Source organism: Gigantopelta aegis, chromosome 10, assembly GCF_016097555.1.
Source record: "Gigantopelta aegis isolate Gae_Host chromosome 10, Gae_host_genome, whole genome shotgun sequence".
Classification (NCBI taxonomy): Eukaryota; Metazoa; Mollusca; class Gastropoda; order Neomphalida; family Peltospiridae; genus Gigantopelta; species Gigantopelta aegis.
In genome coordinates this window covers 17,424,075-17,912,395 of record NC_054708.1, presented here as the reverse complement: position 1 = coordinate 17,912,395, position 488,321 = coordinate 17,424,075, and the positions used below count along the sequence as shown (strand labels likewise).

At 36.7% G+C, this 488,321-nt stretch overlaps 10 protein-coding genes, 1 long non-coding RNA gene and 1 other non-coding gene across 34 annotated transcripts; 7 read left to right on the top strand and 5 right to left on the bottom strand.

Annotated features, from left to right (window-relative positions):
• Positions 1–24,093: 24,093 nt before the first annotated feature.
• Positions 24,094–48,820, bottom strand: LOC121384715 (acid sphingomyelinase-like phosphodiesterase 3b). 11 transcript variants are annotated; one of them, XM_041515222.1, is made up of 8 exons: positions 48,703–48,811; positions 42,087–42,229; positions 39,236–39,331; positions 33,847–34,039; positions 30,479–30,723; positions 26,801–26,970; positions 25,397–25,571; positions 24,094–24,942 (listed from the first exon to the last, which is right to left on the bottom strand). In XM_041515222.1, exons 2-8 carry the CDS (start codon positions 42,187–42,189, stop codon positions 24,425–24,427), a joined length of 1,500 nt encoding a protein of 499 aa, XP_041371156.1. In that variant the 5' UTR covers positions 42,190–42,229; positions 48,703–48,811; the 3' UTR covers positions 24,094–24,424. The 11 variants fall into 11 exon arrangements, with proteins under 11 accessions (XP_041371156.1, XP_041371157.1, XP_041371159.1 ...); XM_041515223.1 differs by having other exon boundaries at positions 48,699–48,799; XM_041515225.1 differs by having other exon boundaries at positions 42,180–42,229; positions 48,703–48,792.
• A 2,294-nt stretch (positions 48,821–51,114) lies between these two features.
• LOC121384713 (STE20-like serine/threonine-protein kinase) lies at positions 51,115–174,694 on the top strand. Of its 5 annotated transcripts, none has more exons than XM_041515214.1 (22): positions 51,115–51,482; positions 73,071–73,235; positions 79,418–79,616; positions 80,032–80,104; positions 85,873–85,949; positions 87,083–87,200; positions 91,296–91,377; positions 92,592–92,714; positions 95,253–95,315; positions 100,889–100,972; positions 101,464–101,706; positions 102,805–103,542; positions 104,552–104,688; positions 158,057–158,180; positions 159,810–159,938; positions 160,522–160,665; positions 162,455–162,584; positions 164,585–164,709; positions 165,942–166,130; positions 166,860–166,985; positions 167,691–167,804; positions 168,565–174,694. In XM_041515214.1, exons 1-22 carry the CDS (start codon positions 51,321–51,323, stop codon positions 168,730–168,732), a joined length of 3,513 nt encoding a protein of 1,170 aa, XP_041371148.1. In that variant the 5' UTR covers positions 51,115–51,320; the 3' UTR covers positions 168,733–174,694. The 5 variants fall into 5 exon arrangements, with proteins under 5 accessions (XP_041371148.1, XP_041371147.1, XP_041371146.1 ...); XM_041515213.1 differs by having other exon boundaries at positions 95,250–95,315; positions 104,555–104,688; XM_041515212.1 differs by having other exon boundaries at positions 95,250–95,315.
• On the bottom strand, positions 172,905–195,367 carry LOC121384717. Its single transcript, XR_005959428.1, has 2 exons — positions 195,298–195,367; positions 172,905–175,596 (listed from the first exon to the last, which is right to left on the bottom strand). It is a non-coding gene; the product is annotated as an uncharacterized LOC121384717 (long non-coding RNA).
• LOC121384714 (ankyrin-3-like) lies at positions 176,783–189,573 on the top strand. Of its 4 annotated transcripts, none has more exons than XM_041515221.1 (5): positions 176,783–177,323; positions 184,580–184,616; positions 185,557–185,658; positions 186,533–187,231; positions 188,268–189,573. In XM_041515221.1, the coding sequence occupies exons 3-5, from the start codon at positions 185,580–185,582 to the stop codon at positions 189,197–189,199; spliced, it is 1,710 nt and encodes a 569-aa protein (XP_041371155.1). In that variant the 5' UTR covers positions 176,783–177,323; positions 184,580–184,616; positions 185,557–185,579; the 3' UTR covers positions 189,200–189,573. The 4 variants fall into 4 exon arrangements, with proteins under 4 accessions (XP_041371155.1, XP_041371153.1, XP_041371154.1 ...); XM_041515219.1 differs by lacking the exon at positions 176,783–177,323 and adding an exon at positions 178,907–179,263; XM_041515220.1 differs by lacking the exon at positions 176,783–177,323 and adding an exon at positions 183,815–183,865.
• An 83-nt stretch (positions 195,368–195,450) lies between the features above and the next one.
• LOC121382816 (protein FAM193A-like) lies at positions 195,451–230,057 on the top strand. The gene is made up of 20 exons (XM_041512440.1): positions 195,451–195,727; positions 204,806–204,953; positions 205,431–205,477; positions 207,083–207,169; positions 207,771–207,886; positions 208,694–208,840; positions 209,936–210,146; positions 210,568–210,689; positions 211,278–211,425; positions 212,367–212,488; positions 213,462–213,557; positions 214,036–214,278; positions 217,716–217,944; positions 219,717–220,955; positions 223,538–223,609; positions 224,248–224,427; positions 225,075–226,112; positions 226,840–226,906; positions 227,338–227,422; positions 228,620–230,057. Exons 1-20 carry the CDS (start codon positions 195,581–195,583, stop codon positions 228,723–228,725), a joined length of 4,650 nt encoding a protein of 1,549 aa, XP_041368374.1. The 5' UTR covers positions 195,451–195,580; the 3' UTR covers positions 228,726–230,057.
• An 11,191-nt stretch (positions 230,058–241,248) lies between these two features.
• On the bottom strand, positions 241,249–284,237 carry LOC121383197 (leucine-rich repeat-containing protein 27-like). 5 transcript variants are annotated; one of them, XM_041513070.1, is made up of 11 exons: positions 283,859–284,237; positions 281,788–281,980; positions 281,100–281,246; positions 280,036–280,297; positions 278,922–278,999; positions 274,954–275,042; positions 274,092–274,174; positions 272,783–272,859; positions 272,418–272,544; positions 267,085–267,213; positions 241,249–243,994 (listed from the first exon to the last, which is right to left on the bottom strand). In XM_041513070.1, exons 1-10 carry the CDS (start codon positions 284,138–284,140, stop codon positions 267,106–267,108), a joined length of 1,446 nt encoding a protein of 481 aa, XP_041369004.1. In that variant the 5' UTR covers positions 284,141–284,237; the 3' UTR covers positions 241,249–243,994; positions 267,085–267,105. The 5 variants fall into 5 exon arrangements, with proteins under 5 accessions (XP_041369004.1, XP_041369000.1, XP_041369003.1 ...); XM_041513066.1 differs by lacking the exon at positions 278,922–278,999 and adding an exon at positions 276,811–276,972; XM_041513069.1 differs by lacking the exons at positions 267,085–267,213; positions 278,922–278,999 and adding exons at positions 261,531–261,591; positions 276,811–276,972.
• A 7,738-nt stretch (positions 284,238–291,975) lies between these two features.
• Positions 291,976–414,245, top strand: LOC121384116 (serine/threonine-protein kinase 32A-like). Its single transcript, XM_041514356.1, has 13 exons — positions 291,976–292,559; positions 350,166–350,221; positions 372,725–373,050; positions 390,829–390,866; positions 392,421–392,510; positions 402,035–402,138; positions 403,592–403,702; positions 404,747–404,872; positions 409,101–409,244; positions 410,471–410,538; positions 411,083–411,142; positions 412,051–412,116; positions 413,321–414,245. Exons 1-13 carry the CDS (start codon positions 292,508–292,510, stop codon positions 413,349–413,351), a joined length of 1,272 nt encoding a protein of 423 aa, XP_041370290.1. The 5' UTR covers positions 291,976–292,507; the 3' UTR covers positions 413,352–414,245.
• Positions 414,246–428,412: 14,167 nt separating this feature from the next.
• LOC121384424 (E3 ubiquitin-protein ligase RNF4-like) lies at positions 428,413–442,640 on the top strand. 2 transcript variants are annotated; one of them, XM_041514817.1, is made up of 8 exons: positions 428,413–428,485; positions 432,029–432,124; positions 434,522–434,651; positions 435,735–435,817; positions 436,589–436,607; positions 438,792–438,957; positions 441,170–441,260; positions 442,095–442,640. In XM_041514817.1, the coding sequence occupies exons 2-8, from the start codon at positions 432,107–432,109 to the stop codon at positions 442,242–442,244; spliced, it is 657 nt and encodes a 218-aa protein (XP_041370751.1). In that variant the 5' UTR covers positions 428,413–428,485; positions 432,029–432,106; the 3' UTR covers positions 442,245–442,640. The 2 variants fall into 2 exon arrangements, with proteins under 2 accessions (XP_041370751.1, XP_041370752.1); XM_041514818.1 differs by having other exon boundaries at positions 428,439–428,457.
• A 5,420-nt stretch (positions 442,641–448,060) lies between these two features.
• Positions 448,061–462,607, top strand: LOC121384540 (trypsin I-P1-like). Its single transcript, XM_041514972.1, has 8 exons — positions 448,061–448,238; positions 452,389–452,467; positions 453,345–453,546; positions 455,573–455,630; positions 456,281–456,398; positions 456,955–457,119; positions 459,234–459,370; positions 460,772–462,607. Exons 1-8 carry the CDS (start codon positions 448,236–448,238, stop codon positions 460,943–460,945), a joined length of 936 nt encoding a protein of 311 aa, XP_041370906.1. The 5' UTR covers positions 448,061–448,235; the 3' UTR covers positions 460,946–462,607.
• Positions 462,608–465,141: 2,534 nt separating this feature from the next.
• Positions 465,142–468,178, bottom strand: LOC121384793 (beta-1,4-galactosyltransferase galt-1-like). The gene has a single exon (XM_041515373.1). It carries the CDS (start codon positions 467,821–467,823, stop codon positions 466,492–466,494), a length of 1,332 nt encoding a protein of 443 aa, XP_041371307.1. The 5' UTR covers positions 467,824–468,178; the 3' UTR covers positions 465,142–466,491.
• Positions 468,179–470,844: 2,666 nt separating this feature from the next.
• LOC121383368 (U4/U6.U5 small nuclear ribonucleoprotein 27 kDa protein-like) lies at positions 470,845–481,538 on the bottom strand. The gene is made up of 7 exons (XM_041513355.1): positions 481,407–481,538; positions 479,411–479,449; positions 478,388–478,499; positions 477,494–477,558; positions 474,172–474,251; positions 473,539–473,600; positions 470,845–472,200 (listed from the first exon to the last, which is right to left on the bottom strand). Exons 1-7 carry the CDS (start codon positions 481,444–481,446, stop codon positions 472,146–472,148), a joined length of 453 nt encoding a protein of 150 aa, XP_041369289.1. The 5' UTR covers positions 481,447–481,538; the 3' UTR covers positions 470,845–472,145.
• Positions 481,539–481,625: 87 nt separating this feature from the next.
• Trnar-ccu lies at positions 481,626–481,723 on the top strand. The gene is made up of 2 exons: positions 481,626–481,662; positions 481,688–481,723. It is a non-coding gene; the product is annotated as a tRNA-Arg (tRNA).
• Positions 481,724–488,321: the final 6,598 nt, after the last annotated feature.

The following is a 488,321-nucleotide window of genomic DNA, read 5'->3' as shown; positions in this document are numbered from 1 at the left end:
GCCCCGTGCAACTAATTGGTCGGAGCAGCTATCATCGTCTGATGAGCGATAGAACAGGAATAAATGGATGATTTATAAGCTGATCACAAACAGTAAATAAATAAGAATATCACTATTTCAGTCCGTTTCGTCTGCCACCCATTCGGAATAAATCTGGCTATCTGCGCTAGAGGAAATTGAAGATGTATTTAATAGTGTGGCGCGGAAGTTTCATTAGCTTGCCTGTCTGCAATTATGCTCTTAGACAGGCGCCTATATATAATTTACAATGATTAAATTTGCTACTTGAGACTGTAGGTGAATATTTAGGTCCCTGCTGAAAACATATTTCGCACCTCCCACCAACAAACAATTAAATTAAATAATCTTTAAATAATTAAATTACAGTAGAACGTCATCATATTGGTCGGGCCAATTTGAAAACATATTTCACACCTCCCACCATCCAATGTTTAAATTAAATAATCCTTGAATAATTAAATTTCCCTTACATTCATTACAATATAACGTCATCACATTAGTCCAGCCAATATAAAAAACATATCAACCAACCAATGTTTAAATTAAAAAAGCCTAGACTAAACCTGAGCGCAAACAGAACGAGGAGAATTGATCAGAACAATCGAAAACTGCTAAAAAGGCCGTGAACTGCTAAAAAGGCCTTGAACTGCTAAAAAGGCCTTAAACTGCTAAAAAGGCCTTGAGTGCTCAGTATCATATTACACATACGTTTCCTTCGTCAGGGCACTATATATACCATGAGGGGCGGGACGTAGCCCAGTGGTAAAGCGTCCGCTTGATGCGTGGTCGGTCCAGGATCGATCCCCGTCGGTGGACCCATTGAGCTATTTCTCGTTCCAGCCAGTGCTCCACAACTGTTGTAACAAAGGCAGTAGTATGTACTATCCTGTCTGTGGGATGGTGCATATAAAAGATCCCTTGCTACTAATCGAAAAGAGAAACCCATGAAGTGGCGACAGCGGGTTTCCTCTCTCAATATCTATGTGGTCCTTAACCATATGTCTGACGCCATATAACCGTAAATTAAATGTGTTGAGTGTGTCGTTAAATAAAACATTTCCTTTATATACCATGATCCGTGTAAGTTTGATCAACCAGTCATGGACCACTGGTCAGAACTATAAAATTAATAATCCTATTATAGCACAGACGGGTTCTATTTCACTGAGCTCCATAAGCGTACGAGACGGAGGAGGGGGAGGGTCAGTGGGGGCAGGGGGCAACTCCCCCCCCCCCCCTCCCCACCAGTCCGGGAGAAAATCCTCAAATTCGGGCGAAATCAATAAAGAACTTTTGGCAAAATATGCTGACCTGAACACTTTTGACCATGTATTTTCATCATTCAACACACAGTATTAGTTGTAATCCCTGTTAAAATGTGTAGTGATTCGTTTGCAACCCTATATAGCTGTTTGGCGGTAATGCTAATACGAATAAATGTTGTTATTCAGATTCGGGCATTTTCGTTTAATTCGGGCAAACATCGGTCTATCCCCCCCACCCCCTACAAAAGTGGGAGCCCGTACGCCTATGCGCTCCTTTCTATATATTATGCTATAGAGATAATGATTCGAAAGGAAAACAGTATTTAATAGAATCCATCAGTAGGACACAATACTATCGCGATGTTAAACAATGTTTTGACATTGATTAATGAGTGCACTCTATCGCGAGTAGGAAAATATCCCCAAAGTCAAGCTGAAGTTGTCTGGTGTAAAAAAAAATAGCGATTTGTTGTTCATATATATCAAACCAGTTTTCGGAGTAGCTGTCCTTCGTCAGACGTAGCAGGAAGAAATGTTTTATTGGAGAATGGCAGTCATCCTTCAGACAAAGTAGAACTAATTTATTGGACTAGAATGGCAGTCCTCCTCCATATAAAGAATTGACAGTATTTAGAGTGGCAGTCTTCTTCCATATAAAGAATTGATAGTATTTAGAGTGGCAGTCTTCTTCCATATAAAGAATTGACAGTATTTAGAATGGCAGTCATCATCCATATAAAGAATTGATAGTATTTAGAGTGGCAGTCCTCCTCCATATAAAGAATTGATAGTATTTAGAGTGGCAGTCCTCCTCCATATAAAGAATTGATAGTATTTAGAGTGGCAGTCCTCCTCCATATAAATAATTGATAGTATTATAGAGTGGCAGTCCTCCTCCATATAAAGAATTGATAGTATTATAGAGTGGCAGTCCTCCTCCATATAAAGAATTGATAGTATTTAGAGTGGCAGTCCTCCTCCATATAAAGAATTGATAGTATTTAGAGTGGCAGTCCTCCTCCATATAAAGAATTGATAGTATTTAGAGTGGCAGTCATCATTCATATAAAGAATTGATAGTATTTAGTGGCAGTCATCATTCATATAAAGAATTGATAGTATTTAGAGTGGCAGTCCTCCTCCATATAAAGAATTGATAGTATTTAGAGTGGCAGTCCTCCTCCATATAAAGAATTGATAGTATTTAGAGTGGCAGTCATCATTCATATAAAGAATTGATAGTATTTAGAGTGGCAGTCATCATTCATGTAAAGAATTGATAGTATTTAGAGTGGCAGTCATCATTCATATAAAGAACTGATAATATTATAGAGTGGCAGTCCTCCTCCATATAAAGAATTGATAGTATTTAGAGTGGCTGTCCTACAGACGTTGATACATCATGACTTTATAAAATCGTTCAATGCACTTCGATTTGTGCAGAGATACGACTTTGAATATGCCAATGATTTTGTTGAGATTTAGCAACATCCTAAATGCAGGCTATCCAAGCTTTAATTATTCCATGCTCATACCGTTCTGTGCCAAGACTAAATTCTGTCTTAGTCCATCTAGACCTAATTAGACGGCTATAAAACAAAGCGTTGGACATTTTCACCTCATCGTACACATCACCTGGGGACGAACATTTCCAGCTTCATTCGTAACTGGGCTGTCTGACAACGGAAATTGTATTCATACGCGCAATTCTGCCATGAAAGATAATTACGTCTGCGCTTTTTTGACGTCAATGATCCGTGTTGTTGTTATCTATTTTCCTCTACTGTTCTCTACGGCTCAAAGACATTTATACGACTGCTACATGATATTGTCTATATTAATATCATTCAGGATATCAAATTTCATCAGTGAATCATTTGATTTTTTGCCCCTGCGCGTGCTGTACCCTCACCGTGGTGCAGGGGTGTAACATTCTCTTTGAGAATGGCCAATACAGCACAAATTGAAGTTTAGAGTAAAAGTCAGTATCTATCTATGATATTTGTATTTGTATTTTTACACAGTTCTTTACACTGTTTTTATTTATATCTTGAATTTTTCTATTGATGTTGATCATCACCTTATTTGTTTCCATTACCATAGTTTGACACCCAATAGCCGATGTATTTTTCGTGCTGGGGTGTCGTTAAACATTCATTCATTCATTCATTTGATTTTTTAATGTTTTATTTAATGACGTACTCAACACATTTTATTTACGGTTATATGGCGTCAGACATAAGATTAAGGACCACACATATATTGAGAGAGGAAACCCGCTGTCGCCACTTTATGGGCTACTCTTTCCAATTACCAGCAAGAGATCTTTTATATGCACCATCCCACAGACAGGATAGTACATACCACGGCTTTTGTTACACCAGTTATGGAGCACTGGCTGGAACGAGAAATAGTTCAATGGGCCCACCGACGGAGATCGATCCTGGAGCGATCGCGCATCAGGCGAACGCTTTACCACTGGGCTACGTCCTGCCCTCTGAATCGAAGATAATGTATCTGTATTACATCCATTTATGAAAAAGCATAAAAAGTAAGTGTTTAATGAGAGGAGTGAGGTGATTCTTTCTGTAAAGTTAGTTTTGTTTTACGACACCACTAGAGCAGATTGATTTAATAATCATCGGCTCATGTCAAACATTTGGTAATTTAGAAGCCTTAGAGGAAAACCCGCAATTTTTTTCCATTAGCAGCAAGGGTTCTTTTATATGCACTTTCCCTCAAACATGGAAATATAAAGCACGGCCTTTGATATATTTGTCACATGCCATTGTAAATATTAGGTGGTACATATAGCAGTTTACCATTCTACCCACAATATTGGCTGTAATCTATTAAAAAATGCACAGTGGTTCATTTGCAACCCTACATTTAGCTTTTTAGTATAATAATGCCAATATGAATATGTGTTGTTATCCAGATTCGGGAACTTGTGTTTAATTAGGGCAAAAATCAGCCTGCCACCACACCCCCACACCCACACACCCACCCCCCCCCCCCCCCCCCCCCCCCCCCCCACACACACAAAAATGGGAGCCCGTACGCCTATGTTTATAAATGACTCCATTAACTCGAAAAATAGTTAACAAACATAATCAATATTTCTGAATTGCACACATATTCTACCATTTTATATCAAAATGTAGTAACCCACGTTTTAGCGGTTTTGACAAAAACAAAAACACAACGAGAAATAGCCATGACGTGCCCGACTAAGAACTGGCTGATCACAAAAATAAGATTGGTTTTTAAACGCTAATGATTCTTGAAAGAGATCTTTTATTTATCAATATCGACTATTTTGGGGCGAAAAATTGGCTATGTCACCGGAAGATGGTGAGTTGGGATATCTGATGATCAAAATTCCACCGACGTACCAGCTTTTGCCAATGTTAGAAAACAAGCCAACTGCAGCTCTTATAAATCATTGAAAAATAGTATTGGGCTAGCGTATTAACTGAGAAAATAATATTATCTCAGTTTTTACCAAAACAGCGAGTCAGCGGCGTATTCAGAAAATCCATTCAGTGGGGCTCCATTGACATGAGGCGGAATGCCAATGGAACTTTGGGGAGGTTTGGAGGGGGATCGTAAAAAAATAAAAAATAATATATAATAAAATTATAACTCGCAAAATTTAGTGGGGCCCAGGCAACTGCCCCCACCCCCAAACCCCACCCCACTAGATCCGCCTCTGCGAGTGACCAGGTTTTACAGTTGGAGGTAGTATTAATGAGTATAAATAGTTGAAACTCTATATAGATATTCCCGTCTGTCAGGGAGTTAAACTGAGATCAATAATTCTATTTTACCAGAGTTTTGTGGGTTTTACAGGCCTCAGTGGCGTCGTGGTTAGGCCATCGGTATACAGGCTGGTAGGTACTGGGTTCGGATCCCAGTCGAGGCATGGGATTTTTAAACCACTTGCACCGACCAGTGATCCATAACTGGTTCAACAAAGGCCATGGTTTGTACTATTCTGCCTGTGGGAAGCACAAATAAAAGATCCCTTGCTGCTAATCGGAAAGAGTAGCCATGAAGTGGCGACAGCCGGTTTCCTCTCAAAATCTATGTGGTCCTTAACCATATGTCTGACGCCATATAACCGTAAATAAAATGTGTTGAGTGCGTCGTTAAATAATACATTTCTTTCTTTCTTTGTGGTTTTTTTCCTCATTCTTTTTGCATTTCTTTGTCTCAGCTTTGTGTGGCTCATCCTGACATTTAAGTATGGTAGGGACAGAGAAAACATTTTGTCTTCTATATTTAATAAGTTTTTAAATTGATAGGAAGGAAATGTTTTATTTAACGACACACTAAAGACATTTTATTTTCGGTTATATGGCGTCAGACACATGGTTAAGGACCACACAGATATATATAGAGAGGAAACCCGCTGTCGCCACTCCAGGGCTACTCTTTTCGATTAGCAGCAATCAATTTTTATATGCACCATCCCACAGGCAGGATAGCACATACCACAATTTTAATATACCAGTCGTGGTGCAATCGCTGGAACGAGAAATAACCCAATGGGCTAAATTGATAGGTTCAAAGGGACTATCCTGTGGTTTCTGCAATTGTAATATGCTTCTGTTTATCAGATTGTTCACGATTACAATTACATATCAAATACATTTTCTTGATATCAGTGTCTGTCTATTCAGTACGTTTCTGTTCTTCCTAATGTTTTCTCGATCCATCCAGTGCACCACGACTGGTACATCAAAGGCCGTGGTATGTGCTATCCTGTCAATGGGATGGTGCATATAAAAGATCCCTTGCTGCCAATCGAAAAGAGTAGCCCAAGTAGCGACAGCGGGTTTCCTCCCTCTGTGTGGTCCTTAACCATAATATGTCCGACGCCATATAACCGTAAATAAAATGTGTTTAGTGCGTCGTTAATAAACCATTTCCTTCCTTCCTAATGTTTGTATTTCGAGATGTAGCCCAGTGGTAAATCGCTCGCTTGATGTGCGGTCGGTCTGGGATCGCTCCCCGTCGTTGGGCCTGTTGGGCTATTTCTCGTTCAAACCAGTGCACCCCGACTGGTATATCAAAGGCCGTGGTATGTGCTATCCTGTCTATGGGATAGTGCATATAAAAGATCCCTTGTTACTAATGGGAAACAAACGTAGCGGGTTTCCTATCTAAGACAATATGCCAAATGTTTGACATCCACTGACCGATTATTAATAAATCAACTTTTGTTGCAATTTGTTGAACTTTTGTTGCAATTTGTTCGTGATACTGAATTTTATTATAAATTTTACTTTTACTTACGGTATATGTGATATTATGTATTATGTGCACAGGTTTATTTACATTGTTTTTAAATTTAACTCTTGAACATTAATGTTGATTATGAATTAATTTATGCATTTACCTTAGTTTGACACCCAATAGACGATATATTTTTCGTGCTAAACATTCATTCATTCCGCAAGTCAGAAAAATCTTAACAGTGGCAACCCACTAAAGACTCTCTTTCATATACATGTACATGTATTTGAACGACAAAACCGTATTTCAATATCAAAATCGAGTCAAAAAGATGTTAGACAAAGTGATTGCTTCCATGACCGCCTCTCCCCTAAGATATCCGTAACAGGATGTTTCATCTCTCCTACACCGCCCATAGGAAGACTGCCACTCTCTAGACTGGCATGCACAAGATCATAACATAACGCATTTTATTTACGGTTATATGGCATCGGACATATGGTTAAGGACCACACAGATATTGAGGGAGGAAACCCGCTGTCGCCACTTCATAGGCTACTCTCATCGATTAGCAGCAAGGGATCTTTTATATGCACCATCCCACAGACAGGATAGCACATACCACGGCCTTTGATGTACCAGTCGTGGTGCACTGGCTGGAGCGGAAAATAGCCCACTGACGGGGGTCGATCCAAAACCGACCACGCATCAAGCGAGCGCTTTACCACTGGGCACCGTCTCACCCCTCATCAAAAGCGAAGAGAGATGTTTAGTATTTAGCACTCAATGACTTAGCTATGTAATAAATAAATAAATAAATAAATTAGTAAACACTAATACTTAACGTACTTGGGCACGCTGTCCTGCCGATGTATAGTCCACCTCGGAATACCGATTGTAAACTTGTCGTTCACAAAAGAAAATCACTTTTCAAAACAAATTATTTCGTCGATGTAGAACTGTCCTTAGGCGAACATAATATATATATTCATTTATCCAAGTCAACTTTAAAGAATAAATACATATAGATTCCACTCCACTAAACTGTGGCTCTTAAAACATTGTCCGTAAGTTGCTGACAAACGAGTACAGCGAAAACAGACGACCGTGTTTCCAGTCTGAAAAGACCACTATATTGGAAGGTATCAGAAGGTTCTGATTAAGTTTTCCCCGTCTTTCAAACGTCCCTCACTGGCAGAAAGTCTTGGCACGGGCTGGATTCGGTCAGAGCTGGCATTTGCCATTCGTGGTGCTAATGACTTTTTTCGTGGCGATCAATAAAGTGAGTTCTGTCAGAGGAAACTGGAGGAATTCAACGATGAGAGCAGTTTTGTATATATGTATATATAGCTAGGTTAAATGTCATGTAGGACACCCAGTGTCGCTCATTGTCCTCAACCGGCCTCGGTGGTGTTTCGTGGTTAAGCAACCGGACATAAGGCTGATAGGTACAGGGTTCGCAGCCCGGTACCGGCTCCCACCATGAGCGAGTTTTAACGACTCTTTTTTTTCTCACTAACAAGTAACAACTAACCCACTGTCCTGGACAGACAGCCCAGATAGCTGAGGTATGTGCCCAGGACAGCATGCTTGAACCGTAATTGGATATAAGCACGAAAATAAGTTAAAATGAAAAATGCTCACTGTCTATTAGTATTACATAGGTTTCTGGAGTGTCATCCTTACAGAAACAATCAAAATCATTGGAACATTTAATTTGTTTTATATCTATTACATTGTCAGTCCGACACTTAATTTATCTAGTGAAACCATTATCTGACTGGGAGCGGGGTGGGGGTGGGGGGTGGGGGGTGGGGGGTGTTCGGTCCCAACCAGTGCCCCACAACTGGTACATGTATAACAAAGGCCGTGGTATGTGCTGTTCTATATGTGGGGGAAATGCATATAAAAATCCTATGCTGCTAATGAGCAAATGCAACGGGTTTCCTCTGAAGACTACGAGTCAAAATTACCAAATGTTTCACATCCAATTGTCGATCATTAACAAATCAGTGTGCCCTAGTGGTGTCGTTAAACAAAACAAACTATAACTTTTTTTGTTACCTAGTAAGAAAAAACCCGGGGCCCGCCCCTATTTTTGGTCAAGCAATGATTTGACCGTGGTAAAATGAGTGGAGTTACCAACACACCCAAATTACATTACATTAATGTTACGCTCCCTCCACCAACCGTACAACATTCTAGCTCACGACCTGGCTACCGTCAGATAGGGTGAATCCTATCGAGTAACGGCAATAGATCTTTTCCCCACAGACACTGGTATAGCGTTGGCTTGGATGAGGGCAAAACCGGCGAGTCTTCCGAGAACGATAAATGTATATTGTACGACACATTGTATTTCACGTGACAGTTTCTACGATACATTGTATGTCTAACGATCGATCCTACGACAAATGGCATCTCAAGGGATAGATCCTACGACCCATTTCATCTGAGGCGATGTAATTATCCTGCGACCCATTGCAATTCGGTGATAGATTTTACCGCACATTGCATCCAAGGAGACAGATCCTACGATATGTTGCATCTCGGGCGATAGATCCTACGACACATTGCATCCAAGGAGACAGATCCTACGATCTGTTTCAACTCGGGCGATAGATCCTACGACACATTGCATCTAAGGCGATAAATCCTACGATTTATTGCATCTCGGGTGATAGATCCTACGACACATTGCATCTCAGACAATATACGTATCCTACAACCTACTGCATATCAGGCAATATATTCTACAACATATTGCATATCAGACAATATATTCTACAACATATTGCATATCAGACAATATATTCTACAACATATTGCATATCAGACAATATATTCTACAACATATTGCATCTCAGACAATATACGTATCCTACAACCTACTGCATATCAGACAATATATTCTATAACATATTTGCATATCCAAGATATGAGTAACACCATACGTGCCACAACCTTTGACTATACGAGTGGTGAAGTTACAACATATTGCATATCAGACAATATATTCCTCAACATATTGCATACCAGGCAATATATTCTACAACATATTGCATACAAGGCAATATAGTTTACCACCCCTTGCATCTCAGGCAATATATCCTATGACATATTGCATTTCTGGACTTAGGCGATATATCCTGTGACACATTGCGTCTAGGCGATAGATTCCACGACCCATTGAATCTCAGGCAATATGTTAAGTTCAGTTCAACACCAGTATATTGTTTATATAATAGTATCAGTTGTGTAACATCTGTTAACTTTAACACATGGAGAAAGAGAGGAGAAACCCTCAGCCGCAAAACACCGTCCGTTACATCTGCCCAGATATGAAGTAACACATACGTGCCACAACCTTTTACTATACGAGTGGTGAAGTACTGGTCCTCTGTGGGGATTTGACCATACAGCGCAACGTACGTCAGGTGGCCGGTCTCCCACTGACCTAGATCTGGCTGCCTTATAAGAAGAATTCGTAAGAATAATCAAAAGGGCGGAAAGGAAAGGGACATAAATCTTGTTTAACGACACCTAAGCACGAACAATTTGAATTACGGCTATTTGATTTCTGACAAATTATTATCCATATGGTTCAACATAACCGAGTTAATAATAATCATACGAAGCACACGTGTAATAACAAGTGTAATGACGTAATTTTGGGAAGCGACGTCATAACATGACGTTTCTTCTCCAGTCCTAGCTGAAATATGACGTCATTTCGTCGTCTCCTTCTAGTTGTGGCTGAAACATTTTCATTTGGGTCTTATTATTAATAAAGAAAACAACAATAATAATATGGATAATAAAGAAATTATTACACTCGCGTGTGAGTCGTACTGATTTTAAGAAACTCGTGTCAGGATTCATATAGGCCCTATTACCCTCGCTCTTGATCGGGCAATACAAAAATTCCGACACTCGTTTCGTAAAATCAGTAGGCCCTACGACACACAAGCTCGTATAATAATCTCCATTTTCAACACATGGCTTAGTTAAAGAGGAAATCCGCTATCGACACACAATAATATTATACATTATAATCTAATGTAGAATCTGCAGAAAAGATCCCTACCGAATAATATCAAGTGATCGTTATAGGCCTATGCACTGGCATGACAACACATACCACAGGAGGGGGTGGGGGGGGGGGGGGGGGGAGGTAAAACTGCAAACAATGTTTTAGCATATTATTATTAAGCAATATTATTTCTGATGTTAGACATGGTATTGGGGAAAATTTGTGTAATGTGAAAAATAAGAAACCCGCTGGGGCCTATAGCCAGATTATTATTTTTTTTTTTTTTTTTTACTGGCATAGTGATCTGTTATATGCATTTTCCACCGCAATATATCTTTAATAAAAAAACTCGGTATTCACAAAGATAATTTCCTTTTCGTTTACTCTCGCTTTGGTAGCATATTATAATACGTGCTATACGGGTTCATCAGCTTTGCTGTCTATAGATGGCATCGTACGTAAGCTTTTACTAATAATAATAATGAAAAAAAAAGCATGAATCCGATTATGTAACAAAAAATGCAAGAAATTGCTGGCAATAGTAGTTTGTACACACACCGCTGGGGGCAGATCGATGCAGATCGATGCACGATCGTTTTAACAATCTCACACAGATTGAAGCCGCGGCTGTTCTGATTTCCAAAAATATCGATGGTCCGATAACCGACACAATATTGCCTTAGGTGAGATATTGCTGCGGTTAGTGGTGGGTTTACGTTCAAATTCAGTCTCGCCTCACTATATTTTACAACCCTAGCAATTTGCTGCAATGTTTTAAATTTTCTGCTGCGTTTATTTTGCCGTGGAATTTTCAAAAACAAAATTTATGACACTTTTCTTAATGAATTATTTATTTTTGTAATACTGACAGATTAAATTCCTCTTTTTTCATATTAACGGCATATTTATTTTATTATATTATTATTATTACTTTTATGATTATTATTTATGATTATTATTTATGATTATTATTTATTTTATTATTATTATTTTTTGATTTTTTTTAGCTGTGTCCATTTTCAGAATTTTTCGCGGGTTAATATTAACATTATTTACTATTGTATTAGTACAATTTTAATCATCTGGGCTCATATTTTCGACACAGCGCTACAATATCGTAAAACCGTCGTAGGCTATGGCGTGGGTCGTTGTGACGTCATAGCTTACAAGGGGCGGGATTTAGCTCAGTGGTTAAGTGATCGCTTGAGGTGCTTGCATCGAAGGATCGAACCACCTCAGCTGATTTGTTTTTTTCTCGATCCAACCAGTGCACCACAACTGGACAAAGGTATGTGCTTTCCTGTCTGTGGAAAGTACACATAAAAGATCCCTTTCTGCATTAGGAAAAATGTAATGGGTTTTCTGATGACTAAGAGTCAGAATTACAAAAATTTTGACATCCAATAGCTGATGATTAATTAATCAATGTGTTCCAGTGGTGTCGTTAAATAAAACAAACTTTAAACTAACTTTTTCATAGCTTACAATAGTTTTATGACATCGTAGCGCTAAGATAGCTTCAAAAAGCTGCCGCCTGACATGTTATTGCTATCAATGGTTTAGTTATCGACTGTTTTCATACATCACTAACGTCTGTCGCCATGTGGGGTTTTTTCTTTTTGGTGTTGTTTGTTTGTTTGTTGTTTTTTTAAAGACATTGTAACACATACATCAAAACAAAAGGAGACTTCATTTACACGCTCACCACCACCTCCATGAAATGACCACAGTTTTATTATTAGATGTACATAAACTATTTAAGCTGTGTACTTTAGTCTGATCATCTTAGCATGACGATTGGCCGATAAGTAAGAGTTTTATAATTCATTTTACATTACTTGCGAAATTCAAAATGGCCGCCATGTTAGACGATGTCATTATGACGCCTTGCTAAAAATTCAATTTTCTTCTTCATCTGTGAGGAATAATAAACTGATTTATGATGGTCGTTTGCTTTCTTAAAAAAAACCTCCCACGGAAGACCATAAGATATATAGTAGACTAAATAGAGAATAATAAAATTTTATGTGACGTGGATTAGAGATTATGACCAGAGGGTATAAAACAAATGGCGTGCGTTGGTAACAAAAGTAATGCGGATGATCTGCTCTAAATGAAATGGGGCAGATCCAAGATTTTGTAAAAGGGGGGGGGGGGGGGGGGGGGGGGGCAGGGCAGGAGGATGTAAAAAAATCAATCTAGAAAAGGCAAATGAGCCGAGATCCTACTGAAAGCTAGATCTATGTATGGGGGGCATACTTGTCTTAAATATTTTGAAGTAAATATGCTGTCAATATTATCAAATGTTTGACATCAAATAATCGATGATTAATTAATCAATACATGTGCTTTAGTTAAACAAAGCAACGTTTATTAGAGTGCGAGTGCGAATAATTTTTACATGCTCATATACCTACCACTAGAGTTTCGCGTTTATTAGAAGATAGTTTGTTTGGTGACAAAATATAAAAGGTTTTTTCATGTCACACTGATTACGCCTAAAATATAACTGTATGCAAGCTATCATGCTTTTTTGTTTAGTCTGTTCCACATTAGTATATATATATGTATATATATATATGTGTGTATATATATATATGTGTGTATGTACCATATATTATATATATATATATATATATATATATATATATATATATATATATATATATATATATAATAGTTTTGTTTTGTTTAACGACACCACTGGAGCACATTGATTCATTAATCATCGGCTACTGCATGTCAAACGTTTGATAATTCTGACTCGTAGTCATTAGAGGAAACCCGCTACATTTTTCCTAATGCAGCAAGGGATCTTTTATATGCACTTTTTCCATAGACAGGATAGCACATACCACGGCCAGTTGTGGTTCACTGGTTCGAACGAGAGAAAAACCCCAGTCAGTTGAATGGATCCACTGAGGTGGTTCGATCCTGCGACGCAAGCACCTCAGGTGACACATTAGTATAAGGGCGGAATGTAACTATGGTACAGGGTTTGTCTGAAGCGCATTGGGTCGTATATTTATCCTCCTCGGTGGACACATTGTGTTCCCCAGGGGTGGGACGTATCACAGTGCTGGCATGATGCGCGGTCAGTCTGGGAATCGATCCGCGTCGTTGGATCTATTGGGGCTATTTTTCTTTCCTGCCAGTGGTAACCGAGACTGGTATATCAAAGGCCGTGGTATGTGCTATCATGTATGTGGGATGGTGCATATAAAAGATCCCTTGCGACTTATGGGAAAAATGTAGGTTTCCTCTCTAAGACTATTACTAAAAATTACCAAATATTTGACATCCACTAGACGATGATTAATAAATCAATGTTATCTCAGGCCGTTAAAAAAAAAAAAAAAAAAAACCCCAAAAACATTGCGTCCCCTCTTCCAATAAGCTCTACGACTGGCATATCAAAGACCGTGGTATCTGCAATCCTGCCTGTTGGAAGTGAAACCCCCACCCCCTCCATGTGATTTCAGTTTAGTCTCGCCTTTTATCCTTTTCTGACATGTTCCATTCGCGCTGTTTATAACGGACACTACGCATGCACGAGATGAAAATACTCTGTAATTTGACTATCTGTTAACACTCCACTCTAGTGGCCCCGCCGGGGACTCCCTGCCGTCTTGTGTATTGTTTAAGCATGTAATACAACTCTAACATGGTCATAAAATTGGTTTCCTCAATACACCATGGCACATTATCAAGCGTGTCCTGTCGTTTGTGAAAACAGAAGCCATACGAAACGGTCGTTGAACGTGTTAAGCATCATTCGATGTGTGGAATCGCTACATTGATCTATATATTCTTGTTCACGGATAATTAGGCTCGCCATAAAATGGGAAGCAAACGTGTCAGCCAGTTGTCAGTCGGCTATCGATCATGGAGTGCGAGTCGTGTTTAAGAAAGGAAAAATAATCGAAACGATAACAAGATAGATCTCCCAGATAAATACATAATTAATACATTGATAATAAAGAAAGAAAGAAAGAAAGCCATCACGCATTTCTGTGTAATATGTTCCACGTCAGTATAATGGCGGAATGTAACTGAAATAGAGCGCATGCCTGGCGTGTTGGATCGATCCCCCTATCAGTAAATACATTGATAATAAATGAATGAATAAATAAATGAATGAATGAATGAATGAATGAATGAATGAATGAATGAATGAATGAATAAATAAATAAATAAATACATACATACATACATACACATACATACATACATACATACATACATACATACATACATACATACATACATACATAAATAAACAACCATTCTGAGAGTACTGCTAAAGCAACACATGTGCCTACAGTGCCCAACACATTTTCGTATCTCCTAAGTTCAAAGGCCATAACTGTTAAAAATGGACAAATCACCATCAGAGTCAAACTTGATCAGAAACAGTAGTTAATAAAGCTATAGACAAAATTTTAGCTTAATACCTTGATGGGTTGCGAAAAAGAAAAAAGAAAGAAGTGTTTTATTTAACGACGCACTCAACTCATTTTATTTACGGTTATATGGCGTCAGACATATGGTTAAGGACCACACAGATTTTTTTTAGAAAAAACCTGCTGTCGCCACATAGGCTACTCTTTTACGACAGGCAGCAAGGGATATTTTATTTTCGCTTCCCACAGGCAGGATAGCACAAACCATGGCCTTTGTTGAACCAGTTATGGTCGGTGCAAGTGGTTTACACCTACCCATTGAGCCTTGCGGAGCACTCACTCAGGGTTTGGAGTCGGTATCTGGATTAAAAATTCCATGCCTCGACTGGGATCCGAACCCAGTACCTACCAGCCTGTAGACCGATGGCCTGCCACGACGCCGCCGAGGCCGGTCGGTTGCGAAAAAAGTCCGGAAAACAAGTGTTCGTCCAAGGGCTATAACTCTGTCCAAAATGGGTAAATCGCCATGAAAAGTCAAACTTGATTTGTAATGGTACATGATAAAGCTATACACAAAATATAGTCAGCCCAATATCTTAAGGCAGTAAAAAAAGGTCCCGAAAATTATATTTGGGACAGACGGACAAACAGGTATGTAGACAGTAGGCAGGCAGGCAGACATGCAGACATGCAGGCAGGCAGGTTGGCAAACAGGCAGGCAGGCAAACAGGTAGGCAGGCAAAGAGGTAGGCAGGCAGACAGGCAGACAAACAGACAGACAGAAGGACGGAGATGAAACCTATAGTTCCCTCTGGTTGGACCGGTATGGGACTAATAAAGGCTGGTCTAGAATTTAAAGGGACATACCCTAGTTTCAATCCATGAAAATTAACACTAAGTTTAGTTAATCTACAAACCTGTAACACATTTGGTTAAAGTTACAATTGAGTGAAACATGAGCCTATGACTTTGAAATGGTGAAATACCCTGTGAAAACGGACTAAAACTCGCCTCCATAACTGTTACTTCTCACACGCACCTGCGTTTTCAAAAATATGAGAAATGCATTTTGTGACATTAAAAACACCAGGATGACCAACGACACTTCGACTGTACGGAAATTGATAATCTAAACCATAAAATCTAAGTAAGAGTATGATTTCAGTTATCAAACACGGCTATAATACTCAAAAATATACCTTAGTGTTTAAAAACTAGGGTATGTCCCTTTAATGACAAGTGTTCTTGGTGATCATGACGAAGTGGTTCAGCCATCAAACTTGTATGTCGATATGCAGGACTGAGAAATAAACTCTGTAATATCAACACGACTCATATATTCCATTTATGTTTGAATATATGAATATATGAATACGTGTACACTGATGGAAGGAAATAAGGGAACACACGGTATTGTAAATCACTTTTAATTCACTACTAGCATACAGTATTGTCTGTACATAATACAGAGATGCAGTGTGGGATTAAATGTCGGTAGTGTCGAACCGACTGTGCCAGTAACAGTGGCGGATCCAGAAAATCCATGGGGGGGGGGGGCAATGACATGAGGCGAAATGCCAAGGGAACTTTGGGGGAGGTTTGAAGGTGGATCGTAAACAAAAATGAAAATGAATATATAATACACATATATATATATATATATATGCCCCTACCCCACCCCACCCCCCGATCCGCCTCTGAGTAAACTGCCCCAAGTTCAGCCAGCGAACATTTCACTTACGTTCGCGAACTATTTGACTGGTTTCCGACGTGACCATTTGGTTTACCGTGAAGCGCATAAACCAGTCTAGCGGACGTTTTTCTGCTCGGTCTGGTTAAACTCAGCCATGGTTTAACTATGGATGAGGGTTTAGACTGCAGGCGTTGTATGCTGTTACTATGTATGTGTTCACTTGTTTTTTCTCCATTAGTATATATCATCATAAACTATTGAACCTTGAAAAGATACAGGCACGTAAATACAGTTTAAGCCTAAGCATCATAAACCAAACAGTTCGATGTAAAGCGAATTCATTTTTAACTTGTCAGAAATGACAAAACAGGCTCTTAGTAACGGAAGTCAGAATCGTTACGTTTATCAAGAAACTTAACACTAATTGCAATCTGAAACATCCCACAGACAGGATAATACATACTTTGGTCTTTGTTACACCAGTTGTGAAGCACTGGCTGGAACGCGAAATAGCCCGATGGGCTCACAGACGGGAACCGGTCCCAGACCGATCGCAAATCAGGCGAGCGCTTTCCCACTGGGCTACGTACGGTATGGCTACTAAAACTTTCCTTACCTCACAAGCTGCATCTTAAAAGATAACACGTTCATTTTATCACCTCTAGTCCTGAATAGGCCTATATTAGGTTGTCAATGCTGAAAATGTCTTGGTCGCCGTCTGTCACATGCCATGCTGATCAGTCCAGTGGGTTCGAATCCCGCCAAATGACACTTTGTGGTTTTAAATATTCGATTTGGTTGTCGAGAACTAAGACGTCAAACTCTTTGACAGCAGAAATCTTCAGATTTTGATGTAGCCTCAATTGGAATAAACTGTGCTATTTAAAGCGTAACATAAACTATACTAAATTAGACTATGAAATGGCCTTTTGATGCAAAGCTTTGATTTCAAATATCTATCAGTATACTCTATCAATCTGTAACGCAGACGAGATGGACACGTCTGCTTACTGGCCACTATTGCGCGCCATCAAATTTCCCTGACGTTTATTTGGTTTCTGACAAATAGACGATAGACGTGAGTCGGGTCGTAATCTGTTTTCAGTGTTACAACTGTTGACAAACGCGGAGCAATCGTAATGGTGGTTGGGGTTTGGATTTTTTTTTTTTTTTTTTTAATGTACTAATCAGAATAATACCACCACCTTGTTTTTATTCTAATTACATATGATTTGTGACAATTCGTAGAATGAAAAACTGAAAACCGTATTAACATTATAATGACCTGTTACTATATACAAATAACAGGCATAATAAACATCAAAAAGTTGCCTTTTATTGATAAAAATGTATGACATTGACAATTTAATATCCACACTCAAACAATTTACACGGACAGTTTGGAACAGACTATAATACACCTGATATCATTACACCTGACAGGTATGATCACAACTGCCAGGTGTAATAGTAATCTATAGTTTGATGTAATTTTTCATTTATAAAACTCTTTTATCTTTAGTATTCCTGTTATTTATATATTGGGGGCGGGACGTAGCCCAGTGGTAAAGCGTTCGCTTGATGCGCGGTCCGTCTGGGATCGATCCCCGTCGATGGGCTCATTGGGCTATTTCTCGCACCAGCCAGTGCACCACGACTGGTATATCAAAGGCCGTGGTATGTGTTATCCTGTCTGTGGGATGGTGCATATAAAAGTGGCAACAGCGGGTTTCCTCTCTCAATATCTGTGTGGTCCTTAACCATATGTCCGATGCCGATATAACCGTAAATGAAATGTGTGGAGTGCGTCGTTAAATAAAACATTTCCTTCTTCTTCCTTTATATATTGTAACATAGCATAATATTGGTCATTTAATTTTCATTTTAGGGATATTCATAAACAATATGTAATAAGCAAACATATGGTTGGGTATAATTAGCACTTTTTTAAAATTAGGGCTGTTATGTGTCTAATATTATGTTATTACCATGGGCTTCATTTGGTAGGGGACAGGGGGGACATGTCCCTCCCACTTTTAGCAGTGGGGGGGGGACAGAATATCTGATGTCCCCCCCACTTTACTCTAAATAATGTTCTCAGACAGCCACAATGACCTTCATTTTTAAAAAAATTCGGGGGGGGGGGGGGGGGGGGCATGCCACCCCCACACTTTTTCCTTGCAAATGACGCCCATGGTTATTACGACACTTGATCCAAATACTGAGAGACGAAATGTGCTGTCTTTACACAGTCTACTTCTACCGAATAGTAAGAAGGGGTGTCTTATATGCACCTTCCCATACACAGAACAGAAGTTACAGAGCATACCATGGCCTATGATATGCAAGTCGTGTGGTACTGATTGAGACGGGGGGGGGGGGGGGGGGGGGGGGGGGGAGCCCAGTGGGGCACTGAAATGTGGCGATCCTACGACCTATCACACCACAGGCGAGTTCTCTACCACTTAACTATGTCTCCCCCTCATATTCTTCCTTACTGGCCATTACAGCTCAGAAGACGCAATAGTTAATTAATGAATAAATTAGTTAATGAATTATTTACGGACAGTTTACGTAAAGAAAGAAAGAAAGAAAGAAAGAAAGAAAGAAAGAAAGAATGAATGAATGAATGAATGAATAAATGTTTAACGAAAAGTATAGAATTCCCCAACAAGAGATTGAGTCTTGATTGAGGGGTCGTCTCATATCTCCAAAACATATTTATATCCATAGAGGTATGGTACAACGCCTTTCCAGGGGTCGGTGAGTGGGGGATTTGCCTTGAAATTTTGAAAGTGGCCAGCTGTTGGCATACGCGTTACATATAAGGGGGTGTTACTAATTATGTAACGCTCTAGGGGTAGAGGAAGAGGGTACTGTGTTCGATTTACGTAACATTTTTCAAGACTATATGTTATTTTTATTCATTACTTAGACCTAAAAAGGTGTTTTTTGGAAATGCGCGGTCAGTCTAGGATCGATCCCCATCGGCGGGTATACAAAAAGACCATGGTATGTGATATCCTGTCTGTGGGATGGTACATATAAACGATCCCTTGCTAAAACAAAATGTAGCGGGTTTCCAAGGCGCGTGTTCAGGGATTTCAGCGGGGTTGGGGTTATAGACTGTGTTGAGCGAAGTTTATATGGGGCCATGTATACATTTCAATTTTTTTTAAGCTTGGGCAAGTAAGGGTTTCGACCTCCAATACCCTCCCCCTGCACATGCACCCGATTCCTCTTTAAGATTATATGTCAAAATTACTAAATGTTAGACATCCAACAGAAAATGGAACGAAGGATAGGATATGTTTTATTTAACGACGCACTCAACACATTTTATTTACGGTTGTATGGGGTCGGATGATTATTAAATCAATATGCTTTATCTTTGATGTCGTTAACCCCCCCCCCCCCCCCCCCCCCCCCCACCACCAACTTTCCCTTTCCAAACGAAATAAGTGAAAACGTTCATTATCTACTTTAGTATATTTTATTTTAAAAATATATACATGATTAATTATGTTACTAGTATACAAACTAAACTTTGAAAGTTCTACTAACACTTTATAAAATATCAATTCTGAATAGGAAGGTACGACTGTCAATAATACGTTGTCAAGATCAAACCGGTTTTAACTAAAGACTCTAGTACCGTATCCTGAACTGAACGTTCTTCGTACAGCGCAAGATTTCTCTTTTAATTTTTTGAGACGAACCCTACAATTTGAAATCGGTAAACGCACGAGTTAACTGAAACTGACAACATGCTGTCGTTTGTGCTTTGCCGAGCTATCGCGGCACAGGCGACGAATCAAGCATATACGTTTGACGATATCCGTTCATAGCGAACACACACGTGTATAATATGGTAACCAGAGATTGTAACTTTAAGGAATCTTAATGTTTGTCTAGCAGTTGATGACCTAATTCATACATTTATACCGGCCTCGGTGGCGTCGTGGCAGGCCATCGGTCTACAGGCTGGTAGGTACTGGGTTCGGATCCCAGTCGAGGCATGGAATTTTTAATCCAGATACCGACTCCAAACCCTGAGTGAGTGCTCCGCAAGGCTCAGTGGGTAGGTGTAAACCACTTGCACCGACCAGTGATCCATAACTGGTTCAACAAAGGCCATGGTTTGTGCTATCCTGCCTGTGGGAAGCGCAAATAAAAGATCCCTTGCTGCCTGTCGTAAAAAGAGTAGCCTATGTGGCGACAGCGGGTTTCCTCTAAAAAACAGTGTCAGAATGACCATATGTTTGACGTCCAATAGCCGATGATAAGATAAAAAATCAATGTGCTTTATTGGCGTCGTTAAATAAAACAAACTTTACTTTTCATACATTCATGGACGGCACGTAGCCCATTGGTAAAGCGCTCGTTTGATGCGCGGTCGGTGTGGGATCGATCCCAGTCGGTGGGTCCATTGGGCTATTTCTTGGTCCAGCCAGTGCACCACGACTAGTATATCAAAGGCCGTGGTATGTGCTATCCTGTCTGTGAGAAAGTGCATATAAAACATTCTTTGCTGCATCAGGAAAGATGTAGCGGGTTTGCTGTTATGGCTACGAGTCAGAATTACCAAATGTTTGACATCCAATAGCCAATGTGCTCTAGTGGTGTCATTAAACAAAACGAACTTCATACATTCATATACATTGCATACATATACTGCATACATATATTGCATATTTATAACGTCAACGTATCGCAGTGACAAAGTTTGTCACTTAGCTGTTAGCCAGAAATTGTCGGTTTACAAACTACATTCTAATTGCATCAAAGTGCAACCTCTGGGTAACCTTGGGCATGTCTTCAAAAATGCGCTGGACCCAAATGACCGTTCGCCGGTGTTGTTCATTTTATCAACCCTTCATCGATCGCGTTTGATGAAGACACTTCTGGACACAAACAAGATGAGAAAAGACTTGGCCGCGTGCAATGGCCAAGGATGTGACGTTAGTTCTTGACGGACGTCTTCAAAACTGATTGGACACGTGGTTTGCAAGACGCGCCACGATAGACGGGCATGTGTTTTGTCCACTGCATCCTGGCGCTAATTTGTCAGAGTCCGACTGTAACTATGTCCAACGAAGAGCATGAGTCATTTCAGATACGCCCATGGGCACCGCGAGTATTGATTAGATACTAAATATGATGACAAAAAAGGGTACAAATTGGCGCAAATTGGAACAAAGCGATATGCTACCCACAGGCGGCGTGTTTCTATAATAAATGTACACGTGATGGTTACTATTAGTAGTGGAACGCGAATAGTTACAACAACAAAAAAAGAAGACAATAAGGGCATATTTTTTTTAACGGAACCCCAGCTCATTGTCTGAACAATGGAGCATTAGATGTTAAATTAATGACGTACTTAGCCTCAAATAACAAGTCAGAAGGGGCAACAACATTAAGAAATCAGAGAAGAATTATGCAAATATACATTTAATAATTCTAACACACACATGTAGTCTTAGAGGAAACCTGTTACATTTTTCATTAACAGTAAAGGATCTTTTATATGCATTTCCTCATAGACAGAACAGTACATACTACATCATTTGATATAACAGTCGTGGAGCATTGAGACATATTATGAACTATTAGTCTTCTAACTTCCAGTTTTGACAGGTAAATAATGACTAAAAGTCCTAAATTTTATAACTGTCCATAATTTTTCAGATAATATTAATTTTAAGATATTAAAACATTAGTCGCTCTTTAGAAATAGTCGTACGTTTTGCTTCTCGATAATTGTGATGTGATGTTTCTCCATGTTTATAAACTACTGGTCGTTTTCTTTTGTTTTAATTGGTTGTTTTAGCAATTTTACCGAGAGAAAAGTGTGTGACCTACGTAGACCGGCCTCGGTGGCGCAATGGTTAAGCCATCGGACTACAGGCTGGTAGGTACAGGGTTCGCAGCACAGTACCGGCTCCCACCGAGAGCGAGTTCTTAAGGGCTCAATGGGTAGGTGTAAGGCCACTACAACCTCTTCTCTCTCACTTACCACTAACCAACTAACAACTAACCCACTGTCCTGGACAGACATCCCAGATAGCTGAGGTGTGTGCCCAGGACAGCGTGCTTGAATCTTAATTGGATATAAGCACGATAATAAGTTAAAATGAAATGACCTAAGCGGTCTAGAATACGTTTAACACAAGTAATCCAGTTACAGTTTATTTCTTTGCCTTCATGGCCGTTCGTCGTTATTTTGTGTATTGGTAGACGCTGGGGTAGTAATTACCGAGTATTATGTAATATCCAACATTACATGGATGTGGGTGGGAGTTACTTTGTTGAGGAAAAGGCGTTTACGTCATTTTCAGTGGACATTAAATAAGAGAATTATTAGATGACGAAGTGATGCCTAATGACGCCGACTCAAGAAACACCAAAACAAGATGGCCATTAAAGTTGCAGACCCTGGTTCTTAAACACTACAGCGCATGGATCACTATTAGAGCAGTTTTTTAATTATTGAAATCAGAGATTACTTAGATTTTAATGTTTAGTTTATATACTGTTCGTACATCTAAATTATTTGAGGTCACCTTGGTCTTTGTAATACTGCGAAATGTATTTTTCATAATTCTAAAAACGCACTCACCTCTGAAAAGTTATGAAGACGACCTCTAATCTGTTTTTTAAAGGTTATAGTCGCGTTTTAACTTCACAGACTCCTGTTTTACTCTGTTGCAACTTTATCCAGATATGTTACCTGTAAATTTGTAGAGAAGTTATGGAGACGACTTCTAATCTGTTTTTAAAGGTCATAGTCACGTTTTAACTTCACAGACTCCTGTTTTACTCTGTTGCAACTTTATCCAGATATGTTACCTGTAGATTTGTAGAGAAGTTATGGAGACGACTTCTAATCTGTTTTTAAAGGTCATAGTCGCGTTTTAACTTCACAGACTCCTGTTTTACTCTGTTGCCACTTTATCCAGATATGTTACTTGTAGGTAACTAACCAAACTTAGTGATAATTTTCACGGACAATACGTCTTCGTTCATTTAAGAGCAGGATTTAAAACTACACTTTAAGGTGCGATGGGTCATAATATCTGCTCCTCTCGGTGAATAGATCTATTCGGATTTCCCATTCCAACCAGTTCTCCACAACTGGTAGGTATATCAATTACTGTTGTATGTGCTGTCCTGTATGGATAGTTGGAGCGATATTCGTAAACATTAAGAACCTCAGTCATTGGACGTTATTAATCAACTACTTAGTGGTATCGAAGCCTCGATCTCTTACACGGACAGCCCGCAATAAACTCGTGTGTTTTCGCTATGAGTGGGTATATGGTCAACTCACGTCTTAACGAAACAAACGTTTATTGTATGCTGCTATTTAAAAACAAAACAAAAAACACACAAAAAACAACAACAAACAAAACAAACAAGCAAACAAACAACAACTATGTTGTATAGTTTTATTAGCAAACAGTGGTTAATGACTTTATCAAACAAAATCTTTATTACAATTTCATCTTGTACAAATAAAGTTAATTATCAGTGTTTAAAGGCGTATACATTCCACTACTGTAAAGGCGCTTTATAAGTAAAAAAATAAAAATAAAGCACGTACAGTATATAAAGGTGAACAGTCACAAGATGGCCTCTTTGGTTAGATAATTTTACTTCTAAAACAAGACCAACTGTGGCTAAGCTCTGTCCTGTACTATACGTATTGAAGAAACATCAGATCAGACCTATAGAATTATATAACATATATGAACATCAGACTATTCTAGATATTAAAATATGTGGTGAAAATGAACATAACCAAGACAAAGAGACACGATTCTCCCGCCTTCACTGCTGAACCAACATACTTCTCTTTGCACTTGTTAAAGGAGCTCATATCATGGTGCTTGAACCCACAGAAGAAGGACTCCCGACATGCCTTGTTACAACCTTTGACCCTGTCTTCCGGCTTGGCCAAGACCCATCTAAACTTGACGTAACTGTCCATCAGACTGGAAGTCTTCTTGAGTTTGTCAGTCAGTCCGTGAAGCGACTTTGCCGTGATGTCGCTTATTCCGTAAACCCGCTGAGCGTCGTACCCCACGGTCCAGTTGGTGGCGTTGCGGCTGTTGCTGGCGTCGAGATCCATGTAGTACTGGATGATGTTCAGGTGTTTGCCCGTCGTCCGGTCGTAGGTGACGACGCGGATACCGGGGTTGTGAGCTTCGCCCACTTTGTTAGGAATCTTGAAACGCCATGGAGTGATCGACGGCGCCATGAACATCGGCACGACGGGCTGACCTGCAGATGAATCAAAATTAAAATTAGTTTTGTTTATCGACACCATTAGAGCACATTGATTAATTAATCATCGGCTACTGGATGTCAAACATTTGGTAATTCCGACTCGTAGTCATCAGAGGAAACCCGCTTCATTTTTCCATTAACAGCAAAGGATATTTTATATGCACTTTCCCACAGACAGTTGCCTTTGAATAGTTGTGGTACACAAGTTGGAATGAGACCCCCCCCCCCCCCTCCAGCTGAATGGATCCACCGAGATGATTCGAGTCTGCGACTTACATAAGTACACAGTTACAATAAAAATAGCATGTAACTTCTAACTAAATGATTATTTAGATATTACAGAGGTTGTCATCATTAAAGAAAGATTGGAAAGGAATAGTTGTATGGTGGCTTACCTTTAACTTAAATATATTGTATATATCTCAAATCTAAGCAAAGAAAAACGAACCGTCCTTGTAGAAAATTTTCATTCCATCAGCATGGTCATGGCCGAAGTGCATCCCGATAATGACGTCAGAGAATTTTACGATGATGTCATTAAATCTTGTGTTGAATTCTGGATAAAACCACAAAAGGTTGCCTGGATTGTGAACTCCCGGTGGAACATGGCCTGTGACAATAACCTAAAACAAAAATCATTCTGGCATCACGTAAAATGTCCACTTACATTTCAGATGCAAAATCAAAGCTATTATCTCGTCTCACCATATTATGATAAAATACAAACACAACCACAGTTTTAATAAACCTACGTTTCATAGCATAAAAGATGGAGTCCAGTTTATATAGACGTGACTGTACATTAATATAAATGACAGTTGTATTAAATGATTTTGTTTTGTATACAGAATTCACAATTATTAGGCAAATTACTTGAATTTGTATTAAACATAATACAAGAATAGTGACATCGCTCAGAATCTGAGTAATGAAAACGACAAAATTAATCAATATATTTAGCTAAAAACTATTTGCCTCTCTCTCTAGACCTATTTTATATAAAAGTAAAATAGTTCGATGCATATTATATTCTGTTAAAACCACAAACATTTTAATAACAACAGAAACTGTGATCCTACGATAAAACACAATCGAATGTTTACGCTACAAAATAATGAGTGTTACAAAAGTAGGCCAATCCCTTGATTTCCGAACTAATCACTTCGGACATGTTCAGGAAGTCGAGCGCTCGCATTAATCAGTAGACTGGTGAATGAATGTGATAGAATAGCTTAGGATGAAAACCAGTCAAAGTGTTTGCGAGCGTTTTCTCTCGTGAACATACCACCCAATATCACGATTACTATAACTCAATCGATAGAGCGCTCGCATGATGTGCTTACGTTGTAGGATCGAACCACGTCAGTGGACCCATTCACTGATTAGATTTTCCCCCATCCCAACCAATGGACCACGACTGGTATATCAACATTTTTTAAACGCACAGTTATACGTGCTGTCCAGTCTGTGGGAAAGTTTACAGGCTAAAAAACCCTCTCTCTTTTTTTTGTAACTTAAAAGCCAATAACGTTTGTTTTCTATATTTGGAAATATGGATTTTTCTTTTCTTCTCTCCTCTCTGTCTAGCTGTTTAAATTCTCCTTTATTATATATTTATTATGTCATTTAATTTAAAAAAAATAATAAAAAAACCCACAATTAATAAAGGCATTATAAATACCTCTTGCTGCTAATGAAACCCCCCCCCCCCCCCAACGTTTTTCCTCTAAGACTACGAATAAAAAATTACCAAATGTTTAACATCAAATAGTTGATGATTAAGTAACAAAAAAATATGTGCTCTGGTAGTGTCGCTAAACAAAACAAAAGCTCAACTTTAATCATACATCACCTTTTCTTTATCAACCCGTGCTGCCGTGAACGTTTCTTCCATCCATGCGAACTGGCCCGCGGGGTCGGAGTAGTTTGCTGGGTGTGTGACCTTGTCTGCCGTGTAGTACATGTTCGTGTTCAGCGCCATGATCCTGATTCCATGGCTTGCCGTTGTCGTGTAGAAGGCCCCTAAATACAATGGCTATCGTCAGTGGTGTATCTACGGAAAATAGCGGCTAGGGCAAGCACTGAAATTGCGCCTCTGTCCAAACATCTGACACCCATCTTTTAGATAACGTTTGACTTTAATAGAAACTGCTCAGTGGCGCCCCCCCCCCCCCCCCCCCCCCCCCCCCCCCACACACACACATTCAAGTGACGCCTAAGGTACGCCACTGGATACATATAGGGCAGCGTACTGGAAGCTTATTGGATATTAACACGAAAATATTTATTTATTTATTTATTATTGTTATTATTATTATTTATTTCTTTATTTTAAATTTTTGGATGGAAGGGAATGTAGGCCCTTAAAACAAAACTTGACACAATTTAACCTGATTTTCTACAAACGTTGCAGCTTATTTTGGTAATGTTTCGTTCGTTAAACATAATATGCAAATATTTCTCAAACAAAGAAAACGAAAAATGTTCCGGGGTAGTTGTTTTTTTTCGTTTGTAGTTCGAATTGTCGCTATTTATAACAACAAAACCGTAGACTCACAGTTAAAATAACCAACAGTGTCATGCATTGCAGTCTCTTATCGAACAAAAGGAAGTAACCACGAAATTATAGTTACTACAGTTACTTCCCTTCCTTATATCAAATTGAAAATAGGCATGCAGTTAACTCCTTCCTTATGGACATCTATCTTTATTTATGACATAAACCAAATAATTTTGAGCCAGAACCATAATTTTAATAAGAGTCACGCGAGTCACGTGTACGTTACACAACCAATCAGACGATTCGTCTATTCATAAATGTATTAGGGACACTCCATGTAAAATTGATAACGTTTGTGAAACGAAAGGAAGAAAGGAAGGAAGGAAGGAAGGAAATGTTTTATTTAACGACGCACTCAACACATTTTATTTACGGTTATATGGAAAGAAAAAAAGAAAGAAATGTTTTATTTAACGACGCACTCAACACATACTATTTACGGTTATATGGCGTCGGATATATGGTTAAGGACCACACAGATATTAAGGGAGGAAACCCGCTGTCGCCACTCCATGGGCTACTCTTACCATAGTTTGACACCCAATAGCCGATGTATTTTTCGTGCTGGGGTGTCGTTAAACATTCATTCATTCATTCATTCATTCATTCCATGGGCTACTCTTTTCGAGTAGCAGCAAAGGATCTTTTATATGCACTATCCCATAGACAGAATAGCACATACCACGGTCTTTAATGTACCAGTCGTGGTGCACTGGCTGGAGCGAGAAATAGCCCAATGGGCCCACCCACGGGGATCGATCCCAAACTGACCGCGCATCAAGCGAGCGCTTTACCACTGGGCTACGTCTCGCCTCCCTCGAAACGAAAGAAATATTTGTTCAAACGACACCTCAACACATTTTAAAACTACGGCTATTTGGTGTCTGACATATTGTTATATGAACATTTGGTCGAGAAAAAGGAAACCCTTTGCCGCGACACAGGCTCCTTCTACCGATGAAGCAGCAAGCTATGGATCATTTATTATGGTAGTAAATCTTAAGGCAGAGGTGAATTTTACTTGTAGAATGCAGGAAATAGCATTTCAGGACATCTAGTTTTCAAAATTTTATGGGAGAGCACACCCAAACCCCCTAGAAACTTTGCTTTACGCCCTCGATCTCAGTCATCCCCCCTCCAATGTTTACTTGCTTCCGCCGTGCCTGATTTATATACACTTTCTGTAGGAAAGACAATACAGATCACCGCTTATGATATGGCAGTCGTGGAGTACCTGATGGGACGACCAAAAACCAAAATCCATCGGTCTTTCCACTGATGACATCTCAGGCGAGCGCTCTACCCATGAGCTACATTTTGCCGCTCATAGTTAGGACGAACGCTCATAGTTTCCAATGTAACTGGCCTCGGTGCGGTCGTGGTTAAGCCATCGGACATAACACTGGTAGGTACTGGGTTCGTAGCCTGGTACCGGCTCCCACCCAGAGCGAATTTTAACCACTTAGTGGGTAAGTGTGAGACCACTACACCAACATCTCTCTCATTCACCACTAACACAACTAACCACTAACCCACTGTCCTGGGTAGAAAGCCCGCACAGCTGAGGTATGTTTCCAGGATAGCGTGCTTGAACCTTAATTGGATATATGCCGAAAATAAGTTTAAATGAAATCAATGAATTCCAATGAAATGTATGGTAGTCAACAGGAAAACGTCAAATCACAATTGTAGACTTCTATTTCAACTAGTCTTTGAGAAAAGAAAGACGTTTGTTTTGTTTAACGACACCACTAGAGCACATTGATTTATTAATCATCGGCTATTGTCTTTGATATACAGATAGCTGAACTTGTACTTTGTCAGGGGTCCAGCAAGTGCTCCACAACTGATGTAACAAAGGCCAATCGGCAGCGGATTTCCTCTCTCATTATCTGTGTGGTCTTTAACCACATGTCCGACGCCATATAACCGTAATTAAAATGTGTTCATTGTATCGTTAACTAAAACATTCCTTCCTTCCTTCGTTGGGGGTACCACTCATTTTATGGTTACAAAATGTGATTATTTCTAGTCCACACTCAATCAATATTTTCTGTTGCCATTTGAAAACCATTTAAAACAATTTCACTTGCTATCTAGTTTCGGTTTAGGACAGATTGGTGACATCTTTTGGTTAACTTTCATATCATAAAATAACCTTACCTGAAGAAAAAAAACGTATGTTTACGCCAAAATGGAATCGATGAATTGACATATAACTCAATAATGAACAAGGTTAAAAGTCTTATAAAAATATATTATTAATGTTTACACCTCCTATACCAACAAGTATGTAAAACAAAAAAAAAGAAGACGAAAAACAAAACAAACCCCACCCTCCAAACCCCACTTTTATTAAAGGTGTATTTATTGCAGGTAAATGGATTAAATTGATCACCATTCGCTTTACAATTCCAAACTTTAAATATCTATTAATCGGTACCATTCCTAAATTTCTATGAAGCACCGGTCTTCGTGACCAATGAAATTGGAGTTACATCTGTACGCAATGTGCCATTTCGACAAACACAGAAGTCGCAAGAAAAATTAGTGGAGAAAACAATTTCAGCGGGATGCTATATTCTGAACAATTACCACTACACAACGTTCGGTTATGAAATGGTGTTGGCTTATGTCAGATTCCTTAACAAAAGCGGGAGTGTCAATAAGATCAGCTTTCAGTCAAATTGTTATGATATTAAACATTACTGGTGGTGCTTGTTTTCTACAAAACATATACAGTGAAACCCTTCCGGACACCCTTGGGACCAAGACAAATGTCCGGTTTAAAGAAGGATCCGGTTTAGAGAGGTTAAGTTCTGTCCTGGTTTAAAAAAAAAAAAACGGTTTTAGGGCATTCCTGTTTACAGAGGGTCCGGTCTTGAGAGGTTTCACTGTATTTTGTTATAAATAAAATTGTTGTTGTTTGTCGTACAAAACAAACAAAAAAAGAAAGAAAAAGATTTCAACCTGTCCTGAAACGATTAACTTCTTCTTCACTTCCGATCCAATCCTTCCATAGATCTGCAGTTCTGTTGTACAGTTCGCTGTTGTAAGGCGGGTACTGATTGGATGGGAAGTAGTCATGGTTACCCATCGTGGCATACACCTTAATACCAGGGAAGTTCTGTTTCAGTATGTCGGTAATATTCTTCATGATTTCCACGTTCTTGTCCACGCTAAGGTGCTCATCGTGTATGTGGGCAACGTTGTCGCTGAAAAACATGATCAAATTTTAAGCTTAAGAGACGGGGATGGGAGGATGTGTGTGTGTGTGTGTGTGTGTGTGTGTGTGTGTGTGTGTGTGCAGCGTGCGTGTGTGTGTGTGTGTGTGTGTGTGTGTGTGTGTCAACTATCTCTAGCGCTGGAAGGAAATGTTTTATTTAACGACGCACTCAGCACATTTTATTTACGGTTATATGGCGTCGGACATATGGTTAAGAACCACACAGATGTTGAGGGAGGAAACCCGCTGTCGCCACTTCATGGGCTACTCTTTTCGATTAGCAGCAAGTGATCTTTAATATTCACCATCCCATAGACAGGAGAGCACATACCACGGCATTTGATGTACCAGTCGTGGCGCACTGGCTGGAGCGAGAAATAACCCAATGGGCCCACTGACGGGGATCGATCCCAAACCGATCGCGCATCAAGCGAGCGCTTTACCACTGGGCTACGTCCCTCATAGCGCTGGTGCAATTCTTTATAGCATTCGGCAAACCCGTCGAAGACGTTCGGGCAAAATGAGCTGGCCTGAAACCCTTTCACCATGCATTTCATTATTCTACTCACAATATTAAGACTAAGAGTTATCCAAGTAAACATGTGTAGTGATTTTATTTGAAATCCTCTATAGCCGTTTCGTAGTAATCGTTGTAATGCAAATATGAATAAACTTGTGCAGATTGCAGCATTTTCGGTTAATTCGGGCAACAATCAGCCTGTTCCCAGCTCCCCCTCCCTACAAAAAATGGAAGCCCGTACGCCTATGATATTGGTTTAAACAAAAAATCCATCTGAACTATAAATATAATATTGTGTAGACACCATTCTTAGTAATAATAATACCGGTATATTTCTTGGCAATTAAATGAACATTCTAAGTAGTTATGTTTTCTTTATCAATATATATATATATATATATATATATATATATATATATATATATATATATATATATATATATATATATATATATATAATAAATGATAGTCATGGTTTATCCTAATACTCTGTTTTAATACGTACACAATTATTGGGAGCTGAAATCCATTTTAACAATTACAAACGTAACAAGAATATGTAAGTAATCGTTAAAACTGTGGCGTCGAAAGCATAGGGGGCGGGACGTAGCCTAGTGGTAAAGCGTTCGCTTGATGCGCGGTTGGTCTGGGATCGATCTCCGTCGATCGATCTTCTTGTTCCAGCCAGTGTACCACGACTGGTATACCAAAGGCCGTGGTATGTGGTATCCTGTCTCTGGGATGGTGCATATAAAAGATCCCTTGCTGCCAATCGAAAAGGGTAGCCATTGAAGTGGCGACAGCGGGTTTCCTCTCTCAATATCTGTGTGGTCCTTAACCATTATGTCCGACGCCATATAACCGTAAATAAAATGTGTTGAGTGTATCTTTAACTAAAACAGTTTCCTTTCTTCTTTCTTAGCACCAACCACCCCCGCTCAAGTTGTGACATATTCCAATGTCTATGTAAAAAGACTTCGTGATCTAGAATCATGTGACAATGTCTACATGAATTAAGTTTGAAGCGAAACGAAATAAACTACATAATATGCCGGAAAGAGCGGCAACACACTGATGGTAATACCTAGCAAGTACGTTTAACACACTCCGCAATCCGATTGAAATCAGCTCCACCCGTATATAGCTATTAAGGATCATATTGACTAGACGCGGCGCATGCGTGCGGTCCGGATCAGAAAAATCAGAATACATTAGTTTCAACGAGAGCGTCTAGAGCGTGTGTCCGCAAAATGCGTACGGCCAGCCACAGTGAAAGAATCATATATGGTTGGTGTATATGTCCAAAACGCAAGCCGCAGACATATCAGACACAACAGTCCGACCGCACGCATGCGTCTATATATTCAGTCTATATATTCAGTCTATATGAGCCTATAACTGGTAGACCAGTAGAGCTGATTTCAATCAGATTAACACATTCGGAGTATGGAAAACATTATCACCATGGATTATAACTCGTTTTGTGATATTATATGATCATTATAGACCTTAATTCCAAGTAAGTTATGTTTAACACATTCTGAGTAATCGAGAAAAACAGTACTACCACGGGATTAAGATACGATTAATCATGGTAGCATGTCTTCTACATATTGTATCAGCTTAATATAGACATTATTATTTGTCTCATTAAAGGTAGGGAAATAACCTAGAAAGTCCAAAATCAGGGCTTATACTTGGGCGTGTTGGAAACCATGTGGTATATGACCACGTTAAACTAATTAGCCATTCATCACGCTAGGAAGAATTTTGGTTTAGCCAACTTTTAGATACGTACAGTATTTCCTTGAAAATTATAAAAATATGACTAATTTAAGAAAACAATATTAACGACACACATTAAATGTTGTAGCCACTTAGCAATTGGCTAATTTGACAATGGACACGGTGAACCCTACAAAACGTGTCCAACTCAGTTTATACCAAAATGCGACTTGCTAAGTGTTTTCCATCACAGGTTAGAACAAAAAGCTGAAGTTTGTTTTCTTTAACGACACCACTAAAGCACATTGATTTATTAATCATCAGCTATTGGATGTCAAATATATGTATGGCATTTCTTTTTACATATTGTCTTCGGGAGGAAACCCTCTACATTTTTCCATTAATAGCAAGGGATCTTTTCTATGCACCACTCCACAGACAGGATAGCACATACCACGACCTTGGATATACCAGTCACGGTGTACTGACTGGAACGAGAAATTGCCCAACGGGTACACCGACACGGATCGATCATAGAAAAATGTTGCGGGTTTTCTCTAAGACTACGAGTAAAAACATTTTGATATCTAATAGCCGATGATAGCTTCAGTGGTGTCGTTAAACAAAACAAACTTTATATCTTCGTCTTACCCGGGGTGGGACGTAGCCCAGTGGTAAAGCGTTCGCTTGAAACGCGGCCGGTCTGGAATCAACCTGTGGGATGGTGCATATAAAAGAACCGTGGCTGCTAATTGAAAAGAGTAGCCCATGAAGTGTCGACAACGGGTTTCCTTTCTCTATCTGTGTGGTCCTTAACCATATGTCTGACGCCATATAACCGTAAATAAAATGTGTTCTTTGCCTTACCCGGTCCACAGGATGAAGTCGACGTCTGACTTGATTCTCTTCATGGCGGCCACACTGTCGGCGACGAGTTTCCAGGGCGAGTCGCACCAGTAGTCGCCGTAGATCCCCCGAACCGGGACTTTGCTGTTACAGGAGAACTTGTCACTCCAGTAGGAAAAGTCATAGTGCTGGTCCGACACGTGCCAGAACGACCCTGAAGAAGGAAAGAAAAGTTTTATTTAACGACGCACTCAACACATTTCATTTACGATTATATGGCGTCAGACATATGGTTAAGGACCACACAGATATTGAGAGAGGAAACCCGCTGTCGCCACTTCATGGGCTACTCTTTTCGATTAGCAGCAAGGGATCTTTTATGTGCACCATTACACTGACAGGATAGTACATACTACGGCCTTTGTTACACCAGTTGTGGAGCACTGGCTGGAACGAGAAATAGCACAATGGGTCCACCGACGGAGATCGATCCTAGACCGACCGCGCATCAAGCGAACGCTTTACCACTGGGCTACGTGCCGCCCCCACTGCAGAAGTGTGCATCGATACAGTTGAGAAGAAGGGAAAGGAATGATTGTTTCTTACACACCCCTTGGTGAGAACATCATGTGTTATTTATGATTACACATACTTCAACTTGTTAACACATGTACGTGTGTTAACAGTTTCAAGACAAACGACTGGCTGCACCTAGGTGATGACCAGGTCACCAGTGACATACGTCCAATAAAAAACCAGCGCGATGGAAATCAATTACACTGTGACGTATAGTCAATCTGACAATCATGTGTCTGTGACGCGTAAGCCAGCTACAAGTGCTAAGGGTTGTAAATATATTTTAGTTGAAAAATACTGTATGTTAAAATTTTCTTAAAACCTGTTTTTTGAGGATATGTAAGAAATAGAATAATACACTGGTGTCTGTTAGATACCATTTATTTCACAACTCGTTGTTTAGAAACGAATCAAACTCGCTTTCGCTCGTTAGATACACTTTAAAACAACTCGTTGTAAAATAAATTGGTATCTAACGGCCACTCATGTATTATCCTCTATGTAGTACATACACGCCTATTGCATTCCGTGGTGTTTACGTGTTATAATCGTTTCGGGTGAAGACTCATATAAATATACTGATAATTACTGAACTCGTCATGTCTATTAAACTGTCTTTATAATAAGAAGAAATAGAGGATATTTCATGTTTTTTGTCAAATATGATTTATATCTTATCGAGTGAAGTTTGCAATCATATCTCACGAGTCGCAATTTACCTTTATTTTCAAAATGCCAACAGAAAAATAGTTCCAGCTTTCTTACAGTGAAGATTAAAAAGAATCATTCATCTGTCCCTATGTGGGACAGGGCTATTCCACCCGAGGATACATAATTTGATGTCCGGGATGAGGCTTGCCGAGTCCTTGACATCAAATTATGTGCCCTAGAGTCGAATAGCCCTATCCCACATAGGGACATATGAATGATTATTTTTTTCTACAGTGACGATAACACATTTTAGAGTGAAATAGTGAAAATTTCACTCTAAAATGTGTTATCGTCACTGAGTGACTGATAACACTTTTATTTCACTCATATTTTAAGACATTTCACTAAATGTTATACAATAAAAACTGCTCCTTACTATTAAATTGCAATTAAATTATTTTTTAAAGAAGTTTTTATGTTTCATTTATTTATTACATAAAATAAAATGTCGTTTATTACTTACATAAAATAAAAGTACGTTTATTAATTACATAAAATAAAAATAAAAAGCAAAACCATTTTCTTTCTGAACACATAAAAACACTTCATTTATATCATAAAAAAACACATTTGAAAATAGTGTATTTATCACGACGAAACCTATTAGCAATTTTAGGTCATTACATTTTCACAATTTTTAATTGACGAAGCTTAGAAATTCAGATGATTCGCGCCCTAAAGTTCCTAGGCCAGCCATATTTGTCACTATCGGCTAGTCTCCCTCACCCACCAACCCTGACAACGTTCTTTTCATTCAGTCCATGCGTTTTGTGGGACCTTTGAAAGGCGAGACGTCAGTTAAATATCCAACTGCATTGGAGACATGATATAATAAATTATTTTTGTACATGAATTAGAATGCTAATAAATGTAACAATATCCTTCAAACTCACCAATGCCATGTCCCAAAGAGTAGCAGACGAGAGTAGCCAGGAAACCAAAAGTGAACGTTGCTGACCCCATTTCTAACCTGCTGTTTAGACACCCGTATCGTAGTTATATATAACAGAATAGATGTCACACGCACTTCGCGTTTTGTCTCTTTTTATAACTTTATGTGCACAGAAACCACCTAAACAACCAACAAAACAGATTTTAAACCAAGTATTCTTTATACAGATATTATATGATACGATGTATGCAATAAGGATTATACTTGATGTGCTTTATGGATAGAATGATGTCTGTTAACCAAGATGCTGTTTGAAACAGGGTCGACAATACTTGAATAAGCAAACAAAAGGTTTCGACATGAGTAACCCATTGACTTTTGTATAATACAGATGCTGGCGGTATTTAACCTTCGTAAATCGTATCCTTTTGTGCACCGAGTCCCGGGCCATAAACAGTTTTGTAAACTGGGTCGTAATATTTCCTGACTGAATAAGATGAAGAGTATTGAAGTCAAAATGGCCGACATCACAAATAAACACAACATTTGAACTTGAAGATAGTTTGCACGATAATGTCATTTTAAATAATTCCTCGCAGTTTTAAAACGATGTCTGGAGGTTGGGACATTAAAATAATAATAATAATAATAATTATTATTATTATTTATTATTATTATTATGTATTTATTTCTGTTTTTTGTTTGTTGTTGGGCGTTTTGTTGGTTTTTTGAGGATGGGGGGGGGGGGGGGGGGTGTTGTCTGATTAAAAAACTATTTGGTGGTTTTTTTATTTTTATTATTATACAGCAATCATATCTTGAACCCTTGCGCGTGCTGTAACCTCACCGTGGTGCAGGTTTGTAACATTCTCTTTGAGAATGGCCAATACAGTACAAAATTGGAGTTTTGAGTAAAAGTCAGTATCTATCTGTGATATTTGTGTTTTTGCACAGTTCTTTGCACTGTGTTTTTGTTTAAATCTTGAAATTTTATATTGATGTTGATCATCACTTTATTTGTTTGCATTACCATAGTTTGACACCCAAAAGCCGATGTATTTTTCGTGCTGGGGTGTCGTTAAACATTCATTCATTCATTCATATCTTGAATTTTAAAATGGTGCTAAATTATGAGCTTTTAAAAAAAAAAAAAAAAAAAACCCCGGAAACTTCGGAAGTAAACTTTTATGACCATAGTTCAGTGGTAAAGCGCTCCTCTGATGCGCAGTCGGTTTACGATCGATCCTCGTCGGTGGGCCCATTGGGATATTTCTTGTTCCAGCCAGTGCACCACAACTGGTATAACCAAGGCCGTGATATGTACGAGGGGTGATTGATAAGTTCGTGGCCAAAGGCAGAAGCACATGAACTGCACGTGTTTCACTCAATTTAAGTGCTGTTCAACTTGTTGAATGATTACACAGAATGTTTGAAGTTACTAACTTGTTGTTTTTCTGTTACAGATAATTAAACATTGAGCATCGGTGGTTTCTAATAATATGGACAACATCAGCCACCGTGCGGTCATCCGCTACCTCGGTCTCAAGGGCTTAACAATCAAGGAGATCCATGAAGACATGGTGGTCACACTAGGGGAGGATGCCCTTTCATACAGCGTGGTGAAGAAGTGGGCTGCTGAATTCAAATGTGGCAGGGAGAGTCTGGAAGACGACCCCAGTCCAGGAAGGTCAGTCACCGTCACCACACAGGAGACTATTGCCAATATTCATGACATCATCATGGCAGACAGACGAGTAACGGAGCGATACATTGCCACTGAGTTGGGTATCTCCCAGGAACGCATCCATGCAGTCATCCACAACGAACTTCAAATGTCCATGGTGTCAGCACGTTGGGTCCCAAAGCTCCTTGGACCAGATCTGAAACGGACTCGGCTCAACATGTTAAGAAAAGATCTTGCCATTTTCGAGGCGGATCCCAACAGTTTTCTTCGGCGATTTGTGACTATGAATGAGACCTGGGTCCATCACTTCCAACCAGAGACGAAGCAACAATCGAAGCAGTGGAAACACCCAGGTTCTCCGCCTCCCAAGAAAGTCAAGTCTGTGATGTCCGCAGGCACGGTGATGGCCTCCATTTTTTGGGATGCAGAAGGAGTACTGTTGGTGGACTACCTAGACAAGGGTCACACTATCACCGGGGCCTACTATGCTGATCTTGTGAGACAGCTACGGGAGAAAATGAAGCAGATTCGGCGCGGAAAGCTGACAAGAGGAGTGCTCTTCCACCAGGACAATGCTCCGGCACACACGTCCACAGTGGCCATGGCTGCTATCCAGAAATGTGGATTCAAACTTGGCTCTTATCAATCACCCTTCGTACTGTCCAGTCTATGGTATGCAGTGGCGTAGGAAGGTGCCAAAAGGTGTGTGTGTGTGGGGGGGGGGGGGGGGGGGGCACACTTTTATATTTACACACTTTTACACTATTATAAAGCAAATATAAAGCATATCTGAAAAGTGCCCACTTTCCCCCCCCCCCCCTCCCCCGCTTCCTACGCAGTGGTATGGTGCATGTAATAGATCCCTTGTTGCTACTCTGAAAGAGTAGCCCACTGTGTGGCGGCTGCGGGTTTCCTGTCATTATCTGTGTATTTTTAACAAATGTACGACGCCATATATTCGTAATTATAATGTGCCGAGTCGCTAAATAAAACCTTCCATCCTTCTTTCCTTCTCTTTATTGAAAGAAAGAACAAGAAAGCATGCAATTGGAAATACCATGGATCACTCATTCAAAAGAAAAATTCAAACGCGGTTCCTTTTGGGGGAAATGTTATGGCCTCAATTTTCTGGAATGCTGAGCTATTTCTCGTTCCAGCCAGTTTACCTCGACTGGTATATCAAAGGCCGTGGTATGTGCCATCCTGTCTGTGGGATGGTGCATATAAAAGACCCCTTGCTACTAATGGAAAAATGTAGCGGGTTTTCTATCTAAGAATTTATGTCAAAATTACCAAATGTTTGACATCCAATAGCCGATGATTAATAAATCAAGGTACTCTAGTGATGTCGTTAAACAAAACAAACTTTTTCTGGAATACTTAAGAAATTTTATTAACGATTACCATCAGAAAAGCGCCACGATAAACAGGATCCTTTGTAGATATTCGACTGTACGGCAGAAGTGATACCAACCCCAGAAGACGGAAAATACAATCATCCTTGTATAAATTGGAATGGAAATTAAATGTAATAATGTTTCACTCACCTTCGTCTGCAGCTGAAGAGGAGCAGACGAGAGTAGCCAAGAAGTGAACAGCTAAAGTGATGCTTGCTGACCTCATCTCTGCTCTGTACTTTGAACCTACCGACTAATTGACCTACCGCACATGTAATACCTGAACGTCACACGATGCTACTGGCGTAGGATATCGCGTCTACCTGCAAATTATCATTAACGCAAAGCTACATTCCAGCCTCTGTATAAAGCCAACCCCCCCCCCCCCCACACACACACACACACAAACACTTTTTGGCACCTTCCTACGCCACTGTGTAACCATATTAAATTCACATGCTAAGGGGAGCTAAAAATCACTTTCCTTGAACTAGTTTAAGAAGAGTGGTAGGGAGCGTGAGTGATAGCTCCCCTTAAACGGCGAGGTTTCAAAGGATCGCATCGTGTGTACACCAAAAACTGCATATACCGTCTTTTCTCTAATAAGCACCCGGGCGCTTATTCATTTCAAAATGGTCGCAGACCCGGTTCTTATTGGAGACCCGGCCTTTATTTTTTTCAAACAAATTTTAGAAATTAAAGCTAAAAACTACAAACTAACAATTTTATCTATTTTTAAACTTTTTTTCGAACTATAACAAAACTATTAATTATGCATCAATTAGTAATTACGAAATCGAAAATGAAGAGCAATTTATAAATGAATCGCTTCTCAGTTTTATTCCGCCTAAATATATAAATATATTTAGCACAATAAAAAAGAAGTTTGTTTTGTTTAACGACACCACTAGAGCACATTGATTTATTAATCATTGGCTATTGGATGTCAAACATTTGGTCATTTTGACATATAGTCGAGGAGAGGAAACCCGCTACATTTTTTATATGCACCATCCCACAGACAGGATAGCACATACCGTGGCATTTGATATACCAGTCGTAGTTTACTGGCTGGAACGAAAAACAGGCCAATGGGCACACCGACGGGATCGATCCCAAACAGATCGCGCATCAAGCGAGCGCTTTACTACTGGGTTACGTCCCGCCCCTGGCACAATCAAGGCTTAAATAAAATAAAATGCGTACTTACTATAAATGGTGAAGTCAAACGATTCAGGCCTACTTCGGTACAACAATTCAATCTAAATGGCAATTATTTCTTATATTTTAGACTAAATAATTATATTCCAAAATATTGGCTTCGTAAAATAGAAAGGTCATAGAATAAATATTTAAATGAATAAAAATGATCCATTAATAACAGAAATACAAAACAAATTATGCTTGGCATACACCTACCGATTAACACAGACTCGACAGTCGCGTCGGCATTAATCGGTAGTTGTGTGCAGGGATAAGACGCGACAGCCGTGTCTAATATATACATAATCCATGAGCCGAGACCCCAATTGGTACCATCCGAGGGCACCAAACTTAACTATACTTTTTTAATAGGTTTATGTACCAGGGCCCCGTTCAACGAAGCGATCTTAGCTCTAAGATTACCTTAAGCGCATAGCTACCCTATGCACTTAAGTTGATCTTAGGGTTAAGATCGCTTCGTGGAACGGGGCCCTGGATCTCAAAACAGCATGCTGGACTTTTCTGCAGAGTAGCTTACGGTCAGAAAATTAGTTTTAGTAAAGAGGGGATATTTTTGTAAAATTTTAATACTGTTTCTCTGTATTAATTTGTTTATCAATATATAGATAGTTTTAATCACACAAACTGAAATGCACTTGTCAACATTCACCAGGAATTTATTTTAAACTGTCAGCAGCTAATTAACGCGTTGCAACATCATTGTAATCCAAGATGGTCGACAATATATAAGCAAATTGTAATTTATAACAAGGAAATCCTAATTTATCGGATTTTACATCAACTGGTAATATATTTTTATGTTACTGAATGAATTTTATGGGCCAAGGAATTCATTTATAACAACCTATTTCTAACTTCACAATCTTGCTATAGTTGATGTAAAAGGAAATAAATTTAAATTTTCTTGTTCTGACTACTATAGTGGTGGCTATCTTGGATATAAATAATGTTGCAATGTCTTGATTAGCTGGGAGTAGTTCAATATGAATCATTTGACATCTAAAAAACCGTCATGAACATCAAGTTTCGTCATTATTGATACAGTATTGGAGATATTTCCAGTTCTGTTTTGACAGCCATCTTTGACGCCATCTTGAATATTTCAAAATGCTCAAGGATACCAAATTACACCTCTCGGATCTTTAATCAACCCTTACGACAGATGCGAAAACCACAACTGGTATAACACAGGCCGTAATATGTACTGTCCAGTCTGTGGTATGGTGCATATAATAGATCCCTTGTTGCTAATCGGAAAGAGTAGCCCATTGTGTGGCGGCTGCGGGTTTCCTCTTATTATCTGTGTATTTTAAACATATGTTCGAAGCCATATATTCGTAATTATAATGTGCCGAGTCGCTAAATAAAACCTTCCATCCTTCCTTCCTTCTCTTTATTGGAAGATAATCCAGAACGTTTTTATAAGACAAATAAGGCAAAACTTTGGTCCACCATGTTGATTTAGAAACCTAAAATAATAATTTTGTTATTAAAAAAAGAAAAAACAAAAGAAAAGAAAAGAAGAAAAAGAATGAAAGAAAAGAAAAAGAAAGAAAGAAAGAACAAAAGAACATGCAATTGGAAATACCATGGATGTCCCATTCCCCCAAAAAATCAAACGCGGTTCCTTTTGGGAGAGATGTTATGGCTTCAATTTTCTGGAATACTGAGCTATTTCTCGTTCCAGCCAGTGCACCTCGACTGGTGTATCAACGAAAAATACAATGATCCTTGTATAAATTGGAATGGAAATTAAATGTAGTAATGTTTCACTCACCTACGTCTGCTGAAGTGGAGCAGACGAGAGTAGCCAAGAAATGAAAAGCTAAACTGATGCTTGCTGACCTCATCTCTGTTCTGTACTTTAAACCTACCGACATGTAATATGAACGTCACACAATGCACCGATATCGCGTCTACCTGCAAATTGTCATTAACGCAAAGCTACATTCCAGCCTCTGTATAAAGCCAACCCCACAAAACAACTTGGGATACGTGTGGCGCGTCCTTTATAAACAGGTGGTTATTTATACATGCTGGTCTTTAAAGCACAGTCGACGATACATGAACAACCAAACAATCTACTTGACCTTGTAGTCGTTATCAGTGGTGGCTCTTGGTGTTTTATGATGCAAAGGAAAGACCTTGACGTGAAACAGGAGTGTGATTAATTGGTCCCATAACTTATATTATAGGGAGCCATTCGAAATATTATCATATTGATACCATATTAAATGTACATGCTAAGGGGAGCTAAAATTAGTCACCTTGAACTAGTTTAAGAAGGGTTGTAGGGAGCGTGAGTGACAGCTCCCCTTAAACGGCGAGGTGTCAAAGGATCGCATCGTGTGTACACCAAAAACTGCATATACCGTCTTTTCTCTAATAAGCGCCCGAACGCTTATTCATTGCAAAATGGTCGCAGATCCGGCGCTTATTGGAGACCCGGCCTTTATTATTTTAGAAATTAAAGCTAAAAACTACAAACTCGGCGCTTATTAGAGGCCCGGCGTTTATTTTGTTGCAAAAGTATAAACTTTAACTCGAACACATTACATAGAGGGCCAGGGCGTAATTTTTCAACTGTTGCAAAGTGTTACAGAGGCTCGGCGCTTATTAGAGGGCCGGCGTTTATTTTGTTGCAAAGTGTTACAGACTCGGCGCTTATTAGAGGGCCGGCGTTTATTTTGTTGCAAAGTGTTACAGACCCGGCGCTTATTAGAGGCCCGGCGTTTATTTTGTTGCAAAGTGTTACAGACCCGGCGCTTATTAGAGACCCGGCGTTTATTTTGTTGCAAAGTGTTACAGACTCGGCACTTATTAGAGACCCGGCGTTTATTTTGTTGCAAAGTGTTACAGACTCGGCGCTTATTAGAGGCCCGGCGTTTATTTTGTTGCAAAGTTTTACTGACCCGGCGCTTATTGGAGGCCCGGCGCTTATTATAGGAAATACGGTAATCTTATTTAACGCCAGATCTAGTTTAAATCTGTATTCCTTATGCGTTTAAGTAAAGATCCCTGGCTGCTAATGGAAAATATAGCCTGTTTACTCTGAAGACTTCGAATCAAAGTTACGAAATGTTTAACATCCAATACCCGATCATTAATTAATCAATGTGCTCCAATCGTGTCGTTAAACAAAACAACATTTCATTTTACTAACAGTCAAAAATTCCATTGCTTTAATGAAAATCAGCTAGGAAAAAGTGATCTGTTATTTCAAGGGTGGGGCCGAACCACCTCTCCTTCCCCAGTTACTATATAGGGGAGGGACGGGTTAGTTGAGCCACTGGGTTAGTAGATCCACCTCTTCCCATTGGTTTCTGAATAGAGACATGTGACATTTGGCACCATATTTGGAGAGGCCATGACCCTGTGCCTTAATGATGTAATGGTCAGGCAGCAGGCACACTTGTGTGAATTTTGCCTTGAAAAAGACATTTTAACACAGGAGAAAGTAAGATTCATCACTCAAGGTATATTGATTTATATCAAAAGAATCATAAATATTTTGCATGTTCCCTGACTTGTGATTAAAACATTGTTTTACTGTGTATTTTCCATGAACAGTTTGGGTTAAGTTTGTGCCACCATTTTAACAGCATGGATTAAAATATTAAAATGGCCAGTGTGATTGGGGTATGTTGATCCATGAACAAATTATTCCATTTTGTTTTCTAAATATGATCAACTTACCCATATTGTCTTTTTTTTTCAGTTTTTCTCAACATATGTTTATCAGACATTCCTATATGCTTAATATGTTTGGATTTTAAAATTACGATGTTTATTACGTTTGAATTTCTTTGCGTTCGAATAAAACAATCTTCATGTGTGATTTTACCAAGTGGGACTTGTAGAGATACAGAATAACGTGTCGAGATATAACTTTCAAGTAATTTGTGTTTGAGACAGGATTTTAAGTTAGTTCTCAAATGTTAATGCGTTCTTATTGACTTTATTCTATGATTTAACGTGATTGATGGTATGTTATATAGTCATGAAAGTATATTATTATTTGTGAGATATGTTCTCGAGAAATCTCTCGTAGTAGGCTATTGTAGAGAGACATATTAAAAATGAACGTTTTCAATCTGACTCACAATATGTTTATCAGTCATTTCTATATGCTTAATATGTTTGAAGTTTCAAATTACGATGTTTATTATGTTTGAGTTTGTTTGCATTCGAATAAAACAATATTCAAGTAAAGTACAGTATATTGATCAACTTGCCCCTTGACCTTACCCCAAAAGGTGGGTTATTTGAGCCATTTTTTATAAAATGTTTGATAATCCACTATTATGCAGGGACACTACTAACTTATGATAACTTGATTAGAATGTGTGCACACCTGTATGCTGCAAACATTAGACTATAAACCATCACCTAGCATATCTTAATTCAAGCACAAGACTTATTAGATTAAAAATTGGCTCAACTAACCCATTCCTCTCCTACTGGTTTTGGTACATTGTCACTTTAGTTAAGTTATGACTATCATTATTTATTATTGAAGTAGGCATGTTATGTGTCCTTAAGAGACTTTAGATTCCCTATGAAGATATCCAATTCAATTATACTCTTAAAAAAAAGTAGAGGAACCTGAAATATTAATGTTAATATCAACTACAGGGGCGTAGCGTGATCTGGACCTGGGGGGTTCGAATATGAACCAAGTGGACTCTTTTTCTATTTTGTTTTTGCACCACCAGAAACTCCATATGTATAAACCTGTATGTTTTAGTTCTGAAAGCGGACCATTTGCTTCAGCCGAACCCCCTACCCCCCCCCCCCCCCCATCCTACGTCCCTGAACTATTAGACCAAACATACGTTTTGACCACAGGCATCCTAGTAAAGAATGTTCAGGTCTGTTTATCAACACACCGAAACACATTCCATAGTTTGCACGTGCATTACGCAGTTGCCCCGTACACGTGCGTGGGGTGTCATTCTCGATTTTGACAATTTCCAGGAAGGTCAATTAATCACTGTGGAACATTATTTCTGTCAATCTTTTTCATTCTGTTGATCTTACAGTTATTATTGTTTTGTTTTTAGTCATTTCTATTGTTTGAATTTGCAAGTTACTGATAAAAACACGTCAACTTTCAAATTTCACTTCTGACCCCAATCGTCCTTCAAGATCTTTGGTGATCATAAAACCTACTGTAACACTCAACTACCGGTTGTAATGTTTGCCCAATTAATTCACTATTATCATATAACCATTCCCCACAGGCAATTGTAAATTCTTATTAGAGTTCCCCTACTTTTTTTGAAGAGTATATTTTATTGTATGTAAGGTCATAAGCCCATATATATATATATATTATATATATATATATAGATATATATATATATATATATATATATATATAAGAATTCACATACTGATATTTTGGACCCAGTTGTTCAAACGATTAGCCAGCTGTTTTGGAAACAGAAAATAGAAACATCTATTATTACACATATGGTTTTAAATATCTTGGTACATATCATCGATTATCGCACTACAACCTTCCATGAACGCCAACCAAACAGGTTGAGTGATATAAATTAAGATCGATTATGGGTAAGAAATAGAATATTAAACTCGCCATCACCCTCGTGAAACAATTCTTATTGTCACTTGCTAAAGCTCGTAACAACTGAACACTATTTCACTCGGTACACAAACACCATACGAAATGGAAGCTCGTCCAACATTCCTTAAGTATAGCATATTACATTTTCAAAAGTATATAAAAATAGATATTAATATCTATCTATGAAGATAAGAATAGGCAAAAGTTTAATTTTAAAGATAATTGATAAAAAAAAAAAAAGCAGCATAATAGCGGATTATTAATTTTTGTTTTAAAATGTATTTTCAAATATATATGTTCTTAAATATTACAACTACAGCAGGACCTGGTGTTAGTCTTAGAACTGGAACAAAACCCAAACACGTGTGTATCGATTGTTGGTTTTTGCGAAATGGTGGAACAATGTTCTGTCGCAATGTTCTCTAATAATATCCATCTCAGTAAGCCCGAAATAAGTACATATTATTTTCATATACAAAATAAACCACCATTGTCAAACTGGCTACAAAACAAAATGAAATAACTGTCCAACGATGTATCATGTTTTATCCGTAAAAAGTTCAGTAACCTACGCAAGTTTTATTGGTGAACAAGATCACGTAAAGGGACACAACCACTACATGTAAGTTGAGTCTGTAGTTAGACCCCCTGCACGCCAATGGTAGAGCACAATGAAGCTCAATAATAGAGCGCTCGCCTGATGTGTGATGGGTCATCGGATCGATTTCCCTCCGTGGATCTATTGTTTTCAATGTTTTATGATTGATACAGGACAGTTCCATAGAATCTGTACCTTGGAGTACAAGAACATGTTTCGTGCACATAGAATTAATTTTAAAGTTTTACAAACAGTTTGATTTCTATACACAAAGTTAAGTGATGTTTTCATTTCTCTAAACAGCTCTTTAAACTACTTTGACATAATTACACTTTTTTAAAAAAAATTGTAAATAATGATATTCATATACTTATCTTTGTTTCACATGCATTAGACAATAGGCTAAATATTTTTGTGCTAGGGTCTTGTTAAACATTCATTCATTCGTTTACAAAAGGTTAAAGGAATCTGATCTTGGACTAATGCGCTCTACTGGTTTGTTTATTGTTGTTGTTGTTGTTGTTGTTGTTGTTTTTTGTGTGGTTTTTTTAAGACTGTCTAGCCGTTAAGAGATTCTCCTTTTAGTAATTTTTCACGTCAATTAAGTTATTATCTGTACAAACTATATTAGTTATAATTTGGATTTCATTTGATTGTTATAATTTTACGATATAAGTTGTATTCATAAAATATTCATGAAACCATCCCACGATATACTGTTATAAATATTCGTGCTGCATTTTTTTTTGTAGCGGGGGGTGGGGGTGGGGGGTGGTGGGGGGGAGCAAGCTGATTTTTGCCCGAATGAAACGAAAATTCCCGAATCTGGATAACAACATTTATTTCTATTAGCATTACACTCAAACGGCTATATATGGATGCAAACGAATCACTACGCGATTTTACATAGATTAAACTAATATTGTGGGTAGAATGGTGGAAATGGGTAAAAACGTCTGTAAATGGTTACATTGTCAAACAGATCGCTAACTATTAACGGTAAAATAACTAATAAAATCTCAGACGTCTGTAAATGGTTACATTGTCAAACAGATCGCTAACTATTAACGGTAAAATAACTATAATAAAATCTCAGACGTCTGTAAATGGTTACATTGTCAAACAGATCGCTAACTATTAACGGTAAAATAACTATAATAAAATCTCAGATGCTGCCACTTTTCACTCACTTATTCACAGTCCTACCTAATCCAGATTAAAAGATTAACTACAATGTTTGATACATGTATCTGGCACGGTAAACGTGATACAATTAAAATAACAGTGCTTATGAATGACTATCAAAATGGTTGATTTAAAATGATTGATTCCCTGTCATTTTGCAGATATCTAAAAGTAAAATGGATAAGCGAGTACTCACATCAAATGACTTGTGGCAGTCTTACAAAAGCTATATTAACTGACTTTGGTAGTGAAACTATCTTCAGCTTTCATAAAAACCAACTACTTAAAACCGCAAAATGTATTTCAAATGTATTTTCGAAAGATGTAAGTACTAATTATGCATCAATTAATAATTACGAAATCGAAAATGAAGAGCAATTTATAAATGAATCGCTTCTCAATTTTATTCCGCCAAAATATATCAAACTGTTTTTAAATTGGCATAATAAAAAAGAAGTTTGTTTTGTTTAACAAGATCACTAGAGCACATTGATTTATTAATCATCGGCTATTGGATGTCAAACATTTGGTAATTTTGACATATAGTCTCAGAGAGGACACCCACTACACACCCATTTCCATTAGTAGCAAGGGATCTTTTATATGCACCATCCCACAGACAGGATAGCACATACCACGGCCTTTGATATACCAGTCGTGGTTCACAGGCTGGAACGAAAAATAGCCCAATGGGCACACCGACGGGGATCGATCCCAAACAGACCGCGCATCAAGCGAGCGCTTTACTACTGGGTTACGTCCCGCCCCTGGCACAATCAAGGCTTAAATCAAATAAAATGCGTACTTACTATAAATGGTGAAGTCAAACGATTCAGGCCTACTTCGGTACAACAATTCAATCTAAATGGCAATTGATTATTATATTTTAGACTAAATAATTATATTCCAAAATATTGGTGGCTTCGTAGAAAAAAATGTCATAGAATAAATATGTAAATAGATAAAAATTATCCATTAATAACAGAAATACAAAACAAATTATGCTTGGCACACACCTACCGATGAGTACCGACTCGACAGGGTAGGGTAGGGTGAAGTTTTAACGTGCATATGTGCCACGAGAGCCTCACGCACGCCTATCACGGGCTTAATCTCTGACTTTCGCCAGTGACTAAGTCCGGGACAGAAATACAAAACAAATTATGTTTGGCAAACACCTACCGATCAGTACCGACTCGACAGTCGCGTCGGCATTAATCGGTAGTTGTGTGCAGGGATGGGATGGGATGGGAACTCTAGTTACGTGCCCGTATCCACAGAGGTTCAGGCACGCCCACCTCGGACTTAGCCTCTGACTTCGCCAGTGACCAATTCCGAGGCGGGGGGGGGGGGGGGGGGGGGGGGGGGAGGGAAGTTAAAATGTAGGGGAATAATTTAGAAGAGTGGTGTTGTGTGCAGGGATAAGACGCGACAGCTGTGTCTAATATATACATAATCCATGAGCCGAGACTCCAATTGGTACCATCCGAGGGCAGAGTATCTTAAGGTCAGAAAATGAGTTTTAGTTGAGAGTGGATATTTTTCTAAAATTTTTAATACCGTTTCTCTGTATTAATTTGTTTATCGATATATAGATAGTTTTAATCACACAAACTGAAATGCACTTGTCAACATTCACCAGGAATTTATATTAAACTATCCCCAGCTAATTAAGGCATTGCAACATCATTGTAATCCAAGATGGTCGCTAATATATAAGCAAATCGTAATTTATAACAAGGAAAGCGTAATTTATCGCATTTTACATCAAATGGTAATATCATTTTATGTTATTGAATTAATATTATGGGCCAACCTATTCATAACTTCACAATCTTGCTAGAGTTGATGTAAAATGAAATAAATTAAAATGTTCTTGTTCTGACTACTATAGTGGTGGCCATCTTGAATGTAAATAATGTTGCAATATCTTGATTAGCTGGGAGTAGTTCAATATGAATCACCTGACACCTAAAACATCGTCATGGACATCAACAGTTTCGTCATAAAGTATTGGAAATGTTTCCAGTTCTGTTTTGACAGCCATTTTGGACGCCATCTTGAATATTTCAAAATGCTCAAGGATACCAAATTACACCTCTCGGATCCTTAATCAACCCTTGCGATAGATGCAAAAACCACAAAGAACATTGTGGGTACCGATCTACAAGGTTTATAAGTGCTTTAGTAAACACTAAAACACGGATTTCTCCGATTTTTCGACCACCTGAATGAAAAACGTTAAAAAGATTAATAATTAGGTAAAGCTACCCTCTTGAAAAGTTCATCATGCATTTTGGTTTTGTCCTAGGGTATACTAAAACAGTTATAATAGTTTTGTTTGGTGCCCTCAGATAGTACCAATTTTTGGTCTGGCTCATGGACTACCAGCTTTGTCTCGATTAGACTGTCGCGTCGGCTGGTATGTGTGCAGGTGCACATTTTCAGACCACTTCCGACTCGACAGTCGAGTCGGCGTTAATCGATAGGTGTGTGCAGGGCATTAGCAAACATTTGGTCACAATTTCAAAATCCCACAAAAATGTAGTAGTCTGATTGGACGATGTCGCAAAAAAAATCAATTTTATCCTTTCATAAACTCCAGCCAGTGCTCCATAACTGGTATAACAAAGGCCGTGGTATGTACTATCCTGTCTGTGGGATGGTGCGTATAAAGTACCCCTTGCTGCTAATCGAAAAGAGTAGCCCATGAAGTTTCCTTTCTCAATATCTGTGTGGTCCTTAACCATATGTCCGAAGCCATATAACCGTAAATAAAATGTGCTGAGTGCGTCGTTAAATAAAATGTTTCCTTCCTTCCTTCCTTTCTTTCATAAACTTCAGAAAATGTCATTACGTCAACCGGGACGTCATTGCATAAACAGGTCATCGGAAAGACGTTAGAAACTGATCTCTGTATTTTAACTAAACAAATTACTTCATTATAAGAATTGTTTGTAATTTGTTCGTAAATTTATCGATGTGTAAAAGTCAAAAAAGGTATTAAATCCTCAGAAAATAACGTTAAAATATTACGTAAAATAGGTCATGGGAAGAACGTTGCCCATGTGTTGTTTTTTTAACTAAATAAATTGTGTTGTTTCAAATTATAAGAATTGTTTGTCATTTTGTTGTGAAGTTATCGATATATAACCCGATTTTATACAATTTGTGGCTGAACATCATACATTAATAAACACAAAAAATGACAAATGATTCCGATATATTGTTTGGAATTTTTTCTTAATTTGTTTCTTTGTTGGGTTTGACTATTTGTTCTTCCACTGGTGTTTATAAGAGACCAGTCTTTTTTGGTATTTTGCGAAGGAGGAGGCTACTAAATACCAGCAGCCTTGTTGTATACATAGGTAATGCACAGAAGGTAGCTTTGTTAGTTATGTTATAATACGCATGCGTACGAATCTGTCAAGATGGCGGATAAGAAGTGTGAAAAAGTCATTGGAATTATACAGGATATTATGTGCCCGATTTCTGTACACTTACCAAATGCATTACTATTTTGTGCGTCTTTTCTGGATTGAACATTTACTGACTGTTGTATGTAATTACTGTTGAGTAATGGAATTGGGTTATATGTAAACATTCTTTCACGAATGTGACAAAAATAAAACTGCAACATGTCATTTTTGACAAGTTTCAGGAAGTTCTTTCGCCTAGGAGGCGATGATTTCAAAAAGAAAGATGTATGGAATAGAAATATTGAAAAAGATGTTGACCCGATGCAGCTCTGGGACATTGTTGGAGAACTTGGGGATGGGGCATTTGGTAAAGTTTATAAGGTATGAAACATGTTTATTTTTGACAGCTTCAGTTCAAGCTTGTAGTTGTACACATTTTCACTCACGTGAATTGTAATATTAAAGTTATTTTCCCATTTTGTTTTCTTAAACAACAAAATAACTTATAGCCTACATCTGTAATATTTAATCATTTTACATCTTTAGGATACATTTTTTTTGACAAGCATGTCAGTAGAGCTGGGTGGTAAACCATATTGTCACTGTGTCAGTTATGATTTATCATACCGAGCAAATATCAAAATACTGAAATTTTTATATTGAAAAATCATTTACGCCATTTAGTAAAGCACTAACAATATATCTGACGAACAAAATAGCCGAAAAGAATAGATATAAGGGCATTGTGTATGGAATTTAATTTTGTTTAGATAAAATTAGTGGGTGAGACTTAACTCGTGCATGCATTTCAGTGTTCTAGCTAGGATTTTGATGGGGCAGGGTGCTAATTTAATTGTAGGGCATTTTATAACGCGAAAATCTTATTTTTGAGGCAAGTGCTGGATATGATCGAATTTTGTACATTCATAAATATATATGTAGGAATATCTATGCTGGTTTTAATTTACAAAACGTTTTTGGAGGGAGGGGGACAATCAATTTCTAAACCCAAATTTATTATTCTTAAATTTGGATGTTTGATGAAACAGTACATTCATCGCCGTATGCAATATTATTGTACTAAATATAGACACTATTTAATAAATCTCGTTCCAGCCAGTGCAACACGACTGGTATGTGCCGTGGGATGGCGTATATAAACGATCACTTGCTACTAATGGAAAAAAGTAGCGGGTTTTTCTCTAAGACTAAATTTCAAAATTACTAAATGTTTGACATCCAATAGCCGATTATTGATAAATCAATATGCTCTAGTGGTGTCGTTAAATAAAATAAAACTTTAACTATTAAAATGTTTTACAAAAGGTTGGTTCACCTAAAAAATCATATTCATTTTTCTATTATATATAGTATTTATACCATTTAATATCATGCCCAAATGTAATTTAAAATAAATAAATGAAATAATTAAAAGAAATCAAGAAATGAAAACAAAGAGAAAGATTAGAAATAAATCAAAAGAAATAAATAAATAAAAGAACAAACAAATTAAAAAATGTACATAAGGATATATTTGTAACAAGTTGATCACTGCATTTAAAAATGAATGAATGTTTAGCGACACCCCAACACGAAAAATACATCGGCTATTGGATGTCAAACTATGGTAATGCAAACAAATAAAGTGATGATCAACATCAATATAAAAATTCAAGATTTAAATAAAAACAGTGTAAAGAACTGTGCAAAAATACAAATATCACAGATAGATACTGATGTGTACTGAAAATTTCAATTGTGCTGTATTGGCCATTCTCAAAGAGAATGTTACACCTCTGCACCACAGTGAGGTTACAGCACGCGCAGGGGTGCATTTAAAAACGGCTATTATTGCATGTCAAGGTCTAGATAGATTTCATTAAATAGCTTTTGCAGACATTCTTTTATCAAAACAGTTATGCCTACATGTATACACCAAATAACCAGTGTTGCAAGTTTACTCTGTGCCATATTATACAGATGCAATCAATATGTCATTGATAAGGACTACTGACATCAGTTAAAACTATATGTATCTTGGTCTGGGTATTTGCAAAGGCAAAAATTACTTTCAAAAATTTACTTACCAAAATAAATTTCGCATTTGACGTTCTGTCGAAGTTTATCATGATGGTCTGCTTTCAGCTAGGTGTTTGATAGGTGGTGTGTGGTTATATGTGTGACAGTGTGAGGATTACTTCGCATTCAAGCTTTGTAAGACTGCCTGTCCGCTCGTCTGCAGTCATATCGACTAACAATAATAAAAAAACATATCACGTTACTGCTGTCGGCTTTCACAACTGTGGCTAAACAATGTATTGTCAAACGTTTTTTAGTTGGAAATTCAGACTCGTAACAACACTGTACACGCTTTGAGAGGAAAGCAAGATTTTGTATTTTTTTTGGACAATGAATTAGGGCGGTGCGGCAACAAACACGGCAGGGCAGCACAAAACGGTGGCAGGGCGCAGCGCCCCTCTATTTATTGCTAGCTAGAACACTGCATTTAAAGCAGAGTATATAAAAAAAATACTGCCCAATATCGGTATCTGTATTGTGTTAGTACCGAATACCATACCAATGCCAAGGTAAGTTACCCCCAAAATACTGATACTGAAACTGAAATTTCAATACTGCCCAGCTCTACATATCAGAATGTATTACTACCCCACCTGCTACAGTGCTGTACTGGCAGTGTTCTCGCTGGGTGAAATTTAAAGGAGGGCGGCCTTGCGGTACCACATCCTTAAAAAAAACGATTAGCAAAAAAAATCGAATTTGTGGAAAGACATACTATTACTACTTATTTTACCTCTCAGTATTTGGTACAAAAAAGTTGATCTTTTAATTGAACCGGAGATGATGTCATTCTGACATTCATGGGCAGTCCCAGTTTTGCTGAACCGATCAAAGTTTTAATAATAATATTATTTTAATAAAGATTTCAAGATATATGAAAAACAATAAAGATGTTTGTAAAGTGATCCTTTAATGTGGGATAAAAAACAATTCTGTTCTTTTTATTGCCATCTTCATCGAATGAATCAATCGCTTTAATATTGCCAGCTGATAAAAAGTGAAAGGTGGTGTATGTATTTTTTGGCACCCAAGATAAATGATTTTAATGATAAAGTTTATATTTTATAAAGAATTGCTGAATAAACAGAATGACAGAAATTAAAAATCATCAGTTACAACCAGTTAAATTGAAGACAAAATATCTGATGGTAGTTAGTGAAAACAAAAGACAAAATGACTGTTTTGATCATGCATGTGACAAATTTGGCGCCAAATAAGTGTTTTTTCGATCAGAGATTGCTGAATCCATAAAAAACTAAATGTTTTCATTGCTCAAATAAAATATAACTTTTATTGTGTGTATCAAACATACAAATCGATACAGGTAATGGACAAACTAGAGGCTGTTAAAAATACTGTTAAATTACATTACAGTAACTGTTGTGACCTACTGAAGTTTTTCGTCAGTTGCTTTTTTGTACACAGTTTTTTTGGTTTTGTGACCTTTATTAATATATTCTTTGTGACTTGCATATTATTACAGCCTTAGGAACTGGGGGGTGGGGCTGTGCCCCATTCCCCCACGTAAGGACGGAAATGTACATTTGTTTTTGGTCCTATTCTATAAATAGTCTTTAAAAAAAAAATCTAGCTTGTGGCCCACGCCGCCCCCACACTAAAGGTTGCACCCAAACGCCAGGTTCAGCAAGTCTATAGTATCTACTTGTATACAATATAATGCGGGATTTAACAGTCAGTTGAATGCTTACTTGAGGTACTTGTGTCACAGGATCAAACCACCTTGGTGGATCCATTCATCTGATTGGATTTTTCTCTGGTTCCAACCAATGTGTCAAAGGCTATGGTATCTGTCACCTTATGTGCTTTCCTGTCTGTTAAAAAGTTTTAACGAAGGATAAAGTTGAGTCAGGTAATTCAGCGTTCTATTTTTAACTTGCAAGATCTGTGCGTTTCACCAATAATCTTTTATTTTATAACACCTGGTTGTTCTAGACGCTTTTGAGCACATCAAAAGAACCTTGAGTACCTTAAGTAACAATACGCTTCAGTGGTGTCAATAAGCAAACAAACTTGTATATTTTTAACCTTGAGTAAAAAAAATAGTTTTAAAATGTCGACAAATGATTATAACGGATGATTGGTTAGTTCGACTTTAGAACCAATCATCAAACATGAAAATACAACCAATTCCCACTACTAGTGGAAGTGGGAATGTTCATCATTCCAGTTACCTGAGTGCTAAAGAATATTTACACTGCCTTCACAGTTTAAACAAAACTGCATTGATCAGCTAGCGATATCACTTATTGCAATCGATTCATTTGAAGAAGATATAACCTTCAAGTGATATAAGCACGTGTCAAATGGTTGAGTGATTCAGAAGGCCAGGCTATAACGGTTAATGTCTGGCGGATACATTACAAAATTATGGGGAGGGAGGGGTGTTTGTCAATTGTTATATAATGTCAAGCATCACAGTTACTTATGATGATAGATATTGCTTACTATACAGGGGTCGAATTTTACGCTATTCTGCAAATAGTAAATTTCGAAACGGAATAGTAAAACAATTCTTCCAATATTCCGCCATGTAAGTAAAAATAAAGCACAGAATACCGAAAATCGCCTGCGACTATTCCGCTTACGCTTTTTCTTCAGCTACATTTTTCTGCAGAACAAATCCTCGTGCTACTAAGACCTTTCTCATGCACTTACCGGTACAAAATAAATGTCTTTTTGATCAAGACTAATGTAGAGTGAGTTCGTTTGTAATTCCAGCTAGTACGCAGTAATGCATAAACTGGTATATAAACAATTGTTCGTTATGCAATGTTGTACAGGGCGATGTAGCATAGTCAGGAAAACTAGTGGTACATTAATAATTGAAGGGATAGTACATTTTTAGACGGAATAGTGTTTTGTGAAATTCACTATTCCTTTGGGATAGTGGTAACAAAATTAAATTTCAACCCCTGCTATATATGAATATATATGAATGATGCCTGATGACTTGTTTTATGGTTGCATGTCACTTTACCTTTGCAAACCATACAGGAATTTTCAAACTACTTTCTAACTTTTCTTAAAACAATGTCAAGTGCTGTAATTTTTAAGGTATTGATCCATATTTTTATCCATTTTATGTCTGGAAAAATCCCTAAATGTTTTCATAACCTAAAACAAACCCAAGTAGTCACTAGTAATACGTTTGTTTACGATTTTTTTATATTTTTTAACCCAATTATTTAATACTATTTTGAAAAAACCCAAGAATATACAGATAACGCAACAATATTGGTTTTACTGGATGGTCATTTGAATTGAAATTTTTACTATAACTATATTAAATATTGTACAGTGGTTTCTTTAAAAGATTTTGGTTTGTTGTCTATGGGGCAAATACAAATACATGTTAAGATGTAGGGACTCACATTGAACCCTATATGATTGATTATAAAAATTAATATTCATTTATGACATAAAATGTTGACAGTAATTCGTTTTACAGTTTAGATGTACGAATTGATATCAAATTTTAATATGCTGGGGATTTTGGATTTGTTTTCACATGAATGTAACAAAAACTAATAGCGAAAAGGTATTAAAGGTAAAATTTGCGATTTGTGGTGTCTCTTCTGGTGAACATGACATTCAATTCATTCATTTCTACTTATTTTCATGCTTATATACAATTACGGTTCAAACGCACTGTCTTGGCCACACACCTCAGCTATCTGGGCTATCTGTCCAGGACAGTGGGTTAGTTGTTAGTGAGAGACAAGAGGATATAGTGGTCATACATCTACCCATTGAGTCGTTAAAACTGGGCTGTGAACCCTGTAGTGTACCTACCAGCCTTATGTCCAATGGCTTAACCACGACACTGGTGAAAAGGAAAATAGGTGCACAGGTCTAATAATTCAGATCCTCCTGAAGTTCACATATTTCTAAACAATTACATTTGATCAATTGGTATAAACAGATTATAATCGATGATCAGTGATGAAATTTCAACAGATTCTCAACATTACAGGTGTACAAAAAAACTATCCCATGGATATAATATGACGTCTCATCAGATATGACGTTCCCTGACGATGTAACTTTTACGTTCATCAAGAAATTAACAAACTCCCATTGCAACATCTGGAGCAAAGGGATGACGGAAATTTTATTATAAATATTTTTGTTAAAAACAAAAGCACAATGTACATTTTGATAACTTGTGTGCTGTTTAATAATAAATTACACACAGGTGTATCACTACAACTAGACAATAATAAGAATGAATAACAACATATCTGTGTATTTGTGAAGGAATTATAATGGGAATTGAAAACTGTAATTTATGGTAACCTGGCCTGGTGCTTATAAAAAAATTTGAGTCTAGACTTGAGACTCGAGTCAGTAACGACTTGGCAACTCTATACAAATTGCATACGTGTGATATCATTTGAGATTGGAGGCGAGATGTAGCCCAGTTGTAAAGCACACGCCTGATGCGCGGTCGGTTTTGGATTGATCCTCGTCGGTAGCCCATTGGGTTATTTCTCGTTCCAGCCAGTGCACCACGACTGGTATATCAGAGGCCGTGGTATGTGCTATCCTGTTTGTGGATGGTGCATATAAAAGATCCCTTGCTATTAATAAAAATTTTTTTAGTGGGTTTCCTCTCTATGACTGTGTCAAAATGACCATATGTTTGACATCCAGTAGCCGATGATTAATAAATCAATGTGCTCTAGTGGTGTCGTTAAACAAAACAAATTTTTGATTTGAGATGAGTCTGGACGAGTTTTATAAGCATGGGCCTTTACATGGGTTACCAGGCACCAGGCTTATTTCAATGCCTGTAAGTCAGACCGTTAAAATTTATGTTTGATCATAATATCGGGTACAAAAAAAGAAGAAAGAAATGTGTTATTTAATGATGCACTCAACACATTTTATTTACGGTTGTATGGTGTCAGACATATGGTTAAGGACCACAGATATTGAGAGGAAACCCGTTTTCGTCACTTCATGGTCTACTCTTTTCCATTAACAGCAAGGGTTCTTTTATATGCACTATACCACAGACAGGGTAGTACATCATACCACAGCCTTTGATATACCAATCGTGGTACACTGGCTGGAGCGAGAAGTGGGCCCACTGACTGGGATCGATCCTAGACCGACTGCGCATTGAGTGAGCGCTTAACACAGGGCTACACCCACCCCCTTCTATCAGGTACCAGTGCAGGAAAAGTAATTAAATGGGAACTTTATGTGAATTGAGGCTCGTTTTCAACTGTTGAGCAGTTGATTACATTATTTATTTATATACTTTTCTGTGTGCTTTTATGTCACATACTAAATTAATCCAAATTTGATTAATAATATAGATATTAGGCTAGCTCTGGGTGAGCAAAACATTTCACTAAATTATTTATTGAACTTAAAAAATTGCAGAAATAGAGAGTTATTTTCTAAATGTCAATTATTACCTGAAATTATTTTTTGAAATTAAAATAAAATTTGTCAGCTAGTTTTGAAATTCACATTTGGCGAATTTGGTGAGTGGCCCTGGATATTTTTTACTCTAAATATGAATAAGATCAGTGAAAGTAGTTTTAAGTCGGATAGTGTGTAGGATTCACACCGTCTGACATAAAAGTGAACATATCCGAGTCATCATGATAGAATTATTATTAAAAATGTCATTTACATAATTTTCTGTGAGTAAAATTCTTACTTAAAAAAAGAAAGAAGCAAAATAAAGTCTTAAGGAATACCAGCCATTATATAGTAATCATTTAATGCATCAAAGATAATGAAATGGACATTAGCAGGGATCGAAACTCGTCAAAAGAGTATGGTGGCTGAAAACAAAATATCTGGGCCATTAAATTTTTATTTTCAGTGACCCTAACTTGCTTTAAGTAGCCCAAACACGAAATATTCATATTTCAGGTTTGTTTTAAATAATTGAAAACGTTTAATTATCAATTTTTTAAAATAAGTATAAGTTTACTTAAAGGGACATACCCTAGTTTTTAAACACTAAGGTATATTTTTTACTATTAGAGCCGTTTTTGATAACTGCAATCATACTTTACTTAGATTTTATGGTTTAGATTATCAATTTCCATACATTCGAAGTGTGTTTGGTCATCATGGTGTTTTTATTTTTAATATCACAAAATTCATTTCTCATATTTTTAAAAACGCATGTGCGTCTGAGAAGTAACAGAGGGTATTTCACAATTTCAAAGTCACAGACTCATGTTTTGCTCAATTGTAACTTTATCCAAATGTGTTACAGGTTTGTAGATTAACTAAACTTAGTGTTAATTTTTAAGGGTTGAAACTAGGGTATGTCCCTTTAAGAAATATATTTCAATAAAATCATGTTGATTTGAAGAACCACTTCTAGATAGGAAAAACATCAACATACATGATATTGAAATGAGATGTTCCAAATGGTTACAAACTGGATCAGGAAGTCTGTTTTATCAGGACTACACCTAACTACATCCAGTCTGAAAAATCAATGTTAGTAAATGAACGTGGCCAATTACAGTAAGCTGATACGTTCAGTTTTGCGAACCACGAGCAAGAGTTTAATGTGAAATAAATATATGCAATACAGTCATTAATAGTGGCTCATACATGTCTGTTATGTATAGAAAGAAGATAGCCAAAATAATATTTTTGGGGCGACTAACGCCATTTTTTTTGGTAATATTTAAAGTCACCCAAACAGGGCTTTGGTTGCATCTGGCGGTATATGGCAGTTTTGGGCCCTACATTAGTTTTGATCAGTCTAAAACACCAAGGGTGTCTAGCTCATGATCACTTTACCCAATATGATTTGAAGCTAAAAAAAAATTACTAATCCTTTGAGAAGCTCAACAAGCCTATATTTTGGCACATTGTAGTTGGTTAGAAAAAAAAAAAAAAAAAAATATTTAATTTATCAAACCGATAACAAAATTTTGTTTAGGACTTAAAACTTAAAAACTAAATTTTCTGTCACACTATGCAACTTCCTACATGTATATATATATATCCAGACAGTGCCTTAAAGCTAATTTAATAAACCAGCAAAATGTACCGATTGCTACTATACCATTGCAGTTAGTGTACATACATGTACCAGCGTAGACAACTGTGATCTCATTTCATTAAAAAAAAACCCACGTGAATAAGTGAGGCAAACTTTTATCATCAGTCATCTGAACGTTATATTAAGTGGTTTGCACCACAGGGCTAGCTCTGGCACTTACCAATTGTAAATTGTGAAAGCAATTGGCGAATTTTATTTTAATTTGGAGAAATAATTTCATGTAATAATTGATTTAAAAAACAAAACCCAAACCTGACAATTTCTGCAATTTTTGAAGTTTAATAGACAATTTGACGAAATATTTTGCTCACCCAGAGCTAGCCCTGCACCAAATGATCCATTAGTATTGTTTTTACCAGTGCACCATGACTGGTATATCAAAGGCTGTGGTATGTGCTATCCTGTCTGTGGAATGGTGCATATAAAAGATCCCTTGCTACTAATGGAAAAATATAGCAGGTTTCCTTTCTAAAACTGTGCAAATTACCAAATGTTTGACATCCAATAGCCGATGATTAATAAATCAATGTGCTCTAGTGATGTTCTTAAACAAAACAAACAAACAAAAGTATTGTTGTAAGTTTGTTTTGTATGGATGTCAAATATTTGGTAATTTTTCATATGAGGTCTCACAAGCATTTGTCCACTAGTAGCAAGGGCTGGTCTTTTATATGCATTTTCCCACAGACAGGACAGCATATACCATGATATACCAGTCATGGGGCATTTGTTGGGACATGTAAAACCCAGTCAGAGAAAGGGTCATTAAGGTGATTCGATCCTACAGTACAAGCACTTCGGGTGAGCACTCTACCTACTGAGCTAGATTTCATCCATCATGTGCACCAATTTTACTTTTTAAAATACCTGTTCAGGGAATTCTGTTTTCTTTGTGTCCAATAAAGTACACTTATAACGAACATGCTTAAAACAAACTACTGCATAGAATAGACCGATGGGTGTTCTGAGTGAATAAAGTCCTGTTCTGTAAAGCTGAACCAATCAGTTTCGAATGTATTCAATCATCAGGTGGTAGGCGTGGCTTAAAGTTTTTCGGTTCATCGAGATATGAACGAAAAAAGTAAGCACCTCTGGACCAATCAGATTGCCGTAAAGTGTATAGACGCAAAGAAAATTTAATTATATGAAAATGAATTGAAATAAAATGAACAAATTAATGTTGAATCATGTAAACAGCTTTTTTAAAAAAAAATATTATTATTATTTTTTTTTTTTTTCATATACAGTAATGATAACATTTAAGACACGTTTTTCTATTTTACTGTCAATATTATTTACACTTTTGATATATAATTACCAGAAAGAAAAAAAAAAATCCAACCTTATTTTGATTCTAATAATTTCACTGTGATAATTTATTACACAATAAGTTGGACCAACTTTATGAAGCGATTTTTCATAAATGCAGGTGTTTTAAGTATGCAAAATGTAGTTAAACACATGTGAGTCAAAAATAGGCCATGTTAAATCGGCCCATACTGTTTATTGATAACCAGTTATGATTACTTCACAACAGTCAGCTACTACAATGTATTACTCTGAAGATAAAATTTACTTAAAAATTAAACACAGTTCCATTTATTGCTTCTAGGCTACAGGTGTTTTCGTAACCTTTTGTGCTAATATTCAAGCTATTGCTTCACACTGGACGATCTGTGTAATAAATATAGGATCTGTGTAATAAATGTAGTTTACAGTGCTTACGGTATTATTTTATTGCAGTCACAACTCCATGTACGGTAATCATCACAGATGAGCTTCGTTTGAGGTGGACAATTGCCTGGTCGCTTATCTTCAGAAGTTAATTCCTCACATATCTGCCATGCTCTCTCATCAGAGAGTAAACATTTAAGCTCTCCGTGTAAATATAGGTCATTTGTCAACAATACAAATTTGAAAAAACGCCTACCACGGTCACATCGGATTGTTAGATTGTAGCGCTAGCAGTTCACCTGGGCCTGCTGTGTATGCATGTAGGCCTATATTTAGGAAATTGCTTAAACATTTTGCCAGGTCCTGCAATTTTTCCAAATAAATATCATGTTGCATGTTCAGTCTGTTCATGTATTATATAGTTCATACATAGAGGATTCGTCATTTGTGTTTTTTAATATGGAAAATATCAACCTAGTCTATGTCAGTTGGTATTTGTTGATGCTCTGCAGAGACAAATACCAATTAACTAGACAAGGTTGATATTTTATATATTAAAAACACAAGTAGCGATTTCTATTTATTCTATAACATTTCTTAAATAACATTTAATTTGATATTTAGTAAATCAAAGTTCTGAGGTCACCTCATCAGTAATATGAAATCCATCACGATTATCACAAATGTAGTTTGACATCATGTACTTTTAAATCTCATCAAAACGTTATGCTCAGGTATACAAGTCTTTGATGGCTGTAAACAAATGACCCATTGACAGCAAAACATTATTAACCAAGTTAATAATGGTAAATATCAAATGGGTTTATAACGTGGATATTATTGGTAAGTTATAGGATAAATATATATGTGGAATATATCCAGGTATTGGCATAGACTTAACTTTTTTTCTTGTAAAATAATATATCTATACAAAATTAATATTTAAAAGAAAATGAGGAAAGAACATGCACATGTACATGTATGTGAAAGCTAATGTTAGTGGAAGCTGACACATATTTCAAATACATTACAGTACAGTAAATGTTTAGTTTTTTGTTTGTTTATTTGTTTTTAAATGTTGACCCTACTTAAAATGTAGATGTACAAATTTGAAAAAAACGCCAAGTGAAAAGTGATAATATCTTCAGTAATTTGAGTACATGTACATGGTAATGTGCACCGCAATTAGTATATCAAAGGCTGTGTTATGTGCTGTTCTGTCTGTGGGAAAGTGCATATTAAAGGTCCCTTGCTGCTAATGGAAAAATGTAGCAGGTTTCCTTTTTAAACAATGAGTAAACAAATTAATAAATGTTTGACATCCATAAACCGATGGAGGGTGGGGGTGGCGGGACGTAGTCCAGTGGTAAAGCGCTTGCATGATGCATGGTCAGTTTAGGATTGATCCCCATTGGTGGCCCCATTGAGCTATTTCTGATTCCACCACAACTGGTGTAACAAAGGCCGTGGTATGTACTATCCTGTCTGTGGGATTGTGCCTATAAAAGATTCCTTGCCAGGATTTCTGCCATAAATTAAAAATTTGGGTATGGCACTATGGAATTGAATATTTACAATGTGTGTGCTGAATGCAACTGCAGTTACCCAGATGAAAATGGGTTAGGGTTAAGAAAATCGTACAGTAATGATAAGAATAATTAATTTTGTCAAAAGGTGCTTGCTTCTAATCAGAAAGAGTAACAGGGTGGCAACATGTTTCCTTATTTGTTATCTATGTGGTCCTTAACCATAGGTCCCATGTCATATAACTGTAATCAAGATGTGTTGAGTGCATCATCAAATAAAACATTCCTTCCTTTCAGTCTCTTAAATGAAACATGTGGATTTTTAAAATTCTGGAAAGTTGTGCAATTTGCAAATGACATACGACATTTTCCAGACCCGAAAAGTCCTGGACTAATTTGAGTTGAGTCATTGAAAATATAAACTGGTTGATTCTCTCCCCCTCCCTCTTGCCATGATTTAAAATAACACAAGGAGATTTTGGCAGTTCATGTCATAACATTGTATTATTATATTACATTGTTACCAGTAGATTTATTATGTATATGATAGAAAAACCTTTTGAATGTCCTGAAAAGTGAATTTAAAAAGTTGTGAAGTCATGGAATGCAGTTTATAAGAAAATGCACACGAAACCTATAGCACTGAAAATCAGTAAAATGTAATGCTTGTAATCATAACATCAAGGTTAATAACAAGTCATTTTATGATCCTGTCTAATGTCTTTTAATAGTCTTATCGGCAAGGCGTTTGTGATTATAATGAAGTGATAAACTAGCTAGACGCGTCTTTACACCCAGGTTCAACCAGTGTAAAACATAATTTACTGACTGAAAGAAGTAAGGGATCACACAAATAGTAACAGCAGATAGTGACTACAACCATATCTCTCAGTTCATAGTGTTAAGAGTTTGACCATGTTACTGGCAGTCAGTTTGACACTAGTAGTCTACTGACATTCATTCCTACATAGGGGCGGGATGTAGCCCAGTGGTAAAGCGTTTGCTTGATGTGCAGTCAGTCTGGGATTGATCTTCGTCGGTGGGCCCATTGGGCTATTTCTCATTCCAGCCAGTGCACCACAACTGGTATATCAAAGGCTGTGGTATGTATTACCCTGTCTGTAGGATGATGCATATAAAAGATCCCTTGCTACTAATTGAAAAGAGTAGCTCATGAAGTGGCGACAGCGGGTTTCCTGTCTCAATATATGTGTGGTCCTTAACCATATGTCTGACGCCATATAACCCTAAATAAAATGTGTTGAGTGCGTCGTTAAATAAAACATTTCTTTCTTTTTTTCATTCCTACGTTACAACTTTATATGAAACACAGATATTACTACAGTATACTGGTAGTAAATTAAATTTGGTCTGCAGTTTCATGTGTTCCTTTATTTCCATTATTATCAGAGATTTTATTGCAGGATTGTGAGGTTATGTAGATCAGCAAACATTGAATGTGTGAACTTTTTTTTATTTTTTAGAATCCGGCCAGAATTATCAAAATGATGTATTATAATTTAGCTATTTAGGATTCCATCTCATACATGTAATCTTATGCTTCGGACACAAAATCTGAAATTTGTGAATGCATAGAATCCTGCCTGAGATAGGTGTGTAAAGTGTAACAGTTAATGAAATTTGCATTAAATATTTACAGTGTACATACATTCAGGGATTTGCCCACAACTGCCCTTAACATCAAAATATTGTCGAGCACTTACAACCAATTTATAATTCTTGCCTGACACTATAATATTGTTAGTATTTAGCTTTAAATTCCAGTTTTCAACAAATGTTTTGAGAAAGTCACTAGCCCTGACAGAAGCTTTGGTTAGTACATGTACTAAATGTATTATAGTAATACAGTATACAGGCATCAAAATAAGTCGAGAACGGTCGTTCAGGTTACCGGAAAGTTACCACATGTAAGAAAAGTTGAGAACAGTGTTTCATTCTTGACAAAAATTTCAATGTTTTTTAACGGTAGTTTCATGGTAGAACTTTCCTTTGGCACTGTCACGTATAAAGAACATTATAACTACTTACAATAAATAGAGTTAGCGTTAGGGTTAGTAACAGTGCCAAAGGAAAGTCCTTCCCGGCAATCTGCGTCTAAGCAGCATCCACTAGATAAATTTACTTCAGGATTTCGTTTCTCATACCGATGTTCATATAGTTGTGGTAACCTATAGGTTACCAGGCTATATTTTGTGGTGCTTATTTCGATGCATGATTATAAATATAATTTCCACTAGCCCAGACCAAAAATTCACTAGCTGAGACTGATGGCTAGTAGATTTGTTGAACCCTGAAGTTCACAGTGGAGCATGCCCCTAAACACCTCTTAAAAACTTGTGATGTTTGTTTTACCACTCAATCTCATTCAGTAGACAGAATGATCTAGGCACAACCCTGCTTATCATCACTTTAAATCTGAGGCGTATCACTGAGTTATTTGTTACTGTCACGCTCTGTTTGGTACATGACACAAGCTATGTTTGTCTGTCTTACCGACTCGACATGGGTTCTTGATGAAACATTACATAAGACCTTGTTGCTATCACTTGGACATTCCAAATGGTTATAAATGTACGGATGCCCCGATGTGTTGCCTTGTTAACTAAGCCACTTTGTCTACCTGTTTGATGTGTTTGATTACTACATTGTGTATACCACTCCAGTATTGCATGAAAATCTCATTCATGTACATGTCTTGTAGTGGCAACTAAAACATTTATGATTCACACCCATATGCTATTACATTTAGATGTCACTTGTGATAGAGATAATTTTGTCTTTTATAATTGAGTAACGATATGTAACACTTATCAGTGTAATGTGATAAAACATGTACATGTATGCTAAATGTTCCCTGTATGATTTCAGGGCTTCTAGATTATGGTAGCCCCAGTCCCATGGCTAGTGATATTTGACATTGTTGCGCTAGTAAATAACTACTATAACTAGCCTGATGGCTAGTGGAATAAACCCTTGTCAAATGCTGCATTTAAGTCTTATTTTGTGAATATGAATATCCTGCCACCTCTTCCCACCCCCAATCTAAGGGGTTTTAAGCTCTATCTCTCTCTTTTAAGTGACATATCTGATTATTACTATTAGTAAAATTGTATTTATTTAAAGTAGTTCTAGTGAATTTAATACATTTAGTACATTTTTTAAATCACTGATCCCATGGCTAGTGGATTTTTATAAAATTCTAGAAGCCCTGGATTTAAATATGTACATGTATATAACATAAGTGTAGAAATGGCAGTTCATATTTTATAAGATTAAAAAGAAATATGTGATGTGTCAAAAGCATGCATCATGCATGCAAATGTATAGTACCCTGTACTTGGTTATAAAAGATATAGCTGCTATGTAACATACATTGATATATCTTCATGCACAGTATGTTATATTATGATGAATGTGGTTATACATTGTAGCATACCCCGTCAGTGTTTCTGCCAGAAAGAAATTTCTGGGTATGGTGCTATAGAATTGAATGCAACCACAGTCAACTGAGGGGAGGGGGGGGGGGGGGGGGGGGGGGGGGGGGCTACCCCAGAAAGAAAATGGGTTACGTTTAGGGTTAGAGTTAAGAAAATCATACAGTACTGATAAGAGTAATTAATTTTTGTCAAAAGGTTAACTTAAAATAATACAATTTGCAAAAACTATTTTACCCTCTGAAACTCTGCCTGTTTGAATAATTGCCTGACTTAAAAACAATATAGGTGGGGTGGGGAGGGGAGGGGGTAGGATCTAGCTACGTTCATAGAATGCTCACCCGAGATGCTTTGGGTCAAATGATTGAAATCTCTTGGTTGATGGATGTTTTTCCCATCCCAGTCAGTGTTCCACAACTGATATATTAAAGACTTTGGTATGTACTGTTCTACCTGTGGTAAAGTGCATAAAAATATCCCTTGCTGCTAATGCATACATGTACAATAGCGGGTTTCCTCTGAGACTATATCTCAGAATTACATGTACCAGATGTTTGACATCCAGTAGACGAAGGTTAATAAATTAATGTGCTCTAGTGGAGTTGTTAAACAAAACAAACTTTAACTTTACATACATGTAAGAAAACAAATTTACACTGCCAATGAAAAATACAACTATCAATATGAGATCAAATACAGTACTTGATACATTGAACAAATAAATATATGTATACTTGACAGTCATGATATATATATATATATATATATATATATATATATATATATATATATATATATATATATAATCTCTGTATAGACTCATGGGCACGAGAGCAATGTATGGTTCATATTGAAATTTGAAAAATGTCTCGAGCAAAGATGACATACAGCTTTCCAAACAAATTCATTAGTCAGGGGCATTGTGTGGATCTCCACACCTCTGTGATATATTGTTTTATGCCACATAAATAACTGTTGTATGGTGGATCAGTATGTTTTGGCAGACCAGTGCTAAGAAGCTTTGGGTGGAGTTTGTGTTAGAGCTATAATTCAGCAATGAACTGTAAAGATAGGAAATTCCTGTGTACCTACTGACAGATTTCAAACTGTATTATCACTGAAATGTACCGAGGTTTATCAACATATGCATGCAAAGCCTTCTTTTCTTTAAACGCTGATTTTTAAGAAAGGTGCCACTTGAAGGTCCCTTGTGAAATGACTGCTAAAAAAACACCAATGAACCACCTTATATCTGTCCTATGATAATATATGTCACTACATGTACATGTATACTTGTGTATCATCTTTTATTGGTTTTATAAAAACTAATGCTAGGTACAGACTACCAACTGTCATGACAAGGTTGGCCAACTTTCTGCTCTTGTGACTTCTACGACTGTCCAGTGCTCTTACAACTCGGATTTTCATTGTAGATGACTTCTACAATCGATTAGTTATTAATCTGAGCACACCCATCGTAAGTTGGCAGTTGCGAAATTATAATGCAACTGTCAAATTGGCCAACTTCACCATATCAGTTGACAGTCTGACCCTAGCATAATAGAAACTAATTTTAATGCTTGTGATTCATAAATGTTATTGAGGAAAAACATGAAATTTGTTACTGTCATTTTCCATGCCTTTAAAGCCAAGGAATTTGATGTTAAAGTCATGGAAAATTAAAATTGGTGTACATACATGTAGGTTATTGTTATCATTTTGTTTTGTTGTTGTTAGGATGGATGGTAGGTGGGAGAGAGTAGGCTTCTTAACACACAGTAAGAAGAGATTCCCAGGTTAACCTCAAAACATTCAGCCTTAATATACATAAACCACCTCTCTTCCTCATATACATGTATATATATATGTATATATATATGTGTGTGTGTATATATATATATATATATATATATATATATATATATATATATATATATATATAATGCTTGTTAAACAGAAAGAAAAAACCCATACTTGTACTTATCAATTAAGTCATGTAATGGGTCACAAATCATCTTTGAAAAATTCATGAAAAATGCCTTTTAAAAATCATTACACCATAAAGCATTTATATTGCTTTTATCACAAGGACACAGCTTGTATCTAACAGGTGTTTTATTCTACATGCTTTACTGTAAATCTGAACATGTATCCCCAGTATTAACAAAAATATTAATCGGCTGCAATGACATTTCCTGCTTACCTTAGTCATACATGTATTTATAGCTACTAATTATGGTACTACAGTTTGCAAAATCTAGCAAAGAGATATAGTCACTGTTAACATGTACTCCATATTACCATTATAACCGGCCTCGGTGGCGTCGTGGTTAGGCCATCGGTCTACAGGCTGGTACAGTGGTAGGTACTGAGTTCGGATCCCAGTCGAGGCATTGGTTTTTTAATCCAGATACCGACTCCAAACCCTGAGTGAGTGTGTTCCGCAAGGCTGAATGGGTAGGTGTAAACCACTTGCACCGACCAGAGTTCCATAACTGGTTCAACAAAGGCCATAGTTTATACTATCCTGCTTGTGGGAAGCGCAAATAAAAGATCCCTTGCTGCTAATCGGAAAGAGTAGCCCATGTAGTGGCGACAGCGGGTTTCCTCTCAAAATCAGTATGGTCCTTAACCATATGTCTGACACCATATAACCGTAAATAAAATGTGTTGAGTATGTCGTTAAATAAAACATTTCTTTCTTTCTTTCTTTCCATATTACCATTATAATGCAATATGCACGATAAAATAATATTCTACATCAGTATTATCCATGATGTATGTAAATCACAAATTAACAAGTTTAGGAACTATGACTTTCATTTTTGTAAGTAATTATGAATTACAATTGAATTATAGATTAAATAATGACTGTTAAGGTTTTTTTATTTTCTATTTTAAAACCAAACAGAGTTAGAATTTTTAAGCACATAGGTAATTGATGTACCAATGTTAGTATACACACACTAACTTTTAATTTATTGACAAAACACTTATCAGAGAACTACACACATTAAGAGCATATGTGTGTGGCATAAGTCATACATTTTATATGTGACTCACTGGTCTCCAGTTTCTGCTTCGTAACCGTTACATGTTATCTAATAGCAAAACTATATATATATATACATGTATATATATCTGTGTGTGTGTTGATTTGTTGATTATTTTAATGAGTGCAAATAATTGTATATACTCTGTTTTTGTGAGAGAAAAAAGGTGACAATATTTGATGGAGTTAACTTTTGGTTAAAGCTGTGACATAGTTACATCGAAGTTTGTCATTCGTGCTGGCCGTGTTGACTGAGTGGACTTTTTGTTGCCTTGCTATTTTTGCAGAGCAAAGAGTTTAAAATAGAAGTGAGAATGTTATTGTTTGCGGCCGTTTGTTCTTTCTATTGCAGTTGCAAACAAAACATTTTTGCCACTCCAGAATGAGCCCACAAGAATGCTATGTGTCTTTGAATATAAATGATAATGTTGTATGTGGATAAATAGAGAAATTTATCCTTTTCTTTACCGAATAACATTGTTTATGATTTTAAAGCATACAATGCAAATAATTCAAGGTATCTCTTTATGGATTATAAATCATGAAATAATGTTGAAAATACACAAAATTGACAAGGACAATACCAAGGAACTCCAATTTATGTTGCTAGAGAAAGCCTGTGTTGTATTATAATGTACAGCTAAACTGTTATTTATTATATACAGCTAAACTGGTATTTATTATATACAGCTAGACTGGTATTTATTATATACAGCTAGACTGGTATTTATTATCTACAGCTAAACTGATATTTATTATGTACAGCTAAACTGGTGTTTATTATATACAGCTAAACTGGTGTTTATTATATACAGCTAAACTGGAATTTATTATAAACAGCTAAACTGGTATTTATTATGTACAGCCAAAGTTGTATTTGTAATACTAATTGTCAGACTTGTTGTATATTTATGATGTACTTGCTTAAAGGTACTTGGACATCTTACAACACTATATCAGTATATGGTATTCTGTCTAAAACTTGTGAAATTTATATCTCGGTGTATAATCACCTACAAATCCATCCAGCACCCCATGACCCACAATTTCAAACCATATTTTGAAATGACTAAATGCTTTTGTTTGTGATCAGTTGAGAGTGTTCTGAATTGGCACACACCTTGATGACTCACTAGGAAGTATTCCTAAAATGTATACATGTAAAAAAAACTCATTGTCATACATATTCTAACATGTGCCAAATGTTAATATGAAGAGACAGTCCTGAGCTTCCACATACATTAGGACAGCAATGAAACACATCTGTGGAAAAGTGCATGAAAAAGATCCCTTGCTGCTTTTAAAAAAAGGAGGATGTCAGAATTACCAAATGTTTAACAACTAGTGGTCAGTCAATTTGCTTTAGTGGTTTCGTTAAATAAAACAAGGTGTAGGATTTAGCTCAGGATCGAACCACCTGGATGGATCCATTCAACTGATCAGGTTTCCAACTAGTACCGGTACGTCACAACTGGTCAACGGCCTTGGTATGTGCTTTCCTGTCTGTGGGAAAGTGCATATAAAAGATCCCTTTCTGCATTAGGAGAAATATAGTGGGTTTCCTCTGGTGACTGTATGTCAGAATGACCAAATAGTCGATTATTACTTAATCAGTGTACTAAAGTGGTGTCGTTAAATGAAACAAAACAAACTTTAAGTCTAAATAAAACAAACTTTTTAAGTATTAAACAGCTACCTCTCATAAGAGACCAACTCCATTATTTTTCCAAATTTTATATACAAAAAAACACATCTTTTGTTGGTCCTTTTAATGGCTGCTTAATGAAAATTGAATGGTCAATAATATTGTTAATTATTGTATATAATGTAGTTAAAATAGTTTTTATAAATAAAAAGAAATTGTACTGGGTATCTGTTGGATGCCCTTGTTCATTACATTTTCATTGACATCACCTATTTTTATCCTGTGTGTGATGGTGTTTGTGGTCCCATTAAATTCATTCATTTCTATGTTTATGTTCAAATAGTTTTAAATGACAGTAAAATGTCATACTTGTGTTGAGTCCTAACTGCAGTTGTATGTTTATGATTCAGGATTGTTAAATTTTTGTGTACCCACAACGGTTTCCCAGTGACCAGTTTCCTTCATACTGCTGTGATGGTCAACCTGACCTTTCTTTGATCATTGTTTTATACTGCAGTCTAAATCCTTTATTGAACGGGGGGGGGGGGGGGGGGCAGAGGATTTAGCTCAGTCAGTTGAGTGCTCTCTTAAGGTGCTTGCAAGATCGAACCACCTCGGTGGATCCATTCAGCTAATTGTTTTTTTCCCCCTTTCCAACCAGTGTACCACAACTGAATAAAGGCCGTGGTATGTGCTTTCCTGTCTGTGGGGAAGTGCATATAAAACATCCCTTGCTGCATCCTCTAATGACTACAAGTCGTAATTACCAAATGTTTGACATTCAGTAGCCGATGATTAATTAATCAATGTGCTCTAGTGGTGTCGTTAAAAAAAAAAAAAACTTTGACTTTTTTATCTACTACATTTTTATTAAATAGTGCTGTTATGTTATATATTAAAACTGATTCCTTTCTATGATAACTTATTACAAGAACACGGTACAAAACATTTTATGTGCATATTCCAGTCAGATGCAGAATTCACTTGTTAAACAAAAACATTTAAGATAAAGTAAGTGTCTGGGTCTAAATATCTTCATAAAATGGATCTTGGTAGATATTCTTTGCATATCCCAGGGAACATTTTGTTTTCAAAATCTTTATTAACAATATTTCTAGTCAGTTGAAAATTCTGTGGTTTCTTCCAGAGGATACGAATGGTAAGATTTCGTACCCTAAAATCTTCGATATTAATGAATATATTTTTATAGTTTTTTAGAAGGATTATAGTAAGAGAACTGCTGTTTAAAATTTGTCGAAAGTACATGAAATGCCGTGTCCAATTCCATTAGATTTCAAACCCATAACCACCTAGTAGGGGCACTTGTGATCTTTTGTTGGTTTATATTATGTACCCTCAATTTATGTTCTGGCAGAAAGCCTGATACAGTATTACATGAATATGTTGTATGTTGTTAACCTCTTGTGTTGCTTGTTGTTAACCTCATGTGTTGCTTGTTGTCTTTATAGGCTGAGAACAAAGAAAAGAAGACGTTTGCTGCCCTGAAGAAGGTGGAAATTAACAGTGATGAGGATATTGAAGACTTCAGTGTGGAAATTAACATTCTCGCCGAGTGTCGACACAGAAATGTTGTTGGTCTGCATGAAGCTTTTATCTTCGATGGGTATCTGTGGGTATGTAAACATTTATATTTACAAGTTTATAAATCTTGTTATCTTTAATTTTGTAAATTGTAGCTATCTAGACAAATGCATACCAATAGTTTGATATCTGTACAGGCATAATATTATGTCTTTGATATCTATGGCCCAGTGGTAAAGCGCTCGACTGATGCACAGTCGGTCTAGGAAAGATCCCCGTCGGTGGGCCCATTGGGCTGTTTGTTGTTCCAGCCAGTGCACCAGGACTGGTATATCAAAGGCTGTGCTATGTGCTACCCTGTCTGTGGGATGGTGCATATGAAAGATTCCTTGCTTACAAATGGGGAAAATGTAGCAGGTTTCCTCTCTAAGATCATATTTTTAATTTACCAACATCCAATAGCCGATGATAAATAAATCAATGTGGTGTCTTTAAACAAAATAAGACTTTATCTATATCTAGTGTTTTAAAATGTTTAATATCTTTAGGTGTGTAAATCTTTGAGCTAGATATAAATCATTCATACTTATGGATATCTACATCTGTAATATCTAATGCCCTTAGGGCATTTACATCTTTTATATAGATCAATAGCCATATGAGTATGTAAATATTTGATATCCATCAATGGACTCTTATAAATAGCTCTTAGATATCTGCAGACCAGTATGATTTTGAGATCACTGCTCATGTTTCTTGTGAAAAGAAGCAAGATGTATGATGATGTATATTGTCTTTTGCTTGTTAATACAATGTTACATAGGAAGAATTTAATGTGAGCTTATAACATACAAAATGACTTTCTGCACTTAGCTTTTTGTCAGACCTCAACCTTTGATTTGATTTGGTCAAATCTCTAATTATTGATAATCACTGTTTGAAGTTGTTACTCTACTGCAAAAAGCCCATGTGCAGTGTGTACTTTCTCCAAGACCGACCACTTGCATAGCTTTTGAAAGTTTGTTGAAATTAGGTTAAAGTTTTTTTTGAATTTTTTCTATTGAATCCTTTTATCAATAGATAGTTCTCACATTTGATATTGATCTTCAAATGGGGACAGGACATAGCCCAGTGGTAAAACGTTTGCCTGATGCACAGTTAGGCTGGGATCGATTCCCGTCTGGTCTAACCATTGGGCTATTTCTTGTTCCAGCCAATGCTGTGCTATCCTGTTTGTAGGATGATGCACATAAACGATCCCTTCCTACTAATAAAAAAATGTTGCAGGTTTCCTCTCTAAACTCTATGTCAAAATTATTAAAAGTTTGACATTCAATAGCCAGTGATTAATAAATCAGTGTGCTCCAGCGGTGTCGTTAAACAAAATAAACTTTAACTTTGATCTTAAATAAAAACAGAGCTCTGTGACTTTACCATCTCAACCCATGTTTTTTTTTTTTTCTTGAATTTTAAAAATATTTTCAGTTACCCTGTGAGTTCTAATTGTGAAACGTATACCGGTACGTTCTTATATTTGCCACAGGGCCGTTCATGCTCTAGCTGCATATACACATAATACACAGTGTAAGCTAGACCAGTGAATAGGTTTTTGTCCATGGCTGGGTGTACCGTGTGTTTGTCAACAATATGTCCCTTCATGCTTTTTCATGATGAAACAAGGTCAAAGCCTGTTTTGCACAAGCCAACTCAGGTGTGACACTCATAACAAAATGCACATCGGTTAATTGCTATAATGCATCATGAGTATCTACACTGGTGACATCCGTGCCACTTCTATAACTTATCTACCTTCTTCTGGGGGGTTTTTAAACATTTTTTTTATTGCTTTTGAAGAGTTACGGTATAGCTCAGTGGTTAGGAGATTCACCTGAGGGTTGATGACTCATAGAGCAAATTGCCTTTGGTGGGTCTATTAAGTTATTTCTGATTACAGTTTGTTATAGGACGTGGTAATGGATGTTCTGTGTGTATATTGGGAAAGTATATCTATATAAAAGAAATCATGCTGCTGATCATTAGAAGTAGCTTATATACATGTGACCGGCCTCGGTGACGTCGTGGTTAGGCCATTGATCTACAGGCTGGTAGATACTGGGTTCGGATCCCAGTCGAGGCATGGGATTTTTAATCCAGATACCAACTCCAAACCCTGAGTGAGTGCTCCGCAAGGCTCAATGGGTAGGTGTAAACCACTTACACCTACTAGTGATCCATAACTGGTTCAGCAAAGGCCATGGTTTGTGCTATCCTGCCTGTGTGAAGCGCAAATAAAAGATCCCTTGCTGCCTGTCGTAAAAAGAGTAGACTATGTGGCGACAGCGGGTTTCCTCTAAAAAACAGTGTCAGAATGACCATATGTTTGACGTCCAATAGCCGATGATAAGATAAAAAATCAATGTGCTCTAGTGGCGTCGTTAAATAAAACAAACTTTACTTACATACATACATGTGTTATTGCAGCATGTTACATGTTTAATTCTCAAACAGTTAAAATTGTAAATATTGTTTCACTTACAGTTGTAATAGCCAGTCAATAAATAATAGGCTGAGCTGTTTTTCTACTTTTATTTACAAAAAAAAAAAGGAATATGATTAAAGAATATTTTTCTAAAAGGTATGGTACCATGAATGTAACTTTTTAAAAGGATTTACAATATTTAAAATATCCTAACTTAGTTTATATTGTGTTTTGCACATTTTGAGGATTAGGAGTCCTTTAGAAGATTAAGATTAAATTTTTAAAATCAAGTAATTACACTTTTGGGGAAGTAGGAGGATTCTAGGTCCATGTTGAAACAATTATACAATTTGGAATGAACGCCAGTTTTAAGAGTTTAAATATCAAAACATCAAATCATAGCTGTACCTAGAAAAATAAGAAAAACTAAGTAAAAGTCCAGTTTTTGTCCCGCTGAGCTGGAGATTGCATATTACTGCATGACCAGATCATGGTTTGTACTAGGTCCACTCCGTATAGGTGAGGTCCACTAGAGCCACGTCCCATTACTTTTCAAGAATGAAGAGTTACGAGGATATTCCCCTACTTAAAATGTATACACCAGTCACAAACCCTGCAATTAAGAAAATTACCACGGCAAAACAAAAATGCTGTGTAAAAAATAATGTCCACAGCAGTTTTACCATCAATCTAATTAAAATTAGCTCCACTATTACATGTGGATCTAAAGACAGCCAGTTGGAGCTCATGTCCACCAATCAAAACCTTACTTGCAGAATCCTGCCAGTGATTTAAAACTAACAACACTGCGTAGTCCCCAATGTCCAGGTAACATTTCGTCTGTAAATAATAATTTAAATATTGACCAATCACACTTCGCTTTTTATAACGTTATTTGGGAGCATACAAATTCTAAAAATATCGGGCGAGTCTATTTTAGTTGCCGCAGTACAGCGAACCATACCAATACGTACGGGGTGGGTTATCAGTCTTCAAATTTTACATTAAAAATTATTTATTTATTTATAAAATTAAAAAAAAACTAAATCAGTCTTCAGTTTTACATTACAAATTATTTATTTTATAAAATAAAACATGTTTTAAGGCATTCGTAATTCACACGAAACATGTCGTATACCCTCAGGATAATTCGGAATGTTTTCAAATTATTTTTAAATCACTGGCAGGATTCTGCAAGTAAGGTTTTGATTGGTGGACATGAGCTCCAACTGACTGTCTTTAGATCCACATGTAATAGTGGAGCTAATTTTAATTAGATTGTTTTACCATTGACATGTTTACAACTCTGGATCTAAATCTAAATGACGAGTTTCTTATTTGTTTCGTTTGCCAATTTGCTGTGAGATTAATTTATACCAGTGGTACAGTGCTCGCTCGATTCGCGGTTGGTCTGGGATCGATCCCCGTCGGTGGGCCCATTGGGCTATTTCTCGCCACAGCCAGTGCACCACGACTGGTATATCAAAGGCCGTGGTATGTGCTATCCTGTCTGGGATGGTGCATATAAAAGATCCCTTGCTGCTAATCGGAAAGAGTAGCCCATGAAGTGGCGACAGCAGGTTTCCTCTCAATATCTGTGTGGTCCTTAACCATATGTCTGACGCCATATAACCGTAATTAAAATGTGTTAAGTGCGTCGTTAAATAAAACATTTCTTTCTTTCTTTCTTTCATCGATTGAAAGTGACGCAACAGTTAACACGTGAATAACACGTGCCCGATTAAGAACAATCTCATCATTAGGCCGACCATAACACTTCAAATGACTAGTAGGAGTGTATGTTTAACATTTTACTGAAAATAAGACATCCATACTGCACCATAGCCAAGGTTCCACAATGTATAAGCTGTCACTCCTCCACACACACACACACACACCATTACACATACACACACACACACCTGCAATCCAGTGGTCCCTGCAATGCACATGTTACGAACAGTCAACAACGTTCAATGACCTATTAGGAACACACTTAATGCTGGTAATTTACACGCAGTTTCAATCATGCCCAATGGTGCCGAGATTCAGATACTTAATAATAATGGTGCAGTTACTGTTTTAATATGTACTTTTAATCTGTTTTTAGTTCACAAAGTGTATTTTATTTTTATCAATAAGAAAAAAATACATCTTGAAAAAAAAAAATGTATATAGTCTATGGCAAAAATGAGAGTGGAAAACTCTGTGGCAATCTCCACGGCATTGCCGATTGCAACGGGCAATTGCAGGGTTTGAATCAATAATTATATATGTAAGTATATGTTTTATGGTAACATGCACAGTGTCCATGTGCAGTCTAGCCTTACGTGCATCTGGACATTACTGGAAGGTAATGATCTGGGCATTACTAAAAGGTAATGATCTGGACATTACTGGAAGGTAATGGACCGATTTCAATGGTTTAGTAGTGCAGACCTGTGTATTTTAATATTACTTATTTTAAGACAGGTACAACACTGCAGATCTGTGTAGTATGTATAATTTTAAAAGTTTAAACACTAAAACTTGATTTCTCATTGATGGTTGAACTATCATCCTCAATTCAAGTAAAAACTTACCACCTAGATTTTTTTTAGTTAACTGGCAGAGCTTCTAGATTATGGTAGTTCCACTCCCTTGGCTAGTGATATTCAATGTTAGGCTAGTAAATAACTACTATTGCCATGCCAGACGTCTAGTGAAATGTTTTGGTAAAATATTGCAGTTGAGTCTATTTTGTAAATATGAATATCCTGCCTTCACCCCAACCCCCAATGTTAGTGTTTTTAAGCTCTATCTCCATCTTTAGGTGACATATCCAAATATTACTATTATTTAATCAAATTATATTAACATACAGTAAAGTAGGGCTAGTGAATTTTTAATTGTGGCTAGTACATTTTTAAATCACTGATCCCATGGCTAGTGGATTTGATAAAACTTCTAGAAGCTCTGGTTGGGAAAAAACCCATTGATCACATGCACAGTGGAATCATAGGAAACTGCACATTATTTTGGTTTATTCTTGCATGAACCAACAAATCTAAGTGGTTGATTTTTACTTGCTTTAGATTTGATCTGAAATGCAGAAAGGTAACCGTTACTTTGGTGTTTTGTAATAAAGGTGTCAACTTTTTTAAGATCAATTGTGCTGTTATTTTTAAATCGATATTACATCCCTGGGTAAAATCATTCCAACAATTTGCATGATTGATTTATTATCTCGCCTTTGTGAAGTAAAAAGGTATTACTTTTCTGAAATTAGCGGTGACGGTGTGACCTTTTGGGTTGAAGTTTGGTGATGAAGTTTTTGCATTTAGATTAGTTTCAGAATGGGACGTAGCATTATGCTTGAACGGTCTAGGTTCGATCCTCATCAGTAGGTCCAAGACCGGTATATCAAAGGTTGTGGTATATGCTATTCCGCTTGTGGGATGATGTATATAAAAAAAGATTCCTTCCTAGTAATGGAAAAATGGAGTTGGTTTTCTTTCTAAGACTATGTCAAAATTACCAAATTGTTTAACATCCATTAGCCGACTATTAATAAATCAGTGTGCTCAAGTGGTGTCATTAAACAAAACACTTTTTTTTAGATCAGTTTCTCACAAACTATTGAGTCTTAGATCGGTGAAACTTGGTTTATAGTTGCACCTATGGATGTTCATCACAGAGCACCGAAAAAGTTTCTGGTAGGCGAAATATTTACGTTGGTGGCATTCTTGTTTTTAAATTGGTATCACATCTGTGGGTAGCAGACTCAAAATTTGCGTGATTGATTTATATTTATAGATGTTCATCGAGTTCTGTGAGGCGGGTGCAATTGATAGCATCATGGTGGATCTGGAGAAACCACTGACGGAGGATCAGATTCGATACGTCGCCCACGAGATGTGTGAAGGTCTCGACTTTATTCACAAGAACAAGATCATTCACAGGGATCTCAAAGCTGGCAATGTCCTCTTGACGTTGGACGGTGATGTTAAACTGGGTAATTAAGCTTGTTGGAGTGAAATCTGTTATGTGCATTGATTATCTGGCTGTCAGGTACAACCGCAGAATGATGAATAGCAACTCCTGAAATTAAGAAAATGACCACAGTAAACAACAAACATGCAATGAGAAAAAAATCGAATATAATCCACAGCAAAAAAATGCTGTGGAGAATAAAAAACTTCTCAGCATTGCTGATTGGCATGGATAATTGCAGGCATTGAAATAATGTTTTGAAATGTAATTAAATTAAGACAGTTTTTGAGAATATAAATATAGGTAAATGAACATGTTTAAAAGAAATGTCCTTGACAAAGTTTGTTGACTGAATGAAACATTTTGTACGTGTTTTATACCGGAGATTATTTATCATTCATAATTTTTAATTTCTCACTTATCTATTTCTCTTTCAGCTGATTTTGGAGTTTCTGCAAAAAATTCTAAGACACATCAGCGTAGGGATACCTTTATTGGAACACCTTACTGGTAGGTTATCTAAATATAAAATAAAATGAAAGTTGACACCTTTGCATTTATTTTTTTAAATTGTTAAAATTAATTATTGTTATTATTTTTTTTTATTTTTGGGGGGGGGTGGGGGGGGGGTCCCTTTTATTCTGTAATATCTGGTATAGCAAAGGTCAGTGTATGTCCTGTCTGTCTAGAAGTGTGCATAAGACTTCTTGCTGCTTGTTTAAAAGAACAGCTCATGTGGCAGACCATTTTGATTTCACAACTTACGTTTGATAACCTACTAGCCAGTGACTAAACCTTGTTCTGGGCGTGTCGGTACACATTCTTTCATTTCCTTTTACATACTGTGATGTAAATATTGTAGAAGACAGTCATCTAAATAGTAGATAGGCAGCACTAAATACACACGTCATATGTCACTTGTTGTTGACTTCCCAGTCAAAACATCGTCAGTTCGGCCCGCTTGATTAAAAATAATAAATACCAGTACAACACTGAAACTGATCATTCAAACTTGACAAGCCATTCTATTTTTAACTCATTGATCTCTCAAGTCAGATAAAAATGTCATCTTCCTGCATTATATTCATCTGAATTACAGAATATCAATACTGCACCCTACAAACTACGCCAGTTCATGTGTAAAATGATCATATTTCCTTATTTCCTTCCTATTAATAAAGTATCATTAAGAAATATATATCCATGTGTATAGATCTGTTAAAATAACTAAAATATGTGGCCTCCATGTACATGCATGTCTTCTGTTACACGATATGTCATCTGACATTTCAGTGGCAACTCGCTTTTGTATTTGTGTTTGCTGTTGCATATAAGGATAATGGGTTTTGGGGAGGGATAAAAAAAAACCCAGGTGAACTGACGAAATGTTTTCCTAGTAAATAATACACTTTATGGATATCTTGCTTTTGTGTTTGCTGTTGCATATGAGGATAATTCTGGGGGGGATGGGGGGGGAGTAAAAAAGAGTTGACTTGACGAAACATTTTTCTAGTAAATAATACACACTATTGACATCTTGCTTTGGTATTTGTGTTTGCTGTTGCAATTAAGGATAATGGTGGGGTGGGGGGTGGGGTAGGGGGTTAAAAACAGTTGAACTGACAAAAGCTTTTCCTAGTAAATAATACACACTATTGACATCTTATTTTTTATTTGTGTTTGTTATTGCAATTAAGGATAATGCTTGGGGGAGGGGGATAAAAAAGAGCTGACTTGACGAAACATTTTCCTAGTAAATAATACACACTGTTGACATCTTGGGGTTTTTTTGTTTTGTGTTTGCTTTTGCAATTAAGGATAATGGTGGGGGTGGGTTAAAAACAGTTGAATTGATGAAAGCTTTTCCTAGTAAATAATACACATGATTGTCATCTTGCTTTTTTTTTTAATTTGTGTGCTATTGCAATTAAGGATAATTTGGGGGTGGAGGGTGGGTAGAAAAAGATGAAGTAACAAAATGTTTTGTTAGTAAATAATACACACTTTTGGCATCTTGCTTTGGTATGTGTGTTTGCTATTGCAATTAAGAATAATGGGGGTGGTGGGGTGGGAATAGAAAAAAGGTGATTGACTAAATTTTCCCTAGTAAATAATACACACTGCTGGCATTTTGCTTTTGTATTTGGGTTTGCTGTTGTATAATATATAATATAATAAATTATTAGGTTAATGGTGGGGAGGGGTGGGGATAGAAAAAAGGTGAATTGACGAAAGGTTTTCCTAGTAAATAATACACACTATCCAACATTGTTGGTGTCCTGTGACTACTGGTGCTTGAGGCTACTGAATACTACAGCTAAAGCCTGGCCTACTGTGTGGCTATCCGGCAGTGTTTACACTCCCACTTCCTCATTCCACCTGCACGTAGCCCAGACATGATGTACACACAGCTTGGTCACCTCATATTTCGCTTTGTGTTAATAGGCGTGGCCCCACTTGTGCACCATATTATCAGACACTGAATAACTAAGGATATTTATGAATATTGAAAAAAAAGAAAAAAGAAAAGCAAATTCAGAACCTGGATAGAAACTTAGTTACTGTGCGACAGTAATGTTATTAAATTACAAAAAATTCTAATCCCTTTATATATAAATGTACAGATAAATATACGGTTAATGCAGGTAAATTAAAATTTTATTAGATTTGTTCAAGAAATAGCCTCTGAAGACAGGTGGCTGCATAATACTGTATTATACAGGTCATTTTAAACTGCTACATGTTTTAAGAGAATATACAGAAAGCTTCTTATAATGGGCAGTTACAGTAATGAACAGCTAAATGTGGCTTGTACTATGTAATATATACTGAACTCCACTGAAAATGAATCAGTCAGATTTGTAGGTTTAAAAATGCTCTAGTCAGATTTGTAGGTGTGAAAAGGCACCAGTCAGATTTGTAGGTGTAAAAAGGCACCAGTCAAGAGTTGTAGATGTAAAAAGGCACTAGTCAGATTTATAGGTGTAAACAGGCACCAGTCGGATTTGTAGGTGTAAAAAGGCACTACCTGGTAGGTGTAAAAAGGCACCAGTCAGATTTGTAGGTGTAAAAAGGCACTAGTCAGATTTGTAGGTGTAAAAAGGCACTAGTCAGATTTGTAGGTGTAAAAAGGATGTGAAGAGACATAACAATACATAAACTGATTTTGTATAACTATGTGGTATAATCCTAAAATTGGATAAAATGGTAGGGGTTAATGTGTATTTTATAGCAGCCTCACACATGCCATAACGATAATAACTGAAAATTGGGTGGTGTGTTGTGAATCAGAATGGAGTTCAGTATATAATTTAGCAGTACTGAGGAAAATGTATAGTGCTCAGTGACAGTATGTGTCAAACATTGGGTTTGCCTTCATAAGCTGTTGTATGAATCATCAAAATATATTACAGTTAATACATTATAGTCTGTCCCATCATTCTATAAAACTGTTTTTTTATAAATAATTTCAATTTGGTTTGATGTAAGAAGAAAGTAAAAGTCTTTTGGAAATAACACAAAGTTACTATTTTTTTGTGCAATTTACAAATTAATTGGCTCAAAAATAAATAACTTGTAGTAAAATTTCATAGTATGAAAAAAGGCGTTCCCTGTGGGACAGACTAAGATTTTCTGTTATATTTCAACATTATATTAATATTAAGTAATTTGATGGAAGTTAGTTATTTCTAAATCAAAACATCATTAATTTCATTAAAAAAATTATCATTTAAGATCCCATAAATATACATTATGTTTAAAATGTTTATTACTGTTGATATAAATCCATGATTACATGCATTTGAAAATTTTTATTTAATTTAAATTGTTTGTTGGTGTTGGTTACATTTAACAACAGCTGTATACATGTGTGTGTGTACAGAGCTACTAACAAGTGAATTAACAGCAGCCTGTCGTGTTTTAACAGTGTGATATCTCAACTGTTACTTTCCCCACTCGCCAGTGTGTTGTACTGTTCGTTACATTGTGAGCTTGTCACAACATGTAGGAAATAGAAATTGTTTCTCTGATTGCACGGAAGTGTCACTTCTTATCCTTAATCATCTTTCTATTTTTAACACATAACAAAACACACTGCTGGAGTTTGTACCTCTTGTTTACTCATAATACACACAGGAATGAAACTAATTTACAGTAAATCATATGGCACAATTCGGTTTTGAGGTTTAAGCAAAATCACTATGAGCTGAAGATCACTCTCCTAAAATGGTGCTAGACAAACAATCATATGAAGTTTCAAATAAAATGCATTAACATGTTATTGTAAGGTGATCAGGTTGCCGTTCTCCTAAAAATTTCCAAGTGGGTGTGGAGGAGAGTTGGAGTGATAACTCATCTTTGAACTCATATAATTAGTTTCTTCTGCTAATATTTTAACACTCATATAATTAGTTTCTTCTGTGAATATTTTAACACTCATATAATTAGTTTCTTCTGTGAATATTTTAACACTCATATAATTAGTTTCTTCTGTGAATATTTTAACACATATAATTAGTTTTTTCTGTTAATATTTTAACACTCATATAATTAGTTTCTTCTGCTAATATTTTAACACTTGAATAATTAGTTTCTTCTGCTAATATTTTAACACTTGTATAATTAGTTTCTTCTGCTAATATTTTAACACTCATATAATTAGTTTCTTCTGTTAATATTTTAACACTCATATGATTAGTTTCTTCTGCTAATATTTTAACACTTGTATAATAACTTGTTCATTTGATTAACAGTCAAATTCATTTGTAGCAAATAATGTATGTAGCAAGTTTTTGATTACTGATATGATTCAAAATGTCTTTATTTCATGTCATTGTGATTTATCCAGTAAGGAAGCGATACACTGCCAGTATGATTGTATTTTAAACATGTAATATTTTCTTGACAACTGTGTATTTTTATAAACAGACCTTAAAAAACTAAATAAAAAACAAAACAAAAAGTATTGAAAGACCTCCCCCCATACCCCCCAAAAAATCCTAACAAAGTCTCCCCAACCCTTTTCCCCTAAATAAAACCCCAAAACAAACTCTTTCCAATTGGTAACATGAATATGGCAACATATTTACTTTAATATGACATATGACTTAATATAATGTTAGCATATATTCCCTTTATACATTATATGTAGCATTGCAATTGAGTAAAATGTCTCAGTTCAAATAAAGCTAATTTGATACAAATCACTCCAGGTTTAAGACATTAAATTCTATCTTGGCAACTTTACAAATGATGTCAGATACAGATTATACTCCAGTTATGGTTACTGATTTGATCTAACATTTGCTGGGTTATGACAACCTTGACTCAGTATTAGTGGCACATGTTCATTTTCTTACATATAGTGGATACATATTTCTATAGTTCAGTAAAGCAAGCTATATGTTATGGTAATATGTGTAAAAGTTATCTGTCTATAAAGAACTTAAGTCCATATTTCTGCAGACAGATGTGTCCTTAAGTGCAGTCTTCAGGAAATAGCCACCTGTTTTAAGATGCCAACTATTTTTCTTATTTTATAAAATCATACAAATTGTTCTGCAATAAGCAGCCATCTGTCTTAAGAGGCCAGTTTTTAAAAGCTACTTCATTGAGAGTTTAACACAGGTTTTACTGACTTTTATATCTACCTACATGTACATGGGTAAACAGAATGAATGAATGTTTGTTTAACGACACCCCAGCACATAAATACATATCGGCTACTATTGGGTGTCACAAATGGTATGGGTAAACAGAAGCTCAAATCAAACCAAGTCTGTCGTTCATATTCCAGATAAAACTAAATAGTGTACATAGTATATCTAATTTTGTTTTCCAAATAATTTTGCAATATTAGTACATTTTTCAATGACCCCTCTACCTCCACCCCCCCCCCCCCCCCCAAAAAAGGAACTTGTTCTTGAAACAATTTAAAATTCATGTAACCATTTAGCTATCATTGTATCAGCTGATAGTAATTGAGTGCCGTGTATAAAACGGCGAGAAGTATGAATTAATGAATACACTGCATGCAGTATAAAGTGTATAGAGATTTCTCATATGCAGTATCCTGAAGACTAAGAACATAGTACATGGTGGCAGGGAAAATTATATTTTTAAATTTTGATTAGCAATAGCTGAAAAGTTATTAGCAACTCCTATGTATTGGTTTAAAATGGTGTACTGATATCTAAAACTTGCAAAGAAAAAACTTTTCAAAATGTTTTCTTGGTGGTGACTTTTCTGCATGTACTAATGATGCTTTTTTGTTTTAGGATGGCTCCGGAGGTAATCCTGTGTGAGACATTAAAGGATACACCGTACGATTATAAGGCTGACATCTGGTCATTGGGTAAAACTTTACTTGTATACATATGAGAGTTTGCTAAAGCCTAAAATAAAAATAATTGCCATTTCTCTAATTCAACTACATGTAATAATCAGGCATGTGATTTTTCTGATTTTAATCTGATTTCAGCTTATTTAAAAAATATATAATTATTTTCACAATATAAATAAAATTTTATCTGAAATGCTAAAAAAAGGCCTTTAATTAAGTATAATATAGAGGTTTCAGTTTTTAAAAGATTAGTTTGGCTTTTGTTTTTAAATGAGTATGGCATCCATGGCATCCATGAATACTAATAATATTTACTGGTAGATGTAAAAATCATATCTTAGGCTTTTCAAAAAAAGATTTTTATGTTGGTCTTTCAACTCTTTGTGAAAACTCAAATAGTGATGACTAAATCACAATGCACTGTATTAAAGTGACAGACCCTAGTTTTTTAAAAATACTACAACATATTGTTTACTATTAAGAGACATGTTTTGATAATTGAACTTAGACATTTATTTACATTTTATTGTTTAGGTTTTCTGTTTTCACACATCCAAAATATTTCTGGTCATTCTCATATTTGCAATACCACAAAATGCATTTTTAAAATTAAAAAAATGCTCTAAGATATTATGTCTATGGGGACAGGCTCTAGTCAGTGTTTTAGAGAGTATTTTTATTCACATGTGTTGCAAACTCTGTGCAGGGTTTCTGCCAGAGGGTAAAACAGGTATGGCACCATACCCAAATGTTTAGCAGATTTTTTTTTTTTTTTTTTAAGTTAACCTTTTGACAAATTTAATGACTTGTCAATACTGTATGATTTTCTCAACCCTAACCCTAAACGTAACCCATTTTCTTTCTGGGGGAGGTCTTTAATTCACTGTGGTTGCCTTCAATTCCATAGTGCCATACCCAAAAAATTCTTTCTGGCAGAAACTGAGTGGCCATTTTCATGGGTTGAAATGGGAGTCCGTGGCTTTAAATCTTGAAATATTTAGTGTACAATTTAAAAAAAAAACCAAACCCACCTTTAGATGAAAGAAGATATTTACATTTAGGTGTATGTAAAGTTGGTTTTTAAAAAGGTTTTTGTGTCGTGCAGTTGTTATTATTTGGTCAGTTTTTTTGTTTTGTTTTTACAGGAATCACATTAATAGAGTTTGCTGAGATCGAACCACCAAATCATGATAGCCACCCGATGAGAGTTCTCATAAAAATCCAGAAGTCCGATCCACCCACACTTAGAGACACACACAGATGGTATTTTTAATATTTCAACGTATTTCTATAACAGTGAATACAAGATTTTGTGTATATAAACTTAGAGACACACACAGATGGTATTTTTAATATTTCAACATACTTCTATAACAGTGAATACAAGACTTAGTGTATCTAAACTTAGAGACACACACAGATGGTATTTTTAATATTTCAACATATTTCTATAACGGTGAATACAAGATTTTGTGTATATAAACTTAGAGACACACACAGATGGTATTTTAATTTTTTTAGCATATTTCTATAACAATGAATACAAGACTTGGTGTATCTAAACTTCATGATGCCCAAAACAGTACACATATTAAATAGCATTGACTTTCTTCTGAATACAGAAAGAACAAAACAGAAATACAGGATGTGTTTTGAATACCACATTCAGTATTATGTGAACACAAAATTACAGTCATCACCATGAGCAAAATCAAGGTGAGCTGAAGATCAATCTCCTTAGTTGATGTCAGGCGAGCAATCACAGGAAGTTTCAAATGAAATTCATTAACAAAATTTTATTGCAAATTGATCAATTTGTAACTCTCCTAAAACTTTCCAGATGAGTGTGGAGTAGAACAGGAATGATCACTTGCCTTTCCTTGCAAAGACTGAATTAGATTTCTTTTTTTTCTTCTTTTTTTTGGGGGGTGGGGGGGGGGGGGACATTTTGGGAAATGTATGCCTTTTTAAACTGTCATTTATGTTCTGTGGAAATCTTGTAATTGATAAATTTTACAAATTAAATTAATTTAATAATTAATGTCTGTACGTTTACATGTAGGTGTTAAAGCGTCACCTGATGCGTGGATTTTGGGTTTCCTGTCTAAAACTCTAAGAATATATCAGAATTATTGAATGTTTGACATCCAATAGCCGATGATTAATAAATCAATGTGCTCTAATGGTGTCTTTAAACAAAACAAACTTGAACTTTTTAAAACTGTTCCACATGGTGATATCAATGTTTTGTGCAAACATATTTTTAAAGACTAACTCTGTATAACCCAATTAAAAAGAAATGATTAATCACTTGTGTATATGCATACAATTTCATGTGACAAATATGTGACAGCCAAGTCATGTTGCACTGCATTACACTTGTTACTAGAAAAGTTAATTTTCATTGCTGTGCTCAGCTTGATTACCTGCAAGGTGACTCAGTAGATTGCAAAAGCATTGAAACTGAGCATTTATCCTTCAGTGCATGACACATCAGTAATGTTTGTCTAATCTTAACTCAGCACATTTTAAACTATGGCTATTTAGTGAAGGAAGGAAATGTTTTATTTAACGATGCACTCAACACATTTTATTTACGGTTAATGGTTAAGGTCCACACAGATATTAAGAGAGGAAACCCGCTGTCGCCTACTTCATGGGCTACTCTTTTTGATTAGCAGCAAGGGATCTTTTATATGCACCATCCCACAGACAGAATAGCACATACCATGGCCTTTGAAATACCAGTTGTGGTGCACTGACTGGAACGAGAAATAGGCTATTTAGTGTGTAACAAAAGTTATTTTACATTTGGTCAAAATCAGAAACCTGCAGCCACTGCATAGGCTACTCCTACAGAATAGAGATCTCTGAGCATTTAAACATTTTGAATGAAACATTTACAGGTTATACAAAAATATTTTTAGGTAACCCATTTCACTTTGCGTAACCCAGAGTTCGACAAATCTGCTAGCCCGACGCCCGTGGCTAGTGTTTTTTAAGTTCGGGCTAGTGAGAAACGCAAAACCACTAGCCCCTGCGGGCTAGTGGTTTCCCCCCTCCTCTCATCATCGCTCGATCGTGGGTTTTTTGTTTTCTTTCTTTCTTTTTCAAAAACGGGACAATGACGATAGATCACACTTGACAAAAGACCAAATGTACGACACGACAAAAAACTGAAAGTTACAACATGATATAAGTGTTTGTTTTATTTTACTGTTATACTCGTAAATGTGTTATGTTACAAAAATTATATAAAAATCCAGATATAATTGATCAGGAATTTGGGCTAGTGCTTTATCTTGGTGGGCTAGTGGTTTTCACAAACCCACTAGCCCTGTGGCTAGTGACTTTTCAAAATATTTGTCATACTCTGCGTAACCCGATACAGCAATGTAAATCATATTATAAATTTAATGCTGGGGTTGGGCTGCATGCATTTCTTGTTCCAGCCAGTGCACCATGACTGGTATACCAAAAGCCATGGTATGTGCTCTCCTAATTGTTAATGGAAAAATGTAGTGGGTTAGACTATGTTAAAATGACCAAATGTTTGACATCCAATAGCCAATGATAAATAAATCAATGTGATTTAGAGGTGGTGTTAAACAAACTTTAATTTTAAATTTTAATGCGTGAGCAAAAACATGTTGTTGTAAACAACTAGAGTTGAATGAGCAGTGTGCAAACAGAATGATAATTTGCACGATTCTGGGATGCAGGGTACAAATTTAACATGGGGAAAGCTGGCCCCAGCTGTTTTTTGTTTCAAGGTCTGGTTAAAATATACAAAATCAAAAATGAACCGGCCTCATAGGGCTGGTTAAATTTCTAGCTAGACCTCAAGTAAAAGAATAACTATGGTATATACAGTTAAATCCCATTAGCTCGAACCCTGTCGGTGCTCAAGAAGGTGTTCGACCCACCTGGTAGTTCGACCTAACCACTTGGTTATCATTGTGTCAGTGTAACTCAGCACTTTGTTTTTGGTTCGAGCGTTGCAGTGTATTCGACCCTCCCAAGTTCGACCCAACAAGATTCTACTGTATTAATATTATAACATTTGCTTTTTGTATTGGTCGACGTTATTGACATTTGGCACACTAATTACTGGGCTTTACTGGTTACCCTTGTACCCAGAGGTCACTGTAGAAGCTCAGCGGTAAGCAGCACTAAATAACTCTTCCTTAAATAGCTATGAATGGATCGATATATGTGTCAAATGAGTGATACATCCACAAATAAAAAATACGATGCATTGCAAGAACCTTCAAACTGACCCTTACATTTGAATTAAAATTTTGTTCAAATTCGTGTCATGTTATGGATCATGTTTATAATTCATAAACGATCAAGTAATAGTGATCCAGAAGAGTGTACTGATGGTACTCTATTGGTGAAAAGGGTACCGTATTTTTCAGCATATAAGCCGCTACTTTTTTACTAAGAATTGCAAGGTGTGGTTTATAAAACGGTGCACTTTATTTATGAATTTTATGGTAACCACTGTGCGTTTGACGCTTTATTTTAACTGCGGCTAATTTAAAGGTGTGCTTTATGTACGAATGAAGGTAGGAACTTGGTCTAAAAACAAGGGGTGCGGTTTATACACCAGTACGTGTAATAGGCTGGAAAATATGATACATAGAAGAATACAAAGACTGATAATATGAATTTGAAATCTGGACCTGTTTCATTTTGGTCAGGCCTGCTAAAATATTTAATTGGCCTGTTAAAAAAACCCACTGGGCCGGTTACAAAAAAAAAAAGAAGCTAATTTCGTACCCTGTGGGAGGCTTGAATTGGTGGCAAAACACCTTTTATATTCATTAACCACAGCCTTTGGTACTGTTGGTGATAAGATAAAGACCTGACAACTACACAGGGCATTCTAGACCCGTTGCTTGTCAACTGACCACTTTATCATTGAGCTGAATCCTGCTATGTATTTTTTAAAAGTATCTATCACAGACAAGGGTGGTAAAGTCTAATGCGCGGTCGGTGTAGGATCGATCGTCGTCGATGGTCCCACTGAGCTATTTCTCATTCAGCTAGTGCAGTGGTATATCAAAGGCCGTGGTATATGCTATCATGTCTGTGGGATGGTGCATATAAAAGATCCCGAGCTTTTAATAGAAAAAAATGTAGCAGGTTTCCTCTCTAAAACTATGTCAGAATTATGTCTGACATCCATTAGCCGATGACTAATAAAACAGTGTGCTTAAGTAGTGTCATTAAACAAAAACAAACTATCACAGACATCACCATAACCAATGGAATGGGTCAGTTGCAGCCTATTTTTGATGTTGTGTAGCTTGTAAATTATTCAGTGTAAGTATTTATTGTATGTTTTTTCAGGTCTAGAAATTTTCATGACTTTATCAGCAAGTGCCTTGTTAAAGATGCCAGCCAGAGACCTGATGCCATTGAACTGTTAGAGGTACTAGTCAAAACAAACAGGCTACCTAGTGTTTAGGAACATTTCTCAGATAGGTTTTATCTAGAAATACACATCCGAAAAAATATACAGTGGAACATCTCAAAACCAGATCGCCTGTAAATTGGAATTCCGTCAAAAACCGGACGTTTTTACAGAGTCCCTTTTTAAAAAATAATTACAGAACTTAACCTCTTTAAACCAGATCCTTCTTAATACCAGACATTTTTCTTAGTTCCAAGGGTGTCTGGTTTAGAGGAGTTTTACTGTATATATTATATATTTCTAACCTGACACCAGTAACTGCCAGATGAAAATGATCTCACACCTTGAAACATGATACACAAACATGTTAAACTGTATTTACTTTGTATATACCAGGTAGGTAAGGGGTCATGAAATATCTCTTTTTATTGTTATTTGACACTTCATCAAATGGTGATTCGGAACTTAACCTTCGGAAGGTGGATATTTCTCATTGTCTGTATGGCAAGGGTTACCAGGGGGAGTGAGTGACTTAAAGAGACACACCCTAGTTTCAACCCGTGAAAATTAGCACTAAGTTTAGTTAATCTACAAACCTGTAACACATCTGAGTGAAACAAGAGTCTGTAACTTTGAAATGATAAAATACCCTCTCAAAATAAACTAAAACTCTACTCCATAACTGTTACTTCTGACGCATGTGCGTTTTAAAAATTATGAGAAATATATTTTGTGACATTAAAAACACCAGGATGACTAGAAACACTTCAAATGTACGGAGATGGATAATCTAAACAATACTATCTAAGTAAAGTATGATTTCAGTTATTAAAAACGGCTCTGACAGTAAAAAATATAACCATAGTGGTGGGTGGGTAATGACTGGGGGGATTTGACATGGGGAAGGGGGAAAAATTCAGGGAACATTTTGATCAGTATCAATTTGCTATGCAAGTTTCAGAGATTGCTACACAATTTAAAAACACTGAACAGTAGTTGCTAATCAATTTTCAATTGACTAGAAATATTGTTTATTTAGATTTTGAAAACAAAATGTTCCCTGAAATTACCATAGAGTTACATTGGACCAGGTAAATGATGTTAACGTTATCAGACAATTGCACCGAGCATGCACAGCAGAATTTTCCTGTTAATGGAATGTTTATTGATAGGCTGCTGATAGTGCAGATAGTCTAAAATGAATCTACTTTATATGAAATGTCAATTTTTAGCATCCATTCATCAAAGACTTCAGCAACAAAAAGCCAATTCTTGACCTTATCAGCGAATACAAAGCAGATGTGGTTGTCACGGAAACAGAACTCACTGAAGAAGAAGATATCAAAGAAATAAAGGTAATCTCAAATTGCCATCATTATGTTAAATATTTGTGGCAAAATAAAGTATGCTATATCTTTAGGGTTTTTTTTATCATTAAGGTTCTTTTCACAATTTAATTGGTTTTTAAATTGCAAGTGAGTGCAGGTATAGCTATAAATGTCCAGGACTATTTTCAGAGTTGGCAGTTCTGTTAGCCTGCATTTGAAACAAACAGAACAAAGTTAAATGCAACATCTAAAATCAGAACATGGTTTGAACTGGAGTCTCACATATTCCGAACACAGTTTGATACAGGATCATCATCAGACTGAAGTGGTTTAGTACTAGTACATCTTGAAATAGTGACAATGTACTATGTACTGTGTGACAGTTAAGTCACTGAGAATAACTGGAGTGAGAATTATGTCTGGTCGTATGATCTCGGTAAAAGCACTGGAGTGTTTACATGGAAGTATATGGTTCACCCCTTATATTACATACACACTTAATGTTATTATAATGATAAAGACCATTTTGACTGCAATAAAACAAAAATTTATTGAACATATGTGTGATACAAAACTCTAGCATGTGTACTAAGTGTTCACTCAAATGACGTCTTTGTCTCTAACCAGGACGCTCAGCGTTCTGTCAATTCCACAGAATTCAATTAACTTTCCCCACGAAGTATGTTGTATTATTTAATTAAATTTTTCTTAACTATAATAGACAAACGTGGTATGTAATAAATACAGAACCACATAACAGTTGTTTACCCATGTTATTTATCATATTCTTACCGGCCTCGGTGGCGTTGTGGCAGGCCATCGGTCTACAGGCTGGTAGGTACTGGGTTCGGATCCCAGTCGAGGCATGGAATTTTTAATCCAGATACCGACTCCAAACCCTGAGTGAGTGCTCCGCAAGGCTCAATGGGTAGGTGTAAACCACTTGCACCGACCAGTGATCCATAACTGGTTCAATAAAGGCCATGGTTTGTGCTATCCTGCCTGTGGGAAGCGCAAATAAAAGATCCCTTGCTGCTAATCGGAAGAGTAGCCCATGTAGTGGCGACAGCGGGTTTCCTCTCAAAATCTGTGTGGTCCTTAACCATATGTCTGACACCATATAAAAACGTAAATAAAATGTGTTGAGTGCGTCATTAAATAAAACATTTCTTTCTTAATCATATTCATTTATAGTGCAAAAGATTTATAGCACTCAACCACTTTGCAGTCTGAAGGTATAATAATCTTTAGCACTATAAACTTGTGCAATAAACAACATGGGGAAAACAACTGGTATGTGGTTCTGTAAATATCTTAGATGAAACGTTTGACTACAGAAAAATAAATCTTATGGTTAGACGACATGAAAATATTGTATTGTGTACATTTTACACCAAACCAGATTGATATTAATTATTAGTTAAAAATTGTTGATAAAAAATACTGTTATAGCTTTATGTATTAGAAAAGCACATACCTTTCTGGTGAAGAAAGGGAGAAAACTGGTTTTAGTGCTTGTTTTAGCCAATCTATACATGTAAACACTGTTCAAGCACTGCATTGTTGTTCTGTTCATTTGTGATAAATTTTGTGTACAATTGTTTGTTTTTTATTAACTTTGCACAATTACAAGAATGGTGGCTTATTTCTGTTCAGTTTGCTTTGTATTCACTCTTTTTTTTAAAATGTGTGTTTGTTTTTGTTAATTTTGTTTTTACTAAACAAGTGTGGTCGCTTGTATGTTATAAAGTTAAAAGGATTAATTGACACTATTTATTGACTAAAATAATGATTGGCCAAGAATATGGAAGTATTTTTATAAAAATGTCTGTTTCCCCCTTGTGGCTGTACTGAAAATATGTTACGGTCTGGTAACACATGTTATACTACTTTCATAATTATTTCCCAACAACAAAATCTTAGGTGTATGACCAAAAAAAACCCCACCCTAGCCAAGAGTATGGAAGGATTTCTGTAAAAGATATCTTGTTTTCCTCTGAAAACATTTACTTTTTAATTTCTGTTAATACAAGTTATGTTCAATGCTTCACAATTGTTTCCTAATAGCGAAATCTTAGGTGTATGACAAATATCACCTAGCCAAGAGTATGGAAGGATTTCTATAAGAGATATCTTATTATCCACTTTAGGTGGTCAGTAATTATACTGAAATCATGTACGTTTCAATGGCTGGGAATACTAGTTGTGTTCATTATTTACTTCACAACTATTTCCTAACAATTTGTTTTAGCTGTATGACAAATAACATCCTAGCCAAGGAAGGTTTGCTGTAAAAAGTGTTTTCAGTGATAACAATATAAACTATTATGTGTTTATTTTTTTTATTGTCTGAATTGGCCTTGGCTTAATTTAATGTTACCATCCCAAAATACGGCAATTAGGCAACCAAAATATAAATACAATGACACACAAATAGTTATAAATGCAGTTGCATCATTTTTTATTCCTTTGTGCAGCTAATAGCTGTGCTGAAAGAATGTACTTTTTATTGTCTGGGAGCTCATGTTAATGTGTATCACTTGCATACCTGTTCCCCAACAGCAGAAAATGTTATCTCACAATGATGAGATTGGCAGTCTGGAGGAGATCGCAGAGGAACAACACGAGGTAATGTCGCAGGATGCAGTTTTGTCTTGTTACAGCTCGGTGCAGAACTCGCTTATCTTGCTTGGGATCTGGTTGATCAGACGGAATTAAATCCTTGATATTATTCAGAATTCTTACAGTAATATATTACTGTTAAAAAAAAATTAAAATTAGGTTGGGCAAAAGGCCTATGTTAATCTATACTACCGACAAAAAATAAGGGAACGGGTGAAATGATAGTGAATGTTTTATTTCGATTAACGTTTTGGGCGATGCATGCTCGACACCTTGATGGCATACTGTTGATTAATGTACGTATGGTTGCCCTGGGTATTTCCCGCCATTCATTCTGAAGGGCTACCGCAAGCTGGGCCACGTTGGCGGGTGCTGGGTCCCTGGAGTACACTCTCCGCCCGAGAACGTCCCACAGGTGCTCTATAGGGGACATATCGGGGGACTTAACGGGCCAGTCGATTGTCGATATGCCTTGTTGTCGTAGGTAATCGGTGACTATCTGAGAGCGATGTGGTCTGGCATTGTCGTCTTGAAATTCAAAATTTCTGCCAATATTTCTCGCCACTGGAACAACGACAGGACGCAAAATTTGGTCCAGATATCTCTGGCCAGTCAAATTTCCATTAACAATAATCAAATCTGTTCGCCTGTCATGTGTGATCCCTCCCCACACCATAACACTACCACCCCCATAACGATCATGGTCTAGAATTGTAGCCCGGGCATATCTTCGCCACTACGTCGCCAAAAACGTTTTCTGCCATCTGTGAATCTGAGGCAGAACCTCGATTCCTCTGTAAACATGGTGTAACGCCATTGTCGCACAGTCCGTCCCTGGTGTTGCCTAGCCAACCGTAATCGTTGCCACCTATGGTGAGCTGTTAGGGTCACACCCTTCAGAGAACGCCTCGCTTTCAGGCGAGCTTTGTAGAGTCTTTTCTTGACAGTCGATGTTGAAATTCGCCTTCCTGTTATTGTACGGAATTCACTGTTGATTGCAGCAGCTGATTTGAATCTATTGTGTAGAGCAATTAATGTTATGGTACGATTTTGTCGAGGTGTCGTCTTTTTAGGCCTGCCACGCCCAGGTCTCGTTGCAACCCCGCCAGTTTGATGGTACTTATCCCACAATCTAGAAATTACACTTTTTGATTTACGAAACATTCGGGCAACTTGGCATATTGACGTACCTCCCTCTATCATACCGACAATTCGCCATTTCGTCTCTTCATTAAGGTATTGTCTTGGGACCATTTTCACGCATGTGATTACCTCACTTGCATCGGTGATTGTTAGTTCCACGATAAGCATATATACGTGATCTTCTGTGTGCACGTGCATCACATGCTGTTCATGCATGATGTGAAATTTCATTTTGATCAGATGAAGCGTTCAGATGCAACGCCACTGTATTGTAACAGTGCATGTCAACGATAGTTACATTCACATCAGTCGTTCCTTATTTTTTGTCGGTAGTATATGTTGAAAATCTTAAAATTTTGTTTCATGGGCCAAAATTGTGAAAAACAAAATGGCAGCCATTTGTCACAGAATTTATAAATAGACATTATTTGGTGCTATAAATGCAAGATTCAAGTATCAAAGCATACTAATAAAATGAGTTCAATATATAGACTGGGCAGTAAAAACACCCAACAATATTCAAAACATAAATGAACAAACTAGCATCAAGCTATAATATGTTTTGTTCTTTAAAGAAATTAATACATAATGTGTAAATTTGAAGTAATACACCATTAACTGATCAGAATGTGAATATGAAAATATTTACATGCACCAAAATCATATGAAGGCAAGGAAACACTGCAAATGAATGCAAAAAAAGAAAAAAAATTGATTTAAAAATGCACCTAACACATTTTAACTAAAGTTATATGGCGTAGGACATACAGATAAGGACCACAGGGAAATCTGCTGCCTTCATTCCATGGGCTACTCTTTTCGATGAATTAACATCAAGAAATATTTTATACGCACTATCCCACAGACAGGATAGTACATACCATGGCCTTTGGTACACCAGTCGTAGATGCACATGAATCCACTTAAAATTTTAGTGTGCATTAGATAAACTGATTTCAGTGTTAGGGAACTTTATTACAAAAATATTAAAAATTCATATTTCATTTGTGTTGTGACATCTACTTCAAGGATTTAATTGCTTGGTCTTAAACAATTTAAAATAAGTTAGTAAAATTGCTTGTTTTGTCTACTGTGAACTAAGAGCTCCATTGATGAGTATTGTAAGATACATATACATGTAGATTTACTAGTATTAAAAAAAAATATATGGCAAGTTGAAGTATTATCTTATGTAAAACAGGTATAAAGTGTTGCATGTTTGTGAAAGCAAATTGTATGTTGAAATGTGTGTATGTGAGATGCTACATTAAAATACGAGAATATTATTTTTTAAAATTATTTGTACTATTTTTATTGGGTATTTTGCATGGCTACATTTTAGTATTAGCATTTCATACTGTATTGTAGTGCATATTTGTGGTGCTTTGCTATTACAGGATAATACTTTTTGAAAATTTTGCAATGCATGAGATGGAAATGGGGAAAAACTGAGATGAAAGTTTGAAGTGAATTTATTAGTTTTAGTTCTTTAATCCTATTAGGAAAATTTGTGTTTAACTTTTTCTCTTTATTATTTTTAAGAATTTTACTTTTGGATTTTGTTATTATACTCATTACTTTAGTATTAAACATGTAAATTATTGTTCTTTAATCCTATTAGGAAAATTAGTTTTTAACTTTTTCTCTTTATTATTTTTACGAATTTCTCTTTGGGACTTTGTTATTATAAATATTATTTTAGTATTAGATATATAAATTTTAATGTTTGTCATTGTTTTAAATGACTAACAATTAGAGTGAAATTTAATTCTGTCAGCATTTGTTATGACCTTTTTGTTTTTGTTTTGTTGTTGTGATCTACAGGTATTTCTGTATTAAAATGCATAAAACACAGACAGTCCAGAAACTTGACTAAATACTAAAAGTTTGTAGGTCATGTTGGAAAATTAAAAGAGTTTTAGAAATAAAATTATTATGTTTCACCAAATATACTGAACAAAAAAAGAAACTTCCGATTTGTACATATAGTATTTGTTGTGTTAAAGAATTCATTGTGTAATGAAATTATATAGGTAGTATTAGCCTTGAGCTGTATTATCAGAATTCATGAATTTTATCGATTATTTTTGCACTGTTAATCGTCAGCAACGTGAAATTCAATTTGCACATGCATGCATGGTTCGACATGTCCCGTGTAGTATTCGGTCAATTTGTTTTACTTGTCTTACTGACATTGTTGTCAAGTGAATGAAAACGCTTCAAAATTTTAATTTTTTTTAACGTTTTTTACATTGTAGCATTTTTAGTATGCCAAGAATACCCAATAATTTACGTGAACGGGCGATTGGCATGCTTGATGCTGGCATGTCGACAGAAGACGTTGCAAGGCATGTTGGGAGTTCTAGTCGAGCGATACGAAATCTTCGCGTAAGAACGACAGGAAGCACCAACGACTTGCCACGTCGAGGACATCCGCGTGTTACAACGCGTGGTCAAGACTGTAATATCATGAATACTCATTTGCGCAATCGATTCCAAACTGCCACTGCTACTGCTGCTAACACACCTGGGCTTCATAATAACTGAATCAGTGGGCAAACTGTTCGTAATCGTCTGCGGAAGAACGGTTTACATGCACGACGTCCTTATGTCAGATGCATTTTAACGCAATGTCATCGTCTAAATCGTCTTAATTGGGCACGTGTACACACTCGTTGGATACGGCGATGCTGGAATACCGTTCTTTTTTCGGATAAATTCAGATTTTCTTTACAACGTGGTGATGGCAGGGTGCGCATCTACCGTAGGAGAAATGAACGCTATGCTGACTTGTGTTCTTGAACGAGATCGTTTCGGGGGTGGGGGTTGTGTCATGGTCTGGGCAGCCATTGCCCATGGTTATCGTTCACACTAGTCGTCATTGATGGCAATTTAAATGCTCAACGTTACCGTGATGACATTCTCACTCATCACGTCATTCCTCTGTTCCATAACAACGCCAACATCTCGATTTTTCAGCATGATAATGCCACCTCTCATACAGCTAGAGACACTGTAAATTTTCTTAGGACAAATAACATTGATTTCATTGATAACTGGCCCGCTAAAAGTCCTGATCTCAACCCCATCGAGCATGTTTGGGATAGTCTGGACAAACGATTGATGCGTTGTCCCAACCCACCCGCTAACGTCGATGAACTTCGTCAAGTGCTCATTCAGGAATGGAACAATATTCCACAGGCAGAAATCAACACTTTAGTCAATTCTATGCGCCTGCGATGCACTGCAAGAGGTGGTCATACCCGTTATTAAGTGGGTTGGGTTTTTTTTAACCCCTACCACACTTGGTCAAAATTTCTCCCAGTTTCTGTTAACCTATGGCCATGATTTTTGCACCAAATGATGCATCATGGAACACTCTTTAAAACGCATATATAACAATTATTCCCCCGGTTTGTTTTCATCAAGTTATGTTCAAGCAAAGTTAGCGGAAGTTTCTTATTTTGTTCAGTATATATTGGATTCATTCTGCATCTGATTGTTTGCATTCTTTCCTGTATATCTATTTATTGATTATGTGATTATTTTCTTGCATATACATGTTGCATGAAATTATTTCTATCAGGCACATTTATGAATATGCACATATCATGTCTATCTGAACAAACAATAAAGTTTATTCTGTTATTTTACCAGTTGTTAAACATGGCTTTGATATTTTTCAATTACAAAAGGTGATGTTTGAATGTCCAAAAGAAATAATTCTCTAAGACTTTTTTTTTTTAAAATCACCAAAATGTGAAAGTTTGAATTTCAAATATAATGAACATGAACAAGGTCTATAAAATAATATTTGGTTCATATTCAATTTTTTAAACATTTCATTTCAATTTTTTGTTCTAATGTGATATCGAAATTTGTGCATAGCTGTTAAAATGTTAAACACAACAACTCTAATAGAAATTTAACTTCACCAAAATTAAAAAAACATTGTGGTAATAAATAAAATCTAAATCATATCACCAGGTTGAGCCATTTGTTGTCTTAAGTGAATTTTATTCTAAATTTTAATTTTATCTATCTGTGATATTTGTCTCTTTTGCACAGTTCTTTACACTGCATTTACCATTGTTTGACACCCAATAGGCAGGGTTTCTGCCAGAGGGTAAAACGGGTATGGCGCCATATCCAAAATTTATCTTTTTTGACAAAATTAATTACTGTATGGTTTTCTTAACCCTAACCCTAAACTTAACCCATTTTTTCTTTCTGAGAAAGGTCCTTCATACCCTGTTGACTGTGGTAGCATTCAATTCCATAACACCATACCCAAAAATTTATTTCTGGCTGAAACACTGCAATAGCCAGTGCATTTTTTGTGCAGGGGTGTCATTAAAACATTCATTCATTTATTCATTCATTCATTCGTTCTGTTGTTGTCTAAGTATACTATTATTTTGTTTTCTTTGTTGCAGCGTCACATGAGTGATGATTCTCGAAGCATTGATCTAGACAGTATTTCCAACGGCAGTGCCGACACAGAAAAAGACAGAGAAAAGGTAATGCATAGGACATAACACTGCTGTTTTGCACTTGCCCATAAACTTTACCAGTTTTTTGGTTTCCAAATAAATAATTTAAAAATTGATTTATGAAAGACAAAGATCATAAATATTGCAACCTGAATTTTTTTTTAATCCCAAATTTATAAGTAATTATAAATTAGCCCATTAAAAAATGAGTATTTTATGAAATATTTCTTTGTAATGAATGCTTGGTGAATTGAGGGGTGCAACTGATCTTCAAAATTATTATATTACTATTACCTGTCACACAAACACTAAGTGTACAAACATTCAACCCCTGCAGTTGCCCATGGCAATCAGCAATGTTGTGGAGTTTTTGATTCTCCATGGCATTTTTTTCAATGACGTTTTTTTTTTTTGCCGTGGACATTTTCTTAATTTGAATGGGTTTCTTCTCTGAGACTATATGTCAAAATTTAATTAAGTTAGTTTTAAAAAAAATAAAAATTATTTAATGTTTACAGAGTGTTGAAAAAGAAACAAAAGCTAAAGTACCTAAAACGGCTGAACCTGAAAAGGAGGAGACTAAAGATGAAAAGAAGCCGCCCTCCCCTAAGAAGTCCCCTGCTCCATCCCCACCTGCTGCTGTCCCGGCTGTTAAGGATGAGGCAGTAGCAGCTGCTGTCACTGTAGCCGATGATGCAGACCGCTCGTCTGATGAGGGAATTGGTCCCAGTGGTGACGAACGCTCCGATGGTGGCAGTCAGGTAACCAGTTTGAGATTGTCAAAGATTTTAATTAGTCCCCTATCGGTCCAACTGGAGGGAACTGTAGGTTTCATCTCCGTATTTCTGTTTGTCCGTCTATCTCCGTCCGTCCGGCTGTCTGTCCCACATAGTTTCCCAGACTTTTTTCCACAGTGTCTCATGATATTGAGCTGAAATTTTGTATGTAGCTTTATTGTGTACTATTACCCATTTTTGGCAGAGTTATGGTCCTTGAACTTGTGGACTGTAACTTGAGATATGGAAATTTGTTGGGCCCGGTACTCTCAGAATGTTTGTTTTTAAAAACTTCATTGCATAGAATCAGAACTTCTTCATAAACATGTTTAGCATTTTAGCTTCTGAAAGAGTTTCATAGAAAAAAAACCCTTGAAAAATGCATTTAAAACATAATCTTACATTTTTACCACCTACATCAACAATTTACTTATTTGGTTTCATTAGCTAAGCTTATTGTAACCCCCCCCCCCCCCCCCCCCCCCCCACTACCAACAGAAAAACAAAACACAAACTAACATCATTACAAAATCCACGAACTTTGTAATGATGCTGAGAAAAGTTTTACCTTGATTATGACATTCTTTGTTTTTCTTCCTTAATGAAAATGTTTTTATCATCATCATTATTATCTTCTTAGTTATTTTTTTCTGGTTTTGTGGTTTCGTTGGCACCATTCTCTGATTTCAAAGATGTTGCATTTAAAATAATATCCGGGGAAAAGCACTTGCTTGATGCGTGGTCAGCCTAGGTTAGATCCTCATTGGTGGGCCCAATGGGCTATTTCTTGTTCTTCAGTGCACAACGACTGGTATATCAAAGGCCATGGTATGTGCTATACTGTCTATGGGATGGTGCATATAAAAGATCTTTTGCTACTAATGGAAAAATGTAGTGGGTTTCTTCTCTAAGACTATATGTAAAAATTTCCAAATGTTTTAACATCCATTAGCTGATGGTTAATAAATCAACTAGTGGTGTCATTAAACAAAACAAACTTTTAGCTTTTAAAATAATATCACGTCACTACAGTTATAATTTATTTTTAAAATAATATTACGTCATCATTTTCTGTTGACACAGAATGAGAGTCCAGCGAAATCTCAGGAATCGCAGATGGTAAGTGAAGACCAGGATACTGAGGCTGTTGTAGCGACAGGAATTGCTGAGGACATCATCGACGATGTTATCACCTCCATGACGGTGCAGCCATCCATTCCAGGGGTCGTGCTCGATGCCATACAGGACATCGCGGAGGAGGACGACAACAAACAGGTGGTCAGCCACGACAATGTCGCCGAGGAGGGCCTTAAGGCCGGTGTGGTGGAACCTAAAAATGAAATAATATCGGAAAACAAGGACGCAGATTCACACAGACCAGTCGAGCTGGAGGTTCAGGAGGTGAAGGTTCAGGTGACCGACAACAAGGAAGGCGGGACCGACTCTGCGGACTCTGCGAAGAACGACGTGATTACGTTCCACGGGCAGCCCGTTCCGGAGACAGGGACGATCATCATCAATGGACACGCCACCTCCGTGAAGGACTCTGTAGAAGATGACAAGAAGAAGAAGCTGGTCACCATTCAAGATGATCAAAACAGGCAGAGTGTCATTCCGCAGACGGATCTCGATACGTTCGAGACGAAGCTTACGAACGACGTGTCGACAGGCTTTTCGAATCCCGACGACGACCTGTTGGATAAGAAGTCTGACTCGGGCAGTGTGAACACCGTCGACAGCCAGGACAAAGAGGAGCCGAAGTTTGGAGGAGAACAAGCTTCTAGGAGGAGGAAGGGTCCGGGTCATATCAAACAGAGAAGTGTGAGTAGTTGTTGTTGTGTAGGCTGTAAGGCAGGATTTTTACAACAGGTTTTATACTATGTGGTTCATTCACAGTTAACAACATTTTCGTAAGTACAAACCATGCACTGGTGTATACTTTTAACACAAGCAAAAAATGTTGGCTTAGAAATCTAATTATTTTCATGTATTCTTTTTTTTATCTTTTTTTTTCTGCTTCTTTTTTGTTGAAAGAGTAGTTGTACACTTGTGAAAATGTTAACTGTGAATGACGATATAATACATTCAACAAACTTACCCTTTGTTTTGTACCCTATTTGTTTCATGCACTGTTTGTCACTATCGGAGGGAAAAAACAAAAATAAAATGCGACTAGAAATTATATTTCCCCCTTTTTTGTAGAATAAAGTAGAATACTAGCTAAAGGAAATACTTATTGTCAGATTTGTTGATAAAAAGGTTTTAAAATCTCTGAATAAAATATGACTAGAAGAGTTGTATCCCCTTTTGTATTTTTGTATTAATAAGATAGGAAAAGGTAGAATATTAGCTTTAAAAAACCCCATAATTTTTATTATTATTCTTTCACAGATATATCTAATTTGAGGGTGTGTATTTTGGTAATAGATATATCATTTGTTGATCATGAATGCAATACAAATAAATTATATTAATGTACATTACACAAGAGAAGGGGTCAGACATAGCCCAGTGGTAAAGCACTCACCTGATGCGCAGTGGGTCTAGGATCAATCCCCATCGGTGGGCCAATTTGGCTATTTTTTTCATTCCCGCCTGTGCGCCACTACTGGTATATCAAAGGCTTTGGTATGTGCTATCCTGTCTATAGGATTATGCATATAAAAGATCCCTTATTCCTAATGGAAAAATATAGTGGGTTTCCTCTCTAAGACCAAATACCAAATGTCTGATATCCAATAGCTGATGATTAATAAATCAGTGTGCTGTAGTAGTGGTGTTGTTAAACAAAACAAACTTTAAGTTTACTCATAAGAATATTTTTTTGAAGCAGGAGAACAAGAGTCACTACCGGACAATGACGAAAACACGAACCTACATGAAGGATGGTGTCGTTGTTACCACTACAACATCCAAGGTGGTCGCAGTGGGCGAAGATAATAAAATGAAAGAAGAGCATAATCTGAGGTAAGTGACCTGCATGGTTTCAGTAAATACACACTTGGTTGTTGTATGAGACTTGCATATTCAAAAACGTCTCATTAAAATATTCGGACCATTACAGTCATCTGCTGAGAACAGTTGGTCATTCCATTGACCTAATTTTGTTCAAAAGTTGTAAATGTTAACAAAACTTATGGATTAATGTTTTTGAAGATGTGAAAACTGTGTAATAAATATAGTATTCTAGTTTAATAACCTGGTAGAAAGGTGCCAGAAAGCTGTATTAGAAAAACCATCTAGCACACATCCATAAATGTTAAGGTGCCCTTTTCATTGGATAATTGGTCTCATTGTGTAGGAGGTACATGACCGTTGCTACCTGTTGATATATGATTTTGTAAACAAAGGTAGTATATGATATCCCGTCTATTTAAACAGCATACATTCCTTCTTGTGATGTAATATATGTCAGCTGAGAGAGAGAGAGAGAAAATAAATTCAGTGCAGTTTATAATAATTAAAGTAAAATGGTATGACTGATTGAAGTAGAAAATATTTCTGGCACTCATCTTTTTGTAGATGTTTTTCTGACCTTTTGTCATAAACCATCATTCCAAATGCAGCACAGTTTAACCACCAGTGTTCTAATCGGTTAATACAAATTTATTATGTAACTTCTTATTTTACGTTATGGAGGGACTAGCTCAGTGGTAAACCGCTCGTTCGATGCACGGTTCGTCTGGGATCGATCCCCGTTGGTGGGCCCATTGGGCTATTTCTCATTCCAGCCAGTGCATCACGACTGGCATATCAAAGGCTGTGGTATGTACTACCCTCTCTGTGGAATGGTGCATATAAAAGATCCCTTGCTGCTAATCAAAAAGAGTAGCCCATAAAGTGGTGACTGGGTTTCCTCTCTCAATATCTGTGTGGTCCTTAACCATGTGTCTGATGCCATATAACCATAAATAAAATGTGTTGAGTGCATCATTAAATAAAACATTTCTTTCCTTCTTATTTTACCTTTATTCTTCAACACAGTTACCCCACCCCTACTCCCCCCCCCACCCCCCACTTCAAATCCTCTGTAAATCAAGGTAACCGACATAACATTTTGATAAAAGATGTTTCTAAAGTCCATTGAGCTGTTAATGTACGTGTAGCTGACTAGTGATATTGATCATCTAGAGATGAGCTCACTTTGAATCTGATGCTAGTCGTCAGTACTATCACCCATTCCAGAAGTGGATTGCCGTCATCATAAGTCATGTTACATGGTATATTTTTATTTTTCAAAAGTTTACTTTCAAACAGTGACGACAGTGCTGATTAATTATGTTTTCAGAATTTTATGTACTTCAACACACATTTCCTTCTCTGATTTACACCCGTACTTTTGTTTTGACACCTATTGGTTGGATGTTTTGTTGGATGTTTTGTTCATTCTATAGTGTACTAAACAATCATCGTTTGTTCATTTGTTCCTTCATTCCTTCATTCCTTCATTCATTCATGTCTTCATTTGTTTTTATTGATTTATATTCACGTAATATTTGACAAAGAATGAAGAAGATGGTCATTATACTGAAAGTTGTCCAAACATGAATTCTGTTAATAAAGAGTAGAAAGCATGTATACATATGTATGTTCACAGTTACATGTAACTATACTGAGAAAAAAAAAAAGAAGAGGGAATGTACATGGTATTTGAGACTTATGGTGGCACAAAACTGCCATTGACATAACAACATAATTTAGAAACGTTTTCACCATAAAATGATATATTTCTAGGCATTCTGTCAATATAACAATGTAATTAAACCAACATGCTCTGAAAATGTATCATAATATGTTGTAAAAACTAACCCTAACCCTAACATAAGTCATAACATGTATGCCGTTGACAGTTTTATGCTATCATAGCGACCCGATGCCATTCACTGCTAGAGTTAAACCTGTATAAAATACAAAGATGTAATGTGGAATAACTGGTCTCAGTGGCGTCGTGGTTAAGCCATCGAATATAAAGCTGGTAGGTACAGGGTTCGCAGCCCAGTACCGGCTCTCACCCAGAGCAAATTTTAACGACTCTCACTAACAATTAACAACTAACCCACTGTGCTGGACAGGCAGCCCAGATAGCTGATGCAGCATGCTTGAACCTTAAATGATATAAGCACGAAAATAAATTGAAGTGAAATGAAATGTGGGATAGAATGTCAGTACTGTGTCAATGACTTCCAGAGCCAGTAATACAGTTAACTTCCTGATACTGTGGGTAAGGGTTTTTGTTGCAGTCAATATTTACTGTTACAAGACTTGAAGTCCTGTGTTCCCTTATGTCTTTCCATCAGTATATATTGGAGCTAGTTACATAACATTCTACAACTTTATATGTAAATTGTGAATCACATGTACATACATACATGTACCTTCTACTGCTGATTGGTTTTCTGATGTTGTCTTGATGTTTTGTGCCTTTCGTTTCACGTTTCTTTGCAAGTTTGGTCATTTCAGGTTGAAAAGTTCACAGATGATGATATTAAGAACATTAAATGGTTTACAGTTATTGATTTTGGATATGAAAGGTTAAAGGGTCGTGCATTATCTGCTGATTTCTTAAGCACTGTCTTAACTGTAGATGTAATATTACATATATATTGTAAGACCTGTGTTAAGCACCAGTATAAATTAAATAGACAATTCGTTTTGGATCAGTGACCAGTCAGTGCAGGTCATTATGTCCTAGATTAGATGAGCACGAGTCTACATATAATAAGGCCTCATCAGACAATTGACTGGCTAATACATTAAATGTAGAATGAAAATAAAGAAATGTGATATTTTTAGACAGGTGGCTGCTTAATACAGGTAGCTAAAGCAAAGCAAGTTAAACTTGTCTGAGTATCTGTATTAAAAAAGAAAAAAGTACTGTTTTATTTGCCAATTTGTATGACTTGGAATCGAAACACACGATTGTGTACCAGTGGCGTAGCGTGTGTTGCCAGCGCCCGGGGCAAGGCAAGTATTGTGCCCCCTAACCAGTGGACTGTTAGCACTCCCTGAGTCCCTTTCACCAGTCCAGAATTTTGTGCCCAGGGCAACTGCCCCGGTGGCTCCACCCACGCTACGCCACTGTTGTGTATGGATGTTGTCTGTTGATCTATCTTTAAAGGCTTATACTAAAGGCTGTGGTATGTGCTATTCTGTCTGTGGAATGGTGCATATAAATGATCCCTTGCTACTAATGGGAAAAAAAGACAGTCAAATTACCAAATGTTTGTCATCCAGTAGCCGATGATTAATAAATCAATGTGCTGTAGTGGTGTCGTTAAACAAAACAAACTTTACTTTACATGGTTATACTTAATCGGATGTTTGGTTATTAAGGCTTTTGGACCAACATGATATTAATAATAATGATAAATACTTAAACTAATTAAAAAATAATGTTAAGTTATATATTGCTAATTGTGTTCAGCAATATATATATATATATATTTCTTGCCCACTGGACAAGGTTATCCAGCTTTTGCACAGTGCTAGATAAATCTGTCTGACCCGAGGGCTAGACGATTTCTACATACGCATGACATCATAACTCATGGTTTTCAAAATTCTGTTTGCCATTTCACGTTGTATCATTGGTTTAAAAATATTTAAACAAATTAATATTTTCAACTTTATATTTATTGTTAAGTTGTTGCATTTTTATGTCGTTGCATAAGTTGGACTATATATTTCAGCGTATGATTAAATGAGTCATTGTTCGTAGGTGAAATGTTTACGAATCGTTCAACAATAAACAAACCGTACGTAGCTTAAAAAATTAATGGGTTTTTTTTACTGTAATTAAATGGACAAGAAAAAGAATCGATCACCGTTGTGAGGTATAGATAAGGCAATTCCAACCCTCGTGACAAAATGTTTTTGTCCGAGGGTTGGAATTGCCTTATGTAAATTAAGATTATTTTGTAATAACAACTAATAGTTTACTTGATTTAATCAAATTGGAGGGAAAATAGCAACAATTAAAATACAAAAATTTTTGTGATTGTGTTCATGCATACATGTATATTTGTGAAAATACATGTAGGTCAGTTAGAATACAAGTCTAGCAGCAGCATCATTTCCAACCTAGGGGAGAAAACTCCATGTCTACGGTTATGCTCAAATGTTGCCTCCCACTGATTAGAAATATTATTTATCGACTCTAGGAATACCTTGCAGTTATTACTATGGGATAAGGTTAGGTTAGGGTTAAGGATTGGGGTTAGGGTTACTGTAGGTAGGCATGTTTTCAATAAAGTTAAAAAAAAATATATATATATATCTACCTGCCTCCGTGGTGTAATGCTTAAGCCATCAGTGTTAATGTAGATGCATGTAAGTACTGGCTCCCACCCAAAGTGAGTTTTAAAGGGACAGACCCTAGTTTCAAGCCGTGAAAATTAACACTAAGTTTACTTAATCTATAAACTTATAACACATTCGGATAAAGTTACAAATGAGTAAAACATGAGTCTGTGACTTTGAAATGGTGAAATACCCTCTAAAAATAGACTAAAACTTGACTCCATAACTGTCACTTCTCAGATGCATGTGCGTTTTAAAAAATATGATAAATCCATTTTGTGATATTAAAAACAACAAGAAGACCAATAAAAATTTGAATGTACGGAAATTGATAATCTAAACCATAAAAGCTAAGTAATGTATGATTTCAGTTATCAAAAAACGGCTCTAATAGTCAAAAATATGCCTTAGTGTTTATAAACTAGGGTATGTCTCTTTAACGGTTCAATTGGGAGGTGTATAGCCACTACACCAACTTCTCTCTCACTAACCACACAGCTGAGGTGTGTGCCCAGGACAGCATGATTGAACTTTACTAGGATATTTATGAGCTCAAAAATAAGTTGAAGTGAAGTGACAGCTTTTCTTATCTGTTCTTCATCTTTTTGATCAAGTACAAATTTAGTTGCTGACAATATTCAATAATTATTTGTCATTAATTGAGAATTCATCTTTTAAACAAAAAAACTTCTGCCTTTATACTACTTGTGAAAAACATCTCTTGCCTATTTTCCATAATAATATGTTTATATCATTGACTTTTTCTCTTATGTTTGTTATTTTAAAATAGTATGTTACCCCCAAAAGAGAATATTTCCAAAAGAATGATTTACACACAAGGTTTTTTTTCAGTCTGCTTGTGAAAGATTGACTGCAGTAATTATATGTTTACGTGGCTGATGGGTGTATCAAATTGTATTTTATTTGGGCCACGGGTCCAGTCACCCGTAAAGGTGTATGTTTTTGTTGGTGGTGGGAATTGACAGTGCAGTGTGAAAACCTGTCTCGGTTATCAGCGGTGCTGTTGATTCTTTATAAATATGGAATTCACTGAAAGTGATGTAAATCTGCGGTAAGAGCAACAATTCTGTGTGAAAATTAACATTTATAGACATTTGAGTTTTTAATCTCAATGTTATTAATATTGACTTAAATATTGTGTATATGATTGTGATTAGTTATTGGTTGCTTCATTTACAATGTAGAACTTTGTATTTTTGATAATGCTCATTAAAATTAAGTTATTTGACTATCTATCCATTGTCCATCCATCCGTCCATCCAGCTGTCTATCTATCCCTTCATCCATCTTTTCATCCATCCCTCCACCCATTCAATCATCCATCTCATCCATCCATTCCATCCGTCCATCCATCCGTCCATCCAGCTGTCTATCCATCCCTTCATCCATCCCTCCACCCATTCAATCATCCATCCCATTCATCCATTCCATCCGTCCATCCAGCTGTCTATCCATCCCTTCATCCATCTTTTCATCCATCCATCCACCCATTCAATCATCCATCCCATCCATCCATCCCATCCGTCCATCCATCCATCCACCAAGTTGTATCCATATACTATACAAATATGCATATACACCATATTGCATTAAAATATAATAGTACTAATAGTAGAGTTCTAAATATATCTTTTTATTTTATTTTCTCAACCTCAAAAGCCACCAACAGAAAGAAAAGAAAATGCATGGTAATCGTAAAAAGAAAATATAAAAAGTATCCTTTTCACCTTTATGTTAATGCCATCAAGGGAATTAACCCATTGATGGTTGGATCTCATGTCATCTGGTCGTGATTCTCTGCTACCATAGTTTATAATTAATTTGAGTACGCAGATGTAGTACTTCTGTTGTAAAATTACTGAAAAGAAACATTAGTAATTCCCTTACTAATTGCAAATGACAAGGCCACTATTCTTTTAGTAGCAGTGTACAGGTTTTCACAAAAAAAATTCGGTATCCATTGACTAGCTGTAATAATGAATGAATTGCAAATGCATTTGACTAGCTGTAATAATGAATGAATTGCAAATGCATGTCTGTCGGTAATCACATTAGCAAATGCAGATTGGTTAAAAAGAAATTGCATTTGGCTTTAAAAGAAAAAGAAACAAGAACAAAAATAAAAAACATCACAGAAATTGTCTACATTTCGATACTTTTTGAGAAAGTATTGTTTTGGTTTTGAGGCCTGCAGATGAATTTGAACATGGCCTGGTAATCAGTAGCAACATAAAATGTTGTGTTTGACAGCCATTTTTGTCTCAGCTTTACGAGGTTATTAGGTGAAATATAGGTATTACGTTTTTGTTAAAGTTTCACTTTTAGATCAGTTTCTCACAAACTATAAGGCCTAGGTAAATGAAATGTGGTTTATAGTTGCATCTGTGGATGATAGTGCACAGTGCACCAAAAACGTTTATGGTAGACAAGACAATTAATTCCATACAATTCTTGCATAAAACAAGTACTGGTCAGGGCAGAGGCAGATGCAGAATTTGTCTAGGAAAGTGGAGCGATAGTTAAAAAAGATGTCTACAGCATTCAACTGGAGGTGCAGTGTTGAAAAGTGACACATCCAGTATTAAAAATGACACTGATATTCATTCCATATAATGGTAGTCTTACCCAAAATCATCAAGCCAATCCAGATATTACATTTCCCACTAAAAGAAAATAAATGAATTGTATTAATCTGCTAAACATTGCATTTATCGATGCACATCAAGACACCCCACCCGGATCCATACCTGCAGGAAAGGGCTACTGATGGACATTAATAAAGACTGAAACATTAAATAATCCTCTAGCCTCCATTTTTGTTGACTTTCATGTGATTTGTCTCTAGATTTCTGCTACTTTGTTTATAAACAGATATAGGTTAATTCTGTTGATGGTTCTTGGATTTGGGAGTTTGTTTTGTTGCTAAAACAGGGGTCAATCAATCTATAGTGGACATCTGATTCTGTCCATTAGGTTTAAGAGACTGTAAATTTGCTCTTTGGAAATTACTATTGACTTTAGCAACTGTTGCTGCCATCGGATTCCTTTTTCATTACACTGAACACAAACTCTTGTGAAGTTTCAGTATACCAGCTCCAAACAGATTGACATTTGTCAGACAATATCCAGTTTCTCAAATTAGTTACGATGTTTCCAGTCCTGATGAACACAGAATCTGTTAAGTTCCATGTATTGAATAGGTGGATAGTATGTAAATGTCAGGCCAATGTAATATGTAGCATTTAATCCAGGTGATTTGTTAATCTCCATTAACAGCTTTTAGCAGAAATGACTTGTGATGTTAAATCTGTATGTTAATCCTCTTGGTAAGAAGTTGAAACATCCATGGATTAGGAGAATAGTTTTCTTGTAGGTATTATCTCTGTGAAATGTGGACATTGAAAATATTTCTCAGTGTGTTGGTAAAACATTCAAGATGTCAGTTAAAATAATTGTAGAAAATATTATATTGTCTTTTACATCATTGTTGCTAACAACTTGATGGATCTATTCTCTGGGGGTTTTCCCCATCCCAACCATTGAATCATGAATGGTATATCATAATCAAAGGCTGTAGTTTGTGCTGTCCTGTCTGTGGGAAAGTGCATATAAAGATCCTTTGCTAATGAAAACAAATAGCAATTATTATTATTTATTTTTTTGAAACATTTTCTACAATTTCCAAATGTTTGACATCCAATAGCTGATGATTAAGTACTCAATGTTTTCTAGTGATATCATGAAACAAAATAAACTTTACTTTGTGCTAAACAAATAACAAGTCCATCTTTAAAAACCCTTATTTGTTCTGTTTCTCCCAACCCCTTCATTTCATATTAAAAATATTTGTTACAAAAAGGATGATATAAGAAAAGAAATTCTAGCTGAAAAAGAAAGAAATTCAAGTCAGGAAATTTTTTATGAAGTTGCAGTAAACATTTATTTTCAGGGATAACCTGAATTTGTTATTATTACAATAACCAAAATAAAATCTGTGTAAAATATTCTTTTAACATGGTTATATCCCAGGTAGGGCATTTCATTTGATACTAAACAGGTTTTATTATTTAAGTCGTGTTTAAGGAAAATAAAGTGTATATTTATTGGATTATCAACGTCTGCTTGAATTTTGTCCAGCACTTGTCTTCTTGGGCACGATTTGACCCAGCTTGACCCTCGCTGGTTCATTCTATTCTTTATCCAATTTGCAGGATCCCATCATGATGCATTATGGTAAAACTAGATTGACAAGACTGATTTATACCAGATCTATGTATTTGCTCGGCATTTATGCACGGCTGTAGACACGAATAATGGCTTACAGGATCAATATAGTCCAATTTTCAGAAGATATTGCCCAGTATTAATTTTCATCTAGGATGAGGTCTGATATGATTCTTGCAAGCGCATGCAGTTTTCTGAGGGTGAATCACTCAACCCCCTAAGTACTGAGACTCGGTGAGAGTCTGATTGTATTGACGAGATCTGTTTGTATATACCATATATTCATTTGGTAAATGACTACAGGGGGAAAACGAATCTCGCTTGCAGAACCTTTTTAACACTTGAGAAAAGAAATATTGAAAACTAGTTTCTTGTGTATCGATTTGTGCCATTTAAAGTGGTTATTAGTGGATTAATAATTGGTTCATTTGGCGATAGGCTAAATAGAAGTGGAAATTGCAAAATGACGTTATTTTATATTCCTGTCTTTTTTTAATTTTAATTATTTTTTTTGGTTTACTTCCATTATAAAGCAATAACAACTTCTCTATATGATATTGACAGTTGTTGGTTTCTTTTTAGTTTGTTTATATTAAAGCAAATTCTTATTTGACCATTGCTAGTTTTAAAGTAATCTAACAAAAGTAAAAGATTTTTATTGTGTAATAAAGATACATGTACATGTATGTTTTTGAGACATGCTTGCTTCAAAAAATAAATAATAATAATAATTGGCAAATGATGTTGACTACTTAGTAAATCTGAAATTGTAACATTTAGAATGGTTGGTATGTTATATTGGTAATGTATGTTTGTAAAGCTTTAGTATCTTTTTTGTCTCGCCTATGGTTACAAAGTAAAAAGGTAAGATACAGTGTTACATGAAAGTTTTGTGTTTAGATCAGTTTCTCACAAACTGTAAGTTGTAGGTTAATGAAACTTGGTTTATATTTGCACCTATGGTTGTTCATCACAGAGAACCGTGGGTGGTTTTTTTTTTTTTTTTTTTTTTTTTTTTTACAAGAATCTGGGAGTTTGATTCTCATAAAATCTCTGTATATATGAAAATCATGTAAAACCAGTTAGATTCTTGTAATATCAATCTTAAAAAAAGTAAAAAAGCATCTAATGAGACATCCAATTTTCGTGTCGAGATAATAATTATATTATTAAAATCAAATTCTGAATTAGCAAGTTACACAATGTAAAAATAAAAGAAAAAAAGTATTCCAAATAGATCGTAGTAGAATTTGGTGAAAAATGCGGCCTGATGAGTATGTTGAAACTGAAACGGCAAATCAGCTGGTGATCTCTATAATTATTCAAATCACTGATGTAATGTTGGCAGCAGGCTGTACAGTTCTTGTGTATTAGCTTTTCTTTGAGAGGTGAAGCAATTTATTTTAAGACATGATCCTATACTACGTACACTATTATTGGCTAGATTATACCATTTTCGTTAGGTCAATTGGCTCAAATTTACGATGCGTGCCCAAATGAAGAATTATTATCATCAAGATAGATTCGTCAGATTGGCTGAAGTTCCCTCGTGGGACTCGAAGGTCCATTACCAGTAATGACTGGTCATTGTGCTGGTTCTGTGGGTAATCTCAGTCTATAATACTGTCATTACTGTGGACCACCTTCTTCACCACTGATAACAACGGATAGTAGCTCAGCTGCTTTTCTCATAGTCGTCGTGGAATTAGTCACAGAAGCGGGGCAGACACTTAACTGAAATATAAAATTGTTGACCTCATTTGACCATTTTGAGGGTTCTCATTTTGATAGATGAAACTAGATGTGCGTAAATGTACATAAACAGCAGGTTAATAAGTTAATAACATTTGGGGAGGGGGGCAGTTTGTTGCAGAAATTGTGTAATTTGTTTTAAAAATTGGGGAGGAGGTTGGATGGGGGGTGGGGGGGGGGCGAGGATGAATAAGGATTTATATGTTCAGCTGTAATCTCAGGTTGTTGTAAGTTATTGGCATTAGATACATGATAATTATGTTGGCATGCATTGCTAAACGAAGACGTTTTGCAATATACAGATGGGCTTTTCTTTATTCAGGTGTTCTTCCTTTAGACCTGGCCTTTTGACAAACTGTTTAGAAATATTGGGTAGGAGCAAGTGGTTTACAATTGTCATAATTGGTCTCACTTGTTAGAGCAAAAATCTTGTTTTACCACATAACCAAACTAGTAAGTTTCATTTACTTAGCAGCAAGGAGTTATTTATATGCACTCTCTCACAGATTAATAGACTCCATCATATGTGGTGGCCATGTGGGATAGAAAAACTACACACGAGGTGGTGGAAATTTCGACCTGGGACTAGGCTATCATATTTGCTGTGTCTGTTTCATGTATTAAATATATATATATATATATATATATATATATATATATATGTGTGTTATATACACTACAAATTAACACAATAGCTTTTATTATAAGGTTTTAATAACAAAATATTGATCTAAAACTAACCAACTCGCATTGATGTGATGTCATATATTACCAATGCCGTAATACTCCCCATGTTAAATTCAGGGATGTTATAGCCTACGCAAGACAGATTTATTCTGCATGGGCTGACATCATGGAATGGGTCTGTCTTGCATGGCTAGGGATGGGAGAAATATTAGTCCTTGATAACCAGTTGGAACATGAAATGACACATTAAGTTCACAAATCTGGATCAATCACGCATCATGTAAATGCTCAAACCACTGGCCTGTAATCGTACCAAAATAAACAGATCCTCAATACATGTTACACTATCAGCTTTCAATATTGTATCATTTTATTAGCCCAACTTAAACTATTGGGGCAACTTTTTATTGTAGTATAATTTTATTAGCCCAGTTTAAATTATCGTCGGTGTAGTGTGGTTTTATCAGCTTAGTTTTAGTCAGTGTACAAGTAAACAGTGGCTAGAGTACTCTCCTGAGGTGAGTTTGGTTGTAAGATCGATTGTCCTTATTCCACCTGTCAGTGTTTCCACCCTTATCAGAATGATGGGGTGTGCTGTCTGGTATACATGTACAGAGCACACCATTAAAGGGAAGTGACCACTCTCGCTTCCCGTCACTCCCTTGAGACTAGTTCAAGGAGAGTAATACTAGTTCTAAGAGAGTAATACTAGTTAAAGGAGAGTAATACTAGTTCTAAGAGAGTAATACTAGTACTAAGAGAGTAATACTAGTTCTAAGAGAGTAATACTAGTACTAAGAGAGTAATACTAGTACTAAGAGAGTAATTGTTAGCTCACCTTAGTATGTGAACGTATAAGTAATCTTGCAGAAAGGAACAGATGGACTGCATAACAATTGTATACTAAACCAGATCTCGCTATTTTAGGGGAGCTATCACTTATTCTTTCCATCACTCCCCTGAAACTAGTTCCAGGAGAGTAATTTATAGCTGTTGTTAGCATGCCAATTTATATGGTATCAATATGGTAATATCTTAAATTGACTCTCCATAATCTAAGTTAGGGGAACAATTAATCACTCAGTTTTTTTCATTGCGAGTTTTGCATGTTAGAAAAGTGCATATAAAGTAAGCCTTGCTGCTATCAGGTAGGAAAGAAAGAAAGAAATGTTTTATTTAATGACACACTCAACACATTTTATTTATGGTTATATGGCATCAGACATATGGTTAAGGACCACACAGATATTGAGAGAGGAAACCCACTGTCGCTATTTCATGGGCTACTCTTTTTGATTAGCAGCAAGATATCTTTTATATGCACCATCCCACAGACAGGGTGGTACATACCACGACCTTTGATATACCAATTGTGGTACACTGGTTGGAACGAGAATAGTCCAATGGGTCCACTGACAGGGATCAATCTCACACCGACTGCTCATCGAGCAAGCGCTGTATCACTGGGCTACATCCCGCCCCTATTTGGTAGGAGTAGCCTATCATGGCTATGTGGCCTTAGTGAGTTATCCCTGATACTCTCTACACTAAATGTTGAAATAACCACACCAAATAGCTGTAAGGTTGTTTTGTTTGTTTTAAATATCCTTAAAATAATGTTCCTTTTCTTTCCACAAGCATGTAGATCTGAAGATGCTTGTTCGCAGGATCTTCTAAATTCAAATGAGCTACTTTATGATGTATCACATAATCTACTAGTTTATTTCTTAATCTCTTATTTGTTTGCCGTTCTGTCGGATATGAATGTATGTGGACTTTATGATCTTTTCTTTATGAACTGGTCAGCTGAACTGAATATATCTTCGATTGCTACATGATGATTTAGTCGTTAGTCTTCATCTTTTAAATATCAAAGTCGAGATTAAGCCCAACATGTGCAACACTGTAAACAGCATGTCCATCAATGTCCTGTATTTCTCGGAACTAGATAGAATTTTGATTGCTTTTTCCATCTTCGATGTATCTTGCCAGTATGAAATAATATCTTGACAGAGGCCTTATGAGCGATTAGCTTCGGATTTGTGATATGAGGGATAAGGAGAGAAATCAATAGAAAGTGATCTATGCGCAGCTTAACAAATTGCAAATTACTCGGTGTACTTGTGAAGGTCCGCTTATTGTCTTTGGCAAAGATGGACATCCTTCTGAAAGATATCATAGAGATGCATGGACAACCCAGTCCATTGTCCTGTATTTGAAGGATTTCCTTCAACAAAAGCCTAATAATACCATCAGAGCTATAATACTAAATAAGGATCAGTGACCTGGGTCAATTTGTACACCCAGAATATAGTGATGTTCCATTGATCGATTGTAATGAAACATACATTGATTGAGCTCCACCAATATGATGATCAGTTGTTAAACTTCATAATCGACTGTCGCTGAAAATGTTAACACTAGTTGTTCTTACAGTTTGAATAATAGAATTGATGTAAATATGCTGTGATTTGGATTTCGTTGCACGTGCATGTAAAGAAAACAGATAATGAATAGGTGTTACTAAAATGAAGGTAAATTACCTTAATCTTGTTAAATGTTAATTTAGTAATTGATGAATAATTTACCTGTCTGCTGTTGGTAATACATACAAGTTATGCATGTTAGAACCAAGTACTAAAGTGTCAACTTAAGATAGTAATAAAGGAATGGAAATGTTATTTAATGACGCACTCAAGATAGTAATAATACCATGTCTTTCAACCCACCCCCCAAAACAATCAATAACAATAAACAAACAAAAACAGCAACAAAAGTAAAAAACAAATAACAAAATTAAAACTGGAACAGAAGTACTTTGGTATTCATTGCAATAATATTACGATAAGATGTTTGATTGAAATAAAGGTATCCCTAATCTGGTAACTGATGCACGTAGACAGTGTTAGTAGCTCACAAAAACATTTGCTCAATATCACTTTATCCCTGTCTTTGCCTTGGAGTCTGTTTCTGGCTGTGAATGAGGATGTGGTTGTATTTTCTGTCACATTCACAGAGTCATTGTTGAAAGCAGCACACCATCCTTTGACCCATCTGTCACGCATATCATCCGTGCTTAAGTAGTTTTATTGATCAGGTCTTCATTAGTAGTAAATTTGTCCATCGGAATTGTATTCACATTGGCACATGTTGGGCCTCTAACTCTGAGTCACTTTGTACTGTCCTTTTATATGAATCATATCTTTCCCGAGTTACCGCCCTTTCTTTGTTGCAATCTGACCTTAAACATTGTGCTATTTTTGGATGGATTTTTCAGATACATTGTCTGGAGGGTGGGTTTGAGCTATTCTGGACGGACCCGCTGGTTTAATTTTGTTAATTCAGTGGCATTAGGGAAATTGTTATTTGGGCAGGCAAAGTGTAAATTGTTGGAGTGAAAGATTTTAGAAGAGGTTGTAGCAAGATTTGATTACTTTCATGAATAAATCTGCCTTTGCAGCAGTTTGTCATCTATTCATGTTGTCGGACTTGTCGCCCAAGACAGCTTGTTTTCTCAAATGATTTGTTAAGTAAATCTAATTTGTCATGCTTTTCTACATTGTATTTACACTGACTTCACTTGATGACATGTCCTCTGTCATGATTTGTAGACAATGTCAGATTTAAGTGAGTCATTTGCAAACATGCAATATTTCAGCTGAATAATTACAAAGTCCTAGAGTGGATTTGATAGTGATAAAGACGGTTGTTTAATCTGTACAATATAGCCTTATTCTATCCCATGTATGTACAACGAAGGCCAGAAATACCTTTCTGAAAGAGATTCCCCACTTGGGACACTAGTGTTTTAACATTTACTATGTATTAAACCATCTACATGGAAAACATTTTTTATTGTTGTAAATCACACTGATAATTAAAACAATATGACTACAACTCCTCACTTCTGTCTATATTTTTCTTGTGAGAACTTGCAAGATAGAACATATAGGAAATACATGTATGTAGGGTAGAAGACTATCGCCATGTGTCAATCATTGATACATGCGGGCCATTTTCATTTGTATATCTAGAATAACTTGTCCATCTTTGCGTTTGCTATTGATACTAATTACTTCGATACCAGTAAGTAAGGCAAACCTGTACAAACTATTAGCAATTTGTTGCTAGAATGGTGCAAGTGAAAATGCTATGAACCAAAATGCTGGGTAAACTGGAAGTTCTATTTGTATCATTTACGGCATTCTTGATGCTATACTAAACTATAGTTTAAAATGTCATGGCACACCAAAGAATATGGTAAGACATGAAGATTTTCAAAATGCAATATATTCCAATTTTGAAATTTTGGAGTTAGTTAATACAACTTGACAATATATATATGACAGTAAAGTTTCTGTCAAAATGCGATCTACATGTACTCTCATTGAACATGATCTTAAAACTGTGCTTCATGTGATACACACTACATCATGTTGAAATAAAACCACATTTGTCTCAAAATAACGTAAATGGCTATACAGCATTTTTGTAATGAACTCTTGACATGTTTGAACATGTTGCAATGGCTAGAAATTATCTTTGGTTGGTGTCGTGCCATACTAATGAGCTGTAGCCTAACAGTTGAGAAAAACATACAAAGTGGATGCCATCATGGTTCATCAGTTTTACTGCAGTGCATGTTACAAATATCTCATAAATAATTGATATAAAAAAAGTGATCTTGTGGCAAGCAGCCAGTGAAAATGTTCCTATTTCACTAAGGATGCCATCATTGCACTGCTGTGGATTGGGTTTTTTGTTACACGAATGGATATGTGATTTTTATCTCAAATGAAACTAATTTTCATTTGATTTTGCAGTTTCCCCAAGGGATATTTTCTAAATTGGTATTTCTAAAGTTCGAGTAAACATCTCCTGTTACATTATTTATTCATGAATTTGCTATTTAAAAAAAAAAAATTTCAGTTCACTTGTTGGTCTTTTTCAAAATGTTAATTTTTAAACAGTTTATTTTGTCTTAAATTGCAAGTGTTTTATTCCTTGGTAATTCTCCCATACATGCTTTAAGGCTTTAATAATGTTTTAATCACAACAAAGTATTATGGTTATTAAAATTGCATTGGGCAAATGGTAAATAGCATAAAGCATTAGTCTCAAATAACAAGGAATGTCTGATAACTTTAAGTTTCTTTTCAAATTACGTTAAGATTTTTGTTTCTTTTAAATAATTTATGTGCATGTGAAATATATTAAAATAGAAAAGCTAAATATTTATAAAATATAGATATTTTTTCAGTCACAGTTAAATAAAATTAGTATTCTTGCAACAAAAAATTCCCAGTAAAATCTTTTGCAGTGTTATTGCACCCATTTTATTGTTAATGTAGGAATACAAAGCGATGTTATCCCAATACTATGTCACTAAAATTTAAAAACCCCAGTTATTACTATTCTTCGCCACATTAAAAGAAAAGCTGGTCTATTTACCTTCATCCCTGTTAAAGTAATTATCAGTATCGTATTAAGTAGACAACACTATTTACATGTTGGTATGTTTTTGTTTTTCATAATCCAGAATTCAGGATTTTAAATTGTCTGTAAAGTGTTTTTGGGTTTACCCCTTTGTCCAAAATGTTCCATATTCTTTGTTCAAAATTTACAATATCGTTTCTGCTGATGCTTTACATACATTCTGAATGTGGCCTACCCCTAATCGTATTGCTACTCTCATTACCCAACCACCAATATTCAAACTTCTGGATTTTTAATTATGATTTTTGTAATCCACTTTCATCTCTGCATATTAGACTGGATTGAAGACTTTTATTAAATTATAATTTCGTTTCCGATTTCCGTTTCCGAAACCAGAAAACAGAAAATTAAATAAAGAATACGAATTTCCGGTTTGAGAGAAAAAGACTGTCGTCTGTCGTTATTTTAAAATTAGTTTATCGTGGACAAAATAACAGGGAAAATATGGTGAATTTGTTGGAAGTTTCTACGGAAGTTGTCGAAACATAGACTGTTTAGAGCATTCATTAATATTATTATAGTTAATAACTTTTGCAGTCCACAGAAGTAATCTGTTAACAGTGAAAAGTAGGCTACTTTCTTGTCAAAATAGTATTGATGGTCTCCAGTGGCTAGGGCTGAGTGCATGTTGTTTATTACCAGTACTACTGTAGCAGCAACCAGAGTAAAAACCCACATGGGGTCCTTCTATTTTAATGATTTATTTACACATGTTAGAAGTCATTGCCTGATGAGCTAAAAACACCTGTGACTCAAGGTCATTTCTTAATACCAATGTGAGTGTTGGTAAACACACTTCTTACTGACTGTTAGTAAAACACTGAGCTAATTGGCAACTTAAAATACCCATCTCCATTTGTATCTATTGCAAACTAATAGCTCTTGGTAGGTAAAGGAAATGGCCATTCATTATTTACCTTCACCTTCACAGATTTATGAATGTGTTGGAAACATGTATAGGATAATGTAGAAGTATTTTCAGAATCAAACTGAAATTAATAAAATGTTGAGAAAATAGTGAAATAAATATGTTGAAGAATTTTATATGTATAAATTTTGTACAACCACCATTTAAAAATTGATATGTTTGAAGCTAGAACCAACAACTTTTTAAATATGTTGTATCTCAGGAGATCTGTCAACCTAAAACATAATTGAGTTTAATTTTGCAAGCATATAAATTCTCTTTAAAACTATAATTTAGATGATGAGGTATGGAAATAAAGAAAAAAACTGAAGATATTTATTGAATACAAAAAGCATGAACCCAAAACAATGACTATTAAACACAGTACAATAAATATAATGTTTAAACCCATGTTAAATTCATGATGGCAACTTTAAAGTTTATTTGTTAAAGTAAAGTGTATTTTGTTTAATGATACCACTAGAGCACATTGATTTATTGATCATCGGCTATTGCATGTCTAACATTTGGTAATTTAGACATACTGTCTTAGAGAGGAAACCCACTACATTTTTCCATTAGTAGTAAAAGATTTTTTATTTGCACTGTCCCACAGACAGGATAGCACATACTATGGTATTTGATATATCAGTTGTAATGCACTGGCTGGAACGAGAAATAGCCCAATCGGCTCACCGATGGGAATTGATCCCAAAGCAACCTCGCATCAAGTGAGTGCTTTACCAATGGGCTACGTCCCGCTCCTTTACAGTTTGATTCAGTTTGTCCATTGGTGATTCTACTGCTGATCAAAACACAGACTGAACTTTGGAGGAAGATGTGATAGGTTACGATTGACTTAAAACATGGTCAAGTAAAAACATATATTTTACTCTCTTTTTTAAAATCTGCACAAAATAAATGGCATATAATTATTTAACCCCCCCCCCCCCCCCCCCCCCCCCCCCCCCCCCCCCCCACACACACACAAAAGAAACAAAATATACAAAACAAACCCCAGGATCTTACAAATTTGTATACTAAAAAAATGACACCAGACAAGCAAGGCTGGGCATATTGGTAAACTAGAAATAAATTGAAAACATTGAAAAGGATCTATAAATATCTAATAGTGTGTGTGTATGAGAGTTTGTGTGTTTTTGTCTTTTTCTTTTGTCTTTTTCTTTTTATTTGGTTGCTTTTTCTTATCACAGTACAACTGTCATCTTTCCACACCCTCGAGGAAATGTGTTTTAGAAAGCTCGTCTAACAATAGTGGTTATTAAGTATAGTGACGAGACTATAGCACTTGTCCGCTTTCCCTAAGCAAACAATAAATCATTGAGAAAGTGCCACCTTTAAGACCTTTTGTGCCAGTCATGTCTGAGTAGGCTGTTAATTAGCGGGAGTCACACTCCACCCACTTGGTAATCAAAGCAGTCGGATGTTAGTCGGGCTGCTATTGACTGCACAGCACAGACTTGCATTTCCACCATGTCACGAGGCGGGATGGCCCAGTGGTAAAGCACCCACCTTATGTCTGGGATCGATCCCTGACAGTGGGTGCATTGGGCTATTTGTCGCTCCAGACAGTGCTCCATAACTGGTATATTAAAGGCCGTGGTGTGTACTACCCTGTCTGTGGGATGGTGCATATAAAAGATCCCTTGTTGCTAATTGAAAAGAGTAGCCCATGAAGTGGCGACAGTAGGTTTCCTCCTTCAATATCTGTGTGGTCCTTAACCATATGTCCGACCTAATATAAGCATAAATAAAATGTGTTGAGTGCATCGTTAAATAAAACATTTCCTTCCTTTAACCCTATGTCTGACGCTATATAACCATAATTAAAATGTGTTGAGAGTGCATCGTTAAATAAACATTCCTTCCACCATGTTTGCTAATTCATGCAGCCATGTGAACAAAAATGCAAGATTAGTTGCGTTTTTCCCATTGGCACGGTAATCAAGTCCTTTGGTGCATATCCCAGTACTTGTTTCAAAACAGAGTGAGTGTATACTATGTGGTGTTCCGTTGGTGAGGAACATGTGTAATTTGTTGGCTCAGAGCAAGAAGCTGTCATCTGCAATAATGTGTTAAGTATAGACTGCACCTTTCTGCTTTCAAAATCCATTGGTGCTGATGAATAGCAGGGATCATTTTGTTCCGTACTGCATCACAATTCGCGATGCAAATTCCAAAGATGGTACACAATTCTAAAATGTTAAAATAGTAATTGCTGTTCAATTTTTACCTGATCACCAACTGTTGCTAATCAAAATTTTAAAAACAAAATGTTCCCTGGATACACGCTGTCCTATATACACAGTCCAGGCAGTTGATTTCCATGCCCTGGACAGTAAGCTTGAACCCAGCTTGGAGATTATGATCAAATAAATTATCCTCACAAAAGTTTTTTATATGCCTTCACTGTACATCCATTCATCTTGAATGCTATTCTGTTGATTATAAAGCTTCATACAATGCTATCTTCCTATCTGTACATATTTAACCGTAATCCAAAGATTTGCATAGCATTATTTTGTTAAGCTGAAGATTGTATTTGAATCAACTTGCTTTGAATGTCATCATCCCCATATTTGGCTTTGTTTTAACCTCTTGCTAAGTATATTGGTATAAAATTTAAAGTTTTCATAAATTATTACAATCAGCTGTATGGACAAATACAGCTATAAATATTTTTAAGATTAAAAAAAGTAACAAATTTAAAAACAAACAATGAATAAATAAATGTTTAACGATACCCCATGAGAAAAATACACATCGGCTGTTGTGTGTCAGTAAAGAACAAACACCTTGTATTAAAAACTAAAACTTATATTTGCCGTCATGACAGTTACTTAGTTGTCATGGTTTTACCAAGTGGTTAAATAACCTTATGTGTGTTTGAGTCCTGTAAGGTCAGTTTTTAGACTGCAAATTGTAAAAACTGTTTGTGTAAGCCTGAGAGAATGTCATCTGTGAATTGGAGATTTGTATAGCAAATTGATTTATTACAAATATGACTGACTTGGACAAACTACATCTGTGCGAAGCCAGTTTGCTGTATTGCAGTACATGAATAATTGATCGGTGATGTAAGTGTTTCCGTCATGCAGCAGAGCTAAATATCGCACAGAAAACCCATTACAAGAAGTCATGTAGAGATCAAACACATAGTGCTGAGTTGGCAAAAATATTGTCTGCATCAGTCAAATTAAAAACGAGGAATATATTCAGAGGTGAAGCATTATGGTTCAGTTATTGTTCAGGCCTTACAAAGTTTGACTCAAAGTGTAACATAAATTGTCTGGCTATGTCCAAAAAAAATCCTATACAAAAATGCTGGCATTAATCAATTTTAGAGTCGAGGTGTAGCTCGGTGGTACATTGCTCGCCTGATGCATGGTCGGTCTAGGATCAGTCCTCATCCGTCGGTCTGTTGGGCTATTTCACATTTCAGCTAGTGCCGCACAACTGGTATGACAAAGGCCATGGTTCGTATAAAGGATTCTTTGCTACTAATAAAAAATGTGGTGAGTTTCCTCTCTAAGACTACTAGTATATGTCAAAATTACCAAAATGTTTGACATCCAATAGCCGATGATTAATAAATCAGTGTGCTCAATAGGTGTCGTTAAACAAAATAAACCAACTTTTAATCAGTTTTATTTCATATTTTAGCATTGATAATTACTGACGCAAATTGCAAGGACACGTATTTGTTTTGAGGAGAAATACATACAGTAGTTCGGTGTTGGAACTCCTGCCTGGAATGCATGGTTTTGCAGGATTGATTACTGTTGGTAGATGGATTGGCTGATTTCCAGCCATTGTTCCACTAGTGGTATTTCAGTGGCCATGGTATGTGCTGTTCTGTCTAGGAGGTGGACGTGGAAAATCTTGCTGCTAATCATAGAGTATTTTCTATGTGAAAACACTGGATGTCTTTCATCATTCTCTAGTTCAATTGTAACACAAATACAAAATGTATGTTAGACCCTTTATAGCTGCAGGTTGAACATGGTACTGCATGGGCTGTCATTCTTCAACTTGACAGATTTATTGTGTGTAAAATACTAACAGATTTGAGTGAATTAAAATATTTTTCATATGCCTGCATATATTACTCCTCGTTTTCAATGTTCCTGTGTCCATGTACACAGATTTCTAGTTCTAAAAGCCTAAAGGTAGTACTAAACCAAAAATCTTCCGGCTGGGTCAAAGTTCGAGGTGCACCAAACTTTTGATAAAGAAATTAACACCACAAATCCTGTGATTGGTGATTGTGAATGTGTTGGTTGTTAAAAAAAAAGAGTTTCATCTGGGCAAAAAATCTATGCAGTTTTATTTCATCTAGTACCACTGTATCAAGTAGCCTTGTGCTTGAAACATGTATGGGGTACCTGTAAACTTTTGTGTGGAACTAGGATAGTCATAGGCGCTACCTGTTATCTCCAAAACGAGCAGCTTCATCCCCAATTTTTTCTGATTCACTTTAAGGGTGAGGGGTGGTAGTGTTGAAATCTGTAGTGTTTATGTTGATTAATATGCTGCAGGTAAGAGTTTTAGTATGTTACTATTGTCGTCTATGGGATTTGATTTGGTAGTATATACCCTATAGCAGGTGGTCATAGATGTTATGTGTAGAAAATAAGCAGTCAGCAGTGGAAATCAGGCGAGGAAAAAACCTAATTATTGTCAGCCAGAAATAATAGGGGGTTAACAACTAAAATCATATACTTTGTACATGATGTAGGTAAGGTAGAAAATAATTAGGTTCACAGAGTCAAAAGACAAGAGAAGTACTGTTGATTTAAAAACAGAAAAGACAAAGACAAAAAATTACAGCAAAAAGAACGTACACTGTATTCTTTTTAACATGTACCGGCCTCAGTCGCGTAGTGGTTAAGCCATCGGTCTGCAGGCTGGTAGGTACTGGGTTCGAATCCCAGTCGAGGCATGGGATTTTTAATCCAGATACCGACTCCAAACCCTGAGTAATAATCAGCAAAAGTAAATTCACCATTATTTATTTAGACAAAATTGTCATATAGAAGATATGACTCCCGTCTGTTAAAAAATAAACACAAGTAATTGAGGATTTCTTATGTTTTGTTCATTACAAAAAAAAAGAGATCAATTTGTCTTTAAGTCTGAAATAGTGATCAGTTTAACAACACCTTCTTTTTTTCCCTTGTTACTCCAGTTAGCAATCAGATTGTGTATCGATCACATTCACTCACTAACCCAAAAAGAGTTGTGGTCATTTTTGCTTGGTTGGGCAATGAGTCACGCTGGATTGGTTATTATTTAGCCAAGTGTCCGCATGTCATGCTCATTTCCTGCCCGTCCTTCAGCTGTAGTCCGTTGTGTCTTTTTTCATTCACATCTCTGATGGAATCTTTGTCCGCCATCATAAGTCTGTCATGCCGACACGTTAAGTTCTAATGTAGCTTTTGGCGCAGTAATTGTGTTTCCCTCTCGTAATGGCATTTCTCTTTTTTCCTGCTCATCCTGGCATAAGATTCCGCATTGCGTGATACCAGAAATGTCACCCCAATGAATAAGAAATGTCAAAGCACAATAAAGTGTCGTTTAAACTCGATGAATGTTATAGACGAGTAAAAGAAAGGAATGTTCATTTAATAACACTCAGCACATTTGTATAAACTATACGGCTGTTGGGTGTCTGACATTATAATAATTGCAGTGATTTAGATGAGCAATAATTATATTGTTTTTATTATATACACATTCAAATTTATTATGGACATTAGTGTTATAGTGCAACAATAAAAAGAATAATAACTTTATGTTGGAAGTAATTGTTTGAAGGTGGGAAATACCACACTCTTTTTCACTAGATATAATTTTTACAAAACTAGTGAACTTGCCATGGTATTTGACCGAACGAACTGACATGGAAGTTCACTTGATTCATAAATAATTATATCTAGTGAAAACGATATATATATATATATATATATATATATATATTAAATTGCATCCTAAAGGAAGACTGTTTAAGAAGCATGGTTTTAACACATTAATTAGTACTGTTTGAAATAATACACTTATTTCCCTACAGGATAATTCTGTTTCACAGGTATTGACCGAGTGTTTTAAGGCACTGGACAGTTAATCAATGACCATATGGTGCATTCCTGTCGTAGTATTCTTAGGGGGTTAATTTTGCTTTCCCTCAACTGAAATTTAGTGAGATACGCACATAGCAATGTGCTATTGCAGTTGTTAATTAGTATGAACTCCAAAACACTATAAATCATAAAATATTAGTGATCCTTAAGTTTAACAAAAGTGACATATTGGCAGCATAAAACTTTAACGAGGTTGGTATTATCAGATATTAAAATAAGCTTAAGTTTGTAAGATCGACTGATAGAATACCTTTGATATATCTTGATGTTATGCAGTTTACAGACAATTACATTTAGTAAAAAATTGTAGCAGTATGCATGCTGACTAACTATTGTTATCATCAGTAGCATGTACGGTAACCATTTTGTTGTGTCTTCAATTAATCCCCAACAAATCAATTGCACAAAATATTTTTGGACCAGTTTTTGTAGGTCTCTTTAAATTTAGTGTTATGAAGTATTAGCGATTTGCTAAATTTGCTGATATTTTATGTTCACTAGCATTTTCTGATTTACAGTGTTTAACTTATAATATTAAATCAGTCTTCTCCAGGAAAGACAAGTGATCAGTCCTGCTCTCCTCCACACTTAATAACCTGCAAAGTTTTAGGACAGCTTCTAATTTTTTGATCGCCCTGCAGTAAAATTTAAAATCATTTTATTTGAAACTTCATGTGATTGCTTATCATCCATTTCAGGACGGTGATCAGCTCACCTTGATTTGACTCATGAATGGTAAAGACTGTTATTAGTGTTAATTAGTAGCTGACACTAATGTTGAAGTGTCTTTATTTTGGTCATAGAAAGTAAAATGTGATTTGTATCGTCATCTAAAGTCACAGAGTTTGTGTTACTTTTTCATTGGCAACAAACTTAATGTACTTGTGTTACGTTTTTTTTAGTGGCAACAACCTTAATGTTTTATGTTTCGCTCTGTTTCTCAAAAAGTACATATGTCACTACCGAGTAGAACATATCTTTGTGCATATTCACCGTTGATAAAAGAATAATATTAGGTCACATCACCATTCAAGGTCATGTGGCAAATAATGTGACAGACATAGTTTATTGCAGCACAGTGTATGTTTTAAATACATGTCTTTACATGCATTTTATTTATTAGGAGCGTGAGTGTACCAGTAGGAGAGCATTGGATCATAAAAATTATCATCCTCGGTGGTCCATCTATATCAAAGCTTTGGTATATGCTGTTCTGTTTGTGGAAAGTGCTTATAAAATATCCCTTTGTTGCTTCTCATTGGTAGGCGTAGCCTATGAACAACAGTGGGTTTCTTCTCTGTCTCACTAATAACCATATCGTACGTACCAAATAGCCATAGTTTAAAATGCACCAATGAGTCATATAAGGTCTAGCTCAATTGGTAGAGCGCTCATTTGAGGTGTTTTTATCTTAGGATCGAACCACCTCTGTGGACCTATTTTCTGATTTAAAAAAAAAAAAAAAAAAAAATTGTTTAGCAGTGTAAAAGAACCTTCACAATGACTATTATTACTAACATTTGTGGACAATAAATTTACAAAAGGAAAAAGAATATCTATTGGGGAGCAGCAACTATGACACCTACCACATTGTGACACACCATGCAGTTTTGATGCCTTAAATAGTCCAGTCTGACAGAGAGGCCTGCTGTTATGTGTGCAGATGTAAAACAAACAACTAAGCTGACCCATGGCCTTAAGAGGACAGGCAAACAGCCGGGCTAAAGTTGTCATTAAAAGACTTGCCAAATAGTAGAAGTCATCACTTGGTGCCAAACCAAGCACCAGTGGTGATTAGATACGTCATGCTGGTAAAAGCCTGTGCAGTGTTAGCTGTGTTTGAGTCTTTGCTACAAACAAACAAAGTGTGGTGTGTAACCTGATTGATGTTGGTGAAGTGCCCAGTGTTTGCCGGTGACTGCTGGTCATAGATGTATGTGAAGTGTTGATTGGCAAAGAAATGAGAAGCATGTCCTTTCATCTGGTTCATCATCACTGCAAACAGAAATGTAATTCTGTCATTTTATCCCCAAAAGATGGTTCAGATATTAACAGATCCAATAGATATCGATAAAATGTCAACCGGTGGAAATTAAAACAGATTTTAAAATGTTGCTATAAATTGCTAATGTCATGTTAGACGTGATTAGTAAATCATGTGCTAGATATAAGAAGGATTAATCAAAGCAAAAGTAGTTTCCAAGGACATAAATATTGATTAGATCTTTCTGTTTTGATTTGATTTAGTCTTTTTACAATCAAAACATTTTGCAGTATTGTCTAACATTGTGACATCTCATCAGTTATTACATTTATAAACATCAAACGTAATGAATGTGACACATGCTCTTTGCACATGCTAACGCTTTCAATTTGTAGCCAAGAGTCTTTCATAGGCACTTTCCACAGTTATGATATGCAGATTGGAATGGGTTAGAAAAAATCGGTCTATAGTAACAGAGTTTTGATCCTGTCGCCTTAAACATTCTGCTACAGAACTAACATCCCCCCACCCCCATCCTTTGAATAATAGAAGCTACCTACGTTAAAATCAATAAGATTGGAGCTTTATGTCTGTAGCTTGATTATCGGCTTTTGTTATTTGCCCTTTTATTGGAACACTTTATTCCCAGCAAGTTTAATGGATGAACTGCAGTTATTCCAAGTTTATTTCTGACCTATTAGTTTAAATTCCTGGCTTTTACTACTAAATGGCTGCTTTTGTTAAGTAGCCAGCTACAAGCTACATGTTCATTTATATTTATTACTACGTTTAACTCTTTCTGTGGTCATGCATCACATTTTTAGATTGCAAAATGTGATTTTTGTCCCCCCCCAACTACATATACTTCTAATCTGTTATTGCCCATAAAAGTAGATTCCCTTCTAAAATGAAAGCATCCATCATTGCATTTATGTGGAATCATACAGTGTGCACATAATTTTTTTCAGTTCATACTTTCATGAACAAAAAAAATAATTGCAGTCAATTCTTAAATAAATTTAGGGGCGAGACGTAGCCCAGTGGTAAAAGCGCTTGCTTGATGCACAGTCGGTTTGGGATCGATCCCCGTCAGTGGGCCCATTGGGCTATTTCTCGCCCAAGCCAGTTCACCACGACTGATACATAAAAGGTCGTGGTATGTGCTATCCTGTCTATGGGATGGTGCATATAAAAGATCCTTTGCTGCTAATGGAAAAAAGAGTAGCCCATGAATGATCAGTACTACATTCAGTAAGGTACTTGTACCTTTTACTGGGTAACAAATTTACATGACCTAATTCAGGCTGCAAAGGGTTAATAAAGATTAAAATAGATGCACCTCATCTGATTTGTTTCAGTTTGTTTTTATTGATAGTTTATTGATAGTTTACAATTCTTGGAAGATCATAAAGACAATACTTATTATTCTAAATGGCAAGTCAGATTATACAGCTACTCTTGTGAGATTGATAAAATCTTCCACTTCACAGAGTATTATATGTTTGTTTACAGTCACATAGTCTCCAATGATAATTTGTGATCACAGTTGATCATCAACTTTGGAGACTTGGTTTCCATGCCAATGATTTCTTTATCATTTATGTAGGCCATCTTAAAAAAAATAATCTTGTGTAAAATTTCATTCTCAATCATAGACCATCATCTTTGAGTTGCGAACAAACGATCAGGAAGACTGTTTCATTTTGGTGTCAAGCTTCATTTTTAACTGCTGAAGGATAAAATGGCGTTTCAGGATAACAAGAATTGGCACTGGCCATTGCATTACAGATATTCTGAGTGGTGCAGACATTCTGACACTCGTCATGAATAAAATGTGAAAATGAATAGAAAATTCTTGGCATAATCGTGCCCTGCATTGTAAAACCCAGACAGTCTCCACTCAACACAGGACTAGACAAATGAAATTGTTTCCTTATTTGTAGGTCAAAAGGATGTCTGTAATCTAATTGTATGACAGATCTAATAAGCACTTGCCCCTGGTATTGGTACTTTTTTGTCATGGTAGTAATTAGTCCATAGTGGCATGATAATGTGTAATTGCATATATATGTGTGTTACTGATGACATTTTTTAAACCCAAGGTGTTGAGGCATGATTATGGTTTCATTTGTCACCATTGTGATGCAAATACCAGTATGTGCCTTGTGGACAAAATTGTCCTTTCGTCTTTTCATATAATTGGGGTAAGTGCATAAACAAGTCTAAAATTAGCACTCATTTCTAAAGTGTCCTACAAATTGGAAGCCATCTTGCTTTGTGGCTTGAAGGCATAGTGTTTCTAATCAGGTGACCTGGCTGATTAAATTACAGCCAAGTACACTGCTATAAATTATGGCTCTGGGCCAGGTTGATGAGGTTACCAAGACTCTTTGAGGACAGGCTCCCTGGACTTGTTTTACCAATGTGAAGAAATGTTAACATCAGTATTCGTTTCTTCTCTCTAACTCTCTTTGTCTCTGTCTTTGTCTCTCTATCTCTCTGTCTTTCTCTCTGTCTTGTGGCGGGATGTAGCCTAGTGGTAAAGTGCTCTTTTGATGAGCGGTCGGTCTGGCATTGATCCCTGTTGGTCGACCCATTGAGCTATTTCTCGTTCCAGCCAGTGTACCACAACTGATATGTTTTATTCTGTCTGTGGGATGGTACATATAATGTTCGACATCTAATAGTCGATGATTAATAAAGCAATGTGCTCTAGTGCTGTAGCTAAACAAAACAAATTTCTGTCTCCCTTCCAAGAAGCAAATTTTAATATTTATAAAAATACTAGTAATTGCTGTCATCAAATTTTTTATTTCATTACAAAATGTACTTTCATTCCTATAGATTTATGATTTTTGTGCTTATATTCCAATAATATTCTTATATATAGCTGGTATATATAAAGAAACAGAAAAACATATAAAAATTCAAGGATATAATCCAAAATACCACCATCATCATTGCAAAGGCCAAGTAGTCTTCTTTAATGGTTTCAACCTATACAAGACTACACTGTGATACATGTACTTTCCATATATCGATACCTTGACACATTTTAAACCATGACAAAAATCAGTTGTACTTTTAACTGAAACAGCAGCTGCATGGCACATTAGAAACGCGTAAACCCTCAGTAAACCAGAATTCCCTCAAAACTGAACATGTTTTTTTTAGATCCCTTTTTAGATATCAGTACAAAACAGCATAGATAACTAAACTGGATATACCTTAAAACTGGACTTTTTACTTGGTCCCGTTGGTGTCTGGTTTAAGACGTTTCACTGTAGTTATGACTTTTTTACTTGGGCCCATTGGTGTCTGGTTTAAGAGGTTGCACTGTAGTTATGTTGAGAACCTAGCTGGTGTACAGTAAAATGGAAATTATTCCGTATAATTGCATATTTAACAAAGTAGGTGTCCCAATGTTTTGCACGTTTTAGTGATGAAACTAAATTCCATAATGTAATTTTTTCAGTGTGTGTAGGATCTCTACATGCACCAAAGAAAGTTAAAATAGATTATCGAAATTAGGACCAATATTGAATATTGTGATAGTTATTATTATTATTATTTTTATTTTTTTATTTTTTTTTTTTTTTTTTTTACATTTTTTTTTTTTTTTTTTTGCATACTGATTTTTAAATATTTTTTTTCCTTTATTGTCTTCGTGGCAGAAGCCACCAGTGGGATAGGATATACTCATCTTTTGTGAACACCTGATATCATCACTGTTATGACAGTGATTCAAGAGTGAATATCATCACGGCTGTACTTATTCTAATGAGTCCTATCCGATGCTAGTTTTGATTTAGTAAACTAGTCTGGAAGTGGCAGTCTTCTTTGACAGTGAAAGAGAAAATCCTTTGGAGTGGCTGTCCTCGTATAAATAATGCACTAGATAGAGATTCATGGAATCAAGCACTATTTTGTCAAATGCCCATTTGACTGCATTGTGCAGAGATACAACCCTGATTATGTGTTATGGTTTTGACGTTAGATTCTGTATATAGTTCACCCATTTGTGTCATTTTCCATATGGCATAATTTGTGGAATTCTGACACATGTAATAACTTTTTTCTGGGCTTCCAAGACAACCATTACACCTACACACATACTTCCACACACACACATGCACGCACGCACTCACACACACACACACATATATGTTGGTCAGTGCTGAAAATTTTGGGGGGGTTTGTTTCTTTGGGTTTTTTTAATATAGCATGTAAAAATCTTGTTTGTGATGACCTTAATTATAATCATTATGGGACACTAGCTGGCGGTGTAGTATGTAGTGTTTAATTACTCAAGAATTATGTCACTTCAGTCAGACTAGAAGTGTTATAGTTGCCACTTGTGACTGGTTGTTTCCAAGTGTCACTGGCATCTAGCCAGTCTCTCTTGAGACTTGTTGCAGAGTTTAAGTACATTTGCTTAACGTATGTCTGTAGATGTTGTTTACCCACCATCAAGTGGGGTCACTGGCAAGTTTTCCTCAAATCCACCACTCCAGGGAAAGCTAAAGCCATTGACAAACGTTAGATGTGAAAATATCGTTCAAATGTTTGGCACTAACTGATTGTCAGCTGTTTTTGTTAATGTGCCAGATAGGTACTTTATATATACACAAATGTGTTCATTTTACCACCTTTGTTTTCATTCTAATTACAATGTAGACAATCATACCCTATTTCTAAATTAAAAATTAAAAAATTTAAAATATAAAAACAAAAGTATTTTTTTTAAAATCTAAGCATATATTATACACCGAAATAAGTTCTGCGATGTTTCTAATCAAAAAACAAATTTCTATCTTGTAATTTTTGTGTGCCTATCATTTGGAGCATATTTATGTCAATTTCAAAGCTTCTTTCCTTCTACATTGTCTAAAACAAAAGAGAGAAAATAAAAAACAAAACAAAACAAAAACAACCCACAAAAACCCCTCACTTGATAGATACACATGTAATGCATATGGTTGTATTCAATATATTAGATACTAATATTCTACAAAAGCTGTTCTGCATGCACCTGTTTATTACCAAGTAAACATATTTGAACATCACAGTGTCTGCAGTTGTCTATTGACATGTCTTGGAGACTGAGTGTAAAGTGTTACATACTGCAGTACAAAATTATCAGTCATTTCATTTCTGTGACAGTTAACCATTGTCATGCCTAAATTGACAGTTTCAAAAGCACGGACTACTGAATTTGTCTTTATAATTTGGCCAATTTTGACTTTATATTGAGCCAATTTTGACTTCATATTGAGCCAGTTTTGACTTCATATTGAGCCAATTGTGACTTCATATTAAGCCAATTGTGACTTCATATTAAGCCAATTAAGTTCCAATTGCACTGAAATGAATAACACTGTCAGTTGCTACAGCAACAGTAGGAATGTGTAATTTAATAGATTACCTGTTTTTTCTTCATCTCTGTAATGGTGACAGTTAGATCCAAATATTATAGCATGACATAGCACAGCATAAATTGTATTGCCAAACAGACGGGATACACATAAGGTACATGGTCTTAAAAAGCAAAATTTTGACAATAAATTGATAATATATAAGAGATAAAACTGTTAACTAACAGTTATGGTTGTCACACGCTGTCAGACAATTATTGTTGAGATAGGATTTTCTTATTTTCTTATTTTGTTATTTTCATATTATATGACATGACAAATATTGTGCAGAACTTTTATACCATATTTGTGAAATTCCCAAATGAAGCTGCCGTTACCATAGTTTGACACGCAACAGCCGATGTATTTTTCGTGCTGGGGTGTCGTTAAACTTCTATTCTATTCTGTTCTATTCCAAATGAAGCTCTAGATGATGATATCTGTCCCGGATCGGGCCCCTGGCTGTCCAGGGACGTGATCCAGGACAGACATGCTTGAAACCTTAGTGGTACAGTGAAACCTGTCAAGACCAGACCCTCTATAAACTGGAATTCTCTCAAAACCGTACGTTTTACAGAATCCCTTTCTAAAAACCAGGACAGAACTTAACCTCTCTAAACAGGATCCCTCTTAATACCAGATATTTGTCATGGTCTCAAGGGTGTCTAGTTTAGAGGGGTTTCACTGTATATGAGCATGCAAAAAGAGTTCTGCTTCTGCTTCTAGATGATGTGTTTCAAATGTTGTTGAGCATACCACAGCAGACTGTATATGAGCATGCAAAAAGAGTTCTGCTTCTGCTTCTAGATGATGTGTTTCAAATGTTGTTGAGCATACCACAGAGACTGTATATGCTGCTTGGTTCAGACGTCGGTGATTTGCCAAATTGCAATTCAGCACAAAATTATTTATTTTTGTCTCTTTGGGATGTACACTGACATGGAGAAAATTGGTATTTTAACAAACGGCTCATGCTTGCTGGTTGGAAAGGTCAGCTCATTGTTTGCAGTCACTTGAATACATGTATGATTGGATTTCCTGCCAAGTGATCTCTGGTGATTAGCTATGCTGTGCTCACATATTTACATTCAAAATTTGTGAAACAGAATGATTATTTTGGCATTTTTACTGTAAATCATCAAGTGATCATTGATGATTATATTGTAGCTATGTTGTGCTCACATATTTGCATTCAGAATTTGTGAAACAAAATGATTATTGTGGAATATTAACTGTAAATCAGTAGAAGGACAAACACTAACTGAAATGTAATAAATTATGATGTTTTAGGGTAGTCATACACTTTTTTTCTCCATTTTAAACAAATTAGTTGTCATTTATTTAAAATAATTTAATAACTATTAAAGTAAGACACAAATCAAATGTTCTGAAGCTCAGAAAGTGACTTCAACTGCAGCGTTTCTGCCAAAGGGTAAAATGGGTATGGCGCCATACCCAGATGTTTTGGCAGATTTAACAAAAAAAAGAGTTAACCTTTTGACAAAATTAATTACTCTTTTATCATTAATGTATGATTTTCTTAACCCTAATCCTAAACTTAAACCATTTTCTTTCTGGGGGAGGCCTCCCATACTCCCTGTTGACTGTGGTTGCATTCAATTCCATAGTGCCATACCCAAAAATTTCTTTCTGGCAGAAACACTGATTAGTTCCTGTTAATAACAGTGTTATGCTGCCATGGTATGACCATTAGACAGTCTTCACCAGGAAGGGCGAGTGATCAGTGACTCCTGCTCCAGCTCCCCTCCATACTCGCCTGAAAAGTTTTAGGAGAGTGGCAAATTGATCACCTTGCAATAAAAAATTTAATATATTTTATTTGAAACTGCATATGATTGCTTGCCTAGCACCGTTTCAGAAACATTATTTTCAGCTTGCTTTGATTTAGCATGTGGTGAAGACTGATAGTGTATATCCTGATGTGTGTTATCAGAGACATTCAGTTAAATTGAGTAGAAATGACATATTTTTTGCCACTGTAAAAAAACACCCATGTTTACTAAATTACTGTGTACCTAACTTTTAACACCAAATTTAATCTGTGTTTATTCCTGGTTGCAATATTTGAAAACGATGTTGATGCAGTCTTATCGTTTAGATGTGATGTTCATGTTCAACAGAGTTCGACAAATACGCTAGCCCAATGTCCAGGGCCCCGTTCTACGAAGCATTCTTAGTGCTAAGATCCCCTTAAGTGCATAACTACTTTATGCACTTAAGGTGATCTTAGCGCTGAAATCGCTTCATGGAACGGAGGCCCTGGGTTCCATGTACTGGCAATGCTTTTTCAAGTTGGGCTAGTGACAAAAACTATTAGAATTTTTTTTTTTTTTTTTTTTTTTTTAAATAATCTCTCTCTCTCTCTCTCCCCCCCCCCCCAAACCTCCCAACCCCCCCCCCCCCCCAAGTTTCAGAGCTTCACTATTGAATATTTAGTAACCAATAATATGTGATCATTTCTAAAATCAATCTTACCACTAGTATAATTGTATGGAAGTCTTTACTTTAAACAGTAAGGAAAAATATTTTTCACTTAGACGACCATGTGAAAAACTTGTGCCTCCACTTATCTGGATGGTACCTTAATTATTTTTTATTATGAGTCATACAGTGTAGGGGTGTAATGAATACACATGGTGGAGAATATGATACATATCATGAATATGAGGTAACGAATATGAATATGTATTCACCTCCATGAAAACAAAAGTGAAAAGGTTTTACAGAAAGGAAGAACAGTATTTTTGGAAGGGGGGTTCAGTAAAATCTTATTAATCATGGGGTGTTTTTTTTTGACAAGTGAAATCAGGGTACATGTAGGGTACCAGTCCAATGCGTTGGATTGGTTTATGCCCTTGATCTACTACAAAACCAGTCAGGACATTATCAAAACAACAAATCGCTATTGTTTTTTTGTTAAAAAATATAGTTAGAAATATAAATTGTACAGTTAGCATTACATAATATTATATGTATTCGTGTATTCGGTTCAGCTAGTGACAAATACGAATGCAACTATGATATAGATCACTGTTCAGTGCTCTAAATATTTGAGTGTATAGTAATACAGTGTCAACGATGCAACTTTTTACCAGTCTATTAAGTTTTCACAACAAATGCTCTTTTTTTTTTTAACTTACATGTAACTTACAAAGTACATGTATATTACTTTAAATATATGAATAAATTATTTTTATTTTCAATATAGTACAAATAAAAATAAATTAATTAAAACAAATAAATTAAATTAAATATTAAGTAAATTTATCTGAAATTATTTTTTGGCATTTGAGTGTCTAATTAAACAAAATAAAAATTCAAATGTATGTTTGGTAAGAAATTTGGACTAGTGGTTTAGTTTGGTGTGCTAATGGAAATTACAAACCCACTAATGGCTAGTTGCTTTTTAGAAAATTTGTCGAAAACTGATTCATCTAGTCGTTAAACATCATTCCAGTATAGTCAAGCCACATTGTATCTAATTAGGTGGACTGTTTGAAAACCAAACAGATGTTTTGCTTTTTAGAGAAATTAGATTTACATGTCTGAGCTATGTATGACACATATATATAAAGCTTAGTGTCCATTTCATGCCAGTTGAGAAACAGATGTCAAGAATCGAACCGGCTGCTTCACACAAATCAATATCTACTTTCTACAGGCCAGGTGGGTTTAATTGTAACTTCGTTAGGTTGCTTCAGATAGATTGTATGCGCGAAGGAAAATGTGCAATCACCATGATCCCCGAATGGAACTTGACATAAGGCGTTGTCTCAGTGCATGATGACGATGATTTAACCAACAGCATGAAGACCAAACAGTTCTGTTCAGTTGATCGGTTGTTGTTTTCCAGTTTCAAAGACAGATAAATTTCGATGGATTTTGTTGTTGTTGTGTGATGTTGAAGGTCTTTGTTCTTCGGAATGAGTAGATGTCTACTTTTAATGTTTAATTAGTATCCAGTATTCCTGGTTTCAATATGGAAAAAATAGCTACAAGTTAGTACTCTTAAGATTACACAAAAATGGGTAAATTGATACGTACTTGTTGTGTTTTTAACACAAAACATTTTATAGTAAAGAATTCTTGAAGGTGAATTCGTGGGGAAAACATTTAAAGTTTTTGCATGTATACATAAGTTCCTGGTTTAACAAAGTTAAATAGTAAACTTTATTTAATATGTGATAATATTGTTTTACAACATCTTCATACATGTAACTGCCCTTTATTTTAATTCATATTTGATATATAAAAAAAAGCTTTAAAAATAAATATTTATTTAATAATTTCTCCTTTTTAAAAAAAACATAATTATTAATTGTTTAGAAATGTTGGATTTTCTAAATTAAATACAGTCTCTTTATTTTTAAAAAGTAAACAAACATAGACATTAAATTAAATAAATCAATATTTACTATTCTTCACTGCTACTGTTTCATTTTATTTATAAATCACACAAATAATGTACTGTCAGAAAATAAGTCCTGTACTTTGTTTCACTACAGTACAAAATATGTACAATACTATTCACAAATGTAGTTTCAAGTGACCCATATATACTAAGAAGTTTGTGAATAATGTGAGCACCTGACACACTAAGAGGAACTCATCATTTGTGCTGTGATGATGTGAAAACAGTCGGGCAGCAAGCCAAAGATGTGTGGATAGTTGTCGACATCTCACCGAGAGCTGTATGGATTTTTTATTTACTCACAGCAGCAATTACTTGGAGTATATGTTATTCGAAGGTGATAATTGTATGTAAGTTCACCATTCCCCCCCCACTGCCCTCCCCTCCCACCACTGGGCAATGACCAGCTGATTGGACATGAGCCAGTTAACATGCATTGCTATCTAGCAGATGCTGAAGGGCTTTTGGTTGGCCACCTTCATTGAGTAGCAGCCAGTATAATCCAAGAGCTGCTGTGGGGAGCCTATAGCTCGCAGGCAGTCTTGGTAACCACCGTTTCCTCAGACGCCGTTCAATTCCGCAGTGCACGACTACTGGTGAATTGACACTTGTAGTAGTAGTGTGTGGGATGTGCTGACAATAAGTGGAGTTATATTTCCTCGGCTATAATAATGGCTTTTCGTTTTGTTTTCTTAGTCTGTGGAGGTGTGGATCAAAGCATTCTCAAATGACTGGGAAATAGCACCATATATCTTAGGTGCACCCACTGGTATACTTTTATATCTATCTATTTCGGCAGATAATGTGCAGCAGAGTTGCGAAGATAGTTAATGGATTAGGAGCAAAGCAATTACAGGAAATGTTATTAGCATAAGAGATTATGTGCATCAAGGTGTGAGGCGGTTTCCTTGAAAATGAATAAATGGCATTCCCACTGACAGGCACTGAACTTAATTTGCTGGTATTGCCATCGCTAGGTGACAGCTCAGCCTTCTGGTCTGGAAAGACAAGGGTGAAATTAAGCGTGGATGAAGAAAAGTGACGGTTTGTCATGTTGGTCATTTTCTCAGTGGTCACTTTCTTGTGTCTGTCTGATGACCGTTTATTGGATTCTGAAGTGTGTGGCTGACAAGTGGCTGGCAACCATATTAGAACTGTAAATCTCACACACTGTTTAGCTATTGGCATTTGGGGCTTCAGTCATATCGGATGAAGTCTTGTTTTTCATTCTCGTTAATGATTGATCAAGATATCCTTCTTCAGTGAAATTGTTTTAAGGTATTTGCAGTCATCTTTTACTGAAACTAATGAACAGATAACTATTAATATAATATAAAATTTGTTTTATTGTTATTGCACCTGAAGTGTTGATTGTTGCAACAGTGTGTAATGACTATTTTGGTATGTTAGAATACCATTTGGCTAGGATTACGTTCCTTCATGTATTATTCGTGGCATCATCGATTGCAGCTATTATGAGAATTTCTTCCATCAACATAGCAACTTAGTGCAAATACAAGATATAAAATGTCCTTCCTGTTTTATCATCCTGACCATTGATTGCACAGAAGACAAGGTGGATTGGTGTTAGTTTGTATAAGATACAAACAGATTTATGGACAAAGCTCGATAACTTTAAGTCAAATATCAACATGCTGCAGTTCAAATAAGTCTGACCAGAATAACACATTTTGGAGTTATAGGAAACCTCAAAAGTCTGCCAACTTTAGATTCAGATATTCCAGGTAAAGTGGCATTGAAAACAATTGATTTCAGGAAGAGGTTACCTTTGTTGTTGGAGGGGTCTATTTAGGTGTTTATTACACAAAAAAATAAGGTGTGAAACACGCCTCAAGATACTTTTGTATTTCGTCAGAAAGGAGTGTCATTTCACGTCCATCAGATTTGCTGATGCTATAAGAGTCTGAAAACTCATCTGACTTGTTAGAGGAGCGCTGAAACAAAAACATCAGAATGCCTCCAGTAACATCCTCATCTGTAGGACTTTATCGCCAAGCTTTCTCGCTTTCGGATTTTGTACCCCCATGGAAAACATCTGCCCGTTCGAGCTGGATCTATGTTGACATGGAGAAAGGTGTCCGAGAAAGCCGAAGCGACTGTTCCGAAAGTTCCTACAGTATTTCGACCACAACCAGTGTAAGCAGTTTGTACAAGATTCCAGAAAAGATTCGCAAACTTTCGTGCTCCTCTGACTGTAGTGCTTGTAAGGCAACAAGCTTCGTAAAGCTTCTCTTTGACACTTCTGCCGATCTGTGGAAAGACAATCCTGACCGAGATTTATACAACACATTCTCGGTGTCTGAGGATGATCTCACCAATGCAATTGCTCATCTCGAACAAAAACTGGGTACCCCGGCTTATGATCATCGTGGTTTTTCCAGTAGTATGATGTTCCGAAATGGAACCCAGAATGAGTTTCTGAAAAAAGAACTTCATCCTAGAATCAGCTTCATTTTGGACAGTTACTGCAATATTTATATGTCCAGGTAAGAAATTTGGAATTGTTTAAAACAGTTTTTACTTTTTTTTTTATAACAAATTGTCAATGTGTTATTTGGGTTATATTTTGCATTGTAGAGTAGCATTCGTTACAAGTACAAATTGATGTAGTATGACTTGATGTCTGGCAAAATACCAAAGTTTTGATTCATCAGTGGTTTCATAATTAATACCATACTGGTTCAACGAGAGGGGACAATAGGTTTGTCTTGTCTGTCTGTCTGTTCATTCCACATATGTTTTTAATTCCTATCATATTGTTACATTTCACATGTAAATGTTTGCTTTATTGCCTACTCACAAAACAATTACATTTTAATTTGTATTCTCTAACTTTTAACCTTTTTGTAATATTCTGATTTGTAGATTTTGTGCCATCTGTACAGGATGAATGAACAAAAACATTAAAGGCAATATTATTGGTCGTGCAAAATTTGTCTAGATTGACATAACCTGTATAAATGTTTGTGTCAGTATTGTATTAATTAGTATCTGCAAGTTTGAAAACTGATTTTATTTTTTGTTTTGCTTTTGGTTAATTGATTTTATTTTTTTACTTAGTGCCTGTTGATGATGGGTTTTTTTTGTGGGTTTTATTTTTGGGGGTGGGGGGGGGGGGGGGGGGGGGGGGTAGGGGTGTTCCCTCCTTTTTGTAAACAGAAAAGCAGCCAGAGAGTAAATGATTGAATGTTTCAAAAAATCCCAGCACGAAAAATAAATTGGCTGTTGGGTGTCAAACAAAAGTCAAGGTATAAATAAATTGATAATTAGTATCAAATGTAAAAATTCAATACAACCAGAGAACTTGTTTGCTGAATTTTCAAGGCACTCCAGATTGTGGGGGAGGTGTACACCCCACACACACCCCACACCAACCCCACCACCCCCACCCCTATATCCCCCTTGGATCTGTGTCTGCGTGAATACTGATGGACCTGCCAGTCCTCTGTCCAGTTGTGTTAACCTGTCTTTATTGAGTTTTGGTGCACTGAGCGTTGTCCACTTGTTCCTGTTGATTCATTGTCTCCTTTATCAACAAAGAACCGGCTTTTCACAGATCTCCTGTTTTGGAGATACTATTAGAAAACGTTCTGTTTGTGAATAAACAGATGTCTACATCGGCATTGCTGATCTCAGTTTACATTGGAGTTGAAACCATTTAGAGTAAATTCTGTTTACTTACACTGACCAGTTGTGATCTTGAAGAAGAGTTATGAAGTACATAAACCATGAGGTCAATATATATCAGTTTTAGATGACAAAGTGTGGAGCTAACATAGTAAATTTACTCAGCCAATGTGAACAGCAGCAACAATTCATGAACTATTTGTTTCACTCATCAAGAATGCATTTCTTTCACATTTATGTTTTCTTATTCGTTTTACCAGTGTACACTGACTGTGTGCCATATTTTGGTGGAGTGTGATCATCTCAAGCCAATGAGAAATTATATATTTGGCAATAGAAATGTTTTGGAATCTTTTAAATTCTATCCAGAACTAATTGTAAAGTTTTTAAAACACTTTGATTTCTATAAAAAGTTTTGAAATATACTTACCTTGATTTATGTATTTGGCATCCAGTAGCTGATGATTAATACATCAGTGTGCTCTAGTGTTGTCATTAAACAAAACAAACTTTATGTACTATTGGTCTCATAACTTTTTTTTATTTGTTTCATGATTACTTTCTAATTGTGTTAGCATTTGGGGTTTTTTTTTTTTCAATTCTTGGTGATGACATTGGTTAAAAAATATAGTTTGTCTCTATGGATACAACTGCCAGTGATATTGAATAAGTTTATGGCAGGTAAGACATTTAATTCTGAGGAATTCTTGTTTTATATATTTAGAAAGTTTCTTTTTAAATATCAGTACAGAACCTCTCAAAACCAGATACCCCTTAAAACTGGACAATGTACTTGGCACTATGAGTGTCTGGTTAATGGGGGGGGGGGGGGGGGGGGGGGGGGGGGGGGGGGGTTTCTGTATAGGTGGGGAAAAAAGTGCCAGACACACTGAATATAAAACCGTAATTACAGTGTCTGCAGCCTTCAGCATCCATGTTATCAGTTTCTGAACAGCCAATATCAAAGTGTTGGAATATCCTATAGAGGTGTGATGCCACAAAATGGTCTGTGGAATGTCTACAGGACTATGGTTCACATCTATAGCACTGTTTGTTTTGAGGGGCGAGATTTAAAACAGTCTGTTAAGTGCTCACCCTAGGTGCTTGCATTGCAGAATCGAATCACCTGGACCCATTCAACTAATTTGTGTTTTTTTTTCATTCTAACCAGTGCGCTACATCTTGTCAGAGGCTGTGGTATGTGCTTTTCTGTCTGTGGGAAAGTGCATATAAAAGATTGCTTGGTGCATTAGAAAAAATGTAGTGGGTTTCCTCTGATGACTACATGTCAGAATTATCAAATGTTTGACATCATATAGCCAATGATTAATAAATCAATGTGCTCTAGTGGCGTTGTTAAACAAAACAAACTTTAAAGCTTTCCTTGTTTTGAAGAACACGGTTAGTAACTGTACTAATGGTGTGTTGTGTAGTGGTTATGAAGAGTCTGTCTGAGAGATTGGATGTAGATAGTCTCACGCTGAGAGTCTGCGGTACCAGTCGGACGACTATTGTTATTTCAAGTGCTCAAAGTAGTCAGTCACTTCACACAATTTCCGTATTGTTCACCAGTAGAAGTATCATTTCCTCACTTTAAGCTTTAGTTTAGAGAAGAAAGGGAAAAAACCCCAAAACAAATAAAAACAATTCCAACAAGATCATTGTTTTTTTTCAATTGTCAACACTATTTATTATAATTGAATTCAGAAAACAATCATTGTAATGAAAATCTAAAAAAAATACTTTTCAACCAATCAATAATATGTCATAAACAGCCTTGTACTTTTTTCTCTTTTTTTCTTCTTTTTTTTTTTTGTGTGTAAAAACATCGTGAAAATTGAAATAACAAAAATGCATGTACTACATGTATTAACCAAAATTTCCCCAAGTTTTTTTTTTGTTAATTTTTTTAAAAGCCTAAATCTTTCTTTGTCTTTCATTTTCATCTGTGCTTAAAGTACAAGACGTAAAACCTATAATACAAGTTTGTGACCTACTTGTATAATGATGAAGTGCTTTATATTCTGTCAAAAGATCAACAGAGAAAATGAGAACTTCGGTGACATTTGTGCCAAAATAAATCTGCATTTGTATATAGTTGTATATCATTTTGACAGTTTACCTAACGGCAAATATCTACATGTACTGTCTCCAAATGACTGATAAAATGAATGCAACTTAAAAACTTAATTGTACTTTGCAGTTACTTGTTATTAATATTTCTCTTTTGACACAAAAACATGTTTCATGGCTATGGTTTAAAATCTTTCATGATCAACAGGTATGATATTTTAATTATTTTTTTAAAATTCTAATTAGTAGTTGAATAAAGACATACATTAAAAAATATTTATAGGCATTCTAGGTCTGCTTAGACATTTTATCAACTACCAGCAGCATTTATTAAGGTGATCATTGTCTGTTTATTTAATTCTTAAATGCAGAGAAAATAAGGCATATGGGTAGTTAAACACCAGGATTTATTATAAATGATTAAATAATATTATACACTGCTGTTCAGGAAAGTTATATGTGACTTAAAGTTTAAAATTATTACGTAAATTTGGCAATACATGTACACCTATCTGTAGAGAACCCATTACATAGCATGTACATTTTTAATGAGATTTACCAGTCAATCTGGGATCGATCCCCGTCGGTGGGCCCATTGGGCTATTTTTCGTCATAGCCAATGCACTATGACTGGTATATCAAAGGCTGTGGTATGTGCTATCCTGTCTGTGGGATGGTGCATATAAAAGATCCCTTGCAGCTAATTGGAAAGAGTACCCCATGAAGTGGCGACAGCAGGTTTCCTCTCTCAATATCTGTGTGGTCCTTAACCATATGTCTGATGCCATATAGCCGTAATTAAAATGTGTTGAGTATCTGAAACATCCTGTGTGAATTTATAACTGTGATGTATCTGAAATATTCTGTGTGAATTTATAACTGCGATGTATCTGAAACATCCTGTGTGAATTTATAATCGTGATGTACCTGAAACATCATGTGTGAATTTATAATATAATCGATCTTTGAGAATTTATGAACTGTCTGGGATCGATTCTGACTACTTGGTCTTGGCTTCACGTTGTTGATGATCATGTTTTATGGAAACATCTGAACAAGAATTGATTGTCTCTTGCTGTAATCCTCAATGTACTTGATGCGTTCACTAAGAATTGCATGCCAGCACCAGGTGATGTAGCTTATAGGAATTTTTAATGAAGTAACGGAACTAAATGAGACTGTCTGTACTAAAAGGAGAGACTAAGAGCATATGTTGTCCTGCCATAATGCATTGCTGTCAGATCTGTCAAAGCAGGCTGTTAGATTGTGGAATGGATTAAGTGCTTTTATGCTATTAAAATGTGCCACTCCGTGAATATGAACAACTTTGACAAGGACCCACTGCAGACGATTTATCATTCAACAAGTGGTTGCCAAATGTATCTTAAGAGTGAAAGTGAGTTAGGTCAGGTTGGAAAACACAACTTGTAAGATAAATCGTCAACAGACACAAATGTATTATTCTATTTCTTATTTTTAAAATATAGGTTAATGGACAAACACAGAACAAAAGCACTGAACATTAGGTTGAAAGTGTGCAAGTTAATGACATCATAGGCACACATGACATACTAAAATGACATCATGAATTTATGGGACACATGGGTCATGACCTCGTAACAGCCATTCACAAGCCTCAAAAGTAATCTCCATCATATGGTGGAAATGAAATTGATCCACAATAGATTGTCTCTTACCATGGGTGTCTGAGTGAGTGCTCCGCTCCGCAAGGCTCAATGAGTAGGTATAAACCACTTGCACCGACCAATGAACCATAACTGGTTCAACAAAGGCCATGGTTTGTGCTATCCTGCCTGTGGGAAGCGCAAATAAAAGATCCCTTGTTGCCTGTCGTAAAAGAGTAGCGTATGTGGCGACAGCGGGTTTCTTCTAAAAAAACCTGTCAGAATGACCATGTTTGACGTCCAATAGCCGATGTTACGATAAAAAATCAATGTGCTCTAGTGGCGTCATTAAATAAAGCAAACAAACTTTACTTACCACGGGTGTAATAAATAAATAATACTATACTTCCCTGTGTTGTGTGCATGGATGTGGAAGATATAATCTCTACTTTTAATGGTTATCCCTAAAAACAAAAATCAGTTGAATAGTATCCATTTCATTTTCAGTAATGCACTAATGGAACACAGACATGCCACAATTGACTGTTTTTTGTTGTTGTTTTTTGTTTTTGGGGTGGGGGGGGGGGGGGGTTTGCTGACCAGTTTTTTAAAGGTAATTTTTATGTACATTACTTTAGTTTAATGTTCAAGCTAATATAGTAATAATTTGATTTACCATTAAAATGTTAAATCTGTAATAAAATAATCCATTAATAATATCATTATGGTACGAAAAGAGTTTTAAAAAACATAAAACAGAACCTATTGTGGGTCTGAAAATAAAGTAAACAAATTGAAGAGATCCATTGTTTTTATGTTTTAAGTAACTGTTACTGTTCGTGGTAGCAACAAACTAACCTGTGGATTCTTGGAGCAAAGTGTCTTGACTTTTATGACTGACGATCACTTTGGGATTTGTATGCCACAGTTCCTTCACAATTGTTTTTACTGCCACGTGGAATGGATATAAACATATTATATTTCCCTTGAGTCTTCTTCCTGACGTCCTCTTTGAATAATTGCCAAAATATCATTCAGTGGGAATTTGTTGATGTGGACGTTTTCATTATTGAAACCAGAGTAGGCTTTTTGTCTGGCACAAAAGACGCACTGGTAATTTTTAGAGTCTGTGCATCAGTTGCTTGATATGTATGTATGCAAATGATGTGCACTGAATAATGTGCATTGAATAATGTCTGCTTGCATGTGTTATGCTAAAACTACAACTGGTTTTGATCGAAAAAAAAGAAAAAAAAGTAGAACTTGGATTCTTGTTGGAATTGTAAAAGAGGTGTAATTCTACTGTTTATTTTTAAGTTATAGTCATTCCGTGAAATCAGTTATTTTGGTCAGTTGACCAAAAGAGTATTTGACCAAATGACTGAACCGAACCGAGAAGGATGTGGCTGTAATGAAGAGTGGGTTTCTTGTTTCACTTTGGCAGAGTGAGAAGGCGAGATATAGGTCTTACGTACATGTATGTACATTTCCACAAAGAGACACCCAATGAGATTAGCTTTTGCAGTTAGCTCTGTGTTACCTCGTCAATTCACTCATTAACTGTAAGTCCTAGGTCAATAAAACTAAGGTCATAGTTGCACCTGTGATGTACATCTTAAGACCTTTAATTTTTTGCTTTAACTGTAGTAGCTGTGTATGTAAAAGTAAAAAAAAAAACCCTAAAAACCCCACATTTAATTGTGCTAAATTATTGTATTCTGTATGCACAGCTACTGCAATTATGTCAAACAACAAAAACGAAAAGGGTAAAAAAAGAAAGAAAGGTAGATACCAGTGGTAGATACATATGATGAACACTATCCTCAGCCTTAAAACAAATGACATCAGTTAACAGATTGAACATTTCAGTCATTAGACTTAACATACATACATACTTACACATACATACATACATACATACATACATACATACATACATACATATATATATATATAATTACCATAATTATGGTAACACATTTTAGTTAGAATGTGCATACAGTACAATACTTAGAATGATATCCCTGTGGAACTGGCATTGTTTACATTGGGTACTGATGAAGACAGGTTCTTAAACAAATGTATTGACGCACAAATCAATAAGGTTTTATTAATATACTGAATTATGGAATAGACAAATACTATTACTAGGTATAGGTCAAGAATCCAATGTGGTGTCACTGTGTGTGGGGAGAAGGGGAGATGGATTACATCAAGTTATGTAAACTGAATGGTTTTGTGTGTTTCTTTTTAAAAACAAATGATGTCAGATGAGAAATTGAGTAAAATGTTATGGTATCACAGTAGTTTTGATTAAGTCAAACCATGTACACTGACTTGTTATCTTTAAGTGGAGATTTTAATTATGTGGTGCATAATTGTTATTTTTTTTTTTTTTTTTTTTAATAGATCATGTTATTGATTTAATTAATTAATTATTCTTTGAAGTAAAATAAATAGCTCAGCAATGTGTATCTTTGGGTGTGGTGTTTAAATTAATGTTTGTTTACACAGTTTTATGATTGGGTTTTGAAGTAGAACCTGTTTTGAAGATACGTTAATTGTTATAATTAACTGAAGTATGGGTCAAACTGTTTTAATCAGCTGATGTATTGTGGTATAATTGTATACATTAACGTGAGAAATGTTTGTCTAACATCAGCCAGTGCAAAGAATCACCTGTCCGACTCAGTGGGCCATTTGTTTCAAGGCCGTGTTTGCTTGTACGAGATACATTCAGGTGTGCATATTGTTCATTGGCTGCTGTGCTGCCATGCTGTGTTCATTAAGGTTAACGTTGTACAGTGATGAAAAAAATCGGCAACAAGAGTTTTATAGTCTTTCATTACAGTGTAATGTTACAGGACGAGTTTGGCATCACGTTTATGATGATTATATAGCCCAGTTCCGCTAGGTGATGTACAGTAATGAACTAGATCACGGACTGACAGTAAGACAGAAATTCTATTTTTACACAAGTTTTAGTGCAAATGAAAGCAATATGTACAGGTTTACCCCCACCCCCAACCCCCCCGCCCCCACCCCCCACCCCCCACCAAAACAACAATAATTGACTCCTGATTTAATTAACTTTAATTGGATTAATCATTAATTACATAACAGAAAAAAAAAGAGACAGGAATACCCAAGCATGTATGATGTGTTATACTTTTAACACAAAGTTCTACATTTGAGGTATCCTCCTAAGTGGTTTTTGTATATGACTAGTTTAAAAAAAAAAATATGTTGTAATATATTTAAAATTTAAAACAACAAAAAACAAACAAACCTGCAAAAAAACCCAAAACATGTACATTTTAAAATTGTGACACTTGTCTTCTTTTTTTTTGTCTTTTTTTTTTTTTACAACAAAGATAACAGTTATAATGATAAAGCCAAGAATTAGTTTTTTGCTGCAGTGAATTATAATAATTATACTTCATGAACTTGCAAGCTTTCAGTTTCAGATTTTATGTTTATTTGAGCAAGTTTTGAGTGTCTCACTCCCAGTACTGTTTAATTACTGTATTTGAAATATTGGTTTCTTATTCTGATGTTTTTATTAAACCTAAGTTTAGTAGTCTTTCATATTTTATTGAACAATTTGATTTTCAGTTTTTAGTTTCTTTTTCCCTCTCAAATTAGTGATATTAAAAAATAATAATAAATAAATTAAAAATTAAAACACTTTAAGCATTTACTTTTTTTTTTACGGAATTGAGAATTTTATTAATGTTAAAGAATGAACCAGTGTCTCGAGTAATATAAAAGAGTGTTATAGGAGAGGATTGTGTACACTCAATGGGAAGAAAATAGCTACATGTCAGGATGTGTGCTCTCCATCTAAAAATAAACACTGCCTTCTGGTGAAATTTGTTTGTTTCCTCCTACAATGTGTCTTGCTGGGATAGCCTCGTCAAGGCAGTGTACACTAATCAGTGATTTCACTGGACGAGGTGTCAGGGATTAAAACAATGACTGTTTTCAAGGTAGGACTTTTTTTTTCTTTTTTTTAATACTTCGTATAATGCAGGTTGTGTGATATCTGTGATATTTCACTGTATAGCTGACATGGCACATACGTGTACGTGTTTCATAATACATAACACCTGCCCACCTTTCTGCTATATACAGTTAACCTAGAGTTGTTTTATGGGGGTTTTTCTGTTAAAAAACAAGTTAATTGGTTCTGTAGCTTGCCGGTGTTAGAGTTATGTCATAAGTGCAATTCATTTAATATGTAATGTATGAAGTCTTTGTGCAGATTTAGACTGAGAGGTAGTCAACATGGTTTTAGTAAGTACATGTACATATTATATACTATATCTTTTCATTGATGATGTATCGACAGTATGCTCCTGATTGTAATATATAATTTGTAAATACATAAACATATCTGACTCAATTGAAACAAATGTCCACTGGTAACCAGCCATTATTACCTGTACCTGTTATATGTCTGATTTTCATCTCGCTATTGCTTGTATTCCTAGTTTATTAAAAAATATATATATATATATATATATATTATTATTATTATATATATATATATATATATATATATATATATATATATATATATATATATATATATATATATATATATATATATATATATATATATATATATATATATATATATATATATATATATATATATATATATATATATATATATATATATATATATATATATATATATATATATATATATATATATATCACTTGCTCGACCATTTTTCCAATTAAGGGCCTATTTAATCATTTTATTCATATACATGTGTATTTGAGACGAATAAATTAATGAATCAATCAATCAATCAATCAATCATTTGTCAATCCATCTGTCAGTCAGTCAGTCAGTCAGTCAGTCAGTGAATCAGTAAATCAGTTGAACAATGGACAATGAATACAACATGTTTTATAAAGACAAATGTTATGGGTTACATGCATGAGAAGAATTAATTTAACAAGGGATTGATACTGAGTTTAAATCCCACTCTAATTAAGCGCTGACATCATAGCTACCAATTCTAACCTTTTTTGAAATAAGAAAGAGTGGGGTTTTTGGTTGTTTTTTAAACTTCAGACATCTTTGAAGTTTTAAATCAATAGCAACAAATATTGTTTAACAAAATAATGTACATAAATTTATGAACACCACATACATGTAGCTTGTTCATGTATTTTAAGCGCTGTCTTTTTTTGTTTCCTTTTCTGGGTTTTTTGTTTTGTATTTTCAACATTTCTGCTTGTTCAGACTACATGTAGGTGTTTGATATCGTAACTACATATAAAGATGATGTAATATTCTAATTAAATGAATGATTAAATAAAAGACAAATAAGTATTAATAAACAACATGATGTCATGCATTATCCAGTTAGGTTACTTAATTGTGGCTTTTTCTACATTTACTAATGAAATAGTTATTTGAAATTTTCAGTTTACTTGAACGAGCAGCAGGTAGCTAATAAGTCCTGTGATAAAATCTTTTAACAACTGTATGTTGTTGACTTGTTAATATTTAAGTTTGTGTCTGACAGTAATCCATATTTTTGTATCTGTCATCATTTGGTATTATTTTAAAAAGTTACAAACATTAATTTATTGTTACTCAACTGTACAGATAACAAAAAAGTGAGTATATTTTGTAATAAAACAATATTATTTCTCTGTAAAATATGCCTCGGTGGCATCATGGTTACCCTCTCGTTGTGAGCACAGTTTCTGGCCCTAGTCAGAAATCGTGCTCGCAAGAGCATGCTTGAACATTAAATTGATATAAGCACGTTAATTCCCGACATCTGACCTGACAGTCATTTGTGGGCATACATACATCGTGGTTAAGCCATCGGACTACAGGCTGGTAGGTTCAGGGTTCGCTCCAACCCAGAGCGAGTTCTTAAGGGCTCAATGGGTAGGTGTATGGCCATAATCCACTTTAATTTGTTAGTAACACTGGCACCTACATTTATTGTTGCAAAGGGGTTCATTCCATGTACAAACCTCAAAATGTGGTAGATAAGCATCGTAGATAAACACTTTCAAACACCGTAAAGCATCGTTTGTTTGTTGGTGTCTTGTGATGCCAGCTGATCGACTGACAGCCACGTGCCCAGTCCTCTAAGTAAAGAGGATGAGAAGATGAAAGCTATCATCTTGTACGTTTTGAACCTCGGCCATCTCAAACAGCTTTTCATGTTGGACATACACCACTTCATTCATTTATTCCGTAGCCCAGTAGTAAAATGTCAGCTTGATGCGCAGTCTGCCTAGGATCGATTGGGCTATTTCTCGTTCCAGCCAGTGCACCATGACTGGTATATCAAAGGCCGTGGTATGTACTACCCTGTCTGTGGGATGATGCATATAAAAGATCTCTTGCTGCTAATCTAAAAGAGTAGCCCATGAAGTGGCAACAGTGGGTTTCATCTCTCAATATCTGTGTGGTCCTTAACCATATGCCTGACACCATATAACCGTAAATAAAATGTGTTGAGTGCGTAGTTAAATAAAATATTTTCTTCATTGATTGATTCGTCAGAGTTCACACTTTTATTCTTGCTTCAAGATGGCTACAAAATGCCCGTTGCTTTTGACGAAGCTGCATCTAAGTCACTAAATGGTGGCAATAACAAACTTGTGCTATCCCAACCCTCCCAACTTGAGGATGAAAATGATTGAGTGGGTTTTTTTTGTCCTCTATAAATAAAGATAAAAATCTTGGTTGTGTCCTCTCCACCCCCCCACCCCCCACCCCCCACCCACACTAGAGATTGAGCACTCCAGATATCATTCTTACGGGCCTGAAAAACTGGAAATATTATTGTCATAATGTTGAAAGATTAAATGGCTATTAATTAAAAAATGTGCAAGAGTCAATATTTGTGTTTTTTTGCCCAGTGTCCCAGAAGGCCAGTAGATTGAAAATTACAAAACAAAAGACGGATATGATTTTTTTTTTCAAATATAATAATAACGCATATAATAATAATATGACATTTAATAGTTTCTAATCAAATACATGGATTTTGAAAGATGTCATTCTGAAACATATTATTTGTCTATGATATTTGAAACCTGTCAACTTTTACTGGGTCATTTATTTAAAACAAAATACATGCAGTGATCCCAAAATATCAAATACAGAGCAGCAGCATGATTGCTTTTAGTTTACAAATGTTTGTTTTTGTAATAACTGAGCAATTTTTTTTTTATCAATTTCCATTTTGCGGTATATAGATGCAGCAAATCCAATCAAAAAGACCAAATGTTTTTTGTAAGGGCCTCGATAAAACACACATGAACATATTAAACTATGCTAATGTGTTAAGAAAATAGTGCTTTCATTATTAACAAGGATTTAAAAATATATAATGCACTATCTTATTAATAATACATAAATATGCATTATTAAACTTAAAGATCCCGTTTTGTTAATCAGAAAGAACAACCTGTAGTGGCAGCAATGGATTGCTTCTCACATTCTTGGGACACTGTTCATGAGTATCAGTTACCATATAATTATGCCACCTACATGTGCATATAATAACATGTAGCTGGTGGCGAAAAAAAAGAGAAAACAAAACATGCTACTGCCAGAGTATCGTTATCTATAGACTTCTTTGTGTTCAGGCATTTAAAAATATAGATTTTTTTTAAGGAGATTGTGCTTGAGTGGATGGATATCTGTTCATATATTCTGTGCCTTTCTGTCATAGCCATACTAGTATTTTAATAAAGACCATCCAGCTAACACACACATAGCACCCACACACTTCCTCTGCAACTTGGCACACTCTTCTTGGCATTTCTATTGTACAGGCAAGTGGGATGGAATCTTGTGTTAATAGTTTATCAGCAGGGTGTCTGATGTAATTCGTGCATGCCATGGCTGGATGTAACTTTTGTATCGTGTGCCATTCTCCAGTAAGCGTGATAGGAATACTGATTAATAATACATGCAGCCGTATGTACCGATGATTTCAGGTTGGTGTATTAATAGCTTTGAAAAATATTTGCTTCTGAATAATTTTGAATTATGATATTCATACATCTTATGATATGTAGTGGTTGAATTTTTTTTTTGGTGTGGGGGTGGGGGTGGGGGGGATAGTATGTTTGTGTGTGTTTGATTGTTTTGTTTGTTTTTGACATCTCTTTATCAGTTCCTGATTTGATACGTCAGTTCATTATGTAACCGTCTCATCAATTGCTTGTTACATAACGCGTCAAATCCTGATACATGCCGTTTCAATTCCATTAATTGACTGACTCATCCCTTCGTTTACTAATACTTCAGTATCAATACTGTGTCAGTTCTCCATTTGCTAATCACAGCTTATCACTTGTGTGTTGGCAAACCTTATTTTCACAAACATTAACTGAAGCATTTTGTGCTTTATTAACTGTCTCAGTTTCTCGTTTATTAACTGTATCAGTTTCTCATCTGTTCTGGGCCAGTCAGGTTAGCAGGAGGTTACCACATGTCAATAAAACCAAGAACAGCGCTTTGTTCTAAGCAATGACTTGTTGAACAAAAACACCACCACATATAGTTTGATCAGTTATGTAATATCAATGAATAGCAAGGTACATGTACTATTAGTGCGTCAGTGATGGACTTTAATGGTAAAAATAATGATAATTGTAAACAAGACATTTGTCATCAACACATCATGTATAAATTATCAAGTCCATATTATTTGCATGGTTAGTAACCTAGAATGTGGTTAGTAACCCAGTCTGGTTAGTAACCCATATTGCTGTTAGTAACCCAGAGTGTGGTTGGTAACCCAGCGTTTGGTTGGTAACCCAGAGTGTGGTTGGTAACCCAGAGTGTGGTTGATAACCCAGAATGTGGTTGGGAACCCACAGTGTGGTTGGTAACCCACAGTGTGGTTGGGAACCCAGAGTGTGGTTGGTAACCCAGAGTGTGGTTGATAACCCAGAATGTGGTTGGGAACCCACAGTGTGGTTGGTAACCCACAGTGTGGTTGGGAACCCACAGTGTGGTTGGTAACCCACAGTGTGGGTGGTAACCCACAGTGTGGTTGGGAACCCACAGTGTGGTTGGGAACCCACAGTGTGGTTGGTAACCCACAGTGTGGTTGGGAACCCAGAGTGTGGTTGGTAACCCAGAGTGTGGTTGATAACCCAGAATGTGGTTGGGAACCCACAGTGTGGTTGGTAACCCACAGTGTGGTTGGGAACCCACAGTGTGGTTGGTAACCCACAGTGTGGGTGGTAACCCACAGTGTGGTTGGTAACCCACAGTGTGGGTAGTAACCCAGTGTGTGGGTAGTAACCCAGAATATGGGTAGTAACCCAGAATGTGTTTAGTAACCCACAGAATGAGTTACAAGACACTTTGCTTCTTTTGATGTGCGTTACATGTATTGATTTTTCAAAATGTTTAGTCGTTATCGGTTTCTCGTTTACTAACTTAGTTACTCATTTAATTACATTTAATTACCAGTATATCAGTAACTCTGTTGTTAATTTATTTATTTTGTTTGGTTGTTTCACTTGACAGGACAAACGGTCAAGTGCTTATTTCATATACTGTTTCAGTTAATAAAGTAAATGTTTTTTCTGGTTTCAAACTATAAAAAGTATTGATTTTTTTTTCTTTTCTGGTTTCAAACTATAAAAGTATTGATTGTTGTTTTGTTCTGGTTTCAAACTATAAAAGTATTGATTGTTGTTTTGTTCTGGTTTCAAACTATAAAAGTATTGATTGTTGTTCTGTTCTGGCAGCACCAGCTGAAGTGTCATTTTGAAAACCGCACAGTTTGCTTTTAGGATTAAGAGACATTTTTGTGGCTGGTTTGTAGGGAGGGGGGTTTGGTTGTGGTGGTGGTGTTTCTGTTATTTGGGGGATGGAAGAAGGGTTGTATCATGCAAATAAGTGCAGTTGTTTCCTATAAACACAGATGTAGTGCAATGATAGATAATTTTTATGAGTTGTGGTGGCTGATTTGATCAAATCACATGCGTGGCTCCATTATTATCTGGACAACATGGTATTTGAGATACTATCGTATATTCATATAAAAGATTGACTACTAATTGACAATGGAGCAATGTCAAGAATGGTCATTTGTTCCCCACAAAATCTTATTAAACAATAGTAAAATCACTTAAGTTTTGAATAATTGTGTGTATATCAAATATAAGATGCTCATTTTAGTATCAATACAATTAGAACAGTGATATTAATAAAGAAAAAAATATGAGTGAGCCTATTTATGGCTTGTATAACAGTACTTACAGGAATTACAAACTTGATGTGTCGCAACCAATAAGTTCCATGGAGCAAACTTTTTTGCTAAGATCACCTCAAGTGTATATGGTAGTTCTGCACTTAAGGTGATTTTAGTGCTAAGATTGCTTCATGGAGTGGGCCCTAGGTCCGTATTTTGTGGTAACACATACATAGGTTACCACACAGTATGCCTATTCCGAAGCCTGTGAATATTGTTTTCCAGTTCCAGATCTTCACCAATTTAAGGTGTATGGTTCAATTGTAGACGAAGCTTTTATTTTTATTTTTGATTGACATTAATGATTACGGTACTCTCATAATTACCTCCCTTGTATTTTGCAGAAAGCAGGACCTGCGTGAGCTGAAGATGCTACAGAAGCAAGAAAACAAGCAGTACCAGGACCTAATGTACAAAAACCATGTGAACCGCGAGGGGCAGGAACGCAAGTTTGAGCTGGACATGCAGGTGGGTTATCGACCACACAGTTTGGTGCTACAATGATGACTTATTACCAGGGTTATTTCTCGTTCCAGCCAGTGTACCACGACTGTTATATCAAAGGCCGAGGTATGTGCTATCCTGTCTGTGGGATGGTGCATATAAAAGATCCCTTGCTGCATTAGGAAAAATGTAGCGGGTTTCCTCTGATGACTACTTGTCAGAATTACCAAATGTTTGACATCCAGTAGCCGATGATTAATTAATCAATATGCTCCAATGGTGTTTTTATTACCAGTCTTAGGGGCATGATTTAGCTCAGTCAGTTGAGTGCTTGCTTGAAGTGCTTGCCTTGCAGGATCAATTCACCTCAGTGGATCAATTAACCTGATTTGTTTTTTCTTGTTCCAACCAATGCACCACAACTGGTCAAAGGTTGTGGTATGTGTTTTCCTGTTTGTGGGAAAGTGCATATAAAAGATCCCATGCTGTATTAGGAAAAATATAGCATGTTAGAATTATCAAATGTTTAACATCCAATAGCCAATAATTAATGAATCAATATGCTCTAGCGGTGTCATTAATCAAAACTAACTTTAACTTTTCATGAGCGGGTCTAAATTGAAAATTGGCTAAATAGTATCTTGGCCATGAACATTAACTACCAGTCACCAACAGTAAAACAATACAGCTTTAGATTTAATCTGAGATCATTTAAGTGTTGTGTGATTCAAAATGCATATCAGTTGATTGTTGTAGACAAGTAGTGATTTGCAGAAACACAGACAATTATTTTTAGAGGGTTTTTTTTTCAAAAAAAGAAATGGAAAAGATTATTCAAACCCAGAAAATGACAACAGTGAGACCAGCAAACATATGTTTAGGGAAAAAAAGTTGGGATCTCAAAGATTGAAAATAGGTCCAAGACCAGCCAAATAGGGCAATGTTTTCAAACATGCATACAATATACATGTACATGTATATAGTCTATATCTCCTTTGATGAAAAGTATCATTTGGTGCAATTCAGAAGCCTTATTTAGTGGCTGTGCTCAGTGCAAACATGGAATCAGATGAACTGATTTGGAAGATTCATCTAGAATGAAAAAAAAACTACCTGTCCCTAAAAATGTTTTTGAAAAATTGTTTGTACAAATTATTGACTAGTATAATTATTATGTGTTGTTTAAAATTTACACTTTAAAATAAATGTAATTAACTCTCACTAGAACAAAAAAGGAGAGTTTATATAGTATTTTTGTTCAGAGAAATTGAATACACAAATGTAATACTTTAAGAAATTTTGTTATGAATGGAAATCTGAATACATAATTGCGTCGCAGGATCGAACCACCTCAGTCGATTCATCCATTCAACTGATTTTTTTCTCATTATAATTAGTGCACCACAACTGGTCAAAGGCTGTGGTATGTGCTTTCCTGTCTATGGGAAAGTATAAAATATATAAAAGATCTCTTGCTGCATTAGAAAACTGTAGCGTGTTTCCTCTGATGACTATGCGTCAGAATTACCAAATATTTAACATCCAATAGCTGATGATAAATTAATCAATGTGCTCTAGTGGTGTCGTTAAACAAAACAAACTTTAACTGAATACACAAATATACTATAATGTATAATCTCATCTTGTTTTAAGACGTTGATAAAGAACTTTGACCAAGACATGGAGACACTGACCAAGCAGCAGAAGCAGCAGGTCGAGAAGGCCGAACTGGCCCAACAGCAGGACATGAAGAACACCGGACGCAAGGTCAAGTGCGAACAGGTAATGTATAGAGATTATTGAATAGGTAATGTATAGAGATTATTGAACAGGCAATATATAGAGATTATTGAACAAGCAATATATAGAGGGTAATATATAGAGATTATTGAACAGGTAATATATAGACAATATTGAACAGGTAATATATATAGATTATTGAATAGGTAATGTATAGAGATTATTGAACATGTGTCTTAAGATGTGTCCAATTAACTAAGGTTTTTTTGCTATTAAAATTACATATTAGATACACCAGTGAACTTAGATATTTATCAATGATGTGTTGTAGGGGGTGGGAAATAGCTTAGTAGTACAGTGCTCACATGATACACGTTCCAGCCTGTGCTCCACAACTGGTGTAAAAAAAGGCCATAATATGTACTATCCTGTCTGTGGGATGGTGCATATAAAATAACACTTGCTGCTAATCTAAACGAATAGCCCATGAAGTGGCGGCAGCGGGTTTCCTCTCTTGATTTCTGTGTGGTCCTTAACCATATTTCCGACGCCATATAACCATAAATAAAATTTGTTGAGTATGTCGTTAAATAAAACATTTCCTTTCTTCCTTGATGTGTTGTAGGAGCGAGAGTTGAAGATTTTTCGAGACCAGCAGAAGGAAGAACTGAAACTCCTGAAGAAAGAAATGGACCTACTGCCAAAAGACAACAAAAAAGAAGCCATGAGAAAGAAGAGAGAGGCCAAGGAAATTGAACTGGCGGAAAAGGTGAGTTTCATTGGTTTTAATTTATACCATCTACTGCCGTACATCAGCAGATCCCTAATGTTTCAGGTGTTGTCGGGTGGTTTTGATTTTACCAATACCTGGTTTTTATAATGCACCAAAACTCACAAACCTATGGTTAGTTGGTTTTGATTTTACTAATATCCAGTTTTTATAAGGCTCCCAAACTCACAAACCTGTGGTTGGTTGGTTTGATAATACTAATATCCAGTTTTTATAATACCCCCCAAACTCACAAACCTGTGATTGGTTGGTTTTGATTTTACCATTACCTGGTTTTTATAATGCCCCCAAACTCACAAACCTGTGATTGGTTGGTTTTGATTTTACTAATACCTGGTTTTTATAATGCACCAAAACTCACAAACTTGTGGTTGGTTGGTTTTGATTTTACCGTTACGTGGTTTTCATAATGCCCCCCAAACTCACAAACCTGTGATTGGTTGGTTTTGATTTTACTATTACCTGGTTTTTATAATGCCCCCAAACTCACAAACCTGTGGTTGGTTGGTTTTGATTTTACCATTACCTGGTTTTTATAATGCCCGAAAACTCACAAACCTGTGGTTAGTTGGTTTTGATTTTACCATTACCTTGTTTTTATAATGCCCAAAACTCACTTATCTGGCAGTGTCAGGTCATGATGCATATAAAACAAGACTTTTATCCTACTGACATCAGTAATGTACGGGTTAAGCCATCGGACATACGTCTGGTAGGTACTGAGTTCGCATCCTGGTACCAGCTCCCACCCACAGCGCTTTTAACAATTGAGTGGGTATGTGTAAGGCTGGTACACCGACTTCTCTCTCACAAACCACTAAGCCACTGTTCGGGACCCCGTTCCACAAAGCGATCTTAGGGCTAAGATCACCTTAAGTGCATACGGTAATTATGAACGGGACCCTAGACAGGACAGCAGGCTTGAACCTTAATTTGATATAAGCATTTAAAATAAGTATAAACAAATTTCTATACTTGTTCTATAGCAGTTGTTGGTACAAGCATTCTTAGACAAGGGAGGTAACTGAATTTTTGTTTAGTCTATCGGAGTTGGGCAGCCTGTCGTGTATCTGTTTTTGGAGTTATAATTATCTCAACACCCCTCTACACTTACACCCCCTGCCACTCCACCCCACCCCACACACACACAACAGAATAAATTCTGGAGCAAAAAACAACTGTAATAGCACAAGCAGCATGTGTTATACAGATATTTTAAACAGATTATTATTGTGCTGCTTCATGCATGTAGGAGATGATGCAGTAATAATTTAAAGTCTGTTTAAGACAGTAATCATGTGTTCCTGCACTTGATAACTGATTAAATACAATTGTGATTCCATGTTATTAAATAACATACATGTTCAACATTTTTTAAACATGTGAATCACTGTTCTTGTTAGCAGTTTTCTATACTGACGTCCCAAAAAAACTATACCAAGAAAAATTTATTGAATTTCCTTTATATGGATAATGGAAATAAATAGGTAGTTATATAGGTTTCTGCTTTTATGGAATGAACTTTTGTTCCCAACATGCCAAAACACCACTCTCATAAATATATATGTTTTAAACATGCAACATATTTAGGGGTTTTTTCAGTTGTGTCTCAGAATATTGGTATAGTTTCTTTTGGATGTCAGTATATAATTTCTTCTTTTTTTTTCCTTCTCTTTTTTTTATACACACATACTGTGTAGTTTCTAAAATGAATTCAACCTTGTATTTGCAATCATTCATTGATCGTTGTCTGTGTTGTATGGTGCAGGAGCGACATTTCCTGGAAAACCAGCAGGAACGCCTGGACAAACACATGAAACAGCTGGCCGACCAGCACAGACAGAAGATTGCCATGCTGGAGAGACAGTTCCTACAGCAGAAACAGCAGCTACTTAGAGGTAAGAGTTGTCACTGGATTCACAGTGCTGGTCTCTTTAGTACTGTGTATCATGCTGGAGAGACCGTTCCTACAGCAGAAACAGCAGCTACTTAGAGGTAAGAGTTGTCACTGGATTCACAGTGCTGGTCTCTTTAGTACTGTGTATCATGCTGGAGTGACCGTTCCTACAGCAGAAACAGCAGCTACTTAGAGGTAAGAGTTGTCACTGGATTCACAGTGCTGGTCTCTTTAGTACTGTGTATCATGCTGGAGAGACCGTTCCTACAGCAGAAACAGCAGCTACTTAGAGGTAAGAGTTGTCACTGGATTCACAGTGCTGGTCTCTTTAGTACTGTGTATCATGGTGGAGAGACAGTTCCTACAGTAGAAACAGAATCAGAAAATTGAGTTACTCTGAATCATAAAATATTAGCGTTCTTAAAATTTAGTGAAATCCAAATGACATATTTATCGACATTAAATTTGAGCATGGTTGTCATATTTTAAAAAAATTAGCATAAGCTGTAGGATCAGTTGAAATAATAATTTTTATCAATTTTAATGTCACAGACAATTTAAATTTAGTAGACAATTGCAACCATTGTTGTTTACTATTCATTTGGTTTAAACTTTGTAAACATTTTTGTTTGTTAAGTTAATCACCGACAAAACAATCCCTCAAAGGTTTTTTTGAAAGAGTTTGTTGTACGTCTCTTTGAATTTAGCGTCATTAACCTTCTGACTACTGGATCAATTTTTGACAAAAAAAACCTGATGGGATACAAATTTATAACGTTTACTTACATATTTTTACTTAAATGTTTTATATATTATTAAATAAAGTTTATATTTGAATCAGTAAGTATTATTTTAGTATTTTTCAAATTTTTATGATATTTTAGATCAGTTAATGATTAAAATAAGGAAAAAAATAATAAGTGCGTTCATTTACAGGCATAAGTTGCCAGTTGTCCAGTATGTATGTCCATTATTCCGAATAACTGTGTTTTTCTGATCACAATGTGTTTGGGAAAGAAACTATGATTCACTGATAGTGTGGTGTATGTTTATTGTGTGCGAGGGAGTGTATATTTTGCGAGGGAGTGTATGATTTTACTGATGCGAGGTAGTTGTGAGTGTTTTTCTAACGTGCGAGGGAGTGTATATTTTACTGATAGTGTTGTGAGTGTTTTCTAACATGCGAGGTAGTGTATATTTTATTGATAGTGTTGTGAGTGTTTTCTAACATGTGAGGTAGTGTATATTTTACTGATAGTGTTGTGAGTGTTTTCTAATATGTGAGGGAGTGTATATTTTATTGATAGTGTTGTGAGTGTTTTCTAACATGCGAGGTAGTGTATATTTTATTGATAGTGTTGTGAGTGTTTTCTAACATGCGAGGTAGTGTATATTTTACTGATAGTGTTGTGAGTGTTTTCTAATATGTGAGGGAGTGTATATTTTACTGATAGTGTTTGTTTTCCAGCGTGCGAGGGAGTGTATATTTTACTGATAGTGTTTGTTTTCTAACGTGCGAGGTAGTGTATATTTTTATTGATAGTGTTGTGAGTGTATATTTTCAGATAACATGCGAGGTAGTGTATATTTTACTGATAGTGTTTGTTTTGTGCGAGGGAGTGTATATTTTGATAGTGTTTGTTTTCTAATGTACGAGGTAGTGTATATTTTACTGATAGTGTTTGTTTTGCAGCGTGCGAGGGAGTGTATATTTTACTGATAGTGTTTGTTTTGCAGCGTGCGAGGGAGTGTATATTTTACAGATAGTGTTTGTTTTCCAGCGTGCGAGGGAGTGTATATTTTACTGATAGTGTTTGTTTTGCAGCGTGCGAGGGAGTGTATATTTTACTGATAGTGTTTGTTTTGCAGCGTGCGAGGGAGTGTATATTTTACAGATAGTGTTTGTTTTGCAGCGTGCGAGGGAGTGTATATTTTACAGATAGTGTTTGTTTTGCAGCGTGCGAGGGAGTGTATATTTTACTTATAGTGTTTGTTTTGCAGCACGTGAGGCTGCTATTTGGGAGATGGAGAAGGAACAGCTTCACGAGAAGCACCAACTGGGGAAGCAGCAACTTAAAGACATGTTCTTCCTCAAGAGACACCAGATGTTGACTCGACACCAGAAGGTAACGCTGAAGTTTGTTTTGTTTAACGACACCACTAGAGCACATTGATTAATTAATCATCGGCTATTGGATGTCAAACATTTGGTCATTCATACTCGTAGTCATCAGTAAGCAGAGGAAAGCCGCTACATTTTTTCCTAATACAGCAAGGGATCTTTCATATGTCCTTTCCCACAGACAGGAAAGCACATACAACAGCCTTTGACCAGGTGTTGTGCACTGGTTGGAATGAGCTAAAACCCAATCAGTTTAATTATCCATTGAGGTGGTTCGATCCTACGATGCAAGCACTCAACTGACTAAGCTAAATCCCACCACCAAAACGGTAATGCACAACAATGCTGTATTAGGTGGTAAATACTGTTTTTTGTCTGGCTTTTATGAAGTATAACGGCGAGATATAGATATTGCTTTTCCGATGGCATCATCAACATTTGCATTACAGTTTAACATTTAACATTACGTTTTTCATAAACAATAAGTCCTGGGTCAATGAAACTTGGTTTATAGTTGCACCTATGAATGTTCATCACAGTGCACTGATAATATTTATGATGGGACAGAAATTTAATTCTGTGGAATTATTGCTTTATTAGCAATGGTGGGAATAGGTTTTCAGTTTGACCTAATTAAGTGTAATGGACAGGGGGACCAGTTTGCATCAAAAGGCATCAGATGTTGACTTGCCATCAGAAGTCGGTGGACAATAATTAGAGATACTAACTGGGTAAAATTGCAGTTTGTGCTTTTGATTAAGGTTGATTAGTGCATTAAAATAAAAACGGGGAGGAAATTGTTCAACTTATTTATGGATATACTGCATCTGGGATTAAGTGGACCTCACCTTGAAACAAATTGATGGGAGTTTAAAATTTAATCCTAAACTTAGATTATAGGGAGCCATTTAAGATATTACAATATTGATACCACATAAATTCACATGCTAATTAGGGGAATGCAGATTTTCTCTTGGATGTATTCTTCTTCTTCTTCTGCCTTCAAGCTATAGTTGATCATGCTTTAGATTTGGAGTCCGGTTGTGGTGATACAAAACGCTGTCTCTGTCAAGTCTTCTTTGGAACCCCAAAGTTTGACAGCCAGTGTTGCTCCATTCGGCCAGTGCTTTATCCTGGCTTCATCATCTTTTATGTATTCAATTTTTTGTTTTGTTTTTTAACTGTTCCTTGTAGTGTGATTGTTGAAAAGTGTTGTGTTTTTTGTGTTTTGTGTAGGAAATTGATCAGATGAAAAGATACAATCAGACGAAGGAAACTGAAATGAAAGAGCGTCACATGCTGGAGAAGCGCCGTCTTCCTAAGATTCTGAAAAGTGAGGCCAAGACACGAGCACAGATGTTCAAGCAGAGTCTACGACTGAGTACGATAGGGACACCAGATGAGGATAAAGTGAAAATTAAACAGGTCAGTATCGGTTGGAAGGAAAACCACTTGCCAAATTCGCCAATTGCAAATTTTGAAAGCAGTTGGCGAATTTTATTTGAATTTGACAAAATAATTTGACATTTTAAAGAAAATATCTGTTGATTTCTGCAATTTTTGAAGTTTAATAGACAATTTGGCGAAATGTTTTGCTCACCCAGAGTTAGCCCTGGAAAATCCTAATGCAACTGAAGAGGGGATTATTGTTATTGGGGGTTTTTTTTGCAGAAATAGGTTGGTTTAAAATTATTTTTCTTGTTTAATATATGAACTGCATATTCTTGTGAGACATATATTGTGACTGTTTAAAATGTTTTTTTTTACTAGAGATACCTTTATTTCATGTTATCTCTTCAATAAATATTCAAATGTTTTAATTTGTTACTTTGTATCTTGAAATCATTGTAAAAGTATTGTAAAATGTACCCTTAAATTTTTGTATATTACTTATTTTCTACCTTTAAGTCTCTTTTTTTTTTTCAAGTTCAGTATAATTTGGACTAACCCCTGTTTCTCCCCCCCTCCCCCCCCCCCCCCCCCCCAAAGTATATATTAAAACATTGTATTATCATTTTGGTAAATTTCGATTTAAGCATTACAAGCTTCGTGCCTAGACTTGTTTTTTAAAATTCAGCAGATGAGTTTTAAATGAACAAAATATGACTGCATAATATTTGTAATCAGTTTAAAAACTATTTCTTTGTGTTTTAGTTTGAGGAGACCGAGAAGAAGCGAATGAAAGCCGAGGCCCAAAGACAGGAAGCCAAGCATAAGAAACAGTGGGAGGAATTGGTGTTCAGGAGCGAAACATCTCTACGCGAGTTAGAACAGCTTCAGGTAAATATTATATTAAATTTAGTGTTCCAGAACGAATGCCTAAAACCTTAGTGTTATAGGGGCATGTTAAAAAGTACTCTCTCTCTCTCCAAAACGAAACATCCTTACGGGACTTAGAACAGCTTTAGGTAAATATTGTATTACATTTGGTGTTCAGAAACGAAACATCCTTACGGGAGTTAGAACAGCTTCAGGTAAATATTGTATTAAATGTTGTCAATAATTGTTTTATTACATAATAACATATATGATTTGTACGTGTCATATTTTCTTTATCTCAGTGAAAATATATATGTGCAAAATATGTATAAACTGATGAGCTTTGTGTGATATCACAGTATCTTTTGATGTTATGTTCATCTTTCCAGATGTTGCATCAAATGTCATTACTACAAGTCTACTTCAATATCATAAGCTGAGAAAACCACCCTTTAGGAATGTTTTTATCTTGATTTTATAACATTTGTTGAGGTAACCTCAGCTGCTAGCATTTTATTTCAGCTTTTTTTCCCCCAATAATTTAAGTAATTAAAATACACTTAAAGAAAATCGTAAATTAAATAATGCCATTTTAGAAAACTGGTGTGGAATTTCTAGCAATTAAAGGGTTATTAATTTGTGTTGCACCTATTGCTTTATAATACATGTGTACATGTATTATGTGTGTACAGTTAAAAGTCATCATGGTTGTTATTCACGTTTTAGGGTGAGAAACGGAAGATGTTGATGGAACAAGAAACACAGAAAATGAAGGAGCTAGATGAACAATATTCCAATGAACTACGTGAATGGAAAGGAAATTTAGTACCCAGGAAGCAGGTATATATTCGAATAATTCGTTGTGCACATATAAGCAGAGTTTTAATCTGTTTAAAATGCTTATTTAATTCTTTGTTTTAAAAACACACAACAATGTAAAGCTAGTTGCTTAGATGTATTTAATTTTCATGTACTGTTATTTATAGTCCACTGGAATTTTGTGATGAAAAAACCAAAGGTTAATTTACTAAGATTGTTGGTGCACTTGGATATTTTGTATCAAGAAAAGTTGCATTAGCATGTTGTAGTGGCAAAGGTTTTGTTTCCTTTTCTAAAAAAATCTTGAAGCATGTTGCAGTTAGTGATTATAAATTATCTTTTAATTTTACTTTTAAATCAAAGTTAAAATGGTTGGACTCGGCCTGTTTATTAAATGTTTATTCAAAGTAGGAGATTATGTCAAGCTTTTTTTCTAAATAATGTAATTAATATATATTATAATCTGTAAAACGGATGACATGGAATTTAAAATAGTTGATAACATTTGTTGGTTACTAGCTTATTTTGACAAAGCTTTTATATACAGTGAAACTCTTCTAAACCGGACACCCTTGGGACCAACTAAAAAGTCTGGTTTTAAGAGGTATCCAGTTTAGAGAGGTTCTCTTCTGTACAGATATTTAAAAAGGGACCATGAAAAATGTCCAGTTTTGAGGGAATTCCGGTTTAAAGAGGATCCGGTTTTGAGAGGTTTGACTACTAGATTTTCTAGTAATCAAACATTAACCATTCATGTATGTCACTCTTATTCTTTTAACAGAAACTTGAAGAAGAATTTGCCCACCAGCGAGAAGAACAAGAGAAATTTTATGGTGCAATTGTGATGGGTGACGTGGACCCACCTCCCCCCGGTTACTCCCGGACACAGCAGGGTTCTGTTAGGAGCAGGGAGGAGACGCTGCAGTCACGACACTCCACCGTCATATAGCAGCCCCCCTCCCTCCCTTCTCCCCAGTCCAGCACATTCTACATGTGACATACTGTGATGCATTTTACTAACAACAACCACACTTTTCGTTTGTGTCTGTTCAACACGATCACTTTCAACAGTTTTTATGTTGGATTAGCTGAGACATTGCTGGACAGCTGACGAATGAATTGAGGACACCCAAGCAAATGTAAAGTACATGTGGCCTATATTCAGAAGTGCCCTCATGAAATAGTGTACAAAAATATTGCTACAGACTGATGTTTGTTGTCATATATCTGGATGTTGTTAGAAGTCGGAAGTTGTTTTGTTTTTAAAAACAGATTTTCCTCTTGACTAAAATTATTGTGTATTTAAAAAAAAAATAAAAAAAAATAAGAAGGTGAACTTTGACCAATTGACTGATGGTTTAAGTTAGAATGAAACATGGACTGATGTTTTTCTACATTTCTCCTGGACAGTAGTTTGTGCATAAAAGGATTTGTTTTTATTTAAGGGAGATAACTTCTGTTGAAGTTTCCAGAATGTGCGTTCAGATTGCTGGATGTACTGTTTTCTAAACATATCTTGTATTTTCCCCATTAGTAAGAGTTGTTGGTTATTGGAATAATAATATAAATTAAATGGATGGAAGCAGTAGTGTAGTACAAAGCAATATCAATAAACAGAAATGTTTATCGATACCATTGTACGTACTTTAAATGTTGTAAAAGTTTTTCATTTGTTTTTTAAATGTATGTACAAGTTGATCCTTCTGTGTTTATGCATAAATATTATGGTATGTATTGTTGGCATGAATGTGGTACAGTTTGCTAGTATGTTTACTTGGAGTGCATGCTGTGTGAAATTTATTTGAATTTGAAATATAGTCTGCAAAAGACAATAAATTTTAATTTACCAGTAAAAGAAAAAGGTTAGATTAGACAGTTTTACTCCTTGTGTTTCTTCTTTCTTTCTTTTTTTTTCTTTTCTTTTTTCTTTTACTTTCTTTAAAAAAAAAAAAAAAGAGGACATTTCGCAAAGATTAAAAATTTAACATGGATGAAAATGGTTGGAAAAGTTACAGTAATATTGCATTAACCAGCCATAAGTTGGGCTGATGTTAAAATCTGACTGCTTGTTTTATATATAGAGAAATATTAGCTATGGCCCAACTTTCTTTAAGGCCCAATGCATATTTACTTTGTTTAACCTGTTTTTAGTGCTAATAAATACTTTTTAGAAACAAAATTGTAAATATTTGAAGTACCTAAGTATGAATAGTAATAGACGAGATAACCTAGGACTTGATCATACAGCTTAGTGTATATATGTGTACTAGTGTATTCAGCACTGACAGTAATTTTAACACTCACACATGCACTACCTTCGATTATCGGATAATGTGCTTATTTCTTGAATTATATCCAGAACATAATTAACTTGACAAGTGCTATCTTGTGGATTAAATTTAGAATGGAGGAATGGAACATACATTGTAGGCTAATTATGTATATTTTAATCACAGTTGTTTTCTTATTGGCTTTTGTTTTTGTTCTTTAATATATATTTTTAATTTACTAATTCTTCATGTCTTCAAATATTCCATTAAAAATAAGCAAACTGTTAACTTTTTCTTTTTTTTAATTCTTTATTAACAAATACATGCATTATGACATGAAGAAAATAATTTTGTTGTATACTTCAGACCTACATAATCATGAAATAACCATGGCAGACCTACTTGTAATGTTACATTGTTGATGTTCAATAAACTTACAATTTGATATCTGGTTGTGTGAGGGTAATTTCTAATTATCTATAGTCCGACATCTTAATATGTCACACATGGCATAAGTATCTGCCTACTTATCCAAACAAACTTAGTATCAACAAATGTTGCTTCACATACTTTGTTGTAATCATGTAGTTATCTACCCTGACTACCCATCCATTTTCAGATGTGATGTCCGAGGTTAGTATTCAGTTGTTAATACAGTTGAATTACTGTTGAATGTGCTGGATGTGTTGAAGTGCATGTGAGAATGGAATTCCTGTTAGATGGATTTGGGGTTGATAGTATCAGGTCATCTTCATAAATGATCTTTTAAAAAACAAACCCAAGAAACTATTGGCCACAGTGTGATTATTCCTTTGGGTGCAGATAAATATACTGCCTATGATCTCTACGTCATTATTTAGTAAACAATATAAAATAAAGTGTTAGAAAAGTTTCAATCATTAGATGCAACTCCAAGTTTAAAATTAGTATGTGTACAGTATTAAACATGAAGAAGAAAATTTTAAAAAAAGGGTGATTGCTATTTTGTTTAATGATTGGTCACGGTCAGGTCAGGTCAGGTCATAGGGTTTTACGTGCACATTTAGAACATGCTACTGTAACACATGCCTGTCATGGACACAGGTGCCAGCCTTGGCTGGCTCTTCTGTCCAGTGATTGGTCAAAATGATTGTTCTTCTTATACCATAAGCTGACCTCTCTGCCTTTGCGTATTTCCGTATCTAACAATGGAGTGGTTCAAAAACCTACACAGCCAGTCACTGATTACATTATATATTTTTATTGTAACGATTGTGCTGTGAAATGTTATTTTTTAATTATTTTTTTTAATTTTAAATTTTTTATTATTATTTTATTTAAATTTTTTTGATACATGAAAGACCATTATTTTTTATCAATGGAATGTTCCACTTAACATTAAACATGAATAAGAGGGCACTCCAGAATTTGTGGGAAACCAAATTTCATACAGTGTATGAAAAAACCCATAATGAGCTGTAAAAATACATTGGTGAATTGCCCACATTACTGGGAACCAGATGTTATTGTATAACACAAAACATCAGAAACAAATTGTTCTGTTAATATGTATATTTAGATTACTTTCTCAGGTGTACATGTTTTTATTATGGTGTGAAGTGTCCAGAAAGCTTGCCACATAGCAAATGGAATAAATTGGAAATGCTAGGGCTGTAATATATTTAAAACTGTACCTGTGAATTTGGTGTGTTTTGGATTTTTTTTCGTTTGTTACACTTGAATTTGTAATTGTATACTTTGTATTTACTTAAACAATTTTCACTGTATTTTAAGCAAGGAATGTAAAGCAGTGAGATGTCTCATGCTCCGTGAAGATGGTAAAATGATGAGATAATATTCTGTTTAAAAGTGGGTCAGCCTCAAGCCGTCATCATACTTTACCAATGGGTGTCGTTTCATCAAGTATTCGTTGATTGCATTCAGGCTTTGAGCATCACTTTTCAAATGTTAAGAACTGTATGGGGTTTTTTGTTTTTTTTAATCAACTGTTTTGCTTGGAAAAGACCTTTTGATAATAGTTTTATGAGAATTATTTTCTTGGGGATCATTTTCTACTAATTTATTGCGAGTATGCATTACTGTCACCTGTCCGATTTGCACCTTTGTTAACTGTATGTTTATCGTTAGCTGGCTGTATACTGAATGCATACGGAGTACACATTGGTTTTTATTGGTTTGTTCCTTGTCCACAATCCTTCACTGTATGTGTGTCGCTGTGCTTTTCACTCACCATACAAACGTTTGACATTATCTGTTCAGTCTTTATTTATGAATTCATCTTCTCTTCGTTTTTTTTTTTGCTTGTTTTTTTTTCTCGTTTTTTTGTCACAAGATGAATATATATTTTGAAAAATACCCAAACTGTATATTTTTGGCTGTGTGTTTAAGCATTTTTAGATGATTGAAGAAGGGTAGTTTGAATTGTCTACAAATACTCTGTATATTTGTGATTCAGATTTTGTTTTAAAGGAATTGGTGTTAAACGGAGATGATGATTGTATAAATTGGGAAGTTGCTGCAGAGTGCTGTACAATTTTATTGCTATGTTGTAAAGAGATTATGTATTGTGTATCCAGATGGCTTTATTTGCATTTTATTAACCAGTACTCATAATCTAAACAGTAAGTTTAAAGTGTTATCACTAAGTATTTTATTCACCACAGAGTGTTATTTGGTTACTAGAAATGTATTGCCAAATTCCATGTATGTACATGCAGTTATATGTTCTAACAAATTGACACTGCAATACCATACTGACTTTATTTATTTATCCATGCCTTTGAGAATAATATGTACCGTACTTATATATATATATATATATATATATAAAATTTTCTCCAGTTATATCATGTGTTATGGAAATTGACTTGTTGGGGGGGGGGGGTGAAAAGTTTATATTAGATGTTCAATTCCTTGGTGATTTTTTTTCCCCCCATTTCTTTCCTTTTTTAAATGTTTTAATTTTGTATTGGGGGAGGGGGATTATCTTCTGACATCTCTATACATTTATTGTGTCACACTAGTATTACACTAGAATACAATAGATTAGACATGTAACTAAAACAAATTCTTGACTTGCCAAATGATGGCAAATCTTCTTTAAATACAAAAGTGAAAGATAAGAAAGCAGAAGCATATGTATTGTGATACAATTGAATGCTGTACCCCAGCCATATCAGTATGTCTTGATCGTGTAGCCATGTTCACACTGAGGGCACTGCAGAGAAATCTATTCCTGTGTGCATTCAACTACAGACTGAGTAATTATAAAACTGTGTATTCTTCCAGTTGTATTGACATATTCATGACCATGTTGTAAAATTAAGCAATCATAAGACAAATGTTGAGATTTGATTATTTTTATGAGATTGTGATGATTGGTAAACAGAGCGAAGTACCAGGTATTATGTTATATTATTATTATCATTCAACCATACTTCCTGTAACCCGATAACCCCAACCTGATAATTCAAAGTGTTATCATGTCACTGCTTAATAACACCTTTGTTGCTAGCATGATAACTTTGGTGTTGCCATATGTTATCAGGTCACTAGGAAATTAATTCTGCACATGTCAATGAGTGGGTTGGTTTTTCAAACATCCATTACCAACAATAAATGTTGAAGTGCATAAGTAAATAACTTTTATACTTCATGTAAGAAGCTTGCTGAAGCTTGCATGTTACACCATTGTTTAAACCTCACGATATAAACTAAATATTAAAACATGGTAACCTTATATTCTATATTTTTAAGACAATACTGAACAAATGCAGGTCTACAATACATCATGATTCAAAATACCTTGGGATTATGCCACAATTTTATAATGAATTTTCAAAACACAATGGCTTCATAGGTTTAACAGTGAACAAATGCTGTACATTGCTTTCTCTGTTGATACAGACTGATAGATCAGCAGATCTTGGCAGCTCGTTACTGTTACAGTAAAACATTCAGGAGGGCGAGTCCTCATAGGCATTCACGATTGATTCATTTCTCGTCGTAATGAATCATTTGCAAGCATCTAGTGCTTTCTCTCCTAAATGCACTACAGGTTTTGTCAATGTTTTATTTTTTATTTACTCTTTTTTTCTTTCTTTAATACAAATAAGATGGCTACAACATCTGGTGAGTCTATTCACATACACTAACACATCAAGAGGAGGAGTGTTCTTGGTGACCACGTCAATCCGTTTTCATCCAGGATGGTCTAGTATTCTAAACCTTTAATGCCGAATTTATGAAGCCTGTTTTTCTAAAACGCAGGTGTTTAAGCATAGTAAATGTATGTAGTTACACGTGTGTAAGTCTAAAACAGGCTTTGTAAATTCGGCCAATAGGGTTTCTTTTCCTTCTCTTTATGATTATTTTTTTCTTCTTTTTTTCTTCTGAAAAATATGTCAATACAATCCCGATAACACACATTTTGAAGAGATTTGTCTGTTGTATGTCACTGGTACAGATACCAGAGTGATGATGTTCCATGCAGGGTTTTGTGTGTGGTTCCACTTGTGACAAGCATCTTGTATAGTAGGATTGTATCAAGATCAGTTTTTACAATGCTTCTTACATAATGTATCTACAAACAAATATGGTACTATGTCACCGGATCTTCCTATAATAAACACATTATCATCACAGTGTTCTTTGTTTACTTTTTTCTCCATGTTTTAACCATATTTTTGGGTACTTTTACAGGGGTTTTTCTTTGTATATTATGATTTACAGACTTATGCAGATGGATGCAAATGAGATTGAAATTAAAGGAGGGAGAGGAAAATGTGCAGTGGGATAATTAAAACAAAAAAAGAGTATCATATTATCATATTAAAACATTGAAAATTACAAGATAAAATGTTTAAAAATAACTAAATTAATATTTTCATCTCAAGGGCATGCAGGAATTTTAGCAGTGGGGGACGACTGGCGATAGACGTTTATGGGGGGGAGGGGGTCGAGACGTGCTTACTCAGAAGGTGTATTTGTGGGAGATGGGGAGGAAAATCTGTTTGAGCAGTTGGAATGGTGGGGCTAGACCCACCCCTGCATATGTGCCAACAACTTAGTAAATACTAAATACTAGTAAAGCAAGTCTGATTGCTCGGATCGATTTGTTTATAGATAATGACAAATTTCTTGTCAAAGAGGGGGAATGTTAAATGGCATCAAGCAATTTTAGTTGGTAGCTGTTGGACACGCATTTGATGTTTAACGCTTAGTCTAGAAAGTAACAAAACTGTTGCTGCATATATTTCACTTCTTCCTATTAGCAATGGATATTATATTTCTATATTCCCTGCGAGTGACAGTCCTCTTTGTGGCGGTGCAAGAGGGATGAATTCTCCGATAAAGGATCTCGGGGCGGGGGGGGGGGGGGTGACTGTCCTATAGACGAGGCACTAGATATTGATTCGTTGAATGCACACCGCCTCGAAATCGAAAGAGGCAGGTATCACAATATTCTCAGAAAAGACCGACTCTGCAAGCTTTGCAAAGAGGCAGTGGAAGATGAGGCACATTTTCTCGTGGACTGCAAACAGCTAGAAACGAACAGAAGAAAATATTTTATTACACTCGCACCAGAATTCCCAATATTCCAAACACTAAATAAATACGAAAAATGTTATTACATCATCAACTGCCCTAAAACACAACTCATTACAGTCGCACAACTCTGCTCAGATTTGGACACAGCACGAACTAGCCTTCTAACTAGACCCCCTGCCACTTAATAATATTTATTTACTTTAATTAACCAAAATTATCGAAGAACAGACAAAAGACAATAGAACCTGTTACACTACATGTACTTTATTAAACAAGAGTTGTTGTTTATTTTTTTGATGTTAGCGTTTAATATTTTATGTACTTTATTTTTGCTGGTCAACCAGACTATGTTTTTATTATACATATACATGGAAATAAAGTTATTGTATTGTATTGTATTGTATTGTATCCGCCATGGCACACACACACACACACACACCATATAGCTCGAGTGTCCTCTAACGTTATTCTATTCAGAGGCGGATCTAGGGAGGGATCTAAATTTTGCGACATATAATTTTATTATATATTAATTTTCTCTTTTTTTACGATCCCGCTTCAAACCTTCCCCAAAGTTCCTTTGGCATTCCGCCTCATGTCATTGCCCCCTCTCCCCCAAATGGATTTTCTGGATCAGCCACTATTACACGTAATAGAATTTTAAAAAGTTTGTTTTGTTTAACAACACCACTAGAGCACATTGATTATTATTAATCATCAGCTAATGGATGTCAAACATTTGGTAATTTTGACATATAGTCTTAGAGAGGAAACCCGCTACATTTTACCATTATTAGCAAAGGATCTTTTATATGCAGCATCCCACAGACAGGATCATAGATGGCACATACCACGGCCTTTGATATACCACTCGTGGTGCACTGGCAGGAACGAGAAATAGCCCGATGGGCCCACCGATAGGGATCGATCCGAAACCGACCGCATATCAAGGGAGTACTTTACCACCGGGCTACGTTCCGCCCCATAATTTATATTGACGCTTCTTGACATTCAAGCTACCCACCATACAGACCTTGGGAACGCCTGACTTTAGAAGCTCGGCTCATGTGCCCTTATTTATAATTTTGTCACCTACCCTCCCCCACCCCCTTTACAAAATACTGAAACTTCCCCTGAGTTATTGGAAAAAAACCCACCCAAAACAATTGGCTTGGAGGCCCGACCCCCTCCCACTGCACACACACACCTTCCTTTCTTCGAGTTACAAGCCCCTGGTTAGGAGCCCGGGTACACTGGTCAAAAGTGAGCAAGACGGACAATTGGACAATTACAATGCTCTCTCAGCAATTATTAAAGAGCAATTATAACTGTCCAAATGTCCGTATTGTTCTCTTTCCAATAGCCGATGATTAATTAATCAATGTGCTCAAGTGGTGTCGTTAAACAAAACGAACTGTAACTTTGCTCTCTTTCCGCCAGAGTACCCGGGCAGCAGGATAGTGGCCACAGAGCCTAGCAAATGAGAGGTTCTAAAAATAGACATTCAGGCGTGTTTTCCCGAGCTAAAAATAGAATAAGGTAACCCCACCGTTCCTGATTGGATATAGTCCGATACACCTGTCGTCAACGGACTTTCAACAGCTGGATCGGATACTTAAAGGTATCTAACCTTTGTGATATGGAGCACTATTCTACACCCAACATTCGTATTAAATGGGTTAAGGAATGGATTTATACCACACCCTATGCCGTTTATTAGGTATTTATTTGTTTACCCGCTTAAATACAGGTGTGTACTTTGACGTCATTTAAAATAGTCGACCCATGGGGGAATGGCCGACTCATAGGCTATATAAATATGTAGTAGATGATGTACTCGGTCGTCGACCTAGATGATAGACGTGATATGTGCAAATTGCCACTACATGCTGAAGTTAGCACTGAACAGACTGGGTCAAAGTTCAAAGTGACCCAACATTTGACGAGCGCAAGTAACACCACCAGTCCTACCATTGGTTATACAAAACATGTGACAATAGTTGTAACCTCCCCAAACTCCCCACCCCCCAAAAAAAACCTATGGTAATAATATTTTTATTTGTGCAATAAACGTATGTTAATTTCATCTCGTACCATTGTGCCAAGTAGCCTTGTGCTTGAAACGTGTGGAGTACCTGTAAAAAGTTATGTTTTTGTGCAAAAATAGGGGTGTTGTAAAACAGTTATAATGAAAATGAGCCGTGGAAGATTCCTTTGTACAGTCAGTAATTTGGTGTGGTGGGGTGGGGTGGGGTGGGGGTAGGATGATGTAATATTAATTTGTATGGGCCATAGTTTAATTGATTACTGCATATATGGGTTTTTTTTATCCACATACTATAGAATTATTACATATGGGATTTTTTTGTGGTATAGTACAACCTCAAAAATATCAAACCACTTGTGTAGCCTGGGGGGGTAGGCCAAGCTCCTAATAAATTGTTTTCAACACCTTTTATATTTACATGCCGTCCCATAAACGACTCATGCATAGTGTAAACAAAGTTTTGAATGTTTTTCTGTTCACATTTTAACACCGGCGGGCATGCAGTATAAGCAGGCACGTGTACAGGAAATTGTGCAGGGTGTACCGGGGGGGGGGGGGGGGGGGGGGTCTAGAGTCAGGCACGACGGAAGCAAGTAGACATTGGGGGGAGGGGGGGGGGGGGGGTGTGACTAAGATAGATGGCACAAAGCAAAGTTTGTAGGGGGTTTGGAGGTATGCTCCCCTGTAAACATTTTGAAAAATAGATGTCTGGAATGCAATTCCCTGCATCTACAAGTAAAATTCATCTCTGCCTTAAGATAACACTTTACCATTGATGGAAGGGCGGGCTACTAAACACCCGAGCCTCGTCATACTCTCATACATGTATATCCCAAACATGTATAACTCCCATACGTCTATAGCCGCCTATTTTACTGGAACGTACTGTTGATTTTAAAACATAAAAATAAACTACAAATAAAAACATGTAATACCATATTAGGTATATTTTATCACAAATTTATAACATTTTTACAAACTAAATTACATACTCTAAATAAAGAATAATAGAAAAGTAGGTTACAATTGTCAACCCTCCCCCTCCCCCCACACACATCCCATTCCCAAAAGGGGGCGGGACGTAGCCCAGTGGTAAAGCGTTTGCTTGATGCGCGGTCGGTCTGGGATCGATCCCCGTCCGTGGGTCCATTGGGCTATTTCTCGCTCCAGCCATTGCGCCAATACTGGTATATCAAAGGCCTATGTATGTGGTATCCCTTGCTGCTAATCGAAAATAATAGCCCATAAAGTGGCGACAGCGGGTTTCCTCTCTCAATATCTGTGTGGTCCTTAAACATATATCCGACGCCATAAAACCGTAAATAAAATGTGTAGAGTGCGTCGTTAAATAAAAAATGTCCTTCCTTCCATTCTCAAACGATAGTATACATTCGTACAGACCAATTATAAATGTGATGGCTTTTGAAGATGTCCGGTGTTTTGCAGTAGTGAATGATGGTGATGAATGTCTGCAGCTTTAATCAACGTTAGTTACAATCGTGCAATCATTAGTATTGTTATTTTGTTTTAATTTCATTTTCAAATTTGCAGACTAATCTTGAAACATGGACCCACGTGATTTTGAACATTTTGATGACATGGATGACAGTGCTGTAAGATCTCAATAGTGATTAACTTTCATCTGCCTGCAACCACCCCCGAATTTGAATGCATGATTTAAATGGAAAGAACTGATGCGCGTGTTCTCTCTCTCTCTCTCTCTCTCTCTCTCTCTCTCTCTCTCTCTCTCTCTCTCTCTCTCTCTCTCTCTCTCTCTCTCTCTCTCTCTCTCTCTCTCTCTCTCGTGTGCGTGTGTGATAATCGTGATCGAATGCAGCAGTTACTTTTCTTATAATTCATTGTTCTAAGTACACTAATAATTAAATGTTGAAATGACATAGTATTGGAAATACTTTGCATATAAATATTTGAAGTATTTTGTTAAAAATAAAAGTTATTTAAAAAAACGTTTATATATAGAGTGATAATTTCATTGATTTTAACAACATGAAAGGTGTTTTGAGTCCCACACTTAATGTAATGCAAGTTAGTCTTGTGATTTTTATGATTCCACCCCTATGTCAATATCGTGTTGAACCTCCTCTAGCGTGTGTCGCATGGTTCCTATATTATAAAGCCAGTCATGTGTGGAACCTGATACCATTTTTCCTGCAGTGCCCTGCCTAATTCTACCAGCGTTCGTTGTGGTTGTTGACGTTGCTGAATGCGTCTACTAAGTACATTCCAAACGTGGTCTATGGGCGAAATGTCAGGGGACATTGCTGGCCAAGGCAATGTCTGTATTTGATGCCTCTGTTGACAACTCGTGCACGGTGATCTCTGGCACCGTCATCCTGGAACACCAATCCAGCGCAAATGGTAGAACATGAAGATTGATGATGTTACCTTTGTGACTCTTCCTTGACAAATGTGGATATATGTTCTGCGTGTCATAGTGATCACACCCTCACCATTATTGACCTACTTCCATACCGATCATGATGTACCACAGCAGCCTCTTGGTAGCGTTCACCTAGACCGCGCCAAACCCTTACATGAACGTCATTGAAGTCCAGATTATTAAACCGGGATTCGTAACTAAATATGGCCTGCGTCCAACGAGCGTTTGTCCATCGAAGATGACGCACACGCCATTCCAAACGAGTTTAGCGATGTCTTGCTGTTAAAGATAAAGGAATGTACGGTCTACGGGTGGGTATCAAAGCAGCAGTTATGAACAGGCGGTTACGAACTGGTCGTGTACAGACTCGGTACCCTTTTGCCTGTGAGAGTTGCTGTTGTAGACGAGTTTACTTGATTTGACTCCAATAGGAGAAGCCATGTGTTTAGGGAAGTGACGTCACGTATCAGCATGCGCGCGCATCTGGTAGGCAGAAGTCTATCATAATGGCCATTAGTAACAAAGCGAACTAGCGTAGCGTGAATAGCAAAGAATGGCCAACACGTGCTTAAATTACCGCTTGTAGCACGGGAACGCTATTCTACATAGCTACATGTACTCTTTCCACCCATACAATTTGACGATTGACCGAGTTCAAAACTATAGCAAACTTCCTTTTTTTTCTTTTTTCTTTTCACCTGAATAAATATTTTTAGTCCATGTATTTTTAAAGCGTCTGGTCCATATTTCAAGTAAAGCATTACAAACGAGCGCGCGCACACACAAATAAAAATAATAAAATAAAACGAGTAGGCCTATATTTTTTATTTAAAACTGTTTAAAAGAAATAATTGGCCTACACTTTGTTAAAGGAAATTATTTCTTTTAACAATTTTAAATAACCCATATATATATATATATATATATATATATAATATATATATATATTATATATATATATATATATATATATATGCTATATATATATGCATATATGTATATATACATATACATATATATGTACATATAGATACACATTAACATATATATATATATATATATATATATATGAACATTTGTTACAAATGAAACAACCAGTAGACAATATATAGACAGTAGTTATATATATATATAACACATCAGACTTGTCTACTGGTTCATTTGTAAGGCTTTTCATCAACAATAAATTTAAGCAAGTATCTTATTAGAAAACTTTACAAAAACTTTAAAACTATAATTTTATCAAGTCCGTTTTTATTCCTTAAACTTGCTGATATCGGATACATATTAACACATTGTATAAAATGGAGGAACCTAAATTTAGTTTCCATACATGTTCCATGACCACACATACATTGCTCCCTCTAGCTACAGCATCCCTTTTTAAATATTAGTACAGAACTTAGCCTTTTTTAAACCGGATACATCTCAAAGTTACTTGGTCCCTCACCTTTGTGGTTCCATCTTCAGAACATTTTGTAGCATTATTTTTTTATATATATATACATAAAAATTGCCATTAATATTTTAATCACCTAATCCCCATGCAGGCCAGGACATAGTTTAATATGCAGTCGATCTAGGATTGATTCCTGTTGGTGGTCCTATAGGGCTATTTCTCATTCCAGCCAGTGCTCTACAACTGGTGTAACAAATGCTACACTATTTATTATCCTGTCTGTGGGCTGATGCATATAAAAGATCCCTTATTGTTAATCGGAAAGAGTAATCCATTATGTGACAGCAGCAGGTTTCCTCCCTAATATTATCTGTGTGATCCCTAAACATGTCCGACTCTATATATCCGTAATTAAAAATGACTTGAGTGCATTGTTAAATAAAAGATTCCTTCCTTTCAAATCTAAAACAGTGTCAGTTACCTTTGACAAGAGGCACAGTTTCAAAGGCTATCACTTTCAACCTGATTAATAAACCAGTTAAAACAACAAATTACTGTAAATGGTAACAATACAATGTTTTAATGTAAGACACACATTAACACAATGCAAATATCATTTGATCATTGGTTTATAATGATAATAGAAAAAGAAAATAATAAATATGTGTTGTCTACTGTTTCTCGATATAATTTTATTGATTTTGTAAAGTCTGTTTTTATTAGAAAATCGAGATCCTGGTAAAAAAAGATTAAATCCAAGTGTTATCAATGTCATCATCACATACTGAATAGCCCCAATCATATTGCATATGGTAGTTTGGAAAGTCAGTGTGTTATCAATGTCATCATCACATACTGAATAGCCCCAATAATATTGCATATGGTAGTTTGGAAAGTCAGTGTGTTATCAATGTCATCATCACATACTGAATAGCCCCAATAATATTGCACATGGTAGTTTGGAAAGTCAGTGAAAAAAGTTCTGGTATCCCTCTTATGCACAGAAACATGAGATACTGTAGAAAAGAATCGCTGAATCTGATACCAGTGTTCTCCTTAGCATCCCTTAATTCACCCTAAAACTTAAACGCCCTTAATTCATCGTGAAAGGCCCATTTTTCATCCAAGAGTTGCCAGTTCTCTTTGTGTCCATAAACAGGGATCACTGATACCTAGGAAAAAATAAGAAAATTGGTAAATTTCTATGATATATAAGTATGAAAGTTTTATATTGTGTATATTGAATATTATTGAAATATTTGAATACACATAAATGTATTTGTGAAGACATATTGACATCTGTCACTGATTACAATAATACTTATAAATACAATCAGCTCCCCTTTTCTTTCTTTATTTCCTGCAAACAAATTCAGATAACTTATATAATAAATGCATGTAACATAATTTATGTTTTTAATAAAATATAATGGCTATCACCAACTTGTGGATCAATATCCAGTTTTATTATTAGTATTTATTTATTTTTAATCCCAAACAAATGATTTCATACACCTGATATCCCACCCTGAAATGTTTATACCTTTTATTTTATTATTAAAAAATCAACTTACACATTACAAATACACCTGTGGATCACTTCTTCAATAAAAAAAGTAAAACATTATAATTAACATATAATATAATTAATAAATGGAAATATTTCACAACCATTTTCATATGAAACAATATATATATGCTTGATTGCACACACACACACACGTACACACACACAGCTCCCTGTTATTTAATTAAAAATATAAATACTCCAGCCACCTACATATTTTATGGCATAATACAATATAAAATATATTCAGATTTTTGTTTTAACCCACTATAATGGATCTGTCAATACAAACAAAAAGTTACATAAAACGTTGTTTGTCGATTGACTGGGTAGGCCTACTGTTCACAGGGTAACTTTGTTTCCATGTCAGTTTGGTGGGGGCTTTTATTATTATTATTTTTTTATTTTATTATCTTTTCAATTTTCATTTCAATAAATACTGACGTTATTAGTATTACGAATGAATAACATACAACAAACCTTGTATAAAATGACGATCTCCGTTGTGGGATGGGCAAAGTTGATTGTTGTCAGCTTTAACTGTTCAACGTTTCGCTTCCACTGTATTTGATGAAACTAATTTCATAATCCTTACTACAGTGACTTGTGCATCTAACAACAACGTATGAAATTACCATGACAAAATACCATTCATCAAAACTAGTCTACACTGATTTAATTGACGGAAAAACATTCGATTGTTCATTACTACTAATGCCAGTATTGTCAACTGGTTTCTTGCCTACCAGCGCTCACGCGGTACCACGTGATCAAAACATGTGACGTCACCGTGGCTTCTCCTATAGTATTCTAATGATTGACCGTGAGACATTCCTTTGATGAGCTGGGTAAGTCCAGCCTGGAACATCCTTATGGCTCTAAGACGTTCTTCCAATGTCAGTCGGCTCAGGGTTACAATTCTTCAGCAAGTGACTGAGCAATCACAATCCTAACAGCCTTTTATGCTCAAAAGGTGCACGTGCAGCATGTTTTTATCAGTTTAAATACAAATTGAGAGACTTATGAAAAGCCATTCCTACCCCCCCCCCCCCCCCTTGCATTCAAGTGCAATGCAAATAAGTGAAGTTGGTGAAGTGTGACATTACATCACATGTTCGTGATCAATAATGACTTGGCTACACAGTATAAATTGTAATTAAATATCTTAATTATTATAACATAATGTTAAAAATAGTTCAATATATTCAACGTTTTGTGCGCAGTAATTACAGTAATTAATATACAGCTAATTACATATTGGGCATAAAGTAGCAGCTTTAGTACCCGAACACATAATGTATCTTTTAATCGGTTATTAGGCGATCGGTGATCGGCTTGTGCATCTAATGATCGATCACAAACTTTTATCCAGTTCCTAACACTAGTAGGACAATTTTAAAATGTATTTGAAATAAACTTAGGTTGGTGCGGTTACCAAGTTCTGCAAGTTCTATTAACTATATATAAAGCACCCATGCACTTTTTAAATATATATATATATATATTGTTAGTAGAGGCTGTATTTTTATTTTCAACTATATCAATGGCATGTTTTATTCTAGGAAGATGCTCCCAAAGTGCATATTTCAGCTTCAGCAGGTAAAGTACTAATATAAATTTCTGATTATAACTCGGGTAAATCAAATTTACAACAATCGGATTAAAATCAGATTGAGTTTACAAAACATTGAGGTTGGGCTCGTATAAGCGAAGTGCTATTAATAATTAATGGACATCAGTAAAATGACCTTTTCGTTGTACAAATATTGCTAGCTAATACAGAATTAAGTGAACTTCTATGATTCGCATAATTATTTTATTAATTTTTGTTTTAAAATGTAAAGAATGTGCCTTCATCTACAGACCTATAGTAGGATAAACATCACTTTGATATACGTCCGGTGTTGAGAGAATTCCGGTTTAGAGAGGGTCCGGTCTTGGAGAGTTTCACTGTAGATTGTTCTATCAATCTGACTGAAATCAGCTCCACCTGTCTATAACTGGTCAACTAGTAGAGCCGACTTTAATCAGACTAATTGTTCGATATATGTACACGTACTTTCTATTTTAAAAGGACTGCCCCGAGTTCACAGCTATTGTAAGATGTTTCCAACTAACAGATCCTTGATGATGACCAAAACTAAATATTAAATATATTTTATTCAACATTAACAATAGCAGTGTCTGCATAACCAATGTCTTTGCAGTCTTCTGCTGTTGTTTGGAGCAGCCATTGTTGATTTTCTTCGTAATATATATTTTTTCATACGTATCAAATTATAGGAAGGTAAAATCTGGTCTGGGCTACTGAAAACATTAGGACGACAACAAACACTTTGTTGGATCCCTTTAAGCCAGTGATTCCTTATTATAGATATCAGTAAGTAATAGTACTAATAGTCTCCAAAAACAACATTTACATAATTTACATATTGCATGTACATTGCCGTTTCTTTATTCGAAGGTCTAGATTTTTTAAAAATTGTTTATAATGAAATGATGAGTAATACAGAACGACTGGGTTTGCTTCACATTTCAGAACTGAGAAATGTTTATGTGGAGATGTACAAAGCAGTAATTCGTGGCAACAAAGACTTATTAAAAACACACCAACAACATCTGAATAGCCCAATTGTTATTGGTTTGTATAATTATTTCACTGACGTTCTTTTTATCAAGAGTAGTTAAGTTGTATCTTGCATATGTATAGTAGTGTAATTTCAGGGTGGGTTTTTTTTTTATGCCTGTAGCAGATGGAAATCTAGCTGAAATATGTCATAAGATATTGTTTATAGTAACTGACATTTTTTATATTTAGTGGACATTCAGAATTATCAACAATTTATTACAAGCATTTAAATCATATGCATGGGGCGGTGGTAATATACACATATACATATTTGAATACATACCTTCAAACCTGATATAATGTATGTTCTATACCGTACTACAAGCATCTACCAAAAACGGTTCATGCAAGTGCCTTATATACACTCAAAGGCACGCTCGACTGTATTGGACTGTCGTACATTGGTGGGGAAGGCCAGTTAATTTTTGAGAAAATAGTTGAAATTAAATTGCACTTACATCGGCGACAATACTTTCAGCTCGTAAAAATGGACACTACGGTTGATTAATCTACAGATCTGTAATACATCTGTATGAAGTTACAATAAAGTGAAACAAGAGTCTGTGACGTTAAGACTGAGGAAATACGCATAAAAATAGGCTCGTCTCTAAAAGTAACTCCTAGAGGTAGTGTTTCTAAAAGTATGGGAAATGCATTTGGTGGCATTACAAACATCGGGATGATCAGAAACACTCGGATGTACGGAAATGGCCAATTCAAATAATGAAACGTTAAGAGTGTCTGGTTAGAATTATCAAAAACGGACCTAATAGTGAAAAATATGCGGTAGTGTTTAAAAACAAGGCTATATATATATATGTGTGGTGTGGTCCTGTATTCCATTGGCCTTTAGGATTCTTTTAATTGTTGGCTTCTTTTTTCTCAGAGTATTTTTCGGGATGCAGTTGTGTTCGTAAGTTCGAGGAACATCCACATCAAGAAGATGACACACAGGGCGACCGGCTAACCCAGGTCCTCGACCTCATTAAACAGGGCAAGTGTCCGTGTCTGACCGACAAGGAGCATCCGGTGTCAGAACAAGGGACGAAGTACCTGTCTCACGCTGCTGCATCAGTGGGGGACCTGGACATGCTCAAGTTTCTTGTAGAACTAGGCTGTGCTATGAGCCGACAGACGACGATCTGTGGATACACTCCTCTCTTCATAGCCGTCAAGAGGAATCATGTCAGTCTGGTGAGGTATCTGCTGACTCTAGACGACATTGATGTCAACTGTCCCTCCAAGGGAGATAAACATACCCCGTTGATGGAGGCCCTGCAGGATAAGAAGAGCACCATCGTGGACTTGTTGATCAATGTTCCAAACATCGATGTCAACATGCCCAATTTCCTCTACGAAACACCTCTGATCATCGCTGCCAAAATGGAACATGTGGAATTCGTGATTCAATTGCTGAAAGCTGGTGCTAACCCCAATGCCAAGGATATCGAAGGAATGACAGCCCTGATGCATGTTGTTAGGTTTGGTTTTGCAGACATAGCTAAAATTCTGCTCTCGAGCGGAGCATCAGTTGATGTGACAGATACCCAGAATGAAACAGCACTACAGTTTGCTGTGTGTAGAGGTGAGCTAAGATTATAATGTAGATAGTCTCTTTCTAGGTAGGTTGTTATGTACCGTATACGTGTAAGATAATGTGCCTAGGGTATATTACCATAGATAGTTAGACTGTCATGTAAAGAGGTTGGCTGCTCACAATCAGGCTTTTCTGAATGGAGGTAGACCGATGTATGTATAAGATGGTATGAATAGATGTAGGCTCTCGTGCACAAAGATAGGCTGCCATGTACCGTTGCCTGTAGGATGAAATTACAACTAATAAAGCTAGATTCTATTATTATACCAGGCATTTGTACGTAATCACACCTGTCAGGTGTAATAATTCCATATGTATGTTATAGTCTGCTTCAAAGTAAATGTGTTTGGGTTTGTTTGTTTTTTTATAATTTATTTTTAATGAAAATTGTTTATCTATGAAGGCAACTTTTAAAAGTTTATATGTCTACAATATGTCATTAAAATTGCTAAAATCGTTGTTTTGTTTCTGTTCTAGAGATTTTTGTAAATCGTAAGCAATAAGCAAAGAAACGGTCAAGTATAATATATTAGCGACTTGGATATCCAGTTTAGTCTAGATCCCCACCCTTGTTTCCAGCATATTCGCCTGACAATACGCTTCAACAGTCAGTAGCACGTTTAGGCCAACTATTAGTGCCAGGCACGGGTGTTGTCGAAGCTAGACAGTCTACCGGTATATGTGAGCCTGACACATGATTTTGTGGCGCCAGTCTCTCTTCAAACTCTTAGATACTTCACACTTAATTATTATCTATCAATAGGTGTTCCGCAAGTTCTTCACCATGATGTGTACATTGCAAGTGATGACTATTTTTTAAAAGGCGACACAGATTTCGCCTTAAGGTGACTGGCACGGCGAAGTCAGGCTGGTCAGAGCGAAGTTTGGGCTCACTTCGCCCGGTCGTGTGAGCCCTGTGTGTGTGTGTGTGTGTGTATATATATATATATATACCGTATATATATATACACTATATATATACACTATATATATACACTACAATTTAATAAATCTTATTTTGCAGGGGATGTGGATCTTGTGACTATACTGCTAAACGCTGGAGCAAATCCCAATCACATCCCAGATGATGGGCATCTTGCCCTTGTTTTAGCAGCCAACAACAACAGCTGGGAGATCATTAACCTTCTCCTGGAGAGTGGTGCCAATATTTCCATCACTAACAACCACAAGTACTCTGCCCTACACATGGCGGCCTGGAACGGTAGCGTCGAGTCAGCGAAGGTCCTTCTCGAACATTCGGCATCCCACGATACAAAGACAACCGAAAAGAATACCCCTTTGTCTTTGGCTGCCCAACAACGTCACCCAGAGATGATCAAACTGCTCCTTCCTTATGGCTGTGACGTGAATAATTCAAATAATGATTTGACTACACCGCTGCATGATGCTTCCCTTAATGGTGATGTAGAATCAGTCGAGCTGCTGCTACGTCATGGCGCAGACCCAGATGTTAAGAACAAAACCGGTGCTACCCCACTATGGCTTGCCGTTTATTTTAGAAAAACTGCACCTGTCAAACTTCTCCTGCAAAAGAATGCGAATATGTACATTCCAAGCTTTTTAACTGACACGGATTACCAGACAGGACGTGTGGAGATTGTGTCCGATACACTGAGAACACCTCTATGGGTGGCGGCAGCTAATGGTGCTCCGGAGATGGCCATGTTGCTCATTTCAGCTGGCTATAACGTGTCAAAAGAGAACTGGATTCTCGATGACATGCCAGAGGCAGCGTCTGAAAACGAAACTTTCGCAAGTTTATTACGTTATCACAAATGTAGACCGCCGAGTTTACTTTCAATCTGCAGGAATGTTTTCCGCCAATATTTTGGTAAACAGGTTGCTGAAAAGTCTCAAGCACTGGATGTGTTACCAATAACGTTAAAGCACTATATTATGCTAAAAGATATTCTTAATTGTGACTATACTTTATGATCTTATGTAATTTCACAGCCATAATGGTCTTCCTTTTCGTGATACAGCAATGAGACTTAGTATTTTGCTGTACATATATGCACTGATTTTTAGAAGTGCTGATTCACATGTTTATATAGTCAGTGCCATGGTATAACTGTGTAACCTTTACGGAAGTCTGGGGATAAAAACCTGTATTATCAATCACGTGTTCGTTGTTCAATGTTGAAACCACTTACAGTTTGAGAATCTGACCATACAAAAACAGCCAACCTTAATTTTGTTCAATATTTTTTCTTTCTTTTGTTTTCGATTTTTAAAAACTAATATGTAGGTAGAATAACAGACAGTACATACCACAGCCTTTGTTACACCAGTTGTGGAGCACTGGCTGGAACGAGAAATAACCCAATGGGTCCACCGACGGGAATCGATCCTAGACCGACCGCGCATCAAGCTCACGCTTTACCACTGGGCTACGCCCCCCCCCCCCCACCCCCATTACTTGGAGAAAAAAACCTTCACGTAGTACAATGACTTGAATAGCAAAAGACCTTATTACTTACTCGCCGATTCACTTATGTCTTGGACAGTCATGTATTTATTCGCCTTTTAATTTGATGGAAATGCATAATATTCAGTTTGCGGGGGGGGGGGGGGGGGGGGGGGCAGAGAGGGGGACCTTCGGACGCATATGGAATTATTTAATGTCCTACCAAAGGAACATCTAGGAAATATTTTAGGAGGGTGGGGTGACCAAGGGCAAAGGGACACATAAATTAACTCCTGAAAAGGTCACTTCAATAAAAGTTTAAAATGAAAATTGTAAACAAATGATTTTAAAGAGGGCATTTAGTTTTATTTATAGCGACAGGTTTCCCCTGGTCTCCTCTGTTTGATCCGCCCGTTCCCTACAGTTGGAACAAAACTGGAATCTGATAGCCATATGTTGATAGATAAGAAGTTATAAATTATGTGTTAAAATTCGTCGGGTACATTGATACGTCATCTCCAGGAAGACAAACATTGCATTTACAAACATTAATTAATTAATTAAACAAAACACACGTCCCATTTCGTTTTTATTTTTGAGGGTACAATTGCCTTCTTGTCACAACTCTAAGTATGTCTGTCAATTATATGTAATTAATTTGCAAATAAAATGGCAGAAATGTCAATAAAGCTTTTCTCTAGATTAATCGTGTTCATGTTATGTGTTCACAGGTGGAGTTAACTTTTATTTTTCTTTCTCACGGTTAAATAATTAATGTAAAAACTTGTGTAGAAACATATTATTTAGTGTAGGCCTTTGTGTAATGTCGTGCACATTTTTTGTTAAAAGCAAATTTTCATTTGATTTTGTATCTTTGGATTGTAAAGGCTTAAAAAAATAGGGTGGAAATTGTTTCAAGCATGACAAGGTTACCAAATCCAAGATGGCCACCAATACTAAACATGAACACTCGTAATAATGCATTTAGCACTAAACACTATGTTATACTTGCTGTTGTGAATTAAAAAAGTTTGTTTAGCCATATTTATAAGTTAAAGTTTGTTTGTTTTGTTTAACGACACCACTAGAGCACATTGATATATTAATCATGGGCAATTAGATGTCAAACATTTGGTAATTTTGACATATAATCTTAGAGAGAAAACCTTCTACAGTTTTCCATTAGTAGCAAGGATATTTTATATGCACCATCCCACAGACAGGATAACACATACCAGGGCCTTTGATTATACAATTCGCGGTGCACTGGCTGGAACTAAAAATAACCCAATAGGCCCACCGTCAGGAGTCGATCCTAGACCGACCGTATATCAAGCGAGCGCTTTACCATATAATGTTAAACATTGTTTAGTTATTATTTGCACTCGACATAATTTCTGCAGATAACTGTTAACGACACACAAAAATACGAATCCGAATCAGTGAAAGGATATTGTGTCAAATATCAGTATGCTTTGACATATCAAATATACCACTAGTATCTTATGCCTTCCATGCTCGTTTGTTCCAAGAATTCGTCTACCCCCCCCCCCCCAAAAAAAAAAAAAATGTAAAAAATTCCTGGTTACGGCCCTGTAATATTATTATATTAAATATGCCTACCTACAAAGTCTTACTGTTATTATTATTTTTACATATACCTATGTACGTACTTAGTGACTTGATTACATTCCTGTTTACACAGACGGATCGCGGGATGGCAATTTCGTGACTTCTGCTGCAGTTTTTCCATCAGACACAATAATTTCTATGAGATTGCCGGATTCAGCATCAATCTTTAGTGCTGAAATTTGGGCAATCGTTAAATTAAGGATTCATGTGCATCCAAATGTATTATTTTTACAGACACACTTTCGCGTCTCCATGTACATGAAGTTGAAGCAATCCTAGGTTGGGATGGTGATACGAAAGCGTGTCTTTCTATCCATTGCTAATAAAGATGTTAAATTTTGATGGGTACCCAGCCATGTTGGCATTAGGGGCAATGGAAAGGCAGACACTGATGCTAAGTCTACATTGAATTTGCCCCGAGTTAATTGGTGTCGCCAACAGTGATTGTATATATCATATTAACTAATATATCTTTACAACTTGGCAAAATTATTGGGACAGTGTTAGGGCCTCCACGGGTCCAAAATATTGGTCGAGCACCTGAGTACCCGACTAGATGATAATGAGACTAAGGAATAAAGTAAAATAGTATTATGCATCTTAATTCCAGCGCTGAACATAGATGCCAAACCATGCCATTGTATTGCATTTCCACACATTCTCATAGCCCTATAAGGAAACCGGTTGCAAGCATGTGACAAAATGACGTGTAAAAAAGGAGAATTAAATTAGTGTCCTTCATTCCATAGGTACTCGTCGAGTCGTGCTAGATTCGACCCGTACCCGAGTACTCGTGGAGACCTTAGATGGAAGAAGGAAGGAAGGAAATGTTTTATTTAACAACGCACTCAACACATTTTAATCACGATTATATGGCGTCAAGCATATGGTTAAGGACCACAGATATTGAGAGAGAAAACCTGCTGTCGCCACTTCATGGGCTACTCTTTTCGATTAGCATCAAGGGATCTTTTATATGCCCCCTCTCCCAATCCCGGGAAATTTAGGTGTGATCAGTGGCATACTCGATATCATTGTTTACTTGGCTGCCAGGTGCCCCCCTCGCCCCAATACAAAATCCTACCTACGCCAGTCTGAAGCCTACAAGAAATGATATACTAGTATTTGGCACCAGAAATGTTTTGGAATATTTTAAATTCCACTCAGAATTATTTTTAAAGTTGTTAAAACACTGGGATTTCTATACAAAGTTTTAAATATACATGCACTAACATTGGTATTTGTATTGTATCATACTTTTCCCCTGGACAGCTCTTTAATTGTGGTTTTATGTAATTATATACATTTTATTCTTAATGTAAATAATATTCCCATATACATGTACTAGTACTTACCTTCTGACACCCAATAGCCGATGTGTGTATTTTTGTGCTGGGGTGTCGTTAAACATTCAGTCATTCATTGTAAATAATACATAAAAAAAATTAAAAAGCCAGCTATAAGTACATATTATTACTATTAAGGCTTCTACTGATGCGTGTGCGTCTTGCGTTTTGGGCATATAAACCATATACACACTGTACAATTATTTTATTCCGGCTAGCCGCATGCGTTTTGCAGCATTTACTATAGTTTGACATCCAATAGCCGATGTATTTTCCGTGCTGTGGAAAGGAAATGTTTTTATTGAACGAAAAATGTTATCCCCCCCCCCCCCCCCAAAAAAAAACCCAAGAAAAAATCTCTATAATTTAGTGAAACAATACGCCATATGTAAGTAGGCCTAATATTTAAAAACTAGGGTCATTAAAAGTTTCGCGTTTAGTTTCATTTCTAAAACATTATAAGACATATCAGTACAACTTGGTTTATAGTTACATCTGTGATTGTTAATATTAAAAAAATGTAACAAATTATTTTTGTTAAATTAAAATTTTACTTGATTTTTAAAATAATTTTTAAAATGTATTCATTATTCTATTATTATTATTTAATTATTTTATAAATTTATTGAAATAAATATTTCAGGCCCGTAGGAACTAGGAGGAGGGTTATGCTCCCAGGTGAGAACAAAAATGTTTGTGTTTGTTTCTCTAATCTATGGTACATATAAAAGATCCCTTGCTACTAATGGAAAAATGTAGTGGTTTTCCTCTCTACGACTGTCAAAATGACCATATGTTTGAAATCCAATAACCGATTATTTATAAATCAATGTGCTATAGTGGTGTCATTAAACAAAACAAACATTATCTAATCTATAAATATGTCTTGTTCCCCCACCCTCCTTACGGAAGCGTATTGCCTCCACTTTAGATTGGCTGTGTCCTTGCTAGAGCTGGGCGGTATTGAAATTTGAGGTTCGGTATCGATATCGGTAATTTTGGGTTGATTTACTTCGGTATCGGTACGGTATTCGGTATTGACACGATACCGATATCCAGCGCTATTTTCGGTATACTCGGCTTTAAATGCATGCCTGTGTTATGGCTCACCCGCAAATTTCATCTAAATACAATTAAACTCCATACACAAGGCTCTCGTCTGATTTATGCCAACCCAGTTTTCATTCGTCAGATATATTATTAGTACTTTCCGAGAAATATTTTTCAATACCGAAATTTCGGTATTTTGAAATTTGTTCGGTACGGTAAATCGGTATTGACATAATACCGATACCGAACGGTATATACGGTATACCGTCCAGCTCTAGTCCTTGCACTCCAAATATTATTCCTACAGACCTAGGCCCTGTTCCACGAAGCAATCTTAGCCCTAAGCTCAACTTAAGTGCATAGGGTAGCTATGCGCCTAAGGTAATCTTAGAGCTAAGATCGCTTCGTGGAATGGGGCCGACCCTGTTCCACGAAGTGATCTTAGCCCTAAGATCACTGTAACTGGACAGCTAACATATGCACTTACGGTGATCTTGGCGCTAAGATCACCTTAAGGGCATACGGTAGTTATGCACTTATGGTGATCTTAGCGCTACGATCGCTTTGTGGAACGGGGCGCTGGAGCCAATTTCACTAAACATTTAAGTTTACGTCTGCGACTAGCAGTAATACCGGGCATACCTTTACACGTGTTTGGCATCTATTTCACACGGAAAATTACACCATTACAGAAGATGGACCATTTTAATGACAAAACAAAATTAAATATGTGTACTTAAAACTATATTTGCTGTACTGTCTATGATAGTAATAAGAATTGTGTTTTAGTCGTAGATTTAGGTTTACGTGCAAAACTATGCTTACGATGTTTTGTGAAATTGGGCCCAGCTTCTGTCGATGTATTACCGTCCTAGGTGGCGTCGTGGTTAGGTCATCGGTCTACAGGCTGGTAGGTACTGGGTTCGGATCCCAGTCGAGGCATGGGATTTTTAATCCAAATACCGACTCCAAATCCTGAGTGAGTGTTCCGCAAGGCTCAATGGGTAGGTGTAAACCACTTGCACCGACCAGTGATCCATAACTGGTTCAACAAAGGCCATGGTTTGTGCTATCCTGCCTGTGGGAAGCGCAAATAAAAGATCCCTTGCTGCTAATCGGAAAGAGTAGCCCATGTTGTGGCGACAGCGGGTTTCTGTGTGGTCCTTAACCATATGTCTGACGCCATATAACCGTAAATAAAATGTGTTGAGTGCGTCATTAAATAAAACATTCTTTCTTTTTCTTTCTGTCGATGTAACTATCAGCGAAAACGAAAAAGTGTATTGTAGGCGAGGCATTTCATTCCACGGAATTCTAGTTTCTTAAATATATGCGATATTTGCAATTGTAATTGTAACGAATTATTTTATTGGATCGTACAGTTATATTAATGTTTAAGTAATTATTTCATTTGATCCAACAGGCTACATAACTGGTGTTTAATGTTTATATAGTTTATAAAATGTTACGAGAAACCCATACCCCGACCATCCTCACTGTTGAAACTCGGCCCGCCTCAGTTTAGACACCCCCCACACACACACACAAAACTCGCTCTGGGGTGGTAGCCGGTATCGGGCTGCGAACCCAGTACCTACCAGTCTTATGTCCAATTGCTTAACCACACCACGGCACCGAGGCCAATTTCTGCACACAAGCCTGCAAACGTTAATATCCGAAGATTTTCAAAGATGAGTTGTTCCCCTTTGAGCACTGCCTACCAACAAAGAATTGTGGGTAATATCTAGCTAGTGTCCGCCATATTTGATGGAAATGTCTATAGCTGACAGCTATTGTTAATGTGGCAACTAAAACATTAACTGAGCTTAGAATCGACACTTAACACTTATTCTTAGTCATTAGGGTGCCTAACCCACCAAAATGAGTGCAGTAGACAGTAAAAAGTCGAAGAGAAGAAAGAACAAGCCTGCAGTTGTCAAATCGAATATTTCGAGTTCCAATGGCCCTGTCTCGAATGATATTTTACTAGGCTCCGAACATGAAACCGAGGGATGTGACGAGGCGGAGGTATTAGCTTGTTTGTTATGCAGTTGCATTTATTTTATTGCCAGGTCATTATGCAATAGTATTATGGCAGGAATGTAATCGTTTTATAAACATGTTGCAACCCCCACTTGAAGGCACTTCATAATAGGTCGCTGAATGAATCATTCATCAAATCATTCAGATTCATTGCTGATATAATTTGGACCACCCCCACCCCTCCCCCACCCCATCGATCCCCTACTCTTTGTACAAGATTTACATTGTGTGAAATACATGTGGAAAGACTGCTGACTGTTGAAGCATATTTCATGATTACAAATTTGTTAGAAACCACTATGGCTTGGTTTGTCGTAGAAGTACAGGGGTTTGAACTAAAAGCCCTGGCATGGTACATTAGCCCGGATTGGGTATGTCAGCATGTGTTAGAATGCTACACCTTATCACAAGACCACTTATTGTTATCACCGAGTCAACACTAGTCCGAATGGACGTAGAAAGAAAGTGGGTTTTTTTCTACATCTGAAAAGTGTTATATTACTGTGTATGCATGTATATATATAGATATATAGGTAGGAGTTTCCTTTGGCACTGTCACGTATAAAGAACATTATAAATACTTATCATAGAGAGTTAGGGTTAGTGACAGTGCCAAAGGAAAGTCCTTCCGATATATATAGATATATATAGATACAGGGCTCAAAGTTTGAAAACATGTCCCCACCACCCCCACAGGCTCCCAACTCCAACTCCCCAGATCATCAATGAATACTATAGTAGTTAATTGTAAGCTATAGAAGAATTTAATGATTATAGTTCTACCAGTACTTCTTAATAGCTAATTTATTCTTTGATATTAATGATATAAAACATCACAATTGAAACAATAGAGTAAATACAAGTTTATTAACAACAAAGCTTCCACCACCATCAGAATGACGGTAACTAAAAGTTCTCTCCTTCACTTTCTATGACGGTCACATGATGCCGAATTATAAATATTGGCCAATCATCAGTCGCCAATCGATGAAAAGTGCAAGTATCTGGGTCAGAACTTTCCAGACATTGACGTGATGATCAGATTGTATGTAGACATTACAATTCAGGTTTTGCGTTAAAATTAAAGTAAATGTAACAATGCCATGTGCATTGTGTTACACTTGCTTTTAAACTAAAGGTCTTTAAAATCGTGAACGTGTTTAAAAGTCGACTTGCAAATGGATCCATGTAGAAAATACGGCCTGTTTGTAAGAAACGTCTTGAACTGTGTTACCGTAATTTTGTAGTCTTTTGGTGTTATTTTGTTTCCAATTATTATTAACCGTCATCAGACAAGAATCCTAATAAAACCTATTAAATCGGTATACATAATTATAATTTTGTTCAAACTGAGTTGATATCCTATTTAAGGTACATCTCAAATTTTAAACTTACTGCTTAAAAAATATGTTCAGCGAAAGCTGTTTCTTTTCAGCCGTAGCACAGTAGGCCAAAGGGTGGTATTTTTCTCAGAATTGATGACGTCAACAGACCAAGCATTATGATTCTGTTGCGAATCACGTGCAGATTAACAAAACGTTGGGTCACTTGGCTATAACTTAAGACTACAAATTTCATAGTATGCGTCAATGCAGTGGCCACTTTCCAACTTCTACAACATTTACTTTGTACATTGAAAAATCACAACTTACCCATTTAGCTGACTGCAGTAATTTTATCCAGTAGCGAAAAAATAAAAATGCATTGGTAAAGCCCCTGGCCTATAGTAATTTGTATAGCAGCATAAGCATTGTTGTTAGTACTACTGTCAAGTCTGAGCCTACAAATAAAAAACCAATATATATTTATCTGTAGACCTCCTTAACACTACATACGATACTAGTGCATTTGTATGTTACGCTAAATGTGTAATGTACAGGACTAGCTCTGGCACTCGCCAATTGCGAATTTTTAAAACAGTTGGCAAATTTGATTTTAGTTTGGTGAAATAATTTCAGGTAATAATAATTATTATTTTTAAATAACTGACTATTTCTGCAATTCTTTAAGTTTAATGACAATTTGGCGAATTGTTTTGCTAGCCCTGAATATAGCACATCTAGATGTTTTACCAGTCACATTTTCTTTCCTTGTTCCCGTCGATTTAACTGAGAAAACCAAGCAATTTCTGAAATAACAGTAATCGTGCTAAATATGTAATAAACACACCTTTTGTGGGCGATATACTGCAGTAGTTTTCAGTTTGAATGTGTATTTAGCATGGAACAAACTAGCGAGTAACAATCCCAGTTCGTTTGAAGAAACTCCAACATATGTCTTACAGCAGGGCTAGCACTGACATTTGCCAAATGCAAATTTTAAGAACAGTTGGCAAATTTGTATTTTTAATTTGGCAAAACTTGGTTTTTTTTTTAGTGATAAGTATAGGTTTTGCATTTTTGAGATGCATGTACTTTGGTGAAATATTTTGATCATCCAGAACTAACCCTGTACAGATAATGGTAGTATAGCAAGACAACCGGGCAGTACAAGTTGCTGTTTATGTGGTCGCAAGTCAAATGTGCTTGGTGTCAGAAAAACCTGTGGTACCAAACTATACTGACCCAAGTCTATCACAGGGTTTGACGTCGCAGAACTAATTTTATGCATCAACCACTCATTAGGTGGCATTTGTTGTTAAAGGCTACAACAATGGCGGTGTCTAGTAGCAAAAGTGTCAGTATTTTGTTCTTTATTTAATTAAATATTATATATTATATAGTAAAATTGTGTGCCGGTGTTGACAGAGCTAAATACTACATAAACTATTCTCTTTTTTTTCTTGAATTTGTATCGAAACTGGAATAGACAGCATCTGGTTTAGGCTGAATTTTATTGCTAATGGATAAATGGTAGCTGCGTGGACAGGACAGCATCCACTGTATTTCCAACAAAATGGTAATCACCAGACCTTGCCTTTCAAGGTGGGCGGGTGTGATCATGCTCGTACAGCGCACATAATTTCAATCTGGCAAGTTTGAAAAATAGCGCATGGTACACTTAGCAAACAGCGCGTAAAATAATTTTGTATATTGATTGCCACTATTTACCGTATGTAGCTGATAGAAAGATCCGTTTAAGTAATACCAGAAAAAAAATGTTATGAGAACAGTAGTGTCCATACAAGATTTTAATATATGACTGGTACTTACCTTTGCTTTACAAATCAGAAAACACAGGTTTCATAGACATCTTCGAAGACGTACCAATCCGATCAAAACCTCTTTGCCTATTTAATTTATTATTAATTAGAAACAGTCCACTTTTGTAAGGTAATAGATCACAACATCTGATAATAATAACTCATTTATACTGTTCATATAGTTATGACAAAAAGAGAAACAGGATTGAATTAAACAGTGGCTTCTGTAGCCTACACAAATGAACTCGTTACGGAAATCAGCGAAGTCGGTAAAATTGTTTCGATTAGTTCATAACGGTTAGCCTACAAAGCTTATTTGAGGTTCCAAAAATGGCAATCGTGTAATTTTATACTTTCTTTAAAAAAGAAATGAAATTTAGACAGAATAATAAAAAGAAGGAAAAGAAATGATAAATAGGTATGTAGGAATAAGCCTAGGTATTGTTTTTACGTCTATTGTTTTTCTGTTTTTAATCTTTAAAAAAATCACATAAAGCTTCATTTAAATAGGTTACTGAATGTGCGTATGTTATTTAGATATGTATATATGTACACACTATAGTAACAGTAATCAAAGTAACGTTTGTTTTATTTAACGACGCCACTGGAGCACATTGATTTTTTATCTTATCATCGGCTATTGGACGTCAAACATATGGTCATTCTGACACTGTGTTTTAGAGGAAACCCGCATAGGCTACTCTTTTTACGACAGGCAGCAAGGGATCTTTTATTTGCTCTTCCCACAGACAGGATAGCGCAAACCATAGCCTTTGTTGAACCAGTTATGGATCACTGGTCGGTGCAAGTGGTTTACACCTACCCATTGAGCCTTGCGGAGCATTCACTCAGGGTTTGAAGTCGGTATCTGGATTAAAAATCCCATGCCTCGACTGGGATCCGAACCCAGTACCTACCAGCCTGTAGACCGATGGCCTGCCACGACGCCCTACCGAGGCCGGTAAAAAAAAACAGTAATCAGTGATCATTTCTGACTATTTAATTTTTGTTTCGTTTGTTAGAAAGTCACAGGCCATGTGACTGGAACATGATTTGATGCGCAGTACTCTGTGGCATATTGACCAATCAGAGCTATCGGGGTCAGATTATTTTTACTCTTGGAATTCTGCACACCCACGCCAGTCTACTTGACAACTTATTACGCATTAATGATGGTGTCTAAAATTATGTTCTTTTATTATCTTTATTATGGCATCCCACGTTTGGAATAAAATCCTTTGTAATGACAGAATTTTTTCAGAGTTTGTATATTTTGTTATTAACAACATTTGGGCCATTCTAGATCAATGACATAACGCCATCAGAGCCGTTCGTAACTTGTAGCGGTTGGTCAAATGACATGTTACAAAATGTTGAGGGAGGGAGATTGTTTGCATAATTGTTAAATTAAAAATGCCACGTGAATGTCAAGTGTCCCAAGTAACACTATCAATTGAAGTAACTGTAGGCCTATGTTTCACGAGTTATTTTAAAAAAAATTTTTTTTAATAATATGAGTCAGTAGTGCACACCTGAGATGCTTGGGTTGTAGTTCATGAATCACCTCCTTGGAACCAGTGTTTTTTTCCCATCCCAACTATTCTAATCATGTTCGTTGTACATAATAAAGAAATTCAAGACAAGTTGATTGCAATATATATGTTTTAACTGCACGTTCATCAAACCATCTAACACTGAAAAGGTATAATTTTAATTGTGTGCATCAAATTATTATTGTCATTATTGTTAAAAATCAAAAAATCAAATGGTCTGCATCAGTATATTCATGTCATAATTATATTTCTTTAGTACTACTCCTGAAACTTTTTAACTCCATTCCTGAAAGGGAAAAGAAGTCGGACTGCACCAATGAACCAAAGAACATAAAATTAGAAGAAAACATTATTGGTTTATTTTAGCAACATATGTCTCTGCATTTACAGGTACCTATTACTTTATAAATTAATAAATGCTTGATTTTCACTCTCCTTAGCATTTTGATGAGTGCCATTTTTCATTCGCCTAAGTGTTTTGAGGTGTGCGATTTTCCACTGTTTTTTTAAAAGGCAAGGACTGAATCGCACAAAAGTATTTAAATTAAAATTGGCCATTGTTTTTAAAATTTGTAATTGACGGATTTGGCAAATTGAATGTAGCCGAACTCTTTGTGTTGTCATGCTTCATTAACCAATACTAACGATGGAACTAGAAGTAAACAACAATTTTCCGATCACAACTGCTGCTTGATCTCATCAGGTAAAATAATGGGCCACTTCTTTGAAAATAATTTTTCTAAAGATTTTTTTGTAATAAAAATCATCTGGACTGAAATAAATTAGCAAATTATATATTTTTAACCAGATAAATCTAGAGAATATATCCAAGTCCGAGATTATTAATATCAACCTTTCCATTAAACTGACATTAAATACATTGTGATATATATGTAATAAATATTGGGGCAAAATAAACCATTTCAGTCATGTTCTGTCATGTCTAAACCGTAACCCTCACTGTCACCAGTTTGATTATTTATGTTCAATCTGCTGCAGAATTAGTTTAATTGGAATAATTTAAATATAATGTCAGTCAGCATTTCCGAAAATAAACTTCACATGATCGAAACTAGTTTTTGGTACATTTTATTATCAACATTGCATTTGTTTTATTGAGAAAAAAAATTACACTTTTTTTTTTCAGTGGTACTGTGTATATAATAATTTAATGTTAGGCTCAAAAACCAGACTGGGTCGACCAAGATCGTTTGATCATCTGAACATGCTTCTTATTAATGTAACAACATTAAGGCAGTTTTCGTAGTCAAGAGATTCGATATTAAAAAAAAACCTAACTTCAAATGATGATTTATTGAGACCAACGGAAATAGGAGTTCAACAATTTATAATGACAAATTTATTTTGGTGATTTAAATTGACAGTGACTTAGTGTTTTTAAATTGCGAAATAGCCTGACTGCATCTTAAATTTTATCTACTCAGAATTACTGGTCCGGGTGACTAGTATCATTTAAACTCTACTTGTCCCAGCGATTTTTACTTGGTGTCAAAATTAATTAAATTGTTATTTTAACAAGTTATACATAGTTGTATATCATTGTAGACAACTTGCTTTACGTTAATTCTCATCAGCTTGTCCTATAAGACGAGTGTCTCCATTTTTACTTGTCCTACCCAGGTGTATCTCTTGAAAGAGGGACCAATATTTAAATGGTCTCGTATCAAGGAGCAAATCATCCATGCTATTGAAACAATTGCCAAACGTATCACGGCAACAAATGAGAATTGTTTGCAATTTTTTCTATTGATGTAAAATTTGTATAACTTACATGTAGTAAAGTGATTTTATATTAAATTCTGAATTGTACATCGATAAATTCACAAAAGATTACACAGATAATAACTTACAAATTACAAGGAATTATGGATTATCTGTCCAGAGTGAAATTAATGTTATCAGTCACCAGCTTTTAGAGAGTGACTGACAACATTAATTTCACGAGTGACAGATAATCCGTAATTGCGAGTATCGAGTGGGTTATTGTATTTATTACCCATAGTGTAAATAGTTTAAAAACTTAAACTTTAAATGTCTTACATGACCCAAACTATATAATATACAAGATGTGAAAGTCTGAGGAAACTGATGACGTCACGAAAGACTTGACAGTCGAGGAAACCGATGTCGTCGCCAAACTAACGTCATGACGTCAGCGGGGAAAGATAACTTCTATATTTCCCCAGAGCTAGATAGAAAATATATTCACCCGCATCTTACTGCCCATTTGGGTAATAAAACAACTTCTTACACATGTATGCAAGTAAATTACAGACGACACAACTTAATTCAAACTATAACAAAATTAGTTTTTGACATGTTTTCTATGAAACGTTTACGTAATGTCCCAATTTACTTAATGTCATTTTCTGCATTTTATCAGATGATGATTTTCAGGTTTTGTTTTTAAACCAACCACTGAATCAGAATGAAATTTAAATAGAATAACAGAAGATTTTTTTGTCATTAAATGTACGGTATGTGTAGAGTAGATGATTGTTTTGTGAATGGATTGCAATAACTGGGTGATGTGTCCAGTTGGGAAAGTGTTAAAACAGTCTACTTGTTCTATGTCCAAAACCCCTTGTCTCATGCAATAGAACAATGTCAAATGTTGAACCCTGATTTGGCTTATATGTTACACTATAAATTAATGAGTGTTAAAACTTGTTGAAAATCCATCCCACTAGCACAATAGTATACATGTATAATATTGTCTGTATTATAATAATTTATTAAATTATATAAATTAATATGTCATCATGCTGCTAATACAGTTCCAAGGTTTCCATTCCAGAAATGTTCATGAATCGTACAAATTGCTATATCAGTTATTTTTATAATTTCGACCAATGTTTAAAGTTATTACTCAGAATTAACTATTGGTATATTTGTTTGCTAAAAGTCTTAAATATATATATATAGGTCTACAATTGTTTTATTACCAGATACATGTATAACTTTAAGTTACGTATATGTGTTAAAACAATTTTATTACCTTAGTTCAATCGTGGTGATATGTAGCAAGATTATAGCTATGACAGTACCAATATCCGGTGTCGGACACATACAGTGACTATATATATAAAGAAACAAACAATTAAAATTTCAATGGTGTTAGAGCTTACTTGCAGAGAGGTATGCACTTTTTTGTCAGATAGTGTTTTGTTTACATAATTAAAAAAAGAGTCAAAATGGTTTATTTTTAACCATGTTCTATATAACAATTAATTCTTTGAGAATAGTCATACATGTATGTATATGACTGAATTTAACCATGATTAAATAGGAAGTAACCCAGTTTTGATCAACATTGATGTTACAAAGAATAGCAATAACAGTTGCAACTGAAATTATAGCCAGCAATTTCTTTGGCTTATCTTAAATATTAACATTTTATATATTAATAATAATAACCAATCAGGAACAAGCTTACAAAAACATATCCAGCAGGGTTATTAACATGCACAAATTAGAATGTAAAATACCAGCATTTTGCGAGGAAACATTTATTCTTTGTAATTATTACCCATATGGGCAGAGAGAAGTGGGGAAAGAAAAATGATTTTTCCCTACGGAAGGAAAAGAAATTTTCTTCCCCTAGATATGTTTTGACGTCGTAAACAGTGCTTCATTAGTCATGAAGTTATCTCCACAACGAACTTGTGTCATCAGCAATATGTTCGTCACAGCTATGACGCAACGCTGTCTCCTATTCTCAACTTGCAAACTTGTTTTCAACCACAGTATTGTTTGAAAATCTTCCATAAAATGATAAAAATTGCTAATGGGTAATAAATAGAATACCCAACTCACTACTCGGCAATTCCGTTTATCTTGCACTCGTGAATTGATGTTATCCTTCTCTCGCCAAAGGCTCAGGGAAGGACAACATCAGTTTACTTGTGCAAGATAAACGGTATTGCCTCATAACTCGTTGAGTATTCTCTAATTCTATACCCAGCGACAAATTATTAAAAAGATGGTGAAAAATAGCTGGCTATATATTGCCTAATTATGATATCCTTAATCAGCCTTGGAACTTAAGTGTTCACATGGGGATGAAAGTTGAGTGATCAATAGCTCGTGTCAAACTCGATTTTAATCGTAACTTCAGTACATCATGTAATGTAATGTGATAAAAGTTTTCTTTTATTCAAGTGTTTCAAGTTCGACATGTTATAGTAATATCAATAATTTTACAACTACATGTACGGTACTTGTAATATTTGTATGTTAAAAAATAAAAAATAAAATTTCAATTTCTACAGACATATTTGAACAGTATTTTTATATATGTTGATGAAAGCGAAGATATGTATGGATTTTGAATTTGTTTTTCCACAGCATATTGAGAAGATGATGGATGCGACGGATGAACTTGATATGCCACTGCCCCGATTCCCACGTGGTCCAAACCCATACTTTGAAAGAGGGCCTTGTTTGCTATGTGGTAGTGGCAAGGAACTGCCTGATGCTGGTAAAGTAATGGAAGGTTGGTGTGGACTTTTTTTTTCTTTCTTTTTTTTAAACTGATTCAACCTATTGACTTTAATTTTAATGCAGATGTTTAATGTTGTAGTATAACATGTTTGAGTTCATATTTAAAATAAAATTCAGTTATCATACATTATGAACAAATTGGTGTATATGGTACAATTTCAACCCCTATTTAGGTACACTTATAGATGTATGAATGCCCATCTCTTCACCCGATCTTTCTGGGAGGGAAAAGATGGTACAATTCTTATTAAAGAAATCTGATTTACTTAATTATTCTATAATGGATGTAGATCTATAATTTTAATTTTAAAAACACTGTCTCACTTGCATACTATACATCTCTGAATTTTATTTCACAACTTGACATCCCTGAAATTTATTTCACTATTGTTGCTCTATAAACTATTAAGAGTACACAGGGAATGTTGCTTATTACTGTTAGAAGTTAACTTTTTGTTTTGTATTGCAGCGCTGGATGATAAACACATTAACACAGACACAAGTGCCAACACTCAGGTCAGTTCTTGCTGTGTTAGAAGCAACCAAAAAAACCTGTGATATCTGGGCCCCTTTTTATAAAACTTTATAAAGTTTATACTCAAATCTTTAATGTCTACACATGCATGCAATTTATATGTGTTGCCATGACCTTAAGGTCTCAATACATTGTTAAAGACTTATGTTAGAGTAAATATTTTACATTTTAAGTATGGGACCAGGTCTCCCTGATGAATACAAGGTTAATCAAACAGTATGGTCACCATGCCTGATTTAGAAATAAGACCGTTAATAAAATTAGATTCATTTTGTATTCTTAATTAGGAACATCAGTAATGCAGCAGTACTTAGCTGAATGTAGTATAATTTCTGTCCACAAAGAAAACATCCCAATATATCTTGATTATGTATTTTGTAGTTATTAGAAGAATGTAATCCACTTAGCAGGTGCTATTTCCATACAGTTGCCACTACAGACCACTACACCCTCTTCTTTCACTATCTATTAACAACTAACAAGTAACCCACTGTCCTGGACAGACATCCCAGATAGCTGAGGTGTGCCCAGGAGAGTGTGCTTGAACCTTCATTGGATATAATCATGAAAATAAGTTACATTGAAATGAAAAATGCACACCAAAAATGACAGCTTTTGGGTGATTGTTGACAAAACTTGGCATGTCATTTTCATCATCAGATTTTAAGCACCCATTATGGAAATTCCTGGAAGCCCAATTAAACCTCTGATTTTATAATTAATACGTGATTGAAAGCTGGATTTGGATCCCAAAAGTTTCCTACGTACGAAAAAACATGTATTAGAAAATAAAATGACATTTTAATTTGTGCAAACAGCAGAACAATCAGAAACAAATTTAATATACACCCAATACTGTTACGCAGAAAAATATATTTAATATATAGAGGCTATTTCATGGGTTTTTTTCTAATACGATTTTTATGTCAACGAGTGATGTGTGAAAACCATATTTTCACGAATTGCAAAACACATATCATATATTTCTTCTTATGGAACTTTGCCAGAAAGTTTACTTAACCATAGACTTTTAAAAAGAAATTTGAATAAAATTTATCTTTATTAACATTTATTTAACAATACTGCGGTGCAAACATACCTGACAAAGCGATCCTCCCAAAACTCCTACAAAAACAAAACGAGTCGAACGCCGTTAAATTCTTACACTTACACTCGATGACACTACATTGTGTCATCATTATTTAGCTTTGTATTCAATTTGTTTTAGATATTTTATCGTAATTTTATGGGTCAAATATGATTAGATGCATTGGTAATCATCAAATTTAAATATGAAGAAATGAGACAAAGGGAGATAATTTAATCATGCACTTTTACAAAAAAGTACATACGATTTCTATATTTTCACTGTAGCTAAAATACAGTGAAAATATGACTCTTCACTGGATATGACTTTTATGGTTTCTGTAGATCTATATATTTCATTGCTATGTATATAATAAGTAATTATACTCGTTATAAAGTGTCATAGTGGGTAACATCTTGACAGTGGCAACAAAAACTGAGGACAGTCCCTTTAAAATTGAATATGCTGCTTTAGTGAAATATTAATCTTTATTTTTCAGTTGCCACTGTACGTGTGTCCATCATGCTTAAAAGCCAGTTCTGACTCTGAGATGGAATCTAAGTCTGGAATAGATTCTTCTCTTTTGGTGGGTTCAACATGACGTTTTGTTTGTTTGAGAATCTTTTTAAGTGTTTCCAGTTTTTGTTTTGCCTAAGTAGTTAAAAAAGCGAGATATAGGTATAACTTTTTCGGTGGCGGTGGCAATGACAGCGTCAATTTTTGTTATAAAGTTTAAACAATTAGTTTCACAATTAGATCAGTTTCTCACAAGCCCTAAAGTCCTAGGTCAGTGACTTGATTTATAGTTATAGTTAATTTATATCATGGATGTTCATCACAGTGCATCAAAAAGTTTATGAAAGGCGAGACATATAATTCCGCAGAATTCATGTTCCTTTTTGTCACATATTGTCCCATCTTTATTAAAGTCATTAAGGTGCTGCATGTTTGACCACATCAGATCTCGGTCAGTATCAATTTCTTCGGTCCATAAAACCTGATATTGCCGTCATTGACGGTAAATAATTGATAATTATATAGTGTTTTATTTGTATCATATATTGACTTCCTAAATCTTTTTCTTTTTGAATTACGCAATGATTCGCGTAAATATTCTTTTAATTTGGAACCTCTGAATGGAGATGAAATGAGATAAATGTGGGGTTTTTTTTTTTTTTATCTTGTAGGATCCTGATCTTCAGCTAGATTCTGCAAACCTCTCCTTCCTGCCTGACTTGGAAAACTCGAGATTTATGAATCAGAATGGAACACAGTGTACTTGTAAAGCATGTACAGAGAGAAGGTACTCACATAATAGCTTTGCAGATAGAAGCATTACCAGTGTTATTGTTATTGTACATATCTGTTAAGATGACTTTCAGAATACTTGCTTGTTACAGTACGATCGTTTTTTATAATGTTTTTATTCATACTTTGTACAGCAATTATTTGAAAATACTTTTAACGTGTGAAGTTGGATTGGTTTTAAATATTTAAATTCATTTTGGTATCTCTTAGTGTTGTTCCATTTAGTCATTGACAACACGCATTGGTAAGTTGGACCATTTCAAATACTGGTTGGAGTTACTTCCCTTTTATTTGTGTTCCTTCATATACTGATGATAAATTGTACTGTTTTATTCAGTTTACATTCACTCTTTATTTAAAGGGCTGACAGTGATATACTTATTTAATACACAAATGACACATGCTTTGTTTACATTTAAGAAAAATGAAACAAGCATATATAAACATTTCAATTATTTTGTTCCGAAAAAATGGAAACTATTTTTAAAAAATATTTTTATTATTTAAATTTTTTTATTAGGGAGAAAAAAACACTTCAAAAATGTTAACAAAGAATTGCCAAGCAAATTAGATTTCTGACAACATAATTTACATTGAATCAGATATTGCTGTATTATAAATTGGTTGATGCAAATTAATGATCCATTACATTTCATCTGATTATCAACACAAGTATTTTGTATGATCAAATTTACAACATTTTCTTGCCAAGCACGAACATGTTTTGACTTTAATCTACTGGACAACTTGTAGTTATTTGTTTCTGAGGATCCAATTGTATTATTTGATATTTGTGCTGCAGGGAAATTGAAGAGGAACATGACCGCGAGACACAAGAGTTGCAGAAGTGCTGGGCAGACCTGCGAACGTACATCCGAACAGTGTATGGATCTGAAGAACCTAGCCTTACTGATGACAGAGGGCTGGAGATACAGGGATTAGTGAAACGGTTAGCATGGTCAACTTCATTCAGAACGTATTAACATACAAATCTTGGAGTGGAAGAGAAGCCATATTTATTTTTCAAATAATTACTATTGTTTACGAACAAAATTTGTTAAAACCTGATCATATTTTACTGTGATCGAATCATCTTTGCAGTAGTATGGTGTATCTTTATGCAAAACAAAAATGTCTTGCTTTCTTATATAGCCTAAAGTATTAAGTTAAACATTAAAAAATAATAATAATAAAAATAAGCACCAAATTTAAGTACGTCTTTTTTCTGTTAGGCTTACTGCACACAAAAGCTATCAGCTGAATAAATCTTTACTTGAGACTATTTGCTCAGCTGTTGGCTCATAGTAATTTCACCATACTTGATGAGCTAAGTGCTGAGCTAGTTTGCTTGTGACATCACCCTGAAGCAATTTTCATAAGAATTTTTGCTGAACTAATAGCTCTCATGTGGTAGGCTTTAGACATGTGTAACATCCCTCAACAGCTGTGTACCTTGAATAATTATCAATATATGCAGGTATTTTGCCATGTGCACATGTTTTGTCCTCATTTAAGACTTCACATATAAAATAAACATGCAGTGATCACCTTTTGTAAATGAGGCCCTTTGGGTTTACACCGGTATGTGTCCGATTTTGTTTGTTTTCATTTTAAAATATGCAGTCTTATCAGGCAGCGTTAACTCTGGGTGAGAAGAAAATTTCGCCAAATTGTCTGTTAAACTTAAAAAAGTGAAGAAATCCTGTGTGGGTTTTATTTCCCAACAAAATATCGGTCTTTACATGAAATTATTTTGTTAAATTAAATTAAAATTTGTAAGTTTTTGTTAAAACTCACAATTGGCGAATTTGGCAAGTGCCAGAGCTAGTCCTGATCAGGGATCAACAAATCTTGGTCCAAGCTAGGGAATATTTGGTTTGGGCTAGTGAAAATTATCACCTGTATCACTGTAATATATAGAGCACCAGACAAAGCTTCTGTGAGTGTGAGGGTTAGTGACTCTGTCAAACACTTGTCGAACACTGGCGCCACAGCTTAATGGTTAGAATATTGTTTTCATTAATTTGTTTGTGTCATCAAACAGGTTGTGTGCACGTGATCCACATCAGCTCTTCTTGCGAATGGAGTCTCAGGTTCGTGAGTTTGTCATTGAGAAGAAAGTGCGCCTCCTCAAACAGCTCGATTGTGGGTACAAGACTCCACCCGAGGCTAAGCAGTTTATTTCCCTCTTGTTGGATGAATACCATCAGCTTTGTCTGGCATCCAGGCTCACATCCAAATGGTTGATAGATTTGGTAAATACCCAATTCTACAGTGTTTCTGGTTGGTTAAACAAGAAGAAATATTGGATTAATTAAATTGATGTTAAATTTTTTAATAAATGTTATTTATATATTGAAATTTATGTTTGCATGATTTTTTTTAATGGTTGAAATAAACAATTAATGTGATTGTACTTTTTTGATTTACAAATTTTAATTGCCCATGTGTGTAGCTCTAAATATGAATATTGTTCTGCTTTCATTTTCATTATGAATCAATTTGTCCAAGACTGGTAATTCCCTATATTTCCAATAAAAGGAGAAAACTCTCGACTATAGTGTACACATAACCGTTGTATGTGTAACATGCTACAAGCCATATCTGTTGCTTCTTTGCATTGCTCTTGCTCTTTTGTAAATGAATGTATCTTTTTATTTTATTTTGTTTTTGTAGAAGGAACACATTAAAAGGTTCAATGTGACCTGGGAATTGCACAACAAACATCTTGTTCAGTCCATAGTGTACACTGATCCAGCCATACACAATAGTCTTCATGTCATAGTCGATCAGCTAAGGTTAGTGAAGATTAAGAAAATGTTGTTAGTTATACTGATGCTGTAACTTAATCATTTGTGACTGGAAGTATGATCAAGTATTTTGACATTGTTGTACAGGGTATATTGGTGGGTAGGAGTGTTTTGAGACAAAAAGGACCTATGAAACTAGCTCCTCAACCTATGGATACATGTATTTATATTTTAGAATTTAGAAAATTTAGAAAATTTACAAACAATAAAAGTTTTAATAATATGTGCATTCTGTTAATGTGGAACATACATATATATACAGTTGAATCCCGTTGGCTCAAACCCCGTCAGTGCTTGAGAAAGTGTTGAACCTATTCATTCGGTCAACATCGTGTAAGTTTAACTCGGGACTTCGTTTTTGGTTCGAGCGTTACAGTGCATTTGTCCCTTCCGAGTTGACCCACCGAGATTCTACTATTTCTTAAAAGCCATGCCTTCTGATGTCTGATCTAATTGTGGTTTTTTTCAGGCTAATGAGTAAAACACTTTTTTCTTTTATAGAAATACTTTCTTTCTTTTTCTTTTAATACTTAATGTCAGTCCAGTGGTCCACATTGTTCTGTTTTGTGATTTCAGGATGGGCGCTGCTTCAAAAGAGTCCTACAATGAGGACACGTATCCAAAGTTACTGCACGACTTTCTCAAGTTCCAAGATGAAATGTCTGTGATACTTGTGGTGTGGAGGGACTGTCAGCAGCTCATAGAGGCTTACAATGAACAACAGGTAGGCAAATAGCATTATCTACGTAAAAAGAATGAATGAATATGAAAGTTAGTTTGTTTTCTTTAACACCACTAAAGCACATTGATTTATTAATCATCGGCTATTGGATGGCAAACATTTGATAATTTTGACATACGGTGAGAGAGAAACCCCAACACAATTTTCCATTAGTAGCAAGGGATCTTTTCATATGCACCATCCCACAGACAGGATAGCACATACCACAGCCTTTGATATACCATTTGTGAGAAATGGCCCAATGGGCCCAATGACTGTGATTGATCTGGCGAGCACTTTACCACTGGGCTATCAATTTACTTGTGGCTTCCTAGTCCGATTGTTTATGTGAAAGTAGTCCGATTGTTTAGTGTGTGGACTACTGCAGGCGAGAAGCCCGACGAGGTGTTGTGATTTCCCGCCGTTTTGACACGACACTCACCGGAAACTGAAAAAAGATTTTTTTTTCAAAAGTGTAGATCAATTGAAAATACCTTGAAATTTTAGTTCTGTTAAGTATAAGAAGGTAATTTTCAGGGACCGATTGACTAATAATGGTTTTCAAAATTAGTTAAACAATTAAGTTATCAATATTAAATGGACAGTTTTAAAAAACGGCATTAGCCATTTAATAAAAATTACAAAAAAAGAACAATTTCTGTTTGATATTTGACTTGTGACATACAATGTTTATATATTCTTATACTTGTTAGATAAAAAACAAAAAGTTGTTAAAAAGAAAACTTTACAAAAACGGCAAAATACAATTTTACAAACATATACAATGTTTATATATTCTTATACTTTTAGAAAAACAAAAAGTTGAAAAGAAAAACATACATACATACATACATATATATATATATACATATACATATATATATATATATATATATATATATACATATATATATATATATATACACATATACATTCATTTTTAGACTGCACTGAAAGTGAAGCAGAAATGGCTGAAAGAGGACTGGGAGTTCTTCAAGGCTCAAAGAAACTTACTAGAAGAACAGGTTCTCAAGAAGCAGCCCAAAAACTCAGCTCTTTCCCATAGGTTGGTGTTATACAGTGTAAATTTCACCTATAATGATATGGGTGGCATGTGTAAAAATTGACATGGTTTTAAACTAAAATGTTTTAACTATTCTATGGTATAATATGGGTGGAGGGTGTAATTAAGTTGGTGCTGGCAGATTTGTCAGTATGTCAGGCCACAACATATTTTATGTTCTTATATGAATCGAATTAAACCATTTTTACCTTTATTCATTAAAATGTAAAAAAAATCAGCTATATTTAAGTTTTTAGTATGGTGTACAGTATGCGATTTTGGTTTAAGTTTCATAAGGACTCTGCAAATCAACCCAGCGAGCCCTGCCATGCATCTCCAGTAGAACAGAAGATTCACTAAATGTTGAGATATATATTGACTGTGTCTTTTAGATGGATCAATGTAATTTGTACAAATAAATTTTACGAGCCATGTGGGCTCGTATGCTAGAGAGTCCTATATGATTTTTGTGAGCCTCAGGCTCCCTGACTCTCCTCAAAATCACACACTGGTGTAGCTGTACAATTGTGAATACTGTTTCATGTGAATGTTTTATTTCAGTGTGGAGGTGCAGTTCACGGAGACCATGAGGAACATGTTAACTGTATCATGTGAATGTTTTATTTCAGTATAGAGGTGCAGTTCACTGAGACCATGAGGAACATGTTAACTGTATCATGTGAATGTTTTATTTCAGTATAGAGGTGCAGTTCACTGAGACCATGAGGAACATGTTAACTGTATCATGTGAATGTGTTATTTCAGTATGGAGGTGCAGTAATGTTAACTATGATGTGACTGTTTTATTTCAGTATTGAGGTGCAGTATACGGAGACCATGAGGAACATGTTAACTGTATCATATGAATGTGTTATTTCAGTATGGAGATGCAGTAATGTTAACTATGATGTGAATGTTTTATTTCAGTATGGAGGTGCAGTAATGTTAACTGTATCATGTGAATGTTTTATTTCAGTATGGAGGTGCAGTTCACAGAGACCATGAGGAACATGTTAACAGGGAGTAAGCCATCTGCTGACGAATGTCACTGTCCAAGATGTAACAGAAAGAGGTTTGCAGTGGTTTTTTTCTTTCTAACTGTAGTTTTTGTCCCACTTTTTACGAAGTAAAAAAGCGAAATATAGCTATAGCGGCTGAGACGGTGTCAATCTTTGCTTTAAAATTTTACTTTTAGATCGGTTTCTCGTAAACTATAAGTCCTTAGAACAATGAAACTTGGTTTATAGTTGCACAAATGGATGTTCGTCACAGTGCACTGAAAAAGTTTATGGTAGGCAAGACATTTAATTTTGTGGATTTGTTTTGTTTTTTAAATGTGAATTGCATATTATCACTAAAAATTATCCCAACGTATGTAGTCTTATGTTAGTAATAATTATTAGTCATCTCAAACTAACAGCTTTGTTTGTGCTGATTAAAATAATTAAATGATGCATTTGGAAATGACAATATGTCAGAAATCGAATATTAATTTAGACAAATTGTAATGCTTCTTTAACTGCACAATTTACTTGTTCTTTGAACAACAGGTGTCCGTGCGATGAATGCACCATCACACACATGATCACATGTGGCATCATCAATCCGGATGCGCTAGAGAGTAACAACACCCCACAAACGTTCAACTTTCCCCACGACCCGAACCGGTATGTCATAGACGTCACTCCTCCATCAATGTCGAGCACAACCTCAAGCAGTGGCTCGTCTAGTCCGATATTGGTTGAACACGAAAGACTCATTCTTCCTTTTGATGACTGTCCAGAACATTTTGAGTGAGTCAATTTTTATATCACGCTGATGGGTTTCTCAGCTGCGCATGAATCAGTTCATGGGTGCTAACTTTGTGTAACGAACTCCCTTGTCATGCTTTTTTTTTTGACACTGCAGTTGCATTAGATAATGTTTTTTTCTATGTTTCACTTGACTTACGTTAAAAGCAGTAAAGCATAAAAAGTAGCTTTCTTATCTATGGGTAGTTAATTCATTTAACAGCATAGTAACGTTGGAATCTTTCACATATTGTCCCTGTGTAAGCTTGCATTAAATCTCTTTCACTTGATCAGGATATATATTAATACTATTTTTGACGCCATCTAAATATGTTTACTGTTTTTTTAATTACAATGCATTATGCGAGTTGATAGAATGCAATTTTTGTCTGGTTTTATACATTACTTCTTTAGTGTTTGGTTAATGTTCTTTAGTTGTCTTTCACACCAGAATCTCATAAAGGATAGCTTTCATATTCTATATATTATATGTATGTTGACAGTTCCTATGGTACTCCTGCAGCCCTATGAATGTGACTTCAGGGCACAGTCAAGATTAATTAAAATTTGCTTATGATTTTATTTGAATTTCATTAATTGCCATTAACATTTGAATCCTTTCGTGGACAGCTTCAACTGCAGACACCCAATCCCACGGATTAAACCCCAATTTAAGGTCGGGGTAATTTCAGAGTATGACAAATATTTTGAAAAGTCACTAGCCACAAGGCTAGTGGGTTTGTGAAAAATCACTCTCCAAAATAAAAAAAATAGGCAGTGTAGCTCCGATTGGATTTCTACAAAATTGTCTATTAAACCAGTATTTCCCGATTTGTTCAACAAAGACAAATACCAGTTTAATGACTGAATGGAAGCCACCACCATGTTTTTAAGTTTTATTGTTTCAATAAAAGGACATTCCTATCAGCCAAATGAGCTATGAAAACTGTTGATTTTTGTAAACAGTGGAAATAAAGATACCCATCTATTTTACGTGCACGGTTTGTTGAGTGTAACGTGCGCTGTTTTTCACACTCGTCAAATTGAAATTATGTGTGCTGTACGTGCGCGATTGCACCCGCACAACTTAAAAAGCAAGGTTTGCACTAGCCCAAATTCCTGATCAATTATAACTGGATTTTTATATAATTTTTGTAACATTACACATTTACGAATATAACAGTAAAATAAAACAAACACTTAAATCATGTTGTAACTTTCAGTTTTTTGTTGTGTTGTACGTTTGGTTTTTTGTCAAGTGTGATCCATCGTCATTGTTCTGTTTTTGCTTTTGCCCTCCCCCTGTGGAAAAATAATTGGGCAAACTCATGGTTGATATCTAAACCCACTATCAAAATAATTAAATTTAAATGAGGGTACGATAGTGTGACACACGGTAATAGATGGTTCAGTCAGGTCAGGTCATAGGGCTTTACGTGCACATTCAGAACAAGCTGTTGTAGCGCATGCCGATGGTTCGGTGTATTCGGTAGTGGGTTATACATTTAGGGCCCTACTATTTATGTCGCCAGGAACGGTGATGTCAATTGCTCAATACAGGGCATTATCCCATGTCAGACCAATATCAAAAGAATATAACGGCGACATCTAATCCGTTGTTAATTGATGAACAAAAAAGGTAACATCTTGTATCAGCAGCTGTGACACATTATCCAGACCGCTACACGTAATAGGCCAAGCAGAGTGGTTGTGTGGTTACCATTAAAGTAAATTGTTTTCCTGATTGCCGATAACCACATGTCAGCGAAGTGTTAAATTACCGTATACGCAAATATGTTCGCGAATAAAATATACCGTGAAAATCACGAACACGTTGATAGCACAGCGAATTTAATTACACGCAAACTTATTTCCGATTTGGTATAATATTATTTACCATATAATATATAGTCTTATCTCTACACGCCCAACCCATATCAGAATCAAGCAGTCATAGGTCCGCAAGGTCACGTGATTCTGTAAACCTGCCTGGTCACGTGGATTTGATCCAAATGACACACATCTGGGTGCAAGTCTGTTGTTACGTAACCTCAGTTTTGTTTCTTTTCTTTGTAACCTTAAATGGAAGTTTGTGGGTATCACCAATAATGAAAAGTTATTTCTTATAATATTTGCGTTTTTCAATGTTCTGTATCGCATGTGCGTGTTCCATCGATAACATGACAATAGTCTTATCAGACATACATACAACACTGACGTCTCGCTGACAGCATGGTGAACATGTCTAAGTATGTGCATGAAATCGTCATTGAAAAGAGTTTGGCAAATGAAATATGGGCAATTTTTATTTTATTATCGGGGGACACAGTCACGAAAATAATTCCTCGCGAAAATGTAAAATGAAAGCCTGATCGCGAATTATTTTAGCCGCGAAAATATTTGCATATACGGTAGAAAGCAATAGGTAAATAAAACAAACACTGAAATTCAAATCATGACTGGGGTTTACTTGATTGAGATTAACCTGTCGTCGCGATTGGTTATTTCCAAGTTCTTAGCCTAAAACATATAGTGTTTTCCCTAGCTTGTTTTAGCATGGTGCAGCACCATGCCTCAATAGTCTAGCACCATCTTGCCTTAATCAGTGCCATGCTGCCCTGAGATTAAACAAGCTTTTTTCAATAATTAATTCTAAAATTGTCTTTATAAAACACCCAAAATGGTATTATTAATTAATAAAATATGCCTTTTATATCTTTTGCCATTCATTTATTAAAGCAAGCACATAAATTACATTAATGTTGAAAATGGTGAGAATGCCCCAAAAGTGTTTGGTTTACCATGCCTTGCCTAATTTCTAGGGAAATCACTAACATATGTACGAGATTACCTACCACGTGACGTGTCCAACCAATCAAAACACGCATGTCATTAGACTTATTTCCTGTGCCAGAAACTTGAAAGGGAAAAGTAAACGATGCATGCTGTAACTGTGGCGATGTAGAGATAGCATGTTACTGCAGTTTGCAGACCTAGTTCAAGTGGATTATTATTATATACTGATTGCATTGTTGATATTATTTGATGACAAACATCACAATCAAATTTATTAAACGAAATTTCAGCTGAGAGAAAAAGAAAAAAATACGATCGAGTGATAAGGAGGGGGTTGGAAACCACTAGCCTGTAGGTTTTGCATTTCTCACTAGCCCGAACTTAAAAACCACTAGCCACGGGCGTCAGGCTAGCGGATTTGTCGAACTCTGGTAATTATATACCTAAAATACATATAAAAAAAATAAACCACTGTATCAACTGAGCTTTCCCAGTTAACTGTTTACCCTTCCTGCTGGTTGAATGTGAAGTGTAAAATAATGATATCCTGTTATGGTCCATATGGTTTTGGATATATTGTTTTTGAGAAGGGAATATGGGATCAAAGATTTATTTATATATTTATTTTTTGGGTGTGTTTTTAGTGGTGATGATATTCCTGAAGAAATAGATAGCCAGTCTGACAACGATTACGATGACGACGACGACGAAGATGATGAAGAGGGGGATGAGGAACATGACAAAGCAGACATGATTGATAAGGACGGGGTGAAGTCGGATGAGCTGCAGAAAAACATTCATCAGGCCTGGCTGGGTGAAAAATCAGATCCTTGTGATTGTCACCACTGTATTCCTGAACAGCCAGAGACCATGGTAAGGGAGTTTTTTTCTTTTCTTTTAACATTTTTAGTGATGTTACAGGCATTGAAATAAGTCGAGAATGGTCGTTACAGTTTCCAGGAGGTTACCACATGTCAAGAAAGTTGAAAACAGTACATCGTTATTCACAAAATGTTTGTTACAAAAACATCACCATCTTTAATTTTGATTGGTTGTTTGCTGTTTAAATTTAAATTTCACAAAGTACAATATGAATGAACAACATAGTATCAGCATATTTACAAAAGAAAGATAATATGAATTGTAAACTTTATAAATGTGTCATAACCTATAGATTACCAGGCCCATCATTTACCCTAGATTTTAAAAAAATCCAATTTTTTATTTATTTTTGTATTATTGCCCCAGATTAATGTAAAAATTGCTTTCTTGAATCACAATCTAATTAAAATTAACTCCACTATTACATGTGGATCTAACAGCAGCCATTTGGAGCTAATGTCCACCAATCAAAACCTTACTTGCAGAATTATGCCAGTGATTTAAAAATAATTTGAAAACATTCCGAATTATCCTGAGGGTATACGACGTGGTGGTTTGGCTTTTTCCGTCAATAGCCAAATGAAAGAATAACAATGTTACAATCATTAATACAATTCATATTAATTTTTTGTATTAAATGTCAATACCAACTAGAAACATTTTGAATTCACTATAAACATAAAACGTAAGTAATTTCAATAACTTTTAACCTGTAATAAAAATATCTGAAGTGACCTATTTTGTATGGTATTATTTATATGTGAAGCGGTTGGTGTATGAATATTTAACTACGAACTCTGCATGGGCGCCATTTTTTGATTACTGTCCAGATTGACCAATTACGACGTTGAAAATACAGTTATCAAATTTTGAGTGCGTGAAAATTCCATGTGTTGATAGATTTGACATGGAGAAGGTGGTTTCAATGTTTCTGGAAATGGATGAAACAGGTGTGTCGTGAGTTTCTGTTTACTGGCCTTGTAATTGTGGAAGTGGCGACAACACAGGATGGTTTTGGCGTTTGTGTGGCTTCAAGTGGTGCGACACAAGTATTCGTGAGATTTGACAGTGCCATGCTCATGTTTCGTTTTTGGAAAGTGGAACATTCTCTGTTGTAACTTCGAATTGAAGCTTCGTTCCTGTGGCCCGACATGTACATGATATGCCTAGTTTCAAAACCCGAGTCGTTTAAAGATTGGATTGCAGTGGCGCACAAACTATGTGCTGTGTACGTCATACTACAATGCGCGTTACTGCTAATGGTTGGCATGAACTGACTGAATTTTGTTTTTGAATCGCTTTTGTAAAATACCAAATTCCATTGGAATTATACACTTTTTTGGATCGGCAAAATAGATTTTTAACTGTGGGATTTTGAATTCACTATAAACATATAACGTAAGTAATTTCAGTATCTTTTAACCTGTAATAAAAATGTCTGAAGCAACCTATTTTGTATGGTATAATTTGTATGTGAAGATTTTTAGAAGTTTGACAGCAGACGATTACTGTTTGATGTCTAAAAATAGAATCTCAAGGAAATTCCTCGGGGATTCCTTTGTTGACATAATTCATAAAGTAGTTCCGGCTATAAGCCAAAAATAGTGCTAAACTGAGATTCATGGTGCTGTGAATGTCAGTTTTTATCATCCAGTGATACGAATTTGACCAATCCAAGGGTTTATAACAAAGGCATTTTTAGAGATTAGAATTATAAACACATGAAAATCCCATTCTAATATAAAATTGTTAATATTTTGCAGTTGAAGCCTGAAGAGAACCAGTGCCAGTGTCATGCTTGTATGCAGCAGCAAGGCCAGACCTTGCCTATGACTTTTCCCCAGCATACCGTAGCTCCACGACCAGCCGACCTTCACCTCTACCCACACATTCACGGCTCCCCTGGTCTGCACGGGATGCCGCCCAGAGGCATCCAGTCGGTGCTCTCGCCCCAGCTGTACGATCTGCACAGTCCACTACGGCAGTCGAAGCTTCCGGTGAAGCTCGACTTCGACAACCCCGACAGCATCCAGGACCACCTGTACCACGCGTACGGAGACTGGGACAACACGTTCGACCCGCGGAACCTGATCGGAAGCCACCACCACTACAGCAGCAGTACCATGGGCTCTGACCTGCTGCCACCGCCACCACCGCCTCTCACCAACACCATGCCGTACCTGGCGGATCCTCTGTCGTGTCTTTCATCTCAGACTGTAACCTGTACAACTACCACAAGTGCTTTCAAAAACAACGTGGGCAATCATCTCGTCAACTCGATTCCCAAGTCGGGCGATGTCTCCAGTGCCAGTAGCCAGGACCAAGTTCACGGCGACGTGTGTGCCAATCTGCCTAAATGTTCCAGTCCGTCTCAGCCCACAGCTAATCTACCCAGACCTCACGGCCCGCCGTGCACGAGACCAGTTACGCTTGGCGGAAATACCTCATCACTGTCCACAGGGTCAGATAAACTGCAGCAGCAGCAGCAGCTGCAGCAGCGCAATCATCACTGCAAGAAGCACAACATGCCCCTTATGAACAAAGGTCAACCAGGTCACAACCATGCTCCTTCAGGTAGCCACGCCCACCAGCCGGACCTGCTGAAGAACACTCCTCGCAACCCCGGGGCCAACAAGGGTGAGGAGTCCCTGCGCTCAATGGGGAATGCCAACCTCAACACGAACATTAACCCTCACCCATGCTCGCACGCACCACCCGGCAACAAGAACCCGTCGAATCACATGTACCAGAATGCGAGCGTGGCCATGCCACACCAGGGAGGTTGTAGCAATTCGGTGTCCATGCCGACCACCGTGAACAACGTGAGCGTGGGCACGTCGACGGTGTGCAACGACCCCAACTGTGAGAATCATAACGAGGACAACTGTGATAGCATCGACGACAGCTGTTCGGAAAAGAGCTCTTCCACGTCGGCCTCCAACCAGAAGGACGGGAGCAAGTACTGTGACTGCTGCTACTGTGAATTCTTTGGGCATGGCAATGTAAGTAAATCACTACAACTGGTATATCAAAGGCTGTGGTATGTGCTATTCTGTCTGTGGGATTGTGCATATAAAAGATCCCTTGCTACTAATGGAAAAATGTAGCGGGCTTCTTCTCAAGGCTATGTCAAAATTACCAAATGTTTGACATCCAAGAGTCGATGATTAATGAATCAGTGTGCTCTAGTGGTGTCATTAAACAAAACAAACTTTATTTTATGTAAGTAAATATACCGTCCGAATACTGTATAATACTTTATTTTCGAGGGATGAAATTTTCGCGATTTAATGAAAATGAGTCGATTCGCCAACATTTATTTTCGCAAATCCCCCAACCCTTCAAAAAAAAAAAACAGAAAAGAAAAAGAAAAAAAATAGAAGTAGTAGTACTGATATCAATAATTTTGATTTGAAAACGGAACTTAGTTTTGCCGGTTCACCGGTCGTGAGGCTAATCTGTAGAACAAACCCCATAATATGCACACACGAGTAGGCCTACTGTACACAGTAGAGATCTGCTGTAATGAGTAAAACCATAATATGCACACACGAGTAGGCCTACTGTACACAGTAGTGATCTGCTGTAATGAGTAAAACCATAATATGCACACACGAGTAGGCCTACTGTACACAGTAGAGATCTGCTGTAATGAGTAAAACCATAATATGCACACACGAGTAGGCCTACTGTACAGAGTAGTGATCTGCTGTAATGAGTAAAACCATAATATGCACACACGAGTAGGCCTACTGTACACAGTAGAGATCTGCTGTAATGAGTAAAACCATAATATGCACACACGAGTAGGCCTACTGTACACAGTAGTGATCTGCTGTAATGAGTAAAACCATAATATGCACACACGAGTAGGCCTACTGTACACAGTAGAGATCTGCTGTAATGAGTAAAACCATAATATGCACACACGAGTAGGCCTACTGTACACAGTAGAGATCTGCTGTAATGAGTAAAACCATAATATGCACACACGAGTAGGCCTACTGTACACAGTAGAGGTCTGCTGTAATGAGTAAAACTATAAAACAACGGTTTTCCTACTTGAACCAATCAAGACTTTTATTGTTTACAAGCTTATAAACTTATACGGTGCTGACCATAGTTTTTCCTTAATCCTCATAATTGTTGTAAAAACCGAAAACAAAACGAAACGAAATTTGAAGGCACAAGCTACTAGTGCTCAATAATTGAGTTTGATTGGTAACAATACTAGTAATAAATTGCCGTCAAAATACTAATTAAAAACGATTTGTTATTGGCTAACAGGCAAAATCTTTAGTGTAAAGTCGCGACATGCATTATGAATGTAGCGCTTATATTCATTTCGAAAATGTATCTGCATTGGTAAAGTTCTAAAATGTTGTTGTTTAAGTGGCTGAATACAGTTCAGAAACCAAAATTATCGGGGTTTACCAAATCCTAAAGAATGTTTGTCTGCAGAACAAGCGATATCTTTTGAAGCTGCCAATAATGCCACCGAACAGGCAGAAACTATGAAAGAAAAACGGATTTAATACGAACAGGCTTCAGACTTGCAGGCCTTTGTGACAAATAAAAAGAACATTTTGAATCTGAACATCTATCAATAATATCTGTGATAAGCCTAGTCCGAATTTTTTCAATTCCACATTTTAACATGTGTAACTTCCGTCGTTCAACACGTGTAGTCATTATCTGATGAACTGATCGCTAGCACTTGCGAAGGAAAACGGCATAAAGCTTTTTAATGTTAGTATTGTTTTATTATCATGTATGTACTTTGCATCGTGTTCTTGATTTAAAGTTTTAAGCAGATTTTGTGTTTTGTGTTGTTTTTTTCCGTGACAGGAGGGACATTGCATTGTTACTATTAGCCTCGATAATTAGAAACTAATGAGTTATAGTTGAACGAGACTATGTTTTTTTAGTCGGCCTTTATTTTCATGTAGAATATATTTTCGCGAATTTCATTCACACGCGAAAAACGCGAAAATAAAGTATTATACAGTAATTTGTTTATTATTAAAGAAAAATAATTTGTGAGCACCTGTTTCTATTATTTTATATCAAGGTCCGTTATTGGGGGAACATTTGGATATAACATTAGTAACTTTAGCTTTTAACAACTCGTACAGGAGTGTAGTCACAATGTGCTTCCAATCAAGCCCTGCATGACTTGTCTTGCTGCATGTGAAGGATCCCTTATTGCCATTTGGTGCTAGTAAGCTATCTGGCCATATCGATTCTCCTATCATTATCTACACCAAATGTCACAGTAACCACTTGTTGGAGTTTTCATTTTAATATGTATTAATTTTAAAATACACATTGGTGATACTATCCTGCAGTTAATATTGGTTTGGTTTGGTTTAACTACAAGAGACACACACATCATGATTAACATGAAATATTTTACTATATCACAAGTACAACACTTACACGTGTTGAAAAAAAAAAGGTTTAGCATTAACTAGTTTGCTGTGCAATTTAGTACCATTGCAAAATTTCTCAAATTTTCAGTGGTGTTTTAATTTGTTAATTGACTATGAAAAAGATTAACATGTGTGACCATTTTTATTTGCAGCCACCTGCTGCACAAACCAGCAAGAACTATGCAGAGATGAGGGAACGTTTGAGAAGACGCCTTAAACGAAGGGTTGGTGCTTTTACACTACATACAGAGTAACAGTTTATCACATGACAGTTGGCCGTTGAGTTAACATTAGCATATAGCTTGTGCCTAAACATTGTTAGAAAAATAATTGTGCGAATCTGTAACGTACACGTAATTTGAGATCATTATATAGATAAATATTTTGTTTTGTGGGAAGGTTTTTGCTGAGTATAACATTGATAATAATTAGGTTCTTGTCAAGTGAATGATTGCTACCAGTGTGTTTAGGAGATGGATTTCATTGTAGTTTGGCAGCGGGATGTAACCCAGTGGTAAAACACTCGCATGCTGCACAGTCGGTCTAGGATTGATCCCCGTCGGTGGGCCCATTGAACTATTTCTCATTCCAGCCAGTGAACCACAAGTGGTATATTAAAGGCTGTAACATGTACTATCCTGTCTGTGGGGTGGTGCATATAAAAGATCCCTTGCTACTAATGGAAAAACGTAGCAGGTTTCCTCTCTAAGACAATATGTCAAATTAAATAATATTTGACATCCAATAGTTGATTAATAAATCAATATGTTCTAGTGCTGTCGTTAAACAAAACATTTAACTTTTATTGCAGTGTTCCCAAATGTGTTTTTGAATCTACATTGTGAACATATTTTTTTAACAGCAAACGGAAGGTAAAGGTTGCAACGAGGATGGGAAAGACGGCATGGCGAACGATTCCGACCCGCTGGAGATGAAAGGTCTGGAGGAACTGCTGAGGTTCATCAACGGAACAGACATGGGTCAAGGAGAGGAGAAACCCAGTGCCAAAGCATCAAAGAGAGCTCGCAGAAAACAGCGTTTGGTACGTTCACATTGCCTCTTTTTTATGATGACTGATTCTTGGTGGCCCAAGTTATTTACATGTCATATTAAAGTGATAGACCCTAGTTTTTAAACACTACAGCATATTTTTAAACTATTTTTTTTTTATTGTTACAATCAGACATTACTTTGATTTTATTGTTTAGATTATATCCATTTCTTTACATCTGAAGTGTTTCTGGTCATCCTGGTATTTGTAATACCATGAAATACATTTTTTTGATGTTTTGAAAAACGCATGTATGTCTGAGAAGTAACAGTTATGGGGACAAGCTCTTGTCTATTCTCACTCTATTGTAACCATTTTCATGGGTTGAAACTAGGGTCTGCGACTTTAAAATACAGGAATCAGTGAAAATCTTTATTCAGATCGATAAAAACAGACATTAAAGTAGTTTAACATTCAGCTGTTATTGTTTTAAAAAACCAATGCTATCCACACTGTTTTTGATACTGAGTTAAAGAATAGGTGTGTTCATATGTATTTTTAAAATTATCATTGTGGTCGGAAGCCAGCTTTCATTCACTCATTCACCCTAGTCCTTTTTATATGTTCTTGGCTTATTTTATGAGTGTGCTGTGCTGAGTCAGAGCAAAGTGAAAATGTTATATTGAATTTCTTTGCAGGCGGACCAAAAAGCAGAGGGGGAGAGGGCCAAGTTGTTAAAAGAAATAGCACAGCACGAAAAATCTCTTGCACAGAAAATTTGTGCTGACAAGCAGAGGTCTGCATCTGATATTAGCAGTGACAAGCAACCATCAGTATCTTCCAGAAAGAAGAAGAGCAAACACAAAGAGTTGAAGACAACCTCTTGTCAGGAAAAGATAGAAGAGTCGTTGCCCAAACTGCAGAACGGTCCTCTCTCGAATCACTCAACCTCTCCAGCCAAAAGCGACATCATCACGATAAATCGCATGCAACAGACGGCTCCATCACCTAAACACAGTAAGAGTAGCAACAACAACCTCCCACCAACAGGAGACACTAAGAAGGATCCTCCAGGACCCCGGTCACAAGCCCACACGGCAAGTTCTACTCCTGCTCCTGCTTCTGCTCCAGCAGTCACCCAGAAAGGCAAGGTTAGTCAGAGAACTCTTCCACAGAACGGACAGGGTGATGTCAGTCTGACAAAGAAAGCCAACTCAGTCGATCTGAAGTATTTGGAAAACCAGCAGAAAAATTCCAGCAATAATCTGAAGAATAATTTCTTTTCCTCCGTGATTCCCATTCAGTCTGTAAAACCAGTCCCTGTGCCGGCAGGAAAGGTAGCAGAAGTCGTTTCTGCAGCAAAGAAAGGCAAGAAGCAAGCACAGGCTACTCAACAGCTGCCTCAGTCCCAGCCCGTTCGGCAACAGAATGGAACTGCTCACCTTCCTGCGAACGCACAACCTTCCCAGAGTCCTGCCAAGTCCGTTGTAATTGGTCAACAACAACAACAACAGCAGCAGCAACAACATCAGCATCAACAACAAAATCAACAACAACATCATCAACAGCAACAACATAAACAGCTGGTGAACAGTGAGCCGAAAGAACGGAAGTTGGTGGCCAATGGTACGATTCCAACTGCTAATGGTGACATTGCCAGAGGCCCAGGGAAGAATAATAAGATGATTGTCAAACCGAAACAGGACTGCCCTGAAAGTCGGACATCACAAGAGCAGGTAATGCAATCACGCAACATTTTGTACGATCCCATTTGATAAACACTAGTGGTTTTTTTAACTACACTAAGCTTGTTTTTGTGAAAAAAGTTCAAGTTTATATATACTAACATTATATAACTAGATAAAACCTAAAGCAAGCACAGTTTCTACTACAGTAGCCCGATATTTCGGAATGAAAGGTTAAAATGTTAAAGTTTGTTTTATTTAATTATACCACTAGAGCACATTGATTTATTATTCATCGGCTATTGGATGTCAAGCATTTGGTAATTTTGACATAAATAATGTCTTAGGAAACCGGCTGCATTTTTTGCATTAGTAGCACGGAATCTTTATTATGCACCATCCCACAGACGGGATCGCATATACCATAGCCTTTGATATACCAGTCATGGTGCACGGACTGGAACTAGAAATAACTAAATGGGGATCGATACCAGAACAACTGCATCAGTACATTTTTTTGTGAAATGCATTTTTTTTAAAGGTGGGTTCTTATGGCAGTTGGCATATTAAATGGGCTGATACATAATAACTAATTGCCTAATAAGTATTTTGTTAAGAAATGTTTCATTTTGAGCTAATATCATCATTATCTGCTCATAAAGCACTAAATTTTAATTTTAATTAATCATTTTTGATAATTTTTCTTGACTGAATATCAACTAGATCTAAGCAAACGTATCATTTAAAAGTTTCTTAAATTATTGTACTGCATTTTTAGATGAAGAATGTGAAGAGCAAAAAAGGTAAAAAGAAGAACAAGACTGGCGAGGAATCGAGATGTGTTGGTATGTTTGATGCTTTTTCTTGTCTTCATACACAATCAAAGGTTCTGGTTACAAAATTTGTTTTCACCATCTCGACTTTTGTTTTTGAAAAATATTGTGATTTGATATAAATACACATTGAGTGCGAGAGCTTGATAGCCTTTCGATATTTTTATTCAGATGACAATAAGGCTTTGTTAAAAGCCTTCATATGTCCTAGACAAATTTACGGTGTAAGGAGTCATGTTGAAACTGTTTAACAAAATGTATTTGTCATGTGATATGTGTTATATCTAGGTGATAGTTAATGATAAAGTGATATACTTACTAATAATTCATAGTTTTGTGTTATACCTGATATGTGATGATTGATGACTATGTTAGACCTATATTAAAGGTAATGGTAATGTGTTAAGTATGTGGTAATTAATATCATTATATTATAATTATAGATGAAATCTTCATGCCTCGGTCAGAATCAGATCTTGAAGATGGGAACATGGATGAAGTTGAAAGGGAATTGGAGGAATTTAAAAGGTACTTGATTGGTCTGTGAGGCTGCAGTATCTATTGTCCGAACCAACTTGTTAACAAGTACGAAAAATTACTCTCCTACCTTTAATTGCCGTTAGATTTCCTCCAAAGTTTGTCCACACAGAAATCTTGAAAAAACCATTACAATGACACAGATTCCACATACTAGATGATAACTATGTCACCTATATCACTTCGCTGAGAGCGCATAGGGCAAAAAGCATGTAATTTTGTGCCAGCTGCCATTTTGACTTTTTTTGGAATATTCTTCAAGAGGGGTGAAAGGATAGGACTTAATCTAACAACGTCATAACATGTTATGATATAAAAGCAAACGTGATGACATATTATTTATTATTATTATTTTTTTTTTAATGATACCACTAGAGATCATTGATTTCATATTAATTGTGTCACATACTTTGGAGGCTTTCACCCCTCTTAAAGAGTATTCCATAAACAAGCAACATGGCAGATGGCAGAAAACTGCATGTATTTTTTCCTATGCAATCTCAGCAAAGACGATATCGGCGACATTGTTGCAGTCTCGTGTGTGGAATCTGTATATTTCTAGTGGTTTTTTTGCGATTTGTGTCTGGAAAAACTTTAGAGGAAATCTAACCGCAATGAAAGGTAGGAGAGTAATTTTTTTGTAGTTGTTAACAATTTGGTTCGGACAATAGTATATATGCATTTTTATTATTTTAATAATCATGCATTTTCATGAGACCATTGTCTAAAATAACGTTGGTTGCCATCATATACTGAACTCCATTGAAAAGACACCAGTCAGATTTGTCTTTGTGAAAAGCTTACGAGAAGAAACAACTCATTTGACTAGTTTTGTATAACTGAATGTATTTTTCAGTGTAGTGTTTATTTTTTATTCAACGATTTTTATATCAAGATTGAAATAATCGTGTATTAAAAACGGCACCAAACGTTTCCATGATCTAAGATTAGTTGGTTAACTTCTAACTTAGTATTTACTATTTTCATGGAGATTTTATACTATGTTTTTACCGATGTGTATATCTGTTTGAATAATTTTGATAATCTCCATTAACAAGTGGCCATGGTATATAGGCTAACACCTTACCTGACGTTTACTTCTATTAGCATTTGGTGGGGGTTTTTCACATGAGGCTTATTTTAGTTTTCCTCTGAGGTTTCTAATTTTAATAATTGTTTTTTTAATAGATTCTGCTTTGACAGTCCTAAGCCGAAAAAGAAGGAAAAACTGCAGGTGAATTTTAACCTGAAGGACATCTTTGCGAAGAAGAAGTCTGGAATGGGCTGCAGCTAAGTACTGGGAAGTGCACCGACATGTTTGGAAATGGCTGCAGATATATGTAACCAGAGCCATCCACTCTCTGACTGGCTTACTCATTGTGAAGAGATGAAATGTATTTTACTTCGGTCTTTACCCAATTGGTTGGGTAAAACTGGAATAAAATTGATGACTGACTGAACAGAAAAATTGCATGATATTTGCACAAATGTATCACCTGATTAATTTTTCGACACTTCGATGTTCTAGTGTTGATAAGGAAAGTGGTTTTCTCTTGGATTGCATTTGAAAACAGTTGTGTTGGACGTGCGTGAAATGCATTGTATGACTTGCGCCAGTTTCTCTTTGTTTTCTTTCATACTAGTGCTAAATTATCTGGAAAAAAATAATTTGTCATGCTATGGAGTTAGCCATTTTACTTTTTTGGGGGAACATTTTCTATTGTATCATGTGAAATTTATTCTTGTTAGTCATTCAAGATTAAAATCCAGTTGATATTAACTGGTGATAGATGTTCCTACATTTTTATTGAATAATTGCATTATAATTACGGGGTACTATTTATACATGATGTTTATATGAAAGTGGTTTCTTTTTTTAAAAGACAAAATTCATCATTTGTTTGGATTTTTTTTTAATGACTAGACTTGAGAATGTTAGGAGAGTTTTTTCCCCTTGGATTGGCTTTGGCAGGCGTGTTGGATTTTTGAATGCCCAGTTTACCAAATACAACCCAGTGTATTTGAGCAAAATGGGCTTGATGTCGATGTTCTAAAATATTTAATGCTAATGTTCTAATGTTGGACGAGAAGACCGGAATTAAATGTTTTATGGACACAATCTGTAAAGACATTTTTTTCTTTTAAAAGGTTATGTTTAGCAAACTACTTCAGTTGAACATGTATGCACTGATGTACATGCTTACCCCTAAAATGTCACTGAAACCTTTCTACTGTTGTTGCTATGCAAGAAACAAAACTAACAAAACAACTGTACAACCCACTTTGGATTGGCCAGCGTCTTAAAGAACAACATTGTGATGCAACTGAAAATAGTTGAAATTTGCTCTGTTATCTTTTATTTTGCTCGCCTATGTTGTGCATATTTATTTGTGTGATTTGAATGCGGTGGGACGGACACAGAACTGTATGGTGGCTACAGCTGTGCTTCGTCTGTCACGTGCTTGTGTTTGTATTTTTGGCCATCCGATTGTGGCTTGAATGCATGGAATTGTATCGTCATCGGATTCTCATTGCAGGCAACTCGTTGTTTGTTGGGCTTGATTTACCCTCATGTATTTTAGCCTGTATATTACCTATATAAAACTTAAAAGTTACATGTTTTACACTCATTGTCTTTGTTGTTTTGTTATTATTATTATTTTTTTTTTAAAAGGGTCAAAACTCTTTTTAGCAATAAAGTATGCATGCTTATCTTCAACTAGAACCTTCGTGTACTAGTATACAACGTCCAGACTTTACATCATGTTTTTAACCGAAGTAATAACATGGTCATCTTCCATTTTCCTTCCAAATTACAGTTCACCCTTCAAAAAAATGTCCATTCAATAATTTTAAACTGTTGACTTCAGATTAATTGAAGTGGACTGTTTGCCTGAATTCAACAATTTTAAAGTGTTTTGAGTTCAACTTGTGCAACAGTGAAAAACCTGAGAATATTAGTTTTCCATGTGGAATTTCTTGGATGTTGTGAGAGTAACAGTTTTGTAAAATCGTCTAGTACAGTGAAACCTCTCAAAATCGGACCCTCTGTAAACCGGAATTCCCCTAAAAGCGGACATTTTTCACGGTCCTTTTTTAAAATTCAGTACAGAAATTAACCTCTCTAATCTGGATACCTCTTAACACTGGGCCTTTTAAGGGTGTCCGGTTTAGAGGGGTTTCACTGTATACATCTGGAACAATGGCACAGATCCAATATCTGTACATTATTTCTAAGACTTGTTGATCACACCTTCATACTTCTGCTGGAAAGGAATATTTTTATTGAACACATCAGCAATTTGCACACTTATTTAAGATGAGAAGTGTTTTAGGTCTTTTGTTTAATGCCACTACTAGAGCACATTGATTAATTAATCATCGGATACTGGTGAAGAGTAAAAAGAACAACAAGACTGGCGAGGAATCGAGATGTGTTGGTATGTTTGGTAATTGTTACACTTGGTCTTAAGAGGAAACCTGGTACATTTTTTCAATTAGCAAGAAGAGATTTGTTTATATGAACTTTCCCACAGACAGGACAGCACATACCATAATATTTGATATACCAGATGTAGGGGACTGGTTGGGACGGAAAAACCAACTGGAGAATGGATCCACCAAGGAGATTCGATCTTTCAAAGCAAGCTCCTCAGGTGAGTGATCAATTGACTGAGAAGAAACACCTGCGACCTGGCCTCAGATTACAGTTATCTTCCCATTTGGTTGTCCAAAATCCGGAAGTTTCACCGCGCAAGTAGTCTGCTGTTTGACTGTGATTATTTCATGGCAGACAGCTATGAAGTGGCAACTGTTTGACTGAAGTGACAGGGGATAGCATGTAGTTTGTAAACATGTGTAACTTGTTGACATTGAAGACTTGTTTGTGGTAATTCCGGCCCATGCAAAAGTAGTGCTTTTTGTGTAAAATGGGTGTACTCCGGCCTGGTTTAGAGGGTGTGTCTGTTTAAACCAATATGCTGGGAGAAAGAGCTGGACAACAGGGGTTGTCCTTTTCAGGGTGTGTGTCCCCCATGCAGGCAAAGGTACATACAAAACTTCACGGGCCTGCTGATATTAATAAAAATGTTATAGCCACTAAGGCTATATAGAAACATATAGCGAAATTAATTGTGGTCTGAGGCCTGATATAGTTCACACATTACACCGGTTAAATGCTTGATTCTGATGAAAGTATTATAACCAGAGAGGTGAAATTACACAGACTGATTGTGCATACCACAAGGAATATGAAAACTAATTTATTTATTTTCTAAATATTTTATTAAATTAAAAAAACTTTTTTTTTGAATTTATTAAAAATTAAAATTAAAAGTTTCAACTTTTAAATTTCAATATCCTCCAAAATAGCATAAAATGACCTCTGATGTTACTACAGGTTGTTGCAATATTTTTTAACAGTTTTGAGCTAATAATTTGGTAAAAAAGAGCAAAAGTTGGATTTTGTTAGTCAATATTGAGATTTTGATTTTTTTTACATATTGAATTTTAATGAGTTTCTCAATTATTGCAATTGGACAGAAGATCTAAATATAATGAATATATCACTACTAAATGTAATTAAACACTTTAAATAAATAGTATACAGTTTTTAACAAGATTAAGTACTCTAATAATACATTTCACCTACATTTATGTAAATTACACATTTCAGTCATTTTTCAAAAATGGTCTTTTATCCTTAGAAAATCTAATAGGCTAATATTCTATGCTGTCTGAATGTATTTATTGTGTTCAGTAATCAGATGCTGGTATACTTGTCAAGTTTATTGCAGAAAATGTGCCAAAAAGGTTAACATTTGGCTTGTAATACATATGGCAGAATAATCCATAATGCATATTCAGTGGTCATTACTACAAACATCCTTCCAATCAAGAAATACTACACTGAGGTATCCCAGACACTGGCACATGACTACACTTGTTAACAGTTATCACTGGAAACTGAAAAATAAGGTGCAAGTACCTCTTGGTAGGATTTATATCAGCATTTTGTGACAAAATCTTCATTTTCAAAGTTGTCGTCAACAAAAAAAATATGGTGTATACCTAAGTAATATCTGTAGGGCATATTCATATTAATATGCATTTATATGGACTGTTTTGCCTTTTACAAAGTGGCTACATGTCTAATACAGTAAATGAAGTAGATTAAGTAAATACAGCAGGTCAAAATTGAATATGAGGCCTATCATGTCTAATTTTCCCTGAAATTAGTGTGTAAACATTTGTTGCAAATGGCCCCAATTTTGTGACTTTCACCATCCCTCTGACACATTTCTAATAATGGATCATGAATTCAGTCACCATATCTTTACTAAGCCTCCACTTATCATATCTAAAATGCAAAATTTTACAGTTTTAGATTTTTTTGTTTTTCAAAAATTTAAATTTAAGTTTAATATTTAATTAAAAATGAAGTAAAATCTAATGATTGATTTTTTTTTCCTTTAAATATTTCAAAATCTTTCCAAGACAACACTGTGCAGATAGAACATATGTAGAAGAAAAAATAGCTGCTCATTGTATGAAGAAATTCCAAAATTTGATAAAGTTATTACATTTTGAAGTTGGTGTCCCTCAAGTTTCCATTGCTAAAATTGGCCATGGCAAGGCACTGTGGTAGGTGTTTTAACACAGCCTCTGTATACTCTCAGTTTAAAGGTGACATACCGATACTTACCGAGCATTGCTTTAATATGTATATCATTGGAATGCATTAGTGTGGGCCAGTTTTTAGGAGAAAAAATGGACTGATAGGCCTCAGATTACAGTTATCTTCCCATTTGGTTGTCCAAAATCCGGAAGTTTCACCGCGCAAGTAGTCTGCTGTTTGACTGTGATTATTTCATGGCAGACAGCTATGAAGTGGCAACTGTTTGACTGAAGTGACAGGGGATAGCATGTAGTTTGTAAACATGTGTAACTTGTTGACATTGAAGACTTGTTTGTGGTAATTCCGGCCCATGCAAAAGTAGTGCTTTTTGTGTAAAATGGGTGTACTCCGGCCTGGTTTAGAGGGTGTGTCTGTTTAAACCAATATGCTGGGAGAAAGAGCTGGACAACAGGGGTTGTCCTTTTCAGGGTGTGTGTCCCCCATGCAGGCAAAGGTACATACAAAACTTCACGGGCCTGCTGATATTAATAAAAATGTTATAGCCACTAAGGCTATATAGAAACATATAGCGAAATTAATTGTGGTCTGAGGCCACCTGCAGTGTGCATGCCATCAATAGTGAATCCCACAGATGACTATAGTAATGCATTTGGCAAAAACCGCTACAGGCAACATTTTAATCAACATACTGCACACCATATATATTAAAGGGACAGACCCTAGTTTCAGCCCACGAAGTTTAGTTAATCTACAAACCTGAACACATTTGGATAAAGTTACAATTGAGTGAAACGAGTTTGTGACTGAAATGGTAAAATACCCTCTAAAAATAGACTAAAACTACTCCATGACTTACTTCTCAGACGCAAATGCATTTTTAAAAATATCAAAAATGTATTTTGTGATGAAAACCGGGATGACCCAAAACACTTGGAATGTACAGATATGGATAATCTAAACAAAGTAAAAACTAGGGTATGTCCCTTTAAAAGAAAATCGAGGGGGGGGGGGGGGGTGGAAAAACAGTTTAGCCAGCTTACTTCAGATATAACGCGAAGTGTTTTTTAACTACCTTTGTTCCATACTTTTTTTTCTTCTTTTATTTGGTAGGACGTCGTTTCAAGCACAATAGCTGGTACATTGATACTAGTTCAAATTAAATTACAGAAATTTACTTGCTAGATGAAATGCCATTTTAGGACCAGTCTTGTCGCATATCTCACCAATAGCATGTGTGGCTTTATTTAATATGACATCCAAAGTTACATGCCAGGGCTCGACCTTAGTAGTAGCCCAGAGTGTTTTGGCTACCAATTTCCCCCGTAGTCTATCAGGCTACTAGTTTTTTTTGCACATCCAGTTACTCCACAATCACTAACACAAACATCTAAAAAAAAAACCCACAACAACGTTTAAATAAAAATAAATGATTTTGCTTGAATCTTTTTTTTTTAATTTATTAAAATTATGGGGCTACCAATTTTTACTAAGGGCTTACAGATTTCATGATCTAGTAGCCCAGGGGCCTACTATTAAAAAACGTTATGGTCGAAACCTGCATGCACTTTGCACTTTGACATGGTGAGAAGCTATTTGGCATACTGCTACCCATATATATTGCTATCCTTGTTGATTGGCAACACTTTCTCATAGCAGTATAGCACATAAATTATACACAGTCTTTAATGTACTGCTTGGAATGGGAAACGGCCCATTGATTGGGCCCATCACATTGTCATAATTTGCTGGTCTCGGAAAGACAGTTATTAAATTGGCACACTCCTGAAACCCATTGTTTTGAAATGAATGTCTCCATTTGTATTTGGGGAGAATGAATGAATGACAAAAAATACATCGGCTATTGGGTGTCAAACTATGGTTAGTGCAACCCAATGTGATGATCAACATCAATATAAAAATTCAACAGTTAAATAAAAACACAGTGTAAAGGACTGTGTAAAAATACAAATATCACAGATATATCAGTATCACGTAAAAATTGTAAATTAAGTTCTGGATGGAATCGAAAGGATTCCATCACAGTTCGTAGTCCAAATATATCTTTTCGAATTGCTTTCAGATAGGTACACCACCAAAATGTGTCGTAGTCAGAAGACACTGACAGTGCTCACACTGAGGTGGAGGATCTTTCTTTAAGATAAATGAATGGGTTAAATATATAATATATGCCCGATGCGGGAACTACACAAGACTATTTCATCCTTCCCGCACTGTCTATAGAAGGAATGCCACTCTCCCAAGACTGGCTTGATAGCATGAAGCTTGTTCGCAACCTCACCGTCCCAATCACGTTGCCAAGTCGAAAAGATAAATTTGTTTATATTATTTTTAAAATCAGTATAAGGTACACCAACCCTGGCATGAGGCAAATCCAAAGCAGACTTGGCAGCTGAATCTGCCTTTTCATTACCCCTGATGCCAACATGGCTGGGCACCTAACAAAATACATCTTTTTTTGGCATTCATTCATTTCGTATCACCATCCCAATTAAGGGATGATCCAGCTTCATATTTCGTAAAGTTTGAAGACACGAAAGTGAGTTGGTAAAAATAATAAATCTGGATGCTATGGAATCTTTAATTTCTTCCAAGGCTTTAATGACTGCCCAAACTTCAGCACTAAAAATCGATGCCGAGTCAGGCAGTCTCATGGAAAGTATTTGGGGAGAGACTTAACCCAGTGATAAAGTGCTCGCTTGATGCGCGGTCTGTTTGGAATCGATCTCCGTCAGTGGGGCCATTAGGCTATTTCTTGCTCCAGCCAGTGCACCATGACTGGTATATCAAAGGCCGTGGTATGTGCTATCCTGTTTGTAGGATGGTGCATATAAAAAATCCCTTGCTGCTAATCGAAAAGAGTAGCCTATCAAGTGGTGACATCGGGTTTCCTCCCTCAATATCTGTGTGGTCGTTAACCATATGTCCAACGCCATTTAACCATAAATAAAATGTGCTGAGTGCGTAGTTAATTAAAACATTTCCTATTTCTATTTCTGCAAATCCTGTAGTGAGCAGTTTTATTGAGTTGTTTCCCTTGTCAGAATAAATCGCTTGAGGTGAGATGTAAAATTTTTGTTTTTGAGTCAGATTTTCCTAAATCTGGAAATATGTCTGCAAAAGTGGTCTGCTGTTTGACTGATTATTTTATGTTTGAGATATTTATAGTAGCAGTTATTAGACTAAGTTGACGGGAGAACTTGTAGTTAGTAAACATGCTACTTGTTAAAATTAAAAAAACTACTTCATGGTAATTTCAGTCCATGCAACTGATGAACCTTTAGTGTGAAAATAGGTGTCCTCTGGCCAGGTTCAATATGTGTATTTGTTTAACCCAATACCATGGGAGAAAGAGTTAGACTACGAGAGTGTGTAGTCCTGTGACGGAACATGCTCTTAATTTTGTTTTCGCCTGTGGCGATATTAATTGTTTTAGAGGGCCGTGTGCAGTTCCAAATTGCACTTAAGCCCAGATGGGCAACTTGTTACGTGATACCTTTGCACGACGGTCGTCTAATACACACCCAGCCCAGGTGCGGAGCCCAGGTGGCCAGTAGTTACGTAATACCTCCGCAAGTGCGGTTTTTACAACCGTGATTTCTGGCGAACTGGCGACAGCCAGTCTGACGATCTAAGAAAATATACCGACTCTGGGAGAGGTGGAAATATCAGATGATAGGTGAGGTACCGCATTGTACCCCCAGGCGATATTCGCTGTCTCTGAGAGTTTTGAATAAATAGCTAGGATTTTAGGGATATCGAGGAGAAACATTTGGAAGGCTCCAGGGGATCGCTGTCAGTCCACTGAACGATCTATATTAGTTCAGACGGGTATCGAGAGAACCAGAAAGGAAGGCTTCCCGGGAACGTTGTCCGTTTGGACTGGTAAATATACATTTTCTGCTCTGTGTATAACCTTGATGTGATTGATGGGACTTTAAATATTTTAATACTGTATTATACCAATATTATTTAGACGGTGCTGCCGGTCATCTGACGCAGTATTCTGTAGGCTCACCGTTCTGATATATATATATAAAGCTTAGCCAGTCATCCTAGAGGACCTAGGTAAACTGTAGGTTATTGTCTTTATTGTGATAGGTACCAGTATTAATTCTGTATTACAAGGTTATTGAATGAGTAGTTAGGGTTAATTAAAAAATTAACCAGTTAGGAATAATGTTGTAATTCCTTTATTAATTAAGTTCCCCTGGAAGCGTTTCTCCATTATCGCACGTGTGTCGGTTAGCGTTTCTCAATTTATCACACGTGTGGGTGTTGTGTCACAGTGAAGTGATTAGCATATTGTGTAAACTAGACACCTAGAGATTAACTAATTAAGTGATCAGTTCTGGGTTGTTATTAATTAACTACTGCGGCAGTCCAAAGTGTATTGTGTTTTTGTTGTGTTTTCTAGTGAACTAAACGTGCTATAATAATATATACTTTATATAAGATCGTATCTCTGATCATACCTAGACGAGCCACAGCGGGTATAACTGCCTGTTACAGAGAGATCTAATAGATATACAGTTAGGAGAGATATTTGGACAATCGTGTTTCATGCAGTTACGGGTATTATAGGATCCCCGTGACAAGTCCAAAGTGGACCCAATATATTGGCAAAACATTTTGATACATCTGATTCTGACTACAGTACAGGGGTTGATGTCATTTTCAGGGTGTTGCCCCCAGGCAGAAAAAAAGTGCAGACAAAAATCCATGGTTTTACCGATATTAATAAAAGTGCTATGGCCACTAAATCTCTATGGAAATGGTAAATAACTAATTGGTTGTTTTTAAGAATCCTAATGTAGGTTAGGCACCTAAAGGCACTGGCTATAGTTACTGGTGTAAAGTATTTGTTTCTATTACAGCTTTTGTCCATGTAAAGATACTTAAAATATAACATTTTGGCAAATACAGTGTTTTTAATTGCCCTGGTACACGTAGTTCCAAATAATTTTATGCTAAACAAAACTTACATATACTGACCGTGTACCTCAGGAACAACGTTTACCGATTTCAAGCTAAACAAGGTATTGATTAAACAGTATTTTGACGAAGGGAAAGGATTTTAAAGGACTGTCGGAGTTTGCAGCCATTGAAAGATGTTTCCGACTAACATGTTTTTGAAGACTAAAATGACATTAAAAATTAATTTCATATGCTAATGCTTGTAGCATTTGATTTTTCATTTTGCTTCATAATATTTATTTTTTCTTACATATGAAATTATTGGAAGGTAAAATCTGGTTTGAGTTATACAAACATTATGATGCTAACAAACACCTTAAGTTGTTTATACAAACACTATGGAAAAAAAAAAAAACACCTTTAATTGTCATTTTAATCATCAAAAAGGCTCCATATGTTGTACATCTTACAATGGCACCAAACTCAGAACAGTCCATTTTAAACACTTAATACATTTAAAACATCTTTCAGGTATTGTGGCAGATAGACAGAAGAGAAACCCTCTGCGGCCACATGATCGTCGTGCCAAATGGCAGCAATTGATGAAAGTAACAATAGAACAAAAAAGTCATCTGATGTTAGTACTTTATTGTACAGTGTACTAGAAACTTGCATTGTTAAAATGTCAAGCAAATCTTCGATAGCACCCATTTGCTGTAACATTGTACTTACAGAAATTAAATGTAGTAACAAGAATTGGATCTTGTTTACTATCAACATTGAAAAGAGCTCAAATTATCTACCAGACATGGTAAAGAAAAGGAAGTTTTATGTACAGTATTATTTGTAGCTACAAATACATATCGACACCACATAAAATCAACCTACAACACCACATAAAATCAACCTACAACAATCACAGAATAAATTAATAACAGTCAGTTGCTCGCTCGCTGGTCATATCAACAATGGGTCTACCAAGAGTGGTTAGGTACTTAGTGTAAATTAACTTTCCATGAGATCAGTAATAATCAGATTATAAATACTGTTAGAAATGTGGTATTGGGGAGACGCTACAAAATGCAGACAATATTTGAGGACTGGCAATAGGACAGACTCAAGTAAATACATGTACTTGTTAAAGGAAACATGACACGAGACCATATTATAGCTCATTTTAAAAGAAAAATGATATAAAAATAATATACAAATAACTTTATAACAATAAAATACGTGTAGTTAACTTAAAATGAAGAAATTACGCTAATCAGTATCAAAGTACGATTTATGCATATTTCTTCGTGAGCGTTCGGAAAAAAAGGGAAGTGACGTCAGAGCCGCTGTACTCTTCCATTGTTGTTAACTGTTTATATATGGAGTAAGGGGCTTACGATCTTTTCAGTCCAACCGTGCCGTACTGCGCGGCCTTTGGGTGTAAAAATAAACAGTTTAAACGATCGGGATTGTCTTTTTATGGTTTTCCAAAGGATTGTATCCGAAGAAAGACGCGTGTATTTTATCGCAAAAGAAAAGATTGGACACCAACACCGCATAGTACTTTGGTGTCAGCCTATTTACAGCCCGGAGCCCGAACGTTACCCGGAGACAAAAACAGTACTCGGTTGCGAATGTCGAGGTGTACATTGTACATATTTGGCACAAAGATACACCTCAGCATGATGTATTTATATATGTTAAAACAAAAATGTAGAATTTTTAATTTATTTATTTTTTGGAAAAAAAAAGATTTTTCATGTTAGGGCTGTAGGCCTACATAACAAAATCTGTATTCACCGTCCGAAGAAGGAAACGTCAATAAGTAATTAAATATGGCATATACAAACATGGGATTTGGCATGAGGATACATCTCAGTACGATGTATTTAAATATGTTTTTAAAAAAACGTGTAGAAAACAATAATAATTTTAAATAATGTTTTTAATCTTCAGGCGGAATACGTCACAAAAACGTTCCTCATCGCCCGAAGCCCCAAAGCAACACGAAGTTCAATACAAAATAAACCACTACTGTCGGTGTCGAAATAACTATTATGTTTCATCCACGGGCTAACTTGAGAATCGGAGTGTTGTTTTAGTTAATTGGTCCTTTCTTTCCGTGGCCTGCACATGTGATTCCTGATTGGCAGGTGTATATTGCAGGGTATCGACCAGGTAAGTGATTACCACGGTCTAGACATACGTACAAAATACATGCCAGTTTTTTTTAAGATCACAGGATATTGTGGCGTAACCTATCGCGACTATAATACAATGTTAATGGACATTATCAGCCGCCCTGCTTCAAAAATTACAAAACTGACCAATTACGTAGTACCAAAGAAAAGAAAATTATCAATTGGGTATCGTGAGTGGTCGTTTTTACTCTAACGCACCCTACCAATAGGCCTAATAATATGCTACTTTTTTATGAGAGAAAAATACTATAACCCCATTTCGTTCTATTGATGCAAATAGAAATATATTTAGTTTAAAAGTTGATTATACTCTCAAGTCATTTATGTTGTTTTACAAGCCAGGTTAATGAAAGTGAAGCGCCTTGTAAATTAAAGCGTTTGTTTACACTGTGCATACAGATTTCATTATGTACAGCCCGAACATAAAAAATGCGATATTTTCTGAAAAAAACAAACCCAAAAATGTTTGTCCTACATTTATATTTTTTACATATTTAAATACATCATATCGAGGTGTTTCTTTATGCTAAATATGAACAGTATACACCTCGGCATTAGCATCCGAGTTTTGGTTTTGTTTCCGGGTTACTTTCGGGCTGTAAATTGGTCGACCGGTCTGGTCTGGCACCATCAGTTTCTCCACCCTCCGACTCGCTATCCGTTTTTTCTTCAGTATCACTGTTGTAAGTAGATGTGTGTCTTTCTTCATTTACTAACAGCTCATATTGATACGGCAAAACGTTTTGCGAACGAACACTCATTGTTTTGGTAAGCTGTGCAAGTCTTAGATTCTTTATGAGTGGTACTGACTAATGCTTTTAAGTGTAAGGCTTCAGATCAAGCGACGCGTCTCTGACGTCACAGACCTCGTGATTGCCCTGCTCATTAAAAATCGGTAATTTCCGCTAAGAGCTCGTATCTGGGGTTCTTTTATGCAGATATTTTAAGTAATTAATTTTTTATATTTTTTTTTTTTAGGTGATTCAATTTATAATTACTTGTACATGGTTGGTGCCAAATATGGTTTACGTGACATGTTTCCTTTAAAGAATATTTTAAAATGCATGACATGACATGTTTTTGAGGGATGTTTGATATTCAAAAATAAAAATTAGATGTAAATTATACACTAAATTATGATAATTAACAATCTACAAAGTCAATACTGCTAAGATTCTTTGGTTTAAAGTGACCATCAACAAGAAAATCCCCAAACAAAACTGTAATAAACTTGAGTACAGTACTGAATGGTGCCAAATAACTTTAAAAATGCGTGAATAAATACCATAGAAATAATGTTGACAATAAAGAGCAAAATAATTATTTTTATTTTTGAAAAAACCCTAAGATCTAACTTATTACATTCTAATTCTAACTTTGACAAATCACTGTCATATATATATATATATATATATATATAAATAAAAATCAAGTTTGGCTACAAAATAAAATTAGAAATGGGGGATTTAAGCTTTCCAAACATGAGGGGAAAACTATACAGGTATCAGTGGTAAAGAATAGGTATTATAAGAATTGTTGTATCGCTAAATAGAATACATATATTATTTACAACAGCCTTAACAACAATTTTATGGAAGGCTTTAAAGAAACTGAAGAAAATACATTATACAAGTCAAAGTTTATTATTTAAAACTTCAAATATATGGATCATTTCTGTGTACTAATTAAACTTTATTTTAATAATGTCAGACCCTTCCTTGTTCTACATCTATGAACATCGTTAAGAAAACCAGCTGGAATCTACATGTAAGTGATCGAGGTTCCTGACTAACAACAAACTTGAAATACGGAAATTACTGAGTGTGTAGGTACAAGAAGTATGTATTGCAATATGTATTACTTATATCAGTATACCCCAAAAAAACAATGAATACAGTTACATGTTTACATGACTGGATTATGTAATAATGTTAAACAAAAGCTAATTATATATTTTACTTCCCCTTATATGTTTGAAAAATATTTGGTTCTATGATATCGGGTGCGAGTACCATCTGTTTTATTTGTGCAAAACTAGGCTTTGTGAAATTGGGTCCTGTTCTGTCAATTGTCTTCCAATGATTCTCCTATGTTTTTTTTCCTACCACTAATTTAAATTAAACTATTTTATTGTAAAATATTTTACCAACATATAGTTGAAGTTAAAATATTTACATTTTAAAGCAAAAGTTAAAATTAACAAATAATTTCGGCTGAAAGCTACCATTATGCGACTGTGAGATAATAGTAGCACTTTTAGGAAAAACCCAAAATAATGTTGGAACGGCATCATGGCCAATATTAACATTCAGTAAACCACATACTTCACTTAACAGATACGAAAGATAGAAGCTTGGATATATTAGGCTACAAGGTGATCATCAACATTCTCATCTTGTAAATACAGGTAGCTACAGAATAGCAATAACCACAATACAAATTTCAAATACAAATAAATTGTAAAATGAAGTGACACAAAAGAACTAACAATAAAAACTGTCTATAATTCTGACTAGCATAATTATAAAGTATAGTTTGACATTGAAAAAAAGAACCCAATACAGATACATATGAAATGGACTATCATAAATAAGCATTGATAAATTACACACATTCATTTTAAAATACACCAAAGAAAATGGCTAAGGACTTTGTTACAGTAATTTGATACGATACTACTCAGTATTTGGCCTGAAGTGTTTCCCTTTTGGTATTTGTGATAACGATAATAATTTTAAAATATATATATATATATATACACATTAAAATTGTAATTATTTTGGTATGTTAATTTCCTATAATTAAGAATACACATTAAAATTGTAATTATTTTGGTATGTTAATTTCCTATAATTAAGAATACCATTTAAGTAAAACTGTATTTGCCTTGAGAAAAACAACAGTAATAATGGCATATTCCATTAATTCCATTTTTCAGCAAGCTGACTTACCGGTAAATATATATAAAAAACCAATTTCATAAACGATACCCATTTTTGTCAAATGTGGATATTTAGGTAAAAAGCAAAACTAACAAAGTTTTGATGAACTTAAAGAAAAAAAAATCTGTAACAAGAAAATATTTATTTTTTGGACATAATTCTGTCAGTGTGTGCACTAAAATCACCAACAAAACTATTATGATACCAGATGTTTGTGAAATGCAAGTACATGCTCAATCACCGGTTTTGTCAATAGAGATTTTGTCCGAGAAAAAACTCAATGTTAGGTTAGATGGTGTTGATAATCACACAGACATATTTAAAATGGCAATTAAGTTTAGATGTGAAATCTGTAAACAATCATCTTTATGTAGCAATATTTTTAAAATAGTAATGTCCAAATAACAATTCCAAGATGTTCAACACATTTCTTTTCAGCATTTATAAAGCTCTGTCTCTCTCACTCAACCTTTCTCTCTCCTCTCTTGCTTGCTCTCTCTCTGTCTTCCTCTCTCTCTTTTCCACATTTCAATAAAACCCAGTAACAAATAAACCACTTCTATATACAATCCTATTATAAATTAACAGAAAAATTTAAAATTCAAATGCAAAATAATATAATGCTGAAATAATAAATAAATTAAGTTACAAAGGTGATGATTTTGTGTATCAGTGACACAAGTAATGATATGTTTTATAGATATTCAAATCCCTGTGGATATGGAAAGACAACTCCAAACGCATTTCTTCAAGGGGTGGTAACGTGTGTCGGTCATAAGTCCGCAGTGAATGCTCTGAATCGATACTCCATGTCAGCTCGTCGCGCCAGCAGTTCCTTGTGCAGCTCCTCAGCCTGTAACAACAAATCAGTACACTTTATTACACACCCACATAATCTTACTAAAGACCATTCTGACTTTGCAATAAAAAAATTATTAAAAAAACCAACATAATTATGTATAATACAAATTCTCACATATGTAGTTCATGCGTTGACTCAAATGATGTCATGTCCCTAGCTACATGTAACAACAAATCAGTACACTTTATTACAGAACCACACAATCTTACTACAGACCATTCTGACCATGCAATACAATAAAACATTTTTAAAAAAACCCCCATAATTATGTATACGTAATACAAATTCTCACATACGTAGTTCATGTGTTGACTCAAATGATGTCGTGTCCCTAGCTAACAACAGATCAGTACACTTTATTACAGACCCATTTAATCTTACTAAAGACCCATTCTGACCGTGCAATACAAAACCCCCCTTTTTTTTTTTCATCAAATGATGTCCCGTCAAGACACTCTGCATTCTGTCAATTCCACACAATTCAACTAACTTTTTAGGCAAAGTAAGCTATGTTATTTAATTAAGCTTGTTTTAATCAAAGGTGGTATGTAAGAAATACAGAACTACATACATGTACCAGTTGTTTTCCCCATGTTATTTAATTAATGCACAAGTTTATAGTGCACAAGATTTATAGCACTTCACGTGGTATAATATTCTTGTGCATTATAAACTTGTGCAATAAACAACATGAGGAAAACTAATGACATATAGTTCTGTATATTTAACACATTAAGATCAGCAAGGACAATATTTATAGCTCAATCATATTCAAATTTAAAACTAAGCATGATAACATGAAAGCCAAAAAGCCAAGACGACAACCTTGTCGAAAAGGAATTTCAAATGGTCAGATGTTTTAAGCAGCCAGGAACAGTAGACCTAATACAGGCAAGGCTCCAATTTAAGAATTCATTACCTAGGGTCAATTTGAAATGTTTTTGTTGGAGGCAAAATGCTTACTTGCAGCAATTTTGAGGCTGCCTATAGCAAATTTTAAACCAATATCTTTTGTAACAAATAAAAATAGCAAAAATCATTTCTTCAATCATGTAATGGCAGCATTTTTTTTTTTAAATGCAATCAGTAGATCCCTTGACCTGTGGTAATTTATATTGCAGCTACGACAATTGCCATTACGTTTAACTCCTGTATAATAATTTTCAGCTGGACAAAAAAGGCTCTTAATTGTAAACTAAAAGAACACATTAGTTTTGGCCCTGGGATGCTATTGTAACATGTTTTTGACTAACAGACCTTTTTTTAACAACTAAAATTACAAATAAATTTTTTTTTTTAGTGAGAATATTAAGTTTTTGTATATACAATGTGTTTCTTATTATCCTAATGTTTGTACTAGTCCACACTGTATTTCACCTCCAAATAATTCTGTACGTACGAAAACAAGTACATTGTGTATATTAGGATGTAAAATGAAATTTGAGCTACTACAAACATTAAGACGACCAGAAACACATTTGATATACAGGAACTCATATTCTAAACAGTAGAGTGTATCCATGATGTAACTACCGACCTCAGTGGCGTCGTGGTTAGGCCATCGGTCTACAGGCTGGTAGGTACTGGGTTCAGATCCCAGTCGAGGCATGGATTTTTAATACAGATACCGACTCCAAACCCTGAGTGAGTGCTCCGCAAGGCTCAATGGATAGGTGTAAACCACTTGCACTGACCAGTGATCCATAACTGATTGAACAAAGGCCATGGTTTGTGCTATCCTGCCTGTGGGAAGCACAAATAAAAGATCACTTGCTGAGTAGCCCATGTAGTGGCAACAGCGGGTTTCCTCTCAAAATCTGTGTGGTCTTAACCATATATCTGACGTCATATAACCGTAAATAAAATGTGTTGAGTGCGTCGTTAAATAAAACATTTCTTTCCATGATGTAACTTGAGTTTTTTTTTTTTTAAATATGTTACAATGATTGCAAACTCAGGATACAGGAACTCATTCATATTCAAAACAAAAAAGTGTATCCATAATGTAACCTTGAGTTAGTAAATTTTTTTTTTTTTTTTTAATATGTTACAATGATTGTAAACTCAGGATAGTCCCACTGAGAAGCTATCTTGTAATCTTGTACACTCAATTGCAAGTTGTCTTGTCTTAATTAATTATCCACTTGTCTTTAGAGTTTTCCTATTGGTCAAACCTGTCTTTAAAGACCACATAATGCACTCTTAGGTGCTTGATTAGCATAAGTTTCAGTTATAAAGTGTAATGTCGTAGAGTGATTATTATGTTGTGGGTTCCATTAATATTGCTCTGAACAGCATACAATGGAAATGGAATGGAAATGTTTTATTTAACGATGCACTCAACACATTTTATTTACGGTTATATGGTGTCAGAAATATGGTTAAGGACCACACAGATATTGAGAGAGAAAACCCGCTGTTGCCACTTCATGGGCTACTCTTTTCGATTAGCAGCAAGGGATCTTTCATATGCACCATCCCACAGATAGGATAGCACATACCACGGCCTTTGATATACCAGTCTTGGTACACTGGATGGAACAAGAAATAGCCTAATGGGCCCACCAACTGGGATCGATCCCAGACCGACCGCGCATCGAGTGAGTGATTTACCGCTGGGCTACAACCCGCCCAAACAGCATACGAAGATGCATCAATGCAAGGTTTATGTTGATGTTTAACTCATTATTAAGTGAAAACTGACTGTCATCTATATCGAAGCAGTGATCATTACACGTCAACAATTTGTTCTTCGATTTATGTCTTTTTATGTCTTTGGTCCAATTTCGTTTACAAGAAAGTACTAGTAGTCTGCAACATGAGCAATAGTAATCTTACATTTAGTAAGTTTGATCTACATGCCAAAATAATACAATTAATATGTTTTTCATTGACTTAGGAATATCTATGTAGTATGCAAATACCCAAATGTAAGAACATTTCTTAACATTAAAGCATTAAAACTTTGCTTTGAAAGAAAACATCTCACATCAGGGTTTCTGCCAGAGGGTAAAACGGGTATGGCACCATATCAATTTTTTTGTGTAGATTTTATTTTTTAAGTTAATCTTTTGACAAAATTAATTATTCTTATCAGTACTGTATGTTTTCTTAACCCTAACCCTAAACTTAACCCCATTTTCTTTCTGGGGGAGGCCCCCCATACCCCCCCCCCCCCTGCATTCAATTCACTAGCACCACACCCAAAAAGTTCTTTCTGGCAGAAACACTGTACATTAAGCAATAGTAATCAAACACTCAAAATAGTAATCATTCTACAATGTATAACTTTATATAATCATGGGTTTCACAGCTGCAAAAGAGAAATAATTAGTGTCAATAAAAAAACCCAACAAATTATGTGATGTACCATTTAAGACTATATATATAATACATCAGTGTGGATGTTCAAATTCACCCAACAGTCCTTAAACAAACACCAGGCAAACCGACATTAAATAATCCAACATCAAGTTGATAATAGAATTAGTTATTGTTATGGACAAACAACATTTCAAAGCTAGGTTTTGATTGTTCTGACAGCTTCTCCTCTTTTGATGTGTACTGCTGACAGCCTTCTTTGTACTTACCCAATGCCGCAATGAACAAGGATCTTTTTGCGGTGAAGTCCAGTTGACTACTGTACACATATCGTGCTAAATAATGCTTACAAAGATAAATTCCATAAATTCAACGACAATGGAAGTCACCATCTTTGTCACTTAACCCTTTGAACCCTTAGCTCCTGGCGTGTTCGGCCCAGCCACCCTGAGCTCCTGAGACTAAAATTAGGAAAATATAAAAATATGTATTTATTTGTTTTTCTGACACTAAAGATATTTTCTGTCATTAATTTATCAAAATAAAGGCTATTTGAAATAAACATGGAATTATTTGTTATTTATCTCCAATATTCTATCTTGTGGTGCCAGTCAAACCAGCAGTTTTTGTCTGGCTGTCCAATGCACATAAACTCTGTACAGAAGGTACACCAAAACACTCCATACAGAAGGTGAATCAAAGAACAATCCCAAAATTAAATAAAACAAAGCCGAAGTTGCCTAGCAATATTGTTTATAAACAAAGACACGTGGCGGCCGGCCGCTGGGGTATTTGGAGGTTGACACTCGGGTTCAAAGGGTTAACATTACCATGGAATGGCAATGGAAGTCGCCATCTTTGTCACTTATCATAGATTACGCTATATATACTTGGCAGCTGTGTATATAGCTTCAGCAGATGACGGCTGGCTATCTACACAGAGGTCATATTTCTATAGTGGGCCACCCCCCACCCCCCATCTAAATGTTCCCATGCTTAGCACGGGTTACATCTAGTATATTAATAATAAACTACATTTAAATCTTAAATCATGTTCAAAGAGACCAGTACTTACTGTTGAAATTATACTTTTATAAGTCAAGAATAGCTTAGAATCCATCTCCTTTAGTAACAGGGTGGTTTCCCTTTGCCCTGCCTGAATTGAAATCATGCCATTTAAAACTTCCAAGAAATATTATTTTAACCAGGTTAACCTTTTTTTTGGATGAAATTTAAACATTATCATTTACATATATAACTTTAATTAGCTAACTGTTCAGCATTTTTCATGTGATTATATCTTGTTCTTTAAATATTTGAGAAAATTACAACAAAACTTTAATAAATTGTAAAATTAAAAACAAACCAGAAAGATTTTTTTTTTTAATGGCAATGCATTACATATTTCATAATCAAAAAATGGATTTCAAGATATTTTTTTAAGACAACTTTAATATATTTTATATAATTTTATATATAAACGATAGGCTCCAAAATAATTTTCAGTTTACTTTAAAATATTTACCAAGAGAAGGAAAATATTAAACTTTAATACAAATGTGTTCAAGGCAGGTATAAAAACTATCGAATACTGGCAGACTACAAAAGGGTAAAATGACTGGGTTCACTGCAAGCATCCATCAGAAGAATGTGTTATGAAATACAACTACAGTACTTGTATGTAGTCGGAGAAGCAACTGAAGAAATGAAGACAAAGAAATAAGTGAAAACTGTTTTAAAGAAACTACTATGATTACATAATGGATGCAGGCATTTGATTACATGCAGAAGTGGAGTACTCCACCACTGTTACCCAAATGAGGACAGGAAAGCTATAACCCATAGAACCAGACATAAAGATATAATCCACAGAACCAGACATAAAGATATAACCCACAGAACCAGACATAAAGATATAACACATAGAACCAGACATAAATAAGTGAGGTCAACATTTCCTGCCACCTGTAGTAATGGGGAAGTGATAAGTGAATGACTGAATAGTATTTAATGTATGTACGTAGTACATGTTTGAACAGAGCTTAGAACTACAGCATGTACTAATCGATAAAGTATGGTGCAAATAAAATTTATTTTGCTATAATTATGTAATGCTGCCTATTATTAATGCATAAAGAAATGGTTAAAAAGAAAAACATAAATTTATAAAATTAACACAAACTTAGGAACCTTTTTTTTTCTCTTCTGCTGTCTTGCAATTAAATTTGTGCTTTGAGTGGAAGATCTTCAAATAATTATGAGAGTAAACCAGCCTATCTGCCATGTCAGTGTTTCTGCCAGAAAGAAATTTTGGGGTATAATGGCACTATGAAATTGTATATTTACAGTGTATGTGTTGAATGCAAATGCAGTCGACAGGGAGTATTAGGGCCTCCCCCAGAAAGAAAATGAGTTAGGTTTTGGGTTAGGGTTAAGAAAATCATACAGTAATGATAAGAGTCATTAATTTTGTTAAACGGTCAACTTAAAAAAACAAAATCTGCAAAAGAATTTGGGTATGGTGCCATTATACCCATTTTACCCTCTGGCAGAAACACTGCATGCCACTGTTCTATAAATTGTTTGACAACACAAAATATACTGAATACCAAAAGAGGCACAAATCTCTGCTATAGTTTTGTAATTAGGTTTACCCGTACTTGATTACCAATGCTCAAATGTGTGAAATAATAAATGGTATACAGGGGACAATATTTAAAAATCTTAGGTTACCGGAAGTTAGTTCACGTGAGTTTTTACTTAGGTAACCAATTGTTTGGTTATGTGAATATAGTTCTTGTAACCGATGAGTTAGGCCCACACTTGAACTACAGTTCTGTGTTACATTGGTGGTTCAAAAACATAAACTGATCTTTACTTTCATTACTGATATATGGTACTTTTAATTTTAGAGTGTAATTGTTCACCATGTAACTGATTGGCGGTTCTCGTGATTTTAAAGTTGCGTAACTGACACGTGAACAGAACAACAGTTCTCGTGAAATATTGTGCCCTGGTATATATATATAAATATATATCAACCTGTAATTCTCCCCAATCTCAATATCCCCTCTTAAAAATCTAAATTTAATGTTATAGCTGTTATATTTGTATTTCTTTTGGTGTTATAAGTATATGTCTTACTATTTGAGCTGTTACTAATATTTATGAAAACAGATGAAATGTCTACCATTCTATTACAGCTAAATTTGAATTTGATTAACATGTTTTTTAGGGGGTTTTTTCTTCCTTTTTTAAATTTACACTTAACTTGTTAAGACTGTCAATGCATAACGTAAGAAACATTCAATATTAATTATTACTGGTCTGTAACAAAATGATTTATACATGTATAAAGAATGTTGCAAGTAATTACTCATCTAGTGGTAAATATTACTCGCAATATATAACTAAGGGCTATTTTTCATGCAATATATAGCTACGGGTTTTAAGAATGCTTTTATCTAAATTTGTATTGTCATGGACAATTAGTACATGTTATTACATAAACAAGGCTCATCCTATGCAGTCTAACAGAAAACTATAATCATCACTAGTGGGTGTCAAACATAAGATAATTTTATCACATGGTATTAAAAATATATATATATATATATATATATATATATTTTTTGTATAACCAAACAATAGTACAATAATACAATATATTTTCAGTTAAAAACATCCAAAAGTGGAATAATAAATATATAAATTACATATTATAAAAAATTACCAATACTAGTGCTGGTAATATTTTTTGTTTTAAAAATGAAACGTCTAGGTTCAAAATTAACTAAGAGGAAATGGCAACTGACACCCACAAAACACACATACACACACACACACACACACACACACACACACACACACACACACACACAGTATTAGGAATGAGACAATAAACTTTAACGTGTTACCGGTACCATATTTGGTGATTAGAAGATACCTAGATTTTTGCATATCAACTGATTCAAATTACTAGGTAATCCAAATTATGTTACCATATTATCCAGAAAATTACACAGATAAATTTTGTTTCAACTCATTATTCTATGTCATCCCTTTTTACATTATGACCCCCCCACCCCTCAAAAAAGAAGAAGAAGAAGAAACCCAACAACAAAAACCCAAACAACTACCACTGTCATGAATCCAAACTATATCATATCAAGAGTAAATATTTTTAGTTAAAAACTATTAATAATCTACATTATTCTTTATAAAGTTTTTATTCATTATTCTTTTTCTCACCATTTTTTCACTAACAAAAAGTTTAAAAATTTAAAAAAAAAAAAAAAAAAAAAAAAATCAGTCATGAAACAGAGGAAATATTTTGGTAAAAAAACCAAACTATTAACAATCTCAAAACATTTCAATTCATTATTCTTTCTCACCCTTTTTACACAATGGAATTTTTTCATTTTTTTTTTTCTTTTTTCTTTTTATGAAACTACCACTGTCATGAAACACATTGGCTTAAGTAGCTACATGTATATCATATATTATATCATACAAGAAATATTTTGCTAAAAACTATTAATAATCTACAATTTGTAAAAGATTCTAGTATTTTCAGACTGCATGCTATATTAAGGCAGAAGAAGGGTCGAGGTGGCATTAATGATCTATCTACAATCTATGAGACCAATAAAAGTCACTGACTATTTGCACTTAACAACCGAACTTTCGATAAGTCTGCAATAAAAATGAATAAGTTCATTAATTAAATAAGGTAGTTACCTTAGATTAAAAAATTAAGTTCAATAAAATGAATACACTATAAAAATGAATAATATTATTTTCTATTTTAATTAAAACTATTAGAATCACTGTGAAAATTAATGTATTCTATTTCAATTACAACTATAGAATTATAGTCACTGTGAAAATTATTATGTTCTATTTTAATCACAACTATTATAGCAGGTGCATGTGCCCCCTCTGAAAAACTTTACTTGCCACAGTACAGACCACCCCAGCACAATTTGTAGCCCACACACCTGTATAGTCACTGTGAAAATGATTATGTTCTCTTTTGATTACAACTACATGTATTATAGTCAATAGTCCAATCACTAGAGACCACCTTAGGGTAGTTATGATGCAGGGCTTTAGATTGCACCAATGCTAAGGGGATAAAAAAAGAAAGAAAGAAATGTTTTATTTAACGATGCACTCAACACATTTTATTTACGGTTATATGGCGTCAGTTATGGTTAAGGACCACATAGATTTTGAGAGGAAACCCGCTGTTGCCACTTCATGGGCTATTCTTTCCGATTAGCAGCAAGGAATCTTTTATTTGCACTTCCCACAGGCAGGATAGCACAAACCATGGCCATTGTTGAACCAGTTATGGATCACTGGTCGGTGCAGGTGGTTTACACCTATCCATTGAGCCTTGCGGAGCACTCACTCAGGGTTTGGAGTCGGTATCTGGATTTAAAAAATCCATGACTGGGATCTGAACCCAGTACCTACCAGCCTGTAGACCGATGGCCTAACCACGACGCCACCGAGGCCAGTCTAAGGGGATAAATGCTGTGCCCAAAAAAGTATGCCCAAAATAAGTATAAACATGCTGACCTCAAAATATTTCATCTCAAATCTACTAAACTGTGATGCTCAAGTTAGATTTTAGTAACTTGAAATACATTTCTGAATATCAACTGTCCTTTAGCAATTGTTCATAACATTAATGTGAGACCTAACGCCTTGTGATGACAAGAAATAAAATTGTTGTGATGACCAACAAATGTATAATATTCCAAGTTTAAAAAAATATTTAAAATCCTATAAGAGAAGTAAGATGTGTGTGCAGCAATTCTGTATTTCCCCCGACACTAGGATTTGCATAAAACTAAACTGTAACCGTCATTAACCCCACCTTGAAAATACCCACCCCCCACTTCAATTCTAGCTGTCAAACTGTATGCATAAAAACTAAAATAATAGTATATTACCTACACAACTTTTCCACCAACAGAAACTTATCACCTCTAGCAGTCTAGTTTTCTTAGACAATTCCAACAATATATCTGGACTAAAACCTGCTTTAAATTATTTTCACAGTAACACAGTAAGTTATATTCACCATCTAAGCATAACACACACCCATGTACTTTCTCTAGCATCACCACATGCACAACTACATAGCATTAATTTTGTCTTCTTTAATTATGATGTTTTAATAATTATTATCTAGTTTAGCATTTACTAAAATAAATACATAAATAAATTAAAAAAAAAAAAAAAAATCAAGCATTAGCAACTCAGTATTTTCTTCTTGTCCACTGTAGCGTCAGCTATAGCCAGTATTTTTAATGTTAACTAACTACATATATAATATGTCAAAGTCCACCCAACATCTGAATGCTCACTAAAACTAACAAACCCATATCTTCTGTAAAATTTAAGCAACACAAATGATTATACACCTTCTTCCTCAACCTCAACATACTTTAGTATATACACACCATAACAAAACTGTCTCTGTATGTTACAATTGATATAAACTGTATATATTTGAGATTTTTAGTCAGTGCATCATAAGATGTGGAAAAAATTTCAAATCCAACTGATGCTACCAGCAGGAAACATTTTGTTTGATTAGCGGTATTTCAAGTCATGTGAAAGTTGATTAGCAATACTGTTTAATGTTTTAAAATTGTGTAGTGATCGCTGAAAATTGCGATGTAATACTGAACAAAATGTTCCCCAACTAGTGCTATACAGCTGTGAAGAACTGAATGTAAAACTACAAAAAGAAATGAGTTTGTTGTGCTAGCACTTGCAACTAATCACTGGCATCACCTCTTTAATCATTAACGGCGCCAGATCAATCGTACATATAGCTTGTTACCATCTCAAAATAAATAAAGAAAATGTATGAGAGAATAACAGAATATGGCTTAATTTTGTAACACACAGACCTCTGTGTGTGTGTAACGAGCTATATATATATATATATATATATATATATATATATATATATATATACAGTGAAACTCCTCTATTAAGACCACCTGTGGGACTTGGTCTTAATAGTGGGTATTACCTATTACCGAATTACTAACATTTAGAAGGTTATATTGTGTCGTTGCCTGAATCTGTTTAACCAGCCATTTGAAGCCTTAAATTCACTTTCTGCAATTTCAAGTTCAGTTGCATATTTCAAAGCTTTCATTTTTAACATGGGGCCTAAAATTGGTACATCTTGACCGCGCATGCGTTGAAACCATTCCCACATTAATGTATTCAGCTGTTCTACAGGAGAACGTACACATAAACGTTTTCGATCATTATCTTTATTTTTCTCGTAGCCATCCAAAATCTCTGCCTTTCTTGTCAATATTAACTGTACTTGCGTTTTTCCCGATACCGAATTTCTCTGCAAGCGTGCGTTGACTTTTTCCTGGACTGTCATTTATTAAAGTAACTTTTTGTTTCAAAGTCAATTCACAGCGTGATTTACCCTTTTTGGGGGTTCCCATTTCAAACGTTGATATTACCTCTGCCGATATAACGGAAGAAATACGGCATTCGTAGTGTTTACCGTTTATCTCACTTCGACAGGGTAAAAAAAAAAAAAAACCCACAACTCACTTTGTGAGTCATTACACATCTCAATAACGGATAACAACACTTCTTTTGTTTCCTAGTGAATTAGTCGGTAAATTTATTCTATTGTGTCCTAATTATCATTAACACATTTTATTAGACTCGGTAGATTTAGGCTGTATCTTCGAACAACAAGTACATAAGCATTAAACACGTGTCATGCCGACTTCTGACCTGTATCGTTTCTTTCAACATCATACGTGATTATAGCGACTTTCCGCTGGAATGGCTATTGCAGTTTGTATAGACAGTTTATTGGTTACAATGCTATTTAATTGATGCGTGGAACGCCTGTTCTCGTAATCCGAATGAGTGTCGGCTCTTAGAGTCTGATGACTGGCTTGCAGCCAATCAGCGCTTTACATCGCTTCAATATTAATCAGTTGACAATGTTTTCCGGAAACTGAAAGTTGGTTATGTGATCAGATTGCGATGGGCGGTTTTTCAACGACTTAATCGTATATCTCTCTTTAACAGTTTTAATTCATTTCAAAAGACAGAACATTGGTGTTTACTTTACTTCCTGTTACCTGTTCCAGTCTCGGCTAAAACAAAGCAAGCATTAAATTTAGATCAGTTATTGTTATTTGCGATTTGTGGTGGCTATGCTACTTTCACTTCATCGATGGTACTTATACACTACAGTGACATTCCAAATGTGGGTTTTTTAAAGCTCATTATGCGATGTTAGTATTGTTCAATTTTTGTGACACTTTTGGATTCCTGTTTACGTTAAAACTGTTTTTAACATATGTAAAATTATAGCCAATCCAATAGTATGTCTACAAGTGGTCCGAGCACATTTCTTTAAAAATGTTTTAAAACTGTAGATTGGTCGCAAGTTACAACTGTTGCAATATAACGTTGTTTACTGGTTTGCTGCGCATCAAGTATCTAAAAATCAGTCTAAAACATTTGTCGGAATACCAGTAGTATGTCTGCATGAATAAACTTCCTGTAATCGTGAAGATTGCAAGTTTTAATTTCTGAACGTTTACAGATCATGACATAACCGATTTGCGGTTCGCGTAAATTTAATTTTGCGTAACCGACACGCGAACAGAACGGCGGTGAAATATTGTGCCCTGTAAAAGACAAAAAAATTTGTTTTGTTTAACGACACCACTAGACCACATTGATTAATTAATCATTGGCTATTGGATGTCAAATACTTGGTTATTCTGACTCATAGTTATCAGAGAAAACCTGTTACATTTTTAAAAATTATTACAAGACAAGAAACATTTCATTCCAATGACTTAATGACAAATGAAGTGGTCGATCTTTGCAAATATCTTTCCAGTGACATATACATGTACTAATTAACTTGCTAATGTTACTTCATATTAATAAAAGATCAATCCCAGATAATAATTACGTAGTCATAAAATCAGGTCAGCAAGACGAAAAATTATTACTTACTAGTTATTATTAAGTGTAGGTTAAATTGGGTTTATTTGTTTGTTTAAATGTTTAAAATGAGCTTTAAAGAAATCATTGATGGATGCATAATACGTACAGGGCTTCTAGAATTTTGATAAAATCCACTAGCCATCGGATCAGTTATTTAAAACATTTACTAGCCACGAATAAACATTAACTAGTCCAACTTTACCTTAAGTTAATATAATTTTACTAAATAATAGTAATAATCAGATATGTCACCTAAAGAGGGAGATAGAGCTTAAAAACACTAACATTGGGGGTTGGGGTGAGGTCAGGATATTCATATTTACAAAATAGACTTAACTGCAACATTTGACAAAAACATTTTACTAGCCGTCGGGCATGACAATAGTAGTATTCACTAGCCCAACAATTAATATCACTAGCCATGGGAGTGGGGCTACCATAATCTAGAAGCCCTGCATAATATAACAACCATAATTCTGCAACACACTAACCGTACTCATATAAGTAGGTACTAGCAGACTACACTACCACAAAATGTATATACATGCCAAACATAATAACTGCTACATTCTACTGAAACTAATCAGAAATTAAAATTCAATGAATATTCATTTCTAAAATCCATGAATCACAATTATGGTATTTATTTTTCTAAAATTCTACAACATACCAAAATGTCCTCTTACGATAAGTAACAAGTATATCGAACATGTGTCAAATAACAAATAAAATATATTGAAGCACCATGGCAGGATTTAAAAAAAAATTACTTCTTTTTTTAAATTTATTTAATTTTGTAAAATCAAAGATGAAATATATTTGTCTACAATGATGACTGTATTCATGTACCAAAAGCATGTCAGTTGTCAAATGTGTGATAAAATTCTTAAATTTGGGCAAACACACTCTTAAATTTTGCACAAAATGTTAATTGAGTCTTATTTCTAATTATGACCCAGATTTCAATTTCATAGAGACTAAAAATACTCAAATTTGTTTATTTTGAAAAAAATTATGGATTTATAAATTTATAATGCTAAGACCTAACACTTCATAAAACTTCTGAAATGTGCAACAATTGTCTTGAATGCCAAATAGATTAAAAGCTAAAACAGAAAATACAAATAGTACTGAAAGACCTAGGGACATATAATTTAGTTTTCTGTAAACATAATTATAGAAAGTAAACAAATATACATTAGCTAGACATGGTTTTAGAAATGAATTCTGAAACATTGTAACAGACTACTAGCCTCTACATAAAAGATCAAAGATTATAACAAAAGGATTAACACTAGCCATAATAAACCCAAATGTATTACTTAGTATATAGCGTAAGTACTGGGTTACTGTTCTAAGGTATCAGCTTTATCCTGTGAAGATTAGAAAGGCAGATGCTGTAAGTCTCTGCCAAACAGCATTTGCCATTCAACCTCAGCAGAATAAAATTAATATGTTAAAGCCTGCAGTACTTAACAAGTTGTTTTATTTATCCTGCAATCCAGCGAAGAATATCGAAACATATTTATCCAAGTTCTGCTATGCAAATAGTGTATGAGCAATGTAGCAAACAAGTCTTTTTGAAGTATAACGTCATGCAACATACATGACATCATTCTTTGTTACTGAAAATGTAATCCGAAACAAACAAGTTAAATAAGGCTTAAATATCAGGGAAAAGCTGTACTGCCAATGTATATTAGTGACTGCAGGATAAAATTATTTAATACCCACCACCACTAAGCACTATAACTACTAAAAATAAATAAGTGTGTGTGTGTGTGTGTGTGTGTGTGCACACATTTCTTGCATGGCTTTGTGTTTATGTATGTGTGTGTGTGTGTGTGTGTGTATGCTTATGCAGTGTGTGCATGTGTTTTGTGTGTGTGTTTTATGATCTGTGTGTGTGTCTGTGTGATGTGTTTGTGTTTGTGTTCATGTGTGTGTGTGTGTGTGTGTGTGTGTGTGTGTTTGTGTGTGTGTGTAAAACTATATGAAATACATGAACATTTTGTGCATGGTGCAAGAAATATCTAAAGCATACATGTAATTACAGTCCGACCAGTTCAATTACCATAATGATGTGCAATGGCAAAGAGAATCAAACAGAATGTGCAAATACAAACTAAATACATGTGCTGTTAGTAATATTATTGTTTCTAACATAATACCAGTCATTTCAGCCTTTAGAAGTAACCTCAAATAAATTATACATGGCAATGCCTCAATGGCATGCATACTGAGTTATGTTAATTATGTTTTGTGATAAATCAATAATTACTTAAAAATTGTCAAATTAATTTGGTAGGATTAGGGTCCAAAAAGAAGAAGAAGAAGAAGAGAAACCAATCACAAGTAAAAAGGTGTTAATAATGAAGTTTTGGATTCACAAACTCCTCAACAGAATAACATGCAGAACATTTTGTTAGTGAAATAACTTTATTCACACAGCTAACTGTATGTCACCTACATTATTTTTTTAAAATGGTAAGACAAAAGTTTTAAGCAGATATGTATCCCACACATGGTACATGATTTCTAATGATCTCACCTAGTACAATGTATATAACAATGTATTCCGGTATTTTGTACACAGAAAACAATATGTTTCTGCTCAGAATAATTACACAATGTCATGTCGATTGTGTTTGAAACAAAAAGTAAAACCAGCTATAACTAAGTTATTTATTTTACTTCTTGTACTTTACCCATTAAATTCATTTATCCCCTGTGAACTAGTTCCCCATGACTGTATATTAAAGGCAGTGGTATGTACTGTCCTGTCCATGGGAAATGGCATATAAAAGATCCCTTGCTGCTAATGGAAAAATGTTGAAGGTTTCCCCGAAGACTGTCAGAATTACCAAATATTTTGACATCCAGCCCCCGATGATTCATAAACAATGTGCTCTAGTGGCGTCGTTAAACAAAACTAAATCTAACTTTATTCACCGATTTAGGAGAAAACATAAAAAATCTGTATAATTTCTTTTTTCATGTAATTACTTTCCCCCCCCCCTAAATGTTAATTATAGGGCTGTTGTCGAGTTATCACATGGGGGATGGCAATATGCAGTTTGTTTCATATATACCCAACAACACAAAATAAAATTGTATTTGAACCAAGTATGCATACAAACAAAAACGTAACACCCACAAAACATAAAATAATAAAGATGGTGTCTCCCACTCCGCCATGTTAACAATTCCGAAACACCCATTAATTAGGAATGTTACATTTATGTACAAAAAAATCAATCTGGTTTTCACAACGGACAATTCATAATTTTTTCATGTTTTTCAGACACAGAAAAAAGAGCAATATATCAATCTGATTTTCAAAAAAAAAAAATTGGCACTTTATAATTCCCCCATGTTTTTCACACACAGAATAAAAAGCAATATTTGGGACTTAAAAAACTTATATGATTGTTTTGACTGAAAATCAATCAGGTTTTCACAGCTGACACTTCATAATTCCTTCATGTTTTACACACACAGAATAAAAAAACAATATTTGGGACTTAACAAGATTGTTTTTAGAGAAATCCAAGTGGCAGACTAATTTCAACTCTCACCGTAATCCCCTATGATACATATAAGAGTCCACTGTTCACTGCATTTGAACATTTTATTATGATCCATACTGGTCTCAGTTATTGGACTTAAGGATGAGAGGTACTGAGTTCACTCCATGGTATTGGCTCTTACAAGTTTTGGAGACTCATTGGATAGGTGTAACCACTAATAAGCACAGTAACAAATTGAAATGAATAAATGAAATGATTCCGTAACACGATTGATAAAAAAAAAAAGTACTGGTAAGAAATTAGCACTGCACATGAAAACTGGTGCAGCAAGGCAAACACACCACTGTACAGTGCCTTATTATACTATACTGTACTTATTATTACACCCCCCCCCCCCCCAAAAAAACACAAAAAAAAACACAAAACAAACCCAACCTCTTATTTACTATTAGCTATTGCGATCAACTTGTGTCAAGCCCATATCCAGTTAAGGTTCAGGCAAGTCTACTCTGGAAATGGCCTTTTACTTTGCCAGTGACCGAGTCCAGGGAATATACAATGTATACACAGGGGCGGTACAGTGTAAAAGATAGTGGTATGGCTCGAGGTTGCCAGATTCTCCTTTCAAATTCATCTGTGAATGACATTTTCACGGATACAACAAATATGAACAAAAAAGTGGTATGGCCGTACCGTCTGCACCACCCTTGATACATGCAGTTATGGCAACTATTTTTATTAATAAATATTGTAATTTTCAATTGATCAATGTATATATAAACCCCCTCCTGTCCCAGAATTAATCATTGACAAGGTCAGAGATTAAGTCCGGGATGGGCGTACCTGAAGCTTCAGTGGATATGAGCACGTTAACAGAGTTCCCATCACATCCCATATATAAAACTTAACTTAATATATATATTTTTTGTTGATTCCATGTCGTCTTTCCCATTGTTTTCAATGAAATAAATACATGTACATGTAATAATACAAATGGGGGTATTGTATCAGCTAGTGATAGAACAAAAATATCCTAGTCAAAGAACAGCCAGGTGGTATTTAACTCAATATGTAGATATCACTGGTATATTAACGATATTTATCATTATACTAATAATAAGTACAAGTGCAACATTCTGATTAATTCTCAATGCCAAATGCACAAATTATATAATCCATATACATGTATAGTAAACATTAGTCTATCATCCAATTTGTTTTACATACATCATTACCATTAATGTGGACAGAAATGGAAAAATAATCTATATGCGTGCTTTGCAGCTAACAAAGTGGACCGGTAGTACTGCAATTTAAATAAAGCCTTAATTTACAACAAAATCTCTGTAGCTGTGAAAATATTAAGAATATAATGCAATAATGAAAACTTTAAACAGAACTATAATGGATACCTTCAATATAATATACTACAGAACTTTAAAACTATGGTCCAGTTATTGCTCATCTGTAGCTGCAAATCAAATTAAAACTAAAATGGTCTACATGGATGATTCTATCAGATCAATAACAAAAAAATTACAAAATGAATATAACAAACAAGCTGTCAACCATACTATATCCCCTCAAAATATTACAGTTTATTAGAGCATCACACAGCAAATAAAGAAAGCATTAATATCAACCTGTTGTCCATGCTTTCAGTTCCTGATATCGGCGCATCAAATCTTTCTGTAGCAGCTTCACCTGTATTAGACCAGTTACAGTCACACATAGGCAGAGTTATAAAATAAAATACAGAACACTTCAGGGCCCATGCTTATAAAACTAATGCTAGGTTCAGACTACCAACTGCCCGGAGAAAGTTGGCCAACTTAACGGCTGTGCTGTAATTCCTCAACTCCCGACTTACGACAGGTATGCTCAGATTAACAACTAATGGGTTATATGATGAAAATAAAGTAGTAAGAATGCTCAGACTAGCAATATATATATATTTATATATCATAGCTAAATGCACTACAAATTTGAACATAATAAAAATATCACTAAAATTAAATCCTACATGTATATCTGTGAAAAAAAGTAAAGGAAACATTTACAAATACACGTATATTATATAAATCTTCAAGGAAATCTTACAGATTTATAAATCAGAAACTTTCACTTTCTGGATTTACAAATCCAAAACTAATTTTCGGGGATTTATATATCTGGAACTTGGAAAACTAGGATATATAAATCTGGCGTTTAACATGCAAATGAGATCTGTTAGTTCCACCCTTTCTTCTTCAAACCAGCCAGCCATGTTACAGTCGTACGTATTCTTTTCTGGTTTAGAATAAGTTCAGCAGAAAATTCCGATTTCATGAAAATGTTTATATTACATGTTGTGAAATGTGTAATGAAAGGAAAATGGTTTATTTAATAATGCATTCAACACATTTTATTTACGGTTATATAGCATCGGACATATGGTTAAGGACCACACAAATATTGAAAAGGGAAATCTACTGTCGCCACTTCATAAGCTACTCTTTTTCGATTAGCAGCAAGGGATCTTTTATATGCACCATCCAATTGATAGAATAGCACATACCACAGCCTTTGATATACCAGTCGTGATGCACTGGCTGGAGCGAGAAATAGCCCAATGGGCCCAATGACGGGGATTGGGCCCAATGACAGGGATTGATTCCAAACCGACCGCGCATCAAGTGAGCGCTTTACCACTGGGCTACATCTCGCACCGTGTAATGAAAGCCATGTGTCCACTAAAGTAGGCTCCAGCCTCGCTAAAAATGGTTATATTGTACTAGAGGAATATTTGTAGTTCTATTCTTAGAACCCTAAACCACTATTATACAAATTACAAAAAAAAGAAAGTACTAACTAATAAATATTATTGACCTTCAAAAAATTGAATGTTCGTTCGCATATTTCATTTTAAATATGCGTGAAGACAGAAGAAAAGACGGGGGAGGGGGGCTGCTCTAAAATGCTCAAGTTATAGAACATTCTAACTACTCGTTTGTAATTGCATATGTCATAAATCTCTCATCTGTCAAAAAATCTAAGATTAACAACTTTTATGCAAATCCAATGAGATTAACAACTTTTATGCAAATCCAATGAGATTAACAACTTTTATGCAAATCCAAAAATTTATGGAAACGCACCATAGCATTCGCCCTCCCTATAAATGTGGCTGCATACTGGTTACTTTTCGAGTGGGTGGGGTGGTATGTGTGTGTGTGTGTGGGTGTGGGTGATTTGATTCCATACAAATTTAAACAATATTTTGTGCAAAATTTTTCTAAAATATTTCTGATGGATTTAGTAGATAACTAAGCTTTTTATTCTAGCTGTTTTTTTCCAGTGGCATTAACAACCTTCTCATCCATATATTTATCATTTGTTTAATTTCAAATAGTTTTGAATTATATTTAAGTTTGGTCATTTCATTTAAGTCAGTACCAAAAATAATCCCAAGTGCTTTAAACGAAGAGGGATCCCATTTTAGGTTAAGATTTTAATATTGTATTGGACTATTCCTAAGAGAGCCAATACAAATTACTTCTAATTTATCAAAATTAATATTGAGTGCCAATAATTCAAAAAATATATTTAAGGTATTTATTGTTTCTTCAAAAGTTGTCCTACTACCATCAAGTAAACAATCAGTATCATCAGCATACTGTGAAATTAGGTATTCTTTGTTGTCTATTGAGATGCCCTTAATTTGATTATTTTTACGTACAAGTCCTGCAAGGATTTCTACAAAGAGAAGAAATGTATATGGAGATAATGAATCACCTTGCCTTCAGCCGCTATATATATATGCTCTTCAAAAAAAAAGTAGGGGAAGTCTAATAAGAATTTACAATTGCCAAAATTGTAAGGTATATTAGCTGTGGGGAATGGTTATATGATAATAGTGAATTAATTGGGCAAACATTACAACCGGTAGTTCAGTATTACAGTAGGTTTTATGACCACTAAAGATCTTGAAGGACGATTGCCATGGAGTCAAAAGTGAAATTTGAAAGTTGAAGTTTTTTTATTAGTAAATTGCAAATTCAAACAATAAAAATGACTAAAAACAAAACAATAATAACTGTATGATCAACAGAATGAAAAAGATTGACAGAAATAATGTTCCACAGTGATTAATCGACCTTCTTGGAAATTGTCAAAATCGAGAATGACACCCCACGCACGTGTACGGGGCAACTGCGTGATGCACGTGCAAACTATGGAATGTGTTTCGGTGCGTTGATAAACAGCCCTGAACATTCTTTACTAGGATGTCTGTGGTCAAAACGTACGTTTGATCTAATAGTTGATATTAAATTTAATATTTCAGGTTCCCCTACTTTTTTTTAAGAGTATATATTAAACAATGAAAAAACTTTTGTATTGAGTATAATATGGTTTAATATTTATAACAGTGTTTAATATCTGCTGTAAAAAAAAAAAAAAATCCAGGGTTTTATGTATATAAATGTATGGCCATGAAATGGACTTGAATGCTTTTTCGAAATCTACTAGTAGAAATATTCTTGAATATTTTGTGATTCAGTATAGTACAAAATATCATACAATATCCTTATATTGTCACCAATAAAACAGCCCGGCATGAAACCAGTTTGATATTCATTAATGAGAAAATGGAAGTACTCCTTAATTCGTTCAGATATACAAACAGACAATCATTTGTCTGTGATGCGTAAGTTAGCTACAAGCGAAAGGGCTGTAAATAACTTTTGGTTGAAAAAGATGTCAAAATTTGCTTAAACCTGGTTTTTGAGGATATGTAAGAAACAGAATACTACATGTACATTCATGTCCGTTAGATACCATTTATCTCCCAACTCGTTTAAAAATGTATCCCAACTGACTTTTGCTCGTTTGATACATTTTAAAACAACTTGTTGTAAGATAAATGGTATCTAACAGACACAAATGTATTATTCTCTATTTAGCATCGCTTATATTTTCTTTAAGAGAATAAAGCTTTTGATCAGTCTTTTGTTTTGTTCATAATTTCTATTTTATCTGTAATAATAGAACCATCAGGGTTTTATTTCAATATCATTTATGGATTTACAAATAAAATATATATTTTTTAAGTTACAGAAGTAATTAGTAATGCGTTCACCCTCTTTTATCCATCTAGCTATCGATCTGTTGTATACTCTTCAAAAAAAGAAACTTGACATCGATTTTCAAAGTTTAATAAAAAAAAATCCCTGGTAGACATGATACAAGCAACGAAAGATCAAGACGCCATGGGAAGGGGATTACTCTGTACATGTCCGAAACGGTATCACTGGGAATCCACCTGAAACATGTACACAGGCATATGTGTGACATAGGGGTGGGGAAAATATCAGCATTGGTTATGACCACCACGAGTCATGATGACAGCTTGACAACAGCAACGCATGGAAGCAATCAAATGTTGTACAGCACATTGTGGAATGTTCTGCTACTCGTGCTGCAGTGCCGTAAGAAGTTGCAGAAGTGTCTGGGATGGTGGATTCCTCTGCTGATCCAGTGCATCCCATAGATGTTCTATTGGGTTTAAGTCTGGCAAACGGGCAGGCCAAGGTAATGTCTGGACGTTGTGGCACTGCAGAAACTCCTGACTAAAACATGCAATATGTGGTCTGGCATTGTCATGCTGAAACATTCCATTGTTGATGTTCATGTGCAGAATGACGTGATGCTGCAGGATCTCATCTAGATATCTGATGCCCGTCAGTGCATCTGCCACATGCACAAGAGCCGTCCTACCACCATGATGAATTTCTGCCTATACCATGACACTGCCACCACCAAAACGGTCGACTTGTTGCACGCAGTTTGGAGCATAACGTTCCCCTCAACGTCTAAAGACATGTGTGCGTCCATCAGCACGTGACAGGAGAAAACGAGACTCATCTGAGAACAAAACAGTTCTCCACCTGGCATGTGTCCATCTCACCCTCTGCTGGCACCACTGCAGATGCTCCGCTAAGTGACGTGGGGTCAAAACGTTACATCACACTGGTGTTCTAGGGAAAATTCCTGCCTCCCTCAGCCGATTACAAACTGTCTGGTCAGAAATTCTGCATAGTCCAGAGATTTGTGTTGCTGTGGTTGTTGCTGTTGTGGTTCGATTTCAAAGATGACACACCTGGATGTATCGATCTTGAGCGGCGGTGGTTACTCTGGGACGACCTGACCGTGACACTTTGAGTGGTGTTGTACCGTGCCCATAAAGCAGAGATGGTCTATTTGGAGACGCCAAAGTACCTTGCCACAGCTTGTTGAGTTGCCCCTGCTTGCAATCTCCCAATGGCATTATTGTGTTGAGTTGACATCAATCTTGGCATTATTGCCTTACCTACAGTGTCATTATGCGGTCTGTTTCAATTACTGCTGATGTGACCTTTTATGCCCCACCAACGGAGGGTTCAGCATGCAAAGTTACAGAACTTCATGATGCACATGCTTCTCTGAGGATGTGCTTTTGCATTTCAGTAGAAACGATGACTATGCATAGCTATGTTTATGTGAATTGAACGTGTTTTAGCATCTTCATTCGCTCACTTACTTGACTGTCTTTACAATGTCTTTGATTTTTTTGAAGAGTATATGTGTAAATTTTGAGTCGGGCATTTTACAAAAACATTGTGTAGGACATTCCTGCTAGCCACACATGACCAGTGTTGTGGTGACAGATTTAATTACTTTGTTTAGCACTGAGGAAAGCTAAAGATTTCTCCCAATGATATTGACGAAGGCATTAAAAAAACAGTACGGAGCTAAACTATATGGTTTTAGAAGATGTTTGTAATATAATAATTTTTCCCGATTCCACGAGTTTGTTTTTGATATTTTTGATGAAATATATTTTTTACATTTCTTCTAAACTGTTTTCATTTATGTGATGTAAGATCTAAAAACTTTATAATAATGTTATTTGTCTGGAACATGGAGTGTAAATGTACATACATGTAGCTATGCTAGCTAGTGGTACCTTCTGAGTCTAATAATAGTAATATTTTGCTACATAGCACAGCATCAGCATAATGAACGACCCAAAGGAAGGTTTTTTAAATGGACCCAGTATTGGACACATGCACAGACGTTTTTATCGGTTTAAGGGGTATATCTTCCTAACTCATTCGTACAGGCTATATTTGTATTTCTTACAACTTGAAGATTAAGTTTGCAGAATTTAATATGTACCTTTTCCAAAAGGTTCACAGTCTAACGAACCAATATACTTGTTGAAGTCATTATTTTGCTTTCCTTGCAGCCTAGTTTCCCAAAGTTGAAAGTGAGCTTTATTCCTAAACTGTAAGCTACAAGCTCCAACTAAAAAAAAAAAAGAAGAAGAAAGTTTGTTTTGTTTAATGACACCACTAGAGCACATTGATTAATTAATCATTGGCTATTGGATGTCAAACATTTGGTAATTCTGACTTGTCATCAGAAGAAACCCACAACATTTTTCCTAATGGAACATGGGATCTTTTATATGCACTTTCCCACAGACAGGAACACACATACCAGGGCCTTTGTTCAGTTGTGGTGCACTTGTTGGAATGAGAAAAAACCCAATCAGCTGAATGGATCCACCGAGGTGGTTCGATCCTGCGACACAAGCACCTCAAGTGAGCACTCAACCGTCTGAGCTAAATCCCACCCAAATTAGAAAAGAGTTCACTAAATGAAACTGGAGTTAAACATTTCATTAAACCCCCCCCCAAAAAAAACCCCCATTTATAAATAGATAAGTATATATATAATAAAAACTGTTTATATACACAATTCGACAACCGGGAACCTTGCAGCTAACTTACGCGTCACAGACACATGACTGTCACAATGTAATCTATTCCCACACTGTTGTTTTTCACTGCATGACACTGGTGACCTGGTCATCACCTAGGAGCAGCCAGTAGTATGTCTTGAAATTGTTAACATATGTTCGTGTTTAAACAACCCATGTGTTATAAAAAATAACGCATGATGTTCTCACCAGCGTGTGTGTAAGAAAACATTGTTCCATTAGTAGCAAGGGGTAGCAGGATAACATTTGTGTGTGTGTGTGTGTTTGTGCGTGTGTGTGTGTGTGCTTGTGTGTGCGTGCGTGTGTAATGTTCAAAATAAGTAGGGGATATTCAAATATAACACAATATAACAGAGATATATTAATTTTTATTGCAATATTAATTAATAGTAATACACAAGCACTCATGTGACAAGAGATTGGCATTAAAGATTCTAGCCAGGATAGTGATGTAGGTCCGGAGGAGACAAAGATAGGCAACAGGGGTGGTGCTTGTCATTTTGATGTTTTAAATATTTGCACTAGTAACGGGTAAAACCCCCGCGGTTCGTCAAGCACGATTCCAACGTGGCATGCTCCTGATTAAACATCCAATAATATTTGGGGGGATCCTGTCCCATTCATCTTGGAGAGCAGTACTTAATTCAGCTAAATTAATTGGCTGACGTTGATGTTCTCGGAGTCGTTGTCCGATGATGTCCCACATGTACTCAATGGGTGAAAGTTCTGGGCTTAGGGCTAGCCACGGTAGTGTGGTGATGTTCTGTGGTAATGCAGTGACTAGTAGACTCCGGTGAGCACGGGCGCTGCCGTCCTGAAAAACAAAATGGCATTCTGCCTGGTGTGCGAAGAGCACAACGATCGGTGCAAGGATGTTGTCACAGTAGTACTGCCCAGTGACCCTCCCATGAACACTATGCATCTGGGTTCTGGTAGTCATGATGATGCCACCCCACACAATAATGGACCCTCTTCCAAATCGGTCATGAGGATGAATATTGATGTTGGTGTAGTATTCATTGAGAAGTCGCCAGACACGCTGTCATTGATCATGGAAGTCTAGTGTTAATCTGGGCATGTCTGAAAACATTACATGTTACTTCTATGCATACTTCTGTTACGAATAGTCTGACAACACATTGTAACACCAGTTGTAAGACAGAGTTCTCTTGTGATTTGATTGGCTGACTAATCTCAATTCTTCAATGTGTAAGTCCTAATGAGGCGTTCCTGAACCAGACTTGTGTCCCTTGGCTGTTCTGAACAGGGATGATCATCCACATCTCTGGTTTGTTGATATTGGGCCCACAATCAGCTAATGACTGATTGTGACACATTAAGTCTACAGGCCACAATTTGCTGGGTGGTGCCAACTTGGAGCATGCCTACAGCTCTGACATGTTCCTGACGTTGGAGACGTTGCATTGTTGAAAAGTTACACAATGTTGTAAAGAATGTGACAGCAAGGTTATAATTTGGTGTTCCATTAACAAACAAAGAATATTGCCACAGTGTGCACACAAGGTACACAAAAACTAAATGTTCAATTTCAAATCACATTCTTCGCAAGTCACGTGCTTCGCGATCAAAACAATCGGTGAGATTTTTCATGCTCTTTGAGTGGGAACATTAACGCAGATTGTGCATTCATTTTTATATTTTTATATCTCATTTCATTCTATAATTATTGATATTTGAAATGAAATATGGAATATCCCCTATATAATAAAAAAAAATGTAATGAAGTAATTTTTATTAATAAAGTACTGTATTTGACCGGAAATAAGCCTTGGGGGCCAAGACAACTCATTGTGTGCTTAGCATGGGGTGGGCTTATTCCCAGACAAGGGGCCAGTTTTGTTGAAAAAAATATTAATAATAATAATTAAAATAAATAATAATAATTTAATTAACTAGGAAGAAAACAAAAAACGTTCAGTAGCACATCTATTAATTAGTGTTCCCTTTGTTATTAATACACTACAAAGAATTGTCAATCTAGGTCATTGTTCTTAGCCAATCAGAATAAGGTATTTGCTTAATTAGCATTAACTGCGGACCCAGTATGGTGGTAAAAATAGACATTGGTTTTAGTTCAGACTTGGGCTTGTGTACTTCAAAGAAATACTGCAGGCATGAAATTAAAACAATGTTACACACTGTTACTGTTAGACTTCTAAATCTCTCTGGTGGTAAAATATTGTGTTACATTTGTGTTTAATTATTTGCAGGAGGTATGACCTTTTAAATGAACTTTGAGCAAACTTGCAATTTCGTGTTATTTATAAGGTGACGAAGTTGGAGGTGGGCTCATTTATGAATGAGGGCCTAATTTCTTAAATGCTATCAAAACAGAGGGTGGCTTATTCAAAGACATGGGCTAATTTCCGGTCAAATACGGTAATGTATATTAATACATGTATCCTTTTCTCTCTACACCATTTTAAAAATGAAATATATTAAAAACTTTTGAAGATCAGTTCACAGATTTTGTAATAAATAATTTAATAAAGGTTTTACAAAGGCCATTAACTAAAGATAACATTTTAACTGGACACATGGCTTCTATTAGACGCCTTACATCAACATTCCTGTGATATCGTTCTGCCGTCTTGAACTAATTTTGACCTTGGAAATGACGATGTAAGACTCTAACATCATGGGTGGGTTTAGGTGAGAAAGGGTGTGGCTGTTCTCTCTCATTTGCATGTTAAACGCCAGATTTATATATCCTGGTTTTACAAGTTCCAGATATAAAAATGAGTTTGGGATTTGTAAATCTAGAAAATGAAAGTTTCTGATTTATAAATCTGTAAGATTTTCTTGAAGATTTATATTTATTTGTAAATGTTTTCTTTTCTTTTTTTTTCACGGATATAGGATTTAATTTTAGTGATAGTAAGTTCAAATGTGTAGTGCATTAACCATGATATGTATATATTTTGCTGAGAAGTTATGGATTTATAAATCAGAAAGCTACATTAGAATGAGACAAACAGTGCCTCATACATGCATGCAATTTGTATGGCACTGCCATGACATTAAAATCTCAGTCTCTGTTAAAGAGTCTTGAGTCTACTCTAAAAGATTAATTTTATAAGCACTGGGCCTGAGCGTGCCCATAACAACATGAGCTGTTTATCAGTGGTGTACAAGCATGATGCTAAGAATGCCAAAAGCATGCAGCTTGTAATATTACATAAAACATAATCGCGAGGGAAAGTGAGTGATTTAACCTGACCTCTCCTCTGACTTAAAGTGACAGGTCAGGTTATATTAACGTGTGAAACGAAAAACTATTCAATGAGTTTTGTTTCATGCAAGATACAGAAAATATTTTGTTTTTAAAAATTTGGATTGGCAAGCAGTTACTATGAACAGAAAACTGATTGTTAACTACAGTGAAACAAACCCTTCTATATATTGGACACCCATGGACCAAGTATAAAGTCCTGTTTTCATGGGTTTCACTGTACCATTTAATGTTTTAGAACAGTGTTATGATCTCTGAAAGTTGTGTAGAGAATCGCGATGCGATACAGAACAAAATATTCCCTGAAAGAAGTACAGCAGCTGATAATATCCACAACAAATAGACCATCTTTAGCATAAAGAATACAAAACACACACACACCGAGATAAAATACAGACAAGTAGGAAGAAAGACACACAGACCAGAACTAAACCAAGTGACACAACTCTCAAAATAATGTTCAGTAGAATTATAACCCATTAAAGGGACACTCCTGAGTTTGCTGCATTGTAAGATGTTTCCGACTAATAAAATATTTCTACGAATTAAACTTTCATATTAAATATATTTTCTTGTTTAGAATAGCAGTGTTTGTATATTCAATGTGTTTTTGGTCGTCTTAATATTTCTAAGAAGCCCAAACTGGATTTTGTCTTTAAATAGATTCGTACGTATGAAAAAACAGTATTTTAGGAAATAAAATGAAATTTAACCTACTACAAGTATTAGAACGATAAGAAAGATGTTTAATATACAGCCACTAATATTTTATGCAGAAAAATATATTTGATAGGGAATTACAATCGTTAAAAAATCTCTGTTAGTCGATAACATCTTAAAAATTGCAGCAAACTCAGGATGTCCCGTTAACAAATGGAGGGTCAGATTGATGACTATATTATTAAAACAAATTATCAAAACATAATAACAAACTTGTTTCAGAATTTGGTTCACAGAACTGAATAAGTAAAGTCTGAATTTATACATTTATATAAAGTTGTTTAGAGAGTTAACAGTGAAGAAAATCATCAAGATTTTTTTTCTTCAGAATTCCAAATTTTAGCACTACTCAAAAACTACCCAAGACCTGTTCTCGTTTCTTTGATGAAAAACTTACACTATAACCCCCTACTTTTAAAGACCATGCACTTCAAAAAAAAAAATCGACTTCTTGCATAATGTCATTTTTATCTCCGATTACAATAATAATAAAATACAAAAATTATCGGAATTATGAGGAGTCAATCATCAAAACAGCTGAATCACAGTAATATACTGCATTTGGCAAGCCTGAAAAATATCCATCAAAACCAGTTGGTGTTAGATGCATAAGATTCTTAGATGTGCACATGCATATATATATACATGTAATATGGCATAGCAATATTTTAGTCATCCCCCATGGCCTATAGGTGGGGACTAATAAAAGCTCATGAAAGACCGTAAAGCAGCGAAAGATTCAAGTGTACTTACAACTGCCAGTTCCTTCTGGGCAGCTTCCATTTCTTGCTGCGGATTTCCTCTCGGTCGTTTTCGTCTTTCTACCATCTGAGCCGTGTGAGTTTTAATTCTTGCTTCCAGTTCTCTCACTCTAGTTGCCCTGCAAGTAAAATTATACAAATTAATACCCTTATCCCACCTTCAATCTATGTTGAAGTCAAAATCAGAAAAATCTGTTTATGTTTATTATGACCATGCAAATTCACTTAACAACAAATAAGCTTATTTAGTATGCTCTACTAATAAAAGAAACAGTTGGTCAAAAGCAAACTGTGTGAAGATAAAAGTATGTTGTATTAATTAATAAGAGAAAGACAAACTGTCTGAAGTTAACCTACTTTTCCATCTCCATCTTCCGCCTGGTTGCTGGAGATACAGGCCGGCGCACTTTTTCGTGTGCAGACTTGATACCCTCCTTTTCAAAAAAACATAAAATAGAATTAATACAATAACAGCATGTGATAATACAACAAAGACATAACCATGTACAACTCTGATGCTAAACCAACATATATCCAAGTTTTCAACCCTTCCACCCGCAAAACCCCCCACAGAAAACAATCATGACAATGAACTGTATAAGAAAACCTGACAGCCAAAATGAAGGTTGTGTTAAATAAGAATATTGGGTAGTGTGAAGCTTTGAAACATGTGCATGAAGCAATGAAAGGCAATAATTTGGAGGAAAATGAAAGGTAGCATGCCGGAGTGAGTAAAAGTTAACCATGATTGTTGATTTTTTTATTTTATTTTTTATTTATTACTATTATATCCCACTGCCCCCTTTCCTTTTACTCCTTTGAATTGCATCTCATTTCTTCCCATTGTGGCACCTCCTATCTTTCAACTTCTTTCACTGTCCACCTCCACATCCAAGTCCTTGTGTCTCCAACTGCGACAGGTGCTTGTCTCTTATGGCTATCTGTGCCACATATCATTCCCAATCAGCTTTTAGCTGTGGGCTTAGTCTGACCATTTCGGAGAGTGTTCAGTGGTTACTTCTGGCGTTAAGAGGTACTTGTAACCACCTGCTATGCTCCCCTACTATTGGCGGTCGTTAGTCAGTGCTGTGGGTCAGACCAGCTTTATTAGCGGCAGAGGACAAGGATGCCAGGTGGGTGTAGGGAAGTACACAGACTGCACCCGTGGAGGAAGTTGAGACAGGTATGTGATGGTGTGGACAGCTCAGAAGACAAGAGTTGGAGAAAAGTGACAGAAAGTGTCAAAACAGACTGAAATCATGGGAGAAATTGGCAGGTTTTTATATTAAGATAATAAGAATGGTAGGCATAGGGGAATAGATCAGAAAGATGAATGAAAGTGTGAGCCAGCTTTGACGGGATTAGAACCACTGCTATCAGCTTGACTGTCCAGCAGCTTATCCACTAGACCATGGAGCTCACCCTAAAGTAAAATTGAACAATCATGGCTGATGTTTTGTATTTATTCAGAAAACACAAGCCAATAAAATATTTATTTATTGCAGATTTTTTACTCCAAATTAACAACAAAAATTATATAATCAAACATACTCTTAAGCAAACTGATCTTTATTTGATTAAAAATAAATTTACCAACAAGCAAAACACAAATGAAAGCAAAAATGTTCAACAAAAGCCCCTGAAATGACAAAACAAAAAATCATACCTTTATTCTTTCTTCATTTGTCGGCATTTTTAAATGGTCATCACTGTAACCAAAGGGTGCTTTCGTCACAGGGTCAATAAAATCTGCAAAAAAGATTTTAACAAATTAAAACTCCTTCTTTGAAAATAGATACATGTACATACAGAATATACTTTGACAAATCTTACATAGAGAAAACTAAACGAATTCCCGTGTGAGACCGTTTATATTACAATGAGTGGGTTTTCAATGTACAATTAAAAACACACGAGCTGTAATATAAACAGTCTCACATGGCAACAAGTATAGTATTTTATTTATTACACCGTAAAACAATGAAAAAAATAGCACATAATGACTTGCAAAATAACCAAACAAAAAGAAAAAATGCACAGATTAAAGACTGGGGTGGGGGGGTGGGGGGGGGAGAGAGAGGGGAGAATATGGCGTCATATAGTGGTCATTTTTATTTAGCTATTTATCAATGAAACTTTGCATTCCTACGCCACACATCTATCAATGAAGTATACACAAATAATATAAACATATTCAAGGCTAAACAAAATTATTAAAATATACATTTTGCTAAATTATGCTGCTAACATTAATTATAAGAATTGACAGCAAGTATTTGTCCGATATAAAAAAAACCCAAATCTTTATTCAAGAGACCAAGTTGAGCATATTGTTGGATAAAATCCTGCTGATGTTGAGTACCATCACATTAAAAAAATTGGACATTCTTGAGCTTATTGATTAATCTGAACTTATTTCTCATAAATACATTTACTGTGAAAATAGTGATACATGTATATGGCACTTGCAATTTCGAGACGACGAACTTGACACATTATACCTTCACAATTGTAAAAATATAACCAACCTTTTGTGCCTTTTTTTAAACTTTCATACAACTTCTTCTCTTTCAGTCTCTTGGTTTCATCCCTCCATTCCTTAAGAACTGATTCATCCCTGTTAATATAAAATAAAATCATCGTTATTTTAACAAAAATGAATTAAACATCAAAAACATAAAAAGCAGAAAGTGTACTTTTATTAAAAAAGCAATAATGGTTCTTTAGAAGTTTGGGATGTATGTACTCAAAAAGCTATCAGTAATAATATTTCTATACATGTACATATAAACTAGAAACAATGGACAATAACTGATGTTTAACAAAAAATATGTACATCATTCTACATGCACTGCATGGCCCACTACACAACATTAGTGAATAAATGTTTTAAAGTTTTTAAAATTAATTTGATTTAAATGTTTTGCCATCTAATTTGCCAAATGCAAGTACTACAATTATTCATTTGGATTTTTTGCAATACTGTGTGGTTTGTAAAACATTTATGATCTACAGTACACCATACACAGCATCAGCCTGACTTTACTACTACAAAAACGTATGCCAAGTAACAAACCCTAAACATGTACATACTACTAGTATACAGACTTTCAACATAAATATAAAGTTGTGTAGAGTAAAACACTTCAAATGTCTTTTCAAGTTCATAATTAGCATTACCTGTCTTCACAAATAGACTTATAAACTTATTTTACTAACAAGTAATTATTAATAAAAATGTACGTTTAATTAACTGACCTGCTAGAAAGTAGCATAAGAAATGGACACAAATAATTGTTTGTCAGATTCATTATACAACTACAGCTAGACATGTTAGGTCATACATGAATGAAACTGTGCATTTAGTGTACACGAAATACCTTCATCTCAAAATCAATAATGAGTGAATATTTTTTCCACCATTTCACAACAACTTCATCACACTGGTTATTATGTTATCACCAGATACCAATTGACAACAATATAAAATGAATAATGAGACAGATCAACTTGAACACATTTATATATATCACCCCATGCAACTTAACTACCATTAATTCAGACATAAATCAATCAATCAATCAATGAATACCTCGAAGCATCATTAAATTATACTTTAAAAAAAAAAAATACTTAAAAAAAAAAAAAAATATATATATATATATATATATATATGAAAAAACTATAATCATGATTGCATTTTTTAATTTTGTAAATATACTTTTTAAAGCTTTTAAAAAACCAATTCCAAAACATGAACATTGTGTTTATATATTTTTTGTTACAAAGTAAAAGGTGAAGACTAACCCCAGAAAGATCATATGAGAATGAGCAATATATCCCTTTTAAAAAAAAAACCCAAACCCATCTGTATAATAAAACAGTTTTGCAAGAACAAGAACAAGAACAAGAACAAGAACAAGAACAAGAACAAGAACAAGAACAAGAACAAGAGCAAGAGCAAGAGCAAGAACAAAAACATTAACATTAACATTTTATCATGGATTTAAACAAAAACCTAGTCGTAACAATTAAACAGGCAATAAAATTTTAAGTGTTTTCTTTAACTTAAAATCTTTGTTACATGTAGTTAGTAAAAAGGTAAGTGTATCCAGATTTACATGTATCTTGAGACTGAGTGCAAGGAATTAATTGGAACATGACTTCTGCCCATTGTAAACCAACATATTAATTAAATGTCACATGTTATAACAAATGCTTGACATTTGATTCATTACAATAGACTTATCAATTAGTTATAACCCATGAATGAACAACAAGGAAGAAGCAATATTGGGGGAATTAAGAAGGAAAAAAGGAAAGACAATAAGGAGACAGGCCAACAGACAAGAGTTAAGAATGTGGCATTATTCGTCTCAACTGGCCTTCTCTTCTGCAAGATGGCTTCTTGTTTTAGTTTCATCTCCTTCGTCCTGGCCAGCCTCCTCTCCTCGGCCATGTGTTGGTCTACGTAATCCGGATCGGGGGGCTCAGGGTACGGATTCACCTTCCATGACATCACACTCGACGCTGCAGACTTCTTCCTGCTACACACACACACGAACCAAATGTATACAGTTAACGATTTCTTTGTCCGATATCCCCCAATATCTGCGTCCATGTTAGTACACACATAAAGTTACTTTTGTAAATTAAATCAAATGTATCGTACAAAGAGCAGACAACAAAAAATAAGTTAAAGCAAGTAAACAAAACCTACAATAAAATAACACACACACAGTGTTCGAGATTAACAGTATCCCGATATCCCGGGGATACCAGAATTTAATTTTGGATACCAGACTTCAAGAACCCAGTATCCCACCAGGATACCATATAATACTAAATTCTCAGGTGGGATACCAGATTTTGAAATGTTAGTATCCAACTGGGATACTGGCCAAAAAATTTAATCTTGAACACTGACACACACCCTGAAAAAACCCAAGAGTACCGGTGTTGTACATGATACGCCCGTCACAAGTTTGATGGAAAACCATAGATATTAATGAATATGTTACGGGTATGATTCAATACTAATTATGTGAAATTTTTGCAATGGGATGGATGAAGAGTTTATTTTGGACCAACTACTAATGATACTGTATCGATTGGGGAAAGTGCTGTCTGATTAATGAAGTTAATGTTCTTTATTAGAAATGGAAATTTTGTTTAGCATAGATACTCTGGTGACACATTTATATAGACAATTATTTGATTTATTGTATAACAGTGATGCAGTAATTGTATGTGACACACTACCATTCCAAGTTGTTACTACATGTGAGGTTTGATGGTTCTGTATGCATCTGTATGCAAGATATGATCCGGACAAGGATTTACTGTTATGTGCAGTAGACCATAAAAAGTTGGTCACAGTGACCTAGTAATAGTATGTGACACACTGCCGTCCCAAGTTGTTCCTACATGTGAGGTTTGATGGTCTTGTATGATGCATCTGTATGCAGATATGGTCCGGACAAGAAAAAGTTTAACAGATGGACTGACGGATGGACGGACAACGCCATACCATAATATACCAACATATAAAAAAGAGAAGAAAAAAAAAAGAGAGAAAGAAATACGGTAAACAAACAATTTAAGTAAAAAAAACAAAATAACAATAAAAAAAACATTAAAAGTTAAAGTCACTGACCCCAGTTCCTGACATTTAATGTTTCACATAAAATGAATTTTGAGCTCCGACAAACATCAAATGATCAGAAATAAATTTGATTTGCCAAAACATACAATTGAATTAAGGTCTGTTTCAGAATTTAATACACAGGAAGAGTTAAAGTTTGTTTTGTTTAACAACACCACTAGAGCACATTGATTTATTTTTCCTCGGCTATTGGATGTCAAACATCTGGTCTTTTTTTTTTATTCATAGTCTTAAAGGAAGCCTGCTACATTTTTCCATTAGCAGCAAGTGATCTTTTATATGTACTTTTTTGCAGACAGGATAGGACATAATAATAATATAATAATAATAATAATCTTTATTTAAAGGTGACACATTCAGTACAAATAGAGACTGGTCTCCCATATACCACGGCCTTTGATATAGCAGTTGTAGTGCACCGGATGGACGAGAAAAACCATAATCAGACAATGGGTCCACCGAGGTGGTTCTATTCTATGATGCAAGCACCTCAAGCGAGTTCTCTGCCAACTGAGCTAGATCCCGCCCCTACATGAAAAAAAAGCAATATCTTTCATATGCCACACACAAAATAAAACTTTATTTTAACCATGTATGACTAGAAAAAAAGGTAACAGAAGGTCCATCCACAAGATATAAAAATATAATAATATCTGGATCAAATCTGGAACAGACTTATGCAAGACAAGAAATAGTGTGTAGTGTGTAATTTAACAGCAAAAAAAGCTATAAAAAGCCAATAATATTTTACCCCGCATAATAAATAGGATCGGTGTCTTTAAGAAAACAAACAAAAAAGCAACTGACTTTGAACGTCTTTATGCATGATACCTTGCTGTATGTGATGATCGGCATTTATTACTACTTTTCAATCTCACCTCAAGCAACACTTTTCGCAAAGATTTGAAGCTATGGGTAAAAATAACAGCGGGTGCAATCAAACATATACAGTAAAAAGCAAAGAAAACAAAAAAAAAACCCACAAAGCAAACTGATAATGAATATATAAGAACAAATAATTAAAAAATAGCAAATGTTTTTTGTTAGTGGTATTAATAACAGTGTGCAAATTAAAGTTACCGACACTAGTTTTTAAACACAATACAGCATATTTTTACTATTAGAGCTGTTACTGATAACACAAATCAGAATTACTTACATTATATTGTTTATATTATCAACTTTCATACATCTAAATGCCACGAAAGTAACTTTTCATCCTTATAAAAATGCACATACAGGTACCTCGATCTGACAAGTCAGGAATGAGCTTGTTTATTTTTAAAGGGTAAATTTCCCCATTTAAACGTTACAGACTCTTGTTTCATGCTATTGTAACTTTATCCAGATGTGTTATAGGTTTGAAGATTAACCAAACTTGATGTCCATTTATACGAGCTGAAAGTGAACATCTACTGTATGTACTAAAAACAACAGTTGAATGGCCCACCCTTTTCTTTTCTTACAGGATAAAATACACTTCTTGATTTCTTAAGAGTGTTATTTTTTGTCACCAACAGATTGAGATTTCCTTTTAAAGCACTTCTACAAGTCAAAATGTCCGCACAACCACTGTCGACTGTCTCGGAGAGACAGTACCCTATTGAATAATCCATTGTGTTACAGGCGGGGAACATCATAAAAACAAAAATTAGGGCTGTGTAGTAAATACGCTAGATTTTGAGTAAGTTCTCAACTGTTTATCAGTTTTTGTCATCATGTGCTATTTTAAAAGTAAGCCATATATAAAAAAAAACACCTTTCAGTCAATATATAATAAGATGCTTTTGTGCAAAATATCAACATTTTGCTTGACATACATTTTTTAGTAATCAACTTCAAAAAGTGGGAATTGTTTTAAATCACTCAATATTATGTGTTAAGAAATCCAGATGACTTTAGAAGGCTTGGGAATTACTGACAGTTATTAACGATGCAGCCATACCTCTCCATTGTTCCGCTTGCTTTAGCACGTTTCAGTTTATCAAGATGTTGTTGCCTCATCTCTGTGTAACTGACGGGCCTATGGAGTTCGGCAGTCGAAGGAACTGGACCAACAAGGTTGTTGTTATTGTCAGATGAATTCCTGCTGAGCTCGTGAGAGAGACAGCGCTGTCGCCTCATATATTCCGCGTATTCCCCCATACTGCCATCCCAGTCGTCATCATCACTCGATTCAGACCCGTCTCCCGACAGTTTTAAGGAATCTGAATAAAGCACAAATATGTATTGTTTTTGTAGGGTGGTTTTTTTTTTGTGTAACTAAAGAAAAGAATAAATGTCTAAAGCAGGCTAACCTACTTGTGTAATGCAGCAATTCAATGAACAGTTGAAAGAGGCCGTTTGTGACGGTTTTGCTATTAATACATATACATGCACCTTATAAAGAGGGGTGCATGGGCAGGAATTTTCTGTTTCTTCCATACATTTTCTGAGGGAACATGACCTACATGTAAACCCTTCCTAAAAATGTGCTCACCAGTCTATAGTCCATCCGATCCTCCTATAAAAATGTTTGGGTTTTTTGGTAAATAATTTCAGTTTGGTTTGACGCAAGAAGTAAAGTAAAAGGGACAATTTTTGTGTGCAATTTAAAAAATATTCGTTTAAAAATAAATAAAACTGTAATACACACCATAGTAAGAAAATGATGCTTAAGGCGTTATGACCACCATTTTGGTTTATACCAGTCCACAAACCAAAATGGTGACGATAACTCTGTAATTAGCGTTGTTTTCTTACTATGGTATGTATTACAGTTTTATTTATTTATAAACCAAATATCTTATTAATTGCACACAAAAATTTCAAAACACTTTTATTTTTCTTCAAACCAAACATCAAACTAAACCGAAATTATCTTCCATTCACTATGGCACTCCCGACTACTAGGCAAACTTTGACTAATGTAGTGGGGGACAGTTAGAGACAATGATGTGCAGTCAGTAATTCATAAAGCAGCTGACCAGTGAACGTGTAGAAATGAACATTATTCAAAACATGTCTTACCACCATTAGAAAACTTTGCTGATTTGGCTGCTGTTATCTGTTGCATAAATTTGAGGATTTCATGACTTCCTTTCTCCAAAATTTCAGCTGGCGGGAATTCCAGTGGATTATTGCAGATATTCAATCCATGCAATGTTTTAATATTGCCTGGGGAGAAAAAAAAGAAGATTAAAAGTAATAATTTTAAATAAGTAATTTGTTCTATTTTAAAACCTCCAGTCATTCTACCCATGAGGTTAAAATACTTTTTCTTTCTTTTTTCTTATATTTTGAATTATTTGGGTATTGGGGGCATAGACAATTGCAAAATGGGTAGATGATAATGAACTATCTATTTTAATGTTCTTAAAACTATAATTATGAACAAAGTATTAAAATCTGCTTTAAATAAAGAAAATAAATGGCTGATTAGTTACATGTCAGAAGGGACTGTTACATACATCCATGGTAGTATTCTTATTAAATATCTTTCAAAATATTATTATTTTAAAACAGGTGATATTAAAAAAAAATAATAATAATCACATTTTATGTAAATTGTAGCCGAACAAAATTAATGGACATTGGCAAATTTTATATCCTGGTGAATAAAAATTCCTGAAGGGTGATTGTTCCAACAACCCACAGTACCTCAGGCAAGTGATCTATCACTGACCAATGCCCCCACCCTGAACACATTAATATTTACCTAGTTCAAGTGGAAGTGTTTTCAGACTGTTGCCCTCTAACAATAAGTTCTTCAAGTGCTGATGTCTTCCAAGATGACTAGAAGGTATTCTTGACAAGTAATTACTGCGTAAATCCAACCATTTCAGATTTGGTAGTTTCTCAAAAAAGTCTTCAGGTAAATAGGATAAATAATTTCCTTCAAGGTACAGATTCTGCAAGTACATTAATGAACAATTTAGCTCTGGTAATAAAAGTTACCGTATATATTATGCATTATAGGTAGTTTTAACACTAATTATTATACTTAATAATGCAGTTTAAGCTAGAGCAAAAGCAATTGTTTAACGATATGACCAATTTTGTTTTTAAAATGTGTAAGGGCCATCCATTAAGTACTTACAAACAAAATTTGTGATTTTCAACTCCCAAATCCCCTCACTATGTACACCCTTTTTCATGTTTGTTACCACCCTTTCCCCATGGACAGGTGTGAACTTCCTTCACACTAAAACCAGAGCTGGTTTATCCTAGTAGCACGTGCTACAAGCCCTGTGCTTCAAGGGGCCCCACAGTGATGTGTAATTAAATTTATTTTCACCAGGTCATTTTTTCCCCCTCTCCCCAAGGGGGTTGAATTATATATTCTGGGAAGGGTTATTTGTGCTACACGCCCCGTGGATCCTTAAACCGGCATCGACAATAAAACATATACTGGATCAGCCCTCTACGTTAACGTTTTCATAGATCTAGGAGCCAGATAGTGCCTACTCCTATTTTTATATAATAAAATGTTTTAATTGCAGATGAACAAAAATGGTTGTACATGCAACCAAATCGGGTCGCAATGTAGTGGGTTGCTGGATACAGTTGTGAATATGATGTATGCACTCCTGTCAACGACCCTCCTCCCCTATTCTAAGTTCGCGAGCATGCTTAAAATTCAACAGTTGTTTTTGCTAATAAAAGCATCAGAAGATACACTAAGAGTGACGTAAGAGGTTACAAACAACAAGTTTCACAGAAATAATGCAATACAAACAGGTATAACTAGAACAAAATGTTTGTTTATATAGTTTTAACTGTTTTCACAAATTCCTGTTTTCACCCCGGAAACAAAACCCAGCATTATCAAAAGTACGGAACTAGACAAAAATTAGTTGGATGGCAAAAATTACAATTTTCAGTCATGTGACACATAGGGAGGGATTCTCTAAGGCCATGATAAAGTAATTAAATGGGTACTACAGAGTTGGGGTTTTTTAATCAAATAAACAGCAAATAAAGCACTAACAAGAGTGGGTTATAATGCCAGAAATTCTGCTTTTCATGACTTTTAACTAAAGAAAGAGTGACCAGGAAAGGTGATCGATTATTTTGCCCTCACTGTCCAATAGTAAAAAACAATGACCAGTTAATTACATATTCCATACTGATTTTCAGCTATTCCACAGTTGTCACCATTTAAAATTATATGAGGTTTCATTATTCATTGTTTTATTAATTTTACTGTCCTTTTCATCAGTTGGTTAAAAAACCAGGGTTTTTTTTTTTTAAATACAAAAGAAATGTAATAAAATGCTCCAGAAACAAAACATTTCTTTTAAGTGACCTCAATTCAATGTGACATCATAGAAAGTGAATTAACACTGTGTTTACTCTCGACTTTACAATACTCTAACCGGACATTGTTTATTTTCATTTGACATTACTATAAACATATTTATGTACAGGTAAGTGACATCTGTATTCTTGTCAGTTTCAAAGTATGGTCCTTTGGATCAAGTCAAACCATATATATGGTCTCGAAATTACAATACTCAACTGTACTTTCTTCATAGACTCCATTTGGCTAATATTTTGGCTACAGGTATTTTTGATCCAGGGTGAGCCCCGATAGTATACATAATACCTGGATGCCCCCTTCCCCACTTGAGAGATGTACATACTTTATGGCTGGTCCCTTGATTAATGCAGAAATATTAAAAAAGCTAAATATTATTACGACACTTCAAAACATGTTAATTGGAAGATAACAATCTATAATAAAATTGACATTAGCAAGTCTAGTGCTGGTTTTACAGCAATCACACCTCTAGTGTTTTTAGTTCAAGCAGTTCTTCTGGAATCAGCAGCATTCCTTTTTTACCGAGGTCGATGGTAGTTGAATCTGAGGAAGCAGTTTTATTAATGATCTGAAGAATATGTTCTTCCTGTGATTTACTTCTTGCAAATGCTCGTTCAGTTTCGCCACTTTCGTTCTGGCTCTGCCATTCCACCTTGGATTCATCTACTTCCAACCTTTCGAGTTCGCTGGATACAGACTCTGCATCGCCTGAATCGGACAGCTGTTCCGAGTCTAAACTAGACTGCATAACTGTCAAGTTTAATAAAGATGTATATCCTTAACGAAACCATAAAAAATGTAAACAACAGCATGCCATTTCCTCAGGTTAGCTATAAAATGGCGGCTTTCGATCTCCATGGTGATATACTACTTTCTTTACCAAAGTTTTATAAAATCATGGAGGTGGGGGGGGGGGGAGAGAATTGTTAACTAAAATGCATATGGCAACGGTATTTTTACTGGCAAATGGTGTACACGCGCCAATATTAAGATTTATTTTAATATTTGTGGTTTGTACAAAGTTCATTGTAATGGAAGCTTTCATTTTAATTTTTTCCCCATGCCAGGATGCATCCACGCACCCTACTTAATGGTTAAACTTAAAGGCCTTATTTCTCTAAATATGGATTATAAATGGAAATTACATTCATTTGGAATACCAAACCTAGTTAGTTTATGATCCAAAACATTTTAATTGAAATACGATCGAGGGAATTCCACAACACGCTTCATTTTTAAAATTTAGAAGTCTTGTGAAACGTAAAAAAAATACGGCAAGACAGACTCGTAGTTTTGTGGCTATATATACGACAACCGTATGATGTATTTTTGAATTTTATATAAACGACCGCTATGAGGGCCGGCTATATATAAATGGAAAATAATTTTAAAAATATATTATTTCATGATGAATACGCTGAAATAAAATAATTAACAATCGAAACATAAACTCACCATTTATTATTATTATTATTATTATTATTATTATTATTATCAGGCGCGTGTGCATGGAATTTAGCAGGAAAGAGATGCTAGGCGGTTACAACGCTATAGTATAGTGCTTGGTTCAAATACGGATAACATGTTTTCCAGCGTCACCAATGTAGCCTACGACCAGCCAGTCGTTTTTCGTTAAACGTTTGCAAATTATTTTGACTGATTCGCAAAATCGTCATTCGGCTTAATGTATAGCGTAAAAAAACAGTATACTGTCGCATGTTTTGCCGTCCACATGGTTGGCTTAATTATTACTTAACCCAGCTGAATCCAGTTCTACGTAGAGGGACAAGTTCAGCCTGCCGTTTGTGTGTGTATGCACGCACGTTAATCTTACATTTTTATAGCCAACCCGCCACCCCCCCCCCCCACTCCGATAAAACACCGCCCCTCCACTCCTAAAAGGTAGTAGTAGGCTAATAATAATAATAATAATAATAATAATAATAATAATAATAATTGTGTATTATTATTATTATTATTATTATTATTACATGTATTATAATGTTGGTAAAATCACGTCACGGTGGAGTGTGTGGGGGTGGTTGTGACAGAAACATTACATAAATTTAGAGGGGGACCCGGGAGTGGTCTCAGCGTTACTGGTATAAATTGTTTTTTTTTGTTGTTTTTTTAGTTTTATTGCTCCTTGCAATTTTGCGCATTTGAAATATGACTAAATACAGCAAAATAACCTTTTAGTCATATTTATTTGCGGTAAAATTAACTTCTTCTTTTTTTTCACGTAAGGAGCCTCAAAATTGCAATCAGTGAAAAATTATTAAGTTCAAGCCCTGTTGTTAGTTGTGTACTGTCCGTAGTTAGTTTCTCTTTCAGATAATCTACCTCAGCAGCTGATAATTTGTAATTTTTATTAATTAATTAATTAATTAATTAATTAATTAATTAATTAATTAATTTATTTATTTATTTATTTATTTATTATTGTTATTATTATTATTGTTGTTATTGATTATTATTATCATTATTATTATTTTATTTTATTTATTTTTTAGTATAGGGGCAATATTACGCTATTCATATGTCTATGGAAAACGTACACAAAAGGGTCCGCTAGATTCATATACAATCCCCCCTCCCCTGTTCAGAAAAAGCACTGTTCGTACAGTACTTAGTATGTATTTCTCCTGTTTCAGATGGTTCGGTAATATGGATCAATCAAATACACATGTACTTATTTACCGCCTTTGCTGTGAAAATAGCCAGCCCTCGTAAACGGCCGTCGTATATAGTAGTCACATCGTATAGACACCATCTAGTTCAGAGTATTCTTTAAAAATGTAACAATTCCTATCCCAAGTCAGCTGTTATGGCATATTTTGCATAATAATGAATTTGACAAGGTGGAAAATAAAGGCTTTTCAGGGACGTAGGCTGGGGGGGGGGGGGGGGGGTCTGAAGCAAATGGTCCGCTTTCAGAACTAAAACATACAGGTTTATACGTATGGAGTTTCTGGTGGTGCAAAAACAAAATAGAAAAAGGTCCACTTGGTTCATATTCGAATTCCCCCCCCCCCCAGGTCGAGATCACGCTACGCCCCTGCTTTTGTGATCCAGATGTTTAGATCTTTTTCGAGTACAACTATAAACGATAAATTTACCTACAGATGCAAAGGCCTAACTAGTCGACATTGTCGACATTTAGCATGCTTCTCTTACTAAAATAAATTAATGTATAAGCTTAGCATTCAATACATGTTTTTATTAATTTTTAATAACTTATTTTCATTGTGGTTTTTTTTAATAATTATTATTATTTACCCTATGTCACAGAGGACGGTCAAGCGTTCTCGTTACTCGGGCTTGGTAAATCGTTTTGACACTGCGGTTATTCGGGGGGGATGCCCGTCACGTGACTAAAAATAATACGTCATACTTCTGCTCTCCAAATAGCGGTTATTTTTCTCTGACCGTCGACATAATTCAATTATTTTTATAAAATATGAACAATAAGTGGGATATGGTGGTTATGTAGATGGTTCAACAAAGTACTTTTATGTACAAATCAAATGTATATATTGTCATATAATACTTTGTTGGGTCATTAATTAGGTCAACCATCCGTGACTGAGTGCCTTTAAAACACTCAGTCCTGGGTACACCCGAAGTAATATTTTGGAGATATTCATAGGCGTGAGGGCTCCCATTTGTTTTAGGGGTGCAGACTGATTTTTACCCGAATCTGAAAAACAACATTGCTTCATATTAGTATTACTGCCAAACAGCTATAGGTTTGCAAACGTTCACTACACATTTTTACTTGGATTACAAGAAGGTCTCGTGTTAGCACATTTTGCCCGAGTATCTCTGTCATTTTTAGGCTTATGGGAATATTTTGTCCAGCATATGCATTAATAGTGATTAATGATTAACTTTAGTGGTTAATGTGTGTGTGTGTGTGTGTGAGAGAGAGAGAGAGAGAGAGAGAGAGAGAGAGAGAGAGAGAGAGAGAGAGAGAGAGAGAGAGAGAGAGAGAGAGAGAGAGAGAGAGAGAGAGAGAAGACCCGTAGGAACGAGTAGGAGGCCCCTACCCGAGGACGAAATTGTACGTACCATATATATACATAAAGGATCATTATCTGGTTTGTTCCCCTATTAAATATGAACCAATATTAGATGTCTCCAGGCTCGTAGGAATGATATAATTGTCATGTGTGTGTGTGTGTGTGTGTGTGTGTGTGTGTGTGTATGTGACGGTGTGTGTGATATTTACGCACGAACACACACACAGACACGCAATTATATTATTCCTACCTTATTATGTTACCAGTGGTAAAGTGCTCGTCTGATGCGTGATCGGTCTGGGATCGATCCACATCGGTGGGTCCATTGTTCTATTTCTCGTTCCAGCCAGTGCACCACGACTGGTATATCAAAAGGCCGTGGTATGTGCTATCCTGTCTGTGGGATGGTGCATATAAAAAATCCCTTGCTACTAATGGAAACAAATGTTGATGGTTTCATCTCTAAGACTATATAGTATATGTCAAAATTACTAAATATTTGACATCCAGTTGCCGATGATTAATAAATCAATGTGTTCTAGTGGTGTCGTTAAACAAAAGAAATACAAACAAACTTAATTGTATGCGTAAAAAGCTTCTCTACCATAATATATGGTCCGTAATAAATGGGGCAAATAGACTATACAAACTAAGTCTCTGTATAATGATCAAAATTAACGGAAATGAATTAAATTGTATTCCGGAGACGAATTTGTTTCTTTTGTTTAACGACAACACTAGAGCACATTTATTAATCAATCATCGACTATTGGATGTCAAACATTTGGTAATTCTGACACGTAGTTATCAGAGGAAACCCGCTACATTTTGTCATAAGCAGCAAGAGATCTTTTATATGCACTTTCCCACAGACAGGAAAGCATATACCACGGCCTTTAACCAGTTGTGGTGCACTGGTTGGAACGCAAAAAAACCAATCAGTTGAATGGATTCAACGAGGTGGTTCGATCCTGCGACGCAAGCATCTCAGGCGAGCGCTGAACTGACTGAGCTAACTGACTGACTGTCTTTGTATCCATTGCCAACAAGGAAGTTACATTTTGTTGGGTACCCAGTCACTTAGGCATTAAGGGCAACGAAAAGGCCGATTCTACTGCCAAGTTTGCTTTGAATTTGTCCCATGCCAGTGTTGGTGTCAACTACAATGGTTTTAAACAGATATTAACCAATATAACGGTTCTATTTGGCAAGATGATTGGAACAGCGCGGTTGCGTATAAGCATAAATCTGTCAAGCCAGTCCCGGCAGAGTGGCAGTCCTCCTATAGGCGGTGCAGGAACGATGAGGTGGTCTTGTGTGGTGTTCGCATCGGTCATACTCAAATGCGCATTGAATAAGGAGATATTATGGCATAGAAAGATCAGAAAGAAAATGTCAACTGTGCAATAAGGACGACATATAATTATTTATATAATTATTATCTTTTCAAAAAAGAAAAAAAAAAGAACTCTGTACTCTTAGTAAATATCTCAAAGAGGCAACATATACTTAGCCAAAAAAGTTAAGCAATTTGGTAAATGTGCTTAAATAAAAGAAAACTCCTGACTTATAAAATCAAATCAGACACTGAATTTAATTGAAGCATCATTTGACAGTATAAGTGACAGGAGATTTTCTATAAAAAAAAAAAAATGTGTAACTGTCACGTGGTTAAATGGTGCTTGGGGGTTCATGCACGAACATGTGAAAATTGTCACTAACATGTCTGAGCACGGTGGTACAAAGTCGCCTCATGCACTGATCGTGACCGATGTGGTGGTGGTAGCGTCATAGTGTGGGCAGGAATTCATGACATCATTTTCATCATTTATGGGACCTGAATGCTCAGCATTACAGTGCCAAAATCATCACTCCAGTTGTCATTCTGTTCATGCAGCAATATCCAGGTTTTTTGTTTCAGCATGACAATGCATGTCAACATTCAGCCAAACTAACGACTGGACTTCTTCAGAGGTACAGTATTGAGGTACTAAACTGCTTGCAAGATCTCATGACTTATTTGTCCCCTAGTATGCAGGTATGGGGTCTGTTGGATCGTAGGGTGCGAGAGAACCACGTGTATATTCACAACGTGCACAATCTTAAACATGCTTTAACTCGTGAATGGATCTCTATCACTATTCCAGAGATCCACCGACAATTTTCACATTTACGTACATGAACCCCCAAGCACCATTTAACGTGACAATTACACATTTCATTTTGTATTGAAAATCTCCTGTTACTTATACTGGCAAATGATGTCTCAGTTAAATCCAGTGTCCGATTTAATTTTGCAACTCACGAGTTTTCTTTTGTAAAAATAAAAATAATATGCAACGGAGAAATGTAAATTCCCAACTAAAGTGATTTTAGCAGTCTATAAATGAACTATCGTATTATAACACATAATATTAAAGTTAAACAGATATGTAGATAAACGTATTGTTGTAAATAGTATTTTACCATACCCGTGAGACGTTGTTCCCGGGGTTGGGGTGATGTGTGCATTTGTTTGTTATGCATGTTGAAAAGTGTCCCCAATCGATCAACGCCCATGATACCACTGCCTTTGATATACCAGTTGTGGTGCACTGGTTGGAATGAGAATTACGAAAGTGTCTCGGCGAAAAATGTGTAAATATTAATGAATTTATATCGTGTTAGTGAGGAAGGAGGAAGCCTGAATGATTTATTGTATCATGGGTGAACCAGTTTCGGTTCTAAAACATATCAATATTTATAAACAGACAGTTGTTATTCAAATACCTACCTTTTTATTAGTATCTCTACGCTTCAAATGAGCACTAAACTGGCCGCTAAGTAGCTAAGTTTACCGCACGTACTTCAAAAACTGAAGCATGCATCAGCAGTAAATATTATTAACTACGTAACCTGTTTTGGTGAGTGATACGTTTAGTGATATAGCTTACAGCAAAAGCTTTCCAAACACATTTTTTTTCAGTGTTTTATCAAAGCATGTATGTCGTTCAACAAAACATGTACTTATAATAATTTATATAAAAAATTTTTTTACAAATATTTTAAGGCAAATTACAAAATGGGAGTCCTTGAGAACCAATGTTAAAGGCATACTGTCACGGATTTAAGGACCTTATTTCTCTAAAAATGGATAATAAATAAAAATTACATTAATTGTTGGAAACTAAATCTAGCTATCGCATCACCTTAACTAAACTATGATGGAGTGAAATCCATGTCATCCCTCTCGGCAATTTTAGTTTTTGAATTATGGACCATTACCATAATTCAATTATTTTTACAAAATGTCATTAATAAATGGAGCATGGTGGTTATGAAGCTGGTTGAATAAAGTACATTTAGGGACAAATGAAATTATTTTTGTTCAGGTAATACTCTGTTAGACAATTAAATAGGTCAGTGGTCTGTGACAGTATGCCTTTAACAGACATTTTAGTAAAACAAATATAACAATTCTGATGTCTTGCAATCGTGTTATAAGTCGAGCAAATGAATGGTTATAATGGTAAAATTATTTGGTTAAAAATATAAGCTGCATTCTAAGTTTTAATAAATATATAAACAGATATCCAGAAATATATTTATGTTAAAAAATATATAAGGACCATATATTTTTAGCAAGTATCTGTAAAGAGAGTTTTTCCAGAAGACGCCGCGACAATCATGTGACTTCAATACCAGATACCAGTACAGCTGAGAACAGGCAGAAATAATTTTTAAAATTAAGTTTTCTTTCAACTTACAGTCTTTGAAAATCATAAAAAGGTATTAAGGTGTTTATGAGTGGGTTAAGTTCAATCTCGCTGTTTACTTTCCCCATGCAAAAGTCAACGACGTCAGAAATATTTAATTGTACGTAGGCCTACTTTTGCGCACAAACGACGCAACCATCGAAACAGGTTAACGGACGATACATTTAATAAGTGCACTGTGTAAGTTTCCTTGTTCCTAGAAAAATCTTGCAGACATCCCTAAAACTTATTTATCGTTATGGTTATATAATTCGGTACTTTTTTCTTTTATGCAACAAAAGAAAGAAATGTTTTATTTACGGTTATATGGCATCAGGCATATGGTTAAGGACCACACAGATTTTGAGAGGAAATCCGCTGTCGCCACTATATGGGCTACTCTTCCGATTAGCAGCAAGGGATCTTTTATTTGCTCTTCCCACAGGCAGGATAGCACAAAGCATGGCCTTTGTTGAACCAGTTATGGATCACTGGTCGGTGCAAATGGTTTACACCTACCCATTGAGCCTTGCGGATCATTCACTCAGGGTTTGGAGTCGGTATCTGGATTAAAAATCCCATGCCTCGACAAGGATCCGAACCCAGTACCTACCAGCCTGTAGACCGATGGCCTACCACGACGCCACCGAGGCCGGTAATTTATGCAACAAAGCCCACCCATGCAGCATTCCACACGCTCGTTCATTCATATCTAGACTGTCTTCACGATTAATACAGTAACATACAAATCTAGTCCAATTGTAGTCTCGATTACCAACACTAAGACGAGGGAAGATCTATACAGTGTCACAAGTGTCTATCGAAACTAACCAAGCTATCGATTTTCTGTTCGGTGAATCAGTTTAATGAAAAACCAAATCGAAATGTACGCTAGGAAATGAAGCAAAATAACAGAGTAGTGAATGGATAACAAGTGCTAGTTTCTTCTGCTTCAGATGAGTTATTTTCGTTGTAATAAGTAGCACATATTATTTGGAAGAAAACATGATGTAGACCTAACGAGCCGGTCCTACTATTCGTCGTCTAAAGAGCGAACGGACGTACAATATCTTTTTATTATTGATTCAGCAGGCGTTTTACACCTAAAACTATTTTCACATATTGTTGGTGTTTCGAGATCAATAGTGTCGAACCATGATGGTATGAGCTTGACAGATCGACTTGTTTCAAAATGAAAACTAAACATCAGCGGTTTTCCAACTGTGTAACTTTATGGAATAATATGTAAAGTCGCGTATCTTCTTCATAAATACTGGTATATAACTCTTTCCACTACTGTTTGATGCGGACCACCGGTCGAAGTGTGGTCACACGAACGCTGTCAAAATTGGCTGTACAATGGGGACAGGGAATTCTGCGCGAAAGCAGTCTTTCGACGCAAATGGCGAAGGTAGGTGTTGCATTGTTTTTAGCCCACTGAGTAAGTACTCTGCCGCTACTGCGCTAGAGCTATAGTCCGTCCCATAATCGCCCATCCTACTACAATTTTTTTCAATTTGGGTTTTGAAGTAAGAAGAAGTGTAAAAGTATTTTGGAAATAATTTAGAAAACAATCGGCTTATAATTAAATAACTTGTAGTAAATTCCATTTTTATAAAAAAAAAAAAAAAAGGACTATAGACGGACATGTGGACAGTCACAGTTAGAGCTATTATAATTGTCCAAATTTCCGTCTAGCTTACTAACAGCAGACTACTTGAACTAGGGTCTACATTGTGTTTTTGATAATAACAGGATAGGGGTGAGGAAAGAATAAACAGGATAGAAAAGAAAACAAGTTGAAGAACAAACGGGCGGATTATGGGGGGGGGGGGGGGGGGGGTCCCCCAGTTGCACGAGCCCCCCACCCACCCCCCGGCGAAAAAAACCCCAACCCCACCACGTAGATCTAAATTGATGTTCACGTAAAATTTATAATTTCAAATTATAAACATTTACATATTGTTTCGAAACCCCTTACCTAAAGCATAATCCGCCCTTGACAAAGTTCAATATTTAAATCGTAAAGTATTGCATTTAAGGAGTGTGTCCCAAGTTTGCTGTCATTGTTGAGATGTTGCCGATTAACACTTTGTAACGACTATAATTAAATATTAAAAAAAAAAAAAAAAAAAAAAAATCGGCATAACCTAGCAGTGGGTGTATATTAAATATATTTATGATTGCTATATCTTGTTTGTACTAGACCAAACTTAGTTTATTTTCTAATAATTTTAGTCACAGACATTAGGGCGACCTGAAACATAATGACTATAAAGATATTGATATTCTAAACTTGAATCTGTATTTAGTACGTAATTTTAGTCGTTACAAAATTTGATTAGTCGGAAACAGTCAAAAACTCAGTTCTGTCCCTAAACGTGACATGGAGTGTGGATTTTAGAAACTCCATATACTTAAAATGTAATAGAAAATTTGACATTATTTACATCTAATGAAATGAAGGATACCCACCAGTAATCCATGAACATTTATTGATAACCGATATGTCGTTTCCCTATGCATTGCTGTGTCATTTTATTTGCTTTTTGACACTGAAGAGCCAGTGTTTTTTTTTGTGCTGGAGTGTCTGTGCATTAATTCGTTCATTTTACCTTTTTGATTATTTCTCGAATATTATATCTGTATAATATTGTGTCTGATACAGATACGCTGAAATTAACATACTGGTGTATGATATACGAAGTAACGTACACGTGTGTGTGTGTGTGTGTGTGTGTGTTAGAGAGAGAGAGAGAGAGAGAGAGAGAGAGAGAGAGAGAGAGAGAGAGAGAGAGAGAGAGAGAGAGAGAGAGAGAGAGAGAGAGAGAGAGAGAGGAGTTTCTTATTTATGCTTGTTATAATATATATCCCCCAACAAAGTTCCGCGCCCACCCCTTTATGACTACGGTAATTATATATGGGTCTGCACCTTTTAAAAATACACGAATGTTGTTCATACAGCCACGTTTCGTTAGTCCTACCGTAATCGATATTTAGGGTCAAACCCATTTTCCTCCAAACACCCCCTCCCTCACAAGACAACAACTAAACAAAAAACATGAGCTTTAGAATTATACGCATTTGATATAACCCGTACTTCGCACAAGAGGTGGATTGTGATGACGTTACACTGGGAATTTTCCCTCAAAATATGAATGCCAGCCCTCATTAGCCGTGGAAGTATCACGACCGCCGTATACTAGTATATAGCCACTTCTGTGACAAGTCGTAATGACAAAGATGGCAGCGGCCATGTACTGGATGTTGTATTTATATAGTTCATCTTTGTTCGCAATATTTAGCACGATGTGTGTACGGTAGTCGATATGAGAGCAAAAGTGCTGCATCATGCCAGGCCAAAGTTGGCTGTCGACAATGCAGATCAAAAGAGAAGAAGCGACCAGATGGACCGGAAGCTGTTAAAAAGGCCTAATGGATGTGGATATAGGCTACCCTCTCTTCTTTTTATTTAACCCGCCCCCCAAAAACCCCCACCCCAAACCCTTCGAAATCAACTCATATCTATAAGTAGAAATTGCGTTGGTTTAATTTTATTCCAAGGTGACATTAAAAAACCTATTTCCAAGAAATGATCTCCTCTCTAACCTATTCATTAGTTTTCCATTAGCTATCTGGTACTTTAAACCTTGCCGACGCTCTTCTATTGGAAATAATATGAAATTAAGCTTTTGCCCTCCTCCACTCCCCCTTCGCCAACACGCCCCTGAAACCCAACAAATCGTCTACCTAATTTCCAAGGCATGATATTCTGACTAAACCATCTTTTTATCTTCACTCTAACCATTGCTGTCAGTTTAGTTAAGGATACATGGAACCTGAGTTCTCGTCGTGAAATACCCCGTCAGTTGGCCCATTGGGCTATTTCTCGCTCCAGCCAGTGCATCACGAGTGGTACATCAAAGGCCGTGGTATGTGCTATCCTGTCTATGGGATGGTGCATTTAAAAGATCCCTTGCTGCCAACCGAAAAGAGTAGCCCATGAAGTGGCGACAGCGGGTTTCCTCCTTCAATATCTGTGTGGTCCTTAACCATATGTCTGACACCATATAACCGTAAATAAAATGTGTTGAGTGCGTCGTTAAATAAAACATTTCCTTCCTTCCATTGGGCTATTTCTCGCTCCAACCAGTGCACCACGACTGGTATATTAAAGGCCGTGGTGTGTGTTATCCTGTCTGTGGGATGGTGCATATAAAAGATCCCTTGCTGCTAATCGAAAATAGTAGCCCATGAAGTGGCGACAGCGGGTTTTCTCTCTCTGTATCTCTGTGGTCCTTAACCATATGTCCGACGCCACATAACCGTAATTAAAATGTGTTGAGTGCGTCATTAAATAAAACATTTCCTTCCTTCCTTCGTCGTGAAATAATTATCCCCCCATATGGAATCGCACTCTCGGCTAGACGATGCCATTATCGCAGTGCACCCGTGGAGTTTTGGATGCTACTTTACATCTCCCCCACTGAACAAGACGGAACACTCGCCCTGGATTGGGGGCTGGGGGCTGGTATTGAAATACGCATACTTAAATCAAATATTTCTAAACCACCAGACCACCAGTAAAATTATTAAGTTTTGGATAGTACGCAAGGAACATCCTAGTTTACTGGGTTTTTGTTTTTTTAAATGAAAAATTAGACGTTTTCACAATTTTGAATTTCTGGTCAAAATTTATTCCAAACTTAGCAAGGTTTCATTATCCAGTACATACAGGCTAACTGAAGTAAACGCTCTGGCAAAAGATAATGAAATAATAATATGATCCCTCAACATATAAGGAACTTTTTCTTCAGCCATATAATGAATGCCGTATATCATGATGAAGTTGGGAGTCAGTCTTAGTATGTCATACCTTTCATATTTTAAAACGTATACACCCCACCCCATTTAGATCTCAAAGTAAGCGTTATAAACCTGTTTAATAAACCTTAACATTAGTCTGTCTGCTTCGAGTTGAATATTTTATAAGATTTATTTTTCCATTCCACACATTCCATAAATTCTCATGTATATTCGTATACCATGAAAATAAAGGTTATATATGCCGACTTTCTGCCACAAAATAATTTGAGTGTACGTAATAAAAACAAAACAGACCAAAAGTACCCATACTAGCTGGTTATTAGTTCGAAAACATTTTGAAATTCAGCACTGCATTTCAAGTACTGTGACATCTTTTAAATAGCAGTTCTCTTACAATAATCTTTCTACCCCCCCCCCCCCCCCCCCCCCCCGATATCCATTAATTTCCAAGACTTTAAGGTACTTGTACGCTCAGGCTTAAATCCCCTGACTATAAGGACCTTTTAAACACTTATTGGCAGGTAAAATCCAGTTTGGGCTCATACAAACATTCGAACGACCAGAAGCACACCGTGTATATACACAAAGCAATTAATAGACTTTAGGTCACCTGCAAAAAATAATTATGGTCCTAATAAAGGTTTACTACAATGAAACGGGTACATTGGGATTATGCTAGTATTGTTGAACTCAACTCTAGTTTTGCTGTGTACTAAAATAAGATCTGCTGTCTGATGGTTATTTAATTGACTCGAACTCAACGCACATGATTTGCAAAAGCATTAGGATGTACCATACTACATGTACAGGTATTTGGGTCGTCGTTAACTACTGATGTTAAATTCGTTTTGTCACTTAATGTTAGTGGTAGCTCGTCACTCGGCTTTTCACAATTAATGGTAGCTGGAAGCCTGTTTGAAATTGGCAGGCATTCTGCCAGAGGGTAAAACGGGTACTGCGCCATACCCAAATGTATGTATATATTAACCTTTCGGCTCTTATTATTACTGTGTGATTTTCTTAACCCCAACCCTAAATCTAACCCAACAGGTGCATGCAGCACACGCATTGTAAATATTAATTCCATAGCGCCACACCCAAACATTTCTTTTGGGCAGAAACCCTGATTGGGGAGCTGTACTTTCTAGTTTGTAGATTAACCAAACGTAGTGTCAATTTTCACGGTTTTGATTGAAAACATATTTTATTGTGTGTGTGTGTGTGTGTATATATATATATATATATATATATATATATATATATATATATATATATATATATATATACATGTAGAAGTGTGTGTGTGTGTGTGTGTGTGTGTGTATATATATATATATATATATATATATATATATATATATTGCTTACCGCAACGCCAAATAGTCCCAAAATAAACACGCCTTAACCCCCGCATAAATGCATTTAAATTCCAAGGAATTTAATGAGGTTTTATTGCACACACACACAGACACACACACACACACAGACACACACACGCACGCACACACGCACGCACACAGACACAGACACACACACAGAGAGAGACACACACAGACACACACACAACACACACACACACACACACACACACACACACACAAACACACAAAAGGACTGGACACACGTTTTGCACAGTTGAAACTAGGGTCTGCGACTTTAATAATATTATGCTGTCAGGTTATTGAAATGATTTTATGAGACAGAAGTGTATGTCGCAGGTTTCGTCAACTGGCTCTATTTTCAAATAAGATACGTTTATCTCAAAATGTAGGATTATCTGAAATACTTTGTGGAATTCAGGTTAATTATTTTTCTGTGCGACATGACAGCCGCGGGGGACAGTATGGCCTGAAAAGACTTACTGTGGGGAAATATCGTTATATTGACCAGTTCAACTGAAACGATTGCCGGTTTACGTTTGTTCTTGCTGTCAAAAACAAATAAAAAACCAAACTTATTTTGTCGTCAGAAATTTCAGTCGATATCCAGACACCCACGAGAATACACCCCCCCCCCCCTCCCCCCACACCATCACTATTACCTCGTCGTGATATGGTAAATACAGAATGCATCTCTCTCTCTCTCTCTCTCTCTCTCTCTCTCTCACACGCACACATACACACAACATTATGATTTCATCCAAATCATAGGTTGCACGAAGCACTAGTGTCGTGTGGCGTTGCCTTTATTTTAAAAGTTGAATAGAAGCACGTGACGCATGTGTATAAAGATAAAGCACGGGATCGCTTAAAAATAAACCGAGTAAGGTATACAATGTAATATGTTTACTAAACTGTCGAACAACAGTTGATTTATATTCTTATGCACATTGTATGTATTAATAATCGGGGAGGTGTGTGTGTGTGTGGGGTGGGGGTGGGGGTAGGTCGACGCCGAGTCTATCCACAAAATCCTACTCGGATACCTTTCTTATGGCGAATTCTCAATCTAGAGGTTTGACAAAGTTTGTGAGTAAAATATACTAAAACAAAAATGGGAAAAACCCACAAAAACAAAACCAACAAACAAACTGACAGGGTTTTCTTCTTCCTTTTTTTTGTCCATCTTTCTACCAAATAAGTTGAATGAATTTTAAAATTTTGTATTACATGATATCTGTATGGTTGAGAAAGCATTTAAAAGAACATATTAATGATTTAACGTATGAATTTCCTCTATTAAGGACTTATAGTAAGCCTCTGGGTTATTGTTGCTCCCATTAAAAAACAAAATGAAGTTAAAACATTTTAAGACGGGTGCAGTATTCTTCACTGGGTATTTTAATTTTATTTTAACTGATTAAAACTGATTAAACATTTCCCTAAATAGAAAGTTATCCATCCACTACATGAACGTTAATTCGTGAGATAATCTTAAAATATCTACTTTTAGTTTGATAAAATCGTATACGTTTTTATGGTGGATAAAAAGGCAAATTACATTTTGGAGCAACTCTGTAACTTGTTATTGACTTGGGTTTTGGGGGGGGGGGGGGGGGGGGGGGGAGTTTTGTGAGTTTTTTAATTATTTTTTATTATTATTATTATTTTTTGGAAGAATGAGGGCTTTACATTTCTATTGATTGGTGCTCTCAAATATCCGGATGTCTAAGCATTAGTAATTTAAGTCAGTTATTATTATATTACCTTTTTGTTTGCTTCGTTCACGTGGAAACACTCGCCACGTTGCCATGGAGGGGCAAATAAAAACACTAAAAACTAGAAAAGAAAGTTAATCTCACAATTTAAGGAGTTATTAGCGGAATCGCCAACAACAATATCAGATAATATTACGCTTGACGCTTATGGTATAGAATAATTAGGAAAAAATGCTTTTATGCGAAGCGTTTACACGTGACTGAATAACGTGGTAATAGAAGTAGCAGAGCATTAAAATTCATCATGCAGGTAATTGCATATGCTATAATTATATTAGTTTAAGGTTGCAATAATCAGATCGAGCAAAGTGGCAAGAAGCAAAATAACCATAGCAGCAGCAACAGCAACATATATTGCTACTATCAATACAACAACAACAACAAAAACAATTGCTGCTGTTGGTGTTGCTATTACTACTTCTACTACTACATGTACTACTAATGTTACTAAGTACTACTTCTACTACTACAGTTATTATTATTATCATTATTATATTTTTAGTTCTTTATAGGAAGAACGTCCTAGAATGCTTTAGAAAATGGTTTTCTTGTAGTCATGCCTTTTCCCCCAGCTTCTACCGATCCAACCCTACCAACTCTGACGTCCCTACTTGTCATTCCCGCCCACTCTGTCTTCTATGTTTTAAATTAATTATCTCGTTTCCTCACCTTCTCTACAAGCGTGATGTGTCTTAAGGCGACTCCATACGATACGAGTGCCTGGTACGAGAATAACCGATCGCATGGAAACAGATGGAATTGAAATGTCGTGTCACGTTCGGCTATTTTCGAGGCACTCGTATCGGGTGGGATCGCTTTTAGTGGTAGGATGATCGTCTGAGATGCGATATAATGTAGATCAATCGTCCTCGGTAGACTCGTTGCACTGATTCATTTTATAACCAGTGCTGCACAACTGGTATGTGATTTTGTGCAAATGTGCATATGCAATACCCAATGTTCTAATTGAAAATCGAGTTTCTTCCGAAATTAGCAATTGCAAATACTAGCAGCGGATACGAGCCTCAATCTGTACGCTTAATATTAAAAAAAAGTGTTGAGATTATATATCATGAAAGTCAGCATTAAAATGTAATTTCCGTCTTTTTGTCCCCCTTCCTTCGCCCTCTCTCTCTCTCTCTCTCTCTCTCTCTCTCTCTCTCTCTCTCTCTCTCTCTCTCTCTCTCTCTCTCTCTCTCTCTCAGTGTGTACGCGTGTCATTTTACCTCTAAGATTTTTTTTGGGTATTTGCTACAACAAAATGAACATGAATTCTTTCATTTCCTTGATTTTTTGTTGTTTGTACAAAAGTGCTGGTTATTACGTTTCAGCTTTCTAAGGTTTCAGCCAATATATTGGTCTCTTGACGCCAAACAAAGCAGCCTTGATTGAAAACAGATGACATTCAGGACTTGCGCGAATCGATTGAAACCCAGAACGTTGTTACGTCTGTGGCTGTTTAAACACATTTATAAATGCATTCGTTATTAATTTCTAAGCACGGGTCTAAGTGATAAAAATATGGCAAAAGTACTGTGAAATCTCATTTATTCGTCGTCTAATTTTCGTGTAATTCGTGGACCAGTGCAGTCAACGAATTTAAAAACACAGTATATATACAGTCAGACCTCGTTACAACGACCATGTTCGTCCCTGGGTCACTTTGTCGTTATATCGAAATTGCCGGTGTATCGAATTGTCATGAGTTATCTCCATTGCCAAAATAACGTAACAAAAAATACTAATTAATATTAACTGATGACTCAGTAGCATTACAATTATTATTAAAATCAACAAATGCACATACATACATTAAATGTTTAACCCCCCCCCCCCCAAAAAAAAAAAAAAAAAACCCCCAACAAAACGAACATCATTAAATATAAAAATAAGGCGCATTCACCGTCAGTCTAATCAAGACAGCTACGATGTACCCGTTTTGTTTACAAAATATCATGAAAATAGAAGATTTATTGTTCGAAGTTAATCCCTTAATTAGTTAACTAAAGGCTTATTTGCAGAAGCAATACATGTCTACAGATTTCGCAGACATCGGTAGCTTGGACAGCATGTGACATAGTCGGCTCACTACGAAATCAAGGCTGTGGCTGTGTGTGTACTGCCAACGTGCTACGGCATCTGTGATTATGTAATGTCGTTGTAAAGAGGTGTTTTCAGATAATGCGATCGGTGTAGCTTAGTCGAATGGCGCTAACCTGAGATAAAATATGGTCTTAATTTTCCCTGCTCCACAACAGCTATATTAGGCCCCGTATCCATAGACTGTTCCCTTGTGGTGTGTTCCCTTGTTCCGTGTTCGCTTAGACAATTAATCTTTGTTTTGCTTAGTGGCCGTTCCCATAGGTTGAACCCGGGGAACATGTGGCCTTGTGCACGGCACGTGCGACCTACTAACCGGGAACACAGGGAATGAAAATGCTCATTCTTTTTCATATGCCACAAGAGCGTACAAGCCATTTTTGTGTTGACAGTCTTGTGAAACTATTCTCAATATGGGTGAATCTGAATTTAATGAAGAGATGAGAGGACAAGGATTACCATGACAATTGTAAACAAAATTATTTTTGCATTAAAAGCTTTTATGATTTCCTTGATTTCCAAATCTGTTCAACGGTTGTTTTACAAGATAATCACGCGGTGATAAGTAGAATAAATCAGTAGTGCACAAGCCACAGGGAACATGCTATGGATACAGAGAATACAAGGCCAGGTCACGAAGTCACAACGCCACAAGGTCACAAGTTCACAAGGGAACAGTCTATGGATACGGGGCCTTAAAGGCTACATTTGTAGCTCGTTTCACCCAGCGATCCACAACTGGTATATCAAAGACAGCGACGAGTGACCTGACTTCGAGAAACTACGTGGGTCATTCTCCCAAAACATGTATTATTGTATTACCCACCGCTAAAATTGATAAAAGTATCAATACTGAGAGAAACATCACTTAGATATTAATTAGAAACTCGCAGACAATTGTTTTGTTTAGCACAAAGGCACCTAACATTAGAAATGAATGAATGAATGGATGTTTAATGACACCCCAGGACGAACCTAACATTAGGATGTTTGATTTAATAAGGTGAAACACTTGAAATTGCCATGTTATAAATCAGGGCCATGAGATTGAACCTAAATCAAAGTAACCCAAAACTGATATCTTTCAGTATTGTATAGTAATCAGTCAATTGATAAAGCCTTCAAGATGGAATAGTGGTTTCTCAGGATGAAATTACACTTACGGATTATTTAGCAACAGTAAACATTTAGCAATAAACATGTCAACACCGTAACGTCGAACAACAAACAGCCTGTGATATATAATGACAAACCAAGACATGTTGCATGGTTCCTTTCAGAGGAAACCAGAATCTTCTCAAGTGATTTCAAAATAGTGAAGGTCACTGCATAATTAATATATTGATGTGTTAAATGAATATGATTCATTCAGAAATCATAAGATCATAAGACTATAAAGCATCAGCATACTTAATTTTTTGTTTTACAAACACAGTACAAAGCAATGTGACACATTCTTCAATAATTAAAAAAAAACCCCCCAAAAACCCTAATAAAAGTAAGATAATGGCCCACGTATAAAACATCTTTTAAGTTGAAGTCTTGGGCAGCCTATATATTATCTTCTTGTACTTAGCATTAGCATTAACAAGAAATATTCCCATTCTAGAAAGACAAAAAAGTGTGGTTTAAGGATAGTCACATGTGATGAACGAATCGTGTATCAATATTTTAGCGTTGAACTTGCCAGTTATATGTTTCATTTATAAATCTCCCCAAGTAGACTAGAAACAATCTATGACTATCGTGTACTTAGGTCATTTTGGCAACAAAAAAACCCCTGAATGTTTGTCTTTAGTCGTGTGGCAATGAGTACGGCGGGGCGTCTCAATAGGAGTTGCACTTTAGAGGCACTCTACCACTGAACTAAATCCAAGTTCTGATGGTGGTTCGCCTGCCTCTGACCCTTCATAATTCTTTAGGCAAAATCCTAAAGTTCGCTTCAAGTTGTGGACATTGCTTTTCCATTTTTTATGTCGATTAAAAACGAGCGCCAAGTGACCTTGTGCTAATATTGACAACGCCCCGACGTTTAAGCCTCCGTGATAAAAATCATCTTGAAGCAAACCGCTCAAACACTGTTGTCAGTTTAATTTGAAAAAAAGGGGGGAAAAAACGAAAAGAAGTAGAAGAAAAAAAGTACAAGTAGTTCGATCCAACTTGTATCCGCCGCATTAGATTTATGTTTGTTGATCAATGTGCTTAATAGATTATATGGTATCAATTTGTCAAGGAGGCAGCAAGGTATAGAATTAATGAATCCTTAATGAGCGAAAAGCACCTAGATACGTGCAAGAACTAATAAGGCATATTTTCCCCATTGTATCTGACCATATAGCTTAGTAGGTATCTAGACTACTTCGTTCGCTTGTTGTCGCGTGTATTGGGGGTGGGGGTGGGGTGCGGTGGGGTATCTCGGTTACAGTACAAGACGCAACAGTTTCACAATGAATAACAAGTATCGCATAAACAAATACAAATTAAATTGAAGTAGAAGTACACTGTCTTTAAAAGATAATGAACATAAATAAGAAGTACAATTGTAGACACCGATAACTGGCCGAATTTATTAGCCTGTTTAATAATAATAATGATAATAATAACAACTGCGTTTGAGAAAAATTCGAATTTCGGTCCAGTTAAGATTCGGTAACATAACTGATCGTTTAGCTAGTTTCACAGATCTTTAAAATGAAGGCATTATCAGAAGTGTTTTTTTTTTTTTTTTTTAAATTACATGTATATATTAGCCGCGAAAGTTTAATCAGAGAGAGAGAGAGAGAGAGAGAGAGGGGGGAGAGAGAGAGAGGGGGGGGGGGGGGGGGGTATTGCTGTGACGTCACCATCTACACTCAAAAGTGAAAAGTGGTGACCTTTCTTATTTAGGAGTAGTGTTTACCCCAAAGGGATCCTTTATTGAATTGCAGAAAACGTTAGTAGGTCAATCACAAAAGGGCATGTTTCAGATGAGAAAATATTTGAATCCATTTATTTCTTTAAAACCAAGTCATGTGTGTTGTATTTTTGATAAGTTAATATTTCCTATCTTATGTTATGGATGTGAAGTCTTGGGTTTTAGCCCGGCAACATACATAGAAAGAGTACACCTAAAATTCTGTAAACAACTGCTTGGGGTTAAACAGAATTGTCAAAACGATTTTGTATATGGTGAACTTGGTAAATTCCCTATGATCATAAATAGACACTATAGAATTGTTAAATTCTGGTTAAAAATTATAAAATCCGATAATAGAAAATATGTCAAAATGTGTTACGACATGATGTTAAATGACATTGTTATATTTCCTAACAAGATTAACTGGGCCATAAATGTGAGAAATTTAATGAATGAAACCGGCTTCTCTGAAGTATGGTTGAACCAAGGAGTTACAAACGAAGTACATTTTTAAAAATTATTTACACTGAGATTAAAAGACATATATATATACAGAGCTGGCGATCACGACTAGTACAATCTACAAGAGCTGTATTATATCGTAATTTCTCAGATACATTTAGTTATAAGCAATATTTAGACTGTGTGTATGTTGAAAAATTTAGATTTGCATTGACTAGACTTCGTGTATCAGCACATAGGCTATCTGTCGAAACCGGAAGGTGGGAAAAGCCAAATGCTGTATTACTCGAAGACCGAGTATGTTATAACTGTAACGTTATTGAAGACGAATACCATTTTATACTTATGTCCTATTTATAATACCATTCGTAGAAGATATATTCCTGAATTTTATACAAGAAATCCTAGTATGTTCAAATTTATTCAATTATGTAACAGTGAAAGTGTTCAGTTATTGAGGAAACTAGCTCTGTTTTGCTATAGAGCATTTCAACACCGAAATAATATATTATATAATTAATTTAAAGCTTCTCCAGCATAACTCATGTATAATATTAATATTATTTGTGTGTGTCTATATCCTAAATTATTTAATTGTGTTGTATTAATTAGCTTATCCTCTTATTATTATTACATTGTTAGCATTTATATATGGAATGCATGTATATATACACCTCCTGTTTTATAATGTATTTACTTAATGTTATTTTCTATGCTCAAGGGCCAGTTGGCCTAATGCAATAAAGAATAATAATATCATCTATGGTTGCAACAGTAACAAACAAAACTGGCAACTAAACTGCTAAAATTGTCTTATAAACATTTGAAAAAAAGAGTCTTAACTCAATTGTAAAAATATTTCCCCTGAATTCAGATAAAACGTCTGGCTTTATTGTTATTATTTTTTTAATGTACCTTCTACAACCAACAGGAAACGTGACTGTTACTGTTATACTCCGATGTTCTAAAAACGAAAAGTTTTGTTCGAATATATTTTTTTTGCTTGTTCATTAAGTGTGTTAAAACATGATATACGACTATTCATCATACTTCATTCTTGATAAACGTCCGCCTGTATTTTCATAAAATTCATTTTTGAAAGGAAGTAGGGGCCTAACTGCACGCAAGGAAAGCAACACGGCTTCAGGTTTCAGAACATTAAATTTTGCTGTTACTTCTTTTTATCATATTATGGCAGTATAGACATATCTACTATTTATTTTGTCGTCATGGATGCCGTACACTAAAACAATTTCTTTTGCTAAAAATTTTAACAATTTTTAACGGTTTCTAATGGAAATTAAAAGAAAAAAGAAGAAAAATGACAAAAGCATCGTAACAGTCCATCCAGGCAGGAGACATATATAAAGAGCATGACACTTTTCAATTAATCTTCTTGCAAAAACCTCTGTGATGTGACATGGCATTTAAAAGATGTAAAGAAGCTTTTTGCTATCAACCTCAATTTGCGCACTAAATTACGCTAGCATTTTTTGCATTGCTTTCAGCTTCCAATGCACTTTGCAGAAATACAATCCCGCAATGGAATTTTTTAAAATTTGAAACTAGTATTTTGCACAAATAAACACCGTCACAAATTATATTGACTACCAGTCATAGCTGTTATTGCTTTCACGCTTTTATAGATTTTGTTCCTGATTTCGTTTCGAAGCAGTCTGAAAAAAAAGCAGCATCTCCTTTATATTTATATTAGAACATACTTTGCATAATAACTACCCTGCAGTGAAAACAAACAAACAAATAAACACCGTCACAAATTAGATTTATTACCAGTCTAAGCTGCAATTGCCTTCCCTTTCTTATAGATTTGGTTCCTGATTTTGTTTCAAAGTAATCTAAAAAAAAAAACCCCAACGACCCCCCCCCCCCCCCCCCCCCCAAAAAAAAAAAAACCCCCACCAACAACAAAAAACCAAAAAAACCCAACCCAAACAACTCCGTCTCCTTTATATTTAAATCAGAACATAGATACTAAATAATACAGTTAATGAAAAGTATCGCTTCTCAAAATGCTTATGAAAAACGAAAAATAACTAGGACTTCCAGGGTCTTGGAGTTATGACCCTAGCGGATCCTTTTGTCTGGGGTATCGTTCGATCCCCCCTCCACGCCACACACCCCTCCCAGCCTTTACCAATCATGAATGACTTCTAAACATGGCCACGTTAATTTTATGGACAACATTTTCGTCTACGTCCATAGAACACTTTCTTGAGACTCACTCTCCCGCCACTTAAAGTGTGTTTCGAAACAAAACAATTTGTATACAAATGTCGATCATAAAATAAATTAATATTTCTTTGAAATCTCTACCCACACTATCAAACCTTCACCTGCTTTGTATTTATTTATGTAGAGACTGGGATCGATCCCCGTCGGTGGGCTATTTCTCGTTCCAGCAAGTGCACCACGACTGGTATGTCAAAGGCCTTGGTACGTGCTATCCTGTCTGTGGGATGGTGCATATACAAGATCCCTTGCTACTAATGAAAAATGTAGCAAATTTCCTCTCTAAGACTATTTCGAAATTACCAAATGTTTGACATCCAATAGGCGATGACTAATAAATCAAGGTGCTCTAGTGGTGTCGTTAAACAAAACAACTCTTTTTGTGTGTAGAGATACCTGACAGTGGTATTCTTTCCGATAGACAATTCACGTCATGTATATATGATCATAAACTCTTTATTAGTCTTGATGGGTTTTGTCCTCCGTGTGTAAATATGATACTATTGATTCATCACCACTGACATATGTCAACAGATAGAAGCGCACCTATATGCTGCTTGTTCGTGATAGAAGAAACATGTGTTAGTGTGATTTTCGTGAACTATTATCCTGTTCAATTATTTAGACCCAAAGTTTTTTGCAAATGTTACGTTTATTTCCTATTCGATATTTGTTTTCTTTGCATTTACATGAAAACAAACCCAAACCCCGACAGGTTTTATATACAAATCATCATATAAAATGCACGAAGTTGACTTAATTCCACTTTTTAAAAATCTCTGTGTCTTTTGAATGCACGTTATTTCTCCTATAAATAACTAAGGTCATTTGCATATCAAAAGCATCATTCTATAGTGCGTTTCAAACTAATGTTCGGTTCTATCGTCCTATCCGCACACATCGTAGTATGACCTATATTTAAGAAAATATCTGTAAACATGAAGCAGGCGCGGATTCAGGTGGGGAGTTCAAGTGACAAAACCTCAGTTTGAAAAAAAAATGTATCAAATATTATAATTATATTGTGGAATACACAAGCGCGCGCGCTGAAGGGAGAGACAGACAGAGAGAGAGAGAGAGAGAGAGAGAGAGAGAGAGAGAGAGAGAGAGAGAGAGAGAGAGAGAGAGAGAGACGTCATTTATGTAACGACGCACTCAACATATTTTAATCTATGGTTATATGGTTATAGGGAGAGAGAGAGAGAGAGAGAGAGAAGAATATGGTATGCTTGCGATTGGTGGAGGTGTGACCCTCAGCACAACCCCAACCCCACTTAAGGCTTCTTTTGTATATGGAGCGGGACGTAGCTCAGAGGTAAAGCGTTCGCTCATAGTAGGTCGACTGATCGATCCCACATGGTGGACCCATTGGGTTGTGTCTAGTTCCAGCCTGTGCACCACAACTGATGTATAAAGGCTGTGGTATGTGCTATCCTGTCTATGGGATGGTGCATATAAAACGTCCCTTATTGCTTATCAAAATTGCTTATCGGAAACAGTGGCCCATGTGGCGGTAGCGAGTTTCTTTCTCACTGTCATAATGCTCCTTAACCGTTTTGTCTGACGCCACATAAACGTATATCAAATGCGTTGAGTGTCGTTAAATAAACATTTCTCTCGTATGTATGTGTAGTCTATATGCATTTCTAGTCGATTAGTTTATAGGTTGTTAGGTTGTTTGATAGTGAATGATATGGAAATAAATTGTTTTTGGTGTTAAAAGAGTTCATGCATGCATTAAAGTAATACTCCTGATGGGTATGGAGAAATAACTTAATCAGTCTACGAACTCATTTCTTCATCACTATCTTCGTTAAGGGGGACTATCACAGGGGGTATTTTATTTCTTATAAAACTATTTTGTTTTCTAAAATCTTCTTCGATCTTTATTACATGTTTAACTGCGTCAGAGAAGTGTGTAGGTGTGACAGAGTTCAATGCATGTGCAAGTTCTCTCCGCACCGTGGTCATTTTACCATCATTATGACGAGCTATGTGCCCTTTGACTTGACTCCAGATCAGTTCTATCGGATTGAATTCAGAATGTCTTGGCGGCAGTCTTAGACACAAGTGCCCATGGCGTTCAGCAATATCATCAGTAACAAATTGCACATTTGTTACTTTTCACAAGTTCATAAAGAACTGGCTTTGTCATGTTACTCTCAAAAGGTATATTTTTGTTTCGTAGCCACGACTGAATTTCTTCCTTTTTAGCGTTTAGTGCAGGACATCGTGTAATCTCGGTTAATTTGTTGTGGTAGCTTGCGTTATCCATGACGATAACAGAAGGTTCTGGTAGAGAAGGCATAAGTTGTTCTTCAAACCATTTGATGAAATTGTCATGATTCATCTCACCATGATAGTCTCCGTCTGTTTTTTTAGCCTCAAAGATCAATTCACAGCCATCTATCAATCCATATTTATCACAGCCAGCATGACAAATAATAAGTCTTTTTCCCCTTCCCAGTCACCGAACAGAGTTTAGGAACTCGATCAACAGCGTCTGATTTCGGCAGGTGATTGGCGGTACTTGTGCCCGGGTGGATATCTGTCCAGTGGTGGGATGTTGTGTGGTTAACATTCACCCAGGTCTCATCTTGATACACTATTAAATACCCCTGTTCTCGTAAACTGGATATTTCATGGAGATAGGACAGTCTCCTGTCTGATATATTGGCGTCCTCAAAAATCACTTTTCCGGTTGTAGACATATGTTGGTATTTAAAATCGAGGTCATGGAGTGTTCTTCGTAAAGTTGATATGGATATGTTGATTCCACATTCCTCCCTTAAAGCCACGTTAATCTTATGTAATGTAGGTAATTCGCCCTCTCTATAAAATCTGTATACTCGTCGTCTAATAACATCTTTATCAAATAAATCGATGAGTTTTCGGTCGCGTTTTTTTAACAGTGATTTCTGTGCTTGGATTCGTAGAGCTTAGATTTTTCACAGTTCTTTTTACTGTTGAAACCGAAACTTTAAGTGCAGCGGAAACTCGATCGACAATTCAATAAGAAGCATACCTAGGTCTACCGCGCCGATATTCATCTTCAAAATAATCGAAAACGTTCATAATACACGATTTTACATCAACTGAAGTGTTTTTCGATTTACCCATATTTTTCCTCAAATAACAATAACAAGAATGTCGACTAATACATTTTCAATGAATTTATATACCCTACCTAACTTGTATTTTACGTGGTTTACACATTGCTACAATAGCACGTGCAGTCATAGATCGAAATAATGATGTTATTGACCAAGCAATGCTATCGTATTTTGAACATTCAGGGCTGTGTCTGCGGGATGAAAAAGTGGTTGAACCCATACGAGTCCGAACAATAGCCCTTTGGTTTTTCGCATTACAAATGTAACACCCAACCCCCAAACCCCAGCCCCTAGCACCACCCTAAATACTATATATATATATATATATATATATATATATATATATATATACGTATGAGTTCCCAATTTAGAGGCAAATTAAATAACATTTTTATTATTATTTGATGTTGGTGGCCTTTGACATTTTATTCCACACACCACCCACCCCCCCCCCCCCCCCGGTCTTCTGGGTCCGGCCCTGCATTAAATTTATTTATAAATTTGGAAAGCACATTCCTGCGGTGTGTGAGGTGATTTGTGTTTATTACTGTGCTACACCTCAGTTGTGTTAGGTTAGGTATGGTATGCTAATATATAATTGATATAATAAAATAAAAATACATAATATATTAGCTAAATTTATTAAATATAATGCACCTACAAGAAAGGGTTACATGTTCTGTTTGTTTACATCTATGTTTAACGGAAAGATTAGACAATGCTGTTACACACTGCAAAACAATGATAACCTTGATTTAGTGAAACAAGCTATAATGGCCTTCACGTAGCCTCAGATCCCAATGTTTTGATATGCAAATGACCTTAGTTATTTATAGGTGAAATAACGTGCATTCAAAAGACACAGAGATTTTTAAAAAGTGAAATTAAGTCAACTTCGTGCATTTTATATGATGATTTGTATATAAAACCTGTCGGGGTTTGGGTTTGTTTTCGGGTTTTTGTTTAGATGGGTGGGTGTTTTTTTGTTTTGTTTTTTGTTTGTTTTGTTCATGAAAGTCTTTAGCCATACACTCGTCCCTCCTAACTCCGAAAAACTACCAAAGTATTCTTTCATTACCTTTGTATTCACTGCTGTTAATCCGTGTGACGGTACATGCTCTTAAATTTGTTTCGCCTGTGGCGATTTTAATTGTGTTAGAGGGCCGTGTGCAGTTTATTGCCCGTAACCCAGGTGGGCAACTTGTTACGTAATACTTCGCGCGATCGGACATTCCAATATGCACTTAGTCCAGCTGTGGAGGCCATGTGGCGAGTAGTTACGTAATACCTCTGCGAGTGCGGGTTTTACAACCGTGATTTGGCGACGATGGCGTCAGTAAGTCTGACGATCAGAGAGAAATATACCGACTCTAGTAGAGTTGGAATATCAGATGATAGGGGGAGGTACCGCCTTGTACCCCCAGGCGTATTCTGATTTATAATAAATAGCTAGGATTTAGAGATATCTAGGAGAACGAGAAAAGGACGGCTCCCAGGGAACGTTAGTCCGTTTGGACATTGGTAAATATTATTTCTGCTCTGTGTATAACCTTGATGTGATTGATGTGACTTTAAATATTTTGATACTGTATTATACCAATATTCTTTAGACAGTGTCTTCGGTCATCTGACGAAGTAAATCGTAGACTTTTAGTTCTAACATTATATGAGTATTTGGTAATATAAAGCTTAGCCAGTCATCCTAGCGGACCTAGGTACACTGTAGGTTATTGTCTTTATTGTGATCGGTACCAGTATTAATTCTGTGTTACAAGGTTACTGAATGAGTAGTTAGGGGTAATTAAAAATTAACCCGTTAGGAATAGAGCTGTAATTCCTTTATTAATTAAGTTCCCCCAGAAGCGTTTCTAAATTATCACACGTTACTGAACGAGTAGTAAGGGTTAATTAAAAATTAACCAGTTAGGAATAGAGTGGTAATTCCTTTATTAATTAATTTCTCCTAGAAGCGTTTCTCAATTATCACACGTGTGGGTGTTGTGTAACGGTGAAGTGATTCACATATTGTGTAACTAGACACCTAGAGATTAACTAATTAAGTGATCAGTTCTGGGTTGTTATTATTGTTGTTATTAATTAACTACTACGGCTGTACATTTGTTAGCGTAGATTAATACAGATTCCAAAGTGTATTGTGTTTTTGTTGTGTTTCTAGAGAACTAACGTGCTATAATTATATATACTATATAAGATCGTATCTCTGATCATACCTAGAGACGAGCCATACTAGGGTTTAACCGCCTGTTACAGAGAGATCTAATAGATATACAGTTAGGAGAGATATTTTGATAATCGTGTTTCATTCAGTTACGGGAATTATAGAATCCCCGTTACAGGAGTAGAATTCTTAACTGAATCTGCTCATTTCAGATATGCTGAAATATTAATTAGTTATAAGATCATTGTGACGGTACATGCTCTTAATTTCTTTTCGCCTGTGGCGATATTAATTGTTTTAGAAGGCCGTGTGCAGTTCCAAATGCACTTAGCTAGCTGGGCAACTTGTTACGTAATACTTCTGCGCGACGGTCCTCGATCGGTACGCCTAATACACACCCTTAGCCAGATGCGGGGGCCATGTGGCGAGTAGTTACGTAATACCTCTGCGAGTGCGGTTTTTACAACCGTGATTTAGCGAACTGGCGACATTAAGTCTGACGATCTGAGGAAACAAATACCGCTTGGTCGCGGTGGAAATATCAGATGATAAGATTCGGTGCCGCCTTGTACCCCCAGGCAATATTCTGATTTATAATAAATAGCTAGTGTTTTAGAGGTATCGAGAGAACCAGAAAGGAAGGCTTCCCGGGAACGTTGTCCGTTTGGACTGGTAAATATATCATTTCTGCTCTGTGTATAACTTTGATGTGATTGATGTGACTTTTAATATTTTAATACTGTATTATACCAATATTCTTTAGACAGTGTCTTCGGTCATCTGACGAAGTAAATCGTAGTCTTACTGTTCTATATTTTATACGAGTATTTGGTAATATAAAGCTTAGCCAGTCATCCTAGAAGACCTAGGTAAACTGTAGGTTATTGTCTTTATTGTGATAGGTACCAGTATTAATTCTGTGTTACAAGGTTACTGAATGAGTAGTTAGGGTTAATTAAAAATTAACCCGTTAGGAATAGAGCTGTAATTCCTTTATTAATTAAGTTCCACTGGAAGCGTTTCTAAATTATCACACGTTACTGAACGAGTAGTAAGGGTTAATTAAAAATTAACCAGTTAGGAATGGTGTTGTAATTCCTTTATTAATTAAGTTCCCCTGGAAGCGTTTCTAAATTATCACACGTTACTGAACGAGTAGTAAGGGTTAATTAAAAATTAACCATTTAGGAATGGTGTTGTAATTCCTTTATTAATTAACTTCTCCTGGAAGCGTTTCTCAATTATTACACGTGTGGGTGTTGTGTCACGGTGAAGTGATTCGCATATTGTGTAACTAGACACCTAGAGATTAACTAATTAAGTGATCAGTTCTGGGTTGTTATTATTGTTGTTATTAATTAACTACTACGGCTGTACATTTGTCAGCGTAGATTACAGTTTCCAAAGTGTATTGTGTTTTTGTTGTGTTTCTAGTGAACTAAACGTGCTATAATAATATATACTTTATATGAGACCGTATCTCTGATCATACCTAGACGAGCCATACTAGGGTTTAACCGCCTGTTACAGAGAGATCTAATAGATATAGTTAGGAGAGATATTTTGATAATCGTGTTTTATTCAGTTACGGGTATTATAGAATCCCCGTGACAATCATGCTAACACAAATCAATATTGTTAATATAGTTCTGCGTCTCACTAATTAGCTGGCTGCCGATATTATTATTTTCTTTCTTTCTTTCTGATAGTTAAGTGGCACAACTTTACAACTCTCACACGTTCTGGTATTATTTCAAGACTATTGCTCTCCTTGTTTTCAGCTGCATCTTACCCACCCACTCCCGAGAGAGAGAGAGAGAGAGAGAGAGAGAGAGAGAGAGAGAGAGAGAGAGAGAGAGAGAGAGAGAGAGAGAGAGAGAGAGAGAGAGAGAGAGAGAGAGAGAGAGGCGGGGGGGGGGGGGAGGACAGGAGTGAAATTTCATATCTTAACATTTATTTTTAAAATATCGGCTACTAGTTACAGGGTGGGTAAACTACCAAATAAATATTTGCCAAATGAATTCAATACGATCTATGTATATTGAGTTATTACATGCATATTGCGTTCATATATTTCTAGAAAATAAAAGCTGTAACAGATTCCACTTGCAAAACGTAATGAAACATAATGACCTTCCTTTATTCCCGTAGCCTCACAGCCTAATCTTTTGTTTTGCAAATAGCTTTAGGTTTAGAGAGGAGAATGAACTTCAACTTGCATTTTAAAAAAAATTAAAAAATAATAATGCAGAGATTTGTTTAAAATCGCAATTACTAAGCTTCGTGCATTTTAGATGGTGAATTGTATATGAAATCTATTGGGATTTGTGTTTGGGTTTGTGTTCATGCATATGTATAGGAAAGAAACATTAAACAGGAATTGAATGTAACAGCAAAAACCTTAGGTTTTAAATAATTAAACAGGAGTAATAACTCGTTGCAGGCATAGCTCTCGCTGTGCGATACACCATTTACAGATATTGATTATGTCATATTACATGCAGGCCCTTTTGTGCTGTTTTCCTCCAGGGCCTCAAATCGGCCAATAACAACATTGTGTGAATGATTTTTCACCTTCGTTGCTGGAGTCGGACTGATATATCTAGCAACTGATGCGCGAAAAACAACACATTCGTTGTTTTCTACTCAACAAGGCATGAATTATGTTTAATATTGTAATACTAGAAATATACCCGGTGCATGACAGGCGCTGGCGGCGGAATTAAAAGCATCGTATTATAGAGGCACTGTCTGTTGATCTTGTTAAGTTATAATTATCCGTGGGGAACCGTTGTTATATTATGATCACGTCTAAGAAAGCGAATGTCCAACGACACTTTTAGCACATTTTAAACTACGGTAACACCTTCCAAGGCATTCCATATACTAGTTGTGGGGGTACAGATTGGAACTCGAAACACTCTCCTACCCCCCCCCCCCCCCCCCCATCAAATCCACCGATGCATACTATCAGGATTTCTACCAGAAAACAGCTCGTGAGCACGTAATAAAAACAAACGAGAGCATAAGTACCCCTACTAGGTGATAGTTATGTTTTGAAATTGGACACTGAATTTCATGTGCATTGACAAATTTTATAAGAATTTCTCTTACTATCATCTTTCGAAAAATAAAAATATATATATTCATAGGATAGGTAATTCCCTCCCCTCGCTCATACCCTCTGACAGAAACCCAGCCCAAGACCAACCGCACCATGGCTCATGTTAGCGTGCTATCAGTGAGCCATATCCAGACCTCGACGTGGAAAAAAAGAAGAAGAAGGGTGTGATTAACAGCACCCCGAAGTTAACTTAGATTGTACCATATAAGTAGGGGAGCTAAAAATCACTCTCCTTAAACTAAACTCGTGGGAGTGATGGCGAGCGGGAGTGATAGCTTCCCTTAACCGGCGAGATCCGCATAATATGCCGCCCATGACCACTTGGAAGGGCCTGGTACAAATTGCACACGCCGTCGATCTCTGAAGACGCGGTTGTCGAACACCGCACCTCCACACGAAGATGACACTCGCTGTCTGCAGTATTACTCGATATCTCTAACTGTAATTACATCTATGCCCTGGGGAATGGGATCTGTTTACAACACATCTATCAAGACTCTTCCGCTAAAAGACTTACAGTCTTGGCATTGAGACCAAGCCCGACACCAGGAACAATACTCCAAAACACCAAGGCTATCAAACGGGTAATTGGTGCCAAAAAGAACAGTAACGTGCCTTTGGAGAGTGTGCAGCCTCTGTGTGAGATATCGAATTGTTTAATTTAATTACAGCCAGAGTAAAGCGTGAACCACGGCCTGTGATAGCTCTGTTATGAGGGAACACGGGGATGTTATTCAAACTGAATAATAAACGATGAGTCCGTTCGATCCGATGACCTTTCACACGCACTGATATGAATCAGTGAAGAAAAAAAAAGAAAACAAATATCTTAATTAGCATATATATATATATATTTTTTTTTATATATATGTTAGTCAATGTGTAAAACCAAGCAATCTATAAAATGCCTGAAAATTTCAGGCAATCTGTAAAGTAACTGATTCACTCAGGCAATCTGTATATTGCCGAAATATTTCAGGCAATATACACATTGCCTGACTTTTCAAGGTAATTTCTAGACACATTGCCTAAAATGAAAGATCCACCATTCATTGACAGCAATTGTTATAAAGGTAAAAACAATTATGCATATATATATGGGATGGTGCATATAAAAGATCCCTTGCTGCTAATCAAAAAGAGTAGCCCATGAAGTGGCGACAGTGGGTTTTCATCCCTCAATATATGTGTGGTCCTTAACCATATGTCCGACGCCATATAACCGTAAATAAAAAATGTGTTGAGTGCGTCGTTAAATAAAACATTTCCTTCTTTCTTCTTATTACATAACACTTAGCTGCCAACTGTACATTATTTTCTGCCATATGAACATTTTTTTTAAATTATTAATAAAGTGATGATTGTTTCTTGCTTTTATCCAGATGCTAATCAGTTTAATATGTTAAAGAAGAAACCCGCTGACGACATCAGATAAAGAAGTTTTATATACGTTTTCCCACCACAGTACAGCACATACCACGGCTTGAAATATATTAGTAGTGGAATACGTCAGTTCTTTCTGTGTGTGTGTGCTAGGGACTCCGCGAGTCCAAAATATTGGACTCGAGTACTCGAGGGTCAAACTCGATCCGGAACCGAGTACCCACCATTTACACTAGATGATAATGAGACTAAGGAATAAAGTAAAATATCATTATGCTTCTTAATTCCAACGCTAAACATGGATTCCCAATCATACCATTGTATGTATTGCATTCAACACATTCGACTTTTTTCCCCTCTATGTCTTATAGCCCTATAATGTAACTGGCGGGAAGCATAATATGGCAAAATTACGTAATTTTTGTTTTAATTAAATGAGAGTGCTCTTTGTTGCACGGGTACTCGAGTCCTGTGAGCGGACTCGAGTCTTGCTGGACCCGACCCGTGCCCGAGTACTCGAGTACTCGTGGAGACCCTAGTGTGTGCCTTCTAGCTCCTTGTTAGTCCTAGCGATACACACTCTGGGCTGGAGCCGATGCCGAGATACGGATCCAATACCTAGCAACTTAAAACATGTTACGTCATTGATGACTTTATTCTGCGTTGGTGAAACTACGACAAATGATGTTTGTTTATTTGTAATTATGAAGTGATCTACAAGTAATATAAACACATTTGTTGCAAATACAAATTGATTGTTCCGACATAAGCTATGCCAATCCACTTACAGAGGGTCGCTCGGTGTAGCCTCAATACTTTCTAGTCGAAGGCTGTCATTAAAACGTTAAAAGCTTCCTTGCCTATATTGTGACAGTAATCAACATTTCACTTATAAATAATGAGGTGGGGGTAAAAAAAAAAAAAAAAAAATAGAAGAATAAAGGCGAACAGAACGAGAAAGAGCCACGAAAGGCAAAGCAAATAACTGAAAGAAATCCATTGCTGCGGCATCTCCTTTGAGACTTGCAACAAAAGACGCCATTAAGAAAATGCTAGTACTAGTTTTCGAATCAATAGCTGTATTTTTTAACTGTCATTATCTCAATGAAATACCGAAATTAACGACGTCTTCCGAAGCCCATTTTTAATTCACTATTCTAATTTAAACAGGCCGTTGAAGTCGGCTTTGCTTACTGTATGCTACTTGATGGACGTCGTTTCTTGTCGGTCGTCAGAAGAAACCGTCAAAGGTCTCTATTATCAGATCTGTAGTACAAGCAGCAGCGCGAACCTCTTGTGAACGCAGGAAATCATTTGAATATAATCTGGAGCGCTGGTCTGAGGTGCCGTAACGTTAGATCGCCCTATCTCGTGGTCCATTCCTTGCCGTGGTGAGGTAGCTTGCATGTCTCAATGACTCGGAGAGCTATGCCAGCTGAAGCATCAGCTCCTGGTAGGGACTCCCAAGCTGGACTGGTCAAAGGGTAGAGACTAGACTAATATGGACCGGGCAGACAAAGGACGTGAGTCAAGAAAGGCAACTGTCGAGGAGAAGCAAACTCCAAAATCAAAACTGGGCTGGAGAGGCTCAGAATCCTAGTAAGGAAACTCTCCTAGGAGAAGGAAATCTCCAAACTCAAACCATGTCCACTGAAGTCAGAGTACAGAAGCTATGCATCAGCATTAGCGGGAAACCGAAAGGAAATGTATGTACATGCACCAAGCTCTATGATCATCATCATGTAGATCGCCTTATGTGACGCTTTTTCCCCGTCGCATGAGGTGCTTCTTTGATCGCAGGATCTAACCTCATCGATGGACCCATTCTCTGATTGGTCTTTTCCCCCGTCCCAACCAGTGCCCCTGACATATCAAAGGCCATGAATTGTGCTGTCCAGTCTGTGGGAAAGTGCATGTAAAAGATCCCTTGCTGCTAATGGAATAATATAGGGAATTTCTTTTGAAGACCACGAGTTAATGTTTTGACAAAATTAATTACTCTTATCATTACTGTATGATTTTCTTAACCCTAACCGTAAACTTAACCCATTTCTTTGTAGGGGAGGACCCCCATACACCATGTTGACTGTGGTTGCAGAAACACTGCAAGACAATTGCATGTATCACCGGTCAGATATTACCTGGGATCAACAATTACTAAAATAATACAACACTAGCAAAGAATTACCAAAACAGTCAACTGGCCCTTAATTAATTTTGTTGAATATAGCACGTAATCACGGGTTAGAAAAAGAGAGAGAGAGAGAGAGAGAGAGAGAGAGAGAGAGAGAGAGAGAGAGAGAGAGAGAGAGAGGGGGGGGGGGGAGGAGGGGGAGACGCTAGGACACATCTTTCCCCAAAAACACAAGCCAATAATGAGTAAGTAATACGTTGATGGACTCATAACCTTTTCATGAATACTGTACGACCACTGAATTATTAACCACCTCGAGATAAGGAGAGACACGGCTTAAATTACAGTGATTACCGTACTGGCATTTGCAATGCCAAGAACCTTTTTATCCAGAAGAGAAACGTCTCCCAGTGGAAGACATGTCTCGGTCTACGCAGCGTCCCCATCAATCATTTAAAAAGAACGCACACGTTTCGCCATTTGACCAGTGCTGTAATGTTGTTCCCAGTTCTGGAGTCAGGTCATATGGAGGCGCACGCTGCGACCAGGGACCCGATTGATCCATCGGTAGTTTTAACTAATAAGGATCAAATCTCGGCAATCATTTGCAAGATAATGGCTCTGTTTGATACAGCTGTTCGGCTCTGTTCCCTATCTGTGCTGTAGATAAGATGGTCGAGTGATTGGAAGAATGTCTCTCGAGGGCTGGTTTGGTTGTTTGGACAGTAATCGTCCAGTAAAAATACTTCAAAATTTCGGAGAATCCATTAAGTTGGCCGCTATGGACTATTCTGCTGTATGTTGACCTACATTTAAATGTAAAAACTCTCTCTCTCTCTCTCTCTCTCTCTCTCTCTCTCTCTCTCTCTCTCTCTCTCTCTCTCTCTCTCTCTCTCTCTCTCTCTCTCTCTCTCTCAGATATTCTGCCCATCCATCCATTCAAGCACAGTATTTTGTTCCAACTTCTACTGTAGGTATCAGCACCCCCCCCCCCCCCCAACCCCCAAAAAGTAAATATATTTTAAATATTGCAAATCATTAGACAAAAGTTTGTTTTGATAAAATGGTAAAATTACTTTAAGAATGTAAAACGGTTTACTATGTAACCGATTGGTAGTTCGCGTTAATTTAAAGGCCATCGGTCTACAGGCTGGTAGGTACTGGGTTCGGATCCCAGTCGTGGCATGGGATTTTTAATCCAGATACCGACTCCAAACCCTGAGTGAGTGCTCAGCAAGGCTCAGTGGATAGGTGTAAACCACTTGCACCGACCAGTGATCCATAACTGGTTCAACAAAGGCCATGGTGTGTGCTATCCTGCCTGTGGGAAGCGCAAATAAAAGATCCCTTGCTGCCTGTCGTAAAAGAGTAGCCTATGTGGCGACAGCGGGTTTCCTCTAAAAAACAATGTCAGAATGACCATATGTTTGACGTCCAATAGCCGATGATAAGATAAAAAAAATCAATGTGCTCTAGTGGCGTCGTTAAATAAAACAGACCACTTTACTTTTAATTTAAAGATGCGTATCCGACACGTTAACAGAACGACGATACGCGTGAAATAGTGTGCCCTGTATTGAAATGGTTGCGGCTGGTTTAAAGTGTAATCGGTACACCACGATGCCGCCTGGTACCCCAACGTATCCACCGTATTGTCCTAGTTCAATGGGATTATTCAATCTCATTTCTTTTCTTTTCTGGTGTTTTTTGTTTGTTTTGTTTTGGGTTTTTTGGTGCCTTAAAATATTATTTCAGTTACTGGAATGTTCAAATAAGCTGATGACGGAAAGGAGAAAACGTAATTATTATGTGTGGTAATAACTATGATGGACCGAATTTACAAAACGTAATTATTAAGTGTGTTAATAATCATGATGGGCCGAATTTACAAAACGTAATTATTAAGTGTGTTAGTAATCATGATGGGCCGAATTGACAAAACGTAATTATTAAGTGTGTTAGTAATCATGATGGGCCGAATTGACAAAACGTAATTATTAAGTGTTAGTAACCATAATGGGTTGAATTGACACAACCTGACTGTTTTTGACTTAACGGGTGTAAAGACGTGCATTTACAAAGGTCGAACGCCTGCGTTTAATGCTATTCTGAGACTACCAGCTGTCACGACGGAGTTGGTCAACTGGGTTGCTAGTCTCAGTCTGTCTGAGCTCTCTTACAAACCCATTCTCGTCGTATACCAATTCTAAGACCGATTAATTGTTAACCTGAGTGCACCCGTCGTAAGTTGCGAGTGGGGGAAATTACAACGCCACTGTCGAGTTGGCCAGCTCCGTTGTGGCAGTTGATCGTCTTACATTAGCATTATAGAAAACGGGCTTCGTAAACTTGGCCCAGTGTGTTTAAACGGTTTTATCAACCCGGAGAATAACAACAGTGAGATATCGACGGTATGTAACATCATGTCATTCAAATTTGCTTTTTGAAGAAAACCCACCCCCCCCCCCCACCCCCCCCCCACACGTAACCATTAGTACTGTATCACATATCACTGGAAATCTGAGGACGTGTTGATTCACAAAATTAATATGAAAAGCTCCATAATATGTATTATCGTTTTTGTACTCGTGTATAGAGTTATGACTAAGGTATAACATTACAAAGGCTACTGGATTATTCAGCTTTAGTACAACATAAAACAACGGTTTTGATTTGATCGATTTTCACCAATTACTAGAGTATAAATCAGAATTTGATGATACGTAAAACTCCATATGTATAATCCTTTTTTGTAACAACCTAAGACGTAACTGTACCAAGCTTATTGGATTGGGTTTTTTTTAAAGATCGAATATTAAAAAAAGCCAGTTGTTTTGATGTGATTGACTTTTGACAAGTACACGAGTACTAATCAGTCGTTATATGTAATGGAAGCATTCATCGATTATACATTATAGACCTACATCCATCAGCGTGATTTTAGGAACGTTCAACGACAAACCAGAGCGTTGTGTAATCAGCGGTTATTAGGGATGTAACAGAGTTGGTTATTGACTGATACTTTGTCTTCGTCCCAATAGCAGCAAAGGGTCTTTTATATACATTTCTCCACAGATAAGATAGCAGATGAAATATACTGAACATGACCCCCCCCCCCTCTCTCTCTCTCTCTCTCTCTCTCTCTCTCTCTCTCTCTCTCTCTCTCTCACACACACACACACGCACCTCCTATATACTAGTTAAGTTATTAAGACATAAACAGTTCTTGAAGCGCTTTCGGCCGTCAGATACCCTTACGTAATAGTCAAGAGGTTGCTCATTCAGACACAAACAGTGCTTGACGTGATCTATCTCGATGGCAGCACAACAACCTGACCGCTGTCAAGTTCGACCGCAGGGGTCGGGATTTTCGATAATTAGTTTAGCCCGAAGTTACTTTGCTGTTGTTATTGACACGACATTTAAGAACAAAAGTGCAACGCGATTGTCGTTTGAACACCCCCGCAGCAAACAGATCTACGTGATTTTATTTTTATATTAGCCTGAAATCTCAAGCAGTAATTATTGTTGAAGCAAACCGTTTGGAAGCACTGTCAAATACCTATAAAAGTCAATGTCGGGCATAACTAATACAAAAGTGACACACACACACACACACACACACACACACACACACACACACACACACACACACACAGCGAGAGAAAAAGAGAGAGGGGGAGGGGGGCAAACGGAGATTATCTGTGCAAATCGTTATGATAATTTTTGTATACTATAACAGTGACGGATCCAGTGTCAAATGCAATAAACTGAATTGAACTGAACTGAATTAACCTAGCGAACATATCTTGTGTAGTCTTATTAATATGTATTGGCCATCCCCAGTCAGACACGCACCATACGCAAACAATATAAAACCCTCGCTACGCCAATGCCTACTTACCCCAACTCCAACTTCAACGGTTCTGATAAACAATCAAACAAACAATAAACACTTACTTCTGTTGATATATCCACTTGACACTTGTGGAAAACAATGCAACAGAACAGCACAGTAGTTAGCTGTCATCATAGATAGTATTACATCCATGCACAAACAGTTTACATTTAACATAAATATGATTATTAAATGACAAACAGCGATTCTGTTCGCACATTTCTGAAGTTAAAAACAATAGTCAGAAAAATGTACATAGTATCGCTTTGACATGAATAATCATATTAAAAAGTCAAAGCATTGTTGACGTCACGTCAAAGGACTGTTGACGTTTTTATGATAACATTTCCGGCCATTTTCGTAATTTAACGGTAAATGTCCAAATGCCATTGCAGTGCAAACCCCAGAACCCTCCCTTTTGACCAGCGCCTGATGGGGAATAAAGGTAGCGCAGGACAGCTTACAGAAATAATCCATTGTCTGTCAAGGGTTGGATTGATTACGCAAAGAATATAAAGTACATAAAAAAATATTCATGCATTAAAATAGCAGCCAGTTTTTTTGTTTGTTTTTCTGTCAAATTCAAAATGTAGCGTCACATATTAACCTCTCGGTCATCATTATTGGGTGTGTCAATTATTATAAAAAAAATTAATTGTAAATTAATTTATTTGGATGTTTTCGGGGTTTTTTTGCCATCGGCGTAATGACACCCCCCCCCCCCCCCCCCCGCCCTCTTTTTTCCCCACAAAGTTACAGATTTTTCTTTCGCCACATAACATTACTCATAGACAATGAGGTTATCTCCCCCACCTCAAATATAAAATCCTGGCTACGCCAATGTTTTGGTTTTATTATTAGTCTATTTTTTATTTATTTATTTTATTTTATTTCATTTTTAATTTTTTGGGGGGTGGGGTGGGGGGGTGAGGGGTCATGTAAATCAAGGTATAATCTTTACACGTCACAATAAATATGACTATTTTGGTTATTATGCGACTTCGAGACTGTCGCTTTAAGTGAATGTATATTAAAGCTGCAATCACGAGGTTTAGATGTATTATTTAACCATTTAGAATAGACCATCAACATTAATGTTTTTACTATCGACAGCATTTGGTTACACTCATTATAAATCAACCTCAAACATGTATTCTTCTCCATTACAAAACCGTTACGCCGACTGTTGTTTCATAGTTTTCGTCCATATCGGCGAGTATCTATGATTTATTATAACCCCCCCCCCCCCAAAGAAAAAAAAAAAAAAAAAAAAAAAAAAAAAAGATTCAGCATAATTTTAATGAGATTCCAAATTTAGGTACTTGCTCAATTTGTAATAAAAAACATATTTAACAGGCTTGTGACACTTTTTTTTTTCTAAAGGAGGAGTCACGAGACCTCTGTAACACCCCCTTGGATCCGCGCCTGAATATATTTTCTGATTGTGAAACTAAACCCCCCCCCCAAAATGACGCGATACTTTGCTTGATAAATGCAACACATTGTTGGCTCTTTCGACATTGTCGTGAAAATTGAATTATTTATACCTATTATTTCACTGACAGTTTAGTGAATTTATCATCAACGTTCTTGCAACGTGTACTTGCTTTTAAGAATCGTTTTTGTGGCTTTTGTGTGATAAAACACTCTAGATAACCGAGCACGTTACGACAACCTGACACGTCTAACGTTTTACTAATATTGTTATCGGCACGACGATGCGACGGCTGATCAAAGAAATATGTTTGTCCACCAGCCCGGAAAATCAGATACAATATCCAATAACTATGTGACATAAATAACACAAATAAACCGTGTTCATACAACAGCCGAGTTGATACAGATTGTCGAAAGCCACATTGATTTAGCCATGACGAATATGTTGACGTTCAGGTGAAATGATGATTGGGAGTTTTAGATCTGTCTATAAACATTATAAACAAAGGTCTGTATGTTTAATCAGGCGGATGGGCGTAACGTAGTTTGATGATATGTGAATTAAAGACTAAGGTGTAATTCAAATAACATGTATTTATGTATTTGATGAAAACTACTATAAATGTCCTTCCCGTGTGCTGTCAATTTAACACTTTATGATGGCAAAAGATGTTCGTACTTTGTGTTATAGCAGAGAGGGAATTCTTCAAAATTGTTGAAGATTGTGGACTTCGTGACAACTTTTTACTATTTTGCATGCTGTTAGGTATGATCATAATGTTTTCAAAAATCACCGCATACAAGTTGGGGTAGTCCCCTGGGGACCATGGTGGACAAATTCAATATGGCTGACACCGCAAAAAGATTAGGTCATATCTTAGTTCCTGTTAGCTCTAGATCCTTAATTAATAATTAATAAATACACCAAAACAACATTAAAGGCGCATATGGACTGAATGCAGCGCGTGCGTGCGGTCCGGCTGATAACAATCTAAATCCATTAGTTTCAGTGAGAGTGTATGCACTGGACGCGTGCGACGCATGAGTCAACAAAAGACACACGGCCAGATGCAATGAAATAATCGTATATGGTTTATATGCCCAAAACGCAAACCGCAGACGCATGAGTCAACAAAAGACATGCGGCCAGATGCAATGAAATAATCGTATATGGTTTATATGCCCAAAACGCAAACCGCAGACGCATCGGATGCAACAGTCAGACCGCATACACCTCCGCATCCAGTCTATATGAGCTTTAATTGTGTGTTTAATATCTTTTTAACACTTTAACTTCATAAATATTGCTTCACTGTTACATGACATTTGATGAGGGAACGAATGTAAAAATAATACACGTAGGTCGTCTTCTACACGTAAAAACGCGAATTGTATAACCGAATATATGTATATTACATAATTTAAATAATATGCAAAATGCCAAGTTTCTATTTTTCCCCAATGGCGCAATGCAAAAACAGTCAGCTTAATTAATTTTGTTGACAGTCGAGCACAAGAACGACAAACAAATGATACATTTGATGAATCTTGAGACAAAAGTCTGGAAGTGGCCGTAGTGGCAATATCTAAGAAACTGAACCTGGGACGAATCAAATATACATCACCGCATACTTGGTATTCATTGGCATTGCTTTGTTTCTGATGGATCGAGCCTCGATTGTCTGTCCTCGAGATAAGTGCGTACTGAAGGTGATGGGAAGTCTCCAGGGAGGAATTATTTGTTCTTCATCGATTAGTGCCTGGAATTAGACCACGGATGGCGACGGGTTAAGTTCCTGGAAGTATCGGTAAGAGGTGGATCATCCTAAATCTTCTGTTAGTTATTCCGTGAGACGTCACTGGGCAGTGTGCTAACGGTGATGTGACCATGCTAGTGATAAGTATGAAATAATACACCTTATTTAACATTTGCACACCCACTCACTAAACAAAAACAAGAAACAAAAATCACAAATAAATAAATAAATAAATTAAGATACACCCGCCCGCCCCCCCCCCCCCCCCCCCCCCTCAAAAAAAAAATCCACAAAAAATCCAACGACTCCCACTAACCTCCCGCAAATATACCCCAAGAACAAGAAACAAAACCCTCACAATACCCTACCCCCCCCCCACCCCCCATCAAAAAAAAGAAAAAAAAAAGAAGAAAAACCCAAGAACACCCCCCCAAATAAATTCCAACAAACCCCCCCCAAAAAAACCCTCAAAAGAAACTAAATCAAAATTCCTAGTCTCCCCAAAACACAGCGATCCCTCTAAAATTACACAAAACAAAACAAATGTACAACAAAGATCTAAACTGAAATTAATTGAGTAGGTATTTCGAATGTTTCCTACGAAAGAGACAGGAAGTAGTATATCCACTTAATTAACAAACAGTAATTGTGGTACTGAGAATTACCAGGATTTTGTGGACTAAGTGTAAGTGAATCTATAATTATTTATTAATTTATAAATTTGAGTATTTTGCCACCTGTGAAGACCTCACAGTTGCCATTTATATGTTAAATCACTTTTCTAAAACCTTTTGAACATATCAGGGTTTCTGCCAGAGGGTACGGAGGGTAAAATTACGTACCGTAAAATCTAGGAAATTAATGGATTTTTTTTATTTAAATATTTAGAAAGATGATAATAAGAGATCTGCTGTTTGAAATTTGTCAAAGCATATGAAACGCAGTGTCTAATTTCAAAACATTTCAAACGCATAACCACCTGGTAAGGACACTTATGGTCTGGTTTTTTCTTTCTTTTTTTATTTTTTTTATTTTTTATTACGTACCCTCCAATTATTGTTTGGCAGAATGCCTGTTTATCATGCCAAATCATTGCTCAAAATAGAACTGGTACAAGATTGTTGGTATAGAATTAACACAACAGATGTGGAAGAATTCCCACGACACCTGATGTGTCCAAAGCTGTTGGCGACAAGGGCTGTTTGAAATTACCACGCAAATTGTTAATGATGCTCCACTAATATAGGTGCTAACAAGTTTACATGGCGACTTATGGCGTTAATAATGCATGCTGTCGTGGTCGATGTTATTATCAGCTTGTTCACGTCTTTACATCGATTAATGCAGGCAGCCATGTTGTTATTGTTAAATGTAACGGCGTGTCATTTATGGTCATTACCATTTTGTCAGGTTTCACTTGTTTATGCTGCGTTCTCACGCTGCGTCTTATGGGAACGATTTCTATTTCAAATGGGTTGAAACTCCGCCACAGATGACGTCACTGTCACTACTGATCCCAGACTCATAAATTACTGTGTAGAAGTGTGGGCAGAGCTAATTCAGTACTCACCCTTACTCCTGTCGTTCTCTCTCTTTTTTCTTGTTTCCTGTCATTTTTCATCAGTCTTATTTTGGAATTGGATGCCTAGGATAGTCTTTTATAATCTTAAAGGGACATTCCTGAGTTTGCTACATTGTAAGATGTTTCCGACTAATAAAATATTTCTACGATTAAACGTACATATTAAATATATTTTCTTGTTTAAAATATCAGTATCTGTATATTCAATGTGTTTCTGGTCGTCTTAATATTTGTAAGAAGCCCAAATGAAATAAAATTTAACCTAATACAAATATTAGTACGATCAGAAACACGTTTAATATACAACCGCTAATATTTAATGCAGAAAAATATATTTGATATATAATTACAGTCGTTAAAAAGTCTCTGTTAGTCGATAATATCTTAAAAATTGGAGCAAACTCATGAATGTCCCTTTAATTCGACAGGAAAAGGCACATTTTTATTATTGTCTGTCATCATTCAAGAAATTACACTTTGCTTCTTCTTCGTCTTCTCCTGCGTTTATTGTTGTCCTTCGTCTTCTTCTTGTTCCTTCTGCTTCGTCTTCTTCTTCTTGTTCCTTCTAATTCGTCGTCTTCTTCGTAACGTGTGTGTGACTGCATCCTCAATCCCATAATGATCGACCACGCAGTGTATCTAGGATGGGTGGGTATGTCTACGGTCCATAGTAAAATGTTTACAAGCCATCAGTTAAGGCAAGCTTCATAGGTGCGAATAGTTTTATGAAACTATGCCTTTGGAGAACTCTCTAAGAACACCCAAATCACTATTTTAAAGGTGTATTCTTAAAGATGCAAATGCCATATTTCGTTGTTTGGTAAAATAATAATAATAATAAGAAAGAAAATATTAAACTTGTATCCATTAAAATACTAGCCATTTTTTTTTGTCAATATGGAGATGCAATTCAAATTCAAATTGTGACCCTTATTTGATTTTCCAATAATATGAATTTAAAAACTAATATATGAAAATTTTGTGTGGATAATATTTAAAGAACATCGCCGTTTAAGGGGAGCTATACTCTCTCCCCATTATCAACCCCTACCCCTGAGTCATCCTTAGCTCCCGTAGAAAGCGAATAATTTATATGGCATAAATATGGTAATATCTTAAATGGCTCAACGTAATATAAGTTTGGGGAGCAATTAATCACTCTCCTGATTTGTTTTTCATGTCGCGCGCGGTCTGATTACTTGTATAGGACGTAGTTACAAGTTAGGGTTCGGCAAAATAGTTGAGCGTCTTTTATATTTCCTATGTAGCACTTCCGAGCATTGCTACCACCATGGTTACTCGTGAGGTATTCCGATTAATTATTATCCAGATTCACTGTCGATTAATTAACGAATGTTTCTGGCCTGTACAAGATGTGATGAATTTGGTACGAGTTTGACATTTATCGCTATGTTTAGCGGTCCCGGTAGGAGCAGGAATTTAGCTCAGTCGGTGGTGGTGCTTGGGTCCCATTGAGCATGCTTTCTGATACTAGTGTCCCACAACCGGTGTATCAAAGGCTTTTCTGTCTGTGGAAAAGCGCATATAAAAGGTCACTTGCAGCTAATGGGGGGGGTGGGGGTGTGGGGGGGGGGGGGGGGGGGGGGTGTGGAGCAGGATGTAGCTCAGTGGTACCTTGCTCGCCTGATGCGTGATCGATCTAGGATCGATCCCCGTCGGTGGGTCCATTGGGCTGTTTTTTGTTCCAGCCAGTGCTCCACAACTGGTGTAAAACAGGTTATGGTATGTATTATCCTTTCTGTGGGCTTGTACATATAAAAGATCCCTTGTTGCTAATCGAAAATAGTAGCCCATGAAGTGGCGACAGCTGGTTTCCTCTCAATATCTGTGTGGCCTTTGAGCATATGTCTGACGCCATATAATCGTAAATAAAATGTGTTGAGTATGTCATTAAATAAAACATTTCCTTCCTAATGGAAAAAAATTAAGCGAGTTCTCGCTGAAAACTTCGTATTAAAATTACCAAATATTTGACATTCAAGGGAAATACCGGCCAGCCCTTTTAGTTTAAAAATGCCCTTTGTGTGTATTTGTCTAGCTGGGTGTTGGGGTGTTGTTAAACATTCATTCATTCATTCATTCATTCATTGTCTAGCTGGAGAAGACCCTATTTTAATGAATCCTGATTTTATATCCCCCCCCCCTCCCCCCTCTCCAACCTTGGTAATTAAAACACGAAGCAGGTCTGTAGGACTTAAGTATTTGGAAGTCATAGTGGCTACGGTAAAACATTTTCCAGCTCCTACATCCTTGTTCAGTATCTGCAAACTACGTAATAACATGTACGGATGAATCTACTTTATATGCATATCCTGTATTAAACACTATATATTTGTTAGACGGATATTTCTCCATTATTCGTTTTGATAATAAGAAGCTGCAGATAAATTGAACCGAAAGACGCCGGAGAGCGCGTGACACTGTCCTGGGGCCTCGGTTGACATTTGCAGAATGAAAGAACCTTTAACAAGGCTGTAAACGAAAATAGGTGCACATCGAATACTAAGTCTCCAAGACCTGACCAGTCCGTATCGTCATTGTAAACCGAGCCCGTGCTGCTGGCAGGTTTTAACAAGCTGGCGATGGTTTTCCTGCAAGTGGACGTAATTAATTTATGTACTTAGCGCTGTTCATTCTTCGATCATAGGCGCGAACGGAAAACTGTATTCCTACATACCAATCATTTCGACATCTCGGAATCTACAAATTAGACGTAAACATGGTTTGCCATTATAACAATGTCATTGAAATTATATCGTCATGGTTTGCTCACTTGATAACCGGCCGTGATACTCTGGGGCTGTATAATGACATCGACTCCCACCAATGGCTTTGGACGTAAGACTTCATCAAGTATGTGTTGGACTTCACTTTCTACTAGCAACTAATTGTTAACCACTGTCCTTGTCAGACAGACAGAATAATAATAATAATGAAAAAACCCCACTTATTACAAACAAATACAAAGCACCGATCTGCCACAACAATTACGTTTGTCTAATAAATTTACAATATCCAAACGGAAATTAGAATAATAAGACCCATTAAGACTAATAAAATGTAGTACTTTTATGGACATTTCCGCTTTTCCCATTAACTGCAAACCGGAATCTTTAGATGGTAGATATGAAACGTCAAGCTAATGGTTATCTACAAATTACTGTAGTGCTGTTAATTTAATTTAATTTTCGGAATCGTTTTATTGAAAAACACACGCACGCACGCATGCTCACAAATATTTCTATTATAACCATTGATTTCAGACCAAATGCAGCGTTACTATCAGAAGGGTAACTGCAATAATGCAAGGGGTACAATTCTGTTTCAACAGAAGACTACTTATATCACATGAAGGGATGACCCTACTGCCCTTTAAACGAAAAGTGGAGCAATGTAGGAAATTGTTAAGGACTCGTTTTTTAATATCGGGTGTGGTTTAGCACACAACTACAGGGGGACCTCATGCTTCTAACCAGAATTATATATATATATATATAAATAAAAGTCCTGAGGTATCGCTTGCCACTCCTGATTAACATTCTGCGGAGGGTTGAAAGATCCTGAAGAACTGGGTGAGTCCTACACAACCTGTGGCTTAGCTCGCCCCACACGTCAGTCGTTCAGATCCGAAGAACAGGCAGGCCAGTTGATTCATTGGATGACCTGTTGTTGCAGGAAAGCATTGACAACACGCCATCAATGTGACCTTGCATTGACATCTTGGGAGAATGGACCACCCCGATATCTAGGAACACGTCACATGAAAGGAACATTGTAATATACAGCAGTTAAAATTCCGTCCACAACATAGATGTGAGAACGCCCAGTAGCTGTTATTCCTCCCCACACAGTTATTGAACAACCACCAAACTCGTTCAACCACTGTAGCCTCTGCAAAACGTTCTATACGACGTCGATACATATGATGGAGGCCATCTTGAAATGACAGATATAATCTGCTTTTGTCAGTAAACAGGGCAAAAGACCACTGACGTTGATTCCAGCGCCAATGCTGCCTACACCGTGGCATCCTCGCTTCCCACCTTTGTCGTGGTGTTGACTGGGGTTGTACTGTGGGACGCCTTGAATGAAGCCAAAAACTCCCGTAAACGAAGACGAATTGTGATTGTGCTGATGGTGACGTTGTGAGCGTTCTCAATGTCATGTCGTAAATCAGATGCGGTTAGGAATTGATTCTTGAGGGTCTGGATACGGAAGTGTCTGTCTTGCCTGGCTGTAGTTACCCGTGGGCGCCCTGGTCATGGAGCACAGGAAACTGATCCAGTTTTCTCAAATCGTTGCCACAGCCGCCCAGTCATACCCTGACCGATACTAAAGTGTCTCGCGACTTCTAGTTGACTGTACAATTTGTATGCGAGGTCATTTCACCCCTCAACAGTGGTAAAACAAACATCATCGCTTTCTCAACCGAAGTGTACGTGCAAATGTGGATGGCGATCATGCACACTTTTATTATTTTATACATATGGGGAGAACTCATTGCACGGACACAACATGCGGGGCAACACATCTGTGAGGGTGATCATGGATATGTGATTTTGATCATACAATTATCTTTTGTCCTCTACCCGGATGTGAACATTCCTTATTTCATATTTAATGTGTCGGACGGGTATCGTTAACATCTTTAGTATTAAACATATGAGGAAAGAAAATGTTTTATTTAACGACGCACTAAACACATTTAATTACGGTTATATGGCGTCAGACATATGGTTAAGGTTAAACATATGAGCGACTCTTTAATAATGACGCTGAGTATGTTTTATAGCTGGTGTACAGAAGCTGCCGTGATTATGTTCTTAAAATTAAAAGAGGTATCACCAATTAGCTTGGTTTTAATTTATGGTTTCCCAGCAAGTTAAAATACAGGTTAATATTGGCATCAAACTACAGTTCTATGGAATTTGTATCGTTTCTTGTCAAAACAACATTTATGTGAAAATAATGTTATTTTTTTTTATTTAATTATTTTTGTATTATTATTTTTATTTTTGCACATTTCTGTGTTGGCCAAAATATATCTGAGATAAAACTGCGTGAATTTAGTTTATTCGTGCAAATGGTATTGTATTAACCTGGGGCGGGATTTACCTCAGTCGGTTGAGTGCTCGCTTGAAGTGCGTCGTCGCAGGATCGAACCACCTCGGTGGATCCATTCAACTGATAGGGTTTTTTCCTGTTCCAACCAGTGCACCACAAATGGTCAAAGGTCGTGGTATGTGTTTTTCTGCATATAAAAGATCCCTTGCTGCATTAGGGACTATGTAGCAGGTTTCCTCTGATGACGTGTCAGAATTACCAAATGTTTGATATCCAATAGCCGATGATTAATTAGTCCGTGTGCTCTAGTTTTGTCGTTATAGAAAACAAACTTTGTTTCTTTCGCATTAATCCTCACCTGATACCGTTTTTGTGTCGATCCGTAAATTTTAGTATTCTGTATTGAAACCTGAGAACTTCATGCTGAATTACACCAGACGTATCAATGAAGCGCAGAATAGGAAGGATGAAACATGTCTGAATGTTAAACACTACGTTAGCTTCATCTTTCATCTTATTAATGATTAAATCTTAGAGCATAACCATCAATTGACTTTGAGGCAGAAATTTATATTATAAAAGAAGCAAGTGCACAGAAGTCGTTGCGGCAAGGGCATCTCTTCAAAGCTGTGACAAAACGGATGACTTCAACTTTCCATTAGTTGATTTCTTTTACATCGAGCAATTTCCCTCTTCAGCAGTTAGGGTGTACACATGTCAACGTTTGACATACCTCGAGGCATCTTTATTGTAATTGTGAAACGTTTCTGTGCTGGTTTTATCACCCACACATGAACGTCACTGGATAAATTGTTTTCAAATCCAAGAATGTATAACAATATTAAATATTATTTCAAATATGGCAGTCACTTTATCCAGCCACCCCTCATTAAAAAAAGCCTTAACAATAACAAAAAAATGAGTAAATTCCAGTTATACCATGTTATGAGATGGTATTTGAGAAGTTTTGTTTCAACAGATTTAATTGTTAATATCCGGTTTCTATACATGTAAAAATAATATTAATAATTTAAAAAAAAAGAAAAAAAAAGAAAGAAACAATGAAAGAATAACACTTTCGACATCATGTGGATACGTCATGCCATTCATCATGATATTATTTTTGTATGAAATGTACTGTAAATTTCAGCGCCATTTTCCTCCCAACAATCAAAGTAGGTCATAAACTAAGCCGCCATTACCAGTGAGAGAATTACCTCCCATTACTAGCTCATTATTGGAGATACTCAACAGACAATGACTGTCGTTTGACAGACGGCCTGAGACCACAATTATTTTCCGTATTTGTTTTTAACCAGCGTCATTGGCTTCATCACTTGTATAGGTATTAGCAGGCCAGTGACATTCAATATGCTCCTTGGTCTGCCTCGTAGCGGTGTACAAATCCTGAAGAAGATTACTGTTGCTTACCGGCCTCGGTAGTGGTGTGATTAAACCATCGGAATTAAGGCTGGTAGTACTGGGTTCACTTCCCGGTACCGGCTCCCACTCAGAGCAAATTTAATAACTCTATGGGTAGGAAAAATACCACTATACCGACTCCTCTCTCACTAGCTGCTAAGAACTAACCACCAGTCTACTGTTCTGGACAAACAGTCCAGACAGTTGAAGTGTGTGCCCAGGACAGTGCGTTTGAACCTTAATTGGAATATAAGTGTGAAAATAAGTATAAACAAACCGCTGCTTATCGTTTGTGTACGCATTGACAATGCAAGAACTCTTTCAAAGAAAAAAAACCCCGAGCGGCGAATCCAGGATTTTACGAGAGGGGTAACGGGACATATGCTGACTGAATTATTAACTGGTTCTAGCTATGAACTAAGGACACCATGGGTAGGGGCAGATCGGTGGGCAGACTGTATGATTATATCAATCTATTCGTGTTCGCGCATTTGTGTATAAAAGTTTGGTTTGTTTAACGACACCACTAGAGCACATTGATTTAGTAATCATCAGCTATTGGATGTCAAACATTTCGTAATTTGGACATATAGTTTTAGAGAGGAAACCCGCTACATTTTTCCATTAGTAGCAAGAGATCTTTCGTATGTACCATCCCACTGACAGGATTGCACATACCCCGGCCTTTTTTTATGTACCAGTCGTGGCGCACTGGCTGGAGTGTCGTTGCATGTGTATGTCACTGGGTGTTGGTGTGTACATATTTTCATTCTTATTATACTAAACTAAAGCCATGTTAAGCTTCTCACATCCTAAAGTATTTCCTGTCCTACGGAAGTAACTACAAGTGTGGATGCATGAGCTATTTTCGGCGTGATCCACATTTAGTAAATATTTCATACATATAAGAATAGTACTTAGCTAGAATTGCGATCCACATTTTGTAAATATTTCATACATATAAGACAATAGTACTTAGCTAGAATTGCGATTTGGGGCACTAAACTATGAAAAATCTCACCACTAAAGGTCTTGTACATTGGGAAATCCCCGCACCCCGTTCCCAAGCAAAACCCCTATCGCCATTGCTGGCCACCACCACCACATGGTAATTGCCGACCCATTTTTGTTTTCACTCATTTATCAAGAAGCAAAATAATAAAAGTACATTATTTTACTCCACGTGACGGCAGAAACACAATATCTTTTCCTTTTAGGAATAAAGGCCAGAATTGATTTCCAATTTACAAAGCTAGAAGCATCAGAGCCTCAGACCGAAATCTATATCAATGTTGCGCCGAAATCGGCATCGGATTATTCTGTAGTCCTGCAATACATAGATGTAGAGCCGTATTAATGCACAGGCCGACTAGGCCGAGGCCTAAGACGCCGAATTTTATGGGGCGGCAAAAATACCAATAAAAAGCCCAACCAAACAAATCGGTGTATTTGTTTATTGTTGTTGTTTTGCATGTTACTTGAAATTACACTCATTAGCTGAATATAGTCTTTATGCTACCCCACCCCACCCCGCTCGTGTTCATCCGCCTATTCCCTAAATATTTCCACTGAACACATTCTGGTAGAATCTACTCTTTACTCCATATGATCGCCAACCCCAAACCCCTCGTGACATGGTCATCCGTTTATCCCTAAAACGAATTAGCTTCAATTAATTAATCTAATCTAGTTTTTACGTTACGCTACGATTATGGTTTGGAGGCGTGGGGTGGGGGTGGGGGTGGTGTTGTGTGGGGGTGCAAACATATTAGTGGCCTGAGGACGCCAAATACTTAATTTAATTGTTACCATAGTTTGACACCTAATAGCCGATGTATTCTACGTGCTGGGGTGTCGTTAAACGTTCATTCATTCCAACTACTTAATTTATAACAGGGGTTTCCCCAGGGCCGTAAGGCGTAGCGGCCCGACACACCTTGGTCCGTAAAGTAAGCGCTTTGGCGGCGTGGAAGCGCCTTAAATCAATTGCCGCTACGCCTTGATTTGAAATGCTTTAGAAAAACAATTTTCACAAGTACGAGCGTGGCAGTCGACTACCTCTCGCAAACAACTTGTGTATCAGTATATCAAGCACACCTAATTACTATGACAGGTAAAACACTTCCTAAATACCTAACAATGGACCAATCGTCTGCTCACAACTGGTGTTTAGTAATTTTACCACTTGTACTGGGACTGCTAATCCGTCTGGAAGGCGCTTACGCGTAACGGATTTCCGTGCCGAGCAATCAAGCTTCAAGGCCGATCAAGAAGATGCCCATTGACAGAATCAACTCTACCATTTAACTGAATAAACATAGGTGAAGCACTTTTTAAAAGTACAGTTAAGTTGGCAATCAGTCATTTCTATCCTAACATCCCCTTCCCAAAACTCCCACACTCTGAAAACATCCAAGGCTCGCACTGTCGGTAGCCAAATTAGCCATTGGCTAATTAAAAATTATTTTTAACAAAATGGCTAATAAAATTTGCAAGAGGCTATAATTTTGGCTAAACCATTTTCTATCTTCTGATGTGAACAAACGGTTAAATAATCTATCGGACAGCTCAAACATAATAATAATACCAAATATTCAATTAGCCTAATAGCGATCTCGCGACCGGTAACGAGAAAATCTAGAATACAGCGTAGGCGTTTTGATGTTTGTTTATTTTAATAATCACTGTTATTAATTTTAACGGCATGCATTCGACATGTATGATAGCAATGCATGGGCGGATCCAGGAAATATTTTTAGGGGGGGGACCAAAAAAGAAGGGCACATTGACTCGTCAAAAGGGCACCTTACTACAAGTTTTGATATTTACAATTAATATGAATTCCTACAGTTCTACGTCATAATATACTAGCAATAATGAAGTAAATTGGCGTCACTCGCGTTAGAACCTCAATGGGGCCTCATTGAGACTCAATAACACAGACACATATCTGCAAGCTTGCGCATGTACACGAAAATCTTGATTTCATTTATCTACAATATAATTATTGTTTACTTAAAAAAAAAAAAAATCTACAAACAAAAAGGGCACTTGGACATTTTGAGGGCACTTGAACAATTTTTTTGGGGGGACGCGTCCCCCTGGTCTCTCCCCCCCCCCCCCCCCCCCCCCCCCCCCTTGGATCCGCCCATGCAATGTGACGGTAATTCAATGTCTGGAAGATCTGTAACTTGTTATTTTAACTTTGTCAAGTCTTTGAACCAAAGTAATAAAAACAAACCGACAATGCGTGTCAATTTGAATACACATGCCAGTTCAGGGCCGAAAGACATGTAGGCTATCCCAAGGGCTGAGTTCAGCCAGATCGAGCGAAAACAAAACGTTCGCTACACTGGTTTGTGCGCTTCACGTTAAACCAAATGGACACGACGGACACCAATCAAATAGTTCGCGAACGTTAGGAAGAACGTTCGTTGGCTGAACCGAGGAAAGCTCTCGACGCGAATATACGTCACGCTTCAGAGTCAGCTAACACCTACGTGTCAAGAGGCTTCGTTGCGGACATTGAACAATACGATTACACAGAAGTAAATCTTGATGTAAATTTGTAGAAAAACAATAGTTGTTTGCATCAATGAATACTTAACGGCAGTTTCATTTATTTCCTTTGTTTTTGTTAATTTTGTACCTGTAGTCGAGAGATAGCGATCGCAGGAAATGAACATGCAGTATTTATACAAATTGCAGTTAAACGTACACTGAATTAGTTTACAATAATCATATTTGTTAGATAATGTTAGATATATATTTGTAAGACTGTGAGGTAACATTTAATAAGTTAGCTGGATTTTAAAAAGACAGTAAATTTTAATTTTATTAACTGTTTTTATTTTATTTATTTATTTTTATTTTTTATAAATGGAATATACTGTGGAGTCAGCATTCTTAGCCTAGGTATTTTACAAGCAGAAATCACAACAAGCATTTAACACGACGCTGAAATCAACAGCAACAACATGGCACAAATTATGAAATTGTTGGGGGTGGGGAATTGATGGGTTACTTTAAAAAAAAAAAAAAAGTAAAAAAAAAAAAAAAAGCATGATTAGCTGGATTGAAAGCAAACACTTAACTTTTTTTTTCAAACCACTACCCCGTGTATTTTGGCTTGATTTGTGTTATATTGAAAATGTAAGCGCCTTACAAAAATCCTGGGGAAAGGTCCTAAATACGCCTCTGCATAGATGCTCTGCACTTAATACAGCTATATTGTTTAAGATGGTTTAAGTTGATATCCGAGTTAAGCAACTTTAGTGCTTCCATTGTGTAAGAAGAAGCTTAAGCTGTAAGAAGTGTCGAGAGTTCATCTATTTGTTTTTGTATTTATAAGAAAATAAGCTAAATAATCTTAAGTATTAAACATGTAACTGGTTAAATGTTTAAAAGTCTTATGAGAATGGTGGGCACGTGGAGTGGTGGGTTGAGAGGGTAATTCTATATACACACGCGCAAAAACACACGCACACGCGCACGCTCACGCACACATATTCACGCACGCACACACACACACGCACGCACGCTCACACACAAAGGAAAAAAAGATACATCAACAGCAACAACATTCCATTGGAGTATTTTGCACTTGATTTTGAACATAATAATTATAATAGCTTTGTTGTTTGAATTACATTTTCACTATACTTATGGCTAATCACTTAATTGATATTAGTTGACATCATCATGTTTGATCACTAGTTCAGTCAGTTTGACAGCCAATAGCCGATGTATTTTTCGTGCCTAGGTGTCGAAAATTCAAATTCCAGGCTTATAGCCTTAATATACAATGCTACAATAGGCTATATACGTAGCCCTGTACAGAATCGTTCGGCATATCCACTGCACCAGCTTCAAATTGTTTATGTACGTTGTCAAATGGTTGAGCCAGTTCCGTGTCAATACAGGAAAAACAACATTGGCCAAATATTGGTCTGAACAAAACTTGGCCGGCCTTGTGGTATATCGCTACTAATGGTTTTACCTAAGCATACAGCCATTAGCTGATGTATCAGTTAAACAAAATGATGGGAGGTGAACCGCATTTCATTATTGCAAAACCTAACAGACAAATCAATTTTGATTCCAACAAAATAAAAAGAAGAAAAGGGTCACTCTTTCAATGGATCTACTAGTATATTCGCCCATTGGATGAAAAAGTGTAACGACCCGTATCGCTTCCTACGGCCTTGATCCTAGACATATTGTCCAGGGGCCTAATTCACAAAATTCTCTTGGGCTCTGCTAGACAACAAAGCATCTTCTTTGCAAGTCGTTTAGTATTGCACTGAGAGATTGCAAAGTTGTGAGAGTTTAGTGAATTAGGCCCAAGATAGCTGAGATGTTTGCCCAGGACAGCGTGGATATAAGAACTAAAAGCAAGTTGGACAGAAACGAAGGCGATCGACACACGTAATTAGTTTGTGTTTCCAGACTCTTTGCTTCGACTGAAAATAGAGCTCCGAGGTAGTGTCACCTCACCGACAGTTGGGTCGATTCCTTACAAACAAGCAGTTGACAGTCGACGAGAAGAAACTTGCGTTGGGTACATTATGGAACAGTTAAGAGTAACGCTTATCCCAACAATGAAATCATAACACTCACCAGAAGACAGATAATGTAGTTGTGGTTAGATGACCCGTTATCAATCATCAGTTTACTGATCGAAAAGCGTGAAACATTATCGATTAAATCTCTACTCTAGCCTCTTCATAATGACGGTTGTACCGCTCCCAACGTATGCTCAGAGCCGACAGATTTTTGCCGCAAATCCCATTTGACGAAAATGTGGTCGAGTGATATACAATTTCTCTGTCATCTATAGTGGTTCGGGTCCGATGCTCCATTGACGCCCGAGGCCAGTACCACGTGGAAGCGATAGATCACGGATAAAGCGACTGCTGACTCTTGACAACCAGGACCGAGATGATCGACAATCCGCGTGGCTGCTTCTCAGGCACATTATTAGAGACTGACAGTAATTGTACCCACTTGCCTGGACCGTCTATTTGGTCTTGACACGCAGTATGGTCTGCCTTTGACTTTCCATTGACATGTTGCATGTAAAACAGCAGATGGCACAGAATACAAATATAAAAAAGAGTCATCTGGCGAAATGGGTTTCTGACATCCATGTATCATACTTTAGAACATATTATAAACCTAACACTGATCTGACTGCGGGCCCCTTGGCGACGCGAGCCCTTTGTTTATGCGCAGTTTATGTGTACATATTAGATGATGATCATCATCATGTGGGTGTGGGTGTTTGTGGGTAATTTTGGCATGCTTCCATCAGAGAACTGTTCAAGCACGCCTGTCGTTGGCACAACCTCTGACTTCACCAGAGAGTTCTGTCCAAGGTAGGGACTGATGATTATGATGATATAATTTATGGTATGTTTACGAGGGTTGTCCCAAAAGTATCCGGCCCGACTATGAAAGAGGTGTCACAATGAAATCAAAATGTTACGTGAAGTAGAATCACTGGTACTGATTGGTTGAACTTAACTGATTCAATTGTGTACAGCCTATCAGAGAAATACTTTCAAAGAAAATGGATAAAACTGAGTGTCGTGCAGTAAATATTTGCATTTAAAGAAAATGACGAGGTTATGTCCAAAACATTACCATATAGCAGTGGTGTGCTACTTTCAAACGGGGTACCGAAGGTGATCCACGCTCTAGTCGCCCATGTGAACTGTCCACTACCGAAAACGTTAATACTGTCCTTGACACAGCCATGCAAGACAGCCGAATCACCGTCAGACAGTTAGCCTGTATCCATAACATTAGTAAACCATCGATGGTATGAATTTTTCATGGGCATCTAAACATTAATAAAGTGTCTGGAAGGTGGATGCCAAGAATGTTGAAACCGGTCAGGCTGCACATATCTCGTCAACTTCTAGACAAATACCCACTGACCCAGAAGTAGTTCCTAAGCATATTGTGACTCATGATGTTCAAGTCCGCTCTACTAGGCAAGCAACTCTACTGCCCTTGGTCTAAGACACTAAATCTAAATATTAAGCAGTGTAAACTATTTTTAGCCATTACAGGAATCAGTGACTTTAGTGGGTTGTGTGGGGACGAACACCAGGCAGCAAGAGATCTCATTTTTCTCATATTCCCCTGCCCATAGGCAGGACACAATTGCCAGTCGTGCAACACTAAAAATGTCTTCAACACTCTCCAACAGACTTCCAACTTCTGAGCCTACCGTTGCTTCTTTTCTTCTTCTTCTCTCTCTCTCTCTCTCTCTCTCTCTCTCTCTCTCTCTCTCTCTCTCTCTCTCTCTCTCTCTCTCTCTCTCAATATTCGGAATAACCTAAAAAAACACCATTGTTATAGCATGGAATACTTACAAGTAGCTTGAGCAGGCAGCTTGAGCCAAGGGTTTTGAAAATTACATTTTTGTTCGAAATCGAGGGCTTACCAAATTGTGATATGTAGCTACCAACCGTAAGCAAGACACCTTCAAAATGCATGACTAAGAATTGTTTTAAAACCACTATGCTCGGTGTGAAAAAAAAAATGAAGTGAGCTTAAAGCTTGGCGGACTATATTATGGAATTACGGAATTCACAATAAAATGCATATTAGGCTTAGTTGTTAGATAAGCCAACTATCCAACTTTTTACATGTATGGCTGCGATTCCTGTATTGTTCACAAATCACTCTACCCATTTCCTTTTTATTCCACGTCGTAGCTAAATTGTTCGTGCTTTGCAAATCAAGCATGCTTCTTTAACCCAGTCCTTAATTCACACCTGTTGATGGTGCACCGAGATGGAGTTATTTCCTCTTCGTTAGCTTCAGTTTACTTGAAACTCGTTAACTTTCGGAAACAGAATTTGTACGACATTGTGGGTTTCAGCGTGTTTGGCCGATTTGAGCATTAAATGCTAATTAATACGGTAAAAGTGTTTTTCATTAGATTAGCGAATGTAGTCTTCTGGTAGCGTGTATCGGTTTTATCTTTCCCACTGCTTCCGACACCAGAAAAATATGTAGCAACTGTAGTGGTTACACTGGCGTAGCCTAGATGTTATATTTGAGGGGCGGTGGTGGGGGTGGGGGGGTGGGAGAATCCACCCTGTGTATGTATGATTTTATACAATTTAAAACAAAGGTTTGTTTGGGGGAGCATGGGCCCCCTGCCCTCACCCCCCCCCCCCCCCTTCGCTACACCACTGAGTAGTTATGGTATATTAATATGCTGTGGTGTTACATTTTGCACTAAAAAGGTGAGGTTTATAATATCAGTCCGGCGTGTCTTTCAAATACAGATAATCTAAAAATAAAGGCAAAATACATGCACCAAATCATATCTCGAGCCATGATTTGTCACCGTAGTTATATATTTACCCATGAATATTTAATGCAATTAATTGATAGACTGGCATATTTGTAATTATTACTACAAGAGATGCAATAAAAATCGATTAGGATATTAACAGAACCCCCCCCCCCCAAAAAAAAAAAAAAGAAAAAAAAGAAAAAAAAGAAAAGAAGAAGAAGTGATAATCTAAAGAGAAATCTGTATGAATAAACTATTACTGGTAACGTGGCGTATCAATGTCCTATAAACCGGTCTATGATGACAAGGTCACAACCCTAGAGTTGTCTCTGAGATCAGCAATGGTACTGCATATTTCTCAATAAAAGCTTTCAAGTCGCGCTGTTCAAAGGAAGCCAGAGGGTGTACTTTTAATTTCTGACGTGGCAATTGCTTCCACCACATTATTAGCTCAAGTTTTGTTTGGGGGCACAGAGTTTATTGAACCTTTGGTTCTGAGGCGGATATGGTGAAGAGATTGATTGAAAATGTCCATCGACGGCGATGAAAGGCATAACTCAAACGATCATTGTGAATGGTGCTGAACCAAAGTCAGCTCGGGTTGTGTTTGATGTCTCGTGGTTTGATTCAGTAGTCACGACCACGTGAAATAATAATAATATAAAAACCTAGCTCCTGTCTTTCTATGGCAGCAGTACGGCTAACTATTCTATATAATTAAGCTCAGGTTTAGCCATTTAATTGCGTCTTATGGTGTCTTATCAGAGGCTCATTCAGGGGACCCGTCTTTCCTAAAAAATATTCAATTGCCCCTTCCTTTTTTCCCAATATTTTAATTTGTTTTTCGTTGGAATACCCTTTTGACGAGTTGGTCCATATGTCCTTTTTCCATTACCCCCCCCCCCCCCCCCCCACACACACACACACACCTACACACACACCGCCGCAAAATATTTCCTGCATATGTTGATGTTAGTAGGGTTTTGGTATTCTTGGTATAATCTAGCACTGGATGCTATGAAAATGCAAATGTCGCTAGGTACATTTGTAAAAGGCACACATTTTGATTGCGCGTTTCTCTTTCGTTGTATTTTGGGTTCCCATTCTACAGAGAGTAGATTAACTTTTACTTCTGTAAACTGTTAATACATCGAGTTTTTGAAGGACCGGCATCTGCAACATCCTTGAAGTACCAATGTATCGAACGTCTTTGAGATATCGATATCTTCGAAGAGTCGATAGTTTTAAAATTTGGTGTGTATATACCGTTAAGACGGCAATTGTCTACAATGCATGTTTGTGACAACTGAAATGTTGAAAACCATAAATATTAATAGTAGTAGTAGTAGTAGTAGTAGTAGAAGTAGTAGTTGTAGTAGTAGTAGTAGTAGTAGTGATAGTAGTAGTAGTAGTAGTAGTAGTGATAGTAGTAGTAGTAGTAGTAGTGACAGTAGTAGTAGTAGTAGTAGTGATAGTAGTAGTAGTAGTGATAGTAGTAGTAGTGATAGGAGTAGGTAGTAGTAGTAGTAGTAGTAGTAATAGTAGCGGTGTTGGTAGTTGTAGTTGTAGTAGTGATAGTAGTAGAAGTAGTCGTGGTGACAGTATTAGTAATACTGTTAGTAGTAACAGTAGTCACAGTTGTATGAAGTTAAAGCAGATCTGAATAACTAAATCACTGTTAGTTTGTCATTTAACCCCCCCCCCCCAACAAAACAACAAAAATAAAACAAAACAAAAAAATAACCGCCAAAACAACAACAAACAAACAAAACTAACAAAAAACAACAACAAAACATTTTTTTTTCTTTAATATTTCTCTGTTCCACTTTATAATCAATCCTATTTCAGAAATCAATTAAATAATTTATTATGACAGTTCCTTCCATAAGCAAAGGAGTGTTAAATTTCCATCACATAAGCCTGTATCTCGTTTTTATATTATGTAGTTTTAATTTCAAAATCACGCCACCTTAGTGAGACGTGAAACTATTGTCAGTGATCAATTGTTACTTGTGGTGGTGGAATACCAAATCTCCCCACTGTCAACATATCTATCCAGATTGGGAAAGCATGTACAAATTACAAGGCCGAAATCAAGGCCCTCGAGAAAGCAGAAGAAGTTCTGAAGGATATGCCAGTCACCAACAAGCAAAACGTTGTACTGCTCACAGACACCCTTTTTCTCCTGTAATCTCCCACTGTACAATGAAAGACTCGTCCAACTAACAACATCACTAAATCAACTTGCAGCAAAAATCAACAAGCTCATCGTGTAGTGGATCCCTTCACATTGTAATGTGCCAGGCAATGAAAAGGCAGACCAACTGGCCAAGGATGGTTCCAATGGACAACAAGACCAAACACCATCCTCATACAAAGAAATTCAAACAATAATTAAACACTCACTCAAGTAAAAATGGCAAAGCGAACACCCAAACATCAATCCAACAGACCCCATCAACAACCTCAGTCGAGGGGAACAAATTACAATCTTCAGACTGCGCACATAACACTGTAGACTGCGGTCCCACCTTGCCAGGATTAAACATGTCCCCTCTCCAATCTGTCCCTGTGAACAAGCCGCAAAAACGGTTGAACACATCCTACAATACTGCCAACAACACAGCCAACTCAGAGATGCTCACTGGCCAACACCGACAAACACAGAAGAAAAACGTTATGGAGACCAGGAATCCCTCCGTGTCACTGTGAGATTCATCCTGGCAGCAAACATCTCCATGTGATATCATTACAAGAAGGAACGACAAGAAGAAGAAGAATTGTTACTTGTTTTTCCTTAGCCGTCAGATATCAAATAAAAATCTAGCCTTGTTTGCTTAATCGGCTTTCCCCACCAAATCATATACGTCAAGACTTTCTAATAATTACATCCACCTTGAACTCTAAACATTCTAAGAGTTTGTGTGATTTTCATCTATATAGTTAATAAGTCCCATTGTGCATAAGCGTACGGGGCTCCCATTTGTGTGTGTGTGTGTGTGTGTGGGGGGGGGGGGGGGGTTGGTGGTGGTGGTGGCTGATTTTCGCCCGAATTAAAATGCCCCAATCTGGATTACAACGTTTATTCATATTAGCATTACCGCCAAACCGCTGTATAGGGTTGCAAACGAATCGCCACGCATTTTTACATGAATTACAACTAATACTGTGGGTAGAATAATGAAAATACATGGTGAAAAGTGTTCAGGCCAGCTCATTTTGCCTGAATTTCCCCTTTTTTTTAATTTTGCCCGAATTTGCGGATTTTTTCCAGGGAGGGGCAGTCTCGTACGCTTAATTCATTGTGTTCAGCGATGCTAACGTTCGCTATTTGACTAGTCCCCATTGTGGTCATTAGATTTTACGTGTAGCACATAAAGCAGTTTAGCGAACGTCCTTCTGCTTCATCAACCGGCCTCGGTGGCGTCATGGCAGGCCATCGGTCTACAGGCTGGTAGGTACTGGGTTCGGATCCCAGTCGAGGCATGGGATTTTTAATCCAGATACCGACTCCAAACCCTGAGTGAGTGCTCCACAAGGCTCAATGGGTAGGTGTAAACCACTTGCACCGATCAGTGATCCATAACTGGTTCAACAAAGGCCATGGTTTGTGCTATCCTGCCTGTGGGAAGCGCAAATAAAAGATCCCTTGCTGCCTGTCGTAAAAAGAGTAGCCTATGTGGCGACAGCGGGTTTCCTCTAAAAACAGTGTCAGAATGACCATATGTTTGACGTCCAATAGCCGATGATAAGATAAAAAATCAATGTGCTCTAGTGGCGTCGTTAAATAAAACAAACTTTACTTTACTTTTCTGCTTCATCAGGCTGAACTCAACACAGATGTAACACACAATTAAAATTAACACAAATTATGTCTTGATAATTTTTTAATTCTTCAATGATTTTTAATATATTGCCCCCCCCCAAAAAAAAAAAAAGAAGGGGGGGGGGGGTGAAAAAGAAGAAAAAAAAGGTGAGGAATTGTCTTCATTTGGTCCATAATTTTACTTGTATTTTAATTATATCTTTAAAAAATACAAACGTAAGCAGGAATGTCAGGGCAACCATTTTTAAGTTAGTCTGGTAAACAAGTGTATGATGATCAATACTACTACCTTATGTTCGAGCGATTCGATTAAGCACGCCAAGAGACTCCACAATCCAAGCCATTAGCTGCTTATTATTTCTTTTAAAGTTCTTTTCAGAGACATGGACATCCGTTCAGCCATAATTGGAAGCTTAGAAGACACTCCTGTAGATATAATGACTCCCTAACACGACTCGTAGAAGAACAATGAATCTGACATGGCAACCTTCCCCCCCCCCCCCCCCCCCCCCCCCCCCCCCCCCCCCCCACCACACACACACGGCGCTAATTTGTTGGGTTCTTAATTACATTTTGTGTCGGCAACAGAAAGAATAATGGAGGAAATTCCGATATGTCGGGCTAAAAACAACCGTCATTATGTTGAAATAAATTCCAATATGTTCAATAGTTAGCCGTGATTTCGATGTAAATGTGCACCAGGAGCGAGTCTTAAAGATGCGTATTGGCTAGATTTATTTACGAATACCGTAAATCCTTTAATAGAGGCTTGTCTGGAATAGATGTCTGCCTCGATTAGAGACCGGGGTCCCCGAGTGTTGCTAAATAAATAGAGGCCAGCCTTGAATTATTGACGCCTGTCTTACACAAAGGCCTGGGCTGAGTTCACCAAGGCCGAGCAGAACAATGTTTGTTTTTCTTTTCTTTTTTTAAAAGTACTGGTACCGTATGTTAGTAAAGGTTTGCACGAAGAAAGAAAAGAAAAAAAGAAAATAAATAAAAGAAAAATAAATCAATAAAAACAATAGAATCTTGCCTGGAATAAAGGCCGGGTCTCATTTCATTTCATTTCAACTTATTTTCGTGTTTATATCCAATTAACGTTCAAGTACGCTGTCCTGTGCACACACACGCACACACACACACACACACACACACACACACACACACACACACACACACTTTGAGGCTATTTGGTTGTCTGTCCAGGACAGTGGGTTAGTTGTTTAATTGTTGGTTGTTAGTGAGAGAGAGAAGAGGGTGTAATGGCCTTATACCTAACTCATTGAGTCGTTAAAACTCGCCCTGGGTGGGGACCAGTAACGGGCTGCGAACCCTGTACCTACCAGCCTTAAGTCCGATAGCTTAACCACGACACCACCAAGGCCGGTGCCGGATCTCAAAGCCCAGGCTTCTATTTAAAGATTTACTGGGTATCAGTTCGAATTACTGGCCTTGAAATAGTACCGGTTATGCCAACGGGGATAAGGCTGGCTGATACTTGAAACTATTTCACATTGTGCCCCTTGGGGATCCGTCCCTTTTAGTCACCACGCTGGATTGTGCGCAAGGCCAATCCCTTTTCGAGTGTTTCCTCCAGGGATAAAGGTTAAATTAATGTAAGATTGAATTATATTGATATTTAGAAAACCCGTTCTAAAAAGTTAAAAGTTAAAGTTTCTTTTGTTTAACGACACCAATAGAGCACATTGATTAATTAATCAGTGGCTATCGGATGTCAAACATTTAGTAAAAGTAAAGTTTGTTTTGTTTAACGATACCACTAGATCACATTGATTAATTAATCATTGGCTATTGGATGTCAAACATTTGGTAATTATGACTCGTAGTCATCAAAGGAAACCCGCTACATTTGTTCATCTTTTACCAGTTTACCTCAGGCGAGCGCTCAAGCAAGTGAGTTAACTCCCGCCCTGTCCTTTCTAAAGTAGCGTCAAGTAAATTGTGAAAGATAATAGCTCTAAATAAATCTTTTTGGATGACACATAAACAAAATTCCTTTTATTTCCCCTTATTCATTTTAAAATATAAAACGTTTTCCCCATAACTGATACCCTTCTGCCCTGCACCAAGCCATTGGCCGTTCCCTCCTCCCTTTCTCCATCCCTCGCTCGCCCATCCATTAATTCACTCTCACAAAGGAAAATATAATAACCAGTCATTATGGCTCTCGTCTGTCGTCGGTAGAGCCAATAAACTGTCTTCTAATCTACGACGAGCATGTAGATAACGACGACGAGAAGATCTTTAATTAATTAGGATGGGTTATAACAGCAAGTTTTAGATACTAAAGCTTGGCATACACTGGCAGGAAGGAAATGTTTTGGGATTTTTTTAACGACGCATTTTATTTACGGTTATATGGCGTCACACAGATATCGAGAGAGGAAACCAGCTGTCGCCACTGCATGGGCTACTCTTTTCGATTAGCAGCATGGGATCTTTTATATGCACCATCCCACAGACAGGATAGTACATATCACGGCCTTTGTTACACCAGTTGTGGAACGAGAAATAGCCCAATATGTCCACCGACAGGGAGGGAATTTCGACTGAGTTTGGACCACCTGTGTTTGAAAGAATCAAAATAGTCTTATGTTATCATAATAATTGAATAATATACGAGAACGTTACAAACAATCAAATGATTGATTTGTGAAGGCTTAAACTTTAACAACAACAACAACAACAACGACAACACCACCATCACCAACAACGACATTCGATTATATAGACTGGGTCAAACAAATACGTTCTAGTCATCATATATTTCCTGTACATGGAAACGTCAGAAGAAGCTTTTCTATTATAGGAGAAAACAAAAGAAAAGCAGAAGAAAGATAGAAAGAACAATTAGGGGAACTTTTGTAGTTAGAGGGGATTGTAGGAGTTACCCAGTTACCCACCTACAAAACGAATGACAAAGTTTCCTTACAGTTTCAAAAGTGCGTTATTATTATTATTATTATTACTATTTAAATTTAAATTATTATTTTTTAATTTGATTGGCGAAGACCATATATTACTGTGTCCTTTTTGTTTGTTTGTTTTACTGCACCACTCTTAATTATTTTAGGCCTTGTTCAGCCCCGTATTTACTGAAAGAAGGGAGGAAAGGAAGGACATTTTTTATTTAACGACGCACTCAACACATTTATATGGCGTCAAACATATGGTGAAGGACCTCACAGATAATGAGAGAGGAAACCCGCTGTCGGCACTTCATGGGCTATTTTCGATTAGCTACAAAGGATATTTTATATGCACCACCCCACAGACAGGATAGTACATACCACGGCCTTTGTTACACCAGTTGTTGTTCCACTGGCTGGAACGAAAAATAGCTCAATGGGGCTACCGATGGGGATCGATCCTAAACCGACCGCTCATCAAGCGAGCGCTTTACCACTAGGCTACGTCCCGCCCACTTACTGACGGAGACCGACGGTCGGAGAGGTCGGTAAGATCTGATTCCAGCAGACTGACACCAACAACAGTTGAACATTTCTTTACGAGCAATCACAAATTAACATGTATTTATCTCAATACTATCAAGGATGCAACGTCTTCGTTTGGAACTGAAATCGCGCCACGTGCTATCAGTGACGTCCACTCTCAGTTGAATGCCCACACTCGGTTGGAACTGAAATCGCGCCACGTGCTATCAGTGACGCCCACTCTCAGTTGAATGCCCACACTCGCTTGGAACTGAAATAGCGCCACGTGCTATCAGTGACGTCCACTCTCAGTTGAATGCCCACACTCGCTTGGAACTGAAATCGCGCCACGTGCTATCAGTGACGTCCACTCTCAGTTGAATGCCCACACTCGGTTGATGCCCATAAATAAATATAGTGTAGTAAAATATAATTATTGTGTTTTGAAATATAGCTAGGTTTGTTGTTGTGTTGTTGTGTTTTGTTTGTTTGTTTGTTGTTGTTGTTTTTTGTGGGGTGTGTGTGTGTGTGTGCTAATATTATGTACTGTGAATTAACATTTAAGAGATTAATAGACATCCAACTAACAATTTACTTTTTGTTATTTCAGTTAACTTCGACCATTTCCAAATATTAAGGGCAATCGGAAAAGGAAGTTTTGGAAAGGTAAGTGTTAATTTGTTCTTTCTTTCCTTCCTACATACCGACATACCTACACACAGAAACACACACACACACACACACACACACACACACACACACACACACATATATACTGAACAAAAAAAGAAACTTCCGATTTGTACATATAGTATTTGTTGTGTTAAAGAATTCATTATGTAATGAAATTATATATGTAGTATTAGCCTTGAGCTGTATTATCAGGATTCATTAATTTTATCGATTATTTTTGCACTGTTAATCGTCGACAACGTGAAATTCAATTTGCACGTGCATGCATGGTTCGACATGTCCCGTGTAGTATTCGGTCAATTTGTTTTACTTGTCTTACTGACATTGTTGTCAAGTGAACGAAACCGCTTAAAAATTTGTGGAAAAAAAATTAACGTTTTTACATTGTAGCATTTTTAGTATGCCAAGAATACCCAATAATTTACACGAACGGGCGATTGGCATGCTTGATGCAGGCATGTCGACAGAAGACGTTGCAAGGCATGTTGGGAGTTCTAGTCGAGCGATTCGAAATCTTCGCGTAAGATTTCGAACGACAGGAAGCACCAACGACTTGCCACGTCGTGGACGTCCGCGTGTTACAACGCGTGGTCAAGACCGCTATATCATGAACACGCATTTGCGCAATCGATTCCAAACTGCCACTGCTACTGCTGCTAAAACACCTGGGCTTCATAATAACCGAATCAGTGGGCAAACTGTTCGTAATCGTCTGCGGGAGAACGGTTTACATGCACGACGTCCTTACGTCGAATGCGTTTTAATGCAACGTCATCGTCTAAATCGTCTTAATTGGGCACGTGTACACACTCGTTGGATACGGCGACGCTGGAATACCGTTCTTTTTTCGGATGAATCCAGATTTTCTTTACAACGTGGTTATGGCAGGGTGCGCGTCTACCGTAGGAGAAATGAACGCTATGCTGACTGTTGTGTTCTTGAACGAGATCGTTTCGGGGGTGGGGCTTCTGTCATGGTCTGGGCAGCCATTGCCCATGGTTATCGTTCACCACTAGTCGTCATTGATGGCAATTTAGATGCTCAACGTTACCGCGATGACATTCTCGCTCATCACGTCATTCCTCTGTTCCATAACAACGCCAACATCTCGATTTTTCAACATGATAATGCCACCTCTCATACAGCTAGAGACACTGTAAATTTTCTTAGGACAAATAACATTGATTTCATTGACGACTGGCCCGCTAAAAGTCCTGATCTCAACCCCATCGAGCATGTCTGGGATAGTCTGGACAGACGATTGAGGCGTCGTCCCAACCTACCCTCTAACGTCAACGAACTTCGTCAAGCGCTCATTCAGGAATGGAACAATATTCCACAGGCAGAAATCAACACTTTAGTCAATTCTATGCGCCTGCGATGCACTGCAGTGGTCAATTCAAGAGGTGGTCATACCCGTTATTAAGTGGATTTTTTTTTTTTTTTAACCCCTACCACACTTGGTCAAAATTTCTCCCAGTTTCTGTTAACCTATGCCCATGATTTTTGCACCAAACGATGCATCATGGAACACTCTTTAAACGCATATATAACAATTATTCCCCCGGTTTGTTTTCATCAAGTTATGTTCAAGCAAAGTTAGCGGAAGTTTCTTATTTTGTTCAGTATATATATACACACACGCAGTATTACTATTATTCACATAACACATCCCTTCATGCATTTTTCTACCTCATCCAACCATGTAAGCAATCACTTGTCTATAACATACCTACCTTTCTACATAACTACTTACGGGCCTACTTACCTGTCTACTTACCCACTTTCCTACCTTCCAACCTATTTACGTACGAGCGTACCTACCTACCTATTTACCTGCCTACCTATTAACATAATTCTCCACTGGTTAGCGACTAACTACATAAATATGTATGCATTATACACCTGCCTGCCTAGAAACGTACACAAATACGTGCCTACTTGCTTGTCTACTAACACAATACACAACTAACAACCTATCTACTAACCCATACATCAGGAGTGGGAATTCTCCTCGGATCAGCTGTTTTCCTCTCATGGAACATTGCGTTTCCTCGCATTTTAATAATCCTTTCCTCCAAAATGTTTCAGATGGCACATATTTTAACCTAGGATTTCAAGAATTTCCGGAACCCCTCTAGATTTCCTCTTTTTTACAGTTCGCCTATCTATAATATACAATACACAATGTCTTTTTATGTTTACTTTCGTTTTGATCGCTTCTCTTTTGCTTTGTACTGATGACTGTCTTCTTTGTACTTGCCCAATGCCGCACCTTGCAAGGATTTTTTTGCCCTCTGGTCCAATATACACTACCATACACACCTCGTGCTAAATATTGCGCATAAAGATGAATTCCGTAAATAAAACTGCAATAGGCGCCGACATCTTTGTTACTTAACATGGACGTGACTATCTACACAATGGTCGTAATTTAGGGAGAAAGCCCCATTTACTCGTCCCCGTGCTACATCTAATGACATAGTGTAATACTAATGGATGTGTATTAAACTCCCTTATGTTATGTTTACTCACATCAAAGAATATGAAGTTGAACTATTCAAATATTTGTTTGCAACATTCGATCACTTCTGTATTTTTTCTCATTCTCTCTGGATTTCTTTCTGGCGGTTGTTTCTATCGCTCATGTGGTTTTCAGTATCTAATAAATTTCACCATAATTCGAGTCTGTTCGATTTATTTGAATGACTTGAATTTAAATAGTATATTCTTACTACATGTTAAACAGTTTCAGTTGATTTTACATCTGCACTGTTGATGGAGACAAGGTGCCTAATTCACAAAGCTCGCGTAGGCTCGATTAAGCAATATGACATCGTCTTTAAAAGTCGTTTTGCATTGCACTGCAAAATCGCAGTTGCGAAAGTTAATGAATTAGGCCTTAACCCTTCTTGGATTAAAAAAACAAACACCCCCCGAAAAAAACCACCCAACAACAAACAAACCCCAAAACAAACCCAAACAACAACAAAACAAACAAACAACAACAACAAACAACAAACAAACAACCGGAATGGTAGCTTCTTTTTATCTTACTTTCATTTATCTGCAGTAAATAGTATATATTGCAAGACACACATGCTGATACCCATTTAACTACTCTAACATTATGCCCCCTCCCCTCCCGCTATCAATTTGTGTCATTACTAACCTGGCACTGTTAAACTGACCGTTTTATTCTACCTTAATGTAATTTTGACAGTGATTATGGAGTTAAGGCAAAAAATCGAATTACACTTTTTGTGGGAGCACTCAGTTTGAATATATATAATCTCATTGATTTGCTTAATGACAAATATTCTTCATTGATAATAGGTTAGTATGAGAAACTGCCTTCTCGCATGTGTAAGCCTTTTCGTTTGAACTGTCAGCGTGTGTTTGTGCGTGCCATTTGATCTTGAATGGTATGAGGCATCGCATTGCTTTAATGCATCTCGTATTCCCCAAGGGCTGTTCCATAATTGATACTGGAGGAGGGAAGAGGCATTATTTTTAACATAATGTAATTATGCACACAATATGTTTGAATTTCAAGCTCATCATGCATAACCGCTCATTTTGTTTTTCATTTTAACTTATTTTCGCGCTTATATCCAATTAAGGTTCAAGCACGCTATCCTGGGTACACACCTCAGCTATCCGGGCTGTCTGTCCAGGACAGTGAGTTAGTTGTTAGTTGATTAGTGGTTAGTAAGAGAGAAGAGGGTGTAGTGGCCTTACACCTACCCATTGAACCCGTAAGAACTCACTCTGGGTTGGAGCCCGTACCGGGCTGCGAACCCTGTACCTACCAGCCTGTAGTCCGACGGCTTAACCACTGCACCACCGAGGTCGGTATAACCGCTCAGGCTTTCTGCCAAAAAATAATTTGAGGGTACGTAAAAAAACAAAAACGCACCATAAGTGATCCAGTTAAGTGGTTATGGTTTGGAAATGTTTTGAAACTGAACACTTTATTCCATGCATTTTGACAATTTTTAAACAACACTTCTCTTACTATAACCTATCTGAAAATTCTTAAAACATATCCATTAAATTCCAAGATTTTAGGATATACAATTTTACTCACCGTACTCTCTGGCAGAAAACTTTCTTCTATCCCATACTGACATACAGACAACAACAGAGCAATAAAAACAAAAACAAATGTGAAACCAAAAGGTATTTGTAGACTTCAGAAATTCACGTTAATATATACATGCAAAGTATTTTAATTTGGAAACGTTTGTCACATTGAACAGCCAGAACAACAAAAACAATTGGCATACACGGCAGTTCAAAAGCAATGCTGCAGACATATAATAATAACAATAATAATTATTTCTGAAATAGCCCCACTTTTCGCCAACTCTTCACTGTCACGACACACTGTCACGAACGTTTAATGGCATACATTGAAATCGATAGTGGACAAAGGAAAGGAAAGAAATGTTGGTTTATAAACTTCTGGAACACTAGCCGCTGCTTTGTGGGGCAAGGAAAGGAATATTAGTTCAAGAACACATCGGCACACCATTAACAATAGCTATTTGGCAATGGCAATATGGCTATTTTTAATCTTGGTCGAGATATTAAGAAAATGATTGGTCTAGATGTTGAGAGAGGAGATCACCTGCCGCCAGATAGGCTACCTCTACTAAATATCAGCAAGGAAATTTGGAAACGTTTGTCACATTGAACAGCCAGAACCTCCAATGTGAATAACAACAAAACAATTGGCATACACGGCAGTTCAAAAGCAATGCTGCAGACCCATCAGGCATGTAATAATAACAATAATAATAGAGAGACAGGAAATCACCTGCCGCCAGATAGACTACACCTACTAAATATCAGCAAGAAAATTTGGAAACGTTTGTCACATTGAACAGCCAGAACATCCAATGTGAATGTGTCAAGAAATTTATTATTTGGACTTTCCCCGAAGCTGGGGCCTAATTCACAAAGGTCTCTTAGGCTCTGCTAGACAACAAAGCATCCTCTTTGTAAGTGTTTTAGCATTGCACTGCCAGATCGCAAATTTGCGAGAATTTAGTGAATTAGGTCCCTGGGCAGCAAGTACCTTTGATATATATGCCAGTTTTTGGAGCAATGTCCTTTAGAACAGAGTATACCATGGTCATTGACAATCTTTGCCATGTGCAAAATCAACGCGATCTGTAAATCACTCTCCTGAAATGGTGCTTTGCGAGCAATCTCATGAAGTGTCAAATAAAATGTATCAAACATTTTAACTGCAAGACGACCAATTTGCCGCTCTCCTAAATCTGTCCAGGCGAATGTGGAGGGGTGCGGAAGTGATCACTCGCCTTTCCTGGCGAAGACTGTGCTAACATACCGATATACAGTATCATTATATCCGTGAAGCATTGGTTGAAGGGGTGGGACGTTTCGCTTGATGCGCGGTCGGTCCAGGATCGATCCCCGTCGGTGGACCCATTGGGCTATTTCTCCTTGCAGGCAGTGCTCCACAGCTGGTGTAACAAAGGCCGTGGTATGTACTATCCTGTCTGTGGGATGGTGATTATAAAAGATCCCTTGCTGCTAATCAAAAACAGTAGCCCATGAAGTGGCGACAGCGGGTTTCCTCTCTCAATATATGTGTGGTCCTTATAACCGTAAATAAAATGTGTTGAGTGCGTCGTTAAATAAAACATCTCCTTCCTTCATTGGTTGAAAATAGACAAAACGTCAACTCGATCCCTAGTCAGACGCTCTACCACTTAACGAAATCGTATACATGCTTTGAAAATTATCAAATTATCAATTTATTATTATTAGACACACAGAAAATAATATACAGTAACACAACATTCTTCAGAGACCTAATACACCAAAGTTACAGCTCAATTTGATTCTGTAGATACTTGACGTCACAGTCGCGCGTGAGATCTCCATAAGACATATTTGCAGTACCAGCCGTCTGGTGAATCTTATGAATAATAAACGACAGTATTATGTTGGTCAGTTTGAAATAGATTTTATTAATGTTAAGCGATTTGGAATTTGCCAACAGACAAAATAATTTGACATACAGCCAAACTAAATGAGGTTTGTGTCCTTGAACCTTAAAGGGATATAACTGTGAAATTATGAGAATGCTTTGTATCGCAATATATCACGATATGGGTTCCCAGTATCAAGGAAGGAAATGTTTTATTTAACGACGCACTCAACACATTTTATTTACGGTTATATGGCGTCAGACATTTGGTTAAGGACCACACACATATTAAGAGAGGAAACCCGCTGTCACCACTTCATGGGCTACTCTTTTTTGATTAGCAGCAAGGGATCTTTTATATGCACCATCCCACAGACAGGATAGTACATACCACGGCCTTTCCCAGTATCAGGTGGTACGTATCGTAATATATTAGTTACATCAACGTCAACTAATTTCAAGGAAGGCTTCTAACAATTTAGTATTTAAAACATGAAGTACATGGATCACTTCAGTCTACTAAAGCTTATTTAGTAATGCCAGGCCCTTTCTGTTTAAGTGAACAAAATTAAGAAAAAGCAGTGGAATCTAAGAGATCGGAGTTTCCGATTTACAACGAATTTGAAATACGGAAATTACCGAGTGTCTGTGTATAGTAAAAAGTTTGTTTTGTTTAACGACACCACTAGAGCACATTGGTTAATTAATCATCGGCTATTGGATGTCAAACATTTGGTAATTCTGACTCGTAGTCAACAGAGGAAACCCTCTACACGTTTCCTAATGCACATTCCCACAGACAGGAAATCACATATCACGGCCTTTGACCAGTTGTGGTGCACTTGTTGAAACGAGAAAAAAAAAAACCCAATCAGTTGAACGGGTCCACTGAGGTTTTTCGATCCTGCGACGCAAGCTAAATCCTACCCCCTCTGTATAGGTGGGGTACACGGTATCATAATAATTATTTATCCTTTGAATAATAATATGTCGGTATAGCAATAATACCGTGAATCCGGAGAAAATACATCTGTATAGTATGGAGACCGTGTATAGCAACTGAATCTAGTGGTTACGTAAATAATGATATGATTACTAGATATAGTGCAGCAGATATGTGACAAAATTGTGCCTTTTATGATAAAAGCATGCAACTTTGCATGATGCTAGGACATACCCTGGAGACAAAAATTAGATATAAGGACATTGCAGATTTGTCCTCTGGGAGCCATGACTAACGCAAGATCCAATGCGAGTGTCTGAATTTACCATATTTTGTGTCCTTTTTAGAACTAATTACACTGATTTATACATATGTCCATTGTACATGATGTAGAGGTGATATTTTATACAAATTTCAGGGACAGTTCCGGAATATAAGCTAAACGACGTTATTTTTTTCCCACTCATACATATGTGTGCAATCATTCATGGTCAGTGTGTCCACCAAACTGGTAGAGAGCAGTGCACTTAAAACAGCCGCCAGTAGTTGGGGTGTATAGTGGGTGGTTACAAGTGCCTCTTAACAATGCTGACTGGCCTCGGTGGCGTCGTGGTTAGGCCATCGGTCTACAGGCTGGTAGGTACTGGGTTCGGATCCCAGTCGAGGCATGGGATTTGTAATCCAGGTACCTACTCCAAACCCTGAGTGAGTGCTCTGCAAGGCTCAATGGGTAGGTGTAAACCACTTGCACCGACCAGTGATCCATAACTGGTTCAACAAAGGCCATGGTTAGTGTTATCCTGCCTGTGGGAAATGCAAATAAAAGATCCCTTGCTGCTAATCAGAAAGAGTAGCCCATGTAGTGGCGACAGCGGATTTCCTCTCAAGATCTGAGTGGTCCTTAACCATATGTCTGACGCCATATAACCGTAAATAAAATGTGTTGAGTACATCGTTAATAAAGCATTTCTTTCTTTCTTTTTTAACAATGCCAGAAGTAACTACTGAACACTCCCCGAAGAGGTCACACTAGGCCAACATCTAAAAGCTGATGAGGAATGGCAACCTTGAAACACTCAGAGTGCGCTCCACATCCTTTTCTACAACCATATCTAATGAGTTCTCTACATGCATTGGTAGCCCTAGGCAAGGTTGTGTTACCTTGATGCCATCCTTATTCATTTGGTGGTGGGAGTTCTGGTGCACAAACTAGCATCTGACCCCAACAGCGTGATGGCTGGTACATTGTCCTTTTCACATACTGTAGAAGGGTTGCCTTTGTAGGGGGTATTTGATCGAGTACTCTTTTTGGGAGGGTCGAAAAGCACAGGTGGCGCTTGGTGTTGTTCTTAAGGCACCAGCAACTAGTGTGACTTCATTTGCTACTTTCCAGATGGCCCAACTTCCATCATTGCTCTTACTACCGAATGAAGACAGTAAAGCCATGGAACATGGGCAATGAGATATCTCATGGACAGCCAGGTATCGAAAATGTCCAGTACCAAAAGCCACCCAGAGTTCAGAGATATTGAACAGTTGCTATGGTGCCAAGACGCCAGTGTGTTCCTCACTGACAGCATCAGCTACATGAAGCAATATCCGTGTGTCTGCCTCCTCTTGGGTATATCGGGCTATACTGGCGACATCTCTTGGCTGTTTGCATAGGACATTTTGAAGATGTGTGCCAGGGCTAGAGCTGGGTGTGCAGGACGTTTCACCAAATTATGTATAAAACATAGTAGAAACTGAGATATTTTCAAAAATAATATCAATTATGACATAAGAATAATTTCGCCATATTAAAATAAAATTAGCCATGTCCAAATGACCTGACACTCTGTTTCCAACGGAACTGATTTCTTGGTAAGGTAGGAAAACAGTTTAGTCTTAGTAATCCATGCCAAGTTCCAGGAATTTTACTCAATGGCTCCATGTGCCTTTTTCTCTCATGTTTCAAGTGCTTGAATTCAGACTAGTTAGGTTGTAAACATCCCAGATGACATCATTCCTTATAGCCCATTGTAATTGTGATACCAGATATGTGAGGAAGATCTGACCTGCATATTCATGGAAATTTCTGGTTTCAGCATGCTATTTACAGCTTCACCATCAAGGATGCCTACCTCAACAGGAGGTCTGTTAATATTGCAATCTGATGTAATAAGCTCCTCTAGGCAGTACACAAGGGGTCAGACTCAGTTTCCCTATATGTGGCAGTGATGATGGCCAGGCTTGATTCTCATGCTAAAATAACTCATCCAAGTTGCCAACCTTTACCTGACAAGTCTGGGAAACTGAGCAGACATTTGCGGTTGTACTTTGGATTTATTTCGAACTGGAGGATGTTTGAAGAGCGGCAGAAATTCTCTATTGGTTCTTGGATAGATTTTGTCTCTAAAATATGCTCTTCTTTCACAAATATTCCATACTGATCCTGTCCTAACGTCTCAAATCTGTGCATGGTATAAACAATAGCATGGTCTGCAATGTATCGGTCGTCTACTTTCTGTAGATTATCACTACCTTCACAAAATGGATCCCTTCTATGGTATTTGTCAGTGACTTGACATCTCAAAGAAATGATTTCTGTGTTTGTTTGGTCTGTTCATGATGTACCGAATTTGCTGCCTTCTTCTGACTCATCTCCATGGATGACTCAACTATTAGTCGAGTTATCTCTAGTCCACACACCATCCAGCACCTAAGAACTGTCGCATTCTCTGTCAGGCTTATAGCTCCACCATCACCTTTCACAGCAGCGTTATGTTGGGTCTAATCAATGGTAATAGCAGGGACAAGTCTTCTTGACCATCAACCTGCTTTCTAAAATTCGGAATATAAAAGAAGATGATATTCTTTAAGTGTTACCAAATCTCTCAAATGGATTGGAATCCATCTGGCATAATGTGTGTGATGTAAGGCAAAGAAAAATGGGACAATGTTGGTCAATGTATCAATGTACAAAAGAAACTTTGTCATCTGGATTGCAGGAACAAAGATCAAGACTTTCACTTCCAGCTGAGGACCATGAACCAAAACTAAAACTGGGGACTTGCTTTAGCTCTGATACTTCACTGCTCTGACTGACATCAGATGCTTTGCTTCTACAAGTCTGAGGCTGCACCATGTAGGAGTATGTGCAGGCTACAAGCTGTAACTTGATGAGCTTTATGAGTGTGTGTTACATTTGTAGCTTTTAAGAAAGAATCTGCTATAACTGCCTGTACAAGGGCATCTGTCCATCCACTGCCATCAGATCCCTTACCACCTTAAGGGCTGTCATATCAATATGAAGAGCACCAAAGAACACAATAAAGTTGTCTTCATCGCGAGTTGCTGACCGGGACCACGAATTCGTTTATCAGTGGCATACAAAGGTTGATCCAGGGTACCCTAATCAGGATTTAAGATATATGCATGGAAAAATTGTAAGAAAAGTTAGGTTTTTTGTTTAACGTCACCACTAGAGGGCATTGATAGGCTATTGGATGTAGAACATTTGGTAATTCTGTTAAATAGTCATTGAGAGGACACCTGTTACATTTTTCAGTTAGTAGCAAATGATCTTTTTAATATACAAGTCGTGGCGCACTGGATGGAATGAGAAATAGACCAATGGACTCACCGACAGGTATTCATTCGGAAACAGTGTAAGAAGGTGCAAAATTACGACACAGTTATGACTCTTTTTTATTAGTACTGTACTGTACGTCCTGTACTACTTATAAAACAACAAATCATATATATTATGTATGAAAGCAATTAAAAAATAATAATTTGTTCTCTATTTGAGTTCGGTGATACTATAAATTCATAATTAAAATTCAGAAATGATTAATTAAGGAACAAATAATATAGTAAATGGGGAGAAACGCTACTCTTTCCCATAGACAATTCTCTCTCATTCAGGATATGCTCTGGGATGTTTAATAAACTACACCTCTATATGTGGAATGGATATACCTATAAAACAGTTTAATATGAACCTTGTAAATACTTGCACTATAATTATGTAAGCTATTTATTGGCAAAGAACATATAGACACCATAGTATCTTAATTATAATAATTCTGTTTGGCTCATACTCTAGATTTGTCCTTGGAATCAGCACCCCTACATGATGTGAAAAGGCATATCTATAAATCAACGTAATTAATTGTGTAAAGAACAAAAAGTAAGCTAAATTCAAACCCCTGCATCAAGTTGTGTTGTGACCATGGTGGCCATTTTTAAAAATGGCCACCATGGCAACTACAGGAAAAATCTGCAATGTCCCTATATCTAGAAATAACTATTTTGGTATGTTCTTACTTCATGCCAAGTTTCATGCTTTTATCATCAAAGGCACAATTCTTCTATAATTTTCACCAATCTGCTGCACTAATAGGGGGCGGGACGTAGCCCAGTGATAAAGCGCCCGTCTGATGCGCGGACGGTCTAGGATCGATCCCCGTCGGTGGGCCCATTGGGCTATTTCTCTTTTCAACCAAAAAAAGTAAAGTTTGTTTTATTTAACGACGCCACTAGAGCACATTGATTTTTATTTTATCATCGGCTATTGGACGTCAAACATATGGTAATTCTGACACTGTTTTTAGAGGAAACCCGCTGTCGCCACATAGGCTACTCTTTTACGACAGGCAACAAGGGATCTTTTATTTGCGCTTCCCACAGGCAGGATAGCACAAACCATAGCCTTTGTTGAACCAGTTATGGATCACTGGTCGGTGCAAGTGGTTGACACCTACCCATTGAGCCTTGCGGAGCACGAACTCAGGGTTTGGTATCTGGATTAAAAATCCCATGCCTCGACTGGGATCCGAACCCAGTACCTACCAGCCTGTAGACCGATGGCCTAACCACGATGCCACCGAGGCCGGTCCGATGATGAATAAGTCATTGTGCTCTAGTGGGGTCGTTAAACAAAACAAACCTTTTGATTACTAGATTGGGTCATACGCCTACATGATAAACCCAACGTATTGATAATTTTTTTAAACAAACACAGCCTCTTGGGCCATTTCGCTTCTTGTGTTGCAGATCACTGATCGCATCTGCCATGTTTGATACCAACAAGGTACTTATTGACAATGTGCAGGTCTGCGTTCAGTCAGACAGAGCTGTAAAACGTTCGCTAGACTGATTCATGCGCTTCACGTTAGACCGAATGACTACATCAGGACCGGGCGGGACGTAGCTCAGTGGTAAACCTCTCGCCTGGTGCGCGGTTGGACTAACCCATTGATTGGCGGCAGCGGGTTTCCTCTCTCATTATCTGTGTGGTCCTTAATATGTCTGACACCACATAACCGTAGATTAAATGTGTTGAATGCGTCGTTAAATAAAACAATTCTCCTACATCGGAAACTAATCAAATAGTTCGCGAACGTTAGCGTCGCTCGCTGTCGCTGAACGCAAATCTGGTGTTTCATTAACTAACCATTCCTTTCTATTCTTGTTCATATCACATGAACAAAATTACAATAAATATCAAAGCTGTCCTTGTTCATATTTTTTTTTTTATCAAAAACAATCACTGTTAGTGTCTCAGTTGGATAATAGTTATTGGGGTCCTCTCTCAAGGGAACGTTAGCTTTATATTGCAATACATGTTGGTGGATAACCTACTCAAAATAGTTATGGTTTCCAGTTGAACTTCATGTTGTCACGTGTAATTAAATGTCGTCCAAGTCAGTATCTGCAAACGTTGCTCTAATAACGCGAGACACAATTAGAAGATGGCGGTTTGCCAATAGGTAAACATGCCCCGACAGCTGTCATCAAAGAAACAGTCACTATTGACTAAATTTCACTTTGTTTCAACATAGCAGGGTTTTATAATTGAGCAAATAACAGTTCATTATGTTTCATAAAAATAGTTTAAATCAATAAATATAATTACATGAAGCACGTTTTTTCATCCTTAGAGAGAGAGAGAGAAAAAGAGAGCTGTTTTTGGAGACTAACAGTGAAATAGCACGCACAGTTTTCACCGAATCTATCAAAACGGTAGAGCATTGAACTTAAAGCTTGATAAACCATAAAACTCTAATCCATGACCACGTATCGTTCGTTACCATGGCTACAATATTTTGCGAACCTTAATAGCTGTATATCACTTTCTTAAGATTTATGGTGTCACATCCGCCGTCCAGTGGCAAAATTAATTATAAAATATTTATTTCAAGTTAATACCTAACGCCTAGCTTACTTTTCAATGAAAATTGAACTTCAGTAAATGGGGTGTTTTTTTAATCATTAACAAACCAAATAAGTCAGAAGTTAAGAATCCGAGCTCCAGTGACAAAGTCAATCTCCCACCCAAAACTAAGTTTTAAAAACTGTCTTAAAACATTTTTACCATGTATTTCTATCATTCTACCCAGAATATTATTTGTAATCCATGTACAAATGCATAGTGATTCGTTTGCAACCCTATATACATGTAGTTATTTGGCAGTAATGCTAATACAAATAAATGTTATCCAGATTTGGGCGTTTTATTTAAAGGGACATTCCTGAGTTTGCTCCATTGTAAGATGTTTAATAAAATATTTTTACGATTAAAATTACATACTAAATATATTTTCTTGTTTAGAACATCAGTGTCTGTATATTCAATGTGTTTCTAGTCGTCTTAATATTTCTAAGAAGCCCAAACTGGATTTTGTGTTCAAATAATTTCGTACGTACGAAAAAACAATATTTTAGGAAATAAAATGAAATCAGAAACACGTTTAATATACAGCCACTAATATTTTATGTAATTACAATCGTTAAGAAATTTCTGTTAGTCGGTAACATCTTAAAAATTGCAGCAAACTCAGGAATGTCCCTTTAATTTGGGCAAAAATGAGCCTGCCTTCCTCCCCCACCCCCACCCCCCCAAAAAAAAAAGGGGGGGGGGGGGGGAGGAGCCCGTACGCATATAACAACACCCGCAAGTCTAAAAACTCGATAATATGGTTATATTCTAAATGACGTCATTAACTATAAGGGTGTTCTGTCTCTTTGATGCTTGGTGAACAGTGTAATTAACCAATCACATAACAGAACAAGCTCACCGCCAGTTTACAGCTCAGTTGAGAGTCCAGGGCAGGGTCCTTGGGTACTAGTATGTTGTGGAAGTCATCATGGAAATAAATTATATTATCTGTGACATGATCCCCCGGGAAATTTCCAGAAATGCAATTTCCTGCTTTCTGCAAGTAAAATTCATGACAGCAAAAAATGCAACCGTTTTTTAAATGCATTTTTCATGTGTGTATCCATGTGTATACGATGAATATATAGACACAATAGTGATGTACCAAACTGTTGGATGAAATTAAATAATTACTTAAAATGAACAATAAGTGTACGATCCCATCAAATAATTCGTCAAAAATAAAATAGTAAATTATTTAAAGATTATGAATATTAATAACAAGAAAAACAGAAAAAAAAAAGAAGAAAAGATAAGCCTATTTAACAATTTAGCTGAACTGGTTCGAGGACATGCTGTTCTGAAAAAAAATACACCAGTTGTGCAGCACTGGCTGGAACGAGAAATAGCCAAATGGGGCCACCGATGGAGATCGATCCTAAACCGACCGCGCATCAAGCGAGCGCTTTACCACTGGGCTACGTCCCGCCTCCACACCGTCTAGAGTATGAAAGCCGGATACTCTGTTAGACCAGTATCCAAAACTTTTTTATATACATTTTTACTACAAATATGACACTCGTACCAATATATGTTAAATATGTTGAAATGATGATATCTTCTCGATAATTTTTATATTATCTTCAGTAGATTAGTTGCTAGTGATACTGAATTAGAGCCGTTAGAAAGACAGTGACACTAACTAGAGTGATTAAGTAAGTTAACCGGTGATGCCACGTAGAACGTTGGTAATAATAACTAAGTGCGATCTTAAAATAGCGATTTCGTGTAAGGTAATTAAGTGAAACATTAGTCATTTATAACATTAAACTGAACTAGAAAGTTAAAGTTCATGGCATTGACTAGAATGATTAAATCAAACAGTGATAACGTGTGAAACCAATATCAAGTAAAATATATTAGCGGAGTATAGTCATTAGCCGTTGGAAGTAGAGCTACCATTAAGCTAGGATTCCATTAAAGCGTTTGCGTTAAGATTTTTTTCAAACTACGATTCCATTAATGCGTTTGCGTTGCTTTTGCAGTATGCATTCGGGATTTAAAAACACCCTGCCACTCCTGTTTCAATAATATCCAGCTGCAGTAGGGTATTCTGTCTCTACCGCCGCTGGAACAGGACAGGAAAGATGGCCCCCAGTGCATCAAAGATACAAAGATATTTACATGAACAGGATTATTTGCTACTAAATATCCTAGTTTGCTATAAGATCATGCGTGATTCGTGGGGAAGACTGTCCAGGAAACAAATAAAGACAATCATGTTGCCTCACAAGTTCAATTAGTTTATCTGTTTCGGTGACAGAAAATTGTTTTGTTCCTCGAGGCATTTTGCCAAACCAAAACACGTGTAGGAAACAAGGGAATACCCAGGAAATACCCTCTTCCTGACGTCACTTCTTCCGTCCGTTTCAATGCGTTTACGTTCTCAATCCGCATAATGCAAACGCAACGCTACCGCAAACGCATTAATGGAATCGTAGCTCACAAGATTGAAAAAAAAAAGAAGTGATTAAGTATAGTTATCACATTAAACTAGGTCAGAAAAGAGTAGTGATACGCAACATAGTCATTAACAACCGTTCATATTTAATACAGTTTTGTGGGCTTAAAAAAAAAATATATATATACATATTATACCGTACATTATAACAAATTGATTAGTGACAGGTAATACACTTGAAGGCTTAAAACAAGTATAGATCCCTTATTTTGGTAAATGATACAAGCATAGAACATCACTACTATTACATGACATACACATTATTTCCGATCTGTTAGTACTAATATTACAGCTACAGTACAAGTCACACGAAACTATAGATTAACCCAGACATCATTACTAGCCAGTCAAAGATGACATAGAGCATATACTGAACTCCAATGAAGCCGCACCACACGATTTTCAGTTATTATTGTTATCGTATATGTATGAGTTTACCACAAACCACATATAAAATATTAATAACGTGCGAAAACAGTCGCGGGACCATTTCCAAAGGTGTATTAAAACAACGTGCTTTCAAAACACTTGGAATCAAAAACTAGCAAAACATGAAATTTGGCATTTTCACACAGAACCAAGGCGAGTTGCACGTGTTACAAATGTGGTATAAAATGAGCTCGGGGGGGGGGGGGGGGGGGGGGGGGGGGAGCGGGACGTAGCCCAGTGGTAAAGCGCTCGCTTGATGCGCGGTCGGTTTGGCATTGATCCCCGTCGGTGGACCCATTGGGCTATTTCTCGCTCATTCCAGTGCATCGACTGATATATCAATGGTCGTGGTATGTGCTATCCTGTATGTGCGATTGTACATATAAAAGATCCCTTGCTACTAATGGACAAAATGTAGCGGGTTTCCTCTCTAAGACTATATGCCAAAATTACCAAATGTTTGACAGCCAATAGCCGATGATTAATAAATCAGTGTCCTCTAGTGGTGTCGTTAAACAAACAAAACTTTTAGCACCAGGCTTGAGTGTCTACACACGCTGGAGCGCAAGAGTTTGGATGTCATTATTCAACAATGATGAGACTGGAAAGTCGCACCCAGCAAACAGGTTCCATCAAGGATCGAGCCTGGCCTGGACAACAGCGTGTGGCCACACCCAGAATTAGTCGCAATATTGTACGTACACATCTGCCGAATGGCACATTATGTCAGGTAGAGTACTTCCGGTTTGCTAGAACATCTTCACATTTTCAGTTGAAGACAGCCGAGATCCAGTTAGAGCCACCACTGTTCGACGTCGGCTGCTTGTTGCAGTATTACATGTTAAACCCCCATCCTAACCGTGACCCTAACCCTTGTTTACAAATTTTCGGTTATCTATTGGCTACCAGAATAAATCCAATTATGCAAAATTAGTCAAATGTACATGTATTATGTCTTCTGATATTGTTTTTACAACGACGAATGTGACTGGTGCGTTTTCAGTGGAGTTCAGTATATGATCATTACTTTAGAAGAGATTCTCAACGCTTCATGAATTAGAAAGTTTACAGACTGTGTTGATAGCGGTGCTGTCATTTCAGTCCGATTTATTTTCGTATATCCAATTATGATTCAAGCACGGTGTCTGTCCTAGACGAGTGTTGACGGTTAGTGGTTAAGGCTGCACCACACAATACGAGTGCTTCGTACGAGAATAGCCGATTGCATAGCAACGAAATCGTAATGTTTGTCTTGTCACAGTCAGGGAGCGGGACGTAGCCCCGTCGGTGGGCCCATTAGACTCTCATTTCAGCCAGTGCACCACGACTGGCATATTAAAGGCCGTGGTATGTGCTATCCTGTCTGTGGGATGGTGCATATAAAGGATCCGTTGCTACTAATGAAAAAATGTAGCGGGTTTCCTCTCTATGTCTGTGTCAAAAATGACCATGTGTTTGACACCCAATAGCCAATGATTAGTAAATCAATGTGCTCAAGTGGTGTCGTTAAACAAAACAAACGTTGTCACAGTCAGCTATTGTCCTGGCTATTATCGTACGAGGCACTCTTATCGTGTGGCGTCGCATTTAGTGAGAGAAAAACAGGCACTTTTGCCATAAATGCGACGCATTAAATGTGACGCTGCACGTGCGATGCGACTACAAAAATTAAAATTCGCTATTTTTAATGAGAGCATTCACACTGGAAGTATGCGGCTCGGTTCTTGTGCTCCAAGATGTATTTTAATTTTTGTAACTGCACCGCATGCGCCGCATCCAGAAAGAATGAACCCTAACGCCTCTTCACTCAGCTCGGCATTGGAGCGGGTACTGGGATACGAACCATGCACCTATCCAGATATTTGTGACAAAAAGGAAAGATGTGTTTGCCAACGACCCCCACCCTTCTCAGTCGTAAGATACTGTTCACCCCCGTCTTCACTAAGTTCTATCATATTCTATCATGAAGACTTTAACTGAAATAGATTTTCCTACGTAATCATTTTGACCTCGATCGTGATATTTGAACAACGATCAATAAGAAACTCTCAAAAACCTTTTAGCCATAGGGTAAAAAAGAAGAAAAAAAAAGCACATTTTGTTGAAGCTCGAAGAGTGTCAGACTAAACGAAACTGGGTGTAATTTCATGAACCATAAAATACGTTTGGCTTTAAAACCTTTTTTCCAAATTCACCTATATTGCCATTTCGCAAATAAGATGCCATTTGTATGAACGCAAGCGCAGACGCTAAGGATTATGAAGTCGTAGGTAACAATCTGGAGTTGATGTGTGGATGTGTGTTAATTACATCAAACGAGCTCATCATTTCCACGCTGAAGAGTTCCAATTCAGCTAGACGGTTGTGATGCATCAGTTTGGACCAATTTCTGCACGTTGGGGCCGATCTTCCGGTCTTCCCGCCAATTTCTGTGGCAAGCAGACGACAACTCAATTATCACATCTTTATTGATTCTCGTTGCAGTGTTGAACCGTCGGTCATGTTTTAATAAAAGCATGACGTCTCCGTCTTTTAGTTTGACATTTTATTGGTTTTGCCGTCCATGACAGCAAATGTATTGAATTATAATAAAATGCGTTTATGTTGGGTGCCTAACGACGCTACTAAAAGGTTCATGACTAGAAACGAAACTAAAAGATCAACCAATGGACTACAACAGTGAGGTTGACACCAGAGATGAAAAAAGAAGAAGAAAAAATTAAAAAAAAGAAGAAAAAAAAATGAACCAAAAAATTAAAAAAGAAAGAGGAAGGAAGGAAATATGGTGGTCCTGTTACATTTGGCAGGCAAAGTTACTGAAATTATTTGATTAACCTTCTGAAAACCAAACCAGTACAGTAGAAAGTTTACACAAAGACGAACGGACATGCATGTAGTTTAGCCTGTTTGTAAACGTTAAAGGGACATACCCTAGTTTTTAAGGCATATTTTTTACTATTAGAGCCGTTTTTGATAACTAAAATCATACTTTACTGAAATTTTATTGTTTATATTATCCATTTCTGTACATTCGAAGTGTTTTTGGTCATCCTGATGTTTCTAATAACACAAAATGCATTTCTCATATTTTTAAAAACGCACGTGCGTCTGAGAAGTAATAGTTATGAAGTCGAGTTTTAGTCTATTTTTCGAGGGTATTTCACCATTTCAAAGTCACAGACTCATGTTTCACTCGATTGTAACTTTATCCAAATGTGTTACAGTTTTGTAAATTAACTAAACTTAGTGTACATTTTCGTGGCCTGAAACTAGGGTCTGTTCCTTTAATATGCATTTGACTGAAACAAAAATACTGATAACGTATGTCTAGAAACTGGCATTTGATGTATCGGGGCAACATACTGTTTTTAATTATTATTATGTTTTGTTCTAACTTGTATGAACCAAAAATAAAATAAAATAAAACTAATAATTGTGGTCAGTTCTGAAAGATTCTAAGAATGAATAAGTGAGAAATGTATGAATACTAGTAACAGAAAATGCCCCTTTAATGGTCTTTAGGTAGAAATAATGTTCAATATTTAAAGAAATCCGAACAACAAAACCATTACCACAGCCACATAATTATTTCTGTACTCTTCAGTCAGAGTAAAGGGGTGTTTCTAATAAGGTCGTGACCCCTACCCTGGATATGTCGTCATGGCAATGAACGATGTCTGGCAAAGCAAAGGAATGTTTGTTCAACGAAACCGCATCATTTTATAATCAGTGGTTTGTAGGCTAGGTGTCTGTGACATGGTAATCGCACTAGCTTGAACGGGAAATGTTAATAATGTGGGTATGGATAATGTTTCATTTGAGAACTAACTGTTCTAGCATGCCTATCGTGCACGCAACCTCTGATTTCGCCAAAGTTCTGTCCAAGACGACGAACGAAGACAGGAAACATAATTGTGGCCAGCGCCTTTAATGACAGTCATAATGGAATTAAACACACCAATTCCCTTCTTCGCACGCGACGGTCACATCTATTGTCCGATTTTGAAATGTAACCATTACCGTTGATCATGCCTGCTGGACTTGCAGAATATTAAACGAACTTCCATTTCGTATCATGTTTATGTCACGAGTGAAAATTATTTCACGAGGGATATATCACGATTACTTATCTGCTCATCGCCTCATTGCACAATCGATGATCCGACATGCTGGTTCCAACCAAATTAGAAAATTATGGTAATGTACCTTCCGGCAAACCACTTAATAACTAACTTACGGCTTCTTGTGAAATAAAGCCGGATGGCCCAGTGAGAGTTGGCTCGCCCAAGATGCGAGGGGTAGTAGAAGCAATCGCCCCTCTACATCTGTCGGGTGTTTGTCCGTCCCCAAGAAATAATCTGAAGTACCTCACTATATATACATTAACAGTCGCGGGATATAAGCATACGAGACGGAGGGTCGGGTGGAGGGGGAGGGTTGTCATCACTTTCTAGTGCTGGAGCAAATCTCAGAATTCGGACAAAGACGATGGAGATATTCGTGCACAATCAACTTGCTTGAAACCTTTTAACCATGAACTTTTATCATTCTACTAACAATATTAGTTGCAATGCATGTATAAATGTGTAGTGATTCATTTGAAACCGTATGTGGCTGTTTGGTAGTAATGCTAATATTAATAAACGTTGTTATCCAAATTGTGTAATTTTCGTTTACTTCGGAAAAAAAAAAATCAAGCTGCCTCACCCTGCCTACAATAATGGCAGCTGCCCCACCCCTGCCTACAATAATGACAGCCCATATGCCTATGGTGGGATGTGCAGTCCTGTTTATTGGAAAGTGCATATAAAAGATCCCTTGCTGTTGTTCGGTAAAAATAGCCTCTCGCTATCTGAACTCAATGCCTAAATTACGACAGCATATAGCCGTAGTTCAAAATGAGCGGAGGCATTTATTTGTGTCCTTTAATAAAGCGTTTACCTGTCGTGTTTATAATTGTTGTGCGCGTTTGTGTTTCCAAATTTCTGAATTATATAAGTGATCTGTTTTGTCTCTCTCTCTCTCTCTCTCTCTCTCTCTCTCTCTCTCTCTCTCTCTCTCTCTCTCTCTCTCTCTCTCTGTGTCACACACACACACACACACACACACACACACACACACACACACACACACACGGTCACACACATCCTACCCCACCCCCCACCCCCCACACACACATCTAGACAAGAAGGGGAAATAGGCAGACAGGCAAGCATCCACAAATACAGACAGTTTTACATTATTATTTTTTTACTATATCAGCTGATTGTTACAATAATAGAAGACCTCTTTATGATACAATTTACCAAATATCTAGTGTGGGACGTAGCCCAGTGGTATCGCTCACATGATGCGCGGTCTCTCTAGAATCGATCCCCGTCATTGGGCCCATTGGACTAGTTCTCGTTCCAACCAATGCACTACGACTGGTATATAAAAGGCTGTGGTATGTGTTATCATATCTGTGGGATGGTGTATATAAAAGATCCCTTTCCACTAATGAAAAAATGTAGCGAGTTTTCATCTCTAAGACTATATGTCAAAATTACCAAATGTTTGACATCCAGTAGCCGATGATTAAATAAATCAGTGTGCTCTCTAGTGGTGTCGTAAAACAAAACAAACTTTTAACGTTTCGTAACTTCTTCCACTTTCTCCTCAGGTATATTCCCCGTCGGTGGACCCATTGGGTTGTTTCTCGTTCCAGCTAGTGCACCACACTGGTGTAACAAAGACCGTGGTATGCACTATCCTGTCTGTGGGATAGTGCATAATAAAGATTCCTTGTTGCTAATCGAAAAGAGTAGCCCATGAAGTGGCGACAGCGGGTTTCCTCTCTCAATATCCGTGTGGTCCTTAACCATATGTCTGACACCATCTAACCGTTTAAAAAATGTGTCGAGTGCGTCATTAAATAAAACATTTCCTTTCTTCATTGGTTGAAAATAGACAAAACGTCAACTCGATCCCTAGTCAGACGCTCTACCACTTAACGGAGTCTTATACATGTTTTGAAAACTATCAAATTATCAATTTATTATTATTAGACACACAAAATAATATTATACACTAACACGACATTCTTCAGAGACCTAATACACCAAGGTGTTACAGCTCAGTTTGACGAAGTCACAAGCACATTCTGTAGATACTTGACGTCACAGTTGCACGTGAGATCTCCATAAGACATACTTGCTCTGTCACCTAATACACCAAGGTTACAGCTCAATTTGACGAAGTCACAAACACATTCTGTAGATACTTGACGTCATAGTCGCGCGTGAGATGTCCATAAGACATACTTGCAGTGTCACCTAATACACCAAGGTTACAGCTCAATTTGACGAAGTCACAAACACATTCTATAGATACTTGACGTCACAGTCGCGCGTGAGATCGCCATAAGACATACTTGCAGTGTCACCTATTACACCAAGGTTACAGCTCAATGCCTTCATTCGTTCCTTCATCAGGTATGCATCGTGCAGAAGAAGGACACGAAGAAGATGTTCGCCATGAAGTACATGAACAAAGCGATGTGCATCAAGCAGGACGCCATCATCAACGTGCTGAAGGAGGTGGACATCATGAGGAGTCTGGAGCACCCGTTCCTCGTCAACCTGTGGTACACGTTCCAGGACGAGGAGGACATGTTCGTCGTCGTCGACCTGCTGCTGGGCGGGGACCTGCGCTACCACATGCAGCAGGACCAGGTCTTCACCGAGCAGAACGTCAAGCTCTACATCTGCGAAATAGGACTGGCGCTCGACTATCTCAGGAATAATCATATACTACACAGGTATGTCTTGTGGTGTTGTGTAGTAGGTTTTTTTTTTTTATTTATATATATATATAAAGTGGGAATTTCCCTTATATGCTAAGTTCCTGTCCTGGGCCCCGTTTTTTGAAGCGATTCGTCGCGCTAGGATCACCTTAAATGCATAAGGTAGTTATGAACTTACGATGATCTTAGTGCTAAGACCGCTTTGTGGAACGGGGCCCTGGACGGAGGAGCCGGCGGAAGTCGACACCTGCGCCCATGGCAGGCGTGCGATGCAACAGCTCGACCCTGAATGTGCACGTAAAACTCGTTGACCATGACCATTAGCTCAGTTAGTAGAGCGCTGGATTCTCGTATTGAGAATCTGTGGTTCGAATCCCCTCAGTGGAGTTTTGATTTTTCTGTTACAGTAGTGATGGTATGCGGAATGGAATTGGTTTTTAGGTTACAGTGAACATTTGGTTCAATATCGCGTCACGCTTCCCTTTGCAAGTTTCAGAGATCGCTACACAATTCAGTAACGAGAAATACAAGGCGCTAATCAATTTTTAAGTTTGAAAACAATATGTTCCTTGAGGTTATCTCAGGAATCACAATACACTCACCCACAGTCGGCATTACTCAGTGGAAGTGGTGGTGGTAGTGGTGCCCAGAAAAGCAGTTCCTTCTCTACAACCATCAATATGAAAAAGTGTCCTTTTTGTTTAGCTGGGTAAGAATATTTTACTGTATCGTGGGTATTTTCTGGGCACGGCCCCGATAGCCATCTAACAATGTTAATGGTTGGATCAAGTCAAAATTATAAGCGTGTCTTGTCAATGTATTTGTAGTAATTGATTATGTTTGTTTTCACCTTTCAGTAATTTGTACTACGTCCGTATGAACTAATTCCGATCACGGTTTACAAGGCATATGTACACGTTTGATGACGGATGCATAGTCTAATTTATCTGAAGTGCTGCCTTATAACAAATTGCCAAAGGCTATATGTTCGAATCCGGGTCTAGACATTATCAAATAGTCTTTGGAAATTCGTTTTGTATTAACGAAATGCAAATTCAATTCTGATCGAATCCAACCATTTGGTACGCGGATTTCCCTTGGATTAGACGCTTTCCTTTCCTTCTCATTATTTTATGTCACGCCATTTTGCAGCGATCGCTGTTTTATTATGACAATGTTAGAGAGGGTTTGGGTAAAGGTTTAAGGTTTAACATGTGGATGAGAAAAAAATGCCGCACCATTTTAGATCGGCGCTGTTGGAGATTACTATAATGTCGAATCTGTTTCTTTGATTCTCATATCTTCCATATTAATAAAGCTACCCATCTTTCTTTGCCGATGCCGACAGTTGCCTCATTGCTGCACCTAATAACCAATTACAGCAATGAGCAAAGGGCAAGTGGCTCCAAGGCTGAGACAGAGCAGCGGCTTAATAACATGGATTTATTTCTTATTTCGAGCCGAGATCCCCGCGCCTGACGTTGCAACACGACGCAAACATTGTGTTTAGAGGCGTCTGCTCCGTGTCGAGCTGTCGGGACCCACCCTCCTCCCCGGACTGGTCGCGCCCAATCGAGTTTTCAAGTAATCTGCTTATTATGTCGTCTAGGGCCCGAGGACAAGGCAATACGGCGATGATTAGCCTCAACCGCCAACTCTTCTAAAGTGAAGTATGTTTATCGACAGTTAGTAAGAAACATGGGAAAACCGGATAATCGCGTGCAACAACAACAATAAAACAGCAGCAGCAACAGCAACAACAACAATAGTAACAATAAACAACAATAAAAACAGCAGCAGCAGCAACAACAACAACAGTAACAATAAACAACAATAACAACAACAATAAAAACAGCAACAACAACAACCACAAAAACTATAACAGCAACAAAAGGCATCGAAATAAGTCGAGAACGGTCGACCAGGTTACGGTTATCATATGTGAAGAAATTCGAGAATGGATTTTCGTTCTCGACAATGCTTATGTCGTGCCTGAACAACAACAACAACAAACAAAGAATATTACTGTCATATCTTGTGATTGGGATGTAGGTCATCAGTGGTAGATTGTTAATTTGGAGTAAGACAATATGGATCGTACCGGCCTCGGTGGCGTCGTGGCAGGCCATCGGTCTACAGGCTGGTAGGTACTGGGTTCGGATCCCAGTCGAGGCATGGGATTTTTAATCGAGATACCGACTCCAAACCCTGAGTGAGTGCACCGCAAGGCTCAATGGGTAGGTGTAAACCACTTGCACCGACCAGTGATCCATAACTGGTTCAACAAAGGCCATGGTTTGTGCTATTCTGCCTGTGGGAAGCGCAAATAAAAGATCCCTTGCTGCCTGTCGTAATAAGAGTAGCCTATGTGGCGACAGCGGGTTTCCTCTAAAAACAGTGTCAGAATGACCATATGTTTGACGTCCAATAGCCGATGATAAGATAAAAAATCAATGTGCTCTAGCGGCGTCGTTAAATAAAACAAACTTTACTTTATATTGATCGTAGGATCAAAGTAAAGTTAAAGTTTGTTTTATTTAACGACGCCGCTAGAGCACATTGATTTTTAATCTTATCATCGGCTATTGGACGTCAAACATATGGTCATTCTGACACTGTTTTTAGAGGAAAGCCGCTGTCGCCACATAGGCTACACTTTTTTACGACAGGCAGCAAGGGATCTTTTATTTGCGCTTCCCACAGGCAGGATAGCCCAAACCATGGCCTTTGTTAAACCAGTTATGGATCACTGTGGTTTACACCTACCCATTGAGCCTTGCGGAGCACTCACTCAGGGTTTGGAGTCGGTATCTCGATTAAAAATCCCATACCTCGACTGGGATCCGAACCCAGTACCTACCAGCCTGTAGACCGATGGCCTGCCACGACGCCACCGAGGCCGGTGGATCGTAGGATCAATTCCCCGCGGATAATTTTGATTATTTCTGTTCTATTCACTTTTTTACGACTGGTACCCTATATAAACGGGCATAGAAATTAAAATGTGTATATAAATGCAGTCGTATACTATACTATAGGATTTATATAGAAGGTAAATAAATAATATCGCATTAATTAAGGCCACAGATCTCATAAATCAAAACCCTTGCTGATTTTTTTTTTTTTTTGCCAGTATAATCTAATGCCGACACGCACACGAACACGCACACACACACACACACACACACACACACACACACACACACACACACACACACATACATACATATATCTATATATATATATATATATATATATATATATATATATATATATATATATACATATACATATACATATACATATACATATACATATACATATACATATACATATACACATATATATATATATATATTTAAAATAACTAAACTGTATTGTAGTGAAGCAGCAGTCTAAAACCACCGTCGTCCTCGTGGAATTCAAGGACTACACAGTGTTCAATTAGTGGCTGTAGATAACAAACACGGAACTATAGTCCGTCCCACAGAGATTACATTTTTTAATACTATGTAATTTATTACAAGTTATATATTGCTGAGCCGATTGATTTGTAAATTGCACACATAAATTGTATTTCTTCGTTATTTTCAAAATACTTTTACTTTTCTTCTAACGTCAAACCAAACTGAAATTATTTTAAAAAAAACAAAACATTTTAATAGAATGGTGGGACGGACTATAAATGATTTCCTTATTTTCCTACAAGAATTACCTGAACAAATATTCAATGAAATCTAATTTGTTTAATACACGGCATGTGCTACCTATAGCTTTCCTTAGTTTTAGCTATGTAAATATTTGATTATATCCGGACACTTTTTCTTTCGTACGAAAACTAGGTTTAAGCACGTCTTCAAAGAGTCTGGACTAAAGTGGCCATCAACAGAAGTCTACGTTTATAGTCTAGTGTTAAGAGATGTATAATAATTACTGATACATTATTTAAAATCACCAAACTGTATTCAATGTGCCGTCAGTGAAGTACTCATCTAAAGTCGTCCTTTTCCGTGTAAGGAAAGCACTTCACATTTTTAAATAACTGGCTGTAACAAAATCGGATTTAATTAATTTCATCTTCCCTCAACAAATTCATAGCACTATGGAATCTAATTTCTTTAATACACGCTGTGTGCTATTACATTCTATAAGTATACTGATGGAAAGAAATAAGGGAACACATCAAATTGTAGGCCATATTTAATTCACAACTAGCGTAGTAATGTCTGTATTTTATACCAAGTTGTAATGTGGGATTGAATGTCTGTAGTGTTGAGTGTGCTGCCTATATGTCCTCAGTCAACTTTAACAATATCAGTTGATTTTTGATGCAGTCATTATTTCTTGTTGGTATCTGTGCGATCCTTTATTTCTTTCCATCAGTAGATATATAACTAATTTAGCTATGTAAATACTGTATTGGATTCTGATTCACGTTTCGTACAAAACACTATATTTGGACGGGTCTTCAGAGCTTGTATCATTATAGGTACAGTCATTTGACAGTGATTCATGAGTGAATGTCATCACAGCTATATTCATTCCATTAAGCTCTGTACTGTGCTAGTTTTGATTGAGTAAACTGGATTGGGAGTGGCAGTCCTCTTTGTGGCGGTGCAAGAGAGAGGTAATGTCCGGTAAAGGATCGTATCGGGGGCACGTGGCTGTCCTCCAACAAACGAGGCACTAGATAGGGATTCATGGAATCAATCACTATTTTGCCAAATGTCCATTCGACTCTGCATTGTGCATAGATACAGCCTTGGTCGCTGATGACTGTTTTGTCGTTCAGATTTAAAACGATTACACGGTATCTCTGGTTGAAATTTCCAATTTATTACTTTGTATATTCATCTGTGTATATCAGGAGTGTTCTTTATTGTCCTGACGACTATAGAAGCACAAGGCTGTATCTTAATATGGCCGTTTGATGCGCACCAGACAATTGATATTGGACTTTTGTGTCGTAGATCTCTTAGAAAATTACATACTACCGAATCCCTGGGATAATCGATGAGCCAGAATACTTCAAATGATTACGAACATACGTATTTACTTATTTGCAGATAGAATTTGAAAATTGTAGGCCGTGAAATGCTGGACCAATTTGAAGGTGACAGTACACTCAGAAATACATTTCACATCACTAGATGTGAAAACCAAATTACTGTTTCAATCAAATTGATGTAACTGAATTTTAGACAGGCATGGCATAGTGTTGTAAAAAAAATTAAAAGAAAAAAAACGAGAAGACAAAAAAAGGACAAAGGGACTTTAACAAAAAATCTACTTCCAACGAGGTTAATATGAGGTTGTATGATAGAATTGTATTGACACTTTTGTATTAAAACAGTCAGTTTTGTCTCTGTTTTCTCTGGTGCCGACATTAATTTCACATCACTAGATGTGAAGAAACAACTAACATATAGTGTTGTAAAAACGACAATTTTAACAAAAATCTACTTTTAACGAGATTAACGTGATAAAAGGCAGAATTGTTATTTACAACAATTTTGTCTCTCTGTTCACTGGTGCTGACAGTAATTTCACATCACTAGATGTGAAAAACAAGTTACCGTTTCAGTCAAGAAACGGAATTTTAGACACACATACCCTGCAGTGTTATAAACAAGACTAACTACCTTTAACAAAAAATATTCTTTTAACGAAATTAACTTGATAAAGTGATAAGGCAGAATTGTTATTTACAGCAATTCTGTCTGTTTTCTCTGCTGCTGACATTAACAGTGAGGCCTGGTCATTGTCCGACAACCGTACAAGAACTGTTTACGGAAGAATTTGACTTGAGGGAGAAATTATATGTAACAGTAACTGCCTATTATAGATAAAAGCCGGTCGTAAATTACACGTCTAGGACAGTAATCTGCATGACAAACATGTTGGACACCTTCATTATTAGGTTTACCTCATGTTAGTGGATCGAGCTAATCGAGTTAGGGACAGTCTTGTTACCTGCGTCATCTACACAAAGGGTCAAAGAGGACTGGGTGGTCTATTTCTTATTGTTGTTTGAGATAACAGTATGTGGGGATGGATCTTACAAGCAAATTATAAGAAACGGTCAGTATCCTGAAGACTCCAAGGTCAACGTGCCTGACTGAAGAAAATGCGAGATCAACTAAAGAATGGGGAAGGAGGGAAGGAGGAAGGAGGGAACGAGGAAGGAGGGAACGAGGGAGGGATGGGTGAATCCAAATCAACAACAACAGGGAGAAAAAAAACCCCAACTAAACATAAAAACTAAAAAACGTTTCTTAAAATACCGAATGTTTGTACTGTATCACTTTTCTCAACACAGTTACATGATTCTCAATGCGTTTAAATGGTCCCCCACCCACAGGTGGACCCAGTGAATGGACTTTACCTCCTCTTGTCCTATCCAGTGCCCCACGATTGATGTAATATATCAGGCTATGGTATGTGTTTTCCTGTCTGTAGGAAAGTGGGAAATATATGTTTCCAACCTGATCTTCGGTAGCGTCCTAGCCTATGTGACAGGAGCGGGTTTCTACAAGAAAGTGATTCCAGGGTATGTAATAAAAACAAAACTGGCCATAAATGACCCTGCTATGTGATTATGGGTTTAAAATTGGACACTGCATTTCATGCACTTTGACAAACTTTAAACTGAAGTTCTCTAAAAAAAAACATCTTTAAAATATATCCATTAATTTCCATGATTTCTGGTTATGTAATTTTACCCTCCGTACCCTCTGGTAGAAACCCTGCTGTAGACCGAGTATCAAAATAGCCTTACTCTAAAATGTGATGATCCATATGCCTGTACAACACTAATAAAGAGAACATATGTCATCTTAGTTTCGTCGGGCACCATAGTGTTTAAACCGCTGTGTGGGGCCAAGGTTATGTTTTCAGAGAAAACGCGCCATGTTTTAATTTTAAAAAAATATATAAAAATTATTATTATTTTTTTTTTTTTAACAACCACGCAGGCGTCTACCACTACTTCTAAAATTCACACTGTTTAAGTGTTACTTAAGTTTGACGATACATACTTTAACATAAAGATTTTCGACGTTCGCAGTGACAATTAATTTACATATTTGTTACTATTGTCAATATTTGAAGAAGAAAACCTAACAAGCTACCAACAGGCTGCCCATGTTTTTTGTGTGTTTTTTATTTTTCTTTAAGGCTAATCAATTTTATCTAGTTTATAAAATATGTGCCTACAACATTTGGGGAACTGTATTTTAGACTTAACAGTATTAATAATGCTAAAACGATCGCGTTGCTATTGAAATTTGCACGATTTCACTATATATACTGATGGAAAAAAAAAATCAAGGATCACACAAATAGCAACAAGATATAATGACTGTATTAAAAATAAATTCATATTGTCAGAAGTTGACTGGGAACATATAGGCAGCACATTCAACACTACAGACATTCAATCCCACATTACAACTTGGTATGAAATACAGACATTACTATTCTAGTAGTGAATGAAATTTGGTCTACAATTTGATGTGTTCCCTTATTTCTTTCCATCAGTATATCAACGTATTAAACGCCGCCAACCTGAAACAAAAACAGGACATAGCCTCAGGAAACTGGGTCTATTGTCACCTGTCTGCAACTGGACCTTTCCAGTCTCAGTAACTAAGCTAAACAGCTGGACATTTATTCGAGAACACACTCGCACTTAGTTCAGACAATCGCAGATGAATATATTTTCCATTAAATGAAAATCTAATTGCGAAGTATGTAGTTCGATTATTCACATCAGTATAAATTCGTTTAATAGCTATTTACCGATAATAATGTCTGCTAGCCAAAGTGGGTTGATTGTATTCACGTCATGACATTACACTGTATGGCATTTCACATTTTCAAAAGCAGTATTGGTGAATAAGAAAAGTAAATTAGAATTTAAAATAATCTAGCATTATGTTTTACAGTGTTTTAGATGTTAATGGGGAGGGGGGGGGGGGGAACACCCCCCCTCCAAAACAAAAAAACACAACAAGAAACAGAGAACAAAATCCAGTAAAAAAAACCCTCACAAAATAAAACAAGCAAACAAAGAAAAGAAAAAAGAACCCCAAGTTTCACCAAAACTGTTTTTCTCAAATGAGATATCAGTTAAAGAAGAAAGGAAGAAATGTTTTATTTAATGACGCACTCAACACATTTTACTTACGGTTATATGGCGTCGGACATATGATTAAGGACCACAGATCTTGAGGGAGGAAACCTGCTGTCGCCACTTCATGGGCTACTCTTTTCGATTAACAGCAAGGGATCTTTTATATGCACCATCCCATAGACAGAATAGCACATACCATGGCCTTTGATATACCAGTTGTGGTGCACTGGCTGGAGTGGGAAATAGCCCAATGGGCCCACTGACAGGGATCGATCTCAAACCGACCGCGCATCAAGCGAGCGCTTTACCACTGGGCTACGTCTCACCCATATCAGTTAAAGGGACATTCCTGAGTTTGCTGCAATTTTTAAGATGTTGTCGACTAACAGAGACTTTTTAACGATTGTAATTAAATATCAAATATATTTTCCTGCATAAAATATTAGTGGCTGTATATGAAACGTGTTCCTGATCATTTTAATATTTGTACTACGTTAAATTTAATTTTATTTCCTAAAATAAAAAAATTTCGTATGTACTAAATTATTTGAAAACAAAATCCAGTTTGGGCTTCTTACAAATATTAAGACGACCAGAAACACATTGAATATACAGACACTGATATTCTAAACAAGAAAATATATTTAATATGTAAGTTTAATCGTAGCAATATTTGATTAGTCGGAAACATCTTACAATACAGTAAACTCGGGAATGTCCCTTTAAGGTATCAAATGAAAGCATATATAATAGCACTTAAACAGAACAGGAAGCAAAGAGAAGACACATTTCTGTTATGTTTTTCCATGCTATGAAGCAACATATCTGAAGGTTTCAAAGATTTTCGTTTTCCCTATACTCTGTAGAATACAAGAAAGACACTTATATTAATAGTGTTCAAGGGACAATAGGAACCTGGTTTTAAAACAAACAAATAAAACAAAACAACAAACAAACAATTTTTTTTTGTAATTTTTATTAGAAAAATCAAAGACAACCATCTTCAAGAATTAGATGACTCTTTAGAAATTACCATACCATTAAATCTTTCTCAGCCATTTCTTTTCTCTCTTTTTTTCTGTATTTATTTTATGTCGAAAAGAAATTTGTTTGTAAAATATTTACAATGACTCTTCTTATATATTTCAAAACCCTCAAAGCCCAAAATTTTATATGAATATTCAGTATTTTAATGTTGAATACCACCATTAATATGTTTCACCATGTAACAGATTTGATGTTTTCTTATTTATTATTGACCCCAAAAAAATTAAAAAATTAAAATAAATAAGATGTCTACAGGTAAAGTAGGTTTAGGTGTACACACAATTACTGGATTCTTTCCACATCAGTCAAATTGTAGTTTTGTTTTTGTTTCTAAGTAGTACTTAAAATCAGTTTCTTGTTGAGTAGTTTTACTTTGGATCTTTCATATCACTAATTTATGTTGTTTCGGTATTATGGTAATGCTGTTTCAAAAGAAAATACTTGAGCGTGTTATCCATTACAAAAAATATAAATTCTGCCAACAACATTAAGTTTCTAACAAAATAATATGAGATGGTTTTAAGTGACGAGTATCAAAAGCAACAAGCAATAAAATATAGCTAGTCCCAGAACAGCCATATGTGACATTCAGAAGAGAATTTATATAAAGCGATCAAAGGTCTACGTTATCATTAAATTGCTTTGTAAAGCAGCTGATTAAATTAAAATGCCAAATGCAATAGTTGATTAAATTAGAGGTAAACTATGATGAATCTTTGAGGAGAAAAAAGGTCGACAAATCGATGGTAATTCGGTAAGACACCGAGACACTCGGCTGATGGACCGAGTCTCGCAGAAGCAGGATGTGATCAATGGTAACGAAGTTTATGTTTTTTTTAAACAACCATCATCTGATCAGCATCAAAGCGATGTGGGCGTTCAACGACGCGACGTCATATACGACCTTTTAACATGCCATCTGGTTTCAGTTTAGAAAATCTATTTAATACCAAGTCATCCTTGTGTAGTTTTCTACAGTGGTTCGTGAAGTTGCCATTACAGAGAACGAAATTCGTCGACCAGTTCCTAGATCAAGAAATACAAATATCTACGTCGTTTGATTTTTTAAAATTATTATTATAAGTCATTTTGCAGCAAGTTTCAACAATGAAACTTGAGGGTAGAGGGTAGGGGCAAAAAAGTCTTTAAAAACAACAAAACCCCCAAACAAAACCTCAACAAAAAACACAAAAAACACCACAAAAAGAAGAAAAAGGTACAACACAACGCATAAAAAAGAAGTGTCGTTTTGAAACTGTGGACCTTGTGTTAGATCTCAGCATCTTTCGACTTTGTATCCGAATTCATGCACGAAACGAGTAAGTTTATGCTATTGACTATGTCCGAAGATCACCAAATGCAAAACAGCTATGACAAGAATTGAATATTCTTCTGCTTATTCTCGTTTTTCGTCTTCCTCTTGTTCTCATTCTCATCATCATGCTCAAGCTTATTATTATTGTTGTAAGAAGTTTGGACTCGTAATTAAAGCTAAGTACATTTCAGAACTTCAGTGTATCACATGGGGATGGCGGGTGGGGGTGGAGAGTGGGTGCTTGATATTCAGGCCCATGTGACTATTTCAAGAAGATGTTATTACTCATAAAGATTTTCCACGAACGTCGAGCACGAATCGACTATCAGTTCTCCTTTCAAACCGTAAAAAAGGAAGATCCACACTTAGAAAAGTAACGAGTTCTTCTCCTTATAATGTAAAGACATGATGTTTGATAACCACATACACGTTTTCAGTAGCTTCTTGGCAAGGTTCTCCACCTAGGTTGTAATTCTAGATATATGTAAATATTATTTCTGGTGGCCAGCCTTTTACAGCACGCCGGGTCCATTTTTTTTTTTTTTGAAAAACAAAGTAGGTTTTGCCCCCACTGGGTATAGGGATCTGTGGCTTTATGGGAATAATGAGTCTTATGATCCATTTATATTAGCTTTGTCTTGCCTCAGCTTATATGTTCTAGCTAAAACAAATACGCATTGATAGCTAAACATACTTCAATCAGCCATCACTCTTTTTCTTACTTAGCTTTAAAGGAGAATCACTTTCTGGGGTTTTGGGTACTTATGGCTCAGCTACTATCTTCTACCTGCTGCTTGAGACATTTGATACCCATTTGGCAAACATTACACTGACGCAGTACATTACTTTGTGAACCTTCTGGACAAGATATTCCACTTCAGATCAATGCTAACGCCTTTGCAAAAGAAAACATAATTTCTTATTGAGTATAAGTGACAACGTTGGGCAAATTAGGAGACATCGACCGAAAGAAAAAGAAATGTTCCAAGACAAAACTAAGTTATCGAATTGTGTTGCTGTCGGTGTATTTTAATCGACTGAAATTAATGTTGTCAGCTCGGCAACAAAACCGAACTCACATTAATAAAAAAAAGTTCGAAATAAACCAGGGATATGCTTTTCAGCTAAAACTGCTTAATGTCGTTAGCTACCATTGTTCGTGTTGAAATGGAACACAGCTTATATCAGCTAATATAGACGTGCCCATACATTATATTACGGGCTCAAGTCGAATCAAAATATATTTTCTTCACGTCATATGAGATTAATATGGTGGTTATTTTACTGGATATATCGAAACTGTCTGCCTTTTGTCTAATGGTATATTAAGGTAATAGTATTTTAGAGGATAACCTATTTTATATTTCACAACCATGTGTGGTTAATAAGATCATTATGTAGGATAAAATACTTAAGCTCGTGCATATACAGGAATCAGTATTTGTATACCAAATAGCATCTCTCCGGTTCAACATTGGAAGTCCATCTGTCTTTTAATAGTTAAAACTACACAAATATACATATTTGCAGGGCTCGAACCTAACGACTGCATCGGTGGCAATTGCTGTCGTTATGATATAAATTGCCGTAGGTCAGGGGTGTCACCGACAGCACTCTTGTGCCGTGGGATAAAAATTACTACCGTCACAGTGAAACTCTCCAGGGATGGAAAAATATATACACAATTATCTACATTTGAAAAAGACTTCATACAGAAAAATAACCTTTCAGTCATGTTTATTTGCTACTTTAAAACAAAAATTGCTATGTGTTTTAACTTCTGATGTTCGAGCCCTGTATTACTATGCTGACAAACTTCGATTTCCATTCAGTGTATCAGTTTATTTCCGTGATTATATGAATCATAGACAGGGAAATAAACTGGTCATAAATATAAACTGTGGTATGCACATTTGTAAGGAACAAATCGTCCAGAAATTAGTTGGTCGTCTAAAGCGCAGATTCCCTTTGCTCGTAATCCGTATGGGTATACGTATACGTAATCCGTAATGTGTAATCCGTAACAATAACTTGCTATGCAAATAGGCTGAGTAGATTCCATTTTAATTGATGCGTCTCCGGACGCGTCTGTCTCTGAGTCTACTTACCCGATCACTCTATGCATTATGAATTAAGTATACGCATATAGATTACGGACAATTGTAATTTGTTCCTAAAAACGCCAAAACATGTATCGTCAACTGTTGTTGTTAATCTTTACAACCTCGCTTCAGACGAACGACCTGTTAAGGTCGATCAACGGAGGACATGTGAATGGTTACGACATCAGGTGTGTCCGCTATGGTGATTGTTAGACCCATCTGTGACCCAGCAGTCTGACAAGACGGTATTTCGCCTAGACAACTCCTTGAACGCTGTTGTCATCATGATTCAACGCGAACGACCTTTAAAGCCTGGTAAAATCGTGACATAATGACAGTGTCGACACCAGACATCTGGTGTCGGGTATCAACCACCGACAAATCCAGTCGGCTTTCACCAAAGAACCAGCTGTGTCATAATAAATAAGGATTTTCGGTAATAAATTGTCTTATGACTGCAGCATTAACGCTGAGACTCCCTGTTAATCGAAGTTGATATTTGGATGAGAGATCGGGAATTCAGACTGCTGTGTGTCACAAACCATCTTGTGGAAGTAACGTCTGTCCCTTCCTCGCCCTCCTTCCCTTGCACAGAGGAAACGAGAGAACGAGCGAGGGAGGGAGACAGAAAAAGAAAGGGAGAGAGGGGAGAGAAATGAAGAACGAGAAAGGAGACAGAGAGCAGAGCGAGAGGGACAGAGATTAAAATAAATACAAGGGTGGGGGGGGGGGGGGGGGAGTCAGAGAGAGAGAGAGAGAGACAGACAGACAGACAGACAGACAGACTGACTGACTGACTGACAGACAAACAAGTGTGGAGATTCTCCTTCTTTCTAATTGTTGTTTATTAAACCATCTTTGTAAGTAATAAAATAAGTAATATAATATGTAATATAAATGTTTATTATTTTTTTTTTTATTATGTCCACATTTGCGGCTTTGTATCGATTACTGGTCAAATTACTAATGATCATGACTTCGATATTAACCAGGAACGAACGCTGACAATACAAATAGAATTGTGTCTTATTACATAAATGCCCATTCGGTTATTTCTCATTCCAGCCAGTGCTCCACAACTGGTGCAACAAATGCTGTGGTACGTACAACCCTACCTAAGGGAAGGTACATATAAAATATCCCTTGCTACTAATCGAAAAGAGTATCCCGTAACCCATGGAGTGGTGGCATCAGGTTTCTTCTTTCTTTATTGTGTGGTCCTTAACCATGTATCCGACGCCAGTAACACTAAATAAAATTTGCCGAGTGCGTCGTTAAATAAACATTGCTTTTATTTGATTACGTTAACACGATATTGTAAATTAATTATAGTTTGTTGATAAACGTCCTTGTTATCACGCCTCTGTGTTTAAAAACTAGGGTCTGTCCCTTTAATCGAATTGTATTTAACATAATCCGATTACTGTTACACTGGGTAGATATGTCACAATCCTTGCATAGATCTGTAGATGTCATCATCACTTAACCAAACGTAATGAAATACGTTTGTCATATTCAGATATTCAATTATGTCCTGTTTATAATCAAATAAACCTGTCACAATCAGATATGTAAGAATTAAATACGTCTGTCATAAGCAGAAACCTTTGTGATATTCAGATTAGAGATACCTTTGTGATCATCAGATAACCTTTCTGAGATGTCCACGTAGAGAGGATGTGCTTCAGACTCAACCCGGTCTTTGTACACGTGGTCCAGCAGTTAAGACATTGTTTTGATGATTACAATCACCTAGCCCTACGATATTATCCAATCTTTCACAGATTATTTTCTGAAAAAGTAAATGGTGGTTTTTAACCTTTAGGCACAAAACACACGGGCTCTGGCTCTGGCTCTGGCTCTGGGTCTGGTATTGTACCAGTCAAAAATAAAACGCATTGAATCGAATGTGACAAAAGACTGTGCTTGCGCGAACTACAGATCTGGCAACAGACGTCATAGAAGTTAGAACATACGCTATATATTCACACTGCCAGATTGGTAGTTATGCAATGTTCGAGCCTTATTTTTTCATTTTTCTTGATAAACAACAGGAAAGATATATATTAAGCAATGTGGAATTACCGTAATTATTGTTAATATCTATAGAAGAAAATATATCCAAAGATATGAACGCAGTCAATTATATTGATATACTGGTAACACGTAACAGATACAGAAGCAGACATCAAAATACACCAAACACACTCGCCAGATTCAGATTCAGTGTGTTTTGGACCTAAGGCATTTGCGTTTACATACAAGTACTGTGGTACTCGCTCAGGTTCCTTCCTAGTAGATCAAATGGCTTTGGACAACTGGACCAATTTCTCTCGCACTAACCATTAATGTCTACCTTGGACTTACAGCTCATATAGTTGGGGGATGGTAGTGGGGAAGGGAGATGAAGGTACAACCAGGAAAGCGTTCGTGAACTTTAATTGCACAAAATCGCGAAAATAAATTAGACTTGACGAACCATGGCCCAAGCCTAAGTATCTGTGTATAATAGGCATAGTTTGGGAATGTAGACTCAAAGTTTTAAGTTCTTGTCAAAAATTAAAAGTTTTGAAGCGCGAGGATCCAAGTGCGAAAGGAAACGCGTATGGCGTTTTGTTTTGTAGTTCTGCATGGGCATAAACAGATTGTTTACGTTCCATACTGTGTACACATTAAAGTAAGTATTTACACAATGATAAGTACGCTATGGCGTAATCGAGATACCGTTAAAAGCTATTAGAAAATTTGAAAAATCTCTTTTTGTTATTTACAAGAACAAAATCCATTTATTATATAACTAATGAGATAATGGACCAGTCTTGATGGACACACGTATATAGGTGTCTACAGGGAATAAGTTTAGCTGTTAGTAGAGTACGCCGTGCTTTAATGCACATGTTAGTGCATATTGCCTAAATGTATTACAGAATAAGATAATTATAACAGGAAGAAAATTATATACATATCGGGAGATCGATTTTCACATTAAAGCCGAGACAATGAAAACTAAATATTAAGACATCAATGTTAATGTTTCAAGAGGTAATGTCACTGTGGAACGTTCATGCCAGATAAGCATAGGCTACTGCGACATGTTTTTTTTTTTTTATACACGTGTATTATTATCTTCTCTTTTTTTTTTGGTTCTATTTAAAGAAAATTGACGTGAATATCCATCATTATCCTGGCACGTTGGGTGTGGTAGAGATCCTGCATCGTCTGGCTACGTCAGAACATAATGTACTGATTTCAGGTTTATAACACTGGCACAGACAATAACGACCGAGTTTAACTTTCTGATTTTTAAGACACTCAAAATAACCGCACGTCGAAACAATAACTTGCATCAGATAGGGAAGAGTCTGGTGTACTCTACGTCCATGTGACATGTCAGCTAAATAATTAACCTGAATTTTGTGGGCAGCCAGACAAAACAAGAAACACTCGTTAGAATGCGTTTTTTTTTTAACGTATAAAGAGAATTGCCACATTGGGAACCAGTCAGTCAGTCAAACTGATTTTACGTGCTTATATACTACGAATGTTTCAAGCACGCCTATTCCTGGGCTTAGCCTCTGACATCGCCAGTGACTAAGTCCGGGACAGGAGGGGGAAGGTAAGTTGGAGGTGGGCGGAATTTGCAATAAAATTTAGAAGAAGGTCAAAGACCTAAAACCAAAGATGAAGAATAATCTGCATGTCTGGAAAAAAGTTAAGCCCAAAAGAAAACTTAAGAGTACTCTGCCGAAAGATTTCTGGTGATTTGAGCAATTTAGACTGACTGCCTAAAATAAAAGGTGTCAGACTATTTATAAAAAAATAAACAAAGTTTTAGAAATGGCGGCCAGAAAGTTTAAAAGTCTGACTAGTCCATACTCACGGAGACTAGGATGTTGGAAAGGTTGACCTCTAGGGGGAGGAGAGCCACACCCTCGTGTCAAGTTGGGGGACCAGCTGGTGGATCTCTGGCTTCGCTGGCAGTCTGGTGATCTCAGGGTACTGCTCGTTGAACACTTTCTTCATCAGGCGATGTATAGATATGTTTGTAGCAGTTGTCCTGATGGTATATCACACACACAGCTTGGCGCCTGTCCTTGAAAGTCACTGGGTCCATCTCAAACTCCCCCTCTCCGTTTGGCATGTCCTCAAAGTCCCTACATCTTGGAACGGTGAGCAGCTTCTTGGTGTTGGTGACATCCAAGATGTTGCAGTTAGCGTAGCGTCGACTAAGCTTCCCATGCAGAGTCCGGGTCTCCGTGGTATCTGCGGGTGGTGGCCGTGGCTGTTTCGGCAGTGTCCTGATGGTAGTGGCCGCCGGCGACGCTTCCGCTTTTCGCTTCCCAAAGGCACCTTGACGGCCCTGCGTCCCTCCTGGTGTCACCGGTAAAATTGGCGACAAAGTCCGGAACGCCGCGGTAGGTGCAGGTGGAGTGGACCGCCGATACGGAGTTCACAGATAGCTGTGTCGAGCTCCGCTTCTTGGGCCGTCTTAGAAGTAGAAGCTGTGCTAGTCAGGGCAGGTGCCTCTTCTGTCCTCTTCTTTCGTGAAACAACACACTGCGGCGACGCAGAAGGAGCCGCTGCTGGCGGTGTAGCCACCGGTGTTGCCCCCCCCCCCCCCCGTGCCGCCCCTGGCAGTTGCCCGTGACCCGGTGTAAGCCACGCGGTACTCCATAACTTGCGATGAGCCCCCCCCCCCCCCCAGGTGTGTATGTGGTGTGTGTGTGTGTGTGTGTGTGGGGGGGGGGGGTAACTCAAGAGAGCATGAACTCACGTCTAACTTCATCTTGCAACAAACTGTGGGAACCAGTCATGTCAAAGCGTTCGCGGACGTTAGTGTAGCGCTTGTCGCTGAACGCAATTGTTTTACACAGACGTACAAGAGCAACCCTTGAAATGAATTCACTAATATCTAATATATATAGATGTACTAATAACGTGTGTCAACAGTAATACCCTACCTCTGACCAAATCCACATAAAAAATAATTATGGTGGGTTTTGACTGTTGTCCGTTAACCCAAATTGTTAAATGGCTAGGCCACGCAGAAAGAGTCGTAATAAAATTATGACCCTGTCGATGAGCAACTTTAATAACTTGATATATGACACGCTGCATTGATTACACGGGTATTTTCATTGCTATTGATGTATTTTTATATCATTTATCTACTTTCTGGTCGTTTTTTCTTTCAGAGATATTAAACCAGACAATATATTATTGGACGAGGAAGGTAAGATTATCATTTAATACGTTTTAGTTGCTTAACATTTTCCAAAATAGATTAGAAAGAAATATCTTGTAAGGTAGAATTAGAAATAAATATATCGTAAGGTAGAAACTATTGATTGAAATAAACGGCAGACCCACTAAAGGTGCGCTATTTCGATGTGACTTGTAGGGATGATTTGTATCCGAATATTTCCCAGCAGTCAACATAGAACACACCACAGCCTCAGCCACTGCAATTAAAAAAAATTGTTTACCGCATGTTTGCCATAGAACAAAAAAGAGAAAGAATATAGACCATAGTAAAAAAGTGCCATAGAGAATTAAAAACGCAACGGCAATCTCCACGGCACTGCCGATTGCTGTGGGCAATTGCAGGGGTTGGACCTTCAATATTTACCAGTCGTATAGTAATGCTATTGGTCACAGTACTCGGTGTTGCTAGGCAGTAAACCATCAATGAACCAAATGAGACCGACGTGTTTATCTTCCTCAGCAAGACCCGATATTGTTTACATGGTATAACCGTTACTAGATCGTATGTCTCTTAAAGACTATACCGGCCTCGGTGGCGTGGTAGCAGGCCATCGGTCTACAGGCTGGTAGGTACTGGGTTCGGATCCCAGTCGAGGCATGGGATTTTTAATCCAGATACCGACTCCAAACCCTGAGTGAGTGCTCCGCAAGGCCCAATGGGTAGGTGTAAACCACTTGCACCGACCAGTGATCCATAACTGGTTCAACAAAGGCCATGGTTTGTGCTATCCTGCCTGTGGGAAGCGCAAATAAAAGATCCCTTGCTGCTAATCGGAAGAGTAGCCCATGTAGTGGCGACAGTGGGGTTCCTCTCAAAATCTGTATGGTCCTTAACCATATGTCTGACGCCATATAACCGTAAAATGTGTTGAGTGCGTCGTTAAATAAAACATTTCTTTCTTTCTTAAAAACTATTGTAACTGGTTAAGACTTCAGAAAGAAGTATTGATACATCATTTTTTACATGTGTATATTTTTGCTTCGTTAACTGTGCTTATAATGCACATCAGTCGTGAAGGTTATAACCTCAGATATTTTAGGCTTTGTAGGCCTCACCGTGAAATCAATAAAAAATAAAATAAAACAATTTATAGGAGTAATTAATTGCTCTCCTAAGTTAGATTACCGGTATGGTGAAACATTAAAGATATTAACATATTGAGGATTGATATTTAATCCTTTGGGAGTATTATTATCATTATTATTATTAATTTACATGCTAAGGCTGCTACAAATTACTTTTTAATAAGTCGCTGGGGTTTAATGGGGAGCCAGAGTGACAGCTCCCCTTAAACGACGAAGCCTGCATTGAAGATGTTCATATTCATCTCTAATGCAACCCGTGGGGTTGTGTTATGGGGGCATACCCCCATGGAAGGCATTAAATTTTGGGACATTTTAAATTGGCTTTCCAACGACCACGTGCACCGGGTGTACGAATAGGATACACAGCGTGTTTGTATCTTGTTTTGTTTTCTTAACGACTGTTTCAATTCTTCTTTTTGTTTGTTTTGTTTTTCAGGGCATGTTCATATTACAGATTTTAATATAGCAACGGAGTTGCCAAACGACTCACTAGCGACGTCTCTCTCTGGGACTAAACCTTACATGGGTGAGACTTTCTGTATAATCCTCAAAACGTTGGGTTTTTTTATGGGGGGCGGGGATGTGCCCACCAATTGTAATCACAGAGGTTACCTTGTTTGATGTTCTATATATAAACGGCAGAGAAGTGTCCAAAAGCATGTCTGAAGATCGCGTTTGAAGCCAAAGTTTACCTTGTTTGACGTTCTATATATAAACAGCAGAGAAGTGTCCAAAAGCATGTCTGAAGATCGCGTTTGAAGCCAAAGTTTACCTTGTTTGACGTTCTATATATAAACAGCAGAGAAGTGTCCAAAAGCATGTCAGAAGATCGCGTTTGAAGCCAGACAGTGGTATTCTAAAATAGAACATTTATTTAAAATCTTATTTTAGTCATTGAAAAGGCTCTGTTGATCGGAATTGATGTTACAGTGGCAGAAACATCAGGAATAGTCTCTCTTTAAAACGGAGAATAAAATATATTTTATGTGACGTAGGTTAGCGACTATGGTCAAAGGCTATTGAGAATGGCAAGCGACGGTAATATAAGAAACTTAATATGAACAATCTACACTATAGACTTAAATAATAAAAATGTACTCGAGATTTGCGGCTTTAAGACATAAATGGTTTCCGAGAGTGGGTGACAAGCTGTTTAACATTAATCTGCGTCTAGACTGTTCGTGAAGCCATCAAAGTAATCTAAAACTGATGTGTAGCCATGGGCTCTCGTTCAAACCGTAGTTCAATCGACCATTGTATTAATGGAACATTTCAAAACACTGAAGCTGTCTTCCCACTAGCTTTCGAAAGAGATTTAGAACCGTTTTGAAAACGTTTTAACAACTTTAAGAAACGTTTTGGCTGTTTCCACTACAAAGCTGTTATAACGTTTTATCCGAAACCCCCAAAATGAACCGTTTTAACACCGTTTGAGATAAAACGGATCAGTTATTGAATGTGGACGCCTTATTGCATTTTAACAGAAAGGCGTCGGGTGCCAGCATGTGCCTTTCATAATTGTATACTAAGATAAACATCCAGTTTCGAAATTACCTAAAAATTCAATGTATGACGATGCATATAATGAATTTATGGGCGTTTTATTTTCCTTTGTAGAGATGTAAAGGTGCCGCCATACGAGAACAGCTGATAATATCGTAGTCTGTCTTGTCACAATCGGATATTCTGGGGCGGGACGTAGCCCAGTGCTGAAGCGCGCGGTCGGTCTAGGATCGATCGCCGTCGGTGGACCCATTGGGCTATTTCTCGTTCCAGCCAGTGCACCACGACTGGTACATCAAAGGCCGTGGTATGTACTACCCTGTCTGTGGGATGGTGCATATAAAAGATCCCTTGCTGCTAATCGAAAAGAGTAGCCCATGAAGTGGCGACAGCGGGTTTCCTCTCTCAGTATCTGTGTGGTCCTTAACCAGATGTCTGACGCCATATAACCGTAAATAAAATGTGTTGGGTGCGTCGTTAAAACATTTTCTTCCAATCGGATATTCTCGTACAAGGCACTCGTATCGTGTGGCGGCGCCTTAATATATTGTCGGTAAGTGTCTTCTTTCATAGTGTACTTCCAGTGTGGAATACTTGTGCATCCACAACTGAAGTATTATTCTATGTTGAAACAAAAGAAGAAGTTTGTTTTGTTTAACGACACCACTAGAGCACATTGATTTATTAATCAACGGCTATTGGATATCAAACATTTGGTAATTTTGACATATAGTCTAAGAGAGGAAACCCGCTACCTTTTTTCATTAGCAGCAAGGGATCTTTTATATGCTCGATCCTACAGACAGGATAACACATACCACGGCCTTTGATATACCAGTCGTGGTGCACTGGTTGGAACGAGAAATAGCCCAAATGGGCCCACCGACGAGGATCGATCCGAAACCGACTATTCTATGTTGAAACCAAATGTATTCACAGGTAATTCGGAAATAGCAATATGTTTATGATAAATTGATTAGTGGTGATAAGTAATATGTTTGTTTTGCCGTGGAGCACATTAAGTCGATAATGATATGTACATTTAAATAGCCTTTTAGTTGTAAAAGTAAACACATTAGCCTAATTGTGTGATAAAAACAAAACCAACTGGAGATAGTGGCAGTTATTTTCGTTCGCGTCGTTTGATCACATTCGGACTGCTCATAGCCTATATGGCGAACAATCAGTCTCATAATTCTAAAGACGATGCCACACGATACGACTGCCGACTACGACAATCGGCGATTGCATAGCAACCAATGGAATCGTAATGTTATCTCGCCAGAATCGGCTGTAGTCGTGACTGTAAGCTCGTACGAGGCACTCGTATGGTGTGGTCATTTCAAACTTAGATTGCCGATCTCATGCGAAACGGAAATTTTTATTATTATTATTATTAGGTCGACGCACTGTAAACGAAAATGCACCCAACGAACGCGACAACAAACACACGCTCCCCCCCCCCCCCCCCCCCCCCCCCGTGTCGTTCGTCGTATTTCGTCATATTGCAGTCGTCTCGTTTGAAAAAGAAACATCAATGATTCCCAAGTTGGTTATTTCTTAATCGGTGCAACCATCGATAAAATGTGAACCAGGAAGAACGAATTAAAATATCAGTTATCACTCTTTTAAAATTAGGTCTGCTTCCAGTATCGTATCATTTCTTAGGTGATTATTTCCCTCGATAATTATTCAAAACTAGTAACCGTATTATTACAGTTGCTGTCAATTGCAGCTCTAGACGGCATTAATATATAATTATATGTAATAAAATATACATATTGGTATATTAGGCATAAATCAAATACAACGGTAAAATATCCGGCTATATTGAATAATGAGCTAACCAAGTCTTTATGTGGGTGTATGCGTGTGGACTGTTTCCGTTTGGGAGCAGGATCTGTAGTCCGTGCCATCCGACAATTTTTATTATTATTATTATGATTTTTAAAAATAATAATTTCAGTTCGGTTTGACGTAAGAAATAAAGTAAAAATGTTTTGAAAAAACCCAACCACAAAACAAAACAAAAAACCTATTTATGTGCAATTTAAAAAACAATCTGCTCAGAAATAAATAACTAGTAGTAGTATAGGTTATTAGCTTTAAGCCTTCCGGCGCATAGGCATACATTTTATATACAAATCAATAACATTTGACAAGTGGTGCATATATGGAGGATGGACAATTAAATATGTTGAGAACGAAAACATAATGCATTTTAAAGATATTTACCAATATTACATAATTTTTTTCAGTTTTGTATAGACAATAATTGACATTTTCGATGCGACCTTTCAATACCGTAATATCTACCTTGTTGAAGAAACAACTGGTGAGAAAAAACACAAAATTTTGTTGTGAGAGTATTATGATAATCTGGCGATGATATTCTAAGGTAGCAAGCAAAACGTATCTATTAAATGCTTATATATATATTACATTTACAAGCTTTAGGATTTCAAATTTCATGGGGAAACACTTTTTGGGTTCCGTGCCCTGAGGTCATGGGAACCCATCGGAAGCTGTTTTTAGGTTCCATGAAAACAAGTTATGGGAACCCATTTCTTATACCATAATGTAATGGATTGTCAAAATGCTATGCAGGTTGGGTAATATGTTCGAATCTTGCAAACTGACTTATTATTTTAAATGACAACAAATAAAGGTTCCAATCCAGCCAACTGACTGTTGTTTTACATCAAATAAAGGTTCCAATCCAGTCAACTGACTGGGTTTTTTTTTTTTTTTTTTTACATCAAATAAAGGTTCCAATCCAGCTAGCCCGAGTACTCTGACTGTAAGAGAGCTAGACGGACATTTGGACATAAACACGCTCTCATTACAGTCAGAGACCAACCTATGTCTTTTTTTGGCAATTCCTGACTACCAAACGGTAGGCAACGAGTCCCGCTCTAATACCACAACAATCCTATGTTTGACGTCAAATACGTTTACATCAATCATTTTCGAGTTAAGTGATACAAAAAAATCCGCATATTAATCACTAATACACTTACTACAGAAAGAAACCCGACAGCACCCACATTCAGCTACGCTTCGTGACACTCCGTTTCAACAATTGCAAAGCTCGGCGATCTATTTCGAGACTGGGCGATTCCGCCTTGTGCAGCAGTTACAGGGGTCATCTCATAAGAGGAGGCAGTACGTAGCACATACTTTTGCCGTATCCTGTCGATAACACCCCAAATGTATCCTTCAAATTCAAAATGGAATCAATAATGTGTAATTGTTTTGGTTTAATGACGTAATGAAATCCAAATTCATCCAAAACGGCATTGGCCAACTCTTCCATGTTGTAACTTCGCTTGATATGAGACGGCCCCTGTAACTGCTGCACAAGGCGGAATCGCCCAGTCTCGAAATAGATCGCCGAGCTTTGCAATTGTTGCGACGGAGTGTCACGAAGCGTAGTTGAATGTGGGTGCTGTCGGGTTTCTTTCTGTAGTAAGTGTATTAGTGATTAATATGTGGATTTTTTTGTATCACTTAACTCGAAAATGATTGATGTAAAGGTATTTGACGTCAAACATAGGATTGTTGTGGTATTAGAGCGGGACTCGTTGCCTACCGTTTGGTAGTCAGGAATTGCCAAAAAAAAGACATAGGTTGGTCTCTGACTGTAATGAGAGCGTGTTTATGTCCAAACGTCCGTCTAGCTCTCTTACAGTCAGAGTACTCGGGCTACAATCCAGCCAATACAACTGACGGGTTTTTTTTTTTTTTTACATCAAATAAAGGTTCCAATCCAGCCAACTGACTGTTTGCATTACGGCCAGTTCTGGGCTGAAAGTTGAGTCCGCCCATGCTATCCAACGCACAAACCCGTGAAAAGAGACACATTTTCAAACTCAATATTTTCGACGCAGTCGCGCCCCTTACCCTCCCCTCCACATTACATACGCATGCTATTCTGACTGACAGCTACATAAATATAACAATTTACGTCATTTCCGCCCTTAATGAAAAGACAGGAAATAGTGGAGCTTATTCGATTGTCACCTTCAGTACTCAAGTGCGTGCGTGACATCGGCAATAAATTTGTCGACTTCAGTGACAGTAATAAAAAGTTAATTATTTTTATCAAATAATATTTGAATTAAAATCCTATTTTAGGTCCCTAAATTTAACAGCGACACTACAAATAATTAGCGCCAGTGATTTTGGTTCAAATGTGCAATGTACATATGGATCAATTATTTATATATATGCGTACTCGGGTACAATGTAGGCGTATACCTATTATTACCTACGTCATCGAAACGGGAATGGACCCGTGTTCTTTGAAGTAGATGTCATGATGTCAATATTACAATTTCTGGTCGGGTTTGATTTGAGCGCGGTGTTGAACTCTGATTCGGGTTTACTCAAACACTGAGAGGTATGGCGAACACAAAAATCCGAATCGGGTGTCGTGATTGTGTTGAAAACTATCTCCAGTAGTTTTATATGAGAAACATTATTATTTGTATAATTTATTACATATAGATAAATATATATATTTTTTTAATCGACATAATAATCATGGGAAACGAAATTTCGGTTCCGTGGTTTTGCCGACACACAACCGGTAACGATCGTTACCGTGAAATCCGATGGCCTGCACATAGGAGAGTTTTCTAGCATAGTGTCTCTCTCTCTTGAATAAAGTTATCAGTTAAACGTATATTCAGGCCCATATCCAATGGGGGGGGGGGATGGGGGGGGGGGGGGGGGGGGGGGGTCGGTCGACCCCCTCCCTCCTACCGGTGACTTTTTTTTCAATATGCCCTCGGAACTCCCTAAGCAACTCTGGCGCTTCGCGCCCTCGTGTGAGCCTCACCATAAGCCTAAACGACCCCCCCCCCCCCCCCCCCCTCAAAATCCTGCTACGGGCCTGATTTGTACATTTTAAAAAAAATATACTCTTCAAAAAAAGAAACGCATAGAGCATATTTTTCATAACATTAATTTTGAAATAACACAATAGTGAATGTTTTAGTATTATCTTATTCTATAGCTAGTGGATATGATATCATGCAATTCTGAAGCTGACAAAACGCATGATTTGACGTCAGCACGTGCAAATATGTTTTTCACAATATCCATAATAATGGTTGCAGAGCTCACATTTATCACTTACAAATCATGCACGTACAGCACGTGCACTACCCCTTGACAGAAAATTGAGTTACATTCACACACGCATTATCGATAGTGTCGCTACGTAACGTTGAAATTATGCCCAGGCTGACAGAACCACAACGTAACAACGCAATTGGCCGGATGGAAGCTGGGGAATCGCAATCAACAGTTGCACGTCTTTTCAACACATCTCAGAGTACAATATCTAGGCTTTGGCACCGTTATCAGCAAACTGGAGTGTCACGTGACCGCCCCAGATCCGGTCGTCCCAGAGTTACCACACCGGCGCAAGACAGATACATACGTCTACGACATTTACGTGACAGATTCCTAACTGCTTCATCATCAACTTCTGCCATACCTGGGATGCGAAGAATTTCGGACCAGACCGTAAGAAACCGTTTACGTGAAGCCAGTATCCGAGCTAGAAGATCAGCTAGACGGATAATTTTAACCGCGCAACATAGGCGTCTACGGCTTACATGGTGCAGACGTTGTCTGATATGGCGTCGACAGCAGTGGCGAAGAGTGGCTTGCAGCGACGAGTCGCGTTTTTTGCTTCAACGCGCCGACGGCAGAGCTAGAGTTTACCGACGACGTAACGAGCGTTATGCCAATAATTGTGTGCGGCAGGTGGACAGATATGGAGGGGGGAGTGTTATGGTATGGGCGGCCATCACTTACACTGGCAGAACAGACCTTGTACATGTCCCAGGTCATCTAACAGCCCAACGTTACTGCAACGAAATTCTCCAGCGTCACGCCATACCTTTCAACGCAGAAAATGTCATCTTCCAGCACGACAATGCACGACCACATAGCGCACGTATAACAACAGACTTCCTGAATCAACACAATGTCGGAGTGATGCCATGGCCTTCAAGATCACCTGATCTTAACCCCATCGAGCACCTGTGGGATGAACTAGATCGACGTTTACGGCAACGTAACCCTGCGCCACAAACGCTACCCCAGCTGCTCCAGGCTTTGCAACAAACATGGGCTACAATTCCCCAGCCTGTGCTTCAAGCATTATTTGATTCCATGCGTAGGAGGTGCCAAGGCGTCATTGCTGTTTATACTCGATATTAGTATCCATGACCGTGACCTTGATACGATGGCCTAATCATGTTGATTTGATAGACGATTTCATTCCAAGTGATGATCTAATCATGTTTAACAAGTTTCAATTTTACTGCTCTGGTATTGAGCAAAGATATGATGCTATAAATTTGCAATCCAATCATAACATATACCAGTTATGCGTTTCTTTTTTTGAAGAGTATATTTCAGTACTATTGACATGCTGATTACACCAAACATCTCTAAAACCTAGTAATAACATTGTAAAGCCAATTAGAACTATTTTGACATTCTAGTATATCATCATATTGTGATTTCATATTAAATTTCATAGCATGAAAAAAAGCGTTCCCTGTGGGACGGACTATAGCTCATTCGGTAGCCAGTACCCTTGCGTCAGGTGCATGGGTCGGAGGATCGAACCTCCTCGGTGGACTCCTTCTCTGATTGGGTTTTCCCCATATCCATCATTGCCCCAAAGCTGGTATATCAAAGACCATGGTATGTGTTGTCCTGTCTGTGGGGAAAGTGCATATAAAATATATCTGGCTACTAATGAAAAAATATATAGCGGATTTCCTCTGAAAACTATTTGTCATAATTACCAAATGTTTGACATCCCAATAGCCGAGCTTTAATTAATCAATGTGCTCTGATGGTGTCGCTAAACAAAACAGAAATGCCACTAAATTTGTTTACAGTATAGACACCTCAAAACAAATCGGTGTCACGTGCAGGGAAATTGAACAAACTGGAGAGGGATAACAGAACAGATACTCCCCCCTCCCCTGGCAACAGTAATCTGGTGGGGGATGTACCTATGGATGACAGCATGGTGTTAGCATTTACGGTTGCTGTAACCCTGAGAAAAAGAAAAAGAATGCATTCCATTATCATGTATCTGAACTGTCAATACTTTTTGGGATTTTATTGATTACGTCATCTCAAGGAAATTCCAGTGAACTAAGCAAGAATGCGCTACGTACATGTTAACGTTACCACGTAAATATGATATTGGTATGCGTGGTTATGGTTGGCACAAAGGTCTGTCTGCTGTCAGTCAAAACATCAAACGGGTGCAAATGACCATGCATACCAGGAGTAAGTGATCTGGGGCCTAATTCACTAAAGTCTTTCAACTTTGCGATCTCGCAGTGCAATGCTAAACGACTCACAAAGAGGATGCTTTGTTGTCTAACAGAGCCTAAGAGACCTTTCTGAATTAGGCTACTGGGGCCCCGTTCCACGAAGCGATCTTAGCCCTAAGATCAACTTAAGTGCATAGGGTAGTTATGCACTTAAGGTAATCTTAGGGCTAAGATCGCTTCGTGGAATGGGGCCCTGGTAACTGATTTGTACCACGCCCCTAAGTGACGTTGCGTGACGTGATACGATGTTTGGGCAGTTGAGAGGTGGGGCTTAAAAATGTGTGGTTATAAAGATTTACTGCACACTTTTGTCAACCCCCTGCTACCGACTTAGTCGGGCTGCTGGTGCTCCCTTGCAACTGCCAGTGCAGGCGGTCCCTCCTCCCCCCCCTTCCCCCACACACACTTTTCCTGTCATGGACAGGCGTGCCCTACAACAGTTTGTTCTGAATGTGCACTTAAAACCCTATGACCTGACCTTTTGTCAATGGAAAAGTGGATCCAGGAAATAATTTTTGCTAACAGAAGGGCACATGAACCAATTCACCAAAAGGGCATCTCATTGGGGGAAAATAGGCATTTAAATATTTTCAGGGATGGACGTGTCCCTTAAATTGGAATTGCAGGTGCCTTATGAACAGGGTCATATTTATTACATTTATTCAGAATCAAATGTTTTTGATCAACCATATATTAAATACTAGTATATTATGCATGGAAGCCTAGCAGCCTAAAATACAGAGGTGGATTCAAGGGAAACCCCTTCCCTGCCCCTAAATATTCAAGTGTCCCATTTTTTCTAATAGGATATCATACCCTTTTGACAAGCTGGTCTATGTGCCCTAGCTTTTACTGTTAGTCTCCCCCCCCCCCCCCCAAAAAAAAAAAAAAAAAAAAAAATCCCCACAAAAAACAGAGAGTATTTTTCCTGGATCTGCCCCTGAAATAAGTATTGTGGTAGTAAAAAAAAAAGAACCAGGATACTGTAACAGAGGATCTTTGCTGGGAGCACAAAAAGGTAATTTAAAAAAACAATAATAATTAAAAAACCCAACACTTTTTATATTTCTCTGGGCTGCAACTAACCATCTGCACCTCCTCTAGGTGTGACCCTGCATCTACTGTTTAAGTTTTCACTTCTTTTAGTTTATTATGATTTCTGTATTTGCAGCTCCAGAGGTGTTTTGCACAGCTTTAGAGGAATGCCGTGGGTACGAGTTTGCGATTGACTGGTGGTCATTAGGGGTTGTTGCCTATGAGTTACTTAAAGGAAGAGTAAGTTTTATCTCTAAGCAGCTGTCTTATTTAACAGGGTTTTTTTTCTTGATTATACATAAAACATTGGTAGTAAATCTTAAGGCAGAGATGAATTTTACTTGTAGAATGCAGGATATTGTATTTCAGGCATCTAGTTTTCACATTTTATGGGGGAGCATACCAGTACCCATTACACACACACCCCCCCCCCCCTGGAAACTTTGCTTTGCACCCTCAATCTCAGTCTACTTGCTTGTGCCGTGCTGTTTCTGATGAACTCAGTATCTTCTTTTAACAAGTTGATATATTAATAGTACTGTTGTCGTATGACTTGTGACATAATGACAAGAAAGAGATGTTTGTTCAACAATACCACCCCTTGCCCCCGATATTAATAACAATGAGGCAGAAGTAGTGACATATGTCTTGGAGGCATGATAGCCACCCAAGTAGGGTGTATTTTTGGAGCAGGTTTTATTTATTTTATTTAAGTTCAAAAATGATTTCTTGGAGTGAGGCTATACTATACTGATGTTCAAAAGAAACTTGAAAGGCTTGAAATTGTATTATAGAAAACCAACAAATGGTTTGATGGGATATGAAAGTATCTTGAAGTTCAACATTAATACGTCACCATGCTCTTCGTGATACATGCAAAGTGTTTAAAAGGTGGTTTCTAAATTGGTTCTTTTCGATTAGCAACAATATTTTTCAAATTATTCAAATTTTATTTATGTAAAGTTTCTTTCTGACTTCAGTATATAAGTCATTTGATTAATACACTGTTTGATACCCATAGTAGGGTTTAAGCTGGATGCCAAAAATTAATTACAATTTTGCAGATTTGATCAGAAAATCTGTAGCCAAATTCAAGTACCGGTAAAATTTAGCTAAAAAGAATTATTTTTAAATTAGCTATGACACATACAAATGACACATAGGTTTCGGAATTAGCTTTTAGGCGAATTGGTAATGACATATTTATAGGATATTAAACAAGCTTCCATTTCGTATCATGTTTATTTCCAGAGTGAAATAATTTTCAATTGTCACAAGCTTTAGCGAGTGACAATGAAAATTATTTCACGAGGGACATAAACATGATACGAAATGGTAGCGAGTTTAATATCCTATTTATTACCCATAATCGATCTTAATTTATATCACTCATCTCATTTTGTTGACGTTCATGTAAGGTTGTAGGGCGCCAATTGATGACATCATCGTGTGATGTCAAAAGTGTTATGTCTCACTTGACATTCTAGTGGGACATATCACTTTGATATGTACCAAGATATTTTTAACCATATGGGTAATAAATTTATCAATTTCAACTTTGAGTACGTTGCATCTGGCGATTTAGCGAATGACAGTTTAAACTCTGCATACAGTACATGTAGAATTTATTAGAAAACCCTGTACCGAATTTATCATGTGTATATATAATATAATATTATGTGTTTTGTTTCAGAGACCATTTGAGATCCACACGCATATGTCTCTAGTGGAAGTGAAGCATCTGTTGTATAACTATAAGTTACACTATCATGGTGACAACGGCATGCGTGATCTATTGCGGCAGGTACTCTTCAAATGTTAACTTCATAACAAAGTAAAGTTAAAATCAGACAATAGCCAAGTTGTTTATAAAGAATACTATATGAGTGGCTGTTAAAAAGTTTGTTTTGTTTAACGACACCTCTAAAGCACATTGATTTATTAATCATCGGCTGTTGGATGTCAAACATTTGGTAATTTTGACATATAGTCTTAGAGAGGAAACCCACTACTTTTGTCCATTAGTAGCAATGGATCTTTTATATGCTTCATCCCACAGACAGGATAGCATATACCATGGCCTTTGATACACCAGTCGTGGTGCACTGGCTGGAATGAGAAATAGCTTAATGGGCTCACTGATGGGGATCGATCCTAGACTGACCGCGCATCAAGCGAGCGCTTTACCAAGTGTTGGGCTACGTCCCGCCCCAATCTGATTAAAATTAGCTCTACTGGTCTACCAGTAGATCTAACAGCATTGCGTGGACTCCCATGTCCAGGTGACATTTCATCTATAAATAACAGTTTAAATATCGACCAATTACACTTTGCCTGTTATAGCGTTATTCGAGAGCATACAAATTTTAAAAATATCGGGCGAGACTATTTATGCAGTAGGTGAACTTATTGGTCTATTTCAACATTGAAAAAAACAGGGGGGAAATGCAATAATAAACTCTGGATTGTTTACTAGTATAAACAGATTTTATGGCTATACCATCACGTTTTTTAAAACAAATTTGATATAATTTTATATTGAAAATAGTTTCCGGCTTACTTCGTAATTCACCCGAATCATTTCGAATACCCTCGGTATAAACCCGAATGTTTTCATATACTTTTCAAATCACAGGCATGATTTTGCAAGTAAGGTTTTGATTGGTCGAATGAAAGGTCAACTGGACATGAGCTCCAACGGGCTGCTGTTAGATCCACATGTAATAGTGGAGCTAATTTTAATTAGATTGCGTCCCACCCCTAAAATATGAAAGGTAGTTTTGTGTGGATGTTTTATGTTCTTTATGCCTAAATTATTACACATATTACCATATATCCATTTGCTCAGCTCCTGGAGCTTGATCCAAAACAGCGGTTGTCATCTCTAGCTCACCTAAAGCACCACCCCTACTTGGCGGATAGTCCCTTTGACAAGATTCTCAGAAAGGAGATCAAGCCATCATTCGTGCCTTCCGTGAGTACAATCCCATGTCATTGTTTAGGGACCATCCATAATTTTCACATTTTTACGAGCGTACAAACCATACGCGGGAGGGAGGGGGTTAAGGGGCCAGCGTACACTTTTTTTGAAAATGAAAAATGTCAATCAACATTTTTCATTTTCTGATGTCCACTTTTAAGGGGGGGGGGGGGGGGGGGGGGGGGTCAAAAGTGTACGGTTTGTACGCTCGTGAAAATGTTGAAAATTATGGACGGCCCATTAGAGGAATAGCTACAGGGTTTTATTTCTAAAATTTGACTTCACGCTCATGTATTTGACTTTAGGAATTTTCAGTTTCATTTCAAATACTAGTACGTATATCTTATTAAGCTCAGTTATGCTATACATGTATTTGTTTAATTTATTATATCTATTTTGCATTACAAATTGTTTAACAAGTGTTATGTATTGTCTTCAAAATATGTCTTTATATATTAATAACAAAAGGGAATTACAGTAGAATCTCGCTGGCTCGACCTCGGAAGGGTCGATCACACCGCAACGCTCGAACCAAAAACTAAATCCCGAGTTTTTTTGTTCAGTAAACCCTTATATTAACTGCTGAAGGGTCGAACACGTCCAGGGTCGACTATAAGCCTTCGCTCGAACTAAATTTTCGGTCCCATCTATGTGAATAGCTATATTTCCCTCGAACTGGTGATCCATGAAATATCAATTAGGCCAAATAATAAAAAAAAAGAGTTGGTGATCGTCCTTTTGATCACACAAATCAGAGTGGGGGGGGGGGTGTTAATTTTCTGTGAAAAACTTTATAAAACCCTGGAGACCAGGAGTAGCAGTCAACAGCGCATGCGCCTGGATGTTGTAGTTCCTTCACTGGCCGCCAGATGGACCTGGTGATGGTTTAACCCGTTATGGTGCTTAAGAAAGTTGAATTGCAATCTAATTAAAATTAGCTCCACTATTACATGTGGATCTAACACCAGCCAGTTGGAGCTCATGTCCACCAATCAAAACCTTACTTGCAGAATCCTGCCAGTGATTTAAAACTAACAACACTGCGTAGTTCCCAATGTCCAGGTAACATTTCGTATGTAAATAATAATTTAAATATTGACCAATCACACTTCGCCTTTTATAACGTTATTTGGGAGCATACAGATTCTAAAAATATCGGGCAAGTCTATTTTAGTGGCTGCAGTACAGCGAACCATACCAATACGTACGGGGTGGGTTATCAGTTTTCAATTTTACATTAAAAATTATTTATTTATTTATATATAAAAAACCCCAACTAAACAGTCTTCAGTTTTACATTACAAATTATTTATTTTATAAAATAAAACATGTTTTAAGGCATTCGTAATTCACATGAAACATGTCGTATACCCTCAGGATAATTCGGAATGTTTTCAATTTATTTTTAAATCACTGGCAGGATTCTGCAAGTAAGGTTTTGATTGGTGGACATGAGCTCCAACTGGCTGGTGTTAGATCCACATGTAATTGTGGAGCTAATTTTAATTAGATTGGTTGAATTGCTGCTATCCCGACATATTTTTAACAGTTTTTAACAAACTAAAAAATAAAATAATTTCAGGGGCGGGTGCATTTTTCAGGTACGGACGGGGACGATCACCAACTCTTTTTTTTTATTTGGCCTTATGGCAAACCGCCAAACAGGACTAACAATTGCTGCGCTTGGGCAGTTGGTTATTATAACCTTCGGATTAATTATTTAGGCGGAACGAACTATAGAAAGAAAGAAAGAAATGTTTTATTTAACGATGCAGACAGATGAATCAGGGAATCGCAACACTAGCTATGCAATCCTTTTGTCACCACACTTGTCATGTTGTTTGTTAACGGATATCGGTAATGATCTTTCAAGTACAGCTAGTGTTACTGCAACTGTTAGATGAACTGTGATACCAATCAAACAATTAGTGCACAAACGGGCCTCAGCATAAAGCGTTACTTTGAAAACGACTACATTTCTGAAAAGTGGGCAGTGCTGCGTTTTTTATTGTTGAAATATTCAGATTGTTCAGTAATATGTTCATGTAAATACAGATCAAGAATTTGCCATTTATTTATTTGATTTCAGTGCATTTACGTGTATTACACAATTTGTATCTAATTCAACTTTCTAACTGATGTTACGGAAATGTCCGATGTTGACTGAATGGTTCGGTCGAACTACCCGATGGGTCGAACACTTTCTCGAGCACCGACGGGGTTCGAGCCAACGGGATTTAACTGTATATACATTTACATTAGGAATTTGTATGCCAAAATTAGGATTCAAACACAACATAGCCTTTGGGGAATGGTGCTGATTATCGAAATCTAGAAACTTAGGTGATAAAACCTTGAGCTATGTTGTATTTGACTATTTGCGGACTGTCATAAATTAAATTTGATTGGCAATGTGAAGCAGAGGTAGTAAAGTAGATGTGTATGTATATTGTGAAAACAGGGGTCGAATTTTAATTTTGGGGAGACATGGAAAGTGTTGCTTTCAGTTTAATAACAACAATTAGGTCACCAAGACAAGATGAAGGGGCACGAAGGTAAAACTGGCTGCAAGCATGTTTGGTTATTAAAAATTGATTTGCCAAACCGTCAGTTCTTTTTTTCGCTAATTTTTATTATTTTTCGCAATTAAGGATACATGCATAATACAACATTGGATGTATGGGAAGGGCACAGAGGCAAACCAGGTAGCGCACCACAGCATTTTTCATGCCATCAATAAAGTTACTCTAGCCTATGCAATTTGTTGGATACGGATGCCTAGATATGTGTGTGGTTGTCATGCATTTGTATTGACTGGACAGTAGCTCAAATGTCTTCTGGTCCTAGCCCGCGGTCACGGCCAAACTCGCACTCTGCAAGTCCACAGCTAATAACTATATCAAATGGCAAAACTAAGTTTAGTTGAAAAAAAGTTTGTTTTGTTTAACGACACCAATAGAGCACATTGATTAATTCATCATCGGCTATTGGATGTCAAACATTATATGGTAATTCTGACATCAGACGAAACCCGCTATTTTTTTTCATTAGCAGTGAGGGATCTTTTATATGCACTCTCCCACTGACAGGAAAGCACATACCACGGCCATTGACCAGTTGTGGTGCACTGGTTGGATTGAGACAAAACCCAATAATTTTAATGGATCCACCGAGTTGCTTCAATCCTGTGATCCAAGCACTTCAAGTGATCACTCAACCGACTAAGCTAAAATCGGCCCCTGTCATCGACAAATGTCCCATTTTAGGTACACAACAGCAAGTAAGGATTGGGCAACCACAACATGTTCTGCCAGTGCTGTGGTAAAATTCAAATCCTGTGAGTTTAATCCCAACACACTGAGCATAATGTTTTCTCATATTGCATGTTAGCATAATACTATCTTATGTGGTGTTAGACATGGAGTTAGTTTGGGGAACTATTTAAGATATTACTGTATTGATCAGGCCGTAGGAACGACTTTAGTAGTTGGGCGGGGTTTGGGGGGGGGGGGGGGACACTGACGGATCTGGTACAAACTCTATATCAGATTTTGGTTACAATGGCAAACATTAATGTGATAAAAAAAAGTCTCACAAGTTGGGAGACATATGCCCCCCCCCACCCCCACCCCCCACCCCACCCCCCACCCCCCCCCACCCCCTGTTCCTACGGGCCTGTTGATACCATGTATAAATTCACATGATACATGTAAGTGGAGCTTAAACTATAGTCTCAGGTGAGTGGTGGGGAGTGAGAGTGATAGCTCCCCTTAAATGATGAAGACTGCAGAGTCCAATCCTATCTCATATTGTTACAGAGTTCTTACACGTTCTGGAATGTCCTTGAAGTTTGTGATTTTAAAATCCAGGCCTGGAATGTCTTGGAAAAAGCATTAAATTTTATTTTGTCCTGAAAATGTCCTGGAAATTTAGGCCAAAAATTTTATGATTTATTTTTTCCACATCTTTACTTTTGTTGTCCTCATAACCTGTCTAAAGTTAGATTTAGAAAACAATTTGTTATAAAAACATTCATTGATTGAATGAACATTTCATGTCCTGGAAAAAAAAATATGTCCTGGTCCTGGAAAAGTCCTGACATTTTATGTTTTTGCAAGTGTAAGAACCATGTGTTAGTATTTATGATTAAATACACTAATTTTAAAACTGCTCTTTACCAGGACAAGGTGAATTTTCTGTTTTCCTCTTCTTCCGTTTGCAGAAAGACCACCTCAACTGTGATCCAACATATGAACTAGAAGAAATGATTATAGAAACAAAACCACTACACAAGAAGAAGAAAAGACTAGCGAAACAAAACTCCAAAAAGACCGATTCCTCGACTCAGTGTTCAGTAGACGTTCCAGTAGGTTGCTAACTTCCTAACTCCATCTTTGTTCCTTGGTATAGGCTAGGCTACTAGTCTGCTCCATGGCACTAGTTAGCAATATCCTTTTTCATTTCATGATTGAACATTTGTAACTACAGTAACCGTTTGGCACTCAAAATAATTGTTTTCAATGTGAATGTTAATAACACAAATAGTGGCTTACAGTGCCAGAAAATTGATTAGAGATTTAGAAAGTGAAACATTATAATTATTTTTCCTAAAAATTTTTTTTATATATACATGAATGTATGAGTACTGGAACGATGTTTACTTTTATTTTATTCACATTAACAACTAAAGTTCTATTTATTCTGTTTTTAACAAATCTTTAAAGAATTGTATTCAAATAACATTTTATAATAAATTTATCATTAAAAATTACAAATAAAGATGTGTAAATGGGAACATTTTAAACTAAGTTACATCATTTTGTATGTTTGCCTAATTGTGATGATGTCATATTTATTTCTGACAAGAAGTTTGTTTTGTCCACTAGAGCACATTGATTAATTAATCATCGGCTATTGGATGTCAAACATTTGGTAATTCTGACTTGTAATCAGAGTAAACCCTCTACATTATTCCTAATGCAGAAAGGGACCTTTTATATGCACAATCCCACATACAAGATAGCACATACCACGGCCTTTGATATACCAGTCGTGGTGCACTGGCTGTAACGAGAAATAGCTCAATGAGCTCACCGACGGGAATTGATCCCAGACAGATGGTACATCAAGCGATTGCTTTACCACTGGTCTACATACCGCCCCTAGTTCTGACTAAGGCATCGATTAGTAAGTGTTAAATTTCCCCACCATATGGTGTTACAGCAATAACTGGTCTTTTCTTAGTACACTTGTATTAACAAAAATGTATATACAGTGAAACTCCTTTAAAACTGGACACCCTTGGGACCAAGTAAAAAGTCTGGTTTTAAGAGGTATCCGGTTTAGAGAGGTTCTCTTCAGTATATATATTTAAAAAGGGGCTGCAAAAAATGTCTGGTTTTTAGGGAATTCCACTTTACAGAGGGTCCGGTTTTGAGAGGTTTCGCTGTATATATTTTCCCTGTTACAAATGGAGTAGTAAATGCTATAGCATCACTCACTTCAAACTGTTAGCAGTGTCTCTGTCAAGTATAGCCTACAAATAAATTTTAAAATAATCTAACATGATATTATTAATTTATAATTTGGCAGGAGTTGGATGAAGCTAACCTCTTCCTGAAAAGCATGGGAAAGGAGTTCACAAAATACAACAGAGAAAAGTAAATTAAAGCTGTCACCATATAATTCGCTATGTAACAATGTTTAAATAAAATAAATAAAATATCACAGTATGTATGTATTTGTGTGTGTGTATGCATATATATATATATATATATATATATATAATTTAAGCTAACATTTGTTTTTTAGTTTCTGATATGAGACCTTGCTAAAGTTTTATTTCACTAATATCATCCTGGTCAAGAAACTGGTATAATTGACATTATCTAGTTCTGAAGAGTGAATAGTTACCAATTTTCAGACTTCCATATATTGAGTTTTATCATCAATTGATTACATATAATAAAGTAGAGTCCTACTATAGAGGGTTCAAGATACAGTATATTTGTCATAAACGGAAAGGTACTTAAACTGGATCTTCAATTCCACTCTCATTGAGTGCCTACATAATATTTGTCTTTTTATTTATGAAATAAATTTATTTTAAAGTTATGTAATCATGTAGTAAATAATTAACCCACAAAAATTTATATAGTAAAGAGATTCATTTTGCATCAACATCTATAACAATCTTTCTTTCAGAGATCTCCTTGTGAAAAGTGAAAAGGACAAAATATATACCCTGGTGACAGAGGCAGATAAGTTAGTACTACAGTGTCAAGCATAATTTTAATCTTCCCATTATTGTTAATTAATGTTGATATGCTAGTTTTCCCTTAATTATACATGTTATTTATTTAAATTTATTATTTATTTAGTTTTGTTTTGTTTGGTTTAGTTTTTTAGTTTAATGTTATATTTAGTTTAGTTTTAGGTTTTTAAAAAAATATTTTACCAGTTTAGATGTTTTTTTTTATTTATTTATTTATTTATTTAGTAGTGTTAGTGAGTACCTCAGGGTCAATGCTTATGGTCCGATTTCTGCTTTTGGTTGGTCATAGCTGATGGCTTTTGTGACTTCTGCTGTCTCAATATACACAACAAGAATTACTTGCTTTTTGAAATATTTATTACATTACTATTAGAGTTACTCTGACAGGTTTGCTCAGCTTTGTGCTTGTCCTGTGTCTACCTCGGTTCTCCATGGGTGAGTCCTATACCCTGTGTCCCGGTACGGTCCCCAGTGGGGGTGAGCATCTCTGGTGGGGGTGAGCATCCCAAGTGTGCTTAGCTTCTGTCATCTGGTGTCATCTTCCCGGTGTGCTGAGCTGAAAGCTGTCGATAGTTGGTAGCGATGCCTTTTTATATTGAATCACCAAAGTCGGAGGGCAGGGGGGGAAGGGGGTACCATCTATCTTCGCATCACTTCATTACATCTGTCCACCTGTCTTGTCATTGGATGTCTCCAGTGAAATATCTCGTCCAGAGTTCATTGGTTTATTAATTCTGGTTATTCTTGGATCATAGATAGTGTTAGTGTTTGTTTTAGTTTCTTTTAAATATATATTTACTGGTTTAGATATTGTTATTGTTTTTGTTGTTGTTGTTGTATAAAATTTGAATATTTTTCTGTGTTTTGTGGTCTAACAGGTTTTTTTCTTCTTCTTCAGAGCTCTTCAACATGAAAGTGAAAAAGATACTGTAAACAACATAGTGACTGATACAGAAACTGCTATGTAGGTACCTTCCTATATAATTCACATTGTCCCATTATTTAATAATTAATATTGTTGCATTATACATACTATATATGCATATATTTCAAACACAGATATTAAAAGTGTAAGTGTCATATTTTGCTATTTTTACATGCATAATTAAGTAATCGATATCACACATAATCTTTGCGTAAATAACTTGGAAATTTGCTTACAAGCCCTGTAAATGGAGAACTTTTCAATACAATTAAATTCCTATTTTATCAAATAACAAATCATATAAAATCAGTGAATCCACACACTCTGACACATACCACAGTGTTTGATATACCAGTCGTGTTAATGTAACTCCAATAAAAAAACATTTCTACGAATAAATTAAATTATTTGGTAGTATTTTTTTATGGGCATATAGTTGAAAGTACCATATAATGTTTACATTTTGAAGCAAAAGTTAATAAATAAATTTGGTGGGAAGCCACCTTTATGCATCTTCATAAAACCACACCATTAATTTTTTTAAAAAGAACTACAATGTAAATAAAATCGGTTTCAGAAAACAATAGTTTATAAAGTTGTATCCAGTGTTTCTGCCAGAAAGAATTTTTTGGGTATGGCACTATGAAATTGAATGCAACCACAGTCAACAGGGGGTATGGGGTAAAGTTTAGGGTTAGGGTCAAGAAAATCATACATTAATGATAAGAGTAATTAATTTTGTCAAAAGGTTAACTTAAAAAACAAATCTGGGTATGGCACCATACCCGTTTTACCCTCTGGCAGAAACCCTGGTATCCTAACATAAATTATAAACAGGGAGGCTGCAAGGGCCTGGAACCACCCACTTTGTCCTGTTATTAATGTGCTCAGAAACGCCATATTTGAACTCCTGAAAATTCTTTCATATTTTAATGTTTATTGTTCCGCCTTCGTGATTCAAGATAAAAACATACAAATGCAACCATGATTATTATTTATTTTTTTTTACACTATTAGACAAATATCTCCATTTAAATATTACAGTTTATGCATAAATGTATATTATATTTATTTTTGTATTCCTTTTTTTTTTCTGTCTTTTTTTTTTTGCCCCTCCCCACTGGGCGTAATGATGTCACGTGGGACTGATTGACATTTTTATTTCCTCCTCAACTCCAATACATGTATATATATATATTATTTTATTTATAGTCTTAATTGGTTTTGATTTTTTTTCTTCCAGAAACTTAAAACATCAAAATGCTAAAACTTAACTACCAGTGAAGATCTGTTACGTACCACCAGTTCTTACAAAAAGCAGTTTTGAGAGCTTCCATATATGAAGTATTGTAATGGGCTCCAACTCTGGGCCAGAATGTGGCTCAGTGGTCAAGAATTTGCTCGAGGCACGCTGGGTTAAACGATCGATTATCTACCATCAGTGGATCAGTTAGGTTTTTGTCCAAATCCAACGAGGACTCCACAACTGGTATTTGCTAACCTGTTTATGGGAGAATGCATACAAAAGATCCCTTGCTGCTGTTTGGCAGTAATTATAGCCCATGTGCCAGCAGCAGGTTTCTTCTCTGTAGACCAAGTGTTGAAATAATCATTGGAGACACCAAACAGCCATTAATGTGCTGACATGTTGTTAACCACAATACTTTCTTTTCTTTTCCTAAATCAATCTCCAACTCCCATCTCTACTCATACCTGTTCAAGCCACTCTGTATGGCTTTCTGTCAACTGGACCCCATGCTTAATATAAAACTTATAAAAAGTCTATGATTAAAGCTTTAATAACTAAAGTTACTCCAATACAAATAGCTACAGTCTTCAGTTTGATTCTTAAATGTCTTATAAGCATGGAGCCACATTGAGCGTCCATTAGTAGGTACATGGCAGGCAGTGATTTCTCAGTGCCTGCTACTGCTTGTACCACTGATTATTAAATCCCCTATGGGTGCAACCGGAGGGGATTATATGTTTCATATTTGTTCTTCTGTCTCTCCCATATATATATATATATATATATATATATAGTTCTCTGGACGTTTTTTCCAATCTGTCTCAAGATATTGAGCTGAAATTTTGTGTATTGCTTTATCATGTATTGTTGGAGAACATATTTGACTTTCATGGTGATTTACCAATTTTTGACAGAGTTATGGCCCTTGAATTTAGGAGATACGAAAAAACAAAACATTCTGCAAATATTTTTGTGGAATGCCTCAAGATATTGAGCTGAAATTTTGTGTATAGCTTTATTATGTACTGTTACAGATCAAGTTTGAATTTTATGACAAAGTTATGGCCCTTGAACTTAAGAGATATGAACCTTTGTTGGACCCAGTAGGGGACATGTATTGCTTTAGCAGTACTCTCAGGATGCTTGTTTTTAGAGATGATGAACACTGTGGGCCTTGGTTATTTATCCATCAAGTATCAAGGCATTTCTTTCTTCTTTTTTCATTTTCACCTTCTTGAGGTACATGCTCATTTACATAAAACGATAATGCAAAATTAACATGGTAATGTTTTATTGTGCATTTGGGAATACTGACTTTTGTTTAACAGTTGCTGCCTAACACGTAGATAATGCCATCACAGTACTTCGTATACATGTGTTTACAGAATATTTGAACAGACTTTGATGTGTTCACACCGATTGTTTTCATTCATGAAAGAAAAATTAGCAAAGACATAATATAGTATTCCAGCAGAACTTACAAGATCTGAGATCAAATTGTTACTTTGTATTCTAAAGTATTTACATTGTTTGAAGGATGCATTTCATCCCTTAGTAGTTTACAGTTCACAACTGTTGTACATACATTTTAGTTTCGTTGTTATTTCAAGTTGCTCAATATCTTATGCTAGATTTCATATACATTATTTTGAACAAACAGTTAATTTCAGCTCAAAATGTTATGTTCCAAATGACGATGTATATTTCTCTAACAAAACACATTTAAATTTCAATATGTTTTTTTTTTTTTCAATTCAAATGTCCAAGTTATACTGATTATTGCAAAGTGGAAAATATATTTTTCTATGCTGCATTATAACATACCTGGTGGTGTCTTCTTTTTTTATGTGTACTGTATTTATACATTGCAAAGGGATGTACATACATGTCTATGTGAACATTCTAAAGCCATCTTTGACTCTTGTTATTTGTTCATTTATGATTACTTGTATTGCAGTATGTCAGTTTATTATCCCTAACTAGAGTTATTATTACATGTGTTATTGTATGTGTAAGCCTTTGTTTGCCAAATTGGCAAATAGTCTTGTAATTAAAATAGCGAATATATTTCATAATGAATTTGTCAAACAGCTAATTCATTAACTTAATGATTAAGGTCCAACTATCACTTCCTCATCTGATACTGTAGATCCTGAAATTAATACGATCATAATATTAATGTGAAATATGTGAGTTCGTGTTATTCGCGTTAATAATATGACACATTTATTTCTATATTTTGTGCGTCAATAGTCCAGCAAGCTATGTATCACACACTATTAAAAAACAAAGATTAAAATTCTAATGCATTTATAAAACATGTGGAGAACAATTCATTGTAGGCAAGACAGATAGTCCAGCAAAAGCTGATATGATTCATCGCACATGAATGGGTTTTAGCACAGCTAATCCTGAGGTCGACCATTTCTTTGTTTTTACTGTTCAAGTTCACTGCAATTTTCTCGGCATATCTTAGGACGATACAGTTGTAATGATACATGTATGCTAATGTTTAGCCAGATTTAGGTAACTGTGCATGTTAGATAAATGATTGCTTCAAAAATATGCTTTGAGTTGATCTCACGAAAAACACTAGGGAACTAAACAGGTTAATTGATGTGCACACTGACGTGATAGTGAGTTGATCTCACTGAAGACACCTGTAATAAAGTTCTGTTCTGTTCTGGGATGTAACCGAAAAGTATACAGACAGGTGTTATTTGGAAAATAATATTTTATATGGAGGGCACTCGCATTAATTTCATGTCACATTTTAGTCTGCCCACTGTCACTTGCATTAATTTAGGGACGCGTTAATTATAGGATCTACAATATGTAACAGTGTATTTTACTAATGCAACACACAAACAAAACACTAGTTTTGACACACTCGTGAGTTTTTCAGCATTTTACTGGCATCTACACCATTAAGATGACGGGTGACAAAAATGGAAAAGATGGGAAGTAACAAAACTGGATTATCTTTTCTAATTGCTTAAATATAAGCCCATACCGCAGACCTCGGCATTTCTCTGTCATGGATAGAACTCTCTGGTGAAGTCAGAGGTTGTGCCCACAACAGGCATGCTTAAACAGTTCTCTGATGGAAGCATGCCGATAATTACCTACACCACATCTCAGCTGTGTGTTTTTATTATCCATATAGTTCAAGATATTTAGGGAAATATAATCAGTATGACCCACGTGTGTCATAATGATTTCACATGTACCACGAATGACGTAATTTTGTGAAGTGACGTCATAACTTAATGTGGCTTCCTCAGTGTAAACGCTTATCAAAAATGATGTCATGTCTGAAAATAATGTCGTTTCGTCGTCTCTTTTTAGTTAAGTTTCAAACGTTTTGACATGGTCCTAGCTTGCTACTCATAAAAATAATATTTTGGATAATGTGGATAATAAAGACATTATTACATTCGCGTGTGAATCGTACTGATTTTGTGATTCATGTATTACCCTTATAATCCTGACACTCGTTTCGTAAAATCAGTATGACACACAAGCTCATATAATAATCTCTATATATCACACTCGCTCCACATAACTCTCTTAAGACTAGTTCAAGGAGAGTGATTTCGAGCTCGTCTTTGCATGCAAATATACATGCATATGGTATCAGTATTGTCATATCTTAAATGGCTCCCATAATCTAAGTTAGGTAGAAATTAATCACTTCTCTCAAAATACATTTATATGGAGGTCTGATATTGTGACTTTTTAACATCGTTAATGAGTTGATATTTTATTTGGCTACAGAGTAAAAAGAATGTGTGAACAATATTAGTGTTCCTGTTTAACACCTGGGTACATACACAATGTAGACAATTAAACATTTTTGTTAAATAGGAGTTATCTAAATAGTTAATGAGTTGATATTTTATTTCGCTACAAAGTGAACACAATTTGAGAACAATATTATACACATGTAAACAATTAAACACTTTTGTCAAATATGAAAGTTATCTAAATACATGTAGTTGATGTAAATGAGAAAAAAATATGTTTTCCACACCTCACGTAAAATCATATTTGACAAGCAAAACAGTTACTTATTGTCAAAGAGGAGCTGTCAACTGTTTTTTTCTCAAAGTATATTATGTCATCAATCTTTGTGTAGGCCATTTGCTTTTTGCTGATTATGTTATTGTTGTAGTGTTTTTAAAGTATACAAATTTCCAATGAGTTTTTGCATTTATAAAACTTTTATTGTTTTGATTTTGGGGTTTGTTGTTTTCGGGGTTTATTTTAATTCTTTTGCTTTGGAGGTTTTAAATTATACTTATTTCCAATGATATATTTTTTTATTTATTACTTTTTGTTATTTATTTGTAAAACCTTTTCTGAGAAAAAAAAAGGTATTTGTAAAACTGTATTCCAAATTACGAATATGTTTGTTCATTATGAGATGCCATAAATTAAAACATACATTCATTGATTCATTTTGAAATATTATCCATATACTTCATTCAAATTTTAGGGTCTGATAACAGAACCAGAAATATTATCACCAGAATTATATATATATATAAAAAACAAACCCCTGTTTCCTTGTGATTTGTAAATATCGGTTTTACAGTTTTAATATTTTTTACATGTTGCGCCAATGTATATACATGTATAATATGAACATTATCCTAGTAACTAGTGGTGTTGATATACCGTTAATATGTCATTGAAGTGTCAAATTTGTTTACCCAATGTTGTTTACATATCTGAGATCAAGAAAAAGAATCCACAGTATATACGGGGTAATAATCTTGCTAAATATTTTGCTTTTGTTTATTTATTTTCTAGTTTGTTTAGTTTGTTTCATTGTTTGTTTAAAGTGACATACCCTAGTTTTTAAAACACTATGACATATTTTTAACTCTTCTAATTGTTTTTTGTACTTAAATTAGACGTACTTACATTTTACTGTTTAGAATATTAATTTTAGTACACCTGCAATGGTTCTGGTCATCCGGGTGTTTGCAATATCTCAAAATGCAATTTTCAAAATTCTAAAAATTCTAAAAATTCTAGAAATAATGGTTATCGAGATAAGCACTAGTTATTTCTAGATGGTATTTCCCTCTTTAAATATCACAGACCTTACCTTCTCTCTGTTGTAACCTTATCCAAATGTGTTGCAGGTTTCTAGGTAAAACTAAACTTAGTGTCCATTTTCATGGGCTGAAACTAGGGTCTGCACCTTTAACTAGTCCAGACTAACTGGCAATTTATTTTTAGTTTGAGCACTGGACATGTGCTTACATATGTATGTTATCGATATTACTGATAGTGGGATTTTACGTGTATAAATTAATATGCCACTTGATGACCTTCTGGTTTATCAGAATGGTGTAATCTTTAAGTGTGTAGAACTTTTAAACACTTTTCCCCAGTTGAATTAAGAAGTATTAGTAATAGTAGCAAGGGACACGTAGACTTAGTCTGAGGCATAATATACTCATAAACCTAGAGATCGAGTCATTCTAACATGTAATACGCATATAGATTCAGTCTAACATGTAATACACATATAAATTCAGTCTAACATGTAATATGCATGTAAATTCAGTCAAATTAACATTTAATGCACATATAAATTCAGTCTAACATGTGATATGCATATAAATTCAGTCTAAGATGTAATATGAATGTAAATTCAATTTAACATGTAATATCCATGTAAATTCATTCTAACATGTAATATATAGAGGATATTTCATGTTTTTTGTCAAATATGATTTATATCTCATCGAGTGAAGTTTGCAATCATATCTCATGAGTCGTTCTTGCGCGACAAGTGTGATATGATTGCAAACGTCACTCGATGAGATATAAATCATATTTGACAAAAAACATGAAATTTTCTATTTATTACATAACTTTTGGCAATTTACCTTTATTTTTAAAATGTCAGCAGCAAAATAATTCTGGCTTTCTTATAGTGAAGATAACACTTTCTATAGTGTCGATAAGACATTTTAGAGTCAAATAGTGACAATTTCAATCTAAAATGTGTTATCCTCACTGAGTGACTGATAACACTTTTATTTCACTGATATTTTAAGATATTTCCAAAAATGTTATATAATAAGAATGTAAATTCAATCTAACATGTAATATGCATGTAAATTCATTCTAACATGTATTATGAATGTAAATTCAATCAAACATGTAATACGCATGTATATTCAATCAAACATGTAATACTCATGTATATTCAATCTAACATTTAATATGAATGTAAATTCAATTTGACATTTAATATGAATGTAAATTCAATTTAACATGTAATATGAATGTAAATTCAATCAAACATGTAATATGAATACAAATTCAATCTAACATATAATACGCATGTAAATTCAATTTAACATTTAATATGAATGTAAATTCAATCAAACATGTAATACGCATGTATATTCAATCAAACATGTAATACGCATGTATATTCAATCAAACATGTAATACGCATGTATATTCAATCTAACATTTAATATGAATGTAAATTCAATTTAACATTTAATATGAATGTAAATTCAATTTAACATGTAATATGAATGTAAATTCAATCAAACATGTAATATGAATACAAATTCAATCTAACATGTAATATGAATGTAAATTCAGTCTAACATGTAATATGAATGTAAATTCAATCAAACATATAATACGCATGTAAATTCAATTTAACATTTAATATGAATGTAAATTCAATTTAACATGTAATACACATTCAGCCAAACATATAATACTCAAGTAGACTATTGTTGACATTCTAATACATACAGGCTTGGCTGCTAGTATATGTTTATTTATAATATTATAATTATGTCGAAATGCATTTAACAGAAGCTCAACATAATATGCTTACTAGATCAGTAGGTAATGCTACTCGTGGCCGGATTTAGACCTTGGGGGCATGGGGCACTTCAGGTTCGGGGGCCCTACAATATTAAATTAGATGACAAATAAAAAAAATGAAGTAATTTTATAATTAATGCTTTTTTTTAATAAAGGAAGTCCTTAGTCTGGGGGGCCCAGGGCAATTGGCCTCTTTTTCCCTTTATAAATCCGGCAATGATATTACTACTGTAATTACAGGGGACTATGTTTCAGTATTTTAGATAACCACAAGTATAAGTTGGTTCACAAGAGTGTTACCTAGGTAAGCAGTGTAACAGAAAACAAATGATATATTTATTATCTATATTGATACTGATTCCATCTTCAAGCCAATGCAAATGGCGGCCCACGCGGACGATTTGACGCCCAGTGTTGATAGACTGCTAGAATGTCTGGTTGTTTTCTTCATATGATCGTGGTGCAATTTGTTTCATCCATTTGTTAATTACCCTCATTACCGGATTAAACTTTCTGGGAGAGAGAGAGTATTTTTTTACATGCCCCTATACCACTATGGTTTCAGGCATGTCCATCCCAGGTCCAGTCTCTGGATAGCCAGTTGTCTGACCCGGGACAGAATACTAAACTTTCTGGTATTGCACTTTGGATCAATGATATGCATACAGTGCTCTTCTGCTTAGCTTTATTATTATTATTATTACAAAATGTATTATTATTGTTATTATTATTATTGCTTGTTGTAATTAACTACAAATTTTGTACATTTGTAAATATTTATTTGTACATTTGGTTCTACATGTGGAAAAAGGTATTCGTACATTAAATGTTTTTCAATTCCATTTATATTTATGCACCAATGTAATTTGCTCCATGATATGTTTACGAAATGGAATAAACACCATTTTGAGTGATGTTTTGTTGGTTAATTTTTTGTTTTAATTTGAATCATTATGTATTGTATGTACCAGTATGTATATGTTTGTATTTATCTATACTATTTGCTATCTATCTACATGTATCTATCTATCTATCTATCTATCTATCCATGTCTGTTTGTCTGCCTGTCTATCATATACGTGTGTCTGTGTGTGTGTGCGCGAGTACGTGTGTGTGTGGTTTTCGAAGTTCAACTATCATATATAACTATTAGTATATAAGGAATAGAAACGTGCTCCCACTCCATATTTCCACGGTATCCGGACAAAATCCCACAGTACGAAATCTACCCGGACAGAATCCCACAGTACAAAATACCACAGGACAGAATCCCAAAGTGAAAATAGGAACAAAATCCCACACAATAAAATTTAAACATTTTATTTTATTTATTTATTAATATACACAATAAAATTACAGAGTATCTTTCCATCGGATGTTGTAGCCAACACCACGAAGAAGCTCTGATTTGGGTGCGAACGAAGACAATACCATGCACCACTTTCAATGGGAGCGTGCTTTAACAGTTATCTGCACGTAAATACCTTCAGATTCGTTAAACTGCTAAGTAAGCCAATAATACCCTGTACCTTCAGTTTCTCCGAGATGCTAATTAAGCAGACAATAGCCTTGCTCTATTATTACAACTATGTGTTTTCCTAAGAAAGGGGAATGTTCATCTCAAGCAATCTCAGTTAAAAATATTTGTAATTGGAGCCCATTGAAATATAAATTGCAATTGGCAGCGTGACAGCATGCTTGAACCTTAATTGGGTGTAAGCACGAAAATAAATATAGAACTAACTACTATGTAATTTAATTTTTGAGTGTGGGAATTTGTCCCTATTTTCACTTTGTGGGATTATTTTCTGTGGTATTTTGTACTGTGGGATTCTATCCGGGTAGATTTTGTACTGTGGGATTTTGTCCTGTGAGATTTTGCTATAGTCTACATACATGTACGTAGGTTGTGGGAACATGATATGATTGTGTCAGATTCAGACATTTCTTTTAAAGTTACATTCTCTGGTTACCATATTATAACATCATGTATCCTATCCTACCTTCCATTTGCTGTTGGATGTCTAATATTTGGTAATTTTGACATATAATCTTAGAGAGGAATCGGGTGCATGTGCAGAGGGAGGGTATTGGAGGTCGAAACCCTTACTTGCCCAAGCTTAAAAAAAATTGAAATGTATTTTTTGGGGGAGCATGGCCCCATAACCCCAATTCCGCTAAAATCCCTGCACACGCGCCTTGGAAACCCGCTACATTTTTTTTTTAGCAAGGGATTGTTTATATGTACCATCCCACAGACAGGATATCACATACCATGGTCTTTTTGTATACCCGCCGATGGGGATCGATCCTAGACTGACCGCGTATTTCCAAAAAACACCTTTTTAGGTCTAAGTAATGAATAAAAATAACATATAGTCTTGAAAAATGTTACGTAAATCGAACACAGTATCCTCTTCCTCTACCCATAGAGCGTTACGTAATTAGTAACACCCCCTTACATGTAACGCGTATGCCAACAGCTGGCCACTGTCAACATTTCACGGCAAATCCCCCACTCACCGACCCCTGGAAAGGCGTTGTACCATACCTCTATGGATATAAATATGTTTTGGAGATATGAGACGACCCCTCAATCAAGACAGTTAAATTTGTTCAAAAATTGCGAAATATCACGTGATCTCTTGTTGAGGAATTTTATACTTGTGATAAGCCAATGAAAACCGAGACCGGTACGAGCCCGTCAAAAGTGTTCCACTTTCAAAATCATGGCTTTGTTTTTGACCTGGATAAGCCAGCGTAGTGAAACCAATGCGGAGTATGGGGTCATATATGCACCAAATGTAATTGGATTTTCTGTTCTATATGCTTAAATAATAAAAATGTTCCAGGGAATGTAGTTTTAACAAAACAACACAGCCAGGTAAATACTGATGGAAAGAAATATGGTAACAAGTGGAATTGTTGATCAAATTTAATTTACTAGTTAAACTGTATTTACGTTCCTATGTCCTTTCAAGGTCCAGGCAGTACATTTACTACTAGCGTAGTATTGTTTGATTGTCATACAAAATTGTAAAGTGGGACTGAATGTTATTAGTGTCGAATTAGCTGACAGTAATAGGATCAAGTTCGGAGACTCGACTGGGGGTTTTGGATGCAGTCGCTATTTGCTGTAATATAAATATTTCTTTGATCCTTTATTTCTTTCCGTCAGTATATTTCTTAATAGTAACGACAAATGTAACTTGTAAATAAGGGACACGTGTAAAGTTAGGCTGTAGTATGTTCTATCCGGTTTGTGAGAAAGATGAATTAAAAAGATTGCTGCTGTTCCTGCTGCTATTACGAATTAAGTGGACTTAAATTTTCTGTCTCTTCTTTATTTTCATTTCAATTTATTTTCGTGCTTATATCCAGTTAAGGTTCAAGCACGCTGTCCTGGGCACACACCGACTATCTGGGCTGTTTGTCCAGGACAGTGGGTTAGTTGTTAGTTGGTTAGTGATCAGTGAGAGAGAAGAGGGTGTAGCCAATGAGCCCTCAAGAACTCGTTCTGGGTTGGAGCTGGTACCGGGATGCGAACCCTATACCTACCAGCCTGTAGTCCGATGGCTTAAACACTGCGCCACCGAGGCCGATTCTCTTCTAAACCAAATTCCACAATAGCTACATAGGACACATGGTATACAAAGTCAATGGGGTTCCAGCTGTCAGTGGAAAACGCAATAATCTGTGTCTAAAACTAGGTTCAGGCAATGTAGAACAAATCTGAGAATTCTCTACTGAATTTATTCATGACATTATTTTATTTTTTAAAAAATCCACGTTACATGTTTCTAACCATGACTGGGGTTAACGTGCACCATCATATAACGATATGTTCTAAAAAAATATTTTCGAATAACACATACAATTGAATTGCTAAGGAAATCACTCGGCTTGAACAATTGAATGTTGACCGTGTACATGCTTTTTCAAAAATGGGTGACATTTTGTACTATGAAACAACGAACTTTACAACTACTGACTGTGCTGACGGTGAAGACGTTTGTTTTGTTTAACGACACCACTAGAGCACACTGATTTATTAATCGTCAGCTATTGGATAGCAAATATTTGGTAATTCTGACACGTAGTCATCAGAGAAAACCCATTACATTTTTACTAACGCAACAAGGGATCTTTTATATGCACTTTCCCCACAAACAGGAAAACCTTTGACCAGTTGTGGTACACTGGTTGGAACGAAAAAAAACACTCAATCAATTCAATGGATCCGCCGAGGGGGTTCGATCCTGCAACTAAGCTAAATCCCGCCCGTGCTCATGGTGAGTGCCACATGCGGGGCGGGGTGTGCTCCATATTTCGCGAGCACTTGGTGTCATCACTGTTCTGACAGTTTTTCATCAGTGCATATGTATACGTGTTTCGCCGTGGGAAGTGGCAGTTCTAATGTCTAGTTATGGCGAAACACATTACAGAAAGTTAAAAGTTTGTTTTGTTTAACGATACCACTAGAGCACATTGATTTATTAATCATCGGCGGCTGGATGTCAAACATTTCTACATATAGTCTTAGAGAGGAAACCCGCAACATTTTTCCATTGTAGCAAAGTGTCTTTTATATGTACCATCCCAGATATGATAACACATACCACGTCACGGCTTTTAATATACCACTTGGGGTGCACTGGCTGGAACGAGAAATAGCCGAACATTAGGCCCCTCGACGGGGATCGATCCCAAACCGACCGTGCATCAAGCGATCGCTTTATAACTGGGCTACGTCCCATCCCTTAAACAGTACATGACAGGGACTCGTTAGTTCATTAGTGTAGTCGTGCTATTGTCACAAGAGAAACTTTGTACTCTTTGGATGCTGAGATCTCGACATTGTTTTGAAAATGTTTATGGTTTTATATAATTATTATGCATCGTCTTCCAGTATTTGAACGTGAAACTAATATTTAAACTCCAAATATCACGATCAAAACAGCAATGAGGTGTAAATGGCCATTAAAGTTCTGAAACTAATATCTACAGAACTGGGGGTGACCTACCTCAACCCCCACAACAGACTAGTAATTAATACGAAGTTTAGTCACTATTCAATACAAAAGTAATATATGTAGGACTGTCAAGGGCAACAACTCTGTGAAACACGGATAAATTCCATTTTGACAGAGTTATGGCCCTTAAATAAAGTCAAAAATGGATATAATCGCCATGAAAACCCCCAGAAGGAAATGTTTTATTTAACGACGCACCCAACACATTTTATTTACGGTTATATGGCGTCAGGCATATGGTTAAGGACCGCATAGATATTGAAAGAGGAAACCCGATGTCGCCGCTTCATGAGCTACCGTAGGCTACTCTTTTCGATTAGCAGCAAGGGATCATTTATATGCACCATCCCACAGGCAGGGTAGTACATACCACGGCCTTTGATATACCAATCGTGGTGCACTGGCTGGAACGAGAAATAGCCCAATGGGCCCACCGTCGGGGATCGATCCTAGACCGACCGCACATTGAGACAACGCTTTACCACTGGGTTACGTCCCGTCCCCTAATCCCCATGAAAATCAAACTTGATCTGTAACTAACTGTATATGTTAAAGCTATAAACAAAATATGATTTTACTAGCTTCACAATCGATATTAATAACATTTAGCGATGTCAATTATAATAACACTGAATATTGTCTAATGCACAAGCTGCGTCTGTCGCAAGTTTGCAGCTTTTGTAGCGACTCCTGACGTCACAAGTGTGCCATAACAGGTTTCAAGGTATTGTTATTAGGAGTGACTATTGCAGTCAGTTTTACTATTGCAATAGTATTACGATAGTTAAAATACTATTGTGATGGTATTGCAATATTGATATGTTTTGTATTGTAAATTACAGATGCGGGGATGGGCCAACAGGTGTGGCAAAGAGTGAGATACAGTTTTTTTGCATTTGCTAAAATACAAATAAATTAAAATAAAATTATGTTTCAGTCTGTACAGCAAACACTGCAGTTGGCAGTCAAGAACAGGGCTACATATCCTAGAATGTGTAGGGCTGCCCAGAGGCTGACAGTGGTACCAGTGTCTACAGTGGACTGTGAGAGAGGCTGCAGTCGCCAAAACATTATAAAAATAGATTCACGAAACAGTCTCTCCACTCAAACTGTGAAATCATGCGTTGGTCGTAAACAATATTTTATTGTGCATACTATCGATAATCGAGCAAACAATTGCAATAGTTATCGATAGATAGTTCGATGTATTGTTACACCACTAATTGTTATGACCCATGCCATAAATAGAGAATAATACATGAGTGGTCGTTAGATACCATTTATTTCACAACGAGTTGTTTTAAAATGTATCTAACGAGCAAAAGCGTTACGTTTTCAAACAACGAGTTGTACGATAAACAGGCCCGTACGCAGGGGGGGGGGGGGGGGGGGGAGGTCAGTCCGTGGATGTGTAAAAAATAATCTGAGGCAGAGGCAAAGAAACATTTCAAATTTACTTCCCAGAATGCCGGAAAATGCATCTTGCATTTTAGATTTAAAAACATTTCGGGGGAGCATGCCCCAAGACCCCCCTAGCAACTCCGGCCGTCGATTACGCACCCCCCCCCCCCCCCCATATAAATTTCTGCGTACGGGCCTGGATAAATGATATCTAACGGACACGAATGTTAATTATTCTATTTCTTGCATATCCTCAAAAAACAGTTTTAAGCAAATTTTAACATCTTTTTCGACTAAATGTTACTTACAGCCATTGCACTTGTAGCTAACTTACGCGTCACAGATCCATGGTTGTCAGGTTAGCTATATACGTTACAATGTAATCGATTTCCATCGTGTAGTTTTTCATTATATGTATGGCAGCGGTGATCTGGTCATCACTTAGGAGCAGCCAGTCGTGTCTTGAAATTGTTAACACACGTACATGTGTAAACAATCACGTGTTATCAAAAATAATGCTGGGTGTTCTCACCAACGGGTGTATAAGAAAGATAGCGTGGGAGAAAATACGATATTTATGTAAGCATTTATTATAAACCAAACCTATCCACTAACCTCCACCCGCTTCTGACAACTAGATATGCATATCAGTTAGATAAGAATAAATAAATTAAATCTCCCCTCCGAAGGATCGAAAACAAAAGTAGTTTGTTTTGTTTAACGACACCACTTGAGTACATTAATTGATTAATTAATCATCGGCTATTGGATGTCAAACATTTGTTAATTTAGACATATAGTCTTAGAAAGGAAACTTCATACATGTTTTCATTAGAAGCAAGGTATCTTTTATATGCACTTTCCCACAGATAGTTGTGGTGCACTGGTTGAAACGCGAAAAAACACCAATCAGTTGAAACCGGCCTCGGTGGCGTAGTGGTTAGGCCATCGGTCTACAGGCTGGTAGGTACTGGGTTCGGATCCCAGTCGAGGCATGGGATTTTTAATCCAGATACCGACTCCAAACCCTGAGTGAGTGCTCCGCAAGGCTCAAAGGGTAGGTGTAAACCACTTGCACCGACCAGTGATCCATAACTGGTTCAACAAAGGCCATGGTTTGTGCTATCCTGCCTGTGGGAAGCGCAAATAAAAGATCCCTTGCTGCTAATCGGAAAGAGTAGCCCATGTAGTGGCGACAGCGGGTTTCCTCTCAAAATCTATGTGGTCCTTAACCACATGTCTGACGCCATATATCCGTAAATAAAATGTGTTGAGTGTGTCGTTAAATAAAACATTTCTTTCTTTCAGTCAGTTGAATGGATATCCACCGAGGTGGTTCGACCCTGCGATGCAAATACCTCAGGCGAGCACTCAACCGACTGAGATAAATCCCGACCCCTCGAAGGATCGAATCCCACGTACCGATTCTGTGATAGCCCCTCCCCTCCCCCGTCCCAACCAGTGCCCCATTACTACTGGTATATCAAATACCGTGTTATGTGCTGTCCTTGCTGTAAATGGGAGGTGTGTGTAACGTTTTATATTTAATATTATAAACCTAGCTCTACTTGTCAGAATTGCCAAATGTTTAACATCCAGTTATATTCGGTTAATAATAATAATAAATCAAATGGGGTTATTGAACAAAACAAACTGTTATTTTTAACTTTGGGCTCTAACATCGAGTTTAACGAAATATTACATTACAATTTATTTCATTTTACAAATTAACAGCCTAAAAGTTATTCGGATTTGGGACAAACCATTTGGAAATAAGAGCCATGTACATCTTGGGACTTAACAAGGAAGATAATTTAACTACAAGTGAGAGCGACACTAGTCTAATTTACTGGTGTGTGTGTGTTTTTTACGGTGATTAGATGTATAGTGGTTGTTGTTGTTATTTACTTTATATTGCTTCCAAATATACCGCTAAAACATAATTTTATATATTATCATAACCTGAAAATAACCATAGTCGTTCAGAATTATACCATCATTTAACCTATTTTCGTGAAGCGCGAGTATTTGAACTTCGAAGTAAATTTTCAGTGCCAGCCTTTATAAAGTTTCTCATTTCCAGGTTGTGACGGAAATGTTGACCGTGTCTGAACAGAAGACCTATTATGTCAAAATCAGCGCTACATTATCATATCTGTTATGATGTTAAAGGTGCTATATCATAAATTAAAGTTGCCTACCAAAATTAACTTCAGGCTCAGCTTTGAAACTTGGTCTTTTTGAATTTAAAATTTAAGGCCATAATAAAATAAATCCAAGATTTTCAGTGTGTAATTAGGGTAAAGTGATAATGAGTTTGAACTACCTTGGTGTTTTAGATCACAGGCACATGTACCCCAATTTGCCCAAACAACTTGGGTGGGATGGTTGTGGTGGTGGTCATAGGTATACAGGCTCCCATTTTTTAGGGGGACAGGCTGATTTTTGACCGAATTAAAGCAGCAGTATCCGGAATATTTTTATTATTTAAGCATATAGAACAGAAAATCCAATTACATTTGGTGCATATATGACCCCACACTCCGCATTGGTTTCACTACGCTGACTTATCCAGGTCAAAAACAAAGCCAGTATTTCGGAAGTGGGACACTTTTGACGGGCTTCTACGAATCTCGGTTTTCATTGGCTTATCACAAGTGTGGAATTCTTTAACAAGAGATCACGTGAGATTTCGCAATTTTTGAACAAATTTAACTGTCTTGATTGAGGGGTCGTGTCATATATCCAAAACATATTTATATATATGGTACAATGCCTTTTCAGGGGTTGGTGGGTGGGGGATTTGCCTTGAAATTTTGACAGTGGCCAGCTATTGGCATACGCGTTACATGTAAGGCAGAGCCCTCAAAAGTACCCGGTCTCCGGCGGCAAATCGCCGCCTGAAACAGCTTTTGCTGCCACCTACTTTTCGTTGATGGTAAAAAAAAAGTGCTTTCTCTTCTTTAATAAAGTCTCCTACAAAACTTTCAACAAGTAAAATTGTTCAGTTGCTGCATTTAATGGATGGTGACTGATTTGCGCTAACAGAGGCCATGAGAATGCATCTCAGAGGTTCGATTTTTCAAATGTTTCTCGGGGAGGGCCCCCAGACCCCCCGCTTTGCCCCCTGCTATGATCACTGTTGCAGCCTGCTACTTCTTAAACTATTGAGGGCGCTGGTAAGGGGGTGTTACTAATTACGTAACGTTCTAGGGGTAGAGGAAGAGAGTACTGTGTTTGATTTACGCAACATTTTTCAAGACTATATGTTATTTTTATTCATTTCTTAGACCTAAAAAGGTGTTTTTTGGAAATATGCGGTCAGTCTAGGATCGATCCCCATTGGCGGGTATATAAAAGACCATGGTATATGATATCCTGTCTGTGGGATGGTACATATAAACGATCCCTTGCTAAAAAAAAAAATTCACCGGGGTTGGGGTTATAGACTGTGTTGAGCGAAGTTTATATGGGGCCATGCTCCCCCAGAAAATACATTTCAATTTTTTTTAAGCTTGGGCAAGTAAGTGTTTCGACCTCCAATACCTCCCCCTGCACATGCATTTGATTCCTCTTTAAGATTATATGTCAAAATTACCAAATGTTAGACATCCAACATCAGATGGAACTTGAAGGAAGGATAGGATATGTTTTATTTAACGACACACTCAACACATTTTATTTACAGTTGTATGACGTCGGATGATTATTAAATCAATATGCTCTAACTTTGATGTCGTTAAACAACCCCTCACTAACTTTACCCTTTCCAAAGGAAAGAATATTTATTTGAATTTGTCGATTTTAACACATAAAATTAAGAAGTGAAAACGTTCATTGTCTACTTTAGTATATTTTATTTTAAAAATATATACATGATTAATGTGTTACTAGTATACAAACTAAACTTTGAAAGTTCTACTAACACTATAATATGTTAACTGAAACTGACAACAAACTGTTGTTTGTGCTTTGCCGAGCTATGGCGGCACAGGCGATGAATCGAGCGTATACTTTTGACGATCTCCGTTCATAGCGAACACACACAACTTTTTTAAAAATGCATTTGAGCTTGTATTTCATATTTGTACATGATGTTATAATATGGTAACAAGAGAATGTAACTTTAAACAAAAGTGCCTGAATCTGGAGTACAACATTTATTCATATTAGCATTACAGAACGGGTTGCAAATGAATTGCCACACATTTTTACATGGTGAAAAGTGTTCAGGCCAGCTAATTTTGCCTGAATTTGTCTATCTTTTTTGCCCGAATTTGAGGATTTTCTCATACGCTTGTGGTGGTGATATGGTTGTATTTTAAAATAAATTGGATAATATGTAACCTGTAGTCATTATATTTGAGCCCAAGTAGCCTACTCTGTTGTTCGAGAAAACGGTTATGATGGCTCTCAGTCAGAGATTACTCTATAGCGAAAACACGGAATGGTCGACTACCACACAAAAATTCTAAGTTTGACGCTAAATACCTTTACATTGATCATTTTTGAGTTCGCCGATAACAAATATTTTGCTTATTTGCCACTAATACACACACTACAGGAACAAACCCATCAGCACCTACATATTTAACCTGAACATTATTGAAAGGGCGTGCTGTCGGGTTTATTCACGTAGTGTGTGTATCAGTGGTTACAATGTACTCTGCTATTCGAAATTACCAACATTAAAATAAAGTACCAGTATTCATACTCCAGAAAAGTTAAATATTTAAGTGGTTTTTTTGTTTGTTAATAATTCCAGTTTTTGTTTGACATAAAAAGAAAAGGTTTCATGTACAAATTGTAAAAATATTTGTCAACATATAAACAGAACAGCAATACTGCCCATAGTGAAGAATGTCATAAACTGGGTTTATCGACCAAAAAACTTTTTAAAGGGACTTTCCTGAGTTTGCTGCAGTTTTTAAGATGTTATCGACTAACCAAGACTTTTTAACGATTGTAATTACATATCAAATATATTTTTCTGTATAAAATATTAGTGGCTGTATATTAAACGTGTTTCTGATTGTTCTAATATTTGTACTAGGTTAAATTTCATTTTATTTCCCCAAAATTTTTTTTTCATACATACAAAATTATTTGAAGACAAAATCCAGTTTGGGCTTCTTACAAATATTAAAACGATCAGAAACACATTGAATATACAGACACTAATATTCTAAACAAGAAAATATATTTAATATGTAAGTTTAATCGTAGAAGTATTTTATTAGTCGGAAACATCCTACAATGGAGCAAACTGAGGAATGTCCCTTTAAATGTTTTATTGTACAGGGTATAAGCTGTCTGGACTGTCATATTGACATCAGCAGAAATTGTTTAGTGTGCGTATTCAGAACAGTTTTGAACAGTGAATTTTTTGTTTCAGATGTTACTCTTGATGTAGTAAGGACTGCCAAAGCAGTGATAACCCAATACCAGTATTACTGAAGAGCCACCTACCACAATGAGTTTGCCTAGACTGGTAAGTCTTTTGGCTTCGTTCCAGACCCCGGTGTGAGACAAATCGAGGGCTGTGATTAATTAGTCCCCTAATTTACATTATAATTTATAGGGAGCCATTTAACTTTAAGGTATTATTATATTGATATCATATAAATTCACATGCAGAGTGGAGTACTGTCCTTAAAACTAGTTGGGAGTGAGAGTGATAGCTCCCCGTAAACACAGACCTTTCCCCAGGATATTTTTAAGGTGCTTACATTTTCACTATCAGTTTAATGCAAATGCAAGTGCCAGTTTTATTGTCTGTGACAATTACATGTAGTTATTGACTGTTGTTAAATGAAAAGGTGCTGATCGAGGGCCTTGCACCTAATTAGGTATGAAGGACATGTTCACCTGTTAGAAGTGTGAATACCTGTGTACTGTAAAGTTTTAAAAGTTGTTAAAACAGTTGATTGTCACATATAGACAAATAAAACGTAGAGGCAATTAATTTAATTTAAGCCCATACATGAAGCCGAAGTGCTTACTTACACACCTAAGACATAGTGGCCCCCTACGCCATATGCCTCTGGAGAAACCCCTGAAATGGCAAAGTCTGTAGTGCTAAACCCGATAGTCTTTTAGGCCATCATTAAAAGAAAATTGTGTTTTGTGTGACACAAATGATCATTTTCTTTGTGGATCTGTCAGTAACTTACATTCCAGATATCATTCACCTGGTGAGCCATTGGTGGATAATTTGTGAATCCATCAACTGTCATTTTGGCCAGGTGGTCAACATTAAGTTGGGTTACTGGTGGATATAGTCAAAGCAAGGAAATGTTATCACATGGGTGAAAAACTGCTCACTTCATCACATGCTAATATTGCTGATTTATTTTACTAAAAACATTACTGTGAATTGGACACTAAGAACACTTGCTTTCCTACATGTATGTAATTTTGAGCGCAGTTTATCGCTTAGGTACCATTGGTTTTCATGCAGGGGCAGGGTTTTGAGGGTCAACTCCCCCACCAGTGCTTAAACACATTTTATTTTTCAATATATTTTCCAGTGAAGCACGAGCATGACTCAACCCCCATCCCATAAATTTTGGTTGCAACAGTCTAGACCCAAACCCTTGCTAAAATTCATACACAAGCACCTGCATGACAATCAGTGTGTCATTCATTAACCGCTAAAAGCACACATTAATTTGATTAAACAATTTTGCAGTTTCCAATTCCAAGTTAAAAACTACATTCATGTGTACGTTAATAGAATGTTCATTAGTTCATGTACTCAGGCAGCAGGCAATCATTTCATGTGGCTACAGCAGCTGCCAACAATGCCATGACCACCTACAAAATTCTTTGCTTACAAATTACATCACTGAGTTGAGTATATGTAGATAAAGGCTGCATACCTTTCTTGGACACCATCCTGCTTTCAAAGATAATGAGCAGCCTGTGTTTCAGTGTTTAAAATTATCAGCAGGTTTTGAGTATGAAATACAAGTGTAATACATGTACCAAAACTTGTGATTCAGAAAATCAACGCTACAATTTATTATTAAGAAAAAATGTCTATGGTAAAAAAACGTGCATGGAAAAAAACCCTGGTTTTATGACCACCAAACATCTTGAAGGACGATTGGGGTCAGAAATGAAATTTTTATTAGTAAATCGCAAATTCAAACAATAAAAATGACTAAAAACAAAACAATAACAACTGTATGATCAACAGAATGAAAAAGATTGACAGAAATAATGTTCAACAGTGATTAATCGGCCTTCCTAGAAATTGTCAAAATTGAGAATGACACCCCACGCACGTATACAGAGCAACTGCGTGATGCACTGCAAACTATGGAATGTGTAAACAGAACTGAACGTTCTTTATTAGGATGTCTGTGGTCAAAACGTATGTTCGGTCTAAGAGTTGATATTAACATTAATATTTCAGGTTCCCCTACTTTTTTTGAAGAGTATATATATATATATATATATATATATATATATATATATATATATATATATACATGTAGTCAGGGTTTCTGTTAGACAGTAAAACAGATATGGAGCCATACCTAACTTTTTTGCAGATTTTATTTGTTTAAGTAAACCGTAAACAATTATGATTGTTTTAACTCTAACCCTAAACCTAACCCATTTTCTTTCTTGAGGAGGTCCCCCATACCCCCTGTCAACTGCGGTTGTATTCAGTACACATATTGTAAATATTCAATTCCATAGTACCATACCCAAAAGTTTCTTTTTGGCAGAAACCCTGATAGTCTACTGCAAAGAAATGTGCCGTAGAGAATTAAAATCACCATGCCCATGGCATTGCCAATTGCTGTGGCAAATGCAGGGGTTAGACATTTATATAAATGTGTGTTTGTAATTGTTTATTTATTTGCATTTTCTTCAGTCTCCGCAGCGAATTCACCGACGGCGCCGTATTGTTAGTCAGGAGAGACCGCGGCGGCGTCATTCCACTCGCGGTGTCACTGTTCAGCCGACTGTTGTGTTAGACGATTCACTGGAACCAGGAAACTCGGGTTTGTATAAGGCTGCAGTGTGTATTCGTGTAGCACAACACATTCATGTTCGATTGATTTTCGTGGTATGTCCTGATAAAGTTCAAGCATGCCACATTGGCTAAACACTTTAGGTTTCTGGGCTGACTTGTCAATAGGTTAATAGTTAGTTGTGTGTGAGAGAAAAGTTAGAATAGTGGCCTTACACCTCCACACTGGGCCATTATAACTTGTTCTTGGTGGGAGTCGGTACCGAGATGAGAACCCATTACCAGCCACCCATGAAGTCCAAACACCTTAACCCACTGTACCACTGATCCTGGTAGCATAATACAAACTGACATAACCATTTATAAAGTAATCCAACCATTTTTATTGAAAGTGCTTCCTGCTGCCACCAAAAAGGTTATTCTTGGTTATAGGAAAAACGGAAGGAAATGCTTTATTTAACGACGAAATCAACACATTTTAATTGCGGTTATATGGTGTCAGACATATGGTTAAGGACCACACAGATACTGAGAGAGGAAACCCACTGTCGCCACTTCACGGGATACTCTTTTTGATTAGCAGCAAGGGGTCTTTTATATGCACCATCCCACAGACAGGATAGTACATACCACGGCCTTTGTTACACCAGTTATGGAGCACTGGCTGGAATGAGAAATAGCCCAATGGGTCCACCGACAGGGATCGATCCTAGACCGACCGTGCATCAAGCAAACGCTTTACCACTTGGTTATGGTAGTGAACAAATTTATTATATATTATGCAGGATGTATGAGATACATACAGTGAAATCCAACTAGTTCATTTGGCAGGAGACAACATTTCAAAATATTAAGTAACTGGAAGTCAGTTCGCATGATTAGTGTCGTCTTTATGAGGTAAAAAAGCAAGATGTACTTAAATTTTCCGATGTAGGTGTACATTTTTTAGGCATTACACAACATTTACCAAATTGCTAACAGTTCTTTTTGTCCTGCTTAGAGCCAGTGTAAGTGTTATGGTTATATATTTGATTATTTGCATGATTAAAACTCTTTGCTTTTCGAAATATGAAAAGTATCAGGTATGGAATAGTGAGTGTTTGTTTATTTTCAGGCTGTATTGACCTAACAAGTGATGACTCATTCACTGGAGGCAATGTGATAGATTTGACGAGTGTCAATGATTCCCCTGTTGTGGTATGCTGCAAGTCTTTCTATCAAATCTCGTAATAAACACACACTCACTTGATGGCAAACTGAAATATTTACCAGTAAAATGAAACCCAGTATGCATTTCATTATCTTTTTTTTTAAGAGTGGCTTATTTTCTCTTTCAGCTTTAGCAAATTCTGTATCAATTTTTTATAAATTCCATTTTCGATTAGTGTCATGCAATAATCTTCTAATTAATATGAAATTCTCCAATGAATGAATGAATGAATGAATGTATTTTTCATTACACCGTAGCATGAAAAATACTTCAGGTGTTGGGTGTCAAACAATGGTAAATTAATAAATAAATAAATTAATTAATTAAAATTTAAAATGATAATTGAAATTCTCCAAAAAGAATTTATTAACAGGAATGCCCTATGTTTTACAAAGGATAAGTGAATGTGTTATGAAAAGGTTTTAACATCATCAAACCAAGACTGTTCTAGAAATGAAGTGTTCTGTGATAAAAACACTTGAATCAAATGCATGTCGTGTTAGTAACTTGTCACACTTTCAACTGTTATATTCAATGTTTATGACATATGAAGTAAATAGTCAAAATTATTAAGTGTGATTTTTTTAATAATCTTATTTATTAATTGTCAGTTTGGCTATTGAATCATTATTTTTGGTGGTGGTGTTTTTTCATATTCATAATAAAGCAGTTGTCACTGATAATAATTTAATTTCAAGCAGACAGGATTGTTTACTTTTTATCATTCGGTATTACTTTTTCTCTTTTCTATGTTTCAGCTTCTTTCACCCGTTGATGGTAAGTATATTCTTTGATATTGTTCAAATGACCATGGCTAGAAATGTGTTTTGTGATACTTTAAAATTGAACCAATAAACTTTATATATGAAGAATTACTATTTTTGTTCTAAAATGTATCCAACTCCAGAGCTCTTGTACTTCAAAACATTTGTATCCCGCAATCACTGTATACATTGACAAGATATGATGACTAGATAAATATCTATTTTTGGTCATTAACCACAAATATAGGTCATGTGACATAAGCCCAACTCGACTCGAGTAGTTCAGACTAGATTTTCAATAAATGTACTCTTTAAATAATTTTTTTAAGTACAGTAAATACAAATAATTTTTTGTTTTGCAATAACAATACAAAACTTGTATATTTTTTTATGAATTAGAGTTTAAAAGTGCTTTTTGAATGTGACATAATGTAGCTAGCATCTTACAAAAAATGACGTTATGTATCTTGTATGACGTCATACGGCAAAAGCCTTGGTTGACAATACTCAATTTGTGTACACAAAAATAAAATAAATAATGATTTTCCAACTATTCCCGTAGGATTGCAGGATGAAAAAAATAACTGTTACTGTCTTAAGATACCGCCTTTATCCTGCTCAGGTTGAATGGCGAATTCATGTCGGCAGAGCCTCCGTGCATTAGCCATTCTAACCTTCGCAGGATAAAGCCGATATCTTAAGACAATAACCAGTTATTTCCTATATACCATCCCATCACTTGAATACAGGCAGGACTTTAGAGCTTACTAATGTGTAGCACAACAGGTTTTTTGTCTTTTCTGATTACAGAGAGGTATTTTTCTTTTCAACTTCACCTGTCCTCAAAACAAATGTATATTCCCCTAAGGTCTCACTACACAGATGTCATCTGCCATTGAAACCCATGTTAAACTGCCCAACTTCAAGCGAAGATTGCCCATAGAACGGGTTCTCGTTGACACTAACAACATACACCATTGCGAACATACATTATATAAGCATTTATATTCACTCCAAAATTATTGTGAACATTTCCGTCTCAGTTTTTTGCTATATGACCGCATCTGGCTGTAGTACCAGTCTGAACAGGTGGTTCATTAACCGATTCACTCCGGCTGTTACTTGTGCTATATACCCATGTCCCAAAAGGTCGATGCACAATATTACAAAATAACATGGGCAAAATACAGCCAGAAGGCTTACCATTAAACATACATATTGTTTTAATTCTTCACCATTTCCTAGAAGTGAATATGTGAACCATAACATGTGCCACAATTAGGAACTATAGTGGACCGTGATGAATGAACTCTCACTCGGAAGTGATCTGTGTAGTGAGACCTAAGGATAGTAGTCATGTGTCGGGAAAGAAAGAAGTATGCAGTAGAATTTTTTTTAGGCCATCCCATTGACTGTTGGGATGTTCGAACCAGACTACTTTACTTAGGAGAATATGCATTTGGTTTGAGGACAGGTGAAGTATTCATAAAAGAGAAAACACCTCTAAAGTTTTCTACAGTTAGTGCAGTAATGTTATTAACAGCTGCTGAAGCATTGTGAAATGCATTTCATGTTATTTTAATCTACCTAAAGCGTAATATTTCAGTAGTTTTGAGGTGAAATCTTTTGAGGTCAGAATGTTTTGTACTTAATTTGGGCATAATTATTTTGGGCACATGTATGTATTTTTGGCACAACTTTTATCACCTAGACTTTGGTGCAATCTAAAGCCCTTGCAGGGTGGTTGACTCTAGTGGTAGCACATACAGTTACCTGCTTATATTGGGATCAGTTTTCAAGATCATTATGACTTGTATCAGACCGCGCCATTTAAGTGGAGCTATCACTTTTGCTCCCCATCACTCTCCTGAGGCTAGTTCAAGGAGAATAATTTTTGGCTTCCCTTAGCATGTAAATTTATATGGTATCAATATGGTAATATTTTAAATGGCTTCCCCATAATCTAAGTTAGGGCAGCAAATAAGTTCCCCAGTTGTCTTCATGGTATGGTCTGTTAAACTGGGATCAGTTTGATCCTTACAGCTTGTATGTTAATTGTAGAGGATTATCCAGTTAGGTCTGTTAAACTGGGATCAGTTTGATCTTTACAACCTGTATGTTAATTGTAGATGATCGTCCAGTAAGGTCTGTTAAACTGGGATCAGTTTGATCCTTACAACTTGTATATTAATTGTAGAGGATCGTCCACGAAACCGCAGACATAGACTACGTTCATATCACTTCACCACAAACTACAGTGCTGATGTTGAAGTGACGAGTAGTCGCACGAGAATGCAGAGGATGATAGACGTGGACAGTGAAGAGTCACTTCCTCCATTTGATGTTACCGGAACACCGTTCAGGTTAATAATACAGTTATATTCAAGCGTTAAAATTGTTGTATTCCACATGGCATTTTTCTCTGAATTAAACATACATATATATATCAAACGTTGCCAGCAACAAGAAGTAGAATGGTGATGGCCACATTTTCCCAATTTAATGACCCAAAAAATCATATGGCTACAAATGTATATTATAGCTCTTTTTAAAGCTTATTATGTTTATAGTTTATCATAACTAATATTGTGAGTAGAATGATGGAAATACATGCACATTATTAAAAGTTTTCCGGACAGCTCATTTTGCCTGAAGGTCTCCAGGGTGGGGGTAGGGGAGGCAATTGTCCAGAGATTGCAGCCATTGTAAGATGTTTCTAACTAACAGAGCGTTTTAGGCGACTGAAATGACATATTCAATACATTTTCTTGTTTGGAATACCAGTGTCTGTATATCCAATGTGTTTGCCAGTTGTGTGCTGATGTCTGTAGTGCTCAGTTACTTTTCATTTTACTTTAAAGTTTTGTTATCATACATACATGTACCAGATTATTGGAAGGTAAACATCTGGTTTGGGCTACTATAAACATTAGTATGACAACAAAGACCATTATTTAATACTGGTGTAGGAAGGGTGGGGGTGGGGGACATATGCTCCTTAACTTTGTAGCAGCAGCGATGGTTTTTTATATATTTTTAGATGTATTTATATATATATATATATGTGCCCCCCGTCACACTTTGGCACCTTCCTATGCCCATGTTTAAATTTTAATAAAATTATAGATTATGACCAACAGATTAAATGTGTGATTATCAGTTGTAATATCTTTCAAACATTGTATACCAATAATTCTTTGTAGTCATGTTTCAAAAGAAAGACTGGAGGAAAATGTAGTTGGTTATAGGACAGACATCACTTGATATATATATAGATTGTTCTGTCAGTGTGACTGAAATCAGCTCCATTGATTTTTAACTGGTCAACCACTAGACCTGGCCTAGTGCTTATAAAACTTTTAGAGTCTAGACTCGAGACTCTAATAGAGTCTGATACACTAATGTCATGACAACGCCATACAAATTATACAAGTGTGATGTCATTAGAGATTGAGTCTGGACTCTAAAAGTTTTTAAGACTTAATGTACATGTACTTCTTATTTTAAGGGGACTACCAGTGACGGATCCAGAAAATCCATTTAGGGGTGGCCCCAATGACAAGAGGCAGAATTTCTAGGGAGTTTTGGGAGAGGTTTGGAGGGGGATCGTAAAAAAAAAAAAAAATAATATAATAATAAAATTATAACTGTCATAAAATTTAGGGGCCCTCGGCCCCTGATGCCCCCACTAGATCTGCCTCTGACTACCCGGAGTTTGTAACCATTGTAAGATATTAGGACAACAAAAACACCTTCTTAGATGTACAGATACTGATATTCTAAATAGGAAAGTACATGTATATCTATATGTCATTTTAGTCATCAAAAAGGATCTGTTGGTTGTAAACATGCTACAATGACAGCAAACAAAGGAGTTCCTTTTAACTGTTATCTTATCTTAGAGTCCGAACCAAATTGTTAACAACTACGATAAATGACTCTCCTACCTTTAATTACTGTTAGATTTCCCCCAAAATTTTGTCCAGACACAAATTGTGAAAAAATCATTACAGTGATGATGAATACATTATATCTTAGCACATGTCATGATGGTGTTAGATTACGACATATTGATCCACCCCTCTTGAAGAGTATTCCATAAACAAACAAAATGGCAGACGGCAGAAACTGCATGTATTTTGCCCTATGCAATCTCAGCGAAGTCGATATTGGTGACATCGTTAGTCTAATATATGGAGTCAGATTCCATCATGACATGTGCTAAGGTATAACACACTCATCATGGCGTCAGATTAATTACATCACATATTTAGGAGGCTTCCTCTCCTCTTGAAGAGTATTCCACAAAAAAGCGAAATGGTAGACGGAGAAAAATTGCATGTGTTTTGTCCTAGGAGTCGATATAGGTGATATGGTTTCAGTCTAATATGTGGAATCCATGTCAGTGTAATAGTTTTTTTTATGATTTATGTTTGTACAAAAAGTGGAAAAAATCTACCAGTAATTAAAGGCAGGAGAGTAATTTATCTTAGTTATTAACAATTTGGTTTAGACTTTAGATAAAATTAAATAATTCAACAGTGTGTAAGTAAGATTGACTCTTGATGTTTTTAGCCCTGAAAGACTAGATTCAAATGCGTCTACAGCAGTATCACCAGCTGCAGACAAGATCAACTGTCCAATTTGTCTAGATGATGCCAAGCAGGTTTGTACAATTCAGAGGCATAGCGAGTGTTGTCTAGCACCAATCGGCTACGGTGGTATAGTGCTTCAGCCATCGGGCATAAAGTGGTACAGTAAGTACTGGGTTCATCTCCCGGTACCGACTCCCATCTAGAGCGAGTTTAACAACTCACTGGGTAAGGTGTAAAGCCACCACACCGACTTCTTTGTCACTAACAACTGATCACTAACACATTGTCCTGAACAGATAGTCCAGATAACTGAGGTGTGTGCTGAGAACAGCGTGCTTAAACCTTAATTGGATATAAACACAGAAATATCTAGAGATGAATGAATGAATATCTAGAACTCGTTGATGGGAATTTTACCCGTAGTCCAATAGGCCGTAGGATCAATCCACTTCACTGATTCCTACATATGGTACACCACATTTTGGTGGAGTGCAATTATCTCAAAGAAACTGGAAAAGATCAATTTGGTCAAAGAAATGTGATGGAATCCTTTTGATTCCATCCTGAACTTTTATTATAGTACAAGTTCTATGTGATGCTGACTTTTATTCTAAATTTAGATTCCATCCTGAACTTTTATTACAATTTCTACGTGATACTGACTTTTATTCTAAATTTTAATTTGACCTACCTGTGATATTTGTATTTTTACACAGTTCTTTACACTGTTTTTATTTAACTCTTGAATTTTCATATTGATGTTGATCATCACATTATGTTTACATTTACCATTGTCTGACACCCAATAGCCGATGTATTGTTTCTTGCTGGGGTATCATTAAACATTCATTCATTCATTCCTACATGTAATTTCTTACTGGATGTCTCTGCTTTTTTCCCCTCAGATTCGGAGAAGTGGAAGACAGATATTTTCTACAGTTTGTGGACACATTTACTGCAATCAGTGTATTACTCAAGCTATTAACACACAACGTTGTTGTCCCACGTGCAGAAAAAAACTCACTTTAAAACAAGTTCATGTTTTGTATTTATAAATGAATTGATACACCTAATTATTTGTGAAATATGCATTTACCGAATTATTAATTGTATTGAAATTTGTCCATGGTCCATTGTTGGTTGTGTCTGGTGTTAATATTGTAAAATGATATTTGGCAGGTTCATTTTTTGTACACCTTGATCAGAATCTATGTTTTATATATACATTGATTGTATTTTCAAATTTGTGAGACTTCAAGCATTTTTGTTTATCAATATCTTTAAAATGTTAAATTATTTTATTGAATCACTTAGTCCATAATACTTTAGTTGCATCTAGTATTAGTATTATGAATGTTAAAGTTACTTTTGATATGATGTTTTTGTGTACACTAACTTGGGTGTTGACCAATGCCAGGTCATTGGATTAAGAAATAAATATTTATGTATTATCAAGTCCACAGTTTTGTTTATTAGTTAAAATACTGGAAAAAATGTTGGTAACATTGTAGTTAGGCTACATAATCAAATCAAATAAATATGCACACACACACACACACACACACACACACATGCATGGGTCCAGTGGCGGATCCAGCATGAAACAAGGCCGTGAAGCTAGCGGATGGGGAAGGCGGTCTTAATTTTCAAATTGTTTCTCTCCCCCCACCCCACCCCCGATAAAATCCTGATTATTTCTTATGAGTTTCTAAATTTCACAAATATGTTGGGGGTAATAACCATTGTTTCTGCCAGAAAGACATTTTTAGGTATGGTGCTATAAATTGAATGCAACCAGTCAACAGGGGGTATGGAGGGTCTCCCCCAGAAAGAAAATGGGTTATGTTTAGGATTAGGGTTAAGAAAATCATACAGTAATGATAGTCATTAATTTTGTCAAAAGGTTAAACTTAAAAAAAAAAAAATTGCAAAATATTTACCCTGTGGCAGAAAACCTTTTAAATTTGTGTGTGCAGAAGAGGTTTCGGGGATCAAAAACATTCTGCTCAAGCGAATTTTCTTCTCTTGTTTTTTTTTTCAATATAGTTTCCAGGGAATCCCGTAGAAATTTCGATCGGCACATTCTTGACCCCCTGCATATTTTCCTGTACACGAGCATACAGTCTCCATAACTCGACTTGTAGACAGTGTGGGTGTCCCCCCTCCCCCATATAACATTCTGGCTCCGCCAGTGTCAACGCACGCAACTTTTGGCTTCAACGATGAATAAACACACTTACCTTTATTCATATATCCACTCAACACCTGTAGAAGACCTTGTAACTGAATAGCACAGTAGTTAGCTGCAGTCGTCATAGGTAGTATTAGATCCATGCACGTTTTGCATTTAAATACATTTTAAAATATGATTATAAATGGCAAACACCGATTCTTTTCGCACATTTCTGAAGTTGAACCATATTCAGAAAAATTTACGTAGTAGTATCGCTTTGACATCAATAAGCATATTACGTCAACGCATTGTTGACGTCACGCAAAAGAAACGACGTTACGTTTCCGGCAATTTTTGTAACTTGACGGAAAATGTCGAACTTGCATTAAAATATGTACATAGGTGATCTGGCAAGCATACGCACTAACGTCAGTGTTTTATTGTGACAAAATGTCTCGTTGTTTGGGGCGGAACGTTAAAGTTGTTTTGTTTAACGGAAACACTCTGGGGCGGATCCATAATTTTGTAAAGGGGAGGTCACAAAATTAAAAAAAAAAAAATTGGGTTTGTCAAGGCAAATGAGCCGAGCTCCTAATAAAGCAAGATCGGTAGGAGGAATCGAGAGCATGTTTCCCGGAAATGTTTTAAATAAAGATTCTCAGAAACGCGTTTTCGAGGCAATTTAGTGTTGTGTGTTGTGGATGATGAATTGAAAAAACAAAACCCATCCCAAAACGTCATTAAAAAGGGCACTTTAAATTGGGGTGGGGGGTGGGGGGACCTGAAGTCCCTGTGACCCCCCTCTGGATCCTCTAATGCCACCGGAGCACACAAATTAATTAATCATAGGCTATTGGATGTCAAACATTTGGACATTCTGACATTAAGTCATCAGAGAAAACCGGCTACATTTTTCTGTTATCAGCAAGAGATCTTTTATATACACTATCCCACAGACAGGAAAGAACATACCACGGCCTTTTACAAGTTGTAGTGCACAGGTTTGGAACGGGAAAAAAACACCCCATCAGTTCATGCAGTTGAATGGATCCACTGAGGTGGGTCGATCCTGCAACGCAAGCACCTCAAGCCAGCACTCGACCAACTGAGCTAAATTCCGCTCCAGGGCGGGACGTAGCCCAGTGGTAAAGCGCTCGCCTGATGCGCAGTCGGCCGAGTGATAAAACGCTCGCCTGTTGCGCGGTCGGTTTGGGATCGATCTCCGTCGGTGGCCCATTGGTCCATTTCTCGTTCCAGCCAGTGCACCACGACTGCGGTATCAAAGGCCGTGGTATGTGCTACCCTGACTATGGGATGGTGCATATAAAGGATCCCTTAATTGCTACTAATAGAAAAATGTAGCGGGTTTCCTCTTTAAGACTAAATGTCAAAATTACCAAATGTTTGACATCCAATAGCTGATGATTAATAAAGCAATGTCGTTAAACAAAACAAACTAACTTTTTAAATGTCTCCTTGCGGATGAAAAGTAAAGTTTGTTTTATTTAAGACGCCACTAGAGCACATTGATTTTTTATCTTATCATCGGCTATTGGACGTCAAACATATGGTCATTTTGACACTGTTTTGAGAGGAAACCCGCTGTCGCCACATAGGCTACTCTTTTTGACAGGCAGCAAGGGATCTTTTATTTGCGCTTCCCACAGGCAGGATAGCACAAACCATGGCCTTTGTTGAACCAGTTATGGATCACTTGTCGGTGCAAGTGGTTTACACCTACCCATTGAGCCTTGCGGAGCACTCACTCAGGGTTTGGAGTCGGTATCTGGATTAAAAATCCCATGCCTCGACTGGGATCCGAACCCAGTACCTACCAGCCTGTAGACCGATGGCCTGCCACGACGCCACCGAGGCCGGTCATTGCGGATGAAGGATTGTTCAAGGGCGGGCGTAGGGGTATAACAAGAAAGAAACAGAAATGGAAATAGGACATGAAGGCACGTATACAGGGCCGTAGCTAGCGGGGGGGGGGGGGGGGGGGGGGGGGGGGGGCAAGAAAAAAATCCGGAAAGCATTATAGAAACTTAAAGAAAATTCTCTTCTTAACTGTTTAAGGAGTTTTAGACTATTAACTACTCAGTTGCTCCCCCCCCCCCCCAACAAAAAATCCTAGCTACGGCCCTGCTATAGTATATCGAAGTACACTAATATTGATATAACATAAATAAATTGTACTTTGAGGGACGGATACAGGATTTTTCTAGGGTGGGTGTGCACCGTTTAAAAAAGAGTTAGTTTATTTGTTTAACGACACCACTAGAGCACATTGATTTATTAATAATCGGCTATTGTATGTCAGACATTTGATATTTTTACATATAGTGTTAGTGTTAGAGAGGAAACTCGCTAGTAGCAAGTAATCTTTTATATACACCATCCTACAGACAAGGCAGCACATACCACATGCCTTTTATATACCAGTAGTGGCGCATTAACTGGAACAAGAAATAGCCTAATGGGACCACCGACGGGGATCGATCCTAGACAGACCACGCATAAGGCGAGTGTTTTGCCACTGTGCTATGCCCCGCCCCTCTTGGTGAATGGCTGCAAACAGTAAGTTGTTTAAACTCAACTGGTAAACAGACTTGACGAGAGAGGCTGAACATTAAACCTAGTATCAACAACGGATATCTGTTCTAAAGGTGTTTACGTTTGCAGAATCGCATTGCAGGGATGTCTTGAACGAATTCCACATTTTTAACCCCCTGGTAGCTATACACCGGCAGCCTTTAAATAGGAATGTACACTAAAATGTACTCAATAGCAAAGACTGGATATATGATACGATACGATACAATACCATATCATGATATGTGATATATGATATACGATATGATATATTATACGATACGATACAATAAGTGATACGATACGATACGATATATGATATGATATGATGTGATGTGATGTCATATAATATAATATATATATAATATAATATAATATAATATAATATAATATAATGTAGAATGACTGAATGTTTAATGACACCCCAGCACGAAAAATACATCGGCTATTTTAATTACGTGTCAAAGATATTAGCATAAATGAAATTATGAACAAATCAATCAAAAAAATTCAAAAATTAAATTAAATTAAAACGGAATTCATTAATGAATGTTTAACGACACCCTAGCACAAAGGTAAATATATAAATGGATAGAATAGAATAGAATAGAATAGAATAGAATAGAATAGAATAGAATAGAATAGAATAGAATAGAATAGAATAGATGTTTAATATATGAATGAAGTGATGATCAACATCAATATAAAACATTTTAAAGTCAAATGATAAAATAAAATAATAAATATCACAGTTAAGTATATTTAAAATATGGAATGACATCCAGTGTCTCTCGAATATTTAAACAAGTTCAGAGTGGAATCAGAAAGCTTCCACTACATTATTTTTTATTCCAACACATTACTTGTACCAAATATCTACAGAACAGAACAGGAAGGAAGGAAATGTTTTATTTAACAACACACTCAACACATTTTATTTACGGTTATATGGCGTCAGACATATGGATAAGGACCACACAGATAGAGAGAGGAAACCCGCTGTCACCACTTCATGGACTACTCTTTTCGATTAGCAGCAAGGAATTTTTTATATGCACCATCCCACAGACAGGATAGCACATACCACGACCTTTGATATACCAGTCGTGGTGCACTGGCTGGAACGTGAAATAGCCAAATGGGCCCACCGATGGGGATCGATCCCACACCGACCACGCATCAAGCGAGCGCATTACCACTGGGCTACGTTTCGCCCCCGAACAGAATAGAGCCTACATACGTCTGTCAGTTCCTAGAAGAGTAGTACGTTGGCTATTTGGTCTGTGTCAAATCAGACGGGCCACACTTATTTTAAAATAACCAGAGCACAAGCAATAACTGTGGTGTCGTGGTTAAGCCATCGGATATAAGGCTGGTAGGTACAGGGTTCGCTTCCCGGTACCGGCTCCCACCCAGAGCGAGTTTTAACAAACTAATTAGTTCTAACTCACTGCCCTGAGGTGTGTTCCCAGGACAGCTGCTTGAATCGTAATTGGATATAAGCACGAAAATAAGTGGAAATGAAATGAAATGCAATAATAAAAAAGAACGAATTGGGGCACAATGTTATACGGTCTGGGACACTTTTAAAGTAAATAGGGCACGTTTTGCATTATTTCGGGCACGATAATTACAAAATAGGTGAGGCTTTTTTTTTTTTTTGAAAGATATGTATAGGTTTAATAAAATGACACTGAATTCAACATAATAGGTTACAATGCAATATGTACTAAATTTAAATGTCCCTGGTCTCCCCATGTGAATAACATTGAATATATGGTGCCACCTTGTATGTTTACTGGGTTCATACATTGTACATACATGTATGTTGAAGAGAAAATATTAACATGATCGCCAGTGGAAGTTGATCTGGTGTTAAGGAACCTAGTAAACTTAACGTTGAAAGGATAGCAGTTATACACTAAACACTTGTATAAACTAGACAAATATATTTAAAACTAAAAATGCGCTAAATTATCGAATGTTCAATATGCTCTTTTAACTTTATTGAATGTAACTACTTTCATTAATATTTTGGAAAAAGATAAAAGTAAGCCTGTATATATACAACAGGAGTCCGAGATATATCCGAGATATCTATGTATGTGGATACAGATATTCCATTTACTACACTGGCCGTGATGTAGGCCTATCACACGCGATAGGGTTTATACATGACCTGATGTAGCATGGTTCAAGTAGGTTGTATGTGGACTAATCACAGGACACACTGATAAAACACGATCTACATTCCATCAGTATCAGCGCCGAAATCAACATAATGGTAAGTACGTTTTTTTAAAAATCTTATTTAAAGTGTTCTATTTGTACAGTTTAGAAAACAACAACAACAACAAAACACACAAGTAGTAACATTAAATGTTGACTGCAACCACAACCCTGAACCACAGTATAGGAAATTTTACCGTGTTACAGGCAGTCAACCCCATATTACTGACATTCAGTCCCAAGTTACATATTTTGTATTTTATATAAGCATAACTACTCTAGTGTATTAAACTTAATAGCTAAAATATATGAGTGAAATAAATTATTTCAACAGGCATTATTAATGTCTGTGGTAAATATTTTATTAATGAACTAAAGTATCTTGTAATGTTTCATTTCCATGATTTGACCACCTCAGTCCATGCTTATACCATGCACCTTATTTCTTTCCATAAGTAGATATTTTTATCAACAATATACGTATATATATACTCTTCAAAAGAAGAAACGCAAAACCACATTGTCGTAACATTTGGAGAATTGATTTAATTATTGAATGGTGAGTCCGATAATTACCAAATGTTGCAGGATTGTTTACAATTCACTCTAGTCCATTGTGAGTAAGTGATAGGACACACCACCAAGGTCAAGGTCATCTGGAGTCAATACCGGGTGTGGCCTCCGCGTGTGTTGACAACTGTCTGGCACCGCCTGCCCTTTGAAGCAACCAGAGTACGGATGACGTCCCGGGGGATGGTGGCCCACTCGGCCTACAAGGCTGCTGCCAGCTCGGGCAGGGTCTGGGGCTGTGGTTGTCGGAGGCGTCGGTCCAACTCGTCCCATAGATGCTCAGTTGGGTTCAAATCCGGTGATATCGATGGCCAAGGAAGGACATTAATGTTGTTGTTCTGTAGGAAAGCCGTTGTGAGACGTGCTGTGTGAGGCCTGGCGTTGTCATGTTGGAACACTGCGTTGGCGTTGGCCATAACTGGAACGATGTGTGGCCGGAGGATCTGGTCAATGTAGCCCTGTGCATTCAGGTTGCCCTGCACGTGGACCAGGTCAGTTCTGCCAGTGTGTGAGATGGCTGCCCACACCATGACACTACCCCCGCCGAATCTGTCCACTTCCTGCACGCAGTTTGCCGCATAACGTTCACCACGACGCCTATACACGTGACATCTTCCATCATGATGTGGGAGCAGAAATCGGGACTCGTCACTGAACCACACCTGTCTCCATCGCAGTTGAGGCCATTGTCGATGAATCTGGCACCACTGCAGTCGGAGTCGACGGTGTTGTGGTGTTAAGATGACACCTCGAACTGGACGTCTGGCACGAATTCCTACCTCACGTAGGCGGTTCCGTACGGTCTGGTCGGATATCCTGCGCAAACCTGGTATTGCTGCGGCTGTGGAGGTGGCAGTAGTCAATCGTTCCCGAAGGTGGCGTACCCGGATGTAGCGGTCCTGCCCGGGGGTAGTGACCCGTGGTCGATCGGATCTAGGGAGGTCACGTGTTGATCCATGTTGCTGGTAACGGTCCCACAGTCTGGAGATGGTGCTTGGGGACACATGGAATGCCCTGGCAACGGCCGTTCTGGATTCGCCTGCGTCTAGTCGGCCGATGGCATTGTTTCTCTGCGGTTCACTGAGACGTGGCATGTCCTGGATTGTCAACTGTCGGCCAGATACAGAGGCCAGTCAAGCGAACACCCTGCACTTTTATACTGTCGGTGTTCATGTTGCACGTGCAGACAACGCACGTGCAGTGGTGACATGGTTTGCACGTGGCTGCGTTTTTGCGAATATTCACATTTTGGAACTTTATTGTACAGTAGCTGCGTTTTATCGAATGTAACCGTGGGAATGTGTTTGGGACATGCAATGACCTTATATTCACAAAGCATGAACCGGTAGGAAACATAAAATCGGAGTTATAACCCATTTGTACCCTTTTGCGTTTCTTTTTTTGAAGAGTATATATATACTGTATTTTGTATGCACATGCAATGATTTTTTTTTTTTTTTAAACTGGTCCATAGGAATTGGGGCGGCGCGGGGGGGGGGGGGGTAGGTAGGGCATAGCCTTCCACTTTTTGGGTCAATTTGCTGCTTTTTTATTGGTGGTGGTGGGGGTATGTACATTATTCCCTTTTCTGCTAAACTGGTCTATCAATTAACAATGTCAATATGCAATCATTTGCCAATTCAAAACTACTGAATAGCAACATATCGCTTATATTCTCGTATATATAATCCGTCATTACATGGTGCATTTTAATGCCGTTCCACCTTTTAAATTTAAAATCAACTTTTAGTACTTAATTATTGACAGTTTATTCACGAAACACCATATATTAGAACATTTCGGAGGAGAGAATCCGATATTCCATACAAATTACATTAAAATAGCCAAACATATTCATTAAGAAATTGTAGGGATTTTTACTCAGATGACATAAAAAATTAAGTTTCTTTATTTAACGACGCCACTAGAGCACATTGATTTTTTATCTTATCATCGGCTATTGGACGTCAAACATATGGCCATTCTGACACTTTTTTTTAGAGGAAACCCGCTGTCGCCACATAGGCTACTCTTTTACGACAGGCAGCAAGGGATCTTTTATTTGTGCTTCCCACAGGCAGGATAGCACAAACCATGGCCTTTGTTGAACTGGTCGGTGCAAATAGTTTACACCTACCCATTGATCCTTGCGGAGCACTCACTCAGGGTTTGGAGTCAGTATCTGGATTAAAAATCCCATGCCTCGACTGGGATCCGAACCCAGTACCTACCAGCCTGTAGACCGATGCCTAACCACGACGCCACCGAGGCCAGTCAGATGACATGAAAACGTATTCTAAGCCTTTTAATACTTCAAAAATATGGTTAAAAAAAAAAAACCCCGGGTATTAAGCCGAAACCACGCAAGAGTCACTCTAAAAGGGGGTAAATGTTTGAAAATGTTCCAGAAGAGAGTTCCCAAAACCTCCCTTGCTTGGCTTCACTCGACACAATTTCCACCCCAATGACAAAATGACAACCCGATCCTTTCAAGATCAGCCCTACGGGCATGTACAAAAACAAGGTCTGTAGTAGTAATAATAATAGTACCACCGGTAACAGCAGCAGCAGTAACAGCAACTTTAGCAGCAGCAGCAGTAGCGGCAGCAGCAGTAGTAATAGTAGTAGTAGTAGTAGTAGTAGTAGTAGTAGTAGTAGTAGTAGTAGTAGTAGTAGTAGCAGTAGCAGCAGCAGCAGCACAACACAACATTTAGGAGGGTGGGCCCCTGCCTCCCTCCAAGATCCGCCTCTGGTAGTAGTAGTAGTAGTAGCAGCAGCAGCAGCAGCACAACACAACATTTAGGGGGGTGGGCCCCTGCCTCCCTCCAAGATCCGCCTCTGGTAGTAGTAGTAGTAGTAGCAGCAGCAGCAGCAGCACAACACAACATTTAGGAGGGTGGGCCCCTGCCTCCCTCCAAGATCCGCCTCTGGTAGTAGTAGTAGTAGCAGCAGCAGCAGCAGCACAACACAACATTTAGGGGGGTGGGCCCCTGCCTCCCTCCAAGATCCGCCTCTGGTAGTAGTAGTAGCAGTAGCAGCAGCAGCAGCAGCACAACACAACATTTAGGGGGGTAATAGTAGTAGCAGCAGCAGCAGCAGCAGCAGCACAACACAACATTTAGGGGGGTAATAGTAGTAGCAGCAGCAGCAGCAGCAGCAGCACAACACAACATTTAGGGGGGTAATAGTAGTAGCAGCAGCAGCAGCAGCAGCAGCACAACACAACATTTAGGGGGGTAATAGTAGTAGCAGCAGCAGCAGCAGCAGCAGCACAACACAACATTTAGGGGGGTAATAGTAGTAGTAGCAGCAGCAGCAGCAGCACAACACAACATTTAGGGGGGTAATAGTAGTAGTAGTAGTAGTAGCAGTAGCAGCAGCACAACACAACATTTAGGGGGGTAATAGTAGTAGCAGCAGCAGCAGCAGCAGCAGCACAACACAACATTTAGGGGGGTAATAGTAGTAGCAGCAGCAGCAGCAGCAGCAGCACAACACAACATTTAGGGGGGTAATAGTAGTAGTAGCAGCAGCAGCAGCACAACACAACATTTAGGGGGGTAATAGTAGTAGTAGCAGCACAGATACATTTGTTTTTACATTCTGTAACAGACATTATCGGTTTGCGTTCACAGGGTATCCAGCCCAATGCTGTGTGTGTCGTGCTGGCGTGCGTGACTGTCGTGTTCATACACAGTGTCGGTTCTCAGACAGGTAAATATCTCTACAACAAAACCACGTGTACCAAAATCAACAATAAACAAATAGAAAACAAAACAAAACAAAACAAAGCAACAAAAAAGAAAAGAAGAAAGAAAAAAAACGAGTGAAGAAAACAAGCAAAAAGGTCTTTAATCTATTTAAAATTGCCTACAAATTGGCAAACAACCTTTTAATAATGATTCACGTTGCCATTTAAGTACAACACACAAACTTAATTAGCTTCTTCCGTTGCAAAATGTCGACGTTGTGGCCACATGTTCTCAAACTTAAAGGTCCACAATCATGACACATTATTAATATACAGTATATAAAACAAATACATAAACATTACAGTATTAAGAATCAAAAACAAAAATACCATCCCAGTTATTAATAAAGTGACTTTTTGTAAAACACTTGGGGGAAAAACCCACTGCTCAGTCGATTTGACCCGCATCAGACCTGTGACGTAGCATCCGGCCTTCTGTTAGTAGGTCAACATGCCGACAGCAGAGAATGATTTTTCGAAAAACAGCCGATTCTTTAATGATTTAAACAATAATTTAGAGCGAACGAAATGACAAATGTCGCTACGAACCAGCGTGTAATTAAACCTAGCAGAATCAGCATTTCGCTAGTTTTCATAAATGCAGGAACAATCCACCGGTTGCAAGATTTTTGCGTGTATGACGGGTCAGATTTTACTGAAACAGTGTTTAGCAATCATCTATATCAAAACATACAAAAACAATATGACACTGGAAAGATTATGCTTGGGATCGATTAATTTGTAATTATTTATTTTTACAAAATATTGTAGTAGCAACTTTGATATAGGACCTTTAAATTGCGTGACCTCTGCCAGTAACATTCGTTCCTTCTTTTCTAGAACCTAAAATCCGACATGCACGTGCAATTGGAGGCCAGCCCATATCACGCGGAAGTCAACCATGGCTGGTTTTACTGAAGGCAACCATTGTGACGAGACGGTTTCTAGGAATACCCATTGGTCACCGTCACGTGTTTTGCGGGGGATCCGTCCTCAACGACTATTGGATATTATCAGCTGCCCATTGTTTTAAGGACTACGGGTATACACTTTAAAAGTACCCCCCCCCCCCCCGCCACCCCCTCTTTCATTATATAACGGGCCTCCTAAATTCTTTCATAAAAATAATTTCATACAACCTATTTTCAAGACAACCTAAATCCGTTTCCACTACAGTTATATTACACATCGACCCAAAGCACCGTTTAAAGGAACATTCCTGAGCTTGCTGCAATGTAAGATGTTTCAGACTAAACTTACATATTAAATATATTTTCTTGTTTAGAATATCAGTGTCTGTATAATCGATGTGTTTCTGATCGTCTTAATATTTATAAGAAGCCCACACTGGATTTTGTCTTACAATAATTTTGTACGTACGAAGTAAACATATTTTATAAAATAAACTGAAATTTTACCTAGTACAAATATTAGAATGACCAGATACACGTTTAATATACAGCCACTAATATTTTATGCAGAAGAATATATTTGATATATAATTACGATCGTTAACAAGTCTCTGTTAGTCGATAACATCTTAAAAATTGCAGCAAACTCATGAATGTCCCTTTTTAAAGCGACCGCATATAATTTTAAACAGATACACATTTTAAGAAACCACTTTACTGTTTGCATTGATTGTTTATACAATGTGCTCTGTATATACAGACAATTCAGGGGCGTGCGCAGGAAATTTTGCAGGGGGGGGGGGATATGAAATTTGTTTTCGCCTTGAGCAGGGGGGTTCGACACCCCCCCCCCCCCCCGCGCACGCGCCTGCAATTACTGTCTTTATACCCCGATGCCCATTTTGATGATGCCTTAAAGCGACGCCACACGATACGAGTGCATTGTACGAAAAAAGTCACGGAAACATAGCCGATTGTAAAAACACAACATTACGATTTTATCGACTGGAATTTGGAATCGGCTATTCTTGTAAAAGGCACTCGTATCGTGTAGCGACGCCTTTTAGCCGCTGTCACATGCACATGGGCGTCCGGAGTGCGGCAGCGGCACTGGAAACATCACGCAGCATTTTATATTGCATTCCGCACGACCTAAACCGGGTGCATGTGAACGGCTGTACTGAACATCATCCCATGGATTGTCGGATGCATGCCTGTAAAAGCGACCTTTGGATCTGTTGCATGTTTGACCTCATTCAAACAATCAAACAACATAATGTTGGACAAACTTTGTCCATCTCTGCCTTGTCCAAAGGGTCCTAAATTCGCTACTGTTTTATAATGAATAGCCTTAATATAGACCTTGACGTGAAAAACAAATTTAGGGGAGTGATTAAAATTTCGCTACCCTAACTTAGATTATGGAGAACTCATAGGAAATAGGACATGTTTTATTTAACGACACACTCAACACATTTTATTTACAGTTATATGCGTCGGATTATGGAGAGTTATTTATGATATTATCACATTGATACCATATACATTCACATGTCGAAGGGAGCTAAAATTACTCTCCCTAAAATACAATTTAAGTACATGTATAATGCATGCCCATTGCTTTAATCAGTTTCATTCCACAGTAGTTTTATCATGCTCTATTGAAACTAAAGGCTCATATAGACTGAATGCGATGCGTGCGTGCGGTCCGGCTAATAAATAAATAAATAATCGAAACACATTAGTTTCAATGAGAGCGTCTAGAGGGTGCGTCTACAAAACGCATGCGACCAGCCGCAATGAAATACTCGTATGTAGTGTATATATATGCTCAAAACGCATGCGACCAGCCGCAATGAAATACTCGTATATAGTGTATATATATGCTCAAACCGCATGCGACCAGCCGCAATGAAATACTCGTATACAATGTATATATATGCTCAAAACGCATGCGACCAGCCGCAATGAAATACTCGTATGTAGTGTATATATTCTCAAAACGCATGCGACTAGCCGCAATGAAATAACCATATATAGTATGTATATGCCCAAAACGCATGCGGCAGACTCATCGGACGAAACAATCGGGCCGCACGCACACGCCGCATCTAACCTATATAAGCATTAAGAGTATAATGACATTGTATTTCCCAGTCGAGAAGCAAGACTAGCATCCAACTGGGAGGTCAGGCTGGCATCCGTGCACTTACGGGTAAGTTTGAATGGGATTCTAACTCAATTAAATTAAAGGTGCCCGGGTGTGGGAGGTTCCACTCTGCGGGTAGTAATGTGATCTCACAGGGGGTGTGGGTGAGACGAAAGCTTGCTTTCCGTGGTATACAGTCTGTAACACCACGACCACCAACACTGACTAACACAGATTGATGAAGACAGGGGGGAGGGGGGGGGATCCCCAAACAACTCCCTATCCCCCAACCCCTCACCACCCCTCAATCCCCCAACCCTCACCACCCCTCAATCCCCCCCCCCCAAAGAAACCAAAAAAAACAAAACCAGACCACACACAAAAAAAACCCTACACAACCCCCACCCCAAAACCCGATCATATATATTCCTTTTTTTCTTCAGGATCGTAGTTTTGAGATAACAAAATCATAGGTGGTTGTTTTTTCACTACTGCATGCATTAATTATTACATTCCTCGTTCCAGCCAGTGCACAACGACTGGTATATCAAAGACCGTGGTATATGATGTCTGTTTGTGTGATGGTGCATATAAAGATCGTTTGCTACTAATGGAAACATGTTGTGGGTTTTCTCTCTAAGAGTGTCAAAATTACCAAATAAATCTAGTGCTCTAGTGGTGTCTTAAACAAAACAAATGTGAATTATTACATTCAGGCGACGCCTACAGAGAGAATACTTCACTTCCTGGGTAGACTGTTCGACATGCGAGACTGGCTACAATGGGAAATTGACGTAGAGCGGATCGTCGTTCATCCAGCATACAACCGGTCTAGTAAGTATTAAATATTACCCGACAACCAGTCTAGTAAGTATTAACTATTACCATACAACCAGTCTAGTAATTATAAAATATTACCATACAACCAGTCTAGTAAGTATTAAATATTACCATACAACCAGTCTAGTAAGTATTAAATATTACCATACAACCAGTCTAGTAAGTATACAATATTAGCAAGTAATTTGAAAACAACCGGTCACAGTTTGGGCGCCAAAATTAAATACTCTGCTGTTCAGATTCAGACATGTTTTCATATAGGCCTTTTGTGTGCGGGTGTGCGTGAACCTTGAATTCAATTAAGGTTCAAGCACGCTGTCCTGGGCACATAGTTCAGCTGTCTGGACTGTCCAGGACAGTTGGTTAGTGGTTAGTGAGAGAGAAAAGGGTGTATTGGTCTTACACCTATCCATTAATTAGTCGTTAAAACTCGCTCTCGTTGGGAACCGGTACCGCGCTGCGAACCCTGTACCTACCAACCTAAGCCGTATTTTCAATGGCGTAACCACGACACCACCGAGGTTGATAACCACTATTGTAATAATTTCAGGTATCTGGGCCAATGACATTGCATTAGTCAAACTGAAGCGAAAGGTTCCATCAGGACCCACGTTTTCCTACATCAGAAAGCTTCACCTGCCGCTAATGAACGAGACCGACTTCCCACTTGTACACCAGGAATGTCAAATGAGTGGATGGGGCTGCACAGTTAACGGTAAAACAGATTTATTTTCCATATAGTTGTACATACACTGGGCACATTTTAGTATACAGGGGTCGGAACTGTCTGGCATTTCTGCCGGATATCCGGTCCGGTAAGCTACAAATTCTACCAGACCAAACATGATTGACTCAAACCGATGTGTGAATATAAACATAAAATCATTGCCGGTCCGACGGGACGACAGACAAAACTACCGGTCCCTGTTGGTGTTGACTTGCAAAAACCTGTCGGGATGGGAATATTTTGACCCCTCGTATAGAAATATATGTCTTCAGTTCTTATATGTTTTGTGTTACTAGTACAAAAAATGCTGTATTATTATTTATTATTATTATTTTGTATAGTATTCTATCGACTAGTGGCCAATCATATTCTTGACATTTGGGGTGTCGTTAAACATCCATCCATTCATTCATTCATTCATTCATTCATTCTTCTTGACATCTTCTTTTAAGACAGAGGTCAACTGGGCTCGAGGTCAAGCCAGAACTATATAAATGGCGATCTGGGCCCGTGCTTATAAAACTTAAAGTCTAGACTTTAATAAAAACCAGACTTTAACGTAATGCTATTTGAATGGCGTTGCCATGACGTTAAAGTCTGGGCTTTATTAAAGTCAAGACTCTAAGGTTTATAAGCACGGGGTCTGAACAAATGTTCACAAGACGACTTTGCATTGGATAAACCATTATTTGAAATTTCCGTCTTTGTTTTGCGGTTGTAGCTCAGTTTAGCTCTTTTGCAGTGTTCGGTTACAAGGTCAATCACCACCGTATTTTGTTCCACTTTTTATATGTGTACTTGCATATGTGTTTTTAAATATTATATGTACGTATATAGCCTACTGTCAGGTCTGTATCATGACCTTGATGCTGATTAAAGGTAGTGCATATGTCGCAATTACTGTATGTTCGGCACCTTCTAAACACTGAATTTAACAAATTAAGAACTAGACAAAGTTAAATAAATATTCTGTTTTTTGTTTGTTTGTTTTTTTTGTTCCAGAAAATATATTCCTCACCCCTCCCCACTTTGGTTATTGCAACTCTAGATCAGGGGCGAGGCGTAGCCCAGTGGTAAAGCGCTCGCTTGATGCGTGGTCGGTTTGGGATCGATCCCCGAAGTGGGCCCATTGGGCTATTTCTCGTTCCATCTAGTGCACCACAACTGGTATATCAAAGGCCGTGGTATGTGCTATCCTGTCTGTGGGAAAGTGCATATAAAATATCCTTTGCTGCATTAGAAAAAATGTAGCTGGTTTCCTCTGATGACTACGTGGCAGAATTACCAAATGTTTGACATCCAGTAGCCGATAATTAATTAATCAATGTGCTCTAGTGGTGTCGTTAAACAAAACAAACTTTTCCAAGTCTAGATCCGACCCTCTTTCACGGTTTGCGATAATTTCAGACTACTCTAAACATCCCGATAAAAAGATGCGGAACTCTCAACGTTTTCGTTATCTCAATACTGTCACCTTGTCCTCGACATTCAAGACGTTTTTTCTTGATAAGAAATGTCTGTGATGTATGTTTATACAATGAGCTCACGCTATAAGGGTGTGCCCCACCCACTACCCACCAATTTGAGAACGAAAATGTACGGGTTTTTTTCTGTCGTACTCTAATTAAAGATTAAAAACTGGCTTGTACACCCCCCCCCCCCCCCCTCCGACTGTTTCATCCCTCAATAGAAATTGTGCCCCACCATGCCTCTTGGAAATTTGCGTAACCTTTTCATTTTTACGTAACCCGCCATTACCATGGAAATGATGCCATAAATTCAGTGCACGAACGAAAAATGGGTTACACAAAATTATACTTACGCGAGCGACGCGCGAACAAAACTATCGCTCTCGCAGTGTTCAGAAGCCTGTCCACCACTTGAAATATCGTTCCTACTGCCTGGCCTGTACTAGACTAGTAAAAGTGTGTGTGTGTGTGTCTGTGTGCTACTCCGTTTTTAGACCAATTACCACTTCTTAATAGTAATTTACATGTAGGAGCAAGGGAGTTGTGACAGTGTTGTAGATTGTGTTGTGACAGTGTTGTAGGTTATATTGTGACCATGTTGTGACTGTGTTTCCCCTGTGTTCTGTGTTGTAGGTGGCGGGGCGTCGCGCGTGGCTCGTCTCATCACCATGCCAGTGTACAGCAGCTCGCGGTGTCGACGTCACTACCACGTCAAGATGGAGAACAGGATCTGCGCAGGCTACCGAAACAGAGGGGTGGGAGTGTGCGCGGTGAGAAATCATTTAAAATCCTCATACATGGATGTGGACAGTACGTGTGTGTGTGTGTGTGTGTGTGCGTGCGTGCATGTGCCTATTATGTATGTGCGTGTGTGCGTGCTGTGTGTGTGCACCTATTGTGTGCGTATTTGTGTCTATTGTGTCTGTGCGTGCGTGTTGTTTTATGACAGAATTAGTTAAACTCGTTCTGCCACGATCCCCTTCCCCTATTAAAATGATTATGATTATTATCACGGTCTTCAATCTGTCATTATCACCATTCATTTGTCAGCAAGTATAGCCTACTCATTAAAATTAATTAGACTGTTGGTCAATTTCTGCTAGTTTCATACTATATTATCAAGTTTTGAGCAGACCAGTGAGCAAGCATTGTATATAAAACCCAAAACAAGTATATTTGTACCTTACATTGAAAACAATTTAAACTACGTCCCAGGTCAGCTTACTGACCATGCCAGAGACCGGAACCGAGGCGAACATGCCTGAAACCATAGGGACACGTAAATAGAGTTTCAAGTGCAAGTCCAAGTCCAAACATATCCTGGTGGAAACCCTGCTGGTATTATATATAGAGAATAATACATGAGTGGCCGTTAGATACCATTTATCTTATAACGAATTGTTTTAAAATTTATCTAACCATAGGCGTACGGGCTCACATTTTTGTGTGTGTGTGTGGGGGGGGGGGGGGGGGGCAAGCTGGCTTTTGCACGAAATAAACGACGAAAATGCCCGAATCTGGATAACAACATTTATTCATATTAGCATTACTACCAAATAGCTACATAGGGTTACCAACGAATCGTTACGCATTTTTACACGGATTACAACTAATTTTGAGTGTAGAATGATGGAAATACATGGTAAAAAGGTCTCACAAATGCACATTTTGTCCGAATATCTCTATCATTTTTGACGGAATTTGAGATTTTGCTCCAGCCCTTACCCCCATGACTCGTACGCTTATGTATCTAACGAGCGAGAGCGAGTTTATACGTTTTTAAACAACGAGTTGTAAGATAAATTGTATCTAACGGACACGAATGTATTATTCTGTTTCTTACATATCCTCAAAAACCAGGTTTTAAGCAAATTTTAACATCTTTTTCGACTAAAAGTTATTTACAGCCCTTGCACTTACGCGTCAGAGACAAATGAGTGTCAGGTTAACTATACGACAGTGTAATTGATTTCGATCGTGCTGTTTTTTCATTGGATGTATGGTCATCACCTAGGAGAAGCCAGTCGTACGTCTTGAAATTTTTAACACACGTATATGTGTAAACAAGCATGTACTATCAAAAATAACGAATGATGTTCTCACCAAGAAATTAATGTTGCACAGTTACCTCCCATTAATACTTCGATCTATTTCTCATTTGTTTTCCCCAGGGTGACAGCGGCAGTTCTCTTGTGTGCCACGAGAACGGCCGAGACTTGGTGGCAGGTGTCGTGTCGTTTACGAGCCGAGATCGCCCGGGGAGCTACCCGGCAGTGTTCACTAAAGTCACTCCCTACGTCAGCTGGATCAATGACATTATATCTAATGGCCAGCGCTCGCAATGATTTGCATTGTAATTCTAGCAGTTTAGTGTACGTGACAGGCCCGTAGGAATTGGGGGTGGCTAGGAGGGGGGCCTCGAGTGTCCTCTAGCGCTGATCTGTTTATATCTTGGATCTGCAATATAATTACACCCCCCCCCCCCCCCAACCCACCTCCCCGACTCGTGGACGGAAAGATAAAATAGTACAAGATTTATTGCATATAAACAGTCCACATGGAATTGGATGCAAATCATAATATTTGTACAAGCATGACACAGACAAACAGGATACTAAACTAATTATTGGTTAATACATATTTAATCATAAACTAGTTTACACACTGCATCTGCACCAATCTAATTAAAATTAGCTCCACTATTACATGTGGTGAGACCCAGTAGAGCTAATTTTAATCAGATTGCATCTGCACAAGTATATTAAATATCCATTTTTCCTGCATAGACATCATTTTAAAAGTGTTATTATGTAAACTTTAAAGTTAATTATTCATATATTAGTTTAAGAGCGTGGAATATTATATTTCACACATAATTTTATTACGATGTGATGATATTCACAGGTACCCACAAACAAACCCCTCGTACGAACACTATAGTTACATATATAACGTAACAATAGCACATTCGGCGTTATTGGTTGGGAATACCTGTGATGATATTCATCTTCAGTCAGACTGCACCGATTACATAATCGTTCAGACAATAATTGTTTTTCTACTGGAGTAAACGGTTTCGTGTATTGTCCAGTGTCAACTTTCAGTTTGTGGTTGCCGAGACGTAGTTTAGTAAATTGTGTGCGATGTTCTGGATTTATTCAATGTACCTTGTTTTGTCCTACTCTGTATAATTAAAGATAAAAATCTGGTCTAACATTGACAATCTAGATCTGTTACATAGATTAGGGCTACTCCATAGCCCTGGCTCGAACAGGACAGGACATGACTTAAGGACACTTCCAAAGTTTTTCAGTCTTGGTCATGTTACGGCCATCTTGAATTTCCACCATCTTTGCAGAATGTCGAGTATGATAATAATAATAATAATAATAATAATTATAATTATACAATAAAAATATATTGTGAATTTACAAGCGAAAACATTTTATCTTTGTACATTTTTAATTGTCTTATTGTACAGTGATTTAAACACAAGCGAATAAAGTAAACATAATCAAAAAATGTTTTATATTGAGAATATAAAAAGGGGCAGAGTGTATTCAAAGTTAAACCCCCCCAAAAAAAACAAAAAAAAAACAAACAACACACAAACAACACACAAACAACACACAAACGCCCCAACCCCTACCAAAACAACAACTCTTAACAAACTAACCTCCCCAAACAACCCAACAAGACACAAAACACCCCCACCCACCCACACAAAACAAAACACTAAAGAAAAAAAATGAAGAGCAAAAGACGACGTTCAATTATTGGTTGAATAATCTTATTTTAATAAAAACTGAAAAGTAACAGCACAGGTTGAACAACTATTTAGTCGAACTTGAATAACATTAGGAACTTCCAGAACAAAGACGATCGCAGGGTCGTAAGGCCTAATGATTCCCGTTTTGTCATAGGCGTACGTTCTCCCATTTTTGTAAGGGGAGAGGTGAGGGCGTTGGCTGACCCCCCCCCCCAAAAGAAGAATTACCCCCCCCCCCCCCCCGAAATTTAAAATAACATTTATTCATATAAGCATTACTGCCAAATAGCTATATAGGGTTGCAAATGAATCACCACGCATTCTTACATGGTCTACAACTAATATTGTGTGGAGAATGATGGAAATACATGTACGTGGTGAAAGGATTTCAGGCTAGCTTATTTTGCTCGAATATCTAACGTTTTTGCATGAATTTGCGGATTTGTTCCAGGACTGGGAAAGCAGTTGCGCCCCCCCCCCCCACCCCCCTTCCCCATTTCCCGTTTCTCTTAGGCCTACGCTTATGCGTTTTGTTGCCTAAATGGGGGAAAACACTAAGGGCACCATTTGTCTTTACTTAACAATTTAATAATATAGTTCTGTTTCGAAAATGACACATCATAAAAAAAGCACATAATTCTGAAATCAATTTGAAATCTTTCTTTGATGATTACAAATAGGTTTTTAAATAACGCATTGCTTTGACGCCACTCGTTATGTTTTAGTAGGCCCTGCTAACTAATAAGAGCAGTAAAAGAGACATACTACCACTTGTATTTAAGAGAAAATGAGCTGGCGTTCTGGCATACGGGTGGCTAACGATAACTGAAAAAGTTTGTGATCACAGGCCCGTAGCATGTTGGACATTATTGGGGGGGGGGGGGGGGGGGATTGAACGAGCGCCGGGGGGGGGGGATTGAACGAGCGCGGGGGGGGGGGGGGTCCGGGGGCATGATTCAAAGGATATTTGCCCGTTACTATAACTCTTGCCGTTAATTTCGATCTGTTAGTCTCGCTACAACTTTTACATTCAGTCGAGATGTAAAGATTATAAAAAAAAAAAATAATAATAATAATTAAAAAAATAATCATAAAATTTATTGGGGGGGTGGGGGCGGGCCCGACCCCACCCCACCCCTGCTACGGGCCTGGATCAACCCACGTTGATTTTTTGCAAGGTAGTTCTCAATGGAAATTACTAACTAAAACAACCACGTAATCGTCTCGATATTGTATTGTTCACAATATACCGTATTTCCTCTAATAACCGGCCTCGGTGGCGTCGTGGCAGGCCATCGGTCTACAGGCTGGTAGGTACTGGGTTCGGATCCCAGTCGAGGCATGGGATTTTTAATCCAGATACCGACTCCAAACCCTGAGTGAGTGCTCCGCAAGGCTCAATGGGCTCAATGGGTAGGTGTAAACCACTTGCACCGACCAGTGATCCATAACTGGTTCAACAAAGGCCATGGTTTGTGCTATCCTGCCTGTGGGAAGCGCAAATAAAAGATCCCTTGCTGCCTGTTGTAAAAGAGTAGCCTATGTGGTGACAGCGGGTTTCCTCTAAAAAAATCTGTGTGGTCCTTAACTATATGTCGGACGCCATATAACCGTAAATAAAATGTGTTGAGTGCGTCGTTAAATAAACCACTTCTTTCCTTTTTCCTCTAATAAATGCCAGGCCTCTAATAAGCACCGAACCTATAAAAGCCGGGTAAGACAGCCGAAAACTGATTACTCCCTGGCATAATTTATGCACTTTACGTGGACAAATATATTAAAGTTTAAAGTTTTGTTACAGTTCGAAATTAAATTTAAAAATAAATAAAATTTTAAGTTTGTAGTTTTTAGCTTTAATTTCTAAACTTTGTTTGAAAAAATAAAAGGCCGGGTCTCCAATAAGCGCCAGGTCTGCGACCATTTTGAAATGAATAAGGGCCCGTTATTAGAGGAAATACGGTATTCTGACAGAGAAATTGGATTTTCTAGCTTCAAGTAATTAATGCCATTTTAACGATGTTGTGCAATCTATAATACTGTGCCCTGGTTTTTGTTGAAACCGATGCAATCACAAGCTGCGTTCACGCTTTAAAACGTTATATACGTAATTAAATTTCCGTTACATTCATTACAATATCATTAAATTTCCGTTACATTCATTACCACATTACGTCATCCCATTGGTCAAGACGTAGCAACTGGTGTTCTTCGTGAACGTAAAAACTACGTAGTCAGGGAACGTCATATCTGATGACGTCATTTTATATGGGCAAGTTGTCTTAGGTCTCACTACACAGATGTCATCTGCCATTGAAACCCATGTTAAATTGTCTAACTTCAAACGAAGATTACCAATAGAACGGGTTCTCGTTGGCACTAACAACATACACCATTGCGAATATACATTATATAAGCATTTATTTTCACTCCAAAATTGCGAACATTTCCGTCTCAGTTTTTTGCTATATGACCACATCTGGCTGAAGTACCGATAGACTTATGGCAGACTTTAAAATCACAGACATCTGAAACACAGGTCATTTTGACCACTATTTATTTATTATTATTTTAAATCATGCACAAGATACCGATGTTTGGGCAGGCCGATCCAATTGACAGATAGGAATTTGTTCCAATAATAGAAACGGACAGGTGCTTCGGACCGACAAGAATGACAAAAGTGGGACCGGCAAACACGTTTAAAAAAAGGGGTTTTCCCCACCCCTGCTATACACCCATATCCCAAAAGGTCGATGTACAATATTACAAAATAACATGGGCAAAATACAGCCAGAAAGCTTACCATTAAACATACATATTGTTTTAATTCTTCACCATTTCCTAGAAGTGAATATGTGAACCATAACATGTGTCACAATTAGGAACTATAGTGATGAATGAGACCTAAGTGCGTTGTCAACGGCCTAACAGTCTCGTCTATTGTTGTTTCGATGTTTTGCGCAAGTGCGGATAGCTAAACGTCCGCCTTATACCGGTATAGCAATAACACGTGTTTTAGCTAATCCCGTATAATCAAACTAGTTTAACTTGTAAGTGTGAACGCAGCTATAGTATGTACGGTCTTCTCCAGTTACACGAAAATGACACTTTGTTCCAGGCGCGTGCGCGGGGGGGGGGGGGGGGGGGGGGGGTCGAAACCCCCCTGCTCAAGGCGAATTTTTTTTCATATCCCGATTTTTGCCCCCCCCCCCCGCCACGGCTTCGCCAGACACCTCGACCCCCCCCCCACCCGTGCAAAATTTCCAGCGCACGACCCTGTGTTCGTAATTTAAACCTGTTCCTAGCTATGCCCAGCCCTGTGCATAGTTAACACTCCAGGTATAACAGATCCAATTTTATTACACACCAGCGTAAGATATTGCCCATGCCATAACAATCGCTCAGTATCTAACTAGTGTAATATTGGCGTGACGTGAGCGTGACGTAATCACTTGCTGACCCAATATATTCGTAGAAAAATAACGTGTAGTAGGTCCCGACATCTGCTTACTTCTGCGTTGTGGCTTGTTTGCAGTTGGTTTATAATAAATAAAATACTAAACTAGCTTACCTGTCATACCATTTTCATGAAACCCGTGAAGTGTTCGTATCTGACATCCGAAAGCAAAACTGTTTACTAATTTCATAAAAAATGGTAATACGGGCAAGCTCGTTTAGTATTCTATATGTATTCATTGTTCAAAAGTAATTTTAATTTTAAATTATTGATTCTTATATCTTGGCCCCAAACCACACGTTCTGAAATTCCTAACTATTGAACCACGTGTACCGATAAACTATAATAAATTATATCTCATTAACTTAAATAGCATCAAGCAACACTTCTTTTTTTAATGTGACCTTTTTTCCCCCATTTTTGTAAACGGTAACATTAAACTGTATACTAATTAATATACAACTTGCCTTCAACAAATACGACAAAGTATAATATAACTTAAAAACAAAATCAAATTATTTTTTAAAAACCAATTAATGTCTTTCGTCAAAACTACGTACGATAATGGGAAAACATTCATCATATTAACAAGTCTACAAATAAACAAACAAAACGGGAACTGTTTCAATAGTGACCAACAAAATTATGTAAACATTATATGTATATTATTCTCCAGAATCGCTATAAACCTTGTGAAAATTCTTCTTCAGCTGTTCAGCATATTTATCCACCAAAGTCCTATCCTCCACTCTGCCCCCGCACTCATGTATCTGGCTGCAATCTCTGTAATGATGTATGAACGCAATGATGGGGTCGACGTTGTGAACCGTATATCTTTTCTCATCCGGCCACGGTCGACTTACGTGATGAATTCCAATCTCCAAAACTTTGTAAGGCTGCACCAAAACCTTATTTCTGTACATGCTGAAGACGTTCCTGGTCGTAAGGTTAGCAATTAGGGGAGAAGAGTCCATCTGTTTTCCATAGGATGTGATGGAAAAAGCGGCACTCTTGAAAGAATAGCCGCAGACATTGTCATGTTTAACTTCGTTCACAATGTCGCCCCACGTGGTGGCTTTGGGGCTGTGTGGTATGAGAAACTCGTCTAAATCCATAAAGATGATGTTTTGGATGGTGGTCATATGTCTATACATGCAATCGTTCATGGCGATGGATTGTCCGTTATACCATATACTGGCGGGCGGTAGAGAAAGAGTCCAAGGCAGCACCGACACGATATAGTTAGATGTATAATAGTTGAGAACATTATCGACGTTCCGGGTCACTGAATGATTATAGAACACAATCTGACTGGCACCAAGTTGCTGTACCATCTCAACGAACTGAATTATTGTCTCCTTTGAGACATCACCAAACAGTGGTGGGACACAAACTGCAAATTCTATTTGTTTATTCGACTCGAGGGGTTCGGTTCTCAGAATGGGTAACGTGGCAGTGTTACCAAGCGTTTCGCTTTTAACCGACACAAAACATGGCTGGCGCCCTTCGTACATATTGCTTGGAAGCTCACATGATAAAATCCAGCCGCCATAGGGTTTTAAATGATTTTCACACATTTCGTAAAATGAAATACGCGACGAAGAATAAGAGTTTAGGCTAATATTTTCATCATCGCTGAAATGACACCACAATGACAATTGAGATATGTCTGCACCGTCCATCAAAGCCGACATTATTCTAACCAGTGGTGTTCCCGTTCTGTTGTCCTGGTATGCAGAATACATTATAACATCGTCCGATAATTTTACAAGCATCTTTTCTGACAAACGTTTGTAACCTTTCTTCCAACGGCACGAAGACACATATGGAAAGGACAGTAACTCTTTAAGTTCATGTTGCCATGACTTTTCGTAGCCGAAATGAGTGTTTTGCTCTACAGATAGATTTTGTTGAATTAAAAAAAGAATTAAAAATGTTGTAACACAATAAATAAAGAAAACTATCAAAAGAAACCTTTGCTTCTGCCTCGAATTCATTGCCTGATGTTCGAAGTTCGGAGTTATTTGTTATTAGCTTGCATTGTGACCGTGTCAATATGTACCTTGTAGAGCCTAGTGCTCTCCCTTTGTCCTGACCTTTGACACACGACCTACTGCATTCCAAGTTTTTCGTGCACGTGTATTCAAGATAGCGTGGCAGTTGTTCTTTGATCTAGGGATTCCGAGAAGGGGCGATAATTATGACATGATATAGTAACGTCGTGGCCAAATATGAATGATATTTTAAATACAATTTTTAATTTTTATATATTAATTGCATATGGCCTACGATATAGCATCTACGAAAATATAATTAACACATAGACATAAATTTATCATTTAATAAAATATATCCCCCATTTAACACAAATAAATGCATTGTATTAATTCCAAGAAGTTTGTTTTGTTTAACAACACGACTAGAGCACATTGATTAATTAATCACCGGCTATTGGATGTCAAACATTTGGTAAATTTTCTGACTCGTAGTCAACCGAGGAAACCCGCTACATTTTTTCTAATGCACTTTCTCACAGACAGGAAAGCAGACACCAGGACAGTGGGTTAGTTGGTTAGTGAGAGAGAAGAGGGTGTAGCGGCCTTACACCTGCCCATTAAGTCCTTAAGAACTCGCTCTGGATTGGAGCCGGTACCGGGCAACGAACCCTGTACCTACAAGCCTGTAGTCTGATGGCTTAACCACTGGGCCACCGATGCCGGTCAGCACGTTAAAAAGCTCCCAGACATCTTCATTTGGGTTTAAACAAACAGACAAAACCTGGATCCCTTGACCAGTGCAAAAAAAAAAAGCCAAACAAACAAACAACATTTTAGTTATTTAAAAAAAAGTGCGTTATGTAACGATATTCTTTCCACCCACGCAACCTGCGCCACTGGCATAGCCATGATTTTAGATGGGGGGGGGGGGGGGGGGGGGGGGGGGGTGTTGCAACCCATACTATGTATGTATGTGATTTTATCAAATTTAAAATAGTAAAAAAAAACACAAGTTGTATTGCCACCCACCCCACCGTCGCTACGCCACTTCCCCGCGTAACGCTACATAACGTTTTGACTTCTCGAGCGTTACGTAATATTTGAATGGCCCCTATAGTAATGTTTGAAAATTATGTTTTTCAGTTTTATAAATACACGTTTGTGTAACACCAGGCTACTTTACTAACGTTTAAATAGTTGCAGCGAGTTCCAAAGAAAGAAATGTTTTATTTAACGACCCCAACTCAATTTATTTACGGTTATATGGCGTCGGACACATGGTTAAGGATCACGCAGATATTAAGGGAGGAAACCCACTGTCGCCACTTCATGGGCTACTCTTTTTGATAAGCAGCAAGGGATCTTTTATATGCACCATCCCATTGACAGGATAGCACATACCACGGCCTTTGGTGTACCAGCTGGAGCGAAAAATAGCCCACTGACGGGGATCGACCCCAAATTGCAGCGAGTTTCAATTACCTTGATACAAAAATGCCGTAGGGCCTAGGCCTACACAATTTCCTTTCGTCTTCACCGTAATCAATATTCCGTAATGTTTTCCGTAGTAACAAAAACCAAACACACGGCGTCGAATTTACATAGCGTTACGCCATGGCCATACCACTTGTATGTGTGAGTTATATTTGTTATATCTGTGAAAATGTCCGTAATTTGAATGTCACTATAATTTAAAAAGCGAGTCTGGCAACCACCCGAGTCGTACCACTATTTTTTTTACACTGTGCCGCCCCATGTCTGTAAATTCGGCCCAAAATATTTTGTGAATATAAACGTGGGGGGTGGGGGTGGGGTGGATCGTAGCCCACCGGTAAAGCACTCGCTTAATGCTCGGTCGGTTTGGGATCGACCCCCATCGGTGTGCTCATTGGGCTGTTTCTCGTTCCAGCCAGTGCACCACGACTGGTATATCAAAGGCCGTGGTATGTTAAATCCTGTCTGTGGAATGGTGCATGTAAAAGATCCCTTGCAACTAATGGAAAAATGTAGCGGGTTTCCTCTCTAAGATTATGTCAAACTTACCAAATGTTTGACATCCATATAGCCGATGATTAATAATCAATGTACTCTAGTGGTTAAACAAAACAAACTTTATTTATAAACACTGGGCCTTGGTGCCGTTTTGTGAGACCAATTTCACAAACATGGGACTATTTTACTGTGCGTGACATTGTTTTTACAAATTATCAGCAATTAACCTACATCGTAAGCTACATGAGCAGATATACACATACACATATGTGAATTAAAAACAACACAAAACTCTACAAATGGAAATACTTTATTGACTATAATTTTCAAGAACTGATGCAGGTTGCACAGCATTAATTTTCTTTTACATTCATTACGTAAACGTGTAAATAATTTTATTGTTTAAAAATACTGCAAACATGGCAACACACACACACACACACACACATACACATACACACTGCACATTGTACGATGAAATAACATGCTGGATATTAATGTAGATTCATCATTCTGAGCTAGAGCCCCTTGAAATTAATACTACCGAAATATATTTTCACATTTTCCACCATTTGCGAATTAGTAGGTTACCTGAATATAACAATAATGGCATTCTTTGTTTAGTCATCTGAATCTAATGACTATATTCCAAAACTGGCCAACGTCTAAAGTTCTAAAATACATGTCAAATAGCACCTCTTCATATGTCCTGCATTGTTTCAATAAAAAAGGAGACTTTCCCAGACTATATTGAAGGAACCATCCTGAGTTTGCAGCCATTGCATGGTTTATGCTAGAAAGAAATTTGTGTTGGGTATGGGGCTGTGGAATTGAATATTTACAATGTGTGTGCTGAATGCAACCACAGTTAATAGGGGTATGTGGACCTCACCCAGAAAGAAAATGGCTTAGGTTAATGGTTGGGGTTAGGGTTAGAGTTAAGAAAATCAAACAATAATGATAAGAGTAATTAATTTTGTCAACATCTGCAAAACAATTGGGTATGGCGCCACACCCGTTTCACCCTCTGGCAGAAACCCTGCATTGTAACATGTTTTTTTCCCTAAAAAGACATTTTTTACAACTAAAATTACATATCAAATACATTTTCTTTTTTAAAATGTCAGTGTCCATATATACAATGTGTTTCTTGTTATCCTAATGTACCCCAAATGTAGCAGTAACCCAAGCTGTATCAGTATGTTACCTCCAAATCATTTCGTATTGACAGTAAAATGAAACTCGAATGTACAATTGCATCCAACAAAAAGATCTATGACATTTTAAAGTCAGAGGTTAGTTGTTTAGAGTAAGGTTAGACAAAGCATGGAATATTTATGTTTTAAATGTTTTTTTTAGAGAAAGTGAAACAATATTTCCACACCTATTACTTATACATACCTTAAGAAGCTATAAATTAATTGTCAACATTCAAATGTCGATTCCAAAGCTATAAATAAATTAATTCGCTGTTATGTATATTTGTGCTCGTGTGTATGTTTTACCTGCATTATAGTTCAGTTTCACCAAGCAGAACAATTGAATTAAACTTTGATCTGTGAAACCATTTCTGGATAAGGCTCTACCTAAGTACTTGCAAGTCCTTCATAATAAGTGAAAAATGTATTTAAGTTTTTTTTTTTTAAATGGATGCAATCAGATATGGAATTTTGCACACCAAAGCCTTGTGACTTAAGATAATGTTCATACATTTCAATAAAGGTAGCTGACCTATAAAGATAATAAAAATAAAAACTGTATTTGAAATATACAAAAAGTGCTCAAGACAATCATTTTATCATCCATTATAGGCTTTTGTAGAAGATACTGCTGGCACTATAATTTGTGATATCTCCTGCGATATTCTCCTAGAAGATATCGCTTCTTATAATCTTGATTGGTCAAATTTTAATCACAAGACATTATTTTGTCACTTATGTTTCAGCGCTAATCCGATCATTAGTGACATCCCGCCACTGTCTTTCTGCTAGTTATAAAATATAGTGACATTCAACCCACATTACTGACAATTGTTCGCTCAAACCCAAATATCTGCTAACATTAGAATATTTCTTTCTCTTTTTTTTTTTTTTACCACTGAAAAAAAAAAAGGTCAGTCAAGCAATAGCAATTGACTTTTTCTTAATGACATACTTGAAAACTTTCAGGACAAACTTGTTTCCATACTGAGAATTCTTGTTTCTCAACGTTTAATATACACACACATGTATGTTTTAATGTTGAGTTCCAAGTCATCCTGAATTTTAATATCCACTGTGGGTACGCTCCACTGACACTAAATCATACTATAGCCATGAGATCTTGACCATTCAAGCAATGAAGTCCAAAGGCCTGTTGAAACCACCTCTTCTGTTCATGTATTGCCTGAAGTAAACAAAAGAAAAATTAATTTACAATATGTGAAATTACCAGTATACTAATACATTCTGATGAAAAAATATACAAAAAAACAATTGATAAAAGGGACTGTCCTGAGTTTTCTGCCATATGAAAAAAAGTTTGTGTTTAACGACACCACTAGAGCACATTGATTATTAATTAATCATCGGTTATTGGATGTTAAACATTTGGTCATTCTCTCTGCCATACGATGTCTCCGACTTATGCTGCCTTTCCACTGGTGAAGTTTTATCCATACATCTATCTTCACAGCTAAGCAGTAAACATTTAATCAATTAATTTATATTGACGTCTTTTCTTTGACGTGGATGCTAGCCATGTGGCAAAAAAACGTTGATCATGTATAACTTTTTTCCAGCCGCATGGGGCATGGGGAATATGAAATGACGTCATTATGGGGAATTACATAGAGAAGACATGGCCACTTAAGTAATTACTAACGTCACTTGGAAGGAACCATGTCATACGAGTGACTCAATGGAAGTGTGCAAGCCACGTGGGTTGAAAAGCACTCTAAAAGAGCCTTTTTAACAACTAAAATTACACATTATGTCTGATAATCTTAATGTTTGTAGTAATTCAAACTTCACTTTACTTCTTAACACCTTTTGTTTTCCGTACCTGTACAAAACTATTAGGAGGTAAAATCTAGTCTTGACATTCTAAAACCATTCAGGTGATCAGAAACACCTTGTACATACAAATACTGATATTCTAAACAAGGAAATGCACCCTTGCGCGGAAAAATATATTTTGTTTTTAATTTCCTGCATGTATAACGTCGAGTTTTGCTGGGTTTTCTTGCTATGGGGTAAAACTGCATTTGGAGCCAAAATTACATCGTGAATGAACTAGAACATGCCTTCTGATTTCAATTTAAATATACCACTTATTTTGGTATCAAATATACCCACCTTTTTTGTGCTATCCGTGCTTAAAAAAAAAAAAAAAGCAACAAAAAAACTGCATCACTTCTGGAACTTTGGTCTGACTAGAGACTGACTTTATTTTTTTGGCCTAACCCATATATGTCGAGATTTAAACAATAACTTTCAATTTTAAGTCTTTTCTTTAATTTGCTAGAAGTATGCCTCAAAATATTACTGACACTGTTATAAATAATATATTATGATATGATACATACTGTCATACAAGATACCGATATTGTCATATAGATATATCACAACAAAAATGTATCATAATACTTATCCCTAGTAATTTAGAGAGAAAGTAAAACACAAAACAAAAACGTCTAAACAAATAAAGTGTTATTTCAGTAAGAAATAAGAGAAATTATGTTACCTATAACGTCTTTTTCTGGAAATATTTGCCTCATAAATATTATTGCCATCGACTTTCTTACCCTGAAAGTAATAAAAGTGAACACGAGTAAGCAATTTATGAATCAATTCCATTGTTCATACATCTGGATTTTATATACGGTATATATGTGTACAATAATTTACTTTTTATTTAAAGAAATTATGAATGTAAATACAAGAAGCCATTCACCAGTTAGGTAATGCAAAACCCAGACATGTGCTACTTCATGTGCTACAGACTGATGTAAATAAATAGGTTGCTCTTGCCATTTAGCTGTAGGGGGTTGTTTATATAAATACATACCCCCTCAAAAAAATAAAAACACTTATGACAGGATAGCATATTCCCTAACCTTTGCCAGTCTACAGCACTCAGTTTTCCCAGGCAGTCATTCATTCCAACTACTAATTGAGCCCAGTGTTGCTAAACATTTTAATGTCAGGAAGAACCTGTAATTCAAGGTGTCATTGCCGTAGGCAAAATGTGGCTCATTACATTTAGGTCCACTTTCCATTAATGTAATTTCAAGTGTCGGAATGTGCATTTCCATATCTGTGTTATTGTAAGCAGATTTATGCGGGCCTTAGTAACAATCAATAGTGCTTCACTAACCTTAGTTGTGGTAAACCCAGAGAAGCCCATGACTTGCATCATCTGAATTTCATCCTCTGTCATGTCTGCTAACTGAGAGGCTGAAACAAAAACGTTAGAACCAAGTGTCAAAATAGGACATTCGTTCCGGTAATCTACAAATTCTGCCCGACCAAATCAAAACCTACCAGACCAAACATAATCGTAAAGTATAAACACAAAATAATTGCCAGTCCGATGGCAGGCAGGTGGTGATGTTGACGGATCGACAGTATTTTGACCCCGCCCCCCCCCCCCCCCCCCCCCCCAAATTAAATCAAATAAAAAGTATTTCGACCCATGCAAACATTTATCACTTATTTTGGCAACATCGTACAGTATTTGCTTAAAAAAGTTTGAGATTGTTTTGTTTTACAAACACCAGTAAAGCACAGTGAGTAAATAATCATGCAAACATGCACTAATTCTGACCCATTGTATTCATATGAAACCCACAATACTTCCTTCCACTAGCAAAAAGGGATCATTTACATGCACTGTCACACAGCACATACCAAGGCCTTTAACATACCCAGGGCTCACCCTTTCCATTGCCACATTAGCCAACTGCTATTTTTTTAATACAGAATGACTGCAACACTAGTCTTTGACTAACAAAAGTTTCCTTAATTAAAGGAAGAGTAAATTAAAGTTTTTTGACCACTACATACTTTCATCTTGATATATATATTTAACACAATTTTTTTTATAACAATAAAAACAAGCATAATTAAATAACAATCAAAATAGTCACACTTTTGCTATTTGGTAGACACAGCCATTGTTTTAGCCTTTAACAATGAACAGCACTTGGTGAGCACATTAGTTCTGTGACATCAGACCTAGTCATGGCCCAGTGGCCCAGTGACCCAGTCACAGCCGGTCAAAGACTATTGTCAATATAGTTTGGTACCACATGTTTTCTAACAAACATATTGCAGTGGTGGATCCAGAAAATTGATTTAAGGAAGGCCCCAATGACATAAGATGAAATGCCAAGAGAACTTTGAGGGAGGTTTGGAGTGGGATCGTAAAAAAATGAAAATTAATATATAATAAAATATGTAAATGTCGCAAATTTAGATCCGCCTCTGCATTGTATTTCAGACCATACAAAGGCAAAGTGGCCACAAAAACATCACCAATATTTGATCCCAAGACCCACGTGACTAATTGTTCTACCACCTAGTTTGAGATTACATTATTATGGCACTACTGTTACAAAAGTTTGTCATATGAAGGTTTTTTCTTTTTTAAAATAAAATAACTTTGGATTATTCAAATGAAATAATAGCTGTAATGGTCTTTAAAAAGATAAAAACTCTTTAAAAAAAAAAAAAAAAAAAAAGTAAAGTAGAAAAGAACAAATAATTTGTTTTGTTTGACACATCTAGAGCACATCGGTTAGTAGATGTCAAACATTTGGTAATGTTCCTGTTAGCAGCAAGGGATTTTCTATATGCACTTTCCCACCGACGTGACAGCATATACCATGGTCTTTAACATACCAGCCATGGGACATTGGTTGGAACAGGAAAAAACAAAAATAGTGGGCTCACCAAAGTGGTTTGATCCTACAGCCCAAGCAAGTCAATGCTGGCCATTAAAAAAATTGTCACAGCCCAAATTATGCAATGGAAAAATAGTCTCCATGGACGTTTTGCAGTTAATGTGTCAGTATTACAAAAATAATTTTTAAAAGCAATATGAAACAAATGCCATGGAAAATTTAAAACCCCATGACAATCTCCATGGCGTGGTTAATTCCCAGGGCCCAAAATTTTGAAGTTATCTTAGTGCTACGATAATGTAAAACCGTCAACAACGTTATACTGCTAGAAAATCTGGGTCCAGGGTTGCAAGTGCTCTATGAAATCAGCAAGATCCCATCTTAAATAAAGATGATTTCCCCTCCCAACCTTTTCTGATCCAATTCAGTATATTCTGTAAAAATATATTATTTCAGGGTTACCCATATCCTAAAAGTTTCAAATGCCCCCTGGGCAAGTAACTCTCAAATTTAACTTGCCCCAACTCGTCCCAAAATGTAAGCAGTTTAAATAGAAATTTAAACTATGTATCAAACAATTTCACATCATAAACACACTTGTATTACTAAATATGTTTATTTCCTTTAATTTGTGAATGTCAAAAACAAACAAAAATGCTACCGAAATGAGTTTATCATTTATTTTTAAAACTTTACTTTAGAAATTAATGATCATCAAAAATATGCTACTGAGTTAATGATTTCACAGTGAATAACATTAATTTCAGGGTTTTTAGGGGTGGGTTTTTTGGTGGGGTGGGGGGTCATAACGGACGACGGTTTTTAAATATTAAAACAAAGTATAACCCTCTATTTTTCAGGAAGAATTTTACTTGTAGTTGTAGAATGCAGGACATTGCATTTCAGGACATTTAATTTTCGAATTTTCAGGGGGGGTATACCCTGGGTTTTCCTTAAAAATGACCACGTTTGGCGCTCTCGATGTGAGTACCACACAGATGACACAATATAATAATCATGGGAAACGAAAGTTTGATTTTGTGATTTTACCAACACACTATCAACATGGTACTGTGAACTATGGTTTCCGTGAAATTCAGGAGCCTGACACGCACACCGTACATAGGGGATGGATGGATGGATGGAGAGAGAGAGAGAGAGAGAGAGAGAGAGAGAGAGAGAGAGAGAGAGAGAGAGAGAGAGAGAGAGAGAGAGAGAGAGAGAGAGTGAGGGAGGGGGAGGGAGAGGTAGATAGGTGTGTGTGTTGGGGGGGGTCAGGTTATAGTTTTCTTGCTAGCACAACCAATCATAGTCTGTGAATGGCCTCGCAGTCTTGATCAAGCTTTGAAATGGCAGACAACGCTTGCTGCAGACTATGGAATTACAAAAATCGCAAGTGTACAAAAGGAATAAAGAGGAAGTTTGTGTCCAGAAATTTCAGTTGCCCGGCGGACGAATGAATTGTAAATTTTACTTGTCTGGGGTGAGCGGACGGGTACTTTTGTCCAGCCCTGTTATTTTATGCAAAAAACAAAGAGAGAAAAAGCTGGTTGTAGATAACAGCTGATCAATCACACCCCTGTGAAATGAATGAGTAAAGCACCAGATTAAATTTGACAAGATTTTTACTTGGAATTCAGTTATGTAGTTATACATATTTACAAGCAGTCGGTTGATATATGGCAAAGCACACAAGTTTTGTATACAACATATTTAACAATGGGAATGTGTTCAGGTGTTCTGTCCTGGATTGAAATAAGTTATCTAAAAACCATCCCACCATAAACTACTTACCATCTAGCTTTGGGAGATTTTCAGAAGAGGACTTCAGTTTCTTTTCCGCACTCTTACCACTGAGGCTGGGAAAAAGAGAGAGATAAAACAAGCTTTACAGACTAGAAACCCCACTACTAGTATTTAAAAATATTTAAAAAAAAACAAAGTAAAAAAACCAACAAGATATAGGTGTCAGGGCTAGATCTGGCACTCGCCAATTTTAAAAACAATTGGCAAATTATATTTTTATTTTAAATGATGATTTGGCGAAATTTTCTGATCACCCACAGCTAAGTTTGTTGTATTTAATAAGACCACTAGACCACATTGATTTTAAATATTAATCATCGACTATTGGATGTCAAACATTTGGTAATTCTGACACACAGTCTCAGAGAGGAAACCTGATACATTTTTCCATTAGTAGCAAGGGATCTTTTATATGCACAATCCCACAGACAGGATAGCATATACCACAGCTTATGATATACCAGTCGTGTTGCACTGGCAGGAATAAGACATAGCCCAATGGGTCCACCGATGGGGTCCATCACCCAGAGCTAGCCCGTGATACTCTTCTGCATTAAATTTTAACTTATGTTTTTTGCATTTACCTCCCTTTTCTACACACTTCCTCAACGCATATCATAGAAACCTGGGTCATAGCTGTACCTATGTACATGTGGATGCCATTTTGATGTTTGTTAAAAAAAAAATAATAACAATAATAATTTAAAAATTACATCTTTATTGGGCAATTATGTTTCTAAAAACTATTTAAATAAAAAGAATATTAATCATGAATTTTATATTTTAGAAAAAGAAGGAAAAAAAGAATGTATTTAACAAACAATTCATATATAAATGGCACTTATTTATAAATGGAGCCTTCAGTTAACTGTTAAATCTCACTGTCTTTTTTGGGAGGTTGACCGTGACCTTTTCCGACTGCCTGGTGAGATGGAACGTGATCGATGTCTTGTTGGAGGAGTTCTAGATCTGCTTCTCCGGTGTCGATCTCGATCTACAAATAATATATACACACATACCTGTCAACTCTCACGCATTTGGTGTGAGTCTCACGCATTTGTAACAAACATCACACTCTCACGCAACGTTACTATAATCTCACACTTTTTCTAAAAATAAAAATATTTTATAATCGTGGTTTATATTTTAGAGCTGAATGGAATTATATGCTGATTATGCAGGTCTCTGAATTTGTTACCTATTAATAATAATACAGCATATTGAACCTATCCTCAGTTCAATACCAACAACCACTCACGGGTACTATAGATGACCGACTTGTATGGTTTAACTTAATTAGTATTAATCAGTAAAACTTGCACTCGTTCAATTTTTGTTTAGAGATTTCCATTTTGGACTTAAACAAACAACAACAAAAAACTTCGCCGTGAACCCGACCAAGAGCCTGCAGTTTCTGGACCCTGATTTCTAATTTTCTCACGCCTAACAATTGTCACAGGTTGACAGGTCTGTACACATATGGTAACTGAAACATAACCAGCAAAATATACATGTTGTGTGTGGTGAAATTCCACCATGAACCCCAGTAATGAAGGACTATCATTACATCAGGGATCGAACTTACTGACGACACGGGCAGTAATTGTCATTGAGATATAAATTGCTGTAGGTCGGCAGAGTCACAGATGGCACTTTTGTGCCGCTGGATAAATAACCTTTCAAGCATGTTTGTTTGTATTAAAAGTCACTTTTTTTTAAAATGGTCGTAGGTAGGCTCAAAATTGCCATTGTTTACTTCTGTAAAGGCTATATAGTGACTTTCTCAAATATTTGTCGAACACTGAAAATAAGCACAGCTGTATACTTGTACCTACTGCAGACAAAGAAAAATGGTCGTGGTAACAGTAGTGAATTGTCATGAGGACTCATGTACTTCATACTTACGTCTTCTATCCCTTTCTCTTGATCGGGATCGTCTTCTTTCTGAGTAATGTAAAAAAATAAACAAAAAATTATAAATACGTACTGGTGGTACTTTGTGAAAAAATACAACATCTGTAATGTTAAATAGAGTCTATAGGCTAGTATAGCCCCGGTCACACTGTCAAGGATCAGGCCGCCGGGTTAGCCACGGATACGATCCAGCACCATTCGTGACAATCCGTTATGGTCCATAGCTGTCCGTATCAACAGACCATTAAATCCCTGATCAATCGTAGTACTTGTATGTCCGTGAATTTTTTTTAACATGTCCCAAAATTCATCACAGATCGAACAACCATAGTACATCCTTAATGACCCGTAGAAGAACATAATAATCTGTTCTTATTAACTGTTCTTAATCGTAGTAATCCTCAGCCTCAAGCCCCAGTCACACTGTCAAGGATCAGGACGCAGGGTTAGCCATGGATACAATCTGGCATCATTCGTGACAATCCGTTGTGGTCTGTACTAAACTGTACCGATCCTTAGCAATCTGTAGTGACCCGTAGCGCTCCCAGTTGTCAACTAACCCCTATCCTTAATAATCCTTGGTTTATCCGTCAAAAACTGTAATTAAACCGTGGTGCATCTGTAGGGGACCACAGATAGACCACTATCCAGGGTCATCCGTGAGGTTTTCATCCATCCTGGATCCGGCCAGAGGACAGTCACTTTTCGCACCCTTGTTTTGGCTTCGTACACAATAAATATAGCATTTGAAATCCATATTTCGTAAAAGGTACAATTTTGTAATCACATGATTTTCTTCAAACACATTCAGGTGCATTAATAGTAATGTTAAAAAAAAATGAATTTTTCCAGCATTCTTAAAACGGAAACGTCTTTTACTTGGTTTATGGTTATTGTAAGGCGATGCAAAGTGGCATCATTGGAATATTACTGACAGTCCAATTCCTATAACAAGCAGACAATGCTATTTACAGGTTGGTATTTTTTAATTTTTCATAATTCTGGACAAAATATTAATTTTAAGTTCTAAAAGATGAAAGAAATAAAAAGTACCTTTTGTCAAATATATCATATCAAAAAATTACCATTGAATATGTTTTATTTATTGTATACGAAGCCAAAACAAGGGTACAAAAAGTGACTGTCGTCGAACCCAAATAAGTTTTAAAAGCTTTAATAGTAGCAGTTATACCAGGAAAGTATTTGGGGGTCACCCGAAATATACCAAAAAACCTTGTTTTTGTCATATTTACAATCAAAAAACTTTTTCCCAATCAAGAAACCTCAATAAGAAAATAATTCTGCCAAAATCGTATCCAATAAGTGGGGTTTTTTCACTTTGTTGAGTTCATCAATATCATATGATTTACACCAAGCACCTTTTGGTAAATGGCGGAGGGGGTGGGGTGGGGGGAATGCGGAATGGAACACCTATTAACTGTGATTTTAGAGTTTATGAAACATCAAATGTGAGTAGACCTAACAGTGCATAAATCTAATTGACAAAATAATATGTTTGTGTTTTGTTGTTTTGAATGCTTACCTATTGTTTGAAATACACCTCTTAATTGTGACTGAAGTTAAGATCAAAGAAAAATTTAAGCAGTTTGTGATTTTAGAGTAAATTTATGAAACATCAAATGTGACTATATTTGTGCTTCAAGCAGCTTGGTGTAAATCATATGATATTGATAAACTGTCATCTATTTCACAAAGAAAATTACATCATTAATGATTACGAAAAATGGAGCATTTTAAGGATGAAAGAAAATGTGTACTTCTAACTATATTTCTTGTATTATAACAGGCTAACAATGTAATGAATGTTTCGCAAAATTCGACCCAGGCACTGAGTTTCAGAATTAGGTACTGGTCGAAATATCATCATTTGGATATATACATTTCGGCTTAAATAAACGAGCATTTACCAAGTTTACCAGTAAACTTAACAAAACAATAAGATAGTTTTTCAACAGCTTTGTCAAACCTCGTCTAGGAGATCTAGATCGACTTCTGCTTCTTGGCATTTTAAGGGCGGAGAGGAAAGTAAACCGGTTAACAAAAACGTTAAAGAAACGACAAAAACACAAGCACTTTACAAATTATTGTCAATGTAAACATTATACATTATCGAGACTATCACAAAAAGCGAATCCCTGTAAAACGACTCATTTATATGAGGTATTTTTGATGCATACGGCTGTTAGCCTCCGTGGCCTAATGGATAAGGCATCGGCCTCCTAAGCCGGACTGGTTACATTGAGTGATAGCCGGGGATTGCGGGTTCGAGTCCCGTCGGAGGTGTTTTTGTTTCTTAAAATAATTTGTACATTCGATTTTATAATAATGGCAATATGATTTTATTAAATTTTTACTTTATTTTTATGCTGCTAATATATTAGTGGCAAAAGGATTTTATAAAAAAAAATTACTTTATTTTTGTGCTGCTGCTAACTTTGTCTTAATTAGTTTCAAAGCATGTTGCAATAAGCTCGCATGCAATTCACTCAAGTCGTGTTTGCCCCCACCCAAGGCCTGTTATCATTGTCCTCAGTAAGACCCCAGTTGGCTCCAGCCCCTCCCCCACAATAGGGTATCCACAAAACTAGGCTACTCGGGCAGGAGTCGAGTCTAACAAGACTCGAGTCCGTTCACAAGACCCGAGTACCCGTGCATGAAAGAAGTCTCATTTCATTATATTTTTACGTCATTTTGCCAGATGTTTGCCGTCGGTTACATTTATAGGGCTATGAGACATGGATAGAAAACAAAAGTCAATTGTGTGGAATGCAACACAATGGAATGGCATGATTTTGCTACCTTGTTCAGCGCTGGAATTAAGATGCATAACGCTATTTTAGGCCTACTTTATTCCTTAGTCTCATCATCATCTAGTATAAGTGTCGGGTACTCGGGTCCGGGTCGAGTTTGACCCTCGAGTATTCGAATCCAATATTTTGAACTCGTTGACGTGCTTCTGCAATGCCCAATAGTATACATGTATATATACTTTTATTATCATGTACTAATTATATATTATATAAACATAACCAATAAGGAGTGGCTCAGGGGTGTAAACATTTTATTTTCAAAAGATCCAGATTTAATAAAAAATGTTAATAAAAACTTCAGTCATAAATGATTGTTACTAATACTTAGTAATACATGTACATTAAGATGTACACAAGTTGTCATTATGTGACAGCAAATAAATAAATAAATAAATATAATTTATTTAATTAAAAAAACAAAACAAATAAAAGAAAACGAGAGAGAGAGAGAGAGAGAGAGAGAGAGAGAGAGAGAGAGAGAGAGAGAGAGAGAGAGAGAGAGAGAGAGAGAGAGAGAGAGATTTTCCGACATTAATTACATTTATTATTTTTTAACTTTTGCCCGCTATTACCATGAGCTGTTACATTTGTACACAAACTGGCCCCCATGCCCACCGCACCCACCCAATCATAAGATAACCCAATGCTCTATTCAAAGTCGGAGATACTAGCCATATATCATCAAAACATCCTCGTTCTGAAATTTCTTATACAGTGTTCCAGGTTGCAAGTGTTTCAACCTGCTCAAGCAAAATTTCTCTTCTTTTTTTCAATATATTTTCCGGGGGAGCACGACTTAATCCCCTATATAAACTCCACTCGCCATAGTCTAGACCCCCCCCCCCATCCCCCCCTACACCCCCGGTAACATTCAACTGGCTAATTTAAAAATCATCTTTATCCTCCTCAGTGAGTATCTAAAGCATTTTGAACATTTCAGAAGTGATGTTCTAGTAATCAATAACAAAAAATAAACGTTAACAAGTTTCTTCAACTTTGACTCTGAAATCCGAAAAACGAGAAACACCAACATCACGATCTCCTCGTATAGAAAATAGTCTGGAAATTATGTCTGAAAAAAGAAGAAAATAAATAAAGTATTGTTTACCTTTCGATTGTTTTAAATTGTACATAATTACATTAAAATTAACAAATTACACACACACGCACGCACACACGCACGCACGCACGCACACACACACACACACACACACACTGTACACGAGTTAATTGTAAAGAGGGTGTTCGGGTTCGAACCCCGTGTTCCTGCTCAGGCAATTTTTTGTTTAATATATTTTCCAGGGGAGCATGACTCGACCACCCTACAAACTTCGGTCACCACAGTCTAGACCCCCTCCCGCTGCTAAAATTCCTGCACACTTGTCTGTACTGATTGATTATAAAAGTCCATAATCGGTTGTTGCGGTAAGTGATAACTGTAACTGTTCCTCCAGAATTGATGTAAAATGTGTATAGCCTATACATGTATACATAATTCAAGGTGAACACATCAGTGGATTCATGACCCTTATAATTTAAATCCGAATTACTTCCCAACATCAGTATGAATATCAATTTGTTTTCCTACAGCTTAATTACCATTGTTACATGGGTACATATATATCGGGTGTATTCCGCCCCCACCCTCCAAAAAAAAATTAAAATTAAAATACGATAACTCTATTGAATATAGAATTATTTAAAAAGTATGTGGACTGTAATTTCACACGCATTACTATATGTATATTTGCCATATTCAGTGAAAATTGTAGGCCCATAGGTCAAATAGTGTTAAACTAGCAACAAATTCAAAATTGAACGTTTCAAAAATGACAATCTAATTAAAATTAGCTCCACTATTACATGTGGATCTAACAGCAGCCAGTTGGAGCTCATGCCCACCAATCAAAACCTTACTTGCAGAATCATGCCAGTGATTTAAAAATAATTTCAAAACATTCCGAATTGTCCTGAGGGTATACGACATGTTTCATGTGAATTACGAATGTCTTAAAACATGTTTTATTTTATAAAATAAATAATTTGTAATGTAAAACTGAAGACTGATTTAGTTGTTTTTTTAAATAAATAAATAAACAATTTTTAATGTAAAATTAAAGACTGATAACCCATCCCGTATGTATTGGTATGGTTCGCTGTACTGCGGCCACTAAAATAGACTCGCCCGATATTTTTCGAATTTGTATGCTCCCAAATAACGTTATAAAAGGCGAAGTGTGATTGGTCAATATTTAAATTATTATTTACAGACGAAATGTTACCTGGACATTGGAGACTACGCAGTGTTGTTAGCAATCTAATTAAAATTAGTTCTACTGGTCTAAATAAGGCATTCGTAATTCATATGAAATATGTCGTATACCTCAGGACAATTCGAAATGTTTTGAAATTATTTTCAAATCACTGGCATGATTCTGCAAGTAGGGTTTTGATTGGTGGACATGAGCTCCAACTGGCTGCTGTTAGATCCACATGTAATAGTGGAGCTAATTTTAATTAGATTGATGAATGTTAAATATGACAAGCCGGGGAACAGTAGATAAAATTTCACTTAGCTTTTGGCGTGTCATTTTTGCAATCTAATTAAAATTACGTACGGGGTGGGTTATCAGTCTTCAATTTTACATTAAAAATTATTTATTTATTTATAAAAAAAAACCCAAACTAAATCAGTCTTCAGTTTTACATTATAAAATAAAACATGTTTTAAGGCATTCGTAATTCACACGAAACATGTCGTATACCCTCAGGATAATGTTTTCAAATTATTTTTAAATCACTGGCAGGATTCTGCAAGTAAGGTTTTGATTGGTGGACATGAGCTCCAACTGGCTGGTGTTAGATCCACATGTAATAGTGGAGCTAATTTTAATTAGATTAAACATTCATAACATTTTGTTAATGTTATTCTCATACCTATACAATATAAGCAAAGAACTTAGCTAGTGTCTCTGTGGCCACCTCCCATCTAATAGAGGTCATATGGTCCAAATGCCAATACTTTTTTCTATTTATGTTTAGTAAACCCTGTAGAATATTTACAAATATACATGAAAAAAGAGAGAAAAAAACAAAAAGTCAAAGCAGAAATACCTTGGTCTGCAGTTACTTAAAGTATACTATCGGACTATATATGTCACTTGTTATCAGGTGGGATGATACAGCCCACGTATCAAAACAATGCACCACAACAGTTTATTAACAAACAAGACACACAGCAATGTTTTTCGTTTTCTTCTCATTTCCACATCAAATTCGTCTGCTATCTTTCTCAGCGCCACTGAAAAGTTTAGCAACATTTTGTTACCAATATCGTTATTGTGGCCAATTTCTGAAGTACCTGTTACTAAATAATATTTGACATTCTTATCAGTTTGTTCCGAACTATTACATTGTGTTGAAATTGGCTGCACTGCCTGGTTATCATCTTTATTCGAATAAACAGCATCATCGCAGCGTCTTTGTCCGGGCGACCAAGAATTATTCGATTGTTCCTGTGAATCATTGTTCTCCATACGCACAGAAGCAGATCACAGTTCGAATGGAATCCATAAAATATATTTAGTTTTGGATTTCAATATGAATCCAAACGTTTTTCAAGCAACAACACATTTGCAACTTCATTTCGCTTCCGTTTGTTAAGAATTCTGAATTTGCTATATTGAACCCCCTGCTATTCTCTTCTCTTCTGATCTTCAAATACGTTGTAACCATACTACTAGTACATGTATATGAAACAATCTGGTCAGGTCAGGTCATGTCAACGAGTTCAACGTGCACATTCAGAGCAAGCTGTTGAAACGATCTGCATACAGCCTGGATATATAAGGGATTTTATCTTCTGATCTTCAAATACGTTGTAACCATACTACTAGTACATGTATATGAAACAATCTGGTCAGGTCAGGTCATGTCAACGAGTTCAACGTGCACATTCAGAGCAAGCTGTTGAAACGATCTGCATACAGCCTGGATATATAAGGGATTTTAAAGTATCAGAGTCTGATCTCACCGGGAAATACTTAATCGTAGCCACCAGGATGTAACATCTCGCGAAATGCGATTTTAAGCTACGCCCCTTTTCGTAAGCCACGCCCCATGTCATAAACTAGTCTGATATGTTTCCGCGGGAAATAAACATAAATATGAACGAATAGGCCTAATTCCCTAGTAAATTATGTCAAATATAGAGCTGTGTTATTGTAAAAAGCATTTAATAAAATATTAAGTAATACAAATGCGTTTTTCAATGGGGTTTTTTCTTCTAATCTGTACTTCCGATGTTTTGACGTACCTACGTACTCCGATACACCTGCCGTCAACTCGGCAACTGAGTAACAGTGAGTTTATGACAGATGTATCGGACTACAAACAACGCTGTAAAGTTAATCGTTTGTAAACGTGACACAATATTAATAATACGTGAATAATATAATATATCGCATAGTTTGGGTAGGTGTTTTTTTTTGGGGGGGGGGGGGGGGAGGGTTAACGTCTGTATCAGATATGTAAACATGAATATATATACAGTATATGTAAAGATGAATATATAATCGTACGTTAATTCATAATCTACCACCTACAGGTACGGTGAGGTTAAATTGACCGAACAACTGACCTAACAATGTGGTAAATTTTTTGGGCTAATGTCAGGGCTTTAGATTGCACCAGAACCGGCCTCGGTGGCGTCGTGGCAGGCCATCGGTCTACAGGCTGGTAGGTACTGGGTTCGGATCCCAGTTGAGGCATGGGATTTGTAATCCAGATACCAACTCCAAACCCTGAGTGAGTGCTCCGCAAGGCTCAATGGGTAGGTGTAAACCAGTTGCACCGACCAGTGATCCATAACTGGTTCAACAAAGGCCATGGTTTGTGCTATCCTGCCTGTGGGAAGCGCAAATAAATTATCCCTTGCTGCTAATCGGAAGAGTAGCCCATGTAGTGGCGACAGCGGGTTTCCTCTCAAAATCTGTGTGGTCCTTAACCATATGTCTGACGCCATATAACCGTAAATAAAATGTGTTGAGTGCGTCGTTAAATAAAACATTTCTTTCTTTCTTTCCATTATCTAACTAATAAGGGTAGATTTTCAAATTATAACAAGTTATTATTTTTTTCTATTTTTATTATTACTTTTTTTTAATATTTGTGAATAAACATACTTTATGTTTACTATCAGTACTAGGGATAGTTCCAGGAAAATGAGACACTTAAGATTTCAATAGGGTGGATTTTATGGTACCGAACTACCGAGGGTACAAGATCATCTACTGAAGGTACTTTTCCCAAAATATGGTATATTAGTTTATGTCACGGGGATCCTATAATACCCGTAACTGAATGAAAAACGATTATCCAAATATCTCTCCTAACTGTATATCTATTAGATCTCTCTGTATCGGGCAGTCTATACCTGAGTGGCTCGGCTCTAGGTATAATATAGCACGTTAGTTCACTAGAAAACACAACAAAACACAATACACTTTGGAATCTGTATTAACCTTAAGCTGACAAATATATTTGCCGCAGTTAATAGTTAACAACAACAATAATAATAACAACCCAGAACTAATCACTTAGTTAGTTAATCACTAGGTGTCTAGTTTACACAATATTCTAATCACTTCACCGTGATACAACACACACACGTGTGATAATTAAGAAACGCTGCCAGGGGAACTTAATTAATAAAGGAATTACAACTCTATTCCTAAATTAACCCTTAACTACTCATTCAGTAACCTTGTAATACAGATTTAATACTGGTACCTATCACAATAAAGACAATAACCTACAGTTTACCTAGGTCCTCTAGGATGACTGGATAAGCCTTAATAATTTTAGAACAGTGAAGCCTACAATTTACTTCGTCAGTTTACTGGAAACACTGTCTAAATAATATTGGTATAATACAGTATTAAAATATTTAAAGTCACATCAATCACATCAAGGTTATACAACAGAGCAGAAAAATATATTTACCATGTCCGGACTGAACTTATATATTTCGTTCAGTGGATGACGTCCGTTTCCCCTGCAGCCTTCCTATG

Excerpts from the sequence above, each read along its gene's own strand:
- LOC121384715 (XM_041515222.1), bottom strand. The coding sequence starts at position 42,189 with ATGTCGGTAGGTTTAAAGTACAGAACAGAGATGAGGTCAGCAAGCATC. Across the intron at positions 39,332-42,086 it reads CTCCACTTCAGCAGACGTAG|GTTCAAAGTACAGAGCAGAG; the intron begins GTGAGTGAAACA and ends ATTAGTCGGTAG. Across the intron at positions 26,971-30,478 it reads AGTTAATCGTTTCAGGACAG|GGGCCTTCTACACGACAACG; the intron begins GTTGAAATCTTT and ends CATTGTATTTAG.
- LOC121384713 (XM_041515212.1), top strand. The coding sequence starts at position 51,321 with ATGTCATTTTTGACAAGTTTCAGGAAGTTCTTTCGCCTAGGAGGCGAT. Across the intron at positions 158,181-159,809 it reads AGTTTGAGCTGGACATGCAG|ACGTTGATAAAGAACTTTGA; the intron begins GTGGGTTATCGA and ends TCTTGTTTTAAG. Across the intron at positions 159,939-160,521 it reads GCAAGGTCAAGTGCGAACAG|GAGCGAGAGTTGAAGATTTT; the intron begins GTAATGTATAGA and ends GATGTGTTGTAG.
- LOC121384714 (XM_041515218.1), top strand. The coding sequence starts at position 185,454 with ATGTACATTGCCGTTTCTTTATTCGAAGGTCTAGATTTTTTAAAAATT. Across the intron at positions 185,659-186,532 it reads GAATAGCCCAATTGTTATTG|AGTATTTTTCGGGATGCAGT; the intron begins GTTTGTATAATT and ends CTTTTTTCTCAG. Across the intron at positions 187,232-188,267 it reads ACAGTTTGCTGTGTGTAGAG|GGGATGTGGATCTTGTGACT; the intron begins GTGAGCTAAGAT and ends CTTATTTTGCAG.
- LOC121382816 (XM_041512440.1), top strand. The coding sequence starts at position 195,581 with ATGAGTGCAGTAGACAGTAAAAAGTCGAAGAGAAGAAAGAACAAGCCT. Across the intron at positions 208,841-209,935 it reads ATACAGGGATTAGTGAAACG|GTTGTGTGCACGTGATCCAC; the intron begins GTTAGCATGGTC and ends GTCATCAAACAG. Across the intron at positions 226,113-226,839 it reads GTCGGACATCACAAGAGCAG|ATGAAGAATGTGAAGAGCAA; the intron begins GTAATGCAATCA and ends CTGCATTTTTAG.
- LOC121383197 (XM_041513066.1), bottom strand. The coding sequence starts at position 284,140 with ATGCAGTCTAGTTTAGACTCGGAACAGCTGTCCGATTCAGGCGATGCA. Across the intron at positions 275,043-276,810 it reads GCCATCTTGCAGAAGAGAAG|GGATGAATCAGTTCTTAAGG; the intron begins GCCAGTTGAGAC and ends TTATATTAACAG. Across the intron at positions 272,860-274,091 it reads CAAATGAAGAAAGAATAAAG|GAGGGTATCAAGTCTGCACA; the intron begins GTATGATTTTTT and ends TTTTTTGAAAAG.
- LOC121384116 (XM_041514356.1), top strand. The coding sequence starts at position 292,508 with ATGGGGACAGGGAATTCTGCGCGAAAGCAGTCTTTCGACGCAAATGGC. Across the intron at positions 292,560-350,165 it reads TTTCGACGCAAATGGCGAAG|TTAACTTCGACCATTTCCAA; the intron begins GTAGGTGTTGCA and ends TTGTTATTTCAG. Across the intron at positions 409,245-410,470 it reads AGTGTTCAGTAGACGTTCCA|GAGTTGGATGAAGCTAACCT; the intron begins GTAGGTTGCTAA and ends ATAATTTGGCAG.
- LOC121384424 (XM_041514817.1), top strand. Across the intron at positions 434,652-435,734 it reads ACTGGAACCAGGAAACTCGG|GCTGTATTGACCTAACAAGT; the intron begins GTTTGTATAAGG and ends GTTTATTTTCAG. Across the intron at positions 438,958-441,169 it reads GTTACCGGAACACCGTTCAG|CCCTGAAAGACTAGATTCAA; the intron begins GTTAATAATACA and ends TGATGTTTTTAG.
- LOC121384540 (XM_041514972.1), top strand. Across the intron at positions 455,631-456,280 it reads TGGCATCCGTGCACTTACGG|GCGACGCCTACAGAGAGAAT; the intron begins GTAAGTTTGAAT and ends TATTACATTCAG. Across the intron at positions 457,120-459,233 it reads ATGGGGCTGCACAGTTAACG|GTGGCGGGGCGTCGCGCGTG; the intron begins GTAAAACAGATT and ends TCTGTGTTGTAG.
- LOC121384793 (XM_041515373.1), bottom strand. The coding sequence starts at position 467,823 with ATGAATTCGAGGCAGAAGCAAAGGTTTCTTTTGATAGTTTTCTTTATT.
- LOC121383368 (XM_041513355.1), bottom strand. The coding sequence starts at position 481,446 with ATGCCAAGAAGCAGAAGTCGATCTAGATCTCCTAGACGAG. Across the intron at positions 478,500-479,410 it reads AAGAGAAAGGGATAGAAGAC|ATCGAGATCGACACCGGAGA; the intron begins GTAAGTATGAAG and ends TATTATTTGTAG. Across the intron at positions 474,252-477,493 it reads AAATCTCCCAAAGCTAGATG|CCTCTCAGTTAGCAGACATG; the intron begins GTAAGTAGTTTA and ends TTTTTGTTTCAG.